A 576,716-nucleotide genomic window follows, 5' to 3' on the forward strand; every position below is an offset into this window, starting at 1 on the left:
TGAAAGGGACCTCCAGGGACATCCTATATAAAATCCTATACATAGGAAAAGTTGAATTGATCAAGAACTTCTTAGAAGGGGCTTCTTGCCTATAACCTGCTTATTTTTGTGGCAAGAAACTTTTATGGACTCATGTAATTGCTTTCCTTTAATTATCTATGTAGCAGTAGTTACCCTTTGATAAAAGCTTAAAATGGAAATGGAGATTCTCTAATAGTATTTACTAGTGTGCTATACCTGAAATGTTACTGAAGTGTAGCTCTGGTTAGGAGTTAAATGATCTCATATAAAGTTTTGAGTCCAGTGGCACTTTTAAGACCAACAAAGTTGTATTCAAGGTATACACTTTTATGTGCAAACACATTTTTTCAGATACTTCTTAAGGGCACATTTATATCTGACACAGGCTTGACCTAAGTCATCTAGAACATCATGCATGCCACTTTTACAAGCAGCTAAGTTGTAGTCCATTGTGTACATGTATATATTTGAACAAATGTTGCTCATATTAACTGCATCAGTACTTCCAGGACCACATACATACAATTTGCTCTAACTTGAAACACCTGATAATATCAGAGATTAAAATAAAGACATTGTGTAGAATTTCAAAACTGTTAAATGTCTTTTTATTCGTTTATTCATTTTATTGCATTTATGAATTGCCTAATCCCCACAATTGTGGGGCTCTATGCAATGTACAGCATTATAAAAACAGCAAAACCATAAGAACAGGATCAGAACATATATTACATTCAGAGCTGGCATGTCCATTAGGTAGCGTGAGGTGGCTGACTGGAGTGCAGCTCTGGGGGGAGGGCACCAGTTTCAGCACTCCCACCCACCCTCACTTCCTCAGCAAGGGAAATAATGAGCTCAGCGGCTGCCACGAGGCTTCCAGCCTCAGCAGGCGAGCATGCCGCTCACTGTCGCTCTGTCCCTCATGTCTGTGCTTCCAAGCACAGATGCGAGAGGTGGAGCAACGGCATATGCACATGCATGCAAGCTGAGGCCAGAAGCACTGCTGACACTGCTGCCAAGCTTGCTTTTACTGAGGAAGCGAGGGGCTGAGGGTGGCACCTGGCCTGGGGTGCTAGCCTTTGGCTGGCTCCCCAGCACCAGTGCTGATTACATTAATTTAAAATCAAGAGGTGAAATTTACAGTTTCCTCCCATTTCCATCCTGTGCCTTGTGGATGTGAGGGAGAGGAATAAAGTCAATCTGAGGGGATGGAGAGCAAAGGAGGATGCCAGTCATGATGTAAACTATCACTGCCCTCAACCAAATACCTGGTCGAGCATCTCTGCCTTACAGGCCCTGTGGAATTGCATAAAATCTTACAGGGTCCTGATGTTATTTGGCCACCAGGTTGGGGCCAGGACTGAGAAAGCCCTGACACTGGTCAAGGACAGCCAGATATCTCTGAGGCCAGGGATCATCAGCAGGTTGTTATAATAATAATATTTTATTTTATTTTTTATTTTTTTTTCTGAGGAGTGTAATGTTCTCTTGGGGGTATACCAGAAGAGGAGCTCCCACAGACCACTCAAGGCCTTAAAGGTAAAAAATAATACTTTGAACTTGACTTGGTGCTCCACCGGAAGCCAGTACAGCTGGTGCAGCACAGGTCAAATATGTGCAGTCCATGGTGTTCCCATCAAGATTCATGCCACCATGTTCTGGATCAGTTGGAGCTTCTGTGTCAATGTCAAGGGCAGGCCAGCATAATGCAAGTTACAGTAGTCTAGCTGGGAGGTGACCATTGTGTGGACTACTGTGGCTAGGTTGGGGCAAAGCAGGAAAGGGATTGAAGAATGCCAGCCTCCATATTCAGGGAGGCATCCAGAGTCACACCCAACCTCTTGATGGACTGTGCTGGTACCAATGGTGCTCCGTCAAGAGCCAGTAATCTGAACCCAAGCCCTGAGGCTCCCCCCTTCAGCCACAGAACCTCCATCTGTGGATTCAATTTCAACCTGCTCTTTTTTAACCATCTCACCATGGCCTCCAACCCCATAGTTGTCTCACGGCTTCTCACTTGCATGATTGGGAATACATGGAATACCCAATGCAATCCTAAACAGAGTTACACTCTTCTGTGTCCTCTGAAATCAATGGGTTTAGAAGGGTATAACTCTATTTAAGATGTAACTGTTGACTGCTGCATCTGTTTCCATCTTCAGTAACAACTTCTGTATACAACATCATACCTTCATTAACTGAACCAGTTTATTTATTTATTTTTTATTTTATTCAATTTATATCCCACCCTCTCATGCAAAGGTAGGCTCAGGGCAGCTGTCTCAGTTGGATGTCTCACAGGAAATATACTGAAATTATATAATGTTGCCATATTCCTGTAATGTGAAATCAAACCATGGAATCGATTCAATTAAAAAAATACCACATGCCACAGAAGGCAATGTCTACTATCATTGAAGGACTATACAAATATATGTTTTAAAAGTCTCCAAACATAAGCTGAAAAATGAGGCATTTTTCAGGAAAACTGAAGACTGAATTTAAAATGTAAGAGCAATTTTGGCTCAGATTCAATGTACACATACATGGAGTAGTAAGCAATCAGAAGATTATATGGTTGAGTCTCCAGATTAACATTGATCAATATTCCTTTTTTGTTACCACTAAACATTCCACACCTGTGGATTGGCACATATGCACATCTTACACTGGAACTGTCACAAATCAGACCAGTGGCCAGAAACAGCAGAACTATTACAGCAAAATTCTGTGCATTGAGTGGCAAAGTCTCAGTGCTCCTGTTGGTCTGATCAAATCACTCAATGATTTAAATATCATAGCAGTTTTCTTTCTGAGTAAAGTAAGTGATGTATCAAGATTGGTAGACTTGGCTGGAGTTCACTAGAAGTGTGTTTCCAGGGGAGTGGTGTAATCAATAAAGTGGTGACTGTGAACTCCAGACAGTTTTGATGGATAATAGTAGGGGACAATGTGTTCTGAAAGGCAAAAACCAAGCAGGACAGCGAGATCCGGACTCTCCAAGATAGCCATATGCTTCTATTGATAAGCACTGTTTCAATGGCAAGCTGTAGGGTGTGTGCGTGCTCATGCATTCCTGTGTATTGTGAAGAGAAAGTACACCTAAGACAACAGGTACAACAGAATTTGCCTGTTACTGTTCTGTGATCTTGGAACAAGTCTTTCAGGCCCTGGAACAGTCAGACACCATACTCAAATTTGCCTCTCCTGACATTATGAAGCCAACCTGTGCAACTCAACAAAGAGGTCACAGATTGAATTCCTATTGACATAATTGATTCAAATCATGAAGGACTGAGTGCTCTGTTTGTTAAAGATATTTCTCTCTCTCTTGATAAGTACATTTCTAAAGGAATAGGCTGTTGTCATATCATCTTGCTGCAAGCAATTATGTCATGGAACGCTATGTCTTGCTTGATGAAATGCGAGAAGTGAGCAGGAGGGAAAGGTTAAACAAGCTAAACTACCCATCTGAGGCTGACTGAGTAGTAACCATTCAATTATATTTTATCTTGCTTGTGGATCTTAACACCTAGCTTGCATAATTCAGAGAGAAATAGAGATGGATAATTTTACTGATTTTTTGAGAAGTAAAAAACAGTTTCCCTGTCTGGTATCTTTTTTCCTTTTAGCACAGAACTTGAATTTTCAATCACAAGGTCTTCCCCATTCATTTTAAAAGCTATGTAAGTGCTTTGTCCAGGGAACTGAATAGAGGTGCTCAATCATGTAGGAACTCCATGTATGAAGTGCACTTGGGATTCTGGATCAGGGCATATTACTACATATAATCATCTAACTGAACAAGAAGTTAATATCGGAAAGCAATTTTTCCCAATAGGAGCTTATTAGTATTTTTCAGTCACTTAGACCTTTATATTATTGCTAAGTATATCTGCAACCCTCTAGTATAGGGACACAGGTTCAGAAGTTATAATGGTGACAGCAAAAAATGAAGTTAAGTGCTAATTGACAGATTACAAACTAACATGTCACCATGGTCTGATAGTGTTCAGTCAAGAGTTATTAAAGAAGGAAGCTGAAATTGCTGAACTTAAAAAATTGCAATGTCACTAAGATCAGTCTCTTAGAAGAGGACTGAGGATAGTCAACAGAACACCAAGTTTTAAATACAGATCCAGAAAATTACATATAGTGTTAACCCAATTTCTGTTCCAGCTAAAATGATAAAGTATTGTTAAAGCTGGAATTTATAAGCACATAGAAAAAGGAGACGCCTAACTAATGATGAAACAGTATGGCTTCTGTAAATGGAAATTGCCTCATCAACTTTTTAGAATTTCTTGGTGATCTAAAAGATATGATATACATAATACATAACAGTGAAACCCTAAAAGCCCTGATCTGGACAGCCCAGGCTAGCCCAGTCTCTTCAGATCTCAGAAGCTAAGCAGAAGTGGTTCGTATTTGGATGGGAGACCACTAAGGAAGTCCAGGGTTGTTAGGTAGAACATCGCTTGCCTTGAAAGCCCTACAGGGTTGGCTGCAACTTGAAGGCACTTTGCAAGCACACACAATCCTAGGAAGCAGGACTGGCATCAGCATATCCTGAAGTGGGGCAGTTGCCAAGACCTTGGTCTTCTGGAGTGGCCCACTGCCACCTCTCCCCTGCTGTCCATTTACTTGCCTGTGAGCCCTTGCACCACCCACACTGCCCAGGCCTGCTGATGAAAGAGTGCATAGGAGGGGAATGGCAGTGAAACTTTCAGCAGCAGTGTTCCCAATACAGTTGGAGAGGGAAGTGCATATGAGCACTGGGAAGGCTGGCAAATGTACAAGCAGGTGGGTGAAGGATACATGAGCGGGTGGTGGGAGAGAGGTGTGAGTGCTGGACACAGTGGTGAGGATGAGGGGGGGGGGGGCTAGGCACTCTTTACCCAAGGTCCACCATGAACTGGAACTGGTTCTGCTAAGAAGATTCAGCAAAGTCAATTGACTTTGAGATCTGTAAGTCTGCTTCTGGGCTGTAGCCAGCAGGGTGGCACAGGGATGGTGTCCCCTATAGAATCTCCAGCACTCTCACCCAATATTCCCCAATCTTAAAGGAAGATTGGGTGAGAGTGCTGCAGATCCTATAGGGGGCATTGCCCCATTCCCCTTGCTGGCTACGGCCTTGTCTGCTTAGAAGCTAATTGTCTCTGATCCAAAACACCCAAATAGAAGTCACAGGATTAGAGGATAAGTCCTCATGTGGATATATAACTGATAAAGAACTGGAAGAGAAGCCAAGTAAAATAACCAGAGGTTTTTCATAATGGAGGAAAATTATCTGTGAGGCATATAATAAGATTGGTGCAATTAAATTTATTCAAAAATGATTTGGAGACAGAGGTGGGTGATGTACATTGTACAACTGTGCCTGCCTTCTTGAGGAGTTAAATACCTCCTTCTGCCTATTAACAGAAGAAATGTAACAGAAGAAATATAACTGCCATGCCTATAAAGTGGGATCTGGTCTCCTATCAGCTTGAACTTTGTCACAGAGGATCCCCTTGGTAAGTGGTACAACTACTGAAAATGCCAATGGAAAACAAAGAGGATACAGCCTGAGTCAGGTTTATATAGGGTTGTCAATCCCCAGGTGGGGGCAGGGGATCCCCCGGTTTGGAGGCCCTCGCCCCGCTTCAGGATCGTCAGAAAACGGGGGGAGGGGAGGGAAATGTCTGCTGGGAACTCTATTATTCCCTATGGAGATTTATTCCCATAAAAATCATGGAGAATTGATCCACGAGTATCTGGGGCTCTGTGGGGGGCTGTTTTTTGAGGTAGAGGCACCAAAGTTTCAGTACAGCATCTAGTGCCTCTCCCCAAAATATCCCCTGAGTTTCAAAACTATTGGACCAGGGGGTCTAATTCTATGAGCCTCAAAAGAAGGTGCCCCTATCCTTCATTATTTCCTATAGAAGGAAGGCATTGAAAAGGTGTGCCATCCCTTTAAATGCAATGGCCAGAACTCCCTTTGGAGTTCAATTATGCTTGTCACATCCTTGATCTTGGCTCCACCCCTAATGTCTCCTGGCTCCACCCCCAACGTCTCCTGGCTCTACCCCCAAAGTCCCCAGATATTTCTTAAATTGGACTTGGCAACCCTAGGTTTATATCGAAACCAATAGAGCTTAGAATAAAATGAATGGAATGAAAACAAACAACATCTTTGAAACAAATGGCAATGGAAACTGGAAACAAAGTACATGATTCACACCCCTAACCCCAATTAAATTAATTCCCAGTACAGTAGGTATAGAAGACATAAAGAGCTGTTTCACACAACAGATAGTTAATTTGTATCATTCACTGCCACAGGGTATATGGTGATGGCCCCTTGCTGAAATGGCTTTAAAGGGAGGTTACCTACCCCCAGTGAGGAAATGGCAAGCCTAGTTGCAGACTAGAGTATGAGTGTATGACGATATGAAGCTTTCAATTTTTATTTATTTTACAATACTGTGATGTCTCTTCAGATGGCATTTATTTTACAGATTCATAGGGCAGGATCCTTCCATCCTGCCAGCTGCAGCGGGCACTGCTATTGTCAGCAGGTGGTGAGTAGAAAAGAGTGGCGGAGGTTCTTCTCAAAGGGCCATCAGGACCCATACACAGGAGACTGGGAACTTGTCTATTTGGTTGTGGGCTGTGGGGGGAGGGGAAGAGAGGGGCAGAAGCTGAAATGCTGATCTCTGCTTTGTGCAGATTCAGAATGGTGAATGGAAGCAGTGCATAAATGCCCTCCAAATTCCCTCCTGGAATTAGTGGATGGCTGGAAGATAAGTTTCAGCCCAGAACAAAATAAAGTCTCTGGGAATATTATTTTATCACTATGTGGTGACATATGAGTGCAGAGCTCATGGCTAAGGGTAGTTTGATTAGCAATGGGATAATCCACATACATCACTACATCTGTCTGCCTGAATACTCCTTTCTCTGGGAGACAGTCTCTTTTGGGTTTTGACAAGTATTTCCCTTTTTTCAGATACTAGCTTTCACAGGCATGGTGAGAACCCAGGGGAAGAGAGTTATTGATGCAGTTTTGAGTAGGTTGTTTTAGTAGCAAGGGTTTTAAAAAGTAAATGAAAAGATAGTTTTCATTCTCTCATTTAAGTGCAGTTAAACAACAGTAAAAATCATTGGGATTGGTGCACTTTGTAGTCTGAACTGCAAAGAACATAGGATTCCCAAGCACCTTCCTAATTGTTACACAAATGCTTTGATCACAATGACCCTAGAATTATATAAATAATTTGAACAGCTTCCTGCAAGGGCAGAGTTGGCTGCGTGGTTTAGAAGCACTAATGGAAGAGAAAAACATTGAGGAGGATGGGGCTATTTCAGAAATTGTTGTGAAAAAAATACAGCATGTTTTAAAAACCTCTAAATAAGCTATGAAGACCCTGTTTTCCTTGGAGAGCTAATCCAGTTAAAATCTTTTTTTTACAAATTCCACTTGCCTGACAAAATTCATAGCTGCCCAGTAAGGAAAGACCAGTTTCTTTTTGAAAGGAAAGGAAAGGTCCCCTGTGCAAGCACCAGTCATTTCCGATTCTGGGGTGATGCTGCTTTCACAACGTTTTCACGACAGACCTTTTTACGGAGTGGTTTGCCATTGCCTTCCCCAGTCATTACACTTTCTCCCCAGCAAGCTGGGTACTCATTTTACCAACCTTGGAAGGATGGAAGGCTGAGTCAACCTCGAGTATATTATCCAGTATTTGTTGAAGTTGCACAATTCCTTCTATATTTTAATGATATTACACTTATGACATTAATAATGTCCATTTTCTTTATATGGTTATGAAATTATTGATGTTTTATTTAATTGTTCTCATTAGTTTGGAAGCTTTTTGCCCTGATTGTTTCTGCTCTCTTGTACTTGGAGTTCTACCAATGAACATGACACTCTACATGTTTAAATGTAGCAGAACCAAGTGAAATGTTTGCAATATAAATTAGACACACAATAAAAGGAAAGGAGGAAGAGGAGACAAGGGGGGAAAATAACCAGAGCCAAATGGAAGCAGGACATTACTTAATGCTGAAAGTGGGCAGGAGCAGAGTGCTGACAAAATATTAGGGTGTTAATCCACATTTGTCACCAAACTTGGAGTTCTAGAAAAATATGTCATCAGTCATCACTGGTCTTAATCCATAAATATTGCCTATGCTGGCAGATGAAGAGAGGTAATAAGGGAAAACCAGATCTAGCAGGGGAATCTTAGATATTATCAGAGAGGTTTGTCCAGTTAATTCAGGCAGAGGAAAGTGGAAAATGGTAGTGTGGGTGAGCATCAAGTTGAATTCAGGAAGGCCAGAACAGGCAGAAGCATGGAGAGGAAGCATGAGTGTGAAGGTTGCTGAAGTGCAGGGTAAGGGCAGAAGTAGGAACTCAGCAAGAACCTAAGGTGCAAGAAAGCCTAATGCTTGGCTAGTTAGTATCCTCTTGTCAAAAGGCAATTGTATCCAATCTGCACCTACACATTATTCCTCTTCCACAATTAGCTGCAATCAGAATTGATAGAAGAAACCCATGTGATTTAACATAGTGCTATATTCCTCATAAAAATTCAGCAGTGCCAACCCATATGCAAGATTTTTTCTTCGTCCACTTTTCCAACCAATTTAGGACCCTCAGAAAGTAAACACAAGTGGGAGAGGTGCACCCATTCATCCAGTTGCTCCCTTTCCCCTTCTCTAACAGTCTTCCCCCACTTTCTCCCCCTCCCCTTCTCTGTGAACCACCCCCATCCCTTCTCTTCAATCTACCACTCCATCCCTGATAACCTACCCCCTATTTCACACCTTTCTTTGATTCTCCTTATCTGTCAATCTACCTCCATCTCTTTTGCATCCCCCTTTCTCCATCAGACTACCCCACCCTTGCTGCTCTCCCCACCTACCATCCTCCCTTGGCACTTCACTCATCCCACCTTTGCAGCTATCTCTAACTACAACGCACCCTTGGCATTCCACTCACCTCCACTCTTGCTGCTCTCCTTATCCACCCACTGACTCTCTCTCTCACACACACACACACACTCACACCAGAGACTGAAAGCTGCACAGCTCTCTGAGCTTCAAACCCTCCCCCCCCCCCCCCGGCTGCTGTTGCTTCTTTTCTCTCTCACATCTCAGAGTTTGAGGACTGCACAGTTCCTGATCTCTGAGGCTGCCCCTCTCCCAGTGGTTTCTTCTCTGGGAAGGACCTGGCAAAAAGCAGTGGCTCTTGGGGCATCCTGTGGGGAGGGCACAGGAGGCATCTGGTGGCAGCCAGTGCTTCCTAGCATTTCCTGTTGGCTGTAGGGAATTTGGTTGCCTGGGAGGGGCCTGGTGACTGTGACAAATCTGGCCAAGGCTCTGATGGAACCAGCAACAGTGGAATCATCTTCCAGGGCATCTTGGTGACCATGGGGAGGCTGCCCCCCCTCTCACTGGCTCCTTCTGTGGGAGGGACCTGGCAAAAACAGTGGTTCCTGGGCAGTGTTCCCTCTAAGCTGTGGTGTCTTGTGAGCAAAAATTCTACTTCATGAGCTATTGGCATTAAAGCTGTGAGCTACTGAATAAATTAGTTTGCTCTAGGGCCATTTGTCCTGAACAGAGACAAAAATGTGTGAGCTGGAGGCTAAAAAACTGTGAGCTAGCTCACACTAACTCAGCTTAGAGGGAACATTGCTTCTGCTGGCTGTGGGGAGGGCACAGGAGGCACCTGGTAGCAGCTGTGGCTCCCAGCATGTCCTGTTGGCCATAGGGGATTTAGTCACCTGGGAGGGGCCTGGTAACTGTGACAAATCTGACTGAGGCTATGGTGGCATCCTGCTGGCCACAGGAGGGAACCAGCAACAGCAGCAGCATCTTCCGGGGCATCTTGGTGGCCATGGGGAGGCTGCAGGAGGCATCTGGTGGCAGTGACCACTTTTGGAGTGTCCTGTTGGCTGCTAGGTTGCTAGTGGTGGTGATGATGATATTGCTATTGCACTGAAGCAGTGGTAGTATAGTGAATAGTACACTGCAGCTTGCCACACAGGTACAATGGCTGTTTCTATGTCTCCTTAAGTCTCCAGTTTTCATTTTGGGGAGATTTAAGTATCCCACATGTAGTTTTTTCAGTATGTCAGATTTTCTCCACACCTGGGGAGTTACCAAAGTGTGCAAGAAAATCTGTTTACCCTTCATGTGCCCCCAGTATGTGGGAATAGGTATCCACACATGATGGCCATGTTGGGAATTAGATATATAGATTTAAAAACATTAAAAGCATAAACAAGAAGGATAGTCAATAAGAAGACCCCAACAAAACCAAAGTCTTAACCCACTGGTAGAATATAATGATAGAAAGGGACAGACAAATCTCCCTGTGGAGAGAATTCCACTATTTTGGTGCCATGACCAGGATGGCACTTTCTTTGGTTGCTGCCTACCCCAAATCTAGCCTTAGATGACTTCCATCTTTTTTCAGACCTGATTTGTGGTGACATAAGATAAAATTACATCCAGTATGAATAGGATGGCGAGTCAGTGGCTGACAACTGATGGGCATGTGGGAGCAGACAGAAACATGGTTTACATATGTCAGTTCTGTAGGGAACCTGGAAAGGACGTCATGCCACTTTGAAGTGCTGGAAACTCAATGGAAAAAAACAGAGTTCCCTGTGATCCCTTGAATGGAATGATATAGTTTCTTTCAGCCTCCAAATTAATTGCTACCTAATATTTTTGGCCACAGTATTAATGAACCAACTGTTAATTCTCATTTATTGTCACAGTGCTTTTTCCTTCTAAAACCAAAGTCATCCTCATTTTTATTTTGTAAATTACTTTTAAAATTAAAAATAAAATAAAATATAAAAATTTTAAATTAATCTTATAGTAGTCTTACAAAATTGTAATAAAAATGAGCAAGATTTGACTGCTAAGTGAAGATCAAATTTTCCTCTCCAGAATGAGAACATATAATGAACCACTGATTCAGGAATAGGAATGGGCACGAACAGCAAGAATGTGGTTCATGACTTACCACATACCGAACCACAAACCAAACCAGATCGCTCTCTGACAAACCAGTTTGGTTTCTGGTCTGTGGACTCAGCAAACCTCATTTAAAGAGACTGCAGTCCCTTTAAACTGGGTTTTCAGAAAGCAGCAAAAAAAGCTGAGTGGTGGGAACTTTCCCAGACACTTAGCTGCTTGGGGGCTTTTTGTGCAGTCCTTTTAAAGTTTAAGGGGACTGCACAAGAAAGCCAGGAAAGAGAGATCAGCCTGTCTGGGGTCAGGTGCCACTTAAGCAAAAGAAGCCCCTGTCCACTGTTCAGTGATCCAAAAGAGCCTGGGTGTTCATTCACCCTCCCCCTATTGCCTGAGGATGTTCCTGGACCTTCCATTGGGAAATCACCAGGAGGCTGGTGGGGGAGGAGGCTGGCAGCAGAGAAAGGGCAGCCATTTGAGATGGTTGGCAGAGGTGAATGGCCATGGCAAGGCACACAGTGGCAGCAGGGCCGAAACCATGGACCACAGTGGCAGTACAGCAGCCAGGCCCACCTCAGGAGCTCAGAGCGGGGGTATAAGAGGTGGCGTTGGCAACAAAGGAGGCCATTCCAGCCTGGGAACCACGTGGGTTAAGGAGTCTTCTGGTGGTGGCAGCAAAGCCAGACCCAGCAGGAAGTGAGGTCCCTAATTGAGTGAATGAATGATGTTGATTTCAGTCTAAATAACTTGTACAGAAGCAAAATGGGACTGGACACTCAAGTCCAAAGAAGATAAAAAGGCTTGAGTGAACCCACCATCTTGGTTCTAGAATAACTCAGAAAACTAGACTAATTACTGCACTGCCCCCAGAGGTTCACAGTTCACACATGCACTAATATAACCACCTCTACCATTTAAACACTAATATAACCACCTCTACCATCTCTTGGGGAGGGATGGTGGCTCAGTGGTAGAGCATCTGCTTGGGAAGCAGAAGGTCCCAGGTTCAATCCCAGGCATCTCCAACAAAAGGGTCCAGGCAAATAGGCATGAAAAATCTCAGCTTGAGACCCTGGAGAGCCGCTGCCAGTCTGAGTAGACAATACTGACTTTGATGGACCAAGGTCTGATTCAGTATAAGGCAGCTTCATATGTTCATATGAAAACCATTGAACTAACAAGGCCAGGGCATCAATACCAGTCATTCTGAAGCAAGAGAGGATAACAATCGGCCACCTCAAAATGTCAAAAGACAAATTAAGTTCTTTCTGCTCCAGTTAGCAATTGCTGTAACATCTGGATCCCGTAAGAGTATTACAGAATATATTTTCTTGACTTGATTATCTAGCCTTATCTATATATCTATCTAGGGCTTTTTCAGATTGCAAGTAATATCCTCATTTGTAAATATTTGATGATTGGGCTTATCCAGACAATCACTGAACAAATGCTCTAACTGTGTTTTAGTTTGTGTGTGATTGTTCTGCAAGCTGCTGTTCAAGGCAAAAGTCAAACCACAGAAAAAATTGGGAAAGGAAGATAACCATGCTATGTGAGAGTGGTGATAAGCTGCTTGGCTATTAACATATTTTTTAAAATAATAGCAAGACACATATGCTCTCCAGCATTAGAATTGGGAGTGCAGTATCAATAGGTGCCTATATACTTGCACAATTACTTTCCATAGTGCTATAGCAGTTGATAAGCTATGTGGAGGAAGAACTGTATTTCTATGTAGAAATGTAGCATATACAATGTCTGGAAAATGTTCAGCTCCAAAAGAAGGCATCTAGTCTTCAGACCCAGACAAGTAATATCTGTATCTTTCTTTAACTAAAAATGGGGGAAAGGGCATTTTGTGTTCCTGTTGGGCTTTCATTATTCGTTCTTGCTTCACTGTGTAAGAGGAGATGCACTGCTTTTAAGAAGGACACAAAATTATAAAATCAAACTGGGGAACATTACTTTGGAAGCTGAAATAGCCTTTTCTGATAATTCACATATATACACAAACATGCCAACATAAATACATGAATTACCAACAAAAGCATTTTTGGGGAAGGGGGGAGGTGTTTCCTTTATGGCATTTCCAGCCCACTTTTCTCAGAATTCTGAAGACTTCACACATTGCAGTGGCAGAGTTTTATCCTCATCTGAGTTTTTCACCCCCAGCCATGCTTACATTGAATGATTTTGCTGGCAACATGCTGCATGACATAATTTAACACAATCAAGAGAATCAGCCAACCAGAATCTGCATTTCAGAAGGCCAGTTCATCTGGTTGCTTTGGTCACTGGATTCTTTTCTTTTTAAGGAGTTTGCTGTATCAGTGCCTTGGATGACGGTGTATAAGAGACTGCTTTGCAATACAAAGATGACAAAAGAACATTGCTTGTGGATTTGGGCTATGCAGATCACATAAATTAGGTGCACACAAGCTTTGTTGTAAACATCCATTTAAAACCTTAGACCACAGCATTGCCAAGGTCATGTGGTGAGTGCCAGATTCCACCACTTATGCTTCCAGAGTAGAAGACAGCTTTCATTGCAGTGGGGCCAGCCATTGTTTGTGCAGAAGTGCATTTTTCAGCTGTGAAAACCAAAGTTTTCTGTTATGCCTCATTTCCAGTCTATTGGCTTCTGCCTCCATCACCAATTTACCTCAGTCTTTTGTAGGAAGGAAATTTCTTTTCAGGGAGCGATGGGTAGTATATTCTCCATCATGACTCATTCTCAAATACTGAAAAGAACAAGAAGCACACCCCACCTTTGAGAATGTGGAAATACATACAGTGGAGACTCTCCTTTGCAGCAAGAGGTCAAACCACTGTCAAAGTGGGAGGTGATTTGCTATAAACCTAACCTCTGAGACTTTGATCATATTAAAGAGAACCCCCTTCTAGATAGTCCAGTACAGCCCATCCAACCAGACTGTGGCTGCTGCGATCCTAGTGCTCTATTGCCTTCTGATTCAAGCTCACAGAGTTCCTAGGATACTCCAGCCCAGACATAACACCCCTCCCCCCTAAGTCCGAAGGCACTGAGAGCCATTTTGGTGTAGCAGTTAAGTGCGTGGTCTCTTATCTGGAAGAACTGGGTTTGATTCCCCACTCCTCCACATACACCTTCTGAAATGGCCTTGGGTCAGCCATAGCTCTCATGGGAGTTGTCCTTGAAAGGGCAGCAGTTGTAAGAGCTCTCTCAGCCCCACCTACCTCACAGGGTGTCGGTTGTGGGGAGAGAAGGTAAAGGAGATTGTGACTGCTCTGGGACTCTGAGATTCAGAGTATAGGGCAGGATATAAATCCAATATTATCATCACCTCAACAGACATAGTCTCATAGGTACACTGGCCTGCGTCATTCCTGGTGTGAGCACCAGGTTTCCCTGGGTGATGACCCTTGTGCTGGCGCACTGTCTGGGGACACTGATGCCGCAACCATGGGGGCAGAGGACAGAATGGTGACTGGTGGGTCCGGAGTGTCAGGCGCAGTTGCAGACAACGCCAAATGGTCAGGTTGCTCACCGATGTCCGGAACTTCCTTGGCAGCACTCATGTCCTGGAACGATGGAAGCAGTGACTCCAGGCAGCTGTCCTCTGTGGCAATGGGCAGCAACTCGGGAGCTTCTGGTATGAGATAACAGTGCAGCTGGTTGAAGTGCCTGTGCAGGACTTGACCATCATTCACTGAGACTTTGTACGAGACAGGGCTGGTGAATTTGATGACTCTTGCAGGGATCCAAATGAGCCTGCTGGAGAAGTTCCAAGCATAGATGGGGTCACCTGGGAAGAACCCTCTTGGAGCCTTTTGGACCTTGGGAAGTTGGTGTTGCTCCAGGGCCCGATCAGGATGCAAGCTATCAAGGTGGGTTGTGAGGTGCTGACCCATGAGCAGCTCTGCTGGGCTGAGGCTGATAGCCAAGCTCAGGGTCACCTGGTTGCTGAAGAGGAAGGCTGCTAGACAATACTCCCTCTAAGATGTGGAGTCTTGTGAGCAAAAATTCTGCTTCATGAGCTACTGATATTAAATTTGTGAGCTACTGCATGAATTAGTGTGCTCTGGGGCCATCCTTCCTGAGCTAAGACAAAAACATATGAGCCAGAGGCTAAAAAACTGTGAGCTAGTTCAACTCAGCTTAGGGGGAACACTGCTGCTAGATGGTAGTCCCAGCCGCCATGTATGATCCTCCGCAGGGATTCCTTGGTGGTGCAGACCATTCTTTTGGCTTGCCTGTTGGTGGCTGGATGGCAGGGCGTGGACTGCATGTGCCTAATGACATAGCAGCCCAGGTACTCCTGAAACTCACTGGAAGTGAAGGCAGTTCTGTTGTCCATCACAATAGTGTCTGGCAAGCCGTGAGTGGAGAAGATGCTGTTGAGGGCTTGAATGGCAGCATGCGAGGAGGTGGACATGACTGGGACTTCCTCCAGTTAATTGGTATAGGAGTCCACCAATAGGGAAAAGATTTGGCCCTGCATGGACCCAGAAAGGTGAGAACAGTAGGGTGGCACAGTGGTGTGCGTGCTCCTCAGAGCCTGCCTTCCTTTGCTCCAAGAAGCACACGTGCACCCCGCCCTGCTGCTCTCGCCTTGCCTGGTCTGCTGGGGTTAGGGACAGGGCCTAGGGTGCCAGAACTCCTGGCACTGGCCCTCCTTTAGTCATTATAGCTAGTAGTCTAACCTCCATTCAAGCCATCTTTATAGTGGTCATTGCTGTATCTACTATCTGTGAATTCTATAACTGAGCAAAGAATACTTCCTTTTGAATGTATCAACTGCATCAGATTCCCTCTAGTTCTTTGCATGTACCGCTATGTATAATTTAATAAAAATCTCATCATGTTCCCTTAATTACCTTTTCTCTAAATTGAAATGTCCCATACTCTTTAGCCTGTTCTCATTGGTAAGGTGCTAATCTTTTAATCATCTTGGTTGTCCTCTTCTGTGTTTTCTGCACTTTTTCTTTTTTTTAGATGCAGCCATCAGATGCTTCAGATTTGTGGGTCCCAAACTGTAAAGAACTTTAAAAGGTAAGAACCAGCACCGTGCATAGGCATCAAGATTGTTCACAAACAGAAATAATGTATTCCTAGCAGTGTGCCCCAGTCAAATGATGTGCAGCTGCATTTTATACTAATCACAGGTTTAGGGTTTTCTCCAAGGGCAGTTTCACACATTACAGTAGTCCAGCTTTGAGATTATAGTAGCATGGATCAGACAAGCCAAGTAGAAAAAGAGTGGCAATTTATGCACAAACTGTAAGGTGTGCTCTCAGCAAATATTTAAATCAACCTGCTTTTCAAAGAATGGCTGGGTCCCAAAAGCACCCTCAAGCTCTTCAGCTAATCACATACAGGTCTGACAGATCAGTTCCCAGGCAGCATTGTCACAATTTTCTCCAAATTCGGATTCAGGTTCATCTTGTGCTTTCCAGTGCCCCAGGCAGAAAGTGGGCCCCCCCTTTTTTTCTTTTATATTTTTTTCTCGTGGGTGGCCCGATGACGTCACCAAAAGTGACGTCATCAGGTTGTGCGCACAGCCGAAAATAGTCCCTCCCTGCTGGCTCCCTTTGAAGCAAGGGGTGGGAGGGCCGCATGGACCGCACACAGCCCACCTACACCAACTCCGAACAGCCGAAGACCGTTGGCTTCGGAAGACACTCCCTGCCAGCGCTCCGCGGCCCTCCCATCCCTTGCTTCAAAGGGAGCCAGCTGGGAGGGACGGGGAGCCAGCTGGGAGGGCCAGGGAGCATCTTTGGCAGTGCGGAGGTGGCGGTGGAGGCAAGCTGTACACTCCCCACCAGCGCTCAGTGCTACCCTTCCGCCCCTGCTTCAAAGGGAGCCAACGGGGGGGGGGGGGGGCGGGGAGCATCTTTGGCTGTGCGGAGGCGGGCTGTGCGTGCTCCCTGGCAGTGCACCATGTGACCCTCCCGCCCTCTGCTTCAAAGGAAGCCAGCTGGTTTCTTTTGAAGCAGGGGGCGGGAGGGCCACGCGGAGTGCTGGCAGGTAATGTCTTCAGCTGTGTGGAGGCAGCGGTGGGCCTCCAAAGAGCGCCCAGGAAGAGCCAGCACCCTAGGCAGCTGCTGAATGTTGCTTAGTGGACCCGCCGGCTCTGTGTGTCCCCTTGGCTACTTGACCACAGGCTCTAGTTACTGGTTCAGGACAGGAACAGGAGTAAATGGAGGCTTAGTTGAGTGTCAGAAGCATATTGATGACACCTAGCTCCACAGCTACAGACACTCATTTAGCAGCCTAGCACACATATTAAAGTGCACAGGAAAAAGTACAGAACTGTCTGGCATTTTACAAAATAAGTCCCATGCTGCTGACTCAGCAACCTGGACAGAAACTCTTGGCATCCAGTCATGCAGAAACAAAACTTGTTTGGGATCCAAGAGATGCCACACCAATGTTTCTCCAACTCTTCAGCAGAATTCAATGTCAAATGTATCAAAGACCACAGACAGATCAAGGACAGTTAAAAAGATGTAAGTGCCTGTGTTGGTCCTTAGTAATTCCAAAAGAACTGTATTAGCCTTATCATAATGAACTTGTAAGTTTTCTGTATCATCATAAACTACATGAAGGATAAAAGTTGTGTGTGGGGGATAAACCTTACTTTGCATTTGAATTAATAAAACAGTGATAACTTTAACAGATCCTATTTTTGCAGTCTAGAGACTTTCCTCTTAGTTGTAATAGTTACCAGTTCAGTTCCTCTGCTGAGGCCATCGCATTTGCTATGGTACTGAAGCAGACATTATAAAGCCCAATAAAGGTTCAAGGATCACAGGAAGCCTATCAGTAGTGTTTATAAGTGTTTATAAGAACACTATGGGACTTAAGATATCTTTAAAATCAGAGCCAGTGTAGGGTAGCAGTTAGAGAGTCAGACTAGGATGTAGGCAACCAAGGTCCAAATTCCAAACCTGCCAAGGAAGCTTCCTGGATGACTTATCAAATACTCTCAGCCTAGCCTACCACACAGGGTTGTTGTCAGTAGAAAATGCAGAAGATGAGAACAACTTTAAGGAGAAAGGAAGAGTATAAATAAAGTTTTTTAAAATTCCACCTAAACTATGGGCTAATTGGAATGGCTTTCTATAATTCGGGTTAAGATTTCCAGCAAAAAAATTATTAGCTATCAGAAAGACAGAAATGGTTTTTGGTTTTTATTTTTTTGCATTTTAAAGCTAACATCTACAAATCACTCAAGTGAACATGTTTGCAGTTTAGGGACATTTGGACCAAGATATACTAAAAGTCACTGTTTTCTCTTCCGCTATTTGTGGATTGCAAAGTGCTAAATAATGAATTGAAAGATTTTTCAAAAACACAGGAGAAGTGAATGGTTTGGTGTCTCCTTACATTGCAGATGGAATCAGCCCTTCTCTTGGGTTGATGTCATGGTGTTTTGAATGTCCAGGGCTTGTGTCCCTGGTGAACTGGACCAAACTCAGGCTGGGGCTGTGTATCTGCTAAATGGTGAACTTTACACCACTCCTAGGAATACAGTGATTGATCCACTGTCTGGAAAAGCAGTTTGGGCTGGAAGATTAGAGAGAAGGTCATTTAACATAACACAGTGCAAAGAGAAGACATCATTTTATATATTATTTTATGAGCAGTCATTTGGTTTCTTAGCTCAACTACTTTTGTACTTGCACACCCCAAAAATAGCTGTGGCTCTTGAAACAAAAGGCTTTAATTTCCACAGGTTTGAAAAAATCTCAGGAGACGAAAAAAACAAGCCCAAAAAAACTTTCTGTTGCTTTGCTCATTTTAGCTGTCCATCAGAAGGAAATGGAATTATTTGGCAAATCTCAGCTTGATTGTGAATGAGAGCGATTCATAGAGAGCTAAAGACCCTTTTTACTGCAATCTAGCTAAGCCAGGCATCTCTTAGAGTATATTTTTTATTTAATTTTATCTCTCTCTTTTTGGTCATAAGAGATAGCATTCTTGTTTTCTCCACTGCCCTCTTTAGGTTCTGGTGGGATTTTACATGTATTCTACTAAACATCTGAGGAAAATGAAGCACAATGGCAACTATATGGATGTCAAGGTCCTACGGTATTTCTTTGAAATTGCTTTCAAATAAATCAGTTATGTTGTGCTTTTCCATGGATCCAATTGGCAGGAAGGAGAAAAAACATCCTGCCTATTTTACATACTTCTTCAGCCAGGCATTGTGTCTTTTCATGGATGAGTAGGGTGTGCAGGTGATGGGGGCAGATTAGAGGGTTGCATCCATCACAGACACAGATTCACATGAATCTGTTGTGTAATGTAAAGTCAGCCCACTGAATAAAGCATTTTGCATTGACTGATGTATAAAAACCCTGTCAAAAAACTTTTGACTGATTCTGCCCTGTTAGTACCTTTACTAGTATGGCTTCCCCATTCTGCTGGATTTTACAAGATATTTTTTGTCTGTGGTTGATATCAGTTACTACACAACCCAGCTGTCTGCCATTGATCCCAATTCATTCCAAAGGACCGTACAGGTTAGTACACAGGATGATCTACCATGCAGTTAGGGTGGCCATAATGTCTGAAGGCTAGCCAGGGACACCTTTGGGGGGGGGAAGGTAGGGGTGCGCGCGCGCAAAGCGCGTGTTGCTGGAAACAGGAAGTGACATCACTTCCTGTGACATCATTCCCCCCGCGCCACCTGCCGGAAGCAGGAAGTGATGTCATTTCCTGTGACATCATTTTCCCCAAATGACATCATTTCCCCCAAATGCCACTGCCGGAAACAGGAAGTGACTTCACAGCACTTCCTGTGACGTCACCAAAAATCCCCCAAATATCACCGTATTGTCAGTATTGTCTAGTCCAGTCACAAACACAAAGCTCCCTTACACTGAATCAGTGCTTGGGTCCACCAAAGTCAGTATTGTCTACTCCAGGGGTGGCCAGAGGGAGGGAAGGAGGGAGGAAAGAGGGAGGGAGGGAAGGAAGGGAGGAAGAAAGGAAGGAAGGAGGGAAGGAGGAAGGAGGGAGGGAAGGAAGGGAGGAGGGAGGGAGGGAAGGAGGGAAGGAAGGAGGGAGGGAGGGAAGGAAGGAGGGAAGGAAGGAAGGGAGGGAAGGAGGGAAGGAAGGGAGGAGGGAGGGAGGGAGGGAAGGAAGGAAGAAAGGAAGGAAGGAAGGAAGGAGGGAGGGAGGGAAGGAAGGAAGGAAGGGAGGAGGGAGGGAGGGAAGGAAGAAAGGGAGGAAGGGAAGGAGGGAAGGAAGGAAGAAAGGAAGGAAGGAGGGAGGGAGGAAGGAGGGAGGGAAGGAAGGGAGGAGGGAGGGAAGGAAGGAAGGGAGGAGGGAGGGAGGGAAGGAGGGAAGGAAGGAAGGAAGGAGGGAGGGAGGAGGGAGGGAAGGAAGGAAGGAAGGGAGGAGGGAGGGAAGGAGGGAAGGAAGGAAGGAAGAAAGGAAGAAAGGAAGAAAGGAAGGAGGGAGGGAGGAAGGAGGGAGGGAAGGGAGGGAGGAGGGAGGGAAGGAGGGAAGGAAGGAAGGGAGGGAAGGAAGAAAGGAAGGAAGGGAGGAGGGAGGGAGGGAAGGAAGGAAGGAGGGAGGGAGGGAGGGAGGGAAGGAAGGGAGGAGGGAGGGAGGGAAGGAGGGAAGGAAGAAAGGAAGGAAGGGAGGAGGGAGGAAGGGAAGAAAGGAAGGAGGGAGGGGAAGGAGGGAGGGAGGGAAGGAAGGCCGGCCCCCCCCGCCAGCAGCCCCCCCTCCCTGCTTACTTACCTTGTTCCAGGGCGGGGTGGCGGCCTCTCCTCCAGCCTGCTGGTGCTGCTGGCGGGGCTGGCGGCGGCTGCGGAGGCCGGGGAGGCGGCGGAGAGGCCGGCGCTGGTCTCTGGAGGGCCTCCAGGGACCAGCGCCGGCGCCTCCGCGGCCTCTCCGCGGCCTCCGCTGGTCGCTGGAGGCTCTCCAGAGTCTCTGGAGGGCCTCCAGCGACCAGCGCCGGCGCCTCCGCGGCATCTCTGGAGTCTCTGGAGGGCCTCTAGTGACCAGCGGAGGCCGCAGAGAGGCCTCCGCTGGTCGGCGCTGGTCGCCGGAGGCCCTCCAGAGTCTCTGGAGGGCCTCCTGGGAACAGCGCCGGCGCCTCCGCGGCCTCTCCGCGGCCTCTGGAGGGCCTCCAGCGACCAGCGGAGGCCGCGGAGAGGCCTTCGCTGGTCGGCACTGGTTGCCGGAGGCCCTCCAGAGTCTCTGGAGGGCCTCCCGGGACCAGCGCCGGCGCACGCGCAGGGACGCTCCCTCCCTCCCACCTTCCCCGCCTCTAATGGTCCCGGTATAGCCAGCCCGGGAGGTGGGAATAGGGGGCCAGAACCGGGACATTCCCGGGTGCCCGGGACGGTCTGGCCACCCTACATGCAGTGGTGTCTTATGGAGCTACATAACACATGAGCTTGGGTTTAACAAGGCCACAATTTGGTTGAAAATAAATTTAGTAAAATTTAAATTATTTTCTTCAAAGGTAGCTGCTAAAGATAGAGAGGTGGAGATATAGAACTAGGAACAGCTGCTGCCTCTATGCTTATTTGTGAGCTCTTGGAGGCATCTGGTTGACTCCAACTCCAACAAGATGGAACTCCAACAAGATGTTGGAGTTGCCAGACTAATCCAGCAGGGTTTTTCTTGTGTTCTTGACAATGAAAGATTGGGGGAAAACATACACCAGGTAGTAGACAATAATTGAGCTCCATTAACCAGGAAGGAGCTAGAAGGAAGTCATCCAGCTGATACTAAATATGGATATTTTGGATGTTTTTGAACTGGGAGGCAACATCAGATGGAAAGCAAGGTTCGCAATGAGGAGGGGGAGGAGGAGGTTCCTGCTCATGAAAGCCCTGGCTGTGACATTCTAATAAGTTCTTAGGTGGTAAACCTTTTGTTCTTACTTAGGCCAGTTCCAATCAGAGCATAACCCCTTAGGGGCCTGCCTTCTGAAAGAAGAGATGGCAATATCTTCAACACTTGACAATCTAAAGACATCCTTGCAAAATTTATGATCTACTATCATAGTAGATCTCTCAGTCTCTTTCTTCATGAAGAAAGAGTGGTGAAACCTCAAATTCTAATATTGACACAGGATCAGCAGGACACTAACTCCACAATTATTTTGAATCAGATTCTAGGCAAACATGTCATTAAGACCTTATATACTTGAGCACTGTTCTTTTGCTGAATGTTTCAATTCAAAAGAGATAATCTACCCTTCAAGGATAGTCCACAGACAGCAGGCCCTACAAAGAAAGTATAGACTTTCCCCCAATAAATACAGAATCTTGTTGATATGATACAGCGGAAGGTGAAAAGGTAATTCATTCACACCCAGGCTTTTAACCATTCTTGGTTGATAAATTTTGAGTTGACAATGCCCCAGTGTTTTTCAAGATTAATATTCCCCATAAATAAGCCAGCAATTTTAGTTATGGATACAGTAGTTAATTCTCCCCCTGCAGAAGAGGAAATACTTGTGGTCCTTTCCTCCAAGGAGAACCAACCTCCCAGATCCACTCAACTTGACTGGTAAATTTCCTCCTCTGAGCATATCAAAGAACTCTATCGAGTTCCTCTTTCATCAAGAGCATCAATATTTAATGTTTCTGCTTCTAGCCAAGTGCCTGTAAAGACTAGGGTTTTTTTAGATTGAATGAGTTAACAGCCATTTCTAATGCCAACTTCAGAAAGCTATTCTCAGTCCATAGAATCATAGAGTTGGAAGGTACCCCCAGGGCCATCTAGTCCAGCTCCCTGCACAATGCAGGAAACTCACAAATACCTTCCCCTAAATTCACAGGATCTTCATTGCTGACAGATGGCCATCTAGCCTCTGTTTAAAAACCTCCAAGGAAAGAGAGCCCACCACCTCCTGAAGAAGCCTGTTCCACTGAGGAACCGCTCTGTCAGGAAGTTCTTCCTAATCTTGAACCAGAAACTCTTTTGATTTAATTTTAACCCATTGGGCCACAGAAAACAATTCCACACCTTCTGGGGCCATGGAAAACAATTCCACACCATCCTCTAGATGACAGCCCTTCAAGTACTTGAAGATGGTGATCATATCACCTCTCAACCGCCTCCTCTCCAGGCTAAACATGCCTAGCTCCTTCAACCTTTCTTCATAGGACGTGGTCTCCAGACCCCTCACCATCTTTGTTGCCCTCCTCTGGACCTGTTCCAGCTTGTCCATATCCTTGTCCATGTGGTGCCCAGAACTGAACAGAATACTCCAGGTGAGGTCTTACCAGAGCAGAGTAAAGCAATATCATCACTTCATGTGATCTGGACACTATCTCTCTCGGCTTGGCTTCGCGAACGAAGATTTAAGAAGGGTGCAATAGTCCACGTCTGCTGCAGGCTCGCTGGTGGCTGACAAGACCAATGCGGGACAGGCAGGTGGCTGCAGGGAAAAGTCTGATTTAGGGTTGGTGCTGTAGCAGTGCGATTCTTCCTCAATCTCCTTTTGTCCTCAAGACCAGCTATGCGTGCGTTCTCAAAAGAAGAGACAGCCTGGTGGATGGTGTGCCTCCATGCTTTGCGATCTGAGGCTAGGTCAGACCACTGGTGATGGTTGATGCGACAGGTGCCAAGGGATTTCTTCAAGGAGTCCTTGTACCTCTTCTTTGGTGCCCCTCTATTTCGATGGCCGGTGGAGAGTTCGCCATACAGGGCAATTTTGGGAAGGCGGTGGTTTTCCATCCTAGAAATATGCCCTGCCCAGCGCAGCTGCGTCTTCAACAGCAGTGCCTCGATGCTGGTAACCTCTGCCCGCTTGAGAACTTCAGTGTTGGTCACAAAGTCACTCCAGTGGATGTTGAGGATGGTGCGAAGGCAGCGCTGATGAAAGCGCTCAAGGAGTCGCAGGTGATGACGGTATAAAACCCACGATTCGGAGCCGTAGATGAGGGTTGTCATCACCACCGCTTTGTAAACATTGATCTTTGTGCCTTTTTTCAGATGCTTGTTGCTCCACACTCTTTTATGCAGTCGGCCGAAGGCACGGTTTGCCTTTGCCAGCCTGTTGTCGATCTCCTTGTCGATCTTAGCATCTGAGGAGATGATGCACCCCAGGTAGCTGAACTGCTGGACTGTCTTCAGAACTGATTCACCCACAGTGATGCAGGGAGGGTGATAATCTTCCTGGGGTGCAGGCTGGTGGAGAACTTCTGTCTTCTTCAGACTAACTTCTAGGCCGAATAGCTTGGCAGCCTCTGCAAAGCAGGACGTCATATGCTGCAGAGCTGATACCGAGTGGGAGACGAGTGCAGCATCATCAGCAAACAGTAGCTCTCGGATGAGTTTTTCCATTGTCTTGGAGTGGGCCTTTAGTCGCCTCAGGTTGAACAGGCTGCCATCGGTGCGATAGCGGATGTAGACACCATCGTCATCATCTAGATCTACTGCGGCTCTTTGAAGCATCATGCTAAAGAAGATCGTAAAGAGAGTTGGCACGAGAACGCAGCCTTGCTTTACACCTGTGCCTATTGGGAAGGTCTCCGAGAGGTCGTTGCAGTGTCTGACTTGGCCTCGCTGGTCTTTGTGTAGCTGGATGATCATGCTGAGGAACCTTGGGGGACATCCTAAGCGTTCCAAGATTTGCCACAGGCCTTTCCTGCTAACAGTATCGAAAGCTTTGGTAAGGTCGACAAAAGTCACATACAGAGCCTTGTTCTGTTCCCTGCATTTCTCTTGGAGCTGCCTGAGAACAAATACCATGTCGGTGGTGCTCCTGTTAGCTCTGAAGCCGCACTGGCTCTCTGGGAGGAGTTCTTCTGCAATGGCGGGCACCAGTCTGTTCAGGAGTATTCTGGCAAGGATTTTGCCTGCGATGGAGAGCAGGGTTATCCCCCGGTAGTTGGAGCAGTCTGACTTTTCCCCTTTGTTCTTGTATAGGGTGATGATGTGTCAGAACTTGTATCTTTGCTGCTGGTCCTCTATAATGTGACCAATGCTGTATGGTAGTTTTATTGTGGCCTGGAGCGGTATTGTTACTGAACCAAACTGACTCCATGTTGTAACCTCTGCTTAACCCAGAGTGCCTGAATAGTAATTAACCTTGCCCCACTGGTATCCAAAATATTTGGGGCTGTAGAATGAATTATGTCTTGTCTCTGCACATTCTCACACTGAGACCCTTTGAAGCCGAACAGCATGGCCTTCGGAGTAGGGAGGCATCCTCTCTACTGATAGTGATGGTGAGAAGACAGCTGCGCCCTACAATGTGAATTGTGGCTTTGTGAGATGTTTGCTTTACGTGTATAAAATCAAGCTGATGCTGGCTCTCGCCATTACTGTTATCTTGCCTTTTCCAGCACCTAGTTCTCTTCAATAAAATCCTAGCTTTGTAACTAAGTATGGGATCCGTTTGAAGTTCTTGAGTTCTGACATTATAACAGTAATCCCATTGTTCGTGGCTTATCTGTACTGGAGGCTTGGCTCGATGGCGGCAAAAGTACCAGACGACGGAGAGCCCACCACCCCATCGGAGGACCCGCCGCTCGACCCAAACGTGACGGGGGTCCGACGCAAAATTAAGGTTCCAGCGCCCTTCTCGGTCGACGCCGCCTTCCCGGCCCCGCGAACCTGGAGCCCGCGGAAGTCCACGGCAGCAATCGACGCCGCGGAGCAGCGGTATCGAAGCATGTTGGGCGAAGGAGGGGCAGGAGACGACGACGAGGGCCAGGCGGAGGGCACGGAGCCCCGAGGGGGGGAAGACCCGATCCGGACCCTCCGCAACGAATTATTCGATTGGGTGCGGGAAATCCACGGCGATGTGCACCGTTCCCGCGTGACGATGGCCGAGGAGATGCAGCAGAACCTGGGCGCTATCCACGACCAGCTCCGCACTTTGCAAACCGCGGTCCTGGGGATACCGTATGGAGTGTTGCCACTGGGGCAACCGCCTGTCGCCCCGCCGGCCCCCGCCCCGCAGGCTCCAGCTGCCCCGGCGCCGCCGGCCCCAGCGGCCCCGGCACCTCCGGCTCCGCCGGCCCCAGCGGCCCCGGCACCTCCGGCTCCGCCGGCTCCGGCCGCCCCGGCACCGCCGGCGCCGCCCGCACCAGGGGCCCCGGCCGCCCCGGCGCCGCCTGCACTACCCGGTCCGATCCCGCCGGCCCTACCGGGCCCAGCACCGCCGCCTGGGGCGCCGCGAGCGCCAGGAGGGGCCGAGGGACGGGGAAGAGAGCTGAAGATTACGTTCGATGGGAATCCGGAGGACGTGGAATACTTTACTATTCAGTGCGACACGTTCTTCACCCACTGGGGCGCCGACTACCCTACCGAGGCCAGCCGAGTGTACCACATCGCGTCTCGACTGAGAGGGGCGGCCCGCAAATGGTATGTGGGGCTTTTCATGGGAAGAAAGCCCGAATTAGCTACCGTGGCAGGGTTCCTGCACGCGATGCTCCGCCAGTATGGAGATCCCTTGCGGGAGGAGAAGGCGGTCGCTGCCCTCCAACGCATCGAACAGGGCAACCGCTCCACCCGCGAGTACGCCACCGAATTCCTGGGGTACTGTGCGGCAGCGAGGGGCTGGAACGAGGTCATGAAATACACCGCGTTCATCAACGGGTTGAATCCGAGCATCCTCGACCGCTGTTACAGTCAGGGAAGGCCCGACACGCTGGTCGGCTGGATCCAACTGGCCGGGGAAGTGGAGACCAACCTCCAACACGTGGGGATGAGGAGACAGCAACTAGCGAGGAAGGGAGCCAAACACACCCCAACTAAATCTGAAGGGAAGAAGGCTCCGACGACCTCCACCCCGTCTCCCGCCCGCAAGTGCTTCCAATGCGGGGACCCAAATCATCTTGCTGCTAACTGCCCTGGGAAAGCGGGATCCACACCACCCACGGCGCGGCCAACCACCCCGGGCCCGAAGAAGAAGAAGAGCAGCCGATCGAAGGAGCCCAGTCGGGGCTCCGTCGCCACTTCCTTGGCGACTGACGAGGATTTTACCACCAGCCTGGCGGCAGTCGAAGAATCGACCGAGGAGTCGGACGATACCGAGTCGGCGGGAAACGACAGCGACCTGCTTTAATGGGTGCCGCAAAGCAGGTCCAACAACAGCCGGCACTCCTCATGGTGAGAGCAACTGGGGGTTTACTTTTTATGGCCGTCACCCTCCTTAACCCGAACCTAAAGAGATTCATGCACGCCCGAGCGCTAATCGACTCAGGGTGTAACAGGGACTTGATCACCCCCTGCCTAGTTGAGGCGCTGGGATTAGCCACTTCGCCCCTGCCACAACCGATGCAGTTCCAGCAAATGGACGGGGGGCCCATGAGAGGGGAACCATGTACTTTAGAAACTCAGGCGGTCCCGGTAGGGACTGAGGAGCATTGGGGAATTGAGACTTTCGTAATCGCCCCCTCCTGCTCTTTCGACGTGGTAGTAGGCTCAGCTTGGCTCGCCCGCCACCAACCCGACATAAGGTGGGAGGAACAGCTCGTCCGGTTCCAGGATTGGAGGTGCGAGCATCACCACTGGCGCCCCGAGTGGGGGCCGCACGCTCCCCCCCAAAACATGCGGGCGTGCCTCACACTCGAGGAAGTCGCCTCCATCCCCAAGGAGTACCGAGACTTAAAGCTGGCATTTAGCGAGAAGGAAGCGGATGAGCTACCGCCCCACCGCCCTACAGACTGTGCCATTGAGCTAATCCCAGGGCAGCAGCTTCCCAAAGCGAAACTGTACTCCATGGGTTGGGCGGAGAAAGCTGAACTCCGAAAGTTTTTGGACAAAAATCTAAAGCGTGGCTTTATTCGACCCGCCACAGCTCCCCATGCCGCCCCTGTCCTGTTCCGAAAGAAGAAGGACGGGTCTCTTAGGCTTTGCACAGATTTTCGTGCGATAAACGGGATTTCCATGTCCAACGCCTACCCGATCCCGTTGATAAAGGACTTATTAAACACTGTAGCAAAGGGGAAAGTGTTTACCAAACTCGACCTCCGAGACGCATACTTCCGCGTCCGCATCAAAGAGGGGGACGAGTGGAAGACAGCCTTCAACACCCCACTGGGACAATTTGAGTACCTTGTCATGCCGTTTGGGCTGCAGGGAGCCCCGGGTGTTTTTATGAACTTTATTAATGAAGTGCTGCGGGACTTCCTGTTCAAGGGGGTGGTGGTGTACCTTGATGACATCATTATCTATTCACAAGATCTAAAGTCTCATGTGCCTTTGGTCAGAAAAGTGTTAAGCACCCTTTGTAAACATAAACTGTATGCCAAATTGTCAAAATGTGAATTCCACAAGACCGAACTGGATTACTTGGGCTTCCGGGTGTCGGGGGAGGGATTGTCCATGGACCCCGCAAAGGTCCAAGCGGTGTTAGACTGGGAACCCCCTCGAACCCGCAAGCAGTTACAAAGTTTTATCGGGTTCGCTAATTTTTACCGCGACTTCATAAAGGGGTTCGCCACGGTCATGCTCCCTCTTACAGAACTCCTCAAAACTAAAGGGAAGGGTGACGAGGCTAAAAAACCCGGCGCACGCCTAACGTGGACGCCTGACTGTCAAAAAGCTTTCACTGAGCTAAAACGCCTCTTCACCTCCGAACCCGTACTGGCTCATCCTGACGAACTTAAGCCCTTTGTGGTCCAATGCGACGCCTCCGACGCCGCTGTAGGAGCCATATTAATGCAGAGGGGAGAAAATGGGGCGCTCCGACCCTGTGCCTATATTTCCAGGAAATTTTCCAATGAACAAAGAAACTGGTCGGTCTGGGACAAAGAGGCATTTGCGGTCATGTTTGCCTTAAAAACCTGGCGCTCCTGGCTTGAAGGAGCGAGAGTCCCCTTCGAAATCTGGACCGATCACAAAAACCTGGAAGCCCTCACTGGGCGTCGCAAAATGACTGCAAAACAGATCCGGTGGGCAGGCTTCTTTGCTAAGTTTGATTTTGTGTTGAAACACATCCCGGGCTCAAAGAACTTTTTAGCGGACGCCCTTTCCCGCCTGCCCCAACACGACAGTCTCAGGGAGGAGGTGGTGGACTCACTAATTTCCCCCTCAGCCATCGCGGGGGGGGTCACCACCCGCTCCGGTAAACAGACCAACCCACCGGACTTAGAATTACTTTCTCGGTTCCTCTCAGAGTACAAACAAGAAACTGACCGCCCCCCCAACTTGATCAAGGCCGAGAACGGGCTCTGGTTACATAATGAAAAAATCTATGTGCCCGATCCCCTCAGGAAGGAGGTTTTGGACCGCTGCCACTCAAGTCGCTTGGCCGGCCACTTTGGCTATGTCAAAACACTCAACTTGCTCACCCGCCAATTTTGGTGGCCGAAAATGAAAAAAGATGTTTCAGAATTTGTACTCTCATGCCCCACTTGCCTCATGGCAAAACGAAGGGGGGGCAAACCTCCGGGCCACCTGGTTCCCCTCCCTACAGCCACCCGACCTTGGTCGGTAGTCTCCATGGACTTCATTGTAGAGCTCCCGCCCTCACAGGGCAAGACAGTCATCTTGGTCGTAGTCGACACCTTTTCAAAGCAGGCTCACTTCATTCCTTGCAAACAGTTACCTACAGCCAAAAAACTTGCCCAGCTCTTTTTTACTCACATTGTACGCCTACACTCATTCCCAGACAAGGTCATTAGTGACCGCGGAACGCAGTTCGTTGCCAACTTCTGGCGGGAGTTCTGCAAACTAGCTGGCATTGAGCAAGGACTGAGTTCTGCCTACCACCCCCAGTCGGACGGACAGACGGAGAGGGTTAATGGCCTTCTAGAGCAATACCTCCGCTGTTTCATTAATTTCCAACAGTCCAACTGGGTAGATCTCCTCCCCTTTGCAGAATACGGCTACAACAATAGCCTCCATAGCTCAACCAAAACCTCCCCTTTTCAAATCATCAATGGCTACGAGGGCAAGCCGTTCCCTACGCTCGCCCTCCCAGCCAGCCCATCCCAGCCAACATCATGCCAACAATGGTGGGAGGGACTTCGTGAAGGCTGGAAGGGAATTCAGGAAAACCTGGAAGAAGCGAAAAAAGCCTACAAAAAACAGTTTGACAAAAAACACTCCCCGGAGTGGGATCTGAAGGTGGGGGATACAGTTTTCCTGTCGACAAAGAACCTTCCCCTTCCCCAGTCCTGCCGCAAACTTGCACTGAAGTTCCTAGGACCTTTCAAAATCAAAAGGGTGATAAATAAAGTAACGGTAGAACTCGAACTACCCAAATCGCTAAGTAAGATCCATCCTGTTTTTCATTGCAGCTTGCTTCGGAAAGACCCTGGTGCTACGTCCTTCCATCCCAGGGCCCCACCGCCCCCTCCGACGACAGTGAGGGGTCAGAGTCACCATGAAGTCCAGGAGATCCTGGACTCCAGAGTCAAACGGGGGAAACTGTATTATTTGATCAGGTGGAAACACTTCCCCCCGAGCTGTGACGAGTGGGTCGAGTCTCAGAATGTAGTGGCACCGCAACTGCTGAAAAAGTTTCACCTACTGTACCCGCACAAGCCCAAGGCCGGCCCCGCGGGAGGGGGCGCTTAGGGGGGGCAGTATGTCAGAACTTGTATCTTTGCTGCTGGTCCTCTATAATGTGACCAATGCTGTATGGTAGTTTTATTGTGGCCTGGAGCGGTATTGTTACTGAACCAAACTGACTCCATGTTGTAACCTCTGCTTAACCCAGAGTGCCTGAATAGTAATTAACCTTGCCCCACTGGTATCCAAAATATTTGGGGCTGTAGAATGAATTATGTCTTGTCTCTGCACATTCTCACACTGAGACCCTTTGAAGCCGAACAGCATGGCCTTCGGAGTAGGGAGGCATCCTCTCTACTGATAGTGATGGTGAGAAGACAGCTGCGCCCTACAATGTGAATTGTGGCTTTGTGAGATGTTTGCTTTACGTGTATAAAATCAAGCTGATGCTGGCTCTCGCCATTACTGTTATCTTGCCTTTTCCAGCACCTAGTTCTCTTCAATAAAATCCTAGCTTTGTAACTAAGTATGGGATCCGTTTGAAGTTCTTGAGTTCTGACATGATGATTGCATCGCGAAAGTCCTGTGGTAAATTGCCTTGTTCCCAGCAGGTGACAAGTACTTTGTGAAGTGAGCTATGTAGTACTGTGCCCCCATGCTTCCAGATCTCTGGTGGAATTCCATCAACTCCTGCTGCCTTGCCACTTTTCAGTTGCTTGATGGCTTTAACAGTCTCTTCTAGAGTGGGGATCTCATCCAACTCTGTTTTCACTGGTTGAAGTGGGGTGAGGTGAATTGCTGAATCTTGAACTACGCGGTTGGCACTGAAGAGAACCTGAAAATACTCCGACCACCGGTTCAATATGGATGCCTTGTCTGTGAGGAGCACTTGGCCGTCTGCACTACACAAGGGACTCTGAGTCTGATGTGATGGACCATATACTGCCTTCAGGGCTTTGTAGAACCCTCTTAAATCACCAGTGTCTGCACACAGCTGGGTTCTCTCAGCAAGCTTGGTCCACCACTCGTTCTGAATGTCTCGAAGCTTGCACTGGAGGTTGCTACATACAGCATGAAAGGTTGCTTTTTTCCCAGGACAGGAGGGCTGAGCAAGATGTGCTTGGTAGGCAGATCTCTTTTTCACCAGTAAATCTTGGATCTCTTGATTGTTCTCATCAAACCAGTCCTTGTTCTTCCTTGTGGAGAACCCGAGGACTTCTTCAGAGATCTGCAGGACGGTAGTTTTTAGGTGTTCCCAGAGTGCTTCTGGAGAAGGGTCTGTGGGGCAACTGGGGTCCTCAATTCTTGACTGGAGTTTTGCCTGGAAGGCAGCTTTAACTTCGGCTGACTGGAGACTGCCAACCTGAAACTTCCTCCGAGGGATACCTCCTCTCCTGGGTGTGGGTTTAAAGTGAAGACGGAGATTGCAGCGTACAAGACGATGATCTGTATGACATTCTGCACTGGGCATTACTTGGGTGTGTAAGACATCTCGAAGGTCTCTCTGGCGCACCAGAATGTAGTCGATAAGGTGCCAGTGCTTGGACCGTGGGTGCATCCAGGTTGTCTTCAGACTGTTCTTCTGCTGGAAGATAGTGTTGGTGATGGTGAGCTGGTGCTCCATGCATAATTCTAGCAGGAGGCGCCCGTTGTCATTGCAGTTGCCAATGCCGTGTTTGCCAAGTACTCCTTTCCAGGCTTCCGAGTCTTTACCTACTCTGGCATTGAAGTCGCCAAGGATGATCATCTTGTCCTCTGTAGGGGTCTTCCGTACGAGGTTGTGTAGATCAGCATAGAACTTGTTCTTTTCTGCAGGATCTGCTTGAAGGGTTGGGGCATACACACTGAAGAGTGTTGCATGCTGCTTGTTTTGAAGTGGGAGGCGCATGGACATGATGCGATCTGAGTGACCTGTTGGCAGGTTTTCGAGTTTGGAGGCAATGGAGTTCCTGACCATGAAGCCAATGCCAGAAAGGCGGCTCTCAGCCTTTTACTTACCTGACCAGTAGAGGGTATAGCCAGCACCGTGTTCTTGAAGACTACCTTCCTCAGGGAAACGGACCTCACTGAGAGCTGCTATGTCGATATTCAACCTGAGAAGTTCGTGGGCAACTAGAGCAGAGCGTCGTTCAGGGCGACCACTGTCTACTGTGTCAAGCATGGTTCTGATGTTCCAACACGCAAGCTTTAGTCTTTGCACACTTTGTGAGGCAGGTGCATGCCTTTTCTTTGTTGTTATTTTTTGACCGCAAGTAAGGATGCCCGTTGACCGCGGCTAGCCAACTGGGGTGGAGGAGACGAGCTTTGTTTAGGCCACCTTTTCTAGGCCCCTCTCCGTGTGGAGCAAGCAGTGCTGTCCCTAGATAAGGCTGCTTGGTCGTTCAGGGTGCTGCCGAAAAATGCTTTCGTCTCCGGGTTAGCATCAGGCGACCAATATCCTGAACCGCCTACATGCAGGATCGGGACTGCGGCTTCCAGTGGCACCTTCCACCTGCCGTTTCGCCCCTTGCCCATCGCTGCAGGACTTGATGCGTTGTGGGTTGTGTATGTGGATACGCCCTTCAGGCCTGCGCAGAGGAATTTTTTAGGTGAAGCCCAGTGTGCGCGGTACTGGCTCCACCCTTTCACCTGGGGGTCATCTGCCATGGCCCAGTAAGCTGGGACGCCAGCAGCGAGTCCTCCAGGTGGTAGGTGTTACATTAACGAGCTCTATCTGCCCGGGTTTGATGTTAGAGTTTTCCTTCTCTTAGGCTGGCAAGGTTGGTGGGCCCAGCCTGCCCAACCGGTTATACCGCCAGACAATTCGGTCGCACCATGACGTAGCAAACTCTGTGAAAAACGGGGGGGACCAGCGAGAAGGTGTTGCTACGGATGCAGTAATGCAGGAGAGGCCATTGCAGTGACCATCTGCCAGGCATAGCCAGACAGTGACCACACGGCATTCACTACACCGGGAGAGGAGAGGCTATGTATTGCGCATACACTTTCCCTGGGGGGGTAGGATACCCAGAGGGAGCCCACCCCCCCACCCCCCTCTGGACACTATACCTCTGTTGATACAGCCCAAAATTGCATTTGCCTCCTTAATCACCGCATCACACTCTTGACTCATGTTCAGTGTGTGGTCCACTAAGACCCCTAGATCCTTTTCATACATACTACTGCCCAGACAAGTCTTCCCCATCCTATAACCATATATTGTATTTTCCCTACCAAATACATAATATAGTTGTAATATAGCTGGCTGGAACAGGAATATTTCTGACCCTGGGAACTTTTCTTTCTTGATTAACTTCAATTGTATCATGATACAAGAGTACTGACTCACAAATTTTTGTTACTTGGGTGGATTTAACTCCTTTCATCTACCTTCAATGAAATCTATGGGGCATCCACAAGGGGATCTGCTCTGTCTCATTTCCAATAAATTGGGTACAGTATCCACTTTACCACCCCATTCTTCTAACCTGGCAATGGCAGTTAAGATTTATATTAGCTCAATGAAAATCCTATTGGTAAATGTTTACCTTCCACTTCAAACCATATCCAATGGGATACTCTGGAGAACTATTTACTGGACCTACAAAGCAACCATCTACAAGACATTATGATAGTGAGTGATGACTTTAATGCTAGAATAGACTTCAATGATGACCTGCTCAGTTCTCAATTTTGGAATGACAGGCTTTTTTATTATGGCTTTTTAATGGGAACTTGTCACCTTAAAGACATCAACAATTTAGGGGCCAGATTGATAATTATGACCTCTAAACTTGCATTAGCAGTAATCAATAAAAACAATACTGTTGATCTCTTCAGAGATTACACTTTTGTCACTCCACAAGGAGCTAGTGTGATCAACTATATATTAGTCAATGGTCCCTAGTTTCCTATGGTTTAAGGTGAGTGACTGTCATGATCCTAGGCCTAGTGAGGTCTACAGGCTCCAAGGAAGCCTGTAGGAAAGTGTCTACAGGGCCAGTTTGCTGTAGTGGTTAAGTGTATGATGTCATGAGCCCTGATGAGGAGGAGCTGGAAGGGTTAACAGACCTGGAAGAGTTGCCAGCCAGTTCCTCAGCTGAACATACAGCAGCTGGCCCATCAATCACTCTCCAGGCACCAGTGTCAGCTGTTGACAATCAATCTCCTCCAAACTCTCCTCCTCCCATCTCAAGAGTTCGAAGCAGGACCTGGTAACCTTGTGGAAGCAACAAGTCTATTCTCTGGCTTGCATCTACGCTCCCTCCTGATTCCTGAACCTGACCTGCTTGATTTCCTTGGCACCCTGACCTTTTGGCTTTTGGACATTGACTTCTGATTCCAGTTTGTGATTCTGCATTGGTGACTTGACTCCTGCTTGACTTCCTGGACTTTGACCTTGGACTGGCTTTGGACTCCTGCCTGCCTGCACCCTGAGAATGTGACATATGGACTTTTACCTGGAAGAACCAGGTTTGATTCCCCACTCTTCCACATACACCTACTGATGTGACCTTGGGTCAGCCACAAGGTCTCTCAAGGCTGTTCTGCACAAGAGCAGTTCTGGGAGAGCGCTCTCAACTCCACCTACCTCACAGGGTGTCTGTTGTGGGGAGGTGAAGGGAATGGATATTGTAAGCCACTCTGAGACTCCTTCTGGTACTGAAGGGCAGGGTATAAATCCAATCTCCTCCTCCTCCTTTTCTACAACGTTTCCCAGGATCCCTTTTGTCCCTCTGATTGGATAGGCAGCAGTTTTGGAGGGAAAACTAGCTGAAGGGGGTGGGACCTGGGAGGAAAAGCATAAAAAGGCCAGCTAGACAGGGAAATATGTTCTCTCTGGAAAGACTGAGCAGGAGGCAGGTTGCAACTGGAGAAGGATCCCTCATCCAAGGAGAGTGAGTTGGTTTGAAATTAGAAGAAGGGAATGTCTAGTTAGTAAGCAAAGTAATAAAAGCATCAGGGCTTTTATTTCTTTGTAACAACTGTTTCTGTTTTGTATTCGCTGTTGCAGTAAAAGTTTTTACAAACCACTTACTGTTTTGAGTGCTTATAATAAACCTGTTATAGTTATACTACCTGGGTCCTCATGTCTCTTCAGTCACAGATAGAAGGAAGACGGGTCAAGTGGGTGCTCTGGGCCCTCCCAGACAAACCCTTAGCAATGTGGTGGCAGTCAGTAGAAGGACCTGCCGGGTCCCCTGCTGTGTGACCAGGACCATGGAACATGTGACCATCAGCTTATCTCTACTGAGATTAACATAAAATGATTTGATTTATTCAATTTTTATCTTGTCCTTCCCGCAAAACTGAATGAGGAATGGATGTTAACCCTCTCTCTCGGCTTGGCTTCGTGAACGAAGATTTAAGAAGGGTGCAATAGTCCACGTTTGCTGCAGGCTCTCTGGTGGCTGACAAGACCAATGTGGGACAGGCAGGTCCGGCCACAGCGGCTGCAGGGAAAAGTCTGATTTAGGGTTGGTCCTGTAGCAGTGCGATTCTTCCTCAATCTCCTTTTGTCCTCAAGACCAGCTATGCGTGTGTTCTCAAAGGAAGAGACAGCCTGGTGGATGGTGTGCCTCCATGCTTTGCGATCTGAGGCTAGGTCAGACCACTGGTGATGGTTGATGTGACAGGTGCTAAGGGATTTCTTCAAGGAGTCCTTGTACCTCTTCTTTGGTGCCCCTCTATTTCGATGGCCGGTGGAGAGTTCGCCATACAGGGCAATCTTGGGAAGGCGGTGGTTTTCCATCCTAGAAATATGCCCTGCCCAGCGCAGCTGCGTCTTCAACAGCAGTGCCTCGATGCTGGTAACCTCTGCCCGCTTGAGGACTTCAGTGTTGGTCACAAAGTCACTCCAGTGGATGTTGAGGATGGTGCGAAGGCAGCGCTGATGAAAGCGCTCAAGGAGTCGCAGGTGATGACGGTATAAAACCCACGATTCGGAGCCATAGATGAGGGTTGTCATTACAACCGCTTTGTAAACATTGATCTTTGTGCCTTTTTTCAGATGCTTGTTGCTCCACACTCTTTTGTGCAGTCGGCCGAAGGCACGGTTTGCCTTTGCCAGCCTGTTGTCAATCTCCTTGTCGATCTTGGCATCTGAGGAGATGATGCACCCCAGGTAGCTGAACTGCTGGACTGTCTTCAGAACTGATTCACCCACAGTGATGCAGGGAGGGTGATAATATTCCTGGGGTGCAGGCTGGTGGAGAACTTCTGTCTTCTTCAGACTAACTTCTAGGCCGAATAGCTTGGCAGCCTCTGCAAAGCAGGACGTCATATGCTGCAGAGCTGATACCGAGTGGGAGACGAGTGCAGCATCATCAGCAAACAGTAGCTCTCGGATTAGTTTTTCCATTGTCTTGGAGTGTGCCTTTAGTCGCCTCAGGTTGAACAGGCTGCCATCGGTGCGATAGCGGATGTAGACACCATCGTCCTCATCTAGATCTACTGCGGCTCTTTGAAGCATCATGCTAAAGAAGATCGTAAAGAGAGTTGGCGCGAGAACCAGGCTGGGTCTAAAATGTTACAATTAAAAGAAAGATGGTCAGGGAGATCAGCTGCAGCTGCCATAGAAATACTTAGTACAATCTGCAGAAGCACTTCAGTTGAAGGACAATATCATCAAAGCTCAGTATTGCCATTCAGCACTGGAAACTATGACATCACTCATTCAACTGAAGGATCCAGTTCTTTTCAACATCAGACCTGTTAAAAAATCTAGTACTCTTTGTAGTTGTGCTAAGAGCTGGTTTGGTTTAGACTACAGAAGAGCCAAAAACCAAGTTCAGATACAGGCTTTTTAGAAAAAACAAGCAAACAAATGTGAGACACTTGTTCCCCGATCTAAAAATGAATATAAAAATATATTATTATTATTATTATTATTATTATTATTATTATTATTATTATTATTATTATTATTATTATTATTATTATTATTATTATTATTATTATTATTATTGAAGAAAAAGGATCAGGCTATTAAATCCTTATGGGGAAAAATAATAACAACTGCCTCAAGAAAATGAGATACATCTCCTTTGGCATCTTATTAAAACATTACTAAAACCCAGAGGTACTACTACTTTGGGAAAACTACTTCAGAAATTTCTATAAGCAACTTGAGGTTGAATCCAACTTAGGGTTTGTGATCGACCTTCAGCAGCTCCTACGCTGGGAACCTGCTACCTATCTGGAGATATTTGATCAAAGTAGTAAAACCTGGAAAATCCCCCAGCCTGAGGCCTTCCCTTCTGATCTTTTGAAAATATCTCCTAACTGGTGGGCTCAAGTGCTGGCACTTAAGAAGATATTGGATTTATATCCCGCTCTATGCTCTGAGTCTCAGAGCAGTCACAATCTCCTCTACCTCCCCCGCTCACAATAGACACCCTGTGAGGTAGTTGGGGCTGAGAGAGCTTTTTACAGCAGCTGCCTTTTCAAGGACAACTCCTGCTACAGCAGGGGCGGGGAACCTTTTTTCTACCAAGGGCCATATGGATATTTATAAGAAGAAGATGATATTGTATTTATATCCCGCCCTCCACTCTGAAGAGTCTCAGAGTGGTTCACAATCTCCTTTCCTTCCTCCCCCACAACAGACACCCTGTGAGGTGGGTGGGACTGGAGAGGGCTCTCACAGCAGCTGCCCTTTCAAGGACAACCTCTGCCAGAGCTATGGCTGACTCAAGGCCATGCTAGCAGGTGCAAGTGGAATCAAACCCAGTGGGGAATCAAACCCAGTTCTCCCAGATAAGAGTCTGAACACTTAACCACTACACCAAACTGTCTTATAACATCATTTGTGGGCCACACAAAATTATCAACTTAAAACAGAGCTCCACTGAGGGAGAATGATTCAGGCTAGCAAAATTAATGCAAATAATTGTTTTTCTATTTGAAGTCATGTGGGGAGAGCCTAATCTCTCTCTCTCTCACACACACACACACACGGCACGCCACCCTAGGCAAATACATAGGTCCAGGGCTTTTTTGTAGAAAAAGCCCAGCAGGAACTCAGTTGCATATTAGACCACATCCCCTAATATTAGCATATTAGGTCACACACTCATTAGCATATTAGGCCACGCCATCTGGGATAATAAAGTCCAAATTGAACTGGTGGCAGCTGGTAGCTGGCTCCCACCCCCCATCCCTGCCACCCCTCCCACCCACTCTCCCTTCATGTGGAAACTGCAGCTGCTCCCAGAAGACATTTAAAGGCACCCACATACCTCAGCAGCAGTCCTTCACAATGCCCACTACACAGGCTCCACAAAGAGAGAGAAAGGAAGGGAGAAACGGTCATAGAAAGGGAAATAAAGGGAAATAAAGAAAGGGAGGGAAGAAGGGAAATGAAGTGGAGGGAAGAAAAGGTAATAAAGGTAAACAAAGGGGGGAAGAAATGGAAAGAAAGAAATGGGGGTAGAAATGGAAAGAAGGGGAAAGAAAGGGGAAAAGAAAGGAAAAAAACGAAATGTGGGGAAGAAATGAAAAGAAAGGGAAATGAAGATACGAGGGGGAAACTTACCTGAACTGTGACAGTAACTTTTCTAGGCCTTGCAGCAATTCTGGCCGGTCTGCCAGGCCCCAGGGAGGCTGCTGCAAAGTACATCTGGGTCCTGTGATCCCTGCCGGGCCCAGAGAGGCTGCCACATGGCTCAGTTTGGGCCAGCAATCCCCGAGGGCCACACCAAGTGATCTTGAGGACTGTAAACGGCCCTCGGGATGGAGGTTCCCCATCCCTGCACTACACCGATAAATTGTGAAGAAATCATACCAGATTCATAGAAAATATCACTCATTAGATCTGTATATTAAAAAGTGATAAAATGGATCAAAAAGTTACTGACCAATTAGTCTTTTACCAGTTATTGGCAAGCTATATGCAGCCTGCTTACAAAAGAAACTGCTTCGCTGGATAGATGAGGAGAAAGTCTTGGTGATGAGCAAGTGGACTGTAATGGAGGCCACTCCTTTATAGACCATTGTAATACATTGGCCTCATTGATAAGTAAGTACTCATTAGATACTCCTGGACATTTGTAGTCAGCATTTATTGATTTAAGAGCTGCTTTCAACTTTGTGTCCCGGGCTTGTTTATGGGACAAGCTTTAGGTCACTCATTTGCCTGCTAGCTTGCTGAAACTAATTACGAATCTCGACTCCAACAACTCAGTATACATTAAATTAATGGGAGGGCTATAGAGGAGTTTGCTTCTGAGAATATGCAGTATATCTTTCCTGCACTGTTGAATTACTACGGCCAGTTCCTATGCACTTCTACTTCTTACTGAGGAGGTATATCTTCCTGGCCTTCTATAACCCTAAAACCTCCCGTTTTACAGACAAAAAGAATTCCCAAATAAAATACCTGTCTAACATGTCAATTGCTTTCCAGAATGTGATACATCCAATAGCTGTTTTATTTATTACATTTCTTACTTACATTTCTGCCAAAAGGTACCCAAGGTGATATTTAGTATGTGATTTTCCAGAGCTAGAAAAATAGGAGAACCTGCTTTAGTACAAAATTTGTCCTTCTGCTTGATAATTATTGACTCCTGGAATCATATCTAGAGTCCAGATATCGAGGTTGGAGCAACAACCTTCCATATGTTGCAGTGAATGGAAGTCTCTTTTTCTTTGCCCAAATACACTACCTCCAAACATGTTCAGGAAGACTTTTCTGTACCACAGCATTGCAGTCTCTGGGTACTTGACATTAGTAATATGAATGACTCTGTGCAATATTTTATGATCTGTTTTAAAGAAATAATCATAATGATGGTATGGATTTAAGAAAACTAAGATTATGTTTAGATTAGGATGGGCACAAATCTAGAAAGTGTGGTTCAGTCCATGGTGTGCATGGTTTGCAAACCACGAGCCATCACAAATTTTAATGCTAGACAAACCAGTTCAGTTTGTGGGGTTTGTGATGTGATAGGATGGACTCTGGTATGCTACAAACACTAAATTTGCAGAGGATCTCTAGCTGACTCTCCTCTGTTTGCTCCCACCTCTCAGCTGTTTTCAGATGTACCTAGTAATCCCCAAATATGTCTAGAAAATTTTCAGGATTTCCCCCTCCCCCCAGTTTTCTCAAGAAAACCTGGATACATTTGGAATGCCAAAATCTACTTGAAAAATACTGATATGTTTTTTGGTAGATTTTTGGCTTGCGTAGATCTGAATGCACATTCCTGCTGCTGAGGCAAAAGAGTTGTTAGCACTGCCCTGAGTCCACCTAACACTAAAATCCCAGCAGGGGTGAGAAGTTCACAGTCAGGAGGAAATAGGGTTGCCAGTCAGGAGGGAATATGCTCTGATAGTCTGCTTTTAACAAATTCCCTGCCTCTCTGTTTAACTGCCAATGGCTGACAGAGGAGAGTGTGTGGAGCTGAGCTAAGTGCATATATGGCATTTTGATCCCATAGAGCAGAATGGGAACTCTGTTACTGGCAGCCAGCAGGGCCTGTTAAGCTTTGGAGGGTTCCTGTTGGTGTTTCCAAGGCTGGAGAATTCCACACACCTCCCCCTCCTCCATTGCCTTGTGATTTTGTCTGGAAATGCATTCATTCACAAACCACTACAAACTGCAAGAAACAGCGCTAAAGTTCATCGAATGTTCATGCTGGGGGCCCTTCTACAATCACTGCTTCATGAATCAGCCAATATTTGTGATTAACTTTACTTCGTGAGCCAGTTCATGTCCATCCCTTGTTTAGATATCAGTTCATGTAAAATGTCATGGGATATATGAGAGTCCAACATATCAAGATTTTAAACAGGGGCTTGTAGATGGCAGATTTAAGCACTATTTGTACTAACTGTAGCTTGCTATGGACACATACAGGGCTTTTATTGAGTAGGAACACAGTTTTTGTTGGCTTGGCCAGGGCTGTGGTTCAAAAAGAGGTCTTCGGCAGAGGGAAGGCACTAGCCAGCCAATTCCAATTCAATTTATTGCATTAGCACATATTGCCATAGCATCAAACAACCAGCAATAGCCAGCCATGCACTCCCAGACCACATGCTCTGTCCTTTCTGCTGCCTCCAGCCTGCAGTGGGCTTGTGAAGAGACTGAGAGACACAGAGCTGCCCACAAGCATCCCCCCACATGGGAGGAGTTGGGCCTTATGCTGCCTGCTCTGCCACATGTGGCTCTCTGTCTCCGGCCATGTTTGGGGGGATGAAACAAAGTCTCTCATTGGGCTGTGTGAGAACACACATCCATGAAATGCAACTGACGGCAGTGTACTGTTCTGTGTCAATAAACAGAAAGTAACCTACTGAACAGCTGACATCACTTCTGGTGACATTAGCGGGTGCCTAATATGCAAATATGTTTCTGCTGGGCTTTTTCTACCCCCCCGCCAAAAAAAAAAGCCCTGGACACATCAATACAGAAACTACAGATATGATGCATAGCAACAATTCTTGCAGGCACTTGGCATGAGATGGTGGGGCAGGATTAATGCCCCTCCTGCTAGGAAGAATAATAGAAACAAGAGTAGATAAGACAAGACAACCAAGGGTTTCTGCACAAACTGGAATTTGCTAACTATGGTCTACATCCTGCTGAACATTTCTGTGGGTAAAACAGGAAAGCCATTTTTGCCATTACCATTTAAGTTTTTCATGTGTGCATTAGAGGTGTGCAAAAAAACCCAATGGGAAATACACGGGGCCAAAAAGATATGGAATACTGTGTATTTCCTATTACCGTACTCGGAATAGCCGCATATACGGTAGATGGGCAGCTATTTCCGAATATACGGCCCCATTATACCCTATGGCCATTGAAACCAATGGCAAAATAGGGTATATTGGAAGTCGCCTGGAGGGAAGGGGTTTTGAGGGACTTCAAGGGACTCTCCCCTACAAACTCTCCAAGTTCCAAAAAGATTGGGCCAGGGGTCCCATTCCAGGGGCACCCAAAGAGGGTGCCCCTATCCCACCATTATACCCTATGGGCCATTGAAATCAATGGCAACATTTGGGCATAATTAGAGGCTCCTGGGGGGCAGGGGGTTTGAGGGAGAGCCCCCAAAACTGCAGGGAACCTGCAGGGAACTCTCCCCTATAAAACCCCCAAGTCCCAAAAAGATTGGGCCAGGGGGTCCCTGTCTTTGGGCTCCCCAAAAGGCCCATTGCCACCAATGATGGTGAAAGCCTAATTAGCCACTTCCTCCACTATAATTGCTGTGGGGAAAGTGGCTCTGGCCAGAGGGGGGTTTGAGGGAGAAGCCCCAAAAACTGCAGGGCAGCTTCAGGGGACTCCCCTTCATGAAACCCCCCTGGCCCAAAAAAGACTGCACCCATCAGTGGGCACCCCAAAAGGAACACTGCTCCCAATGATGAGAAAAAACCAATTAGAAACACTTCCTTACTGTAATTGTCGTGGGAAAAGTGGCTCTGGGGAGCATGAGGTTTTGAGGAGAGCCCCTCAAACTGCTGTGCAGCTTCAGGGCACTGTCCCACACAAAACCCACAAGGCCAAAAAAAAAATTGGACCAGGGGGTCCAATTCCTGGGGCACCCAAAGCCAAACCTAACTTCACACCAGAGAATCTCTATAGGACTCAAATGCACTACATCCCTCTATCTACTCTATGAACCCTGCAGGCCTGGAACCAATATAAATCCAGTTGCCAACGTCACTGCCACACAAAACACAATCTGCTCAAGGTCTGCTCTGCAGACCTGGCTGCAGCAAACCCAGATGCCAGCTCTCCAGCTCTGCCCCAAACAACACGGGGAGAGCTGGCCAAGCACAACAAGCCTGCTGGTTCTGGGTCTCTCACCCAGGTGCCAGCTTCCCTTCCACAGAACACACAGTCTACAAATGCCAGCTCTCCAGCCCTGCCCCAAACAACGCAACTCTCAAACAAGAGAAGCGGTGGACCACACCTAGCTCCACATCATTCTGTATCTGACACAAAGCAAGAAACATTTAGACTTACCTTGAGTGATGGATAGTTGGCTGGTCCAGGCTCTTTTGCGTTACCCAGGGTGCACCACGAGGAGGCAAGCCAGAATTGCACCCCAAATGAGGAAGATCACTGGGAGGGCCTCAGATTTTGTGAGAGGAAGGCAACCATTCCTTCTCTCTCAGCTCAGCAGTAACACACCAGCATTACTGTCCCATTAGAGGGACCTCAGCATTGGTATGGCTGCTGGCTGCCTGTCATCATCACTGGCACCTCCCTCTTTCTTCCTCCTGCCCCTGAAAAAAAACCTGGGTTATCCGGGCTGGGCCTGTAAGTGCTGTTGGTTACAGTTGGGGGCTGCAATGGCTCTTTCAGTATTATTAAGCATATGTGGATGGGGACTGGGGAAATTTGGATTGCTTTGCAGATTTTAAACCAGCATTCACTTTTGGTTTGGAGATGGATGAGAAGTGGGGGGTGGGGATGCACTGCCGATCATTTTGTGAGTTGAGTTTTTGGGCTATCTTTGGACTCCAGTCTATTTTTAGCGGGAGAGCGTTTTACAACCACCTTCCAAGCGCGGGCCAAGACAGGATGCAGGCACAAGTCGGTGCTAACTTCATTCACTCTCAAAGTCTACGTTTGGGGAGCTGAACAGAGGCAAGTTGCTCAATTGTCCAGGGTTGCAGCCGATTGCGATGTGGGCAGACAATGTCGCCCATATGCGAAAAGATGCGCTCGCTCTGCACACTTGTCGGTGGGCATGAGAGGAACGCCTTGGCCATGGAGGAGAGGGCTGGCCAGACCCCCTCCTTCATGACCCAGTAGTCCAAAGGAGATGTTTCCTGCGACTTGATGGGCTCCAAAAGATAGTCCTTCACCATCGCAGCACCCGTCTCCCCTCTCAGGGGCCTACCGCCGCTCCTAGAGGGGCCAACAAGCCGCCCGATGAGTGTCATCTCAGGATACTTTGTGGCGTGAGTCTGGCGGGAAACACTGCCTAGCCAGGGAGGTTGGGGATGAACAGCAGTGGAAGTGGCAGATGAACTGCTTCCACCCCCCTCCTCCTCAGTTACCGGCACTGGGCCCACCCTGACTCTGCAACGCTCGACCTTCTGGGAGAGCTCGTCTCGCCAGCGATCAAGCTTGTTAGCCCACTCGGTGACTGTGCCCTTAAGGCGTGGGTTTAACGTGGTCGCCATCATGTAGACCTTATCCTGGGTGAAAGTCTGAAAGTGGGCCTCAAGCCCTTCCTGTAGCCTAACAACCAGGGTGCACACCACTGGAAGAACATCTGCACAGCCTTGAGCTGGTACTAGAAACAAGGCCAGGTCCTCACAGGCCATATGGACCATGGGGACGACCAGTGCGATGCTCGCCGTGTCAGACGAGAGCATTTCTGTGTGGGTCTTGAAGGGCCCAAGAACCTCCACAGTCTGAGAAATGACCACCCAATCCTCTTGGGTGAGACGTTTCTCATCCTGAAAGACCCTCATCTCAGAGACAAAGGCATCCAGGGCTGCTCTCTGCTCCACCATGCGCTCCAGCATGGCACAGGTGGAGTTCCAGCGTGTGCTGACGTCATCGATCAGGCGGTGCCCTGGCACGCCTGTCAGTGTCTGTTTCTCACGCAGCAGATACGAGTCTGTATTGCTGCGTGAGAAGTGACCCATGATGTGCCGACACTTCTGGAGCAGAAGTTGGTACTCATGGGTCGCGGCTAGATACTGAGGATCTTGGCTTTTCGTCTGGCCCAATGCGTCCTTAACCATGAGGTGGAGAAGGTGGGCCACGCAAGGAAGGTGTTTTAGGCTCTGATGCTGGACAGCCGCCTTTATGTTGGAGCCACCGTCAGTCACCACGAAGCGCTTGGCGACGTCCCCACTACCTACCCAGCCCTCTAACTGCCGTGAGAGGATGGTTCTGAGAGTGTCTGCCATGTGCGGCGCGTCGACTGTTTCGGCGTGCAGCAAGGCCCAGGGATAGCTGGCCTAACGGCCCTGACCCTGCCTGTCGCTACTGCCACCCCCACCCTGCACCTCACTGGGTTGCCACCAATGCACACTCAGGGAGAGATACCCCTCAAACGCATGTTGGGAGCTCCAGATATCTGAGGTGAAATGAACAGTCCCCCCGGCAGCAGAGGACAAATGCTTTTTTACCACAGACCTGGTTGCCCTGAAAAATGCTGGCACAATGGTCCTGCTAAGGGTGGTTCTAGCAGGAACTTTGTACCAGGGCACCAGGTACTCGAGCAACCCTAGCACCCCAGGATTCTCGACCACTGAAAATGGAAGCCTATGGGCGACCGACCTGGCAAGGTTCTAGGCGATCACCCTCCTGCCATACCTGATTTTCCCTCTTGGTACACAGGTGCCACCCCTACCAAACATCTCAGGCAGAGATGTCTGGCGTTCCTGTACTTCCACGGAATGCTCCTGGAGAGCTCCAGAGGTCGCGATGGGACTGACCTCCTGGCTGGGTGATGTTGGCCGCTTGGGCACCCCAGCACCAGCCTGTTTCTCCCCCTTAAGACGCACCGCCGGGTGGTGTTTCCGCAGGTGGTTCCGCATCCCCCCCGGAGTTAGGTGGGCAGGGTCCCGCCCATGACTTATCCGGGCTCTGCACAGCTGGCACTGCGCATAGCGTGTATCCTCCATAAGTTTGAAATACTTCCAGTCTTCGGAGGTGTACAGATGCCCAAGCTGACTGGCAGCTTTGGTGTCCGGAGCCACCTCCTGTGAGGTGCTCAGGGCAGACACATCGTGATCCCTACTGGAGGGGCATTTTCCATCAGCGCTCAAGGAGGTGGTGGTCCGTCCCCTCTTGAAGAAAACAACGTTAGATCCGGCCGAATTGGCACACTATCGGCCGGTCTCGAATTTGCCCTTTTTGGGCAAACTTATTGAGAGGGCAGTGGCGTTGCAGCTACAGAGTTTCCTGGAAGACGCTTCTGTCCTTGACCCCTACCAGTCTGGCTTCCGCCCGGGCCATGGGACGGAGACGGTGCTGGTCGCCCTGGTGGATGACCTTCAGCGGCATCTGGATCAAGGCGGCTCGGCGGCGCTGATGTTGTTGGACCTATCGGCAGCGTTCGATACGGTCGACCATCGGCTTCTGGCGTGCCGCCTTGCTGACGCTGGGATTCAGGGGCTGGCCTTGCAATGGCTTTCCTCTTTCCTTGATGGTCGGGGACAAAGGGTGGCGATTGGGGAGGAACTGTCCCAGAGACACACGCTTGATTGCGGGGTGCCTCAAGGGGCGGTACTTTCCCCGATGTTATTCAACATCTATATGCGCCCCCTTGCCCAGATTGCCCGAAGGTATGGGCTGGGTTGTCATCAATATGCTGATGACACCCAGCTCTATCTGCTTATGGACGGCCGGCCCGCCTGCGCCCCAGAAAATCTGGACCGGGCGTTACAGGCAGTGGCTAGGTGGCTTAGGCTGAGCGGGCTGAAGCTGAATCCGGTGAAGACAGAGGTCCTTTGCTTGGGTCGCTGCGGCCCAGGAAGGGAGATCCCCCTTCCAGTTTTTGACGGCGCGCCGCTGACAGCGTCGGGCAGGGTCAAGAGCCTGGGGGTGCTATTGGAGCCTTCTCTGACGATGGAGGCTCAGATAGCAGCCACTGCCAAGTCCGCTTTTTTTCACCTTAGGCGGGCGAGGCAGTTGGCCCCCTTCCTGGAGCGCGACGACCTAGCAACAGTGATTCATGCTACGGTCACCTCGAGGTTGGACTACTGTAATGCCCTCTACATGGGGCTACCCTTGTGCCGGACCCGGAAACTGCAGTTAGTGCAGAACGCTGCTGCCCGGCTGCTATTAGGGCTCCCAAGATGGGAGCACATTCGGCCGGGGCTCCAGGATCTGCACTGGCTGCCAGTAATATTCCGAGTCCAGTACAAGGTGTTGGTCATTACCTTTAAAGCCCTATATGGCCTAGGACCTGCCTACCTTAGGGACCGTCTCTCCCCACACGTTCCCCAGAGAGTACTACGCTCCGGTTCACAAAACCTGCTGGTAGTCCCCGGGCCAAAGGAGGCCCGTCTAAAATCCACCAGGGATCGGGCCTTCTCAATAGCGGCACCTTATTGGTGGAACCAGCTGCCGGAGGTGCGGGCCCTGCGGGACCTAGGGCAATTCCGCAGGGCCTGTAAAACAGCCCTCTTCCGGCAGGCCTATAACACCTAACTGATAATGAGAACATCTCTAGATGGAACAAAAATGCTGTTATAGACCGCTGGTTTTATTTTATCTTGTTTTATTAATTATGGTTTTAATTGTACTTGTAAACGTTTTAAATTGAATTATATGAATTATTATGTTGTAAGCCGCCCTGAGACACTTCAGTGAGAAGGGCGGGATATAAGTCTATTAAATCAATCAATCAATCAATAAATAAGTGTCTTGGGGTAGCAGGAGGGGCTTGCCACCAGGGGGAAGTGGGCAGAGATGGAGGCACCTCGTGTGTGTCCACCTCTTCCCCCTCCACCCCATGTGGCCTCCCCTTCCGGCCATTTCCTGAAGGACTGCTGGTACCAGAAGGAACCGAAGAAGGGGGCTGGTCCTCCTCAACCAGCTTCTCCTCCAGCTCCTGCACGACACTCTGCACCCTCCTTGGGGTGATCATTTTGGACAGAAAACTGTCCCCAAAGCTCATCTCCAAGGAGGGCTTCTCTTGCTGCCCCTCCTCCGGCTGCTGAGGCCGAGTGACATCAGCTGGAGGAGAGACTGCCCGAGCAGCAGACCCCTGCTTAGTGCCAGCACCTACTGGCACCTCTGCTGAGGGCACCCCAGCAGCAGCCTCGATGAAGGGCCCAAGGTGGGCCTTCTTCTTCATCACACTCTGGCCAGCGGTCGGAGTGCTGGAAGGCGGCTGTGGAGTGGCCCTACGCACAGGTGGGGGGAGACCTGGGTCCTCCCCCTCCCCTCCACCCCTCTAGTCTTCTCCTTGGCCTTGCCCTAGGGCCCCTCTTCTGCTGCCTGTCACTCATGTCACCCTTGGCCAGTCTCACACAACCTGAACTGAGAGTGGGGTTTTTTTTACAAACCTAACTCACTGCACTGTACCCTGAACCAACAGGTGCCCTGAGTTCTTTTTAAAAACCCTCCCACCAAAACTTGTTTGTTTTTTTCTTTGGTCCCTAACCTGTCCTTCTTTGGGTTGGGGTAGTAGTGATCTGGTAAAGTTTAGGAGATTAGGTGATCCTGCCTCTACCTGGCTACAGTTTTTAAAAGGCTACCTTGAGATGAAGGCAATCCTTGTTATATCCTCCTAGTGAAATTTCTCCTAACTAGATCCTGGGACAAACCAGATTTCCTTGCAAACTAGAAATCAGGTGTCCTCTAACTTGAGAGAAGCTAAGTTTACCCTATGGAAATCAAAGGATGCACCAGCTTTCAGTGGCTGAAAGCAAGATGCACTGCAACCCTAGTCTCCTTAAAAGGGAGCCTGATGTGGCCTAGTAGTCATGCTGCCTTTTATGAGAAACCTAAAATCTTTTTAAATCACCCCTATCTGGCTTGGTTTAATTTTGAAAGAAGATAAAGCCCTAAACTGGATTAATTTTTTTTTAAATTTCAAAAAACACAATCCCTAAAAACACCTTTATTAGTGGGGCAGCCTATTTAGTGGCCCTAGGCAAACCGAAAGCAGCCTCAGACTCCAAAAACAACTCTATAAAAATCCCACCCCACACACCAACCCTCTCACACCAACCAGAGGTAACAAAAAAAAAGTGACAGAAAGAAACTTAACTTTGAACCCCCCTTTTCACCAATAAGAAACCTCAGGCCAAATCAGTCAACAACACCCCCCCCCCCCCCCAAACCCAGAACCAGGAAAAGGGACAACAGGAGAAGGCCAAGAAACTCAACTGTTAAAAAAGTTGCCTTTTCACCAATAAGAAACCTCAGGCCAAATCAGTCAACAACACCCCCCCCCCCCCCAAAACCAGAACAGGAGGATGCAAAACCTGCAACAATAGATCCAAACAGAAGGCCAACAAACTCAACTGTTTAAAAAGTGGCCTTTTAAACAATGAAAATGAGGCCAAACAGCACCCCCCCGCAAGAACCAGAACCAGAAGAGAAAAGGAACAACAGCAACACAACACAGACAGCAGCAACAAATCAAACACAGAAGCCTTTTAAAACAGTAAAAAACTTAACTTTTAACAATACAGGAACTTTACCAACCCCTCCCCCTCCAAAAAAACCCTTCACCCTAACCCCAAGAAATTCAAGCCACCCAAATCAAGAAAAGTAAAAGGACACTGCACTTTTAAAAGTCCTCTCACTAAAGTAAGATACGGGCAAATTGGCAACCCCCCCACCCCACCCCAGGCCCCCACCCCCAGCAGAACCCCCTAACCCCAAATAAGCTACCCAGTACTCACCCACCCAAATCTGGACAAGTAAAGGGACTCTGAGTCTTAAAAAGTCCTTTTGTCTGAAAGTTTTTTTATTAAACATGTGACATATAAATGTTTAAAATAGATAAGCAGATAAAAAAAGAACATTCATTCTGTGACTTGTCAGACTCTGGTCAGGAAGGATGTTTTAGTGCACCAGAATTGTGATTTTACTGGTGAAATGCTGCCCCCATAACTCTCCCTGCATTTCACAATTTTACATTGTTTCAAACAAAGCCCAGGAAAAACCTATTCATATGACAATTAGAATGATTTATTGACTACCTTTGACTATTCTAGTGAACTACAAGAGATAAAACAGAACATAAACCCAGTATGAGGTGGGGTACAATTTCAGAACAATGATAATACAGCCTACTATATGAGAAAACCAATACAGAACCATGTCTAGGAGGGCCAAGTTTTAATAAAAACCAAACACAGCCTTTTTAGCCCAGTCCTCAGTTTCAGAACAGTGGCTGAGTGCTTGTTTGATTCCAGCAAAGCCATAGGGCTTCAGCTCATAACAAGGAGTGGGGGGAACACTGGGCCATACAAAGTCATTTGCCAGTGTTAGCAAATATTGATAATCTAAATACATGTACTAATACTGAAACTTTTAACAAAATCTAGAGAGCCAGCATGATATAGTAGTTAAAATGTCAGACCAGGATTTGGGAGATCCATGTCTGAATCCACATTCTGCCATGGACGTTTCATGGGAGACCTTGGAGGGCTGTTCTTACTCTCGTAGCCTAACCTACTTCACAGGGTTGTTGTTGTGAGGGTAAAATGGAGGAGGGGAGAATGATGTCGTACATAAGCTGTTTGGGGTCCCCACTGGGCAGAAAAGTTTATAAATAAATAAATCTGGCCATGTAGGAATTGTAATTGGCTGACTCATAGACAGTCAGGACAAGCTTGTTTAAATCAATTCGATGGCAAATTGGCAATGCTTTATTCTTTATAGCAGTATTAAATGATTTTTAGGCATTGTTCAAATGATAATAAGAATAAATAATACCAATAAATAACACTTGTGTATGTCTAGTTCTTTGCTGACTAGAGCTCTCTGTTCCTTGCCTGTCCTTGGGCTGATAATTTGAGGGAAATCTTCCTTCCCAGCTGCTCTGTTTGTTCCAGGGACTGGCAACTGCAGAACTGAGAGGCTTGATGGGGCTCAGGTGTGTTGTAAGCGTCTTATTATCTGCCTCTGCTCACAGCAAGTCTAAAGGGCAAAGTGCAAAAGATGCTGTCAGGGCAGAACAGCATCTCAGACACCACACTGGTCATAAGAGCTCTAGGTTTCAACCTGTATGGAGGAAATGAAACCTTTGCTCAATTATAGGCCACATAATGTGGCAACATTTCCCAGACAGGAACTACTTTTCACTGGGGAAATGGTTTCTCATTTTAATTTGAAGGCAAAACAACTATTTAAAAGTACCCTGATTTGCAAGATATTAGAAAGGGTCTGGAAGAGAGAGTTAATTTTTACTTAATTATTTTAATACTAATGTTCCATTTATGAAATATGCCACTTGTGTGGTTAGATCCTGTACATGAGTGGTGTGAACAGGATTTATTTCATTTTCACCCCCCTGATTCCATTGAAAAACTCAAAAGTAGCTTATATAAGATGCCTAGGAGGTCGAACATCTAAGCGCTGACCACCTCACCTACCCCCCTTCACTTTAGCTAGGTTGTCGAACATGTGCCAGCCAACTATATCATATCAGAAGTGATCTTACAGACTATTCTCATGGAAGTTTTTGTGCTGCTGAAGGATTAGGTTCCCATATTTAGCTAGAAGTGGAATGGAAACTTGAGTTCCAGGTGGCTCTGAACGTGATGCCATATGCCTGACAAATCCTCCTCCATAGTCAAGACCCTGCTATATATTTACTCAGAAATAAGTCTCATTCTACAAAAGTTCTACTTCTTCCTGCAAAGTCCCTTTCACCCCTTTGTTTTCTGGATATATCTGGATTCTCCTTTAAAATAGAATGAACAAGCAATAGGAGTCCCCAGACCAAACTTTGTGGAAGCAAGCGCTAAGAAAGCATCAAAGTGTGACTCAGTGTCAGGAGAAATCGGTGTGCAGATGACACAGATCTGTTGATGGTTGGATGGCCAGATACTGCCCCAGCTATTTTGGCTGAAAGGCTGGAGGCCACGGTTGTATGGTTGAAACAGAGCTGGCTGAGACTGAATCCCTCTAAGATGCAGGTCCTGTGGCTGGACAGGGGAATTTTCAGTGTCAGGGTGCCAACTACCAGCTCTCGACAGTGTGCCTGTAACACCTGTGTTGACTGTCAGGAGCCTGGGCATGCTTCTGGATGCTTCCTTATCAATGGAAGTCCAGATCACAAATGTTGCTAGACTGGTGTTTCTTCAACTATGCCAGATTAGGCAACTGGTTCTCTTCCTGTCTCGCCCTGACCTAGCCACAGTGATCTATGCAATGGTCACCTCCAGGCTACATTACTACAACTCACTTTACACAGGGCTACCCTTGAGACTAACCTGGAAGCTACAACTGGTCCAGAACACAGCAGCATCAGTCCTTACAAGAACGCCTTCAACAGCTCACATTCAGCCAGTGCTTTGTCAGTAGCACTGGCATCAGGTTGAATACTGGATCAGGTTCACGGTTTTTATATTAACCTTCAAAGTTCTAAACAGTCTGAAACCAACATATCTACAGGACTGCCTCTCCTGGTATATCCCCCACAGAGCACTACGCTCAGGGAAGAAGAGCTTATTGGTGATCCCTGACTCAAAAAGTCAGCTGTGCTCAACCAGAACCAAGGCTTTTTTTGGCCCTGGCCCTGGCCTGGTGGAACTCTCTGCAAAATGAGATCCATGTCCTGCAAAACCTAATACAGTTCTGCAGGGCTTGCAATACAGAGATGTTCCTCTAGGCCTTTGGTTGAGGGCAGCAAGGATTTCCATTTAGCCTGGCTCCATCTTCCTTCCCCCTCTGTGGGACAAAGATACATATTGTGTGCCTTCATTCACCATCTTCAAACTAAATTGTTAGTGAATTATGATGTTTTAACTTGATTGTTGAATGCTGTCTAAATAGAAATGTTGTTCCCCACTCTGAGCCCTGTTTCACATGGAAGGGCAGGTTATAAGTCAAATAAAATAAATAAATAAAATGCTGCAGGTGTGCTATTCCACCATGCAAGTGCTTGAAAAATCTAGTTCTGTTTTCTGTAACGGATACCTAAATAGCAAATGGCTTATCCAACCTGTTTATTGAATCCTGCACCTTTGAAATGTAAAGCATGTGCTCTGCCACTGAACTATGTCCCCATCAATCTCAACAGATGGAAGGGAACCTGGATGAGATTATAGGTGCACTGAGTAAAGGGTCCAGTCCCTTTTCTAGAATGGGTTAAGTTCTTCTGGCCAAATGCTATACCTTTTATTAGCCTGCTTTGCATGTTGTCTCTTGAACCAGCATGTGTCATAATTATACACCATTGTAAATATATAATTATAATCTCTTTCCAGCTATGAATTTATGTTTGTGTGTGTACACCAGCACAGATGTCTGTATACATGTTTCTTAGATGCCAACTTTTTTGTTATGAGGTTATATTCTGTCATCTTAAAATGCATTAATTTGAAATAGTTTTTGAAACTTACCTTTTCCTCCTTTAAAAAGGCAGCACAAAACTACCACTGGTCTGAACAATAAAAGGAAATGAAATTGTTTACCACACAAGATATAATTTTGTAAAACACATGCTTATGTTTTAAATGGATTTATTATTAGTAAAACTATCAGGTGCATATATGGGAAATAATGTGCCAGATGGTGAGGGAACCAGTTTCTGTCAAGGGCCCTTGCCTCTGTTGCTCATTCTGGCATGGTGCATCACATGCCAGTATACGGAAGGTCTCCTGACCCTCAGCATTGACTGGGGGGACAGGAGTAGAGATGAGGGACTAGGATTAGAAGGGATTAGACAAACCATGTTAACATGCCCCTTCAAACTGAAACATGATGCCAGGATATTGAAAAATAATAATTGCCAGAGAGGCAAAAAAAAGTGCAGCAGTGATGTGACATTGCTATTTTCTATTCTAACATCAGATAGAAAATTAATCTACTTGTGGAATGCAATTTAGCTCAGTACAAGGAGCCCATAGGCTAGTGCTATTTGTTGATATTTTGAGCCCATCTCCAGCAAATGGGCTTCCTGGTTCACAAATAGGTCGAGCCGTGAAGCCCCTTGAATGAATTTGGCTTCAATCCAAAATCTCTAGGGGTTTAAAGTTAATGACTATAGCCACACAAATCTATTGCTATCAGTCATATTCTTTTGCTTGAATGTTTAATTTCATGTTCTACTTCTCTGGAGATCTACATGGCTATTAAAAGAACTCTAAAAGTTTAAAAATGCACAAAAACTAGAAATTCCAAGAACTAGTTAATTTTCAGTAAATTAACTAGAACATGATATCTGCAAATATGTATTTAAGTAATCTGAGACACGCAAATTTGCCTGAATAAAAAGGACTCTTGTGGTATCTTAAAGACTCACAAGCTTTTATTCTACCATAAACTTTTGTAGACTTGTGCGTCCACTTTCTCAGTTGCACGTATGAGTCCTCACTTGGCGTATTTATAAATATGAAGTTATATAAAAAAATAAACAGCATGAAAAAGGGGACATGAGATGCAGGAAATAAAGGGTGAGATATAATTATGTAAAATTCAAATGTATTTAATAAAAGTACAGAGGCCATTGACAAATCACAATAGCAGTAATTAGGGACAATGCAATCTCCCTAATTTTGCTAAGATGATTAATACTTGTAATGGTCGAGGAATCCCAGGTCCTCATTACATTTTTGGAAGATGATATTGTTAAAGTGATACAAGAATCCTGTTTATTTTTTCTAGAGCAGTCAAGATCTCATAAACCCATTGACTTTAGTAGATTTAGTTGGGTGTGACTTGCTTGGGATTGCGCTGTAACCCAGCTACTCCTCTGGAATGATTACACATATAACCTAATGGCTTTGAGTGGAAAAAGAGGCTTGTTCTACCACAACCTCCTCTCATGCAGTCACTTATCATATGACTGGCATTATATTAGTGTTAGGATGTTGAACAGCACTGTCACGGATCACCTTTGTGGCTTTCATGCCTCTCATTCCATGCTATACTCCTGTTTATCTGGTGACTTCATGCATGATCTGCGCAGTGTCAAAAAAAAAAAAATGGCAGCAAAAGTTTCAAAAGTAATTGAGCACCTAACATCTTTTGAATGAAGCCAAAGAATCACACTGCGATTTTTGCACTTTTTTTTTTTAAAGCAAACAAATTAACAAAAAAAGTTTTTTAGTTTTGTTATTGTTTTTTGTCCCATGGTTTCTTCTTTCATTTGAAAACATATCTAAGATTTAGTCAAGGGTGAAGTGGATTGGCAAGTGAATATAATGAAAGGTTTGTAGATGTGATTATACACTCGCCTACTACATGTAGTAATATTATGTTATGAAAGGTAGCACTTTAAACCTGGCAATTATTTTGTTAACAATACATCAGAGCCACTGTGGAGTGGTGGAGCTTTTAAAGCAAGGGACATGGGGTTGTAAAATGTCTGGGTCACAGGAATTTTTAGTTGAGTAAATTGTAGATGAGTAATTCAGATAGGCACCAGTTGCAGTATTTTACACAGGACTGATTCACACATCCATTTGACATTGCTCAATGTCTTACTACTTGGTGGCTCATATGAAGTTGCCATTCAGACCACGCAGCTGAGCATTGCCTCCTCTGGCTGGCAGAGGCTCTTGGAGTTCTCAAAGAGAGAAAGATTTTTTCTCCCACCAACCCTGGAGTCAATTGTATGGAACACTGGCGTTCTACTACTGAGCCACAGGTGTTTTCCAGACTGCAGCTGTCTTTTGGGTTTTTGTGGGTGTTCTGGTGGTTCCAATGATTGCGCTATTGGTGCAATAAGTTCACACCTTTTTCCCCCATTTTTTTCCTCTATCGTGTTTCTGTCCTTTCACACTGAGAATTGATTTTTCAGGGTTATTTTCAGGATGGGGTTGTGCACACACTGAAGTGTTGCAGTGTTTCAGCAGCCTCAAGGGGGCTCTGCAATCCCTGTTAAAGTACATTCCCCATTCATCATGCACCATCGCACTCCCAGGATGAGCCTTCTCTCTCCTCTCCCTCTGTTCCCCCACCAAGGCTTATGATTAATATGATTATCTTCTCCAGTCTCTCTCTGCATTGTTCTGGTAAACATCTCAAGAGCTGCTTTTTGAGGAACTGGAGTTGCAAAATTCTCTCCCCGCCCCCTCACTTTGAAGATTGACTCTGGGTCAGCTTCCTATATAAGCAGAGCTGCAGAAGCTGGTGTTGGGCCTCCCAGTGGGACTGACTGACTGTTTCAATGCAGGTGCCCCCCAGCACTGAAAAGTTTCAACACTGGCAAGCAAATTCTTTTTTAAAAGTTCACTGCCCAGACCCGCCTTTCTGGGCAGGTTTTGGGCAGCAATTGATGAGGCAGGAAAAAAAGGTTAGATTCCAAGCAGAAGGCTATCTTGTGAATTCATTTTGCAAAAGAAAAAAATAAAGCACGGAAAACAGTAGTCTAGGAAAGAATGGGCGGATGGAGATGGGAAAGACTGGGACAGCACAGGGATGTTAACAAAGTTGTCTGGTCACAAGAAAAAAACACTGCAGTAACATTGGGGAATAAAAATGAAACACTGAGGCAGTTTGAAAAATGCCACAGACTCCACAGCTAACTTACAGGTGAATGTTTGAATTGCCTTTCTGGCAAAACATTGTTCTTGAGAAGCTGTTAGGAGATAATCTTTGATCTTCAATGACTGTTTCCCACATGCAAGTAATCTTTTAACATTTCAGCCATTGAGTGTTGAATGTGATCATATGGACTGACCGTAATTAGGTGGGGAAATTAGATGGGGGAAATAACACAGGAGAAAATAACTGACACCTTTCCTCAGCACCTAGGCCCTGATATTAGTCTCCTTTCCCTATAGTGATTTGGACTGCAGGAAATCCTGTCTATAGATCTCCAGTGTTTTATTCAGCTGGCTCTCAGAGTGCCTTCTCCCATGATCTTAAAATAATGGAACAAGACATCATGAAGGGGGATGAGAACATGGGATATCTGACGAGATGTTCAGAAAGTTGCAGGGAGTAAAAGGATCCTGATATAGCTCTTCACGTCAGCTACAATTTGGCATGGTATTTCAATTGGTACCGACTCCAGAAACTACAAGAAATCCTGGGCATGTCACTGAAATGCAAGGAGAAACAAGAGAGAGAGAGAGAGAGAGAGAATATTTAAGGAGGAAAGAAGATTAAGATTCAGGAGAACCTGTTCCTCCAGGAACTAAAGGAGCAGCTAAAGGAGCATCTTGTCTTTGTGAATTTCTGCTGTAGGTGCATGAGCTGGCAGACATCGGAACACAAACTGTCTATGTTCAAGGATTTCCATTTGCTCACCTGCAGAGCGGATAAACAGTCATTGATGGTTTGTGGTGAAAGAAAATAGAATAAGTTCAGAAAAGAAGAGGGTTGAGTTCAAATTTTTGTGAAAACTCTAGGCTAAGTAGTTACTTACAGATAACTTAGTGGAAACAACTCTTATGGCCAGCTGTTCACCCAAGTTGTATGGCACTCTTCATTACTGAAACTAATTTTGGACATTTGTGAATCACTTTACCATAAAAGTATTTGGTAAAAGTATTGGTGATGCACAATAGGTACCCAAATTGCCACACACTTATTTAGGATATATATATATATATATATATATATATATATATATATATATATATATATATAATGTCAATTTCATTCTGTGCTGATCATCCCCCCTTTATTTTGTTTGCATGCAGAAGTGAAATCCTTTTTTTTTTTTTTTTTTTTGCACTGGGGACGCTGCTGTTTGCCTCCTTTCTGGTCAATACCTCTCAAGTCAATGCCAGCAGGGAACTAAACCTCATGTAGCTCCTTTTAAATCCCCCCCCCCCATTTTTTTGTTTATTTAGTGATTCAAGACTTGCAATAGTCTCATATCACTAGACTCATGCTGCTTGTAAAAAATTAAAATTTAAAAATGAGGGAGAAATGGAGCTTGTACACTGATGAAGGGGGGAGGATAATGGAAGGTGCAGAGTAAGTGGAATGACCTCGAAGTGAGTGGGGAGTGAGGGGCAGCAAAAGGGTGGGGGAAAACTGAGGGAATCTTGTATGCTTTTGAATTACCTTCAGCTTGGAAGGGAAAAATGGCACAAAAGTACTCTCAGAAAACCCAGAGAAACATCAACAAGAAAGTGAGCTGAGTGCTGAAGGGAGGAAAAATTAATACAGAACAATGAAGAAAACCTGATGGACATGCAAGGTGAAAGCAAGAGAAAACACATATGCATAATAGGCCTTAGTCTACAGTTAAAACAATTAGGCTTTATTTTCTCAGGTACCAATGTAGTAAAATGGGTTCAGAACATTGTGGATGATTCTCAGCATGGCTCATCAAAGAATACCACTCTGAACATGCATATTTCTAAACAGCAACCTCAATGTGGGCCTGGAAGGGGCTTTTACAAAAGAGAAAAGGAGGGAGAAAGATAACAGAAGTAGTTGAGTGGGACCTGCCCTTTATCACTCTGACATCTGCCATCAGATGGATATGTTTTTGTTCAGGCTAGAAATTGCATCAATGGCCTTGTCCACCATCAGGGCTTTTTTTTTTTTTTAAAACAAGAACACAGTTCTGGCTGGCTTGGCATCAGGGGGTGTGGCCTAATATGTAAATAAGTTCCTGATGGGCTTTCTTCTACCACCCCCCCCTGTCTACCATATTAGGTAAATTATTAACTGAGTATAAATATTGTATGGCTGTCAACTGTAATGTGGAACCTACATCCCATTTCCTTCAGGAGTCATTAGTGGAAACCAGTAGCAAAACAAAACACACAGAGGAACTGTAGGTCAGGGCCAGATTAAACCCTGTGGAGGCCCCTAGGCAGTCAAAATCTTGGGGGCCCTCTTGCAAATTATCTCTGAGTCAGAGCGCCAACATCACCACCTCTGGCCCCTGTTGAAGCCTGCAGGCACCTTCTCAAAAGTTGCAGGGGAGAGGGAGAGAGAGGCAAACTTGGCAATGACACCAGGCAAGTTGGGCATAGAGTGGCCCAGTTGCTGGCTGCCTGTGGAGGCTGGGAGGGCTGCAAGCATGGGGGAAATGGGGAGGGGGGGAAGCTGGCCTGGGGTCCCTAAAGGCATGGGGGCCCATAGGCCAGTGCCTACTTGGCCTAATTGTTAATCCAGCCTTGCTGAAGGTTCACAAAACCAATACTTTTTGCTATGACTGCACATATTTCAAGTCAAAGACACTACCTCAGGTGCAACTGAATATATTTCTTAAAAGCTATTTTAGAAGTCATCTTAGCGTGCCATTCCTGTTAAGAAAAGCTTTCCATTGCCACTGAAAAAAAGTTTAAAATGCACTGACACACAACAACATCAGTTCTTGTATCCTTGTGATTTCTCCTTTTTCAGTGCTGTGGTATATTTATTTGTTACATGTATATATGTAATGGAACAGTCTGTTCCTCCCCTAATATCTGTGTGATTTAGTTTGGTCCTATTGAGTGGAGCGCTTTTTTCAGTTTCCAGTTTTGCAAGCTACCTGGATTTTCCTGGTACCATCTTCCTGAAGTTGTTAGCTGAAGTTGTTGGTTATTGGAATTATCTCTTTGCAAATCAGTGGCTGATATTTTGAGCCAGCTTGTCTCTGCTGAATGGACTTAAAAATGGGTGCCTGAGACAGTACCCTAATATGGGAACCCACAGTCAAAGGGGGACATTACAGTGCACTCCTATGAAGAGTTACCCTGGTGTAAACTAATTAACTTGGGCTGGAGTAATTCTGCATTGGTTTGCACTAATAATTTCTGGGTTGGTGCCTCTTCTACTCCTCCCCACTCCTCCAGTTTCCCCAGCTGTGACCTAGCAAATTGCAGGTCATATGTGAAAATAGTCTTAATGACTCAGGGTGGTTTTACACAGGAGATTTGCCCTGACCTAGCCCTGCCTCCCATTCAGATTAAAAGTGCATGATCACACAAGCACATCTGCCCTCCAAGCTGCACCCACTCTCACTCTGTCTTCAGAAGCCTCCTATTCGCATTAAAAAGCTACCTGGATTTTCCTGGTACCATCTTTCTGAATCGGATGTAGGTCGCATAAGAGGCTGCTGTCTGAATGCCTTGGGGAGACTCATAAGCAGAAGAGCTGTGTGATCGCACCGTCGTTTCTGGCAAGGTCGTTTCTCCACCCCTCTGTGAGGTATGCTTTTCTGCTTCTCCAATTGAGTGCACACACCGGGCCTTTTAAACAGAGACAGCCCTTTCTGCAGTGGGTCTGTGGTTGAGCCGAGCTAGCAGTGTGAATGGGCAACCACTGACCGCTGCTGGGATCCTGCCACTTCAGCAGCAGCTGTCTGATTGCCCAGAAACGGTTCAAACTGAAGCGGATTTTTTCTGAATGGGATAAAATCGTGTAAATTTCACACTGTGAAACCAGCCCCAGTTCTCCACACCTATCTTGTCCTGTATTATGGCAGTGAGCACAGAAAATTATATATCCTCTCCCTTGGACTCTTGTGGGAGGCATTATCATGCATGCTAGTGGATGGATAGTCCTGGAAACTCCTTGACATTTATTTATTTATTGTGAGGAAAATGAAGAGGGTGACATAAATGTAGCTGCTAAAACACACACACACAAGGCCAATGGGAAAGAGGTGTTGAGAGAAAACAGATGGCTTTATAAGAAATCCCAGAGAAACTCTTCTTCTATTAACTACTATGTAGAACTGCCTTTTGAACCTAAACACTGAGATATTCCTTTGTTTGATGCTTATCACAATGCTTTGCATTGTTAGAGGAATGCATCTGCACCTGAGTTGTGTCTAGCAATGAGACTCCCCCTCCGCTCCCCCACCCCTGCCTCACTGATATTTTCTGGATGTCAAGGCTGCACTTTATGATGAGGTTAAAGGAGACAGCCAGGCAAGTAGACAAGCCACACTGTCCAAATATGGCAAAGTGCCATCTGCTGCTTAGAGGGACTGCCCCCTCTACAACTCACACATAGGGCCCTGATTTTTCTAAAGGTATGTTTACTGACTGTCAATTAACAGGCCTCACTGTACTCCAAAGGAAAGGCAAGCTGTTCCAAGACAATAATGGTTCTCTGCTCCTAGATACTGTCGCCAACATGGTCACTGTGAAACTTGAGTCTTGTTAGATCTCTGACCTTAACAGAATTGCACCCTCATGCTTTTGACCCCCCCCCCCATCCCCTCCTTGCTTACGTTAATGAAAAGCAGCATTGTGATCATTTTATGCAGCAAGAAGGTTGCAATGATCTCATAGGTCTGGGTGAAAGAGACTGTCATTACACAGTGCCACTGGAGTGATCTCATTCCAGAGCCAGGCCTAGGCAAACGGAGCCCATCTGCAGAAGCTTGCAAAGGGGAATGTTGTGACATGTCTGGATATGCACTGCTGGCTTCCCCCCAATTGATGTGAAGCTTTAGGAGTCTCTTTAGAGATGCTTTCATTGAAAATTAGGGAAACTAAGATGCAACGTCACCCCAGAGTCGAGAACAACTGGTGCTTGCACAGACTACCTTTACCTTTTTAAAAGATGCTTTTGAACTAGTTGGGTAAAAGAATAGGATGCAGTCAACTCAAGTCATCCTCTACCCAACAGAATTGCAATTTGGGTGTACTCAGTTTCCATTTCTCGAATTAGGACAGTGAAGACCACATCAGATTATTGTAAAAATGAATGGGGCAGGTGGGCAAAGATTTTAAAAGTACCACTCACCCTTCTGATTGGGAAATAGCAACAGACATCAAACCTGTTTCTCTTTTCATTAACTTATATTGCCAGATTCTGTTAGTTCATTCTTAGGTGTTGTCTGATTTAGGATTGATACCTTAGCCAAGTTCACTTTGGAAATTTTGTACTGTATGCAAAGCAAGATCACTCTGTATTTACAGGATCTTTTGCATATGAAATTAAACTGTTCTAGTGTTACCATCTCTGCATTGAGAAATTACTGGAGATCTGGTGGTAGAGCCTGGGAGAGCAGGGTTCAGGGAGGGGAGGGAAGGGACCTCAGTGGGCTATTTGCTCAAGGGAAACTGATCTCTGTTGTCTGGAGATCAGTTGTAATTCAGGAAGATCTTCAACCTCCACACCTGGAGGTTGGCAGTACTAGTTCAGACACTCCCATGGGTGTGTTTTGTTTATGTATGTTAAGATAAATAAACAATTGTCCAGTTTTGAATGCACATCAGAGCAACCAAGGGGCAAAAAAAAAAGTCTCCAATATGCAAAATTGTTCTTAAGCTTTATCAATAGTTTAGCAAAAGCAGGAAAACTATGCTAGGAAGTGGACAAAGCAGTCATACTAAATCCACACTTGTGAGGAAAAAAAATCTTTCTGGCATACTGCTAAATCTATCAGTGCTGAAATACAAGGGCTATCCTTTACACCTGTAATCCATTAAGATTTTGCTTTTGTGAAATTACAAAAACATAAGACAAGTTCAAAAAACGAATTAGAGGAATGCAGTGCATGCAGCCAGGTCTCTATTAAAACATAGTGGGAGTGTTCTCTTATGTCAGATTTTTGTGATAAAGCATTTAATTACACACAAGTGGCTGAACTCTAATTAATTGGACATGTAAACTTCAACCCTAGAACTTCTTCCCAGAGAATGAAGAACACTGTGTGACTGAGAAGGCCCTTTCTTGGGTTGCCACCATCCACTTGTTGGGATTAACAAGTATAGTTTGTCCAGATCCCAGTAGTTAGCAGGATGCTTAAATAAAGCTACAAAACACAGGAGTGTCACTTTGCCAGGTTGCTCAGCTTATAAAGCTCCACAAAGCCACACTGTAGGTTTATAGGAGAAATACTCTTTTTATTTCACCACCCCGCTATAGTGCTGTATAACTCAAAACTGTATAACTCAAAACAAGCTCAGCCTCCCAATCCCAAAAGAGGAGAATTTTAGCAGTTTTTTAAAAAACAGCCCCCAAGAGGATGGACAAAAAAAAAAGAGGAGGGTCCAATTCTATAAGCTCCAAAAGAATGTGCCCCTATCCTTATTTCCACATGGGAAGGCATTTAAAAGATACGATCCCTTTAGATATGACTGTCAGATAGGCTTCCCAAACCTCCCGCTCTGGCGGGAGACTTCTGGGTTCGCAGCCTCATCTCCCGCTCTTCAAAACTCTGGAAGCGGGGGTGGGGGGTGGAGGGGGGGGAGAACATACCTTTAGGCTTCATGTTGTAGAGCTCCTGAGCCGTTTGCAAAATGTCTGCCCCTTTAAGGCTGGGCAGGAAGCAGAAAGGGCTTCTGAGAATGGCCCCTCCCTTTCTTTGCTTTAGTTTTCACAGGAAGTAGAGTTGTCCCGAGGAAGATCTGGTAAGTGTGTGTGTGTGAGAGGGAGGGGGCAGGGGATTCCCTAGTTTGGAGGCCCTCCCCCCCTTTAGAAAGCGTGGGGGGGGAGGGAAATGTCTACTAGGCACTCTATTATTCCCTATGGAGAACGATTCCCATAGGGAATAATAGGAAATTGATCCATGGGTATTGGGGGCTCTGGGGGGGCTATTTTTTGAGGTAGAGGCACCAAATTTTTAGTATGGCATCTAGTACCTCTCCCCAAAATACCCCCCAAGTTTCAAAACGATTGGACCAGAGGGTCCAATTCTATGAGCCCCAAAATATGGTGCCCCTATCCTTAATTATTTCCTATGGAAGAAAGGCATTTTAAAAGGTGTGCTGTCTCTTTAAATGTGATGGCAAGAACTCCCTTGGAGTTCAATTATGCTTGTCACACCCTTGTTCTTGGCTCCACCCCCAATGTCTCCTGGCTCCACCCCCAAAGTCTCCTGGCTCCACCCCCAAAGTCCCCAGATTTTTCTTTAATTGGACTTGGCAACCCTACTGTCAGAACCCCCTTTGAAGTTCAGCCATGCTTGTCACACCCTTGCTCCTGGCTCCACCCCCAAAGTCCCCAGATATTTTTTGAGTTGGATCTGGCAATCCTACCTATTTGAAGGGGGCAGCCCCAAATAAACGTAAGCTTACTTGAAACTGGGAATGCAGTTAACTGCTGATATCTGCATATTCACTTATTTTATTTCTTCATCTACATTGTCTTTCTTTGCTGGTGTTTGCAAGCATGTATGGCAGACATACAAGGAGCAGCACAGAAACAAATGAGGGAAAACCCAAAGGTCCCCCCCACCCCAAAGGGACTGGTATCAAAGGACTTCAGTATGCATGAGTCGGTTTTTGAATTGTTTCCTACCATTCATTTGCTTGATCCAAGGAGAGAAAACTTAGTTGACAGACCTTTTGGACACACTTCCCATCAAAACTGCTTCCTGAAACTTGGCTACTCTCTTTTTTCAGGGGTCATTGGCGCGGGGGGGGGGGAGGAAGATACATTTGTTCAAGATAGATACCCTAAAATGGGTATATGTCAGGATCTCTGATCTGCTTGGTTATTGTATTTTCAGTACTAAGAAATCAAAAATTGATAGGTAGTTTAAAAAAACAACAGTGGCTGTCAGAAATTGTACACTACCTATACCTCCTGAGTTCTTGTGATGAGTTGAGAAAAGAATCTAAAGACATAGATGTTGATATATAACAAATTCAACAGCCTGAATAACACACATTAAGCATCATTCTCTTAATTTGCAAAATTAAGAAGGTGGAGATTCTGCTTGTACAATCTGTCTTCTTTTGTTTCAGAATTTGGCTTCTTTTCATGAAAAGATTCTATTGACTAAAGAAACACTGAAAAATTCCAGCTGGAGTCAAGCAAAGTCCTTGCTCAGCAGAGTCCAACTGCATTTGTGTGCCAAAACATACGTTACTGCAGGAATCCAAGATCTAGGTCAGAGATTCAGGCTTCAAAACATGTTTCCAAAATGAGAGGGAAAATCCATCAAGCAATGCCCTGGAAAAAAAATCAGCATCAGGGTAAACATTGCAGGAACTTCCGTAATTTCACTGCAATTACGTTACGATCTCCAGATAAAATGGAGAACTGGACTCCTCTTGAGAAGGTCAGCTATTGCCTGAGGCAACTATTTAATAACAACAACAAAAACAACAACAAATGGTTGCCTTTAAATTCTAGCAGATTTTGACAAGCCCCCAAAGAGGCAGCAGGAATAGAAAATGAAGTCAAGTTGGCCTCAAGAGATGGACTTGCACGTTAGTCACTAAACTGTTTGGCCAAGAGGCAACTTGAGTGAAAAGCTTTTGTGGGTCTGCCAGCAGCCAGTTCAGGCCCTAATTGCTTTTATTTTTTCCACTGCTGATAGCCATTTCAACACATTTATAAGAAAGAGCTTTCTCCCTTTCCTCCATTATTTTTTTGTCTGAAGGGAGAGAAACATCCATGATTATTATAACAACACTAATACCTGTCTTGGAGCAAAAGTCCCCCCCCCCCCCGGCAAACAACTTTACATAACTGTGCAGATTTCTGGCACACGTTTTCACTCCTTTAAATTATAGTACTGCCCTCAGAGCTGGCACATGTTTATTGGAAAGCCAAGAAAGCCAGGATATATAAGAACTGCTTTTGCTGGGTCATGGCTGGCCCACAGGACAGCTATGCTGGCTGTACATTATGTCCAGGATTCATTCGCAATTATTTGTCTTCAAAAGCACATAAAGTTCCCCCCCTTTTAAAATCATCTGGACCATCTCTTAAGGTGTCTCTGAGCAAGACCTTAAGACTGAATGCTTCAGACATTTCAGATGGTGACTCTGTAAGGGCTTGGGGAAGATAGCACCTTTGTCTGAGGGCCAAAATAGATGAGAACTCTCCCAGTTTGGATCAGGGCCACAGTGTGTGGGAAGCAGGAGCTTCAGCCTCTCCCATTTCATTTTTCTCATCCAAAAGTACTGCTGGTATATTTGGATCATGGGGGTAGCTGTTCATGCAATGAGGGCTGCACACACAATGCCCCCAGGCTTGTTTTGGGTCATGAAAATGGCAGAGGGAGAAGACTAAGGCCCCTTCTCTCCCCATGGGAACCCCTGACACAACTTCTTTAAGAAGTTCATATCTGGTTTGGCTCTGGAGAAATAGCTCCTATGTACAGTGATAGTTTTGTGACAGGTGCAGAAGTACTTAAACAGCACTCAGTCATTGGTTCCTAACTCATGGAGAATCATTCACATACATCTTCTACTCATCTGCATCTTTTAAGTTAGAGATGTCATTGCAAGTGCTCAAAAAGCAGACTGGAAATATGGGCCAAAAACTGGATCCTGCGCACATGGTCGCACATACATATAACTGGGTATCTATATGGGAGGAATCTAGCAGGCAAAAGCTTCTCATATGGCTGTCCCATACCAGCAATATAACTGCAGAAGAAGAGATTGAATTTATACCTCACTCATCACTTCAAGTCCTGCAATCTCCTTTGCCTTCTCCCCCCCACAACAGACACTCTGTGAGGTAGGTGGGGCTGAGAGATCACCCAGCAGCTGAATGTGAAGGAACAGGGAATCAAACCCAGTTTTCCCAGATTAGTCCGCACATTTAACCACCACACCAAACTGGCTCTCTGCTTCCTCTAAGAGATTTGTGTTTGACCAGCAATAACTTCTCATTGGAATATAAATCATATACACCCAGGCCTCACAGAAACTTCCTTTACAGACTCATGCCAAAGACCCTAAGCTCCTAATAGCCGGTCTTCTCTGTGCCCCCTTTCCATCTCTCTGGAGGCTTGCAATCCCACAGTACTAGTTACTTTTCCCTCTAACTGCACTCTAGGGGTGGCCTTAGTGATTTGGGGTAATGGGCAAAAGTTCAGAATGGTCCTAGAATCTCTACCACTCCATCACTGCTGCCACTGTATGCCAGCTGCCCAAACCCCAGGGCAGGTGGAAGCAGCAGCAGGGGCCCCTCCCTAGGGATCCAGGGCTATGGGTGGTTGGGCCTCCACAAGTGCAGGGCCTGGGAAACTCTCCCTGTTGTCCAATGGGTAAGACTAACCCATTTTTAGAAAATTGATTATAGGTACAGCTACTGAATTTTGAAAAGTTGGTAAAAAGTCAGCTAGTGGTGGGAAAATGGCTCCAGATAATCCACACAGTTCCCAAACTTATTTCCAGAAAAATGATATTAAAGCAGGTTTAATATATACAGTGGAACCAGAGGAACCCAGAAAGTGAATGACTGCACACCACCACTATATAAAAGACCAAAAAAATGACCCCTGTGATTAGGGCAGGGTATGTGTGGAGCAAAACCTATGTGTGGAAGCAACCTTGGTTAAAAATTAAATTAAGAAAATTAAGCTACTGCTTAAAGGTTTGGCCTCATTGAACACCTGCAAGAGTGTGGCACAGTTTATCATCTCCCTGTGAACTCTCACATTCAACTTGTATGCTGGAGACTCCAAAATAAGGATCTGCCTTTTTTGGAAGTTGTAAGCCAAATTGCCCTCAAAAGAGGTTGGGGAATTAATAGGTGGGCAACTATGGCTCAAAGGGATCTAGAATCTATGTATACAGGATTCTACTTCCAGAAAGTCTTACTAAATTGACCAAGGACACTCATTAAGTAAAATAATTATGCTTTTATTACAGAAAAATATAGAACACACATACAAGGTAATGGATACATACAACACACAAACAGACCTAATAAAAATAGAGAGAAATATAGAGAGATAACACAAGGATGGACAAACAGGGTGATAATTACCGACTGTAGTTTTCGAGGAAGGCTCCAATGGCGACAAATGAGGGAGATTGGGGGAAGGACCCTCAACTGATCAGGTATCAGGGGCTTATCTAAACAGCAGGATACGGGTACTGTCAGATGCACACATGTGGGGAGTTGAGTCAGAGGTTATAAGGACTACCTTGAACCCTTAGGGGGTAGGAGGTCCAGGGGATTATGACACTGGGTCAGATGGGACATGATGCTGTACCACATGGTACATTACCTCAGAGAAGGGGGAGGCTCCAGAATGACAGTTTGGGCAAGGCATGGGTGGAGGTATGAGTGGAGTGGATTAAAACAAGCTATACAAACTTCTCTGAAAGTGACAATAGAGAGTCAAATTGCTACTAAGGTGTCACCTGATCTACACAATGGCTCTAGCTCTGGCTGAAACTGTTCTTCCTCTTCTGTTGGCACCATTCTGTGTCTGGAGTTCCGTTTGACAAAAGCTTGGGCAGTCTGGCAGGATCCATGCCTAAGATAAGCTTGATGACCTTATGCAGATGTTTGAGACATCTGTTGGGTATGTGAGCCTCTCGCTTTACTGTAATAGAGTCCAGAAAAGAAGTTGGTTCCTGGTGGTGCTAGCCTTTGGTTCACGGAAGCATGTTGGAAGGTGCTTTACCAGATAGCTCATGGTGGCGCGGCTTCATCCAGTGCAACAACCGAGGCTGTGCATGCACAGAGCAGCTGGAAGCTCATCTGTACTTGTGGCTAAAACATATCCGGAGATGTAGATTGTTGCTGTAAAGCTGAGGCTTTTAATATTCATATACGTCTCTCGAAAAATAGTGGGCAAAGTCCATTTCTTAGAGCAGATGCATGTGAGTTGGAACCCCAGGCACTCTGGCAACCAAACTGGTGATCACAATGTCCATATACATATATGAAAATAGGGGGGCTCTTGCTCACAATGTGGATGAATTTGAAAACATCTAGTGTGCACATACATCTGTCATTGCACAAATGATATGCAACAAACCTGCTCCAAGAATTCTTCTGGATAAGAATGTGCGAGCTTCACCCTGAGGTTTTGTAGTCTCCAATAAGGTCAGCCATCTTTGACCTTTGCTTTCACTTCAAAAACAAACAACTGGGAAAAAATGCTGCTTTGACAGTATATCAGATGGTATTAGACAGGCAACAGCGAAGTGGGTGTGAGGGGGGGGGATCTATATTTGGAACAACAAATAAAATTGGATACATTTTCCTTTGGCATTATCTTGCCAGAGCAGACTCTGTGTGATTAAGGATGACAGTTGAGTACCAGGGTAAACAAACACCTTATCTCTGTCTGCTGATTTCAGCAATTGTACTCTTACCCTGGGCCTGGAGTGATACATCCATACAAGCTGCAACCGTGACCTCTTTTCCTTAACCATGTTATATTATCAGAGTTCTGTGTTAAATGAAACTTGGGCTTCTGCCAAAATACTGAACTGAAAAGGAAAACTAGAAAGCCAAGGCTTGCACTGGGCCTCAAGGGCTCTAGCTGGAAGTTATGTGTCATGCAGAGGCATTCTGCTATTTCATGCTTAAGCATAAATTATACTTCAAAGTTTGAGTCCAGTGGCACCTTTTGAAGACCAACAAACTTTAATTCTGGGTATAAGCTTTAGTGTGCATGTGTACTTCTTCAGATATATTGAAACAGATTTTGCCAACCCTTACATATAGGTGGGGGGTTAGTTGTCAGGAATGGCTAATTGGAGTCAAGATGTGAAGTAACTGAGCAACAGGTATAGCTGAGATTGGATTAAAGCAGTTGGTAAAACCTGTGAATAGCAGCAAATTAGCATACCGATAATAAAAGAGTTAAACAGATGCAAGGAAAGAGGAGGAGGAGTTGAATTTATACCCCGACCTTCACTCTGAGTCTCAGTGGCTTACAATTTCCTTTCTCCTTAACAGTCACCCTGTGAGGTAGGTGGGGTTGAGAAGGCTCTCAGATAACTATTCTTGAGATAACAGCTGTTTCAAGAACTGTGACTGACCCAAGGTCACTCAGCAGCTGCATGTGAAGGAGTGGGAAATCAAACCCAATTTCCCCAGATTAGAGTCCACCACTCTTAACCACTACACTAAAATGTTTCTTAGCATATTTAGTGAGATAAGAACCCAATATCTCTGTTAAGCCCTGGGGGTTCCATTGTCCTGAGTGCTGTAATTTTTATCTACTGCTTTAATCCAATCTTAGCTATACTTAGTGCTCAGTTACTTATGCATCTTGACTCCAGTTAGCTCTTCTAACTAACCATCCCCTCTAATTTTACGTAATGGTTGGTGAAGTCTGTTTCAACGTTTCTGAAAAAGTGTGCATGCAGACGAAAGGTTATACCCAGAATTAAACTTTGTTGATTTTAAAGGTGCCACTGGATTCAAACTTTTTTCTGCTGCTTCAGACCTACATGGCTACCCACTTGAACATAAAATACAGTGTACAATGTATTTTCTCTTTATCTTGATATTTTCTTTCATAAAAATTATATTTGATCTACAGGAAATGTATACTGAAATGATGAAGAACAATGACAAAAACTCCTGACTGGCTGCTGCTGAAAACAGAGGCTTGGATTCACACTAGATGTTTTCAGAGATGCAAAGATTTCTACCTATAGAGTGCCATCCCCCACACCCCCAGCCCACTCAAAATTCTGTTCTTGGGGAGAGGACCCCTCAGAAACAGGATTTTGGGACTATTTGTGGCTGCCATATTGAGGAGGTGGCAGAAAAACCATGCTCAATGAACAGAAATCATTGCTCTCACAGAAACGTTAGTCTGGATCTAACCCAGAATGCTTGGCTAGATGGGTCCAACTGAGCAAGGCAAATCTAAGATTCTCAGATGAATAAGGCTTGGGTTCTTATACTCTCAGTCAGGTCCACTGACTGTGGCACTTAAACATAAGTACTGCTGGTTGTCCTGGAGAAGATGAGCTTGTTAGAAGAAACCAATAGTGTAGACTACATAGCTGGCCCTGTTGGGTTCATGTCATCTGAGTGGGTTGTTGACAGACAGAAAGGGCGTACACTTCCTATACACCTGGCCTTATTTTAAAAGCACAACCCTTGAATGAATTGCAAACTTCCATTAACCTCAGTGTGAAAGCACTGCAGCCTGTATTTACAATCAGGGCCAGCTTGCCCACTAGACAAACTAGGTGGTTGCCTAGGGCACCAGGAGGGTAGGGGCACCAAATTGGGCTTCCCCCACCTGGTGCCCCAGGCAAGCATCTAGTTTGCCTGCCTCCACAGCCCCACGTGCCCGCCCGCTGCCTCCACTGCCACCGCCCGCACCATTGTCTTACCCCCTGTGAGGTCACAGCGCACTGCCCGGGCCCTTTGGACCCAGTGCGATGTGCCTGCCTCCTCCTCTGCCCACCCACCGCTGCCACCCGCCCCTCACCTCCCCCCATGCCTGGCTCTGCCCCTGCCGGCCACAAAGTGCCTGCCACTTCCTCCGTCTGCGAGCCCACTTGCCCCCCACTGCAGTCTGCCCACTGCTGCCTGCTCCTCCCCTCCCACGTCTTCCCCCCTCACCCCTGCACGATCACAGCCCGCTGTACCGGGGCCCTGCCGACTGCAGCGCACTGTGATTGTGCGGCGGAGGAGGCAATGGGACAGGAAGGGAAGAAGGAGCAGGCGAGCGCCTCAGTGTGGTGCCCGGGGGGGGGGGGTTGCAGTGGGGGGGGGCGTGGCAGGGGGTGCCTGCCTGGGGTGCCACTGGGCCGGCACTATCTACAATAAAAATAAAGATAGTTTCCTGTACAGGCACCAGTCGTTTCCAGCTCTCACTTCTCATCTTCCACAGTGAAGACTTTTTATGGGGTGGTTTGCCTTCTCCAGTTATCTACACTTTACCCCCAGCAAGCTGGTATTCATTTTACTGACCTCGGAAAGATGGAAGGCTGAGTCAACCTTGAGATGGCTACCTGAACCCAGCTTCCACCACAATAAAACTCAGATCGTGAGCAGAGCGGACTGCAGTAGTGCAGCGTACCACTCTCTGCCATGGGGCTCCTCCGTATCTACAACAGAAATTCAAATGAAAGCACAACTTAAATTCAGATCTGTTTAAAAGCAAACATTGCATAAAGATCACAATAAACGATTCAGACACAACATTTGAGGAGCAACTGCCTGTCCTACAGATGCACCTGAAATCAGCTTCCATGGTACCAGCTTGAAGTAGGCATGATGGAAAGCTCAAACAACTCCAGCTTTGGCCACAGGTTCTTTTTGCCTCAGTCTCCAATTAAGAAGGTCAAGAAAAGGAAGCTGAAAGAGCATAAAGAGGATCTACTCTTTTGCAGATCCTTGGAAATTACTCAGAACAAATAATGGCATGTATGCCACCAATTAGGAAATGTATTTTCAAGTCCAAGAAGGTAATTTTATTTAATTTATTTGTACCTTGCCTTTCTCCTCAGTGAGAAACCTAAGCAGCTTATGTTGTTCTTCTCTCTTCTGTTTTACCCTCACAACAACACTGTGTGATGCGGGGGGGGGGGGGGGGGGAGGGAGCGGGGGGGGGAAGAAGCTCTCGCTCTGTTTCAGATCTGAGCCCAGGCATCAAACCCAGGTGGCCCCCTGGCTTCCCCAACAAAAAATCCTGGCTATGTGCCTCACCAAAGTTGAAACCCCAGCTATGGTTTAGGCAGAGAAAGTGTGACTGGCTGAGGGTCACCCAGCAAACTTCCAGGGCATAAATGGGGATTTGGACCAGAGTCTCCCAGATCCTAGTCCGATACTCTGAGCTATGACACTTCACTAGTTCTTATGGAGTCAAGGAAACCATAAAAAGCAAGGTTTCCTCAGAGGAGATGAAAAAGCTTCTCCAACTTAAAAGAACAAGGAGGAACAAAAGCTCTAGCAAAACAAATGGAAGCTGGTAAAGTAAGTAAAGAATTTGGGAAGCATGTTGTCACAAATTAAGACATCAGAAACAGAAAATTAGCCGGGGAAGGGACTGGACTGTTCAATGACAAAAGAGTGAAAGAATTGCTAAAGGAGAATAGGAAAACTCTATAGAAGTGGAATGAACTCTTCTGATTAGTTTTCTGTGCAAGATGTCAGATACATTCCCAATCAGAACTCTTTTGGGGAAGCAGTATCTGAAGAACTAAAATAGAATAATTTTCTATCATTAAAGGGGAAGGGGCTTCAAGAGCACAGTTACGAAACTGCTGATCTAGCAACAGCATGTATTTCCCTTTCCATAGTACTGGAAAGCAGCTATTTAAAGAACTTAATTTTTTTGGGGGGGGGGGGATAAAGGAAATGACAACAGTCAACCTAATGGCTGCGCCTGGTATATTGGTAGAAAGCATTATTAAAAATATGATTATTAAGGAAAAATCAGCATGCCTTTTGCAAAAGGAAGTCCTGTCTCCACGGCCTTTGAAGTTAAGAGAATGTTAATAAGCATGAGGATAAGGCTTACCTGTTGGGAACCTTATACTTGGACTTCTAAAAAGCTTTTGACCAAATCCTTCATCAAAGGCTTTTAAGTAAACCTAGCAGTCATGAGATAAAAGGATACTTCACTGGCTGAATGATAGGAAAGCAAAGAGTGGAGTAAATAGACTGTTCTCACAGTGGAGAGCAGTAAGTAGAGGGTTTCTAGGGATCCACATTAAGACTGGTGCTATTTACTTGCTATGGAACCAGGGGTGAGTGGTGAAGAAGTCTGCACAGGATAGCAAATTGTTCAGGAAACATAACTGAAGGACTGTCTACCCCCTTACAACCCTACCGAACCACTGCATTCATATTCAGGTGGGTGGGTGGCAACTCGGGAGAAGGCCTCCTGAGCAGTGGCTCTAAAACTCTGGAACTCTCTCCCCAGAGAGATTCGCCTGTCCCCTTTTGTAGCCATCTTCTGCCCATAGGTGAAGAGAATTTTGTTTCAGTGATCCCTCCTTGATCCCCAGTGTTTTAACTGTTTTTTAAAATATTTTGTACAAATTTAAGCTTTTGTTTTAATTATGTATTTGTGTGTTGATTTTAAAGGCTTTAAAGGTGATATTTTAATTTGTGAGTTGCCTTGGTGGTCCTATGGGGACAGAAAGGCAGGGTAAAATCTTATAAATAAAAGCAAACATAAAATGGGCCCTGGAGGATTCTGAAAGGATGTCTCCAAGCTGAGCAAAAAATCCTAACTATGCATACATGAATGGGAGAACGAACCAGCAGTGACTAACCAGGAAAAAGAATTTTATGAGGAGTTGTGAAAGCTCAATGAAAACCTCTGTTTGGTAAGTGGAAACGGTGCTAACGACAATTTCCACACTAGAGATTATTAGGAAAAGTATTGAAAAAGAAATTGCTAGTTATCTTCATTCAGGGCTTTTTTTTTTGGTAGAAAAAGCCTATCAGGAACTCATTTGCATATTAGGCCACACACCCTGACATCACCATTGTTTTGCCAGAGGCCCACCAAAATCTGGCACAAGGCCCTGCCCAGTTGAGCTATTTGTAAGCAGGAGTTCAAACAGATCTTCACTGCTTAACCCCCAGTGTTTTCAATGGAGCCAAAGTTCCTCTCCTTTCAGGTATTTGCAGAAGATCCCACAATTCGAAGACAGTTTTCATCTTAATTTCTAGTCCAACAGATCAGGATAAAATGTGTTCTGCACATCACAGAGAACAGCATATTTGCAAGTTAATATTTCATACCTTCTTAAACAGGTGGCATGCAGCTAGATATGGACTTTTCTCCCCTACACCAAATTGGCATGTGTCTCCACTCCTACAGCCTGCTTTACTTCACAACATACTTTAATCAGCCCAATGAGTTAAAAATAGAAGCAAGTCAACTTGGCAGTGGTAACTTTGCAGAGATACCACAGAGAATTTGCTTAATATTAAGAAAATTCAGTAAGCTCCCATGCCATCTAGACTATGGCAACCAAGTGCAACTCAAATTATTTTTGATAGCTCATTTCAATGGAGCCAAACTCACAACATACTAAAGTTGCCTATAGAACAAGGATTATGATTTTAATTAAACTACAGTTCTGATTCTATGTGACGCAATAGGCTATGAATAGAATATAAAATGAGGAGGGAAAGACCCATCATAAAGACCTGAGAAAGCTATTTTTGGTTCTGTAGAGGTACACGCTATAGCCTGACTTCCTCCATTCTTTGGTTAGTATGTTAGGAATGTACCTTCTTACAGGCAATGTTGAGAAGTTTGCACTACAACTATAGTTGCCAATTCTGGCTTGGGAGATTCCTGGAGATTTGGGGGGGAGGGTTGCCTGGGGAGCGTGGAATTTGGCAATGGGGCTTAATAGGGATATGAGGCCACACCCCCAGGGGAACTGACCTGTATCATCAGCAGATCAACTGAGGGGCTAATAGTGTGACCTCAAGCTCCATTCCAATCCTGTAAGAATGATCTAATTTGTTCAAAAATCTCTGTATTAAAAAGACACTGCCAAGTAATGTTTGGTGGGAAACAGATTTGTAGCTCTAAAGGGAACTGTACATTCAAGGCATGTGGACATTGTGTGTTTGTGCTGGGGAAACTACATATAAGGTTTCCCAGCACATATACGTTGCATTAATTTTATCTTATGTTGGTCATGTAGAAATTTTGTATGATGGCCTAGCATAGAGGATAATCTGTTAAACAGAATAGTTCTGTAGTTTCTGCAAGAAAATAGCATTCTAAAAATAGGAATATACCAGTATCTGACATAAGCTGGTGAAAGCAAGCAGAATAATAAAGATTTTAAGAAAAATTCACAGTGAGGGAAGGGGTAGGAGATAAACATTTCATTTCTGGCTTTCTAGCTGAGCTGCCAAATACAGACATCCAAAAAAGCCAGCTGTTCTGTTTCATCTGTTTGAAATGCAGCTGGAATATTGCCCACAGAGCCTCCACCAAAATACTTTCTTTGAAAGCAGCTTGCTAATTGTCTTTCAAGGGAGTAATCGCCTGTATGCTAAAATGTGATGGGGAGCTGCTGCCACCTTGTGGTCATTAGCTTTGCACTGCCATTTCACAAAAAAGGAGCAGGTGCTTAATACAGAGAATAGAAATCAAAGTGTTCATAGGAACATATATCATTGTACGTAAATGAAGCAACCAAAATGCTGCTACAGCATATACCAATTATACACAACACTGTTCTGTAACTATGATATCAATTGTCAACCTTAAATTGTTAATAAGACTCTGTGGTATATGGACGTATTTCCAAACTTGCCATAACAATTCTTGGGGATTTCTTCACATAATAGTTCCAATGTCTAGGTAGCTTTTGGAGGCTGCTGAATTGGATACAACTTCACTATTTATACAGCCCCCACCCCAAGATTATTTCAGTCCTTTAATCCTACGCAAACACTCACACAAAATAGATCATTTCATAGATGTGAAACTGCTGCTAAACAAAAAAAATTAAATTACAAATACAGTGGTGAGGTTAAATTTGGTTATTTTCAGAGGTGTAACTATCATCTAGAATTAGATAGTGCAATCATCACTTTAAAAAGACAAGTCTAATGGTCCAAGTGTTACCAATCCAAAAGGCAATGCTGCAGACTGGAGTTGGGTTATAAACCTTACCAAATTTATTCATTAAGAAAACCCCAGCTTTTTTTTTTTTTCCAATGCTTAAGGTTGACTCAGCCTTCCATCCTTCCGAGATCGGTGAAATGAGTGCCCAGCTTGCTGGTGATCAAGTGTAGATGACTGGGGAAGGCAATGGCAACCCACCCCATAAAAAGTCTGTTGTGAAAATGTTGTGATGCAACATCACCCCAGAGTCGAAACGACTGGTGCTTGCACAGGGGACTACCTTTACTCTTTTATGTATGTGTTTATGACCATTTTGTCTGGTTGTTGTCACTGCTGCATGTACCTTAACCATGTATTGACAAAAATAAACAGAAGTTTTCTGATTCATAAAAGTTTTTATTCTAGTGTAACAGCTCACACTGATACACTTACTGAGACTTCACGAGGGAGATATGATTGCATATGAAATGATAGAATAATAATTGTAATGAGCAGGTGAAAGGGCCGTGAAATGCTGTTATATAACATTCAGATTAAAAAAGAAAACTACAGGGAGTTGTTTAGTTACATGAACACTGATGTTATCTTTCAGATACAGTTAACTTTTATTGGGCACCAATACAGCAAGCGACGTGGTGATTTTACACTGGATGAGGGTCTAGGAGTGGCACACTCCACTTTTTCCTACTGCAGCTATAAGGCTGGAAACCTGTTTTCAAAAACAGCCAGGATTATAACATTTACTTTATGATGTAGATAGTGGGGATTGGATATACATATTTGCAGGCCTCAATTTGGGCAGGAGCTTTCTCTTTCTCCTCCCCCCCCTCCCAATACTTGCTTCTGGGCTCCATTGGTTCACATTCCCTGTGAAAATTTTGCTGACCTCTAAGATTTGACAAACTTTCTAATATTTCCCCCCCACAAAAAATGGGAAAATAACCAAAACATATAAAGCAGACAGATGGAAATCTTCACCATGCCACTGTGGCCACATAGGAAAAAGTAATTTTAAAAGTATGATGGGAGTACGGTTTTATTATGGCAGTAATCCAAGAAGTATTTTAAGGTAGATACTGAGCTGATATAATTTAGTACCCCTTCCAGTGCTGTTGGGGTATGTGGCATATGCAAATGGTTGTATGAATGAGCTCCAGCACCTCTTCTTCTATGACCCCTGTGTATTTGCCAATCTGATTGTCAGTCTCCCCTAGAAGTCCACTTGAAGACTCCAGCTGGTGCAGAATGCTGCCGACAGTTCTTATCAGGAGCAAGGCAGAGCATGCATATTACTCCCATTCTGTACTCCATTGGCAGCCCATATTCAGAGTACTGACTATCACATACAAAGCCATGGGTTTTTGTCCCTCATATCTGCAGGACTGTCTCTCTCCTTATGTTCTGCAATGACAGCTTCAGAACAAAGTTTGTGTCTAAGTGGCACCTTTAAGATCAACAAAGTTTAATTCTGGATATAAGCTTTTGTGAGCATGCACACTTCTTCAGAGTTTTCTTCAAGCCTTACATATAGGTAGAGGGTGGGTGGGGTGGGGGGTTAGTTGCCAGGAAGGGCTAGTTAGAGTCAAGAAACACAAGTAACTGAATCAAGAAACACAAGTAAGTATAGCTGAGATTGGATTAGAGCGGTTGGTAAGACCGTGGCGCAGAGTGGTAAAGCCGCACTACTGAAGCAGTGCCATGGTCAGATCATTTTGCCCTTAAGGCTCGTATGGGGGTGTCACCCAAAACCTGTTTAGGCGGAGAGCGAATTTTAGCTCACCCGCGGAGCCTGATGGACCCGGAACGGTTCCTAACGGCCCTTCGGGACACCTGGCCTACTGGCGACTCCCTGGATGATCTGGTAGAGTCCTGGAATGATGGGCTCGCCAGGGCCATTGAGGAGGTCGCACCCAAGCGCCCTCTGCGTCCCCGCTCGAAGCCGTCGCTCTGGTTCAACCAGGAGCTGCGGCAACAAAAGCGAGGACTCAGACGACTGGAGAGGCAATGGCGGCGTACTCGAGACGAAGTGACCCGAACATCTTATAGAGAGAATTTAAAAGCCTACGAGATGGCAATCAAAGCCGCAAAGAAAGCATTCTTTGGGGCTAAGATTGCGTCCGCAACTTCGCGCCCGGCACAATTGTTCGATATAATTAGAGGACTTACAACGCTGCCGCAAGGCAGACTAAATTCTATTGAATTGGAAATAGGCTGTGAGGCTTTTGCGAATTTTTTTGTGAACAAAATCGCGTCACTCCGCCCCGACCCCCCTGCCAACTTTGAGACAGTTAGCGAAATCGAGGCCCCGAGCCTGTCTTCGGATTATACGCTGGATGGCTTCGACCCCCTCAGCCTGGAGGAAGTTGACAGGATTCTCTTATCTGCTCGCCCAACTACTTGTAAATTGGACCCATGCCCTTCCTGGCTTATTAAATCCTGCCAGGGTGACCTTAGATATCTTATACGGGATATGATAAACAGATCCCTGACGGAAGGGCACTTTCCAATGCCGCTCAAAGAGGCAGTGGTCCGTCCCCTCTTAAAGAAACCATCTTTAGATCCGGCCCAATTGGCACACTATCGGCCGGTCTCAAATTTGCCCTTTCTGGGCAAACTTATTGAGAGGGCAGTGGCGATGCAGCTACAGACTTTCCTGGAGGACGCTTCCGTCCTTGACCCATTTCAGTCCGGCTTTCGCCCGGGACACGGGACGGAGACGGTGCTGGTCGCCCTAGTACAGTGATGGCTAACCTTTTCAGCTTGGTGTGTCGAAAATCGGGAAAAAGTGTAGTCTTCCTCGGGTCGCGTGTCACTTCACCGTGTCACTTCAAGAAATATCAATAATTTGATGATATTTGCAGCCCCAATAAAGAAAGAGGGTTGCCAAGTCCAATTCAAGAAATATCTGGGGGCTTTGGGGGCGGAGCCAGGAGACTTTGGGGGTGGAGCCAGGAGACATTGGGGTGGAGCCAGGAACAAGGGTGTGACAAGCATAATTGAACTCCAAGGGAGTTCTGGCCATCACATTTAAAGGGACAGCACACCTTTTAAAATGCCTTTCTTCCATAGGAAATAATGAAGGATAGGGGCACCATCTTTTGGGGCTCATAGAATTGGACCCCCTGGTCCAATCGTTTTGAAACTTGGGGGGGTATTTTGGGGAGAGGGGGATCCCCTGCCCCCACCTGGGGATTGTAACCCTGCGGGAAAGGGTGTATCTTTTTTTCTTCCCGCCTTTTCTCCTCCAGCGCTTGCCAAGGGAAGCCAAGGGGGGGGCGACCCAATGCTCCCCTCCCCTTGCTCTTTTGAAACCCACACACAGCCCCCATCGCCCACCCCCTTCCTCCTCTTCCAAGCTGAAAAGGGCAGCTTGTCCTTTAAATCTGAAACCCCGCCTCCGGCAGGCGGCCATGAGAAAGAGCGAGATGCAAAGTGAGAAAGATCATGTTGGTTGCAAAAAAAAAAACCCAGGACCGGGTGGAGGAGGAGGATGGGGGGGGCAGCCCCACAACAGGCCCAAGAGCGACGCCCCCTCGGGCATTGCACCCCACACACACTGCTGCAATGCCATCTCTGCCTCCCCCCCCCCAGCCGCTCCATGCAAACAAACGGAAAAAAACACGCCTGCCTTGCTCCTGCATTTGCAAAGCCCTGGCATTGCAAAGGTGCGACCCGCCGAGGAGGGCACTTCTTTCCCCCCCTGCCTCTTTTTTTGCAATGCTCTTTTTTTCTTTCTTGCTGTACCCACCTATTTCCTCAGGCCCCGGGGAGGGCGGGAAAAGGGGGTTGCAAAGCTCGGCCCTGTTGTGAGGAGGAGGAGGCGCGTTTGGCTGCCTCTGCTTTGGGTGGGGGACGGGTTGTGCCAGGAGGCTGTCTCCTCCCGCCCCCAGGTCAAGGAGAGGCGCTGGCAGCGTCGGCCAACCTTCCCTCCCACCCCCAACCTTCCCTCCCACCCCCACCCCCGGCCTGGAGCCGGGGAAAGAGGCGGCTGCGGCCCGCTGCGCTGCTGCTGCCTCTTCTCGCCTTCATCTTAGCAGCTGCTGCTCCTCCGAGACGGGCTCAGCAGCCTCCGAAGGACTCGCGGCTCGCCACGCTCCTTGGTTTCCGGTGTGTCAGCCAAATTGCCTCGCGTGTCACCAGTGACACGCGTGTCATAGGTTCGCCATCATGGCCCTAGTAGATGACCTTCAACGGCATCTGGATCGGGGCGGCTCGGCGGTGCTGATGCTGTTAGACCTGTCGGCTGCGTTCGACATGGTCGACCATCGGCTACTGAAGGGCCGCCTCGCCGACGCAGGGATTCAGGGGTTGGCCTTACAGTGGCTCTCCTCTTTCCTGGAAGGTCGGGGACAAAGGGTCGCAGTTGGGGGGAAGCTGTCCCAGAGGTGCACACTCGACTGTGGTGTGCCCCAAGGGGCAGTCCTCTCCCCGATGTTATTTAACGTCTATATGCGGCCTCTTGCCCAGATTGCCCGAAGGCACGGGCTAGGGTGTCACCAGTACGCTGATGACACCCAGCTCTACCTACTGATGGACGGCCAGCCGACCCACGCCCCGGAAAATCTAGATCGGGCATTACATGCCGTGGCTGAGTGGCTCAGACTGAGGGGGCTGAAGCTTAATCCCGCGAAGACAGAGGTCCTTTGCCTGGGTCGCCGCGGCCCGGGAAGGGGAATCCCCCTACCAGCCTTTGACGGTGCGCCGCTGGTAGCGGCGGACAGGGTCAAGAGCTTGGGGGTGTTATTGGAGCCGTCCTTAAAGATGGAGGCTCAGATAGCAGCCGCTGCCAAGTCTGCGTTTTTTCACCTTAGGCGGGCAAGGCAGTTGGCCCCCTTCCTGGAGCGCAACGACCTAGCAACAGTGATCCATGCTACGGTCACCTCGAGGTTGGACTACTGTAATGCCCTCTACATGGGGCTGCCCCTGTCACGAACTCGGAAATTGCAGCTGGTGCAGAACGCCGCGGCCCGGCTGTTACTGGGTCTCCCAAAGTGGGGACACATTCAGCCGGGTCTCTGGACCCTGCACTGGCTTCCAGTGATATACCGAGTCCGGTACAAGGTGCTGGTTATCACCTTTAAAGCCCTATATGGCTTGGGACCTGTCTACCTGAAGGACCGTCTTTCCCCGCATGTACCCCAGAGAGTACTGAGGTCGGGAACACAAAATCTCCTTACTGTCCCTGGGCCGAAAGAAGCCCGCTTGAAATCCACCAGAGAAAGGGCTTTCTCTGTTATGGCCCCTACATGGTGGAATCAGTTGCCGGAAGAGGTGAGGGCCCTGCGGGACCTTGTTCAGTTCCGCAGGGCCTGTAAGACGACCCTCTTCTGGCTAGCCCATACCTAGCTTGAGAATTTAACACAACTTGCCAGATTTCTTTTTTATATATATTCTGAATATTTATTAATATTTATGGTTTTACCTGTTTTATCTGTTTTAAATCGTCATTCCCTTATATGTTTAAATATTGTTAATTTTATGTGGGATCTATTGTTGGAAGCCGCCCTGAGCCACTCGTGGGAAGGGCGGGATATAAATTCTAAATAAATAAATAAATAAATCTTTTAAGTACATGAAGGGTTGTCATACGGTGGATGGTGTGAAGTTGTTTTCTGTTGCCCCAGAAGGTCGAACCAAAACCAACAGGTTGATGTTAAATCAAGAAAGTTTCCAGCTAAACAATAGGAAACACTTCCTGACAGTCGGAGTTCTTCAATGGAACAGGCTTCCTTGCGAGGTAGTGGGTTCTCCTTCTTTGGAGGTTTTTAAACAGAGGCTAGATAGCTATCTGACAGCAATTCTGGTTCTGTGAACTTAGGCAGGTCATGAGAAAGAGGGCAAGTAGGGTTGCATCAGTGCTTAGATCTTGTGGCCCTTTCTTACATGCCCAGGGAATGTTGTTCACCACTTGGGAGTCAGGCAGCAAATGTTGTCCAGGCCAGTTTAGCCAGGGATTCTGTAGGGTTTTTTGCCATCTTCTGGGCATGGAGCAGGTGTCACTGGAGGTGTAAAAGGAGGAGGTATTTGTGAGTTTCCTGCATTGTGCATGGGGTTGGACTAGATAACCCTGGAAGTCCCTTCCAACTCATGATTCTATGAACTGCATTCTCCGTTGTGGCCCCCGCTTTATGGACTGGCTCCCATTCTCCTGGCTTTTATTCAGGGGGGCTTTTATATAGATAGGGCTGTACTGGAACAAAATGATTGAGATAAGGTTCAGGTGGGTAGCCATGTTGGTCTGAAGCAACAAAACCAAGTTTGAGTTTATGGCACCTTTACAACCAACAAGTGCATGCACGCTTCTTCAGGTAATGGTTCAGAATTATGCTTTGGTAAAGGGTAAGAGACTGTAGATTATACTACTGTGTATTGTTTGTACTGTCTGTTACTGTAAGACCTTGATTTGTAATTTCTGTATCACTTATGCATCATGTTCATGCTTATGTTTTTTTCCAGCTCTGTTTAAATTTCTGCTTGGTTTCAGATTTCTGCAATTGAAACCTAGAGCAGTGTTTATTGGATGTTCTATCCTGTTGATTATATTGACTTTCAGTGAGAAAATCGGACTATAAATAATATAAATAAAATAAAAATGGTCTCATCACATTGCTTCAAGGGCTGCAGGACAAGGGGAACTTCCAAACTCAATCTATTTAAAATACCGTTTATTTGTGATTTAATATTAATTAGCATTACATCTATGAGCAATTTCCAACAACATTTATATATTTTTCCACAGGACACAGAGTTGGTTGGCTCATTCTTTATGCCAAGCAAGTAATTAGAGGCATTAGCAAAAAAGGTGCAAATAGTTCATGTTTGCATTTTTTAAAAAATATTTATGCACACTGCATTCATTTAGATATTTTTTAAAAAGTTATGAAAAGCATAGTTCACAGGTTACTGTTTCTACATATGTTGTAATACAACACAAAGAATGTAGAACATAAACAAAGGTAAGCAACTCAGCAACTTCCACTGTTTTTTTTAAAAAAAGAACACACTGATTCCAGTATTTTGAGATATCTAGAATATCATTTCCAGAATCACTCCAGCGCTGCATTGTCACACTTACACAGTCAAAGCTAACCAGCCCTGTAACATGCTATAGTCAATTTTTGCATGCCAAACCACGCCCGAGCCATATTTAACAATCTATATACGGTATATATTTCACTTGGCAATTTGGAAGTCACATTGATATTCAATGTGTATTTGCTCTTGTGGCTAATGACGTATAAAGGCCCTAGGTTAATTTCCTTGTTTAGCGCATATTTACAGGTTTATTTTTTAAAAGCCCAAATCAAAAATTACCATCAAAAAAGGAGAAAATGGCAGGATCAGCACTTACAGTGCAAGCAGAATTGGTTCTAAGGTTCATCAAGAAAGCAAAACAATCTTATTAAAATCAATTAAGGGGGGGAGGCATTGTGGTACTCCATGTGAAATCTTATACATCACTTTTATAATTTTAAATATGAAACTGTTGTTCCATTGATTTAATAAAAATACCCCAAATCCATACCATATATTTTATGAAAAATAACCCGCACACTATTACAGCCTTTATCTCCACCCCTTTTTCTTTCCATTTCACTTTCCCTTTTGCAGTTTTGTCTCCTTCATTTGATTGTGGGCCTTTCCAGGTGATAAGTTTATAGTGCAATGCATCCTGCTGCACTGGATCCAGACTTCAATCCTCCAGGAAGCACTTCTGTTGTGGGTATATTGTATCCTCCCTCCACTGTAATGACAACACTGAGTCTCTGGGACTGCATAATTCATTCCAAAGTTACAGGGGCCACTGCAATGTGGAGTGGTTGTCTGGAATGTGGTTGCATAAATGTCACAGGCACAGGTACTGCCTGCAATAGAATTGATGAACAGCAGCAAAAGTACTCCCTCCATGCTTTGCCAAGCTGTGCCAGCACTCAGCTTCCAAAGAGGGAAATCACATGGGAGCTGAACTGGAACAATAAAGCAAAGGGTGTAACAACCCCCCCCCCCCCCCCGGTCCCCTGCCGCCTTGTTGATTTCAGCTCTGGCTAGCTAGTCCCTCAAGCCTTTGCCTTGGGGCTTTATAGCTGAATTAACTGAACAGCCCACCAAGGCTAAAATGCAGCTGGAACATGCTTTGAACTGATCTCCTGAAAAGGCCCCATGTTAACAAGATTATTTTTCTTCATTCAATAGCAATACCACAAGGAAAAAAATATAGAGTAAGATTTAAACCTGAATCCAGTTATACTTATGTTCTCCACATCAGGTATCTGAGCTTCTGGATTCCTGAATTATATTTAAGTATACTCTACAACCAAGCATTCTTAATAATCTCTATTGTTAAAATACTTGGTTTACATGCCTATAATACTTTATACTGAGTGGTATACAAAAGTTTTGACATATAAAATTCTTTTTCTGTTTTGCCATAGTTAAACTAAGTTATCAATGTTAAGCATATAAAAACCCCTTTATTGAAAAATAAGGGCTTTCTCTCTGCCCCCCCAACTGATAGAATAAAAAAAGTTTTCAAAAATTATACCTTACTAAAATGAAGTATTTGGCAAAAGTTATTGGTGATGAATGCAATCTGTAAAATTCCAAATGCAATTCCTTTTACAATTTCCCAGCTCTAATATTATGTGCCAGTGTATAATAATTATAGACGACCAACTCTTGACAAGGTGTGGTAAGAAGTGACCACAGTGGGGCCAAAACAAATGCTATGGTCAAAAATCACAATACCAAGAAGTATTGCCCAATTAACTCAACGAGGCAATAGATTAAACAAACATTATATGATAACTCAACAGCTACCTTAGTGAAGCTGTACTGAAGATTTTCTACTCCCGAAAAATTTCTAGGAGTAACTTGCTACTTGCAAAGGACTTTGTATTATGATAGTGCTGTACTAGAACCTCTGACAATGTCATTTTATGGTAGAATATTCAGTATTTCAAACCCTCAAAGTGATTTTATTCATACTAATTGAGAGATGAATTCTTGGCTCAATTGACATAAAGTGGTCTCTAGTTTCTTCCAGTTCTGTTCTTAGGTTAAGGCCCAGTTTACTACACAACCCTACCTAAACTGGCCATGTTAATGGCTGATTAAAACATGGGTTTGAAATGTGCAATGTAGCCTTAGAGTGAGCTGTACTTAGGCTTCTGCTTTTTCCTTCTTTTTGCTCTTTTTCAGGAAAGATGGAGTACGGAATTTCTTCTTTTTCTTCGATGGCGATTTGGAAGGAGATCCCTCAGGGGAAAGTGCCTCCTCAATCTTTTCAGAAGTTTTAATAGTAATCTCGACATTCTCTACAGTACTAGTGGTTAACTGGCTGACTCTCTGCGCTAGATCCTCTTCCACATCATGTTCATCTTCCTTGCCATTCATCACCACACCTGGGACATCCAGAGAGATGAGGGTAGAATCCTGAAGGTAATCATAATGATTTTCTAGAGAAAAAGCAGGACACAAGAAGTTAACACTTTTTACAGTACTGATAATTATGCCGCAGTTCAAACTCAATGACAGTCTAGCCAGGAAAGCTGGGTATCTTGAGACTGGCCTGCCACTCCTCAGTTCCAATTTCCTCTCTTTTTTGTTGAAGCAAGAATCTCATTTGTGAACATTAGTAAGTATCAGACATCAGCTGTATCTGTTTTCAATGATCAAACTGTACTTCTGATGAGAATGTGATGCAATGAAAATTATTACCACAGCAACATCACAGCCTACTATATTGGTCTGTCACCATGAGCCAGTATACATGGATAGTGCTGGGAAAGAAGCTCTTTTTCCAAAAGTGAAAAATTGGGGCATGAACAGTAGATCAACATGATGTTAGAAATGTTTCTAAGTAAACAGTTCTGAAAGATCTAAAATCTAATTCATACTGGGTGGATATCAGGTCCTTAGGTTTTGATAGATCCCAAAGTATTATTTAAAAGATGTGACAGCACAATAAGTTCTCGTTTCCACAAACTGACAAAGGAGGAAAACTGTATTTTCCTTCCAAAATCAAAGAAATTTAAAAATAATTGCTATGGATTGGTAAGAGGCTCATAACATTTTTTAAAATGTATTTTATGTCTATTTTACTCTATGTTTTATGGTTTTAAATCATGCATATGCATGTGTGTGAGCTGCCCTGAGTCCGCCTTGGCAGGGAGGGCAGGATAAAAGTGGAATTAAATAAATAATATTGTACAGGACATTACAGTGAATACCTTCTAATTTGTCAGGGACATTTTGCGGGGACTGAGTTTGAGAGTGTATTTGTGAAACAGATGACCCATCATCTGACAATAATTCCTGATCAGCATCTGTAGAACAAGAGTTGGAATTAGTAAAAGCCATGCAAAGTAAACTAAACAGAAAAAGGATCCATGGATGTTAGTGCATACAACACAAGCCACTGCTAGAATTGACCTGGTCATGCTGATGTCACTACACAGAGTTATATTCTATTAGTAACCTACAATTATGAAATGCATAAAATGCCAAAGATGGCCGAAGCTATTTAGAAGAAAGCATTCCATGCAAACATATTTTTGTTTAACCATGGAACTGTTATAACGGAAAACAATAAGAACAATCTATGCAGCATTAGTTCGAGAAACACTAATGTTAAGACAACAGCAAAGAAGGTAGCATTATTACAGAACCCTGATCAGATGCTTTTTAATGAAGGTGGGTGAAAAGGTTGTTGAAATGTAGTATTTTTACCTTTGAATCTTTATGCTTTCAAAAATAAGAAATGGGCAAGTTAGAAAATTGCTAGCTATGATATTACAACTGTGGGCAGTAGAAAAGACTATCACCAAAATGTTTGACTTCATAAATGATTTAAAGGTTCTTACTTTTTATCTTTGCTAATAACACCGATGAACAAACTGTAATAATTTCTACTTTTTTAAAGGGCCAATTTAGACATTATCTCATGAGATCCATAGAAAAGTCTTCCCAGCATTTTTAAAAGACAAACTGCATCTACAAGGACCTTCAAAGCATATTTGGACTGAAGCATAAGAAGGAGTTTAATTCCTTCCCCCCCAGCACAGTTTTGCCTATTGAAACTGGTCTTACTGTCCCTAGTAGAAGAAAAAGAAAAAAAGGCAAAGAGGAGGGTCTGATAGAATTGTGCAGAGGAGGCCCTAACCACAATTGCTGTTTGCTGCAATGGCTGCAATTTACCTTTTGAAAATGCTGGGTAGAGCCACTGACAAATCTTCGTTTGGCCACAGTAATTTTATAGCGGTTTTAAAGAATACATTCAAATATGAAACAACTGTACAGTAGGCACAACTAAATATATGTAACAATCATCCCCCCGCCCCCCACTATGAAATACAACAAGTTAGCATGCTGTAGGAGATTAAATATAATGGATACAAAGGACAGTCTAGATAGCAGTTAGGTGGCAGATTGGGTCAAGTCTTTTATTTATTTATTTTAAAGAATGGCAAGATAGGGAGGGATATAGTTTGAAACACAAGCAAGAAGAAGCACCAGAGAATGACAGATTGAGAATTTACTGGAGGGTGGCAAAGGAGATGGAACTAGGGTCTGAAAGGGAATAGGAGCAAGTAATATGTAGAAGTATTGGGTTGCTTTCTTATCTAGAAATACAGTGGAGAAGGAGGAATTAGGAGAAATATGCCAGAGGACAATCAGAAGAAGGAAACAGTATGTGCAGAATGAAGGTATGTGTGTATATGTGTGTTTGCACATGTGCATATGGCAACTATCAGGCTTTAGTAGAATACCAGAATGCACTATTCACACAGAATCCACACAGATAATCCACATAATCCTTTTAATTAATTGAGGTTTCAGTTATGGCTAGTTCTCTAAAGTTATATTATGACAAATACTGTTGTGGAAATTTTTGAAACTAAAGAACCAGCTGATGAAAATAGCCTTCAGAAGTCAATATCCTTGGAGCTATAAGTCACATCTGTTCTTTTCAATACTTAATTCAAGTAGCTTTTTGGGTTCTGTAAGGTTCAAGAGTCTGGTTACAATGTGGAGGAAGCTGGTACTGGAGAATCAGGATATTGGGCCTTCGCACGGATTACATTTTGGCAAAACTCTTAAACCAATATCTCAGGACCTTTACACACCATTACCAGCTCACTGCAGAGAGAAATTAACAAGTGAACTGAGCAACAACTGATGTTTATTTAAAATGTGCTGTACAATAGAAATCATTGCTTTCTCTACAGGGATATGTATACACATATTTAAAAAATATTGGGACAGGAGTTTCCCCAGCACATAATTAGATCAACAGGACCTTTAAAAGTAAAATTAATGGTGTAGCTGCTGTTTCCAAATGCTCCTTAGTATGGGAATTTAAAACATTCAAAATCAAACCAAGTCCTCCTAAACATAAACTTGTGATGGAAGTGGTGAAATGGCCAGAAGACGTACCGTCAACTCCTTGTTGCTTGCGTTCGATTGTTCGCTTGTATTCTTCCAGTTCTTTTTCGGTGAGATGGCTGAATGGATTGGGAGGGGCAGGTGGGGCATGCTCATCTTCTTCAAATTGCGTGGGCTGGAAGAGGGAATTTTTTAAAGTGGAAAAGGGCAGCTACAAAAACAAAACACAAACAATCCCCAAACTTCCAACAGTTGGCAATAACATTCCACAAAGCAAGAACCAGAAAGAATGAAGCAGCTAAACCAGGGGTGTCAAACATCTGGCCTGGGGGCCGAATCAGGCCCCCAGATGGCTCCTATCAGGCCCCCAAACAACTGGCTGTCATCTGCTTCCTTCTCCCTCTCTCTTGCTTCCTTCTACGTAACAACTTGTTTTGCAAGGCTTCCTAAATCGCACAGGAGCTGTAGAGTAAAACCTCTATTTTCTCCATTGGCTGAGGCTCCTCTCTTGGGGAGGAAGGGGGGGGAGGAAAAGCTTGCTTTGCCATGCTATCACAATCACACAGCAGAGCTACTGAGCTAAGCCTTCTATTGGCTGAGGCTTCCCCCCCTCGTGGTCCCCTAGGGAAGGAAGGAAAGAGCCAGAGCTTCCTTTGCTCAGTTCCCTGGATCCCATGGAAGAAATACAAAGAAAGCACCTTTAAGACCAATGAGTGCTAATGTTTTAAGCATGTTTTAAGTTTTTTTTTTTTAAATCTTTAATTGTGTTTGCCTGTGTCCTTTATAAAGTTTATATATCTGCTATCTAATCTAAAATAGGTACACATATGGCCCGGCCTGACAAGGTCTCATTTATGTCAGATCTGGCCCTCATAACAAATGAGTTTGACACCCCTGAGTTAAACAATCCATAAAGCATGATGTTTTTCAGTTAACAGGAAATCGGTTCCCTTATCAATACAGAATGCCAACTTCAAACAAGTTTTAATTTGACCCTGACTGCATTGCTGCAGCATGTACATATATTACTCTTGTAGCACTACAGTAATCATTCACAACTGCAGTCTTTTCCACAGATGGACATCTAACAGCAAGTGATTGCTACAGCACATCAATGTCCAACATACCTATATATTCCCCCACAGGGCAAATAGGTGGTAGGATGGATATGAATTTGGAAAATGACACTGCAGAAAGCACAATCCCAATTCCCCTAGCAGCTGTTTCAGCCTTTGAAAATTGCTGGAGATTATAAGTAAGGATGTGCAGGAACCAGGAAAAAGGGGCATTTTTAAATGCCTCCCCCACTCCCTGAGTAGTGCTGCAGGAGGTGTGCTGCAGAGGAGGTGTGCCACTAAGATGGTGTGGTTCCAGAGAGGGCAGGATGAATTTTTAAATGCCTCCCCCTCCCTCTCCAAGTCACAGTTGTGGCACACTTCCAGGAGTGAAGTGAAAGCAAATTTACTTGTGGAGGCAAGCCACCAAGGCAGTGCAACTCTGGAGAGGGAAGGGGGATTTTAAAATGCCTCCCCTTCACTCCATGAGCAGCATTGGCATGTTTCCAGGAGAGAAGGGATGGCGCACAAACAGAATGAACCATTACAAAAACCATGGTGGTTTGTGGGCAGATCATGAACAAGGTGGATTTGCAAACCTGCCTGGTTCATGACAAAACTTGGTTCATAATTTGGTTGTGCCCATCCCTAATTACAGATTACCAAATATTATCTAGTTTCCCCTATAGTTATGAGATTATTTCCCCTAATATCTATATGAAACTTACTTGTTTGCATGGTGACTAAAATGAAAGCAGTGACACAGTCCTATTTAATTTTAAAAGCCACGTAAACATGAATTCTTTTTAGAAGTTGTATAATCAGTACTCTCCTTCAAATATCTGTATCATAATTATTTGTTGAAGAGACTGATGAAAGCAAGGAGATTCATTTGCACCAGTCAAGGAACCTTAAACAAACTTGAACATGTTTCCAAAGTAAGCATTCATCTAACCATGGGTGCACTTACAGTACTTGGCTTCTTATCCACCACAATTCCAGCAAGCAACTGAGACTGTGGTCCTGCAGTCTTTAAGTCATACCGGTTTTGCTCTCGAATCTGGAGAGAGAAATGCAAAAGGATTTTTAAAACTTCCAGTGTTTCTGTTCAATCAATTCTATCCACGTGGATTAGGAATTCCAGACCTGTTGTGCTGAGACTCATTAACACAGTAGCTGGGAAAAGTGTTCATTTTTTGCACATTCCACCAATAGAGGCACCATTTTCCTTGCTTCAGCCTCTGTGACTGTCATTTCCCTCCCCAACAGGAATTGCTACCTCACAAAAAGTATTATAACATAGTCCCCAGTATTCTATTTCTTTTCTTTGTGAAGTTACAACTGCATATTAACTGTGCATTTTTTCAAAATGAAAGCTGGGAATTAGTATATTGTTGCAATAGTATATTGTTGCAATTGTTGCTGTGAGAGCCCTCTCTAGCCCCACCCACCTCACAGGGTGTCTGTTGTGGGGGAGGAAGGTAAAGGAGATTGTGAGCCGCTCTGAGACTCTTCGGAGTGGAGGGCGGGATATAAATCCAATATCTTCTTCTTTATGTAGATCATTGTTACATTATAATGCTATAATGATCTGTTAAATTACCATTTTTTTAAAAAAGAAAGAGGGAAAGGAAGTGGAATGCTCTGTTGCCACAGGGAACACCTCTGCATTTGCAGTAGCAATTATAGTTACTCAAAGAATCACCTTCATATGGAAGCAGTCCTGGTGTTGTTAGTCTTACTTTCGGCACACTTTGTGGGTAACAACCAGTGTTCCCTCTAAGCTGAGTTAGTGTGAGCTAGCTCACAGATTTTTAGCCTCCAGCTCACACATTTTTGTCTTAGCTTAGGAAGGATGACCCCAGAGCACAATAACTTATGCAGTAGCTCACCACTTGAATGCCAGTAACTCACAAATTTAATACCAGTAGCTCACAAAGTAGAATTTTTGCTCACAAGATTCTGTAGCTTAGAGGGAACATTGGTAACAACTGCCTAGTAAGTTTGAAAGAACATTGAGACCACTTAGGTAAACGAAGCAGCATGTATTTGCAGAACCTTAAGCACTACTTCCAGCTTGTTGCAGCTTCCAGGAATTGCTATAAGCTAACAATTCTTTATTCTCTTTCATTGTGCAGTCCTGCTGACTATTGCTAATACAGCACTTCTAGATCCAGACATACTATTCTTACACCATTCTTCTGTCGTCCTACTGCAGCCAGCTCCCCTGGCTATAAGCTATATGGCATGCACATCTAGAGACATCTAAAAGCTCTAACTGAAAAAACAACTTCCCACTTTGAGACTGCAAATGCCTAAAAAACCTGCATGTCTAGAATTGACAATATTGCCTGGGCAACAGTGCTGTGCCGATCCTTTTCTAGGAAGTGAGCAATTTCTTCTGAATCAAGTTGACTCCCCAAAACTAGTGCTGTAGCCTTTTGATCCCTAGCAGATACAAACTAAGAAATTCCTAGAACTTCTGGATGAAACACTGTGTATCTGGCAGAAGGATCCAAGGGTGGGGTCAGAACTGGCATAAGAATTAAAGAATGCATTGGGGAGAAAAAGCAGCCAGCAGTCTGAGGCTAGCTTTACAAAGAAGCTCTTGTCATTCTTCCTCATTGCCTTTGTTGCTTCATTGCTTGGATCAATGAGAACTGAACAGACAAACAAAACTAAAAACGAAGAAAAAAACCTGCAAAATGGAATCATGTTAAAAACAGCCAGGGAAAAAAACCTACTTTAAAGACTTGTTTTGTAACCAGAATAAGCATTTTCTCTGGAGAATTTAAAATGAATAGAATTATTTAAAAAACAGAATTTTAAAACAAGATTACTTTCAGCCTGCCAATTTCAAGCTAAACTGTAGAAAACCTGCCAGCTTCTTGACAAGCAGGATAAATGAATCACTAACTCTTTAAAAAACAAAACAAAAAAACACCACAACGTAGTGTACATCATCATGAAACCTGCCTTACCTTATTCCTCTTTTCCAGCACATCACTTGGATTTGTATTCATAGGAACAAACTGGTTTGGATCTTCTATTTTTATTGGAGTTCCTCCACTAACCTTAGATGAATCTTCAGCTTTTATCCACTTGAGAAAGAAAAAATAATAATTTCAATACTACAGGGAAAAAAGGCAATTGTGTTTAGAAGGAGCATGGTTGAAGAAGGGAACAGAGACCTTCTGGGCAATGGGATTTATATTTAGTTCTGCAGATAGGATTTAGGCAAGTTTACTTTCCAATTTTAGCTGTTTTTACCTTAGTATCTGTAAAGTTCTGATGTTTTCTCAATGAAACAAAAATATTTACTAAACATTGGTAGTATCTCCATTTCAAAATATTATACTCAAGGCCTAAAAAAATCAACAAATTTCTTAATTTACTACCCTAATGATTAAACTCCTTTCCAACTGTAGGTATTTTGACTTGTACCTTTAATGTAGGTCTTTTCATAAGGCTACTCATGGAAAACTGCTGATAAAAATTAAAATATACAAATTGCTGAACCACCACAAGGTGGAGGTGTTCTTTTGAAGTCCAGGTCATGATATGTAAAACTATTTGACAACAAATTTGCATAAAATGCAACCCAAATCACAGTGTGTCCCTTTCCATCTTTACTCCATCTCTGGAGCCACATATAAAACTATACAATGTTTTAGGATTTAAATCATTTGGTGCATGCTAACACATGTTTGCATTCTACAATAAGGGGCACAGTGAGGAAAACTGTGTGGGTCTGGGATTATTCATATAATCCACTCAAAATTTACACCTACTGAATATTAGACCTGAAAGCACCTTTTCAAAGATATCATAACATTTATGTGTTATGGATTGGGGGAAGGAAAATCTTGCTGCATTGGAAAACTTGGTAGGGATACATGGTGGTATGAGACACCTCCTTTAAAATTAAGGCAGGAAACTACATGTCCCAGTGCACATGAGGGTGCACAGTCAACTTGCAAACAGGAGACTTAGACTGGAACTGAAACTGATAATTATCATTTTAAAAATGGTCTGTAAGCAAAGTGGCAAAATGTACTCCTAGTATTTTGTACCAATTATAGCATCAAAATGCTCTTTAAAAGACATGCCCATGAAAAGTGCATTACAATAATGTAACCTGGGTGAGACCAAAGCATGAATAAACTGGCTTAGTCTTTCCTGTCAAAGAAGGGATAATGAAGATATGAGAAATTCTGTATATGACAGAGGAGATCTGCGCTTTCACCTGCAGCCCTTGTCCTAACAGCCCTCCCAAGCTGTGAAATTGTTCTTTGAAGGGAAGCACTACTCTGTCCACAACAAGTTGTCTCCTAAAGCTCTGTCCACATCACCAATGACCAATAGTATCTCCATGTTACTGGTAATTCTACTGAATGAACAACATAAAACCCATCCTTTTAGACTTGGTATATAAAATTGTATTACTTGGCATTCTTATGGAATTTTAAATTATATTTTCATTTTCTAACAAAAAAATTATTGGTTTTCCAATATTCAAAAATGAGTTACACACTGCAGCACCCTATGCTACCACAGCTCATATATCTTTAATTTTTGTCTTCTGAGTGTTAAGAAAAATAAAAGTTGAGAATAGAAAATAAAATTCTGCAGTAAACAAAAGGAAGTAGATTTATGTGGCCAGAAACTTTCTCATAGAATTACAATAAGTAGGGCTGCCTGCAATTAGAGTATTACACTCTACTTTAGAACACTGAAAACAATTAACTCCTTAATAATGTATTATTAGTAAACATAGTATATGGATTACTGCAAAAATGATTGACATTTAAACAAAAATCTTGAAAATACTGTATATCTACAATATAAGGGTTTTTTTCACTGTCCCCCCAAATTTCCCACCGCAAATATTTCCTCAGAGTTCTTCATGTTTTGTACTTGGAATGAGTGGGATACTTTGTAATACAATTTTTTTTCCACTCATAGGAAGTTCTCCACCCTATTTTTCCATCAGAAAAACTAAAAGAAGGGTTTAGCAAAAATTTCCCCTCCTCCAAGATTTTTCCAGGCCATCATATCTCTACCACCAGTGCCACTTTCCACTACTGATCCTACAAACAGGAGTGGAACCCACCACAATATAGTCTCCTCACTATGCACAAGGTTCCTAGTTCTGGGATATGGAAGTGCACTTGTGAAGGAACATTCACCAGTGCCATAATTTACCCTGGTAACAGCTATCTGTGTCTGTTTCTTGCTTGAACACTTTGGCCAGGAAAGGTTTATTGACTATTGGATCCGGCACTTTAACACCCAAATGAGATTTTTCCCATCACAGATTTCACAACTGCATCCTTCAAGGCAGTTGACACTACCTCCTCCTTTAAAAATACATTGATAACTTCCAGGGCTCTGCTAACTCCCTCTGGCTAGCTCTAATCAGTCAAGATGGGCAAACAGTATTAAAACAATCCTTCATGGAGCAACACACAATTCCAGAAAAGTCCCATTCCTTCTTTTTTACATCCATCTGTAGAAGCTACTTACTGTGGTTTTAGTCCGGGGACTGGTTTCTCCGTTTCGGGATTCTTCAGGAACATCCACTTTCAAATATGAGTTTGGGGAGTTCAACCATCTTGTCTTCTCCCGCTGCTGTTTCTGTGCTAGGAATTTGAGAGGGGAAATGGGAACTGAATCATCCTCAAAGGAAAAGGCAGTCACGGTGGCTGGGATCTCAACATCACTCTTGTGTCTGGGTTTCTCCCGCACTAGAGGCTGCCGATAAGCATAGCCAGTTCTGTAACCCTGTGTAAGAGTGGGGAAAATTTGTTTAGTTTATTCTAAAATCTTATGCTGTTTGAAACAACTGTAATATTTTATTTTTATATTTTAATTCTGGAATTAAAATTGTAATTTATAAATTGTATTGGAATTTTATTGTGCAGTATACCACATTGAGCCCTGTTTTTCAAGGAAGGGCAGCCTAAAAGTCTAATTTAATGGGGAAAAAAACTTAATCTTGACTCATACAAATGATTTTCAGACCAAAAAAACCCACATAAAGAGAAAAATCCAGCTAAATTACACTTAGCACTACTTTAATCCTTGCTGCTAAATGCCAAACAAAAAGGAGATTTTATTGGAGTGGACTTTGACTCTTCTTTTTGGTGAAGATATATAGCATGTGGGATGGATAGCAAGTGATACCAACTACACAATGATGAATAGACAGAAGTTCTAGAACAATCTTACAGCACAGGCCAAGGAAAAGGGGTACAAATACCTACCAAAAAAGGGCTGCAAGAATTCAAGAAGGCAGAATCCAACAATTAAAAAGAAATAGAAAAGGGTATAGAGTTTGAAGTATTAGCTTTGTAAATCCCAAACTATTACTTCAGCTAAGTATCTGTTGATTTTTGATGAAGCCTAGAATATGGGATGTAGGAGGGAAAACATGGGACAGCCCCTTTTAAAAGAACTGAGTCAAAGGGATCCGTTGAGGCTGGATGAGTGGGCGTCAACGTGGCAGATGAGGTTCAATGTGGCCAAGTGCAAAGTACATAATGCACATTTGGGCCAAGAATCCCAGCTACAAATACAAGTTGATGGGGTGTGAACTGGCAGAGACTGACCAAGAGAGGGATCTTGGGGTCGTGGTAGATAACTCACTGAAAATGTCAAGACAGTGTGCGATTGCAATAAAAAAGGCCAACGCCATGCTGGGAATTATTAGGAAGGGAATTGAAAACAAATCAGCCAGTATCATAATGCTCCTGTATAAATCGATGGTACGGTCTCATTTGGAATACTGTGTGCAATTCTGGTCACCGCACCTCAAATAGGATATTATAGCATTGGAAAAAGTGCAGAAAAGGGCAACTAGAATGATTTTAGGTTTCCCTATGAAGAAAGGTTAAAACACTTGGGGCTCTTTAGCTTGGAGAAACGTCGACTGCGGGGTGACATGATAGAGGTTTACAAGATTATGCATGGGATGGAGAAGGTAGAGAAAGAAGTACTTTTCTCCCTTTCTCACAATACAAGAACTTGTGGGCATTCAATGAAATTGCTGAGCAGTCAGGTTAGAACAGATAAAAAGAGGTACTTCTTCACCCAAAGGGTGACTTATGCTCTTAATTGTTACACTGTGGTGTAACAACAGCAACTCTGGGGTGGGAGGGAACATTATATAGCTCGTGCCCACTATGTGTAACAAGTCTGAGAACAAGACCCGGCGGGGCCAGAAGGGAGCTAAAAAAGGTAAAGGTGCAAACACCAGTCGTTTCCGACTCTGGGATGACATCAAATCACGATGTTTTCACGGCAGACTTTTTTATGGGGTGGTTTGCCATTGCCTTCCTCAGTCATCCATAATTCCCCCCACAAGCTGGGTACTCATTTTACCAACCTCGGAAGGATGGAAGGCTGAGTCAACCTTGAGCCGGCTACCTGAACCCAGCTTCCGTCAGGATCGAACTCAGGTTGTGAGCAGAGGTTAGGACTGCAGTACTGCAGCTTTACCACTCTGTGCCACGGGGCTGCTATAGAAAGGCGCTACTAGGATACAATCTGTCAGATCAGCCACCATCTTCCCTATAACCTTGTTTAGAAAAGGGAAGGGAGGGAACGCATAAAAGAGTGTGCCTGACCAAGGGATCTGGAATACATTCCTCTGGGAAGCTGGATTGCTGCCTGCTAGGAAGCAGAATTCTGGTGCTTTCTTGAATTTGGCTGTGACAAACAGGTTCATCTGAGTATATCCCCAGGTGCTGAAAATCACCTTGATGTATCTGTGCTGGATAGAGCATTCAAAGTTAGTCTCATAGTCCCTGCTCAGATTGTTTGCTTCTGTATTCAAAGTTCCTGCTATGTGGATGGCTCTGAAAAGGGCTCCAATGCTCAGAGCTATTTCCCAAGCTGCTATTGCCTCTAAGCAAAGCCTCCAGGAACCTCCTTTTTTGTTGCAATCAGGGCTTTTTTTGAGCAGGAACACAGCTCCAGATGGCTTGGTGTCAGGGTGTGTGGCCTAATATGCAAATAAGTTCCTGCTGGGCTTTTTCTGGTTGAAATAATACACTGCTGCCTCTGAGAATATCTGAAAAGGAGGTAAGGGCAAATCTTACTGCATGAAGTTCCAGGACACTAATATGGGGAGAATTTTGCATTAAAGGCTACCGACCCTGCATTGAAAAATCTTTGCAATGGGTATCCCTATCCTATAGCGAAGCATCCATGGTCACAGTGACCTGGGGAACTCAGAAACCAAATTGGATCCCTGAGAACAAGTTAGCATAATCTAGTTGCTACTGCAGAGACTTAACCACCATCCTACATATCAAAAAACAGTCTTGGGGGATGTTTGTTAGGGCCACATTTCTTAACAAACCAGATTTGCAAGCTCTGTATGTGCAGTCTGGCTAATGGAATCACTGCAGTAGTCAAGGCCATAAACCATTACATTGCCTTCACTGGCTGCCAATGTTTTCTAATGCAGCTTATTTGCCTTGAAGCTTTTAGTGGGCAAAAAGGTCTCCCTATTGAGGGAAGCACCGATGAACTCTTCTTGCTGAGAGGGTCCAAGGCAAGACTTCCCAGTTCACTATTAGCCCTAACCTGCTATAGGAGGAAATGGTACAGTGAACATGGTCATTCGGTAAGTCATGACTGGGGGGCACAATAATCTAGGTACTGAAATATGGAGCAACCTTGTGTGTGCAGATGTGCCACCACTATAGCTGTATAAGTGAATACTCTTGGTGCACTAGCAAGACCTAATAGGAGGGACACATTCTGGAACACCTCAAAGCCCTGCCTAAACTGTAAATCTTTCCTGTGGGATTAGAGGATTGAAATATGAAATAGGTGTCCTTTAAATCAAAGACTGTGAACCACACACCTGGGGCAAGAAAGTCTATCACAGAAGAAAGTGAGACATTCTGAACTTTGAAATTTTTAAGAACTTGTTTAATTACTGAAATCTAATATGGGCTTGTCCCCACAATTTTTTTTATTTATCCACTAGAAAAAATCCTAAATGGAAACTCCATTCTGTTAAGCCCACCTGGGATCTGTTCTGTAGAAGTTCCCTTAGCTGAACTCTGAGTTCTGGGTATAGGGTAATCCACCCCAATCAAAGCTGAGTTGGGTTGGGATAACAATTCTAACCTGTAACCTTCCTGAACACTAAACAAAAACCAACTATCCAAATTAACCTGGCATGAAGCCTCTACAAATTCTGCCAGCCTATCCTTAAAACTGGGAACATCTGCTACTATTGGGGCGGATAGTCAGAACTTTGGTGGCTGTTGACCTCAGTCCCTCTGGGTGTTCTGCTGAGCATGCCTTGGCCATGGGGGTAACCTTTCTTTTGGAAAAGGGGGATGACTGGAAAGGGTATCGATACACAAATGGTGACTGGTGGTGCTGTCTCTGGCCCCTGCAGAAGAGGGGAAGCAAAGCTGTGTTACCTTTGAGAAAAACATTGTGTAGTGCCAGGGGTAAGTTTTAACATGACTTAAGTTTCACGGGACCCGTTCCCTTCTGCTGTAAGCCATAGGGTGGAGCCACCAGCTGCAGGGTATCATTCCCTGAGGGCCAATTAGAGGCTGGTGGGCTAGAAAAGGAGTTTTTCTCTTAGTCTGTCCTTCTGATGACTTGCTGAGGCAAGGAGTAGCAATGGCCTGAGGGTCAGCCAGAATACTTTGGAACCCTGGTGGATGTGGCCAGACCATCCCAGGAGGGAGTGCCTGAGGAACTCTGAATGTTTTAGCTTCCTACAATCAACCTAAGGGCTGAGATACTAGTTAGCTTTAAGTTTTGTTATTTTTATTACATTGTGTTGGGGGATTACCTGCACTGTTAAAATAAAACTTTGTTTAAACCTTTTTTTTCTGTCAGTGGCTTGCAAGGCACTAGTGCCTATTGGCCCTACTTTAGAGAAGGTAAAAGCCATAACCAGCTTTTGGTTAGCTGGAGACAGCTGAGTCCTTAGAGGGAGAATTAGGGTGGATTGGGCCCTGTAAAATAAACCAGTCTGGTGGTAGCAATATGGGGGAAGGTGAGAGAGCTTGGCCTCCCCCCTGTTATTAGACATACATGCCCTGGCAGTAAGTTCTTGGGCTGGCCTCCATGTAGGGAGCTGGGAGGTGGCTAGAAGGACCTCTGGGAACCACACATTGTCTCTGGGCTGGAACTGAGGAAAACATGATCAACAATCTGGCTGTCTGGAGAATCTTCTTCATAGTGGTGGGAGGAATTCATCTTTGGACTGAAAAAAAGAGCTGATCCCTCAAAGAGGAGAGCCTGAACTCTATAGTAAGTCTCTAGACTTGGGCATGGACTCAGTCTTCTTCTTACACATTGATTTCTTACGCTTCTTCACAGGGGGTTCCGAATGTGGTCAAACCTTGGTTGATGGTCCTGGAAGGTGAATGTGGATGCCTAGTTTCTCCTCTGCAGCAACCAGTTACCTTTTTTTAGAGGGATCAAAGCTGTCCTGGTAGTAAGAGCAGTTCTCAAAAAGCTCTCTCAGCCCCACCTGCCTCACAAGGTTTTTGTTGTGTCTCTTTTGGGGAGAGGAAGGGAAGGAGATTGTAAGCCACTCTGAGACTTCAAGTGAAGGATGGGTATAAATAGAATCTCTTCTTCTTCTAAGAACAGAATGGACCAATGGGGGCCCGGAACCAGGTTTAGAATCCAGAATCAAGTGAAGCAGATCTGAGATAATAGGGCCTGAGCTCAGAGTCACCCTGGAAGGAACTGAAGAGGACAAAGCCTTCTCCTATAGTGCAGCTTTCAGCCTAGGGGCTCTATCTGACCAAGGCTTTGGGGTAAAGCACTGGTACACTGAACAAGCTCTAACACTGTGGGCCTCTCCTAGGCACAGGAGGCAGAGTTCATGCTTATTGCTGTTTGCCACTTTTGTCCCACATTTTGAACATTTTTAAAACAGTGCCTTGGATGAGGGACCACAAGCACAATGAACAGAGAAAGCCTGGACAATGGTGCTTGCCTCTCCAGAAACAGACTCCCAAAGAAGTACAAACCAAGTGTCCTCAATGGACAAAAAGGAGTCTTCTTTCCACATAATCCACAATGATGACGATGAAAATCAACAGAGTGCACTAGAAAGCTTCCTATACTCACAGCAGTGAAAAAGGAACTGAGGGAAGGGGGTGCCTGCCAATGGAGCACGTGACTTGTTGGGAGGGAATCCGGTGCCTGCATCAGCTCCAAAAGGGGTAGGGTCCCCCCTCCCCCATTTGAGTTTTGAGCTCGAAAGAAAATGTCCTGTGGCTGGTGTGCACAAGTACAGTACCAATGTGCAGTTGCATGAGAAGACAGAAGATGAACTGCCTATTTTATGATAGTTTCTAAGGAAGTGATCTGAAGAATGGCACAGCTTTTACACCAGAAATTGACAGAAACAAACATACACTAAACTAGGAATAAGGCCAGTTGTGGGGAAAATACAACAGGTTCTAGAAAGAGGCTCTGGGAGGGAGCCCCCTACCCTTGCTGTCTTCCCTCCCACCCACCCAAGTGAAGGTATTCAGTGCCCCCCACCCTTGGTGTCTTCTCACTCACCCTGCAGCTGAAAGAGATGCTGTCCCGCCCCCCGCCGTGTGTGTCCCCAAGTCTGTGGTCACTCAAAGCCATGAAAGAGGCCCAGAATGGAGATAAGGTAGAATAAATATGTGGGGTGCAGGGGGGCATGACAGTTACACAGATAATAAAGCTCAGCATTCCTTTCGTCTGCAGTGCATTGTTGCTGCCTTTTCCTATCATATTCACCCTTGCAGCATTTAGCATCAGTGTGATCTTGTGGCATGATCTGTTTTTTTTGGATTGGTTTGGTTGTGTTATGGTATACCATAGAGCAGGAGTGGTCAAACTTGCTTAACATAAGAGCCACATAGAATAAATGTCATGACTGAGAGCCGCAAGACATGGACATCAGATGTTTGAGAGCCACAAACAGGAAGAAAGGAAGGAAAATAGGGAAGGGAAGTGGAGGGAGAGATAGAAAGCAAGCAACTTTAAATGCATTCTCCAAACTGCTGGCTGGCTAGGCTTGGATAAGAGATTTCAAGAGACAAGCCAGATGACAGGGTGATGGGGGCTTCAAGAGCCATCCAATATGTGTGAAAGAGCCATATGTGGCTCCTGAGCCAAAGTTTGGCCACCCCTGGCATCGAGTATGCATCTCAATATGGCCATTTTCTGTAGCGGAACTGATCTGACTTCAGCTTTCCATCTTCTCCCTCCCTCCTTGCCGCCTCTACCTAGGAAAAGTACAGCCATTCTTCACAAATGAGACCAAAGCAGGAGGGAGGCAACCTCAGCAGGGTATAATGACACAGAATCCACCCTGCAATGCAGCATTTTCTCCAGGGGAGCGGAAATCTGCTATCGGGAGAGCAGTTGTAATTCTGAGTGATCTCCAGCTCTCACCTGGAGACTGGCAACAATGGTTCCCCGGGAGGAAATAGCTGGTTTGGAGGATGGAGTCTATGGCATTAGACCTGCCTGAGGTCTCACCCTTCTTCAAACTCCAGTCTCCAGGCAATACGCCTCAAATCTCTAGGAATTTCCCGACCTGGAGTTGGCACCCCTATCTCCTTCTCAGCCAACCATCAACCTACCTTTTCCTGCCCCTCTGATTTCAGCTTTTGATCTCCTCCCCCCTCCCTAGGAAAAGTACAGTCTTTTTCTGCAGTTAGGACCAAAGCAGCTTGCATCATTCTCCTTTCCCCCTTTAGATCTGCACAACAACCCTGTGAGATGTGTTAGGCTGAAAGTCTGTGACTGATCTGAAATCACCCAGTCAGCTTCCATAACAAGAACCTGAGTCTAGCAGTCCCTGCTCTGAAGTGCTAACTCCTGTGCCACAATGGCTGTCATAGGGGGACTGTTGCTGAACAGTAGCAAGCTGCCAGGCCTATAGCAGCCAACCTCCAGGTGGAGTCTGAAGATTTCCTGGTATCACAACTGAACTCCAGACAACAGATCTCTCTCCCCCTGGAGAAAATAACTGCTTTGGAGGGTGGACTCTATGACATTATATTCAGCTGAGGCCCTTCCCTTTACTGACAGAACCAAGCTTGGTTGCCTAGCAACAGCCACTACTTAGCAGCCTCATCTGTCCTGGGGTGAGGCTGAGGGGAGGAGGGAAGGATTGACAGAAAAGAGGCAGCTGCTGGTGGGGCCAGGCCTTGCAACCTAGTTGCATTACCACCTTTGTTCCCTGTCTCCCTGCCTATTTCCTCTTCCAAATGCCACATACAGTGTGTAGGCAACAGTGAGCAGAAGAGAGGACTCAACCAATGGAATACAATGGAACTTGAGTGGTGGTTGATGAGCCAATGGCTGATGCAGTGAGTTGTGACCAGTATGTTTGAGCTTTTATATTATAAAGGGATGTTGGATAAAATCTATTTCAGGTTGACAGGAAAAAAATCCCAGGATTCCCTTATGGCACATACATGTAGAGGAAATAAATTCATAGAACCTGCATAGAACTTGTGCACCCACCAGGTTGTCCAGCATCCTCATTAGTGCTTCAAACTCTTGTTCTCCAACTTTCCATTTGAACTGAGAAGCCATATTAACTCCTCCTCCTCCAGTTGCTGCCACATGGTGCGTGAAAGGTTTATACTTCTGTAAGTCTAGGATAAGGAGATTGTCTACACCACCTGCTCCCGCCATGGCATGGACCTGTAACATAAATTATTCAAGTAAACTGTCCAGTATTAGTTGAAGACTGAATGGTAGCCTTCCTAAATTTTCTGGAAATCGCCATTTTAATTTTCATCCTAATACATTAACGTGCACAAATATGATCCCTATTTTGTATGCAACAATATAAACTAATTAGTGAGGAAAGCTCTTAGTCACAGTTGCATATGGGAGGTACCACACTACTGTTCTGTAAATGCAAAATAGCAGCAGTAATACAAAACTTGGTTTTAACTCATAAACTATTGTTAAATAATTGCTAATAAACATCCTGTTAGGAAAACATGAAGACTACTTATACATCACATTTATATAGTGCTTCAAACACATCTCTCTTACCTGAGTTTCACAAGCTATTTGTACATTGTAGATGTAGTGGAAGGCTTCCTCTAATGTCTCTCCTAGTGCTACTACTCCATGGTTTCTCAAGACCAGCACCTAACAATGAGACACTATTAATAAGTGGCAAAAACTGGGAAAACACAACAAATCTTCAACAAAAATACCAATTAGAACAGCATACTTTACAGCTTGGTCCAAGAACTTTTTGGAGTTGAATTCTCTCTTCCTGCTCATCCAGAGAGCCTTGGTAATTGTAATAGGCAACATCTCCTAAAATCAGAGCCTCCTGAGAAATAGGAAGGATGCCACATTTCATAGAAGACACCTGTTTCAATGATATAACACAAAGAATGGAAGAAATAAGAAAAATATTTAAGATCTCAGACAAATGTTAGTTTGCCCTGTCAACTTCATTAATAGCTATTCCAATCTAGTAGAGCAATAATCTCTAAATTCTAGTGGAAGAGAATCCAGTCAAAGGGTTGCCGAAGTTTTACAGATCAGCTACTACCAGATTGACTTTGAATCAAATACAGTACAAGAACCATGACTTTAGAATGAAAAGACCTGAGAATTTGGTTGGTTTTAAGCACATGTAGTTTCTGGATGTTCACAATGAAAACTTTGGAAGCCCTGCAAAGAGGAATGCTCTACACCAGAGGTGCCAAATTGTGTCTCAGGTGCCACATGTAGTTCTTTCACACATATTGTGCAGGCTGAGGAAGAACACAATGCAGGCTTACTCTCAAGTAAGTGTGCTTAGCATTGGGACCTCAGCCTCTTGAGTGCTGACTCATAGATAGGCAACTACTTCTGCTGTGTGTGAAGCAGAGGGGAAATAGGCAAACTTGCAAGCTCTTCACCACAGAGGTTGCCTGAAGACCTAAAGTGGGGAAAGAGAGTGCAAGAGCTGAAGGAGCCACTGGAAGAAGGAATGGAATTAAAGAGGGCCGTGCAGGGCTCCTCCTTAGTTTCATAGCTTTTGTAGCAGCTGCATTTGCTAACTTTGGTGTCAAGGCAAAAAGAGATGCAAGTGGTGGTCAGTGTTTCCTTCTTCCACTGGTGCAAAAAAAATAATTCCCTAACCTTTTCCTATGCTTGGCTTATGGGGACTGTTATTCCCTGCTTTTCTTTTTTTAAAAGTCTCTTTGTAGCATGGTCATGTTATCCATAAGTATTTTATCATTCTGTGCAAAAATATATATATTAAGAGTTTTAATGGAGTCGTGTATGTAGTATTTTTTCAAATACCTGCCGTTTATTCTATGTAGCTGTTAAGAAAGTTTGGCCACCCCTGCTCTATATGGTACATTTTAGAGCAAGAACACAGACACTGGGCTCAGTGTTTGAGCAACACACACAGATTAACCCCCCGCCCCAATTGCAGTGAGACAAAATGGCCTGATCTAGATTTTGTGGTATGGACTTCACCTTCTTCATCAGCTTGCTGCGAAATGACCACATGTAAGATAAAATCAAAATTAGAACATTTTGTGTTAGACTAATATTACATAAATTATGGTTAATAAAAGAAAAGTTGCTTTGATAGAAGGCAGATTCCTAAAGAACCCCCCCCCCCCCAGCATGACTGTGGTAGAAGCACTTCCATATAATCGAAGTAAACCCTGAGATGCCTTAACCCAAGGGTAACGTGGAATTGATCCTGTATTTGTACCATTAGAAAAGTACATGAGAACATGGTAAATATATAGTTGAAAACAAAAAATGATGTAAATATGCCACCTCAATCAAGCACTACTGTCTTGCTAGATGCTTAAGGAAGCACAGCATAAGTCATTCCCCCCCAAAATATAAGACAAAATATGCTTTGAACCCATGATAGACACTGACGCTTTTTCTGCTTTCTACCATGTTAAAAAAATAGACTTACAGCTGCTGTTGCTGGAGTGTGTACGTGTATCACACATCGAACATCAGGACGCATGGAGTAGATGGCTGCATGAGGACTGAATCCTGTACTGTCAATGCTTAGGTTGGTGCTCCCCTGGTCAACTACATCTCCTATGATATTTACTTTTACCTGGAAAAACAAGCCAGCGATAATAAGGGATAACAAACTGAAACTTAACCCCAACAAAACAGAGGTACTACTGGTATTTGTGTGTGGGAAGTTTGACCAAGGAATTGGGGTATCTCCTGTTCTGGATAAAGTTGCACTCCCCCTAAAGGACAAAGTTTGTAGCTTGGAATGCTGCTGAAACTGGACTTCTTGTTGATAAATAGGTGGTGCCGGTGGCCAGGGGTACCTTTCACCAGTTTTGGTTGGTGAACCATCTACAGCCTTTCCTGGGTAGGAAAGATCTTGCAACTGTGACACATACTGTGGTAACTTCTAGATTAGCCTACTGCTGTTTACTGTACATGGAGCTGCCCTTGGAAACTGTCCAGAAGTTACAGTTGATACAGAATAATGCAGCCAAAATGCTGACTGGAGTTGGTTGTAGGAATCACATTTGCTCTAGTCTTGTTCCACCTACAACCAGCTCTCAACTTGCTTCTGAACCCAATTTAGGTCCTCGTATTGATCTTTGAAGTCCTGCATGGCTCAGGGCCAGCATAATGTAAGGAGTGCCCACAGCTATATAAACCTACCCATCCACTCTGATTATCTTTGGAGGCCCTGCTTAAGGTGCCCCTCTGATCTGAGGCCTGAGAGGTGGCAGCCCAAGAAAAGGTCTTCTTGGCCATAGTACTGAAATGCTGGGGCTTCCTCTCCATGGAGATTCATCTATCTCCCTCTATTATTGCCCTTCACCAGCAGGCAAAAACTATCTTGTTTTGTTTAGCATTCCCCAACTAAATGTTACCGGCATTCCTCCTTGATTGTTGTTTTTGTTTGCTTTAATTCTGAAATGTTTACCACCTCGGGGACTCTGTCTAGGTGGAAAAGTGGCTTTGAACGGTTTTAAATAAAACAAATAAATAAATTACATTGTCAGCCTTGAATTAAAGAGGTCAAACAATTCCTGACAGATTTGAGGAGCATGATGTCCTACTTTCAAGTAATTTGAATGGGTTCTGTCTCAAGATTTTTTTAAAAAAGTGTTCTGACAAGATTTAAATTAAAAAAGATGCTCAGAAACAGACTCTTTCCAAAGGCAGATACGGTACTCACATAAATAATTTCCTATAGTATATTACAGTATAGTATAGTATAGTGTAGTGTGTGTATGCACACACACACAAACACATGCAGAGAGAGACAGACAGACACAGACAGAGAGAAACAGAGAGACAAAGAGAGTGCACAGTAATCTTTATAATATTTACAAAAATAATTTTTAAGAACATCTACAAAATTTTCTTTCTACATACCAAATTGGAGGCAGAAGCTTCAGAAAACGACAGGCCCTTTGGAATGATAAGAATGTGATCATGTTCTTTGTTGACTCTTACCTGTAAACAAAACAAGAAAATATTACTGATATATTAACCAAAAGTATGCTTAATCCTAGGAAAACATATGTAATCTGCAGGGCTGAAAGTATAAATGTGCCTTGGAACACAATACAAATGAATGAAAAACACCAGATACTTACTGTGATATATGAATTAGCCAAGTGTGCCCATCCAAATAAATCAGTCAGCCTATACAAGCTGGCTAATTTACAACGAGTAAGTTTTTCACCCTTCACGAATGCAGCGGTATCTATCCCAGGTAAGTCATTGATGGGTGTAACCATTCCAAGACCTAAAGGAGTTTAACAAATGAATAAGCAACATAGCAACTATCTCCAAAGGAAAAATACAGATCTCAATTTACAATTATCTAGAAATTGCTAATATGACTATGATTTCAAATACCTTCCCTACTATCACTTTAGATATAGCAAACACATGAACACATAAAGCTGCCTTATACTAACAATATCAGTATTGGCTACTCTGACTGGCAGCTGCTCTCCAGAATAGAAGTCTTTCACATCACCAACTTCCTTATCCATCTTTAACAGAAGATCCTAGACTGGATCCAAGGTCTTCTGCATGCAAAGCTTGCCCATTTCCTACACTCACTGGACTCATGCAACCAGTTTGCTCATGGCGGTTCACCCTCCCAACATGGGGCCAGGGTAGCCAGTTCACTCACTTTCTGACTTTGAGGAAGATAGGCAGAACCAAGTAGATGATGTAGGCAAGTGCCTTGAAACACTACTTACATCTGAACTCCACAACTACAAAGAACTTCACAAATCCACTTTTTCTTGGCTCATTTAATATTCTTCTGTTATCTTTATTAATAAATAATTCAATACAATCAAAAGGCATAAATATAAAAGAAAAAAGTAAAAGAACTATTGTCTTAATTACAAGCAGATTGGGAAGCAAAACTGATCGTGGAAAGGGCACTGTCCCCTAGCCCCCGCCCCTCGCCCCACAATTAAGGATAGAAAAAGGAGCAAAAGATGTATCTTCCTGCTGCCCTCTCAGTAAGCTGGCTGCCCAGCCCTGTATAGGGGAGTTGTTGCTGCTATGAGGGAACTGGGTGCCCATGTGAGTTGCCATTGGTCACCTGCCCTGCATAGGATGCATGCAACACTGCTTATGGTGGCTCACCCTCCCAACGTGGGGTCAGGGTAACCAGTTCACTCACAGCTGCAGTTGTGAGTGATGCCAGTGGCAGCTACAAGGGCTGCTGGTTCACCACAGTGGTAGCTATGAAGGTCAACCCTTACTCAGAAGGGGGAGATAGCCCACTGGGATTTTTGTCACTGGCCTTAAGGCCAAGATGCCCCTGCCCTTAATAAATGGGGGGAGCATATATGAATAGAACATTAGCTCTATGACATATATGCCCAGGATAATGGGGACCAGAAATTTTAAAAAAGCAAAAATGTTAGTCACAGGATTTTACTGAAATAACCACTCCAAAGCTCAAAATAGAATGGGCTTCAAATAGCCCATAAAATGCTTGTTCCTTTGCCTGATCTCCAACTGAACAAATCTGTTATCTGTGAAGGAAATTACAAATATCTGTAAAGGAACAGCATTCCTTTTTTGCCATTAAAAAAGGATCTCTTTGTTATTTTAGTTTTGAAAAAGAAACACTAGTTGCATACAATATTTACTTACTTAAGGGAGATGAAGAAAACCCTGCAAAAGAACTTGCCATAATGTAGTCAGCAATCTGTTGTAATGCAAGCAGTCCAGTTGGATTATTGCCTTTCTTCATCTGTTCATGTATAAGAGATTCCAGGTCTTCCCGAAAAGCCTGAAAAAATATCATAGTATCACTGAACAAACCTCAAAATAAATTCAGGCACTCATCTCCATTTTACTACCAAGACAGGTACTTTTTACTTCAGTATCAAAACATACTTGAATCTGAATCAGTTTTGAGGAGACTGAGATCACAGGTGGTATAGGACTCAAATGAACCCATTTGAATGAACTCAATGAACCCTTGCTCATGAATTGGGCAAGGATAAACTGAAGATTCCATGCAGGTGTTACTGGAGAGTGAAGCATCACTGAAGTCCTGAAAACTTTCTCCAGAGACTGGTTGAAGAATGTATGGCCCTGGGAATGAATACAGGCTGTGAAACTGAGACAGCAGCTAGTTAAATGGACCCTAAGAGATGAATGTGCCCAATCTAGTTTATTTAAGTGGAACATACACTCTAGGATAGAAGTTACTGCACAAGTGAATGGGTACTATCCTGTCTTGGAGCAAAGGTGGTAAAGTACTTCCACTTATACTCAAAGAACTATCTAGTGGATAGCTTTCTGGCACTCAGGAATACCTCTTCCATTGGTCCTTCTCACTTTTCTTGACACTAGGAGAAAGAGCATGATGCTTTTGAGGCTTGTTTTTTTGTGTTGGCTCAGCACTAGAGGGCTGCTTTATCCTTATGGTGGCCCAGTGTCAAGGATAAACAGAACTGGCATCGAGATGGAAAGAAAAGACACCAAAGTACATGTTTTGAGTGATTGATCCTGATCCTTCAGCCATCCCCTCACAGGCTGAGAGGGCACACTCCCAGAAGGTTAGTCTTCTGTGATGCTCCGCCTTTCTTAACTCTTCAGTTTTCACCATTTTCCTATCCTCCTTTAGTAGTTTCTGTGATGTTCCAGCGCCTACGGCACAGAAGACTACTACAGGATAGGGAAGTGCTGAAAACTGATCTGAAACAGATTTTTCCCTAACTGAAATGGCCCAAGTGGCATTATATGCTCCTTCAGAGGGGCTGCACATTCACCAAATGCTTGCAAGTGTGGTCTCCCCATTGGAAATAATGATCCTGGGGCATTATTCACTTTGGAAAGCCAGCATGGGGGAAGGCAGGCCCCCCACTATGGTCCTGATCTGAGTCAGGCCCCTGAAAGAGAGAGCTGGAGCAGATAGACTACTGGTCTGACCCAGGAGAGCATCTATTATGCTCTTACCATCCAAAATGGAGGAGTGCCATAGACATCTATGATCTAATGAATATGTAGGGAATCTTGAACAGTGAGTATAGATCTCTGTGTGCAACACCTTCCCAGCTATCCAAACCTACACGTTGCCCCTATGTTTCACTTCAGTATGCATCACATTATATAAAACATTATTCCGCAACAGGATCTGCAAACATTTCCTCTATCCTTCCATAGGAAGAGCACCAAAATAATCTACCTATTTGCATATTATTCATGTTTCCAAGAAAACATCTCCAATTTAGAGGTACATCTGGCTGAAGAGTAACTGCATAAATGCCATACTTTTCTCTGTTCTAAGTCACTGCGGGGATCCCAATTTTAGAGGAAGATATATGCGTTGCCATATACTGGTTAGAAACAAACAGCTCTGTGAACTCAGTAGCTAGATACTCTAGCTCTGCCTTTGCTTCCAACTATTTGCTTTAGACCTCATGTTTTCTGATGGTCTGTCTGGTTATTTATTTATTTATTTACCTTAAATTTCTATCCTGCCCTCTCCGCAAGCGGACTCAGGGCAGCTAATGACATTTATATTTACAATTTAAAAACCAATAAAATACAGTTACAATTTTAAAACCATTATGTGGTGCTGTACACATCCAGTGCTAGCACACTGCCTCACCCATACTCAGAAGGGTATAAGGTCAGATGCCAGATCAGAGTTCACCATTTCTGTGGCTTTGTCCTTGGGAGACATGGACTATGTTCTGAACATGTATTGCAAAAGTGCTAATATTCTGCTGTACAGTTCTGACTACAGCCATGGTAATTTTCAAATACATTCTAAACAGATCATATATGAATACTGTACCATTAACTAATGCAACTGGAAATCACAAAGGGGAAAATAAGATAGAAAATGCTGCTGGAATGATTTAGGTTTTAACAATCTTGATGCCAGTATTATCAAATTGCTAGATCATTCATTCTAAATCTGGAAGGAGAAAGTAATAGTTAAGGACTTGAGAAAGGAAAACACGGTGGATTTTTGGCAATAGCAATATAGCTGAAGACTTGTGCTCAGAACATTTGGAGCTGATAACCCGTCCTTGCTAGAAAATACAGTTACAACTATAAGTTTTCTCCACAAACCGTTTTTTTGTGCTATGAACTGGAGAAAAAGTTAGCCCACAGACCACATGGGAAAAAACAAGATGAGAATCAGCAAATCTAAATTCTCAGTAATGGCTACTAATAATGTAATAGCTGTAAACCAGTTGTAATTTATCACATTTTGTAGAAATGTGCAAATTTGTGTTTTCAATAAGCAAGAATGCTTGGCTCCCTGCTGTATACATAGGGTACAACCCAGAAGAACCAAGTGTGCATGTGCCAACAATGGAAACTTTTGTGGTGCTTTACCTTACAACAAGATAATATGCATGGTCTGTCTACATTTTACAAAAACGAGTAAGAAACAGAAAGTTGAGGGCTCTTGTCTCCTCATTATGAGTGAAGGTAAAATTAATATATTAAAAGTTTTAGGAAAAGTTTGATGTCTCAAGAGAAGTTAAAGATAAACATAGATACATACATTCTTTCAGCCTTTTCATGGCTAATACATGCTCCTATCTGCAGATTTTTTGAAAATCTATTTATAATAAACAAATATTAATAGACACACTGTGATTTAGCCTGTTAGAAAAAGGACAGCTACCTTTACTACTATTAAGCATCTATTTATTTAGCACAGCAGTGTAAAAAGTTCAGTATAACACAAAGAACATCATTTTTTGTATTAGACTTATAAGTTTAATTTTTATCAGTGTAGTGTAATGACAGTGTATTTTATTTAGCACTTTCAAGTGCTCTACTGAAATATGCTTAAAACAGAAAATACTCTTTCAATTAGTTTCTGTTTGGTGTATTCCTAAAACATGTGACAAAGCTCTAACTATGTAAGAAGAGTACGGGACTTCTGACCCACAATGACTGTCTTCATCCAGTCAGTCACCACTTACTATATACACAGAGTACAACATTTGGCTAACTAATTACAGTGTACCTACTGTGATTAGTTAGCCAAATTTTGCTCCAGTGAAAAGATGGAATTACTCGTCTGTTGTAATAATAGTTTCAAGGTAAATGGGAAAGGTAATAAAGAAAAACCTGAATTAATTGAAGAGGGCAACATTTAAAGTTTTGCCCAATTTTTCCAAACAGAAATGTCAAGGGTGTATCTGAAAGAGGCTCAGGTTCAGGTTCAAAATGTTCTATTTTTGTTGTTTTAAACCTTTCTATGCTATTTGTTGTCACCAATTATATTCTGTTTTTTAAAACTCTAACCATACTTCTAGCTAATAAAATATCTGTGGAAAAAACTTTCACAGCCTACATATTTCAGATTCTATTACAACCTATAATATCCTACTGGAAAGGATTACTCCTGACCCCTCCTGTGGCTAATGGGGATTTCTTGGCACATAATACTAACAACATAACAACTAGATATGTGGAAAAGAACATCTAGTAAGCAGAGGACTGTTTTAAAAAGCCATATTTTCTACAGATTATAATTTGTGGATCTATGCTGGATTCTATTAACAGGCTTGTCTGAATTTGTTATGTATTAATTTCACAAAGGAGTATAAAATTGGTGTTCTAACAAATTTCCCATGGTAAAAGTTGTCTTAAATGTCTTCATGTGACTGATCTGGTTTGCAAGAAAAGGTCGAGTGTACAATCCAACTTTTTCAGCAAACCAAATTTTATGAGACAGCTTTAAAACAAGAGTTCAAAATAAGACTGGGACACTGATCTGCATGTGAATGTCTAAAGAGTACATATCTGGCCAGTGACTTTGTTTCTTTTCCCTTTGAGTCTCAGCAGCAATCAGATGCTGTGTAGTGAGGAAGCTACTTTTGTGCAGTGTTAATGAAGCATAGAATAAAGAGAGGAGGAAAAAAGTAAACCTCTGAATAAAGGACTGTTTGTTCATACATGAAAACTGCAAATAAATACATCACAAACTATCCACTGATTATTTGGGTGAAGAGTTCCATGGGTCCTGAGATATTCCCTCTAGATATTATGTAGCCCAAGATGATTCTCCTTATTTTCAGTTTTTCTTTTTTAAAACCAGGAGTGTGTGTGGGCACACGCACACAGATGAATGTGAAATGCTGAAAATTAAGGAACACTATTTCTTTTCCCTCCTTTAATCCTACTTACAGGACTCTGCAGTATCTGGGTGACTCTCTTCCTTTGTTCCATCATATTGAAGTCTTGCCTGAGGTCAGGAGACATGTTTCTTTCACGGATATAGTCAGGGTCATTTTCATTGATGCGATCAAAATATCTCTCCTTGTGAGGCATGCTAGGAGGTGGAGGGGTTGTGATTACTTCCTGGCTCATATCGGCGCTCATACTTCAATATGGATTACTCTCTTCACCTGAAATAATAATAAGCCAGCACAGATTTAATGACATTTAAAAAGTCAAACAAACTTTCAAAGTGTGTGCAAACCTTTCCTAAAGGTGGGCAGAGAAAAACAAAAATTGGCACTCATAAATATGCCACATAGCATATTTATGATGCTAATTTATAAATCATGCTTTACATATTCTTAATGCAGTATTTGCATTAAGAATATGTAGATGCTAATTTATAAATTATGCTTTACATAGTTTTAATGCAGTATTTGTAGGTTTATATTGCACGTATTCCAACCCCCCCATTTTTTTTTTCATTTTTCCTAGGGAAAAATTCTGCTACAGCTTAAAACTTTCTTGAAATTTTCAATCTCTAGTACTAGAAGTAAGACATTAACATCTCCCTTTCAAGTTCTCCAGAAGGCCCAAAGGGCTTGTGACATTCATAGCGACCGCTGATAGACAATCTGGAACAGTAAAAGATCCACAGAGTTTCCCTCTTCAAAGCCAGTTTCAAAGAAAAAAAAATTTCTCATATCCTGAGCATAACCAAAAGGGCAGAGATCATCACTTTTCACTTAGGAGGCAGCCAAAGACTAATGCTGCACTGCTGTCTCTTTCTATAGTCCAGTAAGGGACTGACTCCATTCCTCCATGTTCTCAGAGCACTCCTGAGTACTGGAACAACAAGAAGATCAATAGTAGTTCACCTCTACTGCATCCTACAGCTAATAAAATAGTAGTTCACCTCTACTGCACCTAGTGTAGACCCGTGAAACTCTCCTGGGTAGTCAGAGGCCATCACATTCCGGTGTACAATAGGAGGTGGACTGATCTGCAGTTGTTTGCGATAATTTCAAGTACTTTGCAGATACTTATTTATTTATAAAATTCCTTGCATTTATTCTGACTCTAGATTAGCAGTGACAGGAGTGGGTGGTCAAGTGTCCAGTTACGGATATTGTGCTTGTCCAATGTGAGGATGTGGATAGGATTTTTGAAATTCTGAAACCTATTACATGCTTGTTTGACTCTTGGCTTTAATGGCTGCCCAGTCGGAAACGACTGGTGTTTGCACAGGGGACCTTTCCTTCCTTTTCTAAATCTGTCAGGGGCAAGGTGGCAGACCGGATGCTGGAAACAAGAGGGTAGTTGCCCCTACCTGAAATTTAGCAGCAATGTGTCCACTCCTAAAAAGGAACCTACTCTGGACCCAAGAGAGCTGAGTAACTACCATACAGTCTCAAACATAATATTCTTGAACAGGGTGACTGAACGAGTGATGGTTATGAAACTTCAGAGATTCTTGAATGAAGCAGATTGTTTATATATGCTCCAATCCGGTTTCAGGTATGGTTATGGGACTGAAACAATCTTAGGCACTCTAGTGGATGGCATATGCTGGGAGATGGACAGGGGAATGTGGCATTGTTAATTCTCCTGGACATCTCAGCAGCTTTTGATACCATTGATCCTCATATACTTCTGGACTGCCTTTTGAGTTAGGACTGGAAGGTACTATTCGATGGTGGTTTCAGTTTATCTTGAAGGTAGGTTTCAGAGTGTGGTCTAGGGAAATGCTGTTCTGCCCCTTGGCCTCCAGCGCTCTGTAAAGTTCCATCTTGTCCCCTTTGCTTTTTAAAAACCTATGTAAAGCTGTTGGGAGAGATATGGGCTGAGTTGGCACTACAGTGGAAACTGTGAACATGTCCCTGGAGGCAGTTTTGGAATAGATTAAGCATAACAATCTGAAACTTAATCTTGACAAAATGGAGGTGTTAGTGATGGGGGGGGGATTTGGCCTAGGAAATGGGATATCTCCTGTTGAGGATGGGGCTACACTGCCCCTAAAGGAGTAGGTTCACAGCTTAAGGATGCTTCTGTATCCAAGATAAACAGGTGACACCAGTGGTCAACATTGCCCTTCACCAGCTTTTGCCCTTCCTGAGATAAGGGACATCTTGGCCTTTATGATTCATGCCCAAGTAACATCAAGATTACATTACTGCAACATGCTCAACATGGGGTTGCCCATGAAGACTGTCCAAAAGCTATAGTTGCTGCAGAAGGCTGCAGCCAGAATGATGACTGGAGCAGGTCATAGGGACCCTATCACTTCAGTCTTGATCTATCTACACAGGTTCCCAATTTGCTTCTGGGTTCAATACAAGGTGCTGATAATTTATCTTTAAAACCCCATCTAGCTTGGGGCCAGCATATCTGAAGGGCCACCTTCTCCCATATGAACATATTTGTACATTCTGGTAATCTTTGGAGGCGCTACTTCAGATGCCTCTGCCATCTGAGGATAGACAGAGTGGCAAGCAGCAAAAGGCTCTTCTCAGTCATGAAACCAAAATGCTGGAATTCCCTTCCCAGGAAGATTAATCTGCCCTCTTCTATTGTTGTCTTCCATCAAAAAGTAAAAAATGCTTTGTTTGGCATACCAACCAGTAACTATTATTGATTCACCTCCCTGGTTTTGGTGTTACATGTGTTAATATGTTTTAACTGAATTGTTTTATATATTTTTTATTTTAAATGTTGACATGTTTTAATCTTTGCCACTTTGGGACTTACTTGGCTAAATGGCAGCACATAAATGTTTTAAATAAATAAATGTCCATTAAAATAGCCAAAATTGTAGGCAAGTTAATTTTCCCAAGAACAAAAATGCATCAATGTCACTATTTTCAAGCACGACTGTAACTTCAGAAACATGATAACAAATCAAGTTGCTATGAACTGCTGCAGGCAGAGTTCAATAGACCACCAGATGGTGTCTCAGCCATGAACAGCCCTTAATAAAAAACAGCTCCATTGACCTGCAACTGGATTTCTGAGAATATCTACACACTGCAGATTCTACCCACTTATACGTGTTGCAAAAAATATTCTCAGATGAAACTCAGTAGATATTACTTGAATAGAAAAACAGCATAGAAAGTTTGGCACTAGACCATAGATTTATAACCCGCCCTTGTCTCTGAACCTCTTGTTGAGGGTGAAAGAGGAGAGCACAAAAGTAGGCTTGAAACTCAACATCAAAAAAGAAAAAAAACTAAGATCATGGCTCTTCCCTGTCTCCCAAGCTCTCCCCACAGCCCTGTTTTCACCGCCGCCACTCTCCTCAGGCTCTTCTCTGCCTCCCAAGTTCTCCCTACAGCCCCGCTTTCGTCACTGCTGCTCTCCCCTGCCTCCCCCGTTTTTGCCGTTGCTGCTTTCCCTGGGCTCTTTCCTGCCTCCCCCGCTCTCCCTGCAGCCCCGTTTTTAGTGGCACCACTCTCCCTATGCTCTTCCCTGCCTCCCCCCACAGCCCCATTTTTGCCGTTGCCGCTCTCCCTGGGCTCTTTTCTGCCTCCCCCGCTCTCCCCGCAGCCCCGTTTTTGCTGCCGCCGCTCTCCTCAGGCTCTTCCCTGCTTCTCACACTCTCCCTGCAGCCCCATTTTTGCTGCCACCGCTCTCCCCGGGCTCTTCCCTGCCTCCCCCGCTCTCCCTGCAACCCCATTTTCACTGCCACTGACTCCCAAGCTCTCCCCGCAGCCCCGTTTTCGCCGCCGCTACTCTCCCCGGGCTCTTCCCTGCAGCCCTGTTTTTTTTGCCGCCACTCTCCCCAGGCTCTTCTTCCCACCCCCAAGAGCGTGAGAGAGAGAGAGAGAGAGCTGAGGCCCGGAGGCTGGCTGCTGGACTTTCGTCTCCGGGTCAGCATCAGGCGACCACATGCAGGATCGGGACTGCGTCTTCCAGTGGCATCTTCCACCTGCCGTTTCGCCCCTTGCCCATTGCTGCAGGACTTGGTGTGTTGTGTGTTGTGGATGTGGATACGCCCTTCAGGCCTGCACAGAGGAATTTTTAGGTGAAGCACAGTGTGCGCGGTACTGGCTCCACCCTTTCACCTTGGGGTCATCTGCCATGGCCCAGTAAGCCGGGACGCCGGCAGCGAGTCCTCCAGGTGGTAGGTGTTACATTAACGAGCTCTATCTGCCCGGGTTTGATGTTAGAGTTTTCCTTCTCTTGGCTGGCAAGGTTGGTGAGCCCAGCCTGCCCATCCGGTTATACCGCCAGACATTCGGTCGCACCATGACGTGGCAAACTCTCTGAGAAACGGGGGGGACCAGCAGGAAGGTGTTGCCACAGATGCAGTAATGCAGGAGAGGCCATTGCAGTGACCATCTGCCAGGCATAGCCGGACAGTGACCACGCGGCGTTAACTACACCGGGAAAGGAGAGGCTATGTATTGCACATACACTTTCCCTGGGGGGGCAGGATACCCAAGAGGGAGCCCACCCCTCCCCCCTCCACTTGATAATCTTTATAATAAAACCCTGTAAGCAAAATAGAGGGTTCAAAACTCTCAGCAACTCTAAAGGCATGCTGAAAAATATCACTGTGCTATTGAGGGGGATGGGGGAACCTACTCACACTCTCCCACAATGAAGAAAGATTCCAGTAAGTACAAGGCATGCTCATTGATCTCTATAATCTATGGAATTTTAAAGAGTCTTAATCAGTTAAAGAAAAAACTAACAAAGTGTAAGGGAAATTGGGCTATCAGAAGACCTAACATAGTATCCTGGAAGGAGAAATTAAGGTAGGGGCTCCTGCAGCCTCAACCCAATGGAGGGCAACTACCCATCTACCCCAAATCAGAGAAGCATACAGGGTCAGGGACGCATAGACACTACCTTATACCGGAAACCTATTGACAGACAAATATACCTGCATGCCTCCAGCTACCATACCAAACAATCCATTGTATACAGCCAGGCTCTATGCTACAGTCACATTTGCTCCAATCCTGCTGACAGAGATTCTCACCTGAGTAATCTACAACTTTTTTGGAACTAAAGTACCTACCTGATGAAGTCAGGAAACAGATTAACAAAGCCAGAATGATACCTAGAGAAAACTTGTTACAAGACAAGACCCAGAAAAGAAAATAACAGAACATCACTAGTGGTCACACAACTGAAAACAGTTCAACATATCATCAACAACTTACAACCTCTATTGAACAGTGACAGCTCTCTTTCAAAAGAACCGGGGGGGGGGGGGGGTTAACCTTTTCTTGCACACAGACAGCCCCCTAATCTCAAACAACTCCTCACCCACAACAATACATCTCTTCTGAGCATGGACACTGGTACCAGAGCTTGCAATAAACCCAAGTGCCAACTTTGTTGCCACATACACCCAGACAACACAATCACTGGACCTAACAGCATTAACTGCACCATCTCAGGCTCATTCACTTGTTCATCTTCCAACATTATATATGCCATTAAATGCCAACAATGCCCTTCAGTTCTCTGCATACGGCAAAAAGGCAAACCCTCCGCCAAAAGACAAATGGACACAAATCTGACATCAGGAATTACAGAACTGAGAAACCTGTAGGAGAATACTTTAATCTTCCAGAGCATTCAATGGGTGACCTCAAAGTAGCTGTTTTACTGCAAAGGAACTTCAAGAACAGAATGGAGAGAGAAACTGATTAATTACAAATTATTATGAAACTTGGAACAAACACCTCCCCAGGACTGAACAGGGATATTGGCGTTTTGTCTCATTACAGATGCTAAACTCACTCTCACTGAATATAGTTATACATCCACAGTATTCCGATGTATTTCTCTTTTAGAATAGTGTATCAGAATAATTTTTTGTATTGACATACTCAAAATAGGGATATTGGCTATCTCATTACATATACTTAACCCATTTTCACTATATTTTATTGCATTCTTTTTTCCTTTTTTTCTAATGGCAAACTAGACTGATGTTTACATGTTAAAAAGTAAATTAGGTGGGCAAGAACATCACTATCCAATGTATTTCTCTTTTAGCTGCACTGACATACTCAAATAGGGATATTGGCTGTTATCTCATTACATATACTAAACCCATCTTCTACTATATTTTAATGTATTTTTCTTCTAATGGCAAACTATATGTAGGTTACATGTTAAAAGGTAAATTAGTTGGATGGGAAAAACTTTGGAGAAAGAAATGCCCTCTTTTTGGTTCAGGCTTATAACAATAGAGTGATTAACAGACATTCTCACATTTTGACAAACTGTTTTATTGCTTTCTCATGCTCATGCTACCCAGATGAAAGATTTGCTCAATTTGTTAATTTTAGTATTCTGTCACTGGATCTTAAATTTGTACCATTTTGTATTCTAAACCACTGCCTACCAGCTATATGTAGCTCTGCTCACTGTACCTGATTCCTCGTCTGATGAAGTGTGCTTAGAGCACACGAAAGCTTACATTCTGAATAAATTTTGTTGGTCTTAAAGGTGCAACTTGACTACTACTAGGTTCTGAAATAGGTATTTCATCAAACTCCAAACTTTAACAGTTAGCTGTATAATTATTTTAGATTAATAGCTTTTATTTATTTAGAAAATTGTAGACTGCCTCTCTAGAACTGCTTAAGGTGGCCCATAACATAAAACCAAACCTTAAAAATAAAATAATAAAAACAAGCCAGGGCATAAAAGCACACAAAACAGAGCAGTCAAAAACTATATTGATAAAGCGGCCCTCAAGCAAGGAACAGACCACAAAACAGCTAAAAAAGATGGAACCCCTTTGTTAAAAACTTGGCTAAAGAGAAATGTTCTGGCCTAGTGCCTAAATGATAGCATGCATCAGATGAGCCTCAAGAGGCAGGGAATTTGAAAGGTGATGTGTCAGTACCACAATACCCCCATCACTGGTTGTCAGATGCCTAACCTCTGCAGGTCACCAGGCACACAGACTAGGCCTTGAGAAAGGATTTTAGTTGATGAGTAGGGCAAGACAATATTGAAGGAGGTAGATATTCAACAAACAAACTTTTTGGATAGTAGCCCATTTCTAAAATCACTGTAGCTTTTGGGACCTACTTGCATGAAGGGATCAGACTAGTTAACACAGGACAAGTTTATAATTAATTTCCCATGTTTAATATTTAAAGGTATGTGGGATTTCTGAGCAATATTTTGTATATCATGGCCACTTTGCACATTATGTGAAGACAAAACCAAGTTTGCTACTGAACCTTCCAGAATCTCCTCTTCCAGGAGGCTCCTGGCCTCCTAATGTACCTGAGATCCACAGTTTGAGAACCACTGCACTAGACACCTGGGACATGGGGCTAGACAAGACAGAAGCTATGGGACTGAGATTTCTTTTTTTTTTTTTTTTAATTTTAAAAAATTTTTATTGGCATTTTAAATAACAACTACAACACACCCCAACACGGGGTCCATGACATAACCTTACATGAGCCGTCATATTCGTTGTTGTTAAACAGTTTTTACAGCAAAGAGAAATCTCTCGCAGAGTGCAAATACAACAGAAAGTTAGTGATCAATAGGTTGTGTCCACTTCAGTGTTAATATATTGTGAAGTTCACATATTTTGCCGGCATTTTCCCGAACATAGTATCAGCACTATTCACGTGTTTAAGGAAGTCAAACCATTTTTGTAGAAACCAATCTCCCTCTTTGGTATTGTCTAGCATAGCGATAGCCGTTGTCAATTTATCCTGTATCAAGATATCCCACACCTTTTTGCACCAGTTCTGGAGTGGTGGGCTATCAGGTTGTTTCCAGTATGAGGCTATAGTTATTTTGCCTGCTAGGAAAAGCAATGCAACTAGTTCCTGTTTCAAGGTTGGGAGCTTCTGATCCGGCCATAGGTTTAACAGGACTACTGCGGGTGTGCAAGGGATACTGACCCCTATTATTTTGGATGTCGTTTCCAGGATAGACTTCCAAAATTTGTGTATCTTTGGACACTCCCACCAACAGTGGATAAATGAGCCTGGTAGCCCACACCCCCTCCAGCATAGGGGGTCGGCTTTCACCCTGGCCTTAAACAGTTTTAGGGGGGTTGCGTACCACCTTGCAAATATCTTATAGTTTTGGAGTCGAAAGTAAAGTGATTTGGATTTAAATAAAGGCGATATCCAAAGCCGATTCCATTGGTCGTCACTGATTGAGACTGAGCAGTCTTTTTGCCAGTTGTTTTGCTGGGTAGACGGGCTCGTCCACATTTTTTGGTTTAAGAGGGTGTAGATCATAGATATAACTCCTTTTATAGAGGTGTTACCTTTACTGATTAGCTTCTCTACTGGGTTCAGTGGTCTATTTTGCATCACGATGGGTATTACTTGGTGTAATGCATGGTGGATTTGTGCATATTGGTACCATGGGATAGTGGTCTTAAATTTATTTTCCAGCTGGGAGTGAGTGCACAATTTTCCATTCATCGTGATGTCAGTTAGTTTGAAAATGTTTTTCTCCCTCCAGGCTCTGAATTGGGACTTGTCTTTACCCGGGGGGAACCAGGACTGACCCAGAAATGCCATAACCGGGGATGACGCTGGTGTTATGGTGTTTCTCCATTGGTCCCAGAGTTGTATAGTAAATTTTAGAAATGGGTTTGAAATTGGATACTCCCTTCTGTCTGCCCTCGGGGACCAGATAAACTCATGTAGATGTAGGGTGGGTAGATTTGCCTTTTCAATTTGGACCCAGGCGGGTTGGGGATGTGGCGAGGCGTATAAGACAATTACCCTCAATTGTGCAGCCAAGAAGTACTTATCTATTAAGGGGGCGGCCAGCCCTCCCAGGTTATATGGTCTAGTCAATAGTGCTAGAGCAATTCTAGGTTTCCTGTGATTCCAGAGGAAGGCTGACCACTGTGCTTGCCATTTGGAGAGCTCCTTCTTGGGGATTGGGATTGGTAGGTTTTGAAATAAGAACAGTAGACGTGGAAGCAGGAAGGACTTGAGGAGGTCTATTTTTTCTAATAGGGAGAAGTTGAGTTTTGCCCACGCCGATAAGGACGCGGTCATAGAGCTGGCTAAGGGGCCATAGTTGGCTCGGAATAGCTCCTCTACTTTCAATGGGATTTGGATGCCCAGGTGCCTCCATGACTTTGTTACCCATTTGAAAGGCTGGGAGGATTTTATTGTTGCTTGGAGGTTTGCAGGAATGTTAATAGGATAGATTTCTGATTTAGTGTAATTTATAGAGAACCCAGAGTGTTTGCCGAATTCGTCCAGGCTGGTTTTGAGGTGGCTCAAGGAGGTGCAGGGGTTGGTTAGGTAGAACACCATATCGTCTGCGAAGAGGCTTGTTTTATATTCGTGTTCGTCGACTTGGATGCCTGAGATTTCTCTGGAGGTTCTGGTAAGGTGGGCTAAGGGCTCTACCGATAGGGCAAATAATAGGGGCGAAAGGGGGCATCCCTGTCTGGTACCTCTACATAGATACAGGTCCTCAGACCTAAAGGAGTTGGTAAGTATCTGCGTCGATGGGGCACTGTATATCGCAGATATAGCTTTACGAAAGCTTGGGCCAAAGTTCATAAGTTGTAGTAGGGTCTTTAGGTAGTTGACCTCCACTTTGTCAAAGGCTTTCTCAGCGTCTAGCGAGAGAATCAGAGAAGGGGATGGGGACAGCTTTGCCTTGTGTATCAGATTTAGTGTTTTGCGGATATTATCCGTGATGGAGCGGCCTGGCATGATTTTTTTTAACCGCTCCGCCAGCATGGAGGAAAAGATTTTGAAGTCGTGATTTAAAATTGAGATGGGTCTATAAGATGCGGGGTTGAGCTTGTCCTTGCCTTGTTTAGGAATGAGAATCGTACGTGACTCCGCCCAGCTAGAGGGGAGCTGGCCATCCCTCAGTACTGTGTTACAAGTCTCTAGAAGGGGATTTGATAAAGTCGTTTTAAATAGCTTATAAAATTCCGAGGGAAAGCCGTCCCTGCCAGTGGCTTTGTTGTTTTTAATTTTGGAGAGGGCCGTAGTTAATTCTGTAAGGTTGAACGGCCTATCTAGGAAGTCTGCATGTTCTGCTGTGAGGGTTGAGTTAAAATTGATTGATCGTAGATAGTTTTCAATGTTCTGACTATTAGGCTTCCCAGATTCATAAAGCTTTTTATAGTATTCAAGAAAGGCCCTTGAGATCTCCTTAGAAGATGAGTGGAGGGTTCCGTTTGCGTCTCTTATGGCATGGATAGCGTTAGTTGGATTTTTTTGGGCTGTACGGAATTTCAGGTATCTAATTGATTTTGAAGTTTTGGTTACATATCTGTGCTTGAGGTATAGGGATGACTTCTGTATGGAGGAAGACTCCAGAAGTTCTAGTTGCTTTCTAGCTTGGTCTAGTTTTCTTAAGGTTTTTTTCCCCCCATAGATTTGATGTCTATGTTGGAGTTCTGCAATGTGTAAGTTTAGGTCTACTATGGCTTTTTTGCGAGCTTTGTTGCAGGCTGCCGAGATAGATATGAGATTGCCTCTCATAACCGCTTTGAAGGCGTCCCATACGACCGCTTGAGGGGCCCCGCAGTTGGTGTTAAGCTCGAAGTATGTCTGTATTTGTTGTTCTATCTTTTGGCATGCCTGTTCATTGGACAGTAGAAGCTTGTTTAGAGACCAGCTAGGGCCCTTTCCATCAGTAGCCTGGGTTGATAATTTGCATTCCACCATAGAGTGGTCTGAGATGTTTCTAATATCATGGTCTGCGTATGTTATGCTGTTGATTAGGGACTGGGATACAAGTATATAGTCAATTCTTGAGTAGGAGTTATGTACTGGCGAGAAGAAAGAGTAGTCTCTAGCTTTGGGGTGTAGATTGCGCCATGTGTCTAGTAAGTTAAAGTTGTTAAGGATCGTGCCCAGTTTTGAGGTGGAGGTTTGGTCCTTTAACGCTCTATGGTGGTTTGATTTATCTAGCATGGTGTCAGCTATCATGTTGAGGTCTCCTCCGATTAGTACATCGCCTTCTTGGAAGTTTTGCAATTCTAAGAGTGTTTTTTCGAGGAACTCAATCTGCCCAGAATTAGGGGCGTAGATTGAGGCTATTGTGGTAGGTGTTCCATCTAGTGTGCCTTTGATGAACAGGAATCTACCCATTGGGTCATGTTTGGTTTGAGAGCAGACAAAGGGAGTATTTTTAGAGATAAGAATAGCTACCCCTCTTGCTTTGGAGGTACCAGGGGCTTGGAATGTTTGCACAAACCACCGTGATTTGAGGACGCTGATGTGTTTCTCTTTAATGTGAGTTTCCTGCAAGCACACGATATTGAGTTTCTTCTTTTCTAGGTAATTAGAGATACGTTTGCGTTTTATAGGGTTTTGAAATCCCCTGCAATTCCAGGAGGCTATTTTCATGTGTTCGGCCATGTATCTATATTGAGCTTACCAGGGCGTAGGTGCCCGGGTATTAAACGGTCAATAACAAACAACTAAACTCTAACTAACTAACTAACTCTATGCCCCCCTTTGGTTGTGGAGGGGAGAGAAATGTGTTACTAGGTTGGGGATTGTCTGTCTTTACTCTCCCCCCTTACACTAGGGTCCAGAACTCTGCCCCCTTAGCTTGGAGGCAGCTGGGTCGGGGGTCTGCTAAAAAGGTCACTATACCACTTTTTGTAGCTAGTGCAAATAATCACAACCACCCCCCTTCAGGGGAGAAGTTTCACCACTCCCTGAGCTGGGAGACCAAGGGAGAAGTACTCCGTGTACTCCCTTAAAGTGAAACTGTTTCGCTCTTGTTGGGGAGCAATAATCAAATTCGAATAGGTGTACACAGTCTGCATTGTGGCTCCCACGCCCCCCCCCTCTTTAGTTATACGTAGAAGTACCTTTCCAGTCCTCTTGAGTATTCTGGTGAGGTCTGGGACAACAAGCCTTGTGGTACAGCGCCCCCTATGGTCTTCCCGTACAAGCTATGTAGCATTAAAGCTGCAGGGTAGCCTGGTTTTAGGATTACCATATTAGATGGTGCGTTTCTATAATACCAATATAGCTACGTATCATTCTTCCACCCTCACTCACATTTCTTGTGCCCATCTCTGTATTAGGCTTATTTAGCATGCTTCTTTTCACTCCGTTACTAGTAAAGAGGTAGTTTGTTGGTGCAATCAATTCTCTACCCTCCCCGCCGGCTGATCCCACCCCACCCCCCCGGGCCCCCCCGCCCGCCCCCCCGTCCCGCCGCCCCCCACCCCCCACCCCCACGCCGCCCCCCCCAAGCGCGCCCCCCCGGCCCGCCGCCCCCCGCCCCCACCCCCCCCCGGCGCGCGCCAACCCGGCCCCGCCCGCCCAGAAGGGCCAGAGGCGAGTGTACTTCCGCGACGGCCCCCGCGGAGGCCGCCGCCGCCCCCCCCGCGCAGGCGGAGCCCGGGCAGCGCACGCCGGGGGCGATCGCCGCCCCCCCCCGAGCGGAGCAGCCGGGCAGGGGGCACGAGAGAGGGGGACGGCGGCGGAGGGCGCGGGGGGGGCAGCGAGGGAGCCGAGCGGGCGCGCCCAGCAGGGGGCCCGCCCCGGGGCGAGGGGAAGGGAGGCAAGCGAGGAGCGCAAAACCAGGGGGTGAGGGAAGGAGCGCCCCGGGGAGGCCCAGCAAAACCAGCCGGCGAGAAGACATCTATGATAGCCTTTGGTTGAATTCCTTCGTCTCTAGATCGACACCAGTCACACCTACATTCCCCGTTCGCACTCATTCCCTCCCCTGCCCTCTGCGCTCGCTCCTCCGACAGACAAAGTTTCCTTCAGGCGGCGGTGGGGGTTCAACATCGCTAATGGGGATAAAAGCATCTACGACCTGCCGGCCACCTTCCGTCCCGATAGGGGCTCCGCGCCTTTCACGCTGCATTCACGCTCCAGTCCCTCTCACCTCCATTCACACACGCTCCCCCCCCACCCTCATCCCCCTCCAGGCTAAGATCCCATTCTTTCTCACCACCAATCACTCTTTTCTTGCACTCGGCACCATTGAAACAGGGGTAGGCTTCCTGAAGGATTTCAACTTAGTTACAATAGAGGCGTTCGACCATAATAGGGGCCGTACGACCTTGCTTAGGCGTCGCTGTGATGTCTTTGCTGGAAGGCGCGCTGGAAGGATGTGGCGCCCGGCGGGAGTAGGCGACGCCAGCGAGCTTAACACAGGGGGCCCTTTACAGCTATTCAGAGTCCAGTAGGTAGGTTTTCTCCGGTATCGTCTGCTTTGGCTAGGGCTTCTTCTTCTGCTGGAGATAGTTTGATGGCCAGTGCGTTCAGCATTTCTCTTCCGGTCTCGTTGTTGTGCGCTTTCAGTGGAGCGCCATTTTTGAAAACTATGATGTCGGATGAGGGGCTCCATCTGAAGCGTATGTTCGCGTCGTGAAGTTTGGTGACGAAGGGCTTGAGTTTCCTCCGTTTCGCCAGGGCTTCTGGGGGTAGATCCAGGAGAGCTATTACAGTTTTGCCTTTAAAGGTGAGAGCTCCATGGCGCCTCACCTCTCTTAAGATCGTGTCTCTGGTTGATGGGGAGACGAAAGTCACTAGTATGTCCCGTGGCCTCCCGTACCTTGCAGTCGCCATTGTGCCCAGTCTTTGTGCCTTCGCGATCGCGGTTGAGTTTCCCTCCTCCTTTTTTAATGCCTTTGTTAGCCATTTGTTCATAAATATGGACAGTTCAGAGTCTCTTTCCTCCCCCTCCTCTATCCCTCTAAATTTGAGGTTGGCGGCTCTATGGCGCTGTTCCAGTATTGCAATTCTGTTCTCCAGCTGGGACTCGTATTTTTTCATTGCTTTGATGTCCTCTTTTAGCCCCAGCGCGGCTTCAGCTGTTTGTTCTGCCAGTTTGGCGGTGACTGTTAGTTCTTCTGAGAGTTCTTGCATTCGGGACTGGATAGGTTTTAAGAAGTTTTCCATAGATTCTGTGAAGAACCGATGTATATCGGTCTTTAGACCCTCCAGGTCCCGTTTGCATATTGGAGCTCTCTCCTCTTCATGTTCCGATGCCGGGGAGGGGGGGTTGCTGGTGGCCATCTTTGATGCTGATCTAGTGAGGGGGAAACTGACCTTTTCCGAAGTTTCTGGCTTAAAGAAGTCAGCCACAGATTTTCCTCCTTTGGGATTTGATTTCTTCTTATGTTTTGTTTGTTGTCCCATTAGAAGGGCTATAGCAACGAAGTCTGGAGCTGTTAGGAGTTCGACATCAGGGGGATAGCTTGGGAGCTACCTCAGAACGCGTCCGCCATGAGCCAGCGACGCTCCGCCCCCCGGGACTGAGATTTCTAAATATGTTATTGTCTATCTCCCCCTGCCCTGTGTGGGCGGTGTGTGGAGTTTATATTACACATCCATAAACTTTTAAACTTGCCAGCTGCAACAATTATTTGATTCCATACTGGTCAGGGTTTGTTTTTAGAATAGCCATTATTAAATTGTTTGTTGGAAGGTGTGCCAAAGGATATTAATTTATTCCTCCCAGGAGCCTAAATCACTCAGAGGAGACTGCTGGCAGCAATTCTACCAGGGAGCTTTGCTTCTTTCCTGTCATACTCTGTTGGGAATGCACAAATCTGCAAATGGTTTGATCAGATCATTCAGCTTCTCCCAATGGAGATACACAATAGAATTATCAACCCTCAGAGAAGGCATGACCAGAGCAGTGATCCCCACAGAAATATAATGAGTGAAGTACCCTGAAGAAGAATATTCCTATTATACCCTTAAAGTTTTACTTTCATATTGTAAAAGGGCAGGTTCCTTTTAAAGGACTTCAGCTAACAGAAATTGGGAAATATTGCTTTAAGAGACATTTGACCTGATTACATTACCAGGAATCAGTGATGAATTGAATATTCATATGTGTAAATAGCCTATTTTACATATTAGCACTAAGAGCATGAATAAGTCACACTTATTTTTGCCACCCAGAATAAAAATATTACCCTCGAATGTGGAAATCCTTCAATCATCGCTTTTAAAAATGACAAAACTGGTTTGTGGTTCGATCCTAAGCACTCCTTCCTCAAAACGTTTGTGTATGTATGTGTGTACACTGATTGCTGTGTCACTGCAATGTCACATATAGTATTGGTACATTCTAACTAAAGAAATCCTATACTGCAAGCAGTGTTCCTTCTAATCTGAGTTAGCGTGAGCTAGTTTACAGAATTTTGGTCTCCAGCTCACCCATTTTTGTCTTACCTCAGGAAAAATAGCCTCAGAGCAAACTAATTTATGTAGTAGCTCACAACTTTAATCCCAGTAGCTCACAAAGTAGAATTTTTGCTCACAAGACTCCACGGCTTAGTGGGAACAATTACTGCAAGTGAATATGACAATGAAAAAAGTCAGAAATAACAATATTTCAAAGTACTCCTCCCATTTATATTGCCCCATAAGAACGAGGTAAGAGCATGGATGTTACTCAGCAGAGTGTTCCAACAGTTGGGCCCAATATGGGTAACTAGGGAATACAAGACTCTCCATGTATTGAATCCCACACTTAACTAATGGTGGCAAAAGTCACAATTTGCACTGTAGCAAAGGTTACGCATTAAGAACATAAGAGAAGCCATGTTGGATCAGGCCAATGGCCCATCCAGTCCAGAGCCTCAGAGCAAACTAATTTATGTAGTAGCTCACAACTTTAATCCCAGTAGCTCACAAAGTAGAATTTTTGCTCACAAGACTCCACGGTTTAGTGGGAACAATTACTGCAAGTGGATATGACAATGAAAAAAGTCAGAAATAACAATATTTCAAAGTACTCCTCCCATTTATATTGCCCCATAAGAACGAGGTATGAGGTTGCTCTAGAAACAACCGAGTTCTAGTAATGATCACTCTCTTTACTGTACTTACTTCTTGTGGGGAATAATCCACAGAGAATTTAAATGACATACTTGAACAAATTTGTCAAAGCCTGTGGGAAATAATTGGTTCAAGTCTGTTACTTTCCAATGAATTTGTGTGATAACAAAAATTCAGGCATTGTCACAAAGGGCTTACTCAAGCAAGCATCTGAATGGCCCTACAGTTTCCCCAAAGAATCATTTTACACGAGGAAGGCTCACAATAAATAACCTCCTTGTTCTCATGCTTCCCATTTAATATTATTTCAATTTGTTAACAATGTATAAGAAGATTAATAGCATTGGCATTCCATTTGTAAATATCTATTTACTTTATTTTACTCACAACATCTTGGTCCCTGATTACATTTCAGCTCTCATCTTGGTGTCATCTGACACAGAATGCAGTTAGTGCTACTGTACCACAGGTTCCACAGGCACCTGCATAGTATACTTGTTTATGGCCCCAAATGCTAAACTGACAGAGATTAGGAAAGGAACTGCTGCCAAACTAGTTATTCATTATTTATTTATTTATTTATTATTACTTTAAATTTCTATCCCGCCCTCTCCGCAAGCAAAGAGTTAGAACTATTTATTTATTGGATGTATATATTGCCCGTTCTCTAGATAGGGCTTATGATGGTGTATAGCAGATACTAAAATCACAAATACTAAACAACAATTTGAAACAATAAACATTACAATAAAATACATAGCAGCAATACAGTGCAAACAGATGGCGGTCAAATTCCAATTTGTGCTACCGCCTTGCAGGGGGAGGGGGGAGGGGGGAGAGTGCCAGCCAGGTACTGTCCTCAACCAAGTGCCTGGTGGAACATCTCTGCCTTACAGGTTCTGTGGACAGAGCCAGCCCTAGGACATGTGGCAGGTCAGCCACTGCCCTGCTCCGCGGCACTGCCCCCTCTGTGGTGCCACCCCGCAGTGCCGCACCCCACTGCCTGCACAGAGCATGGATGTTACTCAGCAGAGTGTTCCAACAGTTGGGCCCAATATGCGTAACTAGGGAATACAACAATCTCCATGTATTGAATCCCACACTTAACTAATGGCGGCAAAAGTCACAATTTGCACTGTAGCAAAGGTTACGCATTAAGAACATAAGAGAAGCCATGTTGGATCAGGCCAATGGCCCATCCAGTCCAACACTCTGTGTCACATAGTGGCCAAAAAAATTATATATATATATATATACACATACACACACACACACATATATATACACACTGTGGCTAATAGCCACTAATGGACCTGTGCTCCATACTTTTATCTAACCCCCTCTTGAAGCTGGCTATGCTTGTAGCCGCCACCACCTTCTGTGGCAGTGAATTCCACATGTCAATCACCCTTTGGGTGAAGAAGTACTTCCTTTTATCCGTTTTAACCTGCCTGCTCAGCAATTTCATCGAATGCCCATGAGTTCTTGTAAGGGAGAAAAGTACTTCTTTCTCTACTTTCTCCATCCCATGCATAATCTTGTAAACCTCTATCATGTCACCCCGCAGTCGACGTTTCTCCAAGCTAAAGAGCCCCAAGTGTTTTAACCTTTCTTCATAGGGAATGTGTTCCAACCCTTTAATCATTCTAGTTGCCCTTTTCTAGACTTTTTCCAATGCTATAATATCCTTTTTGAGATGCAGTGACCAGAATTCTACACAGTATTCCAAATGAGACCACACCATCGATTTATACAGGAGAATTATGATACTGGCTGATTTGTTTTCAATTCCCTTCCTAATAATTCCCAGCATGGCGTTGGCCTTTTTTATTGCAATCGCACATCTTGACATTTTCAGTGCGTTATCTACCACGACCCCAAGATCCCTCTCTTGGTCAGTCTCTGCCAGTTCACACCCCATCAATTTGTATTTGTAGCTGGGATTCTTGGCCCCAATGTGCATTACTTTGCACTTGGCCACATTGAACCGCATCTGCCACCTTGACGCCCACTCACGCCGCCTCAACAGATCCCTTTGGAGTGCCTCACAATCCTCTCTGGTTCTCACCACCCTGAACAATTTAGTGTCATATGTCAGATAAAATATATACCACAAGTTAGGAAAGGCACAAACAGGTATAAGAAAAGGCCTGCATGGTTAACAAACAAAGTAGTGGAAGCTGTAAGATGTAAGAAGGACTCCTTTAAGCGGTGGAAAGCTAGTCCAAGTGAGATTAATAAAAGGGAACACAGGCTGTGGCAAATCAAATGCAAGACTGTGATCAGGCAGGCAAAAAGAGACTATGAGGAGCATATTGCAAAAAACATAAAGACCAACAATAAAACTTTCTTCAAATATATTAGAAGTAGGAAACCAGCCAGGGAGGCAGTGGGGCCCTTGGATGACCATGGGGTAAAAGGATTACTGAAGGAGGATAGGGAAATGGCTGAAAAGCTAAATGAATTTTTTGCCTCCGTCTTCACTGTAGAAGACGAGAACTTTTTGCCCGCCCCAGAACCACTAATTTTGGAAGGGGTGTTGAAAGACCTGAGTCAGATTGAGGTGACAAATGAGGAGGTCCTACAACTGATAGACAAATTAAAAACTAATAAGTCACCGGGTCCGGATGGCATACATCCGAGAGTTCTGAAGGAACTCAAAGTTGAACTTGTGGATCTTCTAACAAAAATCTGTAATCTTTCATTGAAATCTGCCTCCATTCCTGAGGACTGGAAGGTAGCAAATGTCACCCCCAACTTTAAAAAAGGTTCCAGAGGAGATCCGGGAAACTACAGGCCAGTCAGTCTGACTTCAATACCGGGAAAGTTGGTAGAAACCATTATCAAGGACAGAATGAGTAGGCACATTGATGAACACGGGTTATTGAGGAAGACTCAGCATGGGTTCTGCAAGGGAAGATCTTGCCTCACTAACCTGTTGCATTTCTTTGAGGGGGTGAACAAACATGTGGACAAAGGAGACCCGATAGATGTTGTTTACCTTGACTTCCAGAAAGCTTTTGATAAAGTTCCTCATCAAAGGCTCCTTAGAAAGCTTGAGAATCATGGAGTAAAAGGACAGGTCCTCTTGTGGATCAAAAACTGGCTGAGTAATAGGAAGCAGAGAGTGAGTATAAATGGGCAGTCTTCGCAGTGGAGGACGGTAAGCAGTGGGGTGCCGCAGGGCTCGGTACTGGGTCCCATGCTCTTTAACTTGTTCATAAATGATTTAGAGTTGGGAGTGAGCAGTGAAGTGGCCAAGTTTGCGGATGACACTAAATTGTTCAGGGTGGTGAGAACCAGAGAGGATTGTGAGGAACTCCAAAGGGATCTGTTGAGGCTGGGTGAGTGGGCGTCAACGTGGCAGATGCGGTTCAATGTGGCCAAGTGCAAAGTAATGCACATTGGGGCTAAGAATCCCAGCTACAAATACAAGTTGATGGGGTGTGAACTGGCAGAGACTGATCAAGAGAGAGATCTTGGGGTCATGATAGATAACTCACTGAAAGTGTCAAGACAGTGTGCGTTTGCAATAAAAAAGGCCAATGCCATGCTGGGAATTATTAGGAAGGGAATTGAAAACAAATCAGCCAGTATCATAATGCCCCTGTATAAATCGATGGTGCGGTCTCATTTGGAGTACTGTGTGCAGTTCTGGTCGCCGCACCTCAAAAAGGATATTATAGCTTTAGAGAAGGTGCAGAGAAGGGCAACTAGAATGATTAAAGGGCTGGAGCACTTTCCCTATGAAGAAAGGTTGAAACGCTTGGGACTCTTTAGCTTGGAGAAACGTCGACTGCGGGGTGACATGATAGAGGTTTACAAGATAATGCATGGAATGGAGAAAGTAGAGAAAGAAGTACTTTTCTCCCTTTCTCACAATACAAGAACTCGTGGGCATTCGATGAAATTGCTGAGCAGACAGGTTAAGACGGATAAAAGGAAGTACTTCTTCACCCAAAGGGTGATTAACATGTGGAATTCACTGCCACAGGAGGTGGTGGCGGCCACAAGTATAGCCACCTTCAAGAGGGGTTTAGATAAAAATATGGAGCACAGGTCCATCAGTGGCTATTAGCCACAGTGTATGGAGCACAGGTCCATCAGTGGCTATTAGCCACAGTGTATGTGTGTATATAACATTTTTTGCCACTGTGTGACACAGAGTGTTGGACTTGATGGGCCGTTGGCCTGATCCAACATGGCTTCTCTTATGTTCTTATGTTCTTATTGTAGTTTTAAATAGCCTCCAAGCTTCCCCAAGGGTTTTGACTGTATTTACCTTTCCTTTCAATTTGCTCTTCACATGCCTCCTCATCTCCTTAAAATTTACCCCTTTTAAAGTTAAACGTGGTTGTGCTGGTCTTTTGGGGCAACTCTCTATTTATACAAATGGTGTAATCAATAACGTTATGGTCACTGCTCCCAAGTGGTGCGATCACTTTTACATCTCTCACCAAGTCTTGGGCATTACTTGGGGCCTAATCCAGGATTGCCCCACCCCTGGTAGGTTCTGTTACCATCTGCTCCATAGCACAGTCATTGAGAGCATCTAGAAACTCAATCTCTTTCTCTCGACCTGAACACATATTGACCCAATCAATCTGCAGATAGTTAAAATCACCTATTACGACAGTTTTTATGCTTAGCTACTATCTTTAATCCTTCCATCATATTATAATCATCCTGTATCTTTTGAATTGTTGGGCGATAAAATCCCATAGTTAAATTTCCTTTTGGACCCTCTATTTCGACACAAAGCATTTCTAGAATGGAATCTAATTCTTTGACCTCAGTTTTACTAGACTGTATACCCTCTCTGACATACAGAGCCACCCTACCTCCAACCCTTCCCTCCCTATCCTTCTGATATAACTATATCCAGGTATCACCGTGTCCCACTGATTCTCCTTATTCCACCAAGTTTCTGAAATTCCCACAAAGTCTATGTTTTCCCCCAACACTAAACATTCCAACTCCCCAATTTTATTTCAAACACTTCTAGCATTTGTATTCAAACATCTATAATTTCCCAGGCAAGTCAGGCCCGCAGCCTTCTGCCGCCTCAAGACTTTGGCAGACACTCCATACTGTTTGTCACCACCTCAGTGGACAACTCTGATCCATTACCCGGTAGAAAAGTAACAGCTAACCCTTCATCTCTTTGAGATGAGTCCTCCTGAACCAGAGACATTTCATCTCCTGTCGCCTTTCCCCCAAGATTTAGTTTAAAAACTGCTCTGCCACCTTTTTGATTTTAAGCGCCAGCAGCCTGGTTCCATCTGGGGACAAGTGGAGACCATCCCTTTTGTACAGCTCCCACTTTTTCCAGAAAGCATCCCATGCCTAACAAACTTAAACCCTTCCTCCTTACACCATCTCATCCACCCATTGAGACTTCTAATTTGTGCCTGTCTCTCCAGCCCTGCACGTGGAACAGGTAGCACTTCTGAGAAGGCTACCTTGGAGGTCCTGGCCTTAAGTCTCCTGCCTAGCAGCCTAAATTTTTTCTCCAGGATCTCACGACTGCATTTTCCCACATCGTTGGTGCCAACATGCACCACGACCACTGGCTCCTCCCCAGCACTGTCTATCAGCCTATCTACTACACGCGTAATGTCCACTACCTTCGCACCAGGCAGGGAAGTCACCATAAGATCAGTACGTGGTTTTACCACCCAGCTGTCTACTTGCCTAAGGATCACTAAGAACCACCAAGACCCCCCTTCTCCCTGCCCAGGGATGCGAAAGGATTCCCGCTCACCAACTGAAGAAAAGGTCCCTTCTAAGGGCACATTCCCGTTATCCTCAGCACGGTGCCATGTTCCTAAAGAGCCCTTTAGCTCGCGCCAAAGGCTCGCGCCTCTGGCAAGGCTCAGCTTAATAATGCAAAGAGGGTGGGGAACACAGCCACTCCTAAACTATCAGCAACAATCACCTTCACCTTCAGCCCACTCAAACCAAACAGACAGCAGTTCCCCAGCAACCACAAACTTAAAATTTTCAACAGTCACACAAACTCAGAAATTCTCAGCAACTTCCCCAGCTGCTTAGCCAAACCTCACCCTTGTATCACTTATTCTCTGCTCTCTCTCAGAACTCTCTGAAATGTCATTGAGCTGGATATTTCCAAATATATTTAGATAATGTAAACAGGTGTTCTGATAGTCAGTAAAGATCTTACTATCCTAGAATTTTTAAAATCAACTGCCAAGCTTCTTAGTTATTATTAGCAGTCAGGGCTTTTTTGTAGCAGGAACTCCTTTGCATATTAGGCTACACCCCCCTGATGTAACCAATCCTGCAAGAGCTTACAGGGCTCTTAATACAGGGCCTACTGTAAGCTCTCAGAGGATTGGCTACATCAAGGGATGTGGCCCAATATGCAAAGGAGTTCTTGTTACAAAAAAGTCTTGTTAATCGTGATCAGCTCTCCTTGTTATTCTGGGTTCAGTTATGCAACTATAATAGCTCAAGAGCTCAATTTAATTACCTTTGAACTTCATGCACACTCTAAAATTAATTAAGCTACGTAACTGCACAGCATACCTTGAATGAAATGAGAAGACTTCTCTTCTGAGATAAACTGGATCCCCCCCCCCACTAGCTGGATATTTCTTATGGATGAAAAACTAGATGTACATGTGGGAAGAGGAGAAACCATTTTAGAAGAAGGTCAGAATTAGGTCAAAATTGAGTTATTTAGTTGCTTTGGCAACATTAAGGGACGTGTACTTGTAAAACACTACACCGAAATCTTTTTTCCCTCCACAGAGGTCAAGCTGACAACTATTGCCTTAGGGATATGAACAGAATACTTTAATGTAGTTATGCACATTTGATTATAGCCCCTCAAGTTCTTTTCCATTTAGCTTAACTCAGCGGAGAGAGCAGCTTTCTCCCCTTTTGAGACTCTGGTTTTAAAAACAGACTGTCACAGAATGACAGTTTGCATTTTTCCAACATTCATCAACTTGGGCTTGTATCATTACTTGTATTTTTGATCTAATGATAGGAGGAGGGAGAAAGGCCTATAGAAAAGTTGTCAATTCAGTTATTTTTGTAAACAGCAGAACCTGGCATAGCTTTCAGAGATGGGAGATTTTTAAAAGGGCTCTTAAAAGTAAACATAGCATCAGGCACATTCCTATCTAGATAAGCAGAACTTGAAACTAACAAGGCAGTGAGATATGCTCCCCTACATTAAAATCACTCCTTGTAAGTAAACAAAACAATCCATTGGCACACAATGATTCTAGGCCACCTGTTCAATGCTATGCTAGCTCTATACTTACAGAATATTTTCATATTAAAAACATTTTTAAAAAATCATTCTCCACCTGTAATGATAGGATCTATTCAATGGCCTCAAGACTCCACCATTTCATTCTGCTGCATATCTAGACCTGTTCTTATACAGATACTAATGGAGGGTCATCACTCAGGATTCACTGATAGCCCTCTGGGAAACTACTGTTTTGTTTATCTCTGCTGCTGAACTGCCAAACACCAGAACACACATTCATTAGCTATGTAGAAGTAAAAATGAGATAGGAGTTTGAACCTCATATTAATATTATGATGAAACAAACAATTGTATATGTAAATAGAGATGTTGGTAATTATATGACATAGCCACCATGAGGGACCTGAGTACAAGACAATGGTTTCTGAATTTCAAAAAATAATTAGTTGGAATGATACTATTCTCTCCAGTATAAATACTTTAAGAAATGGTGCACTTATCACAACAAAATACAGTAGAATTCGGCCTATATTTAAAACACTGGTTTATAGGAATAACTGGAAATTGGTTAAGAAAGTATCTAATCTAATGTTGACACCATGATGGAGGGAGGGGGGAGGGTGTTATAGGTTAAAGATATAGGACACCATTTTTTTTTTACCTAGACATGGGGAAATGATTCAAAATAAGAAAAAAAATGAGAAGCAGAATTATTTTAATCTGTATCAATGGTACTTGACTCATAAAGAAAGCAAAAGAATAATAAATTTATAATTAAATGTTTTCGAAACAGTATAAATAGCAATGTTAATCTGTAGTTTCTGTTGCTGTTATTATTTTAAGCACATTATTATCATTTTTATTGTTTTGTTTTACTGATTTTGTATTATGACTGTGACTCTAAAGTTGATTTTTTTCTGGCCTTCCTTTTAATAGTTTGTATGCCTTCTATGCTTTGTTTTCATGGTTCTTTCTGCTTCATGTCTGGTTACTAAAATTCTGCTTTTCTAAATGTTTGTATAGCAGGAACAAGAACCAGAACTGAGAGAAGCTTCAGTTTCTAGCTTGCATATTATCATACAAGAAATTATCATTATTTGCATGCTATTCGCAAAAGTATGATTAGACAGCAGGAAAGTATTTCTGCCCCACTAATTCTACTTTCATATTTGGGAACTGTTACAATTGAAAAAAGGTTTTGTGAATACTGCAGACACTATTAAAAACTTGTGGGGTTTAAAGCTCAAACATGGAACAGGCTTCCTCCGGAGGTGGTGGCTCTTTCACATATATTGTGTGGCTCTTGGAACCCTCACTGCCCCGTCAGCCAATTTGGAGAAGGCATTTCTCTCTTTAAATCACTTCTCCAAGCCAGCCTGCAGTTTAGAAAATGCATTTAAAATTAAAGTTGTTTTCTTTCCACCTCTCTCATTCCTCCCTTCTGCTCTCAGACATCTGACATTCATGATTTGCAGCTCTTGAGCATCTGACATTTATTCTATGTGGCTCTTAAGCAAGTTTGGCCACCCCTGCACTACACCATGCTGGCTCTTGTGATCAAGTACTGTGTTGGAATTTTTTTTCTGGGATGGCTATCAGTATTCCCTCTAAGCTAACTTAGTGTGAGCTAGCTCACAGATTTTTAGCTTCCAGCTCACACGTTTTTGTTTTAGCTCAGGAAGGATGATCCCAGAGCACAATAATTTATGCAGTAGCTCACAAGTTTAATGCCAGTAGCTCACAAAGCAGAATTTTTGCTCATAAGACTCTGCAGCTTAGAGGGAACATTGGCTATATATATGTGGCTATATATTTGTGGACTTTTTCCAATGCTAGAATATCTTTTTTGAGGTGTGGTGACCATACCTCAAAAAAGATATTATAGCACTTTTGATTATGTCAGAGGTGTGGCCTAGTATGCAAATTATGGTGATGTCAGAGATGTGGCCTCACATACTAATGAGTTCCTGCTGGGCTTTTTCTACAAAAAAAGCCCTGACCAGTTTAAACTTCACAGTAGAGATGCCCAAAGGCAACAGGGGCAATAGGGAAGAAAAAGGCTGCTGCACCAAAAAGCAAAGAAGAGAACTCAAGCAATACATGTTTCCTGAAACAAGTGCCAAAGAACTGAAAAGGTATAGTAATTGGCCTTCTTTCTCTTGCCCCTGCTCCAGCACTTTTGCCTTCACAAATGTCATTCCAGGGTAAAGGTTTCCTTTAGGTTATAGTGCTTGCTGAACAAACACAAGCAAGCAAACAAATCTGACAATCAGGATACACATTGTTACAAAACAACTATCAATCAGATGACAAACTTTGAGGAATTCTGTTCTAGCAGCAACTGTTGAAGTGGTTTGCTCTGTTTCTAACTACTTCATGAAACTGTTAACAGCAACCCATTAAGCAAAGAAGGGACGTGTCAGCAGGGCTGTTTTTGTTCTATGGCAATGTCCATTTTCTCCACCTCCAGCTGGCACACAAATTATAGAGATTCCTAGTTTCTACACAATGGAAGTGAAGTCTTATTATTTATAGTTGGTTTCAGCCAACTAATCCCCAATAAAAAAAACTGTCTTAGCAGCACTTAATAGCAAATGTATCCCATATCAGCTGCTCCCACAAACATATTGTACAGAGAACACCAGGCATATGACAGCACTTCAATTTGGTTGATAAGTTTAAATTGTCTCTATTCAGATTCTTCTTTACATTTCATTTCCATTTCTGTTTCTTCAAGAAATGGCTTCCATGGCTTCAAGAAAAACACATTTCAGACAGCTGAAAGGAAGCTTATTTTGAAGTCATTTAACATGGGATTTGTTTGCAGAGCAGGCCCAGGAACATAACAATACCAGAACTGTATATGTTTAAGCAGGCAAATGTAGCAAAATAAACATATACAGTTCTGTGTTCTTCTTCCTTTTGGGTATTAAGTATTGTCAAGCTGCTTCCAACTTATGGCAGCCTTATGAATTTAAAGACATAAAACAACCTATAAATAACAGCCTTGCTCACTGTGAGGACAATGGGTTCTTTCACTGAGTCAATCCATTTCTGTTGGGTCTTCCTCTTATCCTGTTGCCTTCAACTTTCCTAGCATTACTGTCTTTTCTAGTGACTTTCATCTTCTCCTAATGTGACCAAAGTACTATGGCCTCAGCTTAGTCATTTTAGCTTGTAGGGAGAATTCAGGCTTGATGATCTAGAAACCACTGTTGTGTTTTTGGCAGTCCATGTTATCTATCTATAAAACTCTCATCTAGCATCATTTCAAAGGAATCAAGTTTCCTTTTGGCTTTCTTCACTGTCCAACTTCACTATTTTCTGCCAGTGATATGGTGTCATCTGCATATCACAAACTGTTAATGTTCCTGCCACCAATTTTAACGCCACCTTCATTTACATCTGATTCAGCTTTCCTTATGTATTCTGCATACAGATTGAAGACTGTTGTGGGATTTTGAACCCCAGGACTATTCTGAGTAGGGATGTGCAAAAAAATAATAATTCGGAATTACACGGATTCGGAAGTACACGGGGGAAAAAAATTCGGATTCCCCATGCACTACTGAATACCATATTCGGAATAGCCGCATATATGGTAGATGCACGGCTATTACCGAATATACGGCCCTATTATACCCTATGGGCCATTGAAATCAATGGCAAATAGGGTATATTTGAAGCCGCCTGGAGGGGGGGGGTTTGAGGGAGAGCCCCCAAATTTGCAGGGGACCTGCAGGGGACTCTCCCCTCCAACCCCTTCAAGTCCCAAAAAGATTGGGCCAGGGGATCCCATTCCAGGGGCACCCAAAGAGGGTGCCCCTATTCCATCATTATACCCTATGGGCCATTGAAATCAATGGCAAATAGGGTATAATTGAAGCCGCCTGGAGGGGAGGGGGTTTGAGGGAGAGCCCCCAAAACTGCAGGGAACCTGCAGGGGACTCTCCCCTCCAACCCCCCCAAGTCCAAAAAAGATTGGGCCAGGGGGTCCCTGTCTTTGGGCTCCCCAAAAGGCCCATTGCCAACAATGATGGGGAAAGCCCAATTAGCCACTTCCTCCTCTACAATTGCTGTGGGGAAAGTGGCTCTGGCCAGAGGGGGGTTTGAGGGAGAGGCCCCAAAACTGCAGGGCAGCTTCAGGGGACTCCCCAGCATGCAACCCCCCTGGCCCCAAAAGACAGCACCCATCTGTGGGCACCCCAAAAGGAACACTGCTCCCAATGGTGAGAAAAAACCAATTAGAGCCACTTCCTCACTGCAATTGTCATGGGAAGTGTGGCTCTAGGGAGCAGGAGGTTTTGAGGAGAGCCCCCCAAATTGCTGTGCAGCTTCAGGGCACTGTCCCACACAAAACCCACAAGGCCAAAAAAAAATTGGACCAGGGGGTCCAATTCCTGGGGCACCCAAAGCCAAACCTAACTTCACACCAGAGAATCTCTATAGGCCCCAAATGCACTACATCCCTCTATCTAATCTATGAACCCTGGGCCTGCAGGCCTGGCACCAATATAAACCCAGTTACCAACGTCACTGCCACACAAAACACAATCTGCTCAAGGTCTGCTCTGCAGACCTGGCTGCAGCAAACCCAGATGCCAGCTCTCCAGCCCTGCCCCAAACAACACGGGGAGAGCTGGCCAACCACAAAAAGAGTAACAGCAGCAGCACAACACAGCACAGCAGCAACAAATCAAACACTGAATACTTTTAAAACAGTAAAAAATTAACTTTTAACAATACAGGAACTTTGCCACCCCCTCCCCCCCAAAAAAACCCTTCACCCTAACCCCAAGAAATCCAAGCCACCCAAATCAGGAGAAGTAAAAGGACACTGCACTTTTAAAAGTCCTCTCACTAAATTAAGATATGGGCAAATTGGCAAACCCCCCCACCCCAGGCCCCCTCCCCAAGCAGAAACCCCCAAATAAGCTACCCCACCACCACCCAAATCTGGATAAGTAAAGGGACTCTAAGTCTTTAAAAAAAGTCCTTTTACCAACAATAAATAAAAACAAGAACCCAAGAGAGTGTCTTACCTTGTCTTCTCTAGTCTAGGGAAGTCTGAGTGAGAGAGGCAGCAGCTTAAGCGAAGGGCCAGCCAGCCACTGCCAGCCCTTTGCACAATCTCTCACACACAGCATGGAGGAGTCAGCCAGGAAGGGAAGACTCCTTAGAAAGCCCTTCAAAGCATGCATTTGCAATGCATTTTGCAAATGCATGCTTTGGATTGGCTGCTGGGGCTCCTCTTCCCCCTCCCCCCCCCTCCCTGATCCCAGGGAGGTTAAGGCAGAGGCGGGAAGAAGCCACTAAAGGTGCCAAAGCAGCTCCTTTGAAGCTCCAGAAGCTAATTGCCGCCTTTTGAATTGACAGCTGTGTGCTTACGAATAGCTATTCGTAACCACACAGCGAGCCTATTCGGCTGCTGTGTAATGGGTGCTTATGGAAGTCGGCTGCAGGCTATTCCGTATGTGGCCGAATCAGCACTGATTCGGCTGTAAATACGGCTCGGCCGAGCCGAATGCACATCCCTAATTCTGAGTATCCTCAGTTCCCTTGAGTTCTTTTATTGGTTGGGTGGAGACTGGCAAGGGGATTGAATTTAGTAAGGAGAGTATGTTTCTAAAACAACACTACTTAATACCTAAAGGCAGAAGAAGAAAAAGCTGCATATGTTTATTTACTACATTTAGATCCTGCCTTTCTTCCTAATGGGCATTGAAAAAGCCATAGGAACAGAGTCCATCAACATTTTAACAAAAATATGCTGACAAATATGGAAAACAAAACAATGGCCCACAGACTGGAAATGCTCAGTCTACATTCTAATCGCAAAAAAAAAGGATATGTCAAAAACTACAACAGTTATCAATCCATCACATTAATTTCTCATACAACTAAAGTTATACTCAACATTCTTACAACAAAGACTCTTCCCATATATGAAATGAGAAAAACAGGTTGATTACCTGTAACTGATGATTTTTGAGTGGTCATCTGTGCATTCACACTCATGGGATACAGCGCCTGCGCCGATCCCTGGATCGTACTTAGAAAGCCTGGGATTTTTCGTGCTTGGCACCCAGTGAGCATGCGCAGGAGACCCAGCACGCATGCTCACAAGGGCCAGTGCGAGGATCCCGCCAGTTCCTTCCTGACTGCTAGAAGCCCCTAAAATAGGGAGACCGTCAGCAGTGGGGAAGGAGGGCGGGTAGTGTGAATGCACAGATGACCACTCAAAGATCATCAGTTACAGGTAAGCAACCTGTTTATCTTCTTCATGGTCTCTGTGCTTCACACTAATGGGAGATTAGCAAGCCAGTCATATCGGGAGGCGAGAGCAGACGGTCAACCAGAAGAGCTTGCAGCACCACAGCTCCCAAACGAGTCCTCTACTGGGTACGCACATCCAGGTCGTAATGCTTCATGAAAGCATGGGGAGAGGACCAGGTGGCTGCCTTGCAAACGTCCGTCAAGGAGATACCCTTCAGGAATGCCACTGACGTCGCCATAGCCCTAGTAGTGCCCATGGATGGGCCCAGGCAACGGCTTCTTCGCTAGCAGGTAACACAGTTTAATAGTTTCAGTAAGCCACTTCGAGAGCCTCTGAGATGAGATTCTGGAACCCAATGGGGGAGCAGTATAGGACACAGAGATGCGGGTCCTGACGAAAGCCCTTAGAAAAGTAATGCATGCTGAACATAGTCCGAGGTCGGCGTAGGGTAAAACGTAGGAAGCCAAACTTCCAAATTAAGGTGAAACTGGGAAACCACCTTAGGGAGAAACAAAACATCGGGAGCCAAAGATACTCCTGACTCATGAAAAACTAAGTATGGGTGGTCACAATTCATAGCCATGAGTTCCCCCACCCATCGTGCCGACATAATTGCCACCAAAACCGCAGTTTTCCATGATAGGAGTTGCAGGGAACAGGTTGCCATCGGCTCAAAATGGTGCTGGGTCAACCTATCCAAAACTAATGGCAAATCCCACAACTGTGGGGGTAACCTAGTCGGAGGGTGCAACCTGAGAAATCCCTTCAGGAATTGCTTCGAGTAAGGATGGGCAAACACTGAATGCCCCTCAACCGAATCATGTTGAGCTTATATACCTGATAAATAAACTTTCACCGAAGAAAAGGAAAGGCCAGCATCGACAAGAGACAAAAGAAAATCAAAAATCACAGGTAAGCCCATCCGTTGGGGTGAGATTGCAGTATCAGCCAAAAAAAGTACAAATTTCCCCCATTTCCTGTCATAGGAGATTCGGGTAGACAACTTCCTACTGTTCAGAAAAACATGGTGGACCCTATCCGAAAATCTGCAGGATCGATGAACCACGCTGTCAACTTTAGGTGAGGTACGTTGTGGTGAAACACTTGTCCTTCTTGAGCCGAAAGGAGGTCTGGCTCTGCTGGGAAATGTTGAAAACTTCCCCATGCTAAGTGGAGCAAGATCAGAAACCAGTTTTGTCAAGGCCACCATGGCATGATTAGTATGCACCTTGGTGTCTCCCTCTTTATTTTGTTGACTACCCTTGTCAGCAGCGGAAGAGGCGGGAACAGGTAAAGGAAAAGACCCCTCCAAGGGAGCAGTAGACTGTTCCCCAAGGAAGCTGGGTCCATTCCCCCCCCCCCGGTGCAAAACAAGGGACACTTCTGATTCAGGACTGTGGCGAAAACATCGATCTGGGGCTACCCCCACAGCCAAAACACTGGTTGAAGGAAACACCACTGTATCTCCCATTTGTGCAGAGATGCAGCTCCCCTGCTCAAGGAGTCCACCTGCAGGTTGAGTACCCCAGGGAGATGGGAGGCCTTCACATAGATACCCTGATCCAAACATTCCAACCACAGCTCTATCGCTAGAGCACAGAGTTTTCGGGAGACTGTCTGTTGACATAACAAAGGGATGTAGTATTGTCCGTCAGCACAGCCACAGCCTTTTCTGCTATTAAAGGGCAAAAGGACCGAAGAGCGAAATGAATCGCCAAAAGCTCCAGATAGTTTATATGGCAAAAAGTAAGCTGTAAAGGCCATGGTCCCCCCCCACACAGAGTATCCATGTGAGCACCCCATCCCCATAGGGACGCATCCGTGGTGATCGTAACCGTCGTTACTGACAGATGGAAGGGAGCTCCTTGACAGAGATTGTCTCTGGAGGTCCACCATTCCAGGGACTGGAGTATCGAGGGTGGAATCCTGAATCTCTTTTGAGGTGAGTTCCATAGGGGGTGAAACTTTTTGAGAAGCCAAAGTTGAAGCCCTCGCATGCGGAGTTTCGCGGACAACAACACATTTGTAGTCGCCACCATCAGTCCCAGCAGCTGCTGCAACTGTTGTGCTTTGCCCCATTTCCTGAGTTGAAAAAGATGAATGAGGGTTATGATGTTCATTGCCCTCTGTTGGGGCAAAAAGGCACAATGAAGGTCCGTGTCCAGAAGAGCTCTGATAAATTGAACTTTCCTTGATGGCAGCAAGTGAGACTTTTTTGTGTTTACCTGCAAACCAAGGGTATGGAGAAGGCGGAGAGTTGTAGCAATATGGCAGGACAGACAATCTTTCAAATCCGCCACAAGGAGCCAATCATCTATGTACGGGAAGATGACTATGCCTTGAAACCTGAGGTGTGCTGTTACAACACTCATCGTCTTGGTAAACACCCACGGTGCAGTACATAGGCTGAATGGAAGGGCTTTGAACTGAAAGTGGTTGGAGCCTATCGCGAACCTGAGGAACTGCCTGCAAGATGGATGGATGCTGACGTGGAAGTAGGCATCCTTCAGGTCCAAGTTCGCCATCCAGTCTCCTTGGCAGATAAGGGGAAGGATTGTCTGTAGAGTGGACATGTGAAATTTCTGGTACACGATAAACTTGTTCAAATTTTGAAGGTTCATAATTGGCCTCAGTCCACCATCCCATTTGGGGACCAAAAAAGAACGAGAATAGAACCCCCCGTTCCTGGCCGCTGATGGGACCAGTCCTATGGCTTGCTTCTGCAAGAGACTGCTCACTTCCTCTAGCAAAGGGGGAGAAGGAGATGTGATGACAAAGAGTGACTGAGTTGAGACCTGAACAAATTTTATCTTGTAACCCTCTGCTATAATGGAGAGAACCCATTTGTCTGTGGAGATGGACTTCCATGCAGGTAAGTGGTGACAGAGGTGGATGGGCAGAAGTAGGGGCAGAAAGCGTGGTGTGTAAAGCAGAAAAGTCAAAGACCCTGCTTTGGGGCACGGGAACCCTTGGATTTGTTGGCAGCAGAAGCTGAAGCAAACTTGGACTTATTCTTCCCCTGATAAGGAGATCTGTTCTCAGTCTGTGATGAACGAGGTCTCCAGGATTGGTCAGGGGAGTATTTCTGATAATGTCTCTTGGGCCAGGGCTTATGCCACTGCTTAGACTTTCCAGCCCAAGAAGATGCAGGGACGCCAAGGTTCCTCGAGGTTTTAATACTTTTGTCCATTTCCTGTAAAACACTATTAGTAGTGGAACTAAATAGACCTTTGCCCTCAAAGAGAAGGTCTTCCACATAAGCCCTGATGTCAGTCTGATGGGCTGTCAAATGCAACCAGAACTGACGGCGTAACAAAATGGCAGAAGTTAGAGTCTTAGCAGAGACGTCCACCATATGTTTTGACACGGTCAACTGTTGTTTAGCCACAGCAAATTCCTCCCTTTGCAGTTTCTTCACTAAAGACCGCTTATCCTCACTCAGAGAGGACAATAAGGGTGTGAGTTGTTCCCAAATAAAGTACTGGTAACATGCCATGCAGGCAGCATAATTAGAAATTTTTACTCCCAGGGCCCCTGCAGAGTAAAAACGTCTGCCAGAGTTATTGATCTTTTTACCCTCTTTATCAGGAGGGGTGGAGTGAGTCTTGCGAGCTTTTGAAGACGAAGAGACCACCACAGAATTAGGCTTGGGGCGGTTGAAAATAAACTCAGCACCAGCTTTTTGGATACAATACATGTGGTCTAAACGTCGCGAAGAGATCGGTGTGGATGCAGGCTTCTCCCATGGCTCCTTCACTGTTTGCAGAATGACCTTGGTAACTGGGAGAGCCACAGCTGCTGACGTGTCCTGCCGCATGATGTCAAAAACAGTATCATCGATGACCGGCTGTGGCTGCACCACGGTGAGCAAGAGAGATTGTGCCATATGCTTCACTAGGTCCCCATACGACTTGAGATCCTCAGAGGGAGATATCGGAAGGTCATCTGCGATGTGAGAGTCCAGAGAAGGTTCAGCCTGTGCCTTGTCTGGATCATCGGTACCGACTTCGGAATCCAACGTCGAAGACGCCTCTCTCATCTCAGAGCGTTCCGATAGCTGCAGTCAAGGTGTGCTCGGGGGGGGGGGGGGGCAAATTGATGCTAACAGGTGAACCTGAGAGTCCCCAGACCGCTCCTTACGCCTCTCCGAGGGAATTGCTACCGATGCTCGAGGGTATACGATGGATCGGCGAATGATGCAAGACCCTCGAGAAGTGTTGATCCCAGTCCGGTGGATCACGGGGTGGGTACCACAGGTATGGCGAAAGGTATGGATAAGCTCCAAACAAGCAAGGCTATTGATGCTGGTCCCACACTGGCGGTGGCAGAAATCTGCACAAAGAAGCACTCGACTCAACCTCTCTACTCCAAAGATGTCTCGTGCTGAAACAAAGTGGTGCTACGGGTTCGGTTGGCGCCGAAGCCTCAATCTCCAACACCAAACTGCTGTTGCTCCGTTGGCGCGAACCAGACCGAGAGGAAAGGGTTTGCTGGCTCAAGTCGATCTCCTGCTCCGACCTCGAAAGATGGGTCGGTTGTGACCCAAGTCTGCCTGACACTAACTGACTTCTCCGGCAGCTGGGTGACACCAGGATTTTTCGCGATGCAACGGTTTGCGCCGATGCCGAGTCCGTAGAAGCATCCCTACATGGGGAAGAAGGGTGGGAAAGTCTGTCCTGCTTCCTGCGCTTGTCCTTCGATTTATGCTTCTTTGGGAGGGACAACAGGGACCCCGAGGCGCCCCGATGCTTCTTTGTTGGGGTAGACTCCACTGATACTTCGTGAGGTCACTTTGGAGGCCGATCCCGATCAGTTGGTATAACAGCTGACGATTGAGACAACGGGCCTGTCGAGGGCGAGGCTGCAGACTGGGTTGCATCACCCATCGATGTTGAAGGGCCCAATGCCATTTTAGGTGGTAGAAGAGCCGATTTGACTAAAGCCGATAGCCTGGCCGCTCGATTTTTCCTCGTTTGGGAAATTTCGAGCAATGTTGGCACGAGTCAACATGGTGCCCCTCACCCAGGCACAACAGGCAGTGACCGTCCGGGGGAGCGATCTTACTTCCATACTTCAGGCACCGCTTGAAGAACTCCCAACGTTTTTCCATAGGCAGTGGGAACCACAACAAGGGAGAGGGAAAAATGCCCTGAAGGGCAAAGTCCAAACTAAAAGTCTTTTTTTTTTTAAACAACAAGGACGGAGAACTAAAGAAATCAATGGGCAAGAAGAGAGAAACCAATGCAGCTTTACGATATGATCTCTAGTGCCTCTTCCTTTTCTGTCTGAAGAAAGATCCTTTCAACACAGCGGTCAAGAAGGAACTGGCGGGATCCCCACGCCGGCCCTGGTGAGCATGTGTGCTGGGGCTCCTGCGCATTCTCACTGGGTGCTGAGCGCGAAAAATCCCAGGCATTCTAGGTACCGATCCAGGGATCGGCACAGGCGCTCTATCCCATGAGTGTGAAGCACAGAGACCATGAAGAGGATATGCCAGATGGTCAAGCTAGATTCGGAAAAGGAAGAGGCTCTAGAGATCATATTGTAAAGCTGCAATGGTTACTAGAATAGTCTTTGCGCATTCATCCTTGTGGCAATGATTTCAATCTTTTTTCCAGTTCCCCTTCACCTGACCTTAGTTATGCAAATCTGCTCTTAACGTGGTCTTTAAGCTTTTCAGGAATGTTGCTTAGATTGTATTTTGGAACTATGAATGTTTTAGTGTTTTTCTTCAGCTTTATTCTAATTTTCATTATTTCATCCATGGTCTATGTCACAATCAGCTCCTGGTCTCGATTTAGCAGATAAAATAGAGCATCTCCATCTTCTTTCTCCAAACATGTAATCTAGTTGATTTCTGTACTGGCCATCTGGTGATGTCCATGTCTCCCCACATGGGATTAGTAACAAATGGGATGGGGGGAGGAATTCATACTTACTACAGTAGACTGGTATGAATCAACACATTTCAAAGCCCATAGTAGTTTTAAATAAAGAAAACCTCCCTATTTTCCCCTCCCAGTTCAATGTCAGCATGCAGGATTTAATTAAGCTAGTTTGGAAAAGGCCGTTCTCCGGTTAGCAGGCCTAAGATCCACTCAGCTGTTTTAACCAGGAATACCAGGACATAGAAACTTTCAACTTGGGGTGTAGTGTGTGTATATACATGCCCTTTGCAGTCTTAGCTGCCACATTAACTTACCACTTCTTCATGAGTGGTAGATTCCAGTCAGGATTACAAAAGAAAGCAACTTCAGAACACCTTCACTAGTGCAAAGCTAGTGTAGATGGTGATATAAGCAGTTTGAAGCAATACTGTTGCAGAAAATATACAAAAGCTATTAAAGGGGGACAGAAATCTAGGACTGGCAGTTTGCTGCCTATTTTTTTTTTGGGGGGGGGGGGATAACTATAAGTTGGCTTTCCTTAAACTAAAACTGTGCATGATTAGAATATGTCCTGTCCACTGCTCCATGTAAAAGAAAGTTTATTTGACAAACTGTGACAAGTGACTAGTATTCTGGATATTGAAAAAATGTGTCAATATATCTTATTATAATTCAACTGGCAATAAAGGGCTGTTCACATATTTGCTGCTTCTCATAACAAAAATGGTTTTCCAATCATAAAACGCTAAAACAAACTGTTGGGGAGGCCCAGGGGCTCCCTCCCCCTGGCTGGGGATGGTGGGGAGCAACACAAAGATAAATGGCACAAGTGCTGGAGTCACTTCCTGAGAGACCATCAGAAACTGGGGAGCTAGACAAACTTGAGGGTGTGGGATGGGGCACTCAGGCTGAGTAGCAGGAAAGGGGTGGGTTGGAAATGGAGTAGGCCATTAAAGGGCTGACTAGGTGGCAGTTGGGGTGGACAAAAGGAGTAGAGAGAATCCTCCCTTTGGAAGTCAGTGACTCAAACTACTCCCAGCAGCAGAGCAGGAAAAGCATGGGTAATTAAAAGCTGTAAGTCACATAAAGAGAGTAAGTAGGACTTGACAAGCATCCTTGGGAAACTATGGCCCACTCTTAGCTGCTGAAGGCCCCAGGTGACTAGGTTATCCTTACCACTGTGCTGATCCTCCAGCTAGGGTGGAATTTTTTTCTTTTGACTTTCATTTGCTTTTTTGGCTCTAGAATGAATGCAAGGAGCCCAAGAATGAAATAATGGATTGCTCTTAAACAACACTGAACTAAACACATAACTCTTTTTGTAGTGATCTTTAAAAAAAATCAAGCCCCTTCAAATTCCCTTACTAGGCTGGTAAAGAAATCTTGGAGATATTCAGTCCCAGAACTAACGATAGAAATAATGAGAAAGCATAAATTAGATTTTGTTTAGACATCTTTCACATGAGAATCTGAAAATACAGCTTCTGAAGTTTAAAATCTGCTCATGTAGAAAAACTTACAAATCAATGGTTTGAAAAACTGTGTTCAGATATGACAGTGTTTTCTTTGCTTGGTAGAAAGATTCTGCTGCAGTCTTGGCAACATAAGCACTGCTGCACTGAAACCGCCAACTCCAATTTCTGGTTCTCATGACCTAGCTTATTTTCATTGTACTTAATTCAGCTTGTACAAAGTAAACATCGGGAGGGGGGAGAGAGAGAGAGAGAGATAGAGATAGAATGGACTCTAGGAGAGAAAGGCCCAAGAGGGAGGAACCCAATTGAGCCTCTGAACTCAGCCAAAAGTCTGAAACTCTGTACAATCACATATTTAATGACATTACATTTGGCATTTTAAACCAAAATATTCAACATTGTCATATATTTTTAAAAATACATCATATAAACTGGCAGTATCTCAAAATATCACATTATTACAAAGCCACACAAATAGTAAATAAGAATATCCCCAGGCATCAACTGACAGTAACATATAATTTATTGTTTGTATTCATCTGTGAATAAAATTGCAATCATGGAACAATTTTCCTTACTTTTATAGGCTATAAACTTCCATTGTTCCACTGAGATAACTATTAGAAGTATAAGAACAATTGTTCAAAACATTTGGTTTTAATTATAGTGTTCTTGGAGGCCAAGAGTGCAGACGTTTGTAAATATTTCATCCCTTACAACACCTACTATTTTCCTAACCCTTTTCACATGATCAAGATACGCTGTCCTGGCTCTTTTAAACTTTCCCTCTATAGCAAAAGAAAAAAGTTTCTATTTATTGTAGAGGTACACAACTGATATCCTAGCTGTAGTACTAGGTGATGATGCTTGTATGTTAATTTTCCCTTTAGAGAATAATTTTGGAGCATTATCTGTGAAAAATCCCTTTTCTCTCATTACTTTTAGTAGCATGGAACTATCTGCACTGGAATCATAAGATTTTCAGGAACATTTCTTGATTTACGATGGTTTTTCCTTTCCTTAGAAATGTCAGAAGAGAAACAGCTGCCTCCTTGCCCTGAGTGTAGGTTCAAAAGTTGGGAAGGCAAGTGACAGACATGAAACAACTGCTAGATTTTATACATGTTTATGTGAATAACTGATCTCAAACAACATGCTGTATATGTGCCCAATTCTTTTAATAGTGCAAACCCTTAGAGCTCTTCCTCTTTAAACATATAGTACTCAAACTAACCTTTAACTCTCAATATTCCCACAAACACAAAGGGTATCAACTTTCCTAAAATGCTGCCTTCTAGTGAGTACTTGGAAATTCATAACACCATATGCCATCTTGAAGAGCTAAGACTGCATGTCAGTATTAGGAACAGAGCTGTACAAAGTTTTGATAGATCTGAAAGCACTATTTGCCAAAAGCCTCCAAATCCAACATGAAGATACAGCACTGTTATTGTTCATGCGCACTGAACCATCAGGAACAGGAGACTGTTATAGCAAGGACATTGAGAGCAATACACCACTCATCTGTAAGTGTTTCCAATGTTATAACTTTTAGCTTAATATCCATACATGCTGTTAATTGTTCCTACTGTGATTATGAGTTTGCCCAAATAATATACTTAAGAACATCTGCTGGATCTCTGCTGGATCAGATCAGTGGTCCATCTAGTCCAGTATCCTGTCTCGCACAGTGGCCAACCAATTTCTGTGGACAACCAGCAATGTGCATAGAGGCTGAAATCTTTCCCTGATGTTGCCTCCTGGCTGTGGGATTCAGTGGCTTAGTGCCTATGAATGTGGAGATTCCGCAGTCACTGTGGCCAGCCTCGCAGATAGCACAACTGAGTGAGAATGTTGGCTGGATTCAGCCCTATGTATTAACTTATTTTATTTAAAATATTTATATGCTACTTTTCTCCTGCATTATAGGACTCAAACCAGCTTATAAACTTATAATGTAAAATCACTGTACAGACATTGTGTTGGACATACTGCACCCCCCCCCCACCCCAAACAAGATTTCCCCCACACACAGTAGCTTCCAAATTTCCAGAAATCATATCAGTAGAAAACACCTGTGAATCACTCTGATAGTAATGACTGCACGTAGCTGCACTAGTCCAAAGAAAAATCCAAAAATAACAGCCAGGTGATATCTTTTAATTGGTACAACTGAAGCTGTGTGCAACCTTTTGAGTTTCCCAGAATTCTTCATCAGCTGGATGGTAGAAAATAAAAAGGGAGAGGGAAAAAAAGATGATTCAGGCCTTGATCTGAAGACCTTTTGTTGGCTTCCCTTGTAGATTTGAAATGATGAAGTGGTTTGTGAGGAAGATACATTTAAAGAAGCTTTATGCAAAACTTCCAGCACTATAGATTCTCTGCTTTGGGGTAGAATTTCCACCATGGATGGTTAACTCCTTGTGGTGCTGATCAAATACTCCAAAGCTGTCATGAATCTTACTGGTCAAAATGTGAGTATGTGACACAGAAAGTCCCTTCTTTACACCAGAAAAAAGACCCAAGCAAGTCCCGTGTCTACAGAATTTTCAGTTTTTCAACTTGTAGGTGAACTGGCATGAGCTAAGCAGCCAGCCTGTGAAGAAAGGCAGCTAGCAGCCAGTTGTGGAAGTCACAGCAGATAATGGTCTGGATTCTCCCAAACTTTCCCACTGATGCCATCCCACGCTTGCTTCAGTCATAAATGTCAGTAGGAATGAGAAGTCTACAAGCAAGATCCATGGATAAGTGAAAAATTTCCCCTTCCGTTAACCAAAATTCTCTGTGAGATCCAATCCAGGATCTGTTAACAATCAGTTCATCTGTTACTTTGCTAGCAGAAGACATTGGGGAGTGGGGAAAAAAATGGATCAGGGCACTGTATAAATTGTCCAAGGCAATGTTAATATCTTCTAGCAAACCCATAACAATGGCTTCTTCATAAAAATAAGTGAACTGCTTTCAGGAACATTTCATAGCCATTCAATGTTTAGAAATAGGACCAACATATTTGGTTACCAACTATAACTGGAAGCTGATATCCCTGGGACCCCCACTTATGGGGACCTCCATTTTGATCCCCACTTTTGCATGTGTACATATCAGCATGGGCTTAGAAATGAAAGACGGAATCTGTATCTAATATTAAATGGCAGCATGCAAAGGGCATAAAGGAATGCAGGACAGCTCCTCCATCAATCATTCAAAGCCCATTCTAACAAAGGAGAAAAACAGAAGACCATTTTCCCCAAGGACCCTCATAATTTGGTCTCAATGAACAACCCAGATCTCCAAGACTGTAAGCAATGGGTGAACTCTGGCAATTTCTCCCATACCATGACACAATTAAAGGAACTTTTCCTGCCTTTCTTTAATCATGACAAGTACCCAGACATCCATAATTATGTACCTACTTCCAAATCTCCCTGACGGATAATTTTAATGCAAAAGGAGAAAACTCTCCACAATGCAAACAAGAATTTATTTTCAGAGGGCCCATCTCCAGAGAGACTGAAGTTTCATCAGAGTCTCACCCCCATGCTAACACCTTATTCTTCCCATTCTACTGCTCCAGGAACCCACCCTTGTTGCACCTTCTTCCTGCCTGGTCCATTTCAAGCCTTGAGAGCCCTTTAATTACTCCTGAGGAATCCAACCTCCCACCCCCGCAAAAGGCTTGTAGGTTTTTGGTTTTCTCCTTTCAGTTTTTCCCCTGTAGGTTGGTAGCTTATTAGGAAAGGTTTTGACCATTCTTCTAAGGCATTTTTTCCTTTCTGTAGATCCCCAATATACCTTGCAATCCTCTTAAACTTCTGTTGCTTCTGCAAGCTTACTCCCCCTCATTCTTTCAAGTATTGGTCTGGATCTGAACCTTGTATACACAGGTCTATGATCTCAAATATATATTTAACACTCTGAAATACAAGTTTTTGTTCCATGTTAGTAAAGGCATGCCTTTACAAGCTACAGGACCTCTGCGTGCATAGCTATTTGGGTAACAAAGTCAAACTCCGGCATACTGATAGTGGTATAAAACTCATTATAGGAAAGAGGAGTGAGAATGCCTAATAAATTGGGGGGGGGAGTCTTCTTTTACATATCCAATCAAAATTGGCATTGATATGATCCGGGGGGAGGGGAGGGGGGAATCCTGTCTTTGGCAGAAATAAACCCATGGAAGATACTGAGTTTTCACAATAGTGCAAGCATTCCTTCAGCTTGCTCACATTCGTTTACAAAGTTGCCATGGATACTGGTAACAAACATATGAGTTCTACTGCTATGTTAGATTTTGAACAGAAATTCTTTGTGAGAATCCATGAGGATCAACAACCAGTGCCAGTCAAACTAATGACATTCTAATTACTTCCACCATGTCCAACACAGTAGGGGGATAACACTCATACATCAATGTGTAGTCCTCATTGACAGAAAGGAATACTTCATTAATTTTAAACATTAATTCCTAGATTAAAATGTAATTGTACTGAAGTCATAAGGAAATTACACCAGTGAAATTAACTTGGTGGACTGATTCACAAAGATTTGAGTTAAATTCAATGATAATGGTCTACTTATAGCAGGGGTGGTCAAACTTGCTTAACATAAGAGCCACATATAATAAATGTCAGATGTTTGAGAGCCTCAAGTCACGAATGTGAGATGTTTGAGAGCTGTGAGACAGAAAGGAAGGCAAATAGATTTTGGGGGGAGAGGTGGAAAGAAAACAACTTTAAATGCATTCTCCAAGCTACCGGTTGGTTTAGAGAAGTGATTTAAAGAGAGAAATGCCTTCTCCAAGCCAGCTGATGGGGACCTTTGAGAGCTGCACAATAAGTGTGAAAGAGCCACATGTGGCTCCTGAACCACAGTTTGGCCGCCCCTGACTTATAGCAGAGATATTTAAATCCAGAAGTTAATGAAGCTGGTGAGGAATGAGGAATCCAGAGTTGCTGTCATTCATTTCAAAGATTTAAATCTTCCTCAGTGTGGATATAAGGCTTTGGACATACAGAAAAACTTCATAGAGGGCAAAAGCCTCCACATTCTGTTGAATTGTGGGTGGGGTACTAAGCAACACATAGGATGGGTAAATTTTCAATAAGAACATATGAGAAGCCATGTTGGATCAGGTCAATGGCCCATCCAGTCCAACACTGTCACACAGCGGCCAAAAAAACTAGGCGCCATCAGGAGGTCCATCAGTAGGGTCAGGACACTAGAAGCCCTCCCACTGCGCCCTCCCCAAGCACCAAGAATACAGAGCATCACTGCCCCAGACAGAGAGTTCCAACAATACATTGTGGCTAATAGACACTGATAGACCTCTGCTCCATATTTTTATTCAATCCCCTCTTGAAGCTGGCTATGATGCAGCTGCCACCACTTTCTGTGGCAGTGAATTCCATGTGTTAATAACACTTTGGGTGAAGTACTTCCTTTTATCAGTTCTAACCCAAGTGCTCAGCAATTTCATTGAATATCCATGAGTTCTCGTATTGTGAGAAAGGCAGAAAAGTACTTCTTTCTCTACCTTCTCTATCCCATGCATAATCTTGTAAACCTCAATCATGTCACCCTTTAGTCGACGTTTCTCCAAGCTAAAGAGCCCCAAGCATTTTAACCTTTCTTCATAGGGAAAGTGTTCCAGCCCCTTTAATCATTCTAGTTGCCCTTTTCTGGACTTTTTTCATGTTGAATCTCATTTGCCACGTTGACACCCACTCACCAAGCCTCGACATATTCTTTCGGAGTGCCTCACAAACCTCTTTGGTTCTCACCACCCTGAACAGTTTAGTGTCATCCGCAAACTTAGCCACTTTACTGCTTACCCCCAACTCCAAATCATTAATGAACAAAATGTACAATGTACAACGATTATATATAGATAAAGACCACTCAAAAACTTCAACAACTCACATCATGCTCAGCATTTCAAATTTGAGAAATGTGACTTGCTGAAGTCGACAACTGCAGGTACCTGAAGGTGTGGTTATCTTCACCCTCCTCAGGGTTACAATACATTACAAAGGAAAAGAGTCACAATACTGTAACCTGCCTTTTTGCTTCTCTTCTCTTTCTGGTGGTGGCTGCTGCTCTCTTCTCCCCCTAGTTGGCTTTGGCTTTCCTTTTCTCTCTAGTTCACTTCTACCCATTTTCTCTCTTCCCACCTCTACCCATTTCCCTTTCCTCTCTTTTTATAGCCCAGTTTCACACCTGATCCTTGAGCTAAACCCCACTCTCTTCTTCTTTGTTCCCTGCTCTACATAGCCATGGCCTGCCTTCAAACACCTGACCCAGAGAGTCACTGTTCTCCCATCCAGTTTGCTCACTGCCTCTATATCTTCTGAGCGTCCTTAAGAAAGTTTGTGAAAAATGCCCTGTTGCTGAGGCTTCTGTGGCTGCACCCTCCTATCCCTGCTTCACCCAAGTGAGTCCCGATGCTGGCACAGACTGGTCATTACCAAGTAGCCTGTCACAAGCAGGCATAATGTTTTAAAAAGTTAAAAAACAAACAAGTCCTTTCCTAAATCCAAGACCACAACAAATATAAAAGAAAGAGATGATGTCACAGAGGTTAGCATGGATCATTAGAGAAAGAGGACCTACCTCTCTGGCAGACACTCTTCGTAAGGAGAATGCTTCAGTGCCTCCTCCAAAGGGAACCTGCACTGCTTGCGGCACCAATAGGGCCCTGAAGCCAAGAGGCCACAGCTTGTACCCAGCTGTCGCTAGACCTATGATCTTCCCCAGGAAGAGCTAAGGCATGGGTGCATAGACCAGGTGCAGATGTGTGCACCTGGCAGCCCAAAGCCACTCTTTCTGCTCAGGAAACACCAGAAGAAACAACTAAGTCACTGCAGCATCTTGGTCCTGTTACTCCTTATGAATAGACGAGCTGACTCAGCTTGTGAGATGAGACTAACACTGGATCCAGCCTCACCAGCAGGAAAACTATGTCGTTCTGCAATGAGACAGTTATGACTGACCCAAGGCCACTCCAGTAGTTGCATGTGGAGAAGTGGGGAATCAAATCCAGTTCTCCCAGATAAGAGTCTGTGCACTTAACCACTTCACCAAACTGGCTTTCAAGAGGAGTACACAGTTGATTTCTGAATTTTCAGATTAACTATGGCAAGTATGTACTACATTAAAATGCAATGTTGACATCTCATTTGAGCTGAGAGAAACAGTAAACTCAGGAAGAAAACAGTGCATCTGAAATTATGCTATTGAAACATTTATCTATCAAAATGCTAGTAAATGCTCCTAGATGAGTTGCAAAAATATTTTTCACATAATTCTTTTTAAAAGCCAATATTTATGTCTTATTCTTACCTACAGATAACTAAAATAAAATCTGTATTTCTAGGCAGCAGAGAATGATGTTTGTTTGAAGAGTCGGTGATTTTTAATAATGACACAGCATATGAATTTGATACTGCTCAAGACTATTTTCTTGTTCAAAGTTTCAATTATAATTCAGTAAATGTTTAGTGTGCTAAATTTCGAAGCACTCATTTTTAAAGCACATTTATTCTTGTATCTTTAAAGAACATTTATTCTTGTATCTTTAAAGCACATTTATTCTTGTATCTTCTTATAGGAAACAGTGGCATGAAACTCTACAAGTTAGGTGCATAGCTACGTTTTTTGCTAAAAAGTGAGAAAACAGCTAGATCTTAAATTCAGTGCAATTACTGATTCACATTCAGAAAGAAAAAAACCCAACCAATGCTTTCTTTTAGGATAATACCCTGAACAAAGCAAATATTGGCTTAGTTATTACACTTGTTATTCTAATGCTTTAATAGCTTATTGTTCAGTAACAGTTGCTTCAACAAGATAAAGTAGTGAAAACTGCATTTCCTGACAGGAAGTGAAATCCTACTGTGTGTCACAGGAATTCAGCCAAGATTTCTAATTCTTGAGAAATAATGGCACTCCAAGTACAGACACTGACAAAAACTATTCGTTCATTGAAGTTCTGGTGGGTTCACAGAATTTTTTCCTGTCCAATACCTTAGCCTACCTTAATGTATGATCCAGTCTCATAATAATGTCTGATGTGCTTAACTGAAAAATGATGAAAGTGAATTTTTGAACAGGAACACTATTCTGGATGGCTTGGCATCAGGGTGGGTGGCCCAATATGCAAATGAGTTCCTGCTGGGCTTTTCCTATTAAAAAGCCCTGGGAATAAGTGAAGGGGTAAATGAAGAGGGGGCAGATTAATTATTAAGAAGGCATAGTACTAGAACGAAGTTTGAATTCAATAGAACTTTTAAGACCAACAAAGTACTACACAAGGTATAAGCTTTCATGTACAAGCACACTTTTTCAGATACTGTGGTGCTTCTTACATACAGTAGTTGGCCTTGTCCTATGTTTGATTTGACTCGCTTGTGGAAACCATCTGGATTTGCTTTACTAAAATACTGTTCCTTACTTGTACGTTCCATTGTTACTGCAGCTTGTTCCCTGTGCAAGCACCAGTCGATTCCAACTCTGGGGTGACGTTGCTTTCACAACATTTTCACAGCAGACTTTTTATGGGGTGGTTTGCCATTGCCTTACCCAGTCTTTTACACTTCCCCCCCAGCAAGCTGGGTAGCCCCCTACTAAGGACAAGCCCACCCTAAAGCAGAGCAAGATCATATAACTGAAGTCTTGAGACTGCAACACTTTCAGGTATAGGGGACAGAAAATAAATGAACCAGATATGCATACCTACAGGACATACTTAACTAAATTCAAAACCTACAAGAAAAAAAAGGTAATAGTTTCTTCCTGTCCTTTTCTCCAAGTGCCTTGCAAAGTAAAGATAATTAAGAGCCCACTAACAAGGCTGCTGTTTGCCATAACAAACATTGAAAAAGTGCTCTGTCTGTCAACTTTACCAGAAAATACTTCATACAACATGTGACTTAAATTAGCAAATGAGATCAAGAACATGGAAATCAATGGGAGAATAAAACACTGCACTTGCATAACTCAAGTGAAGCATGCCTGAGATGTGGTAATAGAACAGATGGTGTATGAGAACGGTGCTGCTGAAAGGCAACTGTAGAACTGGAACAACCTTTTTACAGAGCTCATGTGGGGGAAATGTTCTCTTAGTGATTCTCAAGTGGTAGAATAGGTGGGTTGACTAGGTTTTTTGCAGCTAGGAGGAAAGAAGAAAAATGACAGAATGCAATTATGTGTATAACTATAATTACCAGAGTCAATACAGTACACTTAAAAATGCCTGCAATATAAAATGCAATACAGAAAAATAATACTAAAAAGTTTGACTTAGGTGCCACAGAAGTTTGCTAAAAAAACAAAAACAAAACCAGAATCCTCAAATGTATAATTGTAGGCAAAAGTCAGGAAGAAGTTATTACTACCTAGTTTGTAATACAGGCCTGTAGGCAGACAAAGCAGATATAAGATTAAGTGTGCTATAGAAGTAGGGGAACATTTTGCCAGGGAGCTCCAAAACACAGTAGCCAGAGATTCAAGCCATCATGCAGGAAAGTCAGGTGCTGACTGGCTGCGTCTAGCGCACGTCAGCTGCTGACAGCCTACAGCACAAAAGTGAACACACAGTGCATAACTGAAGCTGTACAAAACAACTGTGTACAATATAATACAAATAAACACAGGACAGTCAATCCAATACAGAGTTGTTCACTTCCTGGGCTAAAAACAGAGGAGAACAGCTTACAGGAAAATATTTTAAAGACGGGGAACTATGAAACTTGGATTCAGACACAGAAAAGTGCAGAACCATGGTTAGGCCATTGCCCATGCAAAGAAAATTCTATTCTATTCAAACCAAAAAGCATCTATTTCCACCCCCACCCCGGTCCTAAAAAGAGCTGATCTCTTTGCCTTGGTAGTCATTTTGTGATGGCACCTACCACTCTTTATCAAAAATTCCAAAAGCACTTGCCTGGCTCAAAACAGTAGGGAGTCCTGTGGTAAAATCTAGTCTTCCAGGGCAGAGATTTATGATGTCATAAGTTAAAAGAGAAAGGGACATACTTTGTAGTTGTCATATTGCTAGGTTTATTTATTAAATGTCCCTGGTCTGAGATTTTTAAGAGATCAGTAAGCACTGGTACTTATCCATGGATCTGAACTGCCAGCCTTAAATCTGACAATCCTAATCAATTTAAGGCTATATGAGTAAGCATTTGGTTACAACAGCCAGTCTTTGCTGTTCTTCCATTAATTGTGTGTGTATATAAAGTGCCATCAAATAACAGCTGACTTATGGCGATCTCACAGAATTTTCAAGGAAGAGACATTTAGAGGTGTTTTGCCATTGACTATCTCTGCATAGCAATCCTGGGCTTTCTTGATTGTCTCCCATTCAAATACTGACAAGGGCGAACCCTGACTCGCTTCCAAGATCTGACAAGATTGGGTTTGGATGGGCCAACCAGGTCAGGAATTCAACTGAAAAATGTTCTCAATTTTTCCTTTTATAAATGTTAATGCAATTGCAATGAGAATACATCTAATCACTGTTTATGTTCTTAAAACACAAGCCATGATATATATTCCTAAGAACGAGAGTTACGATTAGATGTTTTATAATATATGTCACATGTATCATGAGCCATCTTATTGTTAATTCTGGTTTTGTGGTATATTCATTCAATTGTGAGAAATGCAGATAATTGCCATATTATAACCACCATTATCATAATTCTTTTTTCATCACAACTACTGATGGAATGGGAGCCTTTTTCATTCATTCACTCACTTATTTAAAATATTTATACTCTGCCTTATCTTATCAAATACAAAAACTGCAGAACACACATATATGTGTCCAGTGGGTTCAAATCAATACAAGATTAAAACACTGTTAAAAGCCAGTAAATAGAGTTAACATAACTAGAACAGTTTATCTTATACCAAATGCCCTCTGGAACAGAACTGTCTTGCATTTTCAATCCTAGGTATTGGATTGTTGTTCTTGAAAATGGTAAAATAATACCATTACCTCCGTTAAAGCTTAGAGCTCCAGTTATCTAGGACAGTAGTACTTAATCCACAGCTAGCAAAAAGCAATGTTAGCAATTTTTATTAAAAAAGAGCCACATGACTACTTTATGTCCCAATCGCCCCACTACACATATAAACAATGTAACTATTAATATTAATACATTCAGATGGGCAGCCATGTTGGTCTGAAGTAGCAGGACAAAGTTTCAGTCCAGTGGCACCTTTAAAAGTTGGTCACTTAGGTGCAAGCACACTTAAGTTGCTGCCAGACTCAAACTTTGTTCTATTAATATGTAACTATAACCTTTATAATTATTAGATTACCATAAGCATGTAGGGTTGTTTTCTCCAGCAGCACTGAAAATGTGGGTGGCCCTTGCGCATCTGGAGTGGGGGGATGTAGAGGCTACAGAAAAACAAAGAAAAGGTTGTTGGGCTCTTTACACTCATTCCTGACTTGAAGCTCGCAGCTAACCCATCCTCCAGTGCCTATGATAGTTTCAAGGTGGGAACCACCTGTAAGCCACAAACCCTACAAGGGCAATGATTTTGCTCACTTTAGAACATGACACAGTTGCCACATTGGGGGACAGTGCCCAGAAAAGCCACGTGGCATGTTTAAGAACCACCTGTGACTCTCGATCCACTGAGTTAGTATCACTGATCTAGGCAGAATGTTAAGCTACTCTCCTGACTTCTGACAAACATGCATCTTGAAAGCAGCATTTCAAGTAGGGGTGGGGTGGGGGGGCTCCTTTCCAGGAAATCTGGATATCAAGCTTAAGATGTTCCACTCTTAATTGTCCCATTTTATTCAATGCTGCTTATTTCCAGGAAAGTTTTTTTTAAAGACTGCAGCCATGGTAGTCTACCCACAGTTCCAATAATTCTAATATAACTTCACTGCTTGAAGCCAACTTGCTACTGCCTGGAGCCATTAGCTGAGCATTTCAACACATACCTTCAATTGCCTTACATCCTTGTCCCACTTTTAAAAATGCTGACACACTTCATTCTAGATTTCCTTTTTTGGCACACATAACAAGCTACCTCATCAGATATATAAATCCAAACAAGTATGAATTAGTTTCACAACCATCCTTTCCTTGACACTATGCAAATTCTTGCTTTAAAAAAATGAATGACTGTAGGCAGTCTGGCAGGTTAAAGTTCTCTTCTCATTCTGTTTCCTGAACACTACTCTAAAATGTTGTGTGTCATGTCAATTTATGTCATTTTTGGTATTCAGTGAAGCAAGGAATAGGATTAGAAGACTAAAAACTGAAAACAATGTAAGGCAGCATGCTAATGTTAAGGATTAAATGCTAATGCTTTATTTTATGTGTCTGAACTCAGAAAACTGAGATACAAGAACTTTTAGATGTCAAAATCAGAAGTTACTTGTCATACCCTGCCTTATCTTATCAAATACAGAAAGGTATGTTCTATCCCAGATGAAGCTGCTCCAATGTCAGAACTTGTATCTTTACTGCTGGTTCCCTATAATGTGACCAATGCTGTACTGTACTTTTACTGTGGCTTAGAGCTGCTTTGTTACTGAACCAAACTGACTCCATATTGTAACCCTTGCTTGACCCAAAGTGCTTGGATAGTAATTAACCTTGCCCCACTGGTATCCAAAATATTTGGAGCTGTAGAATGAGTTATGTTATGTCTCTGCACATTCTCACACTGGGACCCTTTGAAGCCGAGCAGCATGGCCTTCGGAGTAGGGAGGCATCCTCTCTACTGATAGTGATGGTGAGAAGACAGATGTGCCTGTAACGGTGTGAATTGTGGCTTTGTGAGATGTTTGCTTTACGTGTATAAAATTGTGCTGGTGCTGGCTCTCGCCATCACTGTTATCTTGCCTTTTCCAGTGCTTAGTTCTCTTCAATAAAATCCTAACTTTGTAACCAAGTATGGGATCCGTTTGAAGTTCTTAAGTTCTGACATTATAACAGTGATCCCGTTGTTCGTGGCTTATCTGTACTGGAGGCTTGGCCCGATGGCGGCAAAAGTGCCAGACGACGGAGAGCCCACCACCCCAACAGAGGACCCGCCGCTCGACCCAAATGTGACGGGGGTTCGGCGCAAAATTAAGGTCCCAGCGCCTTTCTCGGTCGACGCCGCGTTCCCCGCCCCGCGAACCTGGAGCCCGCGGAAGTCCACGGCAGCAATCGACGCCGCGGAGCAACGGTACCGAAGCATGTTGGGTGAAGGGGGAGCCGGAGACGGCGACCAGGCGGAGGGCCCGGAGCCCCGAGGGGGAGACGACCAGATCCGGACCCTCCGCAACGACTTATTCGACTGGGTGCGGGAAATCCACGACGACGTGCATCGTTCCCGCGTGACGATGGCCGAGGAGTTGCAGCAGAACCTGGGCGCGATCTACGATCAGCTCCGCACTTTGCAAACTGCGGTCCTGGGAGTCCCGATTGGAGGGCTACCACTGGGGCAACCGCCCGTAGCCCCGCCGGCTCCGCCGGCCCCAGCTCCGCAAGCTCCGGCCGTCCCGGCCCCGCCAGCTCCGGCCGCCCCGGCGCCGCCGGCTCCGCTTGCCCTGGCACCACCAGCCCCGCTGGCCCCGGCGCTACCGGCTCTGCCCGCTCCGGGGGCCCCGGCGCCACCCGCCCCGATCCTGCCGGCTCTACCGGGCCCAGCGCCGCCGCCGGGGGCGCCGCGAGCCCCGGGGGGGGGCCGAGGGTCGAGGAAGGGAGTTGAAGATTACTTTCGATGGGAATCCGGAGGACGTGGAGTATTTTACCATACAGTGCGACACGTTCTTCACTCACTGGGGTGCAGACTACCCGACCGAAGCCAGCCGAGTGTACCACATCGCGTCCCGACTGAGAGGTGCGGCCCGCAAGTGGTACGTGGGGCTTTTCATGGGGAGAAAGCCCGAACTAGCTACTGTGGCGGGGTTCCTGCACGCGATGCTCCGCCAGTATGGCGATCCTCTACGGGAGGAGAAGGCTGTAGCCGCCCTTCAGCGCATAGAGCAAGGCAACCGCTCCACTCGCGAGTATGCCACCGAGTTCCTGGGGTACTGCGCAGCAGCGAGGGGATGGAACGAGGTCATGAAATATACCGCGTTCATCAATGGTCTGAACCCGAACATCCTCGACCGCTGCTACAGTCAAGGGAGGCCCGACACGTTGGTCGGATGGATCCAACTGGCCGGAGAAGTGGAGACCAACCTCCAACATGTGGGGATGCGACGACAGCAGCTGGCGAAGAAGGGGGCAAGACTCACCCCGACTAAATCCGAAGGGAGGAAGGCCCCGGCGACCTCCACCCCGTCTCCCGCCCGCAAGTGCTTCAAATGCGGAGACCCAAATCATCTCGCTGCCAACTGCCCAGTGAAAGCGGGTTCCACCCCCCCCACGGCGAAGCAAACTACCCCGGGGCCGAAAAAGAAAAAGAGCGGCCGCTCGAAGGAGCCCAGCCGGGGCTCTGTCGCCACTTCCTTGGCGACTGACGAGGATTTTACCACCGACTTGGCGACAGTGGAAGAATCGACCAAGGAGTCGGACGACACCGAGTCGGCGGGAAACGACAGCGACCTGCTTTAATGGGTGCCGCAAAGCAGGTCCAACAACAGCCGGCACTTCTCACGGTGAGAGCAACAGGGGGTTTACTATTTATGGCCGTTACCCTCCTCAACCCTAACCTAAAGAGATTCATGCACGCCCGAGCGCTGATCGACTCCGGGTGTAACAGGGACCTGATCACCCCCCGCCTAGTTGAGGCGTTGGGATTAGCCACCTCACCCCTACCGCAACCGATGCAGTTCCAGCAGATGGACGGGGGGCCCATGAGGGGGGAACCATGTACTTTAGAGACTCAGGCAGTCCCGGTGGGAACCGAGGAGCATTGGGGGATTGAGACTTTCGTAATTGCCCCCTCTTGCTCTTTCGACGTGGTGGTGGGCTCGGCTTGGCTCGCCCGCCACCAACCAGACATAAGGTGGGAGGAACAAATCGTCCGGTTCCCGGATTGGAGGTGTGAGCACCACCACTGGCGCCCCGAATGGGGGCCGCACGCTCCCCCCCAAAACATGCGGGCTTGCCTCACTCTCGAGGAAGTCGCCTCAATCCCCAAGGAATACCAGGATCTAAGACTAGCGTTTAGCGAGAAGGAAGCGGACGAGCTACCGCCCCACCGCCCTACGGACTGTGCCATTGAGCTGATCCCAGGGCAACAGCTTCCCAAGGCGAAACTGTACTCCATGGGTTGGGCGGAGAAAGCTGAACTCCGAAAGTTTTTGGACAAGAATTTAAGCGCGGCTTCATACGGCCGGCCACTGCCCCCCATGCCGCCCCCGTCCTCTTCCGAAAGAAAAAGGACGGGTCTCTTAGGCTTTGCACAGATTTTCGTGCTATAAACGGGATTTCCATGTCCAACGCCTACCCGATCCCGTTGATAAAGGATTTGTTGAACACCGTAGCAAAGGGAAAGGTATTTACAAAGCTTGATCTCCGAGACGCGTACTTCCGCGTCCGCATCAAAGAGGGGGACGAGTGGAAGACAGCGTTCAACACCCCCCTGGGACAGTTTGAGTACCTAGTCATGCCCTTCGGACTGCAAGGAGCCCCTGGTGTATTCATGAACTTTATCAATGAAGTGCTACGGGACTTCCTGTTTAAGGGGGTGGTGGTGTACCTTGATGACATCATTATCTATTCACAAGATCTAAAGTCTCATGTGCCCCTGGTCCGAAAAGTGTTACGCACCCTTTGCAAACACAAACTGTATGCCAAATTGTCAAAATGCGAGTTCCACAAGACCGAATTGGACTATTTGGGTTTCCGGGTGTCGGGGGAGGGATTGGCCATGGACTCCGCAAAGGTCCAAGCGGTACTAGACTGGGAGCCCCCTCGAACCCGCAAACAACTACAAAGTTTTATCGGGTTCGCTAACTTTTACCGCGACTTCATTAAGGGGTTTGCCACAGTCATGCTCCCCCTCACGGAGCTCCTCAAAACCAAAGGGAAGGGTGACGAGGCGAAAAAGCCAGGCGCGCGCCTAACGTGGACGCCTAAATGCCAAAAGGCTTTCACCGAACTGAAACGCCTCTTCACCTCCGAACCCGTGTTGGCGCATCCCGATGAACTGAAACCCTTCGTGGTCCAATGCGACGCCTCCGACGCCGCAGTAGGAGCCATACTGATGCAGAGAGGGGAAAATGGGGTGCTCCGTCCATGTGCCTATATCTCAAGGAAATTTTCCAACGAACAAAGAAATTGGTCGGTCTGGGACAAGGAGGCGTTTGCAGTCATGTTTGCCCTGAAAACCTGGCGCTCCTGGCTTGAAGGAGCGAGAGTGCCCTTTGAAATCTGGACCGATCATAAAAACCTTGAAGCCCTCACCGGGCGTCGCAAAATGACTGCAAAACAAATCCGGTGGGCAGGTTTCTTTGCTAAATTTGACTTTGTGCTGAAACACATCCCAGGCTCAAAGAACTTTTTAGCAGACGCCCTCTCTCGCATGCCACAACACGACAGTCTCCGGGAGGAGGTAGTGGACTCATTAATTTCCCCCTCAGCCATCTCGGGGGGGGTCACTACCCGCTCCGGCAGGCAGACCAGCCCTCCGGATTCAGATCTGCTGCCTCGATTCCTCTCAGAATATAACCAGGAGGCCGACCGCCCCCCTAACTTGGTTAAAGCCGAAAACGGGCTTTGGCTGCACAACGAAAAAATCTATGTGCCCACTCCCCTCAGAAAAGAGGTCTTGGAGCGCTGCCACTCGAGTCGCCTGGCCGGACACTTTGGCTATGTCAAAACCCTCAACTTACTCACCCGCCAGTTCTGGTGGCCAAAAATTAAAAAAGATGTGTCGGAGTTTGTTCTTTCATGCCCCACCTGCCTCATGGCTAAACGAAGGGGGGGTAAACCCCCGGGCCACCTGGTTCCCCTCCCTACGGCCACCCGACCGTGGTCGGTAGTCTCCATGGATTTCATTGTCGAACTCCCACCTTCACAGGGCAAAACAGTCATCCTGGTCGTAGTCGACACATTTTCAAAGCAAGCCCACTTCGTCCCGTGCAAAAAGCTACCCACGGCCAAAAAACTCGCCCAGCTCTTTTTCACCCACATTGTACGCCTACACTCGTTCCCAGACAAGGTCATTAGCGACCGCGGAACGCAGTTCGTTGCCAACTTCTGGCGGGAGTTCTGCAAACTCGCTGGCATCGAGCAGGGACTAAGCTCTGCCTACCACCCCCAGTCGGACGGACAGACGGAGAGGGTTAATGGTCTTCTGGAACAGTACCTCCGCTGCTTCATTAATTTCCAACAGTCCAACTGGGTGGATCTCCTCCCCTTTGCAGAATATGGCTACAACAATAGCCTCCATAGCTCAACCAAAACCTCCCCTTTTCAAATTATCAATGGTAACGAGGGCAAGCCGTTTCCCACTCTCGCCCTCCCCGCCAGCCCGGCCGAACCCACATCCTGTCAACAATGGTGGGAGGGCCTCCGTGAAGGCTGGAAGGGTATTCAGGAAAACCTGGAGGAAGCGAAAAAAGCCTACAAAAAGCAATTTGACAAAAAACACTCCCCAGAGTGGGACCTAAAGGTGGGGGATACGGTTTTCCTGTCCACAAAAAACCTTCCCCTTCCCCAGTCCTGTCGCAAACTCGCACTGAAGTTTCTTGGGCCTTTCAAAATAAAAAGAGTAATAAACAAAGTGACCGTGGAACTCGAACTGCCCAAATCTCTAAGTAAGATCCATCCTGTTTTTCATTGCAGCTTGCTTCGGAAAGACCCTGGTGCTACGTCCTTCCATCCCAGGGCCCCACCGCCCCCTCCGACGACAGTGAGGGGTCAGAGTCACCATGAGGTCCAGGAGATCCTGGACTCCAAAGTCAAAAGGGGGAAACTGTATTATTTGATCAGGTGGAAACACTTCCCCCCGAGCTGTGACGAGTGGGTCGAATCTCAGAACGTAGCCGCTCCGCAACTGCTGAAAAAGTTTCACCTACTGTACCCGCACAAGCCCAAGGCTGGCCCCGCGGGAGGGGGCGCTTAGGGGGGGCAGTATGTCAGAACTTGTATCTTTACTGCTGGTTCCCTATAATGTGACCAATGCTGTACTGTACTTTTACTGTGGCTTAGAGCTGCTTTGTTACTGAACCAAACTGACTCCATATTGTAACCCTTGCTTGACCCAAAGTGCTTGGATAGTAATTAACCTTGCCCCACTGGTATCCAAAATATTTGGGGCTGTAGAATGAGTTATGTTATGTCTCTGCACATTCTCACACTGGGACCCTTTGAAGCCGAGCAGCATGGCCTTCGGAGTAGGGAGGCATCCTCTCTACTGATAGTGATGGTGAGAAGACAGATGTGCCTGTAACGGTGTGAATTGTGGCTTTGTGAGATGTTTGCTTTACGTGTATAAAATTGTGCTGGTGCTGGCTCTCGCCATCACTGTTATCTTGCCTTTTCCAGTGCTTAGTTCTCTTCAATAAAATCCTAACTTTGTAACCAAGTATGGGATCCGTTTGAAGTTCTTAAGTTCTGACATCCAACTGCAAGAACTATTGAACAAAGACATTTCTAAAAGTTTTAATTATATAACAAGCCTTGGCAGGGAGGGCATTATTTACCAGTTTTTCATTTCTTAAAACTGTAAAGCATAGGGATGGAGTACCAATGGGAGAATCTCTAGATTCCATCCTAAAGCACTGTGACATCTATTTGTTAAAAAAACTAACTGCTATGGAGATGTAGTCTCGAAAGAGTCTTGGGACTGTCACCTATGAATTCTGACCATATAAATAAGTCTATCTGTCTAGAACTGCTTATACCGCTATTGCCTTAAGCAGAAGTTAAAATCAAAAATTATTTTAAAAGACCTTACTTAGTATTATTTCTCTTGGACTTGATAACTGCGCCTATGAATTTTGCCACTGAAAGGGTGACACTATCATTTGTATCTGTCAGCAGCCACGACACCTCACTCAGCAATTCCATATTTATTTTATTTAGTTGATTTATAGTCCGTCCTTCCCCATAATGGGCTCAGGGTGGATCACAAGCACAATAAAACAGTAAAATCCAACAGTAAAATCATAAAACAATCAATGAACAATCAGATGATACAACATGAATGGTATAGTGTGTATTATAGGTTACAGTAGAGATATCCTAGGTGTCATGGATGCTGTAACTGTAGGCCTGATATCTAGCAGTCCGAGTAGGGAGGTCTGCTAGATGATGTCAGCAGTAAGGTAAGGACGCCCGCTTGCTTTAGACAAAGTCCTGGCGGAACAGCTCCGTTTTGCAGGTCCTACAGAATGGCAGCAAATCTGGTAGGGCCCGAACCTCCATAGGGAGTTGATTCCACCACGTCGGGGCCAGGGATGGTCAGATGTTGATTGGCTGATTGTAATGATCTCCGGGGCTCATATGGGGAAAGGCAGTCCCACAGGTATGTCAGTCCCAGGCCGCGCAAGACTTTAAATGTCAATACTAGTACTTGAAACTAATCCGGTACTTGATTGGTAGCCAGTTAAATTGCACAGCATTTGTTGACTGCCTGCCCGTACAGGCAGTTCAGTCAACAATCGTGCCGCCACATTCTGCACCAGCTGAAGTTTCCGGATCAGTCCCAGGGGCAAGCCTGCGTAGAACGAGTTACAGTAGTACAGCCTGGAAGTGACCACTGCATGGATCACTGTAGCTAAGTCCTGGGGGGCTGGACAGGGTGCTAGCTGTTTGGCCTGTCAAAGATGGTAAAAGACAGATCGCACAACTGCTGTGATCTGGGCCTCCATGGAAAGGATGAGGTCCAGCATCATACCCAGACTCCTCACATTCTGGGCCGGCACGAGAGGTGCCCCATCTGGGGGGGGGAGTTGGATGCCCAGTTGTGGCTCCCCTCGACTCAGGTGCAGGACCTCCGTCTTAGCTGGATTGAGCTTCAGCCAGCTTAGTTGTAACCAACCAGCTACGGCTTCGAGTGCCCTGGTCAGATGGTCTGGGGCAGAGTCTGGGTGGCCATCCATCAACAGATAGAGCTGTCATCTGCATACTGGTGACAACCCAGCCCAAAACCTCTGACAATCTGGGAAAGGAGGTGCATATAGAGGTTAAACATCATTGATGAAAGGATAGCTCCCTGTGGTACACCACATTCCAATGGATAACACAGGGAGGTCCGCTCGCCAATCGCCACCCCTTTGTCCCCAACCACAGAGAAAGGAGGAAAACCATTGTAAGGCTATCCCCTGAACGCCAATGTCAGCAAGGTCGTGGGTCATTAGATCATAATCGACCGTGTCAAATGCTGCTGAAAGATCTAGAGGCAACAGCAGCGCTGACCTGCCTTGATCCAGATGTCTCCTGAGGTCATCTGTGAGGGCAACCAAAGCAGTCTCCACACCATGACCACGGCGAAAGCCGGACTGGAAGGGGTCAAGGGCAGATGTATCCTCCAGGAACACTTGGAACTGCTCTGCCACCAATTTCTCAATCACCTTTCCCAGAAATGGTAAATTTCACACTCTGTGGTAACTCGCTAGGACCATCGAGTCCAAAAATGGTTTCTTCAAAAGCAGACAAACCACTGCCTCTTTAAGCCTAGATGGAAATGTTCTCAGCTAAGGGACTCTGGATACCATCTCCACCTGCTTTAATGAGCCAGGATGGAAATGGATCCAGAGGGCAAGTGGTACACTTCACTGCAGTCAATATTCTGTCCACATCCTCCAAAGAAAGACAGCTGAAGTGGTCCAACATGGGACCAGAAGACAGACAACGGGCTTCCAGTTCCTGTACTGTATCAACTGCGGCTGGAAGATTTTGGCAGAGAGTTGAGATCTTATCTGCGAAGTAAGTCGCAAAAGCCTCACAGCCAATATCCAATTTCCTACCTATTTTTAAGCAAAGGAGTGCATAAACAAGTCTTAAGAACAAATCTCCCCCCCACCCCCCACCCCAAAAATCCTTACCAACAGCTCATGCTATTAATACTATAAATGTGAGAAATCTATCTGCAGTCCTAATCATAATGGCTTGGAGCTAATCAGAGTGTCTTGACAGAGAGATTTTGGCCCATGATATATAAGTTCCCCACTTCCCTCCTGTTATTTCAGAGGGTAGCCATTTTGGTTGGTATAAACTTTTGAGAGTTAAACTGCCCTTCACCAGACATGAAGGGAACTTTGACACTACACTCAAAAGCTTATAATCTGAATGTTGTATTGGTCACTAAGGTGCTACTGGACGTTAAACTAACTGCTTCTCTCCTGTAATAGCCTCCAATACCCCTCAAAATGCAGCTCTGGTGCTCCCTTGTCCCACAGGAGCAACATCTTTGGGGGCAGTCTGTATCTACTTACATGTCAGATGTGTATATCTTGCATATCTAAATATATTTACATACTTTATTTAGTCATGAGTTATGTTCCACTGATTGCTGTTATGTTTGCTTTTCCTTCAAAGTATGTGACTAATTATAAAATATTCTACTTTATTCCTAACATCCTATCTCACCTGTGTTTCGGAACTATTAAATTACAAGACTCTTGTGTCCCAGCATTCAAATAAAATAGGCTGTTTATTTAAAATGCAGAATAACAGAATTTTAATTGACAAGCAACTCTGTTAGCTGCTACAGCTGTACTGCTATTGCTACATTAGTGTCTAAAGCTTGTAGGCATTTCTGTATTGGCTCGGAAACCCTTTTAAGAATGGAAATGTACTATGGGATCCAGTTCACAGTCTTTCCCTGACTTAAGACATACTATGCATTCTGATGCCCCAGGCTAGCCTGATCTCACCAAACCTTGGAAACTAAGCAGGGCTGGTCCTGGGTCCTACTCGGATGGAAGATTACCAATGAAGTCTAGGATAGCTATGCAGAGGCAGGCAATGGCAAACTGCCTCTAAACATCTCTTGCTTTGAAAACCCTACAGGGTTATCATCAGTCAGCTGTGACTTGATGGCCAAAAAAACAACAACAGCACTCTGATAACGCCAGATGATGCTTTACTGTACTAAAGTGATGTTATCTATTCATAGTTCTCTGTTCTGATGCAGCAAACCACAAACAGGTAATACGTAACTGAACCCGAAATCTACTCCTAACCAGGGTTTTTTTTTGTAGTGATGTAGCCAATCCTCCTGGAGCTTACAATAGGCCCTATAAGCTCTTGGAGGATTGGCCACATCAGGGATGTGTGTCCTAAAATGCAAAGGAGTTCCAGCTACAAAAAAAGCCCTGCTCCTTACAAAATCAAAACCTGGGTTAATTACAGCACCACAGAAACAAATGATCCAATACTCTCCCCTCCCAACCCCTCCAGTAAAATATCAAAGAAAAGAACAGCAATAATTGCAAGGAATACAAATTATCACAAGGGAAGGAATACAAATTATCACAAGGGTAGGAATACAAATTATCACAAACTCTGTCTCCAGAATTTAAAAAAATTCAGTCGCATAAATTCAAACTCACCATTCACATTGCCAAATCAAAGATGAAGTCAATGTTTCAAGCAGAAGACTACTAAAATATGCCTCAATAAAACTGGCGGTATCTCCCGCCCCCAAATTGGTTTGTCAAATACACGGCAGTTACAGCACAAAGCATCTTTATGACTGGAATGAAAGGCTCTTTAAATGCTCCTTTTATTTTTTATTGAATGAACCCACTCTTATACGAAGTTCATGCCACGATATCTCAAACAGGAGAATTACCAGATCACATTATCAACCAGTTCTTGTAAATTACATATGCTTTTACATGCCATTAAAGGTTGATTGATTGATTGATACATATGGAGAGCATTCAAGTATTTATGTGCTATACATTTAGTATATAAATACTGAATTGATGCTCGATCAGCATTAATTTCACATTTTAAGATCCCACAGTTCTGTTTATATGACCCATAATATTAAGGATAATCCATGATTATTCAGTTCAGCAATGTCGTTGAATATTTGTTTATGCTTAGATAACCAAATCCTCAATCAGACATATACCCTTATCTTTCCAACTTTTTTGCCTCACTTCATAATTCTCTGAATCATAAATGCTGTCTATATAATACAACTTAGTACAGTATTGTTAATTTTGACAGTGTGAAAACAAGAGATAATTAAAAAACACTTGATTAGTCAGAATTTTCAACTTATTTTCAATTTGGAATGCATTCTTTAATTGTAAATAAAAATCCATCCATCATTCCTTTATGTCAAATTTCTTTCTGACATTTTCCAGTTATAATATCTTTTTGATACATGCATGAAATTCTAGAGTAGAAAAATAGTATCTTTTTTCCTCCATCAGATCAGAATTGCAAAAGCCACCATACTCTCTCTCTTTTTTTAAAAGCCTTAAAGGAAGCTAATACTATATGGCTATAGTGATGAAATCTTGTCCTAGCAATGACCCTTATATTTTTTTATGGAGCTTTTCAGAATACATGTGGTAGAGATCAAGGGTGGAGCCCTTTCTGTGGACAAAACTTCTATACAAAATTGTCAAAAGAATGGTTGTTTGTATTAAACACTGGCCAAATCTGAGAGCTTGGAAGACATCCCTAATGTTCGAATGATTACTGATTCTAATAAACAGGAATGGATTTACATAGGGCCTAGGATGACACATAAAAGATCTGCATTTTGGATAATGGATTGTTTGTAGGTTTATGCTAACATATTTTAAAGAGATATATGGAGGCACTAACCCACTTTCAAACAGGGGAATACCAACCAATCAAGATGAGCTAAACACTTCTTTCAACAGAGCTGGTAATTTACAAAGAAACAGCTTTGTAACTCACCACACTGATGAGCAACAACTGCTCCTCGGTTAGCATGGTTCAGTGGCACAGAATCTGTCTTGCTTGCAGAAAGTCCCAGGTTCAATCCTCAGCATCTCCAGTTTAAAGGACCAGGTAGCAGGCGGTGTAAAAGACCTCTCTACCTGAGACCCTGGAGAATGGCTGCCAATCTGAGAATACGATAGTGACCTTGACCGAATGATGGTCTGAGTCAGCTTCTGGCAGCAAATGTCTAGGCTATGTTTATTTATTTATAATTGCCTTTCTAACGTGGACTCAAGGTTTTAAAGGGCTATGAAAGACTGACTGCATTCAGACATCACAATAATACTCGGTATTTTTGTGATAAGAATGATTCTGTTCTATTCTCAGCCTTGTGCACTTTCTTCTCTGTCTCCTAAAATCCAAACCCCAAATTGAAGACTGCATGAGAGCAATAACTATGCACAATTTGTTGTGATGTCCATAATGAGTCACTCTAGCAACTTATATTTTCTTATCCACAAACTGAGTCTAAATCAGTATGCAATGCTGGACTGAAGACTAATTTGTAGATGAGACATCGTGGCCCATTGTGTTGATAAGGTCACTTAAAAACTTAAGTGTGTCATGGAAGTCCATGAAAGAAGTAAAGAAGTTTTGGAAACAAAAAGAAGAATATAATTATGATTAAAATAAGGATTAGGAAAAGTGGTACGGGGATTGGGTGAGATCGGGTAAAGAAAGGAAATAAGATAAAGAGGAAGGAGTTTATTTATCGGTTGTTAGTATTCAGTGTGATCTGTAGAAGACAACAAGCAAAAAATGAGGTGTATATATATGAGATGTATAAATATGTTGATATATGTACACTTAATAAAATATTATTAAAAAAAAAAGATAAGGTCACAACAAACTGCAGCTAAACTGAAGACTTCCTAAAACACGAGAATCAATGCTGGCTCTGGTGAAAGAAAGAGGAAGAGAGGCAACGTATGAGCTTGAGAATAAACCAGGCTTGTTCAGTCAGTTTATATAAGTTTGGCCAATCTATTACACCTCAAGAATGAAAAAGGGAATGGGCCAAACAGAACTAATTATTCAATTACATTTCATTTTGTGTTACCCATAAGAAATGTTGTGTCACTGAAATGCCTTTTCCCCGATGCAACTATTCTCTTGGACCCACTTTTTGCTACATTTGCTATATAGATACTACATTTTTCCCATAGCAAATAGGAGCTTTGAGGGTGAGTGATAATGCAGTTTACACTAAGCAAATAAGATTTTCAACAAAAGTGAAAGTATTTCCTGTCAAACCTCCCCCCTCCCCAGCCCAAGGACAGATTTGTTAAGGCAAGCAAAACACAAAATTAAACAAAACCCTGGAGTATGTGTCCACAAGCTCCAGCCGGGTGGCTGCCACCAGCCCATTGAGTCTATCCCAGTAGCCAGATGCCAAAGGGCAAGCTTCTAACCTTTAAGGCAGGGGTGGGGAACCTCCTTCCCGAGGGCCGTATACAGCCCTCGAGGTCACTTGATGTGGCCCTTGGGGATTGCTGGACTGAACCAAGTCATGTGGCAGCCTCCTTGGGGATGGCTGGCCAGCGAGGATCGTGGGGCCCAGCAGTGTTGTGCAGCAGCCTCCACAGGGCCAGGCAGAGATCACAGGACCCAGATGTACTGTGCGGCTGCAAGGCCTGGAAAAGTTACTGTCGCAGTTCAGTTTGCACTTGATTACCCCAGATGGTGTGGCCTAATATGCTAATGAGAGTGTGACCTAATGTGCTAATATTAGGAGATGTGGTCTAATATGCTACTGAGTTCCTGCTGAGCTTTTTCTACAAAAAAGCCCTGGACCTTTGCATTTGCCTAGGGCGGCAGGCTGGGTGTGTGTGTGTATGTGTGTGCGCGCGCCAGATTAGGCTCTCCCCACATGACTTCAAATAGAAAAACAATTATTTGCATTAATTTTGCTGGCCTGAATCATTCTTCCTCAGCGGAGCACTCTTTTTTAAGTTGATAATTTTTTATGGCCTGCGAATGATGTTATAAATGTTCATATGGCCTTTGGCAGAAAAAAGGTTCCCCACCCCTGTTTTATGGGCTTTAACCAGAAAGTCAACCCTGTAAGGTGGGACACTTGCAGAATGAGTTTCCACAAAATACTTACGCTCGTAGGTAAGTACTGCAGTCAAGGTACCTGGATTTAGATTGAAGCTGTCTAGAGAACAAAACTCCAGAAAATATATTTAAAGAAGATTAAAATTGTGCAAGAATCTATCAAAAAGAACTTGGCAGTGAGAAATCAAAAACAACCAACTAAATTCTAAGACCAGCTTCACAGTAAAGACAGTGGTTCAAAACTTAATTGAGGTTACCGTTCCAGAAGCTGAGGTGGTATCAGCAGTTAAAAATCCCAAGTCAGCATGGCCCAATAGAGTGTTTGGCCCATTGCAAACACTCAGCAAGACTCCATCCAGCTTGAAGCTCAATAGCTTGATTACAAAAGCTTAGTAAGAAAGCAAAAAGCTAACTTTTTTATGGCTAAGATCCAATGTGCTCTCAGGCTCTTAGACCAATCAGATCTCAGACTGATTATTCAAATGATGGTGTGATCTAATCAGGTGACTTAAGTGAGGTCAGAGTAAAGTGAAGATGGAGAGATAGCTGCAGTTTCCATATCCACCAGGTATAAATAATGGACTCTAATTGAAAGCAATGCAGCTAGTTGGTTGCTAGGTACTATGGGTCTGAGAAACCAAAGAGATTAGATGTGGGCACTGCTTCACATCTACATGCGCCCCCTTGCCCAGAGGTATGGGTTGGTTGTCACCAATATGCTGATGACACCCAACTCTATCTACTGATGGACGGCCGGCCTGACTGTGTCCCAAAAAACCTAGACCTGCCGTTGCAAGCTGTGGTGGGTTGGCTCAGGCTGAGTAGGTTGAAGTTGAACCCAGCGAAGACAGAGGTGGTTTGCCTGAGTCGCGGTGGTCTGGGTAGGGAAATCCCCCTACCAGCATTTGACAGTGCACCATTGTAAATGGCGCGCAAGGTCAAGAGCTTGGGGCTGCTGCTGGAGCCTGCCCTGACAATGGAGGCCCAGATAGCAGCCACTGCTAAATCCGCTTTTTTTTCATCTTAGGTGGGTGAAACAGTTGGTCCCTTTCCTGGAGCGCGGCGACCAAGCAACTGTGATCCATGCGACAGTCACCTCAAGGTTGGACTACTGTAATGCCCTCTACATGCGGCTGTCCCTGTGCCAAACCCAAAAACTGCAGCTAGTGCAGAATGCAGTGGCCAGGCTGTTATTGGGGCTCCCTAGAAGGGACCACATACAGCCAAAGCTGCGGGAACTGCACTGGTTGCCAATAGTGTATCGGATTCGGTACAAAGTGCTGGTCATTACCTTTAAAGCCCTATATGGCCAAGGACCTGCCTACCTTAGGGACCGTTTCTCCCCATATATTCCCCAGAGGGTACTGTGATCTGGTTCTCAAAATCTATTGACAATCCCTGGGCCGAAGGAGGCCAAACTGAAAGTTACTAGAGAAAGGGCCTTCTTGATCTCAGCCCCCCACTGGTGGAACCAACTGCCAGAAGAGGTGTGAGCCTTGCTCAGTTCCGCAGGGCCTGCAAGACTGCTTTTTTTCAATTGGCCTTTACTTAATGATCTTACAGCATACTGTTGAATGAATACCGTCGCCACGGAAAAACTGTACGATGTATAATACCAGGTTTTTAAAATTAATCTAATCTTAGAATGCTTTTAATTACAATGATGATTAATTTTATAAATGGTTGAGTTATAATATGTATAATAATAATAATAATAATAAATTTTATTTCTACCCCGCCCTCCCCGCAAAGCGGCTCAGGCCGGCTAACAGTAAGTAATATATTAACATAAATAGTAAAACATTAGATTAACAATTAAAATTACACATAAAAACCCGTTAATTCAATTAAAATACTTAATTTACATTACATTATATATATATTTGGCAGTAATAGCTGTTCTGGCGCTGATTCTGCCAGTTTAAATGGTGTTAAAGATGGCGGTTCTTCGTTCATTGCAACTCAGCAGTCCGTATCATTATAGGCGCGTCTAAAAAGGGCAGTCTTGCAGGCCCTGCGGAACTGGTCGAGGTTCCGCAGGGCCCGCACCTCCTCCGGGAGCTGGTTCCACAGTGCAGGTGCCGCAACTGAAAAGGCTCGCATCCTGGTGCTTTGGAGCCTGGCCTCTCTCGGCCCAGGGATGGTCATTTTGTTTTTACTTGCTGACCTCAGTGCCCTCTGGGGTTCATACGGGGAGAGACGGTCCCTTAGGTAGGCAGGTCCTCGGCCATATAGGGCTTTAAAGGTAATAACCAACACTTTGTACTGGACTCGGTAGATAACTGGCAGCCAGTGCAGTCCGCGCAGCCCCGGCTGTATGTGCTCCCATTTCGGGAGCCCCAGTAACAGCCTGGCCGCCGCATTCTGCACTAGCTGCAGCTTCCGAGTCCGGCACAGAGGTAGCCCCAAGTAGAGGGCATTACAGTAGTCCAATCTTGAGGTGACCGTTGCATGGATCACTGTTGCGAGATCGCGGCGTTCCAGGAAGGGGGCCAACTGCCTTGCCCGCTTCAGATGAAAGAATGCTGACTTGGCAGTGGCTGCTATCTGGGCCTCCATTGATAATGAAGGCTCCAGTAAAACACCCAAACTCTTTACCTGGCGCACTGATTCCAATGGTGCGCCGTCGAAGGTTGGGAGAGCTATTTCCCCTCCCTGGGCGCCGCGACCCACGCAAAGGACCTCTGTCTTCGCTGGGTTCAACTTCAACCCACTCAATCTAAGCCACGCCGCTACAGCCTGCAAGGCCCGATCCAGGTTCCCTGGGGCGGAGCCAGGCCGGCCGTCCATTAGTAGATAGAGCTGGGTGTCATCTGCATATTGATGGCAACCCAGCCCAAACCTCCGGACAATCTGGGCAAGGGGGCGCATATAAATGTTAAACAGCATTGGGGAGAGAACTGCTCCCTGAGGCACCCCACAATCAAGTGTGTGCCTCTGGGATCGCTCGCCCCCAATGGCCACTCTTTGTCCCCGATCAGAGAGGAAGGAGGAAAGCCACTGTAAGGCCAGCCCCCTAACCCCTATGTCGGCAAGGCGGCGCTTTAGTAACTGATGGTCGACTGTATCAAATGCCGCCGACAGGTCTAATAACATCAGTACCGCAGAGCCGCCCCGATCCAGATGCCGCTGGAGGTCATCCACCAAGGCGACCAGCACTGTCTCCGTCCCATGGCCCGGTCGGAACCCAGACTGGCACGGGTCAAGGACGGAAGCGTCATCTAGGAACCTCTGTAGCTGCAACGCCACTGCCCTCTCAATAATTTTGCCTAGGAATGGTAGATTAGACACCGGACGGTAATTCGCCAATTCGGCCGGGTCTGCTGTACATTTTTTTAAGAGAGGGCGAACCAACGCCTCTTTCAGAGGCGTTGGGAAGTGCCCCTCTACGAGGGATCTATTTATGATGTCCCGTAAAGGACTTCTGAGCTCCCTCTGGCAGGATTTAATCAGCCAAGAGGGGCAAGGATCCAAATCACATGTTGTTGGGCGAGCAGCGGAGAGGATCCTATCGACTTCCTCCAGGTCGAGCGGGTCGAAGCGATCCAGGACCAACCCCGAAGACAGGCACGGAGCCTCAATTTCACTCACTGTTTCCAAGGTGGTAGGCAGGTCTTGGCGGAGCAATGAGATTTTATCCGCAAAATATTTCGCAAATGCCTCACAGCCAATCTCCAATTCTCTAATGTTTGGTTTGCCTTGTGGCAAAGTTATAAGGTCCCCAATTATTCTAAACAGTTGTGCTGGGCGCGAATCTGCGGATGCAATCTTGGCTGCAAAGTAATTTTTCTTTGCGGCCTTGACTGCCATCTCATACGACTTCATAAGCGTTCTGTAGGATGTTCTCATTGCTTCGTCCCGAGTATGTCTCCACTGCCTCTCTAGTCGTCTGAGCCCTTGTTTGAGTTGGCGCAATTCCAAGGTGTACCATGGGGCCAACCTCCTACGAGGGCGCAGAGGGCGCCGGGGTGCTATTTCGTCAATGGCCCTGGTTAATCGGTCTTGCCAGGTTTCCACAAGGCCATCGAGGGAATTGCTAGTGGGCCAGGGTTCCCTCAGGGCCGTTTGGAACCGTTCCGGGTCCATCAGGCTCCGAGGGCGAGCCAAAATAGGCTCTCCGCCCATACAGGGTTGGGGTGGCGTCCCCACACGAGCCTTAAGGGCTAGGTGATTCGACCATGGTACCGCTTCCAGCGCGATATCGCTCACCGAAATCCCGGACGCAAAGATCAGGTCTAGTGTGTGTCCGGCTTGGTGCGTGGGAGTCGTAACAAATTGAGAGAGCCCCAGTGTCGCCATGGAAGACACTAGGTCCATCGCCTGAGTGGAGGCCGTGTCGTCGGCATGGACGTTGAAGTCACCCAAGACCATAAGCCTCGGGAACCTCAACGCCCAGCCCGCCACTGCCTCCAATAGTGATGGTAAGGCGCCGGTTGGTGCGTTAGGCGGACGGTACACCAACCAGACTGCCAACCCCTCTCCGGCATCCCACGCCAAACCAGCACATTCAATACCATCGATCCTTGGGTCCGGGGGGGGCCCCGAAAGGAGTAATCCTCCCGTATGAGTAACGCCACTCCTCCCCCCCGCCCGCTGGTCCGCGATTGGTGAAAGACCGAGTATCCCGGGGGGGCCATTTGGGAGAGAGCCACTGTCTCCCCTTCCCTCACCCAGGTCTCGGTCACGCAAGCCAGGTCCACGTCCTGTTGGAGCAGAAACTCCCTCAGGATCGCAGTCTTGTTGTTTACGGACCTGGCGTTGCATAACACCAATGACAGAGGCGAGCCATTCCTCTTGGCCCCACTACCTGCCACCGTTGGGATGGGAAGTAGACTGGAAGGTGGCCGAGCCCCTTTTTGTCTCTGTCTCCTTCCTTTGAATAACTGTCTACTCCCACCGTCATACCTTATAATATGTATGTTTTTTAATAGTTGAAGTGCCTATGTTGTGAGCTGCCCTGAGCCTGCTTCAGCAGGGAGGGCGGGATACAAATTAAATATTATTATTATTCACACCCCACAGCTGGGCAGTTATCTAAGAGTCACAAGATCAGGGTGCCCAACCTTCCCAGCAACAAGAACAGTGTTTTCTTCATTTAGACCGGGGTGTTGAACTCAATTGTTATGAGGGCCAGATTTGACATAAATGAGACCTTGTCGGGCCAGGCCATGTGTGTCATAAAATGTAACGCCAGGTAGTGGACATATAAACTGTATAAAGGGGGCGCAGACAAACACAATTTTTTTTTACTTAAAACATTAGCACTCTTGCAATATTTTGTTCTATAGTCTGATGTCATCTCTTGCTATGAATTATTGCATCAAACCCCGCAATGTCTGTGCTGTACCAATCTTAAATATGCTGTTCAAGGGTTGTTTAAGTCTGCACATCTATAAGTTGCAAACCTACTTTTGATTTATTGACATTCATTACAAAGATCTCATAGTCAATGCTTTGAGCCTCAGACCCAGAGGAAAACATGAAGCAGCTGGGCATTGTGAGCTTTTGTACATAAGTTGCTTCATGTGCTGGTAAAGATTATGTGAAGGCACCATGGCACAGACAGAGGGCTATGTGCTTGTTTGCAAAACTATAGTCTTCTCCAGAAAAATAACTACAACTCCTATGTGGCAGTACAACAACAGAGACAACCATGTACAATGATTAGTATCAGCCTACTATCTGGGAAGTCTAAATGCAAGATCCCCAATCAAAGGAAAATGTGAAAGAAAAATCAATGGTAATATCCTGGATAAACCTGGACTAGACACACACACAGCCTAATGCTAGCTTGTTGTTATTTCTCTTCTAAATAGTTCACATACTTTCCTATTGAGAAAGACTGGAGGGCATGAATACAATGAAAAAGATGAGGAGAACTGAGCTGCACCCATAACAAGCCCAACAAATCTCCCCCCCTCTCTCTCTCTGTAGCAAGGCAAAAAGCTCATACCTTTAATCCAACATCACTAGTCTTAAAAGTGCTCTTTGTATTTCTCCCTATGGTGAGGACTGGGTAAAGGAAGCTTTGGCTCTTTCCTTCCTTCCCCCAGGGCACGAGAGGGAGGAGCCTCAGCCAGGAAGGAAGAGAGGCTTGGCTCAGTAGTTCTGCAGGGTGATTAATTGAGTCTGGCAAACTTAATCACCCAGCTGAGCTATAGAGTCAGGCTCTTTCATTGGCTAAAGCTCCTCTCTCTCCTCCTCCCTTTGGGAAAAGGGAGGGGGAGACAGAAAGAGCCAAGAAAGGCTGCTTTGCTGGTCGACTGATCGCCGGGGAGAAACACAAAATGGTGACCGAACACAGCAGGCAAGGGAGGATGAAGCAGTCAGTTGCTGGAGGGCCTGATTGGAGCCCTCTGCAAGTCAGATCCAGCCCATGGGTCGCATGTTTGATACCTCTGGTTAGACTTTTACAGTATCAACTCAGGTGTAGCATTTGAAAATGAAGCCTAAACCAATGTGTAGAAAAGAAACAAGAAATTCTATTTCCTTGATATTTCTACCTTCTTAAATGATTTTAAAATTATTCTTATGAATGGAATCTTCTTTAAAACTGTTTTGAATTAAACACATTTCAATAATGTTAGCTATTGTATTTTAATATTATATCTGTTTAACAGTGACCTACTAATAAAAATACCTCAAGTTAATAATTTTGATTAGCTACCAGTATTTTTTTTTTATTGTGTTGAGTTTGTGAAATATTCCAGCACCATTTCTATCAGTGCATCTGCTCAGAACCATTTAGGAAACTGCACTGGTTAAAATTTGCTTCATGCAGGTCAAGCTGACCACTACATAGAACCCTCAACAGATCACTGTGACATGTTTGCACAGACAAAATTGTCTGTATTCATTCAAAATGATGTGAACTCTTGACAGTTACACTAACCAGATTTTGCCAACCTGACCCTTTCCTTTTTATATTTAGCTTAAGCAGGGATTTTGAGCAGGAATGCACAGGAACATAGTTCTGGCTGGCTTGGTGTCAGGGTGTGTGGCCTAATATGCAAATGAATTCCTGCTGGGCTTTTTCTACAGAAAAGCTCTATGCGAAACAATGGTGACATCAGGGGGTGTGGCCCAATATGTAAACGAGTTCCCACTGGGCTTTTTCTATCAAAAAAGCCCTGAGCATAAGCATACTGATAGGACAGATCTATAAGAAAGTGAATTGAGATAGCAGGTAATCAAACTGCACTAAAGGAAGAAATCATGCAATGACCTTGTTAGCCTCTGGGCTGTACAGTTTTTCTTTAGCAATGTAAATTTTGTTACAGAAAACTGATAAACAGTTGCTTTATTATAGTTTATTTAACATGCTCAAACTCTATGTAGCTCACATAAATACTCTTACAGATCATCAGCTCTGCTACTGACTGGTTATATTTTCTTAACAGGTTAAATACACGTCTTGTGCACAGATTATTAATAGTAAGGCCAGCTTAGAAAATGTAAATTCACCAGAAGCAGATGGTCTCGTAATGCACGTGTTATCTTTTACCAGTTTTCCAAAACTTGGAAAAACATACGTCAATCAATCAATCAATCAATCAATCAGTCATTCGTTTTATTTATATCCCGCTCTCCCCGCCGAAGCAGGCTCAGGGCGGCTAATAGCATTAAATCAGTACAATAGGTTATACAATAATATTTAAAACAATAACTAATTAACAATTTAATTAAAATTCTAAAATTGATAAAATTAACATTGTGTCTTTATGGCACGATGGCACGAGTCTTTATGGCAATATCTAAACAATAAATAAAAAGAACTGTACACTGCTACGTTTTTAGCTGTTGTGGTTTTAATTTATTTAATGGTTGTGTACTCCAGTTTTCATGCACTTTTTGATTTTTATATCCAATAAGAGCACTGAATTCCAGAAAAAGTGGGATAATATTTTTTAAAATAAACTTTTATACATCTTGGAATTGACAGTTCACTTCAAGACATGAATTAATGGTCTTTAGCTTTCACATCAGCTTTGTAAATATTTCAAAAAGATATATAATTGCAGAAAAAATATAATGCAAGTTAAGCAGCCGGTAGTTTAGTTAGTTAAGTTTCATAGTACCCCTTTCTCTGCTGGTAAAAGCAAAAGGGGAAAAAGTCACTGGTCCTAGCACAGTTGGAGATTTAATTTGTAAACTTGGGGCACAAAAGAGCCATAGCGCTCCCTCCACCACTTCATTATTACATCTATATGGGCATGCTGGACACTTGGCACCTCCTCTTTCCCTAAAGAGCCACCTCCCATACTCAGTCAAGCAATGTGAGCTCAGAGACTTCCCATTCCTAGGAATGATCTAGTACTGTAGTTTTATATGCTAAAATCAGGGAAAGAGAAATTGGGCTCATCTATGGTATAACTGGATTGAACTCCAATCCAATCATTGCTTCTTTGACCACTGTAATGAACAGGACACACAATCAGGTAAATAAACCAGGAAGGTGAATCTTTAAATATGCTGTGCTATAACTGCTGCCAGGTATCTGGCCGCCTGTACAGTAACTTGGTTTTCTGCATCTCTTAATAATCAAGTAATGTTCTCAGTTGGGGGGGAGGGGTGGGCTCCCTCTTGGGTATCCTGCCCCCCCAGGGAAAGTGTATGTGCAATACATAGCCTCTCCTCTCCCAGTGTAGTGAATGCCGCGTGGTCACTGTCCGGCTATGCCTGGCAGATGGTCACTGCAATGGCCTCTCCTGCATTACTGCATCCGTGGCAACACCTTCCCGCTGGTCCCCCCCCATTTCTCACAGAGTTTGCCACGTCATGGTGCGACCGAATGTCCGGCGGTATAACCAGATGGGCAGGCTGGGCTCACCAACCTTGCCAGCCAAGAGAAGGAAAACTCTAACATCAAACCCGGGCAGATAGAGCTCGTTAATGTAACACCTACCACCTGGAGTACTCGCTGCCGGCGTCCCGGCTTACTGGGCCATAGCAGATGACCCCAAGGTGAAAGGGTGGAGCCAGTACTGCGCACACTGTGCTTCACCTAAAAATTCCTCTGCGCAGGCCTGAAGGGCATATCCATATCCACATCCACAACCCACAACACACCAAGTCCTGCAGCGATAGGCAAGGGGCGAAACGGCAGGTGGAAGATGCCACTGGAAGCCGCAGTCCCGATCCTGCATGTAGGCGGTTCAGGGTATTGGTCGCCTGATGCTGACCCGGAGACGAAAGCATTTTTCGGCAGCACCCTGAACGACCAAGCAGCCTTATCTAGGGACAGCACTGCTTGCTCCACACGGAGAGGGGCCTAGAAAAGGTGGCCTAAACAAAGCTCGTCTCCCCCACCCCAGTTGGCTAGCCGCGGTCAACGGGCATCCTTACTTGCGGTCGAAAAATAACAACAAAGAAAAGGCATGCACCTGCCTCACAAAGTGTGCAAAGAATAAAGCTTGCGTGTTGGAACATCAGAACCACGCTTGACACAGTAGACAGTGGTCGCCCTGAACGACGCTCTGCTCTAGTTGCCCACGAACTTCTCAGTTTGAATATTGACATAGCAGCTCTCAGTGAGGTCCGTTTCCCTGAGGAAGGTAGTCTTCAAGAACATGGTGCTGGCTATACACTCTACTGGTCGGGTAAGTCAAAGGCTGAGAGCCACCTTTCTGGTGTTGGCTTCATGGTCAGGAACTCCATTGCCTCCAAACTCGAAAACCTGCCAACAGGTCACTCAGATCGCATCATGTCCATGTGCCTCCCACTTCAAAACAAGCAACATGCAACACTCTTCAGTGTGTATGCCCCAACCCTTCAAGCAGATCCTGCAGAAAAGAACAAGTTCTATGCTGATCTACACAACCTTGTACGGAAGACCCCTACAGAGGACAAGATGATCATCCTTGGCGACTTCAATGCCAGAGTAGGTAAAGTCTCGGAAGCCTGGAAAGGAGTACTTGGCAAACACGGCATTGGCAACTGCAATGATAACGGGTGCCTCCTGCTAGATTTCTGCACGGAGCATCAGCTCACCATCACCAACACTATCTTTCAGCAGAAGAACAGCCTGAAAACAACCTGGATGCACCCACGGTCCAAGCACTGGCACCTTATCAACTACATTCTGGTGCGCCAGAGAGACCTTCGAGATGTCTTACACACCCGAGTAATGCCCAGTGCGGAATGTCATACGGATCATCGTCTTGTACGCTGCAATCTCCGTCTTCACTTTAAACCCACACCCAGGAGAGGAGGTATCCCTCGGAGGAAGCTTCAGGTTGGCAGCCTTCAGTCAGCTGAAGTTAAAGCTGCCTTCCAGGCAAAACTCCAGTCAAGAATTGAGGACCCCAGTTGCCCCACAGACCCTTCTCCAGAAGCACTCTGGGAACACCTAAAAACTACCATCCTGTGGATCTCTGAAGAAGTCCTCGGGTTCTCCACAAGGAAGAACAAGGACTGGTTTGACGAGAACAATCAAGAGATCCAAGAATTACTAGCGAAAAAGAGATCTGCCTACCAAGCACATCTTGCTCAGCCCTCCTGTCCCAGGAAAAAAGCAATCTTTCGTGCTGCATGTAGCAACCTCCAGCGCAAGCTTCGAGACATTCAGAACGAGTGGTGGACCAAGCTTGCAGAGAGAACCCAGCTGTGTGCAGACACTGGTGATTTAAGAGGGTTCTACGAAGCCCTGAAGGCAGTATATGGCCCAACATATCAGGCTCAGAGTCCCTTGCGTAGTGCAGACGGCCAAGTGCTCCTCACAGACAAGGCATCCATACTGAACCGGTTCTCTTCAGTGCCAACCGCGTAGTTCAAGATTCAGCAATCCACCTCACCCCACTTCAACCAGTGAAAACAGAGTTGGATGAGATCCCCACCCTAGAAGAGACTGTTAAAGCCATCAAGCAACTGAAAAGTGGCAAGGCAGCGGGAGTTGATGGAATCCCACCAGAGATCTGGAAGCATGGGGGCACAGTACTACATAGCACACTTCACAAAGTACTTGTCACCTGCTGGGAACAAGGCAAACTACCACAGGACTTTCGCAATGTAATCATCATCACTCTACACAAGAACAAAGGGGAAAAGTCAGACTGCTCCAACTACCGGGGGATAACCCTGCTCTCCATCGCAGGCAAAATCCTTGCCAGAATACTCCTGAACAGACTGGTGCCCACCATTGCAGAAGAACTCCTCCCAGAGAGCCAGTGCGGCTTCAGAGCTAACAGGAGCACCACCGACATGGTATTTGTTCTCAGGCAGCTCCAAGAGAAATGCAGGGAACAGAACAAGGGTCTATATGTGACTTTTGTCGACCTTACCAAAGCTTTCGATACCGTTAGCAGGAAAGGCCTGTGGCAAATCTTGGAACGTTTAGGGTGTCCCCCAAGGTTCCTCAGCATGATCATCCAGCTACATGAAGACCAGCGAGGCCAAGTCAGACACTGCAACAACCTCTCGGAGCCCTTCCCAATAGGCACAGGTGTAAAGCAAGGCTGCGTTCTCGCGCCAACTCTCTTTACGATCTTCTTTAGCATGATGCTTCAAAGAGCCGCAGTAGATCTAGATGATGACGATGGTGTCTACATCCGCTATCGCACCGATGGCAGCCTGTTCAACCTGAGGCGACTAAAGGCTCACTCCAAGACAATGGAAAAACTTATCCGCGAGCTACTGTTTGCTGATGATGCTGCACTCGTCTCCCACTCGGTATCAGCTCTGCAGCATATGACGTCCTGCTTTGCAGAGGCTGCCAAGCTATTCGGCCTGGAAGTTAGTCTGAAGAAGACAGAAGTTCTCCACCAGCCTGCACCCCAGGAAGATTATCACCCTCCCTGCATCACTGTGGGTGAATCAGTTCTGAAGACAGTCCAGCAGTTCAGCTACCTGGGGTGCATCATCTCCTCAGATGCCAAGATCGACAAGGAGATTGACAACAGGCTGGCAAAGGCAAACCGTGCATTTGGCCGACTGCACAAAAGAGTGTGGAGCAACAAGCATCTGAAAAAAGGCACAAAGATCAATGTTTACAAAGCGGTTGTGATGACAACCCTCATCTACAGCTCCGAATCGTGGGTTTTATACCGTCATCACCTGCGACTCCTTGAGCGCTTTCATCAGCGCTGCCTTCGCACCATCCTCAACATCCACTGGAGTGACTTTGTGACCAACACTGAAGTCCTCAAGAGGGCGGAGGTTACAAGCATCGAGGCACTGCTGTTGAAGACGCAGCTGCGCTGGGCAGGGCATATTTCTAGGATGGAAAACCACCGCCTTCCCAAGATTTCTCTGTATGGCGAACTCTCCACCGGCCATCGAAATAGAGGGGCACCAAAGAAGAGGTACAAGGACTCCTTGAAGAAATCCCTTGGCACCTGTCGCATCAACCATCACCAGTGGTCTGACCTAGCCTCAGATCGCAAAGCATGGAGGCACACCATCCACCAGGCTGTCTCTTCCTTTGAGAACGCACGCATAGCTGGTCTTGAGGACAAAAGGAGACTGAGGAAGAATCGCACTGCTACAGCACCAACCCCAAATCAGACTTTTCCCTGCAGCCACTGTGGCCGGATCTGCCTGTCCCGCATTGGTCTTATCAGCCACCAGCGAGCCTGCAGCAGACGTGGACTACTGCACCTTTCTTAAATCTTCGTTCGCGAAGTCAAGCCGAGAGAGAGAATGTTCTCAGCTGGGGAATCAAAGCCAGCTCCAAGTATGGGAGAATTATATTTGATCTTAAATCTGAAAATACAGGATGATTTAATACTATATGATCAATAGAGTCAATCCAATCTAAACTACAGGCACAAAAATTATCAAAAATGATGAAGTAAAAATGACAGATGTTCTTTTTGCTGCATGTTTGCTACACCAATCATGCAGTCTTGTAAAGGTAAATATTCCGTTTTACTTTAGTCCACTGCATAGGGCTTTTGTTGTAATATTTCTGACAATACATTTGACTTGGTATTTGGGATGCTTTCAGACAAAACTATATAAAGACCTGACATGAAAAAACTAGCATGATTTTGAAAATCCTCTCCAAAGCAAATAATTTTTGTTTTAAAGCAAAGATCTGTCATACATTTCCTAACCAACACCCACTCTTCCAAATAAACAAGTGAGCTGATGTTACATAGGAATTTTAATTGTTTCCATAACTCTTATGATCTGCCAAAAAGTATTTAATATGAGATAGCTAAGAACACACTCAAAACCCATGCACACAATTGTGCAATGAATAAAGAATTTTAGGTTTCTGCTTTAGGAAGCCTCATTTTTTAAAAACATACATAAGATGTCCATGTACCATTGGGCCAAATTCCAGAAATAGGGTTTTTTAGAACTGTAGGCTGTCAAGTCAGGCTTGCTTCAAGTACTGAGGAAGCCTCTTCCATATTCACTTATCAGATTTGCCTTCAGGAGATCAGACTGAGAAAGAGAATATATTCAGTCCCTATGATGAAGAATATTTTAATATTAATTTAATATTAATATTTTAAATATTTAATATATTTAATATTAAGCAAATCTACAGTGATCAGGGAAATAAGCCACAGTACAAGATGCCTGAAACATGCAATGTCATCATCATATCCAGTTTCAGAAACAACTGATTCCAAAGTGTTTACAATTAACTCTTTGCTCATCCAATACCACCCTTTACTAACTCTAGTATCTCTAGTTAAAGATGCTATGAAAGACATTTCTCTGCTTGAGAACCTGGACAACAGCTGGCAGTTAAAATAGACAATATTGAGTTACATGGCCTGACTGAATGTAAGGCAGCTTCCAAAATGCCAAAATCAATCCCATCTCTTGAGCCTTCTAAAGCAACATTTACTTAACGGTCTGATAGTTCAGTCATTCATGTGTACTTCACAAGACACATCAAACTCAATGGGCTTATTTATTTGGAAAATGTATATGCTGCCTCTCCAGAGGCCTGTTCTGCTTACTTCCAAGTTATTTCTGTTGTCTGTAACAGAAAAAAAAAAACTTTACTGAAGAGATCGTCAATAAAGTAAAGAACAGTAAAATATGTGTACACCATTGAGAGCATGTAGTCCCAGGCATTCTAAAAGAAGCAGGACCCAAATACAAGTGCACAGAACATGAACAGCTTTGCTACATATGAACTTCCAGAAGAGCTGAGATGGGAGGACGAGTACTTTGCAGTTCTCTCTCCATACAGATTTATTTAGATATTTACACCCTTTTTCCCATTTTATCATTCCAAGCAGCTTACAAGATCATTCTCCCCTACTCGCTTTTATCCTCTCAACCACCACCCTGTGAGGTAAATTAAGCTGACATAGAATGACTGACCCACAGTCACCCATATCTAATAAGATCAGGCTAGCTCCCATTCAGATAAAAAATCCAGCTATGCTTATTCCTAGATTAAACAAAAATAATGAGTCAGCAGACAGCATAAATAATCCAATAAACAATGCAGTAGGACTAAATTGCAGAGTTAGAAAAAACAACACAAAAGAAATGTGTATCAGATATGATGTATCTGCAGAAAATGCAATATAAAACAGTAGAAGACAATGTAGTAATGGCAGGATTATATAACATACAATAAACATTGGAGTAGACTGCTCCTACACTACAGAGGAAGCAGGGCTACTACAATGCGATCTCTATAATTTCCACTGGCAGACTCACAGTCACCACCTGCAGCGAGTTTTCTATACACAGCCATGACCAGGTATTTTTGCAATAAAAGATACAGACATACTAAGAATAGGATGGCCGGCAACAGCTTTACAAGTAGTTAGGAATTATGTGAGTGATGAAAAGTACTCTAACATTGCAAATTGTCTTGTGATATTTACAGTGAACCCACTGGTGGCTAACTGTCACTTCTACTGTGCTAGACAACTACTCTTTAATGTTGCTAATTTATGACTTCACAGAATAAGGTATTAAACTATCTGGATAAAATGTTACAGGATAAAACTGATAGTCTCATCCAAAATTGTATCTTTATATCTAAAATCAATTTGTTCAGATAACCATAAGGTATCTACAAATGAGGTAAAACTTTTTAGTGGTTTAGAGTTCCTTCAAATGTAATCAAAGTTTCAAAATTAGACAATTTCCTCAACAATCAGGCAACAAACTTGATAAACAGTATAGATTGCCTTGATTTTCAAATCGCTTCAGGCCTATTAACTCTTTGTGACTTCACTTAATTCAAGAAAATAAAATCTTTAGTGATATAGTTTTCTTCAAAAAGTAGCAACATGACTTTCAGCACAGCTTTCAGAATTAGTGCTCTTGCACTCCAAATGAATTCATAGCATTTGTAACTTTAGATTACTACTGCTCAAAATGTCCATCCTGCTTTTTGGTCTCAAACTTGCCTTTCACAGCTGCAAAGGAAATGACAAGAGAAGAAAAACACAGGCAATAGAGATCAGCAATTAATTCCATCCACAACTGGCCAGATGTATGTGCACAGAGGAATCAGCCTGTTTCCTTTAGGGGCTGTTGCCACTGAAAACTGATCTCGTGCTTTCAGAGACACAAGCTGTTTGTAACATGTTAGGAATGCATACTGGATCACACAGAGATGAAGAAATCAAATCCAGATCTGGCTGTCTTTGCAGCGTGCACAGCATAGCTAGTCTAAGAGGATCAAGATATTCAATCCCCTTCTCCCCACTCTCTTGATAACAATGGACAACTGCCAACTCTGTCAGATTAAGTCTCCAGAGTAGACACAGTTGAGCTTTACTGGCATAAAAGGTGAAACATTCTTAGTTCTCTACCTGTTCTTGCATGCTGCAGGTATCCAAAGAATTAATAGACATAGGATAGTTTCCCACAATAACTGAAAACAAAAGACCTAGAAGAGCAGATATAACATGATACTATGAATGTAATTCCCCTAAGGAGCAAGAGACCTGCACACAGTACACAACTTCCTACATTTAGCGCAGCTTATGGAGCTAAGAGTGCTGAGCATATGTGCTCATATGCCCCACTACCTATGCTCTGCTGAAGTTTAACGGATGCAGTATACATTGGCACAGTACACAGAAAGACTTACCAATTTCAAAAATGTATTAAATATTTAAAAGGAAGAACTGTCACAGCTGTTCTTGCAATCTGGCAAAATACACATCAAAACAAAGTCTAAAACTATCAATATATAAGTGGACTTTTTCATTTCTTTACCTCTGTAACAACTAAAAGAATACGGAGGTTAAAAAGACTCAATGCCTTGGCTGCAGAACTTTCATTTTTGAACCATGTAAAGAAATTACATGCAATTTCATGTGTCAACCATCAATTTATGATGAAAATAAGCCCCTGAGAACTTGTCCAAAGCCAGAGTTCAGCCCAATTTCCAAATTTCTGTACTACATGAAGGTCAATCTTACTCTATATATCTTTTCCATCATGCCCTATCTTCATTATATTAACTTTTAAGGTCAGGTCCTCCAGTTTTCTCATTATCTTGGGGGAGGGAAATGTTTGTGTGGCGGTGTCAGTCTGAGCTGGCAGGATACCAGACAAAAAATACAACACATGCCAGATGTATGCCAAAATGAATCACTACGCATGCTGTGTGTATTTAAATATGTCAAACTATTAGTGGTATCTGGCAATGCCAACATTACACAGTACTTAAGTGAGGAATAAGAACAGGATCCAATTTAAACCACAAAGGAGTATAGTTCAAAATTTAATGTTCTAATGCAAAATTGCAGAGGCAAAATCAGTTTTTTAATTGATTAGACTTATTTTAAACCATATTTATTTAAAATAAAACACAGTTGCAGGTATAAGATTTCCCAAAGTGTTACTGTTTCTGAACTTCCGACTTGGTTGTATAAATTACAGCTTAAGCTTCAGCATTACATAGATGTGTCAATTAAATCACCTTCTTATGTTAAGTGTGAAGAATTCCAAATAAAGAGTTAGAAGTAGAAAAAGCAGCATCTGATTACAAAAACTTGCAAGAACTGCACTGGTACAAAATGGGTTATTTCATCCACATGTTTTCAACATTGCTTCCTCAAAAAACATGAAACAGAGGAGGCCAAGATGAAAAAAAAAGCTCAGCACAACATCACCAGATAATAATGGCAATTAAAACTCTCTGCTAAGAAAATCTTCCAGTTCAGAGTTTTGAGGATCCCAAAAAGTCATCCAAGATGAAATTTGTGAGTTCATTACTAGTGTTGGAAAATGGAATATATATGAAGTGATAAGTTCAGTTTGCCTATTTTTAGGTAATATATATAACCAAGCAACATGACAAAAAGATTTAAAGAACTATTTGTTTATTATTTAGACTTTCAGCCTGTCCTTTTCTGTGAGCAGGGCTCAGAATGGCTTACATCAAGATAAAAGATTTATTTTATTCTATTCAAGATAAAAGATATATTTATCCTCTATTTTAGCTCTAGTATCCAATGGAAGGGCTGAAGAATGCACGTATGAGTACCTTCAAATGACAATGCCAAAGGCTATAGCCCTGCTATTTCAATTAGCTCCATACCTTGCAGCAATGAGCTGTTGTTTCCCTAACTTTTGTCCCCCTGCAATGAAGCCTTTAGCTACACTTTCTCAGCCAGCAGCAATTCTAGAAGCTGTAACATCTTTTCCCACACTATTTGAAAGTGGCCCATGACTGTTGTAAAATTAGCCACCCTCAGTCCCATAGCCCTGAAGAGTAGATCTTCCTCCCCAGTAGATTGAGCCGTCTGTCCTCTTTATTGAGGAGGGATGAATGGCTTCCTGCTTTTCACTTGGTTGGTAGGACCTCTGAGATGATGGAGTTTGCTTGAGGGTGCTGGAATAGGAGGTCACAGCCTTCTTCTCTGATCCTGTAGAGCACGGGTCTCAAACTCATTTGTTACGAGGGCCGGATCTGACATAAATGAGACCTTGTTGGGTCAGGCCATGTTGGGTTAGGCAGAGCCATATTGGGCTGGGCCATGTGTATACCTATTTAAGATTAGGTAGCAGAGATATAAACTATATAAAGGACATAAAATACGATTAAACACACACACACACACACACACACACACACATATATATATATATATATATATATACACACACATACATACATACCTGAGCCTGCCAAGGTGGGGGAGGGCGGGATATAAATGAAATTAATACATTAATAAATAAACTTTTAAAATGCTTAAAATATTAGCACCTATTGGTCTTAAAGGTGCTTTCTTTGTATTTCTCCTATGCGATCCAGGGAACTGGACAAAGGAAGTTCTGGCTCTTTTGCTCATTCCCCAGGGGACCAGAAGGGTAAAGAGCCTCAGACAATAGAAGGAAGAGAGACTTGGCTCAGTAGCTCTGCTGTGCAACTGAGAGAGCCTGGCAAAGCAAGCTCTCCATCCTTCCCTTCCACCCCACGGGAGGAGCCTCAGCCATAGGAGAAAATAGAGGTTGTGCTCTGTATCTCCTGTGCAATTGAGCAAGCCTTACAAAGCAAGTTATTATGCAGAATAAAGCAAGATATAAGGAGAAGGAAGCAGATGACGTCCAGTTGCTTGGGGGCCTGATAGGAGCCCTCCAGGGGCCTTATTTGGCCCCCGAACTGCATGTTTGACACCCCTGCTGTAGAGGTTTGCTAGCTTCTTTGATGATGTTGGTGCTGGTTTTACCCAGATGGTTAAAGCTATGTCTTGAATCCCTTGGAGCAATGGCGATGCTACTGGACCGGAATCAGGACTGTATAAGACTTTCATTATCAGGTCAGATGGCTATGGTTCTGAAACGTTGAACTCTAGCTCAAGGGCTTTTGCCATTTGAATGAACTGCCCTGAATACATTTTCAGGCCCTCCACTGGCAAGGGAGCTGATGCACTGAGTACTGTATCATCTGGGGATGGCATTAAAGTGTTCTCTGAGTCTGCCTCTGAAATCTGGTACAATGCCTCCTCTACACTGGAGCCATGATAGGGTGAGCCCCCTTTGAAGTGATACTGGTACTGTCAGTCCTGTCTGGAATTTGTATATTTCACAGGTTGCCATGGGTATGGCGCTTGCAGAGATGCCCATACTGCCCATTGTGTTGGCATTATGAATGGGAATGGACCTCACGGATTTTGCTGAACTGACCACTGAGGCTGTAGGTCTGATTGACCTTTATTTTGTGGCTTTGTGGGAAGTATCGTGAAGATACTGTTCTCTGAGAAATCAGTTGGGAGGGGGTCTTTGGTCTTGGGAATGAGACAGCATCGATCCTTGATGGTGCGCTATTTTCCAGGGAGATCTGAAGCTCAGCTCCAAGTATAAACTGACTATTCAAGCTGGGGCAAAAATGGACGATCCCGAGTCAGAGAGCAGGGTTGCAGTGTCAAGAAGTGTTTAGCCATCTTTTTGGCCTTTGGTGGCGACGGTGGCTCTGATGCCAACCTCAAGGTGGAGGTATGAGCTAGCAGCTCCAATAACAAAGATGTTGGTGCTGAAGTGACCAAATGGGCCCTCATCTGTCTGGGTCAAGTTTTCTCCTGAAGCACAGCTTTGAGTCTTGCCACTCTCCCTTCATGCACCTTCAGAGTAAGGCGTCTACAAGCTGGGCACTGCAACATGGCTGTATTGTGGCCCTCTCCAAGACATAGGAGGCAGGAAGAATGATCATAATTCTGAGCCATTTTAGTGCCGCACTCCCCACATTTTTAAAAGAGTCATCTTACAGGTTTGTAGGTCAAGTTTTTCAAAATGCTCTGTGTTTCGATCCTGAGGCCCCACAAAGCAGCATACAGAAATAAGTCCTCTCCTCATGGCGGCAAAAAGAGAACAAAGGAGTGATCTTCCCACCTGTCACATGACACTTTGGGCAAGAAAAGGGATCTCAATAGACAGAGGGGAAGGGAGAACACTCCAATGCCTAGAAGCTTCTTCAAAAAGGTTTGGAAGCTCTTCCCCATGGCTGCTCTGCAAGAATGCAGTCCCCATGTGTGCCTGCACTGAAAACCATGAGGATGAAGGTAATTGAACACAACAGTATATACAGGGGTCATTTTGTAGAAAAATAGGTCGTGGAGCTCATCCAGGATTGTTATGCAGCTGCACCTACTATTCAATAGACAAGGTGGGAAGGAGGAGGTGGAACTCTCAGAAAGGTTCAGGAGTTGTGCTCCTGTGAGTTCCCGCTGAATCCAAGGCCTGCGTATATATGTACAGAACATATTTTTTAATAATGAGATGACTACATGCTGCCTTCCCTATGCCCAAAGAGGGGCTCAAGATATCTTTTTGAGAGAAATGAAATGAATGGTCATAAATCTTTAGTCTCAAAGAGACCAATACAAATTAAGAGACTGACTTCAGGGATTGCTTAAGGAAAATATACAGATAGATAACAGTACAGAAAATTGATTAAGCACCTCCTGGAGCTGGCAACCCCCTGCTACTGCTTAGTCAGCTGGAGTACATGTTAAGAAATGAATGGACTAACATTTGCATCTACATCACAGCTTCCTTGAAAGACAGGAAACATTTGCAGCTGTCTCCATTTGCTGAGAAGACAAGGAAATGAAGCTGTATATCACCTCAGAATGAACCAGAATAATTTTATATAACTTTTTACAGCATTTATTATTATTTATAAGAATTGGCATAGCTCAGAATGGTTCCATAGCAAGATAAGATTACTAGCGCAGATTTATTGTATGTGGCCATTTGCTGTCACAATACAAGGTTAAATATAGTATCATAAAAAGTGGTCAAACAGAAACAGAGAATGGTCAAATAAAAATACAAAACAATTGGTTAAATAGGTTATAACAAAAATTACGACCTTAAATACATTACTAAAATAAAAGCAGTTAGGTTTAAGCTGCTAAAATATTAAAACACCATAATACTGACATAATAGCTAAAGTATTAAGTTAAAAGCGTTATAAATCTGATAAGCCAATTTGTGGTAAATATCAATATATTATAGACTTATAGAAATCTAGGATAAAGCCAAGTAATCTGAGGAGGCAATTTTGACTCTAATTTTTTTTTTTTTTTGCAGGCAAGGTAAGAGACATGCTATAGGCACTAGATTATTAGTGAAAAGAAAAGCTGGAAGACAAAGGAATTGTAACTTTCTGAAACAAAAACATGATAAATATGAGGGATATCCAGCTTCAGTGAATTAATCCTCTGAACACTGTTTACACAAATGACATCAATTTCAGCTAATATGCCAACAGTTTAACTAAAACAAATGTTAACGTAAAGCCCATTTTAAATAAAATATGATTGTCATTAGATACAAATCAAGTTTTGGCCTGGAAATTATGAATATTAATACAGTGCACGATGGATTGGAGAAAATTTTTGGCAACACATTTACAAATGCTCTTAAAATCAATTTGCTGAGGGTGTTTTCAACAATTGACATGGTTTACTATGGCAGAAAACAGACTTTTGCTGACAAGATTTGCAACTGATTGGTTAAAAATGTGAAAGTTGCAAAGTCCTTGGCTCAACAGTTACTCTTTGCTCACAATTATCTAAGGCAAATGGTAAAACACTGCATGAAAATCTTTACCCTAACATAAATTGAACTCTTGAGTTCTCTCCCAGTGAAATATATTGACTGTTTTTAAGCAACCAACAACTAAATCTAACATAGTTACTTAACCAATAAAACAAACAAAGCAATTTTAAAAACAAAAATATTATAGTAGGCTTCTGCCGAAAGCCTTGTTAATGTTAGCAAAATATGATATTTCAATTCCCCCCCTCCATCACTAGCAGATTTTAATAGCTACATGCACTTGTGGTGGTCAAATGTTTCAATTTGCAGTACAAAGTCAGCATTTGCAGTATAAATACTGCTAACCTTTAAAAGTGTTATGAAAACCCACAATGCAATATGTAAACATACTACTGTAATACCAGTAGCTGCTTCTTCCCAAAGACACATCTGAATTAGCTTTGCTATTTCTTCTCACACTCCTCATTATTATACAATTGAAGGTACAAGAGAAATAAAGAAATGTGTTGCTTACCTTGAAGTAGTCTCCTAGACCTCAACTGAAAGAAACACTTTCCCTTTTTTCTGCTGTTGGGGGGAGGGGGCTAAACTCTCCCAAGAACAGCTCACTCCTGCATATTTCCTTTTCAAAGTAATAGCTAAAGTAACCTCTTACTCATGAGTGCAATCAGAAACTTTACATTAACCTTAACCTTTTTTTTGTGTAGTATTCAACTGCTTTATCTCATGGTACAGGAATCTGACAGGGAAAGCGATATTGGAATCTATCTGCTGCCAGAAAACTGCCATCATGCTAGAGTGTAATACTGGCAAGACGAGGAACAGTTAGTGAGATAGGAAAGAGCATTTTAACACTCTGTAGCTAGCATACTAACAAATATCAGCTACCTGATGGGTTTTAGAAGCAAAAGATTTGTACTCAAAAATTTCATTGATTAGTTTAGAAATAATCTACAGAACAGTCTCTGAAAATTTGAAAGGTGAGAAGATCACAGGCGCCTAAAAAGGGTCAGAAATAATGCAGTTTCATAGGTCAATATATGAGAATGAGTTTTAACAGATCAATAACATCTCCTTAAACTTCTTTAGGATTAAAACAGTTGTTCTAAAACAATAAGCAAAGATTATTTAGTTTTGATATAATGAAATATTAGAAGGATATGGTTCCCAAAACACTTCCCCAGGCCTGTAGCTACAAGGGGGCCTGTGGGGGCATAGCCCCCAGACTGCTAGGCAGGGCCCCCTGATTTGGGGCCCCTAATCAGACTCCAGTGCCTTGGCTGCATCCTTCTCCATTCTGCCGTCATCATACATCATTGCTTCTGCTTGTTTGGGGACCTGATCATACACAGCTGCTTCTGCTTGCTTATGGGCAGGAAGAATTCTCTGACCCCAAAGCAAGCAGAAACAAAAAGGCACTTTCAGCGCCTAGGACTGAAAGTTAAGCTCCAAGTTGATTCTGCTTCCTTAGGGACTGGAAGAAATCTCTGACCCCTCAGCAAGCAGAAACAATGGGGCACTTTCAGCGCCCAGGACTGAAAGTTAAGCTCCCTGTTGCTTCTGCTTCCTTAGGGGCTGGAAGCAATCTCTGACCCCTCAGCAAGCAGAAACAATGGAGCACTTTCAGCGCCCAGGACTGAAAGTTAAGCTCCATGCTGCTTCTGCTTCCTTAGGGGCTGGAAGAAATCTCTGACCCCTCAGCAAGCAGAAACAAAAAGGCACTTTCAGCGCCTAGGACTGAAAGTTAAGCTCCAAGTTGATTCTGCTTCCTTAGGGGCTGGAAGAAATATCTGACCCCTCAGCAAGCAGAAACAAGGGGGCACTTTCAGCGCCCAGGACTGAAAGTTAAGCTCCCTGTTGCTTCTGCTTCCTTAGGGGCTGGAAGAAATCTCTGACCCTTCAGGAAGAAGAAACAATGGGGCACTTTCAGCGCCCAGGACTGAAAGTTAAGCTCTGCGTTGCTTTTGCTCCCTTAGGGGCTGGAAGAAATCTCTGACCCCTCAGCAAGCAGAAACAACGGGGCACTTTCAGCACCCAGGACTGAAAGTTAAGCTCCCTGTTGCTTTTGCTCCCTTAGGGGCTGGAAGAAATCTCTGACCCCTCAGCAAGCAGAAACAACGGGGCACTTTCAGCGCCCAGGACTGAAAGTTAAGCTCCGTGTTGCTTCTGCTTCCTTAGGGGTTGGAAGAAATCTTTGACCCCTCAGTAAGCAAAAACAAGGGAACATTTTCAGCACCCATGACTGAAAGTTAAGCTCCCTGTTGCTTTTGCTTCCTTAGGGGCTGGAAGCAATCTCTGACCCCTCAGCAAGCAGAAACAACGGGGCACTTTCAGCACCCAGGACTGAAAGTTAAGCTCCGCCTTGAGCTGACGTTGGGCTACAGGGTGCCTGCAAAAAAGAGGCCATTCTGGGCCTCAAGTGGGGTGGCGGATGTAGGGAGCGGATGGCTTCAATGCAGGCTTTCTCTGCCAGACAGGGTAGGGTAGGCTGGCACACACAAGTGGAGGTCCCGGCTGCAGTTGGGGGCTGGGGATCAGTGGAGAGGTGACGTTCGCCTGCAGGGGTTTTCTGGCCTGCTCTCGCTGGCCACCCGAGCTAGGGTGGGAGCTGCACTTGGGCCACCTTGGCTCGCCCTCCAACAGAAAGAAATCTGAATCAGAGTCTTGTAGCCCCAGAAGTCAGTTGCGACTTGGTGGTGCCTTCCACCCCCCCCTTGTCCCGCCGGGCTTGCCTAGCTGGATCATGTTACCGGAAAGGGCAGGAGACCGTGCGGCACATATCTAAATCTCTGAGTGGCTCCCCACCAGAGCTGCTGAAAGAAGGGTGAAAAGGGATCACCTTGAGGCAACTGTGAGGAGGGGGGAGGCTGTATGGCAGTGAGCTGGCAGCTTTCCTCCTCAGCAGTGGTAGGAGAGAAGGCCATGGAGGTTGGGGCCACTACGTGCTCCCTTAAAAAATCAGCCCCCCCCAAGTCTTCAAATCCTGGCGGTGGGGCTGCACTTCCCCTTCGTCATTTCCTTTACCCTTTGTGATGGACAGGAGGCTGTCCTGCACCAATAAGGAAAAACAGTCACTCAGCTGAGCCTGTGGGAGTGTTAACCCAGCATCCAATCACCTTTCAGAAGTAGGATGAGATGGTCGAGCGAAGCATAGGAAGAGTTTTAGTTCATGTCTGCCTCAGAGTTTAGTTGAATTCTGCCTCAGGGAAAGAGCAGTAAGAGCTCAAATCTGCTCATAAAACAACAGAACAGTGAAGGGTAGCTCTGCTTGGTAGAGAGAACAGAGTACCCAATTTTTAGGCCTGTCTCTGAGAGATCTTGTACCATTTAGTCTGACTCTTGGTAAAGGGCAGGCTGGTATGGGATGAATCCTGTTTGTGTGAGAGGATCCAACCTAGTTGGCTAGTCAGCAAAAGCCTGTTTATACCTGAAAGCATTAGGAAAAATTCCAATTACTATCTGAAGCCAAAGCTAGTTTAAATTTATGTACCTTAACCAGGTTTGCCCACCTGGAGACCTGTGTTGCTGATCTATTATTTGAAACCAATTTATAAACAAATAAACCATCTTTGTTGTTTATATATAATTCCTGCCTCAGTGACCTCCATATTCTACCTGTGCACCACAGAACTTCTCACAGCAGTGAATTTAAAGCCTATATGCTAAAGGGGAAGGTTTAATGTTTAAAACAAACCCGGTTCTCAACAAAAATCATAGGAGGCGGTGTAGGTCTTCTCGGTTGATAGAAACAGCTTGTCATGGCTTGTCATACCCTTCTTCCTAAATACTCTGAAAAACTGGCCTTCAGGGCTGGAGGACTCCGAGGAACAGAGTATGATGCTGCATAAGAAGGAATTAGCAGGCATCAACACATTTCCTTTAATGAAACAAAAGTTCATGCACGGTTAGTGGGGATTATTTCTGTAGATTTCCCCTCCCCACACTCCTCTGTTTAAGCCCTCACAACTCGTTTTGTTCCAGGGGGTCTTTTACCATCAAGAGCAGCTTTTTAGGGGCACAGGCAGTTGCAGGAGGATCTAGTCTGTAAATTCATTCACATTTGTTAGATAAAACACTTTCTTTTTAGCTGATTCATGCGCACAAAGTAGACATTATTATAGCAGCAGCATTCCTTGCTATAATGACACAAAAGAATGTCTCTTAAGATGGCATCTTCTACATGTAGTTTTTTAAAATAAGTTATTGCAGTAAAACTGGAGACCTAATTTACTTTCCACCCCCCAAAAAACTTCCTCTTTTACCAAGTTATTAAAACCCCATATAAAACAGTTAAAATATATAGCAGCTATTAAAAACGAGCACTGGAGACTGGTTTAATTTATGAACACCTTCTGGAATAAAGTTTACAGCTAATGCTGGAAACATAGGGGCAGTTGCCAAGGAAGTCCACATGCAGGTTCCCACCAGTCAGATTACTCCCACAATAATACTTCCTTGGCCAACCTTAGAAGAGGAGCTGCTATGTACATATGGAGCCAGTTGATCAGTTACCCTGCACCAAAGTTGTTAAGGGCCTTAAAAGTTAATACTTGTAGATGACACCCAGCTTTACATTTCATTAGCTAAGACTCTGGAAACATCTGTGCAAGTCTTGGACCAGTATCTTGAGGCTATGGGAAAGCACAACGTCTGGCTGGTACTGATTAGGGGGATGCACTTGGTTTAAACTGAGCTGAATAAATACCCAAAAAACATATCAGTATTTGGGGCAGGAGGTATTAATTAAGCTGAAAAGAACTGTGTTTAGCTACCAATATATAGCTGAGTCCCCCCCCCCCAAAAAAGGTGACCTTTTTTGCTTTTATTTGGGTGACAGGTGTACTGTGACCCAGCCCCCACTGAGGTGGTGCAGAGCTGACAGCTTCAACCAAACTGCAAAGAGGAACCAACCCAGGATTGGAGGGAACTGCAGGAGCTCTCTGCCACTCAGATCCTGGAGCCAGCTTCTCCTGGCCCACAGTTTAAACTGCTAGGCACAAGCCTCCCAAACCAGGTCTGTGTGTGGCAGCAAGAGACCTCCCAGTCACGAACAGATCCTGAGGCCAGCTGCTTTTGGCCCATGGTTTAAATCACTGGGCAGGATATGTCTCCCAGCGAGAGGGTTGGCTGGTTCCTCTTGCATCTCAGTTTAAACCAAGATGCAAGAGGAGCTAGCCCAGGATGTGTTGTGGCAGCAGGAGCTGACAGCTGATCTTGGGCTGGCAAGATTACCGGAAAGGTGTCCCTTTAAATGCCCTTTTTTCTTCCTCTGGGAACAATGGAATATGGGAGCACCTTCTTCTGAGGCCCATAGAATTGGACCCTCTACTCCAATATTTTTTAATCTTTGAGGGGGGGAGTTTTCCAGGAGAGGCACCAGCAGCTGTACTGTAAATTTAGTGTTGTGAGACTTATTACAGTTATGCAGGGCCTATAAAATGGAGCTGTTCTACCAGGCCTTTAGTTGAGGTGGCGGATGTCCAACCATCCTGGCCTCCCCTGCTCACACTGATCACAGTGCTTTCAATGGCCATTATAATTTGCTTTGCCCAACAGAGGTTAACAGAACATCATCGGAAAACTGGTTGCTAAAAGTACCACATATGTTAGGAGCCCCATGGTGCAGAGGCATAAAGCTGCAGTACTGCAGTTCGAGCTCTCTGCTCACGACCTGCGTTCAATCCCAGCAGAAGCTGGGTTCAGGAAGCCAGCTCAAGGTTGACTCAGTCTTCTATCCTGCTGAGGTTGGTAAAATGAGGACCCAGCTTGCTGGGGGGAAAATGTAGATAACTGGGGAAGGCAATGGCAGACCAACCCATAAAAAAGTCTGCTGTGAAAACGTCATGATGCAACGTCACCCCAGAGTCGGAAACGACTGGTGCTTGCACAGGGGACTACCTTTACCTTTTCCCCCCCACCTACATTATCATTGTGCAGGAGGCATTATGAACTGTCTTAATAGTGGCCATCTCTCTTATTGGATTTAAACTTGGTTTTATATTTTATGCTTATATCTTGTGTTTTAATGCTATCATGTTTGCTTAATGAAATGTGACCCACCCTGAGCCTGCTTGTGGGGGAGGGTGGGATATAAATCAAATGAAATAAATTAACAGGTCTCTTCTGTGTTAGATCTGAAATCTGTGTTCCAACCGACAAGCTAGTTGCAAGAATTGATTTTTAAAAACATAATGGGAAAATGTAAGGAACAGAATCAATGCAAACTAAAAATAAAAGTGCCAGTTCTACAATGGCAATAGATTTTGCAAGAATAGTATATTTTAATTGTTCTGTTAAGAGCCTCCCATGAATACTTTAGTTACTGCTGGACAGTGGGTCTCTTTCTCTTGCCTAACTTTTTTTTGATTAACTAGCTATACTAAACAGAATAACAAATATTAATTTTCATACATGGGTTAAAAATGTAGCTGTTTTTAAACTAACTATCCATCAGGCACCTATTAAACTAGGACAGCAAATAGAAGGCTAGCATTTCTATCCAGAAAACATCTACATGCTAAATGAAAACTTTTTATTTAACTATATTTTAACAAAGGTAAGCATTTTCTTAATATAACAAACTGTTACTTTTCCTGGTGCTTTTCCTAATTAGTAGATACTTATTTTGATTCACTCAGTATGCTTTCTGATTTTTGTTGAGATGATTTGGTATTAAAGTTTGGCCAATCTAATTTAAAAATTGCTAAAGAAGGAATTAAAATTACATGATACAAAGCATATATAATACAAGGAAATGTATCTGTACTATCAATGTTTTGATACTTGGAATTGATTTATTCAAAGTTTTTGTTTTCAAGTGGGAGCATCTTGAACTGGATCCAGTACTTAGATCTATTCCATATCTGATATTTCAATGAAATGATGCATCAACTAGCCTGTGAGGGGGGAAGGGGGAATAATTTACTTCTAAAGGTAAAATATTGTTTTCTGTAACACCTTTATATTTTTCATCATTTTTGAAACCTGCATTAAAAACATTAATATTAATAGGTAACATAGTCTACAAAATTATAACATGCTACAAAAAGAATAATCTTGTAAGAATTTGTGGAGTAGGAAAAAGTGTAATATGCCTTTACAGTATACAGAGCAGGAAAGAGAAATTCAACTGAGAATTTCCTGGCATATTACAGAACATAGCTGTGAGTACAATTGCAAAAGATGAGCTGTTAACCAAAAGTCCTCCAAATGAACAGGAAAAGGAAATCTACAGTGAAAATAGTGCTTCTTTCCTTTCCAAAGAAGATAGTTCCATCAGCACATCCTGCTTTTACTATGCTATCAGAACTAAAACAAATACAACACAATAGCAAGCATACAGAGAGGAGAGATAAGCATTGGTAATACATACGTAATAGTTCAAGGCTCCATATGTCCCATAATCTAGGTCCCAACTCCATCTTTCTGAGTCTTTACTTTATCCATTCAAAGTGGGCATAAATTTCTAAATTGGTTCTTGGTGAAAGATCATGTTTAATGTGCAACATTCAAACATAGGAGCAAGTATTCAATTAGAGAAGACAAGTGGGGGGGACCGGTGAGATTTTGCAGGAGTCATCTCTCTCACCTGTATTCCCCCACACACACCATTTCCGGTTTTCCTTCTCCAGCAATTCTCATAACCTTTCCTGTTTTCAACAGAGACATATCTTGATTATACCATGTGTACAGTCTGTGGAATTTTGACTGCAAATGTGTCCCCATAGCATTTGTACATACAGAGACACATGCTCTGGTAATTTGAAAGGATATTCAAGCAGTGTACATGCATTTTACCACACACAGAAATACACAGTTGAATCCAATGAGAGGCTCTTGTCCACTTTCCCCTCACTCCAGAAGCAGAGTCTTGTAGTTGCAGAGGCAGGGAGGGGAGGGGGGAAATCACTCTATCCCTCTTCCATCTGCCCAACCACTGCCTACTCCCCCAACTGCAAAGTACTAATCCACAAGGATCCTGAAACCTCGGAATCAACTTTCCTCTTCAAAAGTCAGGAAGATCTGCTGCTAGATCACTGAATCTATCCCACAGGGTTTCTACTATATAATGTTGCTCCAAACAGCTCCATTGCAGAACACAATTTCTGTTCAGGAGCCAAATTTCAGTTCTAAATTTTAAACTGAGGTAAAACCATTTTATTTTCTTTGTTTTTATTTACATTATTTATAGTCCTTATTTCTCGCCGAGACTCCAGGTGGATTGCACAGAGTAATTTAATAGAATCAACAGGATGAAACATTCAGTGAATAACGCAATGGAAATTAGGTTTGTAGAATGAACCAGATATCTAAAAACAAAACAAAACATCAGAACTGAAGCAAAGCATAAGTATTAACATAGCACATTAAATGATGCGAAATTAAAAAGCAGGATCTCACTCACAGCAAACTATACCCAGTAGTATGGACCATGGTCCCTAATAGTTTATTCAAGTAACTTTGTGAAGCCTTTTGCACAGTGCTAGCATATTGCCTGCGTAAAAAAGTCCTCTTGAATAATTCAGTTTTGCATAGTTTCCAGAAAGCCAGGAGAATGAGAGCCTTTCTGACCTCCTCAGGCAGGCCATTCCACAAGATGGGGGCAACAATGGGGAAGGCATGTGTACGAATCATTGTTGGCATCTGATGCAGGTCTTGCTCAGATGAGCAAAGCTGTTGTGGCAGAGCAAATGGGAGGAAATGATCTCACAAATATGAAGATCAAAGGCCATGAAGAGCTTTGTATGTAATAGCCAATACTTTAAGCCCGTAAACTGGGAGTAACAATGGGAGTAACATGCATATTCCATCTAACTCTCAATAACAGCTGAGCGGCAGCATTCTGCACCAACTAGAGTTTCCAAACTGATTTTGAGCAGAGACCAATGTACATCACATTGCCGTAGCCTAGTCTCAGTGTCATCATGGCATGGCTTTAGATGGCTAGATCTGTCTTAAGGTAAAGGCCCATTTCACATGTGGGCTGAGATGCAAGAAAGCCTTTTTTGCAGCAGCTTTAGCTTGTCCTACAGCAATAACGCTGTATACCACCAGCTCTTAACTGAGTCAGCAAGAGTCAGCTGAACCCCACTGAAAGTGGGAAGCATAATGTTTTTCAAGACCTCCTTTCCAACCAGCATTATTTCTGTTTAGTTACAGTTTGATCGCTCTTAGACATTTAACCACAGCAGCCAGCCAGTGTTTTAAAACCTCTACTGCATCACCAGGAGAACTGGATAAGGATATGGAAGTAGGGCATCATCTGTATACTGAAGACAGTCAGCCCCCAAACTGTGAATGATTTTTGGACTAAGGGCTTTACATAGAAACTGAAGAACATGGGAGACAGGATTGTGCTCTGTGGGACCTCATAGGATAGGTTCCACACTGATGATAACTGGTCTCTAATGGCAATTCTTTGGATCTGGTCTGTGAGGAATTGTTTGAACCAGCCCAATGCACAACCTCCAAGTGCTACTTCTGCCTCCAGGTGCCTCAACAGAATAGTATAGTTCACTGTATCAAAGGAGGCAGAGGCCTGGCTTTTGTCTATATTTAGACAGAGGTTGTCAACTAAAGCCGGCAAAGCAGTGTGCATCTCATACCCTTGTCTGAAAGCAGCCTGAAAAGGCTTTAGAGCAGATGAGTTATTCAAGAAGACTTGGGAGTTGGTCTGCTACTGCTCTCAATCATTTTGTTTAGGAAGTGTAGATTAGAGATACAGCGATAATTGATTACACCTTTTTTCTGTAGAGATGGTCTGTTTTCTTTTTAGTAGCAGACGGATAACCACCTCTTTGAGAGATCAAGGGGAAATGCCCTGAGTTAATGATAGATTTATAATGGATACCAAGGATTCATTTATGTGATCTTTACATGATTTTAGAAGCCAAGTTGGTCAAGGATCCAGGGCACAAGTAGTGGCCTTCACAAATCCCAGGAGTTCACCAACATCCATCACAGAAACTTGGTCAAAATGGACCATAAATAGAACAGCTGGTGTATTAAGCAGTTCTTCCTGTGGACCTATGCTACAATTAGCATCTAAATCAGAGCATATTCTTGATATTTTACCAGCAAAAAAACTTGCAAAAGTATCACAACTAATTGTCTGTTCCTGATATAACGAAGGGCCAATTTTAGGATTCAGCAGATCCTAAATAGTTGGGATGGTTGTGAACTAGCTGATGCAATAGTAGCAGAGAAGTAACATTTTTTAGCCACCATCACCACTGCACCATAATTTTTACAATGAGCTCTATAACACGTTCTGTCACATTCCGTATGGTTTCTCTACCTGTGCCATTCTATGTCCCTAGCCCTTTATAAATCACTTCGCTCTGTGGTAAACCACAGTTTCATCCCAAGAGCAGGAAAGATTGAGACGCAACTTTTTTGACAGCTTCAAAGCACTTCAAATTAGATGATTCTACGACAACCTCAGAGCATGTGTTTGGAATCCTAAAATCCCTTAGAGCATTCTAGAGTCCAGTATGATTCATGAGCCTCCATAAAACTGGGCCTCCTCTTCTGCAGGGTTTTGGAGCCATATTGACCTTTGTTTTGAGTAGGTAATAATCAGACCATGGTTCAGGGCAAATCTCTAGCCCTGAAATCAAACCTTCCCTCAAAGATATTTAGGATGTACTGGACACCACAGTGGCTCTTTAGCAAAGGACTGAAAAAATGTCTAAACATTGGCACTGCAAATCACAGGATGCTTCACTTTAACATAATGCATGTCCAATCATTTAGTTTTTCTGGGAAGAAGACATTATTTTTATCAATTTTATATTAGAATGTTTACCAATTTTTGAGGAAGCTTATGTACTTTTAAACTCTCTGCTCATCTTTTCGAGGCTAACCGATAGTCAACAAAATGGACCTTCTATGACCTTACTACAGTGAAAAGACTAGTATTATAATGTTGGAAAGATAAATGCCCTCCTCTGATAAATCTTAGAAATCTATCTTAAGACCTTAAAACTCTGTCAGTATTTGAACACATAGCATATAGTCTTATTTTCAGGTATCTGGATACCTTTTGTAGAAACATCATTTGCCACCTCTATTTTGGTTTCCCCCCCCCACCTACTTTATATATACATTTTTGTTTTTCCTTTAGAACAATTAAATAGTTGCTGGATTTTGAATTTCCCCCTTTGATGTTCTTTCCCCCCTTTTATTTAAAGGGAAAGAAACCACTTACCTCAAATAATAATAATAATAATAATTTTTTTTTTTATTTGTACCCCGCCCTCCCCTGCCGAAGCAGGCTCAGGGCGGCTAACAATACGATGACCAATGGTGCACCAAACAATAAAACAGTTACATTAGAAACATTAAATTAAACATTAACCTTAAAAACCTGTTAAACAATTAACTAAAACATATTATAACACTATCCTTGACGCTCTTCTAGTTAGTACTGATGGCGGATTTTCTTCGTTGTCGGTATAATTCAGTTATTCATAAAAGCTAATTTAAAAAGGGTGGTCTTGCAGGCCCTGCGGAACTGATCAAGGTTCCGCAGGGCCCGCACCTCCTCTGGGAGTTGGTTCCAGAGATATGGGGCTGCGGCCGAAAAGGCCCGAGAGCGAGTATTCTGTAGTTTAATTTGTCTTGGCCCAGGGGTAGTCAGTCTGTTCTTTCCTACTGACCTCAGTGCTCTCTGGGGTTCATACGGGGAGAGACGGTCCTTCAGGTAGGCTGGTCCTCGGCCATATAGGGCTTTAAAGGTGATAACCAGCACTTTGTACTGGACCCGGTATACAATCGGTAACCAGTGCAGTTCGCGTAGCCCCGGCTGTACATGTTCCCATCTTAGGAGATTCAGTGCAAAAAGTTTGTCCAAAGTGTGACCTCTTTCATATGTGGGGTCAGTCATGATTTTGGAGAGATCCAAGATATATAATCTTGGGCCAGCCCCGATGAGATATCCTCTGTATGAATGTTGGAAGTCCCCCTCCCCCAATTATCATACTGGGTGTCTCCAGCACTACATCTGAGATCACTTCTGTCAATTCAGACAAGGCATCAACTGGAGACTTAGACATCCAGTAAACAAACAGAAAGCCTAACCTACCCTTAGTCTGTAATGTGAGGAGCATACAGCCAATGTCAGCGAAAGTTTTCACTGGAAGTCTGTGGAAGATGAAGGACTTATGGAAGATAATGGCCAGCTGTGAGTGGCTGATGGAGCACTGCATAAAGAGGTGGTGTTAGGAGAGATACATCACGTTGGTTTCTTCCAACCTTGTCTGTTAACATGCTCTGTAATATCTCAGAATTGTGCAGTTTGTGCTTCTTTTGTTGCCCCTTTTGCCTTAGTGGCAAAGTAAATTTGGGCCAAGTTAGTGTCAGCACAGATCAGTTGCTTATGGGAGTTGTTCCTTGCTCTTATGAAACAAGTTTTAAAATATGTTTATAGTATTTTAATTCAGTCTCACAGAACTGTATTTTATTGTATACAATTTTTTAGTGTTAACCTCTTGTAATGACCATTGGCCCTATGCAATAAAATTGACTGGGCTGCTTTATTGATCTGGTATAATACATTAGTGTACAAGTGGAGCCTCATCAATGCTTTGAAGGTTATGCAAGTTAAGACGGTCAGTGAGTTTCCTTACCACATACTAGCCTTCTTTAATACATCCCATCCCCATATCTACCAGTTCACAATTGTACTGAAATATATCTTGCTATATGCAAAGATTGCCCCCAAAATCAATCCTTAACATTTGCTGGACTGGTTAACTGGAAAAACTCATTATAAGGTTCCAGAAACCTGCTGGTGACCTGCCATTTGAAAGTCACTGAAATATATATCAAGGACAGTTTTGTCACAAAGAAACAGTATAATCCTTTTTTTTTGGTCATGTTACACTTCTCACTTGATGTAAGAGGAGAAAGTCATTGCTGTCTGGAGCCAGCCACATGTTACTTATCAGAATTTCAACTTCAGGGTAAGAACTTCTGTCTGGTTGCTCTTCCCCTGGAATATGGGGAAATGTCCCTTTGAAATTCTTATAGTGGATGAGAACAACTTTCAGACTGCTACACAAATAGGATAAGCTGCGGTCAGCTACAGATTCTATTCAGCTGGAGAATTTCAAGTAGCGCTCAACCTATTTACAATAAAACTGTACTTAAATACTTTACCTTAAGATGAATATATGTTCTATATTCATAGTATATATTCTACAGTAACCCTGGATTTTCCATTTAAAAGACCTATTATTCATACAATTAATGATGAATGAATAATGATTACAAATACAGCATTAGGCAAACCTCATAGTTTCAAAGTTGTAATTAATGTTTTGCAGGGGACTGATCCCTAGGAACTGTATGACAGAATGTAAGTCTATTTTATTCCTTTGTAAATTTGGGGGAGGGACTGAACTATAAACAAGATAATCCAAATAAAAATCAAATTATGAATTCACATGATTGATTGAGCAGGTCAAGTCAAAACCAATGCTAGAATTCAAATTTAGATGTCTCTTCTCACACAGCATAATCCCAACAAAATAATTTCCACATACAACTGTAAATTCATTTGAAAATAAGAATTTTTCTTCCCTTTTCATTTCAAAGGGTCCTACAGTCTCTTGCCTTTTCATGTGGGAAGGTGCAAGCAAATCAAAGGAAACCTTACATTTCTTTAAGGCAATGTCCTCAACATTTTTTGAGCCTGTGGACACCTTTGGAATTCTAACACAGGGTGGTGGATGCAACCACAAAATGGCTGCCATACTGAAGACCCTTATACTGTGATGGCAGCTGCTGCCAAAGCAATGCTTTTAAAACTCTGAACAGCTAATCAGATCTTGTGGCCAATCAGACCCCTTAAGGGACAGAAGTCCCACATGGCTACCTACCATGCATTATCATGATAGAGATTTACAAGATAATGCATGGTAGGGAGAAAGTAGAGAAAGAAGTACTTTTCTCCCTTTCTCACAATACAAGAACTCGTGGGCATTTGATGAAATTGCTGAGCAGACAGGTTAAAACGGATAAAAGGAAGTACTTCTTCACCCAAAGGGTGATTAACATGTGGAATTCACTGCCACAGGAGGTGGTGGCAGCCACAAGCATAGCCAGCTTCAAGAGGGGTTTAGATAAAAATATGGAGCAGAGGTCCATCAGTGGCTAATAGCCACAATGTGCGTGTATATATAATTTTTTTTTGCCACTGTGTGACACAGAGTGTTGGACTGGATGGGCCATTGGTCTGATCTAACATGGCTTCCCTTATGGGCTCACTCACTTTCTAAAAACATCTGGCAAACACCCATGGGTAACTCACTGGGGACTCCTGATATAGACAATCCAGTATTCTTTCCTCATCATAACATATATTCTTAATTTATGGTTGCAGAACACATACGTTACATGGCTAACTATGATACAGATTTCTTCATAAAGTGTGTAAAGGTAAAGGTATAGGTAGTTCCCCATGCAAGCATCAGTCATTTCCGACTCTGGGGTGACGCTGCATCATGATGTTTTTACAGCAGACTTTTTATGGAGTGGTTTGCCATTGCCTTCCCCAGTCATCTACACTTATAATATATAGTGTGTATGTAGTATTAACTTGAGACCACTAAAGAAGGCCTAATTTTACTGGTTCTAATCAGTGCCACTAAAAATATACTACAGTGCATGTGAAGGGGAGACCCTGAATAATTATGAACACCCCTATAATAATAATAAATGAAAATATGGGTTTGTGCCTTCAGAAGAGAATGTCTGATGCAACATTTAGAGTGTCTGTTGGGAGGCCCCTCAGAGGAGCTTCTGCTAAACTGTCAAAGCCAGGCAGCCCAAATGGGTGTGAGACGAATGTGTATTGATAACAGGAAACTCCTTGTTGAATAAAGATAAGCAGACATACTGGAATACTACCAGGGAGAAAGGGAAGGGGGGAAGTGAATCAGATAATGTGTAAGGGGCCAGGCTGCAGGCTCGCTTTTGCTTAAAGCTGATGGTTTGAGAAGTGTCCGGGGTTCATTATTTTTGGGAGCCTTGATGCTCAAATGAACCTTGCTATTGGTGCCAAATAGTAAAATACCTCGTTTTCAATCAGTAAGTGTGTGCCTCGTTATTTCCCTGCTACACATGCAGGGCTCTTTCTTTGAGGAGGAACGCACAGGAACGTAGTTCTGGCTGGCTTGGATCAGGGTGTGTGGCCTAATATGCAAATGAATTCCTGCTGGGCTTTTTCTATAAAAAAGCCCTATGTGAAACAATGGTGACATCGGGGTGTGGCCTTATATGCAAATGAGTTCCTGCTAGGCTTTTTCTACCAACCCCCCCTGTCTGCATGTAATGTATACTACAAGTGAGCAACTATGAATATTTTGAATTGTATGTAATGTGTATTCCACAGTGTATGACCTGTATTGCCTAAAGGCCTGTTTGGTTTTTAATGAACTATTTAAGTGCACTGTAATATTAAAGAGACATTTTGTTAAATCTTTTTTAATATTTGCTTGTAACCTCAACCTTTTAGGTACCCAATACCATTTTTGGGTTGAGTTTTTGCCCCTTCTTTTGTGTTACATGGCATTACAGCCACCAATATTTTGAGAAGTGCTAGATATCATAACTGATGACTCCTCTTATTCTTCACCATCCCGCAGAGACATATTTTCCTTCTGCATCTTTTCTGTTTCCACCACAAACACTCACATTACCTGGATATTACTTTCCCAGTCCTCCTTTCTTTAGTTAACACAGCTGACCTGTAAGTAAAAGAAAACAAAGCACATGACTCAAGGGAGGCCTTATAAGAGGCAAAACATGCATAAATATCTATTTATTAAAGGGGCTCAAGGTGACCTACACAAAGCATACACATAAATAAACCCACAATGCAATATTTTCTCTTAAAATTAGTTGCACTACACATGATATTAAGAGGATTTTGGTATATTTAAAAATCATCTGACAGTCTAACTGCTATAACCCCATGTGTGTTGGCTCTGAAAGATGTAAAAAAGCAAATTTAAGGGCTTGGACTTCACAATCCTATAATTTACTAAAATGCTGTTTGGCTAAGCTGTGTTTTAAGGTCTAACAAACATAGAAACATTTTATAACTCATTTATGGAAATTATTGGCTGTTTTAGGCAAACTGATTGTGCTTATTTGATGTTTTGATCTGCTGTATTGATTTAAGATGTCATCCTTCCTCAGCCTAGTTAACACCATGAAATTTGCAATAGCCCTGCCTTGTGAGCCTCGGTAAGCAGACCATGGTAGATTACTCTTATACCCAGGTACAAACTTAAATTAAGAATGCTAGAAAAATTAAGAATCTTAAATTAAGAATGCTAAAAAAATAACATAATGCTGTCAATCAAGTATTTCATTCTAATATTCACAATTATGGTGTCATATAGGTATGGGCACAAACCAGCACAAGAGCCAAAATTTGGCAAGAATTTGGGCCAGCTCAGAACTCAGGAACTGATATTCAGGGAAGGCACCTTTCCTGAACATTTACCTGACTTTTGGCTGGTTTGATTCAGCTGTTTGGGGCCAGCCATTTAAACATAACAGTGGAGTGATGCAGGGTCTGCCACTCAGCTCTTAGGTTTAAATGGCCGGATGGAGGCCATTCAACCCTTCGGTTTTGCTCCTCCCATCAAGGGGGGGGGGAGCAAAACTAAGCATTAAATGGGTCACAGCCACTTAAACCTAACGGCTCAGGGAAGACCAGCTGAGCTATTAAATTTAAACTGCTGAGATCCATTAAATCCTTCGGTTTTGCTCCCCCTAGAAAACCAAAAGGTTAAATGGCTGCCAGCCATTAAAACCTAAGCAACGCAAGAATGAGATACACAGCAAGTCTGCTATTCATTACTGTGTATCTCATTTGGTTGTTTAAAGGTTGGACAGATTGTCCTATGAGAAAGCTTATCCACTGACATTCTCAAGTTGATGTTTCTAATAAACTATGTATAAATCAATTGAAATAAAGAAACATCAATGAAATTATATTACAAAACACTGTATTATTACTGTGTATAAAAAATGCATGAAGAAATAATCCTCTGAACAAATTCAATGTGAAAATACCCAAATAACAGTCTCTACTTCACCAATGTAACTTCATATAGCTTAGACCTGAATAATGCTCCACAACTTGAGAATGTCAGTCTCAACAACTTGAAAAAGTCCGTTCCAACTGAGAAAAGTCTATACCAAAAGTCCATTCAATGTTCCAAAAGTCAGTTCAATAGTTCTAAAAGTTGGTTCAAGCTAGGTGGCTAGCTCAAATCTAAGCCACGTTTTGCTGGAGGGCTTTATCACTGTACTGAATCGCCAAGTTCTTAACAATCTGTTATTCTGCAACATGGATAAGCATTCTCATAGGATAATCTGTCCAACATTAAACAACCAAATTTGTTTAATGCAGGAATTTGGTTGTTTGAATGCTGGACAAATTGTTCTATGAGAATGTTTAAATGGCTGGCAGTCATTTAACCCTTCCCAAGTGATCCCTGCTCCCCTTTCTCCCTGCCACTGTGAGTCAGAAGAAAGGGGGAAAAGAAGATCTTTCCTGAGTGATTCCCCCCTTTCTCCAGGCCCTGGTGAGCTTTGGCCAGGAGAAAAGTGGAAGTCTCTCCCAAGGCAGTCTCCGTCCCCTTTCTCCTGGCTGCAGCAAATTGTGTGTCTGGGAGAAAGGGGGAACCAGACTTGCTGGACTGGCTTGGTTCAGGCTGGGGTGATTTGGTCCATTTGGAGTTTGATTTGTGGGCTGCCCCAAACCACTCTTTTTACATTCGTGCCCATTCTTAGTGTCATATCAGAGTTAGCTGGGTAATGCAAGTTTCCCAGAAAGACATATCATTTCTCTAATTCACTTGAGTAGATACAAGTCAGTTGTCTCAGATTCTACCCAACATTCATAGTAAATTACTATGCTGCTAAACAGTTAAGGTATGGCTTTTACAACAAGTCATTGAATCATCAACTATGGAGAAATACCTTCCGCACAGGGGGGAAAAATTATTAGAACTACCAGTTTATAATTCTTGATCAAATTAAAGGAAGCATCTCCAGCACAATTCTTGATCCTGGTTTATAAAAATAAAAGATAAAACCACCATATGTCAACAGAGGTTGCAAGGTAATGTTTTAGAAACTGAATTTCTCATTTTTGTTTTATTCTCACACGCACCCTCATCCTCCGAGGCATCAAAGAATTTGGCAATAGAAATAGGAACCTTGGGGAAATAATTGGAGATGTTTATAACATGGTATTTCCTTATACCACAAACCACAGGAATGCAAACAGCTTTAACCAAGCAGAGCTTTCTTCATTGGAAACAACTGACAATAACTCGACTATTATTCCATCCCTATATTCCGCCAAAGCCTTAAGCACATAAGCCTGTTTTACAAAACATCCACATGCATTCACAGAACACATGGAGAGGGAGAGTGTAAGCAAGTGCTATAGCCCTGCCCCCTGCCTCCAAATGATTGCCTAGTTGCTTGCAGAGGTGACTGTTTAAAGGAAGTGGCTAGGAAACTATCCCTCCCTTTGATCAGTGATGCTGGTTTTTGAACCCTGCTGATCATGGAGAGAGAGAGTTCACACAGCCACTTCCTCTACATAGCTGCCCTTGCAGATGATCAGGCAATCACACACAGGCAGGACACAGAGTCCGTGAACGTGCTTTCACAGTTCTACCTTGTGCATTCAGTGCACTGCACTAGAGAATTTGAGAGGATACAGAATAAAACCAGATGCTCCAACAGCAACAAAAAGTCTCATACTTAGTGATGTTACAGAGAAGTAGACACTTATTAGATATCATTACCTGAACATTCTCTTTAAATTATTTTCCTACATGCTTTCCCTGGTCTATTTAACAGCTCACCCATTTAGCAACTCATATCTTCATCTGGCATTAAGTGAAGATTGCTGGGAAAAACATCAACAACCTCAGATATGCAGATGACACTATAATGGCAGAAGGTGAAGAGGACGTAAAGAACCTCTTGTTGAGGGTGAAAGAGGAGAGCACAAAAGTAGGCTTGAAACTCAACATCAAAAAAACTAAGACCATGGCATCCGGCCCCATCACACCTTGGCAAATATAAGGGGAAGACATGGAAATAATGACAGACTTCACATTTCTGGGATCCAAGATCACTGCAGATAGTGACTGTAGCCATGAAATTAAAAGATGTTTGCTTGAGAGGACAGCTATGGTGAACCTAGGCAGTATAATAAAAAGTAGAGACATCACCCTGCCAACAAAAGTCCATATAGTCAAAGTGATGGTATTCCCAGTAGTAATGTATGGCTGTGAGAGTTGGACCATAAGGAAGGCCGAGCGCAGAAGAATAGATGCTTTTGAGCTGTGATGCTGCAGAAGACTCTTGAAAGTCCCTTGGACTGCAAGAAGATCAAATCAGTCAGTCCTAAAGGGAATCAATCCTGACTGTTCCCTGAAAGGTCAGATGCTGAAGCTGAAGCTCAAATACCTTGGCCACCAAATGAGAAGGGAACACTCACTTGAGAAGATCCTGATGCTGGGAAAGACAGAAGACAAAAGAAGGGGACGGCAAAAGATGAGATGGCTGGACAGCATTAACTGATGTAATTTACAAGAATTTGAGCAGACTTCGGAGGATGGTGGAAGACAGGAGGGCCTGGCATGACTTTGTCCATGGGGTCGCAAAGCGTTAGACTTGACTGTGCAACTGAACAACAACTCCTTTCTCCACCTTTTCCCATCATGTCTTTTCCCTCTTGTTTTTTTATAGCATGCTTAGAGATAAGGTTTGCTTCACGGGTTTATTCATATATAGAAGTTAGCATAACATATTTCAGGTCAGGAGAAGAAAAAAATAGTATGGAATAACATGAGCAGGTGCCATGATTGCTAAAGCATGAAGTAATAGATTTATAGTGTGCATTCACACACACACAAAATTTCAGATTAAGTTCCAAGTCAGAATTGTTTTCTGTTGCCCCAGAAAGTTGGACCAGAACCAACAGGCTGAAATTTCCAGCTAAACATCAGGAAAAACTTTCTGACAGTTAAAGTCCTGCAACTGATGTCAGTAGCAAACATGGAAAAGTTTTGTCGCAATGTTTTCAATCATTTTGTTGACAATAGCACCTAGAAGATTGTCCATCTTCTACCCAAACAACACAAGCTTCAGTGCGATTAAAGTTTATTCATACAGGCCTATTAATTACAATGATACAATACCAAGATAACACAGTGACTTGCTAGTTCCTATAAAACGTACATTTAGGGTCAATCCTAAGCAGACCTACTAAGAAGCAAGTCTCATTTTATTCAATGGAACTTACTGCCAAGAAAATGCTCTTGTGATAATGCAGATTTAATGCCCCATCACTATTTTATCTAAGTAATAGAAGACTGCAGATTTATACCCCACCCTTCTCTCTGAATCAGAGACTCAGAGCGGCTTACAATCTCCTATATCTTCTCCCCCCACAACAGTCACCTGAGAGGTGGGTGGGGCTGAGAGAGCTCTCCCAGACACTGCCCTTTCAAGGACAACTCCTGCGAGAGCTATGGCTAATCCAAGGCCATTCCAGCAGATGCAAGTGGAGGAGTGGCGAATCAAACTCAGTTCTCCCAGATAAGAGTCAACGCACTTAATCACAACACCAAACTGGCTCTCGTCAGCTCATTCATTAGTTTTCTTGTCATCTGAACATATATCCAAATGCAAACTTGTAGTTTATACTCAGGCAAAGCTTCCATTTTTTTGCAACAAGTTTGACTAATTAAGAGCTAAGATTTTGGCAGCTGGTACACACAAACTTTTAAGATTAGGAAAGGATCTTATAACAGATTTTAAGATTAGTTCAAGATAATTCTTTAGCTGCCTTAGTCGAAAACTTTTGGCAATGATTATAGATTTTCATCATAAATACGACAAAGTTCTTTTATTTCAAATCTAGTACTTAGACTTAGTCCTCTTGTCAAACAGCTGTCAAGCTCTTTCTAAGTGTTTAGGCAAAAGAGAAAAGATTCAAAGTGTTTAACTGTAAATAAATTCTTTGGTTTCAAAAGGCACACTTGTTCCTTGTCAAGCATACCAGCCAGGAACTCAAGAACTACACTGCAGACCTCCATGATGGTATTACTAACTGCTTTTGAATCAATGTTGAATTTCAGAAGCTATATGCCTTGCTGCAAGGCACATCCAGAGCTCCAGGGGTGTGTGTGTGTGTTGATAATTTAGTACTGGATTACATGTCATTTAATTGTTCTTCCTTAAAAAACAACACATCATGAGACCAGTGTGACAGAAGGAAAACTGAGACAGTGATCTGCCACATAATGAGATGAAGAAGGACAAGATAGGTATTAGTCCACCAAGTTAAAATTTACTGCTTCATCCACTGTCCCAGTCATCCAAAAGCAGATTCCATATTCCTTTTAATCATTATGAACCTTTAGAGTAGACTGTTTAACTGCTGTTACAGATACAAACTCTTCATTGTAATGTATGTGATAAACCAATCCTACATGAATTTTGTATTAAAAGCCCCACAGTAGATGGATATTGTGGTAAGTAATATATGCCTTGTGATGTACATGTCTGGCAGGGATAGAATCTGAAAAGCAAATATATGCAGGAAATGGGTGGGGTTGCCAGGAAACCAGCAGGAGACCTGGGAAGGGTTAGGGGCATGGAAAGTGGCTGTTGGTGACTGTGTGATACTGCTTACAGAAAAACCCAGAAATGATGCCCTGCAGAAATTCATGGCAAAACCATAGGTTATTGTCAGAAGTGACAGAGTGATGGGAAATGAGCTCCCAGCGCAGGAGATTCCCTGCTGCCACCAGGGGGCTGGCAAGCTTAGTGGCAGAATCCCAGCAGCAAGCTTAGCCCCCAACATATGTGCTTTCATTATAAGGCTTAAATACAGTTTATACATGAGTACATGAACAAGGGCCCTGAAAAGTTGGGACTGCCTAATTTATGGAGAGAAGGTGCATATATTTGTAAGTGTATAAGTCCTATTACTCAGAGATTTAGAGGGATGATGGGTTGTCTTCTGTCCTCTAGCTCCCTGCCTATAATCTCAGATAAGAGAAAAAGGCGCCTGTCACCATCCCTAGACGTTCTGCTTCTTCCCTCCAAAGAATGCTTCTCTCAGGTGCTCCAAAGGATAATAGAAACATGGATAACAGAAATATTCTTCTCCAATATTTATTTCATTTATATACTGCCTTTCTCCCCAGTGGTGACCCAAAACAGCACTATCCATCCAATCCTTTTTCAAGAGTCCTGCTCAGGTACATAAGCTCTGCTTTTCCAGCCAAAATGTTACAAGTATGTAAAAGGAAGAGGAACATGACTCATTCATACTACACCAACAAAGCCAATGAATCTTTCCCCTTAATCTTTTAAGTTCAAAATTAAAGAAAGAGTACACAAATAACACTTGTGGCTTTTATTGTCTTCTCAGCAGTTCATTCCTGTATTAAGTTCCTTCTTTCATATTCCCGACAAGACTTTATGCAATCTGATCTGTAAGTACTTTAATGTGAGGAAGGGAGGGGAGTTGGTTATTAAATCTAGACTAGAATCATCTTTGGATAGCTGCACCATCCTCTTCATAGACTAAACATATATTTCTAATAAAAGTATTTCATCTTGATCTAAAGAGCACAACACAGTAGCACTGCTGCACATACATGGACTAGAAAAGAAGCCGAAAATTTTCTAATCAGCTATTTTGAAGTAAAGAGGAAGCAGAGACTGAAACCCACTCTTTTGGATAGCATTGCTTATTCCGTGCAGAAAAAATTGTTCTGTAAATTACCATACAAATTCCTTTTCAGTTTTTCTACCTTTTCTGATACTGAAGAGAAGTTTTTCACTGCAAGTCATCTGCAGCCGCATACCAGCTGGCAGAAAAACAGGTTGCTTACCTGTAACTGATGATCTTTGAGTGGTCATCTGTGCAGTCACACTGATGGGATTGGGCGCCAACGCCGATCACAATCGGTAAACTTAAAAGCTGCGGATTTCCATGCCTACATCCCAGTGCGCATGCCCAGAAGCCCCACTGTGCATGCTCACTGAGACGGGAGTGGACATCCCGCCAGTTCCTTCTGACCCCTGCATGATCCCAATGATGGACTGGCAGCAGAGGGGAAGGAGAGCGGGTAGTGTGACTGCACAGATGACCACTTGAAGATCATCAGTTACAGGTAAGCAACCTGTTTATCTTCTTCATGGTCTCTGTGCATCACACTGATGGGAGATTAGCAAGCCAAAATCCTACCTGGAGGCGGGTGCAACGGTCCATCAGCAGGAAAGAGACTGCAGAACAGCATGGCCCACCGACGTATACTGGCGAAGACGTAGGTCCAGCGCATAGTTGTTGTTGTTGTTATTATTATATTATTATTATTATTTATTAATTTATATCCCGCCCTTCCCAACAAGTGGCTCAGGGCGGCTCACAGCATAAAATTCCGCATAATAACATTTAACAAAAACAGGTTGCTTACCTGTAACTGATGATCTTCGAGTGGTCACCTGTGCAGTCACACTGATGGGATTGGGCGCCAACGCCGATCACAATCGGTAAACTTAAAAGCTGCGGATTTCCATGCCTACATCCCAGTGCACATGCCCAGAAGCCCCACTGTGCATGCTCACTGAGACGGGAGTGGACATCCCGCCAGTTCCTTCTGACCCCTGCATGATCCCAATGATGGACTGGCAGCAGAGGGGAAGGAGAGCGGGTAGTGTGACTGCACAGATGACCACTTGAAGATCATCAGTTACAGGTAAGCAACCTGTTTATCTTCTTCATGGTCTCTGTGCATCACACTGATGGGAGATTAGCAAGCCAAAATCCTACCTGGAGGCGGGTGCAACGGTCCATCAGCAGGAAAGAGACTGCAGAACAGCATGGCCCACCGACGTATACTGGCGAAGACGTAGGTCCAGCGCATAGTTGTTGTTGTTGTTGTTATTATTATTATTATTTATTAATTTATATCCCGCCCTTCCCAACAAGTGGCTCAGGGCGGCTCACAGCATAAAATTTTACATAATAACATTTAAGCATAAAACAGTTAAAATTAATTAACACATTTAAAATTATAAAATATTTAAAATTATAAGACATTTAAACCATTTAAAACATTAGGGACAGCAACTTCTAATATAACTACACCTGGATTTCTTGTACCAGCTAGTCATAGGCCAGCCGGAAGAGGGTTGTCTTACAGGCCCTGCGGAACTGGGCAAGGTCCCGCAGGGCCCTCACCTCCTCCGGCAACTGGTTCCACCAGGAGGGGGCCGCCACAGAAAAGGCCCGGTCCCTGGTGGATTTTAAGTGGGCTTCTTTTGGCCCGGGGATAACTAGGAGATTTTGAGTTCCCGATCTCAGTACTCCCTGGGGCACATGTCTAAGTCATAAAAGTATGCGGAGAGGACCAGGTGGCAGCCTTGCAAATGTCCCGGAGTGGAACGCTCTTCATGAAGGCTGCTGAAGTCGCCATAACTCGAGTGGAGTGGGCTCGTAATGGGCCCAGGCAGGGGCGTCTTGCTCAATGGATAGCAAAATTTTATGGTTTCAGTTATCCATTTAGAAAGTCTTTGGGGCGATATCCACTGCCCCAAGGATGCAGTGGCATAAGATACAAAAAGTCTGGAGTCCCTCCGAGAGGGATTTACATGATGGAAATAGAAAGATAGTGCCCGTTTCACATCCAAGGCATGCAGTCTCCGTTCAGATTCAGTAGTCGGATTAGAAAAATATACTGGCAGGTAAATTTCAGTGTTCAAGTGAAAGGAAGAGATCACCTTGGGAAGAAATGTGATAGCTGGACAAAGTACTACACCTTCAGTGGTGAAGTAGGGGGCGTCGCATCTGAGTGCTGCTAGCTCACCCACTCTCCTTGCAGACATAATCATCACCAAAAAGGCCATTTTCCAAGCCAGCAATTGGAGGGAGCACGTGGCCATCGGCTCAAAGGGTTTCCCCGAGAGAGCATGAAGAACCAAAGATAGGTCCCAAGCCGGAGTAGGCTGTCTCACAGCAGGATACAGTCTAGAGAGGCCCTTGAGGAACCTCTTAGTATCAGAATGCGTGAAAACAGAATGACCATCGATCTGGGAATGATTAGAAGAGATGGCAGCCAAGTAAACATGTAGCGATGAGACTGCTAATCCCTTATCCAAAAGGGAAAGAAAATCAAAAATTGCCGGTAAGACCGCTGATGATGGGTCTAAGGAAAGATTCGAAGAAAACTGAACAAACTTCAACCATTTGTAGGCACAAGATCTACGTGTAGATGGTTTCCTGCTGTTCAATATGATGAATTGAGCTCTGTCTGACAACTGATTCACTGCAGACGCCACGCTGTTAGTTTCAGATGCGAAACATCATGGTGTACCACACGACCTTGATGAGAGAGAAGATTTGAGACCTGAGGGAAGTGATGGAACGTTCCCTTGGCTAGGTAAAGAACCCGGGAAAACCAGTGCTGTCTGGGCCACCAGGGTGTTACGAGGATACCCACAGGTCTTTCCCTCAATATCTTTTGCACTACCTTGGTGATCAGGGGAATTGGGGGAAACAGGTACACATGATATTGATGCCACGGCACGAGAAGGCCGTCCCCCAAGGATAGGGGATCTGCCCCTCCCCTGCAGCAGAAGAGTTTGCATTTCCTGTTGTTGCGCGTAGCAAAAACGTCTATCTCTGGAGCTCCCCAATTCAGGAAAATGGGTTGAAGGAATTCCCAGTTGAGCTCCCACTCGTGGAGCGAAGCTCCCCCTCGACTGAGGAAATCTGCACACACATTCAAGTCCTCCATAAGATGTGTCGCCACCAACGACACACCCATTGTTGTGCACATCTGCCATATGTTCAGAGCGAGTATACAGAGTCTGTGGGAGACCGTGCCCCCGTCTGTTTATGTAGGACATAGCCGTCGTGTTGTCTGTTATAATGGCTACCGTTTTGCCCCTGAGAAGTGCCTGGAAAGATTAGATAGCATGGAAGATCGCCAACAGTTCTAGAAAATTTATATGTTGATGCGCATGGTAACTGGGCCACCTGTCCCCCACGCAGAGGCCGTTCATATGTGCTCCCCAACCCCACAGGGACGCGTCCGATGTTATCGTGACCGATGGGGATGGTCTGTGGAAGGGTGCCACCTCCATCAGATGATGCCACTGTTGCCACCAGGTGAGGGAGGATAGGACTTCTGGAGGGATGGTCATCAGCCGAGATGGCAAATCAATATTGCATTTGAAGTGTTTGAGGAACCATAGCTGCAGGATCCTCATATGAAGTCTGGCAAAGACCAGAACAGAAGTGGTGGCAGCCATGGGGCCCAGAAGACATTGTACCTGGCGAGCTGTGACCCTGGGACTGCGGCGAAAGGTCTGAACCAGGTTGACTATGTCGTCTGCTCGATTTGGTAGCAGGAAGGCCTTGCAGGCAAGGGTGTCTATTATGGCCCCTATAAACTGCAACCTCTGGGAGGGTTGTAGGTGCGACTTCTTTTGGTTGATCTGTAATCCTAACTCCCGAAGAAGGGAGAGAGTGATGGTGATGTGCTGCAAAAGACTGGCCTTGGATTCTGCCACGAGGAGCCAATCGTCTATGTACGGGAACAGGGTCACACCCTGCAATCTCAGATGGGTTGCAATAACCACCATAGTCTTGGTGAAAACCCTGGGGGCCGTAGAAAGACTGAAAGGCAAAGACCGGTCCTGGAAGTGGGCTGCTCCTATGGTGAATTTTAGGTACTTCCTGTGAGAGGGGTGAATAGAGATATGGAAGTATGCATCCTGTAAGTCCAGCGTGGCCATCCAATCTCCCCGACTGAGAAGAGGGAGGATGTTGGGTAGAGAGGTCATTCTGAATTTGTGGTATGCGATGAACAAATTCAAGGCTCGAAGGTCCATGATAGGCCGAAGACCTCTGTCTCGTTTTGGGACCATGAAGTACCGTGATTAAAAGTCCCCTTTGGTTTAATGGAACTTGTTCGATGGCTTGTTTGAGAATGAGTGACTGAACCTCTTCCCTTAAGGTGTTTGAAGGGTTGGTGGAGACAAAGGTCAGGGTGGGAGGATTCTGATGGAATTCGATCACATAACCCAGCCGGATTATGGAGAGGATCCACTGGTCTGAGGTAATTTTGGACCATGCCTGAAAAAAGGGAGAAAGGCGGGTACGGCACAAAGAGGACGGTTGGGAAGGGAGGACGAGCAAAAGGCAGTCAAAGTCCCTGTTTGGGCTGTTTAGGGCCCTTCTGGCGAGAGGATTGAGAAGACGAGGGAGAGTATTTAGGTTTGGCAGTATAAGGCGACTTGGTGAATGGTGGTGTAGATTTCAGACGCCAAGATTGATCTGTGGGAGATTTCAAGTAAGGTCTCTTATTCCACGGCTTTGGCCATGGTCGTTTATTTTGGGAACGTGGTGTGGAAACCCCTAGATTTCTGGAGGTTCTGATACTCTTATCCATCTCCTGCAACACAGAATCGGTATTTGAGCTGAAGAGACCATTGCCATCAAATGGCAAATCTTTGATATAAGCCTGCATGTCCGGTTATAAGGCTGTCGAGCGCAACCAGGAATGGCGTCTCAGAGCGATGGCCGTTGTCAGAGTCTTGGCACAGGTGTCACCAAAGTGCTTGGCCGAGTTAAGCTGCTGCTTGGCTAGGGTAATTTCCTCTTTTTGTATCTTCTTGAGAGCATTCCTGCTCTGGTCCGGAAGACTAAGCAAGATGCTGGAAACTTGCTCCCAGAGGACGTATTGATAACGACTCATACAATCTGTGTAGTTGGCAATTTTAATATCCAAGGAACCGGCAGAATACAGCCGCCTACCCATGTTGTCTAATTTCTTCTCTTCCTTATCAGGCGGAGCAGTGTGTGTCTTTTTCGCCTTGGAAGATGAGGACACTACCATGGAATTGGGTTTAGGGTGGGTGCAGAGAAAGTCTGCACTGGAGTCTTGTATACGATACATGTGGTCCAGCCTGCGGGATGAAATTGGAGCGGACGCTGGTTTCTCCCAGGAGGATTTTGCAGTATGCAAAATGACGGTGGTTAGTGGTAGGGCTGCTGCAGTAGAAGTGTCCATTTAAACAATGTCAAAAACGGTGTCTGTAATCACTGGTTGAGGTTGTATTGTAGGGAGGGACAGAGATTGAGCCATGTGTTTAATGAGGTCTCCATAAGACTTTAAGTCTTCCGAAGGCGAAATGGGTTGTTCCTCTGCTATCTTCTGTGGTCGAGAGGGTTCCCCATGTGATGAGGTTGTTTCTTGTTCCTCCAGGGTCGACCCATCCACGGACCTGGGTGACGCATCAGGAGAGTCAGAGCGCTCCGATAAGTGTGGAGTCGGGGATGAAACAGGGTCCGTTGTTACGGCCTTCGTTTGCTCTGAAGAGCTCTGTTGAGCGGGTTCCCGATGATGTCGAATCAGTTTGGCATTGGGCGGCTTCGATACCAACGCAGATGGTGCTCGTCTGGGTGGTCTATAAGAGGTTCGGGATCGGTAGGAGGCTTCGGAGTACTGATCCCAGTCCATCTGGCAAGGAGGGAGCCAAGGAAACGAAGGTTGCATGGGATACGCCCCGTATAAATATTGCCATTGCCGCTGATCCCACGGAATCTGTGAAGGCAAGTGGTGAGGAGAAGAGCGCCCAATCTCTTGAAATCTAGGAGAGCAGCTTCTCGAAGAGCGATCCCTTCGCGAGTCTTGCAGTCGACCTCGAGGAAGAGGGCTTTGGGATCGGGGAGTCTCTGCTACTGTTCGGGGCCGATTGGGTGGGCTCCTCTCAGTACTGGAGCGTTGTGCCAGCTCTATCTCGCGATTGGAGTCGGAAGATATGACGAGCTCTGTCGACATCGAAGCGAGGATCAGAGGGCTTAGCCAACAACCCGGTGAAGCAAAGAGCTTCAATGGTGGAACGATCAGTGTCATCGGGTCCAATGGCGAAGTCGGAGAAGCTGGAGAGACGGATTTGCTATGTTTCGGCTTATCCGATCTCTTAGCCTTCTTCTTCTCCACGTGAGAGCCCTTATCCTCCTTATGACTTTTTGCAGGCGAGCCCGAGCGTTTGTTAGGGCGATCAGCGTTGGAAAGGGGATGATAGGTCTCGAGCGACTTCGAGGTCAATGGTTCGGCGGGTGCGATCGGTTGATCGACCCGTTCCAATGAAGGCATCTTCCATAAGGGCTGCGGCAAGACGGGCAGCTGTTCTTCTTGGTTTGTCTGGAAAATTTCGCACAGTGTGCACAAGAGTCCGTTCTATGGAGCTCCCCAAGGCACAACAGGCACAATGAATGACCGTCCGGTGGGGCGATTTTACTCTCACACTTGGAGCACCTTCTGAAAAATCCCCAACATCTTTCCATACGAATAGCAGGAAGGAAGGACAGGGGGGTGGGGTGTGTGTGTGGAAAAAGTGGGAAATAGTTCTTTGAACCCCGTAATCCCCCAAATTGCGAACAACTATAACTAACTATAACTACAACTACAACTATAACTATATACTAATACATTTTTTTTTAAACCTAAGAGTAAAGAAGTTCACCGACCGTAGCAACGAAAAGATCGACTGATCAGCGCGGCGATCAAAAGAGAACTGGCGGGATGTCCGCTCCCGTCTCAGTGAGCATGCGCAGTGGGGCTTCTGGGCACGCGCACTGGGACGTAGGTGCGGAAATCCGCAGCTTTTAAGTTTACCGATTGTGATTGGCATTGGCGCCTAATCCCATCAGTGTGACGGCACAGAGACCACGAAGAAGATACTCTTGTTCTTTTTTAATTTTCTAGTTCTCACTATTATGCCCCAAACTTTAGATATTATCTTCCTAAAAAATATCATCTTTATAGGATAATGAGTATATAAAACAATAACCTATATGTCCAGTGACTGCAAGCTGTTCACTTTCCCTTTCAATTAAAAGCAGATCTTATAGCAATCATTTTAGGATAGTAGCAGACAAGTACAATAACTTAGTTACACAACAGAACATCCTATTCTTTCAATTCCCACTATCCCCTCCCAGACATTCAGCAAATTGGTATGCTGATGAAGCTTCCCTCTATGCAAGGACAAAATCTTAGATCTTCAGCTCATCTACACAAACAGATGCTACTTCAACAAGCATTCCTTTGTAGAACCTCTGTTAAAGCAGGTATATTTGTAAGGAAAACTTGGTTTTCTTCAAGCAAATTGATATTAATGTTCACACTTACAACATAATATGATTATTGCAATTCATGTAATGTATAGTAATGTACATTAATGTAATGTAAACAAAATAATATCCAGCCAAAGACTTTCCTCACTATCCCAGCCTTGTACCTCTTTCTGAATTGCAAAAGTGAGGCTTATACCCTCCCATCACTTTGATGCAGAAATGCATCTTCAGTTTCAGCATTTTGTATGTCTACAACATATAAAAGTATAATGTTGTAAATTCTTCATTAAATATATACATTTTGAGCAAGTAAAATCTTGTTTTAAAAAGCATCTCACTTGTTCTAAAAGCAAAAGTATTTCATAAGAGTGTTTTTACAGGGTTATCAGAATTTTAAATTTTTATATTGGGGAAAACTGAAAAAGATGTTCTAGAAAAAAATACCAGTTTGTCTCTTTCACCCTCAGCCTTCATTATCAAGCCATCAGCAGGTAATGATCTGACCGTGACCAAGATTTCACTTTCAACTCCTCGCCAAAAATCTATTCAGTAAACTACAATAGATCTACTGTATGTCCTCTCTCATCAGTTGGGCCCAAGACAATATGGGAGAATTCCATGGTTGCTGTGTGGTCAAAAAGCCTGATACACCAATGCAGCAAGTGTAAAGAAAACATTTAATTCATTCTCTAATTTGGGGGTGTTATACATGCCGTTTGGGGGCTGAATCAGGCCTCTAGAGGGCTCCTATCAGGCCCCTGAGCAACTGGCTGTCATCTGCTTCCTTCTCCCTATCTCTTGCTTCCTTCTGCATAATAGCTTGCTTTGCATAGGAGCTACAGAGCAAAACCTCTATTTTCTCCATTGGTTGAGGTTCTTCCCTTGGAGAGGAAAAAGGGACAGCAGAGCTTGTTTTTTCAGTCTCTCTCAATCGCATAACAGAGCTACTGAGTGAAGCCTCTCTTCCTTTCCCCTCCTGGTCCCAGAGGGAGGGAGGGAGGGAGGGAGGGAGGGAGGGAGGGAGGGAGGGAGGGAAGGAAGGAAGGAAGGAAGGAAGGAAGGAAGGAAGGAAGGAAGGAAGGAAGGAAGGAAGGAAGGAAGGAAGGAAGGAAGGAAGGAAGGAAGGAAGGAAGGAAGGAAGGAAGGAAGGAAGGAAGGAAGGGAGCCAGAGCTTCCTTTGCCTAGTTCCCTGGATCCCATGGAAGAGATACAAAGAAAGCACCTTTAATACCAACGTGCTAATGTTTTAAGCATGTTTTAAGGGTTTATTAAAAATATTTAATTGTGTTTGTCTGTGTCCATTCTACGGTTTATATCTCTGCTATAGGTATACGCATTGCCTGGCCCAACAAGGTCTCATTTGTATCAGATCTGGTCTTCATAACAAATGAGTTTGACACCCGTGCTCTAAGTGACTTCTAAATACCTATGGGCAGCAGTGGTGATGAGCAGCAACATAGAAACACACAGGCAGAAAGGGTTTTACAGGGGCACATGACCGTATCAAACTATTAACTAAAGTCATTATGAAAGAGAGGGCAAATTACTCTTAAGCAATCCTACTGATAGTACATTTTTAGAGACAGAGGCATCAAAGTGCTTCACATCTTATTAGCAAATCCTCCGGTGTTTGAAGAAGAGTTATTTTCTCTGCAAGATCTGGTACAGTGGCCTATATATAATCATTCCCCCCTCCTGCTCTTGATATGTAGTTAATGAATATTCATATATATTTTATCAGTTCAGGAGTTCATCAAGTGGAGAAGCTAACCCAAAGTATTTACTGTATTTACTCTTAAAAAAACCATCAGCAGACCCGGCCACATTGGCGAACTATCGGCCGGTGTCAAACCTTCCCTTTTTGGGTAAGGTCATAGAGCGGGCGGTGGCGACTCAGCTGCAGGGATTCCTGGAGGACACTTCCGCACTGGATCCATTCCAGTCCGGCTTCCGGCCAGGTCATGGGACGGAGACAGTTCTGGTCGCCCTCATGGATGATCTTATGCGACATCTGGATCAGGGCGGTTCTGCAGTGCTGCTGTTATTAGATCTGTCAGCCGCTTTTGACACGGTTGACCACCAGCTACTGATTGACCGCCTCACCGATGTGGGGATACAGGGATCTGCCTTGCAGTGGCTGACTTCCTTTCTCCAAGATCGGGGACAAAGGGTGGTGATAGGGGAGGAAGCATCCCAGAGGCACTCCCTTAGTTGTGGGGTGCCGCAGGGAGCGGTCCTATCCCCGATGCTATTTAATATCTATATGCGCCCCCTTGCCCAGATTGTCAGGAGGTATGGACTGGGTTGCCATCAATATGCGGATGACACCCAGCTCTACCTATTGATGGGTGGCCAGTCTGACTGTACCCTGGAAAACCTAGACAATGGCATTACAAGCCGTGGCCTCTTGGCTCAGACTGAGTCGGCTGAAATTGAATCCGACGAAGACGGAGGTTCTCTACCTGGGTCGGGGCGGTCCAGGGAGAGAGATCCAGCTGCCGGCCCTTGACAGGGTGCCACTGATACCGGTCCCCAAAGTCAAGAGCTTAGGCGTGCTCCTTGAGTCCTCCCTTACAATGGAGGCTCAGGTAGCAGCCACTGTTAGATCTGCCTTTTTCCATCTTCGGCAAGCACGGCAGCTGGCCCCTTACCTGGAGCGCAGCGACCTAGCGACGGTAATCCATGCTACGGTCACCTCAAGAATAGATCACTGTAATGCTCTCTACATGGGGCTAACCCGGAGACTACAACTAGTGCAGAACGCTGCGGCACGGCTGTTAATGGGGCTACCACGACGGGAGCACATTCGGCCAGTGCTGAGAGAGCTGCACTGGTTGCCTGTTGTGTTCCGAGTTCGCTTCAAGGTGTTGGTACTAACCTTTAAAGCCCTTTATGGTCAGGGACCTGCCTATCTACGGGACCGCCTTTCCCCATATATCCCCCAGAGAGCACTGCGATCAGGGACAAAAAATCTGCTGTCTGCCCCTGGCCCAAAAGAAGCCAGGCTATGCGTAACAAGATCCAGGGCTTTCTCGGTGGCAGCACCAGAACTTTGGAACACCCTCCCAGAAGCTATAAGGGCCCTGTGGGATTTGTCGGCGTTCCGCAGGGCCTGTAAGACCGAACTGTTTAGACAAGCTTTTCTGGTTGACTGAAAATGGGCTGCCACCGGACATCCTACAGAAGCTGGCGATCATAGTCAGAACCCAATACCGCCAGACTGGATTGAGACAGCGCAAATAGTTTTAAATTGATAAGTGAACTATGTTTTTATATGTTTTATGGAATTGATTGTTTTTATGATATTGTAAGCCGCCCTGAGTCCGCTTGCGGAGAGGGCGGGATATAAATGTAAAGTAATAAATAAATGTATTGGAGACTCAAAACCAGGGGTTATTTTGTAGAAAAAAAGGTGCAGGAGCTCAGTAGCATATCTCATTTGGACATGCCCAGGGATCTGTGTGTAGTGGGGAAAGAACTCCTCACTGCAATGCATACCCTTGCTGGAGGTTCAGGAGCTGTGCTCCTGTGAGCTTCTGCTGAATTCAAGCCCTGCTCAAAACTTTGAATTTATGTTGTTGGTTTTTTTAAAAAATGGAGCAATGTGGGGTGTGAGTATAAAAAGTTTCAACACTATCATAGGGCTGGAGCCTGAAAATTGTTTCAGTGTTACAAAGCATCTATCAAGCTACAATAAATGCACAAAACTCCTCTCAATTCCTGCTCTGATATTCTAGGAGATAGTTTAGAGAATCTCCATTACAAATCCATTAAATCTTAGGTTCTAAAACTATGGAATGAGCCTTCATGGGACTGCTTGAGTGTTGGGATTGGGGGAGGAATCAGCAGCTCCTCCAACTAGTCAAGCAACACTTGGGAAACCCATTTTGTCCCAGGAGGCTGTTCCTTTCTGAGATACTCAGCTACAGCTATAAGGCCAGCCAAAGAGAACAATGGATGGCTCTTTGCTCTCCTACATCCTCCTCCTCCTCCTCAATTAAGATATTCTCAACCAAATATTTTCTCAATCAAAACTATAGGTATCCAGTGTTCCCTCTAAGCTGAGTTGGCATGAGCTAGTTCATAGTTTTTTAGCCTCCAGCTCACACATTTTTTTCTTAGCTCAGGAGAAATGGCCTCAGAGCAAACTAATTTATACAGTAGCTCATAACTTTAATGCCAGTAACTCACAAAGTAGAATCTTTGCTCACAGGACTCCACAGCTTAGAGGGAGTATTGTAGGTATCAAGGTTTTGCAAGTAATAAGGAGACTGAAGAAAGACAAAGCACCAGGCTCGGATGGTCTACCGGCAATGTATTACAAGCGCCTAATTTTAAAATAATCACAGGATAATAATACATTTATAATAATAATACGTTTTATTTATATACCGCCCTCCCCGCCGAAGCAGGCTCAGGGTGGCTCACAACATGTAAATTCGATATACAATAAAACATTCATACAATTCAATAGATAATACATTAAATAAAACCATCATTTAAAGCCAACATTACTATTAAAATTAACATTTATGGTGCTACATCTCAGATCTTCAGTGACTATAGTGGCGGAAACATCAACAGCGGATCTAACTTAACTCCATATTTAGATGAAGGCCATCTTAAAAAGAGTGGTCTTGCAAACCCTGTGGAATTGATCAAGACTCTGCAGGGCCCGCACTTCATCTGGAAGTTGATTCCACCAGTGTGGAGCTACCTTCGAAAAGGCCCGTTCTCGTGTGGTCTTCAATTTGGCCTCCTTTGGCCCAGGGATTGTCAACCAGTTTTTTCCCGCTGACCTCAGTACTCTCTGGGGCTCATATGGGGAGAGACGGTCCCTAAGGTAGACAGGCCCTCGACCATATAGGGCTTTAAAGGTAATAACCAGCACTTTGTAATGAACCCGATATACAACTGGCAGCCAGTACAGCTCGCACAGCCCCAGCTGTATGTGCTCCCGCTTTGGGAGCCCTAATAACTGCCTAGCTGCAGCATTCTGCACCAGCTGCAGCTTCTGGGTTCGGCACAAAGGCAGCCCCATGTAGAGGGCATTACAGTAATCCAGTCTCGAGGTGACCGTTGCATGGATCACTGTTGCTAAGTCGTGACACTCCAGGAAGGGGGCCAACTGCCTCGCCCGTCTCAGATGAAAAAACACGGATTTGGCAGTGGCTGCTATCTGGGCCTCCATTAACAATGAAGGCTCCAGTAGAATCCCCAAGTTCTTGACTCTGTGTCCCGCTTTCAGTGACACACCGTCAAAAACTGCGAGGGGGATTTCTCTTCCTGGAGTGCCACGACCCACGCAAAGGACCTCCGTCAATGTTGGATTCAGCTTCAACCTGCTCAGGCTGAGCCAACCTGCCACGGCTTGCAATGCTAGGTCCAGATTTTGTGGGACGCAGTCAGGCTGACCATCCATTAGTAGATAGAGCTGGGTGTCATCTGCATATTGATGACACCCAAGCCCATACCTCCGGGTAATCTGGGCAAGGGGGCACATGTAGATGTTAAATAACATTGGAGAGAGAACTGCCCCTTGCGGCACCCCACAATTTAGTGAGTGCCTCTTGGACAGCTTTCCCCCAATTGCCACCTTTTGTCCCCGTCCATCAGGGAAGGAGGAAAGCCACTGTAAGGACAGCCCCGATCCCTGCGTTGGCAAGCCGGCGGGTCAGTAACTGATCGTTGACCGTGTCGAACGCAGCCGACAGATCTAACAACATCAGCACCGCCACGCCGCCTCGGTCCAGATGCCGCTGGAGGTCATCTACCAAAGCGACCAGCACTGTCTCTGTTCCATGACCCGGGCGGAAGCCGGACTGGTAAGGATCTAAGATGGAAGCATCATCCAGAAAACCCTGCAACTGTAATGCTACTGCCCTCTCAATAATTTTACCCCAAAATGGTAAATTTGAGACCGGTCGATAATTTGCCAATTCGGCCGGATCTGCTCTACTCTTTTTCAGGAGAGGGCGGACCATAGCCTCTTTAAGAGGTGTTGGAAAATGCCCCTCTGAGAGGGATCTATTTACGATGTGATCTGGTTAGTAATTCAGATAAATACTTAAAATAAGTGTGTTCATGAAAACAGATAAATTTTTTCATAATAATTATGGATTAGTTTGGAAGAAAATTCAAGAGGATCTCAAGAGATGGTCCAATTTAAATTTGTCTTAGCAAAACTTTTGTAATAAAAATGAATATTTTCCCAGAAAATAACTTTCTATTTCAGATGTTACCAGTTGACATACATGGAAAGATACTGAAAGACTGGCAAAGACAAACACATTTATATGGAATGGCGAGAAACGAAGGGTCAAAATTTTACAAGATGAAAAGAAAAGAGGAGAATTAATGTTCCCAAACATTAAAATGTACTATCAAGCAATTTGTTTGGTATGGATTTCAGATTGGATTAAAAATCTGAATGAAAGACTGATGAAATTAAAAACAACAGATTTGTCTGATGAATTACACAAAACACCTTTGGATTAAAGCAAGTGGTAAAACATCTTTTAAAAAACTATCAGAAGCACAGGCCACATTATTAGAGACAGGTTGCTGAAAAACTGGTGGTTACTTAACACAAGAATAAATCCCCTAATATCATCCTTAATGTCACCACTAGACACTTTCCATGACAAACCTGAGAGGAGAAATTATGACTTTATAACACATCTAGACATGATCGATAAAGATAGAAAAATCAAATTCTGAAAAGTTATTAATGAAGAAGGAAAGAAGATACAATGATTAACATATCTTCAACCATTATGGAAAGTAAAGAAGAGAAGTACTAAAAAGGAGATATATTACGGAACTTAACACAATTTGAAACGTTAATTTGGAATAAAAGGATCATCTCTTAGATCATACCTACAAACTTATACTATAATATGACACAGAAACAGAACAAGCTATGGTATGTATGGTAAAATAGTAAAAAAAAACCCTCAAAGGATAAATTTGCTATTAAACCAGAGATGCTATGTGACATTCTACCAGTGAATACGGAAAGAATGATGCACAAATGGCTCAGATATATGCTAACTGCAGCAAGAGTAGTATTTGCAGCTAACTAGAAAGCTGAAGGTTGCCCAACTCTTGAGAATTGGATAGATAAGCTACAAGAATATGCAATTATGGCAAAATTGACAAGCTACATTAACCAAGGACCAAAAGATGAATTTGAAAATAATTGGCAATTTTTAATGACTATTATAATCAGTCCTTGTAGTTATACATTTGAGTGGCTTAATATTATATAACAATTTTAACAATAGCATATTGTATCTATGTGACTTTTATCACAATGATAGTTGTGCGGAAATTTTATACAAATTCTTATGAGGATATTCATATAATTCCATGAAATATATAAGATAGAAAAGATTGGATATAAAAGATAAAATACTATGAGAAAAAAGATAGAATATCTGATTAGATTGTTATATTGTTTAAGCTGTACATATTTTTAATCTACACTGCCAGATGTGATTATGAGTCATAGAATCGCAGAATCATAGAGTTGGAAGGGACCTCCAGGGTCATCTAGTCCAACCCCCTGCACAATGCAGGTAAACTCACAAATACCCTCCCCTAAATTCACAGGATCTTCATTGCTGTCAGATGGTAATCCAGCCTCTGTTTAAAAACCTCCAAGGAAGGAGAACCCACCACCTTCTGAGGAAGCCTGTTTCACTGAGGGACCACTCTAATGGTCAGGAAGTTCTTCCTAATGTTGAGCTGGAAACTCTTTTGATTTAATATCAAACCATTGGTTCTGGTTCTACCTTCTGGGGCCGCAGAAAGCAATTCTGCACCACCCTCTATATGACAGCCCCTCAAGTACTTGAAGATGGTGATCATATCACCTCTCAGCCATCTCCTCTCCAGGCTAAACATGACCAGTTCCTTCAATCTTTCTTCATAGGACTTGGTCTCCAGACCCCTCACCATGATCATGGTGATGATGCCATACATATCATGTGTTTGGAGATATTTTATTATTTTTATTTTTGTGAATTAATAGTCCACCCTTTCCCAAGATGGGCTCAGGGCAGATTACAACACAATAAAACAGTTAAGAATTAAGCAGTTAAAACCATTAAATAAAAATGAGAAAAGGCGGCATCAGTGATATAAACATCATTCACAGATTGAAACACAGGATGCAGTGAGCGCAGGGAGGCCAATTAGATGGTGTGAGGATGCCCGCCTGCTTCACCCAAAAGCCTGGCGGAACAGCTCCGTTTTGCAAGCCCTCCAGAATGGTAGAAGTTCCGGTAGGGCCCGAATCTCCTTGGGGAGCTGATTCCACCAGGTTGGGGCCAGGGCCGAAAAGGCCCTGGCCCTTGTCGAGGCAAGCTGGACGTCCTTTGGGCCAAGGATAGTCAGAAGATGTTGGTTGGCCAATCATAGAGGCCTCTGGGACTCATATAGGGAGAGACGGTCCCATAGGTATGTAGGTCCCAGGCCGCATAAGGCTTTAAAAGTCAATACTAGAACCTTGAAAGATCCGGTACTCAACTAGTAGCCAGTGCAGACTGTGCAGCAACAGGCAGTTCAGCCACCAATTGAGTTTCCGGATCAGTCCCAAGGGCAAGCCTGCGTACAGCGAGTTACAGTAATCCAATCTGGAAGTGACCATTGCATGGATCGCTGTGGCTATGTCCCAGGGAGCCAGATAGGGGGCTAGTTGTTTGACTTGCCGGAGATAGTAAAAGGTAGACCGTCCAACTGCTGTGACCTGGGCCTCCATAGAAAGGGTGGCATCCAGCATCACACCCAAACTCCTCACTTTTTGAGCTGGCACAAGAGGTGCACCATCCAGCGTGGGAAGTTGGATACCCGATCTTAGCCCCCCACAGCTCAGACACAGGACCTCTGTCTTTGCTGGATTAAGCTTCAGTCAGTTCAACTGTAACCAACCAGCCAAATGATCAAATGAGTTGGGGCAGAGTCTGGATGGCCGTCCATCAGCAGAGAGAGCTGTGTGTTATCTGCATACTGGTGACAACTCAGCCCAAAACCTCTGGCAATCTGGGCAAGGGGGCACATATAGATTTTAAACATCACTGGCGAGAGAATAGCTCCCTGCGGAACACCACATTCTAGTGGATAACACCGTGAGGTTTGCTCGCCAATTGCTACCCTTTGTCCCCGATCACAGATAAAGGAGGAAAACCACTGTAAGGCTACCCCCTGAACTCCAATGTCGGCAAGGCATTAATCGTAATCGACCATGTCAAACGCTGCTGTAAGGTCTAAGAGCAGCAGTGCTGACCTGCCTTGATCCAGATGCCGTCTAAGGTCATCCGCAAGGGCGACCAATGCAGTCTCTATCCCATGTCCGACGGAAGCCGGACTGGAAGGGATCAAGGACAGATGTTTCTTCCAGGAAGACTTGGAACTGCTCAGCCACCACTTTCTCAATAATATCACATTCTCTTTCTCATTTTGTTTGCTATATTGTTTACACATATATTTGAACAAAGAATGTCTTTAATATTTGTAAAATTGTCCTATACATATTTTTTTTATAACTACGATGTCCCCCTTTTCCTTTCTCCCCTATTCTGTATCCCCTTAAAAAACTTAAAAGAAAATTCTATTAACAAAAATGTTTCATGTGCAGCAGCAGACTGCATGTGAACAGGTACATATAAGGTCTATCTAAATGTGCCCTCACTTGACAGATGTTTAGTGCTTGAAGTGTGAGGGTGCACAGATGGACAGGATTGGGTTGGGGACAGAAAAGGCAGAAGTAAGAGAGTGTTTACTAGGCATGGGCACAAATCAGGGAAATGATAGTTTGTGTTGGTTCGTGGTTTGTTTGACTAACCGAACCAGTCGTCCATGCTGGTTTGTGGTTTGATTTCCTGAACCAGTTCATGGCTTGTTTGGTTTGGGCATTGTAGAACAGCCCCCTCATGAGTTAGAGATGCCAAACTCACTGGCTCTTCTCCACCTAGCCTCCAAGTATGGCAAAGACTGGATTTGGAATGTCTGAGTTATAGTCTCCCCAAAGAGGGTGCCCCAGAAAAGCTCAGCTTCAGCTCTCACAACAAACTGTTCTCTCTTCATGCTGCAAAGTGAAAGCAACTTGAGTCAGGGTGTCTGTTCCATAGAGCAGAATGGGAGCTCCATGATTGGCTCCCAGAGCTGCCAATCAAACTATGGACAACTGCTAGAACAAAGCAGCAGACAAGTTGCACCTTTAAGACCAACTAAGTTTTATTCAGAATGTAAGCTTCCGTATGCTCTAAGCAGACTTCTGCGAAATTGGAATTGCAAACCATCCTTAAATATAGAGAAAATGGGCAGTGAGTTGGTATGTAGAGTCATGGGAATGCTTTTAGCAGATTAAAAGAATTGGGGTTTGTGTTTGTTAGTGTTGTTAACTGGGCTGAAACAACAGTGGAGAGTGATGAAAAGCAGACTGATGTCCTAGGTGTGAAGTGCCATAAATCTAGGTGTCATTCTGACTTCATTAGTTGTGGGTTTAAATGGAGGGCATTAGTATCTCAAGAGGTTATAACATCATTATAGTTTGCCAATAGAAAAAAAGAATACATTAAAATATAGTGGAAGATGGGTTAGTATATGTAATAAGATAAACAGTCAATATCCCTATTTGAGTATGTCAATACAAAAAACCAAAATATTCTGATACACTGTTCTAAAAGAGAAATACTGTGGGAGATGGGTTAGTATATGTAATGAGATAAACAGTCCATATCCCTTATTTGAGTATATCAATACAAAAAACCCACATTATTCTGATACACTGATATTCTGATTATAAAAGCGAAATACATTGGAATACTGTGGATGTATAGCTATACTCAGTGAGAGTTGGTTAAGCATATGTAATGAGATAAAAAACCAATATCCCTGTTCAGTCCTGGGGAGGTGTTTGTTCCAAGTTTCATAATAATTTGTAATTCAGCAGTTTTTCTCTCCATTCTGTTCTTGAATTTCCTTTGCAGTAAAACAGCTACTTTTAGGTCACCCACTGAATGCTCAGGAAGGTTAGTGTTCTTCCACAGGTTTCTCAGTTCTGTAATTCCTGATGTCAGATTGTGTCCATTTGTCCTTTGGCGTAGGGTTTGTCCTGTTTGCCCTATGTAGAGAACTGAAGAGCATTGTTGGCATTTAATGGCATATATAATGTTGGAAGATGAACAAGTGAATGAGCCTGAGATGGTGTAATTAATGCTGTTGGGTCCAGTGACTGTGTTGTCTGAGTGTATGTGGCAGCAAAGTTGGCACCTGGGTTTATTGCAAGTTCTGGTACATGCTCAGGTCCGATGTTGTATTGTTGTGGGTGAGGAGTTGTTTGAGACTGGGGGGTTGCCTGTGTGCAAGAAAAGGTTTACCCCTGCTATGGGTGTTTCTTGGGCTCCTAGCTATGGCTCCCACCTTGGGCTCCCAGCTATGGGACAACTGCTATGGGTGTTTCTTGGACTCCCAGAAGTCTACCCCCAACATTGTCTAGGAATTGATTGAATTGGCATCAGGCTGTCTGGAAAAACGAACCACCATGGAAAAAAGGCAGTTTACTTTCCGGTTCGGGAGTGACACGACCAAATGAACTAGTTCAAAACAAACCATGAGCCAGCCTGGTTCATTTTTTGGTTCATGTCCATCCGTAGTGCATACTTTCAACCGCCTAAAACACATGCTATTCCTTGGTGAGGTACCACCAATGGGGAACAAAAGGCTAATGCATCTTAGCAGCATTTACACCTCAAGTCAAGGTCACTATGCTCCTGTGAATCTCTATACCCATTTCAGCAGATGAAACAACATGTGGGGGGGGGGGAATCCAAATAACACTAAAATAAGAACTAAAGTCAACTCACAATAAATAAAACCTCATGGAATTAGGCATGATTTTTAATGGAGGATAAAAATTATATTTTAGGCATTAGAGTGATGTACTAACTAAGATGGTGCTTTGCATTGCACACAGAGCGATCAAGGCTTCTCCTCCCTGGTAGAAGCGCATGAGGCCTTAGGCTTGGTTCCAAAGCCGACACATTTATCAAGTAGACACAAGACAGCTTCTTGTATAGATTATATATTTCTTAAAAAATCAAATAATTGGGAGTTGAGAAAAGTAACAACCCATCCAATATGGATTTCAGACCATGCTCCATTGAATATAGAACTGGTGATAAAAAACGAGCAAATTGGAAGGACCTGGAGATTTAACAGTATGGTTTTATTAAAAAAAGAAAATAGACAATATATGGAAAATCAAATAAAACAATATTTTAGAGAAAATAAGGGAACAGTGGCCACAAATATCTTGTGGGAAGCGGCAAAGGCAGTGTTAAGAGGCCATTGTATGATGAAGGAGAAAGAAATAAAAAAAGAATGGTATGCTAACAAGACACAGAAACTCCAGGAATTAGGTGCACTGCAGAGCAGTCAAGGTATTAGATTTTGCCCTGATAGGAAAAAAAAGATCGAAGAGATTAGGAAACAATTGGACTTTATGGATTCAAGGGCATTATGGAAAAAACAAACCATGGTAAGAAATAAGTTTCAAAGAGATTCAATAAACTCCGTTAGGAGACTGGCTAATTATCTCAAGACTAGGAAAGAAAAGCAAAAGGTGGAAAGTATAAAGAGACAAGGAAAGGTCACGCAGAACCTGAGAGAAATTAGGCAAGCGTTTCAAGAATTTTATAAAGAGTTATACGCCAGGAGGGATATAACAGAACATATTGAAGAAAGTGGAGAAGTGTTGGAAGACATAGGTAAAGAGAGTTTGGAGAAGGAAATAACAGTTCAAGAAATAGAGGAAGTTGTGAACAATTTAAAAGTGGGTAAATCCCCAGGGCCAGACGGCTTTACTGCGGATTTTTATAGGGAGATGAAGGAGTTACTGATCCCCGAATTACAACAAGTGTTTAATGCTATATTAAAGGGAGGGAAAGCTCCCGACTCTTGGAGAATGGCTGAAATAACCGCAATATTAAAACCCCAGAAGGATCCTCGGGAAGTGGGTTCATATAGACCAATGTCTACTTAACCAGGACTACAAAATATTCACTAAAGTTTTAGCAAATAGGCTAAGGAACATATTACCTTATATAATAAAAGAGGATCAATATGGTTTTGTGAAGAATAGGAGTATTGCACATCCTATAAGGAATATATTAAATGTATTGTACCATAAACATTCTGGGCAACTTGCTTTGCTTAAATTAGATGTATACAAGGCATTTGATACGCTGTCCCATGAATTCTTATGGTCCATAATGAAGAAGTGTGGGATTGGGCCACTATGCTTAAAAGCCATTCAAGAGGTCTATAGGGAGGGGTCAGCAGTGGTAAGAGTAAATAACGAACATACGGATCAGCTCCCAATTGAGAGGGGTGAGAGGCAGGGGTGTCCACTTTCCCCATCCCTGTTTATAATGGCGGTAGAGCAATTAGCAGAAAGGATCAGGAATTCAGGGAGAATAGAAGGCTGTAGAATGGGAAAGGAGGAAATAAAAATTAACTTATTTGCAGATGATATAATCATGACAATATCTAACCCGAAAGAAGCCATTAGGGAAACGAAAATTATTTTAGAGGATTTTGAAGCCATGTCAGGTTTAAGAATAAACATGGGAAAGTCTAAAATAATGTACTTTAATGTTGGTTTGGAAGAAAGGAAAGAGATTAATAGGATAACTAATATGGGGATAGGAGTTAAGAAATTTAAATATCTAGGGATAGAAATTTATAAAAATATTAACAGGATAGTGGAGGGAAATTATAATAAAATCTGGGAGAAGATAGAGAGGGATATGCAGCAGTGGGGGAAAAGGACGATGAGTTTGACCACTAGAGTAAAGAGTGTATCGATGCTCTGAATGCCAAGGTTGTTGTACCTTTTTCAAACGATACCATTGGAGTTAGATAAGCAAAAAATGATTAATTGGAACACTAAAATAAGGGAATGGATATTTGGTAGTAGGAAACTTAGATTCCCCAAAAAATTAGCATACAATCATAAATCGGAACTTGGATGGGGAGTCCCAGATATAGTCAATTATTATGAAGCATTTCAGCTTAAGGCATTATTAGAGATAGAGAAGGAAGGGGATCAGAAATGGATAAGGTTTGAGAATGAAGCTAACAATGGGGTAGGAAAACATGGCATCTTTACGAACATGGGGGCGAAGGAACTTAATTTAAACATGGGACCAAGGAAAAATGGGCTAAATGTTTGGAAGAAATGGCAACCGAAATGGCTGAATCGGGTATCTAGATGGACGCCATTAGAAACGTTGATGGAAGTAGATAAGGAGCATAGGTGGAGCAAACTACTTAAGGCTAAAGGATTTAGAAGGGTAGAAGATTTGTTAATACTAGATAAGTTAAAACCATTACATGAGTTTCAAGAAGTCGTAGGAATACAATACTGGCTTAAGGCTACAGGATTGTGTACTAAAGTTAAGAAGGAAGTGGAGAAGAGTAATTTAAATGAAGAAGAACCTATAGAAAAGTTTTACAAATTAATGGGTAAAACAAAAAAAGGATTAGTAGGCATCCTATACAGGAGTATGAATTCAGGCAATGAAGGAGCAATAAGCTACCTTCAACAGTCATGGAGTTTAGAAGGCCAAATAATGAAACGAACAGGGGAGAAGATAATGGAAGGTTTAAAAAAATTAAGATACATAAGGTTAGAGAAATGGAATTGAAATTTTTTACCAAATGGTATAGAACTCCGGCTACTTTAGCCAATATGTTTCCTGGGTTGAGCCTTAAGTGTTGGCACTGTAAGAAAGAGAAGGGATGGTATACCCACATGTGGTGGGAGTGCCCTGAGGCCAAGAAACTATGGGATATGGTAGTGGGAATGATAAAGAAATTCTTTCAGGTAGAGCTGAGAATTAACTTTGAATTAATGCAGATGAGTTTATTAGGGAATGAAAAAATAGGGAAGAATAATCAAGATTTACTAAAAGCAATGATATCAGCGGGTAAAGCGGTAATAGCGGCAGGATGGAAGGATAAAAGTAAATGGAAGGAAAGAACTTGGCATAACTATCTCTTTGATTTTGTCCAGTCAGATATAGCTGCCACAATGTCGCAAGAAGAATCATGGGAGGAAAGAAGATCAAGAATCAAAGAAAAGTGGCAGACCTATCTGAAATGGGCGAAGGAAGAAAGGAAAGTGGACATTCAGTGGAAGCTTCAAGTCCTTTGTCCCTGGCTGGAAGAAGAAAAGGATGTATAGACTAAGGGGGGTGGGTTGGGGGAAAATGTAAAATGGATATCAGAAACCATGTAGAGAAATGGATAATGTATAATAATAATAAAAATATACATTGAGAAAAAAAGGCTTCTCCTCCCTGTTAGAGGGAAACCAGTACTCACAGAAAAACAAAGAATTGTGGTACTTCAAAGACAAACACTTACTGTGGCATAAGCTTTCATAAACCAGAACTCACTTGTGTCATATAGATGTTTTGCTCAGCTGGCAGAAATATATATTTACAGGAATATAAACTAGGTTGACTACAAAGCAAAACCAGAAGCCCCTGTATTCCAAGACTTAAGTGTGTTATATGATATATGAAGCAAAGAAGAAAACATCCAGTTAGGAGTAAACAATCCAATTTAGGTATATGTGACCATTACCAGATGGTGAAGAAATGGCAAAGTATGACGAATAGTAACTACTATATAAGGGATAATTATTTAAATATAAAATGAGCTAGGACTGAGCCCAACCTAGATAGCATCAAAGCTGCATGTGAATTCCTATGCAGCAGATTCACATTGGAACCTTCCTTGGAAATTTGTTCACTTAAGTATCACAACTGTTAAAATGCCCATGGGCACTGAAATCTTCCCCAACTGGTTTCCACATTTTTTTCATTTTAAATAGGGGTTATTAAATTTGCAAATGATACTAAATTGAAAGGGGTAGCAAATACAGTAGAAGACAGAGTCAAGATACAGGATGATCTTGACAGGCTCGAAAACTGGGCTAAACCAAATAAAATGAATTTTAATGTGGATAAATGTAAAGTTCTGCATTTAGGTAGGAAAAATCAAATGCATCATTATAGAATGGGGAAAACTTGTCTTGGCAGTAGTTTGCATGAAATGGATCTAGGGAACTTAGTGGACCACACATTGAACATAAGTCAGCAGTACGATGTGGAAGCTAAAAAGGCAAATGTGATTTGGGGCTGTATCAACAGAAGTATAGTTCCTGGTCAGACCTGCCTAGAGTATTGTGTTCAGTTCTGGGCACTACAATTAAAGTAGGATATAGATGGTGAGAGGTCTGGAGACCAAGTCCTATGAGGAAAGGCTGAAGGAACTGGGTATAGCCTGGAGAGGAGACAACTAAAAGGTGATTTGATCACCATCTTCAAGTACTTGAAGAGGATGGCACAAAAATTGTTTTCTGTTGCCCCGGAATGCTGGACCAGAATCAATGAGCTGAAATGAAATCAAAAGAATTTCTGGCTAAACATTAGGAAGAACTTCCTGACAGAACAGTTTCTCAGTGGAATAGGTTTCCTTGGGAGGTGGTGGGCTCTCCTTCCTTGGAGGTTTTTAAATAGAGGCTAGATGGCCATCTGACAGCAGTGCTGATTGTGTGAACTTAGAAAGATCAAGAGAAGCAGGGAAGGAAGGATTGCATCAGTGCTTAGCTCTCATGGCCCATTCTTACATGCCCAGGAAATTGCTTTTCTCCACTTTGGGGTCAGGCAGTAATTCTTCTCTAGTCCAGTTTTGCCAGGAATCCTGGAGATATTTTTTTTAAAAAAACCCATCTGAGATTGGAGCAGGGGTCACTGAGGACGCCTGTGTGTGTGTGTGTGGGGGGGGGTATTTGTGAATTTCCTGCATTATGCAGAGTGTTGAACTAAACGACCCTAGAGGTACTCTCCCACTATATGAATCTAAACATCTCATATGTTTCTATTCTATGCATTATCTTGCGTAAAGACAATCTAGCCAGTCCCACTGGAATGGCAAAAGGGCACCATTTACAAAGGATAACACATATTCTATTAAAGGCATGCAGAAAGCAGCAAAATGAGCTCTTCATGATATGACACTTCTGACCCCTATGATACTGTCATTCAAGATGTGCGTATGTGTGTACAGAGTTGGTATCAGGTTTTCATTTTTAAAAAACCTTCCAGTAATTTTTTTAAGAGTCAAAAATTACACAAGCTCTTAAAATTCTCCAAATCTTTCTTCCCTACTCATAGCACAAGGCACAGGCCTTCAATATATTCTTTTCAAATACAACAGTCCTTTGTCATGTGGACACAAATTGGTTATGCAGTTTCATCAGTCCCACGAAAATAAAACTAAAAATCACTTTATGGAAATAGCAAAAGAAACACCATGTGAAGAGTTGTTCTACAATTATTACAATAGCAACCCTTTCTAGAGGGAAAGAAACATGACTGGCTATTTAAGCTCCACACAAATTGCATTCCAAAACCAAATTCAAGTTCTGTATTTGAACACTAATCTCAGTGCTAATATTGTATGGGTGGAGTGTATCCTACTCCTTCACACATTTCAAAGGAATCTTGCAGTGTTGCAGATAACACTCTATTTTCAGAAGGGCAACTGAGAGAAGGATTGACAGTTCAAAGACTAAGCTGCATATATCTGCTGCTGCATGCCAGCATTATTGCAATATACCATTTTGCTTGTGAAATTGCATCTACAATTTTTCATCCTTTATAAGGGTGATTGTAATCAGAAATCTATGCTAAAATGTTAAATGCAAGTCTGACAATTGAATGCATATCTTTCTTATATTATACAACTAAGGAAAAGGTACAGAAAATCCACAACAACCCTGAGAATCCAAACATAAATTAAAAGACATAAATTCAACAGAGATGCTTTTTAATGCTATCAGTCTATGGACTCAACAAGTAAATAATAGTTAGCATTTTATATAGCAGTCTGAATATCCAAAAAGTGTTTCTTATGCATTATGTCAGCATAATCATGTAAAGTATTATTCCTATTTAATGGGGGAGGATGTCACGTCAGAAAAGCTTGTCTGAGGTTACCTTGCATTCACAAGATTTTATTTGGGGTCTTCCTGATACATAGAGTTCAGTGTTTGAAGTTTTGTATCTATTTACTTATCATGGCTGAGGGACTGCCAAGAGGTGAAGAAAGACAGCCAAAACAGAAATCCTGGCCTCAAAGTTCAGGAAAGGTCTTGGAGGTAATTGATAGAAACAGACAATGGAGTCACAGGTATAGCAAGCATAAAGCAACATTTCCCAGAGGTATATGAAAACTGTCCAGCGACCTCCACCTCCTTCTGCAGCCTGTGGGGCATGTTGGAATTTACAGTTCATTCAATAGGGTGCAAGAAAGACTCGTGTGCTTCTTTTACCCAGCCCAGCATGCTCTACATTTCATCCCCTGCCTTGCAGACTGGTTTTGGGACAGAAAGGACTACTGCAGCTATTCTATCATGTGTCTCGTTTTGAAAGTTAACAGCTCCAACTTCTGAGGTGTCAATTCAGTGCTTTCACAAAAACTCTGTTAAAGTATTTTTAATGAACAAAGGCAAAAGAAAGCATCAATCCATTTTATTCATTAGATATGAGACAAAACTAGCCAGGGGTAAAAAATGATTGATTCACCAGTGCCCACATCTACCATTTGAACTATACTTGGTTGCTTAGATGTTTTAAAGAGAAATGAAGGACTTGTGTGTGCCTAACAAACTTGATTCTTTGATGTTAAGCAGAAGATTGAAACAATCTCCTAAGAAAAACACTGAAATGACTTTTTAAAGAGATAATTTATCATGCATTAAATACCCCCATCAACAAGAACATAGTATAAAAAATAAAAAGTGATGTTTAAGCAATATTCTATCCCTATTTACCTTAGCTTTGCAAAGAATACTCTAAGAATGAGAGGGATGGGTGGACAAACAGTTATCTGTTTTAAGGAGTTTTTTCTTAGGCAGCGATACAAAGTAGGAAGAGACACCTAAGGAATTCATAACTGTTACACACGCATTATCTTATATTCTAATAGCAAAGTCTACATACTACAAAAGGGCCCTAGGTTGGCAGGGAATGCGAGATCTTAAAAATAAAATGGGGGGTTTAAAAATGAAAATATAAAAGGAGGGTCTCTAACTTTAAAGAACAGATCCCCTCAATGGCTGTTGCTAGGCAACCACAGCATTCCAGGCTTCAATTTCTATGAGTAAAAGGCAGGGGGAGGGAACATGGTTGTTTTCAGAGCTATTCTGTCCTTTGACGGTAGACTTATTGAGCCAGATCTGGTGCTAGAGTTGCCAGCTCTTGGAGATTTTACGTGAAGTCTGAGGGAGGTAGAGTTTGGGGAAGGGAGGTGCCTCAACATGGTATAATGCCACAGCAGCCAGGGTCAACAGATTTCTGTCATAGAAACATAGAGTTGGAAGGGACCTCCAGGGTCATCTAGTCCAACCCCCTGCACAATGCAGGAAACTCTCAAATACCTCCCCCTAAATTCACAGGATCTTCATTGCAGTCAGATGGCCATCTAGCATCTGTTTAAAATCTCCAAGGAAGGATGAAACCTGTTCCACTGAGGAACTGCTCTAACGGTCAGGAAGTTCTTCCTAATGTTTAGCCAGAAACTCTTCTGATTTAATTTCAACCCATTGGTTCTTGTCCTACCTTCTGGGGCCATAGAAAACAATTCCACACAATTCTCTATATGACAGTTCTTCAAGTACTTGAAGATGATGATCATATCACCTCTCAGCCGCCTCCTCTCCAGGCTAAACATGCCCAGCTCCTTCAACATTTCTTCACAGGACTTGGTCTCCAGACCCCTCACCATCTTCATCACCCTCCTCTGGACCCATTCCAGCTTGTCTATATCCTTAAAATATGGTGCCCAAAACTGAACACAATACTCCAGGTGAGGTCTTACCAGAACAGAGTAAAGCGATACCATCACATCACGTGATCTGGACACTATACTTCTGTCGATACAGTCCAAAATTGCATTTGTCTTTTTAACCACCACATCATACTGTTGATTCATGTTCAGCATATGGTCCACTAAGACCCCTAGATACTTTTCGCACATACTACTGCTAAGACTAGTCTCCCCCATCCTATAACCATGCATTGGATTTTAACTACCTAAATGCAGAACTTTACATTTTTCCCTGTTAAAATTCATTTTATTGGTTTTATCCCAGTTTTCCAGCCTGTCAAAATCATCCTGTTTCTGTCTTCTACTGTATTTGCAACCTCTCCCAATTTAGTATCATCTACAAATTTAATAAGCATTCCCTCTATTCCTTCATCCAAATCATTGATAAAGATGTTGAACAAAACAGGTCCCAGGACAAATCCTTGAGGCACTCCACCTGTCACTCCTCTCCAAGAAGATCAGGAACCATTCACAAGCACTCTTCGGGTGCGATCTGTCAACCAGTTACAGATAGGGATGGTGGCTCAGTGGTAGAGAATTTGCTTGGCAAGCATAAGGTTCCAGGTTCAATCCCCAGCATCTCCAAAAAAGGGTCCAGGCAAATAGGTGTGAAAAACCTCAGCCTGAGATCCTGGAGAGCTGCTGCCAGTCTGAGTAGACAACACTGACTTTGATGGACCGAGGGTCTGATTCAATAGAAGGCAGCTTCATATGTTCAACTAACTGTAACAGGATCCAAACCACATTTTTTTTTGTATCGTCAAGAATTCAGTTGAAATTCTGAGGTTAGCAACCCTAGGACAGACAGTACCCTTTGGGTGACTTGAGATCACCCAACATGCATGATTCAACTAGGCCTGGCTGCATGCTACTGTTCAACAGCAGCTAGCAAACCAGTGTGATGAAAGCCAGTGTGATGCAGCAATCAGAGCTTCAGAGTAGGGTCTGCAAGACCCAGGTTCAGATCCACATCTTGTTGTGGAAGCTCACTGGGTGATTTTAGATCAGTCAAATATTTGCAGAATAACCTTTCACACAGTGTTATTGCATAGGTAAAAAGGAGATAATAATGTAAGCTGCTTTGGTTCCCACTGTGGAAAAAGACCATCGTTTTCCTCAGTAGAAGCTGCAGTAGAAAGGGAGATGGAAAGCTGAAGACAGAGGGACAGATAAAGGTAAGTTTGTTGTTAGGTGGGAAAGAGATAAGGTTGCCAACTTCAGGTTGAGGAATTCCTGAAGATGTGAGGGGTGAAGATAAGAGATGAGAGAGATCAGTTTCCTGGAGAAGATGGCAGCTTTGGAGGGCAGAGTCTATGACATTATACCCAGCTGAGGTTGCTTCACTCCCCAAACCTATCTCCAAGGCTCCACTCCCATTCTCCAGTAATTTCCCAACCTGAAGATAGCAATCTTAAGGGGAACTGATCTCTGTGGTTGGGAGATCCATTGTGATTCCAGCAAAACCGCCACCAACCCCGCTGCTGTGGGGTGTGTGTGTGTGTGTGTGCAGGTGTGTGGCTGGGAGCACTGCTACCACCCCCGCTACATCATGTAGGGGGAAAAGCAGGTGGGAGAGCATGAAATTGATGGGGGTGGGGGCAGAAAGAGAGAGTAAGAGTGATGGGGTGTAAAGACAAAGAGACAACCATGAAGGAGACAGAGTAAGAAAAAAGGTGACAGGAAGGAGAAAGAGCGTGAGTGAAGTAGGGAGAGATGGGAGAAGCAAAGGTTGTGGGGATGGGATAGCCCAGGGGTTGCCAAACTTGCTTAACATAAGAGCCACATAGAATAAATGTCAGATGTTTGAGAGCCACAAGACATGAACCTCAGATGTGGGAGGGAGGGAAAAAAGAGAGAGGTGGAAAGAAAGCAATTTTAACTTGAAATATATTCTTCTAGCCACCAGCTGGCTTGGCTTGACAAAGTGATCTAAAGAGGGAAATGCTTCTCCAAGCCAGCTGACAGGGCGGTGGGGGCTTCGAGAGGGCACACAGTATGTGTGAAAGAGCCATATATAGCTCTCAAACCACAATTTAACCACCCCTGGGATAGCTGAACCCACAAGTTTCTTCTAGGTCTCCGCTTGTCATATTGAGTAAGTCATATAGAGTAAGAGGGGTGATGAGATTCATGAGGCTCTTCTTTGGAACTCTCAAGGTCTCTAGAAAGCACAAGTAGCTCTGGCTTATCTGTTCCTTTTGTTGTGTGCAATATCAGTGAATATCCTGAAGCTGAAGGCTAGTTTTCAGAGCCAACATAACATTATTTGATTTTCGCAAGAGGCAACGACTGGAGCAATTCCAAGGCTAAGAATGTCTGATAAAGGTGCACAAGAGTTCAAACTATCCTTATAAGAGTTTCACTAATGAAACAAAGTATTTAAATTTTCCTTTCAGCATATCCTTGCTTTCCTTCCAGCTATGATAACTAGGGGCTGAGTTACATAAAAAGTTCTGGTTTATATAAGAAGTTCCCAAATTCCTTTCCCTTCCATAACAACAGCAGCACTGAGGACTGGCTTTTTTTTTTACTGATAACTTTGTCCCAGGCTCAGGAGGAAGAGCCATCTCCATAGGCATTGTAGAACCCACCTACATTGTAGAGCAGGGGTGTCAAGCATGTGGCCTGCAAGACGTATCAGACCCCCAGGGGGGTCCTATTGAGCCCATGAGAAACTCACTGTCATCAGTTTCCTTCTCCATCTCTCTTGCTTCCTTCTGCATCTCACCTTGTTTTGCCAGGCTTGCTGATCGCACAGGAGCTACAGAGGGAAGCTTCTATTTTCTCTGTTGGCTGAGGCTCCTCCCTTGGGGAGGAAGGGAGAGCTTGTTTTGCCAGGCTCCCTCAATTGCACAAGCCTCTCTTCCTTCAACTAGCTGAGGGCCCTCCCCCTCCTCATTCCCTCAAGGAGGAGGGAAAGAGTGAGAGCTTACTTTGCCCAATTCCCTTGATCCCACTGGAGAGATACAAAGAAAGCAACCTTTAAGACCAATAAAGTTTTATGCAAGGTTTGAGCTTTTTGGGGGGGGGGGAAGGGAGTGAGTGAGTGAATGTGTTTTTCTAGGTAAACATTAGGAAGAACTTCCTGACAGAGTGGTTCCTCAGTGAAACAGGCTTCCTCATTAGGTGCTGGGCTCTCCTTTGGAGATTTTTAAACAGAAGCTAGATGGCCATCTGACAGCAATGCTTATTCTGTGAACTTAGGCAGATCATGAAAAGGAAGGCAGGGGAAGGTACTTGTGGTTTTCCTGCATTATGCATGGGGGTTGGACTAACTGGCCCTGGAGATACCTTCCAATTGTATGATTCTATTATTTAAGCAACTTCCCGTTTGTTAGGTTAGGCAATGTTCTGACAGTAATTGTTCCTCTTCTGTTATACTTGACCTGTAATGCTAATAGTCATATTTCACTTTTTTTAAAAAAACCCCACAAAGTAGACTGCAAGAGTCCTCCCTCCCCCACCCCAACTGATACGTTTTCCAAGGCTCAGCATAGGGCAACACTCCAAGGCCAGATCTACCAATATAGAGGATTTTTTTGGGGGGGGGGCAGACCTGTTCTCTGGAGGCCAGGTCTACTAATCCAGTGGAAAGGGGTGGGTAAGGCCTGTTCTCCAAAGGCCAGGTCTACCATTATAGTGGAAAGGGATGGGTGAAATTTGACTTGATTCTGTCTTCTCTTATAATGTTAAAATTATTTTTAAAAAATATTGTTTAAATATAATTTAAAAGAATTTATTCTGAGATTTTTACATAGTTATGGAAGTAATCTTCTAAAAAAACCTAATTTATGTGATACTCAAATAGAGAGTCACTCACAAACTTTAATGCTAGTAGCTTTCTTTGCTCATGGGGTAGAATTTCTACTCACAGCATTGATTTGGTATTTTGTGTTTGTGTGTGCTTGTTCATGAGCCTGGAAGTCATGGTTGACTTCTGGTGACTCATAGTGGGGCTTGGATGTTCAGAGAGGTAGCTAGCTATTGCCTGCCTCTGAATCCCAGCCCTGGTATTCCTTGGAGATCGCCCATCCAAGTACTTGTGAGGGTTGGTCCTGCTTAGCTTCCAAGATCTGACAGTATCAGGCTTGCCTGGGCTATCCAGTTCAGGGTTGTATTTCCATTATTTTAATAATATATTTCTAAATAACTCAAAGTCTAAACTTTAAGTATCTGTATAAGACAGATACAAGTAAATTCTCATTAATCCTCACATATATGGGAACCAGCACTGGTATAATTGGACTGCATCTAGAATAAAAGAGTGCAAATATTGCATATTAATATCTACTAAGTTTTGAAACATACCATCAAAAATACTGAAATGGAAAATATTCAGAGATACTGAGGCTGACCCCAAAATCTGATGAATTCAAGAGTTAAAACACATATGCAACTTGTGCCACCAAAAATGTAGCTTCCTCACAGGCTATTAAAAAAAATCAAATAATTCAGTAAACACTGTGACACGATAAAACTTAATCCAGTGGAGGCCAGTTCCCAATTGCTTCACTTCTGCTTCCTTTTACAAAACACATTGCTTAGTCCCAAAACAGCAAAACTGCTGTTATGCAGGCATGACGACTATTTAATACAGTCTTACCCTGCTCTGCTTCAACACTTGCCTATGGGAAATGTCTAATATGCACACACACAAAACCACATTGTAATAATTTTCTATGACCAGGCACAACTAGAATGTAATTTTGCTTTTGCCATTCTAAATCTTTAAACTCTTTTCCAAATGACTAGACTCTGGATTTATTTCAGGCAGAACAATATTTCTGGATATTAAGAATAGAAGTATCATACAGACCATCACACCATGTAGTCTAACATCTTGTCATACACAGTGGCCAACCAGTTTCTTTGGCTGGCCAAAAACAGGACATAGAGACCAAGGCCTTCCCTTGACGTTGCCTCTTGGCTCTGGGAATCAGAGGCTTTGTGCCTCTGAATGTGGAGGTTCCCCTCTGCCACCATAGTTAGAGTCTCCATGAATCTATCCAATCCCCTTTTAAAGCTGTTTATTCCTGTGGCCATCACTACGTTCTCTGGCAGCAGATTCCACATTTTAATCACTTGTTAAGTAGTGTTTCCTTTTCTCTGTCCCAAACCTACTGCTCATCAGCACCACTGGATGCCCTTAAGTTCTAGTATTTTAGGAGAGGGACAGTATCAGCAAGTTCAGACTCCATTTGCCTATACTTGAAGCTGAGACACTCCACAACGGATCTCAGTGTTTCCATCCAGAAATGATGAATCTTTATAATTTTTTTTACATGCCTGAAGTCCAGAATACCTCATCAGGATCTGTTTGGGATGGTGAAGAATAGAGAATATACTCCTTGACCTGTCTCTGAGTCTAGAACCTTCTCTATGGCCTGAATGTCCAATAAATGAAGAAGGGCTTCCAATGTCCTTTCTCACGTCTTCAGATTTATGAGAGGAAATGAAGCAATCAGGAGGAACTCTGAAGAATTCTATGGAGTATCCACTGGAGATTATGGATTTCAACCACTTGTCTGCTGCCAACCCCATTCATTTGTCTTGGATGAGCAGCAGATGACCACTCACTGGAATGGGCAGTGAGGCATGCCTTGGAAGATTTATCATATCTGTCCTCCTTATCTGCTCATCCCTGGCCCTGTTCCCCAAATCAGGACTGGAAGGAACCATACTTGAAGGAGGATCTACCCCCACAAGCTCTTGCAACCATCGTATTGAAATTTGGGAAGAGAGTGTTGTGAACAAAAGGAACTAGAGGCAAATGAACATTTGTCATTTCTCTTAAGTGGCTTTGGCATCTTCCCACCCCCTTATCTCTAGTTTCTACTATGATTTTATCTAAGGAATTCCAAAAGAGAAGAAGAGAACTGGAGACTGGAATTATACCCTACCCTACCCTTCACTTGGAGTCTCAGAGTGGCTTAGAATCTCCATTCCCCTCCCCTCCCTTACAACCCTGTGATGTAAGTAGGTGGGACTGAGAAAACTTTGACAGAAACTGCTTGAAAAAATAGCTGTGAAAGAGTTATGACTGACCCCAGATCACACCAGCAGTTGCATGTGGAAGAGTGGGAAATCAAAATTGGTTCTCCCAGAGAAGAGTTTGTGCACTTAACCACTAAACCATACCAGTTCTCAAGAGGTGCCCAGCCTAAAAGGGGTAAGCAGTGACAATGGATTTAAATTGCTAATATGTAGGCCAGGCTCCAAGCCACAGTGTACAACTTGCAGCCATAATGGAGGAGAAAGCCCTAGATGAGAATATTAATGCATCCAGGATGACATCTGCAGAAAAGGAAGTGGCTTTTAACAACCTGTTTAAAACCCTTCTGCAGTCTGCTACTGTCTACTGGAAGCAACTAAAAGACCTTTCTAGCCCAGACAATGGGAGCCTCTACAAACTAGGGAAATGGCAGCATTGGTCCTAACTGACATGGTAATAATCTCATGGGCCTTCTAGAGAGCAAACAGTGTTTTTTTAAATATCCATCTTGTCTCTTACACTGCCATGACCATCTTCAGACAGTAACAGTGCCAACTCTACAGCTATAACAGGGTCATCTACTAATGGGACTTGAATTTATTAATATAAGATGGAAAGGCATAGAGCTTCTTGATAAAGCCTGGAAACTATTTGTTAGCTAAGAGTTTTTTCCATTCGCCCCTAGGTTGATTTTCAAAAATTCAGGAAAGGGAAAGGTTTCTTCCATCTTTGAAGTTCTAGTGAAAAATTCCTTGCTCCTCTTGGGATATTTTCTACTTTTGGTGGGGACCTGAGGCCAATCCTCTTCTAAGGGGGGCTCATGGAGTTCCAGAGTCAACACTCTCCTACAAGAGACACTACAGGTAACCTGCTTTGAAAAACCTGGTCTCTTGTTGAGACAATTCAAAAATCACCTCCTCTTCATCTGACATAAATTCTCCCATTCCTTCTTGCCATCTGAATCTGAAGCAAAATAGGAGTCTACTTGGGACTTCCTAGATTTTTAAATTTGCAGGGGGGCTTTGTGTGTTGCCTTGATTAATCAATGTGAGGATGTTTTACTGCTCTGTTTAGGATCTGGTTGCTCAGGTAAAGGAAAGGAGGGGGAGGATGACACCTAGCCTTAGATCTATTGCAGTCTCCCTAAGAGTCTAAGGCAATAATCTCCCTTAAAACAGAACAACCTCCACCAAATGGAGTAGTTGAACTAACTTGGACCCAGAGACACTGGAAGCCATAAATTGGCAGGAAATTGCCTTAGCAAAGAAAATGGCCACCGCAAGGGCAGCAACCCCTCCAAACTGACTGAAATCAAAAGTAAAGTGAAAGGAGGGAGAAAAGAAAATCCAGCTAAACTAAAATTAAGATAGATTGAGAAAGCAATAAGGTAGGCTAAGAGAGAAAGTATTTTAAAGGTTAAGAGAAAAATATCCAGTTAGTTTTAGGATACTGTGAGGCAGGAAAAGAATTGGAGGAGAGGGGCAGTTTCCACACAGGAGACAGGAAATTAGAAGTTCTGTCCTGCCCCCCTGAATATATAGTGGGAAACATCCAAGCAAGATGCCATCCACCTTAGAGGGAGAAAGAAGAATATCCTCCCCCCACCACATATACTACTTCCATAGGCTCCCAAGCACACATTATGACATAAGCATTTCTCAGATCAGGAATTCAGTAGAGCTGCTCTTTTCTGCAGATACCCTTGGTAAGAGAGATGGAAATGCAACTCATTCAGAGCCTGCGAAGTAGCCAGCACATTGTAACTAGAATAGAAATAACACTTGCCATCTGTTCTTAAAACATTTAATATGTTCTGGAATGTATTTGAATTATGTTTTTAATGTAATTGTTTTTATAATATTGTACATCGCCCAGAGCTGGAGGAGAAGGAAGATGATGATATTGGATTTATATCCTGCCCTATACTCTGAATCTCAGAGTCTCAGAGCAGTCACAATCTCCTGTACTTTCCCCCACCACCCTGTGGGGTAGGTAGGGCTTAGAGAGCTTTTACAGCAGCTACCCTTTCAAGGACAACTCCTACAAAAGCTATGGCTGACCCAAGGTAATTTCAGCAACTGCAAGTGGAGGAGTAGGGAAACAAACCTGGTTCTCCCAGAAAAGAGTATGCTCACTTAACCACTGCATCAAACTGGAGGAGGAAAATGACACAGGTAGATTAGCAATGTCAAGTATTCTCAGTAACTGTCAATAATGCTTATCTATTCAGCATAATCTATGTACCTTTAATCTTTTATCCAATATACTTTCATTTAGTTATACTACTAATAAAGTTTTTAATTAAAACCCAGAGTAATTATTCCTGGGAAGGCAAAGTTTTCATACTGAGCCTAGAAAAAATAAACTTCTGATTTCTGAAGAATGGGTCCTGAAATTGGTGACTACTAAGGGGACCAATTACAATTCATGCAGTACTTTGAGTTAGTTGTCTGTATATCCCTTTAATTAACCAAAAGAGACTCATTTTCCTTGTGGTTGTTTTAAAGTGGTACCTGCTCGCACTTGGTTTCTTGGACCATCTCAGGTTCTCCCTTTATCTGTAAGAAGGAGCTCTTAAATAATTGATTTTGTTATTTTATAAAAATGGTGACTGCACCTAAAAACTGCCTTGGTGAAACTCAGAATGGTTTATGGGCCTGCAATCTTTAATCCCAAAATCATTCCTTTTGTCCAGATACAGGTTGCAGATCAAAACAATCAGACTTTGTAGCACACTCATATCTTTTAAAATCAACCATAGCTTTATACAATCCACACAGTATAAGAAAAAAACCCTAATTTTATTCTGAAATTCTGTTGTATGCTCCAGTAACCAACATAAATTTACAATATGATTTCTAGTGGCTATCCTTTTCTAAATCCAGCTTGAATACTTTGCATTTCTCAAGTTTACTCATTTTAGTCAGAGAGAAGAGCAGGGTATAAATCTGCAATTCTTCTTCTTTTTTTCTTCTTGCCTGTTTCCCTGGTCCAGATGTCCTGCTTCAATCATCTGCAGGCTGGCTCCTGTAGCTTTGCTTGTCTGCCTTAACTGAGCAGCCTGTTGCCTTTCCTTCCATCAAATGGCCAAGATAAGTATTTGATGTGTGTGTGCGGGGGGGGGGGGGGAGGTGAGTCTGGGCATGAGCTCATATCTGTACATCTTAATTAACAGAAGTTTAACAGATATTTAAAACACTATTCACAATTGCAAGTTATTTCCTATAATGTCAGATAAACCTACACTGATAGAACTGCCCTTGTGACCTTAACGTGATTGATAAATCCTTTCAGGCTCTGATAGAATGCAGATTTTTTGAGATTATGACGGATTACTATATTAAGCCTTTATTCAACTGTCCCCCACACTCCGGAAACCCTGGCTGTTTTGCTCAGTGATAAGGATCACAAGATCGGAAAGTTGTCTCCTAAGATCTGAAATTTGTCTCAGTCCTTTTAGCTCTTGTATAAAAAAAAATACAACTCAAGATTTCTGAATCATTGAGCTTCTAAGGGTACAAAAGACACGTAATGTCAGATAAGCTCTTTATTCAGTACGTACAAGTCTATCCCAGTATCAGAATGGAATCAATGAAAAAGTGATGTACAATTATTCTTCTCAATTCAAACAAATCTGATGCTCTTCCATAAAAACAGGAAGTCATTACACTAGAAAAATAAACTACTGCTGTAATGAAGAGTGACTTGGTGGTCTCAGATCATAAGTACTCACAGCACATTACCCACCATCACAGCTTTCGTTTGTTTCTTCAGAGGCTGCCATATTACCCTCATGTTTTGGAGAGAGTATGCTCTCCAACATCTGGTTTCAATCACTTTCAATAATGCTTTTTCTTGAATTTTATCAAAGAGTCATACATACTATTGAGAGTACGTTTCAAATTAGAAAATGGAGTGTATAGAGGGAAGTGTTACAGATAAAAATATTCTCGCAGATATAATTTTCAATATTTAAATAATGGAGTTGTCTTTAGACAGGAAGAAATTATCCTGTTTGAGATTCAATGAAATATTGCCAACAAATTTTGTTTAATTCAATGATTTACAATCAATGGCTACTAGCCATCATGACTGACAGGAACCTCCCCATTCACTAATCCTCTAAATCCCAGAGCCAGGAGGCAACATCAGGAGGAGGTCTTGGCCTCTGTGTACTGTCTATGACACCTAAGCTGTGACAAGTATGTTTCAATTGATGTGTCCACGTCATCCATGCTGCCATGCTGCCTAAATAAAATTCTGAGCTAAAGGTCTAATTGTTTTAACTCTAAATCTGTTTTAATTGTTTGATCGTTCTATTATTTATCTGCTTGATTGTTTTACTGTTGGCTTTTAATTGTTTTACTATGTTGGAATCCACCCTGAGCCCATTATGGGAAATGACGGACTATAAATTGACAAAAATAAATAAATAAAATAATAAATAAATTGTTGGCCATCCAGGAGAACTACTGATCTGATCCAGCAGAGTTCATCCTATGTTCTTATGACTGTTAAAATTATTTTCAGAACATAAATAATATAATATAAAAATGGCTCTTACCTCTAGACACACAAATGCACATGAAATTTCACACAGTGAAATGTCATAGCAGTACCTCTGAATACCATAAAGGACACAGAATCACGGGAAGTTGTGACCCTTATCTGGAAGATTGCAAAGGCTTACTGCTTGTACCTAAACTAAAATCCTGACCACCACTTCCTTCACACCTGGTTATGAATGGACATGCCAAAGCATATCATTTGGTCAATGGGAAAGGAACATTGCCAATGAACAGCACTGCTGGGCCTCAATTAAAATGAAGTTTGATGTAGGGGAGAGGTCAGAGTCATGGAGGCTGGGTCAGGAATTATATGACACAAGAGAACTGTACCTTCTATAAAGTTATAAGAAATGTAAATGACTGAAATAGCCCCACAGGGTCACAATGCTGAGGCAGACAATGACAAACCATCTTTGAATGTCTTTTGCCTTGAAATCCATAAATTGGCTGTGACTTTACAGCAAAATAAAATTAAAAGCCTTCATTGACACTTAAGAAAACCCCTGCATATATAATCTTTTTTTCCTATTACATTTACAGAAAGATATGGTGATGAAAATCTGAACACGCAGAGGGCACTATTCAAATACCTTCATTTTCAGAATGTTTAACGTTCTATAAACATATTGAAAATTAAACCTCCCATTGGGTTCCTATAGTGTCCTATGAATTGCAGAGCAATGTCCATTTAAGAGCCAGTTTGGTGTAGTGGTTAAGTACTGGACTCTTACCCATTTCTCTACTTGCAGCTGCTGCACCTCTACTTGCAGCTACTTCCCCATTCCTCTACTTGCAGCTGCTGGAATGGCCTTGGGTCAGTCATAGCTCTGGCAGAGGTTGTCCTTGAAAGGACAGCTGCTGTGAGAGTCCTCTCAGCTCCACCCACCTCACAGGGTGTCTGTTGTGGGGGGGGGGAGGTAAAGGAGATTGTGAGCTGCTCTGAGATTCAGAGTATAGGGCGGGATAGAAATCCTTCTTTTTAAAACAGATTGCTTTAATCTAATTTTGTATCTCGGCACTTAAATATTTAAGTTCACTTGAAAACAAATACCACAGTGCTTCCAAATTAAATACTTAATTTTAAAATAACTTCTACTACTGAGTAACTGCTTTTGTGCAGTATTTACTTACATTAAATTGTTTGCGATTACTGTAGTTCAGTCAGCAAATTGCCACAATGACATCTTCTGACCTAGCCATTAAATCGAAACCAAGGCCTTTGGCACTCACTCTCGGAGCTCAGTCATGCTGGCCCAACCTGAAATGCCTTTGGAGCTCCCTTTCAGTTGGGTGGCCTGACTGGGAAGTAAGCTCCAAAGGCATTTAAATAGCTTCGGAGTTTATGAACCAGACAAACCACGAAATGGTTCATCCAATGGTGGAGTTCATTGGAGGTTCATGGTTCGTGAAAACCACAAACCTCCAATGAACCTTTATTTTCTTGGTTCATGCCCATCCCTAATGAACATTATTCTAAGCTTCATAACGACAGGAACCAACAATGGAGAGTTCTCATATAAACTCTTACACATGAAGTTAGCCAAAGCAGACAGGATACTCAGTGAATTAAAAGAAGACTGTTGCTAACAGTTGCTAACACCAACAGTGAAGTAATAGCCAGGAGGACTGGGGACACCCAGAAACCTGGGATAGTTATTATTTAATTTACTTATATACTTTTTTTTTTAGACTTCCTTTCTTGCTAGGACTCAAGGCCATTATTTTATTGTTGAAGGAGACTATGAGCTGGTTCACAAACAGTACTAAGGCTTTCATGTTCCATGTTCCTTCTTCTATCCTGTACGCTTGCTTCCCACTCTATCAAATTCCAAACACTCTAACAAACTCTATATCAAACTTCTGACATCACAGCATAGTATGAGTTAGGCTATAACAGCAATTTATTGTTTGTTGAGAAAAAGAAGGAAAGAGTACAAGAGAGGAAGCAAAAATAAGCAAGTGTATGAAATGGAGCAAATAAGAGGTGGAGCAATTGGATACCTAGACCAGCTGAGTAAATGAATACATTCCAATAAGTAATATACTGAGGCTGACCCAAGTAGCAACAAAACATGGCTTGATGTTACATGTTAATTGATTCCACATACATCTTCAAGCTACAAGAGCAACCAAGAATGCAGTCAGAAGCTAAATATGTTATGATGACCATACTAAACTGAACTTTAGAGAACTAAAGGGCCCTGTTCACATAGCGTGTTGAGTCCGTGTTAAACTGACCCGGTTCTGTGCTGAATATCTTTGTTCCGGATATTATCAGACTGCCAAACTGCAATCCAAATCACTCTGTCTTCTGCCGTCCACATGACGGCATCATGCAGTTCTTTTTTCCCCTCCACTATTATGCACATGTGCACATTATGCACATGTGCTCATTAGTGCATGTGCATAGGTTAAAACATTATGTGGTTATGCGCATATTGCTAAGTAGTAAAAAAAAATGGTGACCGTAAACCAGATGTCTGAGGCTCCTTTTGCTCTGGGACAACCTTCAGACATCCGGAAGTTGGTTAATATCGCAGAACTATCCAGGCGGAGAAAACTACGAGATGAAACCGAAGAACTCAAAAAACACCGCAAAGAAGCAGGTAGCAAACTAATCCAGTTCCGAGAAGGATTTGGGGGGGGGGGGGCTACAACAAGTTAATACCGGGAGGCAGATGTTGCTGTCTGATCAGCCACTTTAAATCCGGAAGGAAACAGCAGTGACATCTGATTATACTGTGCGTCTGAACAGGGCCAAGATTAACTTTAGGGAACAAGATCTGAAGCAGCCCCCTCTTCATACCTGCAAAGGCTTCTGACAACCAAAGGGGGAGCAGTAGTTTTATATGCTCATCTTGTCCACCAGCCAACATCCCTCATATTTCTTTCCCAGGCCCTTAAAAAGATGGAAAACAACAAATAAGAATCAATGCTGATGGCCACCTCTCATAAGGGGCTGACTTAATGTATGTCTAAGATGCTATATGTACTGTATGCATATAACAAATTTATCTACATAAATAAAGATGCCCTATCCAGAACACTGTTTTTATGTTCTCATGTTTTACCTATGGCTTCAATGATAATTTTGTTTACCTCAGGAAGGGTCAAATAGGGGACAAGAGATTAACAATCACTGGTCTAGGAAAAGGGGTAAGCAATGAAGATATGAGGGAAGGAGCAGTATACAAAGGGAATGAAAGATCACTGTGAATCAAAGTTAAAAACAGGGTAAGAGCAAAGCAATACCAGATGCAAAGCAGCAGACTGCTTGGACAACTTGCCCTCATGTCTCCCATCTAAAAAAAGTTTGCCAGACTAGCACATGTCTGGCACCTTTCCTCCAAATCCTCTGGATTCTAACCCAATACGTCTTTACGTCTTTCTAACCCAATACGTCTAACCCAATACGTCTTTACAGAAATGCTCTTTTTTAAAAAGAAAGAAATGTTCTTTGAGACCTCATTACTTATCATATAGAAGCCAAAAATACCAAACAAACCATTATGTACATTCTTGCTCAGGGGTGGCCAAACTGGCTTGGGCATTTTTCTCTTTAAATCACTTCTCCAAGCCAAGTCAGCTGGCATCTTGGAGAATACATTTAAAGTTGAAGTTGCTTTCTTTCTACCTCCCCTCTATTAGCTTTCTTTCCATCTTTCCTTCCTTCCTTGTGGCTCTCAAACATCTGACGTTTATTCAATGTGAGTCTTATGTTAAGCAAGTTTGGCCACCTCTAGTCTAGCTATTTCCAGCATGTTGGGCCAGCATAACTAAGGAACTTTGCTTTTTACCATATCCAACCTTCTTTGATTTCTCCAGCATAACACTACAGATGTGTTTACAAAAAAGGCATTTGCCACATCCAATAATTAAATCCCAAGGCCTTCAGTCACTTGCCCTACTCCTTGGGAACTACACCTTGTGTAGAATGCATATATACACGCCCATATATCCTGACTGATTTAAAGTATCATCATCCAAAGAGTCAGCACACTGAAGTGGCACCATTACTGACTGAATTACACCTGCATGAAGACAGAACTATTATAGAAAAAATAAACAGAAAAGCAGGGCTATATGTTTCTCTTGAATGTCATTTCCCTTACTGGCTAGAGCAAATGCATATTTTTTTAAAAGATTCTGAACTCATACACTTTAGGACCTCATACACTTTAGCTAGATGCAAACATTCAGGAAATATCTCTAATGTGAAGTGAGTGAGCATCCAAGACAAGAGTATAATGGAACCACATTAGCTGGAAAGCAAAGCCAGAACTGGATGCTATTTGTGTGTATTTTTTAACTGAATACTATTTGTCTTTCTAATAACTTACCGTAAATACACATACTGATGCAGGTTGAAATTATACTTAAGGGAAAAAAGAAGTGAATGCTTACAAATAAATTACTGAGAACTTAAACTAGAGCCAACTGTGCCATTACTTCCTTCAATTACGTAGAATCATTCTACTCAGCTACTGGAGGCCTGTTAATTATATCATTGTTTCTAGCTGACTGAAGATGGCTGAATAGTGTACACCCCCCACAAACACAAATTGCAAGTACCTTAGCTGAGCACAATGAACCAGTAAGTACAGATTGGGTTGCAGAAAGGTTAAAAAATAATGCAAAGCATTTGATCTACAGATGGGAGGAATCACGGAAGGAAACTTTATTCACTTGATAATCTACTCATATAGAAAAATATCCTTAATAGAATAAGATCACATGTAAGTTACTTTTCACGTTTTCAGTGTTCAGTCACATTTTTAGCCAAAGAAAAACAAATAAACGGTGAATCTCTATGATGTCCTCTCATGTGTTCCTGAAATGTAATTTTAAGGCCATATGCTAAAATATTTCAATATAAAAGAACTGCATTTTGTCCTCTGCAAGATCTTTAAAAGAAAATAATATTTTAAAGTTTGAGTTTTTAAAAAATCTTCACTGCTTTATAAGACTCAGTAATTCACTGTTGTTCTTGTTCAGTCGCACAGTCGAGTCCAACTCTTTGTGACCCCATGGACAAAGTCACGCCAGGCCCTCCTATCTTCCACCATCCTCCAAAGTCTGCTCAAATTCGTGTTTGTTACATCATTAATGCTGTCCAGCCATCTCATCTTTTGCCGTCCCCTTCTTCTTTTGCCTTCTGTCTTTCCCAGCATCAGGATCTTCTCCAGTGAGTGCTCCCTTCTCATTTGGTGGCCAAAGTATTTGAGCTTCAGCATCTGACCTTCCAGGGAACAGTCTGGGTTGATTTCCCTTAGGACTGACTAAGTCAGTCAGTAATTCACTGAGGTACATACAAAATAGTACCAAAAAAGAGAGATAAAGGTAGTCCCCCTGTGCAAGCACCAGTCATTTCCAACTCTGGGGTGATGATGTTGCATCACGTTTTCACGGCAGACTTTTTTACAGGGTGGTTAGCCATTGCCTTCCCCAGTCATCTACACTTTCCCGCCAGCAACCTGGGTACTCATTTTACTGACCTCGGAAGGCTGGAAGGCTGAGTCAACCTTGAGCCAGCTACCTGAACCCAACTTCCGCCAGGATCAAACTCAGGTCATGAGCAGAGCTTAGGACTGCAGTACTGCAGCTTTACCACTCTGTGCCATGGGGCTGCTAAAATAATACTACTCTGCTCAATTTCAAAATTAAAAAAATGTCAGTGATAGTACATAGACTCTTAACCTAACAGACATCATTATGTACTTCACTACTCTATTTCCTAATTCTACCATACTTATATATTTTATGCATACACAAGGTCCACAAACTTTAGCTGGCCAGAGTTCATGGTTACCAGAATCCTGCCTCTCTTCTAAAAAGGGGAAGGTGGGGATCTATCACGTAGAGCTTTTCACAAGCCCTGGGAAAGGCTAGGGATAATCATCCCTCAATACCTTCTGCATTTCTATACTTGGAGGTCTGAATTGGAAAGGGAAGCAACCCTTGTAATGGCAAACAAAGCTGCAGACTCTTGTAAATATGTTTACATATTTTTTTTGGGGGGGGGGATGTTATATATAGAATGATATGTATTTGCCAAGAGGAATAAACAGTACTTGACAGCTAGCACACATCATATTAAGTAGGGCTAGCCTACAAACTTTAATTGAAGATTAATTAACAAGTTGAGTTTGATGAGCACTGTTGCTTAGTTTTTATTTTTTGATGTGTGTTGCCATTCAGAAAAAAAGTCTCTTTCCAAGCTAGTGATCTCAGATGTGTAAAACTAACATTTTCTGCAACATTCTGTAGAAGACACAAATACTGATACTTTAGTAATAGCGTTATGTAAACAATCACATAAAAAATTAAAAACAAGATTAATGAAAAGTCTTTAATCACTGAAGAGCTCCACCATGCAGAATTATATCTGGCTAAGACTTATCACCAAATTTTTCTGATCTATGTACAAAAAAGTAATAACTAATCCCCTGTACTGCAGTGTTAGCAAATGCTTACAATCTTGACTTGAAACACTATATTCCTGTTCTCAACTATTCCTTGACTGTTCTGTAATTATATTGAAGGTGTATCAACTCTGCATACTCACGGGTGAAAGCTCCTCTATGCAAGACTGCAGTATTACACTGCAAATGAAAGGGCTGTCCCAGAACTTGGCTCCATCAACATTCCCAGGGCTGCATTCAATCAAGTAACCATAGCAAAGTCTTGATATCTTACTGAAGTGTCCAGACTTCTTGAGAGATCAGTTTCAAGGGAAAACAATGAGACAGAATGCCAAAGCAAGCCATTATGGCAACTATTACTTTCCAGTTGTAATGAAGAAAACCCTCAAAAATAGTTCTTAGGTAATACACACATTTTGTACACTGCAACGTAAAGAGTGTTTTGTTTTAAGAACAGGACACTTACACAGTTATATATTGCTCTAAGTCTTTTTATTCAGTGGGTTTAGAAAGGTGTAACTCTGCTTAGAATTGTATTGTCAAGTAATTTTTATTTCCTGTTGACAACAAATACTAGAGCATGAAGCACTAGGTATTTATTTCATAACCTATTAAGAGAGCTCCATTGGAATTCTACTAGGAATGAATTCAGAGCAGCAACTGCTTCTGAAAGTACAATTGCTGCCAATAAAACTCTGGTCCGTTCTGTCCACAACTCTTGAATTTACGCGAACTACTGGAGATGATCTGCCTGTAAGATGTCTTTTTCTGGGCTTAAAAAATAATGTATGTATTGTAAACTAAAAATTATAATTTATTTCAGTAACATGAATTAATGTGTAAACATTTCTTATACACAAGCATACAATATAGGTACTTGACAGAACCAGGGCCATAGCCAAAAGCCAATCTTTGGGTGGGGGTGTTACAGATTCTATAGGGGGCACCGCACCTGTGCCCCACCCCTTGCTGGCTATGGCCCTGGACAGAGCATAAAACAGCATTGTAAGGGTTTCCCCTTACAAACAGGAATGACTTTTCTACCAAAACATCCTCTCTTTAACTCAGAATAGTCTGGGAGTAATCCTAAACAGGTCAGAAATAAATTCCATTTTATTCAATGTGCTGACTCTCAGGAAAGGATTTTTAGGATTACAGCCTGTCTTTCTGTCACTTTCCATATTAACTTTTAAGCTCATACGATTCTTTACAAGTCTGTCCTAAAAACATCATTTTTCAAATTCCATTCAACTCTATCCTTCCTTCTGTCACAGAGCCTTTCAAGTCTCACTTGTTCTATGCACCTGTAAGAATTATCCAACTTCATTTCACATCAGCACAACTCTATGCTTTTTCTTACCTTTGCTTCTCCAGTGTAAGATAGGATCTCTCTCAAGCCTTAAATAAACACACTTAGGAAGTGACTTAGATATCACAAGCAGAGGGAAAATTGGAAGGCTTAAAAACAAAAACTAAGGCTAGCTCAGCTGTAAACCCTACCTAACTGGCACCATGGTGACAATATGTTAAGCATGATGTGTACGTCTTGGCCTCATGAGTGGGATGGAATATCACAAAGGGAAAGAACAAAATTAGAGTCCACTGGCACCTTTAAGATCAATGAAGTTTTATGCAGGATGTGAGCTTGCATGTAATGCACGCTTCCTCAGACAGTTAGCTAAACTACATTTAGCAAGTTAGGAATCAGCAAATACAAAAGACTTCCTCATGGCTGAACTTAATATAGGCAGTGGATTATAAGGATATTTTACTCCTAATTCAGAGAATGTAGAGTTTGAATAATAGAGGTTATGTCTTTCATTGTTCCCAGGAATCAAGTTTTTAATGGAGACTCAGTCCTTTAGCGTTCAGGACAAAAAGTATTACTGTATAGGTCTAGATATTACAGTACAATACTTTCAGTTCACTGAAACTGACCTTGAAAAGGTGACCGATCTCTCAGTACCTAAAATTAAGTTTCCTTGTTTATTTGCACAAGGCAGCATTCTTCCTGCTGTTCCTCATCTCTTTCTGGAAGTAAAAACATGCCACTATATTGACTTGAAAAGGGAGTGGGGAAGACTAGGAGACTCAGTTGCATACACACATAAATAACCAAAGTCAAACTTCACTGTAATCATGTTGTGGTTTTGCCCTCATTTGACTCCCCCTGTAATCCTCTTATGACTCTCACTTATTCTGTCATGGTGAATTTTCTTTATATCCCCTTACAGTAGTAAGACACAGTATTATATCTTTGTGCTGGGCAAAATTCAGCATTTCAAAATTTTAGTTATCAATTATTAAAACTATCACTTAAAATTATTTTAGAAATAATGGTTTTATATTACTATAAATAGAAATGCTATTTAAAATTATTTTTCTTCTAAGATGTTTAGAATTTTGCTATAGATTCAAAGTCACATCAACCATCTATTCTTATTTAAATAATATGTACAGTATTACAGTTCATGATTAAAAATTAAACACCATCACAGTCATCTAGTTGTTCTTCCAAGCTCAGCACTAGGCACCATAAGTCTACTGTTACAGAAAAGTCATTTCAAAGTCTTCAAAGAGATTAAGACTTCAGCACACTTCTAGGGAAATGGCAGGGTAACACTACCCATAACATACATATCTCTGGTGATGGAGGAGGGCAGAGGCTCAAGCCTAGATCAGTACTGTGAAGTATCTCTCAATGCTGAACTTCACAGAAACATTCTGACATTGAGCTGGTGACATGATTATAGTGGTATCATTATGGTTCAATCACCTCCCATTTCTTTAAAAAAGCTTGATTTGTTCATTTATAATCAATCTTTTTCATCAATACTCAAGTCAGATACACATTATATGCATTATGATGTGGGTTAAGGAGAGGTACAAAATTCATTAATTCAAAACACCCACATCCTACTCTTGACACTCAAGGTGCTGCATAAATTCATCATGGTGGTTGATTATTAGGGAACAGAAACCCAGAAAGGACCTTTTGTCATTGTTGGTTAGACTTTTCCAATATTCCTCATCACCTGTATGATGCTATCACCTGCTATACAAAGACCTCACGAGACTTATACTTGTGAGAAAACTTCACCACAGCAAATGTTTAAGGTGGTTTAAGGTCTGATGACATCTACATCCAAATCGCTAGAGGAAAAAAATATAGGCAGATTTGGAAGGCAGACGCTTGTTTCTTCGCTCCTAAAAACGCTAAGTTGTTTTCAGTCTTCTAACTTTTATCTTGCTTTGATAGAAGGAATTGTTTTTAAATAGTCTTATCATCACCTCACTTTTAATTTTTGGTGCAGTTGTTCAGTCTTTCTCAAGCTCTGGCTGTTTAATCAGTTAATAAGCTTCTGCTTTCACTCTCTGACTCAGAAGCTACTGCAGCTAACGAACTACAGCTGATGTTTTACAAAGTCTTACGTTGTCCCTCAAAGACAGTTTTTTTTAGAGTCTCTTAATTTGAACTGTGAATCTAACTGAAGGTTGAAATTAAGTGAAGAAATAGATAAAATGTAGCCCCACAAATGAAGGAGGGAGGGTGATGAATCTGTACTTCCTGATTCTAAACAAACTAAGATTGAGGACTTTTTTCCACAGCTACCCTAGAATCAGCAGATGCCTTCCAAATACCTCTTTCCAACCTCTTTTTCTTGCTTGGAGAGGACACCGTTGACCTTTCTGAGAGTATATACTTTGATTTACCACCTGTAACACCCAGCAGCGGATTAATTAACAGCAATAATGAAGCTCCTGACTCCTCTGTTATCCACCCCAAGGCAGCTTCTCTGGTCAACAAAACCCCTGCAGAATTGCTCCTCTTGGTGGTTAAATCAATGGACTTTATCTGTGGAAGACTAAATTCCCTACATTCAAAACTTGAGTCACTATCAAGTTTAGTCAGAAAAGGATGCCAGAAGTAAAAAACAATTCAACTGATAAGCCGTCACCTCCACAGACATCGAGTTTGAATCATCTCAAGCATGACCTTAATAGTCAAGCTACTGCAGATTTTAGGTCATTTAGTTTTTATCATCAACAACCCATGGATTAAACCTCATCAACTGGGCATTGATAAGAGACTTCTCAAACTAATTATAACTCTACATTCCTCCACCACTTGGCAAATCAAAACTTCAACTACTGGGAAACTGACACCTAAAATTACCTTCAATAAAGGAGTTAAACAAGGATGCATACTTGCTTTTTTATTCAATCTATTTCTCAATTATTTGCTGTACTTAGGCTGCCACCCCCCCCAAAATTGGGCTCTACATGCGTACCCATCTTGCTATACGTGGATAACACAGTACTCCTTTCTCGGTCGAGGGCTGGGTTTAGACGACTGTTGAATAGATGTCATTTTTTTTCAAGAAAACAAACTGCATCTGAATTATGAAAAATCTAAGATTCTGGTTTTTGCTAAGTCTTGTAAAATGCACAAATGGCTATTTGATGGGAAAGAAAAAGAACAGGTCAGGCATTTTAAATACCTAGATCTCCATTTTAGTTACAATATGTCCTGGTCATGTCGCTGTAAATCTGCAGTTAACTTAGCAGCCATTACTGCATCAGACATTTCCCGGTTTTCCTTAATAGAGGCAACCAGATTGTTCCAGCGGCTTTAAAAATCTAGAAGATCAAAGTAATCCCGCAGTTATTGTATGGCATTCCAACTTGGATTAGTGCCTCTGAGTCTGATATCGAAAGAGTTCAGTCCAAATTTGTTAGGAAAATCATGGGCCTACCATGCTGTGTCTCATATGCCACTCTTTGTCTAGAAACAGGCCTCAATATGTTAGAAACTAGAGCATGGCTTATATCAATCAAATATTGGCTACGTGTGCACTATTCCGCCAACACTGGGAGTTATTTATATCAAATGCTGTCTGAATCCTCCTCATCCAAATGGATTTCCTTCATAGAGAGGAAAATAATCACCTTAGGTTTGTCTATGTGTTCTCTTTACATGCTTCCTCTTACAAATGCATACTATGTAATTAAATGCAGAATTTTAGACAATGAATTACAAAATCTAATAAGTGCTGCGAACAAATCTTGCTCCCCTCTGAATTTTGGAATTTCCCCAACTATTGGTCATCTGCCTTCTTATTTATCAACTCTCCATGTTCCAAAATTGCATAGAGCATTTACCCTTGCTAGATGCAATACAATCCCATCAGCAGTTACCTATGGTAGATATAAAAAAATCCCACTTTCATTAAGACTATGTATATGTAATTTAAAACAAGTTGACTCATTGTCCCATATTCTTCTTTATTGTCCCCCATATAACATATTGTCCCCCACACGCCTTAGGTTTCTAGATCCAATTCTGTTCAATATGACAGGTTGCTCAGACGTTGTAAAAGTTTGCTGTCTTCTGAATGATTTGTCATCAGAAATAACTGAAAGTGTTGCTTTATTCTAATAACTGAAAGTGTTGCTTTAGTCTGGTAATCAAGGATCAATTGTCCAATGTATAGCTGCATATGACTGTTTTATTATTTCTGTAGCTGTTTATTTGTTTGTTTATAATCTGATATATGCCAATAAAGGCTTTTGATTGGATTGGAAAAAAATATACCGTATTTTTCGGACCATTAGACGCACCGGACCATAAGACGCATCTAGTTTTTAGAGGAGGAAAACAAGAAAAAATTTTTTGAAGCTGTGCACCCAGATCTGGGCACCTTCCCCCTCTCAATCCTGCCTCCGAACCCAGCCCTTGGTAGAAGCAGCAGCTGAAGCCTGGCAGACAGGCACAGAGGAAGCCCCCCCCCTCCGCAAACCCAGCGCTTCGCCAAGCACTGCGTTTGCGGAGGGGGGGGCGGCTTCCTCTTTGCCTGGCTTCAGCTTCTGCTGATAGCAAGGGCTGGGATCCGAGGCTTGGCTGCCTCCGAACCCAGCCCTTGCTATCAGCAGAAGCTGAAGCCACGCAGACAGGGACAGAGGAAGCCCCCCCCCCGCAAACCCAGCGCTTCGCCAAGCACTGCGTTTGCGGAGGGGGGGGGTTCCTCTTTGCCTGGCTTCAGCTTCTGCTGATAGCAAGGGCTGGGATCCGAGGCTTGGCTGCCTCCGAACCCAGCCCTTGCTATCAGCAGAAGCTGAAGCCACGCAGACAGGGACAGAGGAAGCCCCTCCCTCCGCAAACCCAGCGCTTTGCCAAGCGCTGCATTTGCGGAGGGGGGGCTTCCTCTTTGCCTGGCTTCAGCTTCTGCTGATAGCAAGGGCTGGGATCCGAGGCTTGGCTGCCTCCGAACCCAGCCCTTGCTATCAGCAGAAGCTGAAGCCACGCAGACAGGGACAGAGGAAGCCCCCCCTCCGCAAACGCAGCGCTTCACCAAGCGCTGCGTTTGCGGAGGGGGGGGCTTCCTCTTTACCTGGCTTCAGCTTCTGCTGATAGCAAGGGCTGGGATCCGAGGCTTGGCTGCCTCTGAACCCAGCCCTTGTTATCAGCACAAGCTGAAGCCACGCAGACAGGGACAGAGGAAACACCCCCCCCTCCGCAAACCCAGCGCTTGCGAAGCGCTGGCTGTGGAGGGGGCGGCGTGCTTTCTTCCTCCTTGCCTGCCTGGCTTCAGCGCTGATGCTTAAAGCAAGCGCTGGGATCGGAGGGCGGAGGGAGCGATCCTGGCGCTTACTGTAAGCGTCAGAGCTGGAGCCAGGCAGGCAGGGGTGGGAAGTGCCGGAACGGAGGCAGCGGATCACCCCCCCCCCCCGAGGAAGGTACGTATGGTACCTTCGCTCCATAAGACGCATACACTTTCCCCCCCACTTTTTTGGGAGGAAAAAGTGCATCTTATGGTGCGAAAAATACAATTTATTTGATTGCTATGATGCTTACCTAGATTATTTGCTGATAAAATCTCCCTCATTCAAACTTTAGAATGCCAGGTTTACAGTAGGTATATGTCTAGGAGCATCTTCGGGTCAATCTTGCTTGGAGAGCTTTGAGCAGGGATGGGCACAAACCTAAATTCATCATGAAAATTACCCAGTTTGTGAGCTGAGGGCTGTGTGATCGGGTCTACAACAAAACTCCATGGATGAGATCAAGATCACATGGCTGCCTTGCACATTTCTCCCACTAAGGCCTGATGATTAAAAGCTGCATTAGTGGCTGCACTTCTCACACAGTGGACTATGATCCCTACTTGAACTGAAATGTTACTTGCCTTATAAGCATGGGTGATAAATTGGAAAATGATGTGGCTCTTTATTAGGGGCTCTTAAAGAAATGGAGAGTCCATCTTCCTGACGGTCTCAGAACACAGGAGGTAGAATCTGATGGGCCTCCGGAGGTATAAGGAGTGCCACCTTCTCTCCTTGGCCTCTGGATGTGTACAGAAGGATGGGAGATGGATCTCTTGATTCATGTGAAAGGCTGAATTCACCTTGCCAATGAAGGTGGGATCCAGCCTGAGCATCACTGTGTCCTTGAGAAACACAGGCCTTTCTGGCTGACAAGGCTTCAAGTTCTGACTCTTAATAATAATAATAAACTTTTATTTATATCCTGCCCTCCCCGCCAGGGCAGGCTCAGGGCGGCTCTTTTCTAGCTGTAGCCACTGCTTTTCTAGCTGTAGCCACTGAGGAAGACAGTTTTAATACTCAACCATTTAAAGGAAACCTCCCTCAAGGGCTCAAAGGACTATATGCAGTCTCCATGAAGGGAATCTGTGGACTATAGAAAGTCTGATCTTTGAGGACATCTGAACATATGACAAGATCATGGTAACAGCTGCTACCTGGCAATGAAGATTGAGCATTATTTGCTTTGATGGATGCCCTCTTGAAGGAAAGCAACAGATGGCCAAGGTCAAGAGGGAAGACATGCTTGCATTGGCATCAGCTCGCGAAAGATTCCCATGTGGTACTGTAGATGTGCATTGTGGAAGCCTTCCTGAAGGCCAAGACGGTATCTGCAATCTCTGAGGTGTTGCTTAGGTTCAAGACCCTGTACCTCTCAAGAGTCATAGTCAGATTGAGCTATTTGGTGTCTGGGTACCACACTGGGCTCTGCTGCAACATGACCAGGCTCACTGAAATCTTCCAAGGGGTCTTTACCAAGGGTTCCACTAAGAAGGGAAAACATGTTCTGCAAGACCAATGTACAGATACAAAGATCTTCTCCACCACCTCATGTTGTATCTCCTGTAGCACTTTTAGGATCACCAAAAGGTAGGATTACCAGGTTCCCCCTAGCCACCAGCAGGAGATAGAGTGGGGCTGCCAGATCCAAGCTCCTGGAGATTTGGTGATGCAGCCTACAGAGAACAGGGACTATACAATGCTGTAGAGTCCATCCTCCAAAGCATCCATTTTCTACAGCAGAAACAATCACTGTAGTCTGGTGATGAGACATAATTTTGGGGGGTCCCCAGGTCCCTCCTGGAGTCTGGCATCCTTACCAGGAGGGGTGAAAAGACAGGAGAGATTAGAGCATTCATGGAGAAGTTACAGCATCTGCTCTTCTGAAAGAGGATGATGGTACCTGGAGGAGAATTTTGGTACTTGATGGCTGGATTCCAGGACAAACAGTCTGAGACTTTGGAGTCTCAAAACCTGGCTGCAATTTGTATGAAGATATCCTGATTTGATGGACCACTCATTTTGTTGATGGCATGTCTGATCAGTCAATCTGCCTGGACATCCAGGGATCCTTGAATGTGTTCCACTGAGATGGATGGTAGGTGTTTTTCCACCCAGAAAATGGATTGGCCTTCTGCCTATTGGGTGGATGACCTGGAACTGCCCTTGTTGATGTGGACCTTTGATCAGATATTATCCATCCTGATGAGTATGCACCAGTCCCTGACATCTGCCTAGAAGTATGTGAGAACTTTCCTGATGGCTCAGAATTCCAAAGCATTGATATTGTCTTTTCCTTTGCCATGTGTGTGCCTTGGATCAGACGGCCAAGCAGTAACATTCCCCAACATGACAGACTTGTATCTGAAGACCACAGCATGATCACAGACATTCACAAGAACATGCTGTCCTCTCAGATGTCAAGGCCTCCAGGATCTTAGTCTGGGATAAGGGCCTTCTGCTGATATTGGAGACTTGGCTGGAGGTGGTGTTCATCTTAAGGTTTTTTATTGACACAATTATATGAAGGGTGTTTCTGTACAAGTTTTTTCTTTTTTAATTGTAAATACTGTTTATTTTAGATAGATAGATAAATTTATTGTCATTGTTCTCAACAAAAAGAGAGCAACGAAATGAGGTGCTCTTCCACAAAACACGCCAACACATCAAACACACATATTCATATTCATACCATTTAAATACATCTAAAACCATTTAAACCATTTAAACCATTAAAACCATTTAAATACATCTAAAACAGATAAACATTCATAAAACCATTTAAACCACTTAAATATATCTCAAACAGATAATCCTTCATAACCCTGCATTTAGCCTAACCACAGCACTTGGATAGAAACTGTCCTTAAATCTGTTTGTCCTAGCCTTCAACACTCTATATCGTCTACCTGACGGTAAGATCTCAAATAGCAAATGGCCCAGATGTGAAGGGTCCCTTAGGATCTTTTGTATCTTCCTTTTACATCCCATATTATACAGATCCACCAATGAGGGGAGAGAACATCCACAAATCTTTTGTGCTCTTCTCGTCACTCTTTGGAGCACCCTTCTCTCTGCTTCCGTGCAGCTCCCAAACCACGCGCAGAGGCAATAAGATAAAATGCTCTCAATGGAACTACGATAAAAGGCAACCAGCAGACTCCCTGACAGTTGTAGTGATCTTAAGAGTCTTAAGTAGTATAGTCGTTGCTGGGCCTTTTTCTCTAGAGCTAAAGTATTTGCCCCCCATGTTAGATCCTGTTTCATGGTAATTCCCAGAAACTTCCATTCTGTCACCTGTTCTACCATAACACCATCAATAAACAACGGCTGGATGTCCAAACTATTCTTCCTGTAATCCACTATAATTTCCTTCGTCTTATTTATATTAAAAATAAGATTATTTACTTTACACCAAAGGGACAGCTGTTGAACTTCCCTCCTATACGCAGACTTTAGTTGTAAGTCACCTGAGTTTGTTGAAAAGGCACAATATGATATTCAATAAGAAAGATGACAAAAAGAGGCCTAATTTTTAAAATGTGTTCCAGAATTTAAAAAAAAATTCAGGGAGCACATGTGTTGCTAATCACATTTGATTATGTCAAGAAAGCATAAGTAATTGCTCCCATTCTCCAATCTTCTCAGGCATCATATATTCATTTGTCATGGCACATGTACTGTGGTCTCCTATTAAGGACAACAAACATTTTTGACATTCAGAAGGGCAGTTTAAAGGCTCTGAGATAACAAGTATTTTATAGGAAGCAGATTCTAGACACTGTACAATAAGAATTCTTTGAACTGTCACCTGTTACTCCTAGTTTACCAAAGAATTACTATATTCTGACAGTACCAATATGACAAAAGATCTTCCAAGACAAACTCTTATCAACAAATTCACACTTGCAGACAGCATTGTCAGTTGAGAATAATTTACTGTTCTAGGTGATTTTGAACTGCAGTATTTCTTTATTGAGTGAAAAAAAGTGCACTTATGCACATCAAACCTGCACATCTGAGAAGGAATCTGGTGTCACTGACACAACTTCTTTACATACAATAGATTTTTTACAAGAGATCTGCTTATTTTGGAGCCCTGAATACATGTGAGTATCCACATTCTTTTATATTAACCAGTGTGCACAACAAGCTGGGGAAAGCAGCAACTGCCTCTCAGCAACTCAGCTGCTAATACATTTCTTCACAGACTATGTCACCAACATTGCCCAATAGAAGAGAAACTTCATTCATAATTCTCTTTTGGGCTTAATTTTTTTAAGTAATAGAGAGCCACACTTTAAGAATAATGTAACCATGATGTGTTTTGCCATAAGCAGAAAAACAGGAGAGCAGTGGCTGATGCAAATACTGCATCTCTCTTCAGGTTATTAAAGCCATGCCAACATGATTGCTGCCATTGTATTTCCATTATAGGACCAGACATATTCAATGCTACCGTTATCTTTGCTACTGTAACAGCTACACTGTTTTGCAGGAGACAGAAGATGATGGATAGGAGCCAGTGGCACTGGCAACTGCTGCTTTGCCAAGATACTTGGGCCAGGAGTTACAGCATCCAGGGAAATTGCAAAGGGCGTGAAGAGAACCACCATTTTGTCACCCACCTGAAAAAATGGCATCTGTGAAACAGTTTAGGAGCCCAACATCACATAAAGGCAGCCAAAACTTAAAGGGAAAGAGTGCCTAACAGCTAAACTCTAACCACAAAGATCAAAGCTGTGAACCTAATTTTGATTTTACAACAGATTTCTTATGCTGTGCTATTTGAGGGTCACTTTAAAACAATGTCTTATGAACAATACTCCTCCTAAACTGTGGAGTCTTGTGAGGAAAAATTCCACTCTGTGAGATACTGGGCATAAAAGTTGTGAGCTACTGCATAAATTTGTTTGCTCCGGGGGCATTTTCCCTGAGCTAAGACAAAAATGTATGAGCCAGAGGCTAAAAAAATGTGAGCTAGCTCTGATCCATACCAATGACACTTCTATTACAAATCAGATCCTCAGGACAGAAACTAGAGTGGCAGTGAAAGAACAGGAAATCAAAAACAAATATACAGAGATTGTTACTGAAGCACACACCTTTAACTGAACAGAATCTGTGCACATACTGGAAACCTCTCTGGCCCCCATAAACTTCCATTAGATCAAAACAAATAGACCCTGTGGCGCAGAGTTGTAAAGCTGCAGTACTGCAGTCAGAGCTCTCTGCTCTTGACCTGAGTTCGATCCTGGCAGAAGCTGCATTCAGGCAGCCGGCTCAAGGTTGACTCAGCCTTCCATCCTTCTGAGGTTGGTAAAATGAGTACCCAGCTTGCTGGGGGGAAAGTGTAAATGACTGGGGAAGGCAATGGCAAAACCACCCCGTAAAAAGTCTGCTGTGAAAACATTGTGAAAGCAACATCACCTCAGAGTCAGAAACAACTGGTGCTTGCACAGGGGACTACCTTGACCTTTATATAAACCTATTCCAATGGTATATTTATACTTTAAACATCAATAATTTTGGCCTGAATCCTATCTCCCAGATAGCATAAAATTAAGATACATATGATACATATATGCAAGGGTCCCCACCAACAGTGCAATCTTGAGTAGTTACACTGTTCTACACTTAGAGTGGACTTAGAAAGGGATAACTCAGCTCAGAATTGCACTGACAGGGTACAGTAGTCTAGTATTAGAGACGTTTGAAATTGCACCTGTTAAAAAAAGCAAGGTACTTATACTTCTGAACAGGGCCTTGTTTGTAGAAAAAGCCCAGCAGGAACTCATTTCCATATTAGGTCACACCGTGACACCCAGCCTGCCAGAACTCCGTTCCTGTGCGTGCCTGCTCAAAAAAAGCCCTGCTTCTAAATATATCTGCTCAAATAATACATTTTAATACACTGAGCTAGAAAGAACATATTTTATGTTGTTAAAGCAATGAAATAAATTTAGGTTTCATAAGAAAGTGTTGCACAGATTTCTATTCTTAACATTTCAACTTTTCCCTCCCAGAAAAATGGGAGCATGTTTCTTTTCCATTACTGCAAAAATGTCTGGAAATCTTGCCTTTCTAATCCTAAAGAAGTTTACAACTGATTAAATCTCACAACATTTGAATTGACTTATTGTCAAGTAGCGAGTAAGAGCTGAAAGGATTCTTCTGGACTTACCCACTACCAGATGCATTTATATCTTATTGCATTGTTCCAATTTCTGAGGAAAATCAGTGCTGAACATTTTAAATTTATGTGCAAAAAGCTCAGTGCGTGCTGCTGCTGCTCGTTACAATCTTTAACAAATTCTATTAAATAATTTTCTTATTTCCGGATTTAAATTGTGAGTAAATAACTGATGGTTTATGAAGGCTCCTGCATTATATTTACATAGCAATTTCAAACCAAACCACAAAAACTAATGTGCATGGACAGAGGGTGTGCTTGAAAACAACATGTCCCCTAATGTTGTACCTGATATGCCTAGAGCTGATATATTAAATCCAAAGTTATAATTTTAAAAGTTTATTAGAAGTTTCAGTTTGAATTTTACTGCTTAAATTTGACAGTGTGTCACTCAAAAAGACAACAAATTCTCCATCTGATGAAACAAGACTGGTAAACATTGCGAAAGAACTCACATATTTCTGATTACAACAACTGCAATAGTTCATTAAAGCAGATTAGACTATGTTGGATAAGATAATGTGTTCCAGTGTTCCCTGCTTCCTACCCAAAGTTTTGATTATTTTTATGTCTCTGTATATTTGTTATGATTTTATTGTTTTAATGATGTATTGCTGTTCTAACAGGTTGACTTTAATGGTTTTAAAATGTTATGTCATTATATATGTTTTAATTTGTTAGCCACCCTAACAAATTAAGGGCAGAAAGGTGGGATTTAAATTTTGTAAAATAAATAGGATGTCTTTCTCAACACAGATATTTGTCATTTTTTCTGTAAAAGTATTGTTTTATATGCAAATTTATGCAGATTTAATCTACTGATAAATCAAGTAAGATTTATTTGACCAGATGACAGCCCTACTTAAAAACAACTTGCTTGGCAACCAGATAATGGATGCAAAAATACAGCATAAGAAGCCTTAAACAGAGCTCTGCATTACCCTAGGACAGACACAAAGAAGTATCAGCCCCTACATGGAGGGTTGATGTCATTTTCAGGTGAAGCGGAGAGACAGAGTTTACAGCATCTTATCCTAGTCATTAGCCTGAAGACACTATGACAGATGCCTTCAATAATATGAGCCCCCTTACGCAGCCACCATGTTGAGCTCTCTTTAAAGTCTGCACATGGTAGCCATAATACTTGAATCAGTGCTAACACAGAGGCAACATAAAATAAGTTTCCCCATCAGTTAACACTTAACACTCCCCCTGAAAGAAAGTATTTGGAGAATGCTCCCTACAGTAAAAACTTCAGGGTGTCTAAAAGAGAGCATACCAAGAAACACACCAATGCAACACTAAACATAACTTCACAGTGTATTCAATCTTGCATTAAAGACATTTGATAAGACAAGTATGATTCCTCACTAGCAGTTGCTCCACCCCTGGGCTTCTGCTTTCCTTAGAGCAAGAGACCGATTCCCCACTAGTCACTGCATTGGCATATTTTGCGGCTCCCTCCAATTTCTCTCGCAGCAAATTCCTTGACACCAGAACACTTAAGGGGCAACTTCATATTATCTCCACCTAGTAACTCTTACATTAATCATCTTTGCAACACATCCTGCACAGCATACAAACAAGAAACCCTGCCTCCTTTTTTGTGTTTTAGCACATTCAGCCTGGGGGAAGTTTCTGGAAAATTCAAAAGCTCATACACTATTTTGTGATACTTTGGTTAGTCCTAACCCAAGATATTACATGGCTTTTGTTTTTGATTTATAATTTTACAGTGGCATTTCAATTATATTACTGTGATATCATACAAAGATGTATCGGTACAAAGAGGGACTGGAGTTCAAGATATGAAAAAGTTCTAATCATTAGGAAATATATTCTGATAAGAAGTTTCTCCTCTTATGAACAGTTCTGAGAATAAGCTTTTATTACACAAATTATTTATTTTAGCATCATATGGTTAAGACACATGCCATATTAATTTTAACACTAGGAGTAGATAGCTAATGGTTGGATTACTTCTAATCTGTTCCAGCAAGATTATAATTTGTATTAATTATATTAATATTAATTCAAGTTTAGAAATACACTCCTAGCAGAAACAAATCATGACACAAAAGAAACTAGACACAAGAAGAAACTTCCAAGACAACTTGGAAGAAACATATTAGCAAATTACAAGTGGGGAACCCACAGGGACTTACAGGGAGTATCTCATTTTCTCCTTCCCCATTATTTCTTCTTCTCCTTCCCTATAAGCCCCTATATCCTCTCCCCTGTTCCTGATTCCTCTCCTTCCCACCCAATAGCCAACCTGTCTTTATACCCCATATGTATGATGCCAGTCACCTAGATACCAGTCACCTTTTTTATTTTTCAATTTTTGACACACACCCCCTGCAAACCTGGGGCTTTTTGATGGTTTGTAGAAAGATATGTCTTTTTATTCATGGCTCCAGTCCCTAGATTTAAAGATCCACCTATTTGTTCATGTTGAAAATAATGGAGCTTCCGAGTTTTGGCATCTCGAGCTCAGTGGGGTCTGCGGAGCTTGACTTCAGCGGCCCCCCCAAACCGGGCAGTAGGAGGGGTGCCACGGTTGCGGCATCTCGAGGGAGACCCTGGAGGGGTCTCCTGACAGCAAGGGGCTTTGCAGGAGCCAGGGAAACAGCGGCGGCTGGTCCCTGCTCCTCCTGTCTACCCTGATGCTTCTCTGCCGCGGTCGCCATGATGGCAGCAAGAGATGAATGCCCGACTACTTTTGTCTTTTAACAAGCTTTTAATGCATCGTACTTCTACCTTAATCATTGAAATACTACCATGCAAGTAAGTCTTTCTTTTAATACTACCGACTAATGGATCTTCTACTATAACGCCAATTGGGACTGTTAAAAAAAAGAGGAGGAGGGAAGAGGAGGATATCCCCCCTTTTTCCCGCAAGGAAGGCTTCAAAAAGACAAAGAACAAACTTAAGAATTCTCAGTAATTTAAATTGGATTGATCATAGATATTCAAATGTATTTGGCTTACAATTAAACAAGCTACAATGCAAACATTATTAAATTACAATACAGTCTGAATAAAAGTTGGATATACCTTTAAGAGAAATGCATTTGATGCCTGATCAGGACTGAAACTATTACAACTGGAATGTCAGAGAAAAACACACAGCTGGGGGAGATTTAGAAAGATACACTATCTGCGACTTTGAGTTACTTTTAACTTTGATTATCAGACTGTTATACTGTGGAGAAGATGGCAATTCAACTTAAAGTGCTTGATAAAAAAGATGTTATGGTTACCATATCTTCCTTAAAGCAGGAAATTCATCTGCTGACAGATTTGATACAAGACAGGGTGCAAACTTTTATTCTGAAATACAGAGAAACTGAAAATTTATATGCGATGAAGAGATCCCAGTGATGTCTACGGAGTCGAGAAAAGCGGAAAAACATCCTTTGGAAAAGGAGTCCAAAGAAATCAAAATGGAGACATTGTACACAGTTACAAAAAGGAGGCGGAAATTAAGCCTGATTAAAGTTTTAACAGGAGGAAGTGATGGCGTGGAGGCCTCATCACTTTTAGTAAAATGGATCTATGTGCTAAGGGAGAAAAGGCAGACCACATCAAGAAGATCAAGACTTGGAAAGCTTTCAAAAAGAAGGGATTATAAACTGTTGCTCTTCCACGTAATTGGTCAGCATTGAATTAATAAAAGGAAACTGCCGTGTGACTTTGAAATGGCAAGCAAGACTTTTAGAATCTGGATGTTTCTCTTCTGTTTGTTATTTTCATCTATGAATCGTACATTTTTAAAGCTAAGTACAGCAATTTAATAGAGAGTGGGTTATAGAGGTTGTATTTTTTTTCCATAGGCAAAAATAAATAAGGGTGAGAGATGAGGCTGTTTTCTTCTATGGATCCTACATTTTTAAAAGTTAAATAGAGCAATTTAATAGAGAGAGGGGGTTATAGAGATTGTATGATTTCTTCCCTAGGTAAAAATAAATAAGTACGGGAAATGAGGCTGTCACTGTTTATTAAACTTGTGCTTCTTAGAGTAATATAAAAACAGGATATATAGTCCCCCCAAAATTTAATGAATCTTAAACATTCAACCTAGACCAGGGGTAGGGAACGTTGGCTCTCCAGATGTTTTTTTGCCTACAACTCCCATCAGCCCCAGGCATTGGCCATGCTGGCTGAGGCTGATGGGAATTGTAGGCAAAAAACATCTGGAGAGCCAACGTTCCCTACCCCTGACCTAGACAAACAATTAATTTGGGTCAATTTATAACAAGGTAGACAACACAGATATTTGAACATTTTAAAGATCTGTTCCTGATTTTTTCTAGCTTTAGAATAAATAAAGCATTGACTACTAGGGTTTTTTTTTGGGGGGGGTTACTTTTTTCCTTGCTGGAAGCAATTAAGGTAGTATTAAGAATAAAGAAATTATATTCATCTTCTCTGCTTATGCTTATTGTCAATATTGTCAAAGTAACTGGTTAGTTCTTATCCCTAATATTGTTAAAATTAACCAATGGGTTTTGTTTTGTGGTTGGTTTCTTTGCTTTTCTTGTTTGTATGTATTAAAGATGAAGAGCTTAGATTTATATCATAAGCAATAGAATAGTAAAAAGTATATAATAAAATAATAAGACTGAAGAATTTAATGGATATACTGGGTTAAAATTTAAGACTTGCAGGTAGAAAGAATTCGGTACTATGTTTGGAGGTAGAAATCTAACTGCTATATTCGCTGCTTCTCTGTGTTTGTTTTTTCCTGTTTTGTCCCTCCCCTAACCCTTCTCATTTTTTGCTTCTGTATCCCCGCATTACTCTTTTCCCTTTATACTGAAGCTTAATAAAAATTTTAAACAAGAATGATGATAATGAACATATAATGCTAAATCCCCAAATACACATGTATTTGAATAAAAGGCAGCAGCATACCATTTTCTGATCTGGTAACATTTCTTCAGATCTAACATATTCTACAATAAAGGTCTGAGCCTCAACAACTATACTTTGTTTGTTTTCATTTTGATATGTTTTATTGGGGATCATATAGAAGGGGAAACATTTAGAGATTAGTTAATAATAAATGTGGGAGACAGCATCCAACAATTCAGATTGTAAACAGGATCAAGATTTGTTTTCAAAAAGAAAAGATTAGGTTGATTAATCAAGTACTACCAAACAATGACAAATTATTTTTATAAACAACTAAAACGCACATTTTTGCTTCTTCTACTCCTTTTTTGTTTAGAATAGAGATCCAACAATTCAGATTGTAAAAAGGATCAAGGTATTTTTTTTTCAAAAAGAAAAGATTAGGTTGATTAATTAAGTACTATCAAACAATGACAAATTATTTTTATAAACAACTAAAAAGGTACTCCAATCTAAATAAAAAGATTAATTGTGAAAACAAAATCAATTCTTAAAAATAAAATTACTATAAAATTTTGGTAAGGTTTCTACAAAGAGGAAGAATCCTACTAAGTTTTTTCTTTGGTTTTTATCCTGAAATACCTTGGTCAACCTACAATTTAAAGAGAAATTAAATATAAACAGCTTTCATCTCTGGCCATATTAGCTAATGAACTCACAATGACATATAAAAATATATGACAGCTAGACAGTGGAATTCTTAATCATAAAAGATTCAATTAAAAACTGACTGCAGTCAAACAATAGGCAGGCAATTAACAATATTTACAGAGAATAAGGTCTGCTATACCAAATATTTTCTAGCAGTAAAGCTTTAAAAAATTCACCAGACTTCAAACAATGCATCAATGGAAACAGCACAGTTTTGTGACTGGCTACGTCATTGTCAAATGCATACCTTGCCAGTTAGGCAAAAAGTGGGTGAATGGGGATATTAAGCACAGGAGTCTTTAACAACCCTGCAATGCTACTACAGCAGATTTTTCTGCTTTCAGAGATCAGCATGTGCAGTCTTGATGACACCACAGCATTTTCCCACCTGCAAGAATTCCTGTGGCTTGCCTTAAGATGCACAGATCAGGCAAATATTTCAATTTTATGTGACGGAAGCAGAATGTCTTTTTTACATATTGTGTCAACCATTTATGCAACAATGAAAATATTGTTTTTGCTGCAAAGCTTCATTTTTATTTCAAAATCTGAGGAGGTAGGAAAAATGACTAGTCCTCTTGGGGGAGGTGCTTAAATCCAGATTTTAAAGGGATTCCAATAATTATGCAGCTTTACTCCCTTAACAGAGGCAAGAATTATCAATGGCATATTTCTGCTTAGTTTACTCCATTTTTGTTTAGAATAGAGATCCAAGATCAGATCAGCTGGCCCCAATCCAGATGTAGCCATTATTTAGCTACTGGAAGAATCCTGCAGGCTCACAGGCTCTTCCTTGTTTGCACAATTTTCCCTTTGCTTCATGGAGATCTGATTCAACAATAATACTGCCTAATACACAAAACACACACTGTGCTGATTAGGACTGTTGCTTCAATATGTGCTTCTTTCACCTTCCCCCATGCTTTCTCCTCTGGCTGTCATGCTCCATCCACCCCTGTTCTCTGATCAGGGTTAACTATGGTGCAGACATTATGGTATGCAAGTGTATAGATGGTTATTGCTAATCACAACAGCTTTTAAAGCAGAGGAACATAAGAACATAAGAGAAGCCATGTTGGATCAGGCCAACGGCCCATCAAGTCCAACACTCTGTGTCACACAGTGGCAAAAAATTTTTTATATACACACATACACTGTGGCTAATAGCCACTGATGGACCTGTGCTCCATATTTTTATCTAAACCCCTCTTGAAGGTGGCTATACTTGAGAAAAACAATAATTAGCAATTACTACTAGTTGTGTCGACTCAAAACAGAGAAGGGAGGAAGAAACAGCAGGTGAGGGTAGGATGAAATAAACAGGCCTGTAGGACACTTTCAGTCACACATTACAGCTTGGTGATCTGGTATAATTCTTAGTTGTCTCTCCAGAGAACAAAAACCAGAAGATGTGGAAAAAAATAGAAACAGATGCAGTACTTACTTTCTTATCAAACCTAAATTTATTTTAGTGTTTAAACTATATTAAACACATCATTTATAACACAACACAAAATATAGTACTAGATAAGAGAATAGAAAAAAGATTAACAAAATATTTGGATATCAAGTTACAATAAGGTTACACAACTCTCCAACAATTATATGTGGCTGAGTCCAGACCAGCTGTCTCCTCCTGTGAGATCGACCAGTGGTACTTACCGTGAGGGGTCATTCTCCTCTGAGGACAGGAGGACATCTTGGGTATTTCCCACCATGTCAAGGAGGCAGGAATAAAATCTGCTTCCTCTTCCTCTGGCACTGGAACACCCATCACTTCAGTTCTGGTAACTCCAAGAAGCAGTTCAAAACTAATAACCTTACTCATAAAAAACAAACAGTAACAACAATGGGAGAACTAAAGTATATATAAACAGATAGAATCGTACAGCAGCAGAAAGAAAAGTATATCAGAAACAGCAAATGAAGTATAAGAGAGGCGGGCAAGATGTCCTCCTGTCCTCAGAGGAGAATGACCCCTCATGGTAAGTACCACTTGTCGTTCTCCCTCTAACAATTGGGTGGGAGATCTCTCTCTTCTGAAAACACGTGCTGTAAGACTTTTCTGCCGAATGCTGCTTCTGCTGAACTGTAGGTGTTAAGTTCATAGTGGCGTACAAACATTGATATAGAAGACCATGTTGCGGCTCTGCACACTTCATCTATTGTCGCTTGATTATTGAATGCTGCATTAGTTGCTGCACTTCTAACGGAGTGTGCAGTGATTCCCTTTGGTATCTCAATTTTCATTGCTTTATAAGCTTCAGAAATGCATTGCCTAACAGCATAGCTATCGGCAGGGGTTGACATCTTTAATTCCAATTTTGGGATAAACATAGAGTCCGTTTTTCGGATTGTCTGAGTCCTAAACAGATAGGCTTTGAGACATCAATGAACATCCAATGTATGCCATGCCTGTTCTCTGGGATGTTTTGGGTAAGTCTTCTGACCCAGAATATTGCTGCTCTGGATATGACAGAAGATGCTGCATAGGCCTTTATTAACATGGCAACCACCTCATGGCATCTTTCTAGTGCTAAATCAATTTTTGTATCCCAATTGTCCCTGAGGGAACCATGACCATCCTCAGATACCAGTCCTGGTGACTGAAGAGCTGTTACTGGGGCATCCACCATTGGTACCTGCAACATTTCATTTGCAAATCCGGGTAACTCATAACTTTTTGACAAACCCTGGAAATTGCCTATTAGAATTAGGCTTCACCCACTCAGCCTTAACTTGTCCCTCAAAGAACTGGGGAAAAGGGAACACCTTTGCTGATGTGGATGACCCAGGAAAAAATTCCCTATCCCCAGTAGTCTTATTTCTAGGATTAGTCTCTGAATTAGAGGCATCCTCCCCAGAAAGATCTTGAAGGGCTAAGGCTGCCATAACTCTAGACAGTAGGTACTGGTAGTCATCAGATTTAAAGAAATGAACAGACTGTTCTGGAACACTAACATCCTCCACCTCCTCATCAGATATGAAGTCCCCCTGACTGTGACTCAGAATCAGAAACAGCCTCGTCTGATTCTTCCCCTGTGGGCCTATATTCTGGAGTCTGTTTTCTGGCTGCTTTAGTTAGCCAGTTGCCCTCTTTTGAATACTGCTGCACGGGGTGACATGGAGGAAGACGAGGAGTAGGGCAGGGGGATCTGGACCCCATTGATCCTGTATTCATGTTCTTGGTATGGCAAACATTAAAAATTTCAGCCTCAATACACTGCTGTAACGTGCATAAATTCCCTAGGGAAGGGCCCTTTAAGGCTTGGTACGTTACCAAACCATTGATTCTGGTCTGCATTTTTAGCGGAGGCTTGTCCCGAGAGGAGTTGCCCTCCTGATGGGTCTCCTGACTGGAGGTTGTCCACCGGAGCTGCAGATGCGGCTTGGGGATCATGGTGCCTATCAGTTGTCATTCGCGCCAAAAAGTCACCCCTAAGATGGCTGCCGTCCTTAGTGACTCTCTGTGAAGGGGGAGACTTCGTAGTGTCCGTTGAAGAAGCTGAACGCTTCTGCCTGCGGTGAACTGAGCCACCTATGCAGTGAATGTTGCCGAGGACTGAAACAAGCTGGGAAGACATGTCGGTGCAGGTTTCTTCCTCCGCGGCTTCAGCCTGAGAGCTGGGAACAGGCGCGTCTTCCAGGAAGTCGTCCCTAAAGCGATCCATTCGCACCTTCACTATTACGCGACCAAGCTGCTGTTTTGAAGAAGCCGCGGTAACGCTGTTCCCTCGTCCCTTTCTAATTGTAAAGAGATTTGAGCTGGAAGGGTCAGAATAATAGGCATAGACCAAGAAAAAAGATAAGGAAAGAGGTAAGTGTTTGAGTAAGGTTTGAAGAGGAAGGAAACAGAGTTAATAGTATAATAAGAATAAAGCTATGGAGCTAAACTCAAATAGTTGCTCTCCCTCTCGAGGCAAGAAAGGAACTGAAGCGATGGGTGTTCCAGTGCCACAGGAAGAGGAAGCAGATTTTATTCCTGCCTCTCTGACACAAAGGTGGGAAACACCCAAGATGTCCTCTGACTCAGAGGGAGAAGCAAGGGCTTCTGAAGCTTTCTTTTAGAAACCTCGGGAAGGGTTTACTAATATGCAGAAGTTTAAATTTTAGAATCAACAACCTATCCAAGTTTTGCAACTATGTTCATGAAAGCTGCTTGCATGCCTCAGTCATCAACACTTCAGCTACTGAAATCGAAGTATTAACACACATTCATTTTTCTTTGTTCCTGATTAATGAAGTCAGTAAAATAGTAAACAAAGCATACCTTATATTGACTTTTCTCTACCGGAAGAGATTGGATTGAGATGCAAGCTGACATATAAGATACACAAAAAACCCCCAAACCCCATCCTTTCCTTAAAAAAAAATGCATGCCTTTACCTTCATCGTAACAATAAATCTGGAATTATGAGGCAACTGACTGAAAAGATTTTGTAACTAGAAGCCAAATAATTACTCACTTATGAAATTACCAAAGTCCATGGTTTTTGTATTCTCTGTGCTTCTTTGTGACTTGAAGGAGCCAACTTGTGACTGAAAATCTGTGATTAGCAAACAGTTAAAGTCACAGATCCAAATGATCTAGAATGCAGCTGCGAAGGTCCTTACTGGGGACCCCCCCCACACACACATTAAACCTGGCTTCTGGTGGAGCACCCGATCAGATTCAAGGGTTTGTTTTTGACCTTTAAGGCCCTATGCACCTTAGGGACTGCCTCTCCCAGTATATCCCCAGCAGAGCTTTATGCTCAGGAGATAAGAACCTTCTGGTGGTCCTCAGTCTGAGAGAGATCCAGCTGTCTCAAACGAGGACCAGGGCTTTTTCTGTCCTGGTCCCTACTTGATGGAACTCTCTGCTGGATAACATCCATGCCCTGCAACATTTGCTACCTTTCTCCAGAGCATGTAAGGCAGAGATGTTCCACCAGGTTCTGGTTGAGGACAGTGATGGCTATAACTGTATGGCACTCTCCCCTTCCCATTGCCTCCAGCCTCCCTTCTGATGAGGCTGTACCATTTCCTGCATTGAATGTTTTAGGTATATTTTATATTTTAATGCTGGAATTTTAACTGTAATTAATAAATTGTATTGGAATTTTATTGTTGTACACTGCCCTGAACCCTGTTTTTCAAGGGAAGGTGGCCTAAAAGTCTAATTTAATAAATAAAAATAATAATAAATAAAACCTTGTCATGACTCTCCTCCTTTATTAACCAGATATGCAAATCAACCTAGGACCTCATGGTCTAATGCAGTATTCTACCACATTGCCCATTCCAGTCCTTGACCATCCTTCCTAATTTAGAAACACATGCAGGGTTAACATTCCACTAAGTTAATCAATAAGCAAAACAGTCCTGGATTTATTTTTATTGTGCACCATAAATGGTTACCTGTGACAATTTTGTACTTAGTGAAAAGTATCAAGTGGATTCCATACTACAATTAATATCATAAGAATTGCTTAAGTATTATGTGTAAACAGAACCAATCATCTCCATGCAGACTACTCTGATTTTCTATTTCAAACATGTTCTGACAATTAAACCACTAGTATATTGTAGTCATATGACTGCTGTAACCATCTTTTACAACAGGTCCTTGTGAAACCTGAAACAAAATACATATCAAAGGTCACCTTGTATGAGAGCCCTATTGTTTTTCTAACTGCTCTAAAAAACCTTTGTTCCAGTAGAAAGAACTAAAGAAGGAATTTTATTTAACCACAGGCAGTGGAAGCAATGTAGAACTTACACTGTAAAGATGGAAGATGCAAGATAGTCTTTTATGATGGAATACTGGGTGTTGGCTCTACTCAGAAACAAAACTTTAGGTTGTTTTTCACCTTTATGAACAAACCAAGACATTACACTATTCAGTCTTTACTTAAATGGTGTGTCAAATAGTTTAATAATTAAAAACATTAATAAAACAAAGCTTTCGTTTAAGGAGAATAGGGTCACCATAAAAGATAAATAGGTTGCCCAAACATAGTCAGAAAATATAATAAATACACTGCGATTGTTTAAAAAACTCTGCAATTATGTTTTCATTTTATGAGAAAGGTTTGCCAAATCTTCTTGAAGTATATTACTGGAATATAAAAACTAGGTACTCAAGCGTCAAATGATGTATTCATCATCATCATTAGTTATAAATAAAAGCCCAACCATGGAGGCAAATCTGAGGTTTTTCATTCGTTGGATGCGGCCTGCACAGGATTGGCTCGCACTATCTATGCCATGCCATTGGCTGATTTTGCTCTTCCCTGCCCACCGCTGGCCCTGTCAGGCAAGAATCCACCAGAAGGCCACTGACCTTCAAGGCAGACAGTTTTCTGATGACAGGGGGCTTACTGATCAGTACTGCTCTCCTCAGGGCCTGTTGTAGGAAGTCTAGGACAGACCAGAGCGGACAAGGCAGTGCAAGAGCAGGAAAGATGGCATGGTGGCACAAGAGCAGACAGAATGGCGTGAGAGTGATGGCAACAAGCGATGGTGGAGGGGCTGGAAAGATAAAATGGGGGAAGATTTTTTTGGTACCTGGCCTCCCAGCCGCGGCCCGGAGCTATGGGCTTATGTTCATGAGACAAAACAGTAGGGTTCCTTCTCTTCGACTGAAGCAAAAGGAATGCTCATTTACAGCAGGGAGGGGGCATTTCCACTTGCAAATACTCTTCACTCTTTCTACTAGGCTGCAGTGGGCTGATATGACAGAATGGACTCTCAGGGAGAGTCCTTTCTTCCTGGGGAACCACTGTTGCCAATCTCCAGGTGAGAAATCCAAAGCACAAGGCTTTCCATGAAAACCAGCCTCTGTACAACCAACAAACAATTCAACAATTACAAAAGCATATATCAGTTCATTATAAACCATACAATTAGTCCTTAGCAAATTGTACGGTTTATCATGAATATATGCTTTTGTAATTGTTGAATTGTTTGGTTGTTCGGAGCCTGGTTTTCACGGAAAGCCTTGTGCTTTGGATTTCTCTGCCTATCATTGCCGTGATTCTCTTTCTGGATTGAACAATCTCTAGGTGAGGGCTGGAGATCACTCAGAGTTACAACTGCTTTGCAGATGGCAGAGATCAGCTCCTCTTCAAGTGCAGAGGGGAGTGAATGCCTTCACTTGGGTGGGAAGACAGCAAGGTTGGGAGGGTACTTTGGAAGGGTGATACCTTAGGAATTTCCAATCAAGCTGGAAATGTATCACTCCAGGCCCCTGAGGGAAAGGCCTTTCCTCCTGGGGAACTGCTGTTGCCAATTCCAGGTGTATATATATATGTGTGTGTGTGTGTATATATATATTTGTTTTTTAATCTCCAGGTGAGGGTTGTAAAAGCTGACTGGGTGATTTCATACCAATCTAACCTGCCTCACGGGGTTGTTGTTGTTCAGATCAAAGGGGGGAGAAGAGAACGATGTAAGTGGATGCAATGGCTGAGGACTCCTCCCTTTTAAACAGTTTGTCAGAGATAGATTGTTGGGTCTGAAAGGTATCACTACATAGGCAGAACTCAATAGGGCCACTCCTAACTATGGCTGCCAGTTCCAGGTTGGTTAGAAATCCCTGGAGATTCTGTGATGGAGTTTGAGGAGTTTGAGTTAGGGCTTCAGAGTGGGGTTTGCTGGACCTAGGTCCTTGCTGTGAAACCTGACAGTGATTTTGGGCCAGTCACAGACTTCCAGCCTAACCCACTTCACAGAGTTGTGAGAGAATTATGCAAGCTGCTTTGGTTCCCCTCCCCCTGTAGAGAAAAGACAGCCTATGTAGAGGCTGCAGGGACGGGGAAGAAGATGAAAAGCTGAAGTCAGAGGGGCAGATAAAGGTAAGGAGATAGGTTGCCAACTCCAAGTTAGGAAATTCCTGTATATTTAAGGTACGGGGCCTGGAGAGGGTGGGGTTTGAGGAGTGGTGAGACCTGATGTCAGGCTCTGTAACTCTATCATATTAAAATTATAGAATACTAACCAAATGGACTCTTCATACTAACCCAAAGCCTTTTGTTGTACTGTAGCTAGCATGCATATCAAAGGGGGGACGTTTGAAGGGTTAACTTGTTTAGGTTGTAAAGGAAGCAAAGGAATGCGACCATTAGTAGATACCCCGGTCGACCAGCATCTTCCCAGAGGCAAAAAGATAAGCGGAAGCTCTTGTGTGAAAGTTTGCACCTTCACTCCCTGTTGTTTTGAGAATAGTGGCTTTGTTTAGATATTGCTTTGATGTAGATTCCTTAAGACTAAGAGACACCCAGTCCCAGGTATTAGTCTCAACTTTTGTATCCAACTATGAGTTTCCAAGAAAGTATACATTGTTTCAATGAATACTGCCTTGAGTCTCCATCAACTGACACCCGAGACAGGTAAAATGCAATTTCCTCCTAGAGAACCACTGGAGATCACTCAGATTTACAACTGCTCTCTAGATAGCAGAGATAAGCTCCCCTTGAGGTGGGAGGAAGTTAATGCCTTCACTTGGGAGGTTAGAAAGACAGCAAAGGTGGTGAGCACTTGCCCAGAGCCTCCTTTAGAGCCCATTGTATTCTTCACAACAGACCTTACTCCTAGTAAATATGTGCTTCTTATGTAAAATTAGGCCACAGAATGAACCCTGCATACAGCAAAGGGCAGGATATAAATTGAAACAAATAATGTGAGGGTTCCTTCTACACTGAGGAAGGGAAGGCATCTGGGCATGGGTGATTCCCACCACTCAGTTAAGGAGGCAGATCTTAGTTTCAAAAGTCCAGGTGCTCCCCAAGCTGTATAATAACCTCTCCTAGAACTCAGAAAGAAAACTATAAAAAGTGAACATCCCAGGTAAATACTGCACAGCTCTGAAGCAAAAAGTCAGTAAATGAGAACACAGGAAGACCACTGTAAAGGAAATATATCTCTAGAGAAACTTAGGCATATGTCAACTTCAATTGTCTTCTCTTTTACTCAAGAGTTAAGATGTCCTCCCTACCTCAAAGAAGAAGGAACCCTTATGCTAAATGCCAATGTTCCTTCCCATTCTGAGGGGAGGGCATCTTAGCAGAGGATGATCAAAACCAGTTAATCCTATACTGGGCGGGAACAACTGACCTGTTTTGTTTGAACAACTATTGTAGTAGTTGTGTGTTAAGGCTGCAATTAGTGGATGCAAGATATCCAAGTACCAGTATATGGAAAACAATCAGGAAAAGATTCCCCCTATAACTTCAATTGAGTTATCTATGACAAGGAACTGCAATAGCTACTACCCTATCACTGTGACTTTAGTAATACTAGGGTTAACTTTGATGGACAAGGATGACATGATGTCTGAACTGTTTCCTCAATGATGGACTGGAGACTTTCTACCTATCTCAGCAGGTGAAAGTTAACAGGAGAGAAACTGAACTGCCACATTAAACTCTTTCTTGATTCAGACTTGAAACCAACATGCACCGTTCCTTTAGTTGGTGTGAAAGATAATAAAAGAGGAGAACATTTTTTAAAAACTCTTAGGTCAAGAAGCCAGAATTACCCTTGTCATACTATAGAGTCTGATCCAAGAAAATTTTATCTCAAGGGTGATATGATATCAAGGTTCCCAGTTCTGAAATTCTATCGGCTGAATTTGCACTGCAGAGAACGACCATTGGTACTTACCATGAGGGGTCATTCTCCTCTGAGTACAGGAGGACATCTTGGGTGCTTTCCACCATCTTGTCAAGGAGGCAGGAAATAGAATAATTCTTCTTCCTCTTCCTTGACCCTGGAGCACCCAGATCTCCTCAGTTGAGATACTCCGATAAGCAGTCTCTAAACTATCAACCTTACTCACAATAAGGAAACAGTAATAATAGTTAATATGCAAAAAGCATAACATAAGGAACTGTAAAGAACTGTAGAGCAGCAGAAGAAAATGGAATAGATATAGCAGAATAGACCCTAGTATGAGCGATGCAACGTGGTGGGCAAGATGTCCTCCTGTACTCAGAGGAGAATGACCCCTCACAGTAAGTACCAATGGTCGTTCTCCCTCTGAGTCGAGGCCATCTTGGGATCTCCTATAGCAGTAAATTAATGACTGGGGGGGCATCGCTCTCTTCTAGGACCACATGTTGTAAAACCTTTGCCAAATGCTGCTTCTGCTGAACTGTAGGAGTTTAATTTGTAGTGTCAGACAAATGCTGAGATAGAGGACCATGTTGCAGCCCTACACACCTCGTCTACCGAGGCATAATTGTTAAGGCTGTGTTAGTTGCAGCACTTCTAGTTGAATGTGCTGTGATACCTCTGATATACTTCTAATTTCATTGCTCTATAGCAGGGGTCCTCAACCTACGGCCCGCGGGCCAGATGCGGCCCGCTGAGGACGTTTATGCGGCCCGCCGGGTTATGGCAAAATCAGACCGGAAGTGACGTTCGACCTAAACTTGCGTTAGCAATGCACACTTCCGGCACTGGGCTGAGGTGGCGGAGACAGAGTGTGAGGTGATACCGAGGTGAGGTGAGTTCCCAGGCCAAGGTGTGTGGTGTGGGGAAGGGAGAGAGATGCAGAAGACTGAGAACTGATGGCCCGCGGCCTTGTACAGTAACGGCAGTCCGGCCCTCCAACAGTCTGAGGGACAGTGAACTGGCCCCCTATTTAAAAAGGTTGAGGACCCCTGCTCTATAGGCTTCTGCAATACATTGTTTAATAGCATAGCTGATGGCTGAAGTTGATATTTTTTGGCCCAATCTTGGTTGTGCAATGTTAATGAACATGGCATCCATTTTCCAGATTGGTTCAGTCCTGATTAAATATGTTTTAGACAGCGTCTGACATCTAAGTTAAGCCACATTCACTCCCTAGGATGTTTAGGGTCTGGACAAAATGATGGCAAATGAAGTTCTTGAGACTTGTGAAATGTTGACACAATCTTGGGTTGAAAAGTAGGATCTGTACAAAGAACTACTTTGTCTTTGTGAAAAATACAAAGTTCTTTCTTTACAGACAGTGCATTGATCTCCGACACCCTTCTTACTGAAGTGATCACTATTAAGAAGATTGTCTTTAAGCGTAACCATCTTAGAGAAATGCCTTGAATGGGCTCAAAGGGTGTTTTAGTGAGTGCGGACAAGACAGTGTGTAGACACCACGTCGGAAACCTATGAGTCTGTGGAGGGCACTTGAGGGTGACTTTCCTTAAGAACCTTTGTACATGTGCATGCTTGGAGGGATCTTTACCTTGTATCAGTCCAAATATGGAAGATAGTGCTGCTACCTGTCTCCGTAAGGTGGCTGGTTTCAGTCCAGATTGTAATCCATCTTGTAAAAATTCCAATATGTCTTGAATTGATGGATTTAGTGGATCTTTTGCTTTTCTGTGACACCACCTATGAAAAGCTTTCCAAGTGGTATTGTAAATTCTAATGGTGGACTTCTTTCTGGAGGCCAATAATGTGTCAGTGATCTCTGAAGAATAACTTCAGGAATGTAGACCGTTCAATTTCCACACGGTCAATTGCAGCCAATCTGGATGTGGATGCCAAATTGGACCCTGCGTCAGCATGTCTGGAACGATTTCTAGCCGGAGAGGTTGAGTGGTTGACAGCCTTTGGATAGATGAGAACCATGGGCGTCGTGGCCACCACGGGGCTACTAATATGACCCGTGCTTTCTGATGTTGTACCTGTCGAAGAAACCTTGATAACACTGGAATCGGGGGGGGGGGGCATACAGTAGGCCCTGAGGCCAACTCACTGTCAGTGAGTCCACCGCTGCCGCAGCCGAGTGAAAAAATCTGGTGCAAAAGGTTGTTACCTGGTAGTTGTCGTGAGAAGCAAACAGGTCCATTATAGGTTGACCAAACTGTTAGACTATCTGCTGGAATATTGACGTCTTTAATCTCCATTCCCCTGGTTGTATGGTCGTTTGGCTGAGCCAATCTGCTTGAACATTGGCAATGCCCTTGATGTGTTCTGCCCTGATGGAAAGAAGGTGGTGTTCTGTCCAGTTGAATAATGTTTTTGCTTCCCTGGACAGAGCTGACGAACTCGAGCCCGCCTGATGGTTCAGGTAGGACTTTGCAGCCACATTGTCTGTTCTTACTAGTACACGCTGTTTCTGTACCTGATCGGTGAAGAATAACAGGGCTAGGCGTATTGCTCGTAGTTCCAATACATTGATCGGCAGTTGGGTTTCTGACAGTAACCATCGAACCTGCGTTGGTATGTTGTCGAGCGTTGCTCCCCAACCTGATAGACTGGCATCTGTGAACAGCTGCATCTCTCTGGGAAGAAAGTAAACTCTCCCTTGTCGCAGATTGGAATCCCTGGACCACCACATCAGAGATTTCTTGACCTCTAATGTGACCTTGATCTGTGGATTCTGTTTTGTCACGATCTGGTACTGGTGAGGGCGGATTAACCTTTGTAACAGTCTCGTATGTAATCTGCCCCACTGAACTGCATCTATGTTTGAGATGAGCAAACCCATCAATTTGGCTAAAGTCAATAATGGAGTGTGAGTGTTCTGAATGACTAAATTCACGAGTTGCTTGGTTTTCTGTATCTTGTTGTTCGGAAGAAAGATAAGAGTTCTTTCGTGTATCTATAATCATCCTCAAGTGTTCCAACCTTTGTGTTGGTTCTAGAGAGCTCTTGGCTATATTTATAAGAAAGCCATGTTCCTGTAGACAATGCATAGTTGCTTGCACATCTGACAGAGCTTTCCGGTTGGACACTGATCTGATCAGAAGGTCGTCTAGGTATGGATGAACGTGTATCCCCTGTTGTCTGAGATGTGCCACAACATTTACAATCACCTTCGTGAATACCCTGGGGGCCATAGCTAGACCGAAGGGAAGCGCTCTGAATTGAAACTGTCTGTTCCCCACACAGAACCGAAGGAATCAGCAATGAGATAGCTGGATCGGAATGTGCAAATAAGCTTCCGTGAGATCCAGTGAGGTGAGGAACTCTCCTGGTTGTAAGACCTCTGTGATTGACTTCAGGATCTCCATACGAAAGTGTCGTAGATGAATGAATCTGTTGAGGAACTTTAGATCGAGTATTACTCTCCAGTCCCCGTTTTTCTTGGGAACTGTGAAGAATATTGAATAAACACCTCGACCCCTCTGATCTGTTGGAACGTATTCTATGGCATTGATCTCTAAGAGATGTGTGAAGAAGATGAAGAAGAAGATATTGGATTTATATCCCGCCCTCCACTCCGAAGAGTCTCAGAGCAGCTCACAATCTCCTTTATCTTCCTCTCCCACAACAGACACCCTGTGAGGTGGGTGGAGCTGGAGAGGGCTCTCACAGCAGCTGCCCTTTCAAGGACAACCTCTGCCAGAGCTATGGCTGACCCAAGGCCATTCCAGCAGGTGCAAGTGGAGGAGTGGGGAATCAAACCCGGTTCTCCCAGATAAGAGTCCGCACACAACCACTACACCAAACTGGCTCTCCATCACCTTGTTTATTATAGATCTTTTTGTAGAGTTCTTCTGGATTGGGGACACCAAAAAACGTTCCGGTGGAATGCTTTTGAATTCTATTGCATACCCGCATGACACGATTTCTAATGTCCAGCAATCTGTTTGAGAAGCCTTCCCAAGCCTCTTGAAAATATTGAAGTCTTCCCCCTACCAGAGTTGAAGTCCAGACGCGCCTTGTTGAATTTTGGCTCCTGGTCCTGCTTGTCTCTACGCTCTGAATTCTGCTTGTTGAATCTAGGATTATTGAACCCTTTTCTGAAGGATTGTCTTGGTTGGTTCCAGGATGATCTCTTGCTATCTGCATTGGATCTTGATCTGGCCAATGTGTGTGAGGAATGAAAGGACTGAGAATAGAAGCTTCTTCTGTCAGTTCTGCGAATGTTCCTTGGCATGGCTTTCTTTTTGTCTTTGGTTTCCACTAAGATCTTATCTAAGGCACTACCAAAAAGCTTTTCTCCTTGAAACCAATACGATATCACGATTTGTTTGGAATGGTTGTCTGCAGTCCATGCTCTAAGCCAGATGCCTCTTCTGGCTACTGCTCCGACGCCAGACCTCTGGAACAGAAGGTGAGGGCATCTAGAGAAGCGTCGGTCGTGAACTCTGCTGCTTTAAGTAGTCTGGTGGTTCCCTCCATCAATTTCTTATTAATTTCTGGTAGCAATTAAGAGAGTCTCCTAGCCCAGACTATGGCTGCTCTAGATACACAATAGACGATGCAGTACATGCCTTAATTGCCATAGTTACTGCCTTGTGTGATCTTTTTTAGGGCTAGGTCAATTTTCTTGTCCCAATTGTCTCTAATGGAACCGTGCTTGTCTTCTGACACCAAACCCAGATTTTGAAGAGCTGTCACTGGTGCGTCCACTACTGGAACCTGCAACATTTCGTTTGCAAAAACAGGCAAATCATATAACTTTTTTTTTACAAAGGCAGGAAACTGCTGATTAGAGTTAGGTTTTCCCCATTCAGCTTTTAATAGTCTCTCAAAGAATTGTGGAAAAGGGAAAACCTTGGTAGTGGTGTGTGAGACTGGGAAAAACTCCCTATCCCCAGTAGTTTTATTCCTGGGATTGGTATCGGTACTGGGATTCTCCTCCCCAGAGGCAGAATCTTGGAGCGCCAGTGCTGCCATGACCCTGGTTAACAAATACTGATAGTCATCAGCTTTAAAGCAGCGAACTAACTGCTCTGGGACACAGACATCCTCCACCTCCTCATCTGAAATCAAACTCTCTTGATCTTTGGTTGTGACTCCACATCCGACTGATTCTCCTCTGAATCTTCCTCTAACAATCTAGAGTTAGAGATCTCTTTTCTGGCTGCCTTTGTTGACCAGTTGCGCTCACTGGAAAGATTTTTCTCTGGGTGCCCTGAGAAGGAAGAAGGAGGGGAAGGAGATCTGGATCCCACTGATCCCATGCCCATAGCCCCTGATTGACAGGCATTAAACATTTCTGCTCTAATTGTTTGCTGGAGCATAGTCATAAACTCAAAAGAAAATGGCCCTTTAAGGTACAGTACATTACCACTTAGTTGTATTACGGCTGGATTGACCGTGGAGGCGTGATCCGATAGGGGTTGGCCTCCTGTATTGTCTCCTGCCGGGAGATTGGTAACCGTCCCAAGGGGCAAAGCATAAGGCTTCTGGCGCCTGTCTGGCGAACGTGAGCCAAAAATCCTCCTTCAAAATGTCTGCCGTCAGATGCGAGCATCTGGTGGAGAGGAACTTCAAGCCCTTCTGTTGAAGCCCCTAGACGTTTCAGCCCGCAGTGACTAAAGTCACTAAAACGGACAACATTGCCGGGAGCTGCAGCAAGCTGGGAAGACATGCTGGTCCCGGGGTCCACTCCCACAGCCTCAGTGCGAGGACTTACAGAGGACGCGTCTTCTAGGAACTTGTCCCTGAAATTTTCCATCCACCGCTCTTTGCCACGCTCCGCAAGTGAAAGCAAGGGGGAAAAAAAGTCAGCCACTTTAAAAGCAGCCGCAGCCGTGCCTCTCTCCCAACTACAGCGAAGGTGTGAAGGCAGATGGAAAGTGAAAGTAGCTCAGTGTAACAGACTGCTTGATTGTAAGATTGTTAGACAGAGGAGTAAGGTTGGGAAAAATGGAAGAATTATATTAGGAATAAAGAATAGGATTAAAATTGCTTCCTATCTTCTAGGAGCTAAGCTAGCTAGTTGCTCTCCCTCTAGAGGCAGGAAAGAAACTGGGGAGATCTGGGTGCTCCAAGGTCGAGGAAGAAGAATTATTCTATTTCCTGTCTTCCTGACAAGATGGTGGAAAGCACCCAAGATGGCCTCCGACTCAGAGGGAGAACTTCACCATGCCCTCAGTCAATGACTGGAGAACCCAGCTCTGAGACTACTTCATACTTGGGAAAATTTCCTCTCATAGTTCTCAGGCATTCTCACCTAAGACTTAGGAAACCTTCATAGAGCTTTGGTTCCCTATTGCTGACCTCAACATTCTGCCAAAACCCAAATTTTTACCACAGTCTGATATTTTTCTAAAAGCAGAGGCACTCCCTCACTTCTGTAATATGCTTTTTATGTCCCCCCCCCAAAAAAAACTAGGTTTGTTCAGCCTATGCATTTCTTTGCATTCTGTGTAATATGTTTTGTCAGACTGACAATTCTTATTGCCTTCCAAGCCACTATGTACTTTATTGGCAAACTATGCCTATTTGTATAGATTATATTGCCTTTGTACTGAACCTATTTTATGAACCATGCCTGAGTGATTCTGATCCTAGGTTTCGGGGTGGGGGGTTATGGGTTTAGTATCTTGTGAGCATAATTCAGCATATGCTGTATATCTTGTTATAATTCAATAAAAACTGAGAATTGGCCCGGGGGGGGGGGGGAGAGACATGGTCAGAATTCGGTCTTGTGCTTTTCCACCATCAACTCCTCAAACAAGCTGGAACATAATCATCCAAACAGCCAAGGAGAACCCCATCTTTAAAGATTTTCTCAGATCTAATCTTCTCATCTACAGACAGAGGGGCAATATGGAACGTCAGTCTTTGGGTTGCAGGTCTGCATTACCAATGACATTTAATTACAGGGAAAAATACCATGTTACCACAGAGAAGAAATTAGAGGTGACTGGAGGTGCAAGGTCTGGCTAAACCTTCTGAATAACAGTTCTTGAGACCCTCTATGAAGTCTCTTATTAGGATTTATAAGTTGTTTGCTCAACCAGCTGATTTAGATAAACTGGATCACAAAGATGCCTCATAATGAATTGGAATACTGGTATTCTGCTGTACCACTGAGCCACAGCCTATACCCTTAGTTGGAAGTGTATATAATATGCACATAGGCAGTGGCCCTGAAGTCACAGGTTCTTTTTTTGAGGAATTGGAACTTGGCATTTCCTCGCTGAGTAAAGAACATTCTGATTATACTGAATGTCCTAGTGAGCTCATGGGGAATATTCCATCGGAGATAATAAGCAGAGACTTGGCCTCTGATATTCTACAATCCATGTCAGAGACCCAGAAGTATGAGTAGGCCCTGAGCATATAGCTTTCTATCCAGCCCAAGGAGCTTGGAACCTCCTGTTAATAAGGTCCCTTAAGACTGCTCTTCTATCCATCTGTCTAGGCTCTCCCTAATTGTTGAGGTACACTTCTCAGCCTGTATTACTCATAATCACTCATCTATCCACCGATCTAGATTTCAATGGTACCTCTCCAGGATTTCCGTGCAAAGCAGTTTACAAGGAAAACTGCTGTTGTAGATGAATTCAGTAGCTTTAAACAATAGATAACACTGATCATGTTTCTGGTGTTTTGAATCCAGAGGTGAGCAAACAACACAGTCATCCTTATAGAATGGGTATAACTCTCCAGGGAACCACAGGAAAGCTACAGCATCTGAGAAAGTTCTGTAGCAGTAGAAAAGAACAAGAGTCCAGTAGCACCTTGAAGACTAACAAAATTTGTGGCAGGGTATGAGCTTTTGTGAGTCACTGCTCCCTTCTTCAGACTTCTGGTTCTTAGCAGCTCCATGCACTTTTGCAAAACTCACTGGCCTGGCTGCTCAAGGGAAGAGTTCCTGCTTCTCCATCTGAGGAGGAAGAGGATGTCCCCGTCCTCTGTGGAAATTAGACCATCCACAGCTTCTGTTGCCACAGCTATGCTGCTCCGCAGAATAGAAGAGAAAGGTGAGGAAAGGTCAGCCAATGGAGAAAATAGAGGCTTTGCTCTGCAGCTTGACTGAGCAACCCTGGCAAAGCAAGCTATGATGCAGAAGGAAGCAAGAGGGAACAGATAACAGTGAGTTGCTCTCAGGATTGATAGGAGCCCTCTGGGGGCTTGATTCAACTTAACGGCTGCATGTTTGACATTCCTGATCTATGTCAGGGAAGAATTAACGCTTTTTACTAATGGCTCCAATACCTTGTCCTGACAAGATTTTAAAAGCCAGGACAGGCACGGGTCCAGAGCACAAGTGGTGGCCCTCACACGCCTAAGGGCTCTCAGCATCCATAGGGAGGATCAATCTGAAACAACTCACAACAATACATACTGCTTTTATATTTTTATAGTTTATATATTAATGTATTTATATGCTATGTTTACGGAATTTAATTATTACTGTTTTTTATTTGACTTTTTATGAATATGTAAGCCGCCCTGAGCCTGTTTCGGCAGGGAGGGTGGGATATAAACAGAATAAAATAGAGAACAAACTCCTTTCTGATGGAAGAAAATGCTTGTTGATAAACAACTAATTTTGTATATGATATATAGCAGGGATACCCAAACTGCAGCTAGGAAGCCTCATGCAGCTCTTTCACACATATTGTGGAGATTCCGGAGGTTGAAGAGGAACTTAATGCAGGTAAGCATGCTTAGCATCAAAGCCTCAGTCAGCCTCTAAACACTGACCCATTTATAACTAGTCAGGCAACTTATTTCAGCCATGTGTGAAGCAGGGAAGGAAGGGGAAATAGGCAGGCTTGCAAGCTCTTCTCCTCTAGGTCACCTGGAGACCTAGAGTTGAGAAAGAGAGTCCAAGAGCTGGGGGAGCCACTGGAAGGAGGGACAGAATTAAGGAGAGTGGTGCAGGGTTCCCCCTTAGTTTCTTGTAGGAGCTATATTTGGTGCCAAGGCAGAGAGAGATACATAATGATGCCAACTGTGGTCAGTTCTTTATATGGTGGGGGGAGGGATGGGGAAGAAAAATGTATAATGGATCAATGAGGCAATGAAAAATTGTATATTTTAATTAATAAACAATAAAAATATGGGGGAAAAGTTCTTTAGAAGAAGAAGAAGAAGATATTGGATTTATATCCCGCCCTCCACTCCGAAGAGTCTCAGAGCGGCTCACAATCTCCTTTACCTTCCTCCCCCACAACAGACACCCTGTGAGGTGGGTGGGGCTGGAGAGGGCTCTCACAGCAGCTGCCCTTTCAAGGACAACCTCTGTCAAAGCTATGGCTGACCCAAGGCCATGCCAGCAGGTGCAAGTGGAGGAGTGGGGAATCAAACCCGGTTCTCCCAGATAAGAGTCCGCACACTTAACCACTACACCAAACTGGCTCTTATATGGTACATGTGTGGTTCCCTTTGCCACTGGTGCCAAAAATGCAGCTCTTTGTTAAGCAAGTTTGGTCACCCCTGATATAGTAAGGATACTAAACTAAACCGCCATGGATTCTCTTAAAAACACATCCAATGTCAGAACTTACAGGAGAACTCCACTTGTTTTCAGAAATTTCTTCATAAATATTTGGTCTTTAATCTTATGAAGGAAGAAAAGATTTCAAGCTGCAAAGCTAAATTTCAGTGTTCAGAGTCCAAGATTACAGTTGCCAACAAGTCTGGAGGAAAATGTCCTGTTCCCTCAATAAAAGCTTTATGTGTGAAAACTGGCAGCTGAAGTTTTTTGTGGTATGAGATAAATAACATTCCATTAAGTATCTATTAAAGGGGGAAGGATTTTTTTTCCTCCAGACAGCTAGGAACCCTACACAAGATTCATAATTATTGCATTCATAACAAGTCTCTTGTGTATGTATACGTACAAACACTTGCTAAAAATGTCAAAATTGCTCTGAGTACAGGAATTTTATAGCCAATTCTCTGCTTGGCTGATATTTAAAAACCAATATTATAGAAGTATGGAATATTTTAATGAGTATATTCCGGATTGTTGTTTTTTTCCTGTTTGGGGACACACTTTACACCTCAAGTCTTTGAAAAAAGATGCAAATTGAGCTAATACATAAGAACTGCGTAGCCAAGCCACAAGACAGACATGAGATTCTGGTTTTGCCATGGTGGATTTCCATGCCTTTAGAGCTGTGCTGACGCAGATATGTTTTTGTTTGAGTAAGGTATCTCTAACATATGTTCAAGCTTATGCCTACTGATTATGCATACATTAAAGCAAATGCAACTCAACACTATTGAGTCAAGTCATTACTGTTCATTAGTCCCAGGTTAAATAAGATCTCATGGGAAGATCTGGGCATGGACAGGAAGAAAATCAGCCTATTTAATGAAGTACACACTATAGTGTGCAGTAATTTCCCAACACATGTTAGTACTTTTCATGCCACTATGAGATCCTGAAATCAACGGGACTAAATAAAACACTAAGTGACCTTACAAGCAAAAATAAAGTAAAAACTTAACATGGAAGAGGCTATCACAGTAGTTAAGTATTAGCTAGATTGCTACAAAGCAGGAGTCAAGTTGCACCTTTAAGACCAACAATGTTTTATTCAGGACGTAAGCTTTCATGTGCTAGAAGCACATTTCATCAGACAATAGGATGGAATGGCAAACAGTCCTAAATATGGAGAAAGTGGGCAGTGAATTAGTATGCAAAAACCTGAAAATGTTTTTTAGCAAATTAAAAGAATCACAATTTGGGGTCCAGTGTATGTTAGTGTTCAATGGGCTGCAACAACAAGGCGGCAAGAAAAGTCAGAATAGCAGACTGATGTCTATGTCATTAGGTATGAAGTGCAATAAATAAGAGTCGGTTGTAATGAAACATGGAACAAACACCTCCCCAAGACTGAACAGGGATATTGGGGGGTTTTCTCATTACATATATTAAACCCACTTTCACCAAGTATAGTTATATATTCCAATGTATTTCTCTTTTAGAATAGTGTATCAGAATAATGTTTTTTTGTACTGACACACTCAATATTGGTTGTTTATCTCATTACAAATACTAACCCAATCTTCTACTATATTCTAATGCAGGGGTCCCCAACCCCCAGGCCCGTACCAGTCTGTGGCCTGTTTGCGACCGGGTCGTGCAGCCTCGCCGCCCCCAACCCCCGTTTTCACCATTTTAAAGCCTGGGAAGAGGCAGTGAAGTGCCTCCCAGGCCAACCCCTCCCCCACCAATCAGCTGATCGGCGGGGAAAACAGCATCGGCAGCCAGCAACCTGTTGAAAAAGCAGTGCTGCCCTTGCCTCCTCCCCACTTCCTTCCTGGGCGTGGGAAGTGGGGAAGAGGCAAGGGCAGCGCTGTTCTTTCAACGGGTCACTTGCTGCTGCTGTGGTTTTCCCTGACAATTAGCTGACTGTGGGGGAGGGGTCGGCCTGGGAGGTGCTTCACCTCTCCTTCCCAGGTCTTAAAATGGTGAAAATGGGGAGAGGAGGAGGCACCGCGGGGAGGGGGGGGCGCGCGGTGAGGCTGCATAGCTCGGGAAGAGAAGGTGCCACCAGATGGGGCAGGGAAGCCAAATTCAATACTCCCACCCTGCCGGCCCTGGGGCTGCAGTGGGCAGGCTGGTCCTGGGACTAAAAAAGTTGGGGGGCACTGTTCTATTGTATTCTTTTTTTTCTAATGGCAAACTAGAATGATGTTTATATGTGTGTTACATGATTAAATTAACATCTGAGAAACTAATGCCCTCATTTTAAACCCAGGGCTAACATTACAACAGACTCTTATTTATTGCACTTTCAAGAAATGCATGCACTAAATTGTCATTATCAGGAGATCCATTATTAAATATTGGACTTGCCTCATCCCTACTGAAGGGCAGGGAGAAGATGTAAAACTGTCAAGATATAATGACATGAGTCTATATTCCCTACTGAGAAATTAGCTGAATACACACACACTCATGCACACACACACACACACACACACAGCTGCTCCAGGTTGATGTCACGATAACAGAGCACCCTTCCTTTGGGCAAACACTGAGCACTATTTAGTCTTCCCTATTATTTCAACTGTATTTGCCCTAGGCAAGGAAAATGGAAAAGAATTACTGATTTTAAAGGCTTTACTCACAAAGAGAACTAAATGGTTCAAAGGATAAGAGAAATGTTCTGGAAATAAGACATAGTGTGGTCTGTATTTAAAGTACAAAGAGGCAAAGAAGAGTTTTTATACCTCACTTTTTTCTACCTTAAGGGTCACCAACAAGCAGGCTTCATGTAGAGGAGCAGCAAATCAAACCCTGTTCTCCAGATTACAGTCCACCACTCTTCATTGCACCATTCTGGTTCTTATTGTAATTTTTAAAAATCACCATGTTTGCAGGAGTGTTCACAGGAAGCAATATTACAATTATATATAGGCCTTAGAAAAGAGCCCCATGGCGCAGAGTATTGCAGTACTGCAGTCCTAAACTCTGCTCACGACCTGAATTAGATCCCCGGTGGAAGCTGGGTTTTCAGGTAGCCTGCTCGAGGTTGATTCAGTCTTCCATTCTTCCGAGGTCAGTAAAATGAGTACCCAGCTTGCTGGGGGAATGTGTAGATGACTGGGGAAGGCAATGGCAAACCACTCCGTAAAAAGTCTGCCGTGAAAATGTTGTGAAAGCAACGTCACCCCAGAGTTGGAAATGACTAGTGCTTGCACAGGGGACCTTCCCTTTCCTTAGAAAACTAGAAATCTTATGATGATCAAAATTCCACATTATAACTTTTATCTGGCCATTATCAGAAGATTCGGACACCTCTGAAAAACCTGTATATGTTTATAAAACCCATTAATATAATCAGTGCCAGCCCCAGGTGGGTACCCCCAGTGCCACCGCCTCCCGCCCTTCCTCCGCCACGCCACGTTCTGTTGCACCCCCCCCCCGAAGCTCGCCACAACAAGGCTGGGCCTTACCGACTTCGAGGCAGCCACGTGCTTTTTTAAAGCCAGTGCTGGATGAGGCTTTGCTCCCCCTCCTTTATGGAACCAGCTGCCTCGAAGCCGGTAGGGCCCAGTCTTGTTGAAGCAAGTTTGGGCAGGGGGGGAAGCACGGTGGAAGGGAGGGGGCTGGCGGTGGCAGCAGCGGCAGAGCAGCAGACTAAGCGGTTGTCTTGGGCACCGGGAGGGAGGGAGCCCAATTCGGTGCCCCCCCTCCCAGTGCCCTAGGCAACCGCCTTGCTTGCCTAGTGGGTGAGCTGGTCCTGAATATAATTTACGGTATATTCAAAGCTTCCACTGTCAGCACAAGCTTCTACTTAGCTGAAAGAAGTGGAATAGGATTAACGAGTCCTATCACACATGCTCTTACAATGAAGTCTTACCCTTAATTACTCTAATAGCCTACTGCCAGATTGGAAGGCAGTGGGAAAGACAGGGACTGCCATTGTACTAGGGCTTTCCTGCACTATCCCACCATAAACTTCCATATATTCTATATGAATTTATATCATCCAAATACATAGTGTCCTATGATCAGTAAGATAGACCCTTCAAAAATTAGGATCAAAGTATATTTATTATTGTATAAAAAATCATAACAATTGACTTTTCCAAATACGAATAAATGGTCCCCAATGCCATTGGGGAAGGCAATGGCAAACCACCCTGTAACAAAAAGTCTGCCAAAAAAACATCATGATGCAATGTCACCTCATGGGTCAGTAACGACTTGGTACTTGCACAGGGGACTACCTTTACCTTTTCACTGTCATGATAATGAACTGTCAGCCTCCTTCAAGTTCTAATCAAAATTCTATTAATCTAGTTGATGCTATCTATAGTTCTGTAGGATTTTTACTCTTGTACAGTATCTAATATCCATTTTATCACTATCATATTCACCTGCATATTTAAAGTATTAAAGCAACAAACCCATAAGGTCTTAAATGAAAACTGAACTCTTCTTCCAACTCTTCTTCCATAGCCATCAATAATATGTAAAATCTACATTTAAATTATCACATTTACAATAGACCAAATTGGAATTACAAATTCTATTCTAATATTGAGGATGTCAAAAGTACACAATAATGAAAGCATTCATGAAGGTTTCCATCATATTTGATATTCTGAAGTAAGATATATCAAACCTTGAAATTACTAGAACTGATTTTCCTGTTTATAAAAGTTTTACTCACATTTACTTCTGAGCAACAAGCATGGAGAAATACTATCAAATTCTAGTGACAATCTGCTATTAATTGATTTTTATAGTCAATTAAAAGAATTGTCTGAATTCCAGGTACTGATAAACAGGAGTCTCCAACCTTTTTGAGCCTCGTAGGCCCTTTGGAATTCTCACACACAGGGGCGGGGGGGGGGGGGCACAACTATAAAATGGCTGTTGCAAGAGGCAGAGGAAGCCCAAATATAGAGGAGGAAAAAAGAAGAGATTGGACTGGTCAGGGAACAAAAACAACAGTATGGTGGCAACTCTCATTGAGGCAGCCTTATTTTAATTTGCACAGCCAATCAGATCTCAAGTGGCCAATCAGAAACCTTGCTGGGCAAGAGCCCCATACTGCCACACCCACTTTCTAACTTACTTTATCTGCATCAGGAAAGGGGTCAGCAGGCACCATGTTTGGGACTCCTGTGATAAAACTCCAGATGAAAGCCCATTCTACAATGAACTTGGTGGAAGAGAAGAAAGCTGTTCCCAGACATAATGGCAAACTTCTGTTCACAATGTATTAACACAACTTATTACTGTGCTTCAATGCTCCAGGCCATCTCTTCTCACTGTGAAAGCTACCTAAACTGCAAAGTCTTTAATTAACCCTCAATTTATTATTTATTTAATTTATATCCTGCCTTTCTTCCCAAATCAGGATCTAAAGCATCTCACATCATTCTCCTCTCCTCTGTTTTATCCTTACAACAACCCTGTGAGGTTTGTTAGGCTGACCAAATGTGATGGGCCAAGGTTACCCAGCAAAGCTTCCATGGCATGAGTGGGGATTCGAACCAGGATCTTCCACATTCCAGTCTGACACTTTTAATCACTACACCACAAAATTTCCAAGTGCAACTGTAATGATTTGTAATTATATGTGTGTGTGTTCCTTTACTTGTTGCAGTAGAGAAAGGCGGTGAAAGAGGGAGATGAGTGAGTGAGTGAGGTGATTGGTTGGTGACAGAGGGTGTGGACAGAGCTAAGAAGTGTGAGGGGAGGGAGGGGGAGAGGTCAGTCAACAGTTAACTCTCAGCAGAGCGTCAGCAGTTTTGAGTGTCATCCATGGTCAAACAACAATATATAGTCTGAAACCAGTCTTCTAGTTAGAAACCCATCTAATGCCATGAAAGGTATTAAAGTTTCTAAAGAAGAGAATGATAATACTAAAGATGACATATCAAGGGGCTAAAGAGAGTCAACCCTAATATTATTGAAGAGTGTGTGTCACGTTCTCAGGGTGCAGGCAGGAGTTCAAAGCCAGTCCAAGGTCAAAGTCCAGGAAGTCAAGCAGGAGCCAAGTCACCAATGCAGAATGACAAACTGGAATCAGAAGTCAATGTCCAAAAGCCAAAAGGTCAGGGTGCCAAGGAAATCAAGCAGTCAGGATCAGGAAGGAGCGGGGATGCAAGCCAGAGAATAGATTTGCTGCTTCCACAAGGTAACCAGGTCCTGGGTGGGAGCTATATGAGAGTCTCAATCAGCCTGCTCCCGGGGTGGCAGTGACTCTGCTAGAACTCAGGGCTGAGAGACCTGAAGCATCGGCGTGCCTCATGTCTTTGCTCTGAAAGTTCTTTCCAGAGCCTGCTTTGAACGCTTGAGATGGGAGGAGGAGAGCTTGGAGGAGATTGATCGTCAACCGCTGACACTGGTGCCTGGAGAGTGATTGATGGGCCAGCTGCTGTTTGTTCAGCTGAGGAACTGGCTGGCAACTCTTCCAGGTCTGTTAACCCTTCCAGCTCCTCCTAGTCAGGGCTCATGACAGCATGTGAGAAAGTGTTTCTAATCAAATTCCTGGTGGCAGCATTACATACATTAAGAAGGAAGTCGTGACAGCAGGCAATGAAGGAAGGCATCAAGAATACTTACTACAAGCCAGGATTCTAAGCTATACTTCAGTTGGGGGGGGGGGGGGGGTGAGAAACACAAGCTCCAATTTGCCCAGGCTCTTGCATTCAATGTCATGTCAAACCAGAGTCTGACTGAAGGATTCCCAAATTAGGGGAATTACACTCATGCTCCGTGCACAACAGGAGGAGTGGGGAAGAATATGTGAGCTGTGTACAAGGCCAACAAAGCTATGCTTGTGCTTATCATACACAAACAGAGCTATGTCATGCTGTTTTTCATGACATCTGAATACCGCCCATGTTTTGTATACATATATCTCTGGCAACTCCATTTATAGAATCACAGGTAGCAACCCTCTCCCTGAAATTTGGTGAGATGCTTGAAATCTTGAAAGCTGTATCAATTGGAAAAAGAAGGTGCTAGAAGAGACTTTAAAGTAGTCAAATGGTATAAAGCAGCTTCAAAAACTCATAATAATGTATTTTCATTTTTTAAAATACAGATTCTTTTTAAGTCCTAACTGACCTCGCCATTAACATTGCCTAGGTTGCTGCAGGAAAGGAAAGGTCCCCTGTGCAAGCACCAGTCATTTCCAACTCTGGGGTGACTTGGTGTCACAATGTTTTCACGGCAGACTTTTTACGGAGTGATTTGCAATTGCCTTCCCCAGTCATCTTCACTTTCCCCCCAGCAAGCTGGGTACTCATTTTACTGACCTCGGAAGGATGGAAGGCTGAGTCAACCTTGGGCCGACTACCTGAATCCAGCTTCCGCTGGAATCGAATTCAGGTCGTGAGCAGAGAGTTCAGACCACAGTACTGCAGTACTGCTGCTTTACCACTCTGTGCCACAGGATCACTGCAACAAATAATCTATTATAAGGTTGCTGCAACAAATAAGCTATTATGAGTAAATGACACATAAAAATACATCCAGGTGGGCAGTCACATTGGTCTGAAGCAGCAGATCAAAGGTTGAGTCCAGTGGTACCTTTAAGAGCAACAAAGTTATGTTCAAGGTATAAGTTTTCATGTGCAGGCACAAAAATTGAATAAAATTTTGTTGGTTTTAAAGGTGCCGCTGGACTCAACATTTGTTCTGACGCTGGCCTATTTATACTCCAAAGTTCATATTACTTCAAAACATTCAGTAACAATAATTCCTTAGGTTGATAGCATAAGATACTAAAAAATGAGAGGTCCTTTTATTTGTCTTTGAGGAGTTTTCGACAGAAAGGAAAAAGGTACAAGCATTCAGCATGAAGCTTCTGAACGTGAAACATGAATAATTGTTCACTGTGATGAATACATTTGATAAAATGAACTGCATTTCAATCTATATCATGAAATCAGAACCAGAAAATAAAAAGCAGTCTACTATTAGAGATCCTGTACCGAAACGCTTCAGAACAATGTTGGACTACTATTACCTACTTGCAGGCCACAAGTGTGACTTGTTTGTATTATCAGCAGTAGAGTTACCAACAGAGGGGTTTTCCCCCCTAATGGTGGTGAAGAGCTATTTTTTTTTTGTCCTTTCCATTCCCTTAACTAGCCACAAAATTCAATAAATACGCTATCAGGTGTACAATGCAACAGCATTAACTTCATAGAAAAACAGTACAAGCAGTCCACGGCACTGAAGCAACAGGATGAAAGACAGCAACAACCTGAATCAAATCCTTTTGAGACACTCTCATAGTAAGTTCACAAACAAAACACTTTAAAAAATTGCTTGACATTCCAAGTATGCCCCCACTAAATTTAGCTGTATCCTCAATAGTGTTTCATAAACAGCTAAAAGGAATCAACAATTGTACTGAGGTCCCAAGTTTGCAACTCTATATGCACTTAAAAAGGTAAAGGTAGTCCCCTGTGCAAGCACCAGTCGTTTCCAACTCTGGGGTGACAGTCGCATCACAATGTTTTCATGGCAGACTTTTTTTTTTAACGGGGTGGTTGCACTTAGCTGGCAGTAAAACTCACTGAACACAGTAGAACTTGCTTCCAACTAAACATACACAGAATCACTTCTGAAGGCTACTCTCTTACGCACACTTGTGAGTACCATGGAATATTTCCAAGTAACCAAACAGGACATATACAAGATCATGCACAATCAAGGGTGCTAGTCTTCCACATACTGGGGCAACCAGAAGTCACTGAAGTAATGAAGAAAACTTTAAGAGACAAATCCATACAAAACGTTGAGACAGATCCATACACAGATCTCAGAATCCAAGAAGGTAGTAACATGGCACAGGAATTGCAAGGTTAGTTGGCATCCTTTGAACAATCCCAGGACTACGCTCACACCCACGTAAGGCAGTACCCCAAAAATATAATAAAAAACATAAGATCAACAGCACTACCATTTCTTTCAATAAACACAATGGCAGGGATATGGGAAACACCCACATATGATTATCAACACACACCTTTAGTCCATCCATGTATACCCTAAAAGCGAGACAAACATAGCACTAAAGAAATACTTTAGGACACAAATAGTCAATCTAAACATCATGCAACTATCAAGAGCAAGCTGACTGCAAACCAAATGCAAAACAGGACAGCAAATAAGGCTGGAAAACAGGATTCAGACTAGCTTTCACAAATTACAAAGAGCATCTTTCTATATGGAGCATGAGATCTAATTACAACTTCCAAAAGATGAATAAAGGTGACCCCATGACATATTACCACAATGGTGACAGCAAGTGCCCCCCTTTAAATCGCTCCCCAAATTTCAATTATCATCGTTCCAGAATCAAATTACCGGTAGTTTTCACAATCACTAGATAGTTGCATCAACTCCCCCCCCCCCCCTCCATCCCTAAAGATCGTTAAGAATGATCAGTCCGATGAGCGTAGACGGCACAAAGATTTAGGACTCAAATACAGCTAAAACTAATTCCGGGCTACAGTAGGCAACAGGCCCACTCTTCTCCGAGCACCACCGTGTTTTTCTCTGCATTTCCAAATATCAGGTAGTATCCCAAATGAAGGAACTTTTTAAATCACCAACAAAAGGGTGAATACTATTTTTAAGTAACCTGATCCTTTCAAAGGAAGAGGGAGGAGGTGGACTACAGTAGTAATTCTAAATATACCCAAACGACCCTAACTCTGAAGGAAGAAACCCCTTCCCGAGTGCACCAAAAAACATTTAATCTTCCAACCGTGCGCATGTGTGAGACAGACAGACGTTTGCCGAGAGAGAGGAGACCCCATACAATACATGCAAAATTTTACCTATGGCTCCCCTCCCAAGAAAAAAGTAGAAGGAACTGGCTTACCTCAACAGCAAGCGCGCCTTTGTGTTTCCCTCTTGCTGCCTCCGCTGCTCTAGCTGGCTCGCAGGAGCTGCAGCACCTCCTACAGGGAAGGAGGGGCGGGCCGGAGACAAGCCACCCGGAGGCGGGGTTAAGAGGAGTCGCCTCAATTTCTGGCAGGAAGCCTCATCCGGGCTTCTTCCCTTCACCGCCGGCGCCTACGGCTCACTATATGGCAGCCCCCTCCGCTGCCCTCATTGATTCTCTCGCCTCTCCCTCCGCGTACCGCCTCCCTGCCAACGTTCACTCAGGTCTGAATCTGTCCCTTCGAGGCGTACGGTGGAGGAGAGGGTCAGGCGGGCTGGCGCCTGCAGACGCTACAGTCGTGCGGAACTTAGACGCAGCAGAGAAGGGGAAAGCTCCCTCGCTGGTTGCGCGGCGTTCGCAGCTAAACACGGAGTGACCAGAGAAGGTAGTGGTTGTTATCTCATAACGGCTGTGAACGACGACGCCTGGGAGGCGGAGGCTCTTCTGTAATCGAGCCCAAGGGGCGGGACTCTGGCCGCTCCGAGTGCCACAAAACGACTGTCACCATTCGTATCACGTCTCTCTCACGCACGTCGCCTCTGTCCCCGGGACTTGCAGTTCTACTCCCGCCCCTCCTTTCTTGTTACACAGCTCTTCAAAAATCACTTCGACTGTCCCCTCACACTCCAAGCGTTTCCAACACCTGGCACTGAAAGCCGTTCTCACAGGTAATTGGAGCATATAAACCAACGTGGATCAAATTCAAGATGGTGTAGCTCGCCTGAAAATAATTCACACGTGGCACACCACTGACTAGCCCTTGATATATTATCATATTTGTTCTTTACTGGAATTCCTCTGTGCTTCTAACATAGGGCTGCCAAGTCAAGAAATATCTGGGGACTTTGGGGGTGGAGCCAGGAGCAAGGACATGACAAGCATAATTGAACTCCAAAGGGAGTTCTGGCCATCACATTTAAAGAAACTGCACGCCTTTTAAATGCCTTCCTTCCACAGGAAATAATGAAGGACAGGGGTACCTTCTTTTGGAGCTCATAGAATTGGACCCCCTGGACCAATCTTTTTGAAACTTGGAAGGTATTTTGGGGAGAGACACTGGATGCTATGCTGAAACTTTGGTGCCTCCACCTCAAAAAGCAGCCCTCCAGAGCCCCACATAACTGTGGATCAATTCTCCATTAATTTCTATGGGAATCAGTCTCCATAGGGAATAATAGAATGCCCAACAGACATTTCCCTCCCCTCCCTCTGCTTTCTGATGACCCTGAAGTGGGGGGAGGGCCTCCAAACCGGGGGATCACCTGCCTCCACCTGGGGATTGGCAACCCTATCTAATGTACGCTACCTGGCCATTAGAAAACTGAAAACTCTTCTGTCACTTTCATTTTAAATTTGAGTGGAACAGCTTAGCAAAGGTACGGATGGGTTTGTTCAAGCAGTTTTTCTTCGCATTACATTGCCCTCTTCTGCTTCAGGATGATTTGCTTGCTTATTTATTTTGGACGTCATTGTCTTTGGGTACCATGCCTGCTGGCAAATAAGCTCCAAACTGCCAGTTCAGTACAAAGTTGTACTAAGTGTAAGTAAATACATTTGCATTCTTCCCAACCCCCCCCCCCCCCCACACACACACACAACCTTCCAGGAACTTGTTCAGCTTTTCTTTCCTAATCTCTTCTGTAGTCACTTGGCAGGTCTGTTCAGCCTTTTTACCATATTCCCTTCATGTTCCCCAAACTAATTTCATTCCAGATTGTCCCACCTCCATCAACCCCAAATAACACTGTTGTTGGAAACACAAACTAACTTTTAGTCTTATAATGTTCCTTTATATTCTCACTCCAAGAGCAGATAGGCTGTAATTGCCAAAAGTGGGTTCTAAAAATGGGCTTCAGTAGGGCTGCTTTACTATGTGCCTTGAGACTGAGAATCAGTCCACTTCAGCATATATACTGTGTGCAAATAAGCCTGCCATTCCTTCCCAACATCAGTTCCCTTGTTTAAACCATTTTATGCCCACACTCCTGTTTCATCTGCACAACTGGATCCTATGCCCACATACCTGTTTCATCTGCACAACTGGATCCTATGCATCATACATATTTATTCAAAAGTAAGTTCCACTGTGTTCTATGGGGGTTACACCCAAATAAATATGCAGAGAGAAGCAGCCTTAAAATTTCACTTCACCCACCCTTTGTAGCCCAGTTCTAACCAAGCTTAGAGATAAATTTCACTGAATAGAATATATTTGCAAATTAATCTGTTTAGAGTTATCGATTCTCCCAAAAATCAATTTGAGCAGAGTGCTTTTCACACATGCATTCTTCTTACTGTTAATTTCCATCCTTTCCAGTATGTATGTTACATGCTTTTCATTTCTCTGCAATACTCCCACTCACCTCACCCAGCTAGACACACCCACACCTCCAACTACATATGCTCACCAGTGCTTTCTTGTTCTCTCTTCATAAACCAATTTTCCTCCTAACATAGTGAAGAGGAAGTCTCTTGTAATAATCAAGATAATCCTTTGAAAACATTTCCTTATAGCTTTAATAACACTTGCAATCTCCAAGACTGCTGAGTTCAACTATGTCCTGTTTCCCTTACCCTCCCAGATTATTTCATCACCATAATATGCTTTTAAATGCAGAAGCACAATCTTGTAGTGCTTGAGGATATGGGGATTTTGCCAGCTCCATTATGGCTAAATGTCATTTGGTATTTGCTGTGGTTGGATCTTCAGTATGGAAGGAAGATGCTGCATATTTCTGTGTCATTAAGAAAAGAAAATGTAATCCTAATTGCTTCCCTTGCATTAAAGTGGATGTTTAATTAATTTTACAAAAGCATTTTGAGGGCAGGAAAAAGAGAAGCATCTCTCACTGTCAGAACAGCAGATAATCGTTCAACTCTGCAACCCTTATATAAAAAGCAAGCAGCAGAATCTATTTCAAGAATGGCTGAATATTCCTTCTACTTTTCCCACCATCATTTACATATTTTAGAAATGGATAGAAGGTTACTTACTGAACAGTTTTCCAGTGCGTCTTGGGTCTCCTGTATAGGTGCTTTCCCCCCTTTTTGTAGGTAGACTATATCCCACACTGCTGCATAGAGAAAGAGGCACACACACTGCAGCAGCAAGGACAGGAAAGTATGTTACTTCCTAGAGAGGCTCTTTATTGCCACTAGGCGCTGGCACAGGAAAAAGCATTTTTCTTAAAGCTCACTGATTCGTCCTCAGCTGTTTCCTGCCATCTACAATGCAGAAAAGTCTAACTTTTAAAAATGCATTAGAAGCTTTGTTTATAAGGGATCAAAATGAGAATTGAGAAGAAAAATGCAACAACATTATTAATCAAAGAAAAGAGAATAGTTCAGTCTTTAACCATTCCACAGTCGAATGTGTGTTTACTGGTACAGCTGGAGGTCCCACTGAGTTCAATAGTAGTTATAGAATGCCTAATACTTTATCCTGCTTCCACTTTCAACATTTTAAAATCCAGCCAATTAAGCTGTGTATATGTTATATTCATGTGTTCACACTGCTATATAAATGTGTGTTTGTGAGAGCAGAAATAATGCAATGCGGTTATAAGGAATAAGGCTACATTTTATATTCTATGTTATTTAATAGAATGATTAATATTACTTCATGTTCTTTTATGGTAATGAGATTTATTTATTTATTTTCATTTTATTTATATTCTGCCATTCCCAAAAGCATGCTCAGGGTAGATCACACAGTAGTGTGATCAGGTGTAATATCACTGCAAATATGATATAGCGGGAAACCAGTGTGATCTGCAGTATTTCTAGAATAGAATATAAACAAATATGGAGGGGGGGACCCTAGCGTATTATCATTGAATTCAAAAGTACAGTTTTGTTTAGATTCCACTAATCAGAATTGTGCTTTTCAAAGTCTGAAGATGATGAAGAGGCAGCAGAATTTTCTTGCAAATTGCATAAATTTAATCAGCATTTTTCTATTAATGATGGCAGGGTATGGAGGAGACACAGATGATGCTGGTGAATGTAAGGACCTGCAAAAAATAAAAATAAAAACCCTACAGAAAAGAGTGTGGGGCTAATCTAAAAACATCAACATTATTTGAGAAGCTTGACTGCAGTTTAGAAATTACTTGTTACAATTCTAAACTAGCGTTCAGTGTAAATCCTATTGAGCATAGTGAGATGTAGTTCTGAAAAAATGTGTAGGAATCTCTTTCTATATAAAAGGCAAGCCATGTTGCCAACGTCTCATCTCAACTTCTATTGGTTGAGCCACATGTTGCTCAGGCTCGATGGAGAGCAACCCCAGTCTTCAGCCCCAGGAGAGACGAGGATTGGGCCACAGGGGAAGCTGCCCTTGCTTCGTATTGGCCCGTCCCACCAGGTCCTGCATTCTTGCACTGCACTCACTTTTCCCTCAGTGGCTGTTGCTAGGTAACCATAGTATTCCAAGCTTGGTTCTGTCAGTAAAAGGTGGGGGGAGGCCCTTTCCCGGCCTATTTTGGCCTTTGAAGGAGAACTCATTGGAGCCAGTTACCAACTCTAGGTTGGAAAATTCCTGGAGATTTTGTGGTGGAGTCTAAGGAAGCCAGTGTTTGGTGGGCAGGGAAGGCTTCAGCAGAATATAATGCAATAGAGTCCATCCTCCATCCACAGACTTTCAGCCTAACCTATCTCACAGATTTGTTGTGCAGATCAAAAGGGAGAGAGGAGAATGATGTAAGTTGTTTTGGTCCTCACTATGGAGAAAGATTCTACTTTTCCTAGGGAGAGGCTGCAGGGAGCGGGAAAGGAGATCAAAAGCTGAAATCAGAGAGGCAGACAAAGGTAGGCTGGGGGGAGGCTTCAGCAGAATATAATGCCATAGAGTCCATCCTCCAAAGCAGTTATTTTCTCCAGGGGGAGACATATCTGTTGTCTGGAGTTCAATTGTGATACCAGGAGATCTTCAGGCTCCACCCAGAGGATGGCTACCCTTCACTTGGCAGCACCATCTGGGTGACTTGATGCCACCTGACTGGCATGACTTAACTAGGCTTGGCTGCTTGCTACTGTTCAGCAGCAGCCTCTATGACAGCTAGTATGGAGTAGTAGTTAGCACTTTGGAGTAGGGTCTGCCAGATCCATGTTCTTGCTGTGTAAGCTGACTGGGTGATTTAGACTAGCCACAGACTTTCAGCCTAACCTATCCCACAGGTTTGCTGTGCAGATCAAAAGGGGGAGAGGAGAATGATGTAAGTTGTTTTGGTCCTCACTATGGAGAAAGACTCTACTTTTCCTAGGGAGAGTCTGCAGGGAGGGGGAAGGAGATCAAAAGCTGAAATCAGAGGCAGACAAAAGTAGGCTGATGGTTGACTGGGAAAGAGATCAGGTTGCCAACTCCAGGTTGGGACCTGGAGATTTGAGGGGTGTTGCCCGGAGAGCGTGATGTTTGAGGAGGGGTGGGACCTCAGACAAGTACAATGCCATAGCCTCCACTCTCCAAACCAGCCATTTCCTCCTGAGGAACCTTTGTTACCAATATCCAGGTGAGGGGCTGGAGTTCACTCCAAATTACAACTGTTCTCCAGATGGCAGAGATCAGTTCCCATGGAGAAAATGGCTGCTTTGCAGAGTAGACTCTGTGTCATTATACCCTGCGGAGGTCACTTCCCTTCTGCTTTGGTCTCCACTGTAGAGAAAGACTACTTTTTCTAGGTAGAAAGATGGAAACCTGCAGTCAGTTCACTTCCCCTACAGAAAGCAGCTGCCTTGAGGTGCATACTCTATGGTATACCATAACACAACCATGCCAGGCCAAAAAAGACAGATCATGCCACAAGTATATGATGATGCTAAAAGCCACAAGCCCAATTATAACAGGAAAAGGCAGCAACAACACACTGCAGAAGAAAGGAATGTTGAGGTTCAACATCTGCATGATCATTGTCATGCTATAAAACCACAGAAAACTGATACTGAGTGCTCACAGCCGGGGCACTCACCCAGAGCCTCTTTCTTGAGCCCGTTGTGTTTATTTCCACATTGGGCCTTATTCCTAGTCAACTATAATGGCCTGACAATAAATTTGTGTGTTCTAAAGCTTACCAAACAGCATATACACAAGATCACATGTTATAGCCACCTTGAGTCAGAGGACATAAGGTGCAATATAATTTTTTAAAAATAAATAAGCATATTGGGCTAATTAATCTTGTGGGCAGGAAGGCAGCATGGTGTAACCTGATCTCAGGCTCAGTAGTTGGATGGGAGGCAAGACCACCAAGGAAAACTCTGAAGAGGAAGTCACTGGCAAACCACCTCTGCTTCTCTCTTGTCCCTTACTGGGGCCGCCATAAGGTGGCTGTGACTTGATGGCACTTTATACACACACAATTAACCTTGAAGAATTGTCATCACTGTTTTCTGTATTACAGAACTACAGTTCTACTAACCATTTCACAGGGAGCTGCTACTGGAGGTCACTATAGGGTTGCCAAGTCCAATTTAAGAAATATCTGGGGACTTTGGGGGTGGAGCCAGGAGACTTTGGGGGTGGAGCCAGGAGACATTAGGGATGGAGCCAAGATCAAGGCTGTGACAAGCATAATTGAACTCCAAAGGGAGTTCTGGTCATCACATTTAAAGGGACAGCACACATTTTCAATTCCTTCCTTCCATAGGAAATAATGAAGGATAAGGGCACCTTCTTTTGGGGCTCATAGAATTTGACTCCCTGGTCCAATCCTTTTGAAACTTGGGGGGTATTTTGGGGAGAGGCACTAGATGCTATACTGAAAATTTGGTGCCTCTACCCCAAAAAACAGCCCCCCCCAGAGCCCCAGAAACCCACGGATCAATCCTCCATTATTTTCTATGGGAATACATCATCCTAGGGAATAATAGAGTTCCCAGAAGACATTTCCCTCCCCTCCCCACCGCTTTCTGATGACCCTGGGGATTGGCAACCCTAGTCTCAACAGAGGAAAAAAAAGAGGGGGATAAAACAGCTAAGGAAAGATTGGTGTACAACTTATTGGAGGACGGGTGGTATAAAAAATGTTTCCGTCCAACCCACCTCTCTCTGCATCACCTCGCTCCCGCGGGAGTTGCGTGCATATTCTACGGGAGAGAACTCTGCACAACGCCCCCACCTCTTCGGAGGAAGGACAGGATAAAGATCGACCCTGTAAACAAGGGCGGGAGTTGTAGTCTTTTCCCGACCTGCTTCCTAGTTACTTTCTTTTGGGGCAACGCCCCCAGGCTCGGTGCAGTGCTTCTTCGGCCGGTGGAAGCTGCTGTGCCTGTTGAGACGGCGAAGCTTCCTCCTCCTGCTTTGCCTTCACCTCTCTCCGCGCATCCTTGGCTTGGCATTAGACAAGCGAGCTTCAAGATCCAGCCGCGAAGAGCGCCTGAAAGGAGGAGCTGCAGCGGCTGAGTTGGGGCAGAGCCGGGCGGAGCTGCTGTGCTGCAGTGCACGAGGAGCCGGAACAGGACTTGTTTCCTTCTCGCTAGACGAGCCAAGCCCTCAGTGCCCAGAGGAGGTTGGGCAGCTTCCAAGTGAGAGTGCAGCTCGGCTGCTGGAGAGGCCCGTAGGAAGGCAGCCTTCCTTTGCCCCGCCGCCCTGGCCAGACACCCACCTGGCTGGGCCTGCCACTGGCCGCGGGGGGTGGGGAGAACACGGCCAGGCAAGCGGCTGCAGACAAAGACCCGCCCACTGCTCTCTGTCTGCGCAGCACCTGCAAAAGCAAAGGGCCGCCGCAGAAGAGGCCCACACGTGCGCTTCCCTCCCTCCCTCCAGGGACAGCCGGCGCTCCACCACCAGGGCACAGAAGAGCCCCCAGCCAGCCGGGCTGAGGCGGGAAGGGAAGCTGCGCGGCCGCCACCAAAGAGAAAAGGGCTCCGAGAAGGAGCGCTCAGCTCCAGCCCACCCCGCCGGCGCAGCGCGAGACCTCGGCAGCCAGAACCCAGCCAGAGGCCTGCTTGCGCTCGGCTTGTCTTGTCTCGGGCAGGTGGGAAGGGCCGCCATTCCCCCCTGCTTTCCAAATTTTTGGCTAGCGGGGGGAGGAGGCTCCAAATCGGGGGTCCCCCGCCCAGGCGGGGGATTTGGGAACCCTAGGTCACTAAGGTCAGTGTGCCATATTTAGAAGGTCCTTAGGCTATGTGTCTGTCCATATTTGTGAATCATGTGCTCACCAGCATTCCTTGATTCAGCCATAGACCCCGCTGACATGCAACTAGTACATCAACTAACAGCCTTGTAGCATCCTAGCCACCATGTAGATAACCTACCTGGTTTAGTAATTTGCATTCTTGTGTCTGTATTGTACAAATTGGCCCTTAGGTTGCAGTCTTTAAGACACGTGGGATTGGGCTGCATGTCCCATTTACTTTTGTGTATTTCTTTTAAAATATGACACGTAGTTTGGGCAATTATCCTGACACGTCTAGATTTTTAAAACATTTTATTGATTTAAACTACAAAAAAGAAGCATTGCAGAGAATACATAAAAAGAGGGAAAAGGGGCCTTTACAGAGTGGGGAAAAACAGAAACCAGTACAAATATATCAATTATAATTCCACCTCCCAATAAAATGCTCAGATCTTTCTACCTACAAGTATAAAAATCTCCTTAAATATTAACTTCCTTTCTTCTTTTACCAGAATAAAAAAAAGAATAATTCTTTTAATAAACTAATGAAACAATGTAAATCTAAACAGTTCTTAAACACAAATTAAATATAACCAGTTAATAAAAAAGATTTTTTATTTCAAGACTGTCTCAACGTCAAATTTATCTAATTTAACTTACGCTATAATAAGCACAAATTAAGTTGTTGATTTAGCAAAATCCTTATTAAAAGAAGCACATGAAAATCATTTCTTTGTTCATAGCAAATTACATGAGATACATCAAATACAACTGAATGCTTCTCCGTCTAAACCATTTTTCCTGCTAACATATTAAAAGCAAGTCTGCCAAATTGCCAAGTCTACCGAATTCCACAGCAGTTATGCTATCTACCTTTTCATCCTTGATCCTATTCTTACATCATTAGAAGCAGTCTCACTAAACAGGCAAACTGTCAATACATCTACTATATAGAAAATTATGTTAACTACACTTATTAGCATCACTTCTTCAAGATCTCTGTTATTCTTTTAAAGTTTAACATCTGTTCATTATTAATGGTTACATGTTTGCTTATTCACCAGGAAAAGAAAAAAAAAGAACACAGATTCCAGAATCCTTCTTCCCAAAGATTAAAAACTTTTAAGTTCCTTTGATTTCTGCACCAAATTGTATCAGAGGCAGCTCATTTATCCACAGTTTATCTTTTGGTATCACTTTTCACTTCTTAGTCAGAGTTCCTTGTTCAGCCATTCACCAAAGCAGAAGCAAAAAATCCGAAATCCTTTTTCCGAATGGCCTTCCAAATCCAAATTTGTTGATTGAAGTGCAGCTTTTCTCTTCTCAACAGGGCCTGCTCCCTCAACCACAGGGGGAAGAATTCATCGCCATTTTTCCTTCTCCACTTGATTTTCCTGTAGCTTAACTTCCGGGCTAGTTTTGAAAGTGCGTCAGAAGAGACCGTCTTATTTTTCCTTTGTTTTGCAAAGTAACAGTTTTCCCTTCTACTTTCACTGCCATCAATTCACTCTCTTTAGTACTGGACCCCTGTAGGTTTACCATTTCATTAGCTGTCGGATCTTCTTCCCTCAAATAATTGGCTGTCAGCATAAAATAATCTCTAAGGAGCTGCGTAAATGAGATAAAATCTTCCTTCAAAGATCTGAGATTTGCACAAATATCTTTTCCATGTGCCATTTCATTAAACGGTGCCATATCAAAACTCAGTCTCTTAAATCAGATTACACATTCAAAACTCAGTCTCTTAGGTCAGATTATACTTTCGCTTCTCTCCTGTTAGTCCCCGTTCTACAACATCTTCAACTGAAGTTTTAGAAGGCATTCTTTCAGTTACAGTCAGGTAATAGAGACAGAGCTCTTTTCTGTATATCTCCTTTGTGTTCAGATCGTATTGCAAATTCTTGGTAATCTCTTTGATATGTATCCAATTAAAGTCTGGGTCAATTTTAATAATTATATTCAATCCAGTTTAAATAGTTAAGACTGCTCGTAGCATTTTGAGGCTTTTTGAGCTGATCTTTGAGCTAGTCTTTTGTTGTTATGCAGAGTGACCCATCGTGGGGGGGGGGGGTAGAGTTAGAAAAAACACCTACTTGTTAAGTAGAGTCGTCGCTTTAGAAGTGGAAAAATGTTGCATTAAAGATGTACTGGGGAAAGGGAAAGCATAAAAGTGGTCAAGAGTTCTTTTTCTGCTGATATGCCAGCTTTCATGGCTGTGGAGCTTCAGGATGCACGATGAGCACAGAGGGCAGTTGCTGCTGACCCCCTCCCCCCCACCCCGTGAAGTTCCCATGCTGAATAAAAAGCCCTCCAGGCTTTTCCTATGGGGGATCACTTCTGTGACACCACTCCAATGACCAGACTCAGAGTTGCTGCAGGGAAAAGATCTGCAGGCAACTCTGAAGCCAAGATGACGGATCCCGGAAGTCCTATCCTGACACTTCTAAAGAGAAAACTCATATTTATGAGGGAATAACTATGTGGTTGCAATTGCCTCATGTTTGTAAAGGAGTAATTATTTGCACACCTTACAAATTAACCCATAGAGAGCTGCCACCTTGGACTGTTGTTCTGATTCTAGAACATGATCCAAAGAGTTACCAAGAAAATGTATTAGTTACCAACAAGGCTTTTTAAAGGCAGGAACATAGTTCCGGCTGGCTTGGCATCAGGGGATGTGGCCTAATATGCAAATGAGTTCCTGCTGTGCTTTTTCTACAAAAAAAGCCTGGTTACAAAGAGTTACCAAGAAAATATATTGCTTCTTGCATAGGCTTTCTGAGCATTTTTGTGGTGAAGAAGAAGAAAAACCTGCAGATTTATACCCCACCCTTCTCTCTGAATCAGAGACTCAGAGCGGCTTACAATCTCCTATATCTTCTCCCCCCACAACAGACATCCTGTGAGGTGGGTGGGGCTGAGAGGGCTCTCACAGCAGTTGCCCTTTCAAGAACAACTTCTACGACAGCTATGACTAACCCAAGGCCATACCAGCAGCTGTAAGTGAAGGAGTGGGGAATCAAACTGGGTTCTCCCAGATAAGAGTCCGCACACTTAACCAATCTGTCCCGAACAGTTCTTCTTTCAAAGTGCCATGTACACATGAATCTGTCTTTATACACAGCATGGCAATGTACTGGTCTGTGTTTGTTTACATTTATTAGGGAAGTGGGAACTTGCGATTCTAGCTGGGGGGATCTCTTCCCCCTCTTACCTTTATATGCCTCCCTCCATCACTGCAGCCAGACCTAACATGGCTACCAGCCTCCACTTCCAGGCTTGCTGAGGCTCCCCCCCCCCCCCCAGTTACCAGGAACCACAATTGTCAAGGATGTGGTACCCGGTATCTGGGCCCACTGATGCTTTTCTCTACCCCCCCCCCAACACAGGCAAAACCCATGCGGGTCCTGACTTCTGTTGCCAGGCCTGCCAAAGCTTCTTGTCCCCCAGCCCCCTTCTGTCAAGGAGGAAGATGGCTCCTGAAGTCAGCCAGTTCCTGGAACTGTGAGGACCCCCCAACCCCCACTCCACCATCATCTTCCATCATTTATTTTCCTCCCTTATCACTGCAGTAGGCTTGCCAATCCCCAGGTCCCAGAGGGGGTTCTCCCACTTTCCCAGCCTCCTTCCCACTCCCAGTCAGCTGGCCTGCGGGGGAAGCCCCGCTCCCACAGCCACCATGTGCCTTTCCACCTCCAGAGGCTTCAGACTCTGCTGGGAAAGGCTTCCTCTTGGGATGGTGTGTCTGTGTCTTTAAGGCTGAATGTGGGTGGGGGGAGCAGGAAAACAACATGGCTGCTCCCAGTAGCTGTGAAAACAGCCCAGACCCTCTTTTGGTTGCACAATCTTTTCAGAGGTCGTTTGCAAAGGAAAGGTAAACTTGAACCTTTGGTTGCTCTCTGTTTCTTTGAAGAAGTTGGAAGTTCAGCAACTTGTGAGTAAAGATGCTAATCCCCAACTTCAGAGTCATCAGAAATGGGGGGTGGGGAGGGAAATGTCTGCTGGGCACTTCATTATTCCCTGTGGAGATCGATTCTCATAGGTTATAATGGAAAATTGATCTGGGGGTATCTGGGGCTCTGGAGGGGCTGTGTTTTGAGGTAGAGGCACCAACTTTTCAGCATAGCATCTATTGCCTCTCCTCAAAATGCTCCAAGTTTCAAAAAGATTGGACCAGGTGGTCCAATTCTATGAGCCCCAAAAGAAGGTGCCCATATCCTTCGTTATTTCTAATGTAGGGAAGGCATTTAAAAGGTGTGTGGTTCCTTTAAATGTGATGGCCAGACCTCCCTTTGGAGTTCAGTTGTGCTTGTCACAACTTTACTTATGACTCCATTCTCAAAGTCTCCTGCCTCCACTCCCAAAGTCTCTTGGCTCCACCCCCAAATTCCCCAGATGTTTCTTGAATTGGACTTGGCAACCCCACACTTCAGCCAGACTCGGCTGAGGCTTCTCCCCCTCTACCATCAAGGATGAAGACAGCAAGACAGCGCCAGTGCTAAGGGTTCTACTGTCCCAGGCAAGGACCCCTGTAAGCGCCCCCGCATGGCCGCACACACGTTGCTGCCGCACCACCTCTTTCGCCTGCTCTGTCCCGGGCAGGCAAAAGAGGTGATGGGGTGTCTCTGTTCCACTTGGAGGCTGTCTTCTGAATGGAAGGCAGCCTCTGAGCAGCATGCATGTTGCCAGCACCCCTTTCACCTGCCCAAGTCCCAGGCAGGTGAAAGGGGCGTCAGGGAGTCTCTGGGTTGTTTGGAGGCGGCTTCTGAGCAGCATGCACATTGCTACCACACCATTCCTTTTATGTGCCCAAATCCCGCTTAGGTGAGAGAGGCGGCACTGTTTGGAGGCTGCCTTCTCAAGGGAAGGCAACTTCCAAGTGGAACGTAGGACCCCAAAGGGGCTGGGCAGGAACATGTTTTCTTAGCTCTGAGGCATTCAGAGCAGCTCCGAATGTCTCAGAACAGAAAAAAAACAGGCCGCACTGGAAGGGGCTGGGCAGCGCATGTGGTATATTTGCTTGAGGGGGGGGATAGAATCTAAACCCGCCAATGTATTTTTTAAAAGTTTTCAGTATCCCAAGTTTGCAGAGTGATCTGGTTTGAGTAAATGTGACCTCAATTCATAGATATAGATATCTGTAGATGGGAGCCACACTTGAGAAATAGTTATATAAATATCTTTCACGCATAATATTGCAAAATATTTTTGCACTGTTTCTAATAATCCGAAGAGATTTTCCATGTCTGCTGCTGGTATATCTAGATGCTGCTGGAGTAAATAACATTCCCTTCCCATTGCAGACAATAAAGTTGCAATGCTTACTTTTTTTATCCTTGCCATCTAATCCTGTAACAATTTTATATTTCTCCCACTGGGCTTTGAAAAACATCAAGTGAAAACATTGCTTTTTGTGTCCACGGGCCCAGGAACTGGAATTTGTGTCTGCTATGTCTAGAATATCTGTATGTTTCAGATGGTTGAAGCCTCTTGAAAACTCTGCTTCTTGAGCTGCTATTTTTTTATTCTTTTGGAAGATAGTTGCACTTCTATAATTCTGTGGATCAATGAGTCGAGGTGATAGTGAAACATCAGCTCTTTATTGATTCCATAGTAAGACTAAGCATAAGACTGAAGACTGGACCCACAGGGCCAACTTATATACATGTCAGGGTTCCCATGCAAACACTCTATCGGTCCATTCAAACCAGCAGGGGCCCATGATTGGAGCAGGGCAGCAGGAATTAGGATCCTGCTGCCCATTGTTCCCAAGTCCCCAAGCTTTGGTCGTCTGGCTCCAATACACCAGGCACAAACACTCAATTCAGTTCACACATAGGTCCACATACATAACATTCCTCCCCTCCTAGTTCATCAGCCTTGATATACGTAGTCCTTTAAGTAAGCAGGCCTGCGGCGCTCCTGTGTTGACTGCCTGAGCACCAGCGAGGGCAGCAGTACAGCCGCAGCTTTGGGTGCTTTGAGTGGAGGGGCTGGTGATGCTGGAACTTCAGCAGGCAGTTCAATGTTTCCGGATGTCTCTGGCGAAGGGTCCAGGGTCAGGATTGCAGCTGTTGCCAGTTCAGGGGCTGTTGGAGCCTCGATGGCTGGTGGGTCCCCAGGCACCTCATGTGACTGCAAATAGTCGATGTGCCACCTCATTGTGAACCCACCCTTGGTAGTACCTGGGGGGATGGAAGTCAGGCTGCCCCCCCAAGTTCTTTGCATACATCAAGTCCCCCATATCGAAACCCCTGGGTGATCGGAATGTGTCGGGCACCTCTTACAGGTTTGGGGCCCGATTGGGGTGCATGCGGTCAAGACACATCGACAGTTGCTGGTGCATGAGGAGTTCGGCTGAGCAGTGACTAGTGGCTGTACAGGGGATACTATGCTGGGCCAGCAGGAACACTGCAAGGCTGAACTCCCAGTCTCCCTGGATGATGCGGCAGAGTGACTCTTTGGTGGACCGCACCATTCTTTCTGCTTGGCCGTTAGTGGCCGGATGAAAGGGGGCTGACCTGATGTGTCAGATCAAGTTCCAGCTACAGAAGTCCTGGAATTCCCTTGATGTGAAGGCTGTCCCATTGTCAGAGACTAGGGTGTCTGGCAGCCCGTGGATGGCAAAAACCCTGTGGAGGGCCGCGATGGCAGCTCTGGAGGAGGTGATCGCTATGGGGACTACCTTGAATCATTTCAAGTAGGAGTCCACTATGAAGAAAAATGTCTGACCTTGGAAGGGCCTCGCGAAGTCCAGGTGCAGGAGGGACCAAGGGTTGCGGGTGGACTCCCACTGTTGGGCTGCGGCTCTAGGTGGTGCCGGCCAGGTCTCCTGGCAGGGTTGGCACCTTGCTACCCAAGACTCAATGGTGTTGTCAATCCCGGGCCACCAAACATAGCTGCGGGCTAAGGCCTTCATCTGCACAATCCCTGGGTGGGTGTTGTGCAGCGCAGTGAGGACTCTCTGCTGTAGGGCCGGGTGCACCACCACCCTTCCTCCTCACAACATGCAGCCCTTGTGCACCGACAGTTCATCCAGGCGGGAGGCAAATGCGGCAAACTCCGGGCCCACCCGGCCCATGGGCCATGCCCTCGACACCCAGTTCAAAACTCTAGCCAAATAGCGAGCTATGTCCTTTGCATGTACCAGCCGGTCCAGCAGGGATTCTATTAGCATTACCTGGTGTGCAGGGGCCTGGTCTGGGTCCCCGGAGGGCAGCGGCAACCAACTCAAAGCGTCTGCATGGCCCATTGCTTTTCCTGGGCGGTACTGAAGGTCATACTGGTACGCCGCAAGAAAAATGGACCACCTTAAGATCCAGGGTGACAACATCTGGAGTGTTTGGCGGTCAGGGGCGAATAGGCCTAAGTGGAGCTTGCGATCCATGTGTATGGTGAAGGGCTGGCCATACAAATAATCATGAAATTTCTTCACCCCCCTACAATGGCTAGGCCCTCTTTGTATATTTTCACATAATTGCACTCTGGCTTTTGTAGGGTCCAAGAGTAGTATGCCACCAGGACCTCGTGGCCGTCTGGCAGCATGTATGCTAGCACCACCCCACCCCCTATGGCAGGGGTGGCCAAGGGTAGCTCTCCAGATGTTTTTGCCTACAACTCCCATCAGCCCCAGCTAGTATGGCCAATGGCTGGGGCTGATGGGAGTTGTAGGCAAAAAACATCTGGAGAACTACCCTTGGCCACCCCTGCCACATGGTGATGCATCGCAAGCCAGTGTCAGGCGATGGAGACTCAAGGCAGTATTCATTTAAACAATGTATACTTTATTGGAAACTCATAGCTGGAAACAAAAGTTGAGACTAATACCCGGGAATGGGTGTCTCTTAGTCTTATGGAATCTACATCAAAGCGATATCTAAACAAAGGCACTATTCTCAAAACAACAGGGAGTGAAGGTGCAAACTTTCACACGAGAGCTTCTGCTTATCTCTTTGCCTCTGGGAAGATGCAGACCAGTGGTGGTATCTATTAACGGTCACATTCCTTTGCTCCCTTTACAACCTAAACAAAGTTAACACTTCAAACATCTCCTCTTTGATATGCAAGCTATCTACCATATAACAAAAGGCTTTGGGATAGTATGGAGAGTCCGTTTGGTTAGTATTTTATAATTTCAGTATGATAGAGTTACAGAGCCTGACGACAGGCAGCTGCTCGTTAAAGTGCGCCAGCATGCTGTTGGAAGTGAGAAGGTCCTTTACTGCTTGGAAGGCAGCAGCCTGCCTGCGGCCCCAAACCCACGGTGGCAGTGCGGAGCGCGGTGCTGGAAACCAAGGCAGCGATGCGTGGTGTTGTGCCGGACTGGGCCGCTCACTAGGATCCCATCCTTGTCACCACTATAATATAGTAGGTTCTATGGATCGATGAGTCGAGGTGGTAGTGAAACATCAGCTCTATTGATTGTATAGTAAGACTAAGGATAAAATTGAAGACTGGGCCCACAGGGCCAACTTATATACACGTCAATGTTCCCGTGCAAACACTCTGTTGGTCCATTCAAACCAGCAGGGGCCCACGATTGGAGCAGGGCAGCAGGAATTAGGATCCTGCTGCCCATTGTTCCCAAGTCCCCAAGCTCTGGTCATCTGACTCCAATATGGCAGGCAGGAACACCCAATTCAGTTCATACATGAGTCCACATACATAACAACTTCTGACACCATGTTGGAACGGATCACTGAAAGACAAAAGAGGTCTAGCTTCAATAACTCAGGTTTTATTACAAGTGACTGTGAAACACACTGGAAACAAGCATAACTCCTACTTTGGTACTCTGATCTTTAACCAGAAGCCATTTCCAGGACCTTATTGACTCTGTTCAGTCTTTGTTGCAGCTCCCTCTGTTGGTCAGGATAACTATCAATTCTAACACCCTACACAAATCTGTCCAGTAAAAAGCCCCACTTTGTTCAGTGTTTAGGCATTTATACAGGGGGCCTGGTGGCCAGGGGCCATTTCCCTTCCTTCGTTTTCATTGAAAAAGCTAATCCTGAGTCAAATAGTCGTGGAATAAAACTTCAGGATTATAAAAATAATCAAGTAAATATTTTTCCCTTATGTAGTATTATTATCCGAAAAGTATTACAGTTCATATCATGCCAAAAACTTAGTTCTCTTTTCCTGTTAGCCCCCTCAGGGCAGGAAAGAACATCCTGTTCTTCTAATATGAACCAAACAACAGCAACGATTGAAGTAGGGGGAAGATTAGAGAAATCAAATCAATTTGGAAGGATGTGAAAAGAAAAGACAATTATAATAATAGATTCTGATTTTATAAATGCAAGAAGAGCAATATATATATCTATATCTACGGACTCCAGAATGAAGGCGTTTAGCTGGGAGTTCATATCTCATCATCTGTAAAAAATATCCAGGTGCTATCTTTTTAGTGGCAATATATGATGCTGAAGTAAGCCAACATCTGAAGTTTAGGGCGCGTTCCATATCATCCAAGGATGCATATGCCTGTGAGGAACCCACTAAAGTTATAAAAAATAAATACTACAGTTTCAAAAGAAAATACCACAGAATTTGTCATGATTCAATAATTCCACTGGAAAGAATAGTTGTGTTGATATTAGAGTTTATAAATCTACTTTTTTATATGTTATAAGGAAAATATTATTCCCCCCCCCCCCAAACACATTCTGGGTTATAGAGACTCTTAACTCTCCATAAAGTCTGTGTCTCTCATATGTAATATGATTCTTTGAGTAAAGTGCTAAGCTAAATTGCTGTTCACAGTTGCCATATATGTGTTGGTGGGGGTGGGAAACTATCAGTGGCTACTAGCCATGGTGACTATGGGGAACCTCACAGGCACTCATCCTTTGAATCCCAGAGCCAGGAGGCAACGTCAGGGGAAGGCCACATTTGTGCACTATTGTTGGCCATTCAGAGGAACTGGTTGGTCACTGTGTGAGACAAGATGCTGGACTAGATGAACCATTGGTCTGATCCAGCAGGGCTTGTCTTATGTTCTTATGCCACTCTCTCAAGCCTGTAGCTCACAACCATCTGCATTTTATGTGTTTATTTAGGGAATTTCTTATCCTGCTTTCCCCCCAAAAGTGGATTGCAAAAAATATCTTTTTAAATAAATACTATTTTTTAGAGTACACTACACAATCTCCAGGATTGATCTTGCACCCACTGGACCATGGGCTAAGAGCCCTTTGGTGTGTGTGTGTGTGTGTGTCTTTGGCCATGTCCAGGCTTTAAGAGGGAAACAGAACTTCAGGATAGATCCTAAGCAGCTAGCAGACATCTTCCCACTATTCCCATTCCTTGCTGGAAAACTGTCTAATCACACCTCAACTTTAAGTACCTGCTTGAATTTGCATGCTACTTATTACTACCATTTTTCATCACTGTCAATTGCTGTATATTCTTTGACATTTTCTGAGCAGCCTTTTTGAGGGGTAGAGGAAGGGAGCAACCCCATTCACAATGCATTGCCAACCATTGTTATTTAGAGTTGTCAGCAGCCTGGAGAGAAAAATGTCCTGCCCCTTTAATAGAATCATAGAGTTGGAAAGGGAGGCTATCTATTCAACTCCAATCTAAAGCATCCCTGACAAGTGTTTGTCCAGCCACTGCTTGAAGATTGCCAGTGATGGGGAGATTACCACCTCCCTATGTAATTTAAACTTATTATTGTGATTCCTGCCCTCTGCTACCAACAGGACCTCCTCTAAGTGACAGCTTTTCAAACACTTAAAGAAAGCAATCATGTCCCCCCTTAACCTCCTCTTCTCCAGACATTTCCAAATCTATCAGCCTTTCCTTGTAAGGCTTGGACACTAGACCCCTGATCATCCTTGTTACTATCTTAATAGGATTTTATTTACCTCCATTCCCTGAAAAGCTTCATTTGTCCATTGCCACACATTTAGCTTCTGTTAAAGGGAGAGACCAGGTCATTGATAGTCCTAGTGCTAAGGCTACAACACAACCAACAGTTGCAAAGCCCAGTGTGCATATAGCTGTTTTGCTCTGTGGTTGCCAATAATCTTGTTTTGGCCTGTCTCTTGCACTATTGCAAACTAACAAAACTGCTTACCTTTTTTTTTTTTTGTTGGACCAGTACACTTGAGCCTATTTTGGGAATGCTGTGATAGGAACAGCACTTCCTGTTATTCTCTTATTCTGTCAGTGCAACCTTCAAAGACATAGGAGCCTTTCTAGACCAAGACAGTGACTTGCTCTCATCACCTGACTTGCTTAAGACCTGTATGCTTCATGTTGTTCATTTACCGTTTAAATTGTTTCACGGTGGTGTTTTCATTTTAATGGGGCTTATTACTAGCCTCAGTTATCTTCAGCATGGAAGTTACACTAGGAAGAAGCTGCCCAGATGTTCTGTAGCAGAGGTTAGAGACAGGTTGTGTTCTCAGGATCTCTATGTATTGATCACTGCTGGTATGTGAGAAACCATGTAGGCTCTATCATGAGATAGGGAAGAAAAGAACAAGGATTGCAGGATGGAACAGCAGCTGACAGTGGTAATTAACTTCACAGATCCAGCAGAAGAATGCTATAGGGTCAGATGGTGCAGAATCTTAGCTGTGCGTGAGACTGCTTCCAGAGATTTCTTGCCTTTGATCTGGGGATCTCAGATATGATGTACTGCTCTGTAACTCTGTCTTCCTCCACATGCTTTCTTGCTCTAGAATATATGGCTGGTTTCTGAACCAGGACCGGTGGTTTCTGAATGCCCCCTATTGTGGGTTTGTTTGTTTATTTGCATTTGTATGTTATTTAGACTAGAATGCTGTGAAGTATGGGTTCTCGTTTTGTCTCTTCCTTTAATTTTGCTGCTGAACAGTTTGTTGTTGGCCAAAAGCAGTTTTATTGCCAGCTTTCTCCTTGGTAGGATTTGAGCTCCTCAGTCAATTTTTCCATGAGTGGGACCTGTTGGAAGACCTGGGAATGCAGTTGAGTTCCTTTTGTATTTCAAAAGGCTACTCTTCAAAGCATTATCCCTCTCTCCCTGGGACCTAACAATTGACCCTAGTTTTTTGTGGAGGCTTTCTATGCCAGATGACTTGCAAAGGCTCCTAAGTGATATGGTTGAAGCATCTATGCTATCCCCATGTATCTATCAGAACTATATTTGCAGAAAAGTACTTGAACCCTGAACTGTGGAGCTCCCAGGAACATGAAACATGAACCAAGGCACGCCTAGGTCTGACCTACAGCAGTAGGTACTGTTTCCTTGGTTGTGTCCTGTTTGTGATTGAGAGTAGTGTGGTATCCTGGAGGTGTGCTGCAATTACTGTGCATTGATTGGGTGCTTTTATTGGGATAGTGGCATTGTTGGTATGCTGTTCCATAATTGGTGGGTACAGGCTATAGAGCTCCCAGATCTTTAAGAGTTTTTAAAGAATATTTTTTTATCTTTGAGAAACCTAGTATTATTTGCATCCCACAATCCTGAACACAGCTGCCAGGGTTGGATCCTGTTGGAGGTGAGATTGCAGGAGACTTTGTTCTATTTTTGTAATATTTGGTTTATTTATGGAATACAGTAGGTAGAGTACAGACTACTGTATTATAGATAGATTATAGGTAGGAGCACAAAAGCACTTCTGGTATAAGGTCAGAGATCTTCATCTCCATGACTGATATCCAGTGAGCAGATTCTGTACCTCCAAGGCGCTTCAGCCAACCAAGCAGAGTCTGTTTCCTCCTATTTCTGTGCTTCCTTTTCACACAGACACACATCTCCCCACTCCCTTCAGCTAGGCAGGAAGCGTCCAAACCCTGATAGGCACTTAAATAAAGCCATTTCCTTACATTCAGGGCTCACTGAGAAAACATCTATATTGTTCAGACACATCACCCTTCTTTTTGTCGTATAGAATACGAAAATCCATCATGATTAATGGGATACTGATCAGCACTGTAGGCATCCGGAGCTTATTGAACTGTGAAATGCTAATTAATTGTCATGTGAAGGCCCATCAGTACTAATACCTAGTTCATCCACTGAGTTTCAGAAGTTGTCTTGTTTCACAAAGAATATTATACATTTTTAAAGAGTTTCACATCACCTGACATTAGCTGCATTCCTAGCTTTCTTTTTCTTTTTGACAAGCTACCATATTTCCTCTCTCATTTCTATTATTTCTGCTACTTTTAATAGGTCACCTTCCAACCACTTCCTAGATCCTACTGTCACAAGCCATCTGTGGTATTCATTTCAGTTAGAGCTAGTCTTCAGTTGCATTGCCTTGGCAACAAGATTTTTCAACAAGGCATCGGTTTTGAACTTGTCCTGGTCTATAACAATATGCACCCAGCATGTTTTACTCACCAACACATCAGGTTGCCATGACAACTATTCACAATATAGCCCCACCTCCCTTGCTTTCCACTCTGTAGCTTTTACCAGTTGGTTCTGAAATGATCTCAATCTGTAGAATGCAGTTCTGTGTTCATTAAGCTTTTATATTAGACCAACATGAAAGAATAATAAGGAAGTATGTGAATATACAGTTTGATTAGTTCTTAACAGAATCAAAGATCAGAGCAGTAAAATGGAAGGCTCTCATCACTGCTGAAGAACAAATGTTTCAACATTTTTTAATGACCAGATCCATGGTTTTTGGGTTTCATTTGCCTAAATTAGTGACTCATGTGGTGAAAACCAAGTACAGAAGCATTTCTAAAGACATAATGCCATGCCTTGCAGAAGAATCTCAAATGGTTTCTTGTAAGCATGTCAGACTATTAAGACCAAACAACATGCAAGTGGACAGGCTTTAACATAACTGCCTGTGATAATATTATAGTTGCACAAGACAATATTGACTATTTGCTCACAATAAAAGCTCCTGAAACTGACTGTTGGCTGTTTATGAGGTCTTAAGGCAGTCTATCAACATCATGCAGTCTTCTGCAGTTGTCCAAGATTGTGTGTGTGTTTGAATAGGCACTTTATGCAAAAGCTGAAGAAATAAAATGGCAGCATCTGGAAAAAAAGTTAAAATTTAAACTATCTTAATTACAAAGGCTGTATTTCACACTGTGAACATTTTTTTGGCCATCATCACTAAGCAGTTCCAAAGTGCAGAACTGTGAGATGAGTGTACTGAATCAGGCACAATTGCAGAAGGTTCAGTGGATGAGGTAATAGATGGTCATATAAATACAACCATGTAGTTAAACTTGACCAACTAGTTTTATAAAGAACTCATGCAGCTAACATGACAGTGTTTCTGATCATGGCTGAAGGACATTAATGGAGAAGACATTGTGTATTTGGATGGAATGATGAAGAGCATAATCAACCTTTGTCAATATGTCTTTGCTGAAGGGAATCCTTGATAAGCCATCATTTTCCAGGATTGTGGAGCTATTTGAAGACTAGTGTGATTATTTCAGACACAAAAGTTGAGGTGTGTCAGTATTCTGTATATCGTATCTGGAAATGATAGAAATTCTTCTTGGCTTAGAGCATCATAAGAAGGCTTCACTTGACATGTATCCAAGCAGTGATTCCATGGTTCTTTGCCTGACAGATATGTCCACTACCTTCTGTACTGCCTGTCCTTTATTAACAATGAACTCCTTTGACCAGAGGTCTTTAGCTATACAATAAAATCACAGTTAAAATATAAATAACATTTGCAGAATAAAGGAAAATTATCCCACTAGTAAAATAACACCAGAAGGACCTCATTCCAGGAACTGGCATTGGAATACAGCAATATATTTCTGAAGAAGATGAGAGGCATAACTGGTCAATGCCGCTATAAAATGACACATCCAGATTTCCATCAGAATTAATTTTTAAAAAGATACGGCATATGTCCAAGCTGTTGTTGACCTGAAGAAGAACAATTGGCTGAATGCAATGAGCTATGGTCAGGCAGATTTGACTAGCTTGTTCTCTGGTGTAGCGCCCCCCTCCCGCTTGAGGCCAGGGATCTTCTCACAGATCATGAAATTACAAAAACAGCATATTTGTAATGCAAGGAGATGTACTTGGAAGTAGGCTTTACCATTACCAGTTCTCATGACAAGATCTCCAAAGGGAACCCGAGGACCTTTTTTAGTGTCAATAAAAGGACAAAATACAGTTATGGTAAAAGTAATGAGGTTGAATTCAAGGCTGACAGAAACCTCTTTGGGCATATGGGCTTTGTTATCTGAAGTAGATAGTTGCATATGAGAAATGTCTCAGCTCATTCTCTGGGATTTTTGCCTTGGGCACTTTCAGATAGAGATGAATCTGTAGGAATGTCACACGACTCAGGGCAGAGGTTCTTCACACCAGTCTGTCTCTGCTGCTGCTGCCGCCTTCTTGACAGTGGTGGTCATTTTATTCTTATACATGCTTCTTTACACAATCATTTACTAACAACGTGCAGAATGAAATGACCGATGTTTACCTAAGCTTGTTACCCCAAATGCGTATTCCAGGAAGGTGAAAAGGGCAGCACATTCCTGGGCCCTCAGCATTCTTGCATAGGGCAAAGTACACAGGGGCTTAAGACTGCCTTCTAAGTCTGTGGATGGATTTAGGACAAGATTGGTTTGCCAAGCCGTTGCCCTTTCCTTCATGAATCAATGCTAAAGTCTAATAAGAGTGTGGGGGGGGAGTGTCTGTGGCAGAAAATATACTAGTCCCATCTTCCTGCATCATTGATGGAATGAATTTAGTGCAGAAGATGGACAATAAGAAGTCATTTACACTGCTAGAATAATCTATATTTTGTATTATATTTCATGAAGATGCCCATAGTGAAAAGATAGATGTTGGCTCTGATGTATACCAGGGGACTTCCATCAAAAATGCAGAAAGATGCAAGCAAGAAACAAGTGTTTGCCTGCTGGTGAATACTGCAGCAGCTCACAGAATCCAGCAGTTTAAAAAGATTTACGCAGCTCTTCTGACAAGTGGCAGCTCCTCAAGTAATGAAAAGTTATCGATGATCTAGTTACTTTGGGTGGGGGGGATCACATAAAACGTGGAGCTGTTCTTATGTACCTAACTATGCCATATAACTATGCCATAAAAATTAAATTCTTCATGCTGTGGCTTTTTGGAAAGGCAAAAAGATAAGTTAAAATTGTTTAATACAGAGGCGTCAAACTCATTTGTTATGAGTGACGGATCTGAAAAGACAAATGCATCCTTCTGGACTTAACTGAGGGCTAGTTTTCCTGCCTCATTACCGATGTGTGCTATTATCATTTGGCATCTGAAATCACCCCACTCTCCAGTCCAAGTGTTCTAATCCAAGGACCAACCCAAGTGTTCTAATTCCTAATCAGGGACCGATTTCCCACTCACCTTACTCCACTGTCAAACTCCTCTTCTCAGTGGGGCTTCCCTTCGATTTCATACAATCTCTCCTGGAGCTTCAGCCAGCGTCAGCTTTTTCCTGCGGCAAAGAGAAACTGGTTTTTAGAGGTTTCTCTTTGCTTCACGAAAAAGCTGATGTTGGCTGAAGCTCTGGGACAGATTTTGTGAAATCAGAGGGAAGCTCCACAGAGAAAAGGAGCTTGACAGCGGTGTAAGGCGAGTGGGAAATCAGTCAGGGTCTTTTTGAAAGAAAATAAATCAACATAGGGACAGATAAATCCATTTTAAAAAACAACTTTTCAAAATAAGATAAAACAATTTCCTCAATGTATATTGTACTTGTCAGAATAATCCATCCTTCTGCCCTCCCTCTCTCCCAAGAAGAAGTGTGCTTGCACACAACAGCTGACACCTGGAATAAAACATCGTTGGTCTTAAATCTGCCACCGGAGTCCAACATTGTTTTCTCTCTCTCTCTCTCTCTCTCTTCTCCCCTTTCCTTCCCAAAAGACAAGACACAGCCCTGGAGACCCAAGCAGAAGGAGTATGTGTGAGTGTGAGAAAGAAGCAGAGAGGCAAAGAGGAGTGGAGAGAGAGGAAGGCAGAGAGACAGAGGCAGAGACAGGCTTGTATTTGTATCTCTCCAGTATAAAGCAGCCACAGAGCTCTCTGTGTGTGAGAGAGAGGGTGGGGGGAGTGACAGGAAGCAAAGATCCACTGAGTGAGCTTGTGTGTGGGGTGGAACCAAGGTAAGGTGTGGCTGCAGTAGCAGCCCTGGAAGAACAAGCAGGAGAAGGAGGTCGCTCAGAGGCTGGATTTGAGCCCTGCATGAGCTGGATGTGGCCCGTGGGCCACATGACACTCCTGATCTAATATACTTCAGGTGTTTATCGGGATTAGGCAATATGCCATTTGCTGTAAACCTTATAAAATATTCTAGAGCTCACATTTTCTTTGATTTATACCTTATATAACAAAAATGGTGATTAATAGGGGCATTATTAGTATTAGCAGGGGAATTTATTAGGTTTCCAACAGTGCTTTAAAATTTGAAGTTGGTCAATAGATTCACAAGTTTTAACTCAAATTAGAAAAGGTAGGAAAAATTGGCTTCAGCCATCTTGATAACATCATAAAAAGCTTAAACTACTCATCAGAACAGGTTGCCACATTGAAACATAATACATAGACCTTTCAGAAAATCATAAAGAAGTTTTGCCAGTTTACCTGATACTGGCATCTGGTCTGAGCCATGGACTACAGGTAATCAGTTATATTTTCAGTAGAAATCTACGTTCTTGGAACTTAACCCTGTTGTAATGCACATAAACCCTCCAACCATCATGTCTATTCTGGTCCTTACTCTACCTTCACAAATGAATTGCTGGATAGAACTGCTTGTGAAAGACAGGGGCCATCATCTCCTGTCTCTCAATCCCAGTCATCCACATCACAGTCAAAGTAATGAATAAAAAAAAATCTCATAAATTCTCTTTTATTCCATAGCCTTCATGTGCTTTTTTCGCTCTAGTTTTATAAAGGAGTCCCACCATTGCTTTTCATAATGATGAATCTTTACATTTATTTTCCAGTATGTTGGCTATAGTCAATCTGTCCTTTGAAGTGGTATAATTCAGAAGCCAAAATGTTGAACAATGGTAAAGTTTGTTTCAAAATATGAGACACCAGTAATAAGACAGGATGCAGTACGTTTCAAATGCTGCTTATGCTTGCAAACAGGAACAGGAAAGAAGTGACCATTTTTCCTCCTTAATGGACAAATTTCACCATCACCCCCAAGGCAGGAAATGTTGATGGCAATGGGATAATTAATGTAGGTTTTTAAGGACACATTATATTTTGGACACACTACCTACTACAGACTGAAGTCTTTCCAGTATCATTTAATCTAAACCAGTGTTTCCCATTTGCAGGGTCGTGACCCAGTACTGGACCACGGAAGCCTCACTACCAGGTCACAAGAAAAGCCAAAATTAACCCCGCCCTCAGCAGAGCTAGCCCTGCCCCATCTCTGTTTTGTACAGAAAGGAGCTGGGCTGCCTCTCCTTCCTTCTCCCCCACTCCCAGTGTTTGAGAGAAAAGCTGGCATCCATTGGCATTTTAGACCCATGCAGTGTTCTTCAAGGTATGAGCTTTCATGTGCCTTGCAGTATGTTCTTTTGGGGAGATTTCCCTGGAAGGCCTGGGTGGCAATGAACGGTGTGTGTGTTTTTTTTTTCAGCTGGGAGTGGCGGGGAGTGAGCATTCCAGGAGCAGGTTTTTTTTACCAAATGACCCCTGGACAGAATTTTTGCTGGCTGGGGTCATCTGATGATGAGGAAGGGGTTTTTTTTCCTTTGGCCCTCCCTCCCTCCCTCCCTTCCTTCCTTCCTTCCTTCCTTCCTTCCTTCCTTCCTTCCTTCCTTCCTTCCTTCCTTCCTTCCTTCCTTCCTTCCTTCCTTCCTTCCCCTGCAAGTGATGCTCTGTCTGTATTCTTGGTGCTGGTGGGGGGAGGGGAAGCAACAGTGGGAGGGCTTCTAGTGCCCTGGCCCTACTGGTGGACATTCTGGTGCTTTTTGGGCATTGTATGAGGGAATTTTGGACTGGATAGTCCACTGGCCTGATCCAACATGGCTCCTCTTATGTTTATGTTCTTTCTTTCCATGTCTTTCTTTTCTTTTCCTTTCCTTTCCTTTCCTTTCCTTCCATTTCATTCTTTCCCTTTTTCTCTCTTTCCTTCCATTTTTGCTGGATGAAACTTTTCTGTTCATCATACTGTTGTTGCAGACATAGGAACTCTGCCAATGAAAAGTTGGCACCCACAGTTCTAGCCAGGTGGCCTTCTATGAGATTTCTGTGTGAGTGAGAGTAAGAGGTGTGGGGCAGAAAGAGATTATTGGAGATTACTGCAGTATATCTCAACAACATTGGAAGAGATGGTACTATTTTACTCTGCACCATTTTACTGGTCCTGCTTTTAACAGCTGTCTGACACCAAAATTAAACTCCTCCTGTAGATATTAAAAAGGATGAAAGTAGTTCACTGGCTAAGTATATACACAACAGGTTGCTTTTAAATGCATGGGAAACACAGCCAGTAAAAAGCTGCAAGCCCCTCATAAATATCCTTTTTGGGATAACTGCAGAAAAGTTTGTATGAACTTCATATAACTTGAAATTAATTCATTAATTGCAGTACAATTCTCTGCTGCCTTTCACAGCAATTTCTCAGTGTTTCAACCAAAGAAAAGTATGAAAAATAGTTGTCGAAAGATTTTCTTGAAACCAAGCAAGCTTGGTTGTAGCTTGAGGCAGGGTTCCAGTAGTAGCAGCTGAAGGAAAGGCCTACTAAATGTGTCGGCATATTTTGAGGTAGAGCAACTGCCAGGGCCCAGTGTGGGTGGTACACAGTGCTGGCTTTCCTGATGGCAATGGCAGCAGCAGTCCCAACTGCATACACTGGCCAGTGCTGTTGAGGGAGGGATGTGTAGGTGGTGCAGGCAACTGAACATGGGCATTAGGAGTGCTTGCATGCTGGAGAAGAATACACAAACAGATAGGTGCGTGCATGTCTGCGGGTGAAAAGAGAGGACCGCCGACTTTCCACCCCCATTTTGGCTCAGCATTTGTTTCAGAGAGATTTTTCTGAAAATGAATTTACTTCTGAAGAAGAGGCAGGTTTGGGGGAGTGCCCTGGAAGTGACATCACAGGAAAAGGTGGAGTTTTGGTTCAGTGTGCCCCGGAAGTGACATCACTTGGTCCTTAATACCAAAGGAAATGACATAATTCCTGTCTCTCAGCTCCACCCCCAAAGTCTCCTGGCTCCACCCCCAAATTTTAGTGGGCCACAAAGGAGAAGTGTAAAAATAACCAGGCCACGGGAAAGAAAAGTTTGGGAGACCCTGATATAAATTATTCAATTTTGACATAACTCCCATTCATTTCAGTTAAATAATTCTATGTAAATGTGTTCTGAATTAAGAAGCCAGTATTCTAAAGATAGGGCCTTGTGGCGCAGAGTGGTAAAGCTGCAGTACTGCAATCCAAACTCTCTGCTCGTGACCAGAGTTCAATCCCGGCTGAAGCTGGGTTCAGGTAGCCGGCTCAAGGTTGACTCAGCCTTCCATCCTTCTGAGTTTGGTAAAATGAATACTCAGCTTGTTGGGGAGAAAATGTAGATGACTGGGGAAAGCAATGGCAAACCACCCTATAAACAAGTCTGCCGTGAAAACATTGTGATGCGATGTCACCCCAGAGTTGGAAACGACTGGTGCTTGCACAGGGGAGTACCTTTACCTTTGTTTTTATTCTAAAGTTATTTCTAAGCATAACATAAATTGAGGGGGGAAAGTTTTAGTGTCCATAATTTAAAATTATTGGGTTTAAAAAAAATCATTTTAGGTTTAATATCCTCAAGCTTACTTACCTTAAAAAGTCTAGCCTATTAAAATCAATGTATATATATATGTTAAGGTTGGATGAATGTAGCAGAAGTTAATTTGTCCACCAAATCTTGACTTTTTCAGCCTTTTCCACCAAGCAGTGTAAAGGTTTACAGTTATGTCATCTTTCATGCTTTGAACAGATATATTGGATTGTTGTTTGGCTGACAAGTCTCTGTATATCTCTTTTGGCTATGCCAATAAAGTTGTGTTATAGCTAGTTACATCAGATTATATAACATTCTTATTTATGAGCTACAATTGTTCTTTAATACATGTATTACTCAGGTCACAAGCAGAGAGTTTGGATTGCAGTACTGCAGCTTTACCACTCTGCGCCACAAGGCCCTGTCTTTAGAATGTATGTATTAAACACTCCATTACAGCACAGACATATATAAATAATTAATTCTCAGATGCTCTCATTTACTTTTGCTCATCCTTTCTATATGGGTTCTAACAGGAGCTAGAAGCCTGAGTACTTGTTGTAATTTATATTTTCTCTTGCCACAGATGACTATCTCTGAAAGAAAGTTGAAAATGTGGATTTTCCAAGAAAGATCTATGAGCAGGACTGAATAGAAATCAGACAGCAGGAAATCTGACACATGATGGTGCAGCATACAGTGATGTCACTGCTTAATAGCAATGTGACAATATTGTTTACAATTGTGTGAGAGAGTGAAAGACACTAAAAGAATAAATTTTAAAAAATCAATGAAAGCATACTGTTACAGCGAAAATTTTGCTTCAGCATTGATGTGCAGTGCTATATAGTCTGAAACAAACATCATCATCTTCATCATTATTATTATTATTATTTTATTTATATTCTGCCCATTCCCTCATGGGGGCTCAGAGCGGAGTACATAAAATATATGATAATAAAACAAACAATTAAACCAGCTAAAATCATAATAAAATCAGTTACAGCATTAAGCTCAGAAACTAATCAGCACTTTACATACCATGTATTATGATGTTACATAACCCACTGGCCCCTGTCAGTATCACCAGTCCGAATAATGATGAAATAGCAATGCTATATTAATAGCATAATTTTTTCAGCACTGATGATGGTACAGCAGGGGAGGCCAACCGATCTAATAAATGGACGCCTGCTGCCTCATCCAAAAGCCTGGCAGAACAGCTCCATTTTACAGGCCCCATGAAAGGCTAACAAGCCAGGTAGGACCTGGATCTCCGTAGAGAGCTGATTCCACCAGGTCAGGGCCAGGACCGAAAAAGCCCTGGCCCTGATAGAGGCAAGACAAGCATCTTTTGGGCCGGGATAGTCAAAAGATCTTGGGACGCCAAATGAAGTAACCTCCGGGGCATCTATGGGCAGAGACAGTCCTGCAGGTATGTTGGTCCCAGGCCGTGCAAGGCTTTAAAAGTCAAAACTAAGACCTTGAAAAGGACCCGGTACTCTACAGACAGCCAGTGCAGACCATGGAGTGCTGGCCATGTGCTCACCCGTACAGGTGATGCAGTCAGCAGGCAAGCTGCTGCACTCTGCACCCACTGCAATTTCTGGATCAGCCTCAAGGGCAAGCCAGTGTAGAGCGAGTTACAGTAGTCCAGCCTGGAAGTGACCATTGCATGGATCACTGTAGCTAAGTCCTGGGGGATAGATATGGTGCTAGTTGCCTGATCTGCCATAGATAGAAAAAGGCAGACCTGGCAACCATCGTGACCTGGGCCTCCATAGAAAGGGAGGCATCCAGAATCACTCCCAAGCTCTTCACCTGTTGGGCTGGCACCAAAACAGCACTGTCCAAGGCTGGGAACTGGATGCATGAACCCACCCACCCCTCATCTCAGGCACAAGATCTCCATCTTAGCTGGATTTTTCAGTCGGCTCTGCTGTAACCATCCAGCTGCTGCTCCTAGTGCCACGGACAGATGATCAGGGGCTGAGGATGGTCTACCACCCATCAACAGATAGAGCAGGGTATCATCAGCATACCGGTGACAACCCAGCCCAAAACCTTGGGCAATCTGGGCAAGGGGGCGCATGTAGATGTTAAATAATATTGGTGAGAGGATAGCTCTCTGCGGCACTCCACATATAAGTGGATGCTGCAAGGAAGTCTCCTTGTCAAGCATCACACTTTGTCCCTGGAGAAAGGAGAAAAACCATTGTAAGGCCACCCACCCTGTACTCCAGCGATGGCGAGGTGGTAGGTCAAAAGATCGTAGTTGACTGTGTCAAACGCTGCTGATAAATCAAGAAGAATCAGTAGCGCCGACCCACCTTGGTCGAGGTGCCTTCTTAGGCCATCTGTGAGGGCTACTAATACTGTCTCCATCCCATGGCCCGGGCAGAAACTAGACTGAAAAGGGCCCAGGGTGGATGTTTCATCCAGAAAGACCTGCAACTGCTTCGTCACTGCTTTCTCAATTACCTTTCTCATGAGATATTATGGGAATGAGATATTAGTTCAGTGGAAGTAACATTATCAAGCAGAATCTGATGATGTTTGAATCTATTGCACAATCTTTCTGTTATGTGTTTGTGTTTATATAACATTAATAGCCTGCTAAAAATGAGCTAGTCTGAACTTAAAGAGCTTGGAAGCTAAGCATGATTGGCCATGGTTAGTATTTGGATGGGAGATTACCAGTGAAGACTAGGGTTACTATGCAGAGGAAGGCAATGGCAAACCACCTCTGAATGTCTCTTGCCTTGAAAGCCCCATGAGGGGTTACCATAAATCAGTTGGGACTTAACAGCACTTAATTATATGTGACCTGAGTAGCCCAGGCTAGCTGATCTCATCAGAGTACCAAAAACTGAGCAAAGGGACGCAATGGTAAACCACCTCTGAATATAGCTTGCCTTGAAAACCCTATGGGGTTGCCATAAATCAGCTGTGACTTGATGGCAAAAACCCCTACTAAACAGGTGTTCAGCAACCAAAGCAAATCAGCTGTTTACATCTGTCATAACTAATGAGAATAGGAAGATAATTGGCCATGAAAGCTCTAAATATAAGCTATTATACAAGGAATTCTGTTATGTTGTGAATATGGCCCTTGATAGTAAACTAAGTGCAAAGCTGTCTGAATGTGAGTTATGTTAATTTGTAATGTATTTTGAAGTGGCTCCACCATATAGTATAAATGTGAATCAAACACACCTGCTCAGGTGAAACTCTTGGAACTATTTTTGGTCATTTCATGATGGGCATATAGTGTAAAATAGCTTTATTTGTTAATGACAAGGAGTTGTCACTTAGAGGAGGGCAAGGAGCTGTTCCTGTTAGCAGCAGAGGAGTGATATATAGAAATGCTGTGAGATAATATTAGTCATTTTTCTCCTGTCCAAAGCAAATTTTTAAAATTTATTGTTTTCCTTGTGTGTTGACTTTGGAGGTTATTACGGTGTATTGAAGTGGACAGCAATGGATGGGATGAGGTGGGGTTGGGGTATGTTTAAAAATGTGCTTGAGGAAATGGGAAATGAGATTTGGAGTGCTGAAAAAGGTGTAACATTTGGATAATTGATAAGAGGATGTTTATTTCCCATTAGGGGTGAGGATAATAGAAGGTTGACATCCTCTGTCATATCACAGATGTTCGCAATTTCTGATGTCACATCCTGCTTTTTCCTTTGTTAGAATCAAAAATAATAAAATCAGAGTTGGAAAGGACCTGAAGGGTCATCTAGTCCAACCCCCTGCACAATGCAGGAAATTCAGCCCCCCCCCCACAAACCCACATCCAGTGACCCCTGCTCCAAGCCCAGAAGATGGGGGGGGGGAAAATCCTCACAAAAAAGCCCAACCCTCTTTAGGCTCTTGGGCCAAACTGGCCTGGAGAAAAAGTGTTTCCTGACCCCAAAGTGGCATATATATCTTACACGTTTCCTTGGGTGTATAAGAAAGGACCATGAGAACTAAGCACTGATTTCTCCTTCTCATGATCCGACTAAGTCAGCATAGCTGTCAGACGGCCATCTTTCCTTTCCTTTGTCCAATAAAGGGTGAATGGTTTAGTGCCTTGAACAGTGTAACAATCTGAAATTTAATTTATACTCTATGTATTTCTTGAAAGACAAAAGAAATAAACAAATTTTGCAACATCCAAAGTTATATTCAAATTTTGATCGAAGAGTAGGAAGGGGACCACCTTTAATCAGGATAATAGAAATTCACCAACCATAGTAGAACAAAATGATATCTTAAGTTATAATATAGAGGACATTTGAATAAAATATGAGAGATTGTATCTGTTTTAGCAAGAAAGCAAGAACAAATACTGTCAGAGGATGCAAAAAACAGCTTTTAGTTTCCCCTGTTGAATGAATGTTGATCATTCTAGCAGGAATAAAAGCCCTAAGAAAAAGATGATGAATGCGGCGGCCAGGCTGCTAGTGGGACTACCTCGATGGGAACACGTGCGGCTTGGGCTGAAGGAACTGCACTGGCTTCCAATTATATTCTGAGTTCGCTACAAGGTCCTGGTTATTACCTTTAAAGCCCTATATGGCCGAGGACCTGCCTACCTTAGGGACCGCCTCTCTCCACATGTTCCCCAGAGAGCACTGAGATCCAGCTCCCAAAGTCTTTTAAAGATCCATGGACCAAAGGAGGCCAAACTGAAAGTAACGAGGGAGCAGGCCTTCTCAATAATGGCCCCCCACTGGTGGAATCAGCTACCGGAGGAAGTGTGAGCCCTGCGGAATTTTAACCAGTTCCGCAGGGCTTGCAAAACCACCCTCTTTCAACAAACCTATAAGGAACCCTGAAAGCGACATCTAGCCATCTGAATATACCTTACTGAATGTAGCACCTTTAATTTATTGTAGTTTTAAAAATTTTTATGTAACTGTGTTTTTAAATGTATTTATTAACTGTATTTTATAATTGACTTGTATAATAATCATGGTACATAGCATGTCCTGTTAGCCGCCCTGAGCCTGCTTCGGCGGGGAGGGCGGGATATAAATAAAATGTATTATTAATATTATTATTATATTGAATTTGTATCCTGCCCTTCACTCTGAATCTCAGTCTCAGAGAGGCTCACAATCTCCTTCACCCTCCTCTCCCACAACAAACACCCTGTGGGATAGATGGGGCTGAGAACACTTTCCCAGAAGTTGCCCTTTCAAGGACAACTCTATGAGAGCTATGGCTGACCAAGGCCATTCTAGCAGCTGCAAGTGGAGGAGTGGGGAATCAAACCCAGTTCTCCTAGATAAGAGTCCACACACTTAACCACAACACCAAACTGGCTTTCAAGAAAACCAAGTAAGGTCAGATGATAAGTATAGGAGGGGAAAGAATCAAAGGGCAGTATTCCAAAATATTGTGATGAACAAGCTTGTTAAGCACAAATAATAGAACTAAGAATAGAACAATCTAAGCACAAAGAATAGAACAATCTAATTCATTTAAACTGTAATTACAGAACTGCTCAATTCCTATTTTTCCTCAGTCTTCTCTTCTGAGGGAAACAGTGCTCAACATAGCAAAAACAGTACATATAATGAGGGTATGGAGTTCTAACCAAGGAACAGCATAGGGGTAGTACATAAACACCTAATTTCTTTAAATGAAATCAAGCCCTTAGGGCCAGATGAACTGCATCCAAGAGTACTAAAAGAGCTTGCAGATGTAATTTCTGAGCCACTGGCCATTATTTTTGAGAATTCTTGGCGAACAGGATAGGTGCCAGAAGATTGGAGGCAGGCAAATGTTGTCCCCATCTTCAAAAAGAGGAAAAAGGAGGATTTAGGTGACTACTGACCTGTCAGCTTGACGTCTATACATGGGAAAGTTTTAGAACAAATCATCAGTCAGTCAGTCCTAGAACATTTTGAAAGGATGGCTGTGATTACTAAGAGCCAGCATGGGTTTCTGAAGAACAAGTCATGTCAGACTAACCTGATCTCTTTTTTTGAGAAAGTGACTACGTTGCTGGATCAGGGGAATGCTGTAGATATAGTTTATCTTGGTCGTTTTCGCACTCACCTTCCGCCGGCGCGACCCCCCTCTTCACCGCGCAGGATCTGCGCGGATTTCGCACTAAACGCTGCGGAGCAGCCAGAAAAGCTGGAAGCTCCCGGCGCAAAAGCCGCTCAAACTGAAACCGCCAAAAAGCAGTTTGGCGTTTGCGCGGCTTTTGCGACGGGAGCTTCCGGCTTTTCTGGCTGCTCCGCAGCGTTTAGTGCGAAATCCGCGCAGATCCTGCGCGGTGAAGAGGGGGGTCGCGCCGGCGGAAGGTGAGTGTGAAAATGACCCTTGATTTCAGTAAGGCTTTTAAGGTTCCGCATACTATCCTTGTTGACAAGTTCGTAAAATGTGATTTGGATCCTGTTACCATTAGGTGGATCTTTAACTGGTTGACAGATCGCACCCAAAGAGTGCTTGTGAATGGTTCCTCATCCTCTTGGAGGGGAGTAACAAATGGAGTGCCTCAAGGATCTGTCCTGGGGCCTGTTTTGTCCAACATCTTTATAAATTATTTGGATGAAGGAATCGAGGAAATGCTTATTAAAGTTGCAGATGATACTAAATTGGGAAGGGTTGAAAATACAGTAGAAGACAGAAATAGGATCCAGGATGATTTTGACAGGCTGGAAAACTGGGTTAAAACCAATAAAATGAATTTTAACAAGGAAAAATGTAAAGTTCTGCATATAGGTAGGAAAAATCCAATGCATGGTTATATGATAGGGGAGACTTGTCTGGACAGTAGTATGTACAAACAGGTTCTAGGGATCTTGACTATACTGTGAACATGAGTCAACAGTGTAATGTGGTGGCTAAAAAGGCAAATGCAATATTGGGCTGTATTAACAGAAGTATAGTATAGTATCCAGATCACGTGAAGTGATGGTATCGCTTTACTCTTCTCTGGTAAGACCTCACCTGGAGTATGGTGTTCAGTTTTGAGCACCACATTTTAAAAAGAATATAGACAAGCTGGAACGGGTCCAGAGGAGGTCAACAAAGATGGTGAAGGGTCTGGAGACCAAGTCCTATGAAGAAAGGTTGAAAGAGCTGGGCATGTTTAGCCTGGAGATGAGGCGGCTGAGAGGTGATATGATCACCATCTTATTTTATTTATTTATTTAATTCCATTTATATCCTGCCCTCCCTGCCGGGCTCAGGACAGTTTATATGCTCATGCATATGCGTGAGTATAAAGCAAATAAAGACATAAAAGCCATAAAACCATTTAAAACATAAAAGTTAACATTTTGATGCTATGGTCTTAAATTCAAAGTTATATTCTCTGTTAACAGATCTTAGATGTTCCTTTCCACTGCTGCTTCAGGGCAGCTTGCAAGAGGTGGTCCAGACATTCCCTGAGGACTGTAGTGGCTGACAATCTAGTTTGCAAATGCCTGGTGGAAAAGTGCAGTCTTACAGGCCCTGCGGAACTTCCAGTACTTGAAGGGCTGTCATACAGAGGATGTGACAGAATTGTTTTCTGTTGCCCCAGAGGGTAGGACCAGAACCAATGGGTTGAAATTAAATCAAAAGAGTTTCCGGCTCAACATTAGGAAGAACTTCCTGACCATTAGAGCGGTTCCTCAGTGGAACAGACTTCCTTGGGAGGTGGTGAGCTCTCCTTCCTTGGAGGTTTTTAAACAGAGTCTAGATGGCCATCTGACAGCAATGCGGATCCTGTGAATTTAGGGGGAGGTATTTGTGAATCTCCTGCATTGTGCAGGGGGTTGGATTAGGTGATCCTGGACCCTTTCAATTCTATGATTCAGCAATTCCAGTTCCTTGATAGATTCTGTAGTAAAACTAATAGTTGACAATTTTTTGTCAATAATCCTAAACCAGGGTTGTTAAATGCGGATGACACCCAGCTCTACCTAATGATGGGTGGCCAGTCTGACTGTACCCTGGAAAACCTAGACCTGGCATTACAAGCCGTGGCCTCCTGGCTCAGACTGAGTCGGCTGAAATTGAATCCGACGAAGACGGAGGTTCTCTACCTGGGTCGGGGCGGTCCGGGGAGAGAGATCCAGCTGCCAGCCCTTGACGGGGTGCCACTGATACCGGTCCCCAAGGTCAAGAGCTTAGGCGTGCTCCTTGAGTCCTCCCTTACAATGGAGGCTCAGGTGGCAGCCACTGTTAGATCTGCCTTTTTCCATCTTCGGCAAGCACGGCAGCTGGCCCCTTACCTGGAGCGCAGCAACCTAGCGATGGTAATCCTTGCTACGGTCACCTCAAGAATAGATCACTGTAATGCTCTCTACATGGGGCTACCCCTGACGCTAACCCAGAGACTACAACTAGTGCAGAACGCTGCGGCACGGCTGTTAATGGAGCTACCACGACGGGAGCACATTCAGCCAGTGCTGAGAGAGCTGCACTGGTTGCCTGTTGTGTTCCGAGTTCGCTTCAAGGTGTTGGTACTAACCTTTAAAGCCCTTTATGGTCAGGGACCTGCCTATCTACGGGACTGCCTTTCCCCATATATCCCCCAGAGAGCACTGCGATCAGGGACAAAAAATCTGCTGTCTGCCCCTGGCCCAAAAGAAGCCAGGCTATGCGCAACAAGATCTAGGGCTTTCTCGGTGGCAGCACCAGAACTTTGGAACACCCTCCCAGAAGCTATAAGGGCCCTGCGGGATTTGTCGGCATTCCGCAGGGCCTGTAAGACCGAACTGTTTAGACAGGCTTTTCTGGTTGATTGAAAATGGGCTGCCACCGGACATCCTACAGAAGCTGGCGATCATAGTCAGAACCCAGTACCGCCAGACTGGATTGAGACAGCGCAAATAGTTTTAAACTGATAAGTGTATTATGGTTTTATATGTTTTATGGAATTGATTGTTTTTATGATATTGTAAGCCGCCCTGAGTCCGCTTGCGGAGAGGGCGGGATATAAATGTAAAGTAATAAATAAATAAATAAAATAAACATGCAGCCTGGGGGCTGAATCAGGCCCTTGAGCAACTGGTGTTATCTGCTTCCTTGTCCCTTCCTCTTGCTTCCTTCTGCATAACAGCTTGCTTTGCAAGGTGTGCTCAATTGCACAGGAGCTACCAAGCAAAACCTCTATTTCTCCATTGGGTGAACCTTGTCCCTTAGGGAGGAAGGGAGCAGGGCAGAGCTTGTTTTTCCAGGCTTTCAATCGCACAGCAGAGCTACTGAGCCAAGTCTCTCTTCCTTCTATTGGCTAAGGCTCCTCCCCCTTCTGGGGAAGAAAGGAAAGAGCCAGAGCTTCTTTTGCCTAGTCCCTTGGATCCCATGAGAGAAATACAAAGAAAGCACCTTTAATACCAATGAATGATAACATTTTAAGCATGTTTTAATTTTTTAAATATATATATATATATATATATATATATATATATATATATATATATATATATATATATATATATATATTATTGTGTTTGTCTGTGTCTCTTATAAAGTTTATATCTCTGCTCCCAAATATTAAATAGGTATACACATGGCCTGGACCAACATGGCCTGGCCCAACTTGACATGGCCTAGCCCAACAAGGCCTGATTTATATCAGATCTGGCCCTCATAACAAATGAGTTCAACACCCCTGTCCTAAGCCATGATTTAGAAGAATCCTCCTTCAATAAGACCAGATAGCCATTAAAAGAAAAAATAGCTTTAGGCACAGATTACATGCAAGTATCCATGCCCTAACCTCCATTGATGGCTGACTAAATTCAATCATCTGTCAAAGCTACACCAGCAACACAGCATGATTTAAAAAACAAACAAACAAACAATATTCTCCAAGTAAAAGTGTCGCTTGAGAATCTACACTCACATTGCAAAGCATATTTTTAACCATGGCACTTTATAAGTGATTTTAAAAGGAGATTGTTGGCATCATTTTTATGTAGTAATATTTTGCTTTTAATTAAACATAAAACATTGGATACAGGAAATATTTACATTAGATACAAGAGGTGCTTTTAGAGCTATCAAAGAGCCTAAAGCCCCAGAAACCGATAGATTGTCTTTCTATGGTTTATAGAATTTCTCATGCTATACCCAGATATTTAAAGATTCTCCGTGTATTATTCAAATGTAACAATTTTTTATTTACTACTATGAAGATGTTACTTATTCTTATTAAAAATGTAGGATGGATGGGATTTTATACACATCTGTGAATTATATTGGGCTTCATCAGTGTGATGTATATGACTAATCTTATCAGATGCAATGTGTAGTGTATCGGACTCAGCGCAAGCGCCGCGCGACCCGAGCCACCCTCGGGTCGCCGTGCGCAGCGCGGGAAAAGCCACCGCCAATCCTGACCAAGGGCGGGAAGTTTAACTGGCCAGGATTGGGCTGGCCAGCGAAGGGGATGTTCCGGGAGGCATGTATATATTAGCGGACCCGGCCGCGTGTTCTCTGTTGCGTGTGATGTACCAGCCAATAAAGACCTATGCCTTCACCACGTCTCGTCTCCCAGTACATTACACTGGCGACGAAGGTGGGATCTAGATAGGTCCGGCCGCCCCGAGGGGAACCTGACCGGGCCGGAGACGAGGAAGGCGTGAGACCGCAGGATCGCACAGCCCGCCGCCACCATGGCGAACTCTACAGTAACGACGGGCCATCTTGCGGAATTCAACCCGGAGCACCCCGAGAGATGGGAGACCTACACAGAAAGGGTCGAGTGCTACCTGCGGGCGAACCTGATCGAAGATGACGACAGGAAGAGAGACGTCCTGCTGAGCGTCTGTGGAGAAGAAACTTTCGAGACCGCAAGAGGCCTCTCCGCTTTAGCTAAGCTGACCGAGAGGACCTACCGGGAAGTCGTGAGACTCCTCACGGGCCACTTTTCGCCCCAACCGTCCATCGTCGCCCGCCGATTCCTCTTCCACAAGAGGGACCAAAAGTCGGGGGAGACAGCGGCGGTCTACCTGGCGGCCCTTCGACAGATCGCCGGGAACTGCAGTTTTGACAAAAGGGACGAAGCCCTGAGGGACCGTTTCGTCTGGGGCCTCCGAGACGAACGACTGCAGCAGAAGCTCTTCGCTAAGGAGGAGCTCACGCTACAACAAGCCTTCAACGAGGCGACGGCGTTCGAGAGGGCCACCAAGGCGTTCGGCCAGCCACGCGGCGAAGCAGTCCACCAAGGAGAAACAGAGCTGGAAGACCGAGCAGAGGAAGAAGCGTTTCAGCTCCGGAGGCCTCAGAGAACGGACACACGGGCCCCCGCGAGACAACGAGCGACGGAGAGGGCCACCGCCACCACCGGTTCCAGGTGCGCCAGCTGCGGCGACCCCCACGAGCGACGGGACTGCCCGTACCGCAACCTGGACTGCCGCAGCTGCGGAAAGACAGGCCACATCGCCCGGGCTTGCCGGGCCAAGAACAGCCGCCGCCAACCGTCAGCGCATCACGACTCCCTGGACACACACACGACGGCATCCACCAGTCTGCAGGTATTGAACTTGCCCCTCTCGGCCCCAGACAAGGTCAAAATGTCGGTCCTAATCGAGGGCGCCCCCTGCATCATGGAAGTAGACTCGGGTTCCTCCATCTCTATCATTTCGGAGGAAACCCTCAAGAAACTATGTCCCCGCCGCCGCATCCAAACGAGGCCAGCGGACTTCGTACTGAGGGACTTTCAGAAGAACCCAGTACACATCGTGGGGTGGGCCCGGGTGCATGTAGAAAGAGGGGGTTTTAGGGGGCCCCTAGACATCCTAGTGGTCAAGCGCCAACTGACCACACTTCTCGGGTTGGCGTGGTTCAATCCACTGGGGATCCAGCTGGTGGGGGTGGACCAATTGCAGGCCAGCAATTTCGACGGGGTCTGCCGGGAGTTCCCCGAGGTCTTCGACGGGTCCTTGGGGAGCTACAAGGGTCCGCCCATCACCTTACCGATAGACCCAATGGTCAGGCCCATAAGGCTTAAAGCGAGGCGCGTCCCGTTCGCCCTTAAGCCTAAAATAGAGGCAGAACTGGACCGCCTAACAGCCCAGGGCGTCCTAGAACCTGTAACGTATGCGGAATGGGAGACCCCCATAGTAACGCCAGTCAAACCCAACGGGGAGGTTAGGATCTGCGCTGACTACAAGTGCACGATCAATAAGGCGCTGCAAGACAACCCCTACCCAGTCCCGGTGGTTAGCCACGTCCTAGCAGCACTAGCCGGGGCGAGGGTTTTTGGAAAGCTGGACTTAGCACAAGCATACCAGCAACTGCCGGTCGACGCTAAGACAGCGGAGGCGCAGACGATCGTGACCCACAGGGGCGCGTTCAGGGTTAAACGGCTGCAGTTCGGGGTCAGTGTAGCTCCGGGGATATTCCAGAGCATAATGGACTCTCTCTTGAAAGGGATCCCCGGAGTTCAACCCTTCTTTGACGACGTTTTAATCGCCGCCCCCACCGAAGGAGAGTTCAGCTGCCGCCTGCGAGAGGTCCTCAGACGGTTCCAAGCGGCGGGGCTGAGAGTCAAAAAGGAGAAATGTTTGTTGGGTGTTCCGCGAGTGGAGTTCCTGGGGTTCGCCGTGGACGCGGCTGGAATTCACCCGACGGCGGACAAGACCAGGGCCATAGTCCAGGCCCCTGCCCCCAAATGCAAGGCAGAACTACAGAGTTTTTTAGGATTATTGAACTTTTATCATGCATTCCTGCCACACAAAGCCGCCGTGGCGGAACCGTTGCACCGCTTGTTAGATAAACAGGCCCCGTGGGTCTGGGGTAAACGCCAAGCCGCGGCGTTCCAGGCAGTGAAAGACCTCTTGGTCTCTAACGCGGTACTTCATCACTACGATGAAAACCTACCCCTGATCCTGGCTTGCGACGCCTCCCCCTACGGAGTAGGAGCGGTCTTAGGGCACCAACTCCCGGACGGGAGAGAGGCGCCGATCGCTTACTACTCCCGGACTCTGTCCCCTGCCGAGCGGAACTACGCCCAGATCGATAAGGAGGCCCTGGCGATCGTGGCGGGGGTGCAAAAGTTCAACGACTACCTCTACGGTAGGCGTTTCACCATCGCCACTGACCACAAGCCGCTCCTCGGCCTCCTAGCCCCCGATCGTCAGACCCCCCAGATTCTGTCTCAGAGGGTTTTAAGGTGGAACCAGTTCCTGAATTCATACACTTACGCTCTGATACACCGCCCCGGTAAAGCAATGGGTCACGCAGATGCCCTCAGCCGCCTGCCGCTACCCACAACGGACCCAGATCCCGCCCCGGCACACGGGGTGATGCTCATTGAGTCGCTCCCCGAGCGCCCACTGCACGCGGACGAGGTGGCTCGGGCGACTGGGAGAGACCGCATCCTCGCACGGGTCAGGGACTGGGTGGGAAGGGGGTGGCCCTCGGGCAAGGTGGAAGAAGCATTTCGGCCGTTCGCGTCCAGGAAGGACGAGCTATCGACACACAAGGGGTGCATACTCTGGGGGAGCCGGGTGGTGGTGCCCCCCCCCCTGCGCAGACAGGTATTGGAGGATCTCCACGAGACCCACCCGGGCATCGTGAGAATGAAAGCCCTGGCCCGGAGCTACGTGTGGTGGCTGGGCATGGATGAGGAAATAGAGGGGTGGGTAAGAAGGTGCCAACCATGCCAGGAGTCCAGACCCAATCCGCCGTCCGCCCCGGTCCACAGGTGGGAGTCGAACGGGCGGCCGTGGTCCCGCCTCCATGTGGATTTCGCGGGGCCGTATCAGGGCCAGATCTTCTTTATACTTGTGGACGCATATACAAAATGGCTAGAGGTAATCCCGGTGGCCTCGACCTCCACAGCAGCAGCAGTCAGGGCGCTCAGAAGGGTCCTCTGCACACACGGGATCCCTGACACCCTGGTGACGGACAACGGCACGGCATTCACCTCCCGGGAATTCCGGGAGTTCACCGACCGGTACCTCATAAGGCACATAAGGTCCGCCCCATTCCATCCAGCCACCAACGGCCAGGCGGAGCGCATGGTGCGGACCACCAAAGAGGCCCTTGGCCGTATAGTACATGGGGATTGGGACCACCGCCTCTCAGCATTCCTGTTCCACAACAGGATCACCCCAAACCCTGTAACCGGTTTCAGCCCCGCAGAACTGCTCATGGGGAGGAAACTGACCACTCGTCTAGATAGGCTACACCCGGACCGGGCGCCGGATGTCCGCGGGTCCCCCGAGGTCCGGGAAGCAGTGAGAGGATTCTTTCCGGGCGACCCAGTGTATGCGAAAAACTTCGCAAGCGGCCCCGAGTGGTTGGCGGGAAGGGTCCTGAGGGTGACAGGCTCCCGGTCATACGAGGTAACCACCGCCGGAGGCCAGGTGCTGAGGCGGCACATCGACCAGCTGCGCCGCCGCACCCTACCCGAGGAGGCAGAAGAGGCAGAGAGTAGGGAACCGCCAGCAACGGAACCGCCAGAAGGGGCCCCGCCAATACAGGAGCTACCCACGTACGAGGCCCCCACAGCCGCGGGACCAGAACCGGAGCCAGCACCCGACCCGGGCCGGCAACAGCCAGAAACGGCGCCACCCACGTTGGGATCGGGCCCCACACCAACGGCAACCCCGAGGAGATCAACACGGGAACGCAGGACGCCAGCGTACCTACAGGACTATGTAGTTTAAACTAGGAGGGGAGGAGTGTAGTGTATCGGACTCAGCGCAAGCGCCGCGCGACCCGAGCCACCCTCGGGTCGCCGTGCGCAGCGCGGGAAAAGCCACCGCCAATCCTGACCAAGGGCGGGAAGTTTAACTGGCCAGGATTGGGCTGGCCAGCGAAGGGGATGTTCCGGGAGGCATGTATATATTAGCGGACCCGGCCGCGTGTTCTCTGTTGCGTGTGATGTACCAGCCAATAAAGACCTATGCCTTCACCACGTCTCGTCTCCCAGTACATTACACAATGGATGCCAGCTAGTGACCTGAATGGCTTGTAGAATCATGTGATGTCATCTTGATATAACTGAAGTCACCACTGGCCTCCTTTGCCAGCAGTGGATCCAGAATCTGATTGATTGAGAGTTGATCCCTGCAATAGCACAACTCTGTTTGGGGCAATGTAAAGGATAACGTTTGGGAATTGTAGATTTGTACTATCCATTCCTTGTTAGGTTCACAGCTATCAATAGGAAGGATAATATGGTCCACCTCAAGCAGCAGATATTTAATTACCTTTAAAGGTTGGAAAGCTGTTACTTTGACTACCATGTTAGGGACAAAATCTGGATTTTCTACATCAGGTACTAAGGCATATTGATACATTGTAGTAAGAATGGACAAAGATTATCTGCCAGTGAGGTTAATATCCTGCTCAGAGATAGCAATCATAGGGACTGGGCACACAACATGCTGCTTGGCTGTGGTTAAAAAGACTGAATAGCCAGAAAATACACTCACACAAAATTGTATTTTTATAATTACATACTCCTTGGTTTGTTTTCCTCCCCTTTGCAACTGTGTGTGCTACCTCTACTACTTCCAGTTGTTAAAAGGTACATTGTTAAAAAAAATTAGACATTTTGAGATGAGACTTACTACTTGGTGACTTGGTGTGCCTTAGGAGCATCAGCAGTGCCTGTCAATCTCTACTGAGCTGCCTGGATCTGTGTTAATTTGTGCATGCTCATTCTTATATTGTCTTTTGGAAACTATAGGTTATCTGTCTGCATCTGTCAAAAGTTTTTAAAAAGTTTACACTAGTGAAAGAGATGGGTCTAGAACCTGTCCATGCGTTATTCCTGTCACAGAGCTTCCCAGGGAATTCTAAGAAGAAAGGCAATTGCATTGTACTGATACAGATTTATCTTGAGCATTTTCACACTGCCTCACAACACAGAAGTTACAAATGTAACATATTTACAGAGACAAGACTGGGAAACCAAAGCAGCTACTGGGCAGATGCAAAACACAAAACTATTGACTATTGAAGTGATCTGTTGAGAGTGCTTGACTCAGATATAGATGAGGAGTTCAATCAAGGAAATTTAATTATCTAAATATGTTCCTGGAAAAAACTTTTCCTTCAACAACAAACTTTTTCTTGTTTGATGGCTCCAAAAAATGAAACAGAAAGCATGCACAAACAACAATAGTCAAATCAGAGAACTGAATCAATCTTTCATTTATAACAGTTTTGGCCACTGTAGACCAAATAGATTTATTTTTAAGCATTTGGTAAATTAGGGGCATTACAACATTCTTCCAAACAACAGACATTGTAGACATTTGGGGAAACACTGCAGTTCTAAGGAGTGTACATTGCTATCTTTTAATTATAATTGACTCCTTCAACTCTGCAGTAATGTAGAAACATTGATAAAAATCTAATGTTGGATTTCCTCAGCTGCCTTTCACCTATTCCTGGAACATAAAGATCCAAACTTGATTGAATCAAGGTCACCAACAAGAACTGAGAAGAAGAGTGGGAATAATTATAAGTCACAAAGTAAAAGAGGGAAGGTGGGGAAATTCAACAAACAGCAAAATTTATTTTAAGTGACAGGCTTAATGCAGTGTTGATATAGGGAGGAACTACATGTTACTTGCATAAGCATATAACAAAAACCAGATGGCTGTTTTTCCCTGGGAAAGCAGCTTTAGCAGTGTGATTTGAGAAGTGAGGGTGGTATGCATAACTTGCACTCTGAATTCACCTCCTTAAGTTGTTTTTCCCTAGTCTTTTATTACACACATTTGTGTATCGTGTACTTAGGCTCTAGGTCAGGAGTAGGCTTAGCATTTTATGGTATGTCAAGGCACAGTAATCCAAACTTATTGGTAGATACTTATTGGTATTCCTGTTTCAGAGCTGCAGACAGGAACATAGTGCCCTACAGGGTGCTTTGCAGACTCTGACAATTGGTTACAGGGAAAACTTACAGGAAAAAGGAAGATTTCCTATTGTGCTTCAGTATCCCCATACACCTGACCAACCTTTAACAAAATGGAGATGGAGTGTCAGGGAGACCTTTATGGACCCCTATTTTCCATAAGTAACTGAATCCACATTTTTAGTTTGGCTCACTACCACAGCCAATTGGCATTTGTGAGTCTCTTTTCACTGGAAATAACCTTACTAGGCAACTAGGCTGATCTTCTGGGTGGGTCTGGGACTTGCTTTTAAAAACCAGGCTTCATAGCAGTGGGAGGGAGCCTGAACTTGTACGTGTTAAATCAGAAGGGATTTCTTCTAAAGTATTCAGCCAGTTTTTGAGGCAGTCTCTACTTCTCATTGTTGGTAGGATAGGGGCTCTCTTCCCTGCTAGATGACATAGAAAAAAGCATCCCTTCTCACTTGGCTGCAGAAAGCTATCGATTCTGCTGAAGATTGGTTAAAATCTCTAGGAAGACTTGCACTGCTTCTACTTATCCAAACCCAGTTTGTGAACTTTGTGTAACAGTTACAGTTTGTGTAACTGTAATATCACTAGATCCGTGTTGGTCAGCCGTCAGCCGTGTTGGTCTGAAGTAGTAGAACAAAATAGGAGTCAAGGTGCACCTTTAAGACCAGCTTAGTTTTATTCAGAACGTAAGCTTTCGTGTGCTTTCTAAGCACACTCATCTGATGAAGTGTGCTTAGAGAGCACACAAAAGCTTATGTTCTGAATAAAACTAAGTTGGTCTTAAAGGTGCACCTTGACTCCTATTTTGTAATATCACTGTAACTGTAGCCCTGTGTAAATAGTATTTAGATGCTCAACTGACCTCTGGAAACATTCCTGTCTGCATTATTATTGGTTCCAATATAAAATCTATGCTTGCCAGGTCAGAAAAGTTAAGAACTCAAGGCTTGGTAAGTATTACTCTGATGTCTTTATCAGTGCCACCTCCTACCCAGAGTTTTTGGCTAACAGTGTGCAATAGATTTAAGAGGACCTTTGCTTCTTATCCCTTGTAAAATTTCCACTAAGAGAAATTTCAAACCTTACATTTCCTCTCCTCTGTTATATCATCACAACAGCCCTATAAAGTAGGTTAGACTGAAACTGAGCAAGCCTTCATGACACAATGGAGATTAGAACCTGGATCTCTCAAATGTGAGTCTGATACGTTAAGCATTGCACACTGGCTTACTTCTAGGGCATTCATTTTTCTAATAATCATACTTACCATTTATACACTTAGTGTTTAAAATGCTTCACATACATGACCTTGTTGTAATTCTTGCCAAGGCCTTGTAAGACCATATTGTTATACTGATATTGCATATGGCCCAGATATATTTTATAAAGAACACAGAGATATATATGAACACAGAGTCATTTCCAATCTCCATTTTAAACATATGAACCCTTGATCATGGTTCTGTGCATACCATGACATCATCAGAGCCTTGTCCCTGAGAACTGAGGATACAACAAAGGAGAGGAAATGTAACATTTGAAACTTTCTCTTAGTGGAAATTCTACAGGGCAGAAGAAGCAAAGGTTCTCTTCAACTTGTTGCATGCTGTTAGCCAAAAAAAATGTGAGTGGGGGGTGGCATTGATTGAGACCCCAGAATTAAAGAGACACACTGCAAATAATAATACCAAATTATATTCTAGTATATAAATTTAAACACTAATTATATTTACATAAAAGACTGAAAAAGTCTTAAAAGTTCTAAAGATATTCAAAAGTCTTGTAAACAAATTCCAAACACTGTTAATGATCACAAATTAATGAACACAACTGATGGAAGCTCAGGATGGCTTCACAGCTGGTTGTTGCAACTGCTGCTGAAAAACTGGTAGGTGAGACGACATCCAGTGAAAACAAACTTATTTAGGCCATGCTGGGTGTACAAATATTCAACTAGCCAGTAGCCCAAATACAAACGACACAAATTAGAAGCAACCATGGAAAACCGGTAAACTTCCATTCCAAATAAATATTCTTTTTCAAAACTACTCAGCTCTGAATAATTCTTTCTTATCTGGAATCAAGTGCCTGTAATAACAATCTCAGAAACAGCACATCATTCAGCAGAGCTTCACAATAGGCAAGACACCTTATTTTCCAATGAGACAAGTTTCTCCCTTGCTTTCTCATTCATTGAGACCTGAAAGCCAGCTTGGTGTAGTAGTTAGAGCAGGGGTGTCGAACTCATTTGTTATAAGGGCTGGATCTGACATAAATGAGACCTTGTTGGGCCGGGCCATGTCAGGTTGGGTCAAGCCATGTCAGGCTGGGCCATATGTGTACCTGTTTAAGATTAGGTAGCAGAGATATATTTTATAAAGAACACAGAGACATATTTTTAAAAACTTAAAACATGCTTAAAATGTTAGCACTCATTGGTCTTAAAGTTGCTTTCTTTGTATTTCTCCCATGGGATCCAGGGAACTGGGCAAAGGAAGCTCTGGCTCTTTTCTTCCTTCCCCAGGGGACTGGGGGGAGCCTCAGCCAATAGAAGGAAGAAAGGCTTGCTGTGTAATTGAGCAAGCCTTCAAAGCAAGTTGTTATGCAGAAAGAAGCAAGATATAGGGAGAAGGAAGCAGATGACAGCCAGTTGTTCAGGGGCCTGATAGGAGCCTTCTGGGGGCCTTATTCGGCCCCCAAACTGCGTGTTCGACATCCCTGAGTTAGAGTGTCAGATTAGAATCTGGGAGACCCAGGTTTGAATCCCTACTCTGCCACAGAAGCTTACATGGTGACCTAGGGCCAGTCACACACTCTCAGTGTAACATACATCACAGGGGTGTTGTGATAAAATTGAAGGAGGGGAGAATGCTGTAAGCAACTTTGGGTCCTCAGTCTGAGTTAGGTCTCTTGTAGCTACTTTTACTTGGGCAGGGGGGTATCCGTTAAAGCAGGGGTGGCCAATGGTAGCTCTCCAGATGTTTTTTTGCCTACAACTCCCATCAGCCCCAGCCAGCACGGCCAATGGCTGGGGCTGATGGGAGTTGTAGGCAAAAAACATCTGGAGCGCTACCGTTGGCCACCCTTGCATTAAAGGATCTCTTGACATTCTGGTCATGGCTGACACGGTGGCTCCATAGAGTTTCAAGGCAAGAGATGTTGAGGTGGTTTGCCATTGCTGGTGTCTATGTTGCAACCATTGGAGGCTGCAGCATATCTTGCGGCCCTTGGAGGTCTCCCATCCATGTATTAATCAGGGCTGCAGCTTCCAAGATCTGATGGATTTTCTGTATTTTCCCTAACAATGCAATTATAATGTTCATAATTTCTAGCTCAATATATTTCTGTTGAGCCTGCTGGCGAATTACAGTTCATACATTTATACTTGATAATATTTGGTAGTGACTAAGGAAAATGGGGGGAAAAACCACCATCCTCTAGGCACCAATGGATCTAACTTTACAACGAAAAATGTAAAGTTTTGCATGCGCCTTTGCATGCGCTTCTTACTTGATGGATGAAGGGAAATTCCTCCCAGTTTTAGCCTGTTAGCAATAAAACTAAGCAGATTATCTACTGTCTTTCCCAGGCAATTATAACTGGGGACTATTGCAAGCCATATGATTAGATTATTCCACAAGATACACTGCAGGTTCTATGGGTAGCTACAGACTGTAGCAAATTTACACTAACCTGGAAACAATTATCCCCTCCCTCCCCAAAAAAACCTACATGTACACACACACACAACTCTACACCACAAATCCTCTTGCCTTCAATCCTTGTAGTATTCTGTAATTTTGTAGCACTTCTTTATGGCAAATGCTTCTTTTTCAAGGGGCTAAATAAAAAACCACATGTGAAAATTTGCTGAAGGTTAAACATACTGGCAATTTGCTACACTTGAGGAAGCAATCGGGCAAGATATCAGATTCTACAGTAATTATTCTTGTCATTTTTGAGGCTGCATGGATTTGTGTGCATGTGTGGGGAGGAATGAAATGGAAAAAGTTATTTTAAATGTTATTTTAAATTGTATTATATCTGCTGAGGAAAACAATTTGTTTTTTTTTGCATTTTTAAAAATGGAATGAACAAAGAGAGAGATTTGCCAGTATCTCAAAGAGAGGCACAGTTGGCTATAGTTTTCCCATGTGTATCCACTGAAAATTTGGAGTCATTTCTCTCATAGGGCTGCTGGCTTTCAGGTAGGGCCTAGAGATCTCCCGCTTTTACAACTGATCTCCAGCCGGCAGAGATCAGCTCCCCTGGAGAAAATGGCTGCTTTGAAAGGTGGACTCTATGGCATTGTACCATGTTGAGGCCCCTCCCCTACCCAAACCCTGCCCTCTCCCAGATCCATCCCCAAAGATTCCAGACATTTTTGAACACAGACCTGGCAGTCTTTAGGCTTAACCAGGATCAAAGAGCTGGTCTGAACACATTCTTGCTACAATATCTTCCACCCTATTTCCAGACCCAATTCAAAGTGCTGATTTTGGCCTCCTGAAAGCCTTGGAACTAGATATTTTCAAGACCACCTACATCCCCATATATACCTTCCTACATGCCAACTTTTGCAGCAGATAATGCTAGTAGGTGTGCAGAGAAGGCCTTTTCCATGGCTACCTGTGAGTTCTGGAACTTCCTCATTTCTAGAGACCAGAGGGCCTTTGTAAGGTTGCCAGCTCCAGGCTGGGAAATTCCTGGGGATTTTGGAGTGGAGCCAGCAGACAGTGGAGTTTGGGGAGGGACCTCTGTAAGATATGATGCCATAGAATCCACCTTTCAAAACAGCCATTTTGTAGGGGAAACTGTTGTCTGGGGCTCAGTTGGAATACTGTGATTTCCAGGCTTCACCTGGAATTTGGCAGCCTGACCTTTGAAGGAGGCTAAATAAACCATTTTCCCAAAGCCTTTTAGATAAGTGGTTTTTTAATTTTATCAGTGCTGTAGTTTTTAAAAATCATTTTTATTATGGCTGCTTGTAATAGTCCTAGGGGTTTTACGCCATATCTGGATGGGCATAGGAGGTATTTTAATAGCTGCTGTTTTATTTTTTGTTATTTCAAGAAAAGGTTATGTTATTCTTTTTTAAATAACTGATTGCCTTTTTTAAAAGTGGAAAAACAGGATAAAATCTGATAAACAAAATACTTACTTAAAAGTAAGGTTAAAAAAGGCTTTTAGTAAGTGTAGTTTTAATCTATTTCCAATCCAGTCAGATAAAAACTTTATTTCTACCCCATCCCAAGAGGCCACCATGGATGTCCACTTGTGAAAATCACTTTGTAAAGTGTTGCAGCTATAATGTTGTTTATACACTAACATGCTTAGCATTTGAGGGCATATGCAGCAATGAAGATAACTGCCTGATGTGTCGGATTGTTGCAAACCTAAATTGGTCTAAACCAGGGCTCGGATTCAGTGGGAGCTCACAGGAGCGCAGCTCCAGAACCTGAGAGTTCCACGTCCATTGAACAGTAGGTGCAGCTGCATAACAATCCCTGGATGAGCTCCACCACCTATTTTTCTACAAAACTTCCCCTGGTCTAAACCCACATGCCCTGAAGTTCTTTCAGCACAGATGACATAGAAATGTTTAACCTGAGATAATATTCACACTTACTTTTTTTCATTTGCAGTTAACAGCCGAAGAATCACCCATTTTCCTCCCCCCTATCCTTCTTGAGCAAATTATTACTTACATCACATTTAAAAATTGTTTCAGAAATTAGGGCTCCAACTTGTTAATCAGACAGGCAGGAATTCAACAGAGGCAGCATTTTACTGTATGATAATTAAATGCTGGCTAAAGCTCCACCAGTTGTCTCGTATTGTGCATGCTTGAGAAAGATACACATATTCTGCTAGGGAAAGGAGAATGTTAACTGGTAAATCATTTGGCATTGAAAAACGATCTGTATCTCCTATTTTCTTTTATTAACGACCGCTTGCTTAAACATAATCCAGTAAGAAGGAAAAAGTAGAGCCCCTTAAAGAACAGCCGCGGTTACAGACGTTCTGCACGGGTACCCAAGGAAGCTAAATGCATAAGCGACTCGCTGCCTGGTGCTTTGAAGAATATGAATGGGAACCGTCGTGACGTCTCTCGGTGGCCCTACGGAGAAGGCTTCGGTGAGCTCATCGCCTCTCTGAACTCCGCCTCTTCTTCCAGCCTCGGTGGCTCACGGGGGTTGAGACGTCAGTTTTACATGGCAGCCTCCAGGAAGCGCTGAAGTGAGAGGGGGGAGGAAGGATCAGGTGAGCAATGGAAAGGTCTCTTGTTTAGTGGCGGTTTTTGGTGTGAATCCGTTGGGAGGGGCATACTGAAGGCCTTGGCTTTCCTGGGAGAAGGAGGACACAGTAGTGGGTTGCTAACTAAACAATGGTAACCAGATGTGTTTCCTGTCAGATTTATAAATGAAGCCCATTCATGCTAACTGAGCCAAAAGATCCAGGTTTCCAATTTTTTTTTAAAAAGACTAAGCCTTATAATGGTTTCGCATGCCAGTCAGGGACAGTGTTTTAGCTTTCACTCTTAAGAAATAATGCTTAATGTCTGAGTAACTGGGTGTGTGTATATATATAAGAATCCTGAATCTTGTGCAACAGTCTGTTTCTGTTCATATTAATTCAGAAGTGCACTGACTGTTGGAAGTATGGAAGGGGAAGTTGTAAACAGCTGCTATTTTTTGTTGCTTCAATGAAGCAGCTTCATTTCTGACTTTTACAGAAATACTCAGCAGCATCTCTTAAAACTGATGGCAGATCCTTATTTAAGTCTTTAAAAGTGCTGTTACATCTTACCAATGAAAACAAAGTCACTTTTTAATTATTCCAAGCCTTGAACAAAAGAGAGACTCTTATTTTATCAGGCCAGCTAATAATTCATTATGGGATGTGAAACTCCTGGCCCTACATAACTCATTCAAGTTTAGATAATTTTTATAAACATTTTATGCCAATATAATGAAGTTAACTTTCTATGGCAAAGGAATGTGAAAACTGGAGCCAACCATTAACAGCTAGAGTCATAAAAACAGCACATAATTTGCCCCAATTTCACAGGGCCTGCAAAACAGCTTTTTTGACAGGCTTTCAGCTGAGGCAATGAATGTCACTTGTTACTGACCTCCCCCCTTCATTCCATCCCAGTGCTATAAGATCTGCTGAACATCTGCTAGGCCATGTCTGTGAGGCAGAACCTGCCGTTTTAGTTTTCATTGTCACTCTAGTTTTAGATTTTAAATATTTAAAATTGGTCTTTTATTGTCTTTATTGTTGATCTTTTTTTTGATGTAACCCACTCTGAGCCTGTCCTATGGGAAGGGCGGGCTAAAAATTGAATAAAATAAATAATAATTGCGCATCCTAGGAATATCCATGAAACAAACCTGAGACCAGAAGCAGACCACAAAATAGCTAAAAATAAAAAACCCTTAGGTAAATGCTTGGTTTGAAAGAAATGGTTTGACCTGGTGCCTGAGACACAGTATGGTAGGTGCCAGGTAGGGACAGGGCATTACAAAGTGAGGTGCTGACACGGAAAATGTGCTGTCTCTAGTTGCCACCAGTGGCAAAGCTTGTGAGGCAGATGGGTTAGACATCTGAGAGATGGTCCTTCAGATACCCCATTTCCAATTATTTGTTTTATTTTCTTCATTTTTGCCCACCTTTTTCCCCAGTGAAAACCAAACCAGTATTTTCCCCTTCTCCATTTTATCCTCTCAACAACACTGTTAGGTAGGTCAGGCTTAGAGCATGCAACTGGCCCAAGCTTCTATGGTAGAGTGGGGATTTGAAATTGGGTCTCCCAGATCCTAGTCTCAACAACTGCTGTACTGGTTCTCCAGCTTCTCCATTTCTGGAATTTTCTAAATCTTCACAAGCTGTTTGTTCATAGATTGTAATTTACCTTGCACCATTGGATGCAATAAGAATTTTGGCTACTGTAAGTTCCACACTGATTCAAAATGAGTTTTGTTCACAGAACTCTCAAGGTAGCTAAGAAGGGCAATTGTTAAATCATAAGGTAAAGAATATCTAACTGTTAGTCATACTATATTTCAGGGGTGGCCAACGGTAGCTCTCCAGATGTTTTTGTCTACAACTCCCATCAGCCCCAGCCATTGGCCATGCTGGCTGGGGCTGATGGGAGTTGTAGGCCAAAAACATCTGGAGAGCTACCGTTGGCCACGCCTGCTAAATTTCTTTCAGCTTCTTAATTTTATTGCAGTGCCACTGTGTGTATATATAATCAACTGCTGTCTCTAAACCTCTCAGAAAGTGTCATTTTGAGTATGATAAACAGAGTCAATACTTTTTCTAGACACCGGTCTAAGGTAAACAGTTATGATCCTTCTTGTTTTCTATTTATAATGTTACCTCCTTATTGGAAACTGAGGGCTGGTTATGAGATATTAACCTAACATTTAACTTCATAAGAACCCTTATGAAGCAGTAGGTGGGGGCTTATTAAGAGCAATGTGGCCTTGGGCTCTATGGCTTAATAGCAGTTTGAACACAGGTTTATCTGGTCCAAGTCCAGCCCTCAGTCCTTTATGTCATAATTCTTTCAGATCTGCTGTTGTAAACTGGAACAATCCTATCACACCAACGATCTTTATTTTGTGCTTTGTCATTATGGGAAGAGAGAGGTTATTGTGGCCAAAGTCTCTTTTGAAGTTTTACCCTTTGCTTTTTCAGGCACTGCTGAGTTAATCAAGAACGAGCACTGAGCTAGATGATATTTGTGCTAGCAAAGGCCAGAAAATCAAGGGTTTGAAGAGAAGATCACGGAGGTCAGGTATAGTTCATGGTTCTGGAGGCACAAACTGAATTCTGTCTTTTTATGCTGATGAGAAAATTAGTTTAATTTTGGTTTCAAATACCAAAGAGGCATATGAAAGCAGGAGAGTTATGAAATCTACTGCCTTGTTATAATTAGTGCTGGTAGAATGAAAAAGATAATCTCTACCCTTGGAGAGTACAGTGGAATTAACCTTAATGACCACCCAAGGAAAATGAAAGGGAGGGAAAGCATTGCCCTTTTTCAATATTGTGCTAAAAGCCAGAGATATAATTTGAAGTTCATGCTGGGCATCTCTAGCTAGTGGTAGGTGTGGGCATTGTATAGGCTTCTGAAGGAAGAGATGGCATAGAAAATTTGTTCATTTAAGAAAAAAAGTAATGGGAAATAATAATCAACAAGTGGGATTTTCATAAAGCCCCCATAGTATCTCCCCTTTTCCAGCTTCCTTTCTCATTCTAGGGTTGCCAACCTCTGGGTAGGGGCTGGAGATCTCCTGGAATCACAACCAACCTCCCAACTACAGAGATCAGTTCCCCTTAGGGTTGCCAGATAGAGGCTGGATCCCTGGATATTTGGGAGTGGAGTCTTGGGAAAGCAAAGTTTGGGGAGGGAAGCAACCTCAGTAGGGTATTATGCCATGAAGTCCATCTTCCAAAGCAGCCATTTTCTCCAGGAGAAATGATCTCTGTCATTTGTAATTCTGGCAGTTGTAATTCTGGGTAATCTCCAGCCCCAGCTGGAGGTTGGCAGCCCTAGTTTCCCTGGAGGAAATGGATACTTCGAAGGGTGGAGTCTATGGCATTATACTACTCTGAGGTCCCTCCCCTCCTTAAATTCCACCCTCCCCATTCTTCCCCCTAAATTTCTAGAAATTTCCTAACCTTTTCCCTTCATTTTGGCAATCCTCATAACTTCTCCCTGCCTCATTCTCTTTTCTTTTGTCTGCCTCCCCTCTTCAGCTATATATATTCTTTATTTACTTTTTAAACACCCCACCTTTCTCCACTGTAGGAACCAAAGCAGCTGTTCTCTTCTCCTTTTTATTCTCACAACAACCCTCTGAGGTAGATTAGGCTGAAAGTACATTATTGGTCCAGTGAACGATGGGAATCTGAACCTGGGTCTCACAGAATCTACTCTGAAGCTCTAACTGCTACACCACACTAACCTGCATAGGCTGACTGCTGTTGAACAGTAGCAAGCAGCCATGCCACCCCTGTAGCTACAGCAAGGCATTTGTTGGCAATCCATGGATAAGCCCTGTCGCAACCTGGGAGGATGCCAGACCCACCCACCCTGGTGACCACACTCTTTATCCCTGCCTTCCATGGCCTTACTGGCTTTTTCTGTGCCAGGCCAGGAAGGGTATTTTAAGAGACATATGTCTCTTTAAAAATGCCCTTCCTTTTATTCATTCGTGTGCGCTGACTCCATAGCTCAGTTCATGGAGGGAAGGGGAGATATTTAAACTTTAGCTATATATATTCTTTATTTACTTTAAATTTACTTTAAATTTAAACTTTAAATATCTCCCCTTTCCTCCCTGAGTCACACTGCAGTGGCAGCACACCCCAGTATTCAAAAAGACATGTGTCTCTTTAATATACCATCCTACTATTTGCTGATGAGTCTGCATCTGCAGTGTGATTTAGGGCAGGTCTTCAAACATAAACATAATCAAATCACTACTAATTACATTAGTGGCCAACTTGTGTCATTCAAGTCCGGTGGCACTAAGTCACTCAGATGTTGCTGCCATGACTAGGGTTGCCAGCATCCCCCAGAGTTACAACTGGACTCTGTGGCATTATACCATGCTGAGACCTCTTCCCTCCCCAAACCCTGCACTACTCAGACTTACTCACACAATCTCCAGGAATTTCACAACCCTAGCCAGGCCTGGTCCCAATGAATTCTCTCTCAAAGGCCAAAATAGGGCTGGATTGGGCCCTCCCCCTGACTTTTAATGACATAGCCAAGCTTGTAATGCTATGGTTGTCTAGAAACAGCCATTGAGGGAATCAGTTTAAGCTACAAGTGCTCCTCTTATCATTTTTGGATTTTTAAAGCTGCCCAGTTTTTTTTAATTTCACATTTTCCTGCAAACCTAGGGCTTTTCATCTTTGTAGAAAGATCTGTCTTGCCTCTTCAGAGCTCTAGTAACTGGATTTAAGTATCTGAAGATATTTTGACTTCATTATTAGAATATAAGGACAGCTGTGCATAGATGCATGTAACTTAGCCTTGACTTACTCTTTCTGGAATAAGTTTCTGAAAGTAAAAGTGGTTTTTAAAAAGAAACAGCAAAAATACAAGCCTTGAGGGGGAAAAATCAGTATGCAAGTAGTTACTAAAATACACCCATTATTTGTTCATTTATATATTTTGTTCAAATCTTCTCAGAGATTTCTGTCTCGGGTTGCAGGTTTGCAAATACAAGACTATTCATAGATCCTTAATTTTTCTCTCTAGCCAGCAGGAGTCAGATCTCTCAGTCCTGTTTTTGTACTACAAACATATTTATTGACTAAGCACTGTGATCTTAATATGATTTGGATAACATGTTGGGCATCCTATATTAAATATTGTGCTTTGGCTGCTGGAAGCACTTTCCACTTCATTAGCAAATCAATAACTGGGGAAGACACTAGACTAGAGTCTGGAAGTCAAGTCCATCAGCTCTTGAATGTCAAGCAGCAATTGCTTCCTCATAAAGCATAGTTGAACATTTTGAGTAAATAATGGATATATTTCAGTAAGGGCTACTGCAAGGCCAGAGAACACTGATAACTATACATGCTATGCATTTTATTATGCATAGCCAGTTTGGTGTAGTGGTTAAGTGCGTGGACTCTTATCTGGGAGAACTGGATTTGATTCCCCAGTCCTCCACTTGCACCTGCTGGAATGGCCTTGGGTTAACCATAGCTCTGGCAGAGGTTGTCCTTGAAAGGGCAGCTGCTATGAGAATCCTCTCAGCCCCACCCACCTCACAGGGTGTCAGTTGTGGGGGGAGAAGATATGGGAGATTGTAAGCCGCTCTGAGTCTCTGATTCAGAGAGAAGGGCAGGGTATAAATCTGCAATTCTTCTTTTTTCTTCTACTAAAAAGGCTTCACTTTCTTGAGACAGGTTTTCTGCACGCACAGTTTCTCCATCTCAGTGTTGCAGGGAAAAGCTGCACTAGCTCAGCTTCATACTTCAAGCCCTTTTTGGAATATAACATATGATATGTACCCAATTAGAAGAAGGATCTCCTGGTTCCTGAGCTTTAACAAGTGACCTGTTCAGTGCCAGTTTTATCAAAGTGAAGTCCACCATGAGGTTTATTGTACATACTAAGCTTTCCCCCCCATCCTTTCAAAAGGTTCATTGATATAGTTGATTGTACATCCACTACTCAATTCTAAATGTTAAATTAATTGTGCTGATGAGACTGTGGGTTGATCTGAGAGTATGTATGCACGGTTTTATACCTCTGTTATTCCATTCAGTCATTTCAGTACTGCAGTGGGCTAATATGACCACAGTCCTCCAAGGCAAAGGACTCTTTTTGGGATGCTCAGCTGGAATCAAAGCCTGTCAGTGTAATCCTGAATTAAAGTTATGGAAGTTTTTTTAAGAACACTGACCAAGTTGGTTGTAATATACCTCCTTATGAAAAGCAAAGATCATGTCACAGTTTCCCATGGGGTATGGCACCACAAAGGGTACTACAGAAGAAATTGACATTTTCAGGTGACTCAGGGTTGTTTTGTGTGTGTGTGTAAAAGAAATGACAAAACCTCATTGTACTAACCCTTTGTTTCTTTCTAAACTGGCTAAGGCTACAATTCCTAAATGGAGTGCAAAAAACACTTTTGGGAAACAATATAACAAAAAAAGACTAAGAAGGGTTACTGGATAGAACATTAAAGAGGACCTGTAGTTGTGTAATTATGCTGTGGGAAACAACATAGGGTGACTGGAAAGAAAGAGCTTGTGTCTTCCAGATAGGGGCCACCAGAGAGGCCCTGAGATAGATGTTCTGATGAAGAGCTCCATGAGAAAAATATATTGGTACTGCTGCTTAAGAGTACATCCTGAATGTGTATAGTGCTCAGTGCTGTTGGACTTTTTTGCTGACAGGTGAACTTGGAGACTGCTAATTTCTTTATCTGCTCTACCGGTTTAAAACAATGGCCCTACGATCACAGAGCTTTTAATTTGCAAAATACTTTGTTTATGTATTTAAAACATAATGGTATTTCAGGAATCATCTTTTGCTAACTGTTCCTAGCAAAGCATTGAATCAAGGAGAATGAATTGCTAGTTTCAGAAACTTATTTTCCATTCAACGGACATTTTTATTACAGATATAGAATTTTTGGAATTTTTGAAGCCATTGGGGGGGATTACATTATATGGGGAAAAATAAATTATATGCAATACTATCAAACCTAAACTTACTGATTAAACAACAAAACACACATTATTTATAACTAGATAGTGTATAAAATTATACTATTCGGCATATCTTTGGAATTTAAAAAAGTTTTCTTCATTTTATCTAAGAAAAATTGCATGTATACCCAGTACTTCAGACAGAGTTGGACTCTATACTACCATAGTATATACCGTATATCTTTAATTTTTCCTATCTGAGACATAGGGAGACATAAAAGCTGAATTAAGAATTCTGTAGTAAACAAAAGAGTATATTATTTAGGTAGAAAATGTCTACAGTATACATCAGAATTGTCATACTCTAACACTGTGTTACATAAAGATTTTCATAGTTGGGCAGAAAATATCTACAGTGCACATCAGAATTAACATCATCTAACACTGTAAGCATCAAATTCATTTGTTATAAGGGCCAGATCTGACATAAATGTCATTTTGTTGGGCTGGGCCATACATGCCAAAAACTGTAACACAAGGTACCAGAGATATAACTTTATAAAGGTGATTTCAGATGTTGAATAGCAATAGCAAGTGAATGACAATGGCAGGCTTGATTGGATTAGGTGTGATATGCAGAGGGGTAGTAGATGTGGAGATACCAGCATTGGTAATGAGACAGGAAACCTAGGTCTCAGTTCCATCTGGGAGGATGCAAGGAATAAATGGACATAAATCTGGAATTAGAATCTGTTGCTGACGTAAGTGTAGAAATGCTCTTACAAAGAAATTTCAAAGGGAGATTAGAAAGAGAGACTGCTGAATTGCAATTGATATTGAAGCTCCTGGACTGAATTGAGAGCCACTTTTCCTGTCTCATTACCGGTGTATGCTATTATCATTTGTCATCTGAAATCACTCTACTCTCCAAGATATAAGGAGCAATCCAGGTGTTCTAATTCCTAATCAGAATATTTTTGAAAGAAAATAAATTCAGATAGGAACAGAAAATCCATCTTTTTCTTTAAAAAAACTTTTCAGAATAAGTCAAAATAATATTCTCAATGTACATTGTGCTTGTCAGAAGAATTCAGCCATCCTCCCTCCCTCTGAAGAAGAAGTATGCTTGCACACAAAAGCTTATACCTGGAATAAAACATTGTTGGTTTTGATGTTGCCATCATGGGCCTTCAACTTTGTGTTCTGTCTCTTTCCTTCCCCTCCCTTCCTCCCCAAAAGAGGAGGAGCAGCCACAGAGAAGGAAGCAGAAGGTGTGTGTGTGAGAGAGAGGGGCGGCGGCTAGTATTTGTATCTACTGCAGGAAGCAGCCATGGAGCTGTGTTCCTGTGTGTATGTGTGTGTGAGAGAGGGAGGGGGGCAAGAGGCAGGAAATGGGAAGCAAGGAGCCACTGAAGGAGCTGGGAACGAAGCAAGCTACCATGCAGCTGTAGCAGCAGCCCTGGAGGAAGAAGCAGGATAAGGAAGTTGCCCGGGGGATGGATTTGAGCCTTGTGTGGGCTGAATCCATCCCACAGGCCGCATATTTGACACCTGTGTGTAGATTGTCTTACGTAAGATTTTTATACTGTTCATTTTAAATAAAACCTTATATTTCGTTTAGCTTATTACAAAAGGAAAATAATTTCCTGCCATATTCCAAAAACCCTGGCTCTTTTGCTCAGTGATAAGGATCTAAGAACACTCTAGCAATTGAATTGTCTCAGTCCTTTTAGCCCTTGCATATATATATATATATATATATATATATATATATATATAAATATAAATATATATTATATATATAAATAAATGTCTTGTACTGCTCAAGATTCATAAATCAATGAGTTTCTAGGGGTACAAAAAGAAAAGAAAAATAATGGGATTATTTTCAATGTTCCACCAATTTCCTAGTTTTCTCACTGGAAAAATTGAAAAATTCACAGACCTTTTCAGATTTTGCATTCTGAGCGTGCAAAACCTTGACAGGACTTGACACATTCCAGATGACCATACTTCCTAGAAATTTCATTGTGGTAGTTAGAATTTCCAGAAGTTCTTATTGGATGAATTCATTTAATGACTATTTGCTTTCTGTACTAACTCCAGTACCAAGCAAATGGAGATTTTAAAAGCAAAAATGTAATTATGAAAAATGGGGTTATTAGAGTTTTAGGTTAGTTTTTGGGATATTGAATGCTGAAAAACATCTGGCTCCTAAATTTTTGGGCTGACTCCTACAGCCAAAGAAAATTTGTCGAGGCCTACCTTTAGGTTCCTTGCCTTGTTTTCAGTATGAGACTGTGCTTCTGTACTAGTCATTTGCTCTAAAAGTGACTGTCCTGTTGAATTTCTGGAAAACAGAAGGTAATGACTCAGTCTAGGGTCCTGCTCCATGATTAAAAGCAGCAGCTTGTGTGTTCTTTCCTTTTCTTCAGTGTCCTTGTCCTTTCTAATGGTTGGAAGCATTTTTTTAAAAAATCTCCCAATGCTTCTTTTATATAGTATTTCTTCCAGTCTGTCATCCATCATCCATCCCCTGCCAAACAATTCAAAATTTTGAATGCAAGGTCTGTAAGTGTTTATATTGGAAGCATAGTATGTGCCTAGCATAGACCAATCAAAACTGAAGCACACTAGGATATGGAGAAACAGATGTTTCAAGCAATTTCATTTGCAAAGAACTTTAGGTTTCCTGTTGGCATTTGAAATAATTTGGGTGCAAAATTCACAGGACTGTAGCTAAGATTTTCTTTTCTGTAGGAACATGGCTCCGAAGATTACTACAGAATTGCTTAAACAGCTGCGGCAGGCAATGAAAAACTCCAAATATGTGCCAGAGCCAATCCAAGCCTACATTGTGCCTTCAGGAGATGCACATCAGGTATGGGATTTGGTTAGAATTGTCTTTTGTGAATGGGAATGTCTTAGAAAAAGATTCAGGTGTTAAGGTTCTCTAACTAATGGTGTTTCATTTGTAGAAATAGCTGTCACATTTTGAGCATTATATTATTCTCAAGTTATTCTGCTTACAACCTAAGAATGTCATCCTGAGGAGACATGATCAGATGGTAACTTCCGGAGTTTTGATCTTGAATGAGAAGAATCTTAAAATTTCAGGGGGCTTTATTGCTGTGCTAACCATAGTACTCTTACCATGACGATGGCATACTTCGTACAGGTTCTAAGTAGGGCATAATTACAAGGTTTTTTTCCACCTGCTTGTTCCTAAGGAATTTCAGTCAGGGGTCAATTACAATATCTTTTCTGGGAACCCAATACTGGGCCTGATTTGGATCAGGACTGTAGTGTGTGGGGAGAAGGGGCTGTAGCCTTTACCCCTTTGCCATTTTCCTGGTCTGTAACAGCCTAGAAGGGGTGCTGTTTGTCTGCTGGGGAAACCTATCTGTACCCCATCAGAACATGTGCAGCCTGCAACTGGGCTGTATTAGATTAGGCCAGAAAAGTGGTACGGTGTGGAAGGCTTAAGTCACTTCTCCCTGTTCACTATGCTTCTAATCAGATTAGGGCCCTTGCCTGCTTGAAAAATGAGTTCCCAATAGGGAACTTGCAGCTGATAAGAATAATGCAAGTCGCTTTGAGTTCCCATTGTGGAAAAAGGGTATAAATAAGTTATAAATATAAACAGTTGACTCTGGGCAATAAAAGAAAGGTAGATTGGTGGGAAGGAAAAAAGGAAACAGGGGAGGTTACTGGTTGTTGTAGATTTTCCGGACTGTGTGGCCATGGTCTTGGCATTGTGAGACCTGATGTTTCACTAGAAGACTGTGACTGGTATCCTCAGAGATGTAACCCAGAAAACGAGTTCTCTCTGGGTCAAATTGAGAAGTTGGTAGGCAGGTAATTTATATCTACTCAGGCAGATGGGGTAGGGCTGAGTCATTATCTTGTGGGAACTTCCTGAGCTGTGACATGCGAGGATGGATTTATTTATTTATTTCGGTTTATATCCACCCTCCCCAAATGGGCTCAGGACAGATTACAATAAGGTTTAAAATATCAAATAAATACAGTTCATTAAAAGTCAATTAAAATAGCATAATTTAAATATATAATTGCATGGTTCCACTTGTCATTGTTGGAGCCAGGAGACATAGGCAACTAGGAGGAGAACAATAGGAAATAATGTGAGGAGGATCCAGAGGAAAATGAGGTGTCCCTGACTCATTTTTCAGCCTTCAATATCTCAAAAGCTAACCTATAACACTAATAACCCAAGTTTTCATAATTACATGGTAGCCAGCACCATGAAATTGGGCCCAGCGCACCACATAGAGTTTTTTCCAGGGAGAGGCTATGAGGAAGAGGAAGGAAGGGAGGCTAAAGAAATGGTTGAGTGGGGGTTGGGAAGGAGGTAAAGAACCTGAAAAAAGTGGGGGGGAGCTATAGGTTCTTTCAGAGGAGGGAAAGAGAAAATAGTTTGGCTGGAGAATATGAGATTCAACACACACACACACCCCCCCCGCCGACAATGCTTTGTGGGTCTCCCACTGGTAAGACTATAATGTAAATAAGGGGTAATATTAAGTTTGCCATGTTAATTTGGGAACTGGACTAATAATGGAATGTACAAGTGACCATTTTGCCTCCCCCCAAAAAAAATTTCCTGTGATCATTGTGAAAGATATCACATACGGCAAATGAAGCTCTCCAACGCCTGTGAAACAGCCACAGTGGTGCAGTGAATAATGAACTACCAGCAGAAGCAACTAAAGGGAATGCAGTCTTGCTGTTCTGATGGTATTAACTAGTTGATATTCTTGGCATTGTCACCTCTACAATGTAGTATGCAGAGTACAACATTGTGTTAAAGTCATGAGTCCTTTGTCTTGTACCCTGCAGATTTATTCTGCTCTTAGTTGCTGTAGGTGAGAGGTTCTTTTGCAGCAGGTACATGTTCTTCTCTTCCTGCCTGGGGTTGCTTCTCTGTTGCTCTGGTTACACCTGATAGACTTCTAACATGCTGCTGTTGAATTTAGAAATACAACCTGAAGGATTATTTGTGTCTGGTTGGGAATGCAGATATGCTTGTGTTGTGCTTTCTTGTTGGGCGGGTTTATCAGGTTTATTCTGGGCAGAGAGCTGAATGGATGTAAACAATGAAATCGGCTCACTAGATTTGTTACCTACTGTGACTTCTTTAAAACTATGTCCTTTATTTATGTGTTTCAGCCACTGCTGTTTAAGTAGATTACAAACTTTTGCTAGCAAGGAGTCATTTAGCAATGTTGCTCGATTACAGTAGCTTCAGGCAGGGGTTTGCTGGAACTAGCATTTTATGCATGTCTGGTTTTTATTTTTTTAAAGATGCTCCAGATTAGGCTATCAGAACATCTGATGTAAAGTAGGTAAATTTGCTTATGGTTGAATAATTTAAAGGAGGAGGGGAGGGATATGATAATAATTTTCTTCCCCAGAGTTGTACTTTCTGCATTGAAAGTTAAATTGATGCCAGTGCTAATCTGGGCTAATGCTAAATAGGAGACCCATCTTAAAGTTTAAAATCAGGCTTTGAAGGAGCTTTGCAATCATTGGTTAAGAGGGAACCTAGTTAGCTTTGGAAGTAGTTGGTATTGGTGCAGAAGTAATGATTAACCATGAATAAAGGCCAACAAGGGAAGGAAATGAGGAATTTGTGTTAGAGAGCATAGTAAGAAAAGAGAAGGATGCTACGGCCAGAGGCCAGCATACCTTCGGGACTGCCTCTCCCTGTATGAGCCCTGTAGATCCTTACGATCAGCAAACCAACAACTTTTGGTAATACCCAGCCCCAGAGATGTCCCCCTGGCCTTGATGAGGGCCAGGGCCTTTTCAGCCCTGCCCCTGCCTGGTGGAATGAGCTCCCCCTGGAGATCCAGGCCCTGTGGGATCTGCTTCAATTCCTCAGGGCCTGTAAAACAGAGCTCTTTTGCCAGGCTTTCAGCTGCGGCAGTGGATGTCACTTGTTATCGGCCTCCCCCCCTCCTCATTCCATCCCAGCGCTAAGATCTGCTGGACCTAGACAATAGGTCACATCTGTGAGGCAGAATCTGCCATACTAGTCTGTCTAATTTTAGATTTTATATATTTTAAATGGGTCTTTTACTTTTTTTACTGTTGACTGTTTTTATGATGTAACCTGCCCTGAGCCTGTTCTACGGGAAGGGTGGGCTAAAAAAAAATAATCAAATAAATACTTGAGTTTTTTAGATAGTGTAAAGTGGCAGTTTAATGGGTGCCACTTGAGGCCACTCTTTTGGTTGCTACCTGTCTCTCCTTTCCCTGTCCCCATACAGGATCTGGAACAGCTATTACTCCTTCTATCATCTTTCCTTAGAAAAGCTGGCCTCAAGGTAGAACCTGAAGTTTCCCCAGAATTACCATTGATTTTCAGAATACAGAGATCAGTTCCCCTGGATGAAACAGGAGTTTTAAAAGATGGACTCTATGACATCACATCCTTGTTGAGCTCTGTCCTCAGACTCTTCCCTCCACAGGCACTGCCCTCAAATCTCCAGGAATTTACCAACCCAGGGTTGGCAAGTTTAATCCTTAGGCATTTTGAAACACTGTGCATGCCCAACAGGACTTCCCAGACTCTCATGTCTTCTTTGGGCACTGAACACAACAGTGATGAGATAGTGATGGGGCATGATATGAGAAGCATGGAAGTGACATGGTGGTGAAGGCTACTGCACCCCCAAATCTGCTTTCTGGGATCATTGCCTTAGTACAGAGCCAGCTTTGGATTTCTGCCAGCTTGCAGACTCTGTGAACACAAGGTCCACAAATATACTTAATATTTTTCAAGACAAGATTTCTATACCTCCTTGTCTTGCTTTATGTTCAGTACCTTTTAACAATGGTTGAAATTCTGAATGGGAAGCCTTTGGGGGGAGGGGAGGTAAGTTTTCAAGCATTTCTCATAAAATCTAGTTTTCGCTATCCCAGGTCTTTGCACATTTAAAGCACCCCAGATTTCTGTTTCTGAGATTATAAGATAACTGGGGAGTTCTGTCTGCTCAGGCTGCCACATCAAAGGGCAGTTTCGTTTTGTTGGTCAGTTTTGCAGCTAAAAGTGAAATAAACATGAGCAGTCACAAAGACATTTTTGAGGAAAAGAACTGTCAGTTTATAATAAGCAACCATTAAAACTAAGTTAGCCACAGGAGTTTAAAGGTCTCAGTGGAAAAACTATTTTCTTAAAGATTCTACAGACTTGTAATATTCAAGGTTTTCTAAATGTGTCTTCTGTTTGTTTGAAAGAATTTGCAATGGGGCAGCAAAATTAAGCTGTGTATTTATTCCAGCTGCCTCTGGTGCCACTTTGCAGTAAATAATCAGGTTCCCTTAACCTCCACCCCTTGTTTTATGTTTTCCAGAGTGAGTACATTGCGCCTTGTGACTGCAGAAGAGAGTTCATCTGTGGGTTTGATGGCTCAGCAGGTACATTCTCAGAACTGTATTTGACACATCTAATTTGGCAGTTCCTAAGCTCTGAGTGCCAAGCTCCTCCTCAGATGATCAGAGCCCTCCATGTGAACTTTTGAGATTCCCACACCATCTATGGAGATGTGTTAAATGGCTGTACACCCCCTCCCCTTTCACATCCTGTCTGTATATGGTTGCTTAACACATTTGTTTTACTACATGGAGATTATCGGAGGAAGAAAATTGTGCAGTGCTGTTCACGAAGTGCAGTTTAGAGTTAAAACAGATGAGAACAAACCCAGTGGGATTTCTGTGCTGCTGAGCTATAACATTTCAAAATGCAGATAGGGATAGAATGTTGGCATGCCCCCAACATAAGTGGTCCCTGCACATGAAAATAACTGATGGAGAGGGAGGCATTCAAAATTTTGATTCCCTGTCTCCTGTCTGAAATGATGTAGCCCAGCCATAGATACAGAACAGGAAGCATCTGCGTGCCTTTTAAAACTTAGTAATTTCATGTATTCATAGGAAAAGAAACTCACGTGATGCATGTCACAACTATATAAACTCATATTTTCTCTCTTTTGATACATGAAGGTAAAATTTGTATATGTGACACAGCCTTGAAAATGAATTTCCACTTTCATTCTGCATTTTCCACAAATCTCTTGTAAATATGTACATTCAAACTCTACATAAACCTAGTCAAACAAATATTTTGCTTTGTGTCAGTACCATATCAGCAAGTATCTTGAAAGAAGTGAGCATATCTGTACAGTTAGGCTCAAAACCAAATTTGTGTGCATGCAAAACCCTACCCAATTTAGTCTAGTTCTAAATTGGCTGGGCTCTCTCCCCCACCCCCTTTCACTAATAAGGCACAGTTTCAGCTTGGAGTCTACAGTTCTTACAGTTTTGAATGAAACAACATAGAACTTTTTTAGAATAATCTTCTGGAGCATATGCCCATCCGTCGTCTTGTGGTTTTATATACTAGCTGAAGCTGAATGTAACTTTTAAAGGGGAGAAAGCAGTTAAGGTCCACTCCAGGCAGAACAGACAACTGGCTGAGTCATAGACTTGATGCACTCTATGTGTTCTTCATTTGTATGAATACTGACATTGCTAATGCATTTTGTTGGGTGGCTTGCGTGTTGTTGTCTCAATTTTCTTTTGGAACGCTGTTCAGCTTTGCAGTTTGCGTGCTGGGAAGAAGGGGAAACAGGAGGGAAGGTTCCAGCTGGAATGATGAGGCAAGACCAGTGCAGTAATAAGTGTTCCCTGAAGGCCGACCCCCAGATGACCCTTCAATGAAGTAAAAATCCTGTTAACCATTTTCTTACCATAGTTGCAGTTTGCTGTTCTGGGGCCAGTGGAAGCAGATCATCATCCTGCAGATCGGGGATTAGTGATTAAATAATGTTGGTTAGCCACATTCAGTCTTCTTAAAAAGGTTTTTTGCGTCTCGGATCGCTGGGTGTTGAAATGGAGATAGTGGGGAAATCCCTTATTTCATCTTGCCTAGGGACAGAATATCATGGTGCTAAATGCATTAAACTTCAGCCAAGAGATTGGGATTTCAAACTGTGCTATTGATTTACATTCAGAGCCTGTCACTTTATCTGCTTTGTAGAGCTTTTTCTTTTTTTTTCTCTCTGTCTCTTACGACAAAATCAGAATAAGCAAGTTACTAAATAATTGTGTAAGCACTCAGATTGTTCATGTAATGCTGTAATTAAGAATGCCCCTGTTAGTCCCAGTATTTTAGATTTTTCTAGATGGCATTTGCCATTCTTTTGCAGAGGCATCATGCCACTATTTGATTTTGGTTCCATAACCATCTGAGCTTCTTGAGCAGATCTTCTGCTTTGTTAAGGATGGGCATGAGCCTGGTGATGACCTTTGCCCAGTTCGTGGCTTGTGAGCTGAGGTTTTCCACAAATCTCCGGGCTTTTGGACATGGTTTGGAGCAGCTTGGAAAGTGAAACCCACCCACAAAGTCTGGTTCAAAAATGCTAGGTAATGGCGGGGGTGGTGATGTTTTCCAGCGTTGGAAACATGAATAGGGACCCTCAAAGCCTGATGGGCAAGTGCTGCCCGCCAATAATAGAGTTCCTTCCCATTGCTCACAATGGTGGTGGGGGGGTGATGTCTATAAGCATCTGACAAGTGCACATTCCCGAGGCACAGTGGTTTGGGATGAGTAAGTGTACTAGTGCACGGCAGAGATTTGCTGTTGAGCATGATGGTGGGAAGGTTGCACAGCCAGCCTACTCAGTCAGGGGTGGGGCTTAGCTTTGCCCTGGGTTCCTCTGAGTCACCATTCAAATTTTGGTTTGCTTGTTTTCTTGGTGCAAAGGGTGGGGAAATCAGGATAGCTAGCATTAAGTAGGAGTTTGCTGCTCTCATTCTTCCCTTCCCTTCCCTTCCCTTTTCTTTTCATTTTATCCCCTCCCCCTCCTTTGGGTTGCAGTGGAGGGATTTCACTTTGGGTGTTTTTGTTTTCAGGCTGCTGTGAGGGGGGGGAGGCTTCAACATAGGGGATGTACTAAAAGGAATGACAGAATTACCCACTGGAAACAATGGGAGAGGCTTGAAAGGCCCATTGGAGGGAATGGCAGCCAGGAATGCCAATTGGCTTGTATGGGCTCCATTGAAATACATTGCAGCTTGAAAAAAATTGCAAAGAAAATGTGGATGGATTTTCCATTAAGGTCTCTGGGCCCAGATTACTCTGGGATTGGAATGGCAGATCCCAGAATGGAATGAGGATCCTTTGGAGTAGCAGAAGTGTTCTGGGACTGGAATAACAGCCCCTGGGAGTAGCAGAAGAATTCTGGGACTGGAATGACTGGTTGCAGTTTGTAATGACAACCCTGGGAGTAGCAGAAGTGTTCTGGGAATGGAATGACAGCCCCTGGGAGTAGCAGAAGAATTCTGGGACTGGAATAACAGGTTACAGTTTGTAATGACAACCCTGAAAGTAGCAGAAGTGTTCTGGGACTGAAATGACAGCCTCCAGAGTGGAATGAGGGTCCCTAGCATAGAATTCATGCTCTGGGACTGGAATCACAGGTCACAGAGTGGAATGACAGTCCCTGGGAGTGCAGAAGCATTCTGGGACTGGAATGACAGCCCCCAAAGTGAAATGACAGCCCCTAGCAATAGAATCTCTGCTCTGGGACTGGAATGGCAAGTCACAGAGTAGAATAATAGCTCCTGGGAACAGAATTTGTGTTCTGGACTTGGAATGATAAGTTGCAATGTGAAATGACAGCCCTTGGAAGTAGCAGAAGCATTCTGGGTTGGAATGGCAGCCCCCAGAGTGGAATGATGGTCCCTAGGAATAGAATCTGTGCTCTAGGACTAGAATGACAGCTCCCAGAGTGGAATGACAGTCCCTTGCAATAGCAATAGAATCTGTGCCTAAAGCTGTTTTTTTTTTTTTTTTGGGTGTAGTGGTTAAGTGTGTGGATTCTGTGTTTTAAACAATTTATTGGTAGCATATGGTTACAAAGCTTATCTATTTCTTAATTTTTTCTTTTTTCACATTAACCCATATGACATTTCCATCCCCCCTCCCTCCAATGTTGACTTCCCCGAGGTTATAAGTTCAAATCCATACTAAAGGCACTTCTGATTGCTCAAAGTTCCGTATATATATTCTTACAACTAAAAAAATGTCCAATATTTCTTTACTTTCCAAGTTTTCTCCATATATCCTTTAAATTTTCTCCACTCCCTTTTGAATATCTCTAAATCATAGTCTCTTAGTGTTCTGGTTAATTTGTCCATTTCACACCACGATAAAACTTTCATGGTCCATTCCCATTTCTCTGGTATTTTTTCTTGCTTCCAAAGCTGCGCGTACAAAGTCCTAGCAGCTGATAACAGGTACCAAATTAAAGTCCTGTCTTCTTTTGGGTATTTTTCTAATTGTAATCCAAGTAAAAACGTCTCTGCAATTTTCTTAAAATCATAGCCCAAAATTTTGGTGATTTCTTGTTGTATCATCTTCCAGAATTCTTTCGCTCTTTCACATGTCCACCACATATGGAAGAAAGAACCTTCATGTTTTTTACATTTCCAACATCTATCCGACATTTTCTTACTTATCTTAGCCAATTTTTTCGGAGTCATATACCACCTATACATCATTTTAAAACAGTTCTCCTTAATGCTTTGACAAGTTGATATCTTCATTGAGTTCTTCCAGAGGTGCTCCCATGTTTCCATTTGTATTTCTCTATTCACATTAATTGCCCATTTGACCATTTGAGACTTTACTACTTCTTCTTCTGTAGACCATTTCAATAATAACTTATATACTTTTGATATCAATTTTTCATTGTCACCTAACAGGACTCTTTCCAGTTCTGTTTGTTCTCGTCTAATCCCCTCTGATTTTATGTCATTTTCCATCAAACTTTTAATTTGTTGCATTTGAAACCAATCATAATTGTTATTTAGCTCTTCTGAGGTTTTTAATTCAATTTTGTCTCCTTGAATCTTAAGCAGTTGGTTATATGACATTTCTCTTTTTTCTTCAGAATCAGCTGTTATTTTTATTACTTCTGCTGGCACTATCCATAATGGTTTTCTCTCGTCCCCGTATTTCTTGTATTTTATCCAAGTATTTAGTAATGTATTTCTGACATAGTGGTGAGAGAAAAAACCATCCATTTTATTCTTCCCATAGTACATGTATGCATGCCAGCCGAATCTATTTCCGTGAGCTTCTAACCACAAAGGTTTTTTATCTAACAGCATTATCCAATCTTTTATCCATGTCAAACAAACTGCATCGTGGTATAGTCTTAGATCGGGAAGTTGAAAACCTCCTCTCTCTTTGGCATCCGTTAAGATCTTCATCTTTATCCTTGGTTTCTTTCCGGCCCAAATGAAATCAGAGATTTTCCTTTGCCATTTGTTGAATTGTTTTGCTTCTTTTACAATCGGGATGGTTTGAAACAAATACATTATCCTTGGCAAAATATTCATTTTGATTGCAGCTATCCTGCCCAGTAAGGACAAGTTGAGTTTATTCCATTTCATCAAATCTTTGTCCATTTTACACCACAGTTTTTCATAATTGTTTTTGTATAAATCAATGTTCTTCATTGTTATCTCTATTCCAAGGTACCTAACTTTGGTTGTGACTTCACAACCTGTCACCTTTTGTAGTTCGTTTGTTTTATTTGGTTGCATGTTTTTACAGAGGAATTTCGATTTCTCCTTATTTATGTATAATCCTGCTAGTTCTCCGTACTCTTTTATCTTAGCTAACAGCAGTGGTGACACTTGAACCGGATTCTCCATTATGAACACTATATCATCTGCAAAAGCTTTATATTTATAAGAGAATCTTCTAATTTTTAGACCTTCTATTTTTTCATCTTTTTGAATTTGTTGTAACAAAATTTCAAGAGTCATTATAAACAACAATGGTGATAGCGGGCATCCTTGCCTTGTTCCTTTACTCACTTTCAATTCTTTGGTAAGGTCTGCATTTATACACAATTTTGCATGCTGATCTGTATATATTGCTCTTGTCATTTTTATAAATTGTTCCCCTAGATTAATTTTTTCCATTACCGCAAACATAAAGTCCCAATTTAAGTTGTCGAAGGCTTTCTCTGCGTCAACAAAAAATAAGGCCACTTCTTTTTCCGGGTGCTTTTCATAGTATTCCACAACATTAATAACAGCTCTTACATTGTCCCTTATTTGTCTTTTAGGAAGAAATCCCGCTTGGTCTTTGTTTATAAAGTTGGTCAGGTATTGTTTCAGTCGCTCTGCTAAAATTCTTGTATAGATCTTATAGTCATTATTCAACAATGAGATTGGTCTATAATTTTTTACGTTTGTGCTATCTTTATCTTCCTTAGGAATCAGAGAGATTACAGCTTCCCTCCAGGTCTTTGGGATTTTCCCTTCTTCTCTTATCGTGTTTAACAACTTCAACAGTTTGGGTGTTAATTCATCCTTGAGAGATTTGTAAAATTTTGACGTGAATCCATCTGGCCCTGGAGCTTTACCCTCTTGCATTGCTTTTATTGCTGCTTCTATTTCAATTTTCTCTATTGGGTCATTTAATATCTTTTTCATATGTTCCGTCAAAGGTGCCACCTGAATGTTTCGTAGATACTCTTCCACTTTTTCTTTACTTACATTCACACCCTTGAATAAATTTGCATAGTATTTAAAGAATTCTCTTTTAATTCCTTCTTGATCCACTACTGTTTTCCCATTTGCCATGATTTTATTTATAGTCTTATTTTCTTTCCTTTTTTTTAATTGCCAGGCCAGGTATTTACCAGGTTTGTTTGCACTTTCAAACGATTTCTGTTTCAAATTTTTTAAATTCCATTCTAGTTCTTTATTCAGCAAATGTTTAACTTGGGATTGTAATATCGTAATTTCTTTTATTAATTTTTTCTTCCCTGGTCTTTTTTTTAAGTCCTTTTCTTTTTTATCTATTTCATTTTGCAGTGCTGACAGCCTTTCTTCTCTTGCTCTTTTGTCTTTATTATTCAATGTAATTAATATACCCCTCATTACTGCTTTATAAGTGTCCCATACTGTTGGATATTCCATATCATCCGTTTCATTTATTTGGAAGAATGCTGCAGTCTCCTTTTCTAAGAATGATACAGTGTCTTTATTTTGTAGTAAATCCTCATTAATTCTCCATCTTCTTGATTTTCTTTGCAATTTTGTTGACCAGCATATTGGATTATGGTCCGCCCAAACCTTTGGAAGAATCTCAATTTTTTTTGTTATGAGGCCCAAGCCTTGGGAACCCCACAACATGTCAATTCTGGAAAAAGAATTATGCCTTGCTGAGAAAAATGTATAGTCTCTTACCTCAGGGTTGAACTTTCTCCAAATGTCTTCTAGATTTTCCTGTTTAATCAACTCAAAGAAAGAATTGGGCAGCTTCCCTTCTTTATCATTCTTCTTTGGACTTGATCTGTCAAGGTTATTTTGTATTGTCCCATTAAAATCGCCCATCATCAATACCTGGTCATAAGTCTCTTCGTCCATTTGTCTATTTATGTCTTTAAAGAATTTGTCTTTCGCTCCATTGGGTGCATAGAGTCCTAGTAGTAACGTTTTTTTCGCCTCTATCGTCACCTCAACAGCAATGTATCTTCCTTCTTTGTCTTTAAAGATTAATTTTGGGTCAAGTTGTTCTTTAATGTAAAAAACCACCCCTCTTTTCTTTTGCTCTGCTAGTGAAAAAAAATCCAACCCCAAATTTCTATTCCACAAAAATTTACTGTCCTTGCGTTGTATATGAACTTCCTGTAAACAAATTATATTACATTTTTGCTTTTTAATCCAATGAAATGTTCTCCTTCTTTTCTGTGGTGAATTTAGTCCATTTATATTCCAAGATAGTAATTTGTACTCCATTATGATGTTGGTTCTTTATTTTCTTCAAAAAAGCTATGCATCTCTTGTTCGCTTCTTATTGTAATCCTTTTGCCATTTTGTTCAAATCCAAGACCCTCTGGTATTATCCATCTATATCTTGTGCCCTCTGCACGCAACTGATCGGTTAGCTTCTTGTACTTTTTCCTATCGCTGATCACTTCTCTTGGTAGCTCTTTCATTATTTTAACTCTGCTCCCTTCTATTGCCCAGGCTTTTTGGTACCCTTTCCTCAAAATTTTCTCTGCCACTTCTTTTGATCTTAATCTTATGACGATGTCTCTTGGCAGACCTTTATTTTTCGCATAAACTGAGTTGACTCTGTAGGCACCCTCCAACATACTCTTAAATCTGTCAGGGTCTTCTTCTATGTACTCAGTGATGATATCCACCATATAGCCTTTTAAGTCTGTGTCTTCTTTTTCAGGTACCCCTCTTAGACGCACTTGTGACTCCAGCAACTTACAGTCGTGTATTATGACCTTTTCTTGAATTTTTAGCAAGGCAGAGGCCTGTGTATCCACTTTCATCTCTACCTCTTTCACTTTATTTTGAGTCTCTTCCTTAAAATTCTCTATCTCCTTCTTAAGGTCTCCAACTTCTTTTTTAATATCTTTTTTTATTGCCAAATGCCATTTGTCCATAGCTTTTAACATTTTTGCCTCCAGAGCGTCAAATTGAGACTGCATCTTGTCAAATGATTGGGCTCTTGCACGTGTTGTTCTTTCTACTGACATATAAAAAATCACCAAACCTTAAAAAAATCCCCACATAAAATTTAGCATCCAATCCAATAGCTTAGAGCCAGTTCTTTCAGATGAGACTAGTTTCGTTTTTCTCCCTTCTTCCTGAGCAAAGATATTGAATTTTAACAATTTTGACAGTTTTTCTCCCTTTTAAAATGGCAATCGTTATTTCTCTATGGTACAGTTCCAGCCTAGAGAGGTCTCTCTTCGTCTTTCTTGATCTGAGTCTTGGACTCAATTCCTTCCTAGTTCAAAGGTCGGATGTCACAGCTCTTGTTGTCCTTATAGGCTCTGATTTATTGTCCAGCCCCTTTTAGTTTCACTTCCTGTCACAGCTTAGACTGATCTCGTGTCTAGTCTCGCAGTTTTTTGAGCTGCATGAAGAAACCGCAACCACAAAAATTCACAACAATATGTCTTTTCTCCAAAATATCTTTGAAGGCAATTGTTTTTACGGCGTTCAGTTTTCACAAGCTGAATTCTTTTCCTGCTATGCCCCCACTCAGCTCAGTTCATTCTAGGTTCTGCAGTTTATGGGCATATATACACGGCAACTCTCTTTTCTTTCTTCTGCGTCACCAGCCTCCCATTGCCAACTTTCACTCTTATCTTGAAGGGTTTTTTTTTTTTTTTTTGCTGTTGTTCACATCCAAAGCCACAGAGCTCAGCTTAACAAGGTAAAAGTTTTTTTTTTCCCATTCAATTATGCTTTGCCTTCGTCTGTTATTAATCCACTCAGTGTTTAAACTATATTCAAAGTCTCTCAGAGTGAAGATAAGAATGATGGGTCTACCTTTTAGATGTTCTCAACTCCCCCGGCTGCTATTTTCTTGCAATTAAAATCAGTCCTTCTAGAGTGCTTGGATTCCGACAGCCTTAAGTGACCGAAGTCACTTTAGAGTCACTGCAGACGATGGTTGACATTCCATTGCCGGACATCAAGAAATGAAGGAGTCAGCTCCCTGACTGCTCCAGTTCGATATCAACAGCATTAAAGGAAGATAAGTCGTCTTGGGTTAACCCTTGCCTAGGGTTAATGAGCATAGACCTTATCAGGGGTCTTTAATACCCTGAACAGTGACAATAAAATCCCCCTCTGTTAGGGAGCTGCAGACTGTCTTCCAGCCAAACAGGAAGTAAGTGTGTGGATTCTAATCTGGGAAAACCAGGTTTGATTCCCCACTCCTTCACATGCACCTGCTGAGTGACCTCTCAAGAGGAGTTCTCAAAACTCTGTCAGCCCCACCTGCCTCACAGGGGGTCTGTTGTGAGGAGAGGAAAGGAAAGGAGATTGTACGCCGCTCTGAGACTTAATGAAGGGCGGGGTATTAATCCAAATCTCTTTTTCTATTCTTCTTGTCTGCCCAACCCACATGTAACTTGTGGAGTGGCATCCCAGGGAGGTATGCTGCGAGTTGGATGCCTCTAACTCACCTAAGGTCCATTCTACACTCTTGAATCTGCACCTGACATCTCCTTAAACAGTGCTTTCCTGGGGCTCCTTGTTTGGGTTTTTGTAACTCAAACCCCTGAAGTTCAGTCTTCACCAAACCTGGTGGGCAGGTAGAGGAGAGTCAACTGAAAAAAGCCCTGTGATTTTTGAACCTCTAGGACCTGGGGGGCCATCTCCAGTATGAACTGGTTCATGAACCAGGGCAGTTCAGGACACACCTTGGATCGTGAACCGAACCTAGGTTTCCAGGTTTGTGTCCATCCCTAGTTTCTCAATCCATTGCAATACATGCATCTTTTTCTATAGTATTGTGCAACAATGTTTTTTCTTAGTGTGCATTACAGTAAAATGTTGAAATTATTTAACTTTAAAGTGGACAGATCTTGTACATGTTCTATCTGTATAAGGTTAGTATTTTAGTTGAATATTTATTTATTTACTTCATTTATATCCCATTTTCTTCCCCCAATGGGGACCCAAAGCAGCTTGTATCATTCTCCTCTCCTTCACTTTATCCTCACAACAACAACCCTTTGAAGTAGGTTAGGCTGAGAGTGTGTGACTGGCGAGCTTCCATGGCAGAGTGGGAATTTCAAGCTAAGTCTCCCAGATCTTATTTTGACACTCCAACCACTGTACCACACTGCTGTTAAAAAAAACCCCTTTCCTTACAATTTTATTTGGACGTTGCATGTATCTTGCATGCAGAGGTCCAAGAGGTTTGGTCATCAGCTCTACCCTGTACTTGCTCAGCCTGTATACCTCCTGGTACATTACTTAGCACAAGGGTACTACAAGAGCTACTATATTTCTAGTCTGAACCTGGAACCAGGGGACAAGGGTATGCAGAATGATTGGCATCCGTGGAAACAGTAGTTAATTCTAGTAATTAATTAAGTCAGTTGCCTCCAGCTTTCTTTTAAGGCTCACAACATACAATCAATAAAATCAATTTTAACCCAGACAAGAACTAAAACATTAGTATTTACAATAGGAATACCAAACCAAGCCCAGAATTTTCTACTGTCAACACTGCATCACTCTCTTTACAAATTAATATTTTGCTCAGAATGAAAGGTCTACCGAATTGCATAAGGTCTGGTGGTGGAAACTGCCTGTCAAATCAGCTGACTTATGGTGACCCAGTATGGTTTTCAAGTTGAAAGACAGAGGTGGTTTGCCATTGCCTGCTTCTGCACAGCAACCCTAGGTTGCCTTGGTGGCCAAGTACTAACCAGGGCTGATCTTCTCGGTGTGGCTGAGTTGAGCTTACTGCTGACTCTTCCAGTAGACCCCGCAAGAAGACACACACACACTCCGGCTTGTATCAAAGCAGTGTGTATTATACAGTTATCTGCAACAGTGACTATATACAGATACTGGAACAAAACAACAAAGTGCTTCGCCATACATCCAATAATCCTCAAGGGAAAAGAACGAAGGCACTTATCTACATTTATACAACAGCCAGCCAATGGGAGCAATGTAAAAATTGCTGAGTCATTGTGCATTTGACTCCAGCTCACATGATGCAGCTGTCACTGGCTGTCAGACTCCCATCTAAGATCTAAGCATGCTTCTTCGCTCCTTATGCAGACTCTTTGTCAAGAGATCTTACTTAGCTTCTGAGATCCAGTGAGATAGCCTGGACCATCCAGGTCAGGGCATCTAATGTCTGTGGGAAATAAAGCCTTCTAAACTGCACCAAGCACCAGAAAAAGCCCCTTTCTTCAGATTCGTATTTTTGATTTGTCAGCAGGCGGTGACTGCTAATACTTAGTTGGTCTTAAGAGATGTCAATAGAGTGACAGTCCTTCTGATATGTGGCCAGTAGTTGGCCTAGTCATAGCAGTACTGTAAACTAGGAACAGAGACTAGGGAAGCAGAATGAAACAGGTTGTATAAGCGGAATCTCTTCCGGTATATACAGCATGTACCAGATAGCATAAAGGACAAGGAGTTTTAAATGGGTGAGAAGAAGATGAGAACTATGTCCCTTTATCATATAATGTGGTGAATGGCTTAGGTGGCAGAATGAAATGGTTTCCTTCTGCTGAAGTCTTTTCAAAAGAAACTCCAGTAGCCTGGCCTTGTCTTGAAACTTTCTGAATAAAACTTCATTTGATAAACATGTTCCTTTCAAAATGAAGTTCAAATAATGCATCTCAAAATCAGCTACATATTGGACCTGCCTGGTTACTTATGGGAACATGAACTGCTTGTTCTTTGTTGTTCATGTACACAGAAGTTATTACTAGCTCTTTCTTTTATGCTCACTGACAGGAACTGCCATTGTAACAGAACAGGATGCAGCTATGTGGACAGATGGACGTTACTTTCTCCAAGCTGCCCAGCAAATGGATTCCAACTGGACACTCATGAAGATAGGTAAGAGAGTGTCTCCTCTGTGCTTTGTTCTACTTAAACTCTGCAGATACTTTCTAAGCTTGCTAATGCTCTTTAATCTTTGTTGTTAAGTGGTGAAAGGAATAGGAATAAAGATGCTTTTTCCCCAAAAAGGAATAAACATATTTAGTGTGTCCATCTACTAATTTATGAGTTAGCAGAATTGGCAAAAACCTATGTGTCACTGCAAATCAGAACAGAGAATACTGGATTAAATGGCCAGATTTAGTATAAAGTAATTTTGTGTGTTCAGCTCTGCAACCCTTCCAGAAGAAGTGAATGAAGTCATTTGGAATGGTGCCATTCTAGACCATTTTGTCCAGCATCATAAGGCCCAAAGCTCAGGATCATCAAACTTGCTAATAATCTGATATACTTCTATGAGTAAGGGAAGAAAACAGCAACATGTGCTTTGATTTTTGACAGTGTGAGCAGATTCACTGACCCTCTGTAATAGTGTAAGGTATCTGTTTTGTGTTTGTCATGACTTTGGAGCTGTGGCAACAGCATTTCTTCCAGGTTACATGTGTGGTTCCAACTAGACATGACTTGCCACACTGCCCTCTTCACTTTAGAGTCTAGTTCTGGGTGTAAGTCCTCCCCTCCCCTGCACTTAGATTTGTTCAGTTCAGCTTGCTCTTCATGTCTTCATACTTCATTCATGTCTTGCTTTGACCTTTGCAATCTGCTTTATAATCTCTTTTCCATTCAGGTCTGAAGGATATTCCTACACAGGAGGACTGGCTTGTGAGTGTACTTCCTCAGGGTTCTAAAGTTGGAGTAGATCCATTCATTATCCCAGCAGGTTAGTTTGCGCTTGTGCTGTCCTGTCCTGTCTGTGTGAACACTTAGATTCCTTTGTATTACATGAGTGTCTGACTTCAAAGGGAGGGACAGTATCTCCACAACTGCTCTTAAAACAAACCACCACCACCCCAACACCTCCGCAGACTCCATTTTTTATTTGTTTGACTTAGACAGATTGAGTAAACGTACATATGCTTTACTTTACAATTATTTGTTTCTTCAGGCTTTGGGAAATACTTAGGGGCAAGTGAAATGAGAAATCATAGAACATATCTTGCATTCCTTGTGGCCAGCCCTACCCAGCAGAATGGATCACGGTGAAGGACAGCAAATGACTACCTATTTAGTTTATTGCTCTATATTAACCATCACTCAGGAGTCTGTGTTAGCGGATGGATTGTAATTTTCTGCCTCAGGCATTCAGACTTACTACTGGAAGCCCTTGTGATGGAAACGGGAAGAGCCATTTATGCACCTTTTCAGTTGTCAGGATTTCACCAAGGATGACAGTTCCCACCTCCAGTTTTTTTTATTCACCTCAGTTAGTAGCAAGACAGTGTCTTAGTTACAGCAGTGAAATGATACCAGCTTTGGGTCCTTTCTTACTCCCCTCACCAGTTTCTGTTCTGATGCAATTTTAGAATTAAGGCTGCAACAATTAAAAGCCTTTATAAAATGTGTACCCTCATTTGAGCAGCAGATTTTCTTTAAAATTGTAACTATTTTTAATACAAGGACTTATTAAAATCCAAGGATATCAAGTCCCAGCTTCTCTCTCGCATGAGCCTTTTCTAAAAAGTTGCCTGCTGTGGCATGTTCAGGCATAATCTAAACAGAAAAGTAAATGCTCTTTCTGTTTAGAACTAAAATATGCAAATGAGCATCAGTTTAATTAATTGGCACGTCAGTTAAAAGCCATATGACATATGATCAACAAAGATTTCTTCAAATGGATAACACTCCTGCTTCAAAACACTCCTTAGAAGTTTCTGAAACCATTGATCAGGCAGGGACTGAGGAGCATATTGCAAAAAACATAAAGACCAACAATAAAAATTTCTTCAAATATATTAGAAGCAGGAAACCAGCCAGGGAGGCAGTGGGGCCCTTGGATGACCAAGGGGTCAAAGGATTACTGAAGGAGGATAGGGAAATGGCTGAGAAGCTGAATGCATTTTTTGCCTCCGACTTCACTGTTGAAGATGAGAAGTGTTTACCCGCTCCAGAACCATTAATTTTGGAAGGGGTGTTGAAAGACCTGAGCCAAATTGAGGTGACAAGGGAGGAGGTCCTACAACTGATTGATGAATTAAAAGCTAATAAGTCACCAGGTTCGGATGGCATACATCCAAGAGTTCTGAAAGAACTCAAATTTAACTTGTGGATCTCCTGAGAAAAATATGTAATCTTTCATTGAAATCTGCCTCCGTTCCTGAGGACTGGAAGGTAGCAAATGTCACCCCCATCTTTAAAAAGGATTTCAGAGGAGATCTGGGAAATTACAGGCCAGTCAGTCTGACTTCAATACCGGGAAAGTTGGTAGAAACCATTATCAGGGACAGAATGAGTAGGCACATTGATGAACACAAGTTATTGAGGAAGACTCAGCATGGATTCTGTAAGGGAAGATCTTGTCTCACTAGCCTGTTACAGTTCTATGAGGGGGTGAACAAACATATGGACAAAGGGGACCCAATAGATGTTTACCTTGACTTCCAGAAAGCTTTTGATAAAGTTCCTCATCAAAGGCTCCTTAGTAAACTTGAGAGTCATGGAGTAAAAGGACAAGTCCTCTTGTGGATCAAAAAAACTGGCTAATTAATAGGAAGCAGAGAGTGTGTATAAATGGGCAGTCTTCACAGTGGAGGACGGTAAGCAGTGGGGTGCTGCAGAAAGAAAACCTTGACAAAGGTAATACAAGCAGAGGGTGTCAAGTTAGGGAAACAGCAGATCAGTGTTGCCCAGCATGTGGTGGATTAGGCAAGTAGAGCTCAATACTGAGTCCCATGCTCTTTAACTTGTTCATAGATGATCTGGAGTTGAGAGTAAGCAGTGAAGTGGCCAAGTTTGCAAATGACACTAAATTGTTCAGGGTGGTGAGAACCAGAGAGGATTGTGAGGCACTCCAAAGGGATCTGTTGAGGCTGGGTGAGTGGGCGTCAACATGGCAGATGTGGTTGAATGTGGCCAGGTGCAAAGTAATGCACATTGGGGCCAAAAATCCCAGCTACAAATACAAGTTGATGGGGTGTGAACTGGCAGAGATTGACCAAGAGAGAGATCTTGGGGTCGTGGTAGATAACTCACTGAAAATGTCAAGACAGTGTGCGATTGCAATAAAAAAGGCCAATGCCATGTTGGGAATTATTAGGAAGGGAATTGAAAACAAATCAGCCAGTATCATAATGCCCCTGTATAAATCGATGGTGCAGTCTCATTTGGAATACTGTATACAATTCTGGTCACCGCACCTCAAAAAGGATATTATAGCATTGGAAAAAGGGCAACTAGAATGATTAAAGGTTTGGAACACTTTCCCTATGAAGAAAGGTTGAAATGCTTGGGGCTCTTTAGCTTGGGTGAAACATCGACTGTGGGGTGACATGATAGAGGTTTACAAGATTATGCAGGGGATGGAGAAAGTAGAGAAAGAAGTACTTTTCTCCCTTTCTCACGATACAAGAACTCATGGGCATTTGATGAAATTGCTGAGCAGTCAAGTTAAAAGAGATGAAAGGAAGTACTTCTTCACCCAAAGGGTGATTAACATGTGGAATTCACTGCCACAGGAGGTGGTGGCAGCTACAAGCATAGCCAATTTTAAGAGGTGATTGGATAAAAATATGGAGCAGAGGTCCATCAGTGGCTATTAGCCACAGTATATATATATGTGTATATGTGTGTATATGTATGTGTGTGTGTGTATATATATATACACACACACACACATATATATTGGCCACTGTGTGACAGAGTGTTGGACTGGATGGGCCATTGGCCTGATCCAACATGGCTTCTCTTATGTTCTTAAGGAAAGCAGACAATAAATAGATCAGGAGTAAAATAAAGTGTTCATCTTTGTGGCTTTGGTGCAGTCCTACATAGGAACACATGCACAGGCCAGCTGTGAAGGGTTTTTTTTTTCAAGATTTCTAGCTGTTTCTGAAGTGCCCCTTTCCTCCAGTGCATGCCAATGTTTTCCTGCCCAAACCAGCACATGATGGAGGCTGGGGAGCATTTTTTCCTTAGTCTTCTCTTCCCTGCTGCAGATAAAAGACTCAGTCTAGCTCTGGCTCTGGTATTCCAATGTGGTCTTCCAAGTACTTGCCAGAGTTGACCCTTCTTAACTTCCGAGATCTGATGAGACTGGGAGTGCTGGGACTATCTCTCAATATCTTGATGACATGCTGGATGATAAGAAAACCTTGGCAAAAGTAATACAAGCAGAGGGTGTCAAGTTAGAGAAACAGCAGATCAGTGTTGCCCAGCATGTGGTGGATTAGGCAAGTAGAGCTATGCATCTACAATTGTATTACAGTGACAGTTCTGGTTACACTCCCACTGCTCTGCCTAATGACACCAGGGCAAAGTTTGAGGGTTTACAAGGTAATGGAGATATAAACTTTATGAAGGTGATTTCATAAAGTTTCATGAAGAACTAGTGGGTTGAAATTAAATCAGAAGAGCTTCCTGACAGAGTGGTTTCTCAGTGGAACAGGCTTCCTTGGGAGGTGGTGGGCTATCCTTCCTTGAAGATTTTTAAACAGACTAGATGGACATCTGACAGCAACACTGATCCTGTGAATTTAGAAGAAGGTATTTGTGAATTTCCTGCATTGTACAGGGGGTTGGACTAGATGACTCTGGGGGGTACCTTACAATTCTATGATTTTATGATTTTAGATGCCAAATGACAATAAGCAGGTGAATGACAGTATCAGGTTTGATTGGATTAGATGTGATATGCAGAGGGGTAGTTGGAATGGAGATACCAGCACTGGTAATGAGACAGGAAACCTAGATCTCAATTTGGTCCAGGAGGATTCAGTCCATGAAGATGCAAAGAATAAATGGGCATAAGTCTGTCATTAGAAAACAAAACATTAAAAAAACAGTGGGGAAACACTTAAAATTCCAGTTGCTTACCTAAGTATAGCTGTTCTCTTACAAAGGAACGTCAAAGGGAGATTAGAAAAAGAGACTGAAGAATTGCAACTGATATTGAAGCTTAAGACAATCCATTCTCCTGGACTGAATTGAGAGTTAGTTTTCCTGTCTCATTACCAATGCTTGCTATTGTTATTGAAATCACTCCACTCTCCAAGATATAATGGACTCACTTTCTAGCTTTATCTGAAGAAATGAACAGTGACTCATGAAAGCTCATGCCCTGCTACAAATTTTGTTAGGTACTACTGGACTCTTGCTTCTTTCCACTAATAAAGATTGCAAGTTGTGTTGTTAAGTTTCTCCCCCCCCCCCATCTGTTTAAACTGGAGAAGGGGATCTACCCTGATCCCATTATGGGGATAAAATAAATAAACAATGTGTTGATCTCAGACTAGGCAAAATCAGTGCTAGTGCAGCAGTGCTAGAAAGGCAACCAGGGAACTGGAATAATGAATTTGTTGAACTGGAACTTATGGAACCATAAATATATATTTAAACATTTAGCCATCTACTTCCAGTCATTAAAGTGGAATCCAATCCAGGTGTTCTAATTGTTAGGGTCTTTTTGAAAGAAAATAAAATCCCAGATAGATACTAAGAAATCTTATTATAAAAAACCCTTTTTCATAATAAGCCAAAATAATTTCCTTTTATTTCTCCTTTTCCTTTATCCTAATGTGCGTCTTCCTTTCAACACACCTGTGTGTGTGTGTGTGTGTGAGGGAGGGGGAGACAGAGGGACCAAGTCTCAAAGAAAACAGCAGAGCATGGACGATCTCAGTGTAAATTGTGCTTGGCAGAAGAATCCACTCATGCACTTTCCCTCCTGCCAAAAAAGAATGAAGAAGAAGAAGATATTGGATTTATATCCCGCCCTCCACTCCAAAGAGTCTCAGAGCGGCTCACAATCTCCTTTACCTTCCTCCCCCACAACAGACACCCTGTGAGGTGGGTGGGGCTGGAGAGGGCTCTCACAGCAGCTGCCCTTTCAAGGACAACCTCTGCCAGAGCTATGGCTGACCCAAGGCCATTCCAGCAGGTGCAAGTGGAGGAGTGGGGAATCAAACCCGGTTCTCCCAGATAAGAGTCCGCACACTTAACCACTACACCAAACTTATAAGCTTATACCTTAAACGAAAAGTTGCTGTTCTTAAAGGAGCCATGGGAGGAATCAGGGTTTGCTCTTGTTCTGCTGCATGAGCACTGGCTTTCACTTTCATTCCCCCTCCCTTCCTCCCAAAGAAGGTAAGCTCAGCCAGTGGAGCGAAGGGAGATGTGCATGAAGCAGGAACCAGGAAGAAGGAGCTGGGCAAAAGCTAGTTGTGATGCAATGGCAGCAGCAGCAGCCCCAGAGAAGTAAGTAAGAGGGAGTCTGTTTCTCAGGGGCAGATGGGAGTACTCCAGGGACTGGATACAGCCTATGGGTTCCATGTTTGGCACCCCTGCTCTAGGCATTACGGACCTTCAGACAACCTCAATACCAGGGGCCTTACAGATTTCAGCCACAAAAAGCAACAGGAGACCAAATTTTGGCTTCAGTACAGGCCACCATAACACTCTTAAGAAGCAACCAAACAAGCAGCTTGCTCATTCCCCTAGAGAATTGGTGTGAAGGGGTTAATCATATCGATAACCAGAGGCCCTCCAGCCCCCGGCACATTGGTTTATGTTGCAGTTGGTGGCCTTTCCAGATGCATGGGAGCACATCACCCAGGATTCTCGGGTGTTATCTATAGTGTATTCTAGTTACTATTTATCATTTAAATGTTCACTTTTGGATCATTTGCTTCCAATTTGTTCCTTTGTTGTGGCTCCTGCTTTGGAGCTTGATTCTCTCACCTGTTAAATAAAGAGGGCTATTGAATTTGTGCCTGAGTCAGAAGTAGCATCTGGTTTCTAGTCTAGGTACTTTCTTGTAGGTAAAAAGGAAGAAGGTAAGAGACCTATATTAGACTTCAGTTCTTTAGCGTACCAAATTTCTGCAAGACTACATTGTCTCAGGTTTCTTGCTTCTAAAGGGAGGTGCATGGCTTATGTTCATTGAATTGAAAGATGTGTATTTTCACACAGGAGATTTTCACACATCTGATGTGGGTCTACCTGCATCTACTGCTGTGCTACACTTTGATCTAGCTATGGCCCCAAGGGTATTCACTAAATGCATGCTGGTATTGGTAGCCCACTTCTACCTTCAAAGTTGCACCATCAACCCATATCTCAATCACTTGCTCTTTACAGCCCCCTCAAGTGCAGTGCTCACAGACTATATTGCGCTGACTCTAGCCATATTGTGAAGCTTAGGACTTATAGCTAATCAGGAGAAGACCAGGTGGTTTTCTTCTCAGTCTATTTTGTTTATTGACGCTCTGTTGAATTCCAGAGTAGGGAAAGTCTTCTTTCCATTGGACAGAGCTTTGGTCATTTGCAACTTGGTGCTCAAGTTTGTGGCTCCCTCAAGGTCATACAGAAGTTCTTGGGCTTCATGTTTTCTGCTACATCATTGGTGTTGTTTGCACAGCTGTACATGAGGAGCCCTTAGAACTGGATCCGTCAGCAGTTTAATGTTCTTTCTGATTCCCTTAGGTATGAGTGGGAAAATTATCTCAGTAGGTGGGGCAGATGATAGAAGTTGCTGTCTACAGGAGTGAGCACATCTCAGGCAAGACAGCAGGATACCCTTATCTTGTTGTTATTTGTAATGACATAACAAATGTTTAATGGTGGTTTGTTTTTATTGTTGGAACCAGCCTCATAAATTTTAAATTGAGAGTGTGGTATATAAATGCATTAAATAAGAACCTAATCAATTATCTCCGCCAGTTTCAGATGCTAATGAAGATAGCAGATATGTGCCTCTAGTCCCTTCAGAGGGAGACCAAGGAAATTCTTGGCTTCAGTTTTTTATTCCTCTTCAAAAATCTAGTTAATACAATGGCTTGGATCCAGCCAAACATTTCCTCAGGTGCATAGATGATTGGGGGGTGGAGTACAGTAGAAAGGGTCATGCTTTGCAGGCAGAGATCCTTCCAGCAATAGAAATGTTACCCTGGATCCAAGCCAATAGTTTTGCTATCTTTTCTCCACTGCCTCATGCAACCTTCTCTGGTCTTTAGCAGAAACTGCTCATTCATCTCCAGTTTCATATTTAAAACAGGCATGGATAAAAACATGGTTCTTTTAAAACAGAATGTTTAAAATTGGCATAATTGCAGTGGTGTTGCAGAAGACTCTTGTCAACAGTGGCATGCTGTCTGTGTGCTTTAGGGAGCCAGTTTGGTGTAGTGGTTAAGTGTGCAGTCTCTTATCTGGGAGAACTGGGTCTGATTCTCCTCTCCTCCACATGCAACTGCTTGCGTGACCTTGGGTTAGTCATAAATCTGCCAGAGCTGTTCTGCTCAAGAACAGTTTCTGTCAGAGCTCTCAGCTCCACCTACCTCTCAGGGTGTCTGTTGTGGGAAGGGGAAGGGAAAGAAGAGCAGCTCTGGGACTCCTTTGGGTAATGAATGGTGGGGTATAAATCCAAGCTTTTCTTCTTTTTTTTCACATGATGTCCTACTCTTGCTCTGTTTATACAATGCCAAATGACAGAGAATCCTCACAAGATGAATCTGTCCACAGCATCATTCTTTGCAACCCAAGTTATTTATTTTATTATATTTGTATCCCACCCTCCTTTGATAGGTTCGGGGTGGCTAACAACAGTTAAAACAACATAGTATTAAAATAGAATCACAATAAATTCATTAAAATAATTTCATAAAGTTTCATACAGTTCTCTCTTTCCCCCTACACTCTTGTCTTCAGATCAGTGGAAAAGGATGTCGAAAGTTCTAAAAAGTGCAGGCCATGCCCTTGTTCCCCTTGAAGAGAATCTGATTGATGCAATATGGATCGATCGGCCATCACGACCTTGCAAGCCCCTGATGGCGCTGGGCCTAAGCTACACAGGTAAGTGGGGCACCATTCCTATCTTGTAGATATATTTTTGATGCTGAAATGATGTTTTCAAGCAGACTTTGTTCAGCTCTGCATTGGCCAGAGATGAGAGAATGACACATAATCACCATCATTCTTTATCAAGCAAGGTTGAACAATAATTGTTGTGTGTTGCAGGGATCAGTTGGAAAGACAAGATTACAGCATTGCGAATAAAAATGGCAGAGAGAAAGGCTGTCTGGTTTCTTGTGACAGCACTGGATGAGGTGGCATGTAAGTACCAGTATCAGACCGGTTTCATATAGCATTGTTGCCCTTGCCTAGATCCTGCCTAGAATTTCTGCAGATGTGAGAAGATTTTTACTGATTCCTTCCTCCAGCAGCAGATCTCTGGTTTCCCCTCAAGCTATTTCTTGGGAGTCCCTGTCCCCTGGGAGCAGCATTTTGGGCTGGAGGAGGTAATTGGCACTGTGCCCTCATGCCTCTGGAAATTCTACATGGGAACCAGGCCCTGGTTTGTTTCCTGATAACAAAAAAATGGTGGCAATAGGAAAACCCAAAGAACGTCCAGATGCCTCTTAAATGAGAGGTCTCTTTCACTAAGGAAATATGTTTTGGTGTCTGTCATCCTTGAAATAGTGTGATGAGAGGAGTTGGTGCTTTAATGGTCAGTGATAAAAAATGGATGATTTCAGCAAAAGCAGGAAAGCTGTTGGGCCAAATATTGCTGTTATGTTCCTGCCTAAAGGTAAGTGGGTGTCAACACAGGATATTGGTGGAAAAGCTGCTTTCTGTTGTGTGCTGCAGTTGTTGGTAACTGTTGCAGTCTGCTTTACTTTCTTCTCAGTTATATGAGTTGCATAGTTGGGACACTAAGCAGCAGCAAAGTGGAAAGCATTAAGTCAGCTCTTTGCCTAAGGAGAGGCGGAGTGGTCTGAACAAGGCTTTTCTTTAAAAGTAATAAGCTGGAACTGTATTCATATTGTTGGCAACTTTTGGAAACTGTGGCAGTTGCATCAGTTGCTGCTTCAGGCACAGAACTAGACTGATAGTTCTGTCTGGTTTATGAATGGCATGTCTTGAGAGCCAGTTTGGTGTAGTGGTTAAGTGCGTGGACTCTTATCTGGGAGAACTGGTTTGATTCCCCACTCCTCCACTTGCACCTGCTGGAATGGTCTTGGGTTAGCCATAGCTATAGCAGAGGTTGTCATTGAAAGGGCAGCTGCTGTGAGAGCCCTCCCAGCCCCACCCACCTCACAGCGTGTTTGTTGTGGGGGGAGAAGATAAAGGAGATTGTAAGCTGCTCTGAGTCTCTGATTCAGAGAAAAGGGCAGGGTATAAATATGCATTCCTTCTTCCTCCTCCTCTTCTTCCTCCTCCTCTTGGGGCCAACTGAAAATGGCTTTCTCTGCTGTTTGAACATGAGATTAACTAATTCATTCTGGCCATAGTCTGCACAGGAAGAAGAAGTCACAGCTGTAATGGCAGTTTTCCAAGCTGAGCCAAAAGACCAAAACCTTACTATTTTAACTGGCAGCTAATAAGTTACACAGGCAGTTTTATATTAAACACTAGAATCTCCTGAGCATGGATGGATACCCCCTTTTTCTTCTTTTCTTGTGGAAAGATCTTGCTGTCCATATTAGATCTCATTCTGATATTCAAATAGTTCCACTTTTCCAAGTATTAGTCTTTGTTTTTCCCTGCCAAGTTTTAAGTCTGGCTTATCCACAATTAGTTAGTCCTCACCATAAATGTCTGATGATTCGGTTCCCAGATTGCACGGCATGCAGGTTCATTCTTTATGTTGGTATATACAATCTTATGCATGTTTTTAAGTGACTCTCTGGAGAAACAAATTTGGACACGAAAGTGAAAAGATTTTCCGTGTACTATTTGGTAATCAGTGCTTTTGGTGCCATCTTGTGGCAGAAGACCTTCATTACCCATTGAAGTGGTTTCTGGTTTGTGTTGTGGCAGGATGGTAGAGTCCTCATTGCATTGTTTAATTTTAATCAGAACTGTAATGGTGTTTTTCTTTCATTTCCAAGGGCTGTTTAATCTCAGAGGCTCTGATGTCGAATACAATCCAGTGTTTTTTGCTTATGCTATCATAGGGGTCAATACAATAAGGTGAGCTTTCTTACTGGTTTCACTAACATTGACTAACATTTTCTTCCAAGAAACTGGGTTCAAGAAGTGTAACAGCCTCTCCCCCTGCCCACCCCAAGCATCAAAACTGGGGTGGTTCTCTAGGGATTTGTGTGGATTTTCTTTCACTTATGCTTCTTAATTTATTTTCCACAACAATTTTGTTTGTTCATTTATGTCCTTTATAGTCCACCTTTCTCACAGAGATTCAAGGCAGATTACACAGAGCGAGTCAGTGCATTCAACAAAATGGGGCAATCAATAAACAATGCATCAGGATTGTAGAAGTCTGCAACCAATCAAAACTTTAATAGTAGAACTGAAGCATAGAAGGACTATTAACATTACATATTAAGCATTGCAACAATTACATAATAGGGTCTGCTTGCAGTGAGGTGTACACAACAATATAAACCACAGTCTATAATCATTCATCTAAGTAAGTTTGTTAACCATTTTGTACAGTGCAACTCTTTTACCTGCGCAGAAAGTCCCTCTTGAATAGTTCAGTTTGGCATAGTTATGGGAAAGCCAAAGAGTGGGTGCTTTCCTGACATCCTTGGCAGGCCATTTCATAAGTTGGGAGCTACACTAGAGAAAGCACGTGCAGGGGCAGTTGTTGATTTTGTCCATTTGCAGGCTTGCACCTGCAGAAGGCCCTGCTCAGATGAGTTGAAACGGTTGTGGTAGAGCAGGGTGTGTGTGAATTCCTGCAGATAAGAGGGTCCAAGGCCACGAAGAGCTTTATATGTGACATGCAGTATTTTAAATTGAGCCCAATATCAAATTGGCAGCCAATAGAATGTCTGCAGAATGGGAGCAATATTCATTCTGGATCTACAGTAGCTCCCAATGATAGCTGAGCTGTGGCATTCTGCACCAGTTGGAGTCTCCAGATTGGTTTTGAGAAGAGACTAATGTGTAGTCTAGTCTCGATGTTACTGTGGCATGGATCCAGAAGCCATATCAGCCATATCCAGGTATGGGGCCATTTTATGGGCTAGGCTGAGTTGGTAGAAAGCATTTTTTGCAGCTGCATCAAAGCATCAATACTGGGGAAGTTCTTTAGGGATTTGTGTGTGTGTGTTTTATTCTTATGCTTCTTGATTTATTTTCCACAAAAGTTTCCAGTTCTCATTTCCAGATTAAATATATCATGCTATACCACTAAAAAAGGGTGACATGAAGCCTTAAAATGCTTTGCTACTTTAACATAGAAAGCTGGGGATTTTAGTTGTATTGCTTCTTGTTTCACAGTGGCTTCTTCTGCAATGTTGTGATCTTGTTGGAGCTGGTTCAAATGTAATGGCTTGCTTTCAAGCTTTGGTTCAGTATAATCCTGGCATCTCTGAATGCTGGAGTGGAGAGTCTCCAAAAGATTAGGCTGCATCATTTAGTTAGTAGCTTTTGGAAGTTACAGCTGCTATCAGTATGCCAAAGGGGGTTTTGGCATCTTCCATGTGGAATCCATAACGTAAGAAGTGGCTTTCAATTTGATTCTTTTGTGCTGCCTTTTGCACTTAAAAATGATCAAGTCACTTTTTATCCTTGACTTCTGTGATTACTGAGCTATCCTGCTGCACCCCCATGTAGTACTTTTCTTCATTCTGAAGTAAGTTAGCTTTCATTGTGTATAAAATGGAGCTGCCTAAAACATACTCCAGTGTTTTAGTGTAATGTGGCTTGGTTAGGGCTCCATAATAAAGCCCCTAATATGTTTTTGTTTCTGGGGCATGATAAACAACAAAGCTTGTAACACAGGGACTGCTTTTGAAAGCCACCCTGACTAAACACTAGTGATAGATCAAAGTCTCTGTCAGCCTACCAATTTTTTTTTTAAAAGAATGTGGGAATCTGACCACACAGAAGGAGCTGCTATATCTTGTTTCTAAGCTCTGATGAGATATATTTAATCTAGATGGGCAGATGTGTTGGTCTGAAGCAATAGCAAAGGCTTTAGGTCAAAGCTTAGACATCAGCTGATGTGAACTTCTGGTGATGGCTATAGACTTGTTATCTACTTTACACAGAGAAGGTCTGGACTGGAGAATCAGTCCAACTTTATCCTTGTTTTCCTTCTTTCCCTCAGGTTATTTATTGATGGTGAGCGCATGGCAGACCCAGCTGTGAGAGAGCATCTGTTGCTGGATTCTGCTCAGGATGCTGAATTTTACATCCAGCTTCTGCCATATGAATCCATACTGACAGTACTGAAGTCTGTCTGTGAGACTCTCTCCCCTCATGAGAAAGTTTGGCTCAGCGACAAAGCCAGCTATGCTCTGACCCAGGCCATCCCCAAGGTTTGTATGCCTTGTCAGGGCAGCGAGTTTTCCCCCAGCATAGCTGTGCCCAGGAGCATTTCCACTTGAGCTGAATGCTGCCAGATTTCCTTCAGTGCTGTGCTGTGCAGGCCTTATCCTCTGCTGGAAAAAAGGGACCTTGAAACCCAAGCCAAGCTCTCAATGAGTTGTTTATGATAGCTAAAGCGGCAGGAAATAGTGAACTCATTAAAACAATTTGTCCTACAGATTGTCAAATTAAAATAAGGCAGGAATTTGAGTAAATTGGTGCCTGCCGCAAAAACTTCTTGTTGTGGGTTGAATGTTCCACTGCAGAGAAATAAGCAGCTTAATTCTTGATGCAGCAGCCTTGTCTAGGATTCTTTGGAAAGCACCCCAATATACCCTGGTATTTATTCTTTTCCCGTGTGAGGCTTTTTGCATTTCCTCCGTCTGTAGTGTGAATGTAAAACCTATTTCTGTGTTGTGAAAATGATCTGAGAAGCTGCTTTGCAGAAACTGCTTTGGAACCTGTTTCAGTGCCTTTGAGACGTTGCACGCCTTGTTCATGAGACTGGTGGCACCTTCCAGACAGCACTAAATGAAGATAAAACTGGTTTATTTACTTGGTTATTTGCTATCTAAGGCTGCACTTTGGTACTGGGGCTGCAAAATGGGACTTGTTTATTAGGGCGTTTTTTTCAGATTATGTTCCAGAGAACCACAGAGTTCCTTTTGAAGTTTCCCAGCAGGGTTCCTTAGGGGTAAGACAGCTTTCCATCGCTGCCAGTCCTGCCTTGGCATTGAGTATGTTATTGTAAATTCTGGGCTCCTGCAGAGCAGTGATGAGGCCTGACCAGCACCATCTTTCCTCTCCAATATTCTCTGCAGTTCAAAGAGACTGTGCGGTTGATGCATGGTGGTTGTTCTGCTGATATGGTTATGATGCCCACAGGGTTTCATGGACGTTTTCTTAACCTTTCCACCATCTATAACCATTTTCTAGGTGCTCTCTGTGTTCCTCCAAGTTTGCAGTACATACTGCCAGAGATCTCCATTTCTATGACAGGGCACATGCATAGAAAGAGAGCAGATTCAAGTGCACTGGCCCCACCTACAATCAAGCATGCTGGTCCCATCCTGCTGTTTACACATTCTCACTGCTTGGTGGGCCAGCATATCTGCACACATATGTAGGCTCTGTCCCTGTGACTGACAGCACTTGTAAAACATGGTCCCAATCCTAGGGACAGTGTCTGTGCACAAACAGTTTTACTGTCATAGCCAAACTGGGTTGAATGTATGCAGGTGGTGAGCAGTGCGTTCGATGCTGCCTGCCTAATATAGATGCTCTGTCTATAGGGCTTCAATCTGCACAAAAGCTTCCTTGCATTAACAGCTCCTTCCCACAGGTTGTGCTGTGTAGAAAATCTAATCCTTTCATTTAAACTTTTCTCTTTTTTCTTGTATGTTGTGTGAGTTGAAGACTGGAAAACTGGGCTAAAACCAGTAAAATAATTTTTAACAGGGATAAATGTAAAGTTCCGCAATTATGTAGGAAAAATCCAATGCATGGTTATAGGATGGGGAAGACTTATCTTGGCAGTAGTATGTACAAAAAGGATCTAACGGTCTTACTGGACCGTACGCTGAACATGAGTCAACTGCCCAGGATCTATGCACGTGAGAAAGAAAATATTATATGATCTGCCTGAAGTAGCACCATTGTTGTTTATCTGATTGTTTTATTGTTTTAATATTGTTTGTTTACTGTCTATGTTATGCTGTTAGCTGCCTTGAGTCTGTATGGAATGGGTGGGATATAGATATAATGTAAATAAATAAATAAACAGTGTGATGCGGTGACTAAAAAGGCAAATGCAATTTTGGGCTGTATCAACAGAAGTATAGTGTCCAGATCATGTGAAGTGATGGTATCGCTTTACTCTGCTCTGGTAAGACCTCACCTGGAGTATTGTGTTCAGTTTGGGGCACCACATTTTAAGAAGGATACAGACAAGCTGGAACGGGTCCAGAGGAGGGCAACGAAGATGGTGAGGGGTCTGGAGACCAAGTCCTATGAGGAAAGTTTGAAGGAGCTGGGTATGTTTAGCCTGGAAAGGAGGTGGCTGAGAGGTGATATGATCACCATCTTCAAACACTTGAAGGGCTGTCATATAGAGGATGGTGTGGAATTGTTTTTTGTTGCCCCAGGTCAGACCAGAAATTAAATCACAAGAATTTCCAACTCAACATTAGGAAGAACTTCCTGACCATTAGAGCAGTTCCTCAGTGGAACAGGTTTCCTCAGGAGGTGGTGGGCTCTCCTTCCTTGGAGGTTTTTAAACAGAGTCTAGATGGCCATCTGTCAGCAATGCAGATCCTGTGAACTTAGGGGGAGGTATTTGTGAATTTCCTGCATTGTGAAGGGAGTTGGACTAGATGATCCTGGAAGTCACTTCCAACTCTATGATTCTTTGATTCTGTGATTCTATGAAGTGTCTGCTTATCACTTACCACTTATTTCTGTGAGTCCAAAGTCTTTCCTAGAGATCGTACGATTTGCTTTGCATGTGTAGTTTTAAACATACTCTGGTTTTGGTATCTTTCTAATTTTCCCCTTTCATTTTAGGCTTTGGTTTGGTTGTCTTATATGTTCTAGCGCCACATGAAGTCTGTATGAGGTTTTTAGTAACCTAGCACGACCCTGTTAGGCTAGTTGTTCTCTTAGCCAATAGCAGATGCATCTCTCTCCTCCGCCCTCACCATAGAGATTTCTTGACAGTAACAGTGAAGTTAGCAAGACTTTCAAGGATCCCTGATGTTTCAGGCTGGGGAAACCCTTGTAAAACTCAGTGTGGCGCAGTGGCTGGTGTTGGATTTGTATGTAGGGAAACTCAGGTTCATGAAACTTTGGGTGATCTTGAAAAAGATCTCTTTGTGTCTAAGCCAGTATGTAATCACAGCACAGGCAGTCTGTTCTGAACTTCTTGAAGGAAAAGTAAGATAGAAATTGGATGAGCCTGTATAAGCCGTCAGATTAGACTGTTTATATTTGCAGATCCTGTGCCTGTGATCTAGAAGACCCAGAAACATCTGAAAATGTAGCTCACCTGTTATGTTTGAGTGGCTAGGGAACTATTTGACCACAAATTCATCAGGCCTTCCCTGCCATAGTTTCTTTTCTTTTCTGCTTCAGGATCACCGTTACCTCACTCCCTATACTCCCATCTGCATTGCAAAAGCTGTGAAGAATGCATCAGAGGTTGAAGGCATGAGAAGAGCTCATGTGAGTGACTTGCTAAACTTAGTAATATATATATATATATCTTTTGCAGCCACAACTGCAGGTTATGAGTTTCACTGAGCTCTGCAGATATGCTTCCGCCAGACTTTTGCTGTTGGAGAGGGAGAGGGAGAATTCCTGGAGTTGGGAGTAGAAATGCACGGTGTTGTTCTGCTCCAGCTTGAAATTGTTGGAGTACCGTATATGTTTCAAATCTCACAAATCTAAATCTATTCTGTGACCTATTTACTTCTTGTTTTAATACCAGATCAAGGATGCTGTTGCATTATGTGAACTGTTTAACTGGCTGGAGAAGGAGGTATAATTTTATTTGACTTTGTTTTTTAAAAAGGGAGTGGGAGGTAGTGTGTGATAAAAGCTTACATGAATATGAGTTTTTCTATCAGTGGCTATTAGCCACAGCGTATTGTTGGAACTCTCTGTCTAGGGCAGTGATGCTCTATATTCTTGGTGCTTTGGGGAGGCACAGTGGGAGGGCTTCTAGCCTCACTGGTGGACCTGCTGATGGCACTTGGGTTTTTTGGCTACTGTGTGACACAGAGTGTTGGACTGGATGGGCCACTGGCCTGATCCAACACAGCTTCTCTTATGTTCTTATTTGCCATGAGTATTTACTTTGAATGGGTATGTTGGAGGAGGAGAAGGAAGGAGAGATGCTAAGTCTTTGCAGGGAGGAAGTTGTGAGTCTGGCTCAGGTTCCTTTCTTGAGAAAGAAGGATGATGAATGCTGTTCCTCCTTAAAATAGTTAGAGCAAGTGGGGCCCCCACAAAAGAATGATGGCAGGGAGAACAAGGTTCTTTAATGCCTTGCCCTCAGCTCTTTGCTAGCATTCCTTCCTCTGTCTCCCTTCAGCCATTGCCAGTCCTGTCATTGGGCCTACCTAAAGGAAGTGGCTGGTCCTCAGCAGAGCACCTAAGACTGTTCTGACCCAGTGACTCAGTGGAGATGATGGGTAAAGGGACCAGAAGAGATACGTTGCTGGTCCTCAGTTGACACCATTTTCTTATTTCTCCTGCATGCTTGCACATTTCTGTTTGCTGCCAAATATTTCTTCTTGCACCCTTGTTTTAGTCAGTTTTGGGATTCGGTGGGAAGGTAGGAGTCATTCTGACTTCCTTTTATCCCTACAAGTTACATACCAAGCAACACTCTCTAAATTCGCCCTCATGACAAAGACAGTTCTGTAGTAACTTCAGGGTGGCCCATTATCAACTCTTTCCCTGATCAAGTTGTCTAAGGATAGCATCGACTGATGGGAATGAACAGCGCCTAAAATAGGAAAGATAGGGACTAGGGGAAGAACACAAAGAGTTTGTAGTCTATGTTTTGTTGTGCTGCTATTCTTGTTCACTTGCTAATTTCATGCCACCTTGTCTGTTAGGTTTCCAAAGGCAACATTACTGAAATATTAGTTGCAGACAAAGCAGAAGAATTCCGTAGGTAAGAAAAAAAGAAGACTGTGACTGTGTGTGTGATCAGAAGTGAATAGGGACTTGGCTTGTTTTTATTTATTTAAAACACTTTTCCTGCCCTGTCTCTTTGGACTGAAGGCAGCAGTGATGTAGCAACCAAGTTGCAAAGACATAAATAATACTGAGATCCTGGACAGAACAAGAGTCTATAAGTGTCGCAAGAGTCTTTTCTGTGTAGTTATTGGTAATAGACACCAGGCTGGCAGTCTTACCATGTGAAATCATGAATGAAGTTCTGTGTATGATATAACCTATGTTGAATAACAGCAGTAACAGATGAGGAGTTCTATAGCCTCAGGTTTTAAGCATTCAGGGACAGGATGCCTCTTTCTGCAGATCTCAAAACAAACCTCTCCCCAACTGGGATCCATCACCCTTGGTTGGGAATGGGAGAAAAGTCCAGCATGGTCTCAAGCAAGAGTTAGGTTGCTATAAGACTTTTATGGTTGTTCCTTGTGATTTTTGTTCATACATGCTTGTTCATGAAGTCTCTCTTTCTTGCAGCCAGCAAGAGAACTTTGTCGACTTGAGCTTTGCTACCATTTCAAGTACAGGCCCAAATGGTGCTATCATACACTACAAGTAAGAGTGACAATCCTTGTGTTTCAATACACCATAGTTGGAAGGGCTTGACAATTCAGTATGGTGCTGCCTTTGCTGCTTAATTTCAGTTAGGGAAATATTCCTGTCAGCCACCTCCTTAGATGCAACAGAATCCAGGGTGTGGTAGGTATTCTTACAGAAACCAATATGGTTCCATGCAGTTCAGGTCTTGGTAGAGCTTTATAGGGCTCTCTTCAGTAAATGATTTATTCAGTGCTTCTGTCTGCATTCTGAGATTTCTAGCAATATCCTAATCCTGATGAGCAAGAAGATATGGGTAATAGGTTCTGCTTTGATTTTTATTGAGCAAGTGAGGTTCCATTCCATCCACAAAAACTATATCGATATACAGAACCTCACAGTCATCAGTGTGGTAAGCACATGTCTGAAGCTGTCCTCAGACATGTGATAACATGTAATTGGACTGTTGGGTTGATCTAGTGCATGGAACTTACTAAAGATATCTGACCAGATATAGTATTTAATTTCATAATTTAAGAAGTGATGTCTTGCAGTGATGTCTGTTTTCACTTTTCAGTTTGAATGAAAAGGTGGTAAAGTTTTGAGGCAAATAACTTTTATTTCATGGAATAGGCCAACTCCTGAAACAAATAGGACTTTATCCACGAATGAAATCTACCTCCTAGATTCTGGTGCCCAGTACAAGTAAGTGGGAAATCACATTTATGATTTACTTTATGTCAGCAAATAAGGTAAATTAATTCCCCTTCTCAGATACATACTAGGTATGGTGAAACTTTCCAGTAACCTTCAATATGTTCCGAGCATGGAGAAACAAGATTATTAGGGCAAAACTAGATGTGTACTGGAAACTCTGTGTATACCCAGTAGAACAAATAGCTTCCCAGGGCTGCTTCAGGACTGAAAAATGTGTGTATGTGGAAGGGCTTAAATAGCCTCTTGCATCCACCTGATCCAAGTGGGTCTCCCACATTCTTGAATAGTTATGGTGAGCTACAGACACACTTATGCACACACATACACCCTTACAGAACACATCTGGTTTATCAAAGATTTCAGGTTTTCATGGCTGGTAACATCATTAGGGTTTGTAGAATCTTTCGGGATCAAGTGCCGTGTTCTACTGGAGAAATTTTTCCTTCCAGACGTTTCGTTCTCAGCTGCGGAGAACATCCTCAGTGGCATTGCAGCCGGAGCAGGCGCTCAGACCTTCTTGGCTGCTGTGCATTGAGTGGGGCCAGGGCTGCTGGAGAGCTGCTATTTCTAGGCTGGAGGGGGTGTGATGAAAGGGCAGTTAGTTTGTGGATGTGCCCATTGTTTGGTGGGGCTTCCTGGAAGGGTAGTGATAAGGAAACTGGCTGTTGAATGTGACCATTGTTCCGTGTTAATTGCTGGGAGGGTTGGAAGGGGTTTGAAGATAAGGAAGATGGTTGTCGACTGTGCTGATTGTTCTGTGGAATTTGCTGGTTGTTCTGAGACTTTCTGCAATTTATAGTCTGTAGGGTGTTTTGCAGAGCTGGGTACCAAGATTGGTGGATGAAAATGCCTTCTTCCTTTTTTTAACAGAAAGGAAGAAGGCATTTTCATCCACCAATCTTGGTACCCAGCTCTGCAAAACACTTTCCATTCTATTGCCACTGAAATAAGCAGCAGTTCTGCTTACTTTAGATTTTGCTCTGAATTCTCTTCTTAGTCCTCCAGTAAAATTTGAGACATCAGAATTAGCCTGTTTACCTGACTCTTAGCTTTACTAGCGTGAGAATTTTTCAAAGTTGTCTCAGTTCCTGAGGTTTAGGTAGATATATTAACTTTTTGGGGAAATTGCTTACTGTTCATTTGTTTAAATGAATGGTTACAGGTAGACTAAAAGCCTTTTGTTCAGTTGGGGACACGTAGCAGACCTGATTTACCCTTTGAGAGAGAACTGTCTCTTTAGAGTTTGGCGTTTCTGTTAGCCAACATTTGTAATGGGCCTCTGAACAGGAACTATGTGAACATTCTTTGATAAGGCTTTTACAAAGAGATCCTTCTTCCCAGACAGTCTAATTATCGTCTCCCTCTATGTCACAATGAGAAGCAGCCAATTGAATGAAATGAGTTAGGCATCCATGAGATTGTCCCAACTGTGGGGGGACAGCAGGGCTGAATTAGGTGACGCTACAAAATTAATTCTGGTGCATTTGGTGTCATTACTGGGACTTTTTACAGGAAGGACTTTGGGCATAACCCACGTGGGAAATTCTCATGCTCCTGCTTGGGTCTGCTTTGTATTTGTGGAGCATGTAGAGAATATCCAAGGGATCCTAGTTTCTTTATTTCATGTTTCTGAAAAAAATAATAATCATGGAGATTTCCACGGATCTTGTAGTTCATTCAGATGTTTGAATAAAGGTGCCCTTACTGTAATTTGAAAAGGTTTCCTGGCTCATCAAGCTTAGCCTATTATCCAGGCAGAAATCATAGCAGGCTGATAAAGAGTTGCAAAGCAGTGTTGTGGAAACTAGATAGATAGGTTAAGGAATGTTCTCAAAAGGAGATAAAAATAGATAAAGCCAATTTAGCTGGTTAAAATCGTATATATACTGTGCAATGGTTAAAAAAGTTTTGCATGAAGAAAAGTGTAATTTTGTGGCCTGCTGTCTGGTCTGGTTAGTGGGGGGTGGGTGGAAGAGGGGTTATGTAGGGGAACTGAAGTTCCCTTCCTAATTAACCATGCCTGTCCATCCTGTGGCTTCTACATTTTCACCAAACTTGACACCAAACATTGACACCAAACTTGTCTTGGCAGCTTGATTTCAAGCTGTCTTGGCAGTTTTGGGTCTTAAGTTCTGTGTAGCTTGTACAGTATTGCAGAATTCACAAAGCCCTGATTTTGTTAGGCCAATGGAATTTGCTTCAGTAGTTTTGGTTGACTTGACATTGAAGTTCATTCTTGGTACCAAATTAATTATCTTTTTTTCTGAAAAATGAGGTCCCAACACATTGGGTCCAGTACAAAGACTGAACTTTGTGTAGCCATTGAGCCAGCAGAGAGGTGAAGATTACTGAGCACAGTCCTTCACACTTTCCTCTGGAACAACAGATTGCAGATAGCCATCCAGATTGGAATGTTCCACCTGCAGAGAGCAGGGGGAGGGGGGGCAAGGGACACCTGTGTTAGAAAAGCCAGAGGGATTCAGAATAGAATAGAAGCTTTTCATCTGAACTGCAGTGACAGGTTTTGTTTCCCACTTCAAGTGGCCTTGCAGTCTCTGAAGATTTACTAGACTGTGCATTTACTGTGCAGATCAAGTGCAGAAGGAGAGTCAGGCTTTTGAGACTTCCAAAAATGTGAATATTAGTTAGTAAAATATTATTAATATTTAGCAATTTTTGTTATCCTACCCTTCTGCTTTGGCAAAGGAAATGATCCCCAGTATCACAACAGATGCTCAGCACTTCAGGAGATTATGTGAATATTACAAGACCAGCACTGAGCTTTTAGAGTCTTATTTGTTCCATAACACAAATTCATTATTTCCTGCTTTCTTGAGGCTTACATTGTTATGAATAACTATAGTATTAAATTTTCTCCCTGCCCCCCCCCCCCCTTTTGATATTTCTGACTCTCCTTTGTTGCTAATGTTTTGCTTTCTTTTCTGGAAGAGATGGAACTACAGATGTGACAAGGACAATGCATTTTGGCACCCCATCAACTTACGAAAAGGTATGTAAGAATTCTGTTTTCTTTGCTAACTTGACATCCTGTTGTTGCCTTGCAGAGATCGGCTTTTGAAATAATTATAATAGGCAAGTCTTTTTGCAGATCTCAGTTATTACATTGGGCTGACTGGAATTGGGTATCCCCATAGTCGCCAAGCTACCTCTTCAAAACTACAGAGAGCATTGTGTCTGTCTGCCCTTGAGCACCAGAAATATTCATCTATTACCAGCTATTGCTTTTAAATTGTCACTGTACTTCTATATGTATTGAGTTTTATATAGGGACTTGACAGAAACTGTATTTCTTACATTTCATGGCTGTGGAGAAACGCCATTTTTGGCAGGGGTCAGTAAATCCCTCAGCCGGATTTGTAGCCTTCCCCTCACTCCCCCCCTCCCTTCCAGAGCCAAACCAACAACGCTAGGGGGAAAATCTCCTAGAGAGGCAGGAAGTGCTGTTGTTCCTTGCATGTGTTAGGCAGGAAGAGAAGCCAGATTTGAACTGGGGCTCGAGCGAGCATGTGGTGAGCAATGGAGGCTCCTGCCTGTGGGGGAGGCCTGCTCAGGAAAATGAGGCCTCCAGGCAGTAAGACAAAGTAAGTCATTCAAAAAGGGCAGGGCATGTCTAGATCAGGGCCAACCGGATGCGTTTATAATCAACTTTTCTTTGTTATGCTGTTTGCTGAGCTGTGCTGTGCTGTGCTAATTTTGTAAATGCAACTGTTTTTGTTTTCCTATCTTTTTCTCTTTTTAAATAAATATATTTTTACTGTTTAAATGCTGGCAGTCAATCTCTGTACCACCTAGATCCCCATACCGCTTTAGACCACGCTGTTTTTGAGAAGGGGGCCCCGAGGAAGGGGGAAGGCATGAAGTTGGATAAGGTGCCAATCCTCCAGGGGTGCCCCAAAGAAGCGCTGAGGTCTCTGTGAAACCCAAGTGCAGGGTGGCAGAGGACCTGGAGGCCTAGCCTCATAGCTGGAGAGGGGGATTGGGAGTCCTGTTCCTCTCAATCTGAACCCCGGGACTGAGCAGGTGGTGGCAGCGAGCCCAAGGGGCAGGAGGAGAAATAGCTCCCTCCAGGAGTTGGCGACTCCATAGGGAGCTGACGGGACCAGGTCTGAAGGCAGAATCGGGCCGGTTCCGCCACACTTGGCGGCAGCGGTGGGATAAGAACAAACAGAGAACTTGATTGGCCAGGCTCAGTGCGCTCAGCCTGGAAGAAGTTGACAGGATCCTCCTATCTGCACGCCCGACAACTTGTAAATTGGACCCATGCCCCTCTTGGCTTATTAAGACCTGCCAGAGGGAGCTAAGATATCCTATAAGGGATATCATAAATAGATCCCTACTGGAGGGGCGTTTTCCATCAGCGCTTAAGGAGGCGGTGGTCCGTCCCCTCTTGAAGAAAACAACATTAGATCCGGCCGAATTGGCACACTATCGGCCGGTCTCGAATTTGCCCTTTTTGGGCAAACTTATTGAGAGGGCAGTGGCGTTGCAGCTACAGAGTTTCCTGGAGGATGCTTCTGTCCTTGACCCCTACCAATCTGGCTTCCGCCCGGGCCATGGGACGGAGACGGTGCTGGTCGCCCTGGTGGATGACCTTCAGCGGCATCTGGATCAAGGCGGCTCGGCGGTGCTGATGTTGTTGGACCTATCGGCAGCGTTCGATACGGTCGACCATCGGCTTCTGGCGCGCCGCCTTGCCGACGCTGGGATTCAGGGGCTGGCCTTGCAATGGCTTTCCTCTTTCCTTGATGGTCGGGGACAAAGGGTGGCGATTGGGGAGGAACTGTCCCAGAGACACACGCTTGACTGCGGCGTGCCTCAAGGGGCGGTACTTTCCCCGATGTTATTTAACATCTATATGCGCCCCCTTGCCCAGATTGCCCGAAGGTATGGGCTGGGTTGTCACCAATATGCGGATGACACCCAGCTCTATCTGCTTATGGACGGCCGGCCCGCCTGCGTCCCAGAAAATCTGGACCGGGCGTTACAGGCAGTGGCTAGGTGGCTTAGGCTGAGCGGGCTGAAGCTGAACCCAGCGAAGACAGAGGTCCTTTGCTTGGGTCGCTGCGGCCCGGGAAGGGAAATCCCCCTGCCAGTTTTTGACGGCGCGCCGCTGACAGCGTCGGGCAGGGTCAGGAGCCTGGGGGTGCTATTGGAGCCTTCTCTGACGATGGAGGCTCAGATAGCAGCCACTGCCAAATCCGCTTTTTTTCACCTTAGGCGGGCGAGACAGTTGGCCCCCTTCCTGGAGCGCGACGACCTAGCAACAGTGATTCATGCTACGGTCACCTCGAGGTTGGACTACTGTAATGCCCTCTACATGGGGCTACCCTTGTGCCGGACCCGGAAACTGCAGTTGGTGCAGAACGCTGCTGCCCGGCTGTTATTAGGGCTCCCAAGATGGGAGCACATTCGGCCGGGGCTCCGGGATCTGCACTGGCTGCCAGTAACATTCCGAGTCCAGTACAAGGTGTTGGTCATTACCTTTAAAGCCCTGTATGGCCTAGGACCTGCCTACCTGAGGGACCGTCTCTCCCCACACGTTCCCCAGAGAGTACTACGTTCCGGCTCACAAAATCTGCTGGTAGTCCCTGGGCCAAAGGAGGCCCGCCTAAAATCCACCAGGGATCGGGCCTTCTCAACAGCGGCACCTTACTGGTGGAACCAGCTGCCGGAGGAGGTGCGGGCCCTGCGGGACCTAGGGCAGTTCCGCAGGGCCTGCAAGACAGCCCTCTTCCGGCAGGCCTATAACACCTAACTGATACTTTGGATGGAACATCTTTGGATGGAACAAAATGCTCTTATAGACCGCTGGCTTTATTTAATCTTGTTTTATTAACTATGCTTTTATTGTATCTGTAAATGTTTTAAATGGAATTGTATGAATCATTATGTTGTGAGCCGCCCTGAGACACTTCGGTGAGAAGGGCGGGATATAAGTTCATTAAATAAATAAATAAAATAATAAATAAATTTTTGGGTTTTGATACGTGCAAGCACCCAGAAGAAGCAACAGCGGTTTTGTTTTATTTTCGGGTCAACTGGAGTAGGGAAAGTTTAGCTAGTTAGGATGGAGCGTGCTAAGATGCGGGAAATCCTGAAGATGACAAAGCCACAGCTCCAGGAAGAGTGTGCAAAGCACAAGCTGGAGTGTGACAACATGACTGTAGTAGATATGAAAGACCTCCTTTTGGAGTATCATCAGCATGCAGGGGCACTTGCAAAAGTGGCCCCCACCCAGTCAGAAGTAATCTTGCAGCTACAGTTGGAACTGGCAAGAATACGTACCGAGGCGTACCAAATCCGCAGACGGGAGGAAAGAGAGAAAGCTGAGATCCTCAGACAGGAGGAACGAGAGAGAGAGGAAAGACAAAGAGAGAGGGAGCTGAGACGAGCTGAGATCCGCAGACAGGAAGAAAGAGAGAAAGCTGAAATCTACCGACGGGAGCAGGAAGAGCAACGTCGCCATGAGCTTGAGGTGCTACGTCTGGAAGCTGAGCTAAGCGGAACGATCAAAGTCACCCCCAAAGACTTTGCAGTGTACAAGGAGGGAGAAGACCCCTCCACATACCTCTCCAACTTTGAGAGGGCAGCCAAACAGTGGGGGATTGCAGAGGAGGACTATATGTCTTACCTCTGTAGCAACCTGACTGGAGAACTTTCAGCCATCTATTACAGCATGCCTGTGGAAGATGGGGGGATAACTTTTGCGGCCTATAAAGCCACTGTATTTAAAAGGTTTAAACTGGGGCCAGACCACTCCCGAAAGCAGTTCGGGGGTTTGGCTCCACAAGAAGGTAAATCCTATTCTGAATGTGGGGTAATGAAGGAACAAACAGTTCCAGTGTTATTGGGCCGGGATTTGTTGGTTGGCCAGTACTCTATCAATGCTGTAACCAGCAGCCAAACCCTCAGGGGAAGGTGGGGGGAGGAAGGCAACTTTAGGGAAGCCACCTCACCACCAACCAGGGAGGGGGAGGACCAGCCTATCTCAAGCCCTGGAGGAGGGTGTTCCCAAGGGGAAGAGGGGTGTAGCTTTCCCCAAGTGCAGCAAGAGGCTGTGGATGTTCCTAGCGAGGAAGGGAACCTGTCTAGCGTAAAGGATGTGCAAGCTGAAGAGACCGAGGTGGAGAGTGGAGATTTCACAGGAGGTTCTGAGAGCAGCAAGGCTAATGTGGGCTCAGAGGAGCACATAGCTGAAGGCTTGGGGGAACGGGAGCGGTTCCAGGAGGGGGTCCGGAGCGGCCTTAGGTTGGAACCGGTTCACCAAGTAGCTGTGGATCAGGAAGTGGGATCGTCCGAGACGCTCTCAAAACAGGTCGTCTTGAAGAGAGGCAGACAGGAGTCCTGGGAAGCTGTGGGACCTTCCAGGCAGGAAGGGGGTCAGCTGGGTAGTGCTGAAACACCAACCGAGGGGACTGAGAACCCAAGCCAAACCCTCAGGGGAAGGTGGGGGGAGGAAGGCAACTTTAGGGAAGCCACCTCACCACCAACCAGGGAGGGGGAGGACCAGCCTGTCTCAAGCCCTGCAGGAGGGTGTGCCCAATGGGAAGAGGGGTGTCAATTTCCGCAAGGGCAGCAGGATGCTGTGGAGCCTTCCAGGCAGGGAGGAGCTCAGTTGGCTGACACTGAAAAAGCAACTGAGGGGGCGGAGAACCCAGATCAAACTTTGGCTGAGTGTTCTATAAACAGTGGGACTAGGGGTGGCTTGAAGGAACAGATGATAGGAAGTCTGGGGGAGCCAGAAATGTTCCTGTCTGAGGTTCAAAGTGACCCTAGGCTGGATCCACTGTGTGAGGTGGCAAGGGACCAGAAAGTGGAGTTCTCAGAAGTTGAGACAGGGGCTAGGGTGATGGATGTCCTGCCACTTCATACTGGTGAATGGAAAGTGGAATGGGAGGGACCCCATGTGATTGTGGATGATCTAGACGATGCTACCGGTGTGGGGGCTATGGAGAAAATGGGAAAGGCAGTTAACGTGGTGCAGGTGAATATACCACAGCCATTCTCTGCGAGGTCCATGATGTTGCCTATAGGTAGGAAGGAAGGAGACAAAAAGAAGCTGGGACAGCAATTGTTTGCAGCACCAGAGGTAGTTTTCTGGGAGGACAGAGTGGACAGAGGGAACATTCCACCAATGAGGGATAAAGAAGAGGCAACTGTGTGGGAACTGGGCAGTTTCCAACCTCATATGTGGGGCCAGGAATTTCCGCCTTTGATGGACCACTCACCCCAGCAACAGCAGCAACGGAGGGAGAGCACCAAACTCCAGAGGTGGTCCTGGGAGATGGAGGAGTACATCTTAAAGACTGGACATTCCTTCTGCATGCAGCAATGCAACGTTTTGTCCAGAAAGGACATGGACACCTAGGTTGTGGGACTTTGTGTATTATTGGAGAAATACCTGGATGTTTGTGTAATATTTTGGTTAATGGGTTTCTCCTTGTTTGATTGGATTCTGCTACGGGGTCACCTCTGTAGGAGGCAACCCCTCCGGCTCAGAATTTAAGGAGGGGGACGTGTGGAGAAACGCCATTTTTGGCAGGGGTCAGTAAATCCCTCAGCCGGATTTGTAGCCTTCCCCTCACTCCCCCCCTCCCTTCCAGAGCCAAACCAACAACGCTAGGGGGAAAATCTTCTAGAGAGGCAGGAAGTGCTGTTGTTCCTTGCATGTGTTAGGCAGGAAGAGAAGCCAGATTTGAACTGGGGCTCGAGCGAGCATGTGGTGAGCAATGGAGGCTCCTGCCTGTGGGGGAGGCCTGCTCAGGAAAATGAGGCCTCCAGGCAGTAAGACAAAGTAAGTCATTCAAAAAGGGCAGGGCATGTCTAGATCAGGGCCAACCGGATGCGTTTATAATCAACTTTTCTTTGTTATGCTGTTTGCTGAGCTGTGCTGTGCTGTGCTAATTTTGTAAATGCAACTGTTTTTGTTTTCCTATCTTTTTCTCTTTTTAAATAAATATATTTTTACTGTTTAAATGCTGGCAGTCAATCTCTGTACCACCTAGATCCCCATACCGCTTTAGACCACGCTGTTTTTGAGAAGGGGGCCCCGAGGAAGGGGGAAGGCATGAAGTTGGATAAGGTGCCAGTCCTCCAGGGGTGCCCCAAAGAAGCGCTGAGGTCTCTGTGAAACCCAAGTGCAGGGTGGCAGAGGACCTGGAGGCCTAGCCTCATAGCTGGAGAGGGGGATTGGGAGTCCTGTTCCTCTCAATCTGAACCCCGGGACTGAGCAGGTGGTGGCAGCGAGCCCAAGGGGCAGGAGGAGAAATAGCTCCCTCCAGGAGTTGGCGACTCCATAGGGAGCTGACGGGACCGGGTCTGAAGGCAGAATCGGGCCGGTTCCGCCACAATGGCGTTTTGATTTCACTTAATTTTTTTTCTTTATCTCTGTGTGTGACATCTTTCTACTGATCTTTCTCCCTATGCATCCAATGAGGTGTACTATCCATGTCATTAAATCTGTTAGTCTTCAAAGATGCACAGAGACCCCCATTTTTATTTTTGCTGCCACACACTAATGCAATTAATCCCCATTCCTGGCCGAATTTGTCATGAGAAGTGTGTCTCACTGATGAACCAAGGCTCCTTCAGTTTCCTCTCGTAATCTGCCTAATTATTATGGATGCCAGCCTCATGAGGTGTCTGCAGCTCCTTGGAGGAGGAGGGAAGTGTTAGAACAGCAGCTATCTCTAAGGCTCTGTTGAAACAGCAGTCTGGCTCAGCCAACTCAGCTGCTCCCCAGGATTCCTTTTCACCATTTCATCCTGTTGCAGCTGCGTTTTCCAAGCTTGGCCTTTGACTTCTTCATGGGGTAGTTGGAAATGCATGTTGGCAGCCTTCTGGTTTCAGTGGCTGTGCTTGCATCTGACTAGTGTGGTTATGCTGTAGAAGAATCAGCAAGTCTGTGATCGCATGATGTCTGACAGGACTGTTCCTTATTGTAATGTCTTGCAGACTTCATAGAGTGATTCATTCCTGTTATTTCTGGCAAAATAGCTCTGTAGTTATTCCCCTCTAAATTTTGGTCTGCCTAGACTAGAATATCTTCTAAAAGAAACAGGCATCAGATTTTTAGTTTAAAATATTCCTTTGATGATAAATTCAGTCTGAAGTTGTCTGAAATTCTGTTCTGAAAATGCAGCTTGAAATAACTTTTTTTAATGGTCCCTCTCATCCTCTGTTTTTGACTAGAGGAAAAATCAGCTTTTAAAAAGAAAGAGGCCTTTTTCACTAGGCTCTCTTTTCTGTTAGAGTTTCCATTTTATGCCCTTTTCAGTTGTAGGCTAAATGCACAAGCCTCAGACCTTTCTGTAAGTTGCTCTTTATTATTTTTTTTCTTCCCTCAGGGAGATGGGCTGATACACTGCTTGCCTGCACCATCAAAACAGGCTGCAATTCCAAATAATCTGGTGGATTTCAGTAGCCCAGAATTCAGTATCAGTTTAATAGACAGGATAGAAGATGAAGAAGATAGAAGATGACTAATGCCTAAGGAGACAGGGCAGGACATAAATATTTAAATAAATGACGCGAATGTTAAATGTGTTTTGCGGTGGAGTCCAAATCCTGCTGCATGTTATCAGTGCTCATCTCTACTCTGTTTTAATAACAATGTTCTGTTTTCCTTGTAGGAATGTTTCACGTATGTGTTGAAGGGTCACATTGCTGTCAGTGCAGCCATATTCCCCAATGGAACCAAAGGTTGGTTCCTCCTCCTCATATGAGATGATTGTCTAGAAGTAATGCTTTCACAGCCTCATCTCTGCACTTATCTCCTAGTCTTCTGGCAGTCACAGTTGGGCAGAAGCCTTTGGGTGTTGGCTCTGACTATTCTGCAAGTCATTGCTCTTCTTTGCAAAGGGTATGATAAGTTTCTTCTACTAGTCTCACACCAAGAAGGAGCAAAGAAAACTTCCTCACATCACAGGAATGTGTTCTAGGATCATCTGTGGACAGTTGATGGAAGAAGAAAAAGAGCCAGAGGGAAGGAGTTATGGCTACTTGGCTGTACTAGCCCAATAATGTGAATAAGAAACTCTTAAGAATACCATCTAAAACCCAGTGTTCCATAACGTAGGAACAATGTACCTATGTTTGTGTATATGAAAGAGGGACTTTGGGATAGTAATGAACAGTTTTAATCTGCCAGGATTTCTGTTGTCCCTTATATAACCTGTAACAAAACAAGCATAAAGCAAAGCACAAATCCTAAGAAGTGTTATGTAAATTTAGAAGGGTGTAACTGTATAGGATTTCATGGATGGTCTCTTTTTCATTATTTCACAGTTTTGATGTGGTGCAATAAGCTAACAAGACTACTAATATATATTGCACGTCTTCTTTCTGTAACTTGTAGGTCACCTCCTGGACTCCTTTGCCCGGTCTGCGCTGTGGGATCAAGGCTTGGATTATCTGCATGGCACAGGACATGGAGTTGGTGCATTCCTAAATGTTCATGAGGGCCCATGTGGTATTAGCTACAAGACCTTTGCTGATGAACCTCTGGAAGCTGGGATGATTGTGTCTGATGGTATTTATTCCTGTTGACTGGATTCTGGTTGGACAAGGGAAGTTGTATTAATAAGATAAGTGAACTAGTGTCAAGACCATTTGGGCCATAGTCTTCTGTCTCTTGACTCTTCTGGCGTTCAAATGTCAGACATTGTAATCCTCTTAGCTCCTTGGCTTGTTTTAGTGAGAAAAAGAATCCTAATGGTGCTGCAAGTTTCTATTAAATTTAATCTCTAATATTGATTTAAGACTTACAGAGGTTCAAACCACTTCATGTACATTATTCTGAATATTCAAGAAGCCTGTAAGAGAACCCCATATTGTTGGTTTGGGAGTGGAGCATGCATGCCAGTTTGGTGTAGTGGTTAAGTGTGCGGACTCTTATCTGGAAGAACCCAGTTTGATTCCCCACTCCTCCACTTGCAGCTCCTGGAATTGCCTTGGGTCAGCCATAGTTCTGCAAGGCCTGTAAGACGGTCCTCTTCCGGCTGGCATTTAACTGATTGGGATTTAAAAACTGTGAAGGAAGGTTGTAAGAATAGCACCAAACTGATTGACTGTTTCTCTGTTTTACTGTTTTAATTTTTGTAAATTATTTAATGTATTTTACTATTTATTAAGCCGATTGTTGAATTTTATGTTGTGAGCCGCCCTGAGCCCGCCTTGGTGGGGAGGGCGGGATATAAATCGAATGAATAAAATAAAAATAAATAGCTCTCATAGGAGTTGTCCTTGGAAGGGCAGTTGCTGTAAGAGCTCTCTCAGCCCCACCTACCTCACAGGTGTCTGTTGGTGGTGGGGGGAGGTAAAGGAGATTGTATCTGCTCTGAGATTCAGAGTATAGGATGGGATATAAATCCAATATCATCAGCATCTTCTTGTCCACTGTGTGATTTTAGTTCTGCCCTTCCTGCTATTAAAATAGTGCCTTTAACACTTGCTATCTGCCAGTACTCTTATGGCAGCATTTAACAACATTGAAAGCTAGGGTAGTGCAGTGGTTAAAGTGTGGGACTAGGAGCTGGGAGACCCAGGTTTCAATTCCTACTTTGAAATGGAAGCTTGCTGAGTGACCTTGGGCCAATCACATACTCTCAGTCTAACATAACACAGGGTTGTCATGAGGATACTGTGAAGTGAAGCAGAATGTTGTAAGCCACATTGTCTCCCCATTGGAGAGAAAAGTGAGATATAAATTAAGTAAGCCCCCTTATTAATATTGGGACTTTCATACCAGATCTCCTTTAAGCTGCTGAATTTGTGGCTAAACCATAATTTCAAATTCTTCCCATGTTCCTCTATGAAAGCAGTATGTGAATTAGACTAAAATATGAACAGTGCCAGCCTAAGAAGAGTTGCATGCACTCTTCTAAGGCCATTGAAGTCAATGATGTGTAACACTCCCTTAGGATGGCACTAGAAGTTTCCTTATCTTTTTGAACTCCACAGAGTTTTCAGGCTGCTAAGCAGAAGAGTTAGCCTTTATTATGCCAAGTATCTCTGGAAGTGTTTCCTAATGACTTTCTGTCTCTACAGAACCTGGATATTATGAGGATGGTTCTTTTGGCATCCGAATAGAAAATGTGGTTCTTGTTGTTCCTGCCAAAACAAAGGTGAGTGGTTCCTGCACAGAAGAGCAGTGTCACCTTGCTGTGCCTATGACTGCCATGCGTTTCAAATAGTTCATAAAAAGCAGAAGAATGGCAGAAATGCAGACTTCTTATCTACAACCTTTAGGAGGCTTTCTGGCCTTGGAAACCCGACATTTCCTCATTTAGGACAAGTGGGTTGTTTTACTTACTCCATGGAAATAAGAGAGTTCTTAATAGTGTGCAGGGTAGTTCACTTGCATCTAAACAGAATTTCCATGATGCAACATATTATAAGGACTATCAGGTATTTTGTTTCTTATTTTTAAAAATTATACTCCTGCTGTAGGTGTGCTTTGAAATCCTTGTCTGGGAGATGGGCTTCCCAGCTTCAGATTGGTTCAAAATGCTTGTTTTGCTTTGAAGAGGGCCTTGTGTCCTCCTCTTTAATATGTATGCTGAAGCTTCCCTGCTGCTTGTTCTCTTTCCATCATGTGAATGGTGCCCTTTAAGGCATTCTTTTTACAACATTTTCAGTTCAGTTCAGACCTTTATTGGCATGAAACAACATTTTCATGTTCATCGTTCTCTCCTGGAGAATGGCTGCTGCAAAATATGACATAGTAAGGCATCTTCACATAGGCTTACCTCATTGTGAAAATGTTATCCATGAAGTGAGCAAAAACTGAAAAGCTGACTGAAAATATGCTCTTACATTTGGTGTAATATTGCTTGGATTCTGGCATGTCATAAAATCTCTAATCTGTCTTCCATCACATGGATTTAAGCAGCTCAGAAGCTTACCAATAGTGGGGAAAGCAGTTCTGTTCTATGTGCAAAGAACAGTTCTACTTTCTGTTGACTTACAGGGAATGACTACAGTGAGGGTCTGATTACCTATCTGATTTCCTTGGTGAATACACCCTCTCTGTGGAATATGTAGAGGGAAGTTCACTTTTCCCACTGATCAGGATGCTTCTTCTCCACAGTACAACTTCAGCAACAGAGGCAGTTTGACTTTTGAACCTTTGACCCTGGTTCCGATCCAGACCAAAATGATACACACTCATTTGCTGACCCCTAAAGAGGTAAATGAGATGATTTTCAATGTACTTTGTGGTAGTGAGTCTTGAGTGAATAAAGGTTTTCAGATCTATAATGCACATTTTTTCCTCCCCACTCACTTTCATGCAGAGCAGGTCAGAATGATGATACATGTCCAAGTATTTTTTTTAATGCCATGCCTTTATCTGTTAAAAAAACCCTTGGCAGGAAGGTTGTTCAAATAGGAATTGGAGGTGGGATGTGAGATGGGAACATTTTTAAATTCATAAACATTTTAAGGAACCGTGCTTGTTTGGAATATTTTTTGCTAAGCTCTTATTTAGTGATGGATTCATAAGTTCCTGGCATCTCATTTAAAATATAAAGGACAACTCTGTAGCTGCTCCCTGATTCAGAACCAGGGAATACCAGAGAAATTTTGTGCAGTTGAAAACATACTCTACATACCTGTATAGTGCTAAGGAATGTCATATATATATATATATATATGTTTAAGTAATAGCTCTTGATTTGTTCACAGACCATTTTTCAGAGAGGCGATGAATCTGTAGCTAAAGATATGTTAAACTGTGGCCAGATAGTGTTTAGTTTTTGATTGAACACTGTTCTTGTCTGGTAACCCTGTTAGGCAAAAGGCTGATGGCCAACAGACAGTCATGCCCAAGAACAGTGGAATCTGCTTCCTCTTGAGCATCCACAGTTGACAGCTATCAACGTCTTTACAGAAGGCCATTACAAGATGCCAAATGCCCCTTTCCTCTTAAATGGCATTCATGATGGCTAGAGATCAAGATGTATTATCCTGCATCCTTTCCTGGTAAACATATTCCTTTCCCCCCCTCTTCTAGTGCAACTGGGTGAATGACTACCACAAAAAATGCAGAGAGGTGATTGGGGCGGAACTCGAACGACAAGGACGACATGAAGCTCTCCAGTGGCTCATTAGGGAAACAGAACCAATCTCCAAAACTCACTAACAGCAGTGATCTTTTTCTTTTCAAAAAGAAATTCTTTTTAAAAATTGAGAACATGGAAATAGTTCAGATTTACAGTGATATGGGCGGTGCCACCATGCCTTGGGCTAGGACGAAAAATATGCTGCTTTCATAATGATCAGGACAGATTGGAGAGAGCAGGCCATGCATGTGCAAAAGGGACTTGTTTTCTGGAGGCTTTTCATCTCTCATATTCCTTTTTCTTGGTATTGAACAGAAATAAAATCAGAGCTATGAAACCTACGTCTTTATAGAAAGAATAGGTCAGTGACATACAGCACAAAACTTGGACTGGATTCATATCTGCTGGGTTTCATTTTCCATGCTATCTTCAAGCCCCTGAAGTTGACAAAACTGCTTGGGGGATGAGAACACACTTTGAGATAATTTTGTTATCTGTACTACTTTGCACAGAATAAGGAGAACATTATTATCCATTTGTATTAGCTCCAGGATTTCTGATAACCATCACAATAACAATGTGTGAAAAGGTGAAAAGCCTAACTTTATTGTATTCCCATCTTTTTAATAAAAATAGAGCAAGGGGCAAGTTCACACATGTGAGTTCTGAAGAGTGACTGCAGTATTCCATAAAAGAACTTCCATTATCAGTTTCATATAATCTCAACTCATGGCGACTCTCCGTGAATGCACTTGAAAAGTTCAGTTATATGATGCTGCGTGATTGTCCACAGAGTGACATGCCTGCATATGTAGACCAGCATGGACCAACAAAATGTGTAGATCACTTCCTGGATCTCTGTGCACCAGTCATTAATATTTGTATTGTATGGAGTGTACCTAATCTCATAATACCTTTTGGAACAACCCCCCCCCCCTTCCCAAGTGTGCTTTAAACTGTCAAGGCTGTGGATTTCCTAAAATGTGTATTCAGGTGTCAGGAAAGGAAGTGGCTTTGAATGAGTGAACCTTTTAAACAGCTAAAGCTGTGTCTTTGCTTTGCCTACAGTAAATAAACAGGAGATACAAGTGCCAATAAACATTACACTTCTTTACTACTTTACTTAACCCTTCATCATCTGTGATGAGTTGTGATTGGAGTAAATCATAGGTTTCTATACAGTTTGGCTGTAAAGTTAGAGGGGTCTGGGGGCAAGAGCTCATTAATGTGTTTATTACACATTGTGTTGTATAGCAGCTTATTTCTTGTGAGAAGTAAAATCACTGAATGCACAGCTGTAACTTTAGCGTCTTACCCAGCATGGAACAGCAGAGCTATACATATGTATTGTATATAATGACCCCTAATTAATGTGCAAGCTTGGAGGGGGACAGAAAAGAGGTTCCTGTCAACATCCATCAGTTTATTTAAAACATTTCAAGTTGGCCTGTCCACCCAAATAGGGTCCCCAAGGCAGAAAATGGACTTTAGCTTCTTCATAATAAGGTTTGTACATAGCTGTCTACTGTTGAACTGTGCCTTTGTCCATTTTGGAATAAAGAATTCAACCCTGCACCCCATTTCTTTCTGCTAATAATCAATTCAGTGTGCGCATAAAGAGTGCTAGAAGTACTACTGCTATCCCTGAATCAGACCATATGATTTCTAATTATTTTGCCATTTTAGGAAGTAATAGTACTACAGTTGGATTAGTGTCATCTTTTCCAGCTTAGAAAAACCCAAGCAGAGCTGGCTAAAGCTGTTTTGTCTAGGTAAGTGAAAATTTTGCTGCTGACCTCAGCCTTTCCCTAGATAGAATAATATTAACTCTGAAAACTGCCCAGGGATAACAAATCAACAGTTGTGTAATACAGTGTTTCTCAAGCTGGGGTTTAGGGATGCTGGAGTCTTCAAAGGTACTCCAGGGCACATCTACACGTCCTTTGTACGAAGAGAGAGTGGGCCTTTCTTCTGACATCCAGCTAATGTGAAAACAGTCCTCTCAGTTTTCTAGGAATGATGAAGGGATCCCCCACCATGGGCAAGGGAGAACTGGCTTCCTCCTTTTATGCAGGGAAGGAATTCATAGAAGAGCTGCAGCTGCCAGGTACAAATCACTTATTTTAATTTGTTTCATTTATACTCCACTGATCTCCCAATGGAGCCCCAAAGCGCCTTACATCATTCTCTTCTCCTTTTATTCTCACAGCAGTCCCATGAGGTAGGTTAGGCTGAGCATGTGGGACTGGCCTAAGGTCATTCAGCAAAGTTCTGTGACAGAGGATGGATTCAAACCTGGAGTCTCCCGGTCCTACTCTGAAACTCTGTATCAACAGAAGTATAGAGTCCAGATCACGTGAAGTGATGGTATCGCTTTACACTGCTCTGGTAAGACCTCACCTGGAGTATTGTGTTCAGTTTTGGGCACCACATTTTAAGAAGGATATAGACAAGCTGGAATGGGTCCAGAGGAGGGCGATGAAGATGGTGAGGGGTCTGGAGTTCAAGTCCTATGAGGAAAGGTTGAAGGAGCTGGGGATGTTTAGCCTGGAGAGGAGGCGGCCGAGAGGTGATATGATCACCATCTTCAAGTACTTGAAGGGCTGTCATATAGCGGATGGTGTAGAATTGTTTTCTGTGGTCCCAGAAGGTAGGATCAGAACCAATGGGTTGAAATTAAATCAAGAGTTTTCGGCTCAACATTAGGAAGAACTTCCTGACAGAGCGATTCTTCAGTGGAACAGGCTTCCTTGGGAGGTGGTGGGTTCTCCTTCCTTGGAGGTTTTTAAACAGAGGCTAGGTGGCCATCTGACAGCAATGAAGATCCTGTGAATTTAGGGGGAGGTATTTGTGTGTTTCCTGCATTGTGCCGGGGGTTGGACTAGATGACCCTGGAGATCCCTTCCAACTCTGTGATTCTGACCACTATGCCATGCTTCAGAACGCTAGCTAGAAAATATACTGATTGGTTTCTGGGATCCAATAGCATTCTGGGGCATGCATGGTTTGCTGCAATGCACTTTGAAAAGTGGCTGGATGTGGCAGAGAAGGAAAGGAGGACTTGGCTGTTTGTAGAATTTTAAATCTAAATGAGGATCCTTGGGTTTGAGATCTTGACGTAGTTGTTGAAAGGAAGCAACATTCATAAACAAAGGACCCTCTGAACAACAAGGATCTCTTCACCAGTAAAGCTGCAAGCAGCAGTTTTAAAAAATTGAAATATCCATTATTTCTCACCAATATTCTGTACATCAAATACCTGTAGCAAAGAATAATCCTAGAATATAAAGGAACATGGTGATAGTGGTTGCAATAGCACTGTAGGAGAAAATTGAATTGTGCTGTAGTTCCTGGGAGGAGCTGAGAATTAGAAAAGTAACACCCACTTTCTGTTTCTACTCAGTTGGGCCTGGGCAGAATGAAAAAACACCCAGGCTGAGAGAGCTCTGTAACTAATTTGAATAAAACTATATGTTCACAAAGATTTTTATGAAGACAGGAAGAATAATCTTTGAAACAGTGGTAGAGGTCTTTCTAAAATAGTTGTAGTGGGAGTTAATATGTTTTGGTGAGCTGAGTACATGTCTTGCAAGGCCGGCCAATCCATTTCCTCCAGAATTTAGTAAAAAATATTTAAATTTCAGTTTTGTTCCCTGTGGGAACCCCAAAGCAAAAGAAGATGAAAAGAAGCAAAAGGCAGAAGAGGAAGAATAGGCTGCACAGAGCAGCTCCCCTTTTTGTCCAGCTCTAGGTTACCACCATCAGATTAAGAGCCACAGAACAAGAACCTTCAGCTCACACCTCTGGGCATGCCCAGGCCATAAATACCGGCAGCAAAGAAGAAACAAACTCAGCAAGCTCTTCTATAGTTGCTGCTAGCTGTCTAGCAGCCTCTTCCTTTATTCATCCCCACTTGAAATGATCCTGTTTGGATTGTGGAATTTGCTGAGCGAAAGCATTTGTTTGAGTTTCTGCCTATTTTTTTCACTTCATCCCTTTCTTTGCCCTTTTACTCAGCTGGAGAATTTCCACCAGAAATATCTGGCTGAATACTGTTAGAAACAGAACACTACACTAGGGGGAGGGGTGGTGGCTCAATGGTAGAGCATCTGCTTTGCACACAGGAGGTCTCAGAAATGTTCCCTGGAATCTCCAGTTACAAGGATCAGGCCATAGGGGATGTGAAACCTCTGTGAGACCTTGGAGCCAGTCATAGCAGACAATACTGACGTTGGTAGGTCTCACTCAGTATAAGGCAGCTTCATGTGTATATCTGTGACTTCAGGGTGGAGGTGATGCTCTTGAGACCTTCACCCCTTGGAGATCCTTATTTTTGACATGGCCTGTTGTACACCTGTACACTTCAGTGTGGGCCTAGGATTGATAGAAGGAACTTGAATTAAATTAATATCAAATGGCAATGAGTCATGCCTAGAATGGAATGCAGAGCAACGTTTCTATCAGTCATGCAAAAACCCACCCTAAGAGGACTTCAATCGAGGGCCATTTCCCCCAAGGACCTCAATCCCGGATGCTCATTTATTAAAGTACTTATATCCCTCGTGACTGAAGTAAAACCATTACAATTTAATAGAATAAAAATCCAGAGGCTTCCTCTGTACAGACGCTACTCCATTAAAAGCCCTGGCAAATAAAATGTCATTGGAGCACCTCTTGAAGATTTCCAATGATGGTGCTCCCCTCACAACCTCAGGGCACTTGTCCCACAAAGTAGGAGCTTCAGTGGAAAAGGCATGGGCTCTGGTTGATGCCAGGTGGGCCACCTGAAGTGGGAAGCCGACAGTAGTAGGTGATAGTCTGTAGGCAATGCCCAAGGACATGTGGGAGAAGATAGACCTTTGGCTATACACATCCTAGGCCATGAAGGTCTTTGAAGGTCATAAACTGGAACAATGTGCCTGATATTTGGCAGTAAGGATCTCAGGCACAATATATGCAGTCCTTGAGAATCTCATTCCAATTGTTGGGGGGAAATTATAACCAGAAATGTGCTTCCCATTAAAATCAATGGGAATAAAAAATAGACATTATAGCAGGCACATTTAATAATGAAAAAGCTCTGCTGAAAACAAAATGAAAAATAATGTGTACATTCCTACCTGGTGCTTCATAAGCAAAGAGAGTAGAATGTGTGCAGAAGTTCTCCTTGAAGGGAGGTGAGCCTTTGCATTCCAGGTAGCCAATTGTGTGACCTATATTATGGAGCTGATTGTGAATCCTAAGTATTGCTCCAGGCTACTTGACTTTGCATGTGCAATGAAGAATGAAATCCTCCTGAAACAAGTCTTTTTATATGAGTCAAACAAATATGTGTTAAGGTTCAGGGTCATCGATCAGACATACAAAATGTTCCTGCAGTCCTCTAGCTTAGGAGTGACTTTCTTGTCACATCATGTCCTGTTTTTGTTCTGAGACATTATTTTCACTATCCCTGGTGGTGGTAACACATTCATGCTTTTCAAGCAGACATGAATGATAACTTCTGGAATAGTAATGCCGATATTTGTTTACATTGGTATTAAACCTGTCGCTTTCCAAAGTAGGATCTTCTCTCGTTTTCATCAGGCAGATTCAGAATGTGAAAACAAACATCTACAAAATACCATTAAGGAGACTTTATTTTGCAATAAGAGAACTCATCAGGCTGAGCTACACCATTAGTGACAAGTGGGCACAGAAATCCGTAGCATCCTCAAGTACAGAGGTGGTGATTACAAAGTAAATCAGTCATGGTTATGGAGGGGGGGCACACTGCAATTCATTTCCATTAACCTCTATGGAAGAAAGTAAAGGATGTGGAATCAGGAAAAAAATGAGGACCTGTATGGGATTGCAGGAATGGAACAATCTGATTGTACTCTTTTGCTTTCCTCCGTCTTAAAGTGTGACTCACTTCCATGCAAGAATCATCATGGCCTTACTGTCAGGGTAGGGTGGGTGGAATTATTTATTTATTTCACTTCTAGTCCACCTTTCTCAGTGGGATTCAAGACAGATTATAGGTATAAGCATTTTACAGTCATTCAGAAATAGGATTACAAGTGTGATGCAGTGACTCTGTGCTAGAACAGATGCTCTGCATACAGAAAGTTTCAGGTTTAACAACTGGCATCTCCAGTTGAAGGAGCAGGTATTGCAAAAGACCTCTCTCTGCCCAGGACTCTGGACTACCAGTAAAATAAGCAAAACTGGAGCTCAAATGACCAATTGCAGCAATCTGTGTTTGTGTGTGTTTGCTTGGTGTCATTGATTGCAACATCTTTACACTTCAGAAAACAATGGGAATTGCTCACTTTTAGGGTTGCAACAAAGAGTTTTATAAAAATCTAAGATTCTTTCTTTCTTTCTTTCTTTCTTTCTTTCTTTCTTTCTTTCTTTCTTTCTTTCTTTCTTTCTTTCTTTCTTTCTTTCTTTCTTTCTTTCCTGGTGGTGGTGGTCATGTGAGTCTTGCTTTTAACGGAAATAACTTCACAATAAGAAGGGAACATAATAAGTGCTTTCACAGGGCATGAAAGGAACAGCATTGGTATTTTAATTAACTTGCCTGTTTAATGCTTGCGTATGAGCTTGGAAGTATTTAAATACAACAATTAAAGCCAGGCCCTATCTTCTTGCTGTTCTACATCCTTTGGGAATTTCCACAGGCATTGAAAGCAGCGCAGAACAAAAAATTCACTTTGCATTTCTTCTGTCTCATTAAAAGTTTCCCAAATTGCAACAGATGCATATTGATATAAAGGGGGGGGGGGATGAGAAACTCTGAGCAAAGAAACTTTGCTTTTGCAAATTTGTCATTTGAACGTGCACACTAGAAGAAACTGGTACCATGGCAAAAATTGCTTTATTCATTGAGAAACGGCAAGAGCCACACTATCTTAGCTCAGCTTAATCCCCCTGTATCTGTGTAAATGCATTTGCAAAGGCTACAGGGAGAACCCTCTGGAACTTTGTACAAGTCTAGAGTCATTGCCACCTCATGTACAGGCCTTAGCATCCTCCTATCCAGAAAATTTGTGTTATTTTGTTATGGGGGCCCAAGGGGAAAGTTTAGTACAGTAAAGCTGTAGTTGTTGGGAAATATAGAAGAGGAGAGACATAGCTAGGGAAGGGCTGACAGGTAATAACGGGGGTGGGGAGAGGGAGGAGCAGCACCTGGAGCAGTTTATTAGAAAATAATAAAGAAAGGTCAGGATTTGTATCTGGGAGTTGTATTCTCTCTGAAGTACTGTGCATTGTTCTGGATTCAAAGTCTACCCCCAGAAAATCTAAGATTTCTGGCAAGCATTGCTGAAGGAGCTGGGAGAGCACCTTGAGATTTTACAGGCCCAACCTGGTTCCATTGGCTAACTCCCTGAGCAGGGAGTTATTTTCTTTCTGGATAGGGTGCCTCTCCTTGTCTAAGGCAGAAATTCCTCTGACTGGTCCTCCTCTTCCTGTCTCTTTTGAGAGCCAGTTTGGTGTAGTGGTTAAGTGTGTGGACTCTTATCTGGGAGAACCGGGTTTGATTCCCCACTCCTCCACTTGCACCTGCTGGAATGGCCTTGGGTCAGCCATAGCTCTGGCAGAGGTTGTCCTTGAAAGGGCAGCTGCTGTGAGAGCCCTCTCCAGCCCCACCCACCTCACAGGGTGTCTGTTGTGGGGGAGGAAGGTAAAGGAGATTGTGAGCCGCTCTGAGACTCTTCGGAGTGGAGGGCGGGATATAAATCCAATATCATCATCTTCTTCTTTTATGTCCTCCCCTTCTCCTCAGGGTCTTGCAAGAGTCAAGGCATCTCTGTAAGGGCTTTTCTGTGAGAGGCCCTGCTGGTAGTTCTAAACATGATCAATAGCATTGCCAAGTCCAATTCAAGAAATATCTGTGGACATTGGGGGTGGAGCCAGGAGCAAGGTTGTGACAAGCATGACTGAACTCCAAAGGGAGTTCTGGCCATCATATTTAAAGGGACCACACACCTTTTAAATGCTTTCCCTCCATTGGAAATAATGAAGGATGGGGCACCTTCTTTTGGGACACATAGAACTGGACCCCCTGGTCCAATCTTTTGGAAACTTGGGGAGAGGCATTCGACAATATGGTGAAAATTTGGTGCATCTACCTCAAAAAACAGCCTCCCCAAAGCCCCAGATAACCATGGATCAATTCTCCATTATACCCTATGGGAATCGGTCTCCATAGGGAATAATGGAGTGCTCAGTAGACATCTCCCCCCCTCGCTTTCTGATGACCCTGAAGCAGGAGGAGGGCCTCCATACTGGGGGATCCCCTGCCCCCACCTGGAGATTGGCAACCCTAATGACCAACCAGATCAGACTGATGTTAGACAAGATAACATCTGTTTTAGGGGAAAGTGTTCTTTAGAGTAGGTTTTTATCTACTGCTTTCTACTACAATGAATGCGAACCTATTTCAATAAAAGTAAATTTGATCTTTTTCAAATATATATTGCCTCATGCATGTTTCCTGGGCATGATCCCATCTTTTTCCTAACTGTGCAACTTTGCTATAATAATTAATAAATATCACTAATAGAAAGTGGGTGGAGGTTGTATTTTGCATCAAAGTCCATCTGATGGACATCACCTGATGGGCAACACAGAAATCAGATTGATTATATAGTCTGCAGTCAAAGATGGAGAAGCTCCTTACAGTCAGCAAAAACAAGATCTGGAGCTGACCGGCTCAGATCATGAGCTACTCATTAAAAAATTCAGGCTTAAACTGAAGAAAACTGGGGAAGCCATTAAGCCACTCAGGTTTGACCTTGATCACATCCCTTATGAATATACAGTGGAGGTGAAGAATAGCTTTAAGGGACTAGAGTTGATAGAGTGCCTGAAGAACTATGGACGGAGGTTCATAACATTGTACAGAAGGCAGCAACCAGCACCATCCCAAAGAAAAAGAAATGCAAGAAAGCAAAGTGGCTGTCTGATGAGGCTTTACAAATAGCTGAGGAAAGAAGGAAAGCGAAAGGCAAAGGTAAAAAGGAAAGATTCACCCAACTGAATACAGATTTTCAGAGAACTGCAAGGAGAAATAAGGAGGCCTTCCTGAAGGAACAATGCAAAGCAATAGAGGAAAATAACAGAATGGGAAGGACAAGAGATCTCTTCAAGAACATTGGAGAAATCAAAGGAACGTTTTGTGCAAAGATGGCCATGATAAAGGACAAAAATGGTTGGGAACTAACAGAAGCAGAAAAGATCAGGAAGAGGTGGCAAGAATACACAGAAGAATTATACAAGAAGGATCTCAATGTACTGGACAACCATGACAGTGAAATCTCTGACCTTGAGCCAAAAAATCTGGAAAATGTCAACAAATCTGGAAAACGCAACAGTGGCCATGAGATTGGAAAAGATCAGTTTATATTCCAATCCCAAAGAAGGGTAATGCCAAGGAATGATCAAACTATCGCACCATTGCACTCATTTCACATGCCAGCAAGGTAATGTTAAAGCTAGGCTTCAGCAGTATGTCGATCGGGAACTACCAAAACTACCGGAAGTTCAAGCTGGATTTCAAAGAGGTAGAGGAACTAGAGATCAAATTGCCAACATTCGCTGGATTATGGAGAAAGCACGGGAGTATCAGAAAAACGTCTATTTCTGTTTCATTGACTATGCTTTGATTGTGTGGATCACAACAAACTGTGGCAAGTCCTTAAAGAGATGGGAGTATCAGATCACCTCACATGTCTCCTGAGAAACCTATATAAGGGGCAAGAAGCAACTATCAGAATGGGATATGGAACAACTGATTGGTTTAGAATAGGAAAAGGAGTTTGACAAGGATGTATACTGTCACCCTGCTTTATATGCAGAGTACGTCATGTGGAATGCTGGCCTGGATGAAGCACAAGCTGGAATTAAGATTGCCGGGGAAAACATCAAAGATATGCAGATGACACCACTCTAATGGCAGAAAGTGAGGAGGACTTAAAGAACCTCTTGTTGAGGGTGAAAGAGGAGAGCACAAAAGTAGGCTTAAAACTCAACATCAAAAAAACTAAGATAATGGCATCCGGCCCCATCACACCTTGGCAAATAGAAGGGGAAGACATGGAAGTAGTGACAGACTTCACATTTCTGGGGTCCAAGATCACTGCAAATGGTGACTGCAGTAGCCATGAAATTAAAAGACGTTTGCTCCTTGGGAGGACAGCTATGGCGAACCTGGGCAGTATAAAAAAAAGTAGAGACATCACCCTGCCAACAAAAATCCGTATAGTCAAAGGGCGTTTTCCCACAGAGCTTACCTCGGAGCAACATCCCTCTTCACCGCGCAGCGTCTGCGTGGATTTCCCACCAACTGCTCTGCATAACCAGGAAGTGCCGGACCTTTTGCGTCGCAGATGTATACCGTTTGCTCCTTGGGAGGACAGCTATGGCGAACCTGGGCAGTGTAATAAAAAGTAGAGACATCACCCTGCCAACAAAAGTCCGTATAGTCAAAGGGCATTTTCCCACAGAGCTTACCTCAGAGCAACGTCCCTCTTCACTGCGCAGCATCTGCGCAGATTTCCCACCAACTGCTCCGCATAACCAGGAAGTGCCGGACCTTTTGTGTCGCAGATGTAAACCGCTAAAAACCAGTTTACGTTAGCGACACAAAAGCCGCGGCTCTTCCTGGTTATGCGGAGCAGTTGGTGGGAAATCTGCGCAGATGCTGCGCGGTGAAGAGGGACGTCGCTCCGAGGTAAGCTCTGTGGGAAAACGCCCAAAGTGATAGTATTCCCAGTAGTAATGTATGGCTGTGAGAGCTGGACCATAAGGAAGGCCGAGCGCAGAAGAATAGATGCTTTTGAGCTGTGGTGCTGGAGAAGAATCTTGAGAGTCCCTTGGACTGCAAGATCAAATCATTCAGTCCTAATGGAAATCAACCCAGACTGTTCCCTGGAAAGTCAGATGCTGAAGCTGAAGCTCAAATACTTTGGCCACCAAATGAGAAGGGAGCACTCCCTGGAGAAGATCCTAATACTAGCAAAGACATAAGGCAAAAGAAGAAGGGGATGGCAAAAGATGAGATGGCTGGACAGTGTTACTGATGTAACAAACACGAATTTGAGCAGACTTCGGAGGATGGTGGAAGACAGGAGGGCATGGCATGACTTTGTCCATGGGGTTATGAAGAGTCGGACTCGACTGTGTGACTGAACAACAACAACAACCATCCAATGCAGCTTTTTAATGGGCAATTTCCTTTTGCTCATAATCTGCTCTCTTCCCTAAATCCTGGATGTGTTGTGCAGTCTGACTAAGGTTGAAGCACTGTTTCTACTTTTGAAATCTGAATAAATAACCCATTCAGCATTTGGGAGGATGTGCATTTGTTTAGTACACAATAGTACTGCTGTATATCTTTGAAACATTCATCCAGCAGGCAAGACTCCATTCTGAGTCTATAGCCAGGCAATTGGGATAAGTGTAAAGTGGAATGAAGTATTATCTTATATGAGGAAAACATCCATCCATCCTGCCCTCGCCTGTATACACAAGGCTCAGGGTGATGAGCAAAAATAAAACATATTCATAAGTTATTAAAACAGTTTAAAACAGTAAGAAAACTTTCAGATGGTGCTAAAAAATTCAGATTGTACCACTGCCTCAGATTGTAGGGGGGAGGGGAGGCAAAAAAAAGAGAAGGGAGAAGGGAAAGGGGAGTACCAGGCAAGGTAGAACCTGTTGCTGTCGTCAATCAAAAGCCTCATGGAACATTTCTGCCTTACAAGCCCTCCAGAACTGCATTAGGTCCTGGAGTGCATGGATGTCATTCAGCAGAGAGTTCCACCAGGTTGGAGCCAGGGCCGAGAAGGCCCTGGCTTTGGCCAAAGACAGCCAGACATCTTTTGGGCTGGGGATCACCAGTAAGTTCTTCTCTGCAGAGCATAATGTTCTTCTGTGGGGTATACCAGGAGAGGCAGTTCCAAAGATATGTAGGTCCCAGATCATTTAGGGTCTTAAAGGTTAATACTTGAAACTTGAACCTGATCTGATACTCCACCTGGAGTCAGAGCAGCTGGCGCAGCACTGGTTGAATATGTGCTAGGGCTGCCAAACTCCCGGCTGAGTGGGGCTTCTCCCACCCTGGAGGTTCCCAACATTGGGCCAGCAGGGAGAACCTCCCCCAACATCAGTGGCACGATGACATAACCCACAAGTGACATCATTGCGCTGGTGACGTTGTGTGCCGGCAGCTCTAGGCGGTTCTGGGAGAAAACTATGGTTTCACCACTGGCATTGTCCCTGCTGCCCTTCTGAGCTCTGTAGTGCAAAACATTTCCAAAATAGCTCATGATACATGGTGAGAGGTGAGCTAGTACTATCCTAACAAAATAAAGTCCCAGATTGTACCAGGTTAGTAAAAAGCCCAGACAAGCCAGTGACTCTTTAAAGCACGTATGATAGCTTGAATCCTGCTGAAAGTCACCACTGATGACTTTCTTGTCTCCTGCCCCTGCTTTTTTTTTTTTGCCATCAAGACACAGCTAACTTATGGAGACCCTATGAGGCTTTCAAGGCAACAGACATACAGAGATGGCTTGCCATTGCTTGCCTCTGCATCACCACCCCATTATTCCTTGGTGGTCTCCCACCCAAATGTTAACCAGGGCCAGCCTTCTTAACTTCCAAAATCTACCTAGTGCAGCCCTCACCCCTGCTACTGCAACTCAAAATTCTGCTCCTGGGGGCAGGAGATGCCTATGAACAGCCTAAGGGGCAATCAACTTGACTCACAATCAAATATTTTTAAAGAAAAACCCTACCTGTATCCAGTGTGTGAACCAGATTTGCATACAGTTTGCTTTATTCCTACTAGACTGAAGGCACAAAGAATGGAGTATAGTCCTAAAGCTGTATCTTCTAGCTAATGGAGATCTTACTCAGTTTTGCCCTGCTGGCTTCTATAATGTCAGCAGTCATTTCCCATACACTTTGAAGCATGCCTAAAAGTTTGCTTCTTTTAAAAGTATTTAAACCTAAAGTCACTATTGTGAAGATGCTAATTCTGTGAACCGGTGCTTTCCTGCATGTAGTCATGGAAAGAAGAATGAACACAACCTTTCTTATTAACATTGGCCTCCATGCCAACTGTAATAATTTTGATTAATTTAAAAGGTGCCCATTATTAATTGGGAAGCAGGGATTTTTTTAAAACATTACTTTGAATATAATAACTTACAAATCTTGAAGGCAGTAAATTCTATGGTGGAAGAGGAATTTCCCCTGTTGTTTACCTCTGATATATCATCTAAAATAACAAGCTTGGATCCAAAGTCTTGTGTTAAATCCAAAGGAGTCCTTCCACCATCAGCAGAGGCCCTTATCTGAGATGGACATCTTCAAACTGCTTTTTTCCTTCAGAAGTACTGTTTTTATTCATAAATAAATAGCATATAATTAATTGATCAGCTAACTAAAACACACAAATATATTTCTATAATTGTGTGATAGCCCCACAACAGCTACAGAAATTCTTCCTATTGGACCCTGTACTGCTCTTCCAAGACCTGGCAAACACTGTTACTCTGGAGTTCATACAACAAATTTCAACTTAAAGTGACAATCCTAAATGAACCTTCATGAAAATATGTCACACTGGAGTCCATAAGATCTATTTCCAAGAAGAAACAAGACCAGACTGCATGAATTCCAGCCCCTTCCATCTGAGTGAGAGAAGCTGACTGTCCTGGAGCCAGTGTATATATAATCCTCTGTTGAGACCATTATTGAATTGTCCCTTCAGTTTAGGGAAGGGAGAACTGGTATCATTTTGCCCTGGTTTTTTTTTAATGCCTTGCTCCTGCTGATAAAAACATGTATTTTATGCAGCCATGGTGTTAAAGATATTTTGTTGACATTATAAATCATTAGCCAAGGAACAATAGACAGGTAAGCTTTTCTAGGACCACAATTCATTTCCTTTCCTTTTCTTTCTGTTCTGTATTGTTTCCAATAAGAGCTCCATTACACCTGGAAGGAGTTCTCCCCTCCCTCCATTTCTGTAAAGAAACATATTTTCAGGTTTGGGGGACAGTTAAAAAACACTTCTGTTGTGGTGGCCAGCTCACTCCTTCAGACATTTGTGTCACTATTCAGTCTTTCATAGAGAATTTATTCCACTTCATTTTCAGTAGTCCTGATGACTGCACTTGCCAAGGACAGAAAGAAAAGAACCAACTCCCTTTCATGAGGTACTGTGCAAGTCTTGTATGAAATTACAGTTTGAGTGTTATCTGCCTAAAAGCATGGTCTCATCTCATCTAACTGCATAAGTAGAATGATTGTAGCCAAGCTCACTTCTATCCAGTGGAGTGTTTGAATTGGATAAAAACTATCATGCTGGCTAATGGTAAGGCTTATTACAAGTCACTCCAGCACTCAAAGAGAGCACCAGTGGTTAGCAACACCTGAACAGAAATTATAACATAAAGAGATTACACTGGTTGAATCCAGATTAAATTGGCAATTTCTACCCATTCCCTTTCCCTCTGTAAACCTGCCCCATGTTATTCCTCATGGTCCCCTATGTCTCAGGAGCAGCATTTGTGGATTTTGTGGAGGTCACTGATAGAATATTTAAGCTCAATCCAACCCCGTTGCTGGGCTACTGAAGTCTGAGCACATGTTAATGAATGGGCTGTTTCACATGTTGCAATCAAGGGTCCAGAAAAGTTTCTGATCCAAAAGGTAATTGAAATATGCAGAATCTAAGTATCTTTTTACTGGGGACAGTAAAATTTGCAATGCGACATCCCCATTATGCTCCCACACAGTACATACACTACTGAGAGCCATGAATGGGGGAAAAAAACCTGATTAAATTCTGTGGGCTTGCAGTGCAGGTCAGGAGGACCCCAGTAAAAGGTACTCACTTCCTCTCTCATGGTTGGATCCTGGTATGTGAGCAGATGAAGGTATGCTAAAAGCTATTGTACTTCCATATTCCATCCATTTATTATATGCTCTAAATTTAGTCACTGTCTGCTACACCTCATTCGCAAGATCATACCCTTGTACCTTGCATGAATTTGTACTATGCATTGAAAAAGGAGGAGAAATACACCCCTTAACAACCACTGGTAGGTGGAAAGTGTTATCAAGTCATGGTACCTGTAGGGCGACCCTGTAGGGTTTTCAAGGCAATAAATTAAAGGAGGATTTTTGCCATTGCCTGCCTCTGTATAGCAACCCTGCACTTCCTTGATGGTCTCCCATCCAAATATTAACCAGGGCTGGCCCTGTTTTAGCTTTCAAGATGTGATGAGATTGGGCTAGCCTTGGCCTTCTAGGTCAGGGAAACAAACATTAAGAGAGGTCAATAACGTATCTGAAGTTATCTTATGTGTGTATCCTTATTCGCAAGGGAAAAATTACAATGAACAATCCCTCAGGGAGCGTCCAGGATAGTTTTTAGAGAATTCCCCTTATAACAAAGTGAAATGGATAGTTACTTCTGTATCTCTGTCTATCAACAATACAGTATATAGCAGCTTGCTGTTATGAATATGTATGAGGAACACTGAGGATTGTGTGTTTTTGCTAGCTATTTGCACATACCAAGGAGGTCATACACAGGGGCGTACAATATCTGATTCCTTTGGGAACACTAGATGAAGTATGAGAACCAGCCTTATTTCAGTGTCTAGCAAGAAGTTCTGAGACCTACACCTAAAGCACAAAACAGAATTTTTGAGGAATAGTGTTGACAAATATAAATCAAATGGCTCCCAAGAGATGACAGTGCCTCTGTCCCAGAAGTTGGGCACAAAAGCAAGGCAGAAACCTGATGCAGCTTCTTTGTAAAGGAAGTGTATCAAATAGCTGCTTGATTTTCCATTTTTAGTGTTCCAGGATTTCCCCCTCCCCACTGCAGAAAAAGAGAAATAAATAAACAACCAAACCAACAAAGAAGCTCGCAGACCTTTACATGTATATTTTATCTCTATATTCAGTGTCTTGACAAGCAAGATCTCATAGAGAATAAAAGGGAAGGGGACAACCTCTACCATATTTCTTATCAACTCTTTGTGAAGAGAACTTAAAAGTATTTCAGAAATGGAAATGATGATTTTTCTTATGCCCTAAAGAGAGTAGAGCTGCAAGAGATGACATGGAATGAAAACACAAAAATAATGTAAGAGTCAAATAAATACCTCATTGATGGCATGGAAACAATATATTGCATTCCTCTTATTCTAGATATGAGTTCACTGGGCTGAGCATAAAGAAGTGGTAGATATACGTGGCCAGGCCATCTTCATCAAGGGAGATCCACATGGATACTTGACTCAACATATATGTGCATGAACATATTCACCTCATCACCACTTAACTTGGTCTAATGTGGATTATGTATCACTATCTTGGGCCTTTGGTGATATTGGAAATATGCTGGGAACCCATGAGAAGTTATGGGAAGCTATTCAGAAATTCTTGACTGAATTTCACAACCAGAAATCTATATACTCTCAGCACCTTGAGCCGGCTAATTTTCTTCTCCTCATTTAGCTGACTCTTCAGTACCTCTTGAAGCATGCTTGGTATTCATTAAGCCATGGGATAGGAGTGTTCCTTATTGTTTTGTTAGCTTACAAAGTCATATCTTTCTGTATACTGTATATAGAATCACAGAGTTGGAATCAGCCTAGAGCATCCCTGACAAGTGTTTGTCCAGCCGCTGCTTAAAAACTGCCAGTGAGGGGGTGCTCAACACCTCCTTTGGTAGCTGATTACACTGTTGAACAACTCTTACTGTAAAAAGGTTTTTCCTAATATCCAGCCAGTACTTTTTGAACATGCTTAATCTGCTGTACTTAGATATAAGGCTTAAAAGGACATAACTCTGTTTAGGACTCTGCTGTAAATTTAGTTTTCATATATGTATGTAGTTATAATGTGCTGTCTGAAATCCCATATTCAGAAAACCAAGTTTCATTAAAACATGCAGAAAACAGATTTCAATTTTTATCTGTTTTTATTTTCAACTTTAGTTTAATCTTCATATTCTTTTAATTTTTTTTGCTATTATACATGTTTCTATTTTTTATGCTAAATGGGAAATGTATTTCTGGTTCTATCCTTCCTCCCCCTCTATCCTACCGCTATCAAGTTTTGGCATATAAGGGAAAGAATCCTTAGTTTATAGGCAATTAAATTCTTGCTTGCAGGGCAGGCACAGTGAAATATTTTTTCCAACCAAGATAGCAGGAAGTGGCCATAGATAATATATAAATAATAATCAGGGGTCTTTATATTTACTCAAGTCCAACCACTTGCAAGTAAAAAAAGTGAAGGTGATCTGTTTGAGAATGCTGATAAGGACAACCAAATCTTATCCTCTCCAGAGTCTTATCTCAGCACTCTTCAGTGCATGGAACCATGTTTTATTTAAAGAAATAAAATTAATTTTTGCTAGATAAACACAGTGGATCAGAAACTACTTTATAGCATTCATTCATTCATTCATTTTTCTTTCTAGCCACAAGGGGTCCTTCTTCTACCAACGACATTCTGTTCCTTGCCCATCAATATTCTGTGCTAGTCTTGCAACAGGCATATACGAGATAGTCTTGGTGATATAAGGGATGCATTTTATTTATTTATTACAATTTATACTCCACCCTATCCCATAGCCTCGGGGGATTTGTACTTTTTAACGGACCTCCCATCTCTATTGCAACTCTCCTTAACCCAGAGTCTGAAACAACTGGTGTTTGCACAGGGGACCTTCCCTTCCTTTCCTTAACCTTCAGCATATAGTTATTTTTTTTTTTCAAAAAGAGAACAACAGAAATACGTTTAGAAACAGAAAGAAAAAAAGTGCTTTTCCTTAATACTTGACTAATCTGAGCCTGGTCTCCTTATTAAGTATTCCTTTTTAAGACAGAACTGGGGCAGGCAGAAGAGCAGTTTATTAAACTGAAATTATGTTTGGGATTATTCTTTTTGGAACTGCAAATCTAAAGGTTGCAAGACTGGATTGACTTATTTGAGATGCTACAAAATAAGGTCATATTTCTAGAACAGAGTTAGCTTGAGGACAAATAAAGGATCCTGATCTAATAATGGCTGCTGTGTCAAGGCAGGGGGGAGGGGGATCCTACTGCTACTTAGGATCCCATGCCTCCCCTTTCTCTCACTGCTATCCCTACAGCAGCTTAATGTTCAGCAGCTGCTCAAGTCTGGTTGCAGTAAGGTGGGGTGTGTGTGTTTGTGAGCTTTGGCCTATGGGGCACTCAGCCGGAGAACTTGCCCACTGCAAAGTTCATAGCATCCCACACTAGAAGAAGCAAGAGAGGCAGACAATAAGGGCACAAAATGCCTGTTTCTCAGGTAAGAACCAAGAACAGATCTGAAAGACAAGGCCAGAAGTCTCTTGGCCACCTTGTTAGTACCTCCATCTCCTGCAAGCAAGAACCAGAGGCTCCCCTGCAATTCATTTTGACCAGAAGCATAGGAAGATGTAGAGAGATTTTAGAAGAATTAATTTATGGGTCACATCCCACTGAAATGTGCATTCTGAAGTTCCATTGTTTTGATGAGATTCAGGCATTTTAAAGTTTGCTTCACTTGTGTTCATAAAGTCCTCACAAATCTACCCATGTATTTGGAATTCACTAGCAACATGCAAACCAGTATTTGCTTTCTGGGGAGAGATGGTAACACTAGCTATTTGGAACCCTAGTGTGTTTTAGTCCCTTTCTCCCTTCTACTGCCTCCCATCTAAAAGTAAGATTGATCCACAAGAAAATAGAATGCAAGGCAGCTATGTCACAGTGATAAAGAGTTCTTGTCTTGTGTTACTTTAAAGACAAACAAATTGATTGTGGCATAAGCTTTCGAGAAACAACAACAAAGTGAAAATATCCAAGAAGTGCTGCAGTCTCCTCCACTGTTAATGCTTCTCGTCACTCACCTCCACCTCCAGGCAGGAGAGCAAAAGTATAACACTTTAAAAATATTTTATTTATTTACTTTAAAACATTTATATCCCTTTCTAACAATGTGCTTGTGGCAGCTTACAATAAAATCCAAAAATAAAACACCATCAATAAAAAAACTGCAGTCAGCAGCATAAAACCATCAATGTCGTAAAAAACTGAAGGAGAAACAGAATACTCAGCCAAATTATGAATGTGTCTTTTAGCTGCTGTGGAAAGGAAGCCAGGGAGGGTGGGAGCCAGTGGGAGGATAATCCACAGACAGGGAGCAAGCACAGAAAAATCCCTCTCTTGTGCTCATCCTCTTCGCTTCACTGAAGGAGGAACATGGTTATCTCAGTGTTCAAGAGGACCATATGGGAGAAGGTGGTCCTTTAAGCACCCCAATCCCCAGACTGCCTTTATAGGTCAAAACCAGCACTTTGAATCAGGCCTGGAAACAAATGGGTGACCAGTGAAGTTGTTTAAAATCCAGAGTCCTGTGATGACAATAGCACACCTAGCCAATAACTTGGCAGCTATGTTTTGAACTGGTTGAAACTTATTTATTTTATTTTATTTATATCATTTATAGTCCACCTTTCTCACTTGGACTCAAGGTGGATTACATAAAGTGAATAAACACAATTGAAAGGATGGGTTATTCAATAAACAATACAATAGGATCGAAGTTATAGAACTAATCAGAAATCTAGAGACAGAATTAAAGCAAAGCAGAAGTCTTAACACAGTTTATTAAATGATATTCCAAAAATTACATAGTACGATCCTAGCAGTATAGACCACAGTCCCTACGCCAACTGAAGTTCCTGAACTGATTTTATGCTATTTAAGTTTGCCTGCTGGCCAGGTAAAGTGGCATGGGTGTGAATTCTCTAATATTCACAAACTTAACATTCTGCCAAAGAGAGGACAGTGGTATTTTATTAAGTGGAGGCTCTTCTAATCAAAACAGGAAAGACCCTCAATGTTTCTCTCTCATGCATACCAATAAATAAACAAATCAATATATCTAATTTTCAACATTGCCAAATATGTGGATTCTTAAATCCAGAGGTTGGAGACATGAGCAGACAGATACTTCATTATACAAATCTGAAAAAGGCCTAAATATGCAGAAATATCTGAAATCTTAAAAAAAAAAAACATTGGAGGATTAAACCACCCCCAATAATAGAAACAGAAACAGTGGCTTTTTTAAATGGATGCTCCCTCAGTAGCTATTTTGACATTGGACATTGCTAGGCAACCATAACAGAATTGCCAGCCTCCAAACATCAGTTTCTATCAGTAAAAGGCAGGGTGAAGGCCATGGTCCTTTCCAGGGCTATTTTAGTCACGGAGGGAGGAAAATCAGGGATGCACCTGGCAGCAATCACTGGGTAGTTTGTTATCCCCTGTCTTGTATGACCCACTCAGAACTGGCTGCTTGCTACTGTTCATCAGCAAATCCCCTACAAATTCCAGGGTGGTGTATTTGTTAGAGTTTCAGAGTAGGATTGGGGAGATCAGGGTTCTGCAATGGAAGTTCTCTGTGTGACCTTGGGCTAGTTACACATTCTCAGCCAACCCTATCTCAGAGGGTTGTTGTGAGAATAAAATAGAGAACAGAATGATATAAGCTACTTTGAGTCTCAATTAGCATTGCCAATCAACAGGTGGGCCTGGAGATCTTGTCAAATTCCCACAGATTCTACTTTTGATAAAATGTCTGCTTTGGAGAGCAGACTGTGTTGCATTATACCTTATTGTGGCCCCTCCTCTCCTCTCCCCAAATCCCACCCTTGCCAGGAATTTCTCAACCTAGAGTTGGCAATCCTAGTCTCCACAGTGGAGAAAGTAAATAAATAATAAATATAGCTGAGGATGGGTGGCAGGGAAAAGGTAGGTGGTGGGTGGGTGGAAAAGAGAGAAGGAAGCAGGGAAAGGGGAGGATTTGGGGGCTGAAAAGAGGAGGGAAAGAGAAAACTGTGTGGGGAGGGTGATATAGAGCAGTGAGGTACCCCCTGCAAGTCCTTGCAGATTCCTGGCCATATAACTGGGCCAAGCCTGGAGGCCAGAAGAGTGCATCCACCATAATTTTCTTGGGTAGAGGTTGATGGAGGAGTGAAGGGGGGTGGAATCTGAAGACAGGGGGGAAGATAAAGGCATGTTGGATAGTGGGAGAGAAGCAAACAGAACAACAGGAGAAGCTATGGGGACTTTTAGGGAAGGGAAAGATGAAATAGTGAAGGAGGGGGAATGAGATGCACTGTGCAAGTCCTTCCCCCTTGTCTTAACAATCACTCCAAGCCATGCTACTTGTTACAGATGTTAACAAAAGAAAAGTAGGGATCTGAGAGTAGGAACACATGACAAGGCACTGAACAGCCTCCAATTAGAGTCCAATCCATGACACAGCTAAAAGCAGGTCCTCAATAGCAGTGTAACCAGCATCCTCATTATATTAATCCTTAGCATTATGGCCATTCTGATGCCTCTCTTTCATTGTGCCTTTTCTGACAGCAGGTAAGCAGCAGCTGGAGCCATTTCAGTAGGAAGGGCAAGGTTTGGGTGTAGTCAGATTTGAAAAGAGTTCAGCTGATCCCTAGTTTTGATAGATCTTATCAAGCTAATTGTTTGCTGATGTTTCAGTAACAAGTCTTTTGCTAAATGAACTTCCTGTGAAAGTGTTTTAATCAAAGATAGCGCTGCGGGAAAAAAGCTACCGTAATTATTCTCCTCTTTCTTTGTCTCTTTTAAAACATGCACAAAGATAAAATCCACCATTCATTTCATGGCTCTGCTTTAAACTTGTGTTTTGCCCCTATGGTACTACATAGAATCCCAGCCAAATATATTTCAAAATCTGCTAGCTTGCTCAGCAGGAGGGTGTATTCATACATTCCCCCCAGCTGTGGGACAGGCTGCCTAGTCTCAAAAGAAATGGTTTCTCCTCTTTTTCAGAGCTCAGAGTGCCCCTCCCACCCTTATCACTCTGTTATGGTTCTGTGCCTGCACACTCTCTTGCTCTCTGTAAAACAGCCCTCTGCCTAGTCCCCTGTAGTGAAGGTTGCAATGATTAGAAATGTACCTGAGAGCTTAAAGAAAAGAAATCCCAGGGAGTTTACCTGAAAAAGGTAGCATTAAATTGCTAGATAGTGAAGAAAGGAACAAGCACAACCAAAAAGCAGCCACTGAGTCACTGAAATAGTATGCCTCTGGGTCTCCTATAAGATTGTAATTATCAATGTGATAGAGTGGGCATAGGCATTGGGTTGCCAAACTCCACCAGGAGCTTAGAGAGCTCCCAGAATTACATCTGATATCCAGATTCTACAGCATCAATCCTTACTGAAGTCCCTCTCTACCCCAAATGCTGCCCTCCCCAGACTCTTCAAGTCTCCAGGTATCTCCCAATCCAGAGTTGGCAATCCTAAATGGGCATGAGGTTAGGTCTGAAACTATAGAGGTGCATGGGATATTTTCCCCTTCAGATTTCTCAAGGAACAAACAGGTATAAGAAAAGGTCTGCATGGTTAACAAAAAAAGTTACAGAAGCTGTAAAAGGTAAGAAGGATTCCTTTAAGCGGTGGAAAGCTAGTCCAAGTGAGATTAATAAAAGGGAACACAGGCTGTGGCAAAACAAATGCAAGATTGTGATTAGGCAGGCAAAAAAGGACCATGAGGAGCATATTGCAAAAAACATAAAGACCAATAATAAAAATTTCTTCAAATATAATAGAAGCAGGAAACCAGCCAGGGAGCCAGTGGAGCCCTTGGATGACCAAGGGGTAAAAGGATTACTGAAGGAGGATAGGGAAATGGCTGAGAAGCTGAATGCATTTTTTTGCCACCGACTTCACTGTGGAAGATGAGGAGTGTTTGTGCACTCCAAAAGCGCTAATTTTGGAAGGGGGGTTGAGACCTGAGTCAGACTGAGGTGACAAGAGAGCAGGTCCTACAACTGATTGACGAATTAAAAACTAATAAGTCACCAGGTCTGGATGGCATACATCCAAGAGTTCTGAAAGAACTCAAAGGTGAACTTGTGGATCACCTGACAAAAATATGTAATCTTTGATTGAAATCTGCCTCCATTCCTGAGGACTGGAAAGCAGCAAATGTCACCCCCATCTTTAAAAAGGGTTCCAGAGGAGATCTGGGAAATTACAGGCCAGTCAGTCTGACTTCAATACCGGGAAGGTTGGTAGAAACCATTATCAAGGACAATGAGTAGGCACACTGATGAACACAAGTTATTGAGGAAGACTCAGCATGGGTTCTGTAAGGGAAGATCTTGCCTCACTAACCTGTTACAGTTCTTTGAGGGGGTTAACAAACATGTGGAGAAAGGAAACCCGATAGATGTTGTTTACCTTGACTTCCAGAAAGCTTTTGATAAAGTTCCTCATCAAAGGCTCGTTAGTAAGCTTGAGGGTCATGGAGTAAAAGGACAGAAACAGAAAACATCTTGTGATTGTACCCTTTTTGGATCCTTCATTAGAATATACATCCTCATTGGCAGATCCTAGGATTCTCTGATACTGCCTCCCAATTGGCCAGTTTGAATTACACATCCAATCAGGATGCAGATCTTTGGATCCTCTCAGTCTATTGTGTTGTGCCTCAAGCTCAGGACACAATACCCAACATGTCCAAGCATGTCTTCACATATATAATACTCTCACATAACGTAATCATCAGATTTCACAAATGAATTTATTTTAATAATAATAATAATAATAATAATAATAACAACAACAACAACAACAACAACAATAATATTTTAGAATTGGGTCAAAGAGGATGCGTGGAATCATGTTGAAATTCCCCCCCAAAAGTCTTCATGTTGAAATCTTAAAAAGAAAGTTGGCATTCCTTCTAACTTTGCCTCCTAGCTATGTTTCCATCAGCTATAAAACATATTAAAGCTTGATTTGTCAACCAGCATTTTACCTCAATGGAAATTACAGTCTGCTGGAGGACTGGTTGCTTTGACATGTTGTGCATCTGCTTAGGAAACAGGGGCAAGCCAGGCAAAAATAATCCAAATTTCTTCCCTGTGATGATTGAACAAGATCACTTTGTGTTTGGCATAAATACGTATGGTTTGAACTCCAGCTGCAAGCAATGGCTGTCTTTGTTTAATGATGACTGACGCTAGAGGGGCTTTTATGGGATGACCTCGAAGCCTGCACAGTCTTTGAAGAGGTGGGCTCATTTAAAAGAAAGGAAAGATGCACTTATCTTTTTGTTTATCTTTCAGTGCATGTATGTTCTGGTATGCTCTCGTAATGCAGTGACATTACATGCAATAACATAAAATGAAGTCAGGGCTTTCTTTTTTAAAATAAGGCAATCAGGTTTACCCTAAACAGAATTATACCCTTCTATTGAAGTCAGAGGGCTTGGAAGAGTTTAACTGTTCTTAGGATGGCTCTACGAAGTTTGAATTCAGACACAGGAATCATTAGTGAATGGTCTGGTTTTGCCTTGCCTGAATAACATCTCTGTGATTGTAGCCCCAGAGCAAGGTTGTAACCTCAGAACAATTGTCCTTTTCTGATCTTCTAATTGGAATGTATATGTGTGTGTGCATGTGTGCATGCTTGGAGTAGAATCACAGTGGCAAGTGATGTAGTGCTTATAGCACTGAACTAGGATCTGGAAAATCCAGGTTCAAATCCACATTCTGCTATGGAAACTTGATGGGTGACCTTGGAATGCTGATTACACTCTCTTAGCCTAACCTGCTTCACAGGGTTGTTGTTGTGAGGTTAAAATGAAGTCGAGAAGAATGATATAAGCTACTTTGGGTCCCTATTGAGAAGAAAAATGGAGTAGAAATGAAGAAAATGAATAAATATCCCTGATCTAAACACATTACTCTAACATGTATGTTAAATGTATATATGTTCCTGTCTTTTCTTTACATGACCAGAAGGACTGAAAAATGTGATATAGAAAGAGCTGTGGCAGCACAGATTTTATGTACCGTATCTGTTTCAATTAATTTGGGGAGCATCTGCTTAGTAAACAAAAGGTCCCAGGTTCAATCCCTGGCATCTCCAACTTAAAAAGGGCCCAGGCAAATAGGAGTAAAAAACCTCAGCTTGAGACCCACTGCCAGTCTGAGTAGACAATACTGACTTTGATGGACCGAGGGCCTGATTAAGTATAAGGCAGCTTCATATGTTCATAGGATGGTTCACTCAGAGCAGGGGTTCAGTTGGCTATTTAGAGTATTTTAAAACCACTGGGCATGTGGTTATAGTGGTTAGCACATTGGAATAGGATATGAGAAATCCAGGTTCAGATCCCCACTTTGCCACGAAACTCACTGTGTAATCATGGGCCATCTCAGCTTATCCTCTTACAAGATTAAGTAGAGGAAGGGAGAACATAATTTATGAAAGTCTGAGCTAAATAGATAAGATCTGATCCCAGAACTAAATAGATAAGATCTGATCCCAGACCTTCTTTAGTTAGATTTCTGGTGTTGGAGGAGGAATGAACTTTGCCTTAATCCAAAAATTTCTCCTATGTGATTTTAGTGTGTTACTACATTGGCAAATAGCAATGGACTCCACACTCAGAATGCCATGGTGTGCACATCCCCTACAGGAGAGAGACCAGAATTTCACTAGTCCATTGTGACCTAGAGTCACATGCTGAAACAACATATATATATTTGAGTGTTTCCAAAACTTTATATTGGCATCCAGTTATTTAAGACAGAGAGACTTCTGTTGCTACCTCATGTAGCAATTAGGCTTGGGAATGAACTAGCACACAGACCAAAATTCATCACAAATTTGGTCTGGTCCATAGCCTGTGAAGTGATGTCCATGGAAGCTCCACCATCATGAATTTTCACAATTTTTTTAGCGTGGTCTGTGACAGTCTGTGGCAGTTTGTGAGCAGACACAGACTGGCAACAATCAATTAAACTGTTCACAAAACTCCAAGGCAATTCTCCAGCCTTGGAAACACCAATAGGAGCCTTCCAGAGCTTAATAGGCAATGTTGGCTACCAATAACATTAGTTCACATTCTGGTCTACAGAGGAGGCTATACAGGGCTTTTTTCTGTAGAAAAGGTACAGCAGTAACTCATTTGCATATTAGGTCACACCCCCTGATGTCACCATTTTTCACACAGGGCTTTTTTGTAGAAAAAAACCAGCAGGAACTCATTTGTATATTAGGACACACACACCCTGGCTCCAAGCCATCTGGAACTGCAAGCCTGTGTGATCCGGCTCAAGAAAAGCCCTGAGTATATATTGAGTTGAGCTCCCTCCCTCCCCTTCCTTTGTTGGCTGGTGAAGCAAAAGAGAGGCATGGAGCTAGCAGAACTGATTTGTTGCTTTGCTTTCTGTTTGGTCTGCTCTGTGATGCTCTGGCTTGGGATTAGGGTGCAGTGGCCTTTGCTGGGCTCTGTTTATGTAGTACAAAATATATAAAGCAAAAAGTGTGTTCCCTTAAATCTCCATTATAATTTTTAAGGTACTAGTTGCAAAATACAATAGTGCTTATTTCTGTTGGGGTACAATTTTATTCAACATTTAAGTTTATGTTTTGAACTTCATAATTAATCCATTTTGACTATATCATCAGTTTCATCATTACTGTATATTCAGTATGACATATTTTCACCACTGCTTCATATTCATTAGAACCCTTAATAGATAAGTAATATATCAAGGTGCAAAAGAAAGTCTATTATATATTTCATATGAAAAACCCATTTGTAAACCAGATATTACATTTGGAATAGATTTTAATTCTACTTCTATTTTGTTACCATACATTTGTATATGATATTTTCTCATTTCAATAAGTTTGTCTCCTGCTATCACAATACACATAATACACACTCCATCTCTCCTCAGATTTCTTAATAGACCTATTTCTCAAATAGTTTGCTAATTTTGCCACGAGATGCCTGGTCTGCCTTTCTATCCCTCCTAACCTGCCTTTTTAGACTTGAGGCATAGCTCAGCCAGCTTCACATACGTTTTCATCTTCCAGGCCAAAGTAAATTAGAAGAAAGTGAGTTTATTTATTGCATTAATATGCTTCTCCAGCAGTGACGCTGGGCCCAGTATAACCCCATGTCTCTTGACCAAGTCAGCAGGGGCCAGCTGAACCTCATCAAAAATGGGAAAAAACTATATCCTTCAAAATCTCAGGCTTCCCACCCAGCATTACTTCCATCTTGTCAGGGTTCAATTTCAACTTGTTCAGTCTCAGGCATTTAACCAAAGCAGTCCGATTGATGGTTCAAGACCTCTACCACATCCTCAGGAGATTTGGATAGAGAGATATACAACTGTATGCCATCAGCATAATGAAAGAATCCAATACCAAAACTATTAATGATTGCTCTGAAGAGAAATTGAAGAGAGGTGGAATAGTATGACCCCACAGGACAAACACCACATTGATGATAATTGGTTTCAATGGGCAATGCTTTGAGTCTGGCTTGTAAGGAATTATTTGAACCGATCCAAAGAACATTGCCTGGTTCTAGTTCTGTCTTCAGACATTTCAGCAAGATAGCATGCTTTACTGTATCAAAGGCAGTTGATAAATCCAGAAGGAGCAACAAAGAGGAATGGCCTTTGTCTACTTTCAGAGTGAGGTCATCATCTAAAGCCATCAGCACACTTCTATCCCTTAGTCTGGCCTGAATCTGGGCTGAAAAGAGTCCATGGTGCATGAGTTAACCAAGAAGCCTGTAGTTGGTCTGCCACTGCTCTCTCAATCATGTTGTCCAGAACAAAATAGAAACAGAGCAATAACTGACCACATCACTTTTCTGTAGGGATTTTTTTTTAAGTAGGGGACAGATGGTCACCTTTTTGAGTGGCTGAGGGAAGGTGCCCTGAGTCAATTGATTTATGATATACATAAATGACTCATTTATGTGGTAGTTACATGATTTCAGCGACCAGGATGGACAAGGATTCAGAATACAAATGGTAGCCTTCACTGATCCCAGGATTTTATCATGTTAACTGCGTCAAAATGACCCACAAACAGACCAGATGGTATATTAGATATTTCTTCTGCCTGATCCATGTTGCAACAGCATCCAAGTCAGAATGAATTCAAGAGATTTTGTCAGCAAAAAACTTTTCCAGACATCACAACTGGGATAACCGTGAGCTGGCCAATGCAATGATGGCAGAAAAGTAACATTTCTTTGCTGTTGTCATGACTGCTTGATAAGTCTTTCAGAGAGGTCTATAAAATGCTCAATTAATTTCAGTGTGCGTTTTCCATCAGGATTGTTAGAAATGTTTACCAATATTCTTAGGTCACTGAACTCTGTGATAAACCATGGGAATGGCACAGGGACAGGAGAGATTAGGGGCAAACTTTTCAGTAGCTTCTAGAAACTTCAGGTTCCAAGTTCCTTTCTCAGCCTCAAAAGAGTATTTGTTTGGAGTCCTAAAATCCTCCAGATGATTCTGAAATCCAGTACGATGTATGATCCTCCATAGACAGACCATTTTAACTGGACCTGTTCTCCTGCTGGATGTCAGACCTGCATTTTGCTTTGAGTAGGTAATAGTCAAACCATGGTTCAGGCTGACTCTTCAGCCCTGAAATAAGACCTTTTATTATGGAGTGTGGGGTGATACAGCTACATAGCAGAAAGGATTGATTACTATATATAAGTATCTCCCCTGAGAAAGTAGAACTTGTTCAAGGAATTTGCCTTTGCCCAGGAAGCAACTGGATTTTCTTTTCAGCAACCCAAAAGCATAACCTTTTCCTTTTGGGGTATGTGCAAATGACACATGTTTCTATTAGAATAGCAATTTTCCTGCAGTGACCTCATGCAAAAGGTTAAAGCCAAATGTTGGGGCTGCCACAATTTGAGAGAGGCCTAGCACAGTTGTAAAATCCTAGGGTGGTTCTGGCAAGGAACCCTCAGTGTAAATGTTGAAATTACCCAGAACAACTAGTGTAGGTGTCTCCAGCACCACACCCAAGAGCATCTCTGCTTGCTTAGACAGAATGCCCACTGGGGCTGCCAGCCTCCAGGTGGGGCCTGGAGATATCCCGCTTTTACAACTGATTCCCAGCTGGCAGAGATCAGCTCCCCTGGAGAAAATGACTGCTTTGAAGGGTGGTCTCTATGGCATTGTACGAGTCTTGCCTAGTGAAAATAGCCACCTGAGTTTCCATCTGCACTGAAACAGCACATTCATCAGCCATCCTGTTCCATGTACAGATTGCCACCACAATCAATAGGACCCCCTCTCCAATATCTGGCATGCTCACCTTCTATAGAGATGCCATAAAGCTGTCCCATATATTAACTTCATAGCTGTCCAACAGATGTTGTTTAGTCCATTATCAGTGCTGCTGTCAGGTATAAAGCTGGTGTCTCTTGCTCTCTTTGGTGGTGGAACTTTTCCCAGTTGCTCTGTGAAATGGCTAGGGCCCAGGCCATGGGCTCCAAGCTAAGAGTCAATTAATAATTTCTATGGCGTATGGGCCAAACATGCGCCCTAATAAGACTATTGAGAATATGGGTAGGGTGGATCTGTGCAGAGTCTGGCACATGGTTATGTTGTGCAAGTGTTTCCCCATGCACCTCTCTTGCAACTTGACACATTACAGAGTCACTGCAGAGCTGAGGAATATGGCTGAGTTATCAGTCGAAAATTCTGTCACTTATTGGTTCATCAGCTGAAGGCTTCAGACTGCATATAATGCTCAAAATGAAAACAGGATAAAGAGTCACTCTACAAAACTCCATTATCCTCTGATGCTTGTTCTGTCTGTTGCTCTACTGTCATACCTTAAAGCCAGCAATTCCCAAAAGGCAGAAATCACCAGTGGGATCATGGGAGCACTGCAGGAAAATTGCTATTCTAATAGAAGCATGTGTCATTTGCACATACCCCAAAAGGAAAAGGTTATGCTTTTAGGTGGCTGAAAAGAAAATCCAGTTGCTTCCTGGGCAAGGGCAAGTTCCTTGGACAAGTTCTACTTTCTCAGGGGAGATACTTATATATAATAATCAATCCTTTCTGCTATGTAGCTGATCACCCCGCACTCTGTAATAAAAGGTTATCAACCAGCAGCAATATTATTCTGTTGGCATTTTAACTTCCTTTCTACTCCCCACTTGTTGACCTATTTGGCTTTCCCGAGTGGGTCATGTACTTTTGCCTTCCAACAAAGTCTTTCAGTGTCAGGGAAGATTGGAAGAAATTGCAAGAGGGAGAGCAGAGTCTGTGGAGGACTTGGCCCAGATGGCCCATTCTATATTTATTCTGCAGGCAGATCATTAATTGGTTGACTATGCCAATTAACCAAATAAAGTTTGCATCCTAGAAATATACATTTTAATCAGATATGCACTGAAACATGATGTGCGGATTTACTGATGAGAAATAGATGTGACACAACTCAGTAGGGTTGCCAAGTCCAAATCAAGAAATATCTGGGGACTTTGGGGGTGGAGCCAGGAGACATTGGAGGTGGAGCCAGGAGTAAGGTTGTGACAAGCATAATTGAACTCTTAAGGGAGTTCTGGCCATCACATTTAAAAAGGACCGCACATCTTTTAAATGCCTTCCCTCCACTGGAAATAATGAAGGATGGGGCACTTTCTTTTGAGTTTCATAGAATTGAACTCCCTGGTCCAATCGTTTTGAAACTTGGAGAGTATTTTGGGGAGAGGCAGTGGATGCTCTGCTGAAAATTTGGTGCCTCTCCCTTAAAAAACAGACCCTCCCCAGAGTCCCAGATACCCATGGATCAATTTTCCATTATACCCTATGGGAATCAGTCTCCATAGGGAATTAATGGAATGTCCAGCAGACGTTTCCCTTCCCCCCCGCTTTCTGACCCTAAATCAGGGGGAGGCCCTCCAACGTGGGGGATCCCCTGCCCTCACCTGGGGATTGGCAATTCCATGACTCAGAAGAGTGTAATAGCACGGAAAATTTCCCTTTAAGTCCCAAAACCATAGTACTGAACAGAAGTAACATTTTAAAGTAGGAAACTGCAACAAAATTAGCTGTGACAATGTGCTAGATTCTTTGTGGATCATCTCTATTCTTTAGTCTGCTTTCAATTCTTTAGGTGCATTCTGAGTTTGGTGTCTGTAGTTTGCATGGATGGAGGTTCAGGTAAGCTAGAGACATCAGAGTGGCAGGGGACCTCCCCTGGATGCTCCTCTACATGCCCTCCAAGTTGTTGCTTTGATGTTATGTAGTCTGATTGAGCAGTGACAATCTGTCTGGAAATGTCTCCACTCAGGAGCCAGCACAAAGCTCCATGAACAGCTTGAAAGTTCATGCTGGGTGACCTGCCATGGACTTGACTTTGGGTGAAGCATGAACCAGCCAAAATTAATCACAAACTTTAGTTTTTTAGCTGGATCATGCCCATCCCTATTCTTAAGAAACTAGAGAGCCAGTTTGGTGTAGTAGATAAGTGTGCAGACTCTTATCTGGGAGAGCCAGGTTTGATTCCCCACTCTTCCACATGCAGCTGCTGGAGTGACCTGGAGTCAGTCATAACTCTCTCAGAGCTGTTCTGCTTAAGAGCTGTTCTCAGAGAGCTCCCACCTAAATCACAGGGTGTCTGTTGCAGGGAGGAGAAGCAATTGTAAGCCACTCTGAGACTCCAGATAAAGGGTGGGGTATAAATCCAACCTCTTCCTCCTTTGTGTGAAGGTAGAAAATCTTCAGGCATATGTGAATGACAGAAATTCTGTTCTCATTTCTGCCTGTTTTCAAACCTGGGCTTTGGACAAAAACAATGTTAGTAGCTTTGGTGTACAGTTTCCGTCTTCAAATGGAAAAAGGAAAGCATCTTTCTTGTTATAGTTAGCTTTTAGTTCAGTGGCTTTTGACTCAATAGATCCTGAAATCTTGTTTGAGCAGTGGGAGTCCATGGTGAGTGACAAGGTGACAGCTCTTCAACACGAACTCAAAGAGTTTCCATTAGGAAGGCAGAGTCAGCTGTTAGGGGCTTAACTTGTGGAGTTCCTCTGTGTCCCCTGTGATCTAGGATTTATGTGAAGCTGCTGTGCAATATCATACATAACTTTGGAGCTTATCATCAGTATGCTGATGATGCCTTAGTCTATATTTCTTTATCTTTATTTTCTTTATCTGAGTTTTCAGAAGCTGCTGAAGCAAAATTCAGGAGTTTGAGGGCAAACAAGCTCAAATGGAATGCAGACAAGATGCAGGTGATGCTGACCAAAGATGCACTGAACTGCATCAGCTGAAGTGGGATCATGTCCACTGAGGCTGATGTTACAATAAATGTGTTGACCTTTCTGGTGCAATAGAGAGCCAGTTTGGTGTAGTGGTTAAGTGTGCGGACTCTTATCTGGGAGAACCGGGTTTGATTCCCCACTCCTCCACTTGCACCTGCTGGAATGGCCTTGGGTCAGCCATAGCTCTGGCAGAAGTTGTCCTTGAAAGGGCAGCTGCTGTGAGAGCCCTCTCCAGCCCCACCCACCTCACAGGGTGTCTGTTGTGGGGGAGGAAGGTAAAGGAGATTGTGAGCCGCTCTGAGACTCTTCAGAGTGGAGGGCGGGATATAAATCCAATATCTTCTTCTTCTTCAATACCATTCTTCTTTTTCTTTTTAAATATGCATATTCACTGCTTTATTTCTCTTGATCTGATAGTAGGAAGCTGAATAAGTAATTTGCTTCAATTACAGACATTTCAGTGTCATAAGCTGATGTATTCTACCTGTAGCAATATGATCTGTGATGGCCAATTCACACATGTAAATAATAATTTAGTATTGCAGTCATCAAGTGATAAATGAGCAAATGTGAAACTGGCCCAAGTCAAAGTGACTTCAGAAAGGAATGTAACTTTCCCTCACTATTTTCTTGCTTTTTTAGGGAAAGCCTGCCTCCGATTTTGAATTCCAAAGACTCTGAGATCCTCCTTATCAATATGCTGACCCTCAAGGCAATTAAGAGAAACTAGAGGGGGCTGTCATCATTCCACTGCCTGGCTCCACAGCAACATCTGGTCTTGGCTTTGCTTTCTTTTGGAAGCCTTGGCAATGATTATGGTCTTTATATCTGAGCAAAGCTCTGATGCTGCTTTGGTGTTTGTTGTTCTTTCATCTTCTGTGACCTCAGCTGCAGACTTGTCAGAGCTCTGCATTGGCTTTTAATAGCTTTGTTACAGTCTTTTGCTGACTGAAGGCAGGTACACACCGATGGAGATAAGTGTAGAGAAATGTGGTTTTTAAGCGATAACCGCAGCCGTCTGTGGGATAAAAGATGATTGAACTTAAAAGGTAGAAGAATTGATTCATCTGGTGTTGGAACACCTAATGGTACTTTATGTGTGTTTAGGGACACAAATTGCATGGCAAGAAAAAAAACACCCTCTACTCACAAAGCAAAGGAGGTTTCCAGAATTTGTGCCTAAAAAGGGAAAGCTCTATGACCTTCTCTCCTCAGTGTTTATGACAAAACATACCAATGTAAAGGAAAACATTTTGCATTTAAAAAGAAATTTCAACATAATTCTTTTGAAAAAATCCTGCATAATTATCTAGGGATTTAATCAGTAGCTTAAAAAATCAGATATAATCTATAAATAGATTAACATTTATTATAATATAGTAGTTAATACCTTTGTATAAGAGACTTCTCCTGAAGGATCAGACTTACAACAATTTGATATACCGGTAGTTATTATTACAACATAGTTCAGATCCTATTGTTGTGCTTCTGTATCTGTAGGGATCAAGGCTTTGCTTCCCAGGAGGCAGCAGGTGCCTGGAGCAAAAGACAGCTTTGCACTCAGGCAGCCACAGTGGTGTAGTGGTTAAGGACCATGAAATCCAGGTTCAAATCCCTACTGGCCATGAAACTTGTTAGGGACTGTAGGCTAGACAGTTCTTTCAATTTAGCCTACCTTGCAGAGCAAGTGTAAAGATAAAATGGGGAAATGGGAGAACCTATAGAAAAGAGCAAGATTCCAGTGGCACCTTAAAGACTAACAACATTTGTGGCTGGTTAAGAATTTTTGTGAGTCACTGCTCAGTTTTTCAGATGCAGTTGAAAGCACAGATGTGGGGGGTGGAGCAACAGTGTGCATGCATGCAAGCTGAGGCCAGAAGCTCCGCTTTGGCCACTGCTGAGCTCACTCTTGCCGATGAAGTAAGGGGTGGTGGGGGCAGTGTTTCCTCTAAGCTGAGTTAGCGTGAGCTAGCTCACAGATTTTTAGCCTCTGCTTATGCATTTTTGTCTTAGCTCAGGAAAAATGGTCCCAGAGCACAATAATTTATGCAGTAGCTCACAGCTGTACTGCCAGTAGCTCACAAAGTAGAATTTTTGCTCACAAGACTCTGCATCTTAGAGGAAACATTGGTGGGGGGCACCTGGCCTGGGTGCTAGCTTTGCGCCACCTCCCCAGCACTGGCACTGGATGCAAGGGCGAAAAGGACTGAGACAAATTTCATGATTGCTAGAGTGATCTTAGGATCTTTATCACTGAACAAAAGAGCTGGGGTTTCTGGAATATGTAGGTGGGGTTTGTTGAATAAAGGTTTAATATAGTAATCCCTCATAATCTCAAAAAATCTAGCAGAGCATGAAAGGATGTGTCAATCCTGTTGAGGCCACAAGGGTAGGGTCTATTAAAAAATCTTCCTCGCAAAACCATTGTAGGTATAATGTTCTGTCTTGCAAACAAAAAAGCTCTACAATAACATGGGATGGTAAAATAGTACCTATAAGGGGGGGGGGGGGGGGTTAAACATTTTGCATAGGAAAGACCAAAAAATAAGGGTGAGCATACTGCTCAGGCTACCATCACCCCCCTTCTGATCCTTCCCTCCCTCCCTGCTTAAACTCCCTTTCTTGGTAGTTGTAAGAAAGCCCCAGGTTCATTAAGACTGAAATCACCACAACATTAAAACGAAGTTTTGCAAATGTCGTCTTGAACTGGTAGAAAAACAGTCCTTGGTTGCACATTCTATAGGTGCCCTGACCATATGAACAAGATGGGGAACATGAATTGAATCTGCTTAAAGAGATTTTGATAGTGTACTTTAAAGCATGAAAGGGAAATGGTAATGTCGTTTAGCAATTCTAAGGCCATAGCCAGTGAGTGACATTTAGACCAGATGAAAGAATCTGGAATACATCAGCATGGTCTCAGCAAAGCTTCAGACGAAGCTTCTTCTGGCAGTGAAACATTTCTTTAGCGAATCTGTGGGGTAGTGAAGATTCAAGACATTAGCCTTGTAGAATTAATATCCATGATGTTGTTCCGAAGCCATTCCGGTGAGGGCTCTGTTCCCCTGACACTTGGAACCATCAGGCAGTTCCCTGCTTTAATCTCTAATGCATGTTAGAAGGCGAAAACCATATCCCTGTGTTCAAGATGCAGCCTGCTCCAGAAAGTCTCTCGCTTCTGCCTCTCGAGGGGTCAATTAAAGCTTCCGCGTCGCTTCCTGCGGCACAGGCAGAAAATGTGCCTTGGCTCTTCTGGGTTTGATTTACTATGTTGCTGTAAACAGATGATGCAGCACTAGAGAGGGAATCTAATCTGCTTTCTTCACATCGTCATCCACGAGGCCCTTGCAAATGAGTCAATTAATTTGAACCAATGCACCCCCTTTGCATGAGAAGGTGCAAAGCCGGCAGATATCCAGAATCTTGCTGAGCTCTCAGGGGAAAGGGAGAGGAAAACACAATTAAATGTGGAAACAAACACACACACAAAGATGCAAGGCTTGCAAAGGCTTTAAGTGTCCTACAGATACCTTTCTCCCATTTAAGAGATTTTCTTGGCTGTTTTTTTCCCTCCCATCCATGTAAAAGATGCCATGAAACAGGCATTTAAATTTTTATGAAGTGCCTCCTTTATTGCCTTAATAAATCCTCGTTTGGTTTGCAGAACGCAACCCCATTGATGTTAAAGAGTTTATATGAAAATTAAGCTGCCAATCTATCTCCTTAATTAGACAAACGCCTAGATTAAAAATAAAACAAATGTCAGTTGGAAATGAAGGGTTAGCTTAGCTCGCTTGAGAGAGGGAGTTCTCCCCTCTAAACTTGTTTGCAAAGGTTAATGGACTCATATCTTATCATTAGGGGGAGCAAAGGGACAGCTCCCCCACTCCTGGGTTGCACCTTTCATCCATATTGAATTATTTACACCTGAAAATGACTTACATAATTATGGATGCTGTAAAAGTTAAGTTGAATTCATTTTTCAGGAGGAGACAGTTGAGTTTGGGCTTGCCAAGGCTTTGATCTGCTCTGCCCTTTAAGGTGTACAGTGGCTGGCAGGCTTAGCTGGCAAACAAATTTGTAAACTGACAGGGGATGTTGATTAATGAATTTTTTATCTAAAACATCTTTTCATTCTCCAAAGCAGGATGTTTCTTGGCTGGTTTTATTTTATTCTATATTTTTTTCTGATAAAGATCATGGCTTTAAAGCCAGGCTGACTTTCTTCTTTATATGTTCTGCAAGAGTGTTAGGTAATTACTGGAAAGGTCAGAAAGCAAAGTTCTAGCAAGGTTGTTGTAATGCTTGAAAGGTAGAATGGGGGTAAGGGACGTAAAGCAAGAACCAGGAAAACCCGTTTTTCTCTCCTGCATGTTTAAGTCTAATCCTCTGTGTCTTTCAGCTACACAGCCCTCAGAGTGCACAATGACAGCTCAGTCTTTTAGCATCATAGGTTTTTGTTCAGTGGAAACCTAGCACTCCCTTGCTTCCTGACTTGGGTATCTGGCTGCTTCCATGATTACTATGATGTTGTTTGGATCCAACAGGACTCTTGAAGAATTCTTTGAATACAAGGCATGCAACTGACTGAAAAGAGAATATAATTCACCTGCTGGTAGTCAGAATTAGCAACATTGTCCATCATGGTATGATAATAGCTACTTCTCTAGACACCACAGTACTAGTGAAGGACTATGCCATCAGATGGCGGAGGGAAGGAAAGGAGTAACTCCCTACTCTCCTGTAATATTCTGTGGTGTACTGATCAGAGTCTTGTACTAGAATCTGGGAGACCACTCTGCCAAGGAAGCTTGCTAGGTGACCCTGGGCTAGTCACATACTCTCTGCCTAACACTCCTCACAGGGTTGCTGTGAGGATAGAATGGACAAAATGAGAACAATGTAAGCTGCTTTCGGTGCAGCCTTATGTGGGAGCCCTTTTTTGGTACCTTCCTTTTTTAAAAAAGCAAAGACCATACAATGAATGGCAATAGTGGGACAGTAGACTAGACTATTAAAGACCTCTGTTTCCTCTACATCCGGAGCTGCTCCCAACTCCATTAGGTGCAACATGTAATTTGCTGGTTGCTTCAGGGCTGAGTAGAATTTTTTTTTTTAAAAAAAAGTCTACAGTTGGCTATGGGATAGTCCCTTTTGGCTTGCTTCATAGTAGTTCTGGGCAAATGACTAATCTTCATGTTGCTCCACCACTGCACTTCATGTTGCTGCACTTCATGTTACTCTACCACTCACATTATTATTATTATTATTTGGATTTATATCCTGCCCTCCCCAACGAAGCAGGCTCAGGGTGGCTCACAACAATCAAAATAAAGCAATAAAACAATAGATAAGCATTGGAGTTTAACAATTAAACCATTAATAATAACAATTAAATAGTTTAAAACAATTGCTGAGCAATTGCTGAGTTGTCTGCACAGGGCAAACCTGTGAAGGAAATGGCTGCACAAATGTCCTCTCTTTGTGATGAGCAACACTGCTTTCTGAATGTTACTGATCTTGGGGAGGAGCAGGCACACGGGCACTTTGTCCATGAATTCACACTATGCAGACAACTTAGACATGATGTGGAAAAAGAGGGGCTGGGCCAGCATGCATGTGCCCACTCTCCCTCCCTGCACAGTGAGTCAACATGTAAAAAGAGTAATTGATGAGTAACTGACTAACTCTTCACCATAGTCCTACAATTTTACTATTTTCCCTTCAGACATAAAAAACTGCTAGTGCTGATAGCATCTTGTTAGGGAAATACTGGTTTTTTAAACAGGCTTTTTTTGGGTACAAAGTATGGGCCATTAATGGTCTGTGCAAATATAGGATGACATCATATTGAAAAATTAAATAAAAAAAGACAAAAGTCGGGTGACTGAACCGTGGGAAACTCTTGGTGTGGAAACAGCCCAGGTTAACTATTCACCAAGCCCAATTAATTGTGAAGTTTCAAGATCCCCTGTGCTATCCAGTGGATCTCAGTGCATATTTTTAAACAATACAAAGATTTGTTCTCTCTTGCTATGTAAACTACCATTTATGACTACATATGAATAGAATCTATCTGTGCTCCCTGCTTAGCCTTTAGTGTGGTAACAAAGGCTAGGTTTATTATTTTCTTGGATTTAACTGTCAATTGAGTAATGAAATAAGTAATTTGATGGCATGAACTGACAAAATCTTGGAAGTGACTGATAATTTAATTGGAGTTTTCATGGGAAACTACTTTTCCCTCCACCAGTTTTTAACCATGCATTTGTTTGGAAGTAGTGAATAAGTACCTGCTGATAAACTGCTTTGTGAAGAATGAAGACCTTGGGAGGTGCATTTAAAATTGCTTTTTCAGTACCGCACAACTCTGTCTCTCTTTTACGGGACAGCAAACATGAGAAAGTACCTGCTCTGAATTTGCAAGGAAAATGTCTGTTCTGAAAACATTGACCCAAGTATGATGAGTGAGTCCTTGTAAAGCAATTGTTACCAAGTCTGGAATCAGAGGAATAAATGAGGGTGAAGAGAGATTGGGGATATAAAAAGCATAAATGTTTGTCTCCTCTCAAGGCTGAACCGTCTGCATGGGATGATTTCCATTTACTGTGTACCTTAAAACATGACTGGAAGCAAAGGATGCCTAAAGGCATTGTATTAGTGGCTCCCATTCATCTTTCATGCTTATCAGCTAGGAGGGGCTGCTTGCCCTGCCCTCTAAAGGGGCATAACAAAATAGAGATGGATCAGAAGCTGAGCTAGCAGAGATGAGGTTATTATAAACAACAATAATGCTGCACATTTTTGGGTCTGTTGGTCCACTGGCCAGTAGCACTGGCAGGTTACTCAAATCTGCGTAATTTACTTTGTAAGAATTATGATCCAGAAAATTACCTTTGGCCCATCCTGAGTTTTATTTGTTTAAAATATTTATATTTGCTACTTCTACTGCTTCTCAAGGTGGCCAACAATAACCACAAAGTTATCAAATATTCATTTATAATACAGGAATACATTTCAAATATAATAAAATGTGAGCATTGTAACAGCAGAAGAATAGAACCTAATCAACAGCAATTTCCTTAAAACCCAATTAGCAGCATTTCCCACAAAATGCTAAGAACTAAACTGCTGCAGAAGTCATTAAAAACTAACAATTAGCAGTGTAAGAGAATAATAAACAAACATGGTCAGCACAAATCGCTGTAAAAGGTTAGTATAACCAACTAGTGCAAAGTACAAGATTAAAAAAAAAAAAGCAGAGAATTTAATAAAAAAACAGATTGGTACAAATATTCCCTTTCTTCTTTGAGAATCACAATGGAATTAAAGTGTAAGGAAATAGACTGAGGTTACAAGTCTAGTTGACCTATTGAATTATTTTTAATTCTATATTATGCTGTGCAAGACAATACCAGATCTGTGTTTGCAAATTTGCAACCCCTATCCATTTTCTCCATTATCATCCAAGATTGCACAAATAGATTGCAGTGGACTAACTGCTACCAGAAGTTCTTGCTCACCTTGGCTATTGTAAGTGTATATATGACAAAATGACTTTATCATCACATTTTGGATGCTAAAATAAGTTAAAAATAATTTGCAGAAAAAATAATTTTAAAATTTAAAATGCCACTTGCTTTCAGGTCATTATTTGATTTATTAAATACCTATGCACTATCAAGGCCTAAGCATCAAATATTGAGTGAAAGAGTCTTTCTGTTTAGCTTGAACAGACTGCAATACAACTGGGGTATATATTGAGATAGGCCATTACTTTGGGAAATCATAAACCCTGTTTTGATAGGTAAAATTTAGTTCTATCTCCAGAAGACTTCCTTCCTCCCCAATTTACATTCCCAAGATGACAAAATTTGGTAATGTTGTTGTTGTTGTTCAGTCACACAGTCACATGTTGTTGTTGTTGTCAAGTCCAACTCTTTGCGACCCCATGGACAAAGTCATGCCAGGCCCTCCTGTCTTCTACCATCCTCTGAAGTCTGCTCCAATTTGTGTTAGTTACATCAGTAATGCTGTCCAGCCAGGGCCGGCCCTAGACTGTCTGTCTGGCACCCTAGGCAAGGCTAACTTCTGGTGCCCCCTCTCCTGCACTGATAACATCACCAAGTCACATGGGGGCTCCCAATTCAGCACCCCCAGAAGGCCAGTGCTCAAGTTTGCCTAGTGGTAAGACTAGCCCTGTGTCCAGCCATCTCATCTTTTGCTGTCCCCGTCTTCTTTTGCCTTCTGTCTTTCCCAGCATCAGGGGCTTCTCCAGTGAGTGCTCCCTTCTCATTTGGTGGCCAAAGCATTTGGGCTTCAGCACCTTCCAGGGAACAGTCTGGGTTGATTTCCCTTAGGACTGACTGATTGGATCTTCTTGCAGTCCAAGGGATTCTCAAGATTCTTCTGCAGCACCACAGCTCAAAAGCATCTATTCTTCTGCACTCCGCCTTCCAGTCACATGTACTTTCCTTTTATTTTGGAGGAAAGGCAAAAATGAGTAAGGAGCATTAGGAAGATGAGAAACAGCCCCATCAAGACAGGAAAGGAGGATGCAGGTTCAGTGCTTTCCCCCTGAATCCCTTTCACTTGTATCTGCTCTCAAGGGTAGGTATAATGACAGCCAAATCATCTGTTATTGGGTCTGATAATTAACTAATGTTTATTGATCAACAGGTAGATGGCAAGTTCCTTAACTGATTATGTGTAAATAAATGTGTATTATCAAATTCTGATTTTGTAACTTTGTGACTTCCATTTCCACATACAAATGAGATATTATTTTTAGGATTTTGTCTGTCACCTAAGAGATACTTCTTCCCCAATTCCAAATAGATAGATTTCAGCCTTTTCATTCTAGAGGCAATGAAATGCACATTTCAGATCATAACTCTTTCCCTCTATCCAGCTGAGATGAAATTCTCAGACATTGTTGCCCTCTCCCCAGAGATCCTTCTGCCCAAAAGCAGAAAGAAATTTGTGTGTGTAAAGTGTTGTCAGATTGCTTCCAATTTATGGTGATCTGTATTTGCAAATGAATTAAAGGTAAAAGTAGTCCCCCTGATTCTGATTAGTTACCTATCCAGTGTGTATCCCCATTTGGTTCCTAACCCTCCTGAATTACTGAAAATCTAACATGACCATAATTCTGCTGTTAAGGATTTTTGTCTCTCAAACAGATGGTTTAAAAAATTAAATTAGGAAAGATTTGTCAATCACCTCATTCGCTACATCTAACATGAACCAGGGTTTTCTACTAGTTGTAATTATAATTCTTTCATCTTTCCAAAGTCACCAGAAGGAAGAAATATGGGTTAAAGAATGAGAATAGTTTTTTAAAATTCACTGCAAAAAGCTGCTCTGATCTTATCATACAGTTTAAGTCCTTGCTATTTTACATTGTCAGATATTCAGCATTTGAAGATTCTCCTTTGCCTGTGAATTGGAAAGTATTTCATATAATATTTTTTCTTATTTTTTATTATTCTTCCTCTTTGAAGAACGTCAGTTCTTTTGCCTTCTAATGAACTATGATTTTATGAGCCATCTAAGACAGAGCACTTTGAAAGGAAAAGATGTACTATTGTATTAAGAGAAATTACTGCAACAGTGGACAGAAAAAACGAAATCCCGGAGCCAGTATCTTTCATAAGAATGACTTTGTTTCATGCTTGAAGTAAAAGGCCATTGGCAAAAGGTTGTGCTTATGTTTAAGGACTAACTTGTCACTGTACTTTAGGACATGAATGAATTTTTTCCAGGTCAGATTGGCTAGTGAATCTAATAGCCTCAATGAGTACAATGAGAATGTTAGCACCAATCATGCCTACTCTGTTTAAAATATCACATACCCTCTAGCCTACTGCACAGGGAAACACTCTCAGTCCAAGATCTCGGAACATACTGTCATGACTGAGCTTGGATGCAATCATACAAGGAGCCTTTGGGACTATTTCATTTTGCTTCTCTGTTTGTCAGTGACTGAAGAAAGTGTTTCCCATGCCTTCTCCTTTAAAATGTTGACTAAAGTAATTCTCTGTTCATTAATGATGGTGCACATACATAGTTCTTTGAAGGAATATTCCCTTCTCTTCTTTTGAGGAAGAAGAATAAACTGGAATGGGGAAAGCATATGTTGAACAAAGTTTGCAGCCACCAAAGTCACAAGGTCCTTGTCCTCCAATCTTTTGTACTAGGAGAAGATGTTAAAATTCTTAAATTTGTGCAGCTCAATAAAAAATATGCTGGATGGAAGACGAGAAATCCACTTCAGACAGAAACATATGTTCAACTTTGACACAAAAATAGAAAAAAGTGGAAATAAAATTGTAAATCTATTTCCCTTTCTGGCTATCAATTTAAGAAAAATTATAACATTGCATTTCCCCCTTTTCATGCATGCACAGCAAAAACAAGAGAGGAGCTTGAAATGCTTGAATGCTGCCACATAACATCAGGACAAGTTCAGTCTTCCCTTCCCCTGCTGATTATGTGTAAGGTTTATGGTGACTCTTTGGAGTGTGCTGCTTTTTCAGATATATAAGCAGAATCAACAATGCTGATTTTCACAGAGAAGGCAGTAATCTTTTTTCAGGACTCTGAAACATCAGATTGCAGGTGTGTTAAGCACCCATTGTGAGGAAAACCCGCCTTACAGAACATCGTGATTACCAGCTTAGTTGCCAGAGCACCTGGAGAAGTGACTCACACATGTCTGGCCAGAGAATGTGGGTAAACCTATCCAGGGGCAAAAGGGACTTATGCAGTACAAGCAGCCATGATGCTACTAAGACACTCTAAACCGGTATAAGAGTGTCCACTAGGAGAATGGATGGTTTCCTGTCGTTCCTTATGACAGCCATCCCAGCATTGGAGCGGAGGAAACTGAGCCGCCAGGAGTTATCCAGGCGAACGGTTATGAAGTTCTGACCATGGAATCCACCGTGGAGGGCTAACACCACACACAGCCATCTTCCTACCAGGCTTGACTCCATTCCAGCGAAGCGGACGGCTCACGTACACACCAAATGTCACCTATGCCTGCAAGCAACCTACCCACCCCAGGAGTGGTTAATCGTCCAACCGCCACTTTCTTTGTTTAACGGAACTCTAGACAAAGACTGGTGCCCAGAAGAAGACAGAAGAAGAGGAAGACCATATTCAGCCAGAGCCAAGTTCCTTTGTATAGACTTGGTGTTACCTAGGCCATGATTTGACTCACTATTGTCACCCTTTTAGACAAGTCCAATAGTCCTAAGCATCTCCCCACCCAAGTAATCTTTCCATTCTTCTCCCCAACTGTCACTTTGGAGCCTCCCCCTGGTCTGTTTCAACCTGAAAGTTCTCTCAGGTATCCAGGATCCAGGACAGTCCATTGGTCAAGAGCAATCACCCAATTAGGTGACACCAATGAACTTCCCATTGGCTATCGTAGTAGTCCAGCCCTTGTGGTCACTGCGAAGCCTCCCCTTTTCATGAGGTCACTCACCAGCTGACCACCTTCCTCCTCCCTCGTACCACCTATCCCCTAAGGGCTCAAGAGAGTCCTTATAATCTGTGGACTAGCTACCCACAGGTGTGCTTCTATCAGTATCCCAACTTCCGCTGCATAGATCCATCCCCGATTTCTGATCAGTTTCGGGTCCCTTCTCCCACATCCTCGCTTGTCGCCATTGGAGCCTTCCTTGAAGACTACGATAGGTAAATATCGCCCTGTTTGTCTATCCATGTGTTCTCCTATCTCTCTATGTTTCCTAGGACTGAATGTGTGTTTTTATGAGTATTTTATCTTGTATGGAAGCCTATATTTTTCTTAATAAATTATAATTGTTTTACCTAATTAGAGTCCCTAATATTTTAAGCATTACCTTTCTGGATGTGGAATCCTGTATACACAGGTAAAAAGATCCTGACTAAGCCAGGTGCCCACCTGACAATTCTTCAACCTCGTTTTGAGGGCATTTTGGCTTACACCATTCCCCATTCTGCAGCTTCACTCACTCCCAGTGGGTTGCTGCAAAGGACAATTCATTGGGTTAAGATTACACATGGCTATGGAATAATATTTAGCCCTGGCTAAGGACATCTGCTCACCGTTTTGGTAGGCATATCTCAGTCTAAAGTGAGCAATGCCCAGATATAATCTGAATGCATGTGTATGTGTGTGTGTGTATAAATGAGAAAGAGAAACATGATGCCTTGTGATTTCAAAGCTGTCATCATTCATAAGAAATTTTGCAGCCATTATGCAGAATTAGACCCACAGAACATGTGTAATGAAACTAACAAACTAGGTTATTATTTCAGTATCTCTTAAAGAAATTTTACTTTAAGGAATTTACTTTGACAAATGACGAACATCTCTCCAATGATGGCAATATTCCTCAGTCTTCAAACACTGTGCCTCTGTTTTCATAACTTGCTGGCCACTCCAGAGGTTTAATATTGTTTGCTAATTACAGTGTCTAATGTTGTATGCCTTTTCCTTTCTGATGAGGGACTTGAAGCACATACAGGCCCAGATAACCCATCAGACCAGTCTCAGATAATAAATTTTGTCATTCAGATCCAAGATTGCTTTACAGTATCTTTTACTTTCTTTGTATGCTTGTATGACCTTTGGAGCCAGAAACTTAAAAGTAGCTCTAACGATGCTTTAATAAAATTACTAAGAACACCTCTAACATCTAGGTACAAGAGAATGGTATTTTATTGGCAGCGGTTACCATCACTCCTTTACATTCAATGGTAACAGCCTGTGCACTAGGCTCTGCAGAATGTCTTGAGTTCAAGCTTTAACTGATAAGTCACTACAAGGATTGTTATAGTTATCAAAGATGAAAGGAGTTCACATAATAATGAAGCAGGAGCTCAAAATTGTTCTTTTACAACTGTTTGGACTTCTTTCATATCCTGAGCAAGGTAAATATATCTGAGATGCCTTTTCTAAATTGCAAAAACAACAATAAGAGCCCTGACAAAGAGTGTCCTTTTTCCTCCCTTCAACTCCTGTATCTGTTTCAGTGTATTGATCCAATGAAGTCATTTATTTAGACAGTTCTATACTCTGGCATGATATAAGTGGAGCTGTCTGTTCAAGAATCAATGCTTTGAGATGCTTTGTTTCATCTATTGAAAGCAAAATGCTATTTGCCCTATGGTGGTAAGATGTTGGTCTGCAAGCCCATCAGATTTCATCAACCAAAAAGTAAGAGGAAAATTCAGAGACTGCAAGAAGTGAAATTGGTGGCACTGTGTGTGGTTGTAGCCCCCTGTTCCATCTTGAACCAGCAGCCGGTTGGCTACTGGAGATGCATTTTTCAACAGCTTGAGGATCAGACATCTTTCTAAGGTCCAATTCATTATTCTTTTTACAGCAGCAGTAGAATTAGGATCTGCTTTATTGCAACTAGGTAGTTTTTTCTTCTACTCAACTACAGTTTATTTATTTATTTATATTAAGATTTATACCCCGCCCTTCTCACCTAAGTGTCTCAGGGCGGCTTACAACATAATAATTAAAACAACTTCAGTTTAAAACATTTAAAAATACAATTAAACCATAAATTAGTAAAAAAAACAAGATAGAATAAAACCGGCGGCCTATAGATACATTTTGTTCCATCCAAGATGTTTTACATTGTCAGCTAATGTCATAGGCCTGCCGGAAGAGGACTGTCTTGCAGGCCCTGCGGAATTGCCCTAGATCCCGCAGGGCCCGCACCTCTTCCGGCAGCTGGTTCCACCAATAAGGTGCCGTTATTGAGTAGGCCCGATCCCTGGTGGATTTTAGACGGGCCTCCTTTGGCCCGGGGACTACCAACAGGTTTTGTGAACCTGAGCGTAGTACTCTCTGGGGAACGTGTGGGGAGAGACGGTCCCTAAGGTAGGCAGGTCCTAGGCCATATAGGGCTTTAAAGGTAATAACCAACACCTTGTACCGGACTCGGAATATTACTGGCAGCCAGTGCAGACCCTGGAGCCCCGGCCGAATGTGCTCCCATCTTGGGAGCCCTAATAACAGCCGGGCAGCAGCGTTCTGCACTAACTGCAGCTTCCGGGTCCGGCACAAGGGTAGCCCCATGTAGAGGGCATTACAGTAGTCCAGCCTCGAGGTGACCGTAGCATGAATCACTGTTGCCAGGTCGTCACGTTCCAGGAAGGGGGCCAACTGCCTCGCCCGCCTAAGATGAAAAAAAGCGGACTTGGCAGTTATGGATTATTCAACATCCCCCTCTCACCCCATGTTAATGCCTCTACATGCTTTGTATCACCAAAAAGCCATTCTGTGCTGATTTAACAAACAACAAAGGGAGATATTTGATTTTAATTTTTTTTATTTGGTTGTAATCTGAGATGTTTTATTATCCATAAGCCACCTTGAGCCAAGAGGAAAGATGGGTACAGATATTTTAATAAAATTAAGAAATAAATTTACGCACTACTAGGCAGATCTGAGTACAATGTCTTATTCTTAGCTACAGTATATTGTTGGAACTCTCTGGGGCAAGTGATGCTCTGTATTCTTGGTGCTTGGGAGGGGCAACAGTGGGAGGGCTTCTATGTCCTGGCCCCACTGATGGACCACCTGATGGCACTTAATTTTTTTGGCCATTGTGTGACACAGTGTTGGACTGGAGGAACCATTAGCCTGATCCAACATGGCTTCTATTATGTTCTTATGTTCAGAGATTATATGAATCTTGAATGAACAGAATTATATTATTGTGGACAGAGAGTTTGTATTTTTAACTTCTATGTTACAGGTGATTATGACTTCTGACCTTGTATTATCAAGCCAGGAAAGGCTTAAATTGTTGAATTTATGCCTTTCATAGATTTTCAAAGGCTTAGGAGCCCTGTTGGATGAACCACCATTGTAAACCTCATAGTATCCATTCATCATCTGCTAAGGGATAAATGTCATTTCCATTAGTTGTTTAACATTGAAATGACATTACAGGGAAGGGTGGGTGTGACAGCTGATTTTCAGCTCTTCCACATTCTTTTCTTTTGTGCCTCTATTGCTTTGTTATTGTTGTTTTCTTTTCCACTCATGTGTAAAAGAAAACAACATTTTGCTCCCTGTAGTGGTCAATTTGATATTACTTTGCTTTATGCCCCATGTAAAAACATGAGGATTTAAACTGTATGTATGCAGATTTAAACTACAATGTAATGTTGAATTGACTGTTAGAGGAAACAAAACTTACGTAGAAAAGAAAACAGAAAACAACATAATAGCAACACCTGAACAACAAAAAAATAAGAATGCAGATAAGCCCTTAGTTAAGGCCACGGTATCCAGGCAAGGGTGTTGACCTTTCGACTTTGCCATGTCTGTGATAGAAATAGTCTTATGTTGATCATAGAATAGTTGAAACAACAAACATCAGTGCCTTGCTTGTTCTTCCTGATAGGCAACCAGGTTGTTCAGATAGGCAGGGACAGAGACAAAGGCTTAGCCCGATGAGGAAAGAATGAGCTTCCCCCTCTGTGATAAACAGTGCCTTTTCTCTCTAACTGATAAAGCCAGACACCTGCTTTTGTCGGAGTGGACAGAGATAAGCCATTGCTTTGCTTATACTTTCTGACAGCCAGCCTGGCCCACAGACTGGAGCACTCCATTGTGGATTGCGGGGGGGGGAGTCACTAGTACATTGTCTTGGGGGATGCAATTCGATTTGGTACTTCAAGACTACAGAACACTACTAGACCATGAATGGATCTGTTGACTTGCACTGCTAATCTTTATCATAGTACGTCTCTAGATCAAATTGGGCTCAGGCAAAGCTTTTCAGAAGTGTTTCTATTTATTTTCAGGTAAAATTATATTCAGAAAGTTAAGAGGTTTTTTTCTTTTGGGTTTGTCTTGCTGCACTCCTCATCACAGATGGCAACTTCAGATGGAACACCAGCTTATGCATCAGATGTAGGGTTGCCAAGTCCTCTTCATCCCCTGGCAGGGGACATTCGTGCATGTGATGTGCATGTGCATGATGAATGACATCACCCGGAAGTGACATCATCAAAATGGTGGTGCCCATGCGGGGCCACTCTAGGCATTTCTGGGAAGATGCTTTGGTTTCCCTGGATGCTTTAGTCATTTGGGAGGTTAAAACTCTATGGTGTACCATAGAGTTTTAACCTCCCAAATGACTAGAGCACCTGGGAAAACCATAGAGTTTTCCCAGAAATGCCCAGAGCAGTCCTGCATGGGGCACCACCATTTTGATGATGTCACTTCCGGGTGACGTCATCATGGGGGGAGGTTCCCCCCTGCCGGCCCAATGCGGGAGATTCCCTACCCAGACTGGGGGGGGGTTGGCAGCCCTAATCAGATGGCAGGACGGTGCTGAGGTAAACTACAGGAAAAGCCCACAAAAAGTATATAGTCACCAAAGAGGCTTTCTTTCTTTTGCAAGACAATATAAATGAAGAGGTTCTCAAGATTTTAAAAGCATAAAAGACTGTTCACATATTACCAAGTCATTATCCCCTCTACTATACTATTTTTTCTTTTACTAAGAACTACAACCATTCACAATTTCCATTCAGCCAAAATTCACTAGCTAATTACATAATACACTAAAGTTAGAGTCCAGTGGCACCTTTAAAAATCATAACGTTTTATTCAAGGTATGAGCTTTTGTGTGTAAGCATACTTCTTCAGATTAAAAACAAAAAAATACTGTTCACTTCTTGACCAGAAGCCTTATCTTGGGGCTTGGATCAGAAGCCATTTCCCTCCCAATTTTTTTTCTGGTGTTCCTCATACCCTAAACTATGATTTTCCAAATCTGGATTTTTAAAACTAGTTTTCACACCTAACATAGCCCTAATATAGTTAATTTTGACATCACATGTAGAATTCCTCTTGCTACTGTCTTCCAGAAAAGAATAGGCTAGTTAGCAGCTCATCATAAACATTTAACCTCATTATACCTGTGCTCTCTACCACTCAATCTTTTCAATTCCTTACATTAAAGCAGCACATCCAAGCAACCAAACAGCTTTCTTTTTCAAATATAAATAGCAATAATAACAACAGTTTTAACAGTTACAGCTCTTTATAAAATCATGCATTTCTAGTTCTCCTAATGATCTTCAGCCACTCTTCCTGTAGGAAAGTTATCAAAGTAGTTGAGTCCAAATATATCCTCTAAAGCACACAGCACTGAAGAGGGAAAACTTTCCTCTCTTTTAAACTGAAATTCCAGATACCAGGTCACTGGCTCCAAAGCCTCCGCTTGCTGCTGTTTCTGTTGCTTGAAGGCCTACATGTGCTACTCGTTGTGCTGCTGATTCATGCTCATGAGAGTATGATCAGTTACACCATGTTGTCTCAGTCATGCCATCTCACAGGTTTATCTCTCTGGAAACACAACCCAATATTTACACTAATAGTAGGCACTCTCCACTTTTCATAGTAACAGAGCCAGTACTGATTTATTTATATAGATATTTATACAAAATGGCTTTTAACACCTATAGTTGCCCACTGAACAGAAAAAAAAAGTCCTGAGCCTTTTTCAGAAATTTGATGAGTGGAAATTAGTAGCTGAAGTTTTCATAGCATGAAATCGCATCACCAGATAACTTCTTGCAGATCAAAGTGCTATTAAAGGGACAGCTAAAGGGACCAATTTAAAAGCTGGCAACCCTAAATCATTCTTTGCTTTTTCATTTTTTCTTCACAACAACAATCCTGTTATCCTGAAAGAATGTGACTGGCCCAAGGCCACCAACTGAGCTTCTTCATGGCAGTGTGGGGATCCAGATCTGCATCTCAAGATACTAGTCTGAAACTCTAACCACTTATTCACCCTGGCTGTCTTAACTGGGTTGGTCCTCTTTGGAGGACTGGAGGCTTACTGCATTTTTGAAATATTTGCTTTATTTACACACACACACACATACACAGATCTATTACTCCCTTTCAGATCCAGAGAGAGAGAGAGAGAGAGAGAGAGAGAGAGAGAGATCCTGCACTGCCAAGATGTTTCAAACACATAGTATACATCTACTTTTCTCTATCACTTTCCAAACACAAAGCAGCTGCTTCTTCACACACACATACTGCCAGGGCTTTTTTTTTTTTTGTAGCAGGAACTCTTTTGCATCTTAGGCCACACACCCCTGATGTAGCCAATCCTCCAAGAGTTTACAGGACTCTTAGTACAGGGCCTGCTGTAAGCTCCAGGAGGATTGGCTACATCAAGGGTATGTGGTCTTGCTGCCATGGGGTTATTTTGGGGAGTCTCCATCAGAAGCCTTTCCATCTACCTTTTGGGCACTGGCTGCATGTTTCAGCTGGAGGGGGGGGCGGTGCTGTGTGGATGGGTGCACTCTGGATCCAGGTGCAGTGTTAAATAAAACACCTCCATTGGTAAGCATGCTTTGCACCTGTCTGTTTCTGCTCTAACTAGCGCATGCCACATCCATTACACCCTCCCTGCTGCTGTGGGGTACTTTAGAGAACCCTTATTGAAAGTCTGGGGCTATCTTCCCATCCATCTTTCATTTACTGGCTGCATGTTTCAGCCCTTGATGGGTGTGGTCATGCTTTGGGGTTTGGGTGTCAGGAGTGGACTCACGGCTTTCAAGCCACCATGTCAACTTCCTTCTCAGGGTTTCGAGGCATCTTGTCAACTTTCATCTCAGAGCTTTGACCCACCGCATCTACTTCCTACTTTGGCCTTTCAAGCCACTATGTCTACTTCCTTGACTAGGCTTTGATCCATCATGTCAACTTCTTCTCAGGGCTTCAAGCCACCATGTCTACTTCCTTCTCAGGGTTTTTGAGCCAACCACCACATCCACTTCATTCTCAGAGCTTACAGCCACCACTTCAACATACATAATTGCTCACTTTGGGGGTTGGGTGTCAGGGTGGACACAGGGCTTTGAGTCACCATGTTAACTTTCTTCTCAGGGCATTTATTTATTTATTTGAGCCATCATGTCTTCTTCAGGGCTTTGACCTACCATGTCTATTTCCATCTTGGGGCTTTCACCCACCACATCTACTTCCATCTCAGGGCTTCAAGCCACCACATCTGCTTCCTCCTCAGGGCTTGGAACCACTGCATCTACATACATCTTGGGGCTTGGAGTTATCTTGTCTACATATGTTGCTGCACACTTGTTTGGGTTTGGGTCTCAGTTGGTCTCAGGTCATATTGTCCTGGTTCTGCTGGGCTAGCAAAAGTGTCACTCATCTACAGTTTCTACTGGATAGATTCTCAGAGACTTTGATTCTGTTACTGCACTGCTGGGCTTCTACCCTTGCTTTTTTTCCTGATTCCTTCCCATCACTGGAAACAGTGGAGTATGGGGACATGTTCTTTTTTTGGCGGGTGTAACTCAGACCATGTAAAGCCAATCCTCATCAAACTTGGAGGCCATGTAAAGGAGAGTCATCTGGAGATGTGCTGGGAGTGGGGGGAGGGCTGTCCTACCACATCACAAACTTATCAAACTTGTTTGGTTCTTATGAACGGGGTTTTGTGATAGTCTGTGTTCAGTCCATGGGTGCATCATGAACGGAACCACATTTTCCTGGTTTGTGCCCATCCCTAGTTACAACCAACTTAGAGTGACCCTGTAGTGTTTTCAAGGCAAGATCTGTTCAGAGGTGGTTTGCCATTGCCTGCCACCGTGCAGCAACCCTGGTATTCCTTGATGGTTTCCCATCGAAGTACTAACCAGGGCTGACCCTCCTTAGCTTCCAAAATCTGATGACGCTAGGCTACCCTGGGCTACTAAGGTCAGAGCTGATAATAGCAGACTACAAATGACATTATGCATGCTGAAATCCAACTTCATACAGAGGGAGCAGGCACCAGTATGTTCATCCACTGTTTTTCTGTGCAGTCTCCAGCTCATGAGCATGGGCACAGTCTATCCATGTAGAAAGTGTACATTTGTGGAATCCCCCTGTGACCAGGAACATTTGAAAAAGCAGCATTTATGATTATGGGAGTAAAGCCTATGTGCATATACTTTTTTGCACATAGTGTCTATGCTCATGAACCAGTGATTATGTGTAGGCTGGTGATTATGCTGGTGTCCACTTACTCTCTATGCACATTGATTTCAGTGTACATAATGTTATCTCTAAAAGGCTAATAAAGGAAGAAGAAGGGATGAGTGCATCATACATCATGAGCAACAATGATTCTGTCCTACCACCTTGACCTCTAGTCAAAACTACTGTCTGCTTTTGCACTAAATTAGGTCCTTCATTAGTTTTGTCTTGCATGGTCTTTTGGTGGTTCAATGAAGTGGAAATGTTGGACTGTGATGTTTCTTTTGTCTAGAACACCATTATTTCTGTTTTCCCAAATCTATCAAGCTTGTGTGGGATACCAAAAAGCAACAATAGGACACCAAACACAAGAGGCGACAGCAAATGTGTGGATTTCTACAAGGTAGCTACCTATTTTGTCATATCAATAACTGAACTGGGAAGCTGATCTCAGCATCTACTTTATCAAGTGTGTGTATGCAAAAATAAATGCCATGACCTTTAGAGGTAAACATGAATGCACTTTTAATTCAAACACCTGAATGGGGAAATAGTTGAAGAAACTGTGGCTCTCTGAGGTGTGCATGAGAACAAATAAAAATGATTGTAGCACTGCCATCATCATGTTTAAAAAGTCTGCATCCTCACGTAGCTCTGTACTGCAGTGCTCACTCTTGTATATACAAAAATATAACTTAATGGTCCTACCAGAGAGAGAGTGTCAGCTTTGTTACTTAATCTGTTCCCAAGTACTTCTGCTCTCTGCATGGGTTAGCCCTATATTTGCAATCATTTCAGAAGAACAAAATGAGGTGGGTTTTTTTTTTGTAGCACAGTAATTTTTGTTGCACGTTTGATATATCTGCAATCTAATTGAAAAGTCTGATCTTCAGTGGAGGTCCTTGCCTCTTGCCTTCCTCAATAGATTTGCCGAAAAGAGATTACCGTACATTTTCAACACCATGAAAATGTGTTCAGTGTATATTTTTGTTAAAACAACATTTTTTTGTCAAAAAATGCAACAGCTTCTTTTTACAAAAAATTCTTTTTCCCCCTCTGGATGGCTCAGTCTCATGAAGGATATTCTAAAACAGCCCAGAAAAAAACCCTTTATTTAATTGATTTACTGTTTTTTTTAAAAATGAGACTTTCACTTATATTTTAACTATCCTCTTGGTAGACTTGGAAGTTGTACCCATCTTCCTCCTCCACTTTTTTAACTATAGTATTCTATTTCTTGCTTGGTTTTTGAATGGCACTAAGAAAATGTACATTTTAATAAGACTCTTTCTGTAGCTAGGATTCATTCTAAGTGCCAGATTTTTTGCTGTCTTCCATTAAGGTGAACACTGTGGGGTTTTAAACCTCTGGAAATGTTCTGAAAATATCAATACAAATCCAGTTTTCCCTTCTATTTTAGCTCTTGAAATGTGTAACTTGTTTCAAATAGTCTCTCCCTCCCCCCATTCCATTTATGTTTTGCAGTTTTCAAATGCAGCCTGTTTTAACAGAGCTGAAAAGCTTTAAATTGAATAAATTTCATGGCACCTGTGGGTGACAGATTACAAGCAGCCTTGTGCTTTTTTTTTTTTTTGGTCATCAAGTAGCAGCTAATTTACAGTGACTCTGTAGGATTTTCAAGGCAAAAGACATCCAGAGGTGGTTTGCCATTACCTATTTCTGTATAGCAACCAAAGTGTTCATCAGTGCTCTCCAATCCAAATACTGAGGAGGGCAGATTCTGCTTAGCTTCTGAGATCAGGCTAGGCTGGGCTATCCAGGTCATGGCACTTTAGGCATAAAGAATAGGGGGAAAGTTGCAAACAACTGGCTGTAATGAAACTTGAAAAGCACAAATGTTTAAGTTTTTCCCTGTCTCTAACTATTTTTTTGGCTCCCACCCCCTTAGCCCAGAGGACTTGTTCACACTTGGATTGCATGACAGTTTTACCCAGAAGGAGGTTATTTTTATGATGCCATATAGTTTCACTACATAGAAATGACTTATTTTCCTTGATTGTGTATTGAATTTAAACAGGGTGCAATGAACCTCAGTGCAAGACTCAGAAGAACCCATAACTTCTCTGCTTTCTTCTCTCCCTTATCCTTCTACCTCTGAGGCATCAGACATAGATAGGTTTTTGAAGGGCTTTTTTTGAGCAGGAATGCACAGGAGTGCAGTTCCGGCTGGCTTGGCATCAGGGGGTGTGGCCTAATATGCAAATAAGTTCCTGCTGGGCTTCTTCTACAAAGAAAGGTCTGTGCAAAACAATGATGATGTAGGGGGTGTGGCCTAATATACAAATGAGATCCTGCTGGGCTTTTTCTGAAAAAAAAAAAGTCAAAATTCCTACATTTCCACTCAGGGCTTGTTGAATAGGTTTCACTTGCATGCTACATATAATGAATTGATCATCTTATGTTGCTTGGTTTTCCCCTCAAGGCAGATTATCTCCCATCCATTTTTTCCTCCTTTTTCTCTGATAGTCATAGATCAAAGTTTGCTTTCTTGAGACATCACTTTTTTAAAAAATGTCTCTATTCTACCCTAGAATCACTTTTGGCATCACCTTGTGTAGATGACTGGGGAAGGCAATGGCAAACCACCCTGTAAAAAGTCTGCCAAAATGTCCTGATGTGACATCACCCCATGGGTTGCACAGGGCACTACATTTACCTTTTTATTGTTCCTGGAACACATTAAAACCTGGATGTAGGGCTTTTTTTGAGCAGGAATGCACAGAAACACAGTTCTAGCTGGCTTGGCATCAGGGTGTATGCAAATAATTCCTGCTGGGCTTTTTTTTACAAAAAAAAAAAGACTTGTCTGGATGGATAATTAGATGCAAAGTATCCAGGACTATAACTGATGAACAGTCATTGTGTGATGGAGTTCTTTCTGAGTGGCAAGTAGCACTTTTCATGGGCTTGTAAGCACTTTGGAGGCTAGCCCTTCTGCTGCTGTAGCCTGGGCTTTATTTTGAACATTTCTACCTTGTCTTCTGCAGCTACCTTGCCTCTTTATAGGGCTACAAATGGTCCAAATTGTGTGTCCTGCAGACCTCTCTTTGCAAACTACCTAAGACTGAGAGCTTGCTAGATTTTGAATTTTGCAGAAAAAGTGGATTGGTCACATGCTGGAGCTAGAGACTGATAACAAAATTGTGACTGAAGGGCCATGGCAGCAGAGTTCACATTGTCAGGGGTCATGCAAGTGTAGTTGCATATCAGTTTGCCAAAGTCCTCCACCACCTGGAATACTTTGCATGCTCTTCATCCTTGAAAGAACCAATACTTACTCCTAAATAATCCTATCTACAAAGCATTTAGCTCTAATGCATTTAATTTCAAATTCCTCTCAGTCATCCAATTTGACTGCACTTCTGGAAAAAGTTTTCATAAGGCTGCCTTAGCTTTATTGTGCCCATGTGAAATAAGAAATGGAGTCATAGAAAATGGATAAACTGACAGAGTTCTTTCTAATAAACAGCTGGATATGTTTTGTGTGATAGTATTTTTTTTTGCAGGTAGAACTAAATTATTGTGCAGTTAGGCAGATGGGTTTTGATAAGTATTGTGTTTGTTTTATAAACAAAAAGAAACAGAAAATGAAGAGGAATACTCTTTGTCATCTTCCTTCCTTCTTTCCTGTTAGAATTTTGGTATGTGTGTTTGTGGACTATAAAAGAGGGACATGTTACACTGAACTGCACAGTGGTGAAAAAAGAGGCTCAGAATAATGTTTGGCACTTTCCATCTTTGAATCAAGGTCAAAGTCAAGGGTTGAATTCAAAATCCTGCAACATGTAATTGAATGCCAAAAGCTCATTTATATGGCGTTCAAACTGTACCACTGATTTCACATGGCTGAAAGTCTCTATGGTTACTGTAGGCTAGATTTATTTGTTTATTTATTTAGGAAGTTTTTATGCTGCCTCTCCAGGGAACCTACCCTTGGCATCTTACAGAATAAAACATAATAAAAACAGAAAAGTTGTTAAATGGATGTCAGAATTAAAAACATAAATCACAGCACAGCTTAAAACGAATCCAACAGTTTTCAGCCATGCTATAAAATGGTGTTAAAATATCACCCCCTTTAATCATAGGGCTGCCAGATCCAGGTTAGGAAACTGAAGATGATGATGATAATGATTGTTATTGTTTTAAATTTATATCCCTACCTTCCTAAAATGCACTCAGGGCAGGTAACATCAGGTTGCATAACATTAAAGACTAGTTAATATATTTGGGGATGGATCAGTTAATAGATCTGGGGATGGAGCCTGGAAAGGATGGAGTACAATGCCATTACAAAGCATCAATTTTTCTCCAGGAGAACTGATTTCTGTAGTCTGTAGATGAGCTGTAATTCCAGGGGAGCCCCAGGTTCTACCTGGAGCCTGGCATCCCTACTTAATCAAGGGCTGGGTAAACAGAAATACTTTGCCTTGGCACCTGAAAGGTCATATGAACTGAATTTTAGATTGCTGCCTTTTTGGATGTAAGTTCATTGAGCAAAGTGGGACTTGGTTGCATAAGGCTGGAATGTAGGTTTAGTGATCATATTTGTTTTCAATTTGTTTTATTCTTAGCATGTCTCCTCCATTGCTAACACTGCTTTCCCTGTAGGGGTCATTTTAAGATCTTTACAGCTCTGGTGGCAGCTGGCAAGTTCCAAAGGTGAAACATATTTACGTTTTCTCCAAATTCTGTAAAACAGGTGCATCATGTAGTGTTTTCAGTTGTCCTATAAACAGGAGGAGAATAAAACAGTAGTTTGGAAATGATAGTCTGAGTCCAGCTGACAGCTACGCTTTACTCTAAGCATGACAATTAAACCACACCAGAGCGAACAGCTCTTTTGTATGCAGAGTAATAGGCCTATAACTTGAATCCAACCGAAGTATGTGATATTAAAAACCACATTTTCCATCCAGATAATGGCCTGAGAATGGCTGAGCCATTGTTTCAAATCACCAGTTTAGCATAAGAGATTTTAAAGGATGTTAAACATGAGAGTTCATGATTTATTATGTCTATGGATATATCTGCTTTTCTCTCCCAAGAAGCCTGCTTCTCCATTTGTATGAAGGCAAATATTTAGCTTGTTACAAAAATGAGAAATTGTGGAAGTTAACAATGATGTATCAGGCTTCCTCTCTGGTGTTTGTGTCTTTCTCTTAAATTTTCCCTTCCTGCCTGTCCCATAATGCATGAGACTTAATGTGACAAAATCTACAACTTAGAATATTTTAGCCATTTGTGCTTTGCAATGAGAGATGACACAAGTGAAGCAGAGATCTTGCAATACTTCTGCCCCAATCCATGCTCAGATTGCAGCAGCTTTTTTCTTATGTATTGCTAACTGTCTCCCTTGTTCATCGAGCCACCAGGGCTGCTCATAGACCCAGTTTTTAAAAACTGACAATATTACAGATTAGGGAGAATGGGAGGGCTGGAGGGAGAGTGGAGAACTTAGCCTCCCCTCATCTTCCTTCGGAATAATTGTTTGGCAGGATCACTGATTATTTGAGGGAGTTATGTGCATATGTAGCTGGAGTAGGCTGCTGAGTTTCACTGATGATTTTAGTCCTCCTTAAGGAACATAAATGCTAGATGATCACAAAGTGAATTGTCAACAGGTGCATCCTTCTCACCTTGCTCTCTGCCAGGGGCTGCTGAATGGTAATGCTCCTTCCCTTTTTCTTCTTCAACTTCTGGAAGCAGGAAGCTAGGTAGACATTAGTAGCAGGTGGCTTCTCTGGTTACCAATTCCCAGGAGATAGGTTCAGAGTTGGGTTAAGATTCAGGTCCAGGAGCACCTTAGAAACCAACTAGATTTTCGAGGTTTAAGCTTTTGAGAATCACAGCTCTCTTTGTCAGATATGAGTAGAAATGCCCAGAAGATTGAAATGGAAGTTCCCTTAGGTTCCTCTCCTTTGCACTCTACTTTCTCTTGCCAGTGCAAAAAGGATTGCCAAAATTGGGTACAATGAATCACTTACAACTTCTCTTGTATGAGTCCCATTGTAACAATATGGTTTTTTTGTATATCTCTTCTTTGTTTCAGTAAATCTTTCACAGAAGATCTTTCACAGAAGATATTTCCAAAGAAGTTGTGCCTGTCCCCCGCCCCCCCCCCCCCTTTTAAAGTGTAGGCTAAAGTACATGGACTAGCCCCATAGTTTTACTGCCTGCATAAGCAGAAACCATAGTACCAGGGCTTTTTTGGTAGAACTCATTTTAATATTAGGCCACACCCTGTGATGTTACCATTGTATCCCACAGGGCTTTTTTGTAGAAAAAGCTCAGCAGGAATGCATTCCATATTAGACCACACCCCCTAATGCCAAGCCAGCCAGCACTGTGTTCCTGTGCATTCCTGCTTAAAAAAAAGCCCTGCATAGTACCTTCTATGCCAAATATAATAAGATATCAAATTTATTAAAAATTACTTTATTTCAGGGCATGAATCACCTCCTCCCAGTTTGCCCATCTGGATTAAGTACAAGTGCAGATTTTTCTATGCATGCAAACATAGCATCCAGCAGTCAGGGCCTGCAGTGTCATTGCCAGCTTAGGGTTGCTACCATGCAACAGAGACAGCAGTCATAGTAATGGGAAGCCCTCCTTGTTTCCAGCATAGCTTCCCATTATGTGGGCCCCAGAGGACCAGGCATGGGAGCAAGGCTGAAGTGGCAAGAGAAGTCCTGTATACAGAGGCAGTCAGCCCAATTCCCTAAGAGGTCCCTGGTCTTATTAGCCAGGAGAACTGAGACAGGAGCAGAAAGGAGCAAGTTAAAACAGTATCCTGAGCTCAGTCTGGGTTCTGGGAGGACTGGATCCAGAATGACAGAGGTAGCTCCCTGCTGCCATTTTGGTAAGCTCAAAGTGTTCTAGTAGCCCACTCCCCCTGAGATGCCATTTCCTTCCAGGTCTTCTTGGTTTATGCACTGATAGTATAGAATTCTGATGTGCAGAGGCCAGATTGTTTATTAATTCCTTCAGAAACAAGCCCTCAATTTCGCAGCCGATCAGACAATGCATCAATGCCGCTTTATAAAATACTGTGTGGCTGCTTGGAAAGTATTAGTTAACGGTATAGAAAAATATTGCGCGATAAATTGTAAGCATAAATTGTTGTGAATTATTTTTCATTTAAGGATGTGGTAGAAATTTACATATAGATTAAACTCCTAAATATACAAAATGCCATTTTTTTTTTTTTGCTTTCTGACATCCTCCCAAGTATCTTTAAAAATAACTGTGAAGGAGGTTCAGTGGTATCCCAACCAATATTACCTCTAAGCTGTGAAGTCTTGTGAGCAAAATTCTACTTCATGAGCTATCGGCATTAAAGCTGCGAGCTATTGCATAAATTAGCATGTTCTGGGGCCATTTTCCCTGACAAAAATGTGTGAGATGGAGGCTAAAAAACTGTGAGCTAGCTCACACTTACTCTGCTTAGAGGGAACACTGACTCCAACTCATTTTACTGATTTGGGGGAGAACATGCTGGCACCAATTATGCCATGTACCAGATCAAAGGGTGGCAGACTCTGATTTTGAACTGAATTGAATGGCACTGTTGTGATAAGATAACCAGATGCAAGGAAGAAAGAAGCTCTTCAGCAGTTGTGTTGAACAGAAATTTTTGCCAGCACTAGACTATGCATTGACTGGTAAAGAAGAGAGATTTTCTAAGCATGTGTAAAGTACTTATTCCTCTACAGAGAGTCTTTAAAACAGCCTTCACATAAAACCGAGCCAAGAAAGTCCTGTTGGATATGTTCTATGTTTTATGTTTTAATCACTGGATTTTATGAAAGATCTTGATTATAGCACCATAATCTTAAGTCTAATGTAATTTTAATGATTTTAAGGATGATTTTAACTGGAATTGTATATGAATTTATAATTGATTGCACATGGTTTTATTGTATACTGTATTTACATGTTGTGAGCCGCCCTGAGCCTGCTTGTGGGGAGGGCGGGATACAAATAAAAAGTTGTTGTTGTTGTTGTTGTTGTTGTTATTATTATTATTATTATTATTATTATTATTATTATTATTATTATAACATACATGGCTCACAGACTGTGGAAACAGAATAGGTAAGTAATGCTGTCAGCTAGGTGTTACCTTTAAGGATTGTTTCATACGGTTTTGAGAGCTCATCATAAGGCCCCCATGAACCTGTGGTGGTGCTGGCACATACTGTAAAAGTATGTCATTGAATATTTCTCATAAGAGAGGCAGAGAGTTCATAATAGAAGACCTGATTACTGCATTTAGGAGGGGCAGGAAACTAGGCTTCCCAACCCTCCCGCCCTGGCGGGGGACCCCAGGATTTACAGCCTCTTCCCTCGCTCTCCAAAAAACCCAGAAGTGTGGGGAGGGGGGAAACGGCGCCAAGGAGCGTGGCGAGCCACGAGTCCAGGTCCTTCTGAGCCCATCTCGGAGGAGCAGCTATGGCTCAAAAAGACCCGGATTTGCAGCTTGCCACGCTTCTGGCCTGCCTCCACCCTCCCCTTCTCTGATTTTACCTCAGAGGTGAAGCGGAGCGGGCGACGCCACTGCGCTGCTGCTGCCTCTTCTCCGCTTCACCGTAGCTGCTCCTCCGAGAAAAGGGGTTAGGCTGAGCCCATCTCGGAGGAGCAGCTACGGTGAAGCGGAGAAGAGGCGGCGGCAGCGCAGCAGCATCGCCCGCTCCGCTTCTGAGGTAAAATGAGAGATTGGGTGCTGGGGCGGGGGGGAAGAAACAAGCAGCTCCGCAGCCTGCCCCCCTAAGCCTTGGTGGGTTGGCTGCTGGAGAGAGGCAGAGGAGGGGACCACGCCCGGCCTGCAGGATGGGGTGGAGGAAGGCCGTGAGGGCAGCCGAGAGCTGAGTTGCCTCCCGCTCTGCCAGACAGTGTGGACCCCGGCGGGCTTCTTTTCCCCACAGCGATTCCTTCTCTGCTGCCAGCCTCGCTGCTGCCCGCCGCCTATTCTGCCCCTTTGCCGGCAACTGCTTGGTGCACGGTGGGTGGGGATGAGGTTTCTTCAAAGTCTTGGGGGGGGGGGCGGGAGTTTGCAAAAGGGGAAACTTTGCAGAAAGAGAAACCCTTGCCCCTTTGGGCGATGCTGGGCCGGTCACCGCTGCATCTCCCAGGCTTGTTCCTTGCTGCCTCCGAGGCCTTCGTCCCCCCCCCCCCAAGTCCTTGGGATTTCCCATCCACCACCAGCATCCTGGGTTTGGCTCTAAAAAAAATTGCATCTAGTTATTGGCTTTGGTGCTTCCAGGTTGTTTAACATACTGGAATTAAATAATTGTTCTATGGAGGTGCATCAAGTAAACATCTCTTATGGCCTCTAAGCTGCTGTTTCCTCGAAGCTGCAAGAGTCTTGTGAGCAAAAATTCTACTTTGTGAGCTACTGGCATTAAAGTGGTGAGCTACTTCAAATAAATTAGTTTGCTCTGGGGCCATTTTTCCTGAGCAAAGACAAAAATATGTGAGCTGGAGGCTAAAAAAACTGAGCTAGCTCACGCTAACTCAGCTTAGAGGGAACACTGCTTATGGGAGAGGAGAAAGTGGTGGGGGAAAACTCACCAGTCCAGCTATCTACAGAGTGACTCCAGTCTAGGTAAGCTCTTTCTCATTTTGCAAGGCAATCCTAAAGAGTTGCACATTTCTAAACCCATTGCACTGTCGGTTTTGGTTTCTAAACCTCTTCATCCCAAACACCAATAGAGATTTGTTGCTGTTCTCTGTGTGTAAAGGGCAGCACTGGTTATTTGAAATTCCACAGTTCTGTGGTCCTAAAGGTAAAGGTAAAGGTAAAGGTAGTCCCCTGTGCAAGCACCGGTCGTTTTCGACTCTGGGGTAATGTTGCTTTCACAGCGTTTTCATGGCAGACTTTTTACAGGTGGTTTGCCATTGCCTTCCCCAATCATCTACGCTTTCCCCCCAGCAAGCTGGGTACTCATTTTACCAACTTCAGAAGGATGGAAGGCAGAGTCAACCTGGAGCCGGCTACCTGAACCAGCTTCCGCTGGGATCAAACTCAGGTCGTGAGCTGAGGGCTCTGACTGCAGTACTGCAGCTTTACCACTCTGCATCACGGGGCTCTTACCCAGGGCTTAATTTAAATTCCAGGAATTGTTTTTTGAAGATCATAAGTCTCAGAAATGTGTGAAGCGATGCCTGAAAAAAGGGTTCCTGGGCATGTGAAGACTGGCTTGCTCTGTCACTGAAGAACGTGTTCTGGCACATTTAAGTGTTAAGTAACTGTATTTCCAATGTTAGCTGGCTGCGGGTTTGCCTCGTATTTCTGCTTGTTTTTTAGAATTTGAACTTCCCTGGATCAGACTCCACACTTCTAGTATTTCTTTATTATTAAAACAAGCCCCCCCCAACTGAAGCTCAGCCTGAGCCCATCTTGGAGGAGCAGCTACGGTGAAGTGGAGAAGAGGCGGCAGCAGCGCAGCAGCATCGCCCGCTCCGCTCCGCCTCTGAGGTAAAATGAGAGAAGGGGAGGATGGAGGGAAGGAAGGAAGACATTTAAAAAGGTGTGCCGTCCCTTGAAATGCGATGGCCAAAACTCCCATTGGGGTTCAGTGATGCTTGTCACACCCTTGCTCCTGGCTCCACACCCAAAGTCTCCTGGCTCCACACCCAAAGTCTCCTGGCTCCACCCCCAAAGTCCCCAGATATTTCTTGAATTGGACTTGGCAACCCTACAGGAAACTGAGAAAGTGCACATTAGGCAACAGAACCAGCACCAGCACCCCTACATGAGAGAAGGAATAATTAACTCCTAAGAAAGGCACAAAAAGTTTTCCACACTTGGACACAACTTACATGATATAAAGTCTAAAGTCCTTCCCAGGTAACATAAAGATATCACTGGGCCTGAGAGAAGGTGTGAAATAATCCCCCCCCCCTTAGAGATGACATATTTTTTTTATTAAGTAGGGCCTTGGAGCTATCTTTGAGCAAATAATCCTTCCTTCCTTCCTCCCTCTGCAAAATATGCTCTCTTCATGGAACTGGTCTTCATATGCACAATGATATAATGTGGGCTTTCCCTCAAGGTGCCAAAATATTATGCTTCATTTGCAAACATGTTCTATGAAAGTTTCAGGTACATCAAATCTACAGTGGTAGGAGATGTTCTGTTAGTTATTTTTTCTCCCTCAGGCTCAGGGTGTGTGAGACCAAGTTATATGCCAAAATCAACTATAGAAACTTAGTCTTTAAGTGAGGTATAGTGGTATACATATTTATATATTTTTCTAGCCTTTAGACAAAAAGATAAGCATTTAAAATGTCTTTGAAGTGTGAAATGAGCTATATAGCAAGGTTGTTTTCCATCTTATTTGAATACAATGAGATCAGGGCAGTAGCTGCAATTAAGAAAACTACTCTTCTCTTATTAATTGACAAGAGATCAGGGCTCGTGCCACAACAGCACTAAGGGAATAGTCTTTTATTTATGCTTTAAAAACAAGTATCTCTAAACCGTGTTCCATTGGCCTCATTCCGCCATCTGTAATATGAGATAATAGTTGTGTTCTATCTTCATGTAAAGATTACTAACCCATGTGATGAACTTTGAGCATTTAGGGGAAAACACTATATAGATATTAGTTTATGTAAAATGTCTTTATTTAAAGTATGCATAAACTGCCTTTCCATAGAAAATACAAATCAAACATTTTTATGAGTTACTTGCATATGGAGGCATTGCTATGCTTTGTCATTTAAACTAGATTATTGTTTTTTTAACACCCATCCAGTGTTGTCCCCTAGTAATCCACTTTCCTGGTTGGTATGATATTTTTGGAAAGATGATGGCCAAAATATCATAGAAAGCTTTGAATTTTTAAAGGTTCTGCCCACATTGGCACCATTTTCTTTAACCCATTCCTCCATTACTGCTATTTTCTCTGGGCCACCAGAGTGGAGGGAAGGGTTGAATCTGCAGTTGGTAGATTGCTATAGCACAATCTAGTAATTCCACTGAATCCCCAGCTTTCATTTAAAAATCATATAGCTCCTTTCTTTGCAACAAAAAGAGCTAGGGACTTGCCTTTTTAAAAATGAAAAATAGTGATTCAGATAAACTAGTAGATTGTGGAAATAGATTGTCAGAATGTTATTGTATTATAGCAATCTATCCATTGATTTTTTTAAAAAAGCTCCTGAAATCTCTTATGTGGCATGGAATGGTGTTGAGGGTTGAGGAAAGGTATATGTGAAGAACAGATTGTCAGAATGTTATTGTATTATAGCAATTTATCCATTGCTGAATTTTTTTTGTTTAAAAAGCCCCTGAAAGCTCTTATGTGGCATGGAATAATGTTGGTTGCTGTGAGGGCTGAGGAAAGGTATGCGTGAAGAAAACTTCTGTGTTGATGCTCTGTTACTGCTGTGAATACCTTTGCAACAAAAAGTACACAGGATTAAACACTTTTTGCGGTTTCCCTTCCTTAGCACCTCTATAGTCTAATCCTAGGCATAGTTAGGTGCACCATAGATTACTGAAAGCAATGGGGCAGTTGGAAATGAAGGATTTTGCGCTGATTCTTAGCCTCAGATTTCAGAGAGGGTTTATAAGAGAGTCAGATAGGCCAGGACTCTGCTATCTTTTTGTTTACTCTCTCTGCTGCTATCTCTTTGATGTGTATGTAGATTGCTACTCTCAGGGAACCTTTCTTCTCTCTAGTCTGACATCTTCTCTCAGGCCTGGTGCCAGGTTTTTTGGTGCCCTAGGTTGCAGGCCCCCCACCCCTGACTTCCTGCCCCACGCCCATGCAGGAACTTACCCCAGCATGTTCCTGGGCAAGGGGGGGCGCTGAAGTCAGCAAGGGCGAGTACAGTGGTGGTGGGGGCAGTCCCAAGCCGAGAGCACCCCTGTCCTCATCATGCTGGGAGGGGGAGTTCACCCGCCACCCCACCACTACCATTGGGAAGGGCTAGGTGCCTGCTGCAGCTCCTCCTCGACAGCCTGGCTCAGGGGTGGCTGCTGGGGACCACATGGAGGAGCACACCTGCTGCTGCACTGCCCCTCCACCTGGGCTGGATGGCTGCTGTGGCTCCTCTTTGCTGGGCCCAGCTCAGGGGCAGTTGCTGCTGAGGGTAGGGATATATGGAGAAGTGCACCCACCACTGCGCTGCCCTTCTGGGTTCCCCATTTTGCCAGGCACATGTGCGCCCTGCTGGCTGGGTGAGGTAGGCTTGCAGGAGCTGCCCCTGCCACCAGATGGCACTATAGGAGGCTGCCTACATTGCTGACTTAGTCGCACTGGTCCTGCCTTCTCTTCACACTATCCCACTCTTCTCCATTTTGGCATCAAGAGAGCAGGACATGATTCCTGCATCTTTGTCTATCCAAGCTAGTTAGACTAGATTAGAATCCTATGTCTACGCTATCCTGTCTAGAATGCAGTTTCTTAAATAAAGAACGCAATTTTTTTTGCAAAGATAAGGAGGCTATGTGTGTAACTTTGTTTCTTGTCAGCATGCACTAAACAGATGGGCTCTGCTGCATTTTGTACCTTGAGCACTCTGGTAAACCAAATAACGCTTGAGGGATTAGGTGTGCCTATCTTTACAATGAGTGGAGCTCTCAGTGTTCTTCCACTCTGTGTTCAATGCAGTCCTAAGCAAAATCTGTTAATGGTTTGATTGTCTGTTTTAAAATGTTTTTGTCTTGGCTTATCTCTTCAGAACTAAGGCAACTAATAATGCATCAACCATGTTGTTGTCAAGTCTGCTTCAGCTCTGGTCAAGCCCGTGTGTCATCTTTGGTTCAGGGGAAAGCATTCTGGGTAAAAACCATACTGTATGCCAATGCTGCTAGCTCTACTCTTCCTCCTCCTCCCCTTCCTGTCTTTTGTTATGTAGTTTTGCTCTGCAATGGAAGCATGTGAAAGAGATAATAGTGCCTTCTCAGACTGGGCAATGGGGGAGAGGCGCCTTGCCCAAGGCCAGCCGGCCTGAGAACGATTTGTAACATCAATGTGTGAATGTGCCCTGCATAGTATCCCCTCCCTAAAGAATTCCTTTGAAGAATACCTTATATGATTATCCTTACTGTATGTTCCTCAGTCTCTCAATCTATTAGCTGTTGGATACGATTTCAATAAACTAGAAACTTTTTATCAGAAGGTCTCGTTATTGAATCAGCCGACTTGACAGTTGTAAGGACACAAACGGTAGCAGTCCAGTCAACAAAGTTAAAACACTTCTGGCGGGCACAGGAAGTGATATTATCACAGAGGGACATTGTGTCAATACTCTGGTATTTGGAGGGAAACTCTTTGGTAAAAATGGCTTCTACCATAGAATTTTTGCCCAAATGCAAGAACATCAGTTGGACATCACTTCCTCTGCACACCGTGATACTGCCATGTCACTGGTGACATCTCTCTGGGAACGCTAATATTCACACAGAATTAGAATGATGAAACTCTACCGCATGCTCTCTGAAATAAGACTGTCACAGCTAAACTGGATGTTACAGTGTCCACAGATCACACCTGTTGACACAGACTCCATTTTAGAGCTGAACTCAGCCATTTAAAAAGGCTATGAGGACTCGATCTTGATCAGCATGGCAGGCCAGATTATCTTGTTTCCTCCTCCCCATGCCCTTTCAAGCATCAAAACAGCTTTGAGGCACAAAATTTCCTGGTGCTGCTGTTCTGTACTGTGGCCTCAGTCAGGATCAGGCCTTTGAGGTAATTTGAACAGTTCTAGTTCAGCTCTGGCATCTATGAGTCAGAAATGCTGTCACATCTACTTTGGCCCTTAGATTTAGACTGGAATAACTTTGCATAGGAATGCACTAATAATCTCCCCACCCCCTGAAAAATTCCAAACATTTCCACAACAGTTATACACTTTCTTTGACCAAAAATAAGTTAAAAATAAGATTTGTAAAACATGGTGTATATTTAATTTTGATAATTTTGCTACATAGACACACTGAATTTATATATCTGTTATAGTTATATCCTCCCATAGTTCATTGGAGTTCTACGGACTCTTTAACTCTATTGTGTGATGATTTTCAGGGATATTCTCTGCCTCTTTCTTCTTTTTCACCTGCAAAGTTAGAACCATTTTACAGACCAAAATATATTCCATTAATACATTTAAAGTCATGCACATTATTATTACTGTCCTTTTAAAAAGGTATAAACAAATAAATTCATAGTACTGTACCAGTAGATGGTGCTCCAATAACTAACTATCCATGATTTTACCATCTGGTACAGTGAAGTGCAATTCTAGGCAAAGTTACTCCAGTCTAAGCCCATTCCTTTCAATGTGTTTAGAGTGGAGTAACTCTGCAAAGGATAATGGTTTAAATATTATGATGTTACAGGTTATTGCATCTTGATGGATCTCTGTAGGATATATGATACTTCCATGACAAATGAAACTTTCCAAGGTGCACTTGTCTCTGTGGCCTGTGACAAAAGGAAAAGAAAAGAGGCAGCAAGAAGCCAACTCTGTATCTAGGTTGTATGAACAAAGTAGTCTACATTAAATGTTCCTGTAGTATGTGAGGATGCCAGACTTCTAGACAAAACTGGCCAACACACCCTTTAACTAGACCTGATAAGTTTAAGAGCTGTTTTCAAGTTTAATTGTAAATTGAACAAGACCAGGGCAGAAGGTCATTTTGAATCCCTCACATTATGACTGTAGCTCGAAGCTCAGAACTATGGGAAGAATCTTTGACCATTTGAACTGCAGCTCTACAAAATGACTTGGGGTTTCAGGTCATTGATAAACATGTTATGAGCACTCCAGTGCACTTAAATAACGTTTAGGACCATTAGAGGAGAAATAATTCTAAAGGTTTGGGTCACCCTTGGGAGTGAACAAGTCATATGATTTTTGTCATTTGATAAATGGATGTGGGTGGTGTGAGGGGCTGGCCCAGAGGGAATCTTTATTTGGTAAACCCGGGGGGTTCTCAGCAGCCCTGATTCCACCCCACCCTGATATTATAACTGAGCACACACTTTCAATTTTCCTTATACTTGGTCTCTTAGTTGTATGATAAATTCACTTAGTCATTTGGAATCTATACTTCCTTTTCTAATTGTGAGTAAGTCTACATTGGAGATCATCACAGGAAAAAATACAGAGAAGAAGAAAAGCAGAGAATTCCAAATATCAGACCAAAACATATGACCCATCTTCCCCCCTTCCAAAGACAATTCGTGAGGCCAGCGCCTTAGATTTGTTTTGTGCCTCATACAGTAAATATGAATTGTTGATTTTATAGAAAGTTAATTATATTTTTAAGAAGTGTATTTTGTCTCTTGATACTCTGCTCTATGATTGGTCTTCTAATTTAATTACCTGATCTATTACCCAGTCTTGCGTGCTAATTGGACTTTACATTTTGGAGGGAAAAAGACTTCAAAATGATTAAAGGAATATATTTACATTGTTCAATAGGATGAGATTGATTTTGTAATGTATGTTGACCAAACCATGCAGGGGGAGAAAGCTAAGAGTAATTAATTAGCTACTACCAGAACCTTGTACTGAGAATCAAGTGGCTCTAAATCTGAATAGATCTGTAGGTGCCACTCAGACACATTAGAATATGGTTGCCAGGCAGAGCAACTGGTGGGAGGTCTGTGGACAGCAGTATTAAGGGGTGGTGGTGGAGCTGCAGCACTGTCTGTCTGTGGCACATGTCACTTCCACTAGAAAAGGAAGTTACATAGATAGCTCTAGGAATCACTGCAAATGCTAAGGCAAAACCATAGCATTTCCCACTTTGCTCCCTCTCCCCCCATTTTGGATATTCCTAACCTGATCACTTCTGCACTGCTTCCAAAGCTTTTGCTCCTGATCAAGCATTGAAGAACAACTTTTACGGAAATGAATTCTGGCTTGAGAAATTCCTGGAGCCACCCTTTGTCACTTTCAGCATTTTTTTAAAAAAAGATTTCCACTGCTGCCACTCTGAGCAGGGGCTTGGTAGCTCTGTATTAGAATGATACAACCAAGCCTTTTTTTGAGCAGGAATGCACAGGAATGCAGTTCTGGCTGGTTTGACATTGGGTGTGTGGCCTAAAATGCAAATGAGTCTCTGCTGGGCTTTTTCTCCAAAAAAAGTTCTGGACAGTAGTCCTATGAATGCTGTGACTTCCACTGACCATTTGTTGTGATGCAAACTTGAATAATATTACATAGAAACTGAATATATCAATGAATATTGCAGGGAGAGCAGATGGGAGGCTTTTTTTCTATGAATATATTCTAGATTAACAAACACATAATTCATAGCACCAACTTTGATTTGGCTTGCTTTGGGGTTCTTTTTGATCATATACAAATATGCATAACATACAAACACCTGCTATGAATCTGCTCATCTCCTGACCACTAGCCTATAACTATGTGGAAGTTCTATAAGCACCATCTCCCTTCTAAATGTAACAAGTAACAACAAAATCTTTAAAAAGTTTCCAGTACCCTTTTTAGATGAGCCTGTCAAGCTCCATTTGCTCGTCATGTATCCTATCTCATTTTACAGCCTTCAGATATCCCAGTTGAGAAAAACTCTCTCTCTCTCTTTTTTGCTTTTTTCCTTCTCTCAAACAATTTAGTTTTTATCTCTTCCCCTTGAATCCCTTACATACCCCTTCAGGAAAGAAGCAGTGGAGTGGGACAGACAAGATAGCAATTCCAAAAGAGGATTTTATTTTCATCTTTACCTTCTATTGAATTTTATGCCAAGATAAAGGGGTGATGGGGGTAGGAACCAAGTGATGAAGCCAGACTGAAGCTGTTTAAATGACTTGTTCCCTTCATATATGTCCCTGGGCCATTTGTTGTCTTTTTGTGAGCTATAAAAGCCTTGGTGGTCCCACAGAGTGAGTGACCAAAGTAAAATCTCACATCTATAGAGTTCAAAGGGATATGAAAGGCATAAAAGCTCTATTACTCTCCACTTGTAGTGGTACGTAAGTTGCTTCCCCATGGTGGGACCCCAGGGCACTCCAGTAAGTGCTTGAAACCAGGTACCATGTGGGAAGACCTTGCTTCATAACACCTTACTATCATTGTCTTGGATTACAACTGATCAGGAAGCAACCTTGCAACCATTCAAACAATACCAGAATTCAAATGGCTCTACTGGCCTCAGATCTTTAATGTGAAAACCAGCACCTGTGCTACACCATGCACATTGGTCATGCTATATAAATAAAGAAATAATAACAGTAGTAGTTCCAATAATATCATTAAGTGCCACCAATTAATATGAATGGACTTAATCTCTTCACTTTATGAGGTTACTTCATTCCAACAGACCCCTAACAAATTAGGCTGAATTAATTGTGAACTAACTTCAAGCAGAGAGGGATCAAATTGGACTGTATTCAAAAGCATACATGAATGCCATTATACATATGCATATTTTAATGGCTATGTTTATATAACATTGTGTTCCTTCTTAACACTAGTACATCATAGTTCACTGCAGTGTGTTTTATGTCATACATGATTTTTAAAAAATAACATAAATATGTTTCAGATATTATAGTCATATAACACAGCACAGCAGCACCTGGGGGTGGGGTAAGGATCAGCCGGGGGGGGGGGGGCGCGAAGGAGCATGGCTCTGCGAACGGAAGGAAGGAGGCGGCCGGGGGGGGGTAAGGATAAGCCTCGGCGGGGGGGGGAGGGAACGACAGAGCACAGCACTGCCTTGCCGAAAGGAGGGCGGCTGTGGGGGGTGGTGGTGGCGGCAGCCAGGGAGCCTGCCTGGAGTGCGACGGGCTCACGGGCTGGTGTTGCCCATCTGTATCTGTCAGTGGGAAAACACAGACTCAAAAGTGTTACAGATACAAATTAAACAGTTTACCGAAAGACATTTCTGGATAATACACTGCAAAAACAAATTGCAAACTGAATCAGATGCATGATACTGGAATACAGGAAATAAAAAGGCATGGATGCAAAATCATCGGTAAGATGCAGATGGTTACAAGAAATAATATAAGCAGATACATAGTGCTGAGGCATGAGTAAAGAAGGTATAATTCTTAACTAGTTTTCAACCTCTAGAAGACACACTAGTTAATGGAGAAATGAACCACAAATCTTGCAAGTATATTTTTAAAAAAAGCTTGCAGACATGAGAACAAACAGTGCATATTAGCCAATCTAAATGCTAAATTATTAATGGCCATCCTACCACCCTTCTGTCCTTCTAGTTTTAACTCAGTTTCATAGCTACCTATCCAAGAGTCGAAGAAGGCAGAAGAGGCAGGACTCTCACAGGTTTGTGAGCTTCTCAACCAAACTCCTGAGAATCAAGGAGAGGAGGGCAGGATGAAGCCTTTGGAGGCCTCAAGACATCCTTAAAGCATGAGGACCTTAAACAGAAAAGGTCTGACATTTCCCCCAAAACCACTTTCTGGGGCTTCTTCTTTGGATGGGCATAATTTAGACCTCCAGAGTCCAATCTCCACATTACTTAGAGATCATATAGAGAAGAGTCAGACAGAGATCCCCTGTGAATCTGGTGTCTCTCGCTTGCACATGGTATGTTCTCAACCCTCCTGAACCTGCTCCTGTCATTTCCCCCTAAAGTTCTTTCCTGGGGGCACCTTTTTACACCTGGGGGGAGGGTGTAAACTCAGACCTTGTAAATCCAATCCTCACTAAACTTGGAGAGTAGAGTCAGCTGGATATCCCCTGTGAGTCTGGTGTTTCTAGCATGCAGGTGGAGGCATTCTACCATGTCATGAACATCACAACTAGTTGTGAACTCTAGTTTGGAAAATTCCTGAAGACTTGCAGGCAATGGCTGGGAAAGACAGAGTGGGGATGTGGTAGCATACAATCACACACGAACAAGCATGAAGCTACCTTATACTGAATCAGACCATAGATCCATCAAGGTTGGTATTTTTTACTCAGTCAGACTGGCAGCAGTTCTATGGAGTCTCAGGCAGAGATCTTCCTGATCTGCTTTAACTGGAGATGGCAGGGATATAACCTGGGACCTTTTGCATACAAAGTAGAGGCTCTTCCTGTGAACTAAAGCTGCTCCCTTAATCCACCCGCTCCCTTAATCAGAAAGAGAGAAAGAGTCTCTGGACAATGAGAAAGTTTGATCTGCCACAATAATGTTCTTTGTTCTTAGCTAATGAAAAGAGTATCAGGGACTGCTTCACAATGTTTAGGAACCTTCTTCCAACACTGTAGCTAAACTAAACCCTGCTGCCACCACTGAGAATCCCATTAATTGGGGCCAGACAGTTTGCTTTGAGAGTGGGACTGTGGAAGGATGAGGATCATTCTAAATCAAAGTCCTATTCACAAAGTTATTTCCTACCCCCAACATGGCAGGCATAATTTCTTTGGAAAAATCTCCAGCTAGTTCACAGGAGTGTTCTTCATGCTCTTTATCCATTCAGTTCACTTCTCTGCCCCCCATACATTTGCCAGTTTTCTCTAGGCAGTAAAACAGCATAATTTATCTTGCTCAGAGGAATACTGCCTCTGGCATTCTGGAGACCTAACAATGGTATTGAATGACTTACAGGGGTTGTATTACACGACCCATTTAGTGTAAAGGAATGTTGATTTCTGGGGTGTTTCTTTGCTGAATCTTTGCTAATGTGGCTGGTGATTGTTTTGCTTTGAACCCAGACTGTGAAATATCAGGAAGGAAACTGCTGCAAAATGTCTGAAATTGGTTTGAACTAAGATCTGAGCACATGATGATTGCTTTAATGCAGATTCAATATACTTCACTTGTCTAGTGATCCAGATTGCACCAACCAAAAGAAACGTGAGCTGGTAGTTAACATTCCAGTTTGTAGGTATTAAAGATCCCCTAAAGCCTCTTCCCCAAAATGAATTAACTGTTCTTTGCAGATGGCTGAATATGAGCTGCATGATTCACTTTACTCTTTTCCATTGTGGAAGATGACCCAGTGCTCCAAGACTTTCTGACTCCATTTAACAGTGCAGAAGCTACAAAACAAACCACTGGACCATTAGCCAAAATCAATTAGTCAGACAAGACCAGGCATCTAGTGAGAGACTGGAATGCTAAATGCTTCTTAGAGATAAAATGCTGAATCTGTGCTCATTACAACTAAGCAAAAATGCTTAAGAGGGAGTTTAGCTCAAACTGTATTCAAGTTGCTCTAAGTTACATAAAACCCAAGCCTCGACAGCAACTATCTCTGCTCTATTTATTATCCCGAGAAGAAGAGAGATTATTAGTAATAAACCAAATAGGCAACAATATTAAAGTTCATTAGATGCTTTGCTTAGCTAGCAAACTGGTTGGGTCATTTGTTGGAGTGAGACAGAATGAGTTCAAAAAAGTTGCTTTTCACAGTTCAGTGGAGGGGAAAAAATTGCCTGCGGAGGAAAAAACAACAGAATAACATAGATCAACCCCACAGATTAGTGAGAATAACTGACTAAATAACAAAGAATGATAACTCACAGTTAGCATCATTGGAAGCCCCACCAACACAAAAAATGTGGGTAAATTTGATAAATTGTGTTTGAGCATCTCAGCTAGTCAGCCAGCCTTGAAAGTGTGAGGAAACATGTTCAGTGCTAATCTACAAAGGGTTATTGGCAAAATTAACAAGAATATAAGAACATAAGGAGAGTTGTGTTGGGTATTATCAAGTATCCATCTAGTGTAGCACTCAGTTTTCCATGGTGACCAGTTAGATGCCTCTGGAAAGTTTAATATTTATTATTTATTTATTCCCTGTTTTTCTTTCCAATAGAGACCCAAAATGGCTTATAACATTGTTCTCCCATCATCCATTTTATCCTTGCAACCATTGCCCTGTGAGGCAAAATAGGCTGAGAGAAAGTGACTGGCATGAAATCATCCTTGCTTTTCCATGGCAGAGTTGACATTTGAATCTGGGTCTCCCAGATCCTAGTCTAACCTTTCCTCTATGTTTCCTTTCACTGGCAACTTGTGATCTTCACTGACAACTTGAAAATCCATGTCATTAGGCCTCATTTTGGGAAGAAGGTCACTGTCTCTAAATTTTATTGTGCTCTTTCTTTCTCTCTCCCCCTGTTGTTTATGTGGACTCAATAGAGGACTGAATTGGGTGTTCCTGCCTGGCTCATTGGAGCTGTACGAACGGAGCCTGGGGACTTGGGAACAATGGGCAGCAGGATGCAAATCCCTGCTGCCCTACACCAATCACAAGCCCACACTGTTTTGAATGACCCAATAACATGCTTGCGCAGACAGATGGAAATCATCATTATGCCACTGTGGCCACATTTAATTTAAAGTAATTTAAAAGTATGATGAGAGTAAGGTTTTATGATGACAATTATAATTCAAGAAGCATTTTAAGGTGGATACTGAGCTGATATAATTTAGTACACCTTCCAGTGATAACAAGGGTGTGCGGCATATACAAATGAGTTGTGCTAATGAGCTCCAGCACCTCTTTTTCTAGGAAATGACTCCTGAATGTCACCATCATAGCTTGTCAGTTTATAGGCTTGTTCTCCATGAATGGTGCTATACCTCAGCTCTAGAAATACATGTCTTGCAATTAAGTCTCCATTTTCTTGAGCTTTCCCCCCTCTATCATGTCTGGAACCTGCTCTTCTAAGCAAAGGCCCAGAAAAAAAGCTCAAAGCTATCTACAATAAAAGGTGAGAGTCAGCAGAAAAGGGGAAGGATCAGGAATAATACTACATGATAATGATAATATTAGATTTATATCCACTCTAAATCTTAGAGTCTCAGTGGCTTACAGTCCCTTTTACCTTCCTCCCCCACAAGAGATGCCCTGTGAGGCAGGTGGGCCTGAGAGAGCTCTCACAGAAAGCTGCCATTTCAAGGACAACTCTGTGGGAGCTATGGCTGACCCAAGGCCATTCCAGTAGCTGCAAGTGGAGGAGTGGGGAATCAAGCCTGGTTCTCCCAGAAAAGAGTCCACGCACCTAACCACTATACTAAACTGGCTCTCACTCCATTTAACAGTGCAGAAGCTACAAAACAAACCATCAGCCAAAATCAATTAGTCAGGTAAGACCAGACATCTAGTGAGAGATTGGAATGCTAAATGTTTCTTAGAGATAAAATGCTGAATCTGTGCTCATTGCAACTAAGCAAAATGTCATCATGCTAACTGGAGACAATTGTATTCTGGAGACAAAGACTGTTACTTTACCTAGTGCTCAGTCTATTAGTTAGGATCTCTCAAGAACATAGCATTTTGCTATATTAACATTCATGCTTACAAAGGAGGGCTTATCAGTAATATAGCATCCTGCTGTATTGTCACCCCCATCTTTAAAAAGGGTTCCAGAGGAGATCTGGGAAATTACAGGCCAGTCAGTCTGACTTCAATACCGAGAAAGTTGGTAGAAACCATTATCAAGGACAGAATGAGTAGGTACATTGATGAACACGGGTTATTGAGGAAGACTCAGCATGGGTTCTGTAAGAGAAGATCTTGTCTCACTAACCTGTTACATTTCTTTGAGGGGGTGATCAAACATGTGGACAAAGGAGACCCGATAGATGTTGTTTACCTTGACTTCCAGAAAGCTTTTGATAAAGTTCCTCATCAAAGGCTCCTTAGAAAGCTTGAGAGTCATGGAGTAAAAGGACAGGTCCTCTTGTGGATCAAAAACTGGTTGAGTAATAGGAAGCAGAGAGTGAGTATAAATGGGCAGTCTTCGCAGTGGAGGACGGTAAGCAGTGGGGTGCCTTAGGGCTTGGTATTGGGTCCCATGCTCTTTAACTTGTTCATAAATGATTTAGAGTTGGGAGTGAGCAGTGAAGTGGCCAAGTTTGCGGATGACACAAAATTGTTCAGGGTGGTGAGAACCAGAGAGGATTGTGAGGAACTCCAAAGGGATCTATTGAGACTGGGTGAGTGGACGTCAACGTGGCAGATGTGGTTCAATGTGGCCAAGTGCAAAGTAATGCACATTGGGGCCAAGAATCCCAGCTACAAATACAAGTTGATGGGGTGTGAACTGGCAGAGACTGACCAAGAGAGAGATCTTGGGGTCGTGGTAGATAACTCACTGAAAATGTCAAGACAGTGTGCGTTTGCAATAAAAAAGGCCAACGCCATGCTGGGAATTATTAGGAAGGGAATTGAAAACAAATCAGCCAGTATCATAATGCCCCTGTATAAATCGATGGTGCGGTCTCATTTGGAGTACTGTGTGCAGTTCTGGTCGCCACACCTCAAAAAGGATATTATAGCATTGGAGAAAGTCCAGAAAAGGGCAACTAGAATGATTAAAGGGCTGGAACACTTTCCCTATGAAGAAAGGTTGAAACGCTTGGGGCTCTTTAGCTTGGAGAAACGTCGACTGTGGGGTGACAGGATAGAGGTTTACAAGATAATGCATGGGATGAAGAAAGTAGAGAAAGAAGTACTTTTCTCCCTTTCTCACAGTACAAGAACTCGTGGGCATTCGATGAAATTGCTGAGCAGACAGGTTAAAATGGATAAAAGGAAGTACTTCTTCACCCAAAGGGTGATTAACATGTGGAATTCACTGCCACAGGAGGTGGTGGAGGCCACAAGCATAGCCACCTTCAAGAGGGGTTTAGATAAAAATATGGAGTAGAGGTCCATCAGTGGCTATTAGCCACAGTGTGTATATGTGTGTATATATATATATATATATATATATATATATATATATATATATATATATATATATATATATATATATATATATATATATATATATATATAATTTTTTTTTGGCCACTGTGTGACACAGAGTGTTGGACTGGATGGGCCATTGGCCTGATCTAACATTACTTTTCTTATGTTCTTATGACATTACTGCCAAAAAAGTCCTAGGTTGACCTTGGTATTCTTGACTAAAAGTTATCCATTCACACTGACATAACACAGACTCACTGAAAATTGCATTGCAACAAGTCAACTAAGACTGCCACCAACATCCACTTTCCCACCCAGCAACATTTTCCCTATCCTTTTCTAAAAACATTTATTTATTTATTTAATTCAATTTATATCCCACCCTCCCCACCGAGGCAGGCTCAGGGCGGCTCACATAGTCATGCATACACATGAATATAAACATACAATAAAACAGTAAAACAGTAAAAGCAATTTAAAACATAGAAATTGACATTTCATTTCAGGTGCTATGATCTTGAGTGTGTCGTCTTGCTATTCTGTAGCACCGAAATCTATAACTGTCTTTCTAATTTTAACTTAATTTATGAATGTAATTTTATCTATTTTAATTGTTTAATTGTTTTGTTGTAATGATTGTATTTTACTGTAATCATGGTGCATACCATGTCGTGTTAGCTGCCCTGAGCCTGCCTTTGGCGGGGGAGGGCGGGATATAAAAAATTTATTATTATTATTATTATTATTCCAGCTAGGTGTTCCCATAAAGCTGATCTTAATGGTCCAGATGTTTTTGTGGCAGGGTCGTCGTACGAGGCCATGAATACCAGCGTCCCCTCATGCAGCGGCCGGATGAATTTTAACAGCTCGGTCACATCTCCTGCCCACATATTGAAGGACTTTGCGTCTATCAGCTCTCCATTCACTCTGTTCATAAGTGCAATGTTCAGGCCCCGGCCCATGTTGTTCTTCACGCTGCTCATTAGCATCTTATCCTCTAGACAGATCTTGGGCCCGATGACATTCGCCGTGCCACTGGTGATCTTAAAGGTGAAAGTCTGGTCCAGGCAGGCCTGGGGCAGCCCACACTTGTACTTATTGGGCCTGGGCTCTGGACAGGCAGTAGCGAGACAGGAGACACACAATGAGAAGGTGGCTGGGAAAGGCCAAATGCCCCGGGGCTTGGAAGGACTTTCAGGGAGGGCCCCCCAACTTCCAGGGGACCTCCGGCCTGCAGTCTGTTTTTTTAATGTTCTTTTTGCCATGGCTGAGCCAGTGAAGCATCATCAGTGGCAGCCAGAGCCAGGAGAGCTGATTGGGGCATAGGGCACTGTGCTGGGAGGATTCTCGGGATTGTTGAGGAGCTGCTGCAGGCAAGAGAAGCCGCTCTGGGTGCCCAGCAAGACACTGACGAGGATCCAGGTGAGGCCAGCTGTCAAGATGATAATGACGCCACGAAGAGGTCCTGCTAGTCTCATGTTCCCTTGCCAGTGTCTGGAACCAGCGAGAACTTGACGCTCCTACACTTGAGATGCCAGGGCTGGAGAGGGATTCTGCCGTGGGTGAGTCACATGTCCCTTTCAAGCTGGGTTGGCCGCCGCCGCTCCTGTCAGCCCGCCATTCTGCCCTCAAAGGCCGGCCTCTGCCTTCCTAAGATTATAAATCCACCCCCCCCCCCATCAGGGATCCCCGCGTGGGGCTATCTCTCGCTCCATTAACTGAATTAACTCCATTAACTGAATTTATAAAACATTACCATAATCTGGGAACTCTCTGGTGAATCTGATGGCCTGCCATTTGGGATTCTTCATCCTCTTTCCAGGAATAAGGAATTTTCATTTTTGTTCAACCCAAATCTGTATACCCAAAGGCTTGGATGAAAACAGATTTTGTTAATCTACTCTAGAGTTTTCATTTCTGCTAGTATCACATCATTTCCTGATGCCACATGTTATGTACATCTCTGCTTCACTTTCATCTGGATCTCTACTTGAACTATTTATTTATTTATTACTTTAGATTTCTATCCTGCCCTCTCCGCAATTATAATTTTAAAAGATAAAAATAATTTTAAAACTTTTTATGGTGCTGTTTAACTTCAGTATAGGTGGGATCTTTCTTTCTTCTGACAATGATCCTATAATGGGTGGTTGCTTTGTGCTCTGACAGTTGAGTGCTCAGTGTGCTCTGCTTGTGCTCATGCCCACATGCACCCTAAGGTGCAATGCACAACCATTCCTGGACCTGTTGCAGTTTCTGGAGGAGGCAAGAACTAGGGCTGCCAACCTCCAGATGTGACCAGAAGATCTCCCAGAATTACAAATTATTTTAAGACTACAGTTCCCCTGGAAAAAAAATAGCATTTTGGAGGCAGCATCACTCAGCTGAGCTCTTTTCCCTCACCAAACTCCTCCCCTAGGCTCTATCCCAAATCTCCCAGAATTTCCAAAGCTGGAGCTGGCATCCCTGGAGAGCACAGCTTTCATTCTCAGCTTCCTCCAGTGCTGTCTGGCACTTCTGTCACTGTGAAATGGATGACTGACCTACCATCTCCAGTTAGGAATGAGCCCACTGTCATGCAGCCATGCATCACATTAGTTGTTCCTACTCTGCTGACCCCTGACACTAACCATGTTAATGAACTTAAAGCACACTGAACATTCAGACAACAGTATAGAATTCATTATTTCTTAATGATTACAAATTAAACAGGTAATTTAATGGCTGCTAGTCCCAACATAACTGTATGGACTGTAGCATTTTTGTTGTTGTTTTGTTCAGTCGCACAGTTGAGTCTGACTCTTTGTGACCCCATGGACCAAGTCATGCCAGGCCTCCTGTCTTCCACCATCCTCCGAAGTCTGCTCAAATTCATGTTAGTCACATCAGTAACGCTGTCCAGCCATCTCACCTTTTGCCATCCCCTTCTTCTTTTGCCTTCTGTCTTTCCTAGCATCAGGATCTTCTCCTTTCTCATTTGGTAGCTAAAGTATTTGAGCTTCAGCTTCAGCATCCAACCTTCCAGGGTTGATTTCACTTAGGACTGACTGATTTGATCTTCTTGTAATCCAAGGGACTCTCAAGATTCTTCTCCAGCACCACAACTCGAAACCATCTATTCTTCTGCACTCGGCCTTCCTTATGGTCCAACTCTCACAGCCATACATTACTATTGGAATACCATCGCTTTGACTATATGGACTTTTGTTGGCAGGGTACTTTTTATTATACTAACTAGGTTTGCCGTAGCTGTCCTCCCAAGAAGCAAATGTCTTTTAATTTCATGGCTACCATCACCATCTGCAGTGATCTTGGATCCCAGGAATGTGAATTCTGTCACTACTTCCATGTCTTCCCTTTCTATTTGCCAAGGAGTGGTGGGGTCAGATGCCATGATCTTAGTTTTTTTTTATGTTGAGTTTCAAGCCTACTTTTGTGTTCTCCTCATTCACTCTCAACAAGAGGTTCTTTAAGTCCTTTTCACTTTCTGCCTTAGAGTGGTGCTATCTGCATATATGAGGTTATTATGTTTTTCCTGGCAATCTTAATTCCGGCTTGTGCTTCATCCAGGCTGGCATTCTGCATGATGTACTTTGCATAGCATAGCAGGCCTTTTACTAGATTGTATCAGTGCAAGAATCCATAGAATTGGGCTTTTACTTAAAATAACAGTATGATATTGAGCCACATTTTCTTTTTATAATAGTACTTGCTGCTGTATGCAATAGAACAATTGTACAAATAAAGGTGCTAAGGCCCCAAATCTTCTTCTGGGACTTCTCCTTAATTTATACCTGGATTTGTACATATTAAACACCTTCTCAACTGTCAGACATTTAAAGAGAAAGATGAATCCTTGGAGAAAGAACTGAATGTTGTGAGTAAAGAATCTACATACTCTGAATAATAATCTCCTACAAAAAAAGAAATAAATAAAAAATATGGGATTTGTTGACTTGATGTTATACAATTCAGGGGTGGCCAACAGTAGCTGTCCAGATTGGCCATGCTGGCTGGGGCTGATGGGAGTTGTAGGCAAAAAAACATCTGGAGAGCTACCGTTGGCCACCCCTGTTATACATCTTCCCTTGTAAATTGCATTTACCTGATAAAAGGCTCACACTGCAGAGCTGTTAATTTGATTGGAAGCAGGGTACAGAACACAAAATTACCAAGTGAGTAGCTCTTAATTTTCACCTTGATTTTAATTGATTTGTCATGCAGAGCATTCCTTGGGCTGGAGATATATCACAAAATGAGCATTAAGTAACGAAGAGAGGAAGCACGTTATACAAACTGGCAGAGCCTTTAAAAACCTCGAACAATTAGCTTCTCAGCGGTGATTTCCTTGCTCTTAATGTTCTGTTTTGCTTTGCACCTGGCTGCAGCCTATGCAAAATGACAGACACTATCAAGATAGATACATACTTGAAGATCAAGCACAAAAATTTGGATGTCTAGAAAGATTTTTAAAGCACCTCTGGCTTTCACTGTGAAACATAGACAGCCAGACATCCACATGTTGCATATTTCTTTATCTTGTTTATGGCCTTTGCTGTTAATATGACAGAAAGGTAAAGGTACAAGACTAACAGTGTGATCTGAAGGAGTAAGCCTTGTTGTGATAAAGGGTGCCCTGATTAACACACAAGGGTCCCTGGCCCCAGATAAATCAAATTCTCTGGTGGGAACCAAGCCATGCAGAGAGGAGGTGTTTATGGAGATAAATGGGAAGAAGAGTGACAACCATTTGCCTACCTGTCGGGAAGAGGCAAGATAGATCACTTTTTGGCATCCTGAAATGGAGCCATAAAGACCAAGGAAGAGCAACATGTTATGACTAGGTAAAGACAGAATGGCAGGAAAGATGGGGACTCAGCTTTCATTTTAGGATAGATCAAACAGAACCCCTCTCACTGGGAGGCAAAGACTTAAAAGGTTTAGCCTGCTCTACACAGGGTGTGAAAGCCAAGAAATAGGGATGGTCATGAACTGGTTCATAAACTAAAATTTGTGATGAATTTTGGCCCGTTTGTGGTTCATGAACTCAAGTTTGTGGCAGGTTAACTGGTACAAACTTTCCACAAACTTTCAAGCAATTTATGGCAGTTTGTGCCAGTTCATGAGTGGATACATTTCTAGACAGGCTATTTCCACTCAGTCTAAATCTAAACTTCAAAACAACAGGGGGTCAGAACTTGGAGGGCATGCAGAGAAGCATCCAGGGGAAGTCCTTAACTTTGATGTCTCTAGCTTGCCCTGTATTTGTTCTATATACTGCTGAACCTCCTGAACCTGCACCTGTCAAAATGACTCCCTGTGATTTCCTTAGAGAACACTTTCCTGGGGATACTTTCTTTGGGGGGGCATAGCTTAGATCTGGTAAATCCAATTATCATCAAATGTGGAGGAGAGTCACTTGGAGGTCCTATGTGAGTTTGGTGACTCTAGCACACCCTGGGTCGGGGTGGGTGGGGGGAAGCATTTTGCCAAGTCATGAACTGAACTAGTTCATTCGGAGCTTAAAAGTTCATGACAATTTGTGTTTGCAAACCAGGCATGCCACAAACTGAACTGCCGGTACATGCCCATCCCTACTATGGAATGGAGAAAGGTCTGCATTGGCCATCCCCTATTTCAAATTCCCACCTTTTCTTATTCTTCTGAAAGGAATGTCAAAGTAAAACCAGTGACGTGTGGAACTTAGCTAGCCTTATGGTTTGATTCTCTTCTTAGTTTTCAGTAACACTTGTGCCATTGTTCTGACATGATTTTCCTGAACTAGTTCAAAGAGGTGTGCTACTAGTTCAAAGAGGTGTGTGTTAACTGAATAAAGATCTTTTTAAAAGATCCCTGATCGTGACCAAAATTCTTACCCAAATACCTTGCTATTTATCCATGAACAGACCAAATCACCTGACTGGGTGAGAGAGTTAGCAGGTAGAAGAGAGAAGAGGGTGAGTAAATTTTCATGCACATACATAGGCCTTAAACAATTGACTGAAAAGTGGACATTCAATGAAATTGAAATTCAATGAAACTCATGGGCATTCAATGAAATTGCTGAGCAGTTGGGTTAGAACTGATAAAAGGAAGTACTTCACCCAAAGGGTGATTAACACATGGAATGCACTGCCACATGAGGTGGTGACGGCTGCCAGCATAGACAGCTTAAAGAGGGGATTGGATAAACATATGGAGCAGAGGTCCATCAGTGGCTGTTAGCCACAGTGTGTTGTTGGAACTGGGGCAGTGATGCTCTGTATTCTTGGTGCTTGGGGGGACACAGTGGGAGGGCTTCTATTGTCCTGGTCCCACTGATGGACCTCCTGATGGTGCCTGGTTTTTTGGCCACTGTGTGACAAAGAGTATTGGACTGGATGGGCCATTGACCTGATCCAACATGGCTTCTCTTATGTTCTTAGCAGAAGGGCAGAATTCTAACTGAATAAGGGAAAGGAGGGGGCAAGTGAATTCAAGTCCTCTCTCTCACACACTGATTCTTACCACCTCTCAGCAACTTGCAGACAAGGAGATCATAAATGTGATATCTAAAATAAAATAAAGGCAGTCACCAAGCTGTGAAGTGTTAAGTCTAAAATAATATATGCATATGTTGATTCCTTTGGGAGACTTCCCAGGGTCCCTTTCTTAAAATAGTCTGTGAATCTCACAGTAGCAGGCTCAAAAGTATGTTTCCCTGTATAATGGTTGCAATATATCATAATTCCCAGTAGGTAGTGAGTTTGTGCTGTCTGTCACCAAATGCCAATGATGCGTTCTAGTGACTCACTCCATCTGCAACATGCAGTAGATAGAACAAACTGCAATATATAGCCGCACTACTCAATTATTGGGAAGTTCAATCTTAGAGTTAATTTCTTTGCATCTTATGAAATCAGTGAGAACAGCAAGGGAAGGATAATCAGACAAATCTGTTTCAATGCTGCTTCACTTGATTTATTTTGATTTGTGCTGACCAAGATGTGATGGATACTGCAGTCCATTCATGTTTGTTGCTTGCCAATCTACATGACTGACAGGCAGCAGCATGTAGTTTACATGGAAGCCTTCCAGTGATGAGCTTAATATCCCACAAAGCAAATGGTGTGGGAAGTCCTTAAAGAGATGGGAGTACCAGACCACCTCACATGTTTCCTGAGAAACCTGTATAAGGGTCAAGAAGCAACTGTCAGAACAGGATATGGAACAACTTATTGGTTTAGAATAGGAAAAGGAATTTAACAAGGATGTATATTGTCACCCTGCTTATTTAATTTATATGCAGAGTACATCATGCGGAAAGCTGGCCTGGATGAAGCACAAGCCAGAATTAAGATTGCCGGGAAAAACATCAACAACTTCAGATTTGCAGATGACACTTCTCTAATGGCAGAAAGTGAGGAGGACTTAAAGAACCTCTTGTTGAGGGTGAAAGAGGAGAGCACAAAAGTAGGCTTGAAACTCAACATAAAAAAAACTAAGATCATAGCATCTGGCCCCATCACACCTTGGCAAATAGAAGGGGAAGACATGGAAGTAGTGACAGACTTTGCATTTCTGGGATCCAAGATCACTGCAGATGGTGACTGTTGCCATGAAATTAAAAGACGTTTGCTCCTTGGGAGGAAAGCTATGGCAAACCTGGGCAGTATAATAAAAAGTAGAGACATCACCCTGCCAACAAAACTCTGTATAGTCAAAGCGATGGTATTCCCAGTAGTAATGTATGGCTGTGAGAGCTGGACCATAAGGAAGGCCGAGCTCAGAAGAATAGATGCTTTGAGATGTGGTGCTGGAGAAGTCTCTTGAGAGTCCCTTGGACTGCAAGAAGATCAAATCAGTCAGTCCCAAGGGAAATCAACCCAGACTGTTCATTGGAAGGTCAAACGCTGAAGCTGAAGCTCAAATACTTTGGCCACCAAATAAGAAGGGAGCACTTCCTGGGGAAGATCCTGATGCTAGGAAAGACCGAAGGCAAAAGAAAAAGGGGACGGCAAAAGATGAGATGGCTGGACAGTGTTACTGATGTAACAAACACGAAGTTGAGCAGACTTCGGAGGATGGTGGAAGACAGGAGGGCCTGGCATGACTTTGTCCATGGGGTCGCAAAGAGTCGGACTCGACTGTGCAACTGAACAACAACAAATATAAAATTACCATCTGTATATATGTGCAAGGTGAGCTTCAGTGTGCTAATGTATTTATTTACAAAAATCTCTAGCATTTCTCCAGTGACCTGCTCAAGCCAGTTTACAAGGAAAACATAGTAAAAATCACAGTAAATATTCAGTAGTTCTTGTGAATGATTTCCCTCTGCTGTCTTTGCCCATGAGACTGTGGGGAATCTACATGCATGAGAGAGGGCCTTAAGAACATAAGAGAACATAAAAGAAGGTATATTGGTTCAGGTCAATTGCCATCCAGTCCAACACTCTGTGTCACATAATGGCCTCAAGTCAAGTGCCATCAGAAGGTCCTCCAGCAGGGCCATAACTCTAGAAACCCTACTACTATGCCCACCCAGCACCAAGAATACAAAACACCACTTCCCCAGAGATAATGTTCCTTCTGTAACTTGTGGCTAATAGCCACTGATGGACTTCTGCTCCATACGTTCATCCAATCCCCCCTTGAAGGACAGTTGCCACCACTTCTTGGGGCAATATGTTAATTGCTCTTTGGGTGAAGAAGTACCGTATTTTTCGCACCACAAGGCGCTCCGGAGGATAGGACGCACCTTCCTCCTGGGGGGCGATCCGCTGCCTCTTCCTCCGATCCGGCGCTTCCCCCGCGCCTGCCTGCCTGGCTCCATCTTCTTCAGGCAAGCACTGGGATCGCTCCACGTGGCCCCACCGCAAACCCAGCACTTTGCAAGCGCCGGCTGCAGAGGGGGCAGCGTGCTTCCTCCTTGCCTGTGAGCCTAGCTTCAGCTGTGATGTTTAAAGCAAGTGCTGGGATCGCTCCCTCCCCCCTCTGATCCCAGTGCTTGCTTTAAACATCACAGCTGAAGCTAGGCACACAGGCAAGGAGGAAGCATGCTGCCCCCTCCGCAGCTGGCGCTTGCGAAGTGCTGGGTTTGCGGTGGGGCCACGTGGAGCAATCCCAGTGGTTGCCTGAAGAAGATGGGGCCAGGCAGGCAGGCGCAGGGGAAGCGCCGGATCGGAGGAAGAGGCAGCAGATCCCCCCCCCGAAGGTACGTACCTTCGGACCATAAGACACACACACTTCCCCCCCCACTTTTTTTTGGGGGGGGGGAAGTGCATCTTATGGTCCGAAAAATACGGTACTTCCTTTTATCTGTTCTAAACTTATTGTCCATTAATTTCACTGAGTGCCCACGAGTTCTTGTGTTGTGAGAAAGGGAGAAAAGTACTTATTTTTTATCTTTCCTTTCCCATGCATAATTTTGTACACCTCTGTCATGTCAACCCCCCCCCCCCGAAGGTCATTTCTCCAAGCTAGAGCCCTAACCTCTATAGCCTTTCTTCAAAGGGAGGTGTTCCATCCACTAAATCATGTTAGTTGCTCCTTTCTGCACCTTTTCCAATGCTATAATACAGGGGCCATTTTATAGAAAATAGGTGGCGGCACTCATTAGCATAACTCATTAGCATATGCCATGCCCCTTCCCCCCACCAGCCAAAAACAACCCGATGCAAGAAAGGAGATCTCCGGGCAAGCGAGACCCTGCTTGTGTAGGCTAGAGATTCAGTCAGCCCAAGCAGGCCTTGCTCACTTGGGTCTCTCCTGGGCCACTACCCCCCCCCCCAGTCAAAAGGCTGGCAAGCCACTCACTGCCCAAAATCACATAGGAAGTGGAGTGTCATGTTCTCAGGGTGCAGGCAGGCGGGAGTCCAAAGCCAGTCCGAGGTCAAAGTTCAGGAAGTTAAGCTGGAGCTGAGTCACCAAAGTAAAAACGCAAACCAGAAGCAAAAGTCAGTGTCCAAAGCCAAAGGGTCAGGATGCTAAGGAATTCAAACTGGTCAGGAGCTGGAATCAGGAAGGAGCGTGGATGCAAGTCAGAGAATCGACTTGTTGCTTCCACGAGGTTGCCAAGTCCCAGGTGTGAGTTATATGGGAGCCTCAATCAGCCTGCTCCCTGGGTGGCTGTAATTCTCCTAGAACTCGGGGCTAAGAGATCGGAAGCATTGGCATTTATTTATTTATTTATTTTATTCGATTTATATCCCACCCTACCCCACCGAGGTGGGCTCAGGGCGGCTTACAACACAAAAAGCTAAGAAAGTCAATTTAAAATACATTAATAATACATTAATAATTATAATTATGCAATAAAATACATAAAATACATATAAAATACATAAAAGCACGCTTCAGTATGTACTATGCTACCTTCCTTAGATCAATTCTTCAATATTCCAGTATTGAATAATCTGATGTTCGAGATTTGAATGTTCGGGCACTCCGATAACAATTAATTATATGCCAACCGGAAGAGGGCTGTTTTGCAGGCCCTGCAGAACTGTTCAAGGTTCCGCAGGGCCCTCACCTCCTCCGGGAGCTGATTCCACCAACAGGGAGCTGCAATCAAGAAGGCCCTGTCTCTGGTCACTTTCAGACGGGCCTCCTTAGGCCCAGGGATTATAAGAAGGTTTTGAGACCCCGATCTCAGCACTCTCTGGGGAACATGTGGGGAGAGACGGTCCCTAAGGTAGGCAGGTCCCAGGCCATAAAGGGCTTTGAAGGTCATAACCAGCACCTTGTACCGAACTCGGTATGTTATCGGCAGCCAGTGCAGTCCCCGAAGCCCCGGCTGAATGTGCTCCCGTCTAGGGAGCCCTAACAACAGCCGGGCCGTGGCTTTCTGTCCCAGCTGCAACTTCCGGGTTCGGCACAGGGGCAGCCCCAGGTAGAGGGCATTGCAGCAGTCCAACCTTGAGGTGACCGTTGCATGGATCACTGTTGCCAGGTCGTCGTCCTCCAGGAAAGAAGCCAACTGCCTTGCCCGCCTAAGATGAAAAAATGCGGACTTGGCAGTGGCTGCTATCTGGGCCTCCATAGTTAAAGTAGGCTCCAATAGCACCTCCAGGCTCCTAACCCTGTGCGCTGCTGACAGAGGCACACCATCGAGGGCCGGTAAGGGAATCTCCCTCCCCGGACCATGGCGACCCAGGCAAAGGACCTCTGTCTTCGACGGATTTAGCTTCAGCCCACTCAGCCTGAGCCATCTAGATACGGCCTGCAATGCCAGGTCCAGGTTTTCTGGGACACAGGCAGGCCAGCCGTCCATAAGTAGATAGAGCTGGGTGTCATCAGCATACTGGTGGCAACCCAGCCCATATCTCCGGGCAATCTGGGCAAGAGGGCGCATGTAGATGTTAAGCAACATCGGGGAGAGAACTGCTCCCTGAGGGACCCCGCAATCCAGCGGGTACCTCCGGGACAGTTCACCCCCAATCCCCACTCTTTGTCCCCAACCCTTGAGGAAAGAGGTAAGCCATTGTAGAGCCAACCCCTGAATCCCCACGTCGTCAAGACGGCAAGTCAGCACCCGATGGTCGACCATATCGAACGCTGCCGATAGGTCTAACAACATCAGTACCGCCGAGCCGCCTCGGTCCAGATGCCGCTGGAGATCATCCACTAGGGCAACCAGCACTGTCTCCGTCCCATGACCCGGGCAAAAGCCCGACTGATGGAAGTCAAGGACGGAAGCATCCTCCAGGAAGCTCTGTAATTGCAACGCCACTGCCCTCTCAATGAGTTTACCCAAAAAGGGTAAATTCGAGACCGGCCGATAGTGTGCCAATTCGGCCGGGTCCAGTGTTGGGTTTTTTAGGAGGGGGTGGACCACTGCCTCCTTAAGAGGTGTTGGGAATTGCCCTTCCATTAGGGATCTATTTATGATATCCCGTATAGGATACCTAAGCTCCCTCTGGCAAGATTTAATAAGCCAGGAGGGGCACGGGTCCGAATTGCAAGTTGTAGGGCGTGCAGATAGGAGGATCCTGTCAACTTCCTCCAGGCTGAGAGCGCTGAAACCATCCAGAATACAGTCTGAAGACAGGCAAGGAGCCTCAGGTTCTCATACTGTCTCCAATATGGCGGGGGTGTCGCGGCGGAGCGACGCGATTTTATCTGCAAAAAATTTCACAAACGCCTCACAGCCAATTTCCAATTGACTAGCGTTTGGGCTACCCTGTGGCAGCGTTATCAAAGTCCGAATTGTGTTAAACAATTGTGCCGGGTGCGAAGTTGCAGACGCAATCCTAGCCGCAAAGTATGTTTTCTTTGCGGCTTTGACTGCCATCTCATAGGACTTCATACATTCTCTATAAGATGCTCTTGTCGCTTCGTCTCGAGTGCACCTCCATTGCCTCTCTAGTCATCTGAGTCCATGCTTTAATTGCCGCAACTCCTGGTTATACCAGGGTGCTAGCTTTAGGCGAGGGCGCAGAGGACGCCTAGGTGCAATCTCGTTGATGGCCCTGGAGAGCCTATCATTCCAGGCTTCCACCAGGTCATCGAGGGAATTGCCAGAGGGCCAGGGATCCCGTAGAGCCATCTGGAACCATTCCGGGTCCATCTGGCTCCGTGGACAAGCTAAAATGTGCTCGCCGCCTAAGCGGGTTTGGAGTGGAATATCCATGCCTCGTGCCTGCGTTCTGAGAGTGTTTTCCTAAGCCGGCTCCACATTCTTGAGATGGGAGGAGGAGAGCTTGGAGGAGACTGATTGTCAACAGCCAGCACTGGTGCCTGGAATGCGGGGAGAGTGATTGATGGGCCAGCTGTTGATTGTTCGACTGAGGTACTGGAAGGCCATTCTTCCTGGTCTGTTAACCCTTCCAGCTCCCCCTCCTCAGGGCTCATGACATAGAGAAGGGGTGGCACAGGCTTCTCCAGGGGCTAATGAGGGCTGCTCAGGGCGTGGCAAAGTCCCTGGGGGCTGACTGGCTGCCCACTCTCCTAATCCAGGGATTGTTATGCAGATGCACCTACTATTCAATGGACAAGGCAGGTGGAGAGGAGGAGGGGGAACCCTTAGAAAGGTTCAGGAGCTCTGAATCTGAGGCCTGCTATAATATCTTTTTTGAGGTGTGGTGACTAGAACTGTACACAGTATTCCAAATGATGCCACAGCATAGATTTATACAGGGGCACTATGATACTGGCTGATTTGTTTTCAATCCCCTTCCTAATGAGCCCCAGCATAATGTTTGCCTTTAAAAAAAAATTGCAGTCACATACTGAGTTGAGATCTTCAGTAAGTAATCTACCATACCTCCAAGATCTCTCTCCTAGTCAGTTACTGCTAGTTCAGACTCCATCAATGTATATTTATAGTTAGGACTTTTGGCTCCAATGTGTATTACTTTGCATTTGCCCATATTAACCTCATGTGTCATGTTGATGCCCACTCACCTAGCCTTGACAGCCCTATGGAGTGCCTCACAATCCTCTCTGATTCTCGTACCTTGAACAACTTAGTGTCATCCACAAACTTAGCCACTTCACTGTTTACTCCCAACTCCAAATCATTAATTAACAAATTTAAAAGCACTGGACCCAGTACGTAGTTATGACAGCCCTACTGTCTTGTTCGCTTCTATAAACAGCATATGGTGACCCCAGCCCCTATTTCAGCCTCGGTTCTTTCCTCCTAGTTTTACCTCACCACTACTGAACAAAAGGGCTGGGTATAATATGGGTTTCTCAATACTAGTCTCTTCGGGGGTTTTGTTTTATTTTCAGATCGATGGAGAACTCAATATGTAGGGGACCACGGTAGCTTTGATGGTTATTCCCAATATACAGGCACCAGAGAACTTAAAAGTAAACCACAGAATTTTATTTACACACAGTCTCCAACTGGGGGATGGAAGGTATTTACATGGGCTATATTGTATCTCAGATAAATAACAGTTGCTAAATAGTTCAAGCTTTATAGTACAGATTTTACTGAGGTCTCTCAGGGTTCACAGTTCATATATTCTTCACTCTCCAACACTATTTTAGGTTGGCCTCTTGGGCTTAATGTGTCTGGTCTCTTGAGCCGACTGGTGTCTCTACTCCCAGCCCTTCTGACTCCTTTAGACTCACATCTCTCCCTCATCAACCTCGTTAGTTCTTAAGAGAAGTGTATTTGTTTCTGTGACCTCTCAGGTCTTTCACTGTGACTCTCCTTTTGTCACACTCAGCCGCTTGGCTGTCTCTACAGAGCTAGCAGCGAGCTTCACTTCACTAGAACTCTCTCCTCAGCTCCTGTCTCCTCAGCTCTCAGCTGATAATTCCCTGTCTCTTCAGCTCTCTGCTGAAAAACCAACTGCTCTCTTCAACTGTCTCCCTCTGACAGTTATTCACTGACGACTCCCCAGCCGTTAACTGTCAATCACTCCTCCTGAGAGTTCCGAGCACTCCGGCCCCCACCCTCAGATCACCTGACTCAGGCTCTATGAGTCCTTAGTTTTTCTATTAACCCTTCCATTACCGTCACAGTAGCCCTGTGATACTCCACTGCTTATCACCTTCCGCTGTGAAAACTGCCCATTTATACTAACTCACTGTTTCCTGTTAATTGTTTTTAATCCACGAAAGGACTTGTCCTCTTATCCTATGTCTGTTGAGTTTACTTAGGAGGCTTTGGTGAGAAACTTTATCAAAAGCTTTCTGAAAGACTAGGTAAACAGTTTCTACTGGACCGCCCTTGTCCACATGTTTGTTCTTCCCAGGGCTTTTTTCTGAGCAGGAACGCAAAAGAATGCAGTTCTGGTTGGCTTGAGTTCAGGGGGTGTGGCCTAATATGCAAATGTTCCTGCTGGGCTTTTTCTAGGAAAAAAATGCTGGTTCTCCCTCTCAAAGAACTGTAAAATGTTAATGAGATAAGATCTTCCCTTACAGAACCCATGCTGATTCCTCCTCAATAGCTTTTGTTCATCAAAATATGCACTAATTCTATCTTTAATAATGGATTCCACCAACTTATGTGGTAGACTGACAGGTCTCTAATAACCTGGATCTCCTCTGGAACCTTCTTTTTAAAATGGTGGTTACATTAGCTACCTTCCAATCCTCAGGAAAGGAGGCAGAATTAAGTGATAGATTGCATATTTTTGTCAGGAGATCCACAAGCTCATATTTGAGTTCTTTCAGAACTTTTGGATGTATGACATCTGGGCCTAGTGATTTGTCAGTTTTTAATTTGTCCATCAGTTGTAGGACCTCCTCTCTTGTCACTTCAATCCAACTCAGGTCTTTCGATACCACTCTTTAAATTGGTGGTTTTGGCATAAGCAAGCACCCCCCATCTTCCATAGTAAAGACAGAAGTGAAAAATGCATTCAGCTTCTCTGAGATTCCCCTATCATTCTTTAGTAATCCTTTTATCTCTTGGTCATCCAATGGCCTCACTGCTTCCCTGGCTGGTTTTCTGCTACTAATGTATTTGAAGAATTTTTTTTGTTGGCCTTTATGTTTTTTGCGGTATGTTCTTCACAGTCTCTTTTTGCCTGGCTGATTACCAACTTTCATTTTATTTGCTAAAGCCTGTGTTCTGTTTTCTTTACTTCACTTGGACTAGCCTTACAATACTTAAAGGAATCCTCCTTTCTTTTTACAGCTTCCATTACTTTGTTCATTAACCATGCAGGCCTTTTTAATACTGGTTTGTAATGTCGTATGCATTTTATCTGAGTTTCCAAAATTGTAGTTTTAATTGTAGCCTTCAAGCTTCCCAAAAGGATTTGACCCTCCTTACCTTTACTTTCAGTTTCTTCTTCACAAGCCCCCTCATTTGAAAGGAGTTACCCCTTCTAAAGTTAAATGTAGTTGTATTGGTTCTTTTGGGCAACTCCCTATTTAGATAAATGCTAAACTTTATAGCATTATAGTCAGTGTTCCCAAATGATGCTATCACATTAATATCTCTCAGTAGGTCTTGAGTATTACTTAGGACCAAGAGCAGGATCACCTCCCTGCTGGCAGGTTCCATAACCATCTGCTCGATGGCACAGTCACTATCTAGAAACCCAGTTTCTTTCTTCTGACTTGAATACATATTCACCCAACCAATGTATGGGTAATTAAAACCACCTATCATAACACAGTTATTTCATCTAGCTGATTTCCTTAATTATTTTGCTGGTGGGCATCAATGAACTTCCAGAGTTAAGCTTCCTTGTGGGCACAATATTTCTACCCACAGTGTTTCTGTAAGTGAATCTATTTCTCTTACATTCTCAATTTTACTGGACTATATACCCCTCCCTGACATACAGAGCCACTTCATCTCTAACCCTTCCCTCCCTATCCTTCCAATATAATTTATAGCCAGGAATCATTGTATCCTATCGATTATCCTCATCCTACCAGGTTTCTGAAATGCCCACAGTGTCTAATTCGCCTCTGAACCTAAGCATTCCAGTTCTCCCATTTTACATTGGACACTTTTAGTGTCTGTATATAAACATCTATAATTTTCCAGACACATTAAGCCTGCAACCTTCCTCCTGTGGCCACTAGACTTTGTGAGGCAGTCAATATTGTTTGTCACCCTCTCAGTGGCCAGTCCTAATTAATTTCCCTCTAGCACAAGAACAGCTACCTTTTCATCCCTTAGAGATGAGCCATTCTGAACCAGAGACGTGTCATTTCCTATTGGCTTCCCCCAGGATTTAGTTTAAAACCTGCTACCTTTTTGATTTTAAGTACCTGCAGCCTGATTCCTTCTCAGGACAAGTGGGGCCCATCTCCTTGAACATATGAATATATGAAGCTGCCTTATACTGAATCAGACCCTTGGTCCATCAAAGTCAGTACTGTCTACTCAGATGGGCAGCGGCTTTCCAGGGTTTCAAGCTGAGGTTTTTCATGCCTATTTGCCTGGACCCTTTTTAGTTGGAGATGCCGGGGATTGAACCTAGGACCTTCTGCTTACCAAGCAGATGCTCTACCACTGAGCCACTGTCCCTCCCCACTGTCCTTGTACAGGTCCTGTTTGTTCCAAATGCCTAAAAACATAAACACTTCATCCCTACACCATCATCTTATCCACACATTGAGACTCTTAGCTGACCCTGCATGTGGAATGGGCAGAACTTTTGAGAAGGTTACTTTGGAGGTCCTGGCCTAGCGTCTCCTGCAGAGAAGCCTAAATTTTTCCTCCAGGACCACACAACTACATTTCTCCACATTGTTGTGCCAACATGTACCATGACCACTGGCTCCTCCCCAGCACTGTCTACCAGCCTACCTAGAACATGCATAATGTCTGCTACCTTTGCAACAGGCAGGCAAGTCACCATATGGTCAGTACACGGGTTTGCCACCCAGCTGTCTACCTCCTTAAGGATTGAATCACCAACTACCAAAAGTCCCCCTCCCCCTCTGCCCAGGGATAGATCCTTTGTGTGAAAGGATACCCATTCACCAGCAGAAGAAGAGGTCCCTTCTGAGGGCACATTCCCCTTTTCCTTGGCATGGTGCCCTGTTGCCTCTTGAGAATTACAGAAAGATATTTCCTTCTTGAAAAATAGGTGTTGACCAAGATATTCTTCTTAGTTATTAAGCCTTTCTGTACACTATACCACACCTTTACAGTCTATTTTGTCAGTGAGAATGACTACTGAGTAATCTTAATGCTTAAGACTAACAAGCAAACATCAAATTGTAACACAGAGGAACGCAGGGCAAAACAAAGTCCCTTCACCCCTGAGTTAGCTAATCTACCCCCCTTCCACACCCAGTAGCGAAGCTCTTTTGTGGGAGTACACCCCCTTGGCCAAAAACCCCCAGTGCAAACAAAGTGAACCTGAACCAGCCCTAAACTTTTATAGATCACCCCCCTCCCTTTCATTGAAATGAATAGGAAAGGAACTCAGTTATTGGCAGGCAACAGCACCTGACAGGCTTTAGATGGTCTGTAATTGGTTTGTAAAGCTGGAAAACATCACCACCCCCACTGTTGTCTAGCACTTTTGCACCAAAGGTTCTGGGTGGGTTTTGTTTTCCAAGCTGCTCTGAGCTGCACCGAAAAGATTGGAGGGTTTTTTTGTTTGTTTTAAACAAACAAGTGATTGCCAGACCTTGATTCATGAGTTGCTGTTCTGTCTGGATGGAGTTTTCAGGTTCTCTGGAGCTTCAACTCTAAAAACAATAGAGCACTGCGATGGAAGCAGCTGCAGTCTGGTTGGATGGGCTGTACTGGACTACCCTTAGGGGGCTAGAGGGCCAGTTTGATTGCACCTATGGGTCTGGAGCAGGGTGGAGTTTTACTGTATTTAACCAGGTTGAGATCTGGGGTTTGCATGCTGTATATCGTTACTTGAAATCACTAAGTAAAATATGCTAATGTCTGTTCTGGGAGTCCTCATTCTTTCTGCCAAACCCAGTATTTAACACTTGGGAATGAGGCAAAGTTTAGTTCAGATTTTGGCTCATCATGCGGTTTGTGCCCATCCCTAATCTACAACACTGAGAAATTACAAAATGTTGGTACATAAAGGTATTTTTAACTATTTGTCCTCCTTACTATTTTAACCCTTTTTATAGCCTACCTTGATAGAATTTTATATTAAAACTTTATGTGTGTGCGTGTATATATATGCCACTTACCTTCTCCTCACACATCTGCTAACTTGGCTGTTTATTCCCTTGTTCCAGACACTTTGTAACTGGGCAGGGACACTGCATGATTGGAGAACACTTTCGATCTACAGGACATAGTATAGAGAATTTAAAATTGTGTGTGATTTTTGCACAAAGAAATAAGCCATTTCAGAGACTGGATATACAGAAATGCCTTTTACAGAGAGAAAGCAAGGTTCATCTATGATTTAAAAACATTTGAACCTATGGAATTGAACTGAGCAATTGACTACACTGTATTTTTATAAATTGCTTGTTTGGTGTTTTTTGTATGTATAGTTAGCTTGAACATGTATAGTTAGGGACTCCTTTAAAATGCTTCTCTTGGCTTAATTAAGCTCACCTGTTGGTCTTTTAAACATTGTAACAAGGCTCTAGAGTTTTGAGAAATCTAGCAGATATGTTTTGAACCTTGTTGGTCTTCTATGAATGTATTGTAAAGATTGGGGTGAGTGTTTTGTTTATGATGTTTTGACAATTGTTTGACTATATTTTGACTATTGTATAACAATTGAATATGACACGTATATATATATATATATATTTCTAGTTCCAGTGATAAATAAGCCTTCAAACTGAAGAAAGATGTCTAGAACAGATGTCTTTGGAAGGGCTTCCTTTAGTTCTATGAACTAAATACTGGAATATTATTACTCCTTTGTTATGGAAAAATTTAAGACTTCAAGAAAAGCTACTCTTCAAACCCCTTGCATGAGCCTAAGCAAACCTTTGGATCCCAGCAGCAATAACACAATCTCCATTTAAAGAACTAAAATAAGAGGGAAAATCACACACACACACATTTTTACCCATACAATCGTTTTTTAAAAGAAAGAAGTTGCAGCAAAGAAGTTGAATGTTCTCTTCACTGTCATGACACCCATCACATCTGGTGTATGGTGATATGACTAAGGACACTGATTTGTTCCTGCTGCTTCCTATGCCACTACTTCATTTTGCTCTAGTGAGTAAAAATACTGGTACGTATGTGCAAGCAAGAAGCTGCTGCTTATTGATAGCTGGGCCAGTCTCCTATATCGAGAAGAAAAAGTCAGCTCTAAATGCAGCTGACACTCTGGGCTGTCCTAGGCATTCATCATGGCTTGGCATGCTGGGTGCACAGCCTAAGCGTTGCTGCTAATTCAGTCCTCTCTTTTTGCCAAAGTGAGCTGCCTGCCTTCTTCCATGTGTTCATGCTCCTTTTCACCTCAAGAGCATCAGTTCATTACAACTGGGGGAAATCCATATTAATGCGTTTAGTCAGTAGCTTAACAGCAAGTGTCTCGCCATGAGCTAACAGGCCAGAACTCCGACATCTGAAACATTTATACGGAGGGATGATTATGATAATGCCTTTCTGGCTGCATCTATCATTTATGCATCTGAAGTCAGTCTTATGGCAAACAGCGGCTGGTGTGTTTCTTTCCTTGCTCAATTAGTGCCATTAAGAACTTGAGGATCACAGTCTAACTGCAGAAGGTTTAAGAACTGGCCTAGAGCTAAGATCCAAGAAATTACATGGGCCTCATTGTTCTCTCATTATCATAAATCTCTTATGCTTCTCTTGAAGGAAGGAGACTTGTCAAACAGGCTAGATAACTTTATTTCACGGCTTCTGAGATCTCACAGGGAATTGTAATTGAGTTCTTAAAGAGTGAATTTGGGATTTGTAGTATACCGATAAGTGAGAGGTATGAATATGCTGAATATGTGTTAGAAAGAGCTAAGATTCACACTATGTCTCTGTGGGGTGTACAGTCAGTACCGAAACTGGGTATGCTGTTGCATAACATGTGAACTGGCTTCCCTGGTGAAATGCGGTTAAGAAAATGTTATGAAGTGGAAGATGGCCCACTGTTAAAGTTAGGTTTGTTAAATCACAGTGCAAAAATCTCATTTTCAAGATGCTTTTTGCACTGCTACATGTCATGAGACTTACCACACATTTAGAAGAGCTGAAAATATAGTAAATGCAATATTATGTCTCAGATTTATAGAACTAGCACAAAACAATCTGTGATTTTTTTTTTGCTGGTATTAGAATTTGGGAATGTGAAATTACAAATATTGCATTTTACTCATTTGCTTCTGTATGATATGAGAAACACACACAAACATGTTGTAGCTGAAATATAAATATGTAAATGAATCTTATCAGCATATTTGTCATACATGTCTCACTGTATTAATTTAAAACAAAGCCAAAAATCTTCCAACTGATTTTCATTATTATTTACACAACATATTTTAGGGACAAAATCCACCCCCCTCCGAGCCAGATCATTTGGTAACTGGAGGTTCACTCTTATATTATCTTGTACTAATGTATAGATTTTGTTCCAGTAAGCCTCCCATACTCAAGTGGGAAAAAAATAATCTTCTTGAAGTCTCTGGCAGATTAACAGATGATTTATGCCTGCACATCCAGATTGCAGCAACACCCACTGCCTTTCCCTCTGCCACTGCCTCCCTCCCACATGATTTAAAAGGTGTAGGAGGATTCCAGTGAAAGGGTCCATTGATCACCTGAGTGGGAAGGGCAGTGGCTCTCCTTTTCTCACTTACTCACTGGCTTCCCCACTGCTGCCCAGGAGGTGAGACACCAAATTTGGCCCCCCCACAAGGGCCGGCTCACCCACTAGGCAAACTAGGCAGTTGCCTAGGGCGCTGAGAGGCGGGGGGTAGCAAATTGGGCTCTCGCCCCCCCTCCGGTGCCCCAGGCAAGCACTTCATTTGCCTTCCTCCCACCTGCCGCTGCTGCCACTAGCCCCTCTGGGCCGCTGCCCACCCCCTGGTGCGGCATCCCACTCCCCCCCCTTGCGCTCCACTTGCCTGCCCACTGCTGCTTTTAGTGGCAGTGCTCCACTTGCTTGCTCCCTTCCCCCTGATCGTCAGCTAAAAGTAAGCTTTGCTGGCTTCGCAGGCTATGCTCTGCTCGCTCCCTTCCCCCTGATCATTGGCTAAAAGTAAGCTTTGCCGGCTTCACAGGTTGTGAAGCCGGCAAAGCTTACTTTTAGCCAGCGAGCAGGGGGAAGAGAGAAAGCGAGCGGAGCACCACTGCTTTTAGCAGTGATGGGCAGGCGAGTGGAGCGCTGGAGAGGGCTGGGGGGTGGGCGGGACACCGCGTGGAGGGGTGGGGAGGGGAGGGGATGCGGAGCCACAAGGGGAGCCATGGGGGGTGCTTTGGGAGGGTGCCAGGCAGCAAGTCTGCCTAGGGCGCCCCAGGGCGTTGGGCCGGCCCTGAGGCCATGCCCATAATGTATGTGCTGGCCCTGGCTACGGATAAGACAATCCATTTTAGCCAGACTTTTAGAATTGGTTTAGGGATGAAAGCTTGTTTCAGTGAGACGAAAACAATATCATGTTAAAGACCCTACATTCTTAACTTGTTCTGTGGAAAGGAAGTCTGTGTGGTAAAGGAGCAGCCTTGAACATGCTGAAGTGCCTGGTCTGGAGAAAGAGAAATCAAATCTCCTTTTAGAGTTTATTTACTTGAACCTTAGCTACAAAGCAGTTACTCTTATCTGGGAAAGTTTGTAGCCTTTAGGGGTTTAGTTGAGAGCCAGTGTTATATATATTAGTGTTATATATTGAAGCCATCCACACAAAAAAATTACCCTTATATAAATATTTTATTTTCTGTCCAATAAATCTTTGTTGTTCTCCATCTGTGTCTTGTCCATCTAGTCAAATAAGTGATTTCTATTTATCTCACAAATAATTAAAGCCTTGGTCTAGCAGGCTTCCAACTAAGAGACCTTTAGAGAGCACATAGCTTACATACTACCAATCCTTTGGTACTAAAGTTTGTGTTTCCTCTTGTAGTTGATTGTTAGTGGTTGGGATTTAAACTATCTATAGGAGAGGCCAGAGTGGGGGACAGGACATTCTGCAGTCCAGTGGGCAGTTGCCTCAGAATCTTCCCCCTCCCCAATAGCTGCCCAATAAAAGTAGAAGCAGCAGCATGATTCCATTCTGCCTGACAGAACAAGGGTTAAAGTAGGTAAAATAAGCATCACAGGGGAAAAAAAATCCTGACAGAAAATTAAGGTGTTTTATTAAGGAATTTTATTTTATTGGGGAGTTTCATGGTATTGTGAAGCTTTTTACAGAAAGGAAATTATCTCAAAGGTGAAGAGGAGGGAAATTCTGTGATACAAGTGTGACCAGCATGACTGCAAAGAAGAGTAAAGGCAGAATGGAATCTTATGGGGAAGCAGTTTTGAACTCAGCATCAGGGATAAGCAACATACAGGAAGTACAGATAAAGAATTGGGAATTTTGTGATTAAACAAAGAAGTAAACAGAGACTGTAAGAACCATCTTTTTCCCCCTGTCAAATCACAGCCAATTTATGATGACCTCATAGAGTTTTCAAGGCATGAGATATCCAGAGGTGGTTTGCTATTGCCTGCTTCTGCATAGCAATCCAAATACTAATCCTGCTAAGTTTCTAAGATTTGATGAATTTGGGCTAGCCTGGGCCATCCAGATCAGGACAGACATGAGCTAGACTTGGCTAAAATGCCACAAAAGGAAATTAAAATGCAACAAGAGTTAGAGCTGGCTAGAATGGAGCAAGAAAAAGAGCTGAAGCTAGCAGGTGTGCAAATAAAGGTTCATAAAGAATGAACAGCATAGAAACTGTTCTTCAATTAATACAGCAGCACAGAAACCAGCAGAACCCACAGGAACACCCCAAAATAATGAAGCTAATTGTCTGTGTCATGCAACATTCTCCTTTGCAAGGGTCGAAGGTGGGAAAAGGAGAGCCTGTGATGAAGGGCATCTGTGACATCTAAGGCTCTTTCTCCGAGGCAACGATGGTGTGCACTGTAGATTGCTGAGAGAGGAGGATCAGGCAGACACCACCCCATCCTTCTCAATTTCCTAGGCCTTTCCTGGGGAATGGTGCATAATGATTCTCTGTGTTTTGCCCTGGGTTCTGGGAAAAAAAAAACCCTACTGGGCTTCTGTATTGTTCTTGGTTCAGATGAACTTGCAAAAGTGTCCCCCCCCCCCCGCTCCGCGCAGCCTGCACCTAAGAGTTTTCTGCTTGGCTTCTGTGTTGGTTCTTTTGGGCTTTCAAAAGGCCATTCAGAAGAGGAGAAGAAGCAATTGGATTTAAACCCCGTCCTCAGAGTGGCTTACAATCTCCTTTCTCTCCCCCTCACCACAACAGACACCCTATGAGATAGGTGGGGCTGAGAGAGCTCTTTCAAGAACTGCCCCTGAGAGAACAGCTCTGAGAGAGCTTGTGAATGACCCAAGGTCATACTAGCAGCTGTATGTGGAGGAATGGGGGATCAAATCAGGTTCTCCCAGAGTTTGCACTATTAACCACCACATCAAACTGTCTCTTGGCTAATTACCTTGTTGAACTGTTTCCTGAAATTAACAAACTGTTGCATGTAAACAAGCTTAAGCCTTATTTTGACAGGAGTCAACTGGCATTAAGTGTATGCAAAGAAAAGTGCCAGTGAGGTATAACTAGAAGAATGGGCAAACCTCTCAGATATATGTGAGTGGGAAGAAGTTCCTTTAGGTCCTTCTTTTCCCCAGACACAAAAAGCACAGGTACAGTATTAGATCACCTAGTTGGGGAAGGAGTGACTAGATCTGAAACAAAAAATGTCCATGTGATTCAAGAATGGCTGGTAGGCAGGACAAAAAAAAAGGCTGCCATTGAGAAAGAATGTCTGGGTTAGTCTGGGAAACTCATATCTTTTCTAAGAGACAGACATTTCACTCTCAGGACTGACTTCAAGCCAGGAAGCAGCATCTTTAAAGAATGCAGTCTTCAACAAAGGAGCAAGTTTTGAGGCAGCTGTTATGGGCTGCGCAACAAAATGGGGCTTAAGACTGCCTTAGTCCTGCAGCCTTTGTATGGTGCTAACTCCTCCACCTCCCAGTGCTTTTTGGCATTCACCATTTCTAGCACAGACCTCAACATTTATTTTCCATTGCCTAGTACATCTTGCTTTCCTCACTGTGGCATTACATTTTGTTCCATGAACTTCAGCAGTTCATGACAAGGCAGAGAACAACACCTAAGGGATGATGGAAACTGCACTGCATCTGGTAACACATGGCAGGCCTTAGACAACACTGCCTAATCACTGTCTCTTCGTGTTGTTTCTTGGCTAATAAGCAATCATTACTTCCTTGATGCTAATCTCTTTGCATCCTTTAAAAATAATTTCTCCATTGTTATTATCACTATTGATTTGACATTCCATTCATTAGGGACCCAGTTATTCACAAAGGGCCTTATTGAAATTTTAAAATGTATTCTGCTTTTTTCTTGTTCCAGATGGCTTCATAATCAGTTTAATTTTTTTGCAGATGTTATATGGAAAGTTTAGGATGTAAGCCAACAATGGATTGGTATAACGAATGAAAGTGAGCTTTTCTGCTGATTATGTCACTGAATGCAGTCTGGACTGTTTCAACAAATATATCTGTATCTAAACTGTAACGGGTTTTAGAACTCAGCAGTTAACATTGGCCAGGTTGGGTATTCATAGAATTTCGAATACACACATCAAATAGCTAGTTGCTCTTAGGTCCAATAGCCATCTCACCTAGGTCTTTTCCAGGTCTAACTGAGACCTAGATTGAAGCACAGATATTGTTACAGGCAATGCTTTAAGTCTCTTATTTAAGTGGGGAAATTAGCTAAGAGACTTGGTAGAGAGAATTAGGAGTGAAGATCTTCACTTTCGATAATACAGAGTTCGGGTTTTCAGCCAAGAATAGACCAAGCAATTGTAATTTTATAGTGTTTACTTAAGATATGTAGCAAGAGGATTCATACGCACAGAGAGAGAGATTTATGTACAAGCAATCAAGAGCCTAAGAACATAGAGGTTATTGATAGAGGAGTTCAAGGGTTGTAGAAGCAGGTAATATTTACCTGATCCAGAAGAGGAGATGTCTGTCAATGGGAAATACACAGAGAGGAATGCAAATGACCAGTGTAATGCGCCCTATAGACCCAATTACAGGAGTAACGGGTGGCAGGCTGCAAATGGCGCCCTACAAAATGCACACTGAGGTGGGTTTTTGACCCACGCTATATAGGGGTTCGATGGATGGGGTTTGTTAGTTACTAAGGGACTTTGATGTTCCACTGATGGCTATCTTGAATTGCTATGTTGGGAAACTTTGCACATTTCACTAGGATGATAAGCTTGGAGGGACTGCATAATTTGTTAACGGGTTTTGTCTGACACTCAGAAAAGGGAGCAAAAGACTTCTTAGGGTAGGATCAATCAAGTTATGCATTTGATTGGATTTTAGCAAGGTAGAGGTGATGGACTGGAGGAAGGGACAATTGGCAAATAGCAAAAGATCAGAGTGAGAGTAATACCCACAGTTCCCATGTTATTATACATCCCATTAGGGTGGAGGCGCTAGAGGGGGAATGGGTGAGATTATGCTGAGAGACAGACCGCAGGCACTAACCAAAACAAGCTCCCTACTGGGTCCACTCCACCTGTTTAGATGGAGTGTTGTCTTGACCTGTCTTTGGTCGGACTCCGTTTTGTTTAACAGAAGTAGGAGACCCCCTCTCTTTATTTGCACTGGGGTACTCCATTTTATCTGGTAGCGCCTCTCAGTAACAGTATCTGTTTCCAGAATGTCATATTCCCCCCATTTCACCTATAGCCTAAATATTTCATTGCAACTTTGAACTATGTTCACACATTTCTACGTGTGGTGATCCTCACCAGAGAACTGAATGGGCAAAACACAATGCTGGTTCCCAACTCCCCTTTCTCAATATACCTAACTTGTTCACTACCATCTCAGCTTTTCATTTAGTGACATTTAAAAAAAAAATCTTGCTTGCTCTACAATTGTAGCCAGTCAGATGTCATGCAGGTGGTAAAATGATGTTAGTGCAACAAGGAATTACTCAGATTACTACACTGTAAAGTCTTTCTTGATCACAATCTGAATGGAGATGGAATGAAAGTACTTATAGGCACTGCACAGGCAATCCGGATGATGCTACTGGGTTTGCCATGTTGTTGGGTGGTTTCATTGCTACAGCACAGTTCAGGCAAAACTATTGGGTTGTGTAAAAAACATCACTTGCCTTGGAAGCAGAGCTTTACATGGTATCATCAATCCTTCATGTTTACTGATTATGGGAAAATGCTGTTCAAACAAATCACAATGATGGTACAACTCCAGTGGTAACAAAAGAAATAAATTTTACTTACAAAAATAGAAGCACACCTTACATGACATATTCTTGTAGGTACATTTAACTTATTGTGAACAGATTGTTCAAAAAAGTTTAACTTGCTACAGCTCCAAGCCCATGTAAGAGAGAGAAGAAGAGAGGACCTATGTAAGATGAAAACAGGAGGCAAGCAATGGCCCAAGAAGCTCAACACCTAACTGATGAGAGGGTGGAGCGAAGTGCCAAGTGTATCTTTCCCTTCCAGATCCTCTTGTATTACAATATTCAACAAAAACTGGGAAGACTGGACTAAGAGCCTTCCCCTACTCTTGGACAAAGCATTGTCTCTTCCCAGGAACACTGCCACAATCTTTTAGTGCCTTCCCATGATTGACAAAAAGGGAACCCTTTGCAGGAATGTGACAGTGCTCAGTGCTCTGGTTTGACTCAGTACTACTGAAAAACACTCTTTGATTAAAGCCATTGATCATCTATCTAATGCACAATCCTCTGGGAATAATCATGCTTCTCAAGTAACAACAGCAATTGACGTAATGAACAAAAATAAAACCAGTTTAATACCATGCTGATATATAATTAAAAATCAGCAGCTCTGCACTATATTTAGTAATAGCAAATGCATAAATAAAGTTAACCTTTTTAAAAAGACTGGTTTAAAATTGTCATAATTTTAGTTCTGCAAACACGTGCAGTTAAATCTTTTCCAGTTCTGTACCTACACAATCTGATGTTTCTGTGTTGATCAGGAAACAGCTGAATGGTTATATAATGTGATGCTTCTAGTGAAAGTCCTTGGAAGACCAGTGATAGTCCTGAGGCAGGACATAACTTGAAGGGAGAACCTTTCTCCTTTCTAACTAAATTCAGAAATGATTGCTTGGATGATAGGTATATCTCCTGATGATTTCTTTCCAGTTGGATTGAAGGGAAATAAACACAGAAACATGTTTCCTACCAGAAGCAATGGAAATGAAAACTGAGGCACAAGCTCTGTCCTCTGGCTCCAAACCCAAATGAAGTGAAACTGATTCAGTCACCCAAATCAATTGCTTATGTCTTCAGAGCAGCTTGGACATGCATGTGTTGTATCCATCGGATACCATTTGGATAAATTTTGTTGGTCTAATAACTAGATTCTTTAAAATGACTTATATAAAAAAATCATTTCCCATTAACATGACTATTAACATACCATTGACATCAGCCTGTTGACTGAGGTCACTTCCTACAATGGGGCTGAAAAATTATATACAGAAAGAACGGATGGCAGGAGCGAGTGCTGAGTGCAGGTAGACCAAAACAGTAACTCGCCTTAGCAACAGGAACGTCGATATAAGGAGCCAACACACCAGTTTGGTAGTATAACAAACCATGTATTATACAGATATTTACAGTGAAGATATATACAGATACAGTCCAGAGTAGCAAAGTGCTTTGCCAGTAACCCATATACAAAGAGAGAAAAACCACTCTGTTACTCTGCTGCTTATATAGGACAGCCCACCAATCAGCTAATTGTTGACTCATGCTGACTCCTCTGAACAGATCCAGATATTACCAGTCCTTGCATCATCCAGGTTAATTAGTCCTGTGACTCTTGTCATGTGATTAGCTGTCACTTTGACAGTTCTTGATCTAGCATGCTTCACAGCAGGCTACATAATACTAACAAGAACCATAAGTCATTAAGCAGAAGACAATAGTCTCTCTTTTGCCATTATTGATGCCTTAGTGCATAATCCGGCCCCCTCCTGGCCGCGCCGCCATCGCGGCTAAGGCCGGGGCCACTTTGCCTGCCTGGATGGATGGGAGGCTAACAGGCCTTCCCGCCCATCCAGGGATCCGGGGAGGGACAGGTGCCAGAGGCTCGATAAGCCCCACCCCTGCCCAAGAGCACGCAGTTGCTCCTGGCGTCTTACAGCTGCGAGGATGCTTCTCTGTGTCTTCATTGGTAGGCCCAGGAGCAGCTGGTAAGATCTTGAACGTGGCAGTCGGCTCGAGGGGCAGCGGATCAAAGCACTGGGGCCAGAGCAAGGTACGGGGAGCGGCTTGCCAGTGGGCCAAGGAAGAGCGGAGTGCTAGCGGTGCAACGGTTTTTCCGGCTGCAGGGCATGTCATTGCAGCAGTGCGGCTTCCCCTCTCCCACCACCCCCTTCCTTCCTTGGGTGGTCAGTGGTGGTGGGTTCCCTCCTGGTCATGCAGAGCACGAGTGGTGCAGCAGCGGCTTTTTCGTGTGTCTTTTGTGCTAACGCGGCTTCTCCTCTCCCACCCCTCCCTATTTTGGGTGGTGGCAGCGCCCCCACTTTTCAAGGGAAGGCTTTGGGGTAGTCCCTGGTGGGTCAGGTGCCTTATCAGCCCCCTCCCCACCTCAGTTGCCCTCTCATCCCCCCCTCATTTAGTTATACGTTGGGGTCGGTGGGGGGTGGCAGCCAGGACACTTCATCTTTGCAATAGGCCCTAAAAAAAGGCAGGGTGTGGGGAAGAGTAAGCGACCTCTTAAGAAGTCCACTAATCAGGCCCCTCAAAGCCCCAAGGACCCTGGAGGGGAGGAGGAAGCAATGACTAGGCAGGCCATCATTGACCAGCTAACGGCCTTAGAAAGGGATAGAGGTTTGGCTTCAAACCCCCCTAGAGGCCGTAAGGCAGCCAGGACCTCCACGAGAGCCTTTGAGAAAGGTACTGGCATGCTTGTCTGTCCCGCAGGGGAGGCCTGACATTGTGCATCATGAGGAGGAGGACGAGCAGATGTCGGAGGGACAGGAGGAGCCTCTGGAATTGGCCAGCGTGATGAGGGATGCAGTGCCAGGACCCAGCCAGCCAAGGCGTGGTGCTCCGGTAGCAGTTGCCATTGGACATGAACGGTGGGTGTAATGCAGCCTATCGGGGGAGTGCTTGGCCATGGGGGCAGTGGTTGCCAACGCCTTCAAATCTCCCAATCAACCCCGGTTGATCCGCGGGAGTGCAGGGGGAGAGCAGTGGCAGCACCCCCTTCGGTCTGCCAGCCACAGCTATGGGGGATTCCAGGGGTGGGCCCATGCATATTCCCATGTGGAGTCCAGTGCAATTCCTGGGGCAAAGAGGGTCCCAGTCCCCCTGCGGGGCAGTTTCTGCTGCACAGGGATCCTCGGGCGCTTTACCATGGGGGCAGCAAAACCTAATGCTGCTGGGTCAGGGCTGGCCTTATCACCTATGGGGGTCATGAGGTTTCCCCCCGGCCTATGGGGCCATTCCCTTCCAGCATTGGCCTTTTGGGGATACTGCCATGCCCTTGGGGGACCATCATGAGGTTTTTCCCCAGCCTATGGGGCCATTCCCTTCCAGCATTGGCCTTTTGGGGATACTGCCATGCCCTTGGGGGACCATCATGAGGTTTTTCCCCAGCCTATGGGGCCATTCCCTTCCAGCATTGGCCTTTTGGGGATACCGCCATGCCCTTGGGGGACCAACTCACGGTGGCCACCAAGGAGAAAATATTGTGTGGTGAATACATGGATGTATTCAGCCTCCTTTAGCATGAATTGGAGAAAAAGAATAAGGAGTAACTTGACGATAAGGACAGAGAAAAATTAAAGAGAAGGAAGGTGGAGCGGAACTGGGCTAACTGGCTGCCCGGTTTTTTTATTTATGCTGGGGTGATAGCGTGCTCAGCCTGTATGGGCGGCACTGCTGTTCCAGTATTGTGATATAGACTACAAAGCATATATGGACTTTTTGAGCACTGCATGGCTGCAGGATGATGAGGAGTTCCATATGCTTTGAACCCCAGCATGCCATGGGACCAAATTAACCAGCAGCTTTGGTTGCAACTGATGTCCCTGGCTAAGCCAAATGAGGGTGACAGGTCAGATAGTGGCCACTTGGTGAGTAAGCAGGCTGGAACCCAGGCACCCTGCGCCACAGTGGGGCAGTCAGTTCAACCCCAACTGCTCTGCTGGGAGTACATGTTGCAAGGCATGTGCACCAGGAAGATGTGCAAATATAAGCACGAACGCCCACTGTGAGGAGGAGCACACGCCTTTTTGGCATGCAGCAAAACCAAGCTTAAGGGGGATGGTAAGTGGCCAGGGGGTGCCACGCAGCATTCTGGAAAAGGGGACCAGCCCCATCAGACTGAGAGCGCTTAGGCGGCTCCTGGCTGCATACCCCAAGATGGCTGACAGGCCTATCTATTAGAGGGTTTAAAATTTGGGTTCAGGATTCCCTTTGAAGGCCCACGGGTCCCTGTGATGGCAGCCAATTTGCGGTCAGTTATAGGGCTCGAGCATGTGGTTAAGAAAAAAATTGCCAAAGAGTGTGCAGAGGACAGAGTTTTAGCCCCCTTTGCAGCCCCTCCAGTGCCAAATTTATGGCTTTCCCCTTTGGGAGTAGTGCCCCAAAAGGTGGTGGGTGAATTTTGGTTGATTCACAATCTGTCATACCCAAAAGGGGGGTCGGTGAACGATGCGATTCCCAACTACCTGTGTTCTGTGCGGTACACTTAATTTGACCAAACAGTCAAGGTGGTCCGATGCTGTGGGGTGGGAGCAGAATTGGTGAAATGTGACATTAAGTCAGCATTTTGCCTTCTCCCAGTTCACCCCAACGACTTTGAGTTGCTGGGGTTTGCATTCGAAGGCCAATATTATATGGACAGAGCACTCCCGATGGGATGCTTGGTATCATGTTCGGCCTTTGAGCATTTCAGTACTTTCCTGGAGTGGGCCCTTTGGAGGAGGATGGGGCCGGAGGACACAGTTCATTACCTTGATGATTTTTTGTTCTCCGGCCCCGCCGGGTCGGGACAGTGAGCCCGACTCCTGGAGGCTTTCGTCCAGTTGTTAGGGGAGCTGGGTGTTCCCCTGGCTCATGAAAAAATGGAGGGCCCTGTCACAGTTTTGACTTTCTTTGGTATCGAATTGGATACCATGCAGCAGACTTCATGGTTGCCTGCAGAAAAGGTTACGGGGTTTAAAGCCAGATTAGCGGCTTTCAAGGGAAGGTGCAAGGTTTCCCTGCTGGAGCTGCAGCACCTAGTGGGGAACCTGAATTTCACAGGCAAGGTGGTGGCTCCTGGCAGGGCTTTCCTGCGGTGTCTTTGTGACACCATGAGAACCTTGAGGCTTCCGCAGCATCGGTTGTGACTGGCCATTGATATGCGAAGTGACCTGGAGGTTTGGGAATAAGTTTTTGGAATCCTTTAATGGCACCTCCTTCTGGAGGGAGGATATGAGGATTGAGGCCAAGTTCCAGGTCTGTTCGAATGCTGCGGGTGCCATTGGCTTTGGGGTGTTTTTTCGTGAGCATTGGTGTGTGAAGGAGTGGCCTAAGGGGTGGTTGGCCGGCAGCATTTGCCGGAACTTAACATTTTTTTTGGAATTTTTCCCCATTGTGGTGGCAGTGCGGTTGTGGGGGAAGGGAGCTGGCCAAAAACGTCATACATTTTTGATGTGACAATTTGGCAGTACTGCACATAATCAACACCCTGACCTCCAGATTGGGGCCTGTAATGAACCTGGTTAGGGCATTCACATTGGACTGCTTGCACCTGAACATCTTGTTCTTGGCCAAGCACATCCTGGGAGTCTGTAATGGGGTGGCGAACACTCTGTCTCGTTGAGAGATGGAGAGGTTTCATCATCTGGCTCCAGAAGTGGATCCCAAGTCAGTGCAGATGCCTCAGAAGTTATGGCTGCTTGGTGAATAGAGGCTGACAGGGCCATTCAGTTAGCCCTAGCTCCTAGCACTAGGCGGACATAATAACAGAGCAGCAGCCCAGTTTAACACTTTCAGAACACAGGTAGGGTTGCAAGAAGCCTGGCCTATCCCCGCGGCCCACCTTATGCAATACTGTGTGTATTTAAAGAGCCGGGGTCTGGCAGTGAAATCTATAAGAGCACAATTGGTGACCCTGGCGTTTACAAGCTGGGCTCAGGGATTTCCCGACAATTCAGGGGAGTTCCGATTAAGGAAAATGTTAAAAGGATGGACACGTGAGCGGGGCCCTAGGGCTGACCCTAGGCAACCTATCTCCCCTACAGTCCTTCAAGGGCTGTATGGAGCGTGGCCAGGGGTGTGCGCATCCCAATTTGAAGCCACACTTTTTCATGCTGCAACCCTGATAGCGTTCTTTGGGGCCTTATGGGTAAGTGAGCCCATGGCCTGTTCTAAGGGGGACGTGTCGGGCTGGACGCTGGAGGCTGGTGATGTCCGGTTCAGGGGTAACCAAGTCACCATTAAGATCAGGCGATCCAAAACGGACCAGGCTCGGAAAGGTTCTGAATTGATGTTGGGTCCATGCGACCAGCATGACCTTTGTCCGATGAGCACCCTTAAGCAGTACGTGGCTATTAGGGGCGATGATGCTGGCTTTCTCTTTCGTCATAGGGACGGCTCACCATTGACGAAATATCAATTTTGGGTCATCACCACAAAGGCCTTGAAAAAACTGGAGCCGGAGGGGGTCAAGTTTGGGACCCACTCATTCCACATAGGTGAGGCTTCCATGGTGGGCCTGGAGATTCAGCATTTAGGCCAATGGCGGTCATCCGCATACCGCTCCTATGTTCTCCCATTGGTGGACAGTTAAGGTGTGTTCGGTTATTGCCCAGTTGGGCTTTGGTTACCTGTTCTAACTGTTTCTTTCATTTTAGGTGCTGTGGCCTGGTCAGGGAGAAGGCGGATTCTCATTGCTGGTCACAGCATGGTGTTCTGGGTGGCCCATCAAGCCCAGAGGCCAGCAATTGGGTCCCAAATGGGGCTAAGCGAATGGGCTGTTATTGAATGGCATGGCCGGCCTCTTGCCGCTGTTATTCCAAGGGAGGGACGGCCCTCTGCCTCACGTGCTGGTGGTACACCTCGGTGGGAATGACCTTGGCCTCCTGAAGGGGAAGGCTCTCTCACTTCAGGCAGTGAAGGATTTCCGGGTCATCCTGTGTAGGTGGCTGGGCATGATCATTGTGTGGTCTGCTATGCTCCCCCACCAGGTGTGGCAGGCTGCCTGGGAACCGGTGGGGGTAGAACGGGCCAGATCTAAGGCTAATTGGGCCATACTGAGGGTCTTAGAGGGCAGCTTCGGTTTATACCTGCCACATCCTGAGATTAGTGCTGCTTGGGCCGAACTCTACCGAGCTGATGGGGTTCACTTGTCTGTGTTGGGGAACAGGGGCATTCTTAATGATATCCAGCTGAGGCTTGGTGCTGGCGGTGGCTGGAGTAAGGTGGGGCATGGTATGACATTACGGTGAGCACCCAGGGGTCTGCCTATTCAGGGCTCTGGTCAGCTTCATCGGCAGCTGGGCTGTTCGGCTCTCTGTCGTGGGGGGCTGGCCAGCGGTTGCCCTCACCTTGTAAAGCTTCTTTGATTGGGAGGCTGGGAAGAGGGGGGGCAACCTAGATCCAGCTGCCCAGCAGTAGCTGCCTTGATGACTTGTGTTGGGGGCAGGGTGGCTCGCCCTGTTCAGGACAAGGCAGGGTGGGCTCTTCCTTGGGCTTGTCTTGCTTTCTTACCCCACACAGTTCATTGTTAATAAAGTGGACCTGATTTTCACCCAACACATGTCTTTGCCTCATTATTCTGACTGGGGGGGGGGATGTCTTCAGCAGTAATAGAACTGTGAAGATGGATAGTTATAACACTCTTCACAGGCACACTATTGACTACATGTCAATCTTTCACACCAATTATTTGATCAGTGGAAGTGCTATAGCTTTATCACCATGCTGTTAAAACCTGTTTGCTTCATACTGTAGATAAAAGCTATTGTAAAGTGTATCTATATATTCATATATGTATATACAAACTCATAGGGCTTTTTTTGTAGCAGGAACTCCTTTGCATACTAGGCCACACACCCCTGACCTAGCCAATCTTCCAAGAGCTTACAGGTTTCTTAGTACACAGCCTACTGTAAACTCCAGGAGAATGGGCTACATCAGGGGAGTGTGGCCTAATATGCAAAGGAGTTCCTGCTACAAAAAAAGCAGATACATGTGCACAAATGGGCACATTGTTGGAGAGGAAGTTGAGGAAAACTCAAAGTGACTGTGACTGAGCACAGATGAGAGCATATTATCATGCCTACTTTGTGGTAGTAATGGTGGCATAGTAGCTTCAGTTAATTGCCACAATTGTATCTGTACAATGCTGTCCTTTTCTGGGTTGTGAAGGGGCTCTATCCCAGGCTTCTGAAAATGTAGACCTGGAAAACATAAAGGCTTGCTGTGATATATTTGTGATGTATTTTGCTGACAAAATTGATTGCATCCACTATGATATAGATTCCACAGATGATACAATTCCATCTCAGGATGCTGTTGAAGTGCAGTCTGATCCTTTTCATATGGATGACTTTCAGTTGTTTTGAGGACTGATGATGTGGATAAGCTTCTCAGAAGTGTGCCCTCCACATCTAGACTTGACCTGTGCTATTAGTGGCTGTTGATATTGAGTTGGGCTTGGTTGGTTGAATGAATCTGGGAGAAAATAAACACCTCTCTGGGAGGTAATAAACACCTTGAAAGAAGCAATCTCTCAAAAAGGAATATCTGAATCCCACTGTTCTGAAGAACTACTGGCTGGTGACCAACATTCCAGTTTTGGGGCAGGTGCTTGAGCAAGTAGTGGCCATGCAGCTTCAGGTGGTCTTGGATTATCTAGATCTGTTTCAATCTGGATTGAGGCCTGCACTTGAAACATAAATGGCCCTGGTCACCCTGATGGATTTTCTTCACTGGTAGAATGAAAGGGAGAGTATATCTCTGTTGATTCTCCTGGATCTCTCTGCAGCATTTGATACCATTGACCATGACACCCTTCTGGAGAGGCTGGTTGAGTTGAGAGTGGGGGGAAATACCATGATTAGGCGGTTCCACTCTTTCTTGATCAGCTGATTCCAGTGCTGAGGGACTACTGCTTGGCCCCATGACAGTTATATGATTGGGCCTTGTAGGGTTCTATCTTGTTTAGAGATGTGAAAACCCGGAAAAAAACCAGAAGAATTCAGAAAAAAACCTGTTTTTTTTTCCATTTTTTTCCTGAAGCCTTTTTTGTTTTTCCCCCCCCCAAAAAATGGAAAAATTGAAAAAAAGGAAAGGAAAGGGAAAAATGATTATGGAACATTTTATTTTAACACGCTGAATAAAATATTTTATGACAAGATGTTCAAATATTTTCTATATCATTTATAAAAAATATGTATGGGATCAGATTATTCTAATTTCTGTGCACTGAGGACAAGCAAGTCCTAGGTCATGCCCATTCATTGAAACCTAGTCCCACAGTCCCTCCCCTCCTCTTCAATTCTTTTTATGAGAATGAGTTTTTAATTCTTATTTAATACCATGGAGAGGAAATATAAATAATAGTTACTTCTGGATTTTTAAAAATTGTTTTGTGGAGGTTTTTTTGTCTGTTCTACATAAACCAGTAAACAGTTCAGAAGACTGTTGCTCCATTTGTTACAGTTACAAATAAATATTATTTAAAAAGTAAATTCTGTTTGTAGTAATTGTTTGGATAAACTATATTTTTAGTATGCTAGTTGTAATAATTTCATGCCAAGTAAAATTGTCCATCGTCATATTTCATGTTCCTAAAGTAACAGAATGACTTTCAATATGGAAGTGAAAAAAGAAGTGCTAATGTAGCATTTTTTTCAATTTTTCTGAAAACTTTTGTTTTTTCCCAAAATTTCTGGAAATGTTACATCTCTAATCTTGTTTCTCATGCTGTTTAATATCTGAAACCACTAGGAGAGTTCTTAGGGGATTTGTACTAAGGTGCCACCAATATGCTGGTGACACCCAGCTCGAACTCTTCTTAACAGCTAAGTCAGGTGGGTTTGTGGAAATCCTGAACAGGCCTGGAGACAATAATGAGATGGATGAAGGCCAATAAACTGTCCAGACAAGACTAAGGTGCTGCTGGTCAATGGCAAAACTACTTGAGGACAGAGAAGTCAGCCTGTTCTGTTGAGAGTTGAACATGTTTACTTCTGAAGGAACAGACTGTTATCTTGGAAGTATTGCTGGATCCTAGCTGACATTTTGGGTCCCAAATATCCTCTGTGGCACATAGTGCCTTTTATCAGGTTCTGGTGAAACCCTAGTCACACCAATTCTTCGAAAAACATGATCTGGCCACCCTGATCAAACTCTAATTATATCAATATGAGACTACTGTAATGCACTGTATGTGGGGCTGCCTTTAAAAATGGTCTGGAAACTTAATCTCATCCAAGTGTAGCTGACAGGCTATTGTTAGGGGTGAGATACAGGGAACATATCACCATAATGTGGAAAGATCTGCACTGGCCGCCCATTTGTTTTCAGGCACAATTCAAGGTGCCTTTAAGACCTAAATACCTTAGCCAGTGCTTTTTTTGAGATGGTACTCATCATTGGCACCTTTTATTGAGGTCTCACAAGTCCTGATCTTTGTGTACCAGCCCACAGCGCTCAGCCAGAATGGATGCTCAGAGAAAGAGAGAGTGGATGCTCAAGAATAGTCTAGCGGAAGTAGGGATGGGAGAATAGTGGAACTTGGCACATCCTTTGCCCCCCAAGTCGGAATGAAGAGTTGGACTCAAAGTGTTGGCGAAACTATGGGCCACTTTATTAAGCATAATGAAAATGACAAGGGTACCCAAAACTGTGGCCTGGTCAGGGCCAGGGATCTCAACAGACGGCTCCCCTGCCATTCATGAGCGAGAGACCCAGCCCCCAGCTGGAGCCATGTGACACACATGTAGAGGCAAGCGTAGGCCTGCCATAGCTTCACATAGCCTACGAAGAACGGCATGCCCCGGGGCAATCACTTTGCAAGCAAAGTTAAGATGCCCAACCAGCTGCTGTAACTCAATCAAAGTAACCTTCCATTTAAGAAGAAAGGAATGAATCCTATTCCTTCTACGATTTTTTTGTAAAGTACCCTGGACTGTTGCGCCAAGGTATCCAGCTCAATCCCCAAAAAGATAAGTTTTTGGGCCGGACCCTCAGTTTTTTCCTGAGCCAATGGAACCCCAAGTTCTGCAGCTAGCTCAATAAAGCTAGGCAACCGCTGTGCACAATGCCCAGTCCCAGCAGGTCCCACAAAGAGGTAGCCATCCAAATAATGAACAACATCCTGCAAACCCACTTTTTCGCAAACAGCCTACTCCAAGAATGTGCTGAAACACTCAAAAGCTGCACACGATACAGAGCAGCCCATTGGCAATGCTCTGTCCATGTAAAACTGCCCCCCAAAAGCTGCACACGATACAGAGCAGCCCATTGGCAATGCTCTGTTCATGTAAAACTGCCCCCCAAAAGAAAATCCCAAGAGCTCAAAATCAGCAGGATGAACAGGTAAAAGGCAAAATGCAGATTTAATATCGCATTTTGCGAACTCTGCCCCTTCACCGCAGCGTTGAACCATGGCTACGGCCTGATCAAAGCTGGTATACCTAACCGAGCATAAATGCTCGGGAATCCTATCATTAACAGACTTCCCTTTGGGGAAGGATAAAAGGTGAATCAAACGAAATTCCCCAGGCGCCTTTTTAGGTACCACACCCAAGGGGGAAACCCTAAGGTTAGGTACGGTGGGATCGGGAAATGGGCCCCAAATCCTGCCCTCAGCCAACTCCTTGGCAATCTTACCCTTGACTACCTGCTCTAAACCTTTAACCGAACTAAGGTTCCCAGACATAAATGGAACCTGGGGCCCCTGAAAAGGAATCCTGAATCCAAACTTAAAAACTTTTAGCAGGTAAACGCTATCAATCTTTCGCGGATACCTGGACAGCCAGTGTTCAAGAGATCCCACTCTTATCGGATTGGGCCCCTTTTCCAGCCTGATCATTTCCTCCTCCGCCTCCTGGTTTCTTTTGATTCTTACACACCCTGGCCTTTGGGCAGTTACTGAAGGAGTGAGAGCTGCCATACATGGGGCATTCATGCTTGAACTCACAAGCTTTTCTGCTACACACTCCCTGAGAACCGAACTCCCAACAAAGCAGGCAGGTGGAAGAGGCAGCCAACGCTGAAGAGGTTCCTGTTGCCCTGGCCACCAAATGATCACTATCAGAACGGTCACCCAAATTTGGCCACGCAGGAGACATGACTTGTAGCCACAGCTGCTGGTGAATACGATGCTACTGAAGGGAATGGTACAAAGCAGCCCTCATCCTGAATTCCTCATCATATTGAATCCAGGCAGGCCCATTAAACATAGTGTACCCTTTATAAATTATATCCATGTATTGGATGAGCGCAACCACCCTCCAAGGCTGGGCCCGTTTGATTACTCCAGAATAGATAAAAAACCCAGGCAGCCAATTGGCCCAAGTCCGATCCACCTTGCGCTTTTTCAATTTTTCTTTTTCCTTGTCATCCAGATCTTCCTTATCCTTCTTCTCCAGCTCCCAGAACAGGAAGGAGAAGATACCGACATACTCCCTTTTTAGTATCTTATCCTTTGTTGCAGGCAACAAATGATCCCCTAAAGGCAAAGCTACATCCCCAAAAGGTAAGGCGGTAAAAGGGACTGCCCTGTAAGGAGAAGGGACGGCCCAAACCCCCATAAAGGATCCTGCAAAACCCTGCTGTCCCACACCTGGCCAACCACCATAAGGGCCAGGCAGCCCATGTGGCCAAGACCAACTTGGCTGAGAGCCAATACCTGTGGAGGGAGAAAAACCAGAACTCCCTGCAGCCCCTCCAAGCGGTGCAGCCTGGCCCTACGGATTCCAAGGCCAAGTTAGCCCAGAGTAAACCTGTGGAAAATCTCCCCCCTTACCGACAGCACCAACGTCGACCTGGGCCCGGCAGCTCCCGACGATGACACTGATCCCACATCAGAAATGCCAAGACCAACAGCACTGCCAACGATGTTTCCACCAGACCTGCCCTCGAGGATAGATAACCTGGTTAACAAATTTTCCTGAAGCACCCTTTTAGACGCCCTTCCCCCACATACAATCTCCGATGGAGGAATACCAGACGCTTCCTCAAGCACCCGCAGCCTTTGTAAAATTGCTGTCTGAACTTCATCCTCGCCCTCCTCTTCAGAAGAAGATAAAGGCTGTGATGACCTTTTTGGCAGGGCCTTAGGGGTCTTGGGCGCAGGCTACTTCCCTTTGGATTTTCCTGCCCCTTTCCTACCTGACATCTTGCAATACCCCAAACCAATAAGGGCACACAGAATAAACCCACGTGGCACCTCACAACCACCCCAAAAGTCGCCTCCCACCACTAAAAATAGCAACCTCGAAAAAATGTAAGAAATGCCCGCCTATGGAAAACTGGCTCAACTAGAGCAGACCCACAAAATGGCCCCCCAAAAATCTTCTAAAATGGCCGCTGTCCCACACAAAGAAGAACCAATGCCCCCACGCCACAAAAACAAAACGGGAGGTGGGATAACAAGCACAAGGACAGGCCATCACTGGAGCTCCTCTCTTCCACTTCATAAACCCATGCCAGATGACTGTTCCCATGCAAGCTCAATGCTATGCCGCTCATTCCAAGCTTATCAGCGATCCAATCGCTGATAAGCTTTCCAAACAAACCACGAGCCCATTAGCCAGTCAGGAGCAAAAGAGAAACGCTCCCATCGGCCCGATCTTCTACGATGGAGAGAAGCTGGGGGTGGACGTTCAGCCTTAGCAACGTCCAAGCCTCGCCCCCTTAAGCACGTACCCAAATGGACTGTCAATCCTTCCTTCCTTTCCAGGGAGGCAAAGATCGACCCAGCAGCCTAGCAGCGAAGCTGCCGGCTGCCAGCGACGAATTATATGAGTACTGGACCTTTATTTTTAAACAAAAAAAGAAAGAAAAAGCACTGAGTTTGGGGCCTCCTCCCATATTGTCCAGCCTACCAGTTAAGATCTGCATGAGAAGCCCTGGTCTCTATGCCTGAGACCTTTAGAGATAAGGTGAGTGGCAACCAGAGACAAGGATTTTCTTCAGGGGACTTGATCTCTGCACTCTGGAGATCAGCTGTAATTCTAGCAGATCTCTAGGTCTCACCTGGAAGTTGGCAACCATACAGGAGATACAGTTCAAATTGGCAGATTTGCATAGCTGCAAATTACAGCTGGAATGCTAAACAATACCAGTACTTTGACCTATCTTCTATTGTACAGAAAAACAATAACAGCTCAAATTGCTGAATAAAAATTCCTCTGTTCAAAATGCTGCCAATGTTTTAGGACAAGCCCATTCTCTTAGAGATTCCTTTTTTATCCTGTTTATCACCAGCATTTCAAAGGCTGATCTAAGCTTTGTGTTTCCTCTAGGTATTCTTTGCATGGAATCATTACAAGGCTGGCATCTGTTCTGATGTCTTTATTCTTATATTTATAAATAGACTTACCTGCTGTACCAGACTGTGCTTTTTAGTCATGTAACTGTTTATACTGTTATTCCTCTCTCTCTCTCTCTCTGTGGCCAAGAGTGCCTTTTAACAGTTTCAGTTGGTTAACCAGCTGCAGCCTTTCCTGGACAGAAAAGATCTGACTACTGTGGTATCTGCCCTGGTTATATCCAGATTAGATCACCACAATATACTTTAAAGGAGCTGCCTGTGAAAAATGTTTGGAAACCTCTCTCTCTCTCTCTCTCTCTCTCTCTCTCTCCCTCTCTCTCTCTCTCTGTGGCCAAGAGTGCCTTTTAACAGTTTCAGTTGGTTAACCAGCTGCAGCCTTTCCTGGACAGAAAAGATCTGACTACTGTGGTATCTGCCCTGGTTATATCCAGATTAGATCACCACAATATACTTTAAAGGAGCTGCCTGAGAAAAATGTTTGGAAACTTCAGTTGGTACAGAACACTGCAGCCAGATTGTTGACCATATCACTTGAGTCTTGCCATATGGACATTTCTGTGCTCCAATTCCATCCATTGTTATATCATTTCAGTGACCAAATGTCATATGGACCATATCACTTGAATCTTGCCTCACCTACGCTGGCTTCCAATTTGTTTCTGGGCACAATTCAAGATGCTGGTCTTGACCTATGTGGTTTGTGACCAGCATACCTGAAGGACTGCCTAATCCCTTGTGAACCCACCTGACCGTTATCATAATCTTCAGAGGCCCTGTTTTGAGTGTCCTCTCCCTCTGAGATTAAGTGGAGAGCTGGGACAGAGCCTTCTCAGTCATGGCACCAAAGTTCTGGAACTCTTTCCCCAGGAAGACTCACCAGCAGATGAAGACTTTTTTTGTTTGTTTCATTTGGCATTTTCTCAGTGATCCCTCCTTTCTAACCAATGTTTTTATGTTTTGCATGTATTTTAACTGTGTTGTATGTAATTTAAGTGTTTTTTAAACTTTTTTTAAAAAGTTGTTTTAGTGATGTATGTTTTTATCTGTTTTTATTATAATAGTTTTATAATGTAATGTTCATGCATCTTTTATATTATTAGCCAGCTTGGCAGTTCTAGTATAAATTTTGTAAATAAATTAAAAAATAGTTGCTAGAGATCACAAACAGTGGGGTTCTTGGGTTTCTGTGCCCTCTCTACCTGTAAGCCTTCCAGTGCATCTGATTGACCACTGTAGATCAGAATGCTAGAGTAGATACAACTTTGGTCTTATCCAGCAATGCTTTTTCTCATGTTCTTTATAGAATTTACAGACTCCACCTCCCAAGGATAGCCATCTTAACTAAAACTGGATTTCCTCCCCCCCCCCGCCCGTGAAATTAATGTATTTTGTGATCGGGTGGTGATTTTTCTTCATATCATTTTTTTAAGATACTACAAAACAAATTTAGTGTGCCACATATAAGTGATATTATTAAAAATAGCAGTTCTTATTAATTTCATTTCAGGAGAGCTAAACTCATGTTTATTTTTCTTACTAAATCAAATGTGTTAGAGTTAACATTTGTCTCAATTGTGCCAATAATCTTTGCATGTCAAACATTATTCTTTCAGCAACATCCATTCAACAAGCTGCCATTGGGATTTTATCCAATTAGCCTACTGTCTCTGAAGCTATTATTGGAGTCACTACCACCTTGCTCAGGATGTTCAATAGCTCATCTGATTTGTTCAGCCAATGTTCTTCTACTCTAGTGTTTTTTCTGTACAAAAGTCTGATTCACGCTTTTGTATCTGACATCTGATCTCATTGAAAATTGATTACTTAGCATTTTCCCTGCATAGCAGGGGAGACCTTTTGCCCATTACTTTCTTCAGACAAGGGATCATTCTAACACTATTTGACAGAAGAGCCTGTGGTATAGCTGCAACATTGGCAACCAATTAAAAGAATTTATGGGGATGAACATAACAGGGGTCATCACCACTACCTGCCTTTGAGTGATAGAAAGTTGTGAAGGTTTAATTTGAAAACTTTCTTGTTTGCCGTGTTTGCAATCTGGCATGGAAAAATATAACAGGAACTACAATTCCTATTTCTCAACTAAGAAAGTACAGAAATAAGAAATGCTTAGGCATTGTAAAGTATATTCAAGTATGAGTGAGCACTGGGGGGAAGGAAGTTAGGAATACACTCTATATGCCTTACCATTCCTTGAACCTGAGAAGTATTCAGACTGTTTAGAACTACACTTCATTCTGTAACTGAATCAAGTTCCAAGAAGAACTATTTATCATTATTTGGATACTACCCTTCTTATTCACTAAATGTGATTTATATCAGAACACCCAAAAGAATACTTAAAAAAAAAATCCAACAAACAATAAACAGCCAGAAAACTAAAACACTCCATACATAAAATAAGCTGAGAGAGCACAAACCAGTAGATTGCACATGCCATAGCCATAGAAGCACACATAGCTATAGGAGGCAATTTGGCTTACCTGATCAAAACAGAAATAGTTGTCCTTAGCATGAAGACTCATTGGGTGATTACAGAGATGGCTCTGAAATTGACCCCAAAAATTCTTACATATACAAATATCAGCTACCTGTCCCCATCCTGCACTCACCCCATCCTCTGTTCTCCACAGGTAGGGTTCCCAAGTCCAACCCCAAAAATATCTGGGGACTTTGGGGGTGGAGCCAGGAGACTTTGGGGGTGGAGCCAGGAGACACTGGGGTGGAGCTAGGGGGAGGGGGGAAATGGTGCCGGGGAGCGTGGCGAGCCGCCCCGACGCTGCCGCCTCTTCTCCGCTCGCCGTGGCTGCTCCTCTGAGATGGGTTCAGCCTGAGCCCCTCTCGGAGGAGCAGCCACGGTGAGCGAAGAGGCGGCAGCGGCGCAGTGGCCTCTTCTCCACTCGCCGTGGCTGCTCCCATCTTGGAGGAGCAGCCACGGTGAGCAGAGAAGAGGCGGCAGCGGTGGCCTCACCCGCTCTGCCTCTGGGGTAGAAGCAGAGGGGGGGTGGAGGTGGGCCGGGGGCATGGCGAGCCGCAAGTCCGGGTCCTAGAAGGGCCCGGATTCACGGCTCGCCATGCTCCTGGCCTGCCTCGCCCTCCCCTGTGCTGCTGCCACCTCTTGGATGCTCCTCCGAGATGGGCTCAGTTTGGGCCCATCTCGGAGGAGCAACTGCGGTGGGCGGGGAGGGGGCGGCAGCGGTGCGGTGCGGCGGCCTCGCCCGCTCCCCGGCTCCGTTTCCCCCCTCTTCCCCCGCTTCCATTTTTTTGGGAAGCGGGGGAAGAGGGTGGAAATCCTGGGGTCCCCCGCCAGGGCGGGAGGGTTGGGAAGCCTATCCACAGGCCAGCTCAAAAAGCTACCACTTCTGAAGTGGTAGCAAATTTTTGAGCCAACAGCCAGTTGCCCTGTCAGTGGCTGGGCAGATGCGAGACAACTTGACTGGGTGAAAGTGTCAAGCCACCCCAAGCTGCTTCTGCCTTTACCCCCCCCCCCCCACCGTTAAAAACTGTTGGGAGTGCTGGAGAGCTTGAGCACTTGAGTGCTTAACTTTTTGAGGGAAGAAAGAGCAGTCTGGCTTCTGATGTGCCTCCACAGGCACTGGGGAGCGTGTGGAGGCATCAATTCAGGATGCCTCCCAACCATCCCAAACTGCCCATCTGTTATCACCCATTGAGACCCATTTATAGAATGAAATGACTAAATGATTTCTGAAAATAAAAAACCCCATAAAATAAAGCAACCAAATTGCAACAAGCATAATACAGTAACAGTGATGCTCTGATTCATTTATATTGAGCTGTGACAATCACATGACATCAATAGCAACATTTGGGACAAGAGGAGCAAAGGAATATTTTGTTTTACTTGCACGTCTGAAATACAGAGATGCTTGAAGGACCAATAAAAGGATTCATAGGAAGCAGTCCTTAAACCTGGAAATAGTATCTGTAGCTGAATACTGTACTTTGCTCCCAGGACCAAACACAAATTCAGGATATTGAAAACAGTGATAGTGGTCAGATTTATTTTCAGTTGTTATGCTTTTTGTTTGTTTTTGGCCTGAAGCAGAACTAAACTGTGCTTCCAATTTGTGAAACATTTTTAAGAATTTGTTTCTTTTCAACACTTGGATTGAAATTCATTCCCTCAGAAAGTAAATGTTACTGTCATCAACAACTCTGAATAAATGAAAAACAAATCCTTTGGGTGCCTTAGGTAGAGAGCATTAGGAACTTAGTTGTAACATAGCAGAAGTTACCTTAAGACCAAGAATACATTGAGAAATGTGCTTTGGAATAGCTCAAATGAGTAAGCCATGTCTTTGACTACAGGGAAAGCAGAAGCTGTCACAGCCACAAGTGAGCATAACTTGAAGAAAATTCCTTCCAGTTGTGGCCATAATCATTTGTTAGAGTTTGGACATGAAAGCAAATTTTGCCACAGTGTAATTAATAGAGTTCATGTCACATATATGCCTTAATTCTTTTTAAAGGAATAGATACAATCCAGCCAATGTTGATTTCAGAGGAAGAGCTTTACAGTGCAGTCCTAAATAGAATTGGGTGGGGAGGTTTAGTAGTAGTATTAGTATTATTTATTACAATCTTTAGACCAGCTTACAATTCTATCAGGTATAAAATACAATAGTAAAAGTTCAAATTTAAGAACTTTTAAGTTGGAGTTCCTGTAATTTGATAATCACTGCATAAAATTTAGCAACTTCACATGTGATCTTAACATTATTGTCAGATTAAAACCAGTGAAGCCTTGCTTTGTCTTTGTTTATGTAACCAGGAATTGTATCAAGTAGTGGGGTGATAATTCCAAGACAAACCACCTTGCAGAGTGGACAGCTAAAAGCTGGGGATGTTTTAATTAATATTGTAAGTCACCTTGATCCAAGGTATAAATATTTAAACAAGCAAGCAACCAAACAAATAAACAAACAAGCGCTTCCACAAATGCTCACAAAACAGTTCCACACATAGATCTTTGGATCAAGTCTGAAATAAGCAACAGTAAAAAGAAAACAAACCTTTTCACCTAGTTACTGGTAAAATAGCAGTCACATTGCATGAAAAGGTCTGGGAACAGTCAGTGGGCTTAGAAACATCAATAACTAACTCAGTTGGACAAGATGTGAGTAGGTCTTTTTTTTGTTAGGAAAAAAGAAGGCAGATGGTTTAAAAACTGTAGAGGAGCATTTGGCCATTGCAAAGGGAAAAAAACCCTCCATCTGGCTTGTTTTTTCAAAACCACATGAGGTCCTTCTAGGATCTTAAAACTGAGCAGCAGATAAAAGGCAGCAGGGCTCCACAAGAAACTAAATTAGTCCAAATTAATGGGGGAAAACAGGATGAAACGCTACAGCCACAGAAAATTGGGAGTAAATCCACTTTAATTCTGTGGATGGGATGCAATTTTATTGATTCCCTGTTTTCTCCTGATCAGATTTCTCTGCCAGGTTTGCAGGGGTCAGAATTACCTTGTGTGAAGTTGATGAGGGCAAAACCTCACAGATATATGCTTATTAGCTCAGTTAGCTTGGTGCTAATCTAACAATAAGTGTGGGCCAAAATGACTGTGCTGGACAGCAGCCTGGGAAACAGCAATGCATGCTTAATTTATTGTTCATTTACTAATTTCAATTTGTCAAGTTGCTTATAGGCATCAAAATGCAAGCACATTTAGACTGTGATAAAAACAAACTCATACAGTCATGCCACCTCTTTCTGTATTTGCCTTTCCAAAATTTAAAATGCATGCCATCTCTAATCCAATGTGATACAGTGCAGGGGCTGAGAGATAGCCGAGATCACATAATGGCAGTTCCAGTGATGGAAAGGGTAAATTCACTAGTATGATTTTTATGTATGATAAAATCAGCCCCAATCAGCCACTCACAGGATAAAGGCAGCAGCAGGGAGGGAATAGATGACCCCATTGAGAAGCTAGGAGTACACTTCCAGATACCAGAACAGGCAGTGAGAGACAGGTCTACCCCCACCACCTTTGTTATTGTGCAGGGATCTTGGGAGTGAAAGCCTGTTATACTCCAGATTTGCACAAGTGCAGTGTATGTAATTCCTGTTTCAAGGTGGTTGTTGCCAATTTCTAAGAACCTGACATCTCTAGTCTGTGCACAGGTATGTCATTGGCTAGCTTTTAGATTATCAGCCTATAGAGTGTTAACAGTGGTGCTGGAGGTGCTGGCGGTGACTCTCAGGGTCCACCGGAGCAGAGACATCGCTGCTGCCCGGGCCAACGCTGACGGCTGAGGCAGAACCGGGCACGACCGTGGCTGGCGTGTGGAGGAGGCCGGGAGAGGCTGAGCCAGCTGGCGTGCGGAGGAGGCCGGAGAGAGGCTGAGCCAATGCCGAAGAGGGGAGCGTTGTGTGGGTCATGCGGGCCAGTGTAATGAGGGGCCCCTGCTGACCATCATGAGTGAACATCGCTGCCGCCAGGCCGACGCAGAGACGGGGTGCGACCGCAGGCTGGAGCTTGAGAGGGGCCGACTCGGCGCCGGAAAAGGATTGCAGCGCGGGTCGGCGTGGCGAGGAGAGGGAGCGGTGAGTGGAATGTGCGGTGTAGCTGGGGTCACCGCAGACAGAGACGGGGAGTTTGGGGGTGGTGAGTGAGCGGAGGAGTGGGTTGGTCCCGGGACGTAGGCCTCGGTGAGCACCCTAGTCTCCGTTCCCGCCCCCTCCCTCCGCCCCCTTGCTCCCTTGCTCTCGTCCTCATCCTCACTCCCGCAGCTGGGCCAGCAGTTGAGAGCTCTCCTCACCACGAAGCCCTGTACGGGGCTCGGATATCGCGAGGCTCAAAGTGTGGGCGGAGAACTGCAATCACCAACAGCACCTCAAGAAATACCTCAAGAAATTCCATCTAAGAACTGCACTTAAAAACTGCCCTCGCACTTTAAGAACCGCACTTAAGAACTGTCCTCGCACTTTAAGAACTGCACCTGCACTTTAAGAACGCTACGACGCACTACAGACATCCATAAACTTTGGCACTCAATTTTAATTTTTTAACACCAATTAACAGCACTTAAGAACAATGTCCTTCCCCACCTTCCTTAATTTATTATCCTCGTTTCCTATCTGTTAATGACCACTAATTAGAATTATTATTAAGCAACTAAAGATTTGTAAATTGATTAGCAATTGGATTTTATTATGTATTTATTTATTTAAATGCATATTGACCTATTTATTTATTTATTCGTATTAGCACCTTAGTTGGATTGGATCGGGGACCTTATTTTATTGATGTGCTAAGGGAGATATCATTATTTGACTAATCAATTAGAGGGAGGATTAGGGGGTCTTGAGATAAATTAAACTGACTAAATTACAGCGACCCAGACAATTAGGAACCGATGGTGGAGGGTGGACTAGGGACTTATGCTGTGAACTTAGATAACCAGTTGGTGGGCATGGCCATCTTATTACAATCCATAAGAGCATACCAGAGCATAGGTGTGGATGCCCGGCCAGGGGATTCCAGTGCTCCTGGGGAGGGGAAGGTATGACGGTGGGAATGGACAGAGGTGTAAGGGAAGGGGGCCGAGACAAAACAGTGCTTGGCCCCCTTCCAGTCTACTTCCTATCCCAACGGTGACAGGTAGTGGGACCAAGAGGAATTGCCCGCGTTATGCAATGCCAGGTCTGTAAATAATAAGACCGAGACCCTTAGGGACTTCCTGCTTCAGCAGGACGTAGACCTGGCTTGCGTGACCAAGACCTGGGTGCAAGAGGGGGAGACAGTGGCTCTCTCCCAGATGACCCCCCCGGGATACTCGGTCTTCCACCCATCGTGGATTAGTGGGCGGGGGGGAGGGATGGCACTATTCATACGGGAGGGTTACTCCTTCCGGGCTCTCCCAGCCCCAAAGATCGATGGTATCGAATGTGCTGGCCTGGCGTGGGATGTCGGAGAGGGGTTGGCAATCTGGCTGGTGTACTATCCGCCTAACGCGCCAGCCAGCGCCTTACCATCCCTGATGGAGGCGGTGTCAGGCTGGGTGTTGGAGTACCTGCGGCTTGTGGTCCTGGGTGACTTCAATGTCCATGCCGATGACGTGGCCACCAATCGGGCAATGGATCTAGTGTCTTCCATGGCGACACTGGGACTCTCTCAATTTGTTACGACTCCTACGCATCAGGCGGGACACACATTAGACCTGATTTTTGCGTCCGGGATTCAGGTGAGCGATATCGCAACGGAGGCGGTGCCATGGTCGGATCACCTAGCCCTCAAGGCCCGTATGGAGACGCCACCCCAACCATGTAAGGGTGGAGAGCCTATTTTGGCTCACCCGTGGAGCCTGATGGAACCGGAATGGTTCCAGATGGCTCTTCGGGATCCCTGGCCCCCTGGCGATTCCCTTGATGCCCTGGTTGATACTTGGCAAGATCGGCTGTCCGGGGCAATCAATGAGATCGCACCTTGACGTCCTCTACGCCCTCGTTTGAGGCTGGCTCCATGGTACACCTTGGAGTTACACCGGCTGAAACAAGGACTTAGACAACTAGAGAGGCAGTGGCGGCGCACTTGTGCCGAAGCGGCAAGAACATCCTATAGATCGCTTATGAGGTCCTATGAGGTGGCAGTCAAGGCTACGAAGAAAGATTACTTCCCAGCCAGGATTGCGTCTGCAAATTTGCTCCCGGCACAATTGTTTAAAATAATTGGATATTTAACTTCACTGCCCCAGGGCAGGCCACATGTTAGAGAATTAGAAATAGACTGTGAGGCTTTTGCGAATTTTTTTGCAGACAAAATCACGACGCTCCGCCAGGACCTGCCCATCACATTGGATACAGTACATGAACTGGAGGCTCCGTGCCTGTCTTCTGGTTTAGTCTTGGATCACTTAGACCCACTCAGCCTGGAGGAAGCCTGGAGGAATTCTCTCCTCTGCGTGCCCAACAACTTGTGATTTGGACCCGTGCCCCTCTTGGCTAATTAAATCTTGCCTGAGGGAGCTCAGATGTCCTCTACAGGACATCATAAATAGATCCCTCCTGGAGGGGCGTTTTCCAATGCCCTTAAAAGAGGCTTTGGTCCACCCCCTCTTGAAAAAAAGTACAGCAGACCTGGCCAAATTGGCTAACTACCGACCGGTCTCAAATTTACCGTTTTTAGGTATAATTATAGAGAAGGCAGTGGCGTTGCAGTTGCAGGGTTTTCTGGATGACACTTCCATCCTAGACCCTTGCCAATCCGGCTTTCGCCCGGGCCATGGGATGGAGACAGTGCTGGTCGCCTTGGCAGATGACCTCCAGTGGCATCTGGATCGAGGCGGTGTGGCGGTGCTGATGCTGTTGGACCTGTTGGCTGCGTTCGACATGGTCGACCTTTGGCTACTGACCCGCCGCCTCGCCGATGTTGGGGTTAGGGGGTCGGCCCTACAATGGCTCTCCTCCTTCCTCGAGGATCGGGGACAAAGGGTGGCAATCGGGGGTGAGCTCTCTCAGAGGTGCACACTACATTGTGGTGTGCCCCAGGGAGCAGCCCTCTCACCGATGCTATTTAATATCTATATGTGCCCCCTTGCCCAGATCACCAGGAGTTATGGGCTTGGGTGTCACCAGTATGCAGATGACACCCAGCTCTATCTGCTAATGGATGGCCGGCCTAGCTGCGTCCCAGAGAATTTGGACCTGGCACTGCAGGCCGTGGCAACTTGGTTAAGGCTGAGTGGGCTGAAACTGAATCCAGTGAAGACAGAGGTCCTTTGCTTGGGTCAGGGTGCTCTGGGAGAGGAAATATCTCTCCCGGTTTTTGACAGGGCACCATTGAAAGCGGCGTGCCGAGTCAGGAGCCTGGGAGTTCTACTGGAGCCTTCACTATCAATGGAGGCCCAGATAGCAGCCACTGCCAAGTCGGCCTTTTTTCATCTGAGGCGGGCAAGGCAGTTGGCTCCCTTCCTAGAGCGTCAGGACCTGGCAACAGTGATCCATGCAGCGGTCACCTCGAGACTCGATTACTGTAATGCCCTCTACATGGGGCTGCCTCTGTGCTGAACCCGGAAGCTGCAGCTGGTGCAGAACGCGGCTGCCAGACTGTTGCTGGGGCTTCCAAAGTGGGAGAACATACAGCCACGGCTGCGTGAACTGCACTGGCTGCCAGTTACATACCGGATTCGTTACAAAGTGCTGGTTATTACCTTTAAAGCCCTATATGGCCGAGGACCTGCCTACCTTAGGGACTGCCTCTCCCCGTACGAACCCCAGAGAGCACTGAGGTCAGCAGGGAAGAACCTGCTGACTATTCCCGGGCCAAAAGAGATAAAACTACAGAGAACCCATACTTGGGCCTTCTCGGTTGTGGCTCCACACCTATGGAACCAGCTTCCGGAAGAAATGCCGGCCCTGCGGGACTTTGAACAGTTCCGCAGGGCCTGCAAGAACATCCTTTTCCGAATGGCCTTCACCGACTAAGGAGAGAGACTGCTAAGTAAGCTCACCATCTGTATAATAGCACCAACATATTAATATTATTTTTACCATTTTAGAATTTTAATAGAATTTTAATTAAATTGTTAAATTGGTATTGTTAAATGCTGTATAATGTATGTATTGATTTGTGTTGTTAGCCGCCCTGAGCCTGCTTCAGTGGGGAGGGCGGGATATAAATAAAATTGATGATGATGATGATCTGCCAAAAGCCACTGTAGTCTAGGTCCCATTTATTACCCAAATACCATTTTTGCTTAACTTCCCCAATTACTGAGTTAAAGAATCAGAAATTTATTTATATTTATTATTTATATTTAGACTTATATCCCACCCTTCTCACCGAAGTGTCTCAGGGTGGGAAATAACACTTGGATGACAATTGAAGCAGTTTACTAAGATTTTTTTTAAAAAAAGAATAACATAACTCAAAAAACAGGGACACAACATATAGTGATATATGATGAAAGACTTTCAATAAATGGTTTAATCAAATGAACTACTGAACAGAAGATGGCATAAAAATGAGGCTGAATATCCTGTTAGTCCAGTAAATATTAATTATAAATTTCAAAATTCTATCTCAAAAAGTGACACATAGAATAAAAATTTGCATCTCCATGGCCAAATAGAAATATACAAATTGCTGTCTTGGTACTGATCCTTCCTTGAGTCTTACTGGGTGCGGTCACACTCACCATTAAATCCATCTGCAACACGCCTGTATTATAATCCACACAACCAATTTTCCGATCAGACAACAGCCAGGCTCCCGTTCTATCCCATGTGGGTCCCGTCGCTGGTCGATCAGATTGCTCTACCGAACCTCGTTTCATGAGATGTCAATCTGCATTAGCGCAGGCGCAGTGATGCCTGCTATCTGCAGCGCGTCGCTTTTAAATGGGTCAGATCACTAAAGTTTTGCTAGTCCGTTGGCACTACTTTTCCAGCACAAGCACTACACGTGCAGAAAAGAACCCAGGAATTCAAATCAGTTCACATCTAGTTCACATCTACTTTCAAAAGTGATTTTTGTTTCCGGACATAAGGGTGGGTAAATGATTTATCGAGCCAACATTCGCTCGCTCATTCATGTCGCAGTGATATCACTTGCAGGGGCTTTGGGAGGGAAGCGGTGGTGCGCTTCCGACAAGTCGCCAATGATGGAGCGTTCAAACAGAGAAACTCCGTTCAGGAACCGTCAGAAGGATTTTGTTCCTGATTTAAAGCAGTATCAAATTAGTCCGCGCCCCAGTCGTCTCAACGCGGGACTCGAACGAGCTAACCACCATTCGCAGATGCTGACGTTTGGACAACCGTTTAAAATCCGACATGCTTCCGGACTCCACTCATGCTCGTAGTGCGATTTTATGACCGTCTGACCTCACCCACTGGTGCCCTAATCACAGACCCTTTCTGCATGCACAGCTTACTGCATCTTACTGCAGAGGATCCAAGAAGTCAAGCCTTTAAGCCAGCCTTTGGATTTGTGTTCCTGCTGTATGCACCATTCTTTTTCTCTAGTGTATTTATTCTGTGTTTTTTGTATGTATTCTGCAGTTACAACCAAAACGTTCAGTATTTGCTCAGTTGGGTTGGGAATGTCACTTGTGACCTGTAGAGGGTCACATACAAAAATTTATGCAGTTGCCCCACTGCAGCTGCACAGTAGCATCTGGTGAGCACCTCCCATTTAAATCCACCTTCAGATCTATGAATGAAACTGACTAGAGCAGCTGCAAAGCTTCCTTTTCTCATTGCCAAGTTCTAAAAGAGTCAAGGGATGCCAGTCTTTCCCTCCCTCTTCCCCCCTTACAGAGCTTGTCAGTTTCATTCTGTGCTGATGATTCCTCCTTTTGTTTGCAGTCAGTACTAAAATTGGACACGGATGAAGGGAGGAAGATAGCGGCTGAGTGTGCCCAGCTTGAAGTGGCAGGCAGGCAGGTGAGGCAAGGGAGGACAATGTGAGCTGAAGAGGAGAAGCTGACACAGGGAAACTGCCACTGACTTGGCCAAGCATGGATGCAAGGAAGGAGCACACTGCAGCCTTCCCTGTCCTCTCCCCCCTGCTCCCTCACTCTCTTTGGCTTTCTGCTGCTGGGCTTTTCCAGCTTTGGGTGACCCCTAGAGGGACATGAACATGGTGGTTGGCTGGCTGGTCTGTCAGTTGGCATGTGCTTTGCTGTCAGTTGGTATGTGCTTCAATGTGGGCGGTGGAGTGGCCTCTGAGGCAAAGCCACACATGGCTGGTGAGGGGAGATCCATCATGCAAATCTCTGCACATGGATGAGACCTGCTCTGGGGTGAACTGGGGCAGTGGCTCTGGGGAAGATGGAGAATGCACCACCACCATGCTAGCCTCACTTCCCTGCCCTTCCCCTCCTCAGCTGTCCGAGTTTAGTGTTAAACTCATAACATTAGACTCATGCAGCTTTTTAAAAAAATAAAATGTAACACATCCGGCAGAAGGTGCAGAACGGCAGAACAGCCTTGATGTGGGCAGGGAGTGGTCTCCAAGGGGCAGGAAAAGGGAAGGAGGAAAAGCCAAGGGAATCTGCCTGCATTTGAATTTTACCTTTAGCTTTGAAGGAAATCAAGGGGAAAGACTGCCACAAACAACTCTGAGACACCCCAGAAAACTGCAAGCAGAAAGCGAACTGACCACTGAAGAGGGGGAAAACAGTGCAGAATGAGAAAGAAAACCCAACGGACATGTACAGTGACAGCAGGGGGAGATGCAGAATGACCCCACCCTCCAAAAATAACCAACAATGGTGTTACATGGGTCATTTTCGCACTCACCTTCCGCCGGCGCGAACCCCCTCTTCACCGCGCAGGATCTGCGCGGATTTCGCACTAAACGCTGCGGAGCAGCCAGAAAAGCCGGAAGCTCCCGGCGCAAAAGCCGCTCAAACTGAAACCGCCAAAAAGCAGTTTGGCGTTTGCGCGGCTTTTGCGACGGGAGCTTCCAGCTTTTCTGGCTGCTCCGCAGCGTTTAGTGCGAAATCCGCGCAGATCCTGCGTGGTGAAGAGGGGGGTCGCGCCGGCGGAAGGTGAGTGCGAAAATGACCATGGTGAAAGTGAAGGAAAAGACCAATGCATAATAGGTCACAAACTGATAATAAATAAATAACTTTTCCTGTGCCTTGTTAATCTCTTTGGAAAGCACTGGAATGGGGGTTTTGGACTGCATCATGTTAGTGTGATGCTAGCTCTGCAGGTATAGCACTGAAGGTCTGGTTTGAACATGAAGCCAACCAGGTACAGTGGCACAAGCTCTTGCTTCCTGGTCTCACAACAAAAAGTGAAAAAGTTTGTTGTTGTGCAAGGTAGCAGGATTTCAGTCCCTCACCACTCACTATTTGGAAAGTTTGTTGGCAGAGGAATGAAGCACACATTAACAAACTCCTTTGGCTCATTGCCAAGTTGCTATTGTTATTACTTAATCAGTAAAGATATTCTTTAACTAGCTTCATATCATCATATCTGAAAGCAAAAATCAAAGAGCAATTAAGCAACTCCACTGAAAGCTTAATTAAAATATGAAACCTTTGCTTTCAAGCAATTAACCTGACATCCCCCCCCCCCTTAAATTGTGTGTCCTTATACCCTCATAAATGAAATAAAATCTTAATTTGAAAGCTAGGGCACTGCAAATTGCTTCTGTGACTTTGTAAGAGCCCAGAGAAGTGATACTTCCAACTAATGCTGCCAAACACGACATTTTAATCCAGATAAGAGAGGCTTACTGTATGGCATGTTAAGACACACATAGTTATTAAAAAAAACTTGTCTGTGATTAAATAGTTATAGGATAAAGATAATTACTTTTGATCACAGTAGATGTCATTGGGTCTCCATTGAAGAGAAATGTAGGGTATAAATGCATAAAGTAAATAAATAAATATGGCAAGCACAAATCAATAGGAACTTCTGTGCACACCTGAGTCTGTGCTCTTGTTTCTTGCAACTGATGTAAGGAAGATTTTTGAATTCTTAATGATGCTAAGGCATCTTGCTACGGCTGATTCTAGTTTAACTACTTTCCACCTAATTACCTTCTTTATAGCCAATGTCCATACCTAATCATAGAGAGGACTTTTTCCTGCTTTTTCCTCACTGAACTGATTCTAGTCATTATCTTGTATTCTTGATTCAGTTACAATTGTTATTTTTACATAGCTCTAACATTCATTGTATTTTAGAGATTGTACTACATCCTGTGATCCAATATGATATATACACTGTCTGATGATCTTTGCAGAGCCATCTAGTTGGAAAGCAGTGTCATAAATGTAAGATCATAAATGCAAAATGATTAATATTGTTTTATGAGGAATATTATTAAAAGCAGTTAGAATACCTATATAAATCACATCTGATAGGTCACCTTTGTACTTAGTTTATAAACTCACCAAAGAACAGACTAGTACATAACTGTGGCATTCATTTATATGGGAATGCTTTTGTGGCACTGTTAGCTATTTCATGGATTGTGGTAGCAAGCCAAACATCTACCAGGACCCAATACTGAAAAAGCAAATTTTTTTTTAAAAAAAATGTAAATTCTGGATTGTGATAAAAATGTAAGCTCTTTATATACAAAAGATGGATCTAAAGCATCTTTAAAAAGAGCAGGACACCTTAATCCTAAAGACAGCAGTTGTGTAGCACTAGTGTGGTCAAGATAATGATGTGCCAGCACTGTTGGCTGTGGCTATTCCTGGGCTGCTCGATAACTGTGCCCGATGCCCTAGTGCTGTACATGGCCATATGGGTAGTTTCTGCCATACTGGTGCCACTTCAAAGTCCTGAATTGGGATGGCTTCCTGGCATTCTTATGAGGAAACAATTTTCTTTTACAAGCTTAGTTCTTTCCTTTCCAAGTAAACCTCTCAATTTAACAGACCTGATGCTCTGACAAAATAATTTGAATTTAACAAGCACAATTTATAAAGCACATAGTACTTTTGTGTTTGGATTTTGACCAAGCATTTCAGACTTAATTAGAACAAAGGTACAGGGAGATGAAGCAAATTACTCACTGTGCAATCATTGCTGCTGTTTCCATTCTTGTAACTGAATCAAGAATGCAAGATAATGACTAGAATCAGTTCAGTGAGGAAATGCATTCTAGTGCTGCTGTTTCCATTACTGCTTCTCATGACTATATATATAAAACCAGAGGGCTTCAGTCACTGCATTTACATTGCAAGGTTGTACCATCAATGACCTGCGAGACCACAGTAGTTGCTGGATAGATAAATCACAGAATTTTGCAGATCACAGCATCACATTGCTTTCACCATTGCTTGATGATGATCACTATGAATCACAATAGTTCTCCCCCCACTTCATCCATCTGTCAGTGACAACAGGTGGAAAACATAGCATTCATATCTACTCTGTCTGCAACAGGAAGAAGTGTTTATCATACTATTCTGTATTTCAAAGGATGCTTAAAAACCTGGCAGTCTGTTTTGCTTTAACTGAAATTCTTCTGTTTTCTCTCTGCCCTTTTCTTCCCACCTCTTGCACATAAGTGCATAACCATCTGCCATTCTAATATGCTTGCTCTCAAATAGCCTCAAGACCATAAACTGAAATAAACTGAATAGCCTCCAGACAGAATTCAAAATTAGCCAAGTTTATCTTTACCGTGACTTTACCAGTTCCAGTGGAGTTACTTCCGTTTGCATTTCACCATCTGTATTTCATGCTGACCTTCATTCCATCTGCTATTAATCAGTGTTCCCAAATGGGTTGCAAACCTTCTCTTTTAAAGTTCACCCATTTGGCATCCTCCCTAAAAGTGCAACCTTCAGCTATGATATCAAAACTTGCAGTATGTTGAGTATGGGAGACCAGTTTAGATTTTATATACATTTCATCACAATCTCAATGGATATGCCAGTGTCTTGAAACCATTTTTTAAAAACAAACAAAACAAAAACCCTCAAGTGAAACAAAGACCGTTTTCGCACACACTTTACCTCACAGTCACAATCCTGTTCCCTCTGCAGTGTCTGGTCGGATTTCCCACCATCTGTGCCGAAGTTACAGGAAGTGCCGCAGCTTTTGCATAGCAAACGTAAACCGCTAAAACCCAGTTTACATTTGCTACGCAAAAGCTGCGGCACTTCCTCTAACTCCGGCGAGAGGGTGGGAAATCCGACAGATGCTGCGGAGGGAACAGGATTGTGACTGCGAGGTAAGCTGTGTGCGAAAACGGTAAAACTATTGCTGTTTTGTGAGTTGGTCCTGAAATGCAGCCCACTCTCTGATAGGCCATGCTCTAGAGCCTAGTATCATTTTGCCACTGTGCAGAAAGGCTTTTGCATTCTTTTTCACTGTCACAGAAGCTTTTGGCGAGTGAGGTGTTGTGATTGATAGAGAGATATGAGGCTGAATCCAGCACATAATTTCTTTTTTCATTAGAGCTTCTGTGCAAGAAGAAAAAAAAGACTGCAGTAGCTGCTTGCACAAAATGTATTTACATATGTGTTTTCGCTTGGGCAAAATCTTTGTGTGACCAGTTTCTGGGGAGTATAATATATAGAGAGGACAGTGCTAGGTGTCACACAAGATCTTGCCAAGTGGAACTGTGCTCAGTCTGTTTGTTTATTATTTATTAGATTCAATTTTTATACTGCCCTTCCCTGTCAACAGGGCTGGTGTACAACAATAGGCTGGTGTACAGCAATAGATAAAACAACCATATTCATACTATTTTGAGGTTAAAACATTGAAATTACAGTAGAATTTCAGTAATCAACTTAATTAGATGGTGGTCATAACTTCTAGTTGTGGTGGGTGGAGAGAGGATGCCATTGCTGTTCTCAACAAATGCTTGGTGGAACATCTCTGTCTTACAGGCCCTGTGGAACTGCATTAAGTCTCACAGGGCACAGATGTTACTCAGCAGAGAGTTCCACCAGGTTGGGGTCTGGTTTATATTTCCTTTGCACATTCCTTGGTCCAAGAAATGCTTTCCATTCTTTGTAATACACTACCTGTTTTACTCCCCCCCCCCCCAAAATGAGGGTTCAGTTCAAATATTACCCCATCCATGTGAAGGCTGGTGTTAACCTGCATTATTTCCAGGCTAAACCTGTGTTGTGAGAGGAATCTTTTGAATCTTACTTTGGGAATAACATTTCCAGGAAAAGAAAGAACTTGGACACTAGGTTATATAGTTTCATGGGATTTTATTACTACATAAATTCTAGCAAGGATTTTCTCTCTTTAATCACATTAAGAACTTCCAGAAAATACCCCAATAGAAAAATACTGAGATCATTTAGCTTAGCTCAACCTAAATTAACCCAACCTAGGATGAAGCTGCTTCTCTTTAAGCAGCATACAGTAATGCCAGTAAACAAGAGGAAAAGAAAAACCCAGGTAACAATCTCAACATTCCTCCAGAAGAGGGTAGCAAAACATATTCAAAGGTGGCCAAAGATGACTTGGTTGAAAAAGGCTTTATCTCCATGGGGTCTTCCTTCAGATGGGTACCTGAAAGATAGGAAATGAGGGAGAGAGGCTTGTATCCTCTCTCTCTTTGACTTCCTGTTGCATCCCTTGATTTTTATACCTTATTCATTTCATCTGCCCACTCCTCTAACCCAGGGTTTCCCAAATTTTTCTTTCTCGTGGCCCGGTTATTTTTACACTTCTCCTTCATGACCTACAAAAATTTGAGAGTGGAGCCAGGAGACTTTGGGGGTGGAGCTGGGAGACAGGAAATATGTCATTTCCTGTGAGGTCAAGGGCCAAGTGATGTCACTTCTGGAGCACACTGAACCAAAACTCCACCTTTTCCTGTAATGTCACTTCCAGAATGTCCACCAGTGGGGCCAGGACACTAGAAGCCCCAGCACCAAGAATACAGACAGAGTATCACTTGCAGAGAAAGAAAGAAGGGGGGGGGCAAGAAAGAAAAAGCCTTCCTCACCATCAGATGACATCAGCCAGCAACAATTCTGCCCAGGGGTCATTTGGTTAAAAAAAAAATAGCTACTGGAATGCCCACTCCCAGCCCCTCCCGGCTGAAAACACACACACACACCCTTCTTTGCCACCCAGGCCTCCTGGGGAAATCTCTTCAAAAGAACATACTGCAAGGCACAGGAAAGCCCATACCTTGAAGAACATTTCATGGGTCTAAAGTGCCAGTGGAAGCCAGCTTTTATCTCAAACACTGGGGGGGGGGGGAGAAGGAAGGAGAGGCAGCCCAGCTCCCCTCTACACAACACAGAGACGGGGGGAGGAAGGAAGTCAAACAGAGCTCAGACTTTGCAGTCTGTGTCAGTCTTCAAGGCTAGCTTTTGTCTACACAACACAGAGATGGGGGAAGGAAGGAAGCCAAGCAGAGCTCAGGCTTTGCAGCCTGTGTCAGTCTTCAAGGCTAGCTTTTCTCTGCACAACAGAGAGATGGGGGAAGGAAGGAAGCCAAATGGAGTTCAGGCTTTGCAGCCTGTGTCAGTCTTCAAGGCTAGCTTTTCTCTGCACAACAGAGAGATGGGGGAAGGAAGGAAGTCAAATTGAGTGCAGGCTTTGCAGCCTGTGTCAGTCTTCAAGGCTAGCTTTTCTCTACACAACAGAAAGACGGGGGGAAGGAAGGAAGCCAAATGGAGTACAGGCTTTGCAGCCTGTGTCAGTCTTCAAGGCTAGCTTTTCTCTGCACAACAGATAGATGGGGAAAGGAAGAAAGCAGAGCAGAGGTCATGCTTTGCTGGGGGTGGGGCTAGCTTATGCTGGGACTAGCTTTGGCTTTTCTTGTGACCCAGTAGTGAGGCTTCTGTGGCCCGGTATCGGGTCACGATCCTGCAAATGAGAAACACTTCTCTAACCCAATTAGGTTCTTATAACTACTCTTGAATCTTCACCAACTCAATAGCAGATTACTTCGGCAAAAAATATCATGCACACATGACCTGTCTGGGTTTCCCCAAGCCAAAAACATCCCAACATTGTTAGGTCAGGTTGTCACATGCTGGAACCGCTTCTGCTTTGGCCCAGCATTGCTGATATTGCCTACCTCATGACAGCATCCATATTAGAGTTAAACCTTCTATGACAGTCAGTCATCCTTCACATCCATACTTTCCCCAAAACCCATCCCTTCAGAAGTTTGTGGTTACTGGCACTCAGGGCTTTTTGTGTAGAAAAAGCCCAGCAGGAACTCATCTGCATATCAGGCCATACCCCCTGACACCAAGCCAGCTGGAAATGCTTTCCTGTGTGTTCCTGCTCAAAAAAAGCCCTGCTGGCACTAATGAATACATAGCATAAGCATGTAGTGTATACAAGCATGTACAGATATATAGCATTAATTTGTGTGGCATAGCATAACTTAATGATTGCAGAGCTTCATGGTCATATCCAAGTAATTTTAAGATCCATCACAAGAAAATTTATCCATCACAATTTTAGAAAAAGGAGGAGGGATGAAGAGAGGCCTGCATGTGTTTCTTCATTCTGCTTTAGTCAGTGTTCAGATCTGTTCCAGACCTTGCCTCCTCTTTGTTACTGTGAGCTTCAGCTGTCTGGTCATGAAGGTTTTTATGAATTGGATTCATCCTTTCTTGGAAAAAAAAAGGGGTCCCCCCATGGAACTCTTATTAAAGTTTGAAATCTATCTAAGTTTTCAAAATTCTCTTCACTTCACTTAGTTCCTGCAACTCAGGTAAGTCAATATTTGTGAGCCTTACTAATTATTAACCTGCTCTTCCCTCCTAAAGAACCTATCTGACTCCTATGGTCAGGAAAACCTTAAGTAATTCAGCTATTCTTATGACTGAGATGAATTCCTCTTGCCTCTTTTCCTCTGTCCACCTTCTCAGGGTGATCATTAAAATCTTTAAGTGTGTGTGTATACACACACACATATGCACCCATACATATATATATATATACATACACACACACAACTATCATTCTCATTTCTGTTTCAATCACACCCCCACCATCCATATATTACTGTTGTGCCAGTGATTTCATTCTGTTTGCATAGTTCAGAGCAGTTTATTTGCAAAAGCCATGGACTTTTGAGCCCATCTGGGTCTGTTTATTTTGGGAGATCAGACAGTGCCTATCTTTTTATGCCAGTGAGTTTTCATCAATGGAAAGTTTCACTTGCCTCTTTTTAGACCTATTTTAAGAGAAAATGGCTTTTCATTGGCTCAGACTGCCCTAGTCTAACACTGGTGACAAAGTGTATCAGTATGGCTGTTTGAAGTAGAACATAACACTGCCATATGAGTCAGACCAATACAAACCTTATTCTTTATCTCATGAAGCACTACCAAGTGGAAGTATTTTCTGTGACCTGTGTGCCCATGGGATAATGCTCAAACACCTCCAGTATGATTAGTTTCACAGGACTGCATAGAATAAACTAGGTGTACCTTATTCTTCTTTCCTTTCCCATGTGATAAGAGAGAAAGAAGTAGATTTTTATGTGCATACTAGATTGAAAACCAATGAGAGGCCACCAATGTGTGGTTTTCTCAACCAGACCTTCCTTCTGAGGCAATACTGAAATATTAGAATGTGTGAATCTAGTAATTCTTTAAGGTAAACATTGCCTTGATTCATAGAATTGAAATTATTAGAAGAAGATATTAGATTTATATCCTGCCCTATACTCTGAATCTCAAAGTGCTCACAATCTCCTTTACCCCCCCCCCCACCCTCACAACAGACACCCTGTGATGTAGGTGGGTCTGAGAGAACCCTTACAGCAGCTGCCCTTTCAAGGACAACTCCTGCAAGAGCTATGGCTGACCCAAGGCCATTCCAGCAGCTGCAACTGGAGGAGTGGGGAATCGAACCCAGTTCTCTCAGAGAAGAGTCTGCACACATAACCACTACACCAAGCTGGCTCTGAATTAACCATTTAAGGATTATCTCATGCTAATTCACAGTAGCAGGCAAGGTGAAATTAATTTTGTCCTGAACAAAATTTGATACAGTATCTAACTGAATGATTGTCCAACCTCTAGCCTTAAAGGACAGCACACCCTGCTACACTAGATAGATTACTACTGTTACAGAAGTAGTAAAACATTGCTTGGAAAAATAAAACCCCCTATTAATTTCAGCTCTGGTTAGTCATAAAACTAATCTAGGTGGTTGCCAGTTCTGCAATGGCTGTACAGATGCCACACTTTTCTCCCTTCACTGTTTAGAATTGTGTCTTTGACATCTAAGTATCAACAGCTGTTGACAGGAGACAGGAGAAGAGCAATTCACTGCCCAAACACTATTAGCATGCAACATGATGTATGTTTATCAACTCTTTATTTTCTGGCATCTACACTTTCATATGGGTGGCAAACCACCTCACTAGTATCAGGCTACCATCTACACAGATGGGCTTAAGTTAATACAGTGAAAAAATCCTACAGGAAAATTGAATGTGCTCATTGAACACCATCAGTGACTGCTGCCCAGTGGTCAAAATGTGAAATGAGGTAGAGTAAATGCCAGATAGAGTAAAGAGAACCAAGTGCCTTAAGCATATAACATCTAATTTCTAAGGCTGTTAATTGTCAGTATTTTTATGGAAGATCATCCTACAGGTTATTCAATCTATAATTACTAAAAAAAACCCCATACTTTGCAAGCAAAGAGTTTGACAGTAGATTGGGTGTTTCTATTGTGGCTTCCAAACTTTCTTGTCCATGCCATTATCTGGGGACAAAAATCTTGTCCTTTTCCTGTGTAACATCATAAGCATTGTCCACATCAAAACACTAGAATCTCAGTGGGACTAACTCTTCTTTTAGGGTTGAGTGTGTGAGTGGATTCTACCCATGGGCCTTCTAATAGGCTATGAAGGTGATTGGTTGTGGTCACTGAAATATCAACCATAATAATAATAATAAATAATAATCATAATAATAAAATTTTATTTATACCCCGCCCTCCCCGCCGAGGCAGGCTCAGGGCGGCTTACAAAGTATGGCAAAAGCCATGTTGAACAATAAAACAGTTATACAATTCAATACAATTTACAATTTACCATTAAATTTTTACATAATCTAAACCAGTCCAAAATCAGTCTAAAATAGTCTCATCTCATTGCTTCCCTAGTCCAGCCCTTAATTCCTTCCCTAGTCCAGCCCTTAATTTTTTTTGCAGGGAAGGGAGCTGACATTTGAGCAAAGATTCAAGCCTTTACCTGAGAGAATTAATTGCTAGCAGCCTGCAGCAGTGCTGCTAGGCTGCTGGGGCAAGTTTTGCTTCCCTAGAAGGGAAGGAAGAATCTGCAGCCCGTTTGGGCGTGCGATTGAGGGGGGGACTTGGCCATTGTAATGGCCAGACCTTTGCTCCCTGATTCAGTGCCCAGATGACGATTGGTCTGGGCAGCAGCGTTTGCTAGCACTCCGGGATGGCTCGGGGGTGCCTTGACCGCTTCCTCCCTCCTGTCAGCCATCACATTGCTTATCAGCGATCGGGTTGCTGATAAGCAGGAAAGGAGTGTCGGGATTGTGTGGTGGGCTGTGGCTGTCTGCTGGGGCTTTGGGGCTTCGCTGGAAGGACAGGGAGTTTCATTGATGGCCAGTGTATCATTTTATTATTGCCCCCCCCTCTTTTTGTTTGTTCATCATAATTGGGTGGCAAGGGGTTTCCTGTGCTTAGAATTGATTTCCTTCTGCTGAAGGGTGTGGGTGTTTTGGTTCCTTCCCCTCCTTTTGCAGGGAAAAAGGGCTTTCTGTGGTCATTGGATTCCTTGGTGGGGTTGGGGTGTGTGTGTTATTTTAACTGAGTCAGCCATATCGTCTTCCCCTTCTGGTTGTAGGAGGCGGCGGCCATATTTGGTTCCCCTTTCTTCTCTGAGGGAAGGCGGCCATTTTAGGAGGATTTTTTGAGGGGAGGTCATTTTGTGGGGCTGCCCTAGCTGGCGACAGGTTTGCATAGGCAGGCATTTTTTACAGCTTACAGGGGCGGCCATTTAGTAGTGGGGGGGTGGCTTTTGGGGCGCCTTCGTACGGGAACACTTGGGTGCCTGCTGTAGGCTCTATTGGCCCGGGCATTGCTAAGATGTCAGGAAGAAAGGAGTCTGGTAAATCCAAGGGCAAGCAGCCCATGCCAAAGGCCCCTAAGGCTCCTCCGAAGAGGCCACCACCGCCTTTATCTTCTTCCGATGATGAAGGTGAGGAGGGAGTTAATACTAGCATAATGCAGAGGCTGTTGGCACTGGAGGAGGCGTCTGGTATTCCTCCTTCAGAGAGGGTAGAAGTGGAAAAGGCTTCTAAAAGGGCGCTCCAGGCGAATATGTTAACCAGGTTGTCTATTCTTGAGGGCAGGTCTGGTGCATTCGTCACTGGCAGTGCCATGGGTCTCGGCGGTCCAGATGGGGGAACGGTGTCATCATCAGGAGCTGCTGGACCTGGGTCGACGCTGCTGCCTGTTGGATCTGTTAGTAAGGCTGGGGACATTCCGCAGGCATATGCTGGGCTAGTTTGGCCTTGGGGGCCATGGGGTCATGCGTTGCCTGCAGGGCAGAGCATTCCTGCTGGGAGTGCTAGGTTTTCGCCAACCACAGGAATGGGCTCGAAGTCAAATTGGTCTTGGCTGACTGGACAATGCGGCCCTTGTGGAGTTTGGCTGGGTGTGGGGCAGCAGGGTCTTGCAGGCTCTTTTATGGGGGGATGGGGCTACTCTTCTCCTTATGGGGCAGTCCCTTTTACCGCCTTACCTTTTGGGGATGTAGCTTTGCCTTTAGGGGATCATTTGTTGCCTGCAACAAGAGATAAGATCCTAAAGGGGGAGCATGTTGATATCTTCTCCTTCCTGTTTCGGGAGTTAGAGAAGAAGGATAAGGAAGACCTGGACAACAAGGAGAAAGAAAAATTGAAAAAGTAGCGATTGCATGTGCCCAGCCTTGGAAGGCGGCTATGCTCATCCAATACATGGATATAATTTATAAAGGGTACACTATGTTTAATGGGCCTGCCTGGATTCAATATGATGAGGAATTCAGGATGAGGGCTGCATTGTACCCTTCCCTTCAGTGGGATCGCATTCACCAGCAGCTGTGGCTACAAGTCATGTCTCCTGCGTGGCCAAATTTGGGCGACCGCTCCGACAGTGCTCATTTGGTGGCCAGGTCAGTGACAACCTCCTCAGCTTTGGCAGCCTCTTCCCGTGGTTCAGCGGGGCAGGCGGTTCAACCCCGCCTGCTTTATTGGGAGTTCGGGTTCCATTTATGTCCGGGAATCTTAGTTCTGTTAAGGGTTTAGAGAAGGTGGTCAAAGATAAGATTGCCAAGGAGTTGGCTGAGGGCAGGGTTTTGGACCCATTTCCCCATCTCCCTGTGCCTAACCTTTCCAAAAATTAGTAGATTTAAGGAATAAGATTCATTCCTTCTTAAACAGAAGATCACCTTGATTGAGTTACAACAGCTAGTCGGGCATCTTAATTTGCTTGCAAAGTTGTTGCCCCAGGGTGAGCCTTTCTTCGTAGGCTTTGTGATGCTATGGCACGCCTACACTTGCCTCAGCATAGAACACGGGTTACCAGCAGCATGAGGAAAGATTTGAGGGTTTGGCAAGAATTTTTGGAGTCCTTTAATGGGATCTCCTTTTGGAGAGATGACATGAGGCTTGAAGCTGAGCTCCAGGTCATGTCTGATGCTGCTGGATCTTTGGGTTTTGGAGTCTATTTCCACGGACATTGGCGTGCTGACAGTTGGCCAGACTCCTGGATGCAGGTAGGAGTGAACCGAGATCTTATGTTTCTCGAGTTCTTTCCCATTCTAGTCGTAGTTTGGCTGTGGGGGATGGATATGGCCAATCGCACAGTTCATTTTTGTGCGATAATATGGCGGTAGTCCATGTCATTAATTCCCTTTCATCCAAATCCCAGCGGGTTATGAGGTTGGTGAGGGCCTTCACTCTGCGTTGTCTGCGGCTTGACATATTGTTTTTAGTCAAGCGTGTGCCTGGGGTGAATAATGGGGTGGCTGATGCTCTCTCTCATAAACAGATGGAGAGGTTTTGTCAACTGGCCCCAGATGCCGATCAAGAGGCTGCAGCAATGCACCAGGAGCTATGGCTGATTGAAGAGCCGAGGCCTGCAGAGCGATAGACCTAGCTATTGCTCCTAGCACCAGGAAGTCTTACAAATGTGTTGTGTGGCAGTTTGAGGACTTTAGGGCTGAGGTAGGGTATCACATTGTTTGGCCCCTCCCGGTGGAGCAGTTGCTAAACTACTGTGTTTCTCTAAGAGGTAAGGGATTGGCTGTGCGATCCATTAGGGGGCGCCTGTCTGCATTGGCTTTTGCTAGTAAAGCGCTGGGTTATAAGGAAGAAATAGCTGATTTTCATCTCCAGAAAATGCTGGAGGGGTGAGCCAGAGAGGCTGGACCTAGGCTGGACATACGGAAACCTATTTCCCCTCTGATTCTTAGGGGCCTGAAGGGGGTTTGGGGCATGGTGTATGCTTCATCTTTTGAGGGATCTTTGTTTCATGCTGCATCCTTGGTAGCTTTCTTTGGGGCTCTTAGAGTCAGTGAGCTAGTGGCATAGTCCAGAAACGATGTTTCTGTAATGCTTTGTTGCTGAGGACAAGGCGGTCATTACTGTCCATCGCTCTAAGATGGACCAGTGTCAAAGAGGTACCGTGCTTGAGCCTGGCACCTGCTCTGAGCTTAAGCTGTGCCAAGTTTCTGCTTTGGCTGCTTATATGGCAGTTTGGGGGCCCAAGGAAGGGTTTTTGTTCTGTCACAGAAATGGTAGCCCGCTGACAAAGCATCAGTTTTGGGCTGTGACGTCACGGGCTTTAGGTGAGCTGGGGTTGTCCAGGGTGCGGTTTGGGATCCACTCCTTTAGAATTGGGGCAGCCTCGACAGCTGCTGCCCTAGGATATCCTTCCTCCTCCATTCAGCGCCTGGGCCGTTGGCGCTCATCAGCCTACAAATCTTATTTCGACCTTTGCTCAGTTCCTAGCTTCGCTTGCTTGGTTGAAATGTTACTGGTTCCTGTTTCTTGTTTGACTGTTTTTTCTTTTTAGATGCTGTTGTTCCTGGCCAGAGGAGCCAAGTTCTCATCTGTGGCCACAGCCATGTATTTTGGGCCACACATCAGGCTCGGAGAACTTCGGTCAGCTCTCAGCTGGGACTCAGCCAATATGTTTGTATTGAGTAGCAGGGGCGCCAGGGCCTGCTGCCTTAGTTATTCCAAGGGAGTATGGGCCTTCCTCCTCAGGTTTTAATTATTCACCTGGGAGGGAATGATCTTGGGCTAGTAAAAGGCAAGGCATTAGTCTTGCAGGCCCGTGAGGATTTTCAGTACATTAGGGAGCGATGGCCTGGGACCATTATAATTTGGTCAGACATGATTCTCCGCCTTGTTTGGTGCAGTGCTTGGGACTCTGCAGCTATTGAGAGAGCCCACTGCAAAGCTAACAACGAAATTAGGAAGGCATTTGAAGGGGGGTTGGGCCACTATCTGCTCCATCCGGATATTTCTACGGAATTTCCTGACCTCTACAGAGGGGATGGGATACATCTCTCTGAAAAAGGTAATATGCTTTTCTTGAGGGATCTCCGGCAAGAGCTGCGGGTAGTTTTGGGCTTCCCGATGGGTGCTAAGCCCTAAGTAGAGACTTGGCCTTCGTGGTGGCAGGCTTTACTGAGTTTAGGGTACTATGCGGCTAGGGGAGGACCATGAAGCATCCCCTTTTGGGGAGTTAGGAGTCTGGCATAATCAACCTTTGGGTTTGATGACCCGGGGTGGGGAAAATGCAGACTGAGGGTGCCTTCCATTGAGACGTGTGTCTGGTGGTTGGACCCTCTGGGGTGTGACTCCTTGCTGGGCTGGCCTGGCCAGAGCTGTGTCACACCGCTCTGACTGGGGGCTAGGTCTTTCGCCCGCAAATGGCAGGGGAGCGGTCTGTTGAGACCCCTAGCCCTGACCAGGCCGCAATTTGGGGTGCCCTTGCCGTATTTATAATTATGCTTAATAAAATGGCCCTTAGTTATACCAATGCCTTGTGTCCACCTCTTCTTTCCGACTTGGGGGGCAAAGCTCTACACTTTATGGCTGAAGGTGTTAGTGGCTTTTCACCAGTCCAAATGGCCAACTATGTATTGTTTGTATGGGGTAAGATATGCAGATTCCTGCACATTGATGCTTTCACAACTGAGCACCATTGCTGAATGACAGTGCATCTAGGGGTAGGTGACAGAGTTGCTAGGAATTAGACTTGTTCATTTATTTTGTTATTAATTAAAATAATTATGAAAATGGGGTGTTTTCTAATTATAATAATTAATATGAAGATGAAACAAATTATCTTCGCAGCCTATAATGGGGAAAGGCCACTATGATTTTCTTTAGTTTAGTTTAATTTTTTTTATTGTAGTCTGTCTCAACTAGTTTCACTTTAACAAGGTAACCTGCATTTTCCTAGTAAGGATATAAACTGTGTTCCTTAGGGGGAGGGTGGAGATAGAGGCTATGGACTTTCTTGGTTTACTTCAAGTTGCAGCCAAACAGATTAGATAGAAGTGTTTATGTGGAAAAATAAGTGTCACTGAAACAAAATACAAGTTAGGAAGTTTATTCCAGAAAACAGAACAGAACAAAATGGAACCATGGCCATAGGAAGCCCCTCTAGGAGAGGATCTTGCCTTGATACAGAAATCAGGAGCTTCAATAGACCCACATAAAAGAGAGCTGGATACATATACACAAACACCTAAAGAGTAAGACATCTAAAGCATGTAAATTAACAGAACTATGTCTTGTTTATTGCAATGGAGGAAGACAAGATATGAGTTGTTTCCAGCTGGTTCTCTAGGGCCAAGGTGTTCTGTGATATGTAAAATATGCAAGGCTTTCTTGGCACCTTTGGACTTATCTGCCTTCCTCTCTGAAGAATGTACCTTTAGTATGTGCAGGCCCGTAGCCAGAAAATGCCAGATGGGGGGGCCCAAGGGAAAACATTTTGGATGGAGGGCCCCCCCTCTGGTGGCACCTGCTCTGGCCCTGATCTCTGCACCACTCTGGTGGCCCCGCCCCCTCCATGTGGCACCCCCCTCCCTTCCAACTCACCAATGCAATGAAACAGGGAAGAGCGGGCTTCAGGGGCTCTTTCAAGATGGCCCCCCAATGGTCATGTGACCGGTGGCAAAAGCCGCTCTGAGGTCGGCAGTTCCTACGCCAACTTTCCAGCCAGTGCTGAACTTGCTGAGTGCACTGGAAAGCCAGCATATGAACTGCCGGCCTCAGAGCATCTTTTCCTGCAGGTCACATGACCAGCGGGGGGACGTCTTGAAAGAGCCCCTAAAGCCCACTCTTCCATGTTTCACCATATTGGTGAGTTGGGAGGGAGGGAGGGAAGGAGGGGGAGGGACCTGCGGAGTGGGGTGGGGGCCATCAAAGCAACGCAGAGAGAGTGGGGGCCGGGGAATGGAAGGGCCATAAAGGTCCAAGGGGGGTTGGGGGGGGGCTGTGCCCCCTGCCCCCCCAGCTATGAGTCTGAGTATGTGACTAGGGTCTCCAGAGTCATGGAAACAATTTTTCCTTGTTAGTGTGAGGTATTCCAATCCTGAAGGTTGCAGAGGTTGGCCTCTCCCCTCTCAATGCCTGCCCTGCTGTGCCAGATTTCCCCTTTTCGTTTGTGCTCCTCTGCTGTTCTTCAAACTGTATCCATTGTCAAAGCAAATATACCCCAGGTCCTCCTGCTACTGCCCACCTATTTATTCATATGCCTACTTCTGTCTGCCTACTTACTCAGATGCTTGTTCTCCTTGCACTATCAAATGCCCAAGCCTTGTCAGTCTGACTGTTACTCATGCTACTGGTTTTCAGGCTAAGTGGCTGCAATACTGTCTACGTTACTTTGGAATATTTTCTATCAATTCTCCAATAGACTTTAATGTTAAACATGGGTGCATTTCATTGCCTCAAAAAGTGGAATCCCCTTATTCTGTTTGTCTGAAAGTTTACCATGTGGATCATAGAATCATAGAGTTGGAAGGGACCTCCAGGGTCATCTAGTCCAAGCCCCTGCACAATGCAGGAAATTCACAAAATTCACAAATGCCTTCCCCTGCACACATACATCCCCAGTGATCCCCTGCTCCATGCCCAGACGATGGCAAAAACCTAATCTGGCCTGGATAAAAATTTCTTCCTGACCCCAAAATGTCAATCAGCATTTCCCTGAATGTGCAAGAAGGGGCCACAAGAACTAAGCACTTATGCAACCCTTTCTGCCTTCCTTTTCATAATCTGCCTAATTCACAGAAACAGCATTGCTGTCAGATGGTCATCTAATCTCTGTTTAAAAACCTCCAAGGAAGGAGAGCCACTACCTCCCGAGGAAGCCTGTTCTACTGAAGAACTGCTCTGTCAGGAAGTTCTTCCTAATGTTTAGCCAGAAACTCTTTTGATTTAATTTTAATTGGTTCTGATCTGACCTTCAGGGGCAACAGAAAATAATTCTGCACCATTGTCTACATGACAACCCTGAAGATAGTGATCATATCACTTCTCTAGGATGTCCTAGAGGAGTGCAGCAATTCCTCTTTGTTTTGTCCAGTACGGAAGTCCATGAAAATATAGACCCATTGAAACCAGTGGCAAATGATAATGGAATAGAATTGGAATCAGTGACGGACTGGCCAGGGTGTCAGCTTGCCCAATGGCAAGTGGGCCCTATGGGCCCATGATGAAGTGAACCCCCTTAAACATTAGACAATACGTTAAAAATCTTAATGATCTTTTAGTAGCTTGAAAATATAATAGAAGTTCCAATATAATTACTGTAATGCAACTAAAATTTATGTTGTATCACTATTTTAATGACTGTGACCCGGGAAGCTGAGAGCGGCAGGCCCTGGGGAGGGGGAGCCTGGCTGCACCCCTGGAGGCAAGGTGGCACCATAGATGGTCACCTACATCGTCTACTGCCACACACACCCTTTTGTCTCCTGGCAACCAATATTTTTAGACCCAGTCTGCCACTGATTGGAATAGATAATGGAATAGAATGAAGCAATAACAAAAGAAACAATAGATTCAGATGGGTAGCTGTGTTCGTCTGAAGCAGCAGAACAAAATTTGAGTCCGGTGGCACCAACAACATTTTATTCAAGGCATAAGCTTTCATGTGTAAACACCTCTTCCGATCCACAGTGAAATGGAATTTCCTCTACCACTGTTTGGAATGTTTTCAATCAATTTTCCCAATTTAATGTTAAAAATAACAAAACAAAATGAAATAACCCAATAATAAAACAGCTTCTTTTGGAATTAATAACAAAATGAAAGAAAGGAAACAAGCTGCCTTGCAGAAGTCTGTCATGGAGATGTCCTTGACTCTCATTTATATTCTTAGTTCTTTGGCTTTGTTGCTGGAGCTCATAGGACTGTAGCCACATAAACCATAAGAATGGTTTGTAAATGTCCCTGCCAATCCCATCAAGCATGCCTTGAGATGAAAACACACTGTGCTCCCATGTATCTGTTTCAGAGAATAGGAAATCCACTCAATATAATGGTTCCAATGACAAACTTATAAGAAATAATTTAGGGAGAAAGGGAACACTTGATTATGCAATGAATTTAACATTATTGATATAAAGAAAAATGAGGAATGAATTGCAATTAGGTGCTGAGTTTTACAAGTCTTGAATAGTTATACGAAATAATTGCCACACAATTAGCTTATCAATTTAGTATATACATTAATTTGATATCCTGCTCAATCACATGACCACTATATCGTGTCCGGTTTCAGTGCTGAGTCCATTGTGTGATTCACCACAACATCTTTATTCCACTGACTTCATAGTATACTACTTTGTACCTCTTGAGTTATTCATTGTAGCATGACATAGTACATGAAATCTTTAATATAACTAATACTGGGACATGTTCCTTGGCAAGAAGTGAAGGATAATAACTGGTTCACAAAGACTATTTCTCTCTAGCAGAAATATGTCCTATCAGAGCAAGGCAATGTAAGTTTGTAACTGCAGTAAACACAGATAAGTATTTTCAGTGTGTGTGCTGGGGCCTCTTAATATGGATATTTAGCTAAAAGCAGTTGGGTGGAAAAAACATAAAGTAAAATAAAGTTCAATGACTTGTTCCAAATGGATTGCCAGTCTTGGCAGAGAAAGACATACAAGGCACTAAAGAGGCCATTCTAAAGATCTCCATTAATGTTTGGCAACAGATTCGAAAACAATATAATGGGCTATTGCTTCGCAGCTTGGTAATTTTTGCTACACAGTGTTGGGGAAACTTCCTATATTATGAAGGGTGGGACATGCCAAAAGTGGCTGGGACAAAGCAGCAGCTTTAGAAAGCATGGTACTGCTAAAGCTTGCTCCATCCAACTGGACCTATAATGCCTGCCTCCCATGTGATGTTCTGCCTACCTATGGTTTACAGTTTAGATCTGATGTGCAAAGCCACGCAAAACATTGCAATGTGTTTTGAGGATATAATAGGGGCAGAAGCTGGTAACCAAGGGGGCCATCCTCTGTTATTGTTTTTCTGCTTGTTTCCATTTGACAGTTCAACAGTGCCCTAGTCATTTTATTTCACTGCATTTGCAGCCTTTCCTATTTATAGGATGATTGTTCAAATGTGTTATTTGTTCTGACAACCAAATCAGCACCACCACAGTCACTAGCCTTCAACACTTATTTACTTCAGAGAAACTTCCTTGCTTAGGAAATCTCTGTGTCTTTTCCTTCTATTGTTTTATGCCTACACAAACATAGGTCAGCAAACATTTTGATAGCCATCTGGATTTGTGTATTTCAGTGTTCTGGGAACCAGGGCTGGTTCTAGGCTTTCTGGCACCCTAGGCAAATCACCCACTAGCGCCCTCCCCTTATTAAAATATAGGGAAATTGAAGTGTGCCAAACTTAAAACTTTTCACATTTTTAATTTACTGATTTTTAATTTAAATTTTTCAAAAAAATGTGATGTTATAAGAAATGGTGAGAATAAGTGCTTGTCAGCCGTGCCAGGAAGGAGGGTGGCAGGATAGGATGAGGTGGGAGGCCAAGTCACATATTGGGGAGAGGGGGGTGGCTTGGCTTTGTTGAGGGAAGCTTGGTGATGGCAGAGGACAAGGTGACAGTGGTCAGGAGCCAGTCATGCATTGGGGAAGGGAGGGGGTTCCCAGTGGTGCCCCCTAGGCCAGGTGGTGCCCTAGATGACTGCCTACTTTGTCTACTCCCACGCACTGGCCCTGCTGGGAACCGTGAGGTTATGCAAATGTTTAGCAGGGTCTCTCAAGACAGTAACCATTAGTCACAGATAAGGGCCAGAGCATGCTCCCTTAAGGCTGGAAGAGGACTTTGCCCCCCCAAGTCGGAAGGAAGAGTTGGACACAAGGCATTGGTATAACTAAGGGCCACTTTATTAAATATAGTAATGAAAATGGCAAGGGCAACTAGAACTGCGGTCTGGCCAGGGCCAGGGGTCTCAACAGACTGCTCCCCTTTCATTAGCGGGTGAGAGACCCAGCCCCCAGCCGGAGCTGTGTGGCATAGCTCCTGCCATGCCAGCCCAGCAAGGAGGCACGCCCCAGAGGGCCCAACTACCAGACCCACATCTCAATGGAAGGCACCCTCTAGTCGAGCCTCCAGGACGGTCTGCGTTCACACGCCCTGGTTCATGGAAACCCAAAGGTTGATCCTGCCAGACCCCTAACTCCCCAAAAGGGGGATGCTTTCCGGTCCTCCCCTAGTACCATAAACCCAGTAAAAAACTGCCAAAGTAAAGTGACCAACCTATTTAATGGCAGCTCCCCATAGCCAAATCCACAATCCTCTGATCTGCTATGCAGGGTAGGCGAAAAAACACCCCGGCAAATAGCCAATCAGCTGGAGAGTAAAAAATTCCTACCCGGCCCCCCAACTATGAGGCGACCAGCATTAGCCTACATAACAAACAGGGCGGGTGGGAGGGCTGAGCTCCAAAGGGGGACTGAAACTAGGGGGCGGAGGGTCCGGCCGTTACTACAGCCAAGCCCTGCCTCCTCTAAAACGCGCCCAAACGGGCCGCAAAAGTCCTCCCTTACTCTCCAGGGAGGCAAATTGAGTTCCTGCAGCCTAGCAGCAATGCTGCCGGCTGTGAGGAATGGATTCACTCATTATTAGAAGGCTCATTAGCTGATGGCAGAGTAGGAAAGATTATCAGTCCTCTGTGATGAATGACACCAGTTGTTGGCCTTGGAAGTCCAGCTTGTGCCTGATACACAGCAGTGGTTATCCACTGTGAAAGTTTTATTACAAAACAAGAATTGCTATCAGGATCTTGTTTAGGATTGTAGAGTATCATCTTTGGTATCTTCAATTTGGACTATTATTAATTGGATGTTTTTCGACACTGTTTGTGATTTAGGACTTTTGACTTTATGAAAGTATCTTATTCATGGACATGGAATTCTGATATGAAGTATATGTACTTTGGAATATGTTAATAATACAAAATACTTGGGAATTCGGCATTATATGATTTGAGTCCACGCAGTATTTTATTCTGA

At 43.5% G+C, this 576,716-nt stretch overlaps 3 protein-coding genes across 7 annotated transcripts; 1 reads left to right on the top strand and 2 right to left on the bottom strand.

Moving 5' to 3' along the window:
* Positions 1-56,206: 56,206 nt before the first annotated feature.
* On the bottom strand, positions 56,207-314,960 carry ADD3 (adducin 3). 5 transcript variants are annotated; one of them, XR_009555571.1, is made up of 16 exons: positions 311,813-312,042; positions 113,265-113,485; positions 108,747-108,885; positions 107,216-107,367; positions 106,992-107,072; positions 105,547-105,696; positions 103,837-103,980; positions 103,653-103,751; positions 103,110-103,292; positions 95,124-95,381; positions 92,579-92,698; positions 90,568-90,657; positions 88,594-88,717; positions 86,388-86,483; positions 84,561-85,613; positions 56,207-56,219 (listed from the first exon to the last, which is right to left on the bottom strand). XR_009555571.1 is itself a non-coding variant. In XM_060241696.1 (15 exons), the coding sequence occupies exons 2-15, from the start codon at positions 113,457-113,459 to the stop codon at positions 85,318-85,320; spliced, it is 2,127 nt and encodes a 708-aa protein (XP_060097679.1). In that variant the 5' UTR covers positions 113,460-113,485; positions 314,870-314,960; the 3' UTR covers positions 82,807-85,317. The 5 variants fall into 5 exon arrangements, 4 of the variants coding, with proteins under 4 accessions (XP_060097679.1, XP_060097680.1, XP_060097678.1 ...); XM_060241696.1 differs by lacking the exons at positions 56,207-56,219; positions 311,813-312,042 and adding an exon at positions 314,870-314,960 and having other exon boundaries at positions 82,807-85,613; XM_060241697.1 differs by lacking the exon at positions 56,207-56,219 and having other exon boundaries at positions 82,807-85,613; positions 311,813-312,043.
* Positions 314,961-363,676: 48,716 nt separating this feature from the next.
* Positions 363,677-425,782, top strand: XPNPEP1 (X-prolyl aminopeptidase 1). The gene is made up of 21 exons (XM_060241699.1): positions 363,677-363,790; positions 366,236-366,335; positions 373,484-373,604; positions 378,103-378,166; positions 390,074-390,178; positions 390,909-391,001; positions 398,978-399,121; positions 399,287-399,382; positions 401,161-401,242; positions 403,350-403,560; positions 406,739-406,828; positions 407,094-407,144; positions 408,229-408,287; positions 408,824-408,901; positions 409,517-409,588; positions 412,550-412,610; positions 420,253-420,322; positions 420,978-421,151; positions 422,669-422,745; positions 423,711-423,809; positions 424,635-425,782. Exons 3-21 carry the CDS (start codon positions 373,488-373,490, stop codon positions 424,761-424,763), a joined length of 1,872 nt encoding a protein of 623 aa, XP_060097682.1. The 5' UTR covers positions 363,677-363,790; positions 366,236-366,335; positions 373,484-373,487; the 3' UTR covers positions 424,764-425,782.
* Positions 425,783-495,727: 69,945 nt separating this feature from the next.
* On the bottom strand, positions 495,728-503,077 carry LOC132573434 (protein FAM3A-like). The gene is made up of 3 exons (XM_060240929.1): positions 502,903-503,077; positions 502,352-502,755; positions 495,728-495,754 (listed from the first exon to the last, which is right to left on the bottom strand). The coding sequence occupies exons 1-3, from the start codon at positions 503,075-503,077 to the stop codon at positions 495,728-495,730; spliced, it is 606 nt and encodes a 201-aa protein (XP_060096912.1).
* Positions 503,078-576,716: the final 73,639 nt, after the last annotated feature.

The sequence above is a fragment of the Heteronotia binoei genome, chromosome 6 (assembly GCF_032191835.1).
Source record: "Heteronotia binoei isolate CCM8104 ecotype False Entrance Well chromosome 6, APGP_CSIRO_Hbin_v1, whole genome shotgun sequence".
Lineage (NCBI taxonomy): Eukaryota > Metazoa > Chordata > Lepidosauria > Squamata > Gekkonidae > Heteronotia > Heteronotia binoei.

What these genes read in the sequence shown, in the direction of transcription:
- ADD3 (XM_060241696.1), bottom strand. Translation starts at nt 113,459, where the DNA reads ATGAGCGCCGATATGAGCCAGGAAGTAATCACAACCCCTCCACCTCCT. An exon ending in GTCCCCGGACTAAAACCACA is followed by an intron (nt 92,699 to 95,123) that starts GTAAGTAGCTTC and finishes TTCTTTCTCAAG; the next exon opens with TGGATAAAAGCTGAAGATTC. An exon ending in TGCTGGAAAAGAGGAATAAG is followed by an intron (nt 90,658 to 92,578) that starts GTAAGGCAGGTT and finishes TTCTCTCTCCAG; the next exon opens with ATTCGAGAGCAAAACCGGTA.
- XPNPEP1 (XM_060241699.1), top strand. Translation starts at nt 373,488, where the DNA reads ATGGCTCCGAAGATTACTACAGAATTGCTTAAACAGCTGCGGCAGGCA. An exon ending in ATAGGGGTCAATACAATAAG is followed by an intron (nt 401,243 to 403,349) that starts GTGAGCTTTCTT and finishes TCTTTCCCTCAG; the next exon opens with GTTATTTATTGATGGTGAGC. An exon ending in TGGGATGATTGTGTCTGATG is followed by an intron (nt 421,152 to 422,668) that starts GTATTTATTCCT and finishes CTGTCTCTACAG; the next exon opens with AACCTGGATATTATGAGGAT.
- LOC132573434 (XM_060240929.1), bottom strand. Translation starts at nt 503,077, where the DNA reads ATGAGACTAGCAGGACCTCTTCGTGGCGTCATTATCATCTTGACAGCT. An exon ending in TGCCCCAATCAGCTCTCCTG is followed by an intron (nt 502,756 to 502,902) that starts GCTCTGGCTGCC and finishes GGCCTTTCCCAG; the next exon opens with CCACCTTCTCATTGTGTGTC. An exon ending in CAGCTTTATGGGAACACCTA is followed by an intron (nt 495,755 to 502,351) that starts GCTGGAATAATA and finishes TCCCACTGACAG; the next exon opens with ATACAGATGGGCAACACCAG.